Raw genomic sequence first — 498,859 nt, 5'->3', positions numbered from 1 at the left:
AGACCTCCAGCATAACCTGCCTTTTGTTGTTGCTTTAATATTTTATTTTGATTTATGTAATTTGCAGACTTACATAAATGTTGCAAGAGAAATACAAAAAGTTCTCATATACCCTTCACCCAGATTTCTTCTTAAAGTTTTACCGTAATTGCTTTAATTTTGTCTCCTTTCTCTCTCTCTCTCTCTATAGATAAATAGATAGATAGATATACACACACACATTTTTTATCTAGACTATTTGAGGATACGTTTTAAACATGATGTCTCTTTACCTCTGAATACTTTAGTGTATATTTCCTAAAAACTGGAACATTCTCTTACATAGCCACAATACAGTTGTCAAAATAAGGACATTAACACTGGAGTTAACTTTGATCAGTTGATTACAGTGGTGTCTGCCAGATTTCTCCACTTGTTTTTTTCCTAAAGTAAAATTAATTAGTAATGTTTCCTTAAGCACCAGAATTATTACTCTTTTTATTAATAAAGACTTACTATCTTTCCCATTTTCAGGGTTTGTAAAGCATCTGCATATATTTAATTCCATTTCCAATCACTGTTTTTCTAATTTTTCACTTCATACCATTTTTCTTCTATATTTTTTTCTCTCCAAAATAATTTGTGAGAGTATTTTTATAACTATGTCATGTTCCAAGACAATATTCATCCCAAGACAGTACTATAGAAAACTTAGGAGATTAATACAAAAAGCTTATATTTATGGCTTCTCAGCTGCAGTTCACAATTTTCTTATTCCAATAATGGATTTTCGTATGTTAATCACCTTTATGATTTTTTCTAGCTTTATTGAGATATAATTGACAAAACTGTATACATTTAAGCTGTACAATGTGATGATTTGATATACATACACATTGTGAAATAATTACCATAATCATGTAATAAACACATTTATCACAATTATCATAATTAACACACCTGCCATTTCACATAGTTAGCATTTTGTGTGTGTGTGGTGAGAACACTTAAAATCAACTGCTTTAGCAAATTTCAGGTCTACAACACAGTATCGACTATAGATAGTCACCATACTGTACGTTACATCCCCAGAACTTACTCATCTTTTAACTGAAAATGTGTACCCTTTGACCAACGTCTCCCCATTTCCTCCACTATCCGGCCCCTGGCAACCACCATTCTACTCTCTGTTTCTATGAGAGAATAGCAAATATTTTTAATATTGTATGTTTCATTGAAAACAGTAGTGACTTGTGATAGATGACACTCATGGCCTAAGATTGTTAAATATCAATCTGAGTCAAGTGCAAGTAAAGGTATTAGTTCTTCTTAATTTTCTTTTGTTAATAAATCTTCATAAGGTCCCATTTCCATGTGGTAAACTTTATTGTAATGAAAATAAACATGAAGTTTGCATAATGAACTAAATTCAGCATAAATTGTGACGATTGTAGCTGACTGTACTCAGTCACAGCAAGAAGGTCGTTAGACCACGATGACTCATTACTTTGTGTTAGCTAATTAGATGAAAAATAATTACAAAAGTATGTTTGTGAAAAATGTCCTTGTTGGCATTGGATTAAGCAGTCATTGCCATTCAGCCTCTGGTTCTACGTTTGATGCTGAGACAAGCTAACCACTGAACAAAGTGAGTGGGGAACAGATTTTTCTAAAAAAAAAAAAAAAAAAAGTAACATGTTTCCATATGACATCAAGTATGCTTACGGAAATAAAGTAAAAACAATATGTTGAACTAGAAGTTCTTTGAACAATCTAGTTCTCTAGTATGGGCTACATGTCATTTCCTTAGTGCTTAGATGCTGTGCTTAGAATCGGTACCTCCTGGGCATTGTAATTTCTTCTCTGGATAATTTATCTTTCTACAAAATGGGCAACTGCCTTCATGGAATTATTTTAGAGGGTACAAAAAACTCCTCCAATTCCCATTTACCCACTGGTTTTAATTTTGTTTGTTGAACTTGAGGTTTTCCTTCCAATTAAAATCGGAGCCCACTCAGGCTGGTGCAACGTCACGCCGGCCTCTGCCGCCGCAGGCTCACCCGGCACTCCGTACCCCTCCCTCCCCCTGGCCTGAGTGAGCCAGAGCCCCCGAAGCAGCTGCTCCTTTAACCCCGTCCTGTCTGAGCAAAGAACACATGCCCTCAGGCGACCTACATGCAGAGGCGGGGCCAAATCCAAAGCTGAACCCCGGGAGCTGTGCGAACAAAGAAGAGAAAGGGAAGCAGCCTCAGGAGCAGCGGATTAAATCTCCACAGTCAACTTGATGTGCCCTGCATCTGTGGAACACCTGAGTAGACAACGAATCATCCCAAACTGAGGAGGTGGACTTTGGGAGCAACGATATATATATTTTTTTCCCCTTTTTCTCTTTTTGTGAGTGTGTATGTGTATGCTTCTGTGTGTGATTTTGTCTGTATAGCTTTGCTTCTACCATTTGTCCGAGGGTTCTGTCTGTCTGTTTTTTTGTTTGTTTGTTTTAGTATACTTTTCAGCACTTGTTATCATTGGTGGATTTGTTTTTTGGTTTGGTGGTTCTCTTCTTTCTTTCTTTTTTTTAAATTACTTAAAAAAATTTAAAATAATTATTTCTTGTATTTTATTTTAATAACTTTTTATTTTATCTTTTTCTTCCTTCCTTCCTTCCTTCCTTCCTTCTTTCTTTCTTTCCTTCTTTCTTTCTTTCTTTCTTCCTTTCTTCCTTTCTTTCTTTCTTCCTTCCTTCCTTCCTTCCTTCCTTCCTTCCTTCCTTCCTTCCTTCCTTCCTTTCTTTCTTTCTTTCTTTCTTTCTTTCTTTCTTTCTTTCTTTCTTTCTTTCTTTCTTTCTTTCTTTCTTTCTTTCTTTCTTTCTTTCTTTCTTTCTTTCTTTCTTTCTTTCTTTCTCCCTTTTATTCTGAGCTGTGTGGATGACAGGCTCTTGGTGTTCCAGACAGGCATCAGGGCTGTGTCTCTGAGGTGGGAGAGCCAAGTTCAGGACATTGGTCCACCAGAGACCTCCCAGCTCCACGTAATATCAAACGGTGAAAACCTCCCAGAGATCTCCATCTCAATGCCAAGATCCAGCTCCACTCAATGACCATCAAGCTACAGTGCTGGATACCCTATGCCAAACAACTAGCAAACACGAACACAACCCCACCCGTTAGCACAGAGGCTGCCTAAAATCATAATAAGGTCACAGACACCCAAAAACACACCACCAGATGTGGACCTGCCCACCAGAAAGACAACATCCAGCCTCATCCACCAGAACACAAGCACTAGTCCCCTCCACCAGGAAGCCTACACAACCCACTGAACCAACCCTAGCCACTGGGGGCGGACACCAAAACCAACAGGAACTACGAACCTGCAGCCTGTGAAAAGGAGACCCCAAACACAGTAAGTTAAGCGAAATGAGAAGACAAAGAAACACACAGCAGATGAAGGAGCAAGATAAAAACCCACCAGACCTAACAAATGAGGAAATAGGCAGCCTACCTGAAAAAGAATTCAGAATAATTATACTAAAGATGATCCAAAATCTTGGAAATAGAATGGAGAAAATACAAGAAACATTTAACAAGGACTTAGAAGAACTAAAGAGCAAACAAACAATCATGAACAACACAATAAATGAAATTAAAAATTCTCTAGAAGGGATCAATAGCAGAATAACTGAGGCAGAAGAACGGATAAGTGACCTGGGAGATAAAATAGTGGAAATAACTACTGCAGAGCAGAATAAAGAAAAAAGAATGGAAAGAATTGAGGACAGTCTCAGAGACCTCTGGGACAATATTAAACACACCAACATTAGAATTATAGGATTCCCAGAAGAATAAGAAAAAGAAAGGGACTGACAGAATATTTGAAGAGATTATAGTTGAAAACTTCCTTAATATGGGTAAGGAAATAATTAATCGGAGAAACATGCCAAGACACATATTAATCAAACTATCAAAAATTAAAGACAAAGAAAACATATTAAAAGCAGCAAGGGAAAAACAACAAATAACACACAAGGGAATTCCCATAAGGTTAACAGCTGATCTTTCAGCAGAAACTCTGCAAGCCAGAAGAGAACGGCAGAACATATTTAAAGAAATGAAAGTGAAAAGGCTACAACCAAGATTACTCTATCCAGCAAGGATCTCATTCAGATTTGATGGAGAAATTAAAACTTTTACAGACAAGCAAAAGCTAAGGGAACTCAGCACCACCAAACCAGCTTTACAACAAATGCTAAAGGAACTTCTCTAGGCAGAAAACACAAGAGAAGGAAAAGACCTACAATAACAAACCCAAAACAATTAAGAAAATGGTAATAGGAACATACATATCGATAATTACCCTAAATGTAAATGGATTAAATGCTCCAACCAAAAGACATAGACTGGCTGAATGGGTACAAAAACAAGACCTGTATATATGCTGTCTACAAGATACGAACTTCAGACCTAGGGACACATACAGACTGAAAGTGAGGGGATGGAAAAAGATATTCCATGCAAATGGAAATCAAAAGAAAGCTGGAGTAGCAATTCTCATATCAGACAAAACAGACTTTAAAACAAAGACTATTACAAGAGACGAAAAAGGACACTACATAATGATGAAGGGATCAATCCAAGAAGAAGATATAACAATTGTAAATATTTATGCACCCAACATAGGAGCACCTCAATACATAAGGCAAATGCTAACAGCCATAAAAGGGGAAATTGACAGTAACACAATCATAGTAGGGGGACTTTAACACCTCACTTTCACCAATGGACAGATCATCCAAAATGAAAATAAGTAAGGAAACACAAGCTTTAAATGATACATTAAACAAGGTGGACTTAATTAATATTTAGAGGACATTCCATCCAAAAACAATAAAATGCACTTTCTTCTCCAGTGCTCATGGAACACTCTCCAGGATAGATCATATCTTGGGTCACAAGTCAAGCCTTGGTAAATTTAAGAAATTGAAATTGTATCAAGTATCTTCTCTGACCACAGTGCTATGAGACTAGATATCAATTACAGGAAAAAATCCGTAAAAAATACAAGCACATGGAGGCTAAACAATACAATACTTAATAACCAAGAGATCACTGAAGAAATCAAAGAGGAAATCAAAAAATACGTAGAAACAAATGACAATGAAAACAGGATGACCAAAAACCTATGGGATGCAGCAAAAGCAGTTCTAAGAGGGAAGATTATAGCAATACAATCCTACTTTAAGAAACAAGAAACATCTCAAATAAACAACCTAACCTTACACCTAAAGCAATTAGAGAAGGAAGAACAAAAAAACCCCAAAGTTAGCAGAAGGATAGAAATCATAAAGATCAGATCAGAAATAAATGAAAAAGAAATGAAGAAAACGATAGCAAAGATCAATAACACTAAAAGCTGGTTCTTTGAGAAGATAAACAAAATTGATAAACCATTAGCCAGACTCATCAAGAAAAAAAAGGGAGAAGACTCAAATCAATAGAATTAGAAATGAAAAAGGAGAAGTAACAACTGACACTGCAGAAATACAAAGGATCATGAGAGATTACTACAAGCAACTCTATGCCAATAGAACGGACAACCTGGAAGAAATGGACAAATTCTTAGAAATGCACAACCTTCTGAGACTGAACCAGGGAGAAAGAGAAAATATGAACAGACCAATCACAAGCACTGAAATTGAAACTAAAAATCTTCCAACAAACAAATACCCAGGACTAGATGGCTTCACAGGCAAATTCTATCAAACATTTAGAGAAGAGCTAACACTTTTCCTTCTCAAACTCTTCCAAAATATAGCACAGGGAGGAACACTCCCAAACTCATTCTACAAGGCCACCATCACCCTGATACCAAAACCAGACAAAGATGTCACAAAAAAAGAAAACTACAGACCAATGTCACTGATGAAAATAGATGCAAAAATCCTCAACAAGATACTAGCAAACAGAATCCAACAGCACTTTAAAAGGATCATACACCATGATCAAGTGGGGCTTATTCCAGGAATGCAAGGATTCTTCAATATACACAAATCAATCAATGTGATACACCATATTAACAAATTGAAGGACAAAAACCATATGATCATCTCAATAGATGCAGAGAAAGCTTTTGACAAAATTCAACACCCATTTATGATAAAACCCTCCAGAAAGTACGCAGAGAGGGAACTTACCTCAACATAATAAAGGCCATATATGACAAACCCACAGCCAACATCATCCTCAATGGTGAAAAACTGAAACCATTTCCACTAAGATCAGGAACAAGACAAGGTTGTCCACTCTCACCACTATTAATCAACATAGTTTTGGAATTTTTAGCCACAGCAATCAGAGAAGAAAAAGAAATAAACGGAATCCAAATTGGAAAAGAAGAAGTAAAGCCGTCACTGTTTGAAGGTGACATGATACTATACATACAGAATCCCACAGATGCTACCAGAAAACTCCTAGAGCTAGTCAGTGAATTTGGTAAAGTAGCAGGATACAAAATCAATGCACAGAAATCTCTTGCATTCCTATACACTAATGATGAAAAATCTGAAAGTGAAATTAAGAAAACACTCCCATTTACCATTGCAACAAAAAAATAAAATATCTAGGAATAAACCTACCTCAGGAGACAAAAGACCTGTATGCAGAAAATTATCAGACACTGATGAAAGAAATTAAAGATGATACAAATAGATGGAGAGATATACCATGTTCTTGCATCGGAAGAATCAACACTGTGAAAATGACTATACTGCCCAAAGCAACCTACAGATTCAATGCAATCCCTATCAAGCTACCACTGGCATTTTCACAGAACTAGAACAAAAAATTTCACAATTTGTATGGAAACACAAAAGACCCCGAATAGCCAAAGCAATCTTGAGAAAGAAAAGTGGAGCTGGAGGAATCAGACTCCTGGACTTCAGACTATACTACAAAGCTACAGTAATCAAGACAATATGGTACTGGCACAAAAACAGAAATATAGATCAATGGAACGGGATAGAAAGCCCAGAGATAAACCTACACACATATGATCACCTCATCTTTGATAAAGGAGGTAAGAATATACAAATGGAGAAAATACAGCCTCTTCAACAAGTGGTGCTGGGAAAACTGGACAGCTACATGTAAAAGAATGAAATTAGGACACTCCCTAACACCATACACAAAAATAAACTCAAAATGGATTAAAGACCTAAATGTAAGGCCAGACACTATAAAACTCTTAGAGGAAAACATAGGCAGAACGCTCTATGACATAAATCACAGCAAGATCGTTTTTGATCCTTTCTGACACCTCCTAGAGGAATGGAGATAAAAACAAAAAGAAATAAATGGGACCTAAGGAAACTTCAAAGCTTTTGCACAGCAAAGGAAACCATAAACAAGACCAAAAGACAACCCTCAGAATGGGAGAAAATATTTGCAAATGAAGTAACTGACAAAGAACTAATCTCCAAAATAAACAAGCAGCTCATGCAGCTCAATATCAAAAAAACAAAAACCCAATCCAAAAATGGGCAGAAGACCTAAATAGACATTTCTCCAAAGAAGATATACAGATTGCCAACAAACACATGAAAGAATGCTCAACATCATGAATCATTAGAGAAAGGCAAATCAAAACTACAATGAGATATCATCTCACACCAGTCAGAATGGCCATCATCAACAAATCTACAAACAATAAATGCTGGAGAGGGTGTGCAGAAAAGGGAACCCTCTGCACTGTTGGTGGGAATGTAAATTGATACAGCCACTGTGGAGAACAGTATGGAAGTTCCTTAAAAAACTAAAAATAGAACTACCACATGGTCCAGCAATCCCACTACTGGGCACACACCCTGAGAAAACCATAATTCAAAAAGAGTCAGGTACCACAGTGTTTATTGCAGCACTATTTACAATAGCCAGGACATGGAAGCAACCTAAGTGTCCATTGATAGATGAATGGATAAAGAAGATGTGGCACATATATACAATGGAATATTACTCAGCCATAAAAAGAAACAAAATTGAGATATTTGTAGTGAGGTGGATGGACCTAGAGTCTGTCATACAGAGTGAAGTATGTCAGAAAAGAGAAACAAATACTGTATGCTAACACATATATATGGAATCTAAAAAAAAAAAAGGTCATGAAGAACCTAGGGGCAAGACGGGAATAAAGACGCAGACCTACTGGAGAATGGACTTGAGGACACGGGGAGGGGGAAGGGTAAGCTGGGACAAAGTGAGAGAGTGGTAGTGTATATATGGACATATATACACTACCAAATGTAAATTTGATAGCTAGTGGGAAGCAGTCACATAGCACAGGGAGATAGCTCGGTGCTTTGTGACCAGCTAGAAGGGTGGGATAGGGAGGGTGGGAGGGAGGGAGACGCAAGAGGGAAGAGATATGGAGATATATGTATATGTATAACTGATTCACTTTGTTATAAAGCAGAAACTAACACACCATTGTAAAGCAATTATACTCCAATAAAAACGTTAAAAAAAAAATCAGAGGCCACCTACATTTGTGAGTTTTGAAAAGCATGTTTTGACATAACAGAGAATTTCAAGGGGCTAAAAGAGGTATGAGAGGGCACCATTGAGGACTGAAAAATAATAGTCTGGAAGAACCAGAGTGCTTAAGGCACAGTTGGCCTGTTTCACAGGCCCACTGGGGTCAGCCAGGTGTATCCATTCAAGTACTGAGGACAGGGCATACTTTTTTTTTTTTTTTTTTTGGTGGTACGTGGGCCTCTCACTGTTGTGGCCTCTCCCGTTGCGGAGCACAGGCTCCGGACGCGCAGGCTCAGCAGCCGTGGCTCACAGGCCTAGCCACTCCGCAGCGTGTGGGATCTTCCCATACCGGGGCACGAACCCGTGTCCCCTGCATCGGCAGGCGGACTCTCAACCACTGCGCCACCAGGGAAGCCCAGGGCATACTTTTTGATGGGTTCATTGATGCCAAATAATTTTATCTAGCATTTATAGTTACACTTTTAATAAGCTATACTGATCACTTATTCATCAACTAACATTTACTGAGCACCTACTATGTACCTGGCACTGTTGTAACAGTGCTGTGAATAAAAATAAATTAGGAAAAAAATTAGGGTAAGTATTTACATGGGTGGGTGTCAGAGGTAGTTTTATTTAGGGTGATCAGGGAAGTCCTCTTCAAGGAAATACCTTTGAAGCCGAGGCCTGAGGAAGTGAGGGAGTGAGCCACATGTGTGCAGGGTGAAGGAGCATTCCAGGCGAATGTCTGGACAGGGTTGTGCTGCGGTGCAGGGGACCGCAAATTGAAAGTTCCTCAGCAAGAATGGGCCCCCTCTCATCAAAGAATAGCGAGCGGCTAAAGGTAGGTAGAGCTGGCCCTCCGCACCCACCGACACATCACGCTGTGGCCCCGCTTTACTGAGTCCGACGGGGCACTACGCAGCCCCACTCCTGCGGGATGCAGTCACCTCCTTTAGGTGACTTGGCCAAGAGTCACATGGCAGCCTGAGTGTCTTCCCACCCATCCTCCTGTTTCCTCCCTCTCCTTTCACAGGTGTGAGACCTGCACTGAGTCTGCGGTAGTTCCCCAGGCCGAAGAAAATGGGTGAGGTCTGGGGACTGGCTCACTCACCACCTGGTGGGCAAAAAGGATGGTTACATTTGTGCCATTTACAAAGTATGTATCATATATGTGATGTCATCGTATCATCACAGCAGCCTTGTGTCTGTTCCACTTTACTCGTGAGGAAACTGGGACTCAGAGTATTTAAATGGTTTCCCAAGGTCTCAACGGCTAATAAATGTTATAGCTGAGGCTAATGTGCCTCCTTTTAACTCCAAACACAATACTCTTTCCGCCCATGTAATGATATTCAAGTGTTTGTGTAAACATTTTTAAGGCAACATAAGACTTACTCAAATACAAGTATTTTTTCTGGATTCGAATCTGTTCAAATATGCCAGTATTCTATACAGGGCTACCACTAGAGTATACATACATCACTTTATCCCGCAGTATATGGGGTCTTAGTTCCCCGACCACAAATGAGGCCACACCCCCTGCAGTGGAAGCATGGAGCCTTAACTACTGGACTGCCAGGGAAGTCCCATACACTTAGATTCACTTTTTTCCAGTTCACATGGTAATGTCATGATTTTCCATGTTTAGCTTTCCATTTTCCATGTTTCCATGTGTAGCTTTCCTAATTATTACTTTACAAACATTACATTTATTTGAGCTTAATTCATCTGACCATCTCCCATCTGTTAGCATTTAGGCTGTTTCCTTTTTTTTTTTTTTTTTTGGCCGCTGTTAAAAAACATCTGCAGTGACTATTGCTCTTTCTCTCTGGGGATTATTTCTTCAAATCTTCTACCCCAAATAGGATTACTGGGTCAAAGGATGAGAACATTTTTATGGCCCTTGATAATGTATTGCCGCCATTGGGAGTGAGGGGTAAGGCGAGTTGAGAGGTAGAATGTGGACAAAATCACCACCAACACTGGAGAAACAAGACGTGTGTCTTTTAACCTTTCTACAGAATCAGCTCAAATCTACCTCCTGCAAAAATCCTTCCCAGACCCCTCCCCAAGAGAATCCATCTCTCCCTTTCCTGCACCCTATTAGATCAATGATTGTAGCAACATCTCCTCTTGGCTGAGAACCCTTTAATTTACAAAGTATATCTACAATCTCATGTAATCTGCAGGGGTATTTTAACTCTCATTTTACAGATGAGGAAACTGAGAGTCAGAGTAAGTACCTTGCTCAAGGACACTCAATTAGCAAAAGGCAATGCTAGGTTTTCAAAGGCAGGGCTCTTCCCTTTACAGAGCTGTAAAAGAACAACTCAGATCAATAGTGAACTTTTTGTCTTTGTCCGAAGAGGTGGCCAGGTTGCCGTGGGACAGCAAGGTGTGGGGGGAAGGGGCTGGAGAGATGGAGAATAATTGATCAAAGCTGAGGATCTGCTGACTGTCGCGATTGCGCCATCTCTCCAGGCTCCATTCGGGAAAATTCCCATCACTCCATTTAATTCTCATTACAAACAATCCACTCCTTATGCACAAAGTTATAAGAAAAAAGAAAATTTAAACCCAGACGATGGAAACAGATCAAGAAGGGACATTTCAACCCTCTCTTCCTTCTTTTTTTAAAAATTTATTTTATTGAAATATAGTTGATTTACTATATATATATATATATATATATATATATATACACACATACTTTTTCATATTCTTTTCCATTATGGTTTATCACAGGATATTGAATATAGTTCCCTGTGCTATACAGTAGGACTTGGTTGTTTAACCCTCTCTTCATTCTAATGCTAGGAAGAAACATACAGCAGTTTGACCCATGTCCTACTAATGGCTGAGTGGCCCAGTGGGAAAAGACCTGGCCTAGAAACTGTGCATGCCAATGAACTTGAAAACCAACGGTTTCTGTGATATGAATGGTTTTGTTAAAAGTATCTTCTGGGGAGTTCTTCTTCCTTCCTTCATCTGCTGCCTGGGATGCAGATGTGTGGACTGGAGCTCAGCAGTCAACGTGAATCACGAGGCCACCCAGGGAGGGGGCTGCAGTGAGCTGCAAGGGTCCCCGAGGATACATGGAGCTGCCCCACTGCCTGAACTGCTGGCCTCTGGACTTCTATCATGTGAGAAAGGAATCACAGGGAAGGGCCAAGTGCAACACCGTTAGGGGACCAATCACAGAAAGAGAGGCCCTGTCTACAGGGTAGAAGAACCCCAACCTCTCACAGCAGATGGTGCAAGCTTCCCCTGCAGGGTCCATTCTGATTTTCCACTTTTCCACTGCTTGCACGTTGAATCCGGACTTGGCTGTGACAGGAACTCTTTACAGGATCTGGTCCAGAGTGAGGGCTGGGACCCCTGGGGAGAGAGGAATCCATACCTATACTGTGACTGATGATCTAGTGCAGGAGCCTGCCCGGAGGAGTGCTTCTGGGTCTGCAATTAAAATGAAAATTCTAAAAAGACATAAATCTTACATTTGTAATGATTAGATTGGATGGACATAAAATTACTCTGTCAGGGCTTCCCTGGTGGCGCAGTGGTTGAGAGTCTGCCTGCCGATGCAGGGGACACGGCTTCATGCCCTGGTCCAGGAAGATTCCACATGCCACAGAGCGGCTGGGCCAGTGAGCCATGGCCGCTGAGCCTGCGCGTCCGGAGCCTGTGCTCCTCAACGGGAGAGGCCACAACAGTGAGAGGCCCGCGTACGGCAAAAAAAAAAAAAAAAAAAAAATTACTCTGTCAAATTGCTATAAAATTTCCAATCACAGTTGCTCTCAGGTTCTGTACTTGTCTCATTGGGGACTGGTAACAATCCACAGCCCAGCGCTGGGTAGGATGGACCTTTTAACCTATACCCGAAAGGGATATTGTGTGCATAATATGTATATTAATAGGAATGTTTAGTCTAGATAGAGTGAATGATTCTACATTAGGTAATTTTTATGCTGAACCGTCCTACAATATAGGTAAGTAATTTGGAAATGTTACCACTGGTTAGTTTTCACTAATTTTTTGGAGACAATGAAGTGAGTGGAAGACACTTCACTGGAGGTCTTAGACCCCCATAGCTAACCACATTTTTGGGCCACTGAATCAACCAGCCCTGCCCCTGGATTTCTGGTCTTGTGAGATAATGTAAATTACCTTTGGGCTCAAGCCATATTGAGGGGTTTCAGTGACTTGCAGGCAAAAAGTCCTAAAAATTCCAGATGCAGGGGCTTCCCTGGTGGTCCAGTGGTTAAGACTCTGAGCTTCCACTGCAGGGGGTTCGACCCTTGGTCAGGGAACTAAGATCCCGCATGCTGCACAGCATGGCCAAAAAAAAAAAGGAATAAAAATTCCAGATGCTGACCCTCAATCCATAGGGTGATCCTTAAAGAATGTGGCTCAGCCCTTGATCTGTAGCACTCAATGCCTGCTTATGGTCTCTCCTGAAGACTAGTTTGCTGTTTAACCGTCAGCAAAGCCTGGTTGAAAGTCAAAGTTTTAAGGCTGGTTGTTTGAATCATGTAGTCTACTCATCCTTCTGATGACCCTGGAACATTCTGGAACATCAGAAAGATGCACACCTTGATCAGGTTATTTGGCCCCATATAGAGTTGCTCACACTGTCTTGCGCCTGGGCTCATGTAAAGTTGCTCCTGGCTCACAAAGGGGGATCCTAGAAGAGACAGCTGCAGGAAATACTCTCATTTATCACTTGTAGATTGTTGAGGACCTTGCTTGTAATGTTATCCAGAGTCTTAGATTGTCTTCAAATCCAAGTGCCAGGAGAAACTTCACCCTCCCTAAGGGACTGCTATGAGTTTTCCCCTGAGGAGTTAACTGACTGATGTTCTCTTTTGGTTTGTCTGCTCATGGAACGCTCAGAGTAAAATGTAAGGTTCACCTTTGATAGCTGTGCAGACCCTATGGTCTGTATTAACTCCTTTATCATTTCCACAACTTTCTTTTTTTCTTTTTTTTTGGCCACACTGTGTGGCATGTGAGATCTTATTTCCCTGACCAGGGATTGAACCCGTGGCCCCTGCAGTGGAAGCACAGATTTTTAACCACTGGACCACCAGGGAAGTCCCTCATTTCTCCCATCTTGATCTTCTGCTTCCATCTATATTAATCTGTTCTCAATTTTTAAAATTTGTTGTCATTTTAATTGTACATCCCCTCAAATCCTTTATGGAAAGATACAAGAGGGTGTGAGATCAACACATACCAGCTGATCCACTTTTCAACGTCTGACTACAGATTAAATCAGATGAATATGAAACTCAAGGGTAGGCGTGAAAGAAAAAGTAACTCATAAGCACAGGTCAGCCTGAAGGGTGTGTGCAAGGGCCAAGGAATGATTTTTGGTCATGGGAGTGGAGTGGAAAATAGATGTCAGGTGACAACTTGAGCAGGTCCTCTATCAAAGGATCAGAGTCCATCTGATGTGCAAATAGATTTATTGCCTTTAATCAAAGTTGCAGGTTTTCTCCACACCACTCTGGTGTTTTGAATCATTCCTCCCTGGTGAAGAGATACAAGCCCAGTTGTTCTCAAAATGCGGAGCCAGCAGTAGCATTTGGAAACTTGTTGAAGTGCACATTCTCAGGGTCCCACCAAGACCTACTGAGTCAGAAACCCGGGGGGTGGGCCCCATATCTGTGTTTTAACAAGCCCTCCAGGGGATTCTGGTGCTGATAGTTTGAGACCCACTGCACAAGACCGTCAGATCCTGGTCAGCTGGCATTTACATGATTGTTTCTGAGTTCTCATTAGAGAGCTTGGCGTAAGGCCTTGCATCCATTAGTTGGTCCATGAATGTCTTTGGACCAAATGGAACAGACACTTTTCTTCGCTCTGGTTGTGCCTCCAGACTGTGGGGAGAAGCGAGGTACGTACCACCCTTCTGTGAGGCCCTGGTCTCACACTCTCTTCATTTTCTTCCCTTCTTCTCCCTCTCCTTCCACTTCTTTCCCTTTCTACTATTCCCTTTTTGTTCTTCCCTTTACTTTGTCCTGTATATACCTTCTGTTTCCTCTGACATCCTCTAACAAACAAGAGAGACACCCACGTTCTCCCCTTCGATCCACGTAATTCCGAAAATCAAATTCCTCCTAAATACAGCCACGTAGTTCCTATTTGAGTTCTTTATTTTTTTACTTTTTAAAAAAATTTTATTTATTTTTATTTATTTTTGGCTGCGTTGGGTCCTTGTTGCTGTGCGCAGGCTTTCTCTAGTTGCAGTGAGCGGGGGGCTACTCTTCGTTGCGGTGCACGGGCTTCTCATTGTGGTGGCTTCTCTTGTTGCAGAGCATGGGCTCTAGGCACGCAGGTTTAGTTGCTCCGTGGCATGTGGGATCTTCCCGGACCAGGGCTTGAACCCGTGTCCCCTGCATTGGCAGGCAGATTCTTAACCACTACGCCACCAGGGAAGCCCTGCTTTTTAACTTTTTAATTGAAGTATAGTTGATTTACATTGTTGTGTTCATTTCTGCTACACAGCAAAGGGATTCCGTTATACATATACATATTCTTTTTTATATTCTTTTCCGTTATAGTTTATGACAGGATATTGAATATAGTTCCCCGTGCTATACAGTAGGACCTTGTTGTTTATCCATTCTATATGGAATAGTTTGCATCTGCTAACCCCAAACTCCCACTCCATCCCTCCCCCTCCCCAACTTGTGGCAACCACAAGTCTGTTCTCTATTCAGTTCTTTAATTAAAAGTAAAACGGTGGTCATTTATTCATTCATTCATTCATTCCTTCTTTCAGCATCTACTCTGTGCTGGGCATTGTTTCAGGCTGGGGTAGGTGAACATTTTCTGTAAAGGGCCATATAGTAAATATTGATACTTTAGGCTTTGTGGGTCAAGAGATAATGTCCTCAAATCTTGAAGCAACTGTCTCTCTGAAAAGCTAATAGTGGGTTTTTGTTGTGCTGTTTTGGGTTTTTTTTTAAACATTTTAAAATATAAAACATTTCTGAACTTGCTGGTTATACTAAAACGAGGGTAGGTGGGATTTGACCTAGTGGCTATTGTTTGTTGACCCCTAGATTTAGGCATTGGCGATATAGCATTGAATGAAAACGACGAACGTTCCTTCTGTCATGGAACTTACATCCTAGTTGAGGGAGAAAAAATAAATATGATTAGTAAATTATCTCATATGTAAAAAGGGCCAAGTGCTATGGAGAAAATAAAGATGAGTTGGGGAATGTGGTGGTGGAAGGGAAGTGTGAATTTTAAATAAGGTGGTCAGGGAAAGCCTCACTGAAAAGGTGGCAATTGAGTAAAGACTACAAGGAAGCCAAGGAAGGAGCTATGAGTGTTCCAGGCAGAGGGAACAGTCAGTGCAAAGGTCCTGCAGCAGGAACCAGCCTGGGATGTGAGGCAGTCGACCTGGCTGGAGCCAGGGTGAGAGAGGGGAGTGGTAGGTGAGGTCAGTGTGTAGACACATGTGCTGTGTGTGTGCATGCACTTGGGGGGCGCTTGTGTGATGTTTGCGGAATGAGGAGAGGAGAAGCTGCCGAAAGGGCCACTACCTGGTCTCTGAACTCTGTCTCGTTTCCTGAGCCTGATTCCAGTCTATCTTCCCAATTAAACCAGAAAGCATCTGCTATGAGCCCCTCCCCAGGGTCATTTGCCTGACCCTCTGCAGTCTGGCTTGACCCAGGCCGGCCACTTCTCCCGGCCAGTGGGGAAGAGCCAGAGGTAGGGATATACGCTGATCAGCAGGGCATCCAGTTTAAGGGGGAGTTGAAAACTCACTAGAACATTCAGGTAACCTCTCAGATTGGAAACGAAGGGAAAAAATAAAGGATTTCCTGTTAGAGATGAAAGGACCGAATGGGAGGGGGTGGGATGTTCTGGGTGGTTGTTTTTCAGGATCTGTAATGGAGGAGGGAAAATGAACCACTTCCTGGGAAAGGAAAGACTCCCACACACCCCACCCCCAGCCTAAGTACCAAGAGGAAGGGAACGCAGGTGGCTGTCTCTGTTTTAGGGCATCCCCTGGCGAATCCAGGTCAGCTGGGACTTGGATTGACTGAATTCAGGCTGAAGAGGGTGCTTTCTACGATGAAATACAAACAGAAATGGACTTTGGGAGCTGAGACCTCATTACCTTTTTTTTTTTTAAATTTTATTTTATGTTGGAGCATAGTTGATCAACAATGTTGTGTTAATTTCAGATGTACAGAAAAGTGATTCAGTTATACATATACATGTATCCATTCTTATTCTTTTTCTTTTTTTTTTTTTGGAAGCTCAGCTCGGTACTCTGTGATGACCTAGATGGGTGGGATAGGGTGGGGAGGGAGGTCCAAGGTCCAAGAGGGAGGGGAATATATGTATAAATACAGCTGATTCACTTCATTGTACAGCAGAAACTAACGCAACGTTGTAACGCAATTATACTCCAATAAAAAAAGAAAAGATAGGTTAATGTTTTGGGAAAGGGATAAAATAATTGGAATACAACCTTGTGAGGGAAGGTACCATAACACTTGTGAGATGTTATTCTTTTTCAAATTCTTTTCCCATTTAGGTTATTACAGAATATTGAGCAGAGTCCCCTGTGCTATATAGTAGGTCCTTGTTGGTTATCTACTTAATTTAATTAATTAATTTATTTATTTTTGGCTGCACTGTGTCTTGTTGCTGCTTGCGGGCTTTCTCTAGTTGCAGTGAGTGGGGCTACTCTTCGTTGCGGTGCGCGGGCTTCTCATCGCAGTGGCTTCCCTTGTTGAGGAGCACCGGCTCTGGGCACACGGGCTTCAGTAGTTGTGGCATGCAGGCTCAGTAGTTGTGGAGCACGGGCTTCATTGCTCCGCGGCATGTGGGATCTTTCTGGGCCAGGGATCGAACCTGTGTCCCCTGCATTGGCAGGCGGATTCTTAACCACTGTGCCACCAGAGAAGTCCCCAAAAAGAGTCTTTTTAATTGAATATGGTTGACTATGAAACATCCACTTTATATAAAGAATATAGGAATGTATATGTCATTACATATGTGTGATTATATAGTTTGTAATTATAATACATGTAATTTTTAACAGTTTTACCATGGACTAATGAAAGCTTTGTCACAGAACAAAGCTGACCCCAGGCCCCTGCTTGGGAGCCACGGCCGATGCAGGAGGTGCAGGATCAGTGATGGGGCCCCTGAGGCCCTCCCTGGCCCCCTCACGCCCCACCTCATTCTTCATGCTCTGGCCACTCCACACCCCTTGCAGTTTCCTGAGCTTCACCCCTTCTCCCCTCTTGTAGAAGATAGACTCTATCACTCATGCCTTAGAATAGTATCACTTTCAGGCTTCTGTCACTGTTAGTCTTTTTTCCTTACCAGACCCTGAATTCCTTGTTCACCTCTGGGTCCTCTCACAGGAGGAAACACACAGTAGGTGCTCATGAAATACTCACCAAACTGAACTGATTATGAGCAGAAACTGTGTTGTTCAAAGCAAAGTTTCCTTAATGAGAACAATTCAGACAGGAGCCAGCTGGATAACAAAACCACCTCCATGGGGGTGTAAACATCAAACACTGCATGGGAGACTGAGTCATTGGTCCCTGTGTCCAGGAAGGTCCTGGGGAAAATGATAGGTGTAGATGGGTTTAAAACAAATATAATTTAAAATGTCCATCCTCTGATTCACTTCTGCTGAAAACTGAAACTAACACAATATTGTAAATCAACTATGCTCCAATAAAAATTTTAAAAAACAAAAAAAATAAAATGATAGCTCTCAGCATGGAGTCTTCGTTGGTCCAGATAACCTTATTCCACAGATACTATTGAGGAGAAAATACAGCTGATTATTATATTGTTTTTTAAAAAAAAGCGCAAATGGGGCTTCCCTGGTGGCGCAGTGGTTGAGAGTCCACCTGCCAATGACGGGGACATGGGTTCGTGCTCCGGTCCGGGAGGATCCCACGTGCCGCGGAGCGGCTCGGCCTGTGGGCCATGGCCGCTGAGCCTGCGCGTCCGGAGCCTGTGCTCCGCAATGGGAGAGGCCACAACAGTGAGAGGCCCGCGTACCGCAAAAAAAAAAAAAAAAGCGCAAATGAATAAAACAGCCATTTTGAAGCTGTAACTAATACATCATCTTTGGTACACATTGTACTGTGGGTGGATTTTTTTTTCAACCTAAAACTTGTTCAAATGTTATTTTCTATAAGTAGTCTAACTGAGGTGCAAAATACCCTTTTAACTAAAACCTGTCAGCTTGGGTCTCCCACAGGGTTCTGTGTAATGCACAAGAATTTCCTCTCTGCCAGGAAGCCCTGCAGATAAATAAATGGACAGAAACCCTTGAGTCCATTTATTCTGCGTGAGTGTACAGACCTACTAGCCATATAGTTTACACGGTTTATTTATGTCTGGTAACTGTGTGGACCTAATAGCTTTCGTTCAGGTTAGAAGATCTGAAACTAAAACCATCAGCAATCTACTCATTTCAGCCCAAATATGGTGTGACATTTTGGTTCAGAACACGCCCCACGGGATTGTCCTGCAGCCCAGGGAGGTTTAGGAAAGTCAAGTACTTTTCTTCTTCCAGGAACTCGAGTGCTAAATATTTACAAACGTAAAGAGAGACAGTGCTCCTGAGACCCTCTCAGGGCAGGAGTGTTTGACTCAGAGGGTTTTTTTCCTTCCTAAGTTTACACTGAAGATAGATTATGGCAAAACAAATGATGAAAAATGGGAAGCGTGTTGAATTGGTTGTTTGGACAACGTCGCACCAGCTGACTTGTTTGGCTCATCTACGGGACAATTCAGTCCCATTCTGCTCGTCTTAGCATCCAATCCACCCTTTACTACTGTCCTGTTACAACATCAGGGCTTTCCACCTGCATCCCTGCTCTCTCTGAGGCTGAGGGGACCATTAGCCCCAGAAATGAATTGTCTTCTTTTTCGAGTTTTATTTTAAGCAAATGTTACCTCTCTCCATTGTGTTTACTTTCCCCTTAAATGTCTAGACCTAAAAAAATTTCCTTTTCTAAATTATGAAAGCAGTGCATGACGTTAGAAAAACTTCAAACATTCAGCCATGTACAGTGTCGAAAGGAAAGTTTCTCCTTTCCCCTCCCTGCATCCCATACTCCAGAGGTCATTGGGGATTTCTATTAGGACATGGTCTCTGGAGTCAGACTACCTGGGTGCAACTCTGTCACTCTCCTTGGAAGACCTCGGGAAGTTCCTCGACCTCCTCGTGCTTCAGTTTTCTCATCTGTAGAATGGGGAGAATTATGGTACGCACCTCATAGGGCTACTGTGAGGATTAATCAAGTTATCACATGCAAAGTGGCTGGAGCAGAGCTTAGCACTTAATAAGCACTAGGTGTGTGTTAATTATCATTATTAGTAGTGGTGATACTATAAACACATACCGTATTACTTAGAATATAGGATTAGCTGCTGTAACAGAGGCCCCAAACTACAGTAGCTCAAACAAGACAGATGTTTCTTTCTCTTTCTAGAAGTGTTTGGAGGAGTGGGACAGGGCGGGTAGTTGCCTCTGTTCCATGAAGTTTCATCCTCTAGCAGGGGTCCTTGACTGCATCAAAGCCTTATCTCTGGGGTCCAGCTCCAGGAAGGGGACAGAGGAAGTGAACCATTAACTTCCTCTAGAAGAATGTGACCATTTGGTTGCACACATCACTTCTGCTCACATCCCACTGGCCAGAATTTAGGCTTTCTGCTAAACCTGGCTAAAAGGGAGGCTTCGGCCGCCCACTTAAGTGTAGGATTGGCTACACTGCCCCCTGGCATCTTCATACCCACCCAAGATAATGCAGTCTTTAGCTGCCCACTTAAAATAGACAGGAGTCGGGGGGAGACCAGAATTCTATTACTAAATGAAATAAAGAAGGGATACTGACAAACAGCTAGCAATCTCTGTCCCACACATTTTTTCTCTGATGGTATCATTCCAGACATACTGCTTTACACACAGATTTTCCACTAGGCAATATATTGGGTAGGTCCCCCTATGTCAGTATAAACATATCTAGTTTATGCTGTCTGTCAGCTCACATATATTCCAGGGAATGGAAGTCCTGTAATTCACTGAGTCAAGCCTTAGCGATGGGCACTGAGGTCATTTTCAATCTTTGCTCTTACAAACAAAGGTCTAGTGTGCATCCTTCCACATAGATATTTTTTGCAATTTTTTAAAAAATAAATTTATTTATTTATTTCTTGCTACGTGGGGTCTTCGTTACTGCACGCAGGCTTTCTCTAGTTGTGGCGAGCGGGGGCTACTCTTCCTTGAGGTGTGCAGGTTTCTCATTGTGGTGGCTTTTCTTGTTGTAGAGCACGGGCTCTAGGCGCACAGGCCTCAGTAGTTGTGGCACACGGGCTCAGTAGTTGTGGCTCACGACTCCAGAGCGCAGGCTCCGTAGTTGTGGCGCACAAGCTTAGTTGCTCCGTGGCATTTGGGATCTTCCCGGACCAGGGCTCGAACCCGTGTGCCCTGCATTGGCAGACGGATTCTTAACCACTGCGCCACCAGAGAAGTCCTGCAATTTTTTTTGCTAGCACTTCTGTATCATAGGTTTATAGAAGTGGGTTGCTAAGGAAAAGAGCATGTGCATTTAAAAGTCTTTCCATACTATGAAATTCCACTCTAGAAATACTGTATCTCTTTGTGTTCCCCCAACAATATAGGAGAGTCTTTGTGTCATTCTATCTACAGAGGGGAAATCTCCCCTTTGGAGAGACAACTATCTCCATCTAAAGACCTTGGAGATAGGGTATGTAGCCACAATGGTCCTCCCCACCCATCAAATGATTATCTTGATTTACAGTTGGTCCCGCCTGGTGGTATGGAAAAAGGAAAAAAGGAAGGACAGGAGGCAGAAACTTGACATTCATTGAAGACTGGGTATTATTATCCTTACTTTCTAAGTATGAAAATAGAGGCAGAGAGCAGTTATATACTTTGCCCAGTTCCCTTACCTGGCAAGACCTTGTTCCCTTCTCTTTTCTGTCTTTTTGGAAGCTTTCCTCATTCATTCTTCCCTTAGGTACTACTTACATATAATACAATTCACCAACTTTAAATACACAGTTGGCAAGTTTGTTGTTGGTTTTTCTTTTTGGCCGCGAGGCATGCAGTTTCTTAGCTCCCCACCAGCGATTTAACCTGTGTCCCCACCGGCATTGGAAGCACAGCGGAGTCTTAAACCCTGGGCCGCCAGGGAACTCCCCGCAATTGGCAAGTTTTAACAAATGGATCCTATTGTAACCACCATCACAATCATGGTATGAAACATCCTCATCCCTCCCCAGAGCCCCGTTGTGTTCCATTACAGTCAATCCCTTTCCTCCACCCAACCCTGGAAACCACCAATCTGCTTTCTGTTGCTATAATTTTGTTTCTAGAATTTATAAAAATGGAACTATATAGTATGTGGTCTTTTGTGTCTGGCATCTTTCACTTAGCCTACTGCTTTTTATTTTTTAAATTTATTTATTTTTGGCTGCGTTGGGTCTTTGTTGCTGCACTCGGGTTTTCTCTAGTTGCGGCGAGCGGCGGTGGCGGGGGGCACTCTTCGTTGCGGTGTGCAGCCTTCTCATTGCGGTGGCTTCTCTTGTTGTGGAGCACAGGCTCTCAGCGCGCGGGCTCTAGAGTGCAGGCTCAGTAGTTGTGGCACGCGGGCTCAGTAGCTGTGGCTCGCGGGCTCTAGTTGCTCCGCGGTATGTGGGATCATCCCGGACCAGGGCTCGAACCCGTGTCCCCTGCACTGGCAGGTGGATTCTCAACCACTGTGTCACCAGGGATGCCCCCTACTACTTTTTAGATTCATCCATGCTGTTACAAATATCCGTAGTTTCTTCTTTTTTAACTGCTGAGTATCATTCTATTGTATGGATATACAAAAATTTGTTCATTCACCAGTTGATGGATAACTGGGTTGTTTCCAGTTTTTAGCTATTACAAATAAAGCTACTATGCATGTTTCTTCCCAGTTTTACGTGAACATATGCTTTACTTTCCCTTGAGACAATACCCAGGAGTAGGATTCCTGGGCTGCTTGTAGGTGTATATTGAACTTAAGAAGAAACTTCCAAACTGTTTTTCAAAGCGGGTGTATCATGGTGCATTCCCACCAGCAATGGATGAGAGTTCCGGTTGCTCCACATCCTCGCCAGTCCTTGATATTATTGGTCTTTTTCATTTTAGTCATTCCCAGTCGATTTCAATGGCTTCCTAACCTGTCCTTGATGCCCCCCCCACGACTCCCTGCAGACCCAGGAAGTATGGCCTCTCTGCCTTTCCTCTGGAGGATGGTATTGAACACAACCCCCTCACACTGACAGAGCTGGAAGGCACAGTCCAGGTGAAGTGAGTGAGAAGTTACTTGCCAGAAGGGGGAACTTTAGAAAGAAGGAACCCGGAAGGTAGGGAACCAAAGGCCAAGAGGCTGACCAGAAGGGAAAATACGTGTGAATTAGCAAGGGGAGGGGCTAGAGAGAGCTAATTATCAGAAAGAAGTGAAAATGGGAATAGGGACAGGATAAAAGAGAGTTCTGGAGACTTCCCTTGCAGTCCAGTGGTTAAGACTCAGTGCTTCCAATGCAGGGCGTGCAGGTTCGATCCCTGGTCGGGGAACTAGGATCCCACGTGCCATGGGGTGTGGCCAAAAATTTTTTTAAAAAGAGAGCTCCATTTTGAAAAAAAGTGTTGTGACGCTGAGTTATGTGAGATGATGCAGAGATATAGCAATGACAGTGTCTGAGAGCACGGACTCTGAGGCAGGCTGCCTAGGTTCAAATTCTGGCTCCACAACTTGCTTGCTGTGCCACCTTGGGCAAGTTACTTAACTTCTCTGTTTCCTCATTTGTTAAATTGGCTAAAAATAGCACCTACCTCATGGTTGTTGAAAGTGAAACCACACAACTCAGGATGGGACTTGAACCCGCTGTCTTTTAATTGAGATCACACACCTGTTCTCGGGACTTAATGAAGCTCAGGTTCTTTATGTCTCGTGGCAGAAAGAATACAGTGAGAGACGAAGTGATAGGTAAGAAGTGGATTGCTCTGCCCTTCCCTCCTGTTGCACAAGGATGGAGCTATTATCAATACATGTAAAGTACTTAAAATAATGTCTGGGTCCATTTTAAGAATGAGGGATGCGTTTGCTATTCTTTCCCCATCATCCTCATCCCTTGTCACTATGGACCTAGAAGTCAACTAAACTGGATTTGATTCGCACCCCAAGATTTCCTTGCACGGTACCCAAAATAACTGTTCAGTTGATACTCAGAGTCTGTGCACCCTCAGCAGAGTGGGGGACACGAGCCACCCTAGGGCAAGCACCCCAGCCTTTGATTCTGGGACACAGTTCTCTAACCCATGGAGGGAGCTCTGAGGAACATCTTCTGCAGATTTGCACTGGGATGCCGTTTCGTCACGGTGAGGGGAGAATTTGACAGTCAATGGGTCAGGAGAGGTAGAGCTTCACACTAACCTGCTGACAGTGGGAGCAACTATTAAGAGTTCCCACTCAGTCAAACTCCAAACATGTGGTTATGCTGATTAAGTATACATAAATAGAGCTTCTTGCCTGCCCTAGACATGTATGGCGTGGTCACAAAACGAGACAAGCTTTAACGTTAATTTGAAATGCGTGTGTCTCTCGCAATGCCAAAGATGGTAAAGCAGCTGCATTACATTCTCACGGACCTCCAATACTTCCTTCCTTCCTGACTAGAGTATTTAACTCGCTTCTCAAAGTACTGACTGGCTGGAAGGCAGCACGGGACAACTGGCCTGCCTGCCCCGCCCATGTAATGCATTCAGCAGACCTGTCCTCTCCATGGGGCCTTGCCCAACCTCCATCCTATAAGCAAAGACAGAGATGGGCAGAGAAATGGCAAGTGAAGATTTTTTATTCATAAGGAAGGGAGAAGAAAGAAAAGAACCAACGGAAACAGAATTGCAGCCCCTTGAAGTGAGGTTTGGGGGGCTCCTGCAGCCTTTTTGTAAGTTTCTTCTTGTAAGTGCCTGCCTTACCTGTCTTTGTGAGCTGCCCAGCAGAAAGCAAGAGCCCGGTGGGTGGGTCCTGGGTGATCTCTTCTCCCCTGGCAGCGCTGCTTCTGGGAGGCCTCTCTCTTCCATCTGCAGCTATCCCGGCATCCTTGTTGGGGGCCTTTCTTCTGCCCCCTCTGCACGCTGGTGTCCTCTGAGTTCTCTCCTCTTCCTACTTGAAGGCCTTTTCCTAAACGATTTCATGTCCTGTACTGGCTTAAACTTCCTCTTCTATGCTGTGCATCCCCCAGATTTCCAACTCCAGCTCAAATCTCTCTACTGAATGCCCGATGGACATTTCCATTGCTGTCCCATGGACATCTGCAATTCAACATTTCCAAAACTGGAACTCAAAATTCTCTCCCCCGAGTGTGCTCTTCTACCTGGATTCCTCACCTGGGTCCAGGACACCACTTTTGCCCTACTTGCTCTGTCTAGAAGCCTGTCTCCTTCAACTTCTCAATTTTCATCTCCCTCCACCCCATGTCAAATCAGTAGTAATCATTATAGCTAATATTTAATGGACACATTCTGTGTGCCAGACATTATACTAACATTTTCATCTGATACACCAATTATACGAGGTAGGTACTCTTATTAGCAGTGCTTTATAGATGAGGAGATTGAAGGACAGATTGATTGCTCAAGGTCACAGGGCTAATAGACAGCTGGGCTGACACTGGAATCTGTTTCATTCCAAAGCTTGAGCTCTTCATCACCACCCTGCACCTTGATCACTCGTCCTAAACACTTCTCACCTCTGCATCCTTCTCTCCATCTCCTGGGCTGCCCATTTTTGTGCTTGCATCATTGCTCACATGGACCAAAGTCGCCCCCTATTAATGCTCCACCTTTGAGCCTGCACCTCCGTGTTGTTCGCACAGTCAGATCTAAAACCTTTCAAGGGTTTGCCACCCCCTATAAGAGAAAGCCTGACCTCTAAAGCATGGCCAAAAGAAAACACATTCCTTTGCCGAGATTCTCAGCATCGTCTCTCTGCTTGCCCACACGTATCCTGTACTTCCATCTGCTCCATGGTGGGTCATGATCTTTCACTTTCTAGGGACTTTGCCTAAGTTATTTTCTCTCCGGGACCTCTTTCTATTTTCTGTGAATTCTACTTGTCCCTTAAAACTCAGCCCAGCTGGCAACTTCGCTGTGACGACATCTGTGATTCTGTGATGTATAATAAGAAATATCTGTTTGGTCTTCCTCCCGATCCAGTTCCTGGCACAAAGCCCCTAAAACCTTGGAATTTCTTAAGTGATAAGAGAATTCAAAGAAGTGTCTTTTGTATTCATCAAAAGCCCCTTTCAACCACAGCTGCGTTTATGTTAATGAGGTCACTTTTGGAAAGTCCCTCAGGATAAGGGCTGGTTGCCAGGGTACCACTCAGGGATCAGAGAGTTGGAACTTTCAGCCCCCAAACCTCCAGGGAGAGGAGAGGGGCTGGAGGTTGACTCAATCACTGACTGACCAATGATGTATCAATCATGCCTACGTAATGAAGTCTCCATAAAAAATCCTAAAGGATGGTGTTCAGAGAGTTTCTGGGTAGGTGCACTCACAGAGGTGCTGGGAAGGGTCCCAGAGAGGGCACAGAAGCTCTGCGTCCCTCCCCCCATACCTAGCCCTGTGCATCTCTTCCTTCTGGCTGTTCCTGAGTTGTATTTTTTAATTATAAACCAGTAATCTAAAAACAAAACAAAACAGAAAACACAGAAAACAAAAAACAAAACAAAACAACCCCCAGTAATCCAGTAGGCAAACTGCTTTCCTGGGTTCTGTGAGCCATTCTAGCCAATTACTGAACCCAAAGAGGGGGTCGTGGGAACCCTCAATTTATAGTGGGTCAGAAGCACAGGTAACAGCCTGGACTTGAGGTTGGTGTCTGGAGTGAAGGCAGGGGCATGGTCTTATGGGACTGAGCCCTTAAACTGTGGGATCTGATGCCATCTCCCGGAGATAGTGTCAGAATTGAGCTGAATTGTAGGACACCCTGCAGGTGTTGGAGAATTGTTTGGTGTAAGAAAATCCCCCTCATATTTGGTAGCCAGAAGTATTGAGAGGAGAGTGGTAAGTAGAAGAGAAACACAGTGAGTTTTCCCCTTTCAATATCCCAGTTCTCCTAGGCAGGACTAAATGTTCTTTCCCCTGTGCCCATGTTATTTTATTTTATTTCTTAATAAGCAGTAGTAATCATTCCTTTATCTGTGTGTTACTTACCCTAGAGTTGCCACTTGTCTTCTCAAGCAGATTCATTGCCACTGTTGCAAGTAGATTCTTAATCACTGGCCAATGAGTCATTCAATAATCCCTACCTGAGCTCCTTCACTTAAATCTCAGACACCGTGCTAAGCGCAAGTGATGGAAAATGAGTGAGAGAGAGACCTGGGCATTGAGGAGCTCTGGGTTCATGTTAAATACACTTTTAGGATATAGCTTATCCCACAGGGCTGGGACCAGGTTCTAATCACACATGCATTTCCAATGCCTAAGATAAGGCGTGCTCAGGGCAAGTATTAAATAAATGTCAAATGAATGAACGAACCTGAGTTCTATTTCTGATCCAATTTATGGTTTGAAAACAGAAGTGAGGAGAGAATAAAATCTCTGTTGAGAGACCGACCTCCTGTTCTCCAACTAACATCCACAGAGGATTCCAAGAGAACCCCAAAGCATACAGCACTGCACTGGCAGCAATGGGTCCCCACATGCTCTGTTTAAGGGCCCTTGTCTCGAGGCCCAGATAAAATCATTGTTATCGTGCTGCCAATGGGTAGAAATTTTACAGGCCGAAGAGGGTAGGATTTTGCTTTCCTCCTAATGATAGAACCTATTATTGACCTCAGTGAAGCCTTTAACATCAAAATGGAACCTGCAGTTCACTTTTGAACACCTGAAATCATTTCCTTGCTTCTCATGTTCTAAACACTCAAAAGGAATTACTCACAGTTGTTTGTGGGAAACTCCCGCCAAGGTTGTTAACAGTCATCTCAGAGGGAGGAGGGGGGATAAGGGGCGTGAGGGTGACAGCAGAGGTCACTGGCAGGGTGTCCCCTAGTTGGAGAGTTCCTGCAGCCCAGATGTACTAACTCCACCATGGACCAAATTCAGTGACCACCATCCCATCTCCAGGAAGGACTGGAGACCCCAGGAAACATAGAAATAGCTGCCAGGCCTGTAATTCACCACCAGGCCCCTTGGTTCCAGACTCAAGGCAAAGCTGCCCCATTGGCCCAAGCCAATGACACTGTACAGCCCCCCGGCTTCGCACAGCCTGGTCCCAGCAAAGCCAAAACCAAGCCCATGGTGTGGAAAAGTGGAGAGAGCCGGTCCTTTGCCATCGTCAGTTTTGGAGAAAATCTTCATGAATTTCAGCCTCATCAGTACCTGTGTGACTTGTTCCTGGAGATTTCCTGTGGATCCCCTGGGAAACCTGAGGGGCGGACAGGGATTGGAGGGCCGCCTTTGTTAACGTGGGCATGACTGCTTCTGATCTCACACCACCCCTCACATCTACACTCCCATTTCCAGGCCCCGTTTGGCCACCTGAGCGCTCCCCGGCGCCCTCCCACCCCGTCCACCGCCCCCCCCCACGCTGGCCCCGCAAAAGGGAACCTCTTCTCTGAGGTTTCCTGGCACGTGCTGTCTTACGATAATGACCGCTGCCTGCTTTCTATCGGGGTCATTTGTACCCCTGGACAAACGGACAGCACGGGACCCAGCCCTGCTTCGGGTTCCGGCAGCAGCAGCAGCAGCTGGTAGGTGCTCACGTGACTGTGAATCGATCCCAAGCAGCAGGTGTTCTCAGTGGGTCCTCGGATGGTTTCCTCCCTCCTTCCCTCCCTCCCTCCCTCCCTCCCCCAGTTCAGCTCCACGGAGGGCTGGCTCAGGCTGCCCGCGGTTGAGGGGGCAGTACGAGCAGGTCACACAGGCTTTGTGCAGGCGGCCCCGTCTCCACTCCACACCGTGTGAGCCCCCGGGTCCCCCCCAAGGCGTTGGCCGGTCGGGCTCCGCAGAGATAACTTGCCCAGAGCAGCCGCGAAGGAAGGACCCGGCAGGTCCAACTCCGGCCCGGGACAGCAGCGCGCGAAGCTCTCCAGCCAAGTCGCTGCCGGGGGCGGCTCGTTGCTGCGTGCAGCTGGCGCCTCTTTCCTTGATTCCGTTCTGCTGCGGTTACCTGGTTTTAGAAGTTGCTGGAAGTACGTTTCTTTCCCCTGAGAGAGCGAGCTGTGCTGGCTTTGCACCTAGAATCGGGTCTCAGTTTCTCCAGGTCAGTGGCTTTGCACAGCCTTTGCTTTTCCCATTCTCCCTTCTCTAATCGTTGCTATTCTACTGAGTATTCGTATTTTAGGGCAGGGTGGGAGGGAGGAGTCAGTAGAGTTAAAATTCGATCTGATTGCAGATTTGATCAATGTTTTAGTAGGGGAGAAGTTAGTATTTAACTAACGTTTTATTAGATTTATGTTTTCCATGTTTCTTCTTACAAGAGATTTTCAAAATCGACCGCGTATCAGAGAACAAAGTACACAATTTCTATTTTGTCAATTTTATTCAATTCACGCATAGCATGTAAGAACAGCAGCTCCCAGAAGATGGCGCCAAAGTCTGCCTTTTCTCCACTTTCCTCCTGCGCTTCACTGCTTCACTGCTTCACAGTCGGCAGGGTTCACCCTCAAAAAAGTGAAGTTTCCTTATCAGCACAGACCATTTCTGGCGAAGGTCCACAGCAGAAAATCCTCCGTAAGATGTTTAGGGGGGAAAATAGTCCCAAGGGTTGTAGCCTTGGCTGGTGTATCTAGCAACTTCCAGTATTCCAAACTGTAGAACATTTCACAGGTGGGAAGCAATGGAAAATGTCTTGGGTTTGGAGTCAAGGTCAAGCTCTTTTACTTATTGACTACCTGGCCCCGACTACTTGAGCCGCATTCTCCATCTTTCTTTAATGGGACTAAAATCCTACTTAGTTACAGAGCAGTTATAAAGCTCAGATGAGTTGGGTTTGTGCAGAATGCTATATAAATCATAATGGAGTTTACCAACTTAACAGAAGCAACCTGTAAAATCTGTAAAATGATGATGATGGTGCCTATCTCATCCCAGTTTTATGAGGAATACATAAAATAATGCGTATTTATTTTTTCAGTTATTTGATCATATTTATTGATGGTTCCTATATAATAGACACTGTACTAGCTGGGCAGTCATAAAGAAGATATAAAAACCCTTTGTAGGGCTTCCCTGGTGGCGCAGTGGTTGGGGGTCCGCCTGCCGATGGAGGGGACAGGGGTTCGTGCCCCGGTCCGGAAGGATCCCGCATCCCGCAACCCACATGCCGCGGAGCGGCTGGGCCCGTGAGCTACAGCCGCTGAGCCTGTGCATCCGGAGCCTGTGCTCTGCAACGGGAGAGGTCACAGCAGTGAAAGGCCCGCGTACAGCAAAAAAAAAAAAAAAAAAAAAACCCAAAAATTCCTTTGTAGATTATAAAGCTTTTATGTAAAAAGTCCTTTGTAAATTAGAAGGCAACATACATTTTTTCCCCTCAACTTTCTTCATCTTTTCCAATCTGGACACACCCACATTTGCACTAAAACACACCTGCAACTAACATTATACTCTGATGCCTTTGTTTAAACTATAATACATGGCAGCCATCAAAGACAATGGCATGGAAATAAAACTATGACAAGAAAATGTCCTCAAAATATTTTGGTGACTGAAAAAAGAGTAATAACAAAATTCATACAAAATTATCTATACATATATGAATCTGGGAGAGTATACATTAAAATAGTCACAGTAGCTTTCTCTGGGTGGTAAGATTGATGATTTTGACTTTCCTTTCTTGCTCAAACGTAAGTTTTACTTTTTCTACAAAAAATTACCTATGTAATTTTTAAGTTAAAAATAAAACATTTTAATTTAGCTATTTATCTTTTTTTTTTTTTTTTGGTGGTACGCGGGCCTCTCACTGTTGTGGCCTCTCCCGTTGCGGAGCACAGGCTCCGGACGCGCAGGCTCAGTGGCCATGGCTCACGGGCCCAGCCGCTTCGCGGTATGTGGGATCCTCCCGGACTGGGGCACAAACCCATGTCCCCTGCATCGGCAGGCGGACTTTCAACCACTGCGCCACCAGCGAAGCCCTCTTTATCTTTTTAAATTTTATTTATTTTGGCTGCATTGGGTCTTCATTGCTGCACGGGCTTTCTCTAGTTGTGGTGAGCGGGAGCTACCCTTCGTTCCAGTGCGCCGGCTTCTCATTGCGGTGGCTTCTCTTGTTGTGGAGCATGGGCTCTAGGTGCACAGGCTTCAGTAGTTGTGGCTTGCAGGCTCAGTAGTTGTGGCACACAGGCTTAGTTGCTCCGTGACATGTGGGATCTTCCCGGACCAGGAATCGAACTCGTGTCCCCTGCACTGGCAGGTGGATTCTTAACCACTGGGCCACCAGGGAAGTCCCTAGCTATTCATCTTATAGAATCCTAAATGTGGGTTTGAAAGGGGCCTTGGAGAGCATTATAGATGAGGAAACTGAGGTTCAGGGAGATGGACTGGTGGGACTTCCTTCTCTAAATTGGACACTTTTTTCCTTCCTCTCTTTCCAAATGTGTTTGCAAAGCTTTTGATTTTTAGTCTAAACCCATATGCTCTGTAATTAGATTCTCATCTTTAATTATCTTTCTGACTTTTTGATGTATCTACTTACTCTAGCATGGTAGTTTTTCTTTGACTTGTTCTTTTTTTTTCATGTTCCACTGACTGCTTGGTTTCTTTGACTTTTCTCTTTGAAAGATGCCTGAGGTAAGTAAGCATTTTAGCCCCATCCGTGGTCTCTTTAATTATATTCTTCTCACATTTGCCTTTTGGTCTCTACCAACTAATTTCCTCAGAAATTTCCAAGGGTGAATCATAATTCCTCAAAGACATCATTCCTGGAGTCAGAACATTTTTTTTTAATTTGATGTAGATTGAAGTAAGAGTCTTTCAGACAGAGTGTACAGTATTCTTTAACACAAAGGCTTTTGCCTTCGGGCCTCAGTGTTTCCATCTGCCAAATGGATGTTTTCCCACCTCACTTGATGACTATTACTTATGGGAAACATCTTGGAAAATCTGAAGCCCCTCCAGCCTCAGCAGACAGACACTTGACTCCTTAGATTGCATGTGAGTGAATGGATCTGGGGCCAGAGATTGTGATAGAAGCCAGAGCAAAAGAGCCGTCCCCCCAAGACGTGGAGCTTTGGACTGTACAAGGGGAAAGCCCAGCAGGGCAGAGCCTAATGTTAGATCAAGTGAATTTGACTCTTTTTTTTTTTAATTGAAGTATAGTTGATGTACAATATTGTATAAGTTACAGGTGTACCATATAGTGATTCAGAATTTGAAAAGGTTATACTCCATTTATAGTTATTATAAAATATTGGCTCTATTCCCCGTGTTGTATAATATATCCTTGCAGCCTATTTTGTACCTAACAGTTTGTACCTCCTACTCCCCTGCCTCTATATTACCCCTCCCTGCTCCCCACTGATCACCACTAGTTTGCTCTCTGTATCTGTGAGTCTGCTGCTTTTTTGTTACATTCACTAGTATGTTGTGTTTTTTAGATTCCACATGTAAGTGATGTCATACAGTATTTGTCTTTCTCTGATTTATTTCAGTTACCATAATACCCTTCAAGTTCATCCATGTCGATGCAAATGGCAAAATTTCATTATCTTTTTATGGCTGGGTAGTATTAATTTAACTCTTTTTCTAAATGAAGTCCTTTCTGTGACTGATGTCCCACACTCAATTATCCTGCTCAGGACCCCTATGGGTACAGTTTGATTGGCCCCTTATCTGTGGCCCCTTAGAGCAGTACCAATCATGAGGCTTATAACACACACACACACACACACACACACACACACACACACACACACACACACACACACACACACACAGAGTGAATTCACATAAGTTTCCACGTTCTCTGAGAGCCCAGAGTAGGCAGTCCAGTAGAGATATAATTCAAGCCTCAAAGTTTCACCCCATATGTGATTTAAAGTTTTTTTGAGCAGCTTCATTTTTAAAAAGTAAGAAAGAAATGTGGCAATAATTTTAATAATATAGTTTAGTTAACCCAATATATCCTAAATATTATCATGTCCATATGTAATCCATAGTCCAACTTACTACTGAGATATTTTACATAAACAAAATTTGCACAGAATGCTATAGTTTTCTGTAAACTGTTTTTTGAACCTTTTAAAAAATTGTAGTAAAATATACATAACATAAGCTTTACCATTTTAACCATTTTTGGTTTCGTGGCGTTCAGTACGTTCACATTGTTACGCCATCATCCATCACCAGAAAGTTTTCATCATCTCCTCTGAGAGCTGGTGAATCCACAGTCTCATAACACATGTTATTACGGGTCAGGTAAGGAAACCAAGGCCTGCTTCCTCTCCCCTCATCTCCCTTCCCTTTTCCTCCGTCACACTTGCAGCCTAGCTTCTGCCCACAACTGTCCTAGAACTGGTCCCGTTAGGCTGTCAGCCCTTCCTGGTGGCCGAATCTCACGGGCTGCCTCCTGATCCTGTCTGGCTTCTGGTCTGCATCGCTGGGCAATCCTGTTTTCCAGTCCGTCCTGCACATTTCCTCCTCCGGATATTTCTATAACACCCTGTCCCTGGGGTTTCCTCTCACCTTTTGGGTCTTCTGACATCTCCTCCTCCTGGCTCAGGAACTCATCCTTACTCCCTAGGCCATTGCAAGAACAGCCTGGCTGGTTTTGCTGCCTCTGGGCTTGCTGGAGTGGCTCCTCTCCTGCCACCTGCTGAGTGTCCCAGAGGAGAGGCAGGCGGGGGAGGGGGCAGGGGCATGTCGCTCTGTCCTCCCCAGGCCGAGGGGCTCTGTCCACCTCCTGATGGATCTCAGCCCACAAGAGCTTGCTAATTCATAGTGAGCTCACACGAGAAAGGCAGAGCAGTGGAGCTGAAAGAGATCTTGTCTACGTCAGGATACTTAGTTCTGTGTTTTTTCTAGATCCGCCACTAACTGGCCTTGTGACTCTGTAAGGCCCAGGAGCCTTATTCATGTGTAAAACGAAGGGTATTTAGATCTCTTTCAACTCAAAAACCCAGAAAGAGGAAACATTGTGTTTAAAGGCTGTTCCAGGCTTTTAAGGATCAGTGGATCCACATTTTCCAAGGTATCAAAGCGATGGCTGAATCCTCTCGCTGGGCTAGTAATCACAGCCTCCCCTGCACTCACCCGTGACCGTGACCTGCTGCCAGATGACTGCTGCTTATATAAATGCCCCAGTCATTTGAGGAGCTTCCCTGGAAGAAAGAACTGTAGTTGCACTCTTGGTTTTCACTATTTTCATGCGTTATGAGTTGAAGTCAATGACGTATTTGATTAATCTGTGTGAGAGAGACCTTGCTCGGAGTTCTCTGAAAGATGGCTGTACTGAAGGAGAAGTAGCCCTGAGCTACTACCCAGGAGGAAAGGAGGATGGGGGAGGAGGGGGGAGGAAGAAGACGAAGAGTAGAAGGAAGAGGAAGGAGGCGGAGGGGGAAGAAGGGGAGGAGAAGGGAGGGGGATGGAGGGGGAGAAAGAGAGAGAGACTGATTTCCCTTTGCAAACCCAGATCACGGTTTCCACAAACCCCACCTATCATTTACTCGTTAATCAGGGGACACAGATCTGGACCGATGCCTATAGCTCCCAAGCTGATTCTTCACCAGGAGGCTGAGCTGGTGGCTGCAGCAGACAATGGAAATTCACCAAGTGCTGCCCGTGGAGAGGGTCCACCTCCAGGTCCTAGATGACTCAGTCAAGGGCGTTTCACTCTCCAAAGTCCTGCATATATCTTGCTTCATTTACAGTACAACCACATAAGGGGTAAAAACCATAAGATTTAGTTTCCAGGTTAGGAAACTGAGGGTCAGAGAGAAAAACTAACTTTCCGATGTCACCCAGCTGGCGCATGGAGGATCCGGGATTCAAAGTCGCTCCTGACCCCAGGACCTCGCCCTGACTCTCTGCATAACCAGATCCAGGCACCTCAATTCCCCACCCCTCAGGCCTTCCCCACATCTCCAACCACTGAACAAATCACACCCCGTGTGATTGGCTAATTCCCTCATTCTTCCTTCCCCAGTCCCCCCCACTCTCTAAACCTCTCTGATTGTTTCACAGATTACTTTCACCTCTGCAGCCAGATGGTACGGTTCTTGAGGTCTAGGAACATGTTTCCTACTTCGTTTTTCCTCCCAAATTACCCAGTGCCAAGCTGAGCACAGTACTACACGTGGGGTAGGTGATGGGCCAGCAGAGCCCCACCAAAGACATTCTGTTCCCTGGCCACCCAGACTCAAGTGTCAGCCCTGGTTATTCTCTCTCTCTCTCTCTCTCTCCATTTCTCTATAAATTTATTGTTTTTTGTCGAAGGTGTTATATAAACCAGAGTTCTAAGCCACCTCTTTTTGAGTTATTCTTTCCCATATACATATATGAGACAAACATGTTAATAAACATGATTTTTTAACTCTATGCACATTTACTATTTTTAATTAATTTTTATTGGAGTATAGTTGATTTACAATGTTGTGTTAGTTGCTGCTACACAGAAAAGTGAATCAGTGATACAGATATCCACTCTTTTTTAGATTCTTTTCCCACATAGGTTATTACAGAGTATTGAGTAGAGTTCCCTGTGCTCTACAGCAGGTCCTTGTTATTCATCTATTTTATATACAGTAGTGTGTATATGTCAATCCCAATCTCGCAATTTATCCCTCCCCTGCAACCCCTTTCCCCCCGGTAACCATAGGTCTAATACACTTGTTTTGCTTTGTCTTGTTAATCTGTCTTTGTATTACACAGCATCATCTGCGGACCTATGAAGGGTAGAAGAAAGGTTTTTTCCTGCCCTATGTTATGTCCTGATTGTTTTTCCCCTTTGGCTGTTTACCTGACAAGCTCCTGGTTGTCCCAAGTGGCTCACGGGGTCCCCCTATCGACCTCAGAGGGGCTGGGATCTGTGTCCAGGGGTCAATGGTGGGGGGGACATCCCGGTCAGTGACAGTCTGGTTTTAAGGAAGGGGCTTTTAGTGTGTCAATAGACAGTGACACTTAATACGCCCAAACAGGTTTACTGGGAGAATTTTTTTTCCAGGTAGAAAAAGTCAGTTTTATTTTATACTTATGAGTAATTTATGAATATTTAACACAATGGCATTGGACATAGGTATACTCTGTTGTTTTCTTATGGCATTTCTTTACTTTCTTTTATAAAACTTACTATAATGTGTAATTATATGCTCATTTGAGAATCTACTTGTTTTCTACTAGAATGTAAGTCCCCAAAAGTCAGGGACCATGTGCATTTAATTCACCAGAGACTCAAAACGTATTTGTTGAATGATTGATAATAGTAACGTCCACTGTCCTCATTTTCTAAGGACCAACCATGTGTGTAGTGAAGAGGGTCCCAAATTAGGAATCAGAGAACTAGGCCCTGGTTTAGGCTTAGTGACCCTCTGGCTGAGTGGTCATGTCCACACCCTCTCCTGGCCTCATTGTTTTACTTGCAAAACAAGGCTAACAAGGTCTAGTCCTACCTATTCTCAGAGGCTGTTCAGTGAAGACAGTGGGATAATTTTAGACTTACTGTGTTGTTAAAGTTAAAGCCTGTGTTGTCAAAGTTAAAGCCTGATTTTTTTTTTTTGGTCACACTGTGCCTGGCTTGTGGGAATCTTAGTTCCCTGACCAGGAATTGAACCCAGGCCCCCAGCAGTGAAAGCACTGGACGACCAGGGAATTCCCCGGGCTCTTGTTTCACTCTGTCTTTTTTTTTAAACTTAATTTTTGTGAATAGACCATACAGATACATGGTTCAAAAAATATCAAAATATACAAAAAGGTATAAAGTGACAATCCACCTTCACTCCTCTGTCCCCACCCGCCTAGTTCCCCCACTGCTAACGCTACCATGCGTCTCTTTTGTCGCGTTCCAGAGCTTCTTTATCCACATATGAGCAAACACGGAAAGATTTTCCCCACAGTAACAAGTCTTACACCTACAAATTTCCCAACTACCTTGCTCTGGGCCCAATATGGAGTGAATTCTGCAATCAATATCTGTTGATGAATTTGACTAATGGGTATTGTAACAAAAAATTGGACAAGAAGGAACGTGACTTCACGATATGCATTAAAGATGGATGGACAGGGCTTCCCTGGTGCCGCAGTGGTTGAGAATCTGCCTGCCAATGCAGGGGACATGTGTTCGAGCCCTGGTCTGGGAAGATCCCACATGCCGCGGAGTAACTAGGCCCGTGAGCCACAACTACTGAGCCTGCGTGTCTGGAGCCTGTGCTCCGCAACAAGAGAGGTCGCGACAGTGAGAGGCCTGCGCACCGCGATGAAGAGTGGCCCCCACTCGCCGCAACTAGAGAAAGCCCTTGCGCAGAAACGAAGACCCAACACAGCCAAAGATAATAAATAAACAAATTAAAAAAAAAAAAAAGATGGATGGACACACATGCTGACCCGGACTGTTCCAGGTCACTGCCTGCATCTTTTCTGCTCCTATTCAATAGCAACCCTGACATCTGGGCCTTGGTTTTGTTCAGCTTTTTTTTTTTTTAATGGAGGTAAGCAGTTTATTGGGACATCTCAACTCGTGGGTTGTTACAAGGACAAAATGTGTGACGTCACGGAAAAGGTCGTAGAGTCTGGCACAAAGACAAAACCCAGGGACCACTAGAAATTACTATCACTCTCACCTGCTATCCACAACTCACCCCAGATGACCGGTTAGTTCTGCGTCATCGGCTGCATTCGTCCCCCTGAAATTCAGATGTTGAGGCCCTAACCACCCCCCCTACCTCAGAAAGTGACTAATTTGGAGATATGGTCTTTAGACAGGTAATTATGATAAAGGAAGGTCATTAAATTATCCAGTCTGGCTGGTGTCCCTATAAGAAGAGGAGGTTAGGACACCGACACCCAGAGGGAGGACCATGTGAAGACACAGGGAGAAGACGGCCGTCAGAGAGCCAGGGAGAGAGGCCTCAGAAGAAACCAACCCTGCCAATACCTTGATCTGGGACTTTCAGCCTCCAGAACTGTGGGACAATGGATTTCTATTGTTTAAGCCGCCAACTCTGTGGGACTTTGTGAGGTAGCCCGTACAAATGAAGACACCTTGTTTAGCCCTTCATTTCCCAAAGATATGAAAGTAGAGAAGACTTGTGTTTGGTTTTTAGAGCCAGGCCTCTGCCATCACGAGGACACAAAGGTGCACCAGACACCTGTGAAGGCGTTTCCACCCGCAAGTGGGACAGAAGAAGTGAGCACACCGGGGCAGGCCGCTCAGCATCTGCTCCAGGAGCTCTGAGACATGCCTGGGGGTGGAAGCGCCCTCCTGGCCAGCTCCTTGAAGGGCTGTGTACAGAGCTGCATGACAGCCATGGCCTTGCCTGAGAAGCAGAGACCCTGCAGGAGCAGAGACAGAGCAGATGCCTGTCTGGAGTCCTGCCTTCAACCCAGCCCCTCTGAGACCAGCCCCACCGCTGCCTGCCCTGAGCTTTGACTCCCTGAGCTCACCTCCTTGTGCTTAAGTTAACGGAGATGTGTGCAAAGTTTACAGCTCAGAGGGTGCTGGCAAACACAGTCTCTAAAGAATAAGATCCCCGGGACTTTCCCTGGCAGTCCAGGGGTTGACTCCACACTTCCACTACAGAGGCATGGGTTCGATCCCTAGTCGGGGAACTAAGATCCCACATGTTGCCTGGCCAGTGGCTGCTGGCCGGGCTCCAGCCTCCCTCTCCCTGCAGCCCTGGTGGTGCAGAGATGCTCCAGGGGCCCCAGACAGGCTTCCCACCAGAACAGCCGCCCTCACTGCGCAGTGCCTGCTGACAGCCAACAAGCCTCCCGCTCCAGTGACACAGCTCAGATTCTCCACCAGAAGCTAAGCCTCCCTCTGCTGGGCTCCCAGTGCCACATGGGTGTGTAAGTGTGTCTGTCTTGGGTTCCTCGAGACCTATGCCTGTGTCGTGTGGCATCAGCATCCGTGGGGATGTCTGCGTGCTCTCTTCTGTCCCTGGTGGTTTGTCTCTCACTCCCTGGAGTCCGGTCAAGCTTACAGACAGCAACCCCGGGCCAGCATCGGGTCTCTGTGCAATGGCAGAATCAGGTGGAATCCAGACCTGGACAAAGCCCGTAAAGAAGCTCATGGTTACGATGCCTTTGCAGAGCAGTCACTGGGCAGCTCGTACTGAAGCGGAACCAAGCTGGCTGCCCGCTGACCTGGGCTCGCTGCCCTTGCTGGGCTGACCAGAGTCCAGCTCCTGGCTGTACATTAAAGAACAGGGGATGTTACAGTTCATAAAGTCACCAGCTCCAGAGGTCACTGCCGTGGCCACACAGCCCATGGAATCGGCCGTGATCTCACCCTGGGTTGGCGGGGGTGGGTCATCCGTGTGCTCTCTGGGCAGCCTTATGCGGTGGCTCAGAGCTAGACCTGGGGCTTCCCGGGCTGGCTTTGTCCTCTGTGTGCTGTGTGCCTTTAAGGAAGCCCCCTAACCTCTCTGAGCCTTTCATCACTCATTAGCCAGAGAGAACCATGTTACAAATTAATAGGGGCGTGCTTAGGAATGCATGAAATACTAGGCGTGAAAGCGTTTCATTCGAACACCTTAGAAGTGTTTGTGTGCATGGACACCAAGGGGGGAGGGGCGGTGGTGGTGGTGTGATGAATTGGGAGATTGGGATTGACATATATACACTAATATGTATAAAATAGAGAACTAATAAGAACCTGCTGGATAAAATAAATAAATAAAATTTAGGGAGTTAAAAAAAAAAAGTGTTTGTGGTTGTTTGGTTGGTTTGGTTTTCCTCGAGCCTATGAAATTCCATCTTTAGCCCTCCCCACCCCACCTCCTCATGTTCTGACCTCCTCAGGATAATCCCAGAGCTGCCTGCTGTCCCCTGTCACAGCCATCACGACCTGTGATATCTGACCCCTCTACTCTGCTGTCTACCAAACCTGTCTTTTTCTGTTCACACTCCTAGTTCCCGCTTGTTTCCTGAGCTAACTCTAGACACTTCCTTCTTCTTCCATCCTGACCTCATGACTCTCAGTCCTGGAGCAGGGGGATGACACATCTCTTAAGTGACTGCTCATCTCAGGGCCACCCGCTGCTGAGCCACTTTTGTTACAACAGGAAACCAGACAAGAGAAGGCAGACAGGCCAGCAAACCCCCCTCACTGCCAAGGTGAAGACGGCTCCTGGTCTACCACCACCATCACTAAACGGTCACCAGCAGCACCTCTCACCACTCCCAATGGGTGGGCTCTTCCAGATCCAGGTCTAAGTGCTCCTATGCGTTATTTTATTTCGTGTTCACAACAGCCTTAGTCTGGATGGAAAGAGCCATGGTTATCAGCAAGGCTGTGTTTAAATAATGAGGCACAGCACATGGCCATCCCAGGCAGAGCCCAGAGTGACCCATTTCTTGCCACAGCAGCTTGGCACCAGGTGTGCCAGTGGCCTGCCTCCTGCTCAAGGGCCCCGCGTCTCCAGCTTGGGCACCTACTCAGCTCACTGTGCGCCCTGGGCTGGTGGGGCCCTCCTGATGGGATTAGTGCCCTTATCAGAAGAGACAGTGGAGAGCTCACTGTCTCTCCACCGTGTGAGGACACAGAGAAGACGACCACGTAGAAACCAGAAGGAGAGCCTCTCCAGAACCTCACCACGCTGGCACACCCTGACCTTGGACTTTCCAGCCTCCAGAACTGAGCAATAAATTTCTGTCATTTAAGCCTCCTGTCTGTGGTACCTTGTTATGACAGCCCTCACAAACTAATATCGTTAGTTTCCTTATTCTCAGTCCGAGATAAGATATCAAACGTGACTACTGTTGCAGTTATGATCCCAGGTGCTGTTTTCACGTTTCAAGAGCACAATTAGCAAACACTTTGTAATGCATCTGCTTCTGGATGCTCCGGGACCAAGTTGAAATTCTCTGTCTACTCTAGAAAGGTTGGCTGAAACGGAGCAGGACGTTATGGTCCTTCCCCCCCCGCCCCCCGATGTCCCCCACCTGCCTTTTGTGTGTGGAAAAACTTCTGCCAAAGAATAAGGTTAATCAGAGAAGTGAGAAAATGCAAAAGCAAAGAAAAGCAATCAGACGGGACAAAATAATAATAGTTTAGTCAGTAAGCGAAGTCAAGGACTTTTAGTCCCTCCTCAAGGGCTATAGATAATATTCTGAGCCGTATCCTGTGAGCTGTCTTATAGATACTGAAACCGCCACCAGGTGGAAGAAGTGAACTACATGATGACCAGACTGTAGCCATGACATAAGTTGCCACAATTCCAAGAATTGGCCTCAAGGAAATGGGAGCAAACCGACCCTGGAACTGAAGATTAACTGTACCTAAAACAGCCAAGATGATGCTGAGCAGACCTCCGCAGGACCAGTTTCAAGATGAGCATCAGAGCTGACTGTGCCGTTCTGCATGGAGCCCCCTCCCTCTGTCTATACAAGCTCTTGCCCCCCAATTGGCCGGGGTGGGAAGTCGGCCTTCCGGACAAGCGTCCCCTCCCCCGCCCCTCCCCCCGCCAGTTGCCGGCCTCCAAAATAAAGCAAACTTTCCTTTCCACCAACCTTGCCTCTTTATTGGCTTTTGACTGGCGAGCAGCCAGACCCAGGACCCCACTTTCGCCTACACGTCCATTCCCAGGGATCTCTGAGATCCTACCAGTCCAGATCAGCAGGACCCCCAGAGCCTGGCCCTCCCACCTGGTCTGCTTTCCCTGCCTCCCCTTTCCCTGGCCTCCAGACAGAGGATGCAGGAGGCTGCTCCCTGGCACCGTGGGCAGGGAACTCATTCTTCCCTTTCTAAACACAAAGCAATCTCTATGCACTGCCTCACAGAGGAAAGCTGCAAATGAGGCTCTGGGTGTGGCGAGTCCAGGCTGCAGGAGCTGGTAGGCATTTTTTCTTAGCGAGGCCTTTGTTTTCCCTTTCAGCAGACTGGCCTGAAATACGGAGGCGCCTCAAAACTCTTAATGTACCACGACCCGGAATTCACAATAAACTGGGTAAGGAGTGTCACCAACTCGCAGACTCCTTAAGATGAATCACCCCACAAGAAAACTTGAGATGCCCTGAAAGCTATGGACCATAAGTGAAAAAAAGCTCCCTGAGGTTTTCCCAAGCTGACAACAGTCCTAAAAACCCCCATGACCAACAATAACGAGTTCTGAGCCTGAAACTCTCCTGAGCTTCAATAATAAGTGTTTGATCAGTCGTGCTGGAGAAAAGATTTCTCTGTCTATTCTCTCTACAGAAAATTAATTGCAGAATCACTCTTACACGAAGAGAAGTATGAAGACCAAAGAAGTGTAGGGAAAAGGGAATTTAGAGATGCCTCAGACAACGAGTAAGTAAAAATATTGCACGACTCTTCTGGATTTTGTGGTGTTTGTAGGACTGGCCAGCTTCTTTAAACGTGTGATGTGTTATTCTAAAGAAATGATTCATTTTGGTGCCTAGTTTTGTATTTGTAGTTCTGTTTTTCTTTTCCTAAAGAGGGTCTCTAACAATGAAGAAGAAGCTTCGGGACTCACAGAATTGGATGTGGTGTAGCCCCTTGAACTGCTTTCTCAGAAGGATTTTCAACACACCTCTCACCTTCATCCTTTTGGTCCTGCTCTGGGGGGTAATCAGTCAGCCTACCTTCATAGTTCACTGGACCTAGACGTTCCGACCACTCTCAGTGGCTGACCACGTGTGTGCCAGGGAGACCAACAGTGCCATCATAATGGCTCATTCCCCTGCGGTGCACACACTCCTGAAAATAAGATGTGGTCGTTCTCAGACCTTCAGACACAGTGAAGTTCCACGGCTAGAATCAGTGTTCTCTTGGGCTCTAGCTACTTGAAGTACTATTTCTGGAGATGAAAATGGGAACCTATAAGAAGAACATGGAGCAATAGCCAGCAGCTTAAATGCCTTTTCAAGAATTCCTGGAAAGGACTTCCCTGGCGGTCCAGTGGTTAAGACTCCACTCTTGCAATGCAGGGGACAGGGGTTCGATCCCTGGTTGGGGAACCAAACTCCCACGTGCTTCGTGGCCAAAATGAAACAAACAAACAAACAAAACTCCTGGAAAGAACTGGATCTAGTTTCCTGCCCAGAAACTTGAGCAAACCACTGACAATACTTTCCCTGGAGCAGAGTATGAGGTGAATGTGCTTTGGGGGATTGGTTGGTAGGAAACATTCCATTCTGTTTTTGGGTAAATAGGTAATATTCCATGCTCTTGACCACTGCGGGCTTCAATTTACACTAAGTTCTCTTTTTACCCCAGATCCCCTTAATACCAAAATTTTAATGAGGTTATTGAATCATGAAAAGAGCACATCTGAGCAACCCTAGGAGGGCTGCACCATCTGCCTGTTTGCTTAGACAGCATTCAGGATTGTCGTAGATTTAGAGTTTGCTGTAAAGAATCCCATACCTGACCGAATTGAAATCTGATGTGTTTATTATGGGTGGGGCGGGGGGGGGATGAAATCTGTGTTGAAATCCAACACAGATTTATGGTGATAGTTGCCCCATAAGGTGAAGTTACTAAAAATCACTGAATTGTACACTTGAAATGGGTGAATTATATAATCCAGCAAAGTTGTGTTAAAACTCTGATATGCTTCATGGTCTACATTTAGGAATTACAAAAATGAGATCAATGAAAATAGATATGTAAATCATATTTCACAAAACATAAGATGTATTTGTTGAAACAGGAACTTTCCCACAAGAATCATCTTAGCTTGCAAAACCCTTATCACTTATACTATCTCACCCCTTGAATCTCTTAGCATTCCTGAAACCTTTGACACCCTTAGCTTTCAAAGTTGAAGATTGCAATTTAGACCAAAAAAACACAAAAACACCCACAAGCGATGTTGACTTTGTCCTGAATCGCTGAGAACAAAAACTATAGGCAGCGAATCAGTTGCTCATTCGATAATGAATCAAACACCCCTAAATATGTGTTGATCACGGAAGTGAAGAGATTGTCATGTTTTTCTGTCACTTTACATTTGGCAAAGCAGGACACATCACTTAGAGCTAAAACCAAACCAAACCAATAAAACCAGTCTTGTTAGGAGTGGAATCTGGAGGCTGAAAGCCACATGACACAAAGTTTTCAGGGGTCGAATGAAAAAAATGTAAAAAAGCAATAATTCTGGGGCTACTGTAACAGCTGAACAGTTTCATCTCACAATGTACGTCCATTCACGGAAATAATCATAGTTTCTGTTGTCCCGGGAGCTTGCCCTCCTTAGCTGACTGAGACTCCTGGTTTGTGTGTCCCTTTTAGGGGCCTTTCTTATCCTAGATTGAGCAGGCTGTGGTTAGTTCTGTTGTTTCTAACTATCCTACATTTCTCTAGCTGGAATCAGCAGTACCCAGGAGTGCTCTTTTCCAGGAAAATACCAGCAAGGATTTGTTTATCGAAATGAGCTACTTACCACCTTGGAAATTCTAGTTCTCTGAAGTGGAACACAGACAGACACGCTTAACTTGGCGTGGAGCCTGGGTGGAGGTGTGGTAAAGGTCTGGAGGCTGGGCATGCTGGGGTCAGTAGACTTGGGGCAGCCACACAGCTGGGGGTTCCTGGCTACCTGAGCGCTCAGTCAGGACAGGAATTTCAGAGCTGGGAGAGATGCCTAGTGATAGCTGGATCTCAGTGACCAGCCAAGGGGCAAAACAGAAATTCCTTCTTTGGCCTGCCTTCTTCTCATCCCTTAAATATTTGAAAGAATTTCTGAGGGTAGCTGGCAGATAACTCAAAAAAAGATAATTTCTTGCAAATGTTTTATCCCTTTTCCAAAAATTTACCTCTAAACTTTTAACTATGTATATGTAATCATCTGGGGAAATCTATAACAGTATGGGAAGCTATTTGTCACCATTTTGTCTCCCCAGCATCTGAACTCCCTTCCTACATTGGGGAACTTCCTACTCTAGGAAGTAGAAGCACCCACCATGGAAGCTGAAGATGCTAGATTCTCACGTTCTCAGCCGCTATTGCTGCTGGGATGTGGGCACATGGTCTAGTCTCAGCCAATTAGATGGCTCTGCCCCAGACTTTGAATTGGAAGCTCTTGATTCAAAGCAGCATGAACTACAGACTCTATTGCAGAGAGGGATTCACTCACCCAACACCCTTTACCACCCTTTACCTTTTCCTAGCCTGCCCCTACCATCCAGGCTGGTCATGCATTCCTAACTTCTTTTGTATCTCTAGATGGTTATGTGGCGCACTTCTGGCTGGAAAGATACAGATGGAGGTTTGTCTTGAGATTTCTGGAGAACTTTTGCCTTCCTGATACAGGAATCACCCTTTCTGTCTTCTCTCAATTTCTGCCTTGAATGTATATGCAATATCTAGGGCTGCAGCAGCCATCTTGCAACCACAAGGGAACAACTCTGAAGATGAAAGCCAGTACACTAAGGGTGGTGAAGCACACCGAAAGAGCCAGGATCCCTGGCAGATTTGTTAGATAGTTGAATCTATGTTTGCAACTACTAATTCCTAGATAAATGAGAAAAATAAGCACTTATGTTTAACCTATTATTAGCCAGGATTTCTATTGTTTGCAACTGTCTTCACTCCTAACTAACTGATATAGGCAATTTCCAGTATCCAGCATCGGGGAGGTCTGCGGTACAAAACTACTGCATCCGAGCCAGGGGTGGCAGCAGGAGTGTTGTTACAGAACCAGTTCTGCAGCACTATTTTGGGTGTCGTTCTTTCTTAGCCTCCAAACTCCTCCAGAACGCCTAAGGATTTCGTGAGCTACATAAAGTAACTTTTTTTTTTTTTTTTTTTGCGGTACGCGGGCCTCTCACTGCTGTGGCCTCTCCCGTTGCGGAGCACAGGCTCCGCTCGCGCAGGCCCAGCGGCCATGGCCCATGGGCCCAGCCGTTCCGCGGCACGTGGGATCCTCCTGGACCGGGGCACGAACCCGTGTCCCCTGCATCGGCAGGCGGGCTCCCAACCACTGCACCACCAGTGGAAGCCCATAAAGTACCTTTTAATACATTCTTTTTCTGCTTAAATTTAATAATAATAATAAAAGGTGAGGCCATTGGGGGGTCCTAATCCAATATGACAGAGTCTGTATAAAAAGAGGAAATTTGGGCACAGAGAGAACACCATGTGAAGTCGAAGGCAGAGACTGGGGTAAAAGAAATTAAACAAAATTTATTTCCTTTGCTTGCAATCAAGAATCCCGAGAAATACAGAAACTGACAATCAGGAGAGGTGGCAGCCAGAGACCCTCAGGGAATAGGGGAGTATTTGAGATTGATTGTCTGGTCTGGTTGGATCTAAGGACAGTGAAAATTCAAGTAGTAGTAAGACAGTTCACGGCACACTGTCACTTGTAGTGGCTTGCATGAAGGCCACCCAGCACAGTGACGGTCCCACTGAAGTTCAGGCATTGAGAAACCAAGTGGTTACTGCCAGAGAACAGCATGAAAGGCACAACGGATTCAAAAGCTGTGGGGTGGAGCGGTTGACGCTAAGGCAGGGAAGCTTAAGAAGTGATTGGCAGAGTCTTAAATTCTAGTTCAAGGCAGTCTGAAAACCAGGGACTTTCACTGACTATGCTAAAAGCATATCTTATCTTTTGCAACCACAACTAAACCAAAAGGGAGATTCTCTGGGTTCCTGATTTACAATATCTGTTAAAGTCACCACCTCCTCTTTTCTCTCACGGAGAGTTAGGGGACCGACTGGAAAGAGTGCGAACTGGGAGATTCTGAATGGGGACGGGTGGCCTGAGGACTCAGAACACACAGCTTCCGAAGTAACCCTTCCTCTGTATAAAGAGGCTCTTCCTCACTTCCTTGATGACCTAGTATAATCTTGCCTGAGGAAGTCATTTTGTAAACGGAATTCTAGGCCCTTTGGACCTCCCCTTTTCTCAGTGTCTTCAGACCAAAACCAGAGCTAGGTACCAACATATCCCTCATGTTGTAAAGCCAGACCTGGCTGGAGGAGGTTGGTACACAAAAGTAATTGCACAGTTTTGCTCTTTTTATCGGTAAAACACATGGGAATTAATTCTGAGGGTGCTAAACCAGGGAGGGAAGAACAGAATGTTTCCTTTCCAAGAGATTCCAGCTCAATGTGCTTCCTGGAGCGGGAAGAGTGGTTCTGTTTGCTTCTTCTTCTTTTTTTTTTAATTTGTATATTTATTTTTGGCTGCATTGGGTCTTTGCTGCTGCGTGTGGGCTTTCTCTAGTTGCGGCGAGCGGGGGCTACTCTTCGTTGCGGTGCACGGGCTTCTCATTGTGGTGGCTTCTCTTGTTGCGGAGCACGGGCTCTAGGCACACGGGCCTCAGTAGTTGTGGCACACAGGCTTCAGTAGTTGTGGCTCGTGGGCTCTAGAGCACAGGATCAGTAGTTGTGACATACAGGCTTAGTTGCTCCGCAGCCTGTGGGATCTTCCCGGACCAGGGATCGAATTTGTGTCCCCTGCATTGGCAGGCGGATTCTTAACCACTGCGCCACCAGGGAAGCCCCCTAACTGTTTGATTCTTGCTATGAAACCTGGTAATCCATACCAAGAGTAGTTGAGATGCCTGCATTTCTTTGGCATCATGTAAGAGCAGGGATCCAAGGAAGTGGGAAGGTTGGTGTGAATATATTGTGTATGACCCACCCACCAATCCCCTAGCTGTGTCCCCTGAAAGGGACTGGAAGATACTCCCTTCATCAAGGCATTGAGAAATACGTTTGGTGAAGGAAAGGCCACCACCTCTCAAAAGCACTGTCATGGCTATTTTATGTACATCAGGGATGCTGTTGAGAAATGCTGGAGTTAAACAGACTCTGTCATGTTTGCCAGGATCCCAGGCGCCAGAGGCCAGAAGTGGTACAACCAACAGAAGAGGCAAGGTCATCTTGGTAGAAGAAATGGTGACCATGACCATTCACAGGGTCAGCCTGGGACTCAGAACTGTCTGCGCGTCAGATGTCTTTGGCAGAAACAAATTGATCATGGGCCCCTAGAACCAAAATAGATGAGCAGCGCTCTATGGCCCTATATGATTCATATGACAGAAGCAAACCAAAACTCTCTGGGTCTGACTTAAGTCATCAACAGACAACATTATACCCACATCCAATGCTTAGACCTGAACTTGAATGCTACAGAAGTGGCAAATTCCTGCAACATCCCAATTGTACTGTCCGACTGATCTAGAAGATGGACAGGTTCGGGATAGTGACAATGGGTTATCATAAACTTCATAAGGTGGTGACGTCAATACAGCAAACCACACAGCCCCTGGAGGAAAGTGCTTTTTTCTCATTCCCAGTGAGCAAAAAAACTCCAAATGCTGCTTTATCTCATCTGGCAAGGATGACTACCCATCTTGCTTTTGACGGCAACTTGATTATGCCAATGTGATTTTTAGAAATCTTAATCACCTCCATCATCTTTAGGACACAGTGACTACTACACTGATGATGTGTTTTGACGATCTGAAGAGCAGGAATAGTAGCTGTTCTAGATAACGTTAGTAAGAAACACGCAAATTGTTGTGTGGGGAATATCTCTCACTAACCTACAGAGGCCTGGGACCTTAGGGAAGCTTTTCGGAAGGTCCAGGGGTCTCGGTTGAGATGTCTCCTCCAAAGTGAAGGATGAACTGTTGCACCTTATGCCACTTCCTACAAGAAAGAGAGATACAATGCTTGATGGCCCTCTTTATGGAAGCAACATTTGTCCCATTCGCCTGTGCTTCTCAGACTGGGTGGCTCAATGGGTGCTAATTTTGAGGAGAGGCCCAGAGGCGGAAGAGACTTTCCATGTGGCTCAGGCTGTGGTGCAATCTGTCCTACCACCTACGACTCCGTGGATCCAGTTGGTGCTCCAACGGCAGATTGGAGAGATGCGTGGTGCCTGTGACAAGCCGTGTTTGGAGAATCACGGTGTCAGCTATTAGCGTTTGGAGCAAACACACACCTTCTTTGTCAAACAGCTATTTTTCTGGGCTCGCTACTGCACCATTGAAGAGATTGAATGCGTGATCCATGCAGTCTGAGCTGTCCGTCTTGAGCTGGATGTTATTTTGATCCGTTAAGCCACCAAGTCAGGTTCAGCAAAAGACCCAACTACACAGGAGAGTCTCAGTATTCAGGAGGACAGGTTAACATGCCCCATGGATGTAAGTCAACTTCTCTCCCCAGCTGGCCCAGTGCTTATTCAATGGATTTATGGACACAGTGACTGTGCAGGCAGAGACTGAGACCACCCATGTTTTTAACAATCCAGACTTCCCCTATCAAGGCTAACCTGGCTCCTTACCAGCATTTACTAACCAATTATGAGTTCTCCCTAAAGGTACCAGATTAAGCCACCTGGAAGCAGATTATATAGGTTGGATTTCTTTATTCATGGAGGGGATCAGCAATTTGTCCTCACTGGAATAGACAATGCTTCGGAACTTGGACTTACTTTTTTTGCCCAGCTATCATCCTTGGGCTTTCCAAATGCCTTGTTCATCATCATGGTATCCTATACAGTATCACTGCTGACCAAGGTCTCACTTTACACCAGAAAAAGAAATGCAGTGGGTTAATTTCTGTCCCTCAGTAGCAGCTGGGCTTATAGAATAGTGGAATGATTAATTGTTGACTTAGTTATAGCGCCTGCTGAAAGACACATCTGTAAAGACAGTATGACTGTCCTATAGCACATAGAGTATCTTCTGAACTCAAGGCCAATGTATGGCGTTGCTTCTCCTGAAGCCAGGATACATGGCTATAGATACAAGAGGATGGCGTCTCTCATGAATACACCCAATGACCCACTTGCAAATTTTTTTGTTTCTGTTCCCTTTACCTCTGGGCTCTGCTAGTTTGAAGGTCTTAGCAATCAGCAAGGAATTTTTCCACCAGGGGTAATCAATCATAGTTCCCTTAAGATTGAAACTGAGACCCGGGCTATTTCAGACTCCCTGCGCCAGTGGGTAAGAGTACAAAAAGAGCGTAATGGTAGTGACAATCATGGGATGCAAGGTTGCTGTTATATGATGGGCAAAAGAGGCCAATATGGGACTTCCCTGGTGGCGCGGTGGTTAAGAATCCTCCTGCTGGGGCTTCCCTGGTGGCGCAGTGGTTGAGAATCTGCCTGCTAATGCAGGGGACACAGGTTCGAGCCCTGGTCCGGGAAGACCCCACATGCCGCAGAGCAACTGGGCCCGTGAGCCACAATTACTGAGCCTGTGCGTCTGGAGCCTGTGCTCCGCAACAAGAGAGGCCGCGACAGTGAGAGGCCCGCGCACCGCGATGAAGAGTGGCCCCCGCTTGCCGCAACTAGAGAAAGCCCTCGCACAGAAATGAAGACCCAACACAGCAAAAATAAACAAGTAAATAAACTCCTATCCCCAACATCTTCTTAAAAAAAAAAAAAGAATCCTCCTGCCAATGCAGGGGACATGGGTTCGAGCCCTGGTCCAGGAAGATCCCACATGCCGCAGAGAAACAAAGTCCGTGCACCACAACTACTGAGCCCAAGTGACACAACTACTGAAGCCCTTGCACCTAGGGCCCACGCTCCGCAACAAGAGAAGCCACCGAAATGAGAAGCCTGTGCACCACATCAAAGAGTAGCCCCCACTCACTGCAACTAGAGAAAGCCCGTGCGCAGCAACGAAGACCCAACACAGCCAAAAATAAATAAATAAATTTATTAAAAAAAATAAAAGAGGCCAATAGAATCCAGCCATGGTGGTGCCCCATGTTACTGGCATGTCCAGTGAAAAACAATTTTTTGTTAAAAAAATTAACATACTCAGATCCCTCAGACCTAAGGGTTATCCCCTGATTAGCTAAGATTCTTGATAAAGGGAAAAGGGGATTTGTAATGTGCATTAAAGAGCGGAGTCATAAACTGATATAATGATATATCAATTAAAGCCTTGCGACCAACTGCAAAAATAAGAACTCTAACTTCTACTTATATTTTCTTCCTTGCTGTGTTATATGTATATTTATATCTATTTTAACTAATTATCCTTTACTTTTAACTTTCTTCTATTTTACGTAGGATAAATTAGTGAAAGATATCAAAACAATTCTGTGGCAGAATTAAAGGAGGAATTACTATCACCCAGAGATACTGGACTTCAAGCTGGACACAGAAAATGATCCTTCAGTGTGACCCCTTTGGAGGAAGGAGTGAAGGTATTTTTCAATTGTATAAGGAATATTGCATTATATTAAGTGGGAGCATTTTTATTTTATATAGTTTTTATTTTCAGAATTGTAAGAATAGTGAGAAGCACATTTGATGCTGGGTGGTCAAGGGACAGACTATTGTCGACATTGTCATTTTGGGGGGCTGCTTTGGAAGTATGGTGAAGACTGCTAGTTCCTCCCCAAATCCATCTCCCCTTCATCCATAATAACAGAACCTTGACTTTTAGCTGTGCATATTGCCATACGGAATAAAAATTACATTTCCCAGTCTCTCTTGTAGCTATCTTATTAAGGTAACTAAGTTCTACCAATGAGTAGCAGATGCATTGTGTGCTATTTCTGGGAAGGCTCCTTGAACTAGAGAGAACACGTGCCCTTTAGTCCTTCCCTCTTCCTCCTAATGCCATCCTGGCATTAGGTGGATGCAATGGTTGCAGAGCCAGCAGCCATCCTGGATCATAAGGTTGTCTTGTGACTAGAGGTCTTGCATGGTGGAGAAATATCAGAGCATGGGCCTTTGATGACATTGTATTCTTTCAGTAAAATAAAATATGAACAGATTTTTTTTGATTGTCCAGGCAAGCACAGGGAAGACCAATATAAGCAAGGCATGTTTCTATACTAAGGAAACTTATAAACAAGTGGGGTGAATGACAATTATGCAAGGATGCTCTGTAAGCACACAGGTGGTGCACCTAAACTAATACTGAGTGGATGATGGTGTGGTCTGGGAAGTCTTTCTGGAGGAAGTAACCCCCTTACAAATGAATGGGATTTGGCCAATTGTTGGAAGAAGGGGTTGAAAGAGCTTCCTTGGCAACAGGAGTTAAGGGGTGTTAACAGTCATTAACACCTCAAGAGACAAGTCTGGGAGGTCAGCTAGGGTAGGAGTTTGAACTTTATCCTCAGAACAATGAGGGGCAAGTGAGAGAGGGAAAGGATAGAGGAACTAGAAAGGAGCGTGACACCAAAGGCACACCTGGCCCTGATGAAGCACCTGAAATGTATTAGGAGGGTGTAAGCACTAAATAATTTGTTGGAAAAGCAGCGCTGGTCCAGGCTCCACCGTGGGGGAGGACGGGTTTGTTTAAGGAAAGAGAACACACAATTAGGCACGAAGTTGATGAAAAAATAAATCACAAGATACTACTGGAGTCTTGGAGATTTCGGGTCCCTTTCTTTTGTTTACCCGAACTGCTTGTCTAGAAGTGCTCCCAGACGGCAGCTTGGCCAGCCCTCTCTGCCCACAGCACTCTACAATTCCCCCCCACACCCCCCGCCCGCCAAGGTGATGATAGAGAGGCTCCCTGGGGCGTAAACTCAGTCAAAGCCTCTGAAGAGCGACCCCTCAGCCACAGCAAACGAGAGAGCTTGTCTGTCTGATGGGCAGGCAGTCCTGCTGGATGGGCCGGATTGGAATGGGAGGCAGCACGCCGAGAGCGGCCACCAGCTCTCTGAGGTCCCGCGGGCTCCCTCCGCTGCCCCGCCCCCGCGCTGCCCGCCGCACCAGCTGCTTGCCTGGGAGGTGAGGGGCGAGCATCCCCCAGCCCACCGAGGGAGCACCGTGTGGGGCGCACTATGAGGATTTCCGGGAGAAAACAGCCCCGCTTACCACCGAGACCAGGCGGCAGCCATAGGGACCATTCTTTTCCTCACTCTGCGTACGCAAACTTAACCTCAAAAACACAAACCCTGTCTTTGGCATTTCTGGATTTAGAAATAAGCATCACTCCAGCATGACATTTTCAAGGAAAAACGCCAATTAGTTCATAGCCCCAGAGTCGTAAAGTTTATTTTTAATGTTTAAAAAGATTGCAACGTTTGTCGCTGTTGAAATAAAATAACTAACTTCTGCAAAGCAACAAGTAATCATCAGCAGAGAGCGAGAGGTGTGGGGCTGCGTCCCAGGAGAAGGGGGCGACGCGGCACCCGTCAGGCGGCTCGGGGGGCGTCGGGGGGGGCCGAGCGGCGCGGGGGCGCGCGGCAGGGGTCGGGGCTCCGGGGGGCTTGCGGCGCGGGGCAGGGGTCGGGATGGGGGCTTGCGGCGCGGGGGCCGCGCAGTGCAGGGGGCGGGGCGGAGGCGCGCGGCACGGGGCGGGGCTCTGGGGGGCTTGCGGCGCGGGGCAGGGGTCGGGGTGGGGGCTTGCGGCGCGGAGGCCGCGCAGTGCAGGGGGCGGGGCGGGCGGGGTGGGCGGGGGCGCGCGGCAGGGGGCGGGGCTCCGGGGGCGCGCGGCGCGGGGCAGCGGGCGACGTGGGGGCGCGCGGCGCGGCGCGGGGGGCGGGACTCCTAGGGGCGCGCGGTGCACAGCCCGGGCGCGCGGGGCTGGCGGGCGCGGCGCTGCCAATCGCAGACAAAGGCCGCCCCAGTGAATCATGTGGTGCCGGGGGAGGAAGTGCGGCTTATTTTCTTTCCTCCAGTCGCCGGGCTCTGGGTGGAGCGCGATGCTCGGAGACCCCCGCGGGGGCGGCGGCGGCCGCGAGCCCAGATGAAGCCCGAGCGCCCCGGCCGTGCCGTACCGCCCCCGGCCCGATGGAGGCCCAGCCGTGGGACCCCCTACGCAACGACTCGCTACCGCCTACGCTGACCCCGGCCGTACCCCCCTACGTGAAGCTCGGCCTCACTATCGTCTACACCGTGTTCTATTCGCTGCTCTTCTTGTTCATCTACGTGCAGCTCTGGCTGGTGCTGCGCTACCGCCACAAGCGGCTCAGCTACCAGAGCGTCTTCCTCTTCCTCTGCCTCTTCTGGGCCTCCCTGCGGACTGTTCTCTTCTCCTTCTACTTCAAAGACTTCGTGGCGGCCAATGCGCTCAGCCCCTTCGTCTTCTGGCTGCTCTACTGCTTCCCCGTGTGCCTCCAGTTCTTCACCCTCACGCTGATGAACTTGTATTTCACGCAGGTGAGTCTCGGGAGGCCGCCCCCGCGGGCGGGAGGCACCTGGAGGGCGCTCACCTGGAGGGGGCGATGGCAGCCGCCGGGGCGGGTCACAGAGCCACCGGCCTGAGAGGGTCCGGGGAAGAAGCATTGGTTCTGGGGTGGTCCGAGCCCTGTCCTACCTGCAGGCCGTTGTCCCAGGTAACGCCCTCCCATTCCCAAGGGAGGCGAGGGAGAAGGGACAGGAAAGTGAAGGCTGGAGGCCACCGCAGCCTCTGCCCTCAGCTCAGCATCACCCAGTGGGTATGGTCCTCCGTGCGCGGGGAGCAGCATCTCCGTGCACACAGGAGAATCGGTATTGATGGGAGGTGTGCCCCCCAGGGACACTCGAACCCTAGAGTTTTCCCTCTATCCCCTCATCCCAAAGGATCTAACCCCCCAGCCCGGAAAGATCACCTGCACGTTGGCCTCCAGGTTGGGGCCAGACACTGGCTTTGTGAGGCAGGGTGGGACTGCCCTGTTTTGGATGGGATGTTTTGAGCCTCCAGAGTGGGAGCCCTGCTGAAGTGCAGCTTGCTAACTCATTCCACAGGATTGCTAAACAGCAGTCGGGGCAACACCCAGCTCCTGAGCTGATGCGGCGGGAAGTCAGGGTTGCTGTCTGAGCTCATCTGAGAGGCCCCGAGAAAAAGCCGTAAAAGTTTGCTGGGGCCCTTTTACAGGCACACGGGAGTCGTTTTAGGAGGCAGATTGTTAATAAGCTAACGGGAGAACGTGCGAATTGACTTGGCTGCTGTGACGGTTGACTTAATGAAGTACAGTAATTGGAAAGTACTTTGCAAATACTGTGTAAAAGCATTGCATAAAGGTGTAATAGCACAATACCGTCGTCATCATCATTGTCATCTCTGCTTCTCATTAACTTTCCAAGCACTAAAATGTCCATTTTCACTAGGACCCTGCCCAGGGGTGAGGCACCAACCACATCACCTGGTAAGGGGAATTTGTACCAGCAAGCATTCCATTCCTTTTAATAGTGTCCTTATTTATTAAAAGAAAATGCTGTTGCTTCAAAAAAAAAAAAAGGAAAAAAAGAAAAGTTAGAAAACGGATTGCCCTGGTGTAGTGGGAGCCCCTGACTGAAAATTTGGAGGAAATACTTTTGGCTAAAAACTAACATATGTACCCTTTAGTAGCTATTATAATCTTATCAAAAGGAATCTATACTCAAAGCCTTCTCCTCGGTCCAGTGTATCAGCATATTTTCCAGTCCACAAGTAATGTGTATCATCTGTCCAAATACAACTTTTAAACCCGAAAACCAGTTCAGGCAGTCAGCTACGTTGCAGACACTCTGGCTTGTTCATTGGATGGAAAGGGCTGATTCCAGCAAGATACATAAGTCAGGTAGGTTGATGTTCCTTCAAGAACTGTGACGATGATCTGATTGCATATTGAGATCTTTATTCTGGTCCCTTTCTGAGAAAAAAAGGACAGCGTAAAGCACTGCCATGGCTCTCTGGCACTCACATGCAAATTCTGCACTCAGAGCTGGATTAGGGGCAGGGCTTCACATTTTCTGCACCATCTGCTGGCTGGTGAGTAAATGCTGAGCGAGGGAAAGAGTGACCAGGCCCACAGCCTTGCAAGCCAAGAGGCTGCAAGCCACCACTCTAGCTTCTTTGTAACTGTCAGGACTTGTTTTCTTTATATCTCCAGGGTGGCTGGCAGGGGCAAGTGGTACTAACTGGTGGCATCTCAGACCCTGGCAGAGAAGCCATTCTCTGGCTTCCTGGCAGATACTCTGATACTTCTGGGGTGTTATAAAGGGGTCGCCCTTTGACTCCCTGCTCAGACGCCCCTCTCCCCCGTCCCCTCCCACATGCCTTCTCTTAGGCAGGGTTCTCAACCACTGGAATGGCTGGGGGACCTTTAAGGATTACTGCGGCCTGGGGCCCTTCTTAGAGCACATAAATCCGATTTCGGAGGGTGGCGGGTAGTGGCTAACAATGAAGAAGCCTGTGCTGTGTGCTAGGCTTGGTTCTAAGCGGTTTGTCTTATTTATTCTTCCCAACAACCCTCTGAGGGAAGTACGGATGGTGTCCCCATTTTTCAGAGGTGGGTCAGGGAGGTTGTATGACTCACTCAAGGTCACACGACCAGTGAGCCCTGGAGCCAGGAGTCGTCCCTCCTCCCCCACCTCCCCACCCCGCCTCCACACCAGGCTGTACAGCAGAGGCTCCGAGGCCAAGGCTGCCAGCTTCTGGGCCAGGGCAGCCCTGCACGAGGCAGGTCTGTCTGCAGAGCTGGGGTGGAGGGTCTGGGGCGGGGGGGGGTGGGCGGGAAGGGCCGGGTTGGGGGGTGAGTTCAGCGGCGTCTGGGCAGCCGTCTCCCCCAGCTGTTCTCTCTCCTAATTTGGGGTCTGGCCCTCAGACTCCTGGGGTTCCTGGGTGTGACTGAATGCGGCGGGCTCAGCTGCCCCCTGGTTCAGCCTTGTCTTGAGCCCTGGGGCAGATTCCTGCCATTACAGGCTGGTTTGAGGAAGGAAAAGGAGAAGTGAGGCCTCTCGGTGGGGAAGAGGTGGTGTGATTACTGGACACTGAGGCAGGAGCCAGCACCTACTGCGCCTTAGAGTGCGGTGGGGAAGCTGCAGGGGGGTTACTGTGGGCGCCTGGGGCTCAGGGTGGGCCAGCAAAGGCCTGTGAATCCGGGCAGCACCTGGCGTGTCTCCCAGGGCCAGTTACCGACCTGCTGCAGGACAAGGGCAGCCCTAGCGCTCTCCCCAGGGTTGGAGCGGGTTAAAGGAGGTGCCCTCTGTGCTGCATCCTTCCGCCCCTCCTCTCCCTCAGTTAAGGTGCTCTTTCTGCATCTCCTAATAGCCGGAGCCCAGGCTCTGGCCAAACCACAGTCCTGAACGTCAGGCCCCAGCACTGGCTCGGCCCTTTATCAGCCCACTGTGTCATTGAAATAATTTTTCCCACCAACCTGCAGCTTTTATGTTTGTCAGATGGCAGTGGCCCTGGGCCTCCCATTGCGGGGAGGATGGAAGTCACCAGTTCCTCACAGCTGTAGCTCGCAACGCTGAGAGTCAAAGGGACTGGGGGGTCCAGCCCTTCATTCTGCAGATGAGGCAGCCGAGGCCTCGGGGATTCTGGTGACTTGTGCTGGGTCCCCCAGCCAGGCACACAGAGCCAGGAAGAGTGCTTGCTGCACACAACACCCTGCAACTCAATGCATCCTGGTCCGGGAACGAGGAGGCAGCTGGAAGGCTAATCCAGGGACCCTGTTTTCTCCACCCCACCGGGAAAAGGGAGGTGGTGACCTCAGGCATAAGTGGATCTCGCTATGGCTCTTGGCAGTCAATTTAATCAAGAAATGTTTACCGAATCTGTTGTGTGCCAGGCCCTAATCTAGGAGTTGTGAAGAGGGAAGCTTCTAGGCCTCTTGGTGATTATGAAGAAGTAAGAAGCTTAGGAATACACACTTAGGAAGCCTTTGCTGGTCCCCAAGTACCTTATTTCAAAGCTAGGAGCACACAGTTGCACAGGGGCCGGGAATCCTCACCTCTGCACCAACCGTGGCTGCCCGGCCCCTGGCAGCGGCTCCTCGTGGTCACTCAGTGGACTCACAGCTGCCAGAGCTGTGTGTGTGTGTGTGTGTGTGTGTGTGTGTCTGTACACACACACACACACATGCAGGACCAGGAGAAGTTTCTTTATTAACGTTCAGTCTACCATCTACCACCAGCACTCCCCAGGAAGTCACTTCCTGATTTTACTTCTAAAAACTGCCCCCCAAGAAGAAGCTTTCCAATTTTAACAGCCCGATTTCGCAAGATCTGTCCTCCAAGCACTAGCTCTTTGTTCTCTCTGTCCCCCACTCTTGTGGCTTCAATGCCGAAGGGCTCGCCTGCCAACGTCAGGGGAACCAAATTTCCTTCACGGCCTCCGCACTCGTGGGAACAGTTAGCCTCTTCTCAGCGTATCTGAGCTCCAGCCCATTGACCAGGAAGCCGTGAATTCTCAACAGCAGAGGCTGAGCTGAGAATGGTCAGTGTTGTCCCTGTGCTGTGAGCCCAGACCTGTGGCTCCCATTCCCATTGGAGCCTGGGTCTGGTCCCACACAGCCTCACGCCTGTAGGTTTTTGCTGCATCCTTTTGCTCCCCTGCCTTTCCCTGGGTCAATCGAGCAGGGACTAGCAGGGAGGCAGAAAGAGAGCATCATCGTAAGGCCCTTTTCATTGCTCAGGTGGGTGGTGTGCGGCAGTGCCCTTCCCGCCAGAGGGCTGTGATGCGCCCCCATCTTCCAGCCCCCAGAGACGTCAGCTCGGAGGTTCCGGGTGGAGCAGTGAGGACTGGTCTGATTGGATAAGAGCATTGATGAAATTGATGCCACTCATCCGAATGACATTCCTAAGAGTGTCAGGTTTTTGGAAGCATCATAGTGTGTGATCCCAGGATCTGTTTTCATCCACTGATTCCTGATCGCCTTGCAGTTCCAGGGAGAGGAGAGAAGCCTCTTCCCTGTTCTAGGTCTGGCACGTCTGTTATCTCAGGACGGAAATGGCCTCAGCACACAGGTGACCATACCTGGCACGTAGGCACCCCCAGAGGTCCGCAGAGCTTGTAAATATTTTACTTTTGATTCATCCTGTGGCTAAAGTTTAGAGCCTGTTAACCTCTGAGGACAGAGGAGGCCCGAGTGGTTTTACTCTTGAGTGGGTTATTTCCTCAAACTTGGACGTGGAGGACGCAGGAAAGGAAGTCCAGACAGTGCCCGAGTCAGTATTTTAAACCTTGTGTGTCACATATGGTCTCTGTTGCATGTTGTTCTTTCTTTTTTAGACATCTCTTTAAAAACATAAAAACGATTCTTAGCTCACAGGCCATACGGTAACAGGCTGCAGGCTGAACTTGGTCCTCGGCACAAGGTTAGGACAAAGCTGGCGTGTGTCACCGAGCTCCCATCCCACCTTGCTGTTATTTTTACTGTGACAGGTCCTCGGGCACGTTGGAAACAGGCCGTGGCTTCTCAGCTTGTGGTTAGAGTGTCGTTCACTCAGCGAACAGATCTCATCAATCACCTGCACACGGGTATCTGGGCTCAGAGACAGTAAGCTGGAATTTGTGCCCTGAGGGGCCACAGACTATAGGGAAAGACAGACAAACTGAGGCGGCAGTGCCGGGAGCCACATGCCACCCACAGCACCCGGGGGAGGGGGGACCTGTCCCGGCCTACGAGGCGTGGGGGAGCTGGGGAGACACAGACGAGGGGCCTTGGGCTGGACATCTTGTGATGTCACCTTTAATGACAGACACACCGGTCAGGCTACATAGTGTGTAAAGCACAGGGTAAACGTCTGCACACACTGCTCTCCTCGCTCCCCAGACCTAAGAGCCGTCAGAGGTCACGTTGCCCATCAGGCCATGTGACGGTCTGTTGGTTGTGTGTGACCGGGGACAGACAGGGAGGGACGTGGGCCGAATGTGAGCCCGGCTGGCTCCTGTGGGCCCAGCCCCGGCAGGACCACAGCCCTGTCCTGATGAGACTGCATCACTGTCCGCACAGAGGCCCTGGTCCTCCCAGCTTTCAGTCGCACAGTCTACTGACATGACTTTGGAGACACATTTCACTCACTCGACAAGTGTGTTCTTAAAATTGGGGTGAAATTCACGTCCCGTAAAATTAACCATTTTCATATGTATGACTTAGTGGCATTTAGTACATTCACATTATTATGCAACGATCACCTCTGTTCAGTTCCAGAGCATTTTCATCCCTCCAAAAAGACCCTCCACGCCCATTGAGCAGTCACTCCCTTTCCCCCGCTCACCCCAGTCCCTGGCGGACACCGATCTACTTTCTGTGGACTGGCCTGTCCTGGATACTTCACATCAAAAGAGTCATACACTAAGTGGCCTTTCATGTCTGGCTTCTTTCACTCAGCACGACGTTTTCGAGGTTCATCCGTGTCGTAGGGTGTGTCACTAGCCCATTCCTTTTTAAGGCTGGCTGACGTTCCATCACAAGTGTGTTCCACAGTTCGCTTACCCACTGATCTGCAGAGGGACACTAAGGTTGCTTCAGCACGTGTTTCTGAGTGTCTGTTATTCCCTGGAGGCTGTGCAGATTGGGTGAAGGTCACACGTAGTTCCTGCTTTCAGGGAACTTGGCGTTGAACAGGGAGAAGAAGAGACCACGTAAATTCTGTCTCCATGGTGCCAGTGGCCCATGTGACTTAGTGACAGTCCTTACAGTGGTGACACCAGGTGCGAGATGTTTCTGATAGAAGATTGGGGGCTTAATTCACTCCGTCATCTCTGTAATTCTCCCTCTAGGACACACGCTTTAAACAGAACCAATGGCTTTGCTACTATTTAAGTGTAAGTCAAATCCTTTCGCCCTGCTTTGTTCACGGCAGCCTCTTGGGGTCCAGGCCACCACCAGGATGGAAGAGTGAAGCTGGGGGAGGGCTGGCCCCGACCCTTGGGGCCATGCGGAGCTGTGTCACCCCTCCCACAACAGACTTGGTGGCATGTGTTGCTTCCTCTTGGGTTCTCCCTGCTCGGGGTGGGACATTCTCAGTTCCCTTCATTGCTTCTGATGGGATGTGGGTTTGTCCCTCACCGTCCTGGTCATTATCCCAGCTGTCTCCATCCAGTGTCCTTCAGTGAGTTTGGGGTAGCGCAGCAGCAGACCCGCGTCTCGCTCCCCAAGAGCAGTTTCTGTCACCACGTTCCTTCCCCTGGAGGAGGTACCGCCGGCAGTCCTCTTGGGCAGGATACAGGAGCATCCTCTGACCTCCTCTGAGTCTGTTTGGCTGCTACAATGAAACACGACAGACTGGGCAGCTTCAACACCAGGAATTTCTTTTTCCTCTTCTTTCTTTCTTTTTTTTTTTAACAATCCATTGCTTTCTTTTCTTTCTTTAAAAATTTTTTATTTTATATTGGCGTATAGTTGATTTACAGTGTTGTTAGTTTCAGGTGTGCAGCAGAGTGATTCAGTTATACATATACATATATCGGTTCTTTTTCAAATTCTTTTCCCATTTAGGATTATTACAAGATATTGAGTCCCCGGTGCTATACAGTAGGTCCTTGTTGGTTGTCTGTTTTATCTATAGTGGTATGTATTTGTCAGTCCCAAACTCCTAATTTATCCCCCTGCTCCACCTCTCCCCTTTGGTAACCATAAGTTTGTTTTCTATGCCTGTGAGTCTGTTTCTCTTTTGTAAATAAGTTCTTCTGTATCATTTTTTTTAGATTTCACATATGAGTGATATATTTGTCTTTCTCTGTCTGACTTACTTTCCTTAGTATGATAATCTCTGGGTCCATCCATGTTGCTGCAAATGGCATTATTTCATTCTTTTTTATGGCTGAGTACTATTCCATTGTATATATGTACTACATCTTCTTTATCCATTCATCTGTTGATGGACATTTAGGTTATTTCCATGTCTTGGCTATTGTAAATAGTGCTGCTATGAACATTGGGGTGCGTGTACCTTTTCAAATTATAGTTTTCTCTGGATATATGCCCAGGAGTGGGATTGCTGGATTGTGTGGTAGCTCTATTTGTAGTTTTTTAAGGAACCTCTATACTGTTCTCCATAGTGGCTGCACCAGTTTACATTCCTACCAACAGTGTAGGAGGGTTCCCTTTTCTCCACACCCTCTCCAGCATTTATTGTTTGTAGGCTTTTTTTTTTTTTTAACATCTTTATTGGGGTATAATTGCTTTACAATGGTGTGTTAGTTTCTGCTTTATAACAAAGTGAATCAGTCATACATAAACCTATGTTCCCATATGTCTTCCCTGTTGCGTCTCCCTCCCTCCCACCCTCCCCATCCCACCCCTCCAGGCTGTCACAAAGCACCGAGCCAATATCCCTGTGCCATGCGGCTGCTTCCCACTAGCTATCTACCTTACTGCGTTTGTTACTGTGTATATGCCCATGCTTTTTGATGATGGCTGTTCTGACTAACACTAGACACTTCGCTCTCTCAGGAGGCTGGTCGCCTGAGGGCAGGGTGTCGGTAGGGTCGGGCTCTGGCAAGGGCCTCTTCCTGCTTGCAGACAGCCGGCTTCCCGTCGCGTCCTCACGTGGTAGGGAACAGAGGGAGGCTCCTTGGGGTCCCTTTGATAAGAGCACCAATCCCACCCACGAGGACTCCACCCTCTTGACCTAAGTGTTCAGAGGCCTCCCCTCCTAATACCATCACAGTGGAGGTTAGGATTTCAACCTGTGAATTTGGGGCGGACACAAACATGTAGTTTATAAAAAATACCACACTGCTCCCAGCAAGGGCAAGAGTTCCAGGAAACCTCAGAATTGTCCTTCCTTCCGAGGCAGAAAGTTATTTTCTGGAGGGAAAAAAAAACCCTGAGGCCTCTTCACTACCTATTCTGTAGTTCGTACGTGATTGCCGAGAGGATGGGGGTCCAGTGGCGAGCCGTGGCCCGATGCTGCTGCAGCCACACGAAAGCCTGAAGCCTTGGGGCCCGGCTGGCTGGTAACCCAGCTGAGCTTCCCAGGTGGAGAAGTGTATCTTCCATGCTATGGTGTGTTAACCTTATTTAAGCCTTTACCTTATTTAAGCGTTTAGAACAATTATGGGCAGGGCCCTGGCAGGTAAACTGTGAACTGCCATCGTGGCAGGAGCAGTTCAGAAACATCGTACCGAACATGGTACCTTGTGTGGCCACAGCCCTCCCTCCCGCAGAGGGAGACGCCTGCCAGGGAGGCTGATGGACGTTGTTCACCTCCACCTGCGCCAGTGAGGTGACCTGGGCTGCCCTGGGGGCGGCTGGGCCCGCGTCCCTCCCCTACAAGTCAGGCCCACCCCCACTTAGAAGCAAGGCTGCAGCGATCCCTGTGGGGCTGGGATCCCTCTGGGAACTTCGTGTCATCGTTTTCAAAGGAGAAGTTACCGTGATGAACATTCGTACTGACCCTCTTATCTTACAGGGGGACCCTGAGGCCCAGGAGCGTAAAAGAGAGTTTATCAGGGGTGAGCAAAGAAGCAGGTTCAGGGAATTCCCTGGTGGTCCAGTGGTCAGGGCTTGGTGCTTTCACTGCCGCGGGCCTGGATTCAATCCCTGGTCCGGGAACTAAGATCCCACCAGCTGAGCGCGGCCAAAAAAAAAAGGCAGGTTCATGGCAGTCTGGCCAGCTGCGCACCCCTGAACCCAGACGCTCGGGTAACAAGAGATGACACAGGAAAAATCAGGGCGCCTGAAGGCCAGCGTTCAGTGTGTCGTCAGGTGGCCTTGAGGGCCTTTGGACAGGCGTGCCCTCCAGGGTGCTGCTGCCGGTCGTGGGTGGTACCTGTGGGCCTGACTTGACCAGTGTGGAGCCCAGAGTCTGCGGGGTGGCCTGGCGGGTGCTGGTGATGTTGGATGGAGGTGCAGTTCAGTTGATAGGGACAGAGAGGCCCTGGTGAGCCGCCGGGGCGGGTGGAGGAGAGAGGAGCTTGGCTGGACCCCTGGGAACTGGAGCAGGAGAGGAGCCTTCAGGAAGGGAGGGGGCAGGTGGAGACGCCTGTATCCCACGAGACCTCATCCCTTCATCATTTGCAAAGGGGTCCTGAGACTACAGGGCAGAGAAGTGTGAGGCTGAGCTCCTGCCTTCGTGGGGCTCCCAGGCTGACTGGGGATAGGCTACACACACACACACACACACACACACACACACACACACACACACACTCACGAGCCTGAAGAGGGCTCTCCAATGCTGACTGGGGATAGGCTACACACACACACACACACACACACACACACACACACACACACGCACACACACACACACACACACTCACGAGCCTGAGGAGGGCTCTCCAGTGCTGACTGGGGATAGGACACACACACCCACACACACACACACACACGCGCGCGCGCGCGCCTGAGGAGGGCACACACACACACACACACACACACACACACACGCGCGTGCGCGCGTGCCTGAGGAGGGCTCTCCAGTGCTGGCTCAGCTGGGCAGGAAGGGCAGCAGAGCTCTCAGGAGACCGGGAGAAGGCTGAGGATGCTTCCAGGGAGTTCTGGGCTTTACAGAAGTTCAGAGGAGAGGGAGCATCAATGTTGGTCCCGAGATCACAAATGAAAGCAGCTCGCCTAAGTGCTGGGGGGCCTCTGTCCCGACGGTCAGCATGAGGCCAGGCAGTGAGTAGGACTGGCTCCCTGAACCACGCACTTGCCAAGTTCAAAGACAGGAGATGACAGGGTGAAGACCTGACCTTGGGAGCCAGTCACCTCCCTGGGGGCCTGTCACACCTGCCCAGGTGGGGGCACAGAGCACGTCTTGGCTCCAGGCTGCTGCACCCAGAATGACTTGGCATGGACAGCATACTCCTTTTTCTATCATGGGGTTCCGTGGCTTTTTTTGAGGAAATTTTATTTTTCATTCAAGCATAGTTGATTCACGGTGTTGTGTTAGTGTCAGATATCCAGCCAAGTGATTCAGTTATACATATACATTAATCTGTTCTTTTTCAGCTTCCTTTCCCTTATGGGGAGTAGAGTTCCCTGAGCTGTACAGTTGGTCCTTGTTGGTTATCTATTTTACGTATTCTGTGGCTTTAAAAACAGGGCCAGTGTCTGCAGACGTAGAGACATCGCCACCCTCGCTCTTAGAGAGTTGACCTTGCGGGGATTGCTATGCAAAGGGAGACGTCCTGCATTTGAATTCAGCGGGCTCCAAAAATTTAAAAACTGCAGGTTGAGTCACCCTGCTCTGGTGAATGAGGATGCTTAGCATGTGGAAACACAGACTAATGACTGTCACCCAGGGCGACCAGGGCCTCAGGGTTTGCATAATTTCCCCAATATATCAGGAAGTGGCCAACAGAGAGGGATCACAAGCGCAAATCGTGAATGTGTCAGTGGTTCCTAAACTTCTTGAGTACGAAAGTTCCTTTTATGGTCAAGAGAGCATTTATGATCACAGTTTAGTAGCTGTGCATTTAGAATCGTGGTTTGAGAGCGTTTGCAGGGACTGGGAGTAATAATATAGCAGCAGGAGGGGCAGCAAACACATAAATGCTGAGATAGTGTCTGGTAGGTGGCAGGCATTTGGCTGAGTACTCTTATCTGTGGTAATTCACCCAATCTTCACAAAAACCTATGAGATGGGCACTATTATTAGTCTCATTTTACAGATGAGGTACTTGAAGCACAGAGAGGTTAGGTAACTTTTCTAAAGTCACACAGCTGATTATTGGTGGAGCCAAGATTCAAGCCCAGGGGAGCCAGCTCCGGAGTCCACACTCTTTTTTTTTTTCTGAGTTTTTATAATATGTACATATACATACATACATGCATTTATTTATTTATTTATGCATAACCCGCCCAGCATGGGTTGCAGGATCTTAGTTTCCTGACCAGGGATCAAACCAGGGCCATGGCAGCTCCTCCATGAACTGAGTCCTAACCACTGGACCGCCAGGGAATTCCCCAGAGTCCACACTCTTAACCATCTTTAGGCGTCTCTCTGCTGGAGATGGACACACAGCTGTGACCTGCAGACGGTGGAATACCCAGCCTTAGTGAGAATGCATGAATGAGAGCCAAGTGTCTCAGCATCGATACACTGCAAATACCTTGTGACAGGTGAACAGACAAGTTGCAGAAGCGTATGGAAGGCGTTGATTCGAACAAAGTGAGAAACCATGCAAGATGGGACTATATATTGTTTATCCTCGTAAAAGTAGAAGCCTGCTGGCTATCAGAACACCAAAGTCAGGTGGCCATTCCCTCTGCAGAGGAGGGAGGGATCAGAACCAAGGAGAGAGACGCTGGGGGCTTCAATGGTGTCTTTTTATTTATTAGAAATAAAATGAACTGGAGCGAACAAGGCAGTGTCAAAGGTGACTGATCTGCATGGTGGGTAGTGAATTTTGGTTACTTTATTTCTTTGTGTATATGTGACATAGTTTATAGTAAAGTTTAAACCTACTATAAATGTGTAACATTTTCAAACGAATTTGCATACATACATTTAAAAATAGTATGTGAGAGAGAGAGGAGGAGGAGGCAGAGATTGGTTTAGACATGCGTCTGTGCTTGGTACACACAGAGTTACAGACCTTCTTGGGTCTAACTGTGAGGGTCTCCAGGGGCCTCAGCCCCGGGGCGGGACCACAGACACAGAAGCAGGTGTGCAGCCTGGGCCTGGGGTCTGGAGCCTGTTCAGGATGGGAGGGTTGTGAAGTGTCCACCTGCCTGTTTTCTTCTAAAGGGACAGCGCTTCAGGAAGAGGTGGCACCGAAGCGGAGACTTGGTGACACGGGTTGTGTTCTGGGGGGGTGGGGGTGGGTGTGGAATTTATAAAGCAAAATGGCCACATAGAGAAATTGTGAATAAAGTGCAGGTCTGGAGGCATAGCGCTTCATTGAGCTGTCACGGACGCTGCCTCTGGGGACAGAAGAGGTTACTTTTGTTTAGTTTCTCTGAATGCACACGGGTCACTGTCATCCCCACAAGGAGGAGCCTGGGACGTTTCTGCCAGAAGCAGCCAGCATGCTTCATTAGGAAAAATGATTGTAAAGCAGCAAAGGCCAGCTGGGGTTGGTAGGAGGAAAACACAGGCAAGCAGGACTTCAAAGGGTGGGAACAGAGGGGTGAGCCGTTCAGGGGCTGTAATTTATGAGGGGAGGGAGGCCGAGGGCAGCAGCTGCTTCTAGAACCTTTGTACTTCTGTCACCCGTGTACGTCATAGGCGGCTCTCTGGGCCCTCCTGCGTCATCCGGGAGGTGACGGGAAGGGCCTGGGGTTGCCCAGAGGGCACAGAGCCCCACGGGTGGGCGGGAGGGGTGCTGGGAACAGAGGCGGGCTCTCCCCACCCCAGCCTCCCTCCCTGGGGCCAGCTTGGGGGTGGGGACGTCCTCCCGCTTCCCCAAACTGGAATTAAACCTTCAGAAAGTCACCTGGCTTTCCCGTCCTGGGCGTCAGTTCTAGGTAGGACTCCGCAAGGCCGTGGAAATGATGCTGAGACCGACAGGAATGGGTGCGGGGAAGATGCTTTAGTCCCACAACAGGATGGGAGTTTCCATGGAAACTGCTGCTCTGCCCCTCTCTCTCGGCCGCACCCCTGCCTCCTGCCTCTCCTTCCCTCTGCTCTGCCATCCCGGGGGTCCCGGGGCCCAGGCTCCTGATCTTAAACCAGGTCCTAGTGCCCTTGAATAATCTCTCTCGCGTTTCACAAACACATTTTTAAAGAGTAGCTGATGCTCTAGAATAGCCTCCCCGCTGCCACTTCCTCCTGCCTCCCCCCACTTCCCCTCCAGGCCCCTCCCCATCTGCCCAGCCCCCCACGGTTATACAGTACTACTTCCGAGCAGCGGCTGGCACCCTGATGGTCCCTCACCCAGGCCTCTCTCTCCCCCTTTGCCCGCCTACGCGCCACTGGCACCCCCGGGCCAGCTCCTTGCCTGCTGTTCTGCTCCTTTATGTTGACTGAGACCAGTTCACACTCTGTACTGTTCTCCATTTAAAGCTCTACATCCACAGACTTGCCCAACCATCACCACCTTCAATTTCAGAACATTTTTTTAATTCAAGTATAATTGATTTACAAGGTTGTGTTCATTTCTGCTGTACAGCACAGTGATTCAGTTATGCATATATACACATTCTTTTTCATATTCTTTTCCATTATGGTTTATCACAGGATATTGAATATAGTTCCCTGTGCTCTACAGTAGGACCTGTTGTTTATCCATCCTACAGATAATAGTTTGCATCTGCTAACCCCAGACTCCCAATCCGTCCCTCCCTCACCCCCGCTTGGCAACCACAGGTCAGGTCTGTTCTTTATGTCTGTGAGTCTGTTTCTGGTTCATAAAAGTTCAGAACATTTTTCTGTCACCCCCAGAAGAAACCCTGGAGCCCTTAGCAGTCACCCACACTTCTCCCCAACCCCTCAGACCCAGGCAACCGCTAAGCTACATTCTGTCTTTGTTTTCCCTGTAAACATACACCTCTGTTTTCACCTTCTCTCTGAACCCCTAGTCCAGGCCCTTTGTCTCTGGTCCCCCACCCCTGCCCCCCCTCTAAAAGTACAGCTCTGATTTCAGATTGTGTGGCTTCTACTGAAAGCCTTCTGATTCTCTTACAGGGAAGTGCATATGCCTTACCTGACTAAAGGCTGCTGCCTGGACTTGTATCCTAGCCTAGCCTGCTGTCCACCTGGCCCACCCCAGGGGGTCCAGGTTCCCCACAGGCTGTCTCACTTCCTCATAACTCACACCCCCCTCACACCCTGTCTGTATCTGGTTGTAGTTTCTGGAGGTCAGGACCAACGTTTCCTTATTTTCACAATTCTCGTTTCCAGATCTGGCGCTCAGTGTCAGCTGAGCCGTCACCAATACCATCAGTCTGAATGTGGGGAGAATTTGAATTTTTGTCTGACCTCACTTGTTCCCCAGCCACTCACAGGTCCCTGTCGTCCTGCCCTCCCATCTGGCAGGTCTGGTTTTGCAGGGAGCCAGCGGAGCCCGCACTGTCCGTAGCAGGGGCTGTAAGATATGAAGGAGTAATTCGTCCTTGTCTGCCTCCCCCTCAGGAGCCCTGTCCTCCTCCCAGCTGGATTCCTGCTGAGGTCAGTGGGAGCCAACGCAGACTCTAGGAGATGGGCAGCCCGATAAGAGAGCAGGAGTCAGCCCCGGAGGGTTAGCTCCACTTCTGGGCACTAATCAATCTTCAGTGAATTTCCCTGGAACACAGACAGGAGTGGGGGAGGGGTGAGTAGGAGAGTTTAGAATTTTTTTTTTTGAAAACTTGGTCCAGACATTTATGTACTGTACTTAATGAGGGCAAAAATGACGCTGCAATTAAATGTATACTGTGTCAGTTTAAAATGCCAGGAATTTAAATGCAACTTTGAGCAACTTAGGTTTAAGGATTAACTTGAGGACAGGGCAGAGTTTCTAAGCACAACTTGCAAAGGCCCAGGTGAATTCAAGACATAGACAGTTGACCCTTGAACAACATGGGTCCGCCTAGATGTGGATTTTTTTTCCACAGTGGATACTACAGAACTACATGATCTGCGGTTGGTTGAATCTGTGGTTACAAGGAAGCCGCCTTTATGCTGTAGGCCCATGATAAATTCTACTTGGATTTTCACCTGCATGGAGGGTCGGGGAGCCCCTGACCCCCTCGTCGTTCAGGGGTCAACCGTAATTGCCACAAATTATAAAGAGTGGACAGAGCGTTTACAAATCATGGTTGAGGCTTTGATTTTGATGTCGTTATCTGTCACCGTGGCTTTCAGCTTAGAGAGGATCAAATGGTTTTATTTCGTGTCAGACTGTCCCCTTACCTGGTGATGACTTTTCTCCTCCAGGCTGCGATGTGGACTTAATGAGGATCTAAGTTTTGCGGGGTTTCCCCATCTTTTACAGGATGGGGCTTTGGGTTCCTTTTGGGGTAGAATGCTTTGACCTGGGGGACCCCTTGATTGGTGTTCACGGGGGTGAAGGCTGAGTATGATTTTAAAGTTGTCATTTTCTCTTGTTTGTTGTTGTGATTATTATTATTGCTGTTCTTAAGGCTGCAGTGAACATTCTACCTGTGCTTAGCACCTTTAAGGGCAGTGTTTCCCAAACTCTGTTCCCTGGAACACTCATTAGGTACACCTTCAGCGGCCAAATAAGTTTGGAAAATTGCTGCATACCTTGCGTTTCCCTTGAAGATTTACACCATAGAGTAATTAGCTTTTTAAAGGCTCTGGGAATTCGTGCAGGGGAACTCTAGGTAGCCTAGCAGTTCCTAAATTTGTTCGCTGACCTAACGCCTATTTCCAGTCACCTTTATGAATTCCCAGTTCTGTGGGCGCACCTTGAGAAAGTCGGCCTCAGGGTCAGTTCTTACAAGGAGCATTATGGGGGCAAAGCATGTGATCGTTGATAAAGCTCGAGTCCTGGACCAGATATTTGATCGTCATGGCTGGGAACCCTGACCTTCGCTGTGTTCCAGGAAGGGGCTTCTGGGGTCCAGGCTGGCCTCCCATCCCTGACTCCTTTCAGTTCATCATCCATCCAGCATGTACATTCGGGGCTGCAGGGACCATGGGGAGTAAAGAAACGTCTCTTATTGTATTTATGGAGGAGGATGGTGCGCAGGTGGGCTGTGCTTCCACTCGGGAGGGGTCACTGCTTTTGCAACTCTTGGCTGGCGGTGTGGATCTGCAGGTCCCGGGCCCTGAAGACCCAGCGCTGGCCGAGCGGTAGCAGTGAGCTGGGTGCCCCATGGGCCACGGGTTGACCCTGATCCATGCATGTGCTCTCGTGCCGTCCTGGTGGGACCAGGAGCCGCCTGGGTGATACGAGGCAGGATGTGGCCGAGGAACAGGAAGAGTTGATGTGCCCATCACGCGGCCGAGCCCCCGACCTGCAGATCAACCCCCTGTGCCCAGACCACCTGAGCCCATGGCCTTTCTGGGTTGTATCTCCTCTTGTCATTTGCCCAGTCCAGGTTTTCCCTCACCAGTAGGGACCATAACCCTGTTGAAGGCAGAACGGGTCAAATTTTTCTTGCATCCATGACAGCACTTTGCACCGAGCTGAGTCCATAGGACGGTACGACCTGTGGGTGGTTTCTGGGAGCCCAGCGATGGCCCTGGCGTATGAGAGTCAACTGAGTTACCTGCCACCGAGTAAGCCCCCCAAGGGTGGCGAAATAATAAAACGATATTTGTATATTTTGTCGACAAGTTCAAACACTTTTTAAAAAATACTGTAGTTTCAATATCATATGATATCACTTATGTGTGGAATCTAAAAAAATGGGACAATTTAACTTATTTACAAAACAGAAATACACTCACAGACAGAACACAAAAATGGTTACTGAAGAGGAAAGTGGGGGGTTAAATTAGGAGTTTGGAATTAACACATACAAGCTACTATATGTAAAATAGATAAACAACAAGGACATACAGTATAGCACAGGGAACTATATTCACATCTTATAATAACCTATAATGGAAAAGAATCTGAAAAAGAATATGTATATATGCATATATATATATACACATGTATGTGTGTGTAACTTCATCACTTTGCTGTACACCTGAAACTAACACAACATTGTAAATTAACTATACTTCAATTTAAACATGGTTTAAAAAATACTATAGTTTCTTCTCCTCCCTTTTATAACTTCCTGATGAAATTTGAATTTTTATTTATTTTTTACATCTTTATTGGAGTATAATTGCTTTACAATGGGTGTTAGTTTCTGCTTTATAACAAGGTGAATCAGTTATACATATACATATGTTCCCATATCTCTTCCCTCTTGCATCTCCCTCCCTCCTACCCTCCCTATTCCACCCCTCTAGGTGGTAACAAAGCACTGAGCTGATCTCCCTGTGCTACACGGCTGCTTCCCACTAGCTATTTTACGTTTGGTAGTGTATATATGTCCATGCCACTCTCTCACTTTGTCCCAGCTTACCCTTCCCCCTCCCCATATCCTCAAGTCCCTTCTCTAGTAGGTCTGTGTCTTTATTCCCATCTTACCCCTAGGTTCTTCATGACATTTTTTTTTTCTTAGATTCCATATATATATGTTAGCATACGGTATTTGTCTTTCTCTTTCTGACTTACTTCACTCTGTATGACAGAGTCTAGGTCCATCCACCTCACTACAAATAACTCAGTTTCGTTTCTTTTTATGGCTGAGTAATATTCCATTGTATATATGTGCCACATCTTCTTTATCAGTTCATCTGATCATGGGCACCTAGGTTGCTTCCATGTCCTGGCTATTGTAAATAGAGCTGCAATGAACATTTTGGTACATGACTCTTTTTGAATTATGGTTTTCTCAGGGTATATGCCCAGTAGTGGGATTGCTGGGTCATATGGTACTTCTATTTGTAGTTTTTTAAGGAACCTCCATACTGTTCTCCATAGTGGCTGTACCAATTCACATTCCCACCAGCAGTGCAAGAGAGTTCCCTTTTCTCCACACTCTCTCCAGCATTTATTGTTTCTAGATTTTTTAATGATGGCCATTCTGACCGATGTGAGATGATATCTCATTGTAGTTTTGATTTGCATTTCTCTAATGAGTAATGATGTTGAGCATTCTTTCATGTGTTTGTTGCAATCTGTATATCTTCTATGGAGAAATGTCTGTTTAGACCTTCTGCCCATTTTTGGATTGGGTTGTTTGTTTTTTTGTTACTGAGCTGCATGAGCTGCTTGTAAATTTTGGAGATTAATCCTTTGTCAGTTGCTTCATTTGCAAATATTTTCTCCCATTCTGAGGGTTGTCTTTTGGTCTTGTTTATGGTTTCCTTTGTTGTGCAAAAGTTTTGAAGTTTCATTAGGTCCCATTTGTTTATTTTTGTTTTTATTTCCATTTCTCTAGGAGGTGGGTCAAAAAGGATCTTGCTGTGATTTATGTCATAGAATGTTCTGCCTATGTTTTCCTCTAAGAGTTTGATAGTTTCTGGCCTTACATTTAGGTCTTTAATCCATTTTGAGCTTATTTTTGTGTATGGTGTTAGGGAGTGTTCTAATCTCATACTTTTACATGTACCTGTCCAGTTTTCCCAGCACTACTTATTGAAGAGGCTGTCCTTTCTCCACTGTACATTCCTGCCTCCTTTATCAAAGATAAGGTGACCATATGTGACCATGTGTGTGTGGGTTTATCTCTGGGCTTTCTATCCTGTTCCATTGATCTATCTTTCTGTTTTTGTGCCAGTACCGTACTGTCTTGATTACTGTAGCTTTGTAGTATAGTCTGAAGTCAGGGAGCCTGATTCCTCCAGCTCCATTTTTCGTTCTCAAGATTGCTTTGGCTATTTGGGATCTTTTGTGTTTCCATACAAATTGTGAAATTTTTTGTTCTAATTCTGTGAAAAATGCCAGTGGTAGTTTGATAGGGATTGCGTTGAATCTGTAGATTGCTTTGGGTAGTAGAGTCATTTTCACAATGTTGATTCTTCCATTCCAAGAACATGGTATATCTCTTCATCTATTTGTATCATCATTAATTCCTTTCATCAGTGTCTTATAATTTTCTGCATACAGGTCTTTTGTCTCCTTAGGTAGGTTTATTCCTAGATATTTTATTATTTTTGTTGCAGTGGTAAATGGGAGTGTTTTCTTAATTTCACTTTCAGATTTTTCATCATTAGTGTATAGGAATGCCAGAGATTTCTGTGCATTAATTTTGTATCCTGCTACTTTACCAAATTCATTGATTAGCTCTAGGAGTTTTCTGGTAGCATCTTTAGGATTCTCTATGTATAGTATCATGTCATCTGCAAACAGTGACGGCTTTACTTCTTTTCCGATTTGGATTTCGTTTATTTCTTTTTCTTCTCTGATTGCTGTGGCTAAAAATTCCAAAACTATGTTGAATAATAGTGGTGAGAGTGGACAACCTTGTCTTGTTCCTGATCTTAGTGGAAATGGTTTCAGTTTTCCACCACTGAGGATGATGTTGGCTGTGGGTTTGTCATATATGGCCTTTATTATGTTGAGGACAGTTCCCTCTATGCCTAATTTCTGCAGGGTTTTTATCATAAATGGGTGTTGAATTTTGTTGAAAGCTTTCTCTGCATCTATTGAGATGACCATATGGTTTTTCTCCTTCAATATGTTAATATGGTGTATCACATTGATTGATTTGCGTATATTGAAGAATCCTTGCATTCCTGGAATAAACCCCACTTGATCATGGTATATGATCCTCTTAATGTGCTGCTGGATTCTGTCTGCAAGTATTTTGTTGAGGATTTTTGTATCTATGTTCATCAGTGATACTGGCCTGTAGTTTTCTTTCTTTGTGACATCCTTGTCTGGTTTTGGTATCAAGGTGATGGTGGCCTTGTAGAATGAGTTTGGTAGTGTTCCTCCCTCTGCTACATTTTGGAAGAGTTTGAGAAGGATAGGTGTTAGCTCTTCTCTAAATGTTTGATAGAATTCACCTGTGAAGCCATCTGGTCCTGGGCTTTTGTTTGTTGGAAGATTTTTAATCACAGTTTCAATTTCAGTGCTTGTGATTTGGTCTGTTCATATTTTCTATTTCTTCCTGATTCAGTCTTGGCAGGTTGTGCATTTCTAAGAATTTGTCCATTTCTTCCAGGTTGTCCATTTTATTGGCATAGAGTTGCTTGTAGTAATCTCTCATGATCTTTTGTATTTCTGCAGTGTCATTTGTTACTTCTCCTTTTTCATTTCTAATTCTATTGATTTGAGTCTTCTCCGTTTTTTTTCTTGATAAGTCTGGCTAATGGTTTATCAATTTTGTTTATCTTCTCAAAGAACCAGCTTTTAGTTTTATTGATCTTTGCTATCGTTTCCTTCATTTCTTTTTCATTTATTTCTGATCTGATTTTTATGATTTCTTTCCTTCTGCTAACTTTGGGGTTTTTTTGTTCTTTCTCTGTTTGCTTTAGGTGCAAGGTTAGGTTGTTTATTTGAGATGTTTCCTGTTTCTTAAGGTAGGATTATATTGCTATAAACTTCCCTCTTAGAACTGCTTTTGCTGCATCCCATAGGTTTTGGGTCGTCGTGTCTCCATTGTCATTTGTTTCTAGGTATTTTTTGATTTCCTCTTTGATTTCCTCAGTGATCACTTCATTATTAAGTAGTGTATTGTTTAGCCTCCATGTGTTTGTATTTTTTATGGATCTTTTCCTGTAATTGATATCTAGTCTAATAGTGTTGTAGTCGGAAAAGATACTTGATACAATTTCAATTTTCTTAAATTTACCAAGGCTTGATTTGTGACCCAAGATATGATCTATCCTGGAGAGTGTTCCATGAGCACTGGAGAAGAAAGTGTATTTTGTTGTTTTTGGATGGAATGTCCTATAAATATCAGTTAAGTCCATCTTGTTTAATGTATCATTTAAAGCTTGTGTTTCCTTATTTATTTTCATTTTGGATGATCTGTCCATTGGTGAAAGTGGGGTGTTAAAGTCCCCTAATATGAATGTGTTACTGTCAATTTCCCCTTTTATGGCTGTTAGTATTTGCCTTATGTATTGAGGTGCTCCTATGTTGGGTGCATAAATATTTACAATTGTTATATCTTCTTCTTGGATCAATCCCTTGATCATTATGTAGTGTCCTTCTTTGTCTCTTCTAATAGTCTTTATTTTAAAGTGTATTTTGTCTGATTTGAGAATTGCTACTGCAGCTTTCATTTGATTTCCATTTGCGTGGAATATTTTTTTCCATCCCCTTACTTTTAGTCTGTATGTGTCTCTAGGTCTGAAGTGGGTCTCTTGTAGGCAGCGTATATATGGGCCTTTTTTTGGTATCCATTTAGCCAGTCTGTGGCTTTTGGTGGGAGCATTTAATCCATTTACATTTAAGATAATTATTGATATGTATGTTCCTATTCCCATTTTCTTAATTGTTTTGGGTTCGTTATTGTAGATCTTTTCCTTCTCTTGTGTTTCTTGCCTAGAGAAGTTCCTTTAGCAGTTGTTGTAGAGCTGGTTTGGTGGTGCTGAACTCTCTCAGCTTTTGCTTGTCTGTAAAGGTTTTAATTTCTCCATCGAATCTGAATGAGATCCTTGCTGGGTAGAGTAATCTTGGTTGTAGGTTTTTCTCCTTCATCACTTTAAATATGTCCTGCCAGTCCCTTCTGGCTTGCAGAGTCTCTGCTGAAAGATCAGCTGTTAACCTTATGGGGATTCCCTTGTGTGTTATTTGTTGTTTTTCCCTTGCTGCTTTTAATATATTTTCTGTGTATTTAATTTTTTTTTTTTTTTTTTTTTTTTGCGGTACATGGGCCTCTCACTGTTGTGGCCTCTCCCATTGTGGAGCACAGGCTCCGGACACGCAGGCTCAGCGGCCATGGCTCACGGGCCCAGCCGCTCCGCGGCATGTGGGATCTTCCCGGACCGGGGCACAAACCCGTGTCCCCTGCATCGGCAGGCGGACTCTCAACCACTGCGCCACCAGGGAAGCACTGTGTATTTAATATTTGACAGTTTGATTAATATGTGTCTTGGTGTGTTTCTCCTTGGATTTATCCTGTATGGGACTCTCTGTGCTTCCTGGACTTGAGTAACTATTTCCTTTTCCATATTAGGGAAGTTTTCAACTATAATCTCTTCAAATATTTTCTCATTCCCTTCTTTTTCTCTTCTTCTTCTGGAACCCCTATAATTTGAGTGTTGGTGCGTTTACTGTTGTCCCAGAGGTCTCTGAGACTGTCCTCAGTTCTTTTCATTCTTTTTTCTTTGTTCTGCCTGCAGTAGTTATTTCCACTATTTTATCTTCCAGGTCACTTATCCGTTCTTCTGCCTCAGTTATTCTGCTATTGATCCCTTCTAGAGAATTTTTAATTTCATTTATTATGTTGTTCATTGTTGCTTGTTTCCTCTTTAGTTCTTCTAGGTCCTTGTTAAATGTTTCTTGAATTTTCTCTATTCTATTTGCAAGATTTTGGATCATCTTTACTATCATTATTCTGAATTCTTTTTCAGGTAGACTGCCTATTTCCTCTTCATTTGTTAGATCTGGTGGGTTTTTAATCTTGCTCCTTCTTTTGCTGTGTGTTTTTCTGTCTTCTCATTTCGCTTATCTTACTATGTTTGGGGTCTCCTTTTCGCAGGCTGCAGGTTCGTAGTTCCCGTTGTTTTTGGTGTCTGTCCCCAGTGGCTAAGGTTGGTTCGGTGGGTTGTGTAGGCTTCCTGGTGGAGGGGACTGATGCTTGTGTTCTGGTGGATGAGGCTGGATGTTATCTTTCTGGTGGGCAGGTCCACGTCTGGTGGTGTGTTTTGGGGTGTCTGTGACCTTATTATGATTTTAGGCAGCCTCTCTGCTAATGGGTGGGGTTGTGTTCCTGTCTTGCTAGTTGTTTGGCATAGGGTGTCCAGCACTGTAGCTTGCTTGTTGTTGGGTGAATCTGGGTCCTGGTGTTGAGATGGAGATCTGGGAGATTTTCGCCATTTGATATTATGTGCAGCTGGGAGGTCTCCTGTGGACCAGTGTCCTGAAGTTGGCTCTCCCACCTCAGAGGCACAGCACTGACTCGTGGCAGCAGCACCAAGAGCCTTTCATCCACACGGCTCAGAATAAAAGGGAGAAAAAGTAGAAAGAAAGAGGATAAAATAAAATAAAGTAAGATAAAATAAAAGTTATTAAAATAAAAAATAATTATTAAGAAAAAAAATTTTTTTAATTAAAAGCAAAACTAAACAAAAACGAACAGACAGGACCCTAGGACAAATGGTGGAAGCAAAGCTATACAGACAAAATCTCACACAGAAGCATACACATACACACTCACAAAAAGAGGAAAAGGGAAAAAATAATAAATCTTGCTCTCAAAGTCCACCTCCTCAATTTAGGATGACCCGTTGTCTATTTAGGTATTCTACAGATGCAGGGTACATCAAGTTGATTGTGGTGATTTAATCCGCTGCTCCTGAGGCTGCTGGGAGAGATTTCCCTTTCTCTTCTTTGTTCGCACAGCTCCCGGGGTTCAGCTTTGGATTTGGCCCCGCCTCTGCGTGTAGGTCGCGGGAGGGCGTCTGTTCTTCGCTCAGACAGGACGGGGTTAAAGGAGCAGCTGCTTCGGGGGCTCTGGCTCACTCAGACTGGGGAAAGGGAGGGGCACGGAGTGCGGGGTGGGCCTGCGGCGGCAGAGGCCACCGTGACGTTGCACGAGCCTGAGGCGCGCCGTGCGTCCTCCCGGGGAAGTTGTCCCTGGATCCTGGGACCCTGGCAGTGGCGGGCTGCACAGGCTCCCAGGAGGGGGGTGTGGACAGTGACCTGTGCTCGCACACAGGCTTCTTGGTGGCGGCAGCAGCAGCCTTAGCGTCTTATGCCCGTCTCTGGGGTGCGCGCTGTTAGCCGTGGCTCGCGCCCGTCTCTGGAGCTCCTTTAAGCAGCGCTCTGAATCCCCTCTCCTCCCGCACCAGGAAACAAAGAGGGAAGAAAAAGTCTCTTGCCTCTTAGGCAGCTCCACATTTTTCCCGGACTCCTTCCCGGCTAGCCGTGGTGCACTAACCCCTGCAGGCTGTGTTCACGCCGCCAACCCCAGTCCTCTCCCTGGGATCTGACCGAAGCCCGAGCCTCAGCTCGCAGCCCCCGTCCGCCCCGGCGGGTGAGCAGACAAGCCTCTCGGGCTGGTGAGTGCCGGTCGGCACAGATCCTCTGTGCGGGAATCTCTCTGCTTTGCCCTCCGCACCGCTGTGGCTGTGCTCTCCTCCGCGGCTCCAAAGCTTCCCCCCTCCGCCACCCGCAGTCTCCGCCCGCGAAGGGGCTTCCTAGTATGTGGAAATCTTTCCTCCTTCACAGCTCCCTCCCACTGGCGCAGGTCCCGTCCCTATTCTTTTGTCTCTGTTTATTCTTTTTTCTTTTGCCCTACCCAGGTACGTGGGGAGTTTCTTGCCTTTTGGGAGGTCTGAGGTCTTCTGCCAGCGTTAAGTGGGTGTTCTATAGGAGCAGTTCCACGTGTAGATGTATTTCTGATGTATCTGTGGGGAGGATGGTGATCTCCGCGTCTTACTCTAACGCCATCTTCCCCCTCTCCCGCCCATCTCCTCACTTTGATATCTGTGAAGAATTCTCTCTTTTTTTTTTTTAATTTATTTATTTTTGGCTGCGTTGGGTCTTCGTTGCTGTGCACGGGCTTCTCATTGTGGTGACTTCTCTTGTTGCGGAGCACGGGCTTCAGTAGTTGTCGCATGCGGGCTCAGTAGTCGTGGCTCGCAGGCTCTAGAGCACAGGCTCAGTAGTTGTGGTGCACGGGCTTGGTTGCTCCGCGGCATGTGGGATCTTCCTGGACCGGGGCTTGAACCTGTGTCCCCTCCACTGGCAGGCGGATTCTTAACCACTGTGCCACCAGGAAAGCCCCCAAAATTCTCTTGATTATTTAAAAGCAAGATCCTCAAGTACTATGTATGGTAAGAGCGTTTTTCTGAGAGCATTGTTGTGGGTTGCATGAATCAGTATTATTCAGTATTATGAGTAACAGAACTTTGGAGTGATGTATTAATGTATGTCTTATTCCTAAGGGAGGTTGTTTTATAACTTTTCTCCTTCTCATGGACTGCAGAGAAATACCAAAGGTGACGTGACTTGCCTAAAATCCCACGGGAACTTGTCAGAGAAAGCTGAGCTCAGGGCCCCTTTGACGTAAGGGCAGTGTACTCACGCCATCTCGTTGTGTTTTTACCAGGTACTTTGTGATGTGAACCCCTGCTTCTTACCTCCTTCCCAGAGGGATTTAGGACAGAGACAAAACTCATGTCACAAACAAAATAATTCCTCCATAAGTTTGGAATGCTCCCCTGTGAAGCTCTGAAAATGTGTTTTTAAAAAGCGGGGCGTGGGTTTGCTTATTGTAAAGTCTGTAGGAATGTCTGCGGTTCCCCTCTCACCCAGATGTTGATTCTGAGGATTAGAGTCCTCAGTTGGTGGCATGTTGTTGTAAGTTTGAGGCAGGCGTGAGCGTGAACGTCGTGGGGTGCTGTCCGTGGACTTGGAGCGTCCCCCGATCTCTGTTCTTGGCACTGTACCTGGACTCCTGTGGTGTCATCTCATTGCTGTGATCAAGTATTTCAGTGCGTTTGAAATGAATGATTGCAAAGCGACTCAAGAATAATAATAGGTCAGGCAGTTTTCATCTCTTTCGTATTTCCTACGAGGCGGTCTTTGTGCTAGCCAAACCCGGATCCGAATCCCTCGCTCGGGGTGGGCAGTCTGTTAAAATGCAGATTCCTGGGCCCCAGCCCAGACCCATCAGCTTGGCACCTCGGAGGGTGGGGCTCTGGGATTTGCATCTTTAGCAGGTTCCCTGGGTGATTCCTAGGCACGGATAAGTCTGAGAATTACTACTGAGGATCCTCAGAACAGTGTCTTTGAAAAGGTTCCCGGGGGAATGGCTGCTTCTATTGCACGTGTTTTGTGGGAATCGGCCCCTAGGGTCACTTGGAGGCTCGGTGCCCCTCGTGACATCTGTCTACATCTGCAGACACGGCAGGGCACTTGGATCCACTGAAGGCTTTCCCAGCATTATGTTCGCATAACCCTCCAGCAGACTGATTTCTCACTGCTTGCTCCTCAGACTGGAGGGCGACAGTATGGAACCCCCGTGAGCCCCCATGGGTTCCAGGGCTGCCTGTTCCCTCCTCCTGTGTCGCCAGGACCGTGCTCTCACTCCCCAGCCTGTTTTCCCCTTGTCCTTCCCTCCTTACCACTCAGGCAAGGTTTCTCCCCCTTAGACAGGTGTCTGGGGGCTGAGTAAATCCCAAGGCAAGTACCAAGGGCCCAGAGGGCTGAGGAGAGGGGAACAGCGCGTGGCGGAGGATGGTGGGCTCCCAGGGGGACATCGCAGCCCTCAGGGCCAGCAGGAGGAAAGGCGGGGTGCCCAGGGCGTGTTTGGGAGCTCCGTACAGAGGGAGAGCCTGGATGCAGGGAGCGCAGGTCGTCTGACCCTCGCGGTCCACGGCAGGAGCATCTCTGAAAAAATGTCCTCACTCCTCTCCTCTTCCACACCCTTCCTTTCCTCCTGCCCGTGCTGCCGCCACCCGCTCGCAGACACCGGGGGTCAGGAGAGCAAGCGTATGGGCACCTGCACGGCTGCTCCAATGCACCCCGAGCCAAACCCTGACCGGTGACCGCCCTCAGGGCTCCCGCGAACACACACCCACCCCGTGGGAAGAGCCGCGTGTCTCGTGGGGCTGGAGCCTGTGCTGACACCTGCTTTCCGTCTCCCCTTCAAAGGCCTTCTCACAGGCTCTGCCAGGCCAGCCTCTGCCCCCCACATGGGCCTGTTAACAGACTGTGCAGGCTGCGAAAATCGGGGGAAATTCCAACAGGCAGCATGTCATCGAGTTTGACACTCCTGTAGTCCAGTGGGCTGCAGAGTTTGAGGCCTGAGTCGATAGACACACGTACATTCAAACCACATTCTTTTGGTGCCAGTGAAAGTCCTAATAAAGTGAGAGTGAACTGTTTATCTCTGGGGGAAGTATGGACTGAAATACAAATTTTTTTTTTTTTTTTTTTTTTTTTTTTTTGGCCACACTGTGCAGCATGTGGGATCTTAGTTCCCTGACCAGGGATTGAGCCCACGCCCCCTGCATTGGAAGAGTGGAGTCTTAACCACTGGACCACGAGGGAAGTCCCTCAAATATAAATCTTAAAATAAGGGATGTACTGGCTAGTGGTAGATCAGTAATACCTTAAAAAAACAAAACATTTTAACCATTTGTAAATGCTTTTCCTTTTAAGTTTCAAATTAAATTTAAATTGTATGCACAGCCTAAACAATGTTTAGCTTCACAAACTTTCTCACAAAGCAGACATCTCAATTTCAGAGGCCGTGCCCCAGCGCCCAGGCACCAAGGGAAAGGGGAGTTCTAAGCAATGATATCAGTTTGTCAGTGTCAGCAGATTGTGTACCCAACTTGCTGTGTTTTTTTGTCATTGCAGGTGATTTTTAAAGCCAAGTCAAAATATTCTCCCGAATTACTCAAATACCGGTAAGTTCACCCCCCGCCCCCCACCCCCCGGGACATTTCTCTGTGTTACAGCAGGTGACCTCGAGGTTTGCACACATCACTCCTCTGTGAGCTGCCCGAAACCGGCCTGCTTGCCGGGTGTTGCGTTCACTGCTCACTGAATCACCGCTTAGCAGGCCTTGCAGCATGTTGGCCATGATTAGAAGAAACAAGAGTGTGGTAGGGACTTCCCTGGCGGCCCAGTGGTTAAGACTCCCAGCTTCCACTGCAGGGGGCGTGGGTTTGATCCGTGGTCGGGGAACTAAGATCCCACATGCCGTGTGGCATGGCCAAAAAAGAAACAAGAGTCTGGTGCCTTTCCTAACCAGGGAGAACGGAGAGGGGAAATAAGTCCAAGTCATGCATGCTGCATCTAAACCTTTCCGAGGCGCTTGCGAGGTCAAGGGCCTCAGCAGAAGGAAGGCGAGCTCCCTAAAGATGCCCACGGGGCCAGACATCCCCCTTCCTCCCCTCTGGGTGCAGGTGCAGCTCTGGTAGAGCCTTGTCCCCAGGCCCTGCCCCCTCCCCCTGGTGGCCTGACCCCCCAGTCCCTGGCTGCCGACTGCTGGCGGGCTCTGTTTCTGGAACTCACCAGTGAGGCCCATGCAGGGCTGAGCAGGAGAGGCGTATAATCTGGAAGGGGAGGCTTTAAATCACATGCCGAATTGATGGCAGGAGGTAGATATGCATGTTTTTCCTGGGGGTGCGGGGCGGGTCCATCGCTTTCCCCAAGTTTTCAAAGAGGCCTATTGACTTCCCAGCAGCAAAGAACCCCAGTGGCTTCAAGAATGGTCAGCCTTGGGGGACTTCCCTGGGGCCGGGGTGGTGGTGGTGGGATGAATTGGGAGATTGGGATTGACATGTATACACTAATATGTATAAAATAGAGAACTAATAAGAACCTGCTGTATAGAAAAAAACATAAAACAAAATTCAAGAATGGTCAGCCTTGGGCAGAGGGGGAAGGGAGACAAGGTGTTCAGAAGGTGTGAGATGGGCACCATGTGAGCCAAGGTGTCCTGATTTCCCTGCCTGGGAGAGCTCGGCTGCCTAGGTAAACATTTCTGGAAAGGTGGCTTTGGCCACCTACCTTCTAGAGTCGAAATGAAATTTTAGTTATTTTGTTACTTTACAAACATGTAAAAATGTATACATATTTTATTTAAACATGTATCATCTTAAATTTACAAAGACTTTTATTTAAAATTCTGAAAGTATATGTTTTTCTTCTTTTTTTTTTTTTTTTTTTCGGTATGCGGGCCTCTCACCGCTGTGGCCTCTCCCACTGCGGAGCACAGGCTCCGGACGCGCAGGCTCAGCGGCCACGGCTCACGGGCCCAGCCGCTCCGCGGCATATGGGATCCTCCCAGACTGGGGCACGAACCTGTGTCCCCTGCATCGGCAGGTGGACCCTCAACTACTGTGCCACCAGGGAAGCCCTGGAAGTGTATGTTTTGATCCTCCTTTTGTATCCCAGGAAGCTGAAGTTCAGAAAGTTAGGTGATAGTACATGGGCCAAGATACAAGTGATGAGACTTGCGTGCTGTGTGTTTGTTTTTGTTTTTCATCTGATCTTGATGTTTCCCTTCAATGCTTTTTTAAAAAAATTTACTTATTTATTTTTGGCTGCGTTGGGTTCTCGTTGCTGTGTGCGGGCTTTCTCTAGTTGCGGCAAACGGGGGCTACTCTTCATTGCGGTGCGCGGGCTTCTCATTGCGGTGGCTTCTCTTGTTGTGGAGCACGGGCTCTAGGTGTGTGGGCTTAAGCAGTTGTGGCACGTGGGCTCAGTAGTTGTCACTTGCGGGCTCTAGAGCGCAGGTTCAGTAGTTGTGGCGCACGGGCTTAGTTGCTCCGCGGCATGTGGGATCTTCCCAGACCAGGGCTTGAACCCGCATCCCCTGCATTGGCAGGCGGATTTTTAACCACTGCGCCACCAGGGAAGCCCTTCACTGCTTTTTAAAAAAATTTTATTGAGGTATATTTGATTTACGATGTGTTAATTTCTGCTGTACCGCAAAGTGACTCCGTTATACATATACACATTCTTTTTCATATTCGTCTCCATTATGGTTTATCACAGGATATTGAAAATAGTTCCTTGTACTATACAGTAGGACCTTGTTTATCCGTTCTGTATGTAATAGCTTGCATCTGCTAGTCCCAAACTCCCAATCCATCCCTCCCCCAACCCACCTTGACAATCACAAGTCTGTTCTCTGTGTCTGTCCCTTCACTACTTTTGAGGAGTTCAGTTCATGTTTCTGCCAGACTATTTGTCTGGGACTTCAGAGTCTACCATGGAATGATGTTGCTTCTAAGAAGGACAGTTTAAAGTAGCAATATTTTACAGCCAGCCCTCCGTATCCACAGATTCCACACCTGCAGATCTGGAGGGTGGGAGGGGGCTGACAGTCCCTTATGTGACATGTACGACACTATTCTCTGTAGTGGACTTGAGCATCCTTGGATTTTGGTATTGGCTGGTGATCCTGGAAGCTGTCCCTTGCAGATACCGGGGGACAGCTGTATTAGGAAAACTTGGGGACGTGCAGGAGGAGGAACATTAGAAATTAAGCTTGCACATGGGCCTCAGTGGAGGCTGTTTGGAACGTGAGTCGACTTGGACAGAGGCAGTGGCTCGAGACAAGCGCTTTTTTTTTTTTTTTTTTTTTGTGGTACGCGGGCCTCTCACTGTTGTGGCCTCTCCTGCTGCGGAGCACAGGCTCCGGATGTGCAGAGGCTCATCCTCTGCGCCACCAGGGAAGCCCGACAAGCGCTTTTAAAAAATATAGATTTCAAGGATTATTTTCACAGATGATTATCATACAGTATTATAATGTATTATGTGCAAAATTCCATTAAAAAACATTTACAAAAGGAAGTACGACACGGTATGTGTTGAGGGTTCTAGATATACAGCAAAAGCTTAGAAAGGGACAAGGTACAAAGCCAACCAAATTAGATGACTATGCATCTTTACACAGTACAATAACATGTTTTTATAACTACCTGTGTTACGTTGATACGAGACCCTCATCCTCTGTGCAAACTGCCCCCCGCCCAAGGAGGTTTCGTAAAACAGAAATTTAACTTCACCACACATTCTACAACGCAGGTGGGCTTTTTGGTGCATTTGCAAACTCCTTTCCAAACTCACGTAATGTGAGTTTCATTGAGTTTATTTAACTCAATGAAACTCACATTACGTGGTTTCTGCCGAAAATAATTGAATGCTGTTTGTTTTGATTTATGTGGAAAAGGAAAAAAAAAAGCATTGTTCTTACGTTTTTTTCCTCGTGGGGTTTTCAAAATTGCTTCCGAAAGCAAATAACATGGGACAGATTCTGCAAATCTCACTGCATATTCACAGTATTTTCAGCATAGGTGGTTCCTTCTATCTCCTTTTCCCACTTCCTTCAAGGAGCCTGAACCAGCAGACTCCACCCCTTAGTCCTCTGTTAGCGTCTGTATTTCCCTCTCCACCTCTCTCTACATTCATTTCTTTCCTCATCCTCAGCATCACTTGGTGAAAACACAAAACAATGCGATACCACTGAGCGTGAATAAGGTGATAACAGTACATCGGATTTCCAAAGGCATTCTGTGGCCAGTGTCAGTAATACATGGCTGTAAGAAACCCAGCAGTCTCTCCCCACAAAGTTGCCCAAACATCCGGTTACAGAAGAGAGACTTTTAAAATGCAGTACTCTCAAATCCAGCAAGAGATTTCTTTTTGCATATTAAATGTTAAAATCACATGCATAATTATAGAATATCTTAAAGTTACAAAAATATTTTAAAAACCAATCCTGACAGTTTACCTGCAACTGCTATAAAAATTTCTATGAAAGATATAAAAACACAAAGGCTCTTCATTAAAAAAAGAAGGAAGGAAGGGAGGGAGGGAGGAATGGATGGAGACACTGAACTGAGAGGTCTTTCATGCACCGCATCGGACAGTCTTCCCAAAAGCCAGCTGTTGAACTCAAGAGCTTGTACCTTAAATGTTTATTTAGTACGTATACATGCACGTGAGCCAACCCAGCACCTGGCTGGGCGTAGGCAGCAAACGATCTTGGGGCACCTGAACCATCAGATGCAATTCTCCAGCTCCGAAGGATGGATCCTACTGTTACATGAACCTCAGCTACCCTGCTTGGGCGTCGTGGCTAAAGGTGCCCTTGGCCACGTCGGCCTGTGGATGGCTCCGTCACTGAACCGAGCGGTCCCCAAGGAGGTGACTGCTTTGCAAGGACGAGCACGTGGAAGCCAGAGAGGCCAAGTTCCTGACTCCGCTCTTTGGATGCGCCGCTGGGAAGCCTCACGTGTCTCCTAGGAGGCGGTGGGCTCTTCTTCCCCGTACTCCTCGGGGTCGGCCCCCTGGAACTTCTGGGCACAGAGCCGACACACGTCCTCTGTGGTGACATCAGGCCGCAGGAGGAGGTTCTTTCCCGCGCAGCCACTGTTGACATCTTGGAATGCAGGCCGGAGGTAATTCTGAGCGTCGTCCACTGAGGGGATGGTCCGGTTGGTGAGACAAGCGCTTTTGAACATGGTCGTACAGGAGCTGTAACTGAGACCGGAGGAGGGAACGTATTTCCCGAGGAAGAGGGTGCAGAGCAGGAGCCATAGGTGCTGTCACCCTGGGGGAAGAAGAGGGGGAAGAGGGACCAGGGGCCTCCAGGGACAGGCTCAGACGGGGGAAGGATGGGGCGAGGGTCACGCCTTTGAGGTCAGTGAGCAGGTGGTGGGAGGACTTGAGGCAGCAGGGGTACCTGCGGAGGAGGTGATGGGGCAGGAGGTGACGCCTTTTTCTAGAAGTTGCTCTTGACGAGGGTGAGGCCTCACTGCTCCCTGGGTGATGTCAGAGGAGAAGCTCAGGGTCCCTTGAATTCTCACAGCGGCTCTTTGAGGCAGGAAGGAAGGATCAGCTCCGTTTCACAGAGGAGGACACGGCAGCCCCGAGCGGCCGAGGACCCGCCTAGCGTCGTGGCTCTGTGACCCCAGCTCTCTGGGTCACGCCCAGCAGATGAGAGCAGAGCTGGGGAGGGTATGGGGGGAGCGGAGGCTCGATGGCTGTCGTGTGACCATTCAAGACAGAGAGGGTGGCCGGGGGCACACACCAGCAGTGTGTCTGGGTGGTGAGCTGGGCCTGGTTGGCTTTTGCTTTCCCTGTCCCCAGTGTCCTCTAGGGGTCCTGTAGTATTTACTGTAGTAAAGAGTAGTAAGAATTTATATCCACCATGGTATTTAAAACATACCCAGGAGGAGTCCTCCGGAAAAGCTGAATGTCCAGATTGTGCTTCTTGCGGAGGCTCATCGCCGTCACGTGTATACAGGGTGTGTGCACATACCACCAAGGGGCCGGGAACGGTAGGGCTGATTCCAGAGGGTTCTGGATGTTTCTAAATTGTGTTCTTCACAAAAGCACAGCAGATAATAATAAAACAATAAAAAAAATAGGGCTTTCGAGGAACCAGAATGCAGATTTTTGGTGACTCCCCATTGGTCCTGCCTTTGTCTCTCTCTCCATGCCCCTGATTTCCCCCATCACCGTGAGAACGTGGTACAGAGCAGATGAGGTGGATTGCAAGGGCCTGGACCAGTGATCACGTCCTATAAAAGAACCTGTCCTTGGCAACTAATTCATGTGCATCCCCCCTGCCCCAAACCTGTTTCTGTGTGAAAAGCTTTGAGTGCGTGACTACACGTGAAGATGGATCTCTGAGCTTTCAAAGAGCTGCCCACCGCCAGCCTCACGCGGCACAACTCCAGGGGCGAGGGTCACGCTGGACCTTGCCCTGGGCCGGTGGGCGGCAGCTCTCACCACCCCTGTGCACATCTCTCATCTCCTTTAATGGCATCACCCTGTGTCCATCCCCACGGCCCCCCGCCCCCCTGCCTCTGGCACGCCTCCCTGCTCATCTCCCCGGAGCCGTTGTCTGCCGACTGCGGGCTCTTCACCCCTTCCCTGCTCTGCCAGCCCGTCTTTCTCAAAGACAGACATGGCCACGTCGATCACTCCTTTGCTTATCAACCTCGAGTGTTCCCCGGCTGTCCTGCCCGCCCCTCCGGTCTCTCTCCCACCCCCGTCTGTCTCCCCTGCAGGGCTGGTGCTCAGTCCTACAAACACCCTTCAGCCCGAACGAAGCAGACTCTTTCCTGCATCTCTGACTTTGTACCAATCATACTCTGTCTTCCGTGTGCTTTGTCCGTCCCTCCAGTGTCTTCCCGGCCACCCTGAGCAGGGGACCCGGGCCACCTCTTGTCCATCTTGTTACCTCGGCCCCCCAGCACAGGGCTCGGGTGGGAAGAACTGCAGTTCTTTCTCTCTAACTTTGAAAGAGACAGCCCCTCAAGTTTAGATTGGCTCCACAAGAAGGGGGAGGATCTAGTATCTGCTGCAGTAGCGTGTGTAGGAGAGAAAGGGCAGCCCTTGTTTAGTCAGCTGCCGCTTCCTGGATTCAGAGGGCACATTTCATCTGGCTGACTCCTTCCCTCTCTTCCTCCCTGACATTTATTGAGCTCCTGCGGTATACAGTGTGGATAGAGGGGGGAAGGAAAGAGCCGAAATCTCGACCCTCGTGGAGCGAACTGCCTGGGTAGAAGCAGCATGTGGTCAGATCACTGTCCGTATGCTTCATTATAAACTGGTGATAAGTCTGCGAAGTTCAAGTGCGGGGACCGGGAAGCGGACCTCAGGGAGACCTGATCGTGTGCGTCTGGTGAGGGCTGGGTGTGCAGGAGGTGTCAGGAAAGGCTTCTTGGAAGCAGTGATGTTTGAGCTAAGATCTGAAGGCTGAGGAGGGGTGGGGTAGGCCAAGTTCCTTTGGTAGAAAAAGTATGTGAGAGCCTCTGCCAGTGGATAGTAAATCATTCATTGCAAGACATAAAATCCCATTCAGATTAGCTTGGGTAAGTGGGGGGTTTATTCCATCACCCTGACATCTGATGGCAGGAAAGCAAACTGCAGCTGCCCCATCGCTGTGCTTCACCTCCCAGCAGTCACTGCACCGGCTACTGTCAGTGGCGTGATGGCTGGAGCTGGGACCAGGACCCAGTCTGTGATGGCTTTGGAAGACCCCAACACTACCTTCTAGCTTCAAGCCCACTTTTAGTTGCTGGTTTTCTGCTTTGGGACTTGCGGACATATTCAACTTAAATGGTCTATTTTTGAGCCAAACCAGTCTGTTCCTTATTTGCCTCTTGAGTGATATTTACCTGAAGTAAACACGATATGGACAGTCCTAGAGGGAAACTTGAACTGATTTCGGTTTTGGTAAATCTGAGAAACCTCTCTCTAGACCTTGCACAGGTCACGTAGGCGGCGTGTAGCTCTGAGAAACCACAAGTCAAAAACGGCTAGTGGGGGCTTCCCTGGTGGCGCAGTGGTTGAGAGTCTGCCTGCCGATGCAGGGCACGCGGGTTCGTGCCCCGGTCTGGGAAGATCCCACATGCCGCGGAATGGCTGGGCCCGTGAGCCATGGCCGCTGAGCCTGGGTGTCCGGAGCCTGTGCTCCGCAATGGGAGAGGCCACAACAGTGAGAGGCCCGTGAGCCATGGCCGCTGAGCCTGTGCGTCTGGAGCCTGTGCTCTGCAACGGGAGAGGCCACAACAGTGAGAGGCCCGTGTACCGAAAAAAAAAAACAGAAAACGGCCAGTGGCATAGCCTGTCCCCTTCCGGCCCGGGGAAAGTGCTGAGGCTGAGGCTTACTCACTGCAGACCGTCCACTAGTGAGTGTTCCCACGCAAAAGGGGGTGCTGCCCAGACTCGATGACTTTGGGGGGGGTGGTAAAACCCTTTCTTTTCCAGCTGCGCCACTTGCAGGATCTTACTTCCCCTACCAGGGGTGGAACCCTGGCCCTCGGCAGTGAAAGCGCAGAGCCCTAACCACTGGACCACCAGGGAATTCCCTAAAATCCTTTTTAAGCATTATCTCGCTTGATCTGCAAAAACAGCCAGCAAGGTGGGTATTATTTAGTCTGCTTTCGGATGGTGACACTGAGGATCACCCAGGGCGATCTTGCCCAGGTTCTCAGAGTGCAGGATGCTTCCCGCTCTCCCCGAAACCCAGCCCTGCCTCGGAGCCCAGCTCTGCTCTCTGCATTCTTGTGAGTAGGGGGTGCATCAGCCCATGTACATACACCCCTCTGATCCTCACAGCCTCCCAGGGACAGGGGAAGCGGGGCTCGGGTAAAGGACCTTCCTGAGAGCACAGTTTGTAGTTGATTCCTCTTTTAGATTGGGAACCCTCCAAAGACCAAGCTCTTTTTTTTTTCTTTTTTTTGATTTTTTTAATTGAAATATAGTTGATGTACAATGTTGTGCCGATCTCAGCTGTACAGCAAAGGGGCTCAGTTATACACATATACACATTTTGTTTTATGTTCTTTCCCATTATGGTTTATCACAGGATATTGAATATAGTTCCCTGTGCTCTACAGTAGGACTTTGTTGTTTATCCATTCTAAATGTAATCGTTTGCATCTACCAGCCCCAAACTCTGAGCTCTTAAGTGTTAACGTTGGCATGTTCTGCTTCTAGCATTTAACCAAAAAAAAAAAAAATCACAGTTTCCTTGTGGATTGATCTAGAATGTACGGGCAGCATGTGTGGAAGGATGCCTTCAGTCTCTTCTCTGGTCCTTCCCAGGTTACCCCTCTACCTGGCCTCGCTCTTCATCAGCCTCGTTTTCCTGCTGGTGAATTTAACCTGTGCAGTGCTGGTGAAGACGGGCACCTGGGAGAGGAAAGGGATCGTCTCCGTGCGTGTGGCCATCAACGACTCGCTCTTCGTGCTGTGTGCTGTCTCCCTGTCCATCTGTCTCTACAAAATCTCCAAGATGTCCTTAGCCAACATTTACTTGGAGTCTAAGGTAAGGTGGACATGTGGTCGAGATCCTGCTGGTTCCCCCTGGTTCTCAGAAGAGTTCCCTGGTTTGCAAACAGAACTCAACCAATGCCTCTCACACCTGACCTCCTGCAAATGATGAGCCGGGTTGTGGTTGCCAAAACAGGGAGCCTTGTAGTTCCTTGAATTTTGTATGTGAGAAGAGTTGGCTCTGGGTGGCTTGTGGCATATGGGGGTGTGCAGGGTTACTGGCAGAGCGCTAAGACTCTGGTTTATGGATACAGCGGTTTAAGTGACATTTTAAAGGACCAGTGGCATTGACTGTGCCACTAATATTAATAGAAACACACACCTAGTGTTCCCTGCGTTCCGGCACTTTTATAAGCGCTCTGCATGTGGAAACGACTGTAACCCTCACAACTCTATGGGAGTAGGTATCACTCACTTGATAGATAGGGAAACTGAGGCAAAAAGAGGTCAGAGGCTCGCCCCGGGTTACACAGCCAGGAGATGCAGAGCCAAGATTTGGTCTCCGCAGCCTGACTCCGGGGTCTGGGGTCTCTCCTCTCCACCACCCTGTCGTAGTGCAGGGAGACTCAGATCCACGCTCACCCCTGCCTTGGCTGTGCCCATAAGGGGGTCCCCCTTAAGAGTGGGAACTGCTCCCGGGGTTCAGGACATCAGGCCTTTCATGGTGACAGTTCAGAGATGGAGCCAGACACGCTGTGTGTTGGGCTGCAGCCCACAGACCTGCAATCCCTGTGCATAACCAGCTTCAAGACCAAAGAAAGAGCCCGGAGTCAGCAACAGAGATATCAGTGGTTTAATAGATGGGGGAGCTTACACGTGTGAAGCAAGGTCCTGCAGAAACACCCCACGGAGTGCAGTGGACGGCAGGCAGGACTTGGTGGCGGTCTTCGCTCCCGGGGCAGGGGAAGGAGAGATTACCAGTTAAGGTGGGGGGATTGACATCCGGTGGGCTCCTTAGTTACCAGGGAAACCAGCAGAGGGGCCCGCCCCTCACCGCCCCCTTGATAAGAACAATCACCAGCTGGGCCCTGGGAGCAAGTATGTAGGCAGGTCAGCCCTGTGAGTAGGTGTAGGTGAAGCGGGCCCTGGTCAGGCAGGGGATGGACAGAGGGCAAGAGAACAGCCACCCTGAGTGGGCTGACCGTACACTGGGAGAGGGCAGCTCCTGCCCATCCTCTTGTTTAGCTGCTGTGCCCCCCACTCTAGGGTTCCTGTCTTCTCCTTTTCTTCCCCCAGAGTTACAAAGAGGGGGGCTTCCCTAGTGGCACAGTGGTTGAGAGTCCGCCTGCCGATGCAGGGGACACGGGTTCGTGCCCCGGTCCGGGAAGATCCCACGTGCCGCGGAGCGGCTGGACCCGTGAGCCATGGCCGCTGAGCCTGCGCGTCCGGAGCCTGTGCTCCGTAACGGGAGAGGCCACAGCAGTGAGAGTCCCGCGTACCGCAAAAAAACAAACAAAAAACAAAGAGGGGCAGGTCTGCTGCCTGGAGCAGGGGTTCTGCGGTGCCCCTCACCAGCCTGGTCCCCGACTCTCCCTCATTGAGAAGCCTGGTGGCGAGTGGAGGTCAGGAGAGACGCCCTGGGCTCTGGCTGGCCGCGGGACCCCAGGCCCACCAGCCTGTCGCCCCACGGAGCCTGGGTTTTCTCATGTGTAAAGCAGTTGAGTGATTTCACAGCTCCTCTGCTTCGGAAATTCAGTGATGCTGTGCCCCGGGGCACCCCCCTGCCTTCCTTGCCTCGCAGCCCGTGTGGCTGTAACATCTTTGGTCTGAAGACTTGAACAACCGTGCCTTCCACGATCCTGTGTCTTCAGGAGTGATCAGTAGATTAAAGTCTGCGCCTCCAACTTCAAAAATACAAAGCCTTCATCAGGACGTCCTGTGATGTGACTGAACTCTTGCCGAATCCCAGAAGTTACTGTGGCACCGTCGTTTTCTGATTGAGAAAAGTCGGCAAATTTTAGACGTCACTTTGCCTGACTTTATTTATAGTGTCTCGTGCATAAGGGCTAGCGAAGGCTTTTTAAGAACAGGATTGTGATTTTTATAGGAGGAGTCACATTTTAGATTGTCGAAGTACCGTTTGGATGACCCCTATGGCAAACAAGCTAATAATAAACTACCACTGGCAAAATAAAACACTAGCTTAGATTTAGTTAATGACTTTCAAACACAAAACTCAAAAATCGGTTTCAGGTTTTTAGTTAACCGTTTCTAGCCAGGGGTCATCTGACTTTGGAAATTGAAACTTCGTAAATGGGGGCACAGATGACGCATTTTCACAGAATTGCAAGCCCTGAGTCACGTGGGGACTCCAGCACTCCCACCTAGAGGATGCTGGGTCTTGAGGAAGTGCTCACCGCCCAGAGCCACTGTCCACGGCAGCGCTGTCTGCCAGCCGCCATCCCTCTGAGGTGGTTTTGTTGTCCTCAAGCCAGGGGCCGGGCGCTGGGCTCATAAGCTGAGAGGGTCCTTGGAGCTGAGCCAGCGGCATTTAGAGATTTAACCAAATAAGACATCTTTCTTGTTCTTCCAAACCTAGGCCTTAGGCAAATGGTCCTGTTTTCAGGCATCTCCAGATCAAGTCCCAGGTTTTGAAGCATCTCTATGAAGATAATTTGAAGTTTGGGATGGGTGTGGTGTGAGGTGAGGTTTGCAGTTGGGTTTAAGGTCTGAGGGTAGAGGAGAAGCTTGGAGGAGACGGCAGTGCCTCTGAGATCGAAGCTTTAGCAGGTCCGAACACAGCCCGTGTTCTGGGAGGGGGCTGGGGTCCTGGGCCCGGAACGGGCGCCCCCCTCATGGCTCCTTCTCTTCCAGGGCTCCTCCGTGTGTCAGGTGACTGCCGTCGGTGTGACCGTCATCCTGCTCTACGCCTCCCGAGCCTGCTACAACCTGTTCATCCTGTCGTTTTCGCAGAGCAGGAATGTCCATTCCTTTGATTACGACTGGTACAATGTGTCAGACCAGGTCAGTGGGCGCCGACGAGGGCCACCTGATCGGTGGCTCTTTGCTTTGCAGCATCCCACGTGGCAGAGAGGTGTAAGCTCCTTGATTCTGCGGCTAAATAGCTGGGTGACCTTGAGAATCACTTACCTGGGTGGTGTCTGCACCCTCACCTTTAAAGTGGGATCATAGTTCCTGCCTTGTTCCAGCTCACATGTCTTCTGAGAAAACTAGGAAACACACACACACACACACACACACACACACACACACACACACTTCTCCTTTCGACTTTCTGGGGCTTTTGTCAAGCAGTACTTAAATTTTTTAAGTGCTTTCATATAAATGTAATATGATGTTATTAAAGGGTGAAATTTGCAAAGGTAAAAACAAGTTGTATCCAGGTTTCAGAAAATACATAAAATTATGAAGTTGTTTTTAATGGAGCATGTAAACTAATAGCATTTGAGGAAATCTAGACAAACGTGATCAAGAATATTAAGGTATTAGTAAGAGCCCATTTTATATCCCAATATGAAACTCTTTCTTTTTTATAATGTATTCTAGAAATTCATAAATTATAAAACAAATGAACAAAGGTAGTGAAATATAATATGGCATCCATCTTCACAAAAGCTCAAAATAAAAAAGAATGAGAATTAGTGTTCTCTCATTTGAGAAATATCGATTCTTTGTCTCCAGCCCTGGGCAAAGTGCTGGGGACACAAAAAAGAACAGATCTAACCCTCCCAGTAGGAGTTTGTGTCTGCTGAGGAAAAGAGCCACGCAGATAAGCCATTACAACAAAGAAACAGAAACGTCTGTAGTAGGAGTCTATTGGATTGAATGGCCAACGCTCCTGAGATGTTCCTGGAAAAACACTGAATACCCAACTCTAGACAAATCCACTTCTAAAATCCCAACAGTGCTCAAACCTTGCACTGAATTGTGACTCTGGAGGAAAGAATAAAATGACCATGATAAGTTAAAACTGTGAGGACAAGATGAAATCCAGAAGAGGCACATGCAAGATGTTATAATTAGAAAGGATAAAAACCGCCACAATGAACACCGCCGCCCCTCACCCAAACGAACAGCACAAATATAGGATGGGGGAAGGTGGGCAAAGCACTGCTGAAGCTCTGTCCTGTTGTGAGAAATCAAACACATAAAGATCTAAACGTTCAGCAATGATAAACTAGAAACTTACTCATAATACATCGAGGATTTTTATTGTGGTAAAATATACAACACAATCGACCGTTTTAATCATCTGTAAATGTCCAGTTCAGAGGCATTCAGTGCACTGACACTCTTGTGCAGCCATCACCACCATCCATCTCCAGAACTTCTTCATCTTCCCAAACTGAGACTCTGTCCCCATTAAACAACAGCGATTTGGTTTTAAAACAAAATAATTATTTCAACGTTTCTTTCAATTAAGAGCTTATAATTATAACGAACTTGAAATATCACAATTTAAAAAATTCTGTTGTTTTGGGGATATCTATTTATTTATACATATCTAGATCTATGTGTTGCAACCAAAATGATCTAGGAGCAAGCAAAACAGACGGCCCCGAGTTGCGGGTTATTTATGTAGAATGGAAGAAGCACACACAACACACTTTTGAGACACGTAGGTAGAATTTGAGATGCAGAGTGTGAGAGTGATCTTGCCGAAGGAGAGCATGATTGGTTCGGTTACTGTACTTTACACGCGATGTAGTAGAGAAGGCAAAAGGATTCCGTTCAGGGGATTGGCCCCTATGGTTTGATGTTGGTGCAGTCTTCCTTTGAAATGATGGCCTTTCTGATCGACGTGCCCAGAGACAACCTCACACACCTTCCCTCTGCCCTACAGAGAGGACAGCACTGCTATCCACATCCACTCAGCCATCTCACGGGTCCGGCAGGTAAACATCCTGGACTCAGAGAATTTTTTTCTAGACAATCTAGCCTGCAGTAAAGCTTTAAAGGATAAATCATAGGATGTGGTTAATGTGAAGAGAAGTTTAAAAACTGACACGTTCATCCCAAGGATGAGACCAAGGGTAACACATGATACGCTGCTCTTAAGAATCGCGAGAAGGCAACAGAGCATTCTCATTACTCAGTTGTTGAAGAAAAGAAAATCAGCTTAGAGACTTAATTTGGATGTAAGGAAGATTCTTGGAGGGTGAAGGAATAAAACCTCAGAGATTGGAAGTATCTGTCTTTGAATATTTTGAAGAAGATAATTATCTATCCTGTCTGGTTTAAATAACTCCCCACCTGAGGTCTGGACCATTAGTAGTATCTGATTTCAACATGCACATTTTTGGGGGAAAGAATTACACTGTATTAGATTATTAGTCTCTGTCATGTTAGAAAGAATCGAATCAAACTTATTTCCTCTGCCCTCAACCTAGCGACTCTTATTTTCTTCTCTTTTCAACAGGCAGACTTGAAGAATCAGCTGGGAGATGCCGGATACATAGTATTCGGAGTGGTCCTCTTTGTGTGGGAACTCTTACCTACCACCTTAGTGGTCTACTTCTTTCGAGTTAGAAATTCTGCGAAGGACCTCGTAAGTAAACCACTTTGTATTTGCAGAAAACATCTCCTAATTCTAATCACGAAGCATACAGTTGGAATTTTTTCTTAGATTTTTCAATAGAGAGCCTCTTCCATCCTATTTTGATATGAAAAGTTCCTTGTCTATTTAATTGAGACTTTCTTTTCCCTTAATTATCTTTTGAGGGAAATTTGTTTTTCAGTTTAGCTTTATTTTACAAAAAAAAAAAATTTAAGTTGCATTTTGAGGCCTGGAGATAGTGATTATCTTTTTATTCTAATGAAACAGCCACCTCACTAGTATTTGAGCCTTGACTTGCTGTGAACCAAAGGTAGAAGCTTTATTTTAGCAAAGGAAAATAGAGAATGGTAGTTCAGCTCTTCACCCCTGTGTTGTGCTGGTTGGTGATTAGGGGGTGGAGTGATGGGGAGATACAACCTTATTGTGAAGAATGCTAAAGTCACTCCCCCAATTTGGTCACGTTTCTGCTCAACCAGCTTCATATAAATGTCTTTATGGGGGCGGGGCAGAAAAATGCCAAACCCGGTGGAGTGGGGAGGCTCCCGGAAGCTTTGCTCCCTGAATTATCCCATCCATAGGAACTAGTGGTAGGATTTTGAATCACTCATCTGTGAAGCCCACAGAAAAGTATAGTGAACAGTTTTTGGCCAATGGAAGCAAAGTGAGGGTGGCAGGGAAAGCATAGATACAGTAACTAACCTGTTTTGTGTTTTATCTTGTCTTTTGTTTTGTTTTCTTATTCATCTCTGGATAGTCACTAGTGAGCCAGGAATAGGAAAAAAAAAAAAAAAGTCATACTGGAGCAGGGTGGGTAGTGGAGAAGCACAGCCTGACCAATGGGCCCTTGAAGACAGAGTGTGTGGGCACTGTTTTCTAGATCTGAGAGTCAGTTTCCTCGCCTTTTATTATTTTTAGCTTCAGGACAGCAGTTCTCTGCTCTGTCTGACCTTTACTGGCATTGGGAACACCTGGAGGTTTCTGTAAAGTCAGACCCAAATGCTTCCCCATCATGTGGCAGAGAAACATGGGGAAGGTGGGCAGGGGACTCCAGGCCAGAGTCTAGTGCCTTGTTTTCTTTCCTTCTCTGAAGACAGACAGTTGAAGCTTTCTGGAAAGAGCCTCTTAACAAACATCCCCGTGCTCACTGTGCTTCTCCTCGGCTCCATGGGCCTTCTCACCAGTGTGACAGAGGCTTAGGAACTACACTCCCTAAACCCAAGGCAGCCTGAAGGAGAGAGTACACATCTGAGTCCTAAGGGGTGAAAGACCGTTGTTCAAAGTACTATTTTTTTTCTCTTGATATTTAATGTTCTTTCCATCACATCTCTGTTGATTAAAATGAAAGAAAAAGGGGCTTCCCTGGTGGCACAGTGGTTGAGAGTCTGCCTGCTGATGCAGGGGACGCGGGTTCGTGCCCCGGTCCGGGAAGATCCCACATGCCGCGGAGCGGCTGGGCCCGTGAGCCATGGCCGCTGAGCCTGCGCGTCCGGAGCGTGTGCTCCTCAGCCACAACAGTGAGAGGCCCGTGTACCGCAAAAAAAAAGAAAGAAAGAAAGAAAGAAATAGTATAAAGAATCATCCTGGTTGAGTTTCAAAGTACTATTTTATTAAGTGAATACAGAACATTAGGGATAGTCTCATTTGTACTCTTAGGTCTCATTGTCCAGGGAAACGTGTCAGCCTTAACACACTCTGTGTGTATGTGTATAGAGTTACTTGGCTATTGTGTTTGAATATATTTACTGTTTAGGGTATTATCTAGAGCAGTGGTTCCCAAACTTTTTGGCGTCAAGACATTTTACACTGTTACATTATTATTTGTTGTTTTGTTTGTTTTTATTGAGGTATAACTGATATAACATTATATTCGTTTTAGTTTACAGTGTAACGATTTGATATTTATATATATTTCAAAATGATCAGCACAGTACGTCCAACTAATGTGTCACCACACATAGCTTATCAATTTTTTTTCTTGCAGTAGGAACTTTCAAGATCCATTCTTATAACTAATTTCAAATATGCAATACAGTATTAACTATAGTCACCATGTTGTACGTGGATCCCCATGACTTATTCATTTTATAACTGGGAGTTTGTATCTTTTGACTTTCTTCACCCATTTCACCCACCTCCAACCTCAGGCAACCACTAGTCTGTTCTCTGTATTTGTGAGCTTGGGGTTTCTTTGTTTTTAGATTCCACATATAAGTGAGATCATATGGTATTGACCTTTTTCTTTTTCTAGTTGACTTATTTCACAACATAATGCCCTCAAGGTCCAACCATATTTTTGCAAATGGCGAGATTTCATTCTTTTTTTTTTTTTTAATTTTATTGAAGTGTAGTTGATTTACAATGTTGTGTTAATTTCTGCTGTACAGCAGTGACTCAGTTATACATATATGTATTCTTTTTCATATTCTTTTCCATTATGGTTTACCAGATTTCATTCTTTTTATGGCTGAATATTTCTAGTGTGTGTGTTATCACATTTTCTTTATCCATCCATGCATTGGTGGACACTTGGGTTGTTTCCACATCTTGGCTATTGTAAATAATGCTGCAGCGAACATGGGGGTATATATATCTTTTTGAATTAGTGTTTTCGTTTTCTCCAGATAAATATGCAGAAGAGAAATTGCTGGATCGTGGTAGTTCTGTTTTTAATTTTTTGAGGAACCTCCACAGTGGCTGCACCAATTTACATTCCCACCAGCAGTGCACGTGGATTCAAGGATTCCCTTTCCTCCACATCCTTGCCAACACTTTTTTTTTTTTTTTGATTATAGCCATTCTGACAGGTATGCAGAGATACTGATTGTGGTTTTGATTTTTATTTCCCTGATCATTAATGACATTGAGCATCTTTTCATGTAACCAGTTGGCCATCTTCTTTGGAAGAATGTTCATATCCTCTGCCCATTTTAAAATCAGATTGTGGTGGTTTTTTTTGTTTTTTGTTTTGCTATTGAGTTGTATGAGTTCTTTATATATTTTGTATATCAACCCCTTATCAGATCTAGGATTTGCCAATATTTTCTACCATTCAGTAGGTTGCCTTTTCATTTTGTTGATGGTTTCCTCTGGTGTGCAGAAGCTTTCTGGTTTCATGTAGTCCCACTTGTATATTTTTGCTTTTATTTCCTTTGCTTTTGGAGTCAGGTCCAAAAATCGTCAAGACTGATGTGAAGGACGTTATTGCCTATGTTTTTTCTAGGAGTTTTATGGTTTCAAGTCTTTCATCCCTTTTTTTTAAAAAAATTTATTTTTGGCTGTGTTGGGTCTTCGTTGCTGCGCGTGGGCTTTCTCTAGTTGCGGTGAGCGGGGGCTACTCTTCGTTGCGGTGCACGGGCTTCTCATTGCAGTGGCTTCTCTTGTTGCGGAGCACGGGCTCTAGGCGCATGGGCTTCAGAAGTTGTGGCGCACAGGCTCTAGTTGTGGCACACGGGCTTAGTTGCTCCGCGGCATGTGGGATCTTCCCAGACCAGGGCTCGAACCCATGTCCCCTGCATTGGCAGGCGGATTCTTTTTTTTTTTTTTTTTTTTTGCAGTACGCAGGCCTCTCACTGTTGTGGCCTCTCCCGTTGCGGAGCACAGGCTCCAGACGCGCAGGCTCAGCGGCCATGGCTCACGGGCCCAGCTGCTCCGCAGCATGTGGGACCCTTCCGGACCAGGGCACGAACCCGTGTCCCCTGCATCAGCAAGCGGACTCTCAACCACTGCGCCACCAGGGAAGCCCCTGTTATCTATCTTTCTGATTCAGGATGCCCTGATAGAGATCTCACTGTGGCTTTTGATTTGTATTTCCCTGATGACTAATGATGTCAAGCATTTTTTATGTACTTATGGGCCATTTGTATATCTTCCTTGGAAAAATGTCTATTCCGATATTTTGCCCACTTTTTAAAAAATTTATTTTTCTTTGGCTGCAGTGCATGGCTTGTGGGATCTTCGTTCCCCAACCAGGGATTGAACCTGGGTGCTTAGCAGTGAGTGCAGAGTCCTAACCACTGGACCACCAGGGAATTCCCTGCCCACTTTTAAATTGAGTTGTCTTTTTACCATTGAGTTATGAGTCCTTTATATATTTTAGATATGTCCCTTGTAAAGATATATGATTTGCAAATATTTTCTCATTCTGTGGCTGTCTTTTCACTTGATGGTCTTTTGACAGAAAAACGTTTTTAATTTTGAAGTCCAGTTTATCTGTTTTTTTGGTTTGTTGCTCATGTTTTTGGTGTCATATCTAAGAATCCTTTGCTAAATTGTAGGTCATGAAGATTTGCCCCTATATTTTAAGAGTTTTATAATTTTTACTCTTTCGTTTAGGTCTTTGATCTATTTTGAGTTACTTTTTGTTTATGTGTGAGGTAAGGGTCCAACTTCATTCTTTGTATAGACATTCTTGAACTGCTGTAAACAGTAAATTTGAAGGTGTCCCACCTTGTATAAGTTCCGCTTTGCTTCCTATGTTTGGCTAGGTGAGTCTTAGAAAAGCAGAAATTCACATATAGATATCCATCCTATAATAACCTTTTTTCATACTCTACTGGTTAACTTTTAAATAGACCACTAGGGACTTCCCTGGTGGTCCAGTGGTTAAGACTCCGTGCTTCCACTGAAGGGAGTGCGGGTTCAGTTCCTGATCGGGGAACTAAGATCCCACATGCTGCACCGTGTGGCCAAAAAAAAAAAAAGACCACTAATGATATGTACAAAGATGTCAGACAAACGTGGGATTTCATGCCAGGTTGAATCCACAAGCGCGAAATCCGCATATACAGAGGACTGACTGCACTATATCATTTTATATTAGGGACTTGAGCGTCCTCGGATTTTGGTATCTGTGGGGGGGGGGGTCCTAGAACCAGTCCCCTGTGGACAACTGTAATTTTTTTTGAGAGGTGAACTCAGCTTGGGGACAGAAACAGGAGAGGCAGATTATAGAAACTGGGTAAGAAACTCTCTCAAAATTTCATCATTTCATTATTTTAGTTTGTTGTGAATGCCCACATCATTATACAGGTTTATATCTAATTTGGGACTGTCTAGTTTGGCTGATTTGGGTATTGTCTGATTTTTCTGTAAGAGATTAAAACGGTGATCATTCACTGCTGCAAGCAGAACTCTGAAAGAAGATTTTGTCCATACTGATGAGAAAAAGTTAATACCTCTTAAATTAAACAGTAACTGAAATGAACACTCCAGCTACAAGTACCTCCATCCAGGTGGATAGAGCATCTTTAGTCTCTTGCAAGAAAGAGATGTTATTTATCTTTGCCTCGTGCAAGGCACAGTGTCTGAAAATACACTGAACCATTACACTGTCTTTGCAGACCAACCCTGGAATGGTCCCCAGCCATGGATTTGGTCCCAGATCTTATTTCTTTGACAACCCTCGAAGATATGACAGTGATGATGACCTTGCCTGGAACATTACCCCTCAGGGACTTCAGGGAAGGTAAGACCCTAGTTCATGCTGGAGGGGCGTGGTTAGGAGGCTGAGGGCCGAGCCAATGAAATGGATTCAAACTAAACGGAAATGCCTGCATCAAACCCCATAGCTGGAGGTAGGGTGAGGCCAACAGAAAAAGGAGGGGAAGCATCTGAGTAGTAAGACTAACTGCAACCAGAGTCGAGACCCACCTCCTGAGATCATGCGCTTCGCGACCTCTGCCAAGGCCACGGTCGTGGTCTGCAAACAGGAGGTGGGGTAGCTACTGGATTCCCTTCCCACTCTTCAGCCCAGGGACGCTTCAGCCACACTCCACTGCTCAGCGATCATCCTGTCCCTTCTTTCAACCTGTGAATCTGGGACTTCAAGGCCAGCAGGGGCGAGAGGGGCAGAAAGGGCTGACCTAGTGCTTGCCAGGCTCCTCTCTTCACTCTGCCCGTCCTCCCAGGACCCCTGGACTGTTCCTGGGAAAGGGTAGCTTCAGGCTGAGTGTTTTTTAGAAGTGAAAGCTTATCTTATGAAACCCTTTGTGAATTTAAAGACCTACCGTTACATATCAAGGTAAATTCTTTTTCCCCCTGGGGCAAAATGATAAAGATATGCTTGCTTTTCTGCTCTTTACTACTACAGTAAAATCCTTAGAAAACCTTAAAAGAGGTCTGAAAGGAGTCCTTGTTATACGGTCAGAAAAAGCTGGGAGAATACCTTGCTTTCTCAGTGGATCAGGGAGCAGAGAAATCCTGGTCAGACGATAGAATAAAATATAGTGCTGGGGAAAAAAGGACAGTCCACCCAGCCAGCAGGTGTAAAGAACACAGATAATTGGGAAAGGAGTCAGTGAACTCCAGGCCTTTGAGGTCAAAAGGTGTCCCATCTCTCTTCCCTAAAACTGTTCTCTTCTCCAGTCCCCACGGCATTGCCTGTTTGCTATGTATGTCCCTCTATAACCTGCTGGAGCAGCCCTAACCTCTCACGTGCCGGAAGAGACACAGCTGAGGGTGCCCTCACTGCCTCTGTGGAAGAAGAAAATATCCCCTTTCCATTACACAGAGGAAAATAATGATAAAACAACAATAATGTACATTATTGAGAGCTAACTGTATAGTAACATTCTGTTATAAACATTTTACAGGTATTAACTCACAAAAGCCCAACAAGGTAGTTACCAATATTACTCCCATTCTAACAGATAATAAAATTGAGGCACAGGAAAAAAAATTTTTTTATATCAAGGCACAGAAGTTATTTGTCCAAAGACACACAGGTAGGATGGCCCTAGAGTCTGACATACAGAGTGAAGTAAGTCAGAAAGAGAAAAACAAATACCGTATGCTAACACATATATATGGAATCTAAGGGGGAAAAAAAGGTCATGAAGAACCTAGGGGCAAGACGGGAATAAAGACACAGACCTACTAGAGAATGGACTTGAGGACACGGGGAGGGGGAAGGGTAAGCTGGGACAAAGTGAGAGACTGGCATGGACATATATACACTACCAAACGTAAAATAGCTAGTGGGAAGCAGCCGCATAGCACAGGGAGACCAGCTCCGTGCTTTGTGACCACCTAGAGGGGGGGGATAGGGAGGGAGGCGCAAGAGGGAAGAGATACGGGAACATATGTATAACTGATTCACTTTGTTAAAAAGCAGAAACACACCACTGTAAAGCAATTATACTCCAATAAAGATGTTAAAAAAAAAAAGACACAGGTAGTGAGCTATACTCTCCATTAGGATTGAGATACAATTTGTTGCTAAAGCGTCTTGTTATACACAGTGATTGGCTGCAGTATCACTACACTTCTGGGCTGTACAGAGTTCAGGTGACTTGTGGGTGGTCTTTTAGCCACTGTGCACAGCACTGTTTAGTGGGAAAACGGGCTTCAAGAGGCTACTTTCAACAGCTTCGGGATTGTCTGGTTTTTATAAAACCCTAGTTCTGTCCGCCTAAAATTGGCATGCCATCAACAGTCAGCATGATGTTTCACGTCACTGAAATCTCTCTTTTTCTTTTCAAGTTTTGCTCCGGACTGCTATGACTGGGGACAACAAACTAACAGCTTCCTGGCTCAAGTAGGGACTTTACAACCAGACTCAACTTTGGATCCTGACAAACCAAGCCATGGGTAGCATCAGTTAACAGTTATATGGACGACGCCTCAGTTGAAAATCTTCAGAAAGACTAATTTAATGACAGCTGAATTTTTAGGGCACGTTTCCTTAAGAAATAGGACTTGATTTTTCTTTGTTACAGGTTTCTGATGGCTCCATAGGACTAAGCAATAATTTAGATTGATAAAAACCTTATTTTAGTACTAAAAAGTGAGCCTGGCTGCCTGTTTCAGTGAGTATAATTTAAACTTCAAAAAAAAATCTGTACTTTTATAAAGATGTATTTTATATAACTTAATGCTAAAATATACTAGGATTTTTTGAGAATGTTACTGCAATATATGTTGTAGTTTGCACAGACTTTTATGCATAATTCACTTTAAAAGTATACAGTATATGGTCTGATGGTTTTTTGTTTTGTTTTGTTTTAAAGGCTTTTGGACTAAAGTATTCCTCAAATCCTTACCTCTTCAGATCGCTGAGATTCTGGTAGACTCTAAGTACAGTTGACATCTAGAAAGCCGATTGCAGCTCCAGTGTTGAAAGTTACAGTGTAGCAGAACGTCAACAGACTGCATAGTACGTAAATTGGCTCCTTAAGAGTTGTTGGAGGCATAGATGGTTGGTTCCTCAGAGAATCTCCTAAATTTTGCCAAAATTTAGTACTCCTTTCAACAGGGCACTAATGTATACCATCAGTGATAAGTTGATAAAGTTAATAAAAACACTGATAGAATTGACTTACACTATTAAACTTCCTCTGCTGTATTCAGAGATTTTTTGCACAGTTTGTTAGCCCAGTGAATCTAATACCCATTACCTCAGGACTTCAAGACTGCACCTTTCCCAGCTCACTGAACATTCATTACTGAACAACGAAGAGGTTCTCAAAAGGGGTTTAATAACAGGTAACCCTGAGTCCTTGAGCCAAAAGATTATGTGGAATCCTAACAGTTTTCTTACAGTTTCCAACCATATTTAAAATAAGACTTTTTAAGTAGCTCTGAAAGCAGCCCACTGGAAGCTGCATGTTTAAAATGGTAGTAGCACTGCCGTATCCTACAGCATGAGTCCTGCCTCTCAGCCATGTAAAAGGGCATTCCAGACAGTTGCTTGTAAGTAGTATTTCATTTAAGTGAAACACGTTATGAAATACTAGTTCCCCAACCATAAATGCCATTCTAAAATCTCCAAGTCTATAATATATACATATATATGTGGCCTGCACTTATAAAACTGCCTATAATAGGAGACTGTACATGGCTCTGTCAGGGAGGCTGGAGTACTAGAGGAAGCATTGTTACCAGAGAGAAAGTATCTTTCTGCTCTGCCTAGGAAATCTCACATCTAGGGACAGAGGGGAGGGGCAGATGAAAAGGAACTTATATTAACAAGTTCTGCCCACGTTATGAAACCCATTTCTGATGTCTTCCTTCCCAGTTTGGCCTTCAGGAATAATTTGTCTCCGGGCACTGATTTCACAGTGATCAAGTCTGCTTCTCTTCTCTTGATGGTATTTAAAAATCAGGATCTCAAGTTTTCAGTGGGTCAGGATCTCAAGTTTTCAGTGGGTCATGACTGGGTTTTTCATGTGTACCAACACCTTCACCCTGCATAATCACACACAACATTCTTGCTTTTCAGTATATGGAAGAATTTGGGTCACATATTTAAAACAGTTACTGCCAGGGAAAATTCTACACTGAAGCAAAATTTGCACTGATTATTCAGGTTACCTTAAAATATTATAAGTTGTTATTCTAAATAGCTTTAAGAACACCCTACTTGTCATACTATCTTTGTTAGTGATACTTAGAAGAATTTAAAGGCAGACTCAGCAAATGCTTAAAAATCCTTTAAATCATGCTTTCAGGAAGTACTGCAGTTCTTCAATATTAGGTCAAAACATCATGCAATTATTATACTCATCCTTTGACATACAAATATCTTATTATTATTATTGGCAAGAAAATTGAAATACTCAGCATTAACTGATAAAAGCCGTAATCTATTTTTATGATTAAGCTGCTAGTATTATTTGAACTATTATTTTTTTATCAGAAACGATAAAAATGTTTTAAGTGCCTATTTTTCTCTTCTTCCCTTTTTGAAAAGTAATGCCTTAAAGTACAAGTAATGTAAACACATCTAGAATATGAAAAACTGATTGTAACAAACTCTCTCTCATAGTAAATGGTCACGTATACTCTGAAATGTTGTGTGTATGGTGTGGAAAGGAAAATTAAAATTTCCTTTAACTTCCTAATTTACTTGTGTTGCCAAGTACACTAACAAAGCTACTCCTAGGTGAAATACCAAAGGCCAAGAGAAAGCAAGGCATGGTGATCACTGGTTCTAAAGTACCCAACTGTCCTCTTGTTTTAAGGCAACATGATGAAATTAAAACTCCCCTAATTTGAACATTAAAAAAGTATGGGGAAGTATGGCAATATCACTGAAAATTTTGTACCATCATTTAGCTAAGTCTGATTCAACACCAACAGGCTGCATGTGAATGTTCCTGTGCATCCACTGGAAATATGCGTAACAGAGTTAATTATGGAGTTAATTTTCTAAAGAATTCCAACTGATTTGTGTACGGGCAGACCCTGGAGATAACTGCAGTTTGGTTCCAGATCACTGCAATAAAGCAAAACATTGCAATAAACTGAATCACATGATTTTTTTTGGTTTCCCAGTGCATATAAAAGTTATGTTTACACTACACTGTAGTCTATGAAGTGTGCAATAGCATTATATCTTAAAAAGCAATGTATGTACCTTAATTTAAAAATATTGCTAAAAAATGTTAACCATTATCTGAGCCTTCAAGTCATAGTAGTAACATCGAAGATCATGGATCACCTTAACAAATATAGTAATAATGAAAAAAGTTTGAAATATTGGGAGAATTACCAAAATGTGCCAGAGTCACAAAGTGAGCACATGCTGTTGAAAAAATGGTGCCGATAGACTTGTGCAGTGCAGGGTTGACTCAGACCTTCAATTTGTAGAAAATGCAGCATCTGAGGTGCAGTAAAGTAAAGCACAGTAAAATGAGGTCTGCCTGTAAGATGTCCTTCGGTGGCTCTTTTTCCTTTCTACAATTAACCCATTTAATTGGGCTGATGATTAAAACACCCGGAGTGTAACACACAGAGCTGTGGACTCTTAAGAGGTTTTGATTCTTAGAGTATACACACACCAGTCACATTTAGCTATGCCAGTTCTTTCTTGAATGTGTCGGGCACACTGCTAATGACTATGCTGGTTATTGTGTTTAGCTGCTTACTTCAGGCACACTTGCTAATGCATCCCCCAATTTTCTCTCTTACCAAAATCCAGAAGAACTGCTCTTTGTTGGCCTTGAACAATTAACCCCTATTAAGAGGAAAGGAATAAGTGTTAGTAAATCCTAGAGCGTGAGAAGTGCTTTGAGATAAAGGTCCTCATTTACGTTTACATAGTATTACAAGAATATTGCTTTTACTTTTTAACCATAAAGATGAACTTATATTAGAACTAAATGGGTCTAAATATTTGAAACTATCAACATTTCCAAATAAAGAAACTTTGTTTTTTTTTTAAAAAAAACTTGCTCTCGTGTCTTTAGATTACTGCATGATAAAGTATAGGGCTGATCAAAGACACATCTAATATGCATTTCTAATTTTTATTCCATATAGGTGAGAATTTTGTTTAATTGGAAGCATTTCTAACTATGCATACTACTACTTAAGACTTCATAGTCCAGATGGAGGAGCTTTTGGAAAGGATCAAGCTAAATAGTGGAATTCTTCTCAAAGACTATAAACAAACAGATTAAAGTGAGGAAACATTTTTTTAAAGGGACCATGAGGATAAGGAAGTGGAATTCAGTGTTTATTGAGCACCTACTACGTGCTAGACCCTGGGCTCAGTACTTGTGTCTGTGGGCCCAGCCTGTGGACACACCACCACCCTTACATTAACCCTACTCTTGGCGCTTAGCAGGTATGTATTTATGAAGAGCCCTTGCACCAAAGGGTCAAAATACCTTAAAAGTCAGCTGATGTTCGTGTGCCTCCAACCTAGATCTCTGGGTTCATTCCCCGTACCTGTCACTCAGCTCCTCTGGGCCTGGGCACTGATGTGGGTTCATTCAGTGTGGGGTTCTGAGACTGGCTGCCAGGTCATCAAGTAGGGGTTTCAGAGTCCTCAGATCCAAACCTGTTGACTCAGCAGCTCCTAATGGTATCTACTTGGTTCCTCTAAAGCTGGATTCGTACCTCTCTCTCTATCCCTTGACCTGTCGCTGGGACCTACCCCGTTTACCTAGAGACTAATCATACCTTGCCAGCATTCATTCTTTAGCCTCCAAACCTGATCTGTCCTTTTGGAGCTTGGTGCCCTACCACTCAGAATATTAGAGTCTTTTATCTCCAGAATATGTTTTCTGTCTCTAAACTTTAAGAACCTAGTCAGAACTAGAGATGAGCTGCCTGCTCTCTTCAGCTGGATCCATGACCTGTTTCTTTTCAGCCTGTATGAGCTTCAAAATCTCTTGCTGATCCCTGTCACTCTGACCTTTCTTGACTCTGACCCTCAATTTCCCACGACCCTTGCTAACCTACAACAGTCCCTCCCGTTTCTTTACAGTCCCAAGTCATACGTGCTCCTTGAAGGCACTGATTGAGGTATAGAAAGGGTGAGTTTAGGATAACCAAATAATGCTTTACCAGCGCCATTCAATTTGTGCTACTGTATATCCTTGGTGTGCTATCCCCTTGGTGCGTTCACTAGCCTAGAGTCTGGGCTTCAGGTCTGCAGACTGAAAACCTGTTAAAGGACAGCAGAACACTTACCCATTTGGAGATACAGTCTGTGAAGGAAATCCACACGGAAAAGTTAAATGATATCAGAACGATGCATGGTGAACGCAGACTCTGCCCTGACCAAGGGGTGGTAGGTAGACGGTTTTAATCAGCCTGTGACAACTTGATGGCACTGTCAAGCAAATAAGATTCTTTCACATCGAGGGGACCTTCTCCACTAGACAGGTTTCTGTGTTACCTATTCCTCTTCGACTGATACACAGTTGATTACTGAACATCGTGAAGGTTAGGGGGGCTGACCCCCAGGCAGTCAGAAATCCACGTAACTTTGTAATCAGCTCTCCGTATCTCCGGTTCTAAATCTGCAGATTCAACCAACCACGCATCACGTAGTACTGTAATATGTATATACTGAAGAAAATCTGCATGTTAAGTAGACCCGTGCAGTTCAAACCCATGTTGTTCAAGGGTCAACTGTAGTCTTCCTCTGGGTGCATTCTCGCTATCAACTAGATATAACCTAGTGAGGTTATAGAATTCGTAAGTTACACGATGGCAGGGATATGTCTGTTTTGTTCACTGCTATATGCCCAGCTCCTAGAACAGTGAGTGAATATTCAATTCCCGTTTCTTCTGGTATATATCACCAGGGCTTTTTTAAGGTGACTTCTTGCACTTGCACTTTTATACACTGCATATTAGTTTTAGAAGATTAATACTCATTTAAGGGCCCCTCCCTGTTTTGTTATGAATCTTTGACAGACATCCAACTTTTGGACAAAGAATCCATAATGGAGTAAAAAAGGAAATAAGGATTGTATAGCAAGACAGCTTCGAAGAATGATTTGAGAACTAGGTCTTAAAACGGAAGCACTGAGATGAAATTCTGTCTACACAGGCATCTCACGTTCTGTCTCTTTGCTCTCACCTGTTTGGGCGCTGGCAACTAGAATACTGAAATGATTAACACAACAGATAATAAAAAGTAGATTTTTATCAGGTGAAGTATCAAAAGAACAGTGACACATTATGTGGTTAAAAGGGCAACGCTCCAGAGAAAACACTGAGGTGGGCAGAGTTTTTAGCATGATTCTTATGTTAAAGGACTTTATTTTTTTAAGCTACTATGGAACAAACAAGAACAGCTAAAAAAATCATTTTAAAATTTTGAAAGGGGGCAGGGGAGATAAGAGGGGGCCAATGTACCAGGTATTAAAACATAGGCCCTGAGTAGTTAAAACAATGTGGTACAGGTACAGGAGTGAATAGATCCATGAAATAGAGAACCCAGGATTTTAGATGAGATACACATAGCATCTCAAACTAGTGAGGAAAAAAGATGAGCTGTTCGATAAATGGTACTGGATTAACTGGGTAATCATCTGGGAAAAATTAGGTTGGATCCTTAACTTGCACTTCATGCCAGGATACACTCCAAGGAGTCAAAATTTAGATCTAAAAAAATAAAATCACAAAAGTTCTAGAAGAAAATATAGGTGAATTATTGCTGTGGAGTGAAAAGGGCCTTCTTAATTATCAAGAAGTGTGGAAGCCACTAAAACAATAAATTCGACTGCATAAAGACAAATAAATCTCCATGGCTAAACCACCATGAGCAAAGTCAAAAGGTAGACTGGAGGGAAAAAAAGTACAGCTTTACAGTCAAAGTATGAACATCTCAAATAAATAAAGCACTCCTAGAAACTGGTAAGATCAACAGTGCAGTAGAAAGATGGGTAAAAGTTATGAACACGAAAGGAAATATGGCTCTTGAACATATTAAAGGTAGTCAGCCTTACACATGATAGGAAAAATACAAGCTAAAATACACTGATACATAATTTTGCACCTTGTCAGGAGAGCAAGATAATAACACCGGTATTGGCTGGGGGAGCAGATACTGCCTTCAACTGAAGGTGGGCATGTGAATTGGCAGCCATCCCCTGTGGAGAGCGATATTCTAATATCTTTCAAAATTATGAATGCACATGGTCTTTGACCCAAAAATTCCATTTGGGGGAATTTAGACTTACAAGTACGTATTTACATATGTGTAAAGTGGCATCAATACAGTATCTGGAAACAATCCAAATGCCCATTAATAGGAGATTGGCTAATTAAACGATTGCATAGTCATATAATGGGATACCAAGCAGTTACTAAAAAAAAAAAGTGATTAAGCTATCTACTGACATGGGAAGACTGCCAAGAAAACCTAAGTGGGGGGAATAAAAAGCAAACAGTACGTATATGATGCCACTCTTTGGGTAAAAATGAGAGAAAAAATAAGACTTTTTGTATTTGTTGGTATATGCCTTAAAGATGTATGGATGGAAACATAAGAAGCCAAGCGCAGAGGTTACTGATGGTGAGGGCAAGGGAAGGATGCCCAGTACGGAAAGTTGGGCCCAAGAAAGACAACGTTCCACTGTAGAGCTTTGTATATTTTTTGGTTTTTGAACCATGTGAATGTTATTACCTTTTCAAAAAATAAAATAAGTATATTTAAAAAGCTTTATGACTCAATACCAATCAAAAGATGCCAGAAGTCCCCAGTTTTTAGTTGAATGGTAATAAGCCAATTTATAAACTAACACAAATACACCACCTTCTGAGCCAAGACTCTACAGAGTCAGGCTTTCTAGTTTCAAATTCTAGTCCCATAACCTAGAATTTCTGACTATGGATAAGTTACTTAGGCTCTCTTATCCTCAGTTTTCATATTTAAAAACAGAGAAGTAATTGTACTTACCTGCTAGCGTTGCTGAGAAGATAAATCCATGCAAAGCCCTTCAACAGTGGCTGCCAGTGAGTGCAATTATGATTTTAAAAAGAAACAACCACAGACTAGTTTCTCCCTTCGCCCAAATTATAACCAAGTTTTCATCTCATAAAAGGAAACATTTAAAAGGGGGTTAAAAAAAAAAGAACAAGATAGGAAGATGGCAGAAACATTTAATTCACATTTTCTATAATCTGGTGGGTACAACAGCAAATTATTTGGAATTCTGTTCAAAATCAAAGCTGCGCCTGTAGATGTTACTTAGAGTACACGTAAATTTGGTGTGTGTCTATGTTGTTTTGTTTTACCAAATAATTTCCATGGTACCATGCACCCAGTCTGTATTTTGGTGAATAGCTATGGTTTCGGCAGGTACTTCAGTTTGCAAACTGCTGAGAGGTTTACTGTGAACTGTTCCCAAATTTCCAGATGAAGGCAATGCTGACGGAGATCAAAATAGCTGTCCTTTTTTATATACAGTGGCACCTAGATAAAGCTGTAAAACATGGCACAGTGTTTCATATACGTACAGAGATTATAAGTACTGAGTAACTCACAATGTTAAAATGTCAAAATAAAACGCTGGGTTTATCAGATTTCAAAACTGTAAAAACTATTACTAATATTGTCTGATCCTCCTCATAATCTAAGAATCAACACAAGAGAAACATTTAAATTTACCAGTTTTAATATACAGTATTTCTAACTTACATAGATGCCACTTAAGAAAAAAAAAAAACTCATGCCATTGAAGGAAGGAATATTTTCCTTTTCTTCCTTTTCATTACTTTATCAGCTGGTACAATCATTTCTGTCAAGTTACATTATCAAGTGTTGGACTTTTAAATTAGGTGATGAGATAAAGACAAAATGCCAAGCATTTTCACAATGCAGTCGGTACTCTAGTATCACTTGACAACAAAAAGGTATGTGAGTTGGAAAGTTTATATCACAAGGACCATAAAACATCACCAGGCTCGCAAAACAAAGATTCCTATCACATACACATTCATTTGAAAAGCACACACATACACAAAAATGTAGGCTGCCCGCCACAATCTAATTTATGGTAAAATGAAGTAAATCAAATAGATTTCAGCTTAAGAATACTTCATTTGTTTATTTTCTTGGTAGTGAAAGATCTGTTAAAACCTTTAAAAGAACTTTTTACCCTAACTAGATCTTTTAATCCTAGAACTCACTCTAATACACAATTGTAACTAATCTTGAAACAAATCACAGTAAAGGAAAGAAGCAAGAAATGGAAATGACCAAAGATCTTCTCCAGGAAACAGAGCTTAAATAATAGCCTTTATCTTTAACTGAGGGAACGATGAAGTGACACTACCAAAAAGATTTTTAAACTTACAGTAATAATAGGCAAAGTGCAAAACATTCACATTTTCTTAGACTCTGAAAAACACTAAGAATAATTCTTATTAATTTACCAGCAAGATTACTTAGATATTCACTTTTTAGACAAATTTACCTGAAGGTCCCCCTCTCCCACCAGACAATAACTTGCATCCCTAAAAATGAAAAGAAAAAGTAGAGGAGCCTCCAACCAAGTCAGCCTGTTTTATTCAACTTAAAAGAAATACCACCACTGTCAACAACAAAATGAAAACTCCAGGTCTATAAAGGTTAGAAATGGGGTAAGAAAATAATTAAATAGTGAGATCTTACTCCCTCAAACCATAGACCTCCAAGGGATGGCTAAGTATTTTTAAAAGGGATAAGCCAACTAAATACAAGTTAAAATATGTCACTAAAAACCATCAGTGAACACATTCAGACTTTGGCAGGATAAGATATGGGTTTAAGAGCACTTATTTACTTCATGAAAGACTGATGCCCGCGTGACTTCACAGATGCAACCTTCCGAATTAATCACATTATATATACTAACACCTTTTAAAATAATCAATATTTTAAATATTAAGGATATTTAAATCCTAGGTTTAAAAAATGACAGTTTAGGACTTATGAAGTCATCTGTTGGTACAAGTCACATGAAGTACCATTTATATACGAAGAACTAAAAAAGAAAAGGTGGGGGAAAGGGGAAGCTTAGAGAAGGTATGAATTAATTTATCTACTTAAATACCCTACCAAAGAAAATCAGATTGAAAGAGCATTGCATAGACTGTATTCTGAAATAAAGTCCTTTAAAAATGCTTACTTTAAAATAGTAAGTTTTGTGTATATAGTATTTTCATTTGGTGTTATAAATCCATACAATTCCATTCAAATTTTATCAAGATGGAAACTGCTAAATAAGTATTTATGCGATTTTTTTGGTTTATTAAACAAAAATTTCTAAAATTGGAGTAGGGGCAAAGAAACACACAATCAATAGAAACTGATTTACAGCTTCTAAGTAAAGAATCCTCTTGAGCCAGCCCACCGCAGGCACATGAAATCTGGCTAGGTAGCATGGGGATATTACTTATTCACCTTTGCCGAAGCAGGTCCTTTAGACCAAAGCAAAACACAACAACAACCACCTAAAATCTTCAATAAAAACCAATGAAACCGAAGCCTTGGGGATTCTAAGTTATAACTATACATTGAAAGGGTCATTGATCATGCTGACACTTCCATATTACAGAAGGTGATACACAGAGCTAGGCAAGGCTAAAAATACATTTAAAAATAACTGATGAATTTTTGTCACTGATACCTGCCCTAAGCAACATTTGCTCCCTAGCTCTCCTTTTCCATAATAGACTAGTTAACAGTATTATTCAGATGGAGACATAGTCATTTAAGTTTGACAGCTGGAAATAAAGAATAGAATAAGCACAAAGCCAATTCTAAACAAATGGAATAGCAGAATATTCAACAGATGGAAACACATGGAATTAAATACAGAATTAGTGTAGTTTACATGTTTTAAAAGTATATACTTCCTTTACAAATATCTCTAATTGATAATCTATTAAGAAGCATAAATATTCAAGTGAACATTTGAATTTTCTCTTTAAGAGTTCAGAATTCTTGAAGTCTGAAGATTAGTCTCCTTCTGCTGAAATGTCCAAGACTAAAAAGGCTTCACACAGTCACTTTATGTCTCTAATTAGACATATAAAAGCCTCTATTACCTACTGTGTTGTAGTAAGACTTTGAAATTCTGTAACTCTTTTATACTTGTAGAAAGCCTACAAGAGAAAAAAGCAAGCATATTAGCACAGCTAATATGATGTGTACACATTTCAAATTATTGATGCTGTTATATGGGCTACAATTTGAAAGCAAAATCGAAAGTAAAATGATGTAAACAACACTAAGCAGTGAAGCTTCCATTTTCAAATGCGTATGCTATAATTATTAAAGACTGACAGAACAGAGCTGCAGTTCGCTACTCTTGGTTTAGAAGGGGCAAAGGAAGCCAGTTACTTCATATTATCAACAGATTCTAGATTAATGATGGGAACAGTGGTATGGTAATTCATTACAATAAAGAATCTCAAATCATTTACATTGGCCTTATAAATTCATTTTGCACATTACTCTCCAAATCCGCTTCTTTCTTGTTGTTCCCCAAACACGGATTTGTTTTAACCCAAACACTAATTTGTTTTAACACAAAGGCACAGGTTCTATTTATTCTGTCTATTGATGAATCCCTATGCCCTCCATCCACCCATATTTATAGTGTTCAATAAATTATTGAGTGAATAAATGAATGAAATGCTTCTGAGCCCAGACCCAGAAGTAAAACTCTAGAACGGAAATCATAAAAATAAAATTCTATAAGCTCAATTATCCTTAGGTACAATTCAGGGTTGATACAATAAAAATCTAATGTTTTTCTTTCTATAGCTTAAGATAATGTAGAATGCAGTACTGAGCTCATTTCTTTAAGAACTTAAATAATAGCTTTTCTTATATTGAGAGCTTAACGTATGGTAAGCAACGTTCTAAGCTCATCACAGATATAATCTCATTAATTGTTTAAAAAAAATTCCACAAGGTAGATAAAATTAACCCTGATTTTACATTTTAGGAAAACTGAGGCTCAAATAAATCAAGTAATTTTCCCAGGGCTGCTCAGCTAGTAGAGTACGTGGGTTCTAACCAGTTCATCAGATCCCAAGACCATATGTCCTCTCAAAAAAAATCTATGTCCGTTATGGTCTCAAAAACATTTTCTTTGTATTCTTACAAGCTGTAGGATTAACAGAAAATGAATTCTTACTCTAATCCTCAGAATATTAGAGGACTGAAACAGTGTTTACTTATTACGAAAAAACATTATGATTATTAAACAAAATAAATGTGTAAAATCATATGCTGTACCTCAAAGTACCTGTTTTTCAAAATACCTATCAAAATACATATGAAGATACTGTAGAAACCAAGGTCCATAACTAAAGAAAAGAGAGCTTAGTAAAGAGCAGCGAAAAAAGTATGCTCAAAGTCTGATATAGATACAGAATGGAGAGTGTCAGAAAACTCAAAGGTTATCATACAAATTAACCGTAGGTTACCTTTTACGCGGGGAGTACAAACTCGCCAGCACTATATGGGACCAGAATCTCTGTGAAGGTGCATTCCAGACCTCACAATTTATTACACAAGAGAGATTTTCCACATTCCCTATTATAAGACAGACACAGGAAGGCACAGAGTGTACCTGCATTTACCTACTGCTTTACCGGTACTTTTACAGGGATACTAAAATATATTTTAACAGCCAACAGGTATATTAATTTGTTCCCTGGAAAATAAGCCCTTTGATATAAATGTTGAAACCATCAAAAAATGGCTGTTAGTGTAGGAAAGACATTTGCAGAGTATTCAAGATAAAGAAACCACATTTCCCAGCCTTCCTTGGCCAGAACCAAAGACAATGCTCACTGTATGTCTCTGCCCACTAGCATCACATGACAAAGCAATGCTGTCCTAGCTGCCCTAATTGAGGCAGAATTGTATTATATAGGTTGTCAGACCAAGAAAACTACCAATTCACTTAACAAGAACAAATGCACAAACCCTCCCAAAGTGTAACACAATAATTTTTTGTGTTAGTGCAGCCAAAATCATTTATTATTTAAATGGACTGATAATCAGGTGGAAGATACAATGAACGTATCTCATTAACAATTATTAAGAACTGTAATATTTTTTAAGGAAAAAGTAAGAAATGTATAGAATACATATGAAGGAAACAGTTAAATTCGACTAAGAAATAACAGAATGACTAAATTGTGGTATGTCCATGTAATAGAATATTGGCCTATATTAAAAATAGTGCTTATGTATTTAAAAGTTGCTAAAAGAGTAAATCTCAAAAGTTCTCATCACAAGAAGAAAAACTCTGTATGTGTGGTGATGGATGCTACCTAGACTTACTGTGGTGATCATTTTGCAACATATACAAATAGTGAGTCATTATGTTGGACACCTGAAACTAATACAATGCTGTATGTCAATTATACCTCAATAAAGAAAAAAATAACAAAAAAATTTTAATAATATTGGGAAATGATTAAATGTAATGCCAAGTAAAACAGGATAAGAAAGCATACAAAATGTATGGTTTCAACTCTGTAAATATGTACACACACACACACACACACACACACACACACACGTACGTAAATTTTTTACGTATAAGTAGTGGGAAAATACACATTAAAAATAGGCCAAGGGCTTCCCTGGTGGCGCAGTGGTTGAGAATCTGCCTGCTAATGCAGGGGACACAGGTTCGAGCCCTGGTCTGGGAGGATCCCACATGCCGCGGATCCATGTGGCTAGGTCCATGAGCCACAGCTACTGAGCCTGCATGTCTGGAGCCTGTGCTCCGCAACAACAGAGGCTGCGATAGTGAGAAGCCCACGCACCATGATGAAGAGTGGCCCCCGCTTGCCACAACTAGAGAAAGCCCTTGCACAGAAACAAAGACCCAACACAGCCATAAATAAATTAATTAATTAATTTAAAAAAATACGCCAAATGTTGAAATCGTCCTAGGTGGTAGGGTTATGAGTGATTTTTAAATTTATTTTCTAAATTACACTTTCACATGTTTTTCCAGATTTTCTATAATGAGCATGAATTACTTTAATATTAGGGGGAAAGAAAGATGAATATTTTAAAAGAGATTTAAAAAGCAGGTGGCTGCCATTTGTTTTCTGTGGGGAGGAAAAGGGAGATTAAATTAGGCTGTACCTTGTTTGTGTAACCATCCCACCCTGAGTGTCATTACCCTTAAGAAAAGAAAGGTTTCTCACATCTAGTCTAGCCATAAAAACAATAAGACAATTTTTTAAGTACTGAAAATATTGTGGCACTAAACATCCAATGGTGTTTGTAAATCACCATCCCCACGCCCACCACGGCCATGGACTTCAGGTAGCGTCTTGTGATTTAAAAGTGTCACACAGGACCTCGTTTTATCTTCATGTTAACTCTGTGAGAAAGGTTTTTACTCCTCTTCATTATACAGAGAAAGGAAACAAACTGGGAGAAAGGAGTGATGTACCCAAGCTCATGCGGCCAGTAAATGGCAGGGCCAGGATTCTAGAACGCTAGGACCTGATTCTGAGTCCAGTACTCTCTAGGGAGCAATAAAAGGTACTAGCAGGCTCTAGTTAGAGAACTTAGCTGGAAGGGTTGCATTTGTGAATAATTCCTTGTGAGACGCAGAGAAATTTTGAGGAAGTTAACATCTGCTTCTTTCTCAATTTAATTTTATTTAGATTTAAATACGTTTTAAGAAGGAGATTCTCAGATATAGAGAACTAGTGGTTACCACTGGGGAGAGGCAAAATAGGGGTAGGGGGTTAAGAGGTACAAACTACTATGTATAAAATAAGCTACAAGGATACATTGTACAACACAGGGGATATAGCCAACATTTTATAATAACTATAAAAGGAGTATAACCTTTAAAAACTGTGAATCACTATACTGTACACCTGTAACATAATACTGTACATCAACTATTCTTCAATGAAAAGTGTTTAAATTGATTAAAATATTTTTTCATTTAAATTTCAAATAATTTAAATTTAATTCAGCTTCTCCTATTTTATCTTACTACAAAGCCTCATAAGTGGGTGGACTGAATTCTTCATGAAACACCAATTACTAGTGGACATGCTATGTCTATCTTGTGTTTGAAATTTCAACCTACATGTTCATCTTTAAATACAGGGGAACAAGAGGTGAAATCTTTGCTATTAAGATGGGGAAGGGGCAATTAATTTATTTTTAATTTAACTGCCTCTTTTTAACTTAAAAATGCATGTTAAGAAAACATTATAATCTCTGTATTACTTTGTTCTTTCTTTCTTTTTTTAATTCTTCCTTGATTTGACTTTGCCTTTTTTCCCAGGGCAGTATAGTATTGTTTCCTCTGATTTTCTATGATTCTTTTCCTTCTCTTCTGTATTCTTCACTTAGTTGGTACTGCATGTATCTCTGTAGGCAAATTCAAATTATTTTTGAAACCATCTGTGGTATAAACAAAAAGCAAACTGTATGTATGTACACAGGAAACAATGGGGGAAGCATGAGTGAAAGAAAAATGCCTCCTCAGATTAAGACACAGAGCAGCTGAAAGGTTTAATGTCTTTTTCTTTCCTCACCTTCTGAGCCAAACTCTCCTTACTCCTGCTATTGTACTTGAATGAGTTAAAGCCAGCTAAAGAGAATTTTATTAGGAGAATATTTCCCACAAAATTGAGAAGGCAAACTGGGAAATGCCGGCAATTTGAAACTATTACTTTTTCCTGTAACCTGTAGAGAAACTGGCTTGTGAGTGCAGGTACGATGCTATATGAAAATAATGCTCCCTCTTCGTCAACAAAACAAAGCAAAACAGACTACTTTAGCAAAGAAGATGATCTTTGCAGTTTGTTGAAACCAGCAGGGGAATCAAAAGTCTTCACTATGAAAACAGTTCTTACCTTCCAAAAGCATTTAAAAGAGCAACTATTTCTTGTCGAGTGAGTTGGAAGCCTTTAGATGGGCTGTTCTCTGGAAGCTTTTGGATTTCTTTTTCTGAGAATAATATCTTCAGGGCAGTTCCTAAACCCTGAGTCTAAGGAAAATAGTGATAAACTTTTAATTAAATTCATATAATAATAACTGCTATAAAGGTTTAAAGGAATACTCACTCACTGTGATGAGAGTCAGGAAATTCATATTAACTGAACTTTTCACCAAAATGTTCAACTATGTAAAACACAGTTTCTACTTCCTCACAGATTATGCATATGATAAATTTATCTAAGCTGTTAAGGAAATCTGAATAGTTTAACACTTTTTGGATACATATCCTACTATTCCAAATTACTAAAATGCCTTTTTTTAACGTAGAAAATATCACATTAGGATTACAGTGTTCAATATGTAACTCTGAAAGCATTCTTTATAGCCCCTAACAATTCAAAACTTAGAAATAAGTATCAGTTTATAGGTATAGTGATACCTACACTTAATAATTTCTCAATTATTAGCAACAGAGAAAAAGAAAAATCTGATTTCAGTGTAGCCTCCATTAAAAAAATTCTGTCTCTTGACTTTCTATGACTTAATATCATCTTCGTAAAAGAGAAAACAGTCACACAATCCTTTTTACACTGAAATATTTAGGTAAACGGGCCTGCTGGGCAGAACTTTCCCATTTTGTGACTAGGGGGCCTCCTTCTTTTGATCATTGATACAAACTAAGTGACCAAAATTTGATAATTAAATTTCTTATATAATTATATTTTACCTTTTATATAGGTATATAAAATACCAATACACTCTATTTATAACCACCAACTCCAAAAATGAATCTGAGATTGTACCAACAGAAACAATAAAACTAAAATCATTAACCTACAATAATAGGAAAAACGTCCTAATACATACACATATAACACAGAGAGTCTAATATTAATTGTTTTTATAAATAAAACAGAAAAACCACACTTTGGATTTCTAATTCAATGAACAATGAGGACATCTTAGTAAAAACTTTCAACTTCTCAGTGGAGAAATTTAAGGTTAGTAATAGTTTCAAAACAGAAGACAACACACAAACCTGTAATTTCCCCCATAACCTGCATTTGTCACATCCAACACAGTCCATTATACGGGAGATATTCTTGAAATGCAACCGGAATTCCTCCTAACAAGGCAGAACACATGTTCATTCTAATCAGACATTTAAAATTAAACTGCATTTGTCTGAATTATAATAGAAGTTTCAAAGCTTATTAATGAATGAGTTGTGTTTTTCAACAATGAAGTATTTGAATTTGTATAGCACAACATGGCACATAAAACAGCTAACTTTAATAGCAGTTTATAAAATTCATTCTATATATTAATTCAACAAACTTTTGATTGAGGGGCCACTCCACGCAAAGCACCAACATGTACCCTACAGGGGACACCAAAGTAAATAATACACGATTTTTACTTTGAAGGAGCTTAATTGCTGCTTCCATTTGATATCTGTGTACAACCAGTGGTAAATACATCTATATTATGTTTCATTTATTTTTGATGCATTGTTTTGTGTGAGTCTAAATCAGAAAGCTAGTCCTAGAACAATAATCAGTGTCCGTATCTCTCTCCTTAGGACCACACCATGTTTATAACATGTATTCCCCATCAGCACCGATGATCACAGGGCTATACAAGGGGTCTGTGATCTCACAGTCCCCCACATTTGCTAATGCAGCTTCTCCAGGGACGCTTGCTTACTGGATCCTTGACTTTTGCTGTATTAGTTTCCCACACAGTTAAGATGCCTGTGATCATCTGTGCATGGGTTTCTGTGACTCTAAGGTCAGTCTCACCTTCTCTGAGGACAAAACTAGCTAAGAGGAAGTTTCCTCATCTTTTTCACAGGGCAAACATAGAAAATAAAAATCATTTTATTGCACCGAGGTAAACATTTTATTGCAAAGAGCTGGAGTGAGTCACCCAAAAACTTAAAGCGTTTGGAGGAATCAATACCTTGGCCAAAAGAAACACAACATAAATAGAACACAAAAACTCCTTTGCTCTCCATTCCCATGTAATTCATGTTCTTTGGAGCAGATGGAAAAATGGACTTATATTCTCCTTTCTACACCTTTGAAAAACGGGAAACCAAATTTCCAGCATTTTATAAATTGAAAGCTAGCTGTGAAACCTTACTCTGCTCTCAGTCTTACCTTCCTCATCTATAAAAAGATACGTAATTATAGTTGTCTTGATCAGAAGTATAATATTTGTATAAACACTAAGAAAATAGGAAGCATTACAAAAATGAATTAGCATTATGTTAAATACTGTAATACTAATATACCTCTAAAACAACCATAAACAAAACGACCTTCCAAAACTAAAACATAGTTGTGGCTAAATTACTTCATTTCAGAAATACCAAGGAACTCTTACTAATGTATTCATTCTTGTAGCATACCCACATCTAAAACATCTCGGGGCCAAATGTGTTTCAGAATTCAGAATTTTTGAGATTTTAGAAATGTAGTACACACACTATATATTATGTAACGCCCCACCAGAGTGTATGGCAACACCCTGTAATCAAATACATGACCGTTTTTGCAACAAAATGTAAGAACATTCATACAAAGCAGAATTTTTTAAAAAACATTACAAATATCCTTACACCAGTTCAGGTTAGGTTTTGCTAACAAATTAATTTGTACCAAACATAAGAAAAATGTTCAAGTTTTTGGATTTCAGAATCGCATATAAAAAATTGTGGAGCTGTGGTAGAAGACTATTTGCCAGTCAATTTCGAATACTTTTATGAACACTGTAAGGGTACAATGTATTCCTTAATTACTGTAAGCAAATGAAAACCAAGTGCTTGTAACATCAAGTTGCATAATGTTCCTAAAATATAGTCTCCTTCTGACATCACAGGTCAACAGGTAATTTTTGCCTTATATGTTAGTCCGTTAGGACAAAAACATAATAGTTTCAAAACTGTAACATTTTGTAAAGTAAACATTAGAAAATATACTATTTACTGCCTTCAAAGTGGCTAATAGTGCATGATTTTTTTTAAGACACATCAAAACAGCAATAAGTAAATGAAAGAAAATAAAGTAAGAAAACTTTCAAAATAATGCCTTTTGAAAAGACATTTACAAAGGTGTCATTAGTCAGAGGTATGACTGAGGATTCACTAAGCAGTTGGGCAAACTAGAAAGGAGAAAGGAATTGAGAAAGAGCTTTTTGTATCATTTATAGTAAAATCTAATCAGACCAACAAGATGGTGAACTGGGAAAGAAAGTTTAGATGAACAGGATTAAAACACAACCAGTAAACTGTTCCCCACCCGGTCCCCCAGCCAAGAACTTTTTACCTTTAACGATTTGGCCCCCTTTTTGTCACCTGCAAACATGGATTTCTCGTCAAAGTGCATGGGAAAGGACCTAATGAAATGAAAATATTATAAGCTACAGATGAAAAATTCAAGCTCTGGTAGAATTTTCTATCTCTACAAATATTTAAAATTCAGAATTTACGCATGTGTAAGGTTTGGTAACGTGGGAAGGTAGCAAAGAGTTTAAACTATTCAATCAAAGAGTAAAGCAAGATAAAGAGGGCTTTGTAATTTATGAGAGTGTAATGTTTTGAAGAAATTACGTGACAAAAATAACCTAAAAAACTAACTAAAAACAATCTGTGAAAAAATGTACAAAACTCTTAACATTTTAAAATATTTTTAAAAATTTAATGCATAATTTACCTTAGACATTTCTTAACCCAACTCTCCTCTGTGCTCATTTTTAACAATCAGTAAAGTGCAGTTTTATACACCCAGGATTTTTTTTTAAAGGTTATATTGTAGAAAGTAAGGCTAATGTCCTCTTAGGTAATCTAACCTTATGCTAGCACCTATTACCATCTGAATTTAAGTAGCAACTGGAAGAATACAATATTGGTAGAAAGAACATTAAAGTAGCATTAAATTTTGGTACTACATAAAATTTAAAGTTATATTTAAAAATACAGCCTCGAGGCTTCCCTGGCGGCACAGTGGTTGAGAGTCTGCCTGCCGATGCAGGGGACGCGGGTTCGTGCCCCGGTCCGGGAAGATCCCACATGCCGCGGAGCGGCTGGGCCCGTGAGCCATGGCCGCCGAGCCTGCGCGTCCAGAGCCTGTGCTCCGCAACAGGAGAGGCCACAACAGTGAGAGGCCCACGTACCGCAAAAAAAAAAAAAAAAAAATACAGCCTATTCTCAAGTGTGAAAGTTTATGCAACAAAGCTTTATAGATGCTTTTCAGTCAACATTTTCAGAAATATTTTTAAAATGCTGCCATTCTATGGAACACTTTCCTTCTCAGTTCTAATTCTCCCTTTTCCTAACTTTCAGGAGTCAGTTTTTGTTTTATCAATATTTCAAGAACTACCTCACTCAACTACAGAGTGGAGAATTTCAGATCACTGACAATTCAATTCTTACTTTGTATCTTGAAAGATATTCAGTAGAAGGGTTTTTGTGTCAGCATCCTCTTTTACATTTCCAGTGTAAAGATCGACAATTGAGCGCTCAAAGTAAGGGGCCACCTTTGATAAAGCTCGAAGCTCAATTAAATATAAAAAGTACAGATTCTTTAGCCTTCTTGGGCCTTCTCCCTTGGTTTCCACAGGGTCGAAGCGGCGTTTAAATTCTTTCATGTTAGGTCCCCAGGTAGGTTTACCCCAGGTTTCTAAAGAGAAAGGGAAATATATTATACACTCTTAATAAACGGGATTTTTGCTCTATAGAGAATATGTATTTTCCCCAACAATTTTTATACTAATAGAAAAAATCTGATTACCTTCCAAAAGATAATTTGCGCATAGATGTAAATTGATACTAGCATGAAGTCCCGATATAAGCTTATAGAAGACTCTTTTCTCCAAACACAAACCTATTCAGAAAAATATTGAAAAAGAAATCACATCCATTTAGATAACAAAAATACTGAATCAACAGGATTAGGTACATGGGCTTATTTTTAAAGTTAACATTCGAGGACATTAAAAACAAATCAAGGACTAATATAAAATAATTAGATTGAGACACTATCACTAGAAGATAAAATAAGATTCTGACTTCAGAATGGAGTTAACTGAGTATGATAACTTAGTGCAGAATAAGATACAAATGTCTGGGCTACTGGAGGTCCAAACACTATAGATGCACTTGGAAAAGTCCTCATGTTACCCAGAAGGCAACAGCACAGATTTTTTGTGGTTTAGGCTAAACTAAAGCACATATAAAGTCACTGCTTTGGCGTAACAATAGCTGTTTCTCCTTTTCCCTTCCCTATAGATGTTCTTTATTTGAACCTACTTGTTAGTGGAGGAAGAAGAGACTGAATTCTGTTTCTCTCCTTCCTCCAGATTCTTTAGTGGTTCTTATTAATCCTTTGCCCTGGAATTCTCTAATTCTACTTAACTGTATGTTCCACAGGTAAGGAGCAAAAACTTGGAAAACAGACATCCAGGAGTTTCAGCCAATTAAAAAAAAAAAACGTGTGCTGATTATTTACTATGTGAGTAAAACCATATCAAGATGGAGTGCAGTAATGTGATGGAAACTTATTTTATGTAGCCTTCTTAAGCCACAGAGGCTTTTGCTCAAAACAGAGGTCAAGATAATTTCGCCATCCTATCCAACCCCCGCCTCCATTTAAAAATATTTTCTATTATAAGAGTAATACACATTGTGAATGAACTTAATGCTATTAAATAAATTCTGAAGTGCTTAAGGTAAATTTTATACTGTATACATTTTACCACAATGAAAAAAGAGAAACATTTTTAGGAAATTTTCTTTATAGAAAAATTTAAAAATAGATAAAAATGCAAAAAGTTTTAAGAATCCACACTAGACGCAGAACAATTAGTTTTTCCCCTTTCCTACCACCCAACAGAGTTTGGTTTTGTCTTTTTTGCTTTTTGGTTTTTTTACTCTCCCTATGGGGAAAAATGGGCTTCAACAGTGGAAACTAAGAAACAATCTCATTTATATGCTGAAGGATTTTTTAAGAGTATGTATGTGGCTTACTTTGCATCCTTTCAGGATCTTTTAGATCTTCAACTTACTTTCCGTTTATGTTCTACCATAGATGGCTCTGAAGCAAGTAGCTTCTAATAGGAAAAAATAATTATTTTGAGATCTCATTCCCTAATCCAAAATTCTTCCTAGAACATTCTCATCACCACGGATAGAGACCAAAAGGTAGAAATTCAGTTCTATTTTGTGGCTTCTTCATAAAAGTATATGGCCAAATTTGAATGCTTATGTTAACAAGGGATATAAACAATATGAATAACTTTGATAAAACATTAGGTATTAACTTCTCTAGTAAAACTTTTAATCAAATCTGTTATCAAGTACGAAAATGATCAGATTGGAAGTTCACTTCCTCTTCCTTCCAACCTACTTCTCTAAGCAGTAAAATATCTAAAGACAAGAGAAGGGAAAACAGGCAAAGCAAAGCTCATGAAAATTCATATGCCTAAAAATGAGAACATGAAAACCAGGAGGGAATTCTAATTTGCAAAGCCCACAAAGCCCCTTACCTAAAAGGGGATGGGTGGTAAGAGGGAAGGAAGGAGTAGACCTGTACGTCTGTAAACTGTGAAAATTAGGTAACTTCAAGCAAAATCTTAATAATAAAAGATGAGCCAAGTGAATGCACCAAGAAGACACACAACACTCTTAGCAGAAAGTGCTGGAGAGGTGCTCCCCGCCTGCGGTCTGCTGCCAGCCCTAATGCCTGGCAAATCCAACTATTCAATTTAGAAAGTGGTTCTCCTCTTCCTCTTCTGGATTTAATTTCATTCAAATTCATTTTCATCAACTGAATTACAGGACACCAATATATAACTTTTTCTCTCACAAAAGGGCTAGATATATTGTTAACACTATTATTTGGCATTTGTACACTGTTTAGTGATTTTCGAAGCAGTTTTCACAGGCATCATCTACACTCACAGTGTAGGTAAGCTGGATGGCTGGTGCCACTCTCGTGCCCCAGATCAGGAAACTGAATCTCAGAAAAGTTGCCTACAAATAGGAGTTCTCACTGGACTGTGTATCAATATTCAGAGACTCCCATCAATAGGATACTAGGAGAGTGGTTGATATAGTATACCCTAGAATCCGATACTGCCCATAAATTTCATTCTCATCCTCCATTATCAATATGCAGAGTCTCTGACCACCTCTTTTAACCTAAATACTGCTTTCCACAATTTGTGCTCTTAAAATAAAGTTAATTAAACAAAGATAACCATCTCTTCCCACATTGGCCATTTATCAATATAATTCCTAGCAGTATCTGCACATCAAAAATAGTTCATTGGGCTTCCCTGGTGGCGCAGTAGATAGGAATCTGCCTGCCAGTGCGGGGGACACAGGTTCGATCCCTGGTCCAGGAAGAGCCCACATGTCACAGAACAACTAAGCCCGGGTGCCACAACTACTGAGCCTGAGCTCTAGAGCCCGCGAGCCACAACTACTGAGCCCACGTGCCACAACTACCTGAAGCCCGCGTGCCTAGAGCCCGTGCTCCACAAGAGAAGCCACCACCATGAGAAGCCCGTGCTCCGCAACTAGAGAAAGCCCGTGTACAGCAACGAAGGCCCAACACAGCCAAAAAAAAAAAAAAAAAAAAAAAGCTCATTAAAACACAAAGAGAAATCATGTTCATAAGTTAACACGACTGATTAACAAAGATAAAATGGAATTAAGTGCTTAGTTTAACTCAGTAGAGTTCCTATAAGGTTATGGCTATGAAATATCCATTTTCCAGTGTCATTCAACTTGCTTATCTTTCATTAATATATTTGAACTTTTGGTTTCATAAATTAATGGCAATTTGGTAAATTTTTTAAAAGCAGCATATATCCAGTTATTAACCAAAGTTGTTAAAATCCTAGAATGTTTCAGCTTTCCATTAATAACGTTTATAATTTCAACACTAGAAAATATAAGAATGCGAAGGTATATGATATATTGGGATCTATATTACTTTATCCTTTAGTTAGACAAGTTTAGACTATATGTGTGAACATGTTTAAAACCTTCTGAATTCAAATTCATCTTCCCTTAATTTCATATATAAAAAAAGTACTTCCTTCCAAAAAGAATGCCTCTACTTAAAAAAACAGACTTGCATAGTGGTTACTAGAAAAGTAGTTTGGATGAGTATTACATACAGAATGGAAATAAGACTGGGACCCAGTTCTGGAACCCTGATGACCGCATCTGCCCTGTATATTTCCGTAACACTGGTTTTTAGCTGACCAATATCCTCAAAATTTTCAAATAATTTTATCCTAAACTATAATAACCTAAAACATGTTATTTTCTTTCAAACATTGTCAAGATTTAATGAATCCTAAAACTTACAAATATATATTAAATAAATCAATTCATTTTTTTGCAAGATGCCAATAAATTTAAAATGCAGACATTAAATTTACCTTCTAGCCACGTGTAGAACGATTCTCCTAAAAAACAAAACAAAAACAATCAAAATTATACACACACACAGAATTGGGTTAAAATGTTTAAATGGTCATTCATAAATAAGAATAAATTAAGTCTATAAAACATTTCTCATGACAGATTAAGGAATATGTCCACTGCTCATGTGTAATGGAAAAACAGGCATATGGTTCTAGAAGATAAAGTCCAAAAGTTACTGAAGTAGTTTTGGGAAAAAGTTCTTATAAATGACATTTTGACTTGTAAAATTCTTGAGAAAACTTCCAGTCAAAATATTATGTAAACCTTATTCACTTGAAGGCTTAAATATCCATAAGTATGAGGAGAAACAATCTTAAATTTGCTTTTGATAACCATAGCATTATTCAAAACTTCCAGAAAAAAGTGAATATGAAAATCAAATTATTAATCCCATTTTTCCTGAGCAATAAACCTAAGTATATTTCCTCAATTATCTAAAACTACTAAGTTTTAAGAGATAATAAAAAAGTTCCCTAAATTTTCAAAATAATTCTTGAGAAAAGTTAACGACCAGAATATGAAGAGGCCTTCCTTGTGTACTATGCTAAAAGAACTATTTCTAGCCCAATATTGTTCTGAGTGAAAAGAAAAATGGCAGTCAATAAAGATAAAAAAACAGTTAATATACTTCCTATACTCATCCTTATTTTTTTTTTTTAACATCTTTATTGGGGTACAATTGCTCCACAATGGTGTGTTAGTTTCCGCCTTATAACAAAGTGAATCAGCTATACATATACACACGTTCCCATATCTCTTCCCTCTTGCGTCTCCCTCCCTCCCACCCTCCCTATCCCACCCCTCCAGGCTGTCACAAAGCACCGAGCCAATATCCCTGTGCCATGTGGCTGCTTCCCACTAGCTATCTACCTTACTACGTTTGTTAGTGTGTATATGTCCATGACTCTCTCTTGCCCCGTCACAGCTCACCCTTCCCCCTCCCCATAACCTCAAGTTCGTTCTCTAGGAGGTCTGCGTCTTTATTCCTGCCTTACCCCTAGGTTCTTCATGACATTTTTTTTTTTCTTAAATTCCATATATATGTGTTAGCATACGGTATTTGTCTTTTTCTTTCTGACTTACTTCACTCTGTATGACAGACTCTAGGTCTATCCACCTCATTACAAATAGCTCAATTTCGTTTCTTTTTATGGCTGAGTAATACTCCATTGTATATATGTGCCACATCTTCTTTATCCATTCATCCGCAGATGGGCACTTAGGTTGTTTCCATCTCCGGGCCTCATCCTTATTTTAATTGCGAAAAGCAAAGCATGATGATAAAAACTCAACACATAGGTGAGTTGAGCAAGGAGTCCAGGGGATAAATTAGATGGTGGGGAATTACTTTGCCTCCTGAGAGTCTTCATCCTTAGCAAGACAACACAAACATCTTCCTAGAGAATCATTCATTCAACATACTCTTACTTAGATGATACTCTTACACAAAACATCATTCATTATCTCACTTGTTTACTCAAAAAGCCCCAGCTGCTAACAGGAAAAGTCTAGCTCCTAAGGTCCTCAATAATCTGGCCTCTACTCATCTTTCTAATTTTAAAGTACCCCATATATGAAGTCTTTCCTACTCTCCCCAAACATGCCTTGTTTTTCCTTTCTCAACCCCTTGGTCCATGCTGTCATCCAAGTAGCACACACTATCCAATTCTTCAGGCTTTAAACCAGTCCATCATTCAAGTCCATCTCAAATGCCACCTCCTCCAGTAAATTGTCCCAGTGAGGCAGGATCTGTTCTACCTCCGAAGAGCTATACCACCTACTGTTGCACTATGTATGTAATACTTCTTTATTATCACGTATGTACAGTGCTGATCATTCCCACTATACATATTTTTAGCTCCTAGAGGGAAGGCATGTTTTATACATCTTTCTATCCTTTACAATGCCCATCACAGTGCTCTTGACACATAGGGTAACTTTATTTTTTTAAATAAATAAATTTATTTATTTATTTATTTATGACTGTGTTGGGTCTTTGTTGCTGCGCGCGGGCTTTCCCTAGTTGCGGCAAGCGGGGGCTACTCTTTGTTGCAGTGCATGGGCTTCTCATTGCGGTGCCTGCTCTTGTTGCGGAGCACGGGCTCCAGGCACGCAGGCTTCAGTAGTTGTGCCTCGTGGGCTCTAGAGCACAGGCTCAATAGTTGTGGCGCACAGGCTTAGTTGCTCCGCGGCACGTGGGATCTTCATGGATCAGAGATCGAACCCATGTCCCCTGCACTGGCAGGCAGGTTCTTAACCACTGTACCACCAGGAAAGTCCCTAACATAGGGTAACTTTAAATTATAAAAAACATTCTTATTTTTTTGGTCACCATTGATTGGTAGCTATTTTCTGAAAAAAAGTAGGATACTTTCTTTTGAATTAAAAACAGGAAAAAATCAAATTTTGATCATTAAAGGCATTTCTTCTACATTTGAAGCAAACATAAAATGAGACTTTTAACTTACCATCATCTTCTCCTGAAAGAGAAAATAATAGACAAGATTTTAGAAAATGTCTTACACAGTTCAGATTCCAATCCTATTTATTTATGGGATTAAAACTTACTATGTGTTAAACTATTAATTATACCATGAACCTTGCTCAGTGTGTAGTTACCCTGTAAATAAGACTTCTTAATAAGAATATAGGCCAAAGAGTACAAGATTTTCACGTATGTTTTATGCAATAAATAGTAACAGAGAGTAACTAAACAATCATAAAGACCACCAGTTTCAATAATTAACAAATATACAGTCACTCCTTTAATCATTATGCACACAACTCTCTGAACATGTGTTTCCAGACTGGAGTACTTTTCTTTTTTAAGTTACTGCTCCTCGGCACATATTCACCTTAACAAAAGCACTTCCCAAACTCTAGTCAGTGAAAGCATCCCTGCAGGGGTTATGGGGCTGCCTAGATGTGGGGGAGAGGCCAGAAGGCTGGGCTTTCAGGCTCCACAGCAGCCCTGTCTTGATTAGCTTTACATGTGGAATTCTGACAGAAAATTTCATTTTTGGAAAAAAGCTGTTGGAAAGCTAGCTGTGGAAGCCAGGAATAGTGTGGAAGAAACACAGTTAAGAATATTAACCACCAAACCAGATCTACAACAAATGCTAAAGGCACTTCTGTAAGTGGGAAACACAGAGAAGAAAAGGACCTACAAAAACAAACCCAAAACAATTAAGAAAATGGTATTAGGAATATACATATCGATAATTACATTAAACGTGAATGGATTAAATGCTCCAACCAAATGACACAGGCTTGCTGAATGGATACAAAAACAAGACCCATATACATGCTGTCTACAAGGGACCCACTTCAGACCTAGGGACACATTCAGACTAAAAGTGAGGGGATACAAAAAGATATTCTATGCAAATAAGAACTAAAAGAAAGCTGGAGTAGCAATACTCAGATAAAACAGACTTTAAAATAAAGAATGTTACAAGAGACAAGGAAGGACACTACATAATGTAGTGTCAATCCAAGAAGAAGATATAACAATTGTAAATATTTATGCACCCAACATCGGAGCACCTCAATACATAAGGCAACTGCTAACAGCTATAAAAGAGGAAATCGACAGTAACACAATAATAGTGGGGGACTTTAACACCTCACTTACACCAACGGACAGATCTTCCAAACAGAAAATTAATAAGGAAACACAAGCTTTAAATGACACAATAGACCAGATAGATTTAATTGATATTTATAGGACATTCCATCCAAAAAGAGCAGATTACACTTTCTTCCAAGTGCGCACAGAACATTCTCCAAGATAGATCACATCTTGGGTCACAAATCAAGTCTCAGTAAATTTAAGAAAACTGAAATCATATCAAGCGTCTTTTCTGACCACAAAGCTATGAGATTAGAAATGAATTACAGGGAAAAAAAACACAATCAAATGGAGGCTAAACAATATGTTACTAAATAACCAAGAGATCACTGAAGAAATCAAAGAGGAGATCAAAATATACCTAGAGACAAACGACAATGAAAACACGATGATCTAAAACCTATGGGATGCAGCAAAAGCAGTTCTAAGAGGGAAGTTTATAGCTATACAAACCTACCTCAAGAAACAAGAAAAATCTCCAATAAACAATCTAACCTTACACCTAAAGGAACTAGAGAAAAACGAACAAACAAAACCCTAAGTTAACAGAAGGAAAAAAAATCATAAAGATCAGAGCAGAAATCAATGAAATCGAAACAAAGAAAACAATAGCAAAGATCAATAAAACTAAAAGCTGGTTCTTTGAGAAGATAAACAAAATTAATAAACCATTAGCCAGACTCATCAAGAAAAAGAGGGAGAGGACTCAAATCAATAAAATTAGAAATGAAAAAGGAGAAGTTACAACAGACACTGCCGAAATACAAAGCATCCTAAGAGACTACTACAAGCAACTCTATGCCAATAATATGGACAACCTGGAAGAAATGGACAAATTGTTAGAAAGGTATAACCTTCCAAGATGGAATCAGAAAGAAATAGAAAGTATGAACAGACCAATCACAAGTAATAAAATTGAAACTGTGATTAAAAATCTTCCAAGAAACAAAAATCCAGGAGCAGATGGCTTCACAGGTGAATTCTATCAAAAATTTAGAGAAAAGCTAACACCCATCCTTCTCGATCTCTTCCAAAAAATTGCAGAGGAAGGAACACTCCCAAACTCATTCTATGAGGCCACCATCACCCTGACACCAAAATCAAACAAAGATACTACAAAAAAAGAAAACTACAGATCAATATCACTGATGAATACAGATGCAAAAATCCTCAACAAAAATAACAGAATCCAACAATACATTAAAAGGATAAAACACCATGATCAAGTGGGATTTATCCCAGGGATGCAAGGATTCTTCAATATATGCAAATCAATCAGTGTGATACACCATAACAACACCCTGAAGAGTAAAAATCAAATGATCATCTCAACAATGCAGAAAAAGCTTCTGACAAAATTCAACACCCTTTTATGATAAAAACTCTCCAGAAAGTGAGCACAGAGGGAACCGACCTCAACATAATAAAGGCCATATATGACAAACCCACAGCAAACATCATTTCCAACAGTGAAAACCTGAAAGCATTTCCTCTAAGATCAGGAACAAGACAAGGCTGCCCACTCTCACCACTATTATTCAACATAGTTTTGGAAGTCCTAGCCACAGCATCAGAGAAGCAAAAGAAATAAAAGGAATACAAATTGGAAAAGAAGAAGTAAAACTGTCACTGTTTGCAGACGACATGATACTACATACAGAGAATCCTAAAGATGCCACCAGAAAACTACTAGAGCTAATCAATGAATTTGGTAAAGTTGCAGGATAGAAAATTAATGCACAGAAATCTCTTGCATTCCTATATGCTAACGATGAAAAATCTGAAAGAGAAATTAAGGAAACACTCCCATTTACCACTGCAACAAAAAGAATAAAATACCTAGGAATAAATCTACCTAGGGAGACAAAAGGCTTGTATGCAGAAAACTATAAGACACTGATGAAAGAAATTAAAGATAATACCAACAGATGGAGAGATCTACCATATTCTTGGACTGGAAGAATCAATATTGTGAAAATGACTATACCACCCAAAGCAATCTACAGCTTCAATGCAATCCCTATCAAATTACCAATGGCATTTTTATAGAACTAGAACAAAAAATCTTAAAATTTGTATGGAGACACAAAAGACCCCGAATAGCCAAACCAGTCTTGAGGGAAAAAAGTGGAGCTGGAGGAATCAGACTCCCTGACTTCAGACTATACTACAAAGCTACAGTAATCGAGACAATATGGTACTGGCACAAAAACAGAAATACAGATCAATGGAACAGGATAGAAAGCCCAGAGATAAACCCATGCACCTACGGTCAACTAATCTATGACAAAGGAAGCAAGGATATACAATGGAGAAAAGACAGTCTCTTCAATAAGTGGTGCTGGGAAAACTGGACAGCTACATGTAAAAGAATGAAATTAGAACACTCTCTAACACCATACACAAAAATAAACTCAAAATGGATGAGAGACCTAAATGTAAGACCGGACACTATAAAACTCTTAAGAGGATAACATAGGAAGAACACTCTTTGATGTAAATCACAGCAAGATCTTTTTTGATTGCCTCCCAGAGTAATGGAAATAAAAATAAACAAATGGGACCTAATGAAACTTAAAACCTTCTGCACTGCAAAGGAAACCATAAACAAGACGAAAAGACAACCCTCAGAATGGGAGAAAATATTTGCAAACAAATCAACGGACAAAGGATTAATCTCCAAAATATATAAACAGCTCATGCAGCTCAATATTAAAAAAAAACCCAATCCAAAAATGGGCAGAAGACCTAAATAGACATTTCTCCAAAGAAGATATACAGATGGCCAAGAAGCACATGAAAAGCTGCTCAACATCACTAATTATTAGAAAATGCAAATCAGAACTACAATGTGGTATCACCTCACACCAGTTAGAATGGACATCATCAGAAAATCTACAAACAACAAATGCTGGAGAGTGTGGAGAAAAGGGAACCCTCTTGCACTGTTGGTGGGAATGTAAATTGATACAGCCACTATGGAGAACAGTATGGAGGTTCCTTAAAAACCTAAAAATAGGGCTTCCCTGGTGGTGCAGTGGTTGAGAGTCCGCCTGCCGATGCAGGGGATATGGGTTCGTGCCCCGGTCCGGGAAGATCCCACATGCCACGGAGCAGCTGGGCCTGTGAGCCATGGCCGCTGAGCCTGAGCATCCGGAGCCTGTGCTCCGCAACGGGAGAGGCCACAATAGTGAGAGGCCCGCATACCACAAAAAACAAAAACAAAAACAAAAACCTAAAAATAGAATTACCATATTACCCAGCAATCTCACTACTAGGCCTAAACCCAGAGAAAACCATAATTCAAAAAGAGACATGCACCCCAATGTTCATTGCAGCACTATTTACAATAGCCAGGTCATGGAAGCAACCTAAATGCCCGTCGACAGACAAATGGATAAAGAAGATGTGGTACATATATACAATGGAATATTACTCAGCCATAAAAAGGAATGAAATTGGGTCATTTATAGAGACGTGGATGGATCCAGAGACTGTCATACAGAGTGAAGTAAGTCAGAAAGAAAAAAACAAGTATCGTATATTAACGCATATATGTGGAACCTAGAAAAATGGTACAGATGAACCAGTTTGCAGGGCAGAAAGTGAGACACAGATGTAGAGAACAAACGTATGGACACCAAGGGGGGAAAGCAGCAGCAGGTGGTGGTGGTGGTGTGATGAATTGGGAGATTGGGATTGACATGTATACACTGATGTGTATAAAATGGATGACTAATAAGAACCTGCTGTGTAAAAAAATAAAATTCAAAAATTCAAAAAAAAAATTAAACAGCTGTTAATCGACAATTAGCAGTTTCAGTGGAGAAAGCATATAAACAGCATTAGTGAGAACTATTGCATTACTTCCTGGGGTACCCACTTTTCACCCAGGACCCACTCTCTCCCTTACCTAGTCTTTTGTCTCCCTCTTCTACACTTGTTTTTTCTCTGCTCCTCTTTCCTCTCTCTATCCTTTTCTCTATGCACTTTCCTTCCTCTCTTCATCTTTCCTACAGCCTCATGTCTCTAGTTTATCATAATATGGAAGTGAAGTATTTCTTAGGACTTGATGCTTTTATTAAATGAACAATTATATTTTCTGCTTTAAGAGTAAGTGATCCATATATATGGAATATAAAAAAAAAACAAAAACTGATCCTGTCCTAGGGGCAGGACAAGAATAAAGATGCAGACGTAGAGAATGGACTTGAGGCCACGGGGAGGGAGAAGGGTAAGCTGGGGCGAAATGAGAGAGTAGCCTGGACATATATACACTGCCAAATGTAAAATAGCTAGCTAGTGGGAAGAGCAGCATAGCACAGGGAGATCAGCTCGGTGCTTTGTGACCACCTAAAGGGGTGGGATAGGGAGGGTGGGAGGGAGACGCAAGAGGGAGGGGATATGGGGAGATATGTATACAGATAGCTGATTCACTGTTATACAGCAGAAACTAACACAACACTCTAAAGCAATTATACTCCAATAAAGATGTTTAAAAAAAGGGCTTCCCTGGTGATACAGTGGTTAGGAATCTGCCTGCCAGTGCAGGGGACACGGGTTCAAGCCCTGGTCGGGAAGATCCCACATGTCGCGGAGCAACAAAGCCCGTACACCACAACTGGGCCTGCGCTCTAGAACCCGCGAGCCACAACTACTGAAGCCTGCACGCCTAGAGCCCGTGCTCCGCAACGAGAGGCCACCACAATGACAAGCCTGTGCATTGCAACGAACAGTAGCCCCCATTCGCCACAACTAGAGAAAGCCCGCGCACAGTAATGATGACCCAGCACAGCCAAAAAAAAAGATGTAAAAAAAAAAAAAAAAAAAGAGAGGGCTTCCCTGGTGGCACAGTGGTTGAAGTCTGCCTGCCGATGCAGGGGACACGGGTTCGTGCCCCGGTCCGGGAAGATCCCACATGCCGCAGAGCGGCTGGGCCCATGAGCCATGGCCGCTGGGCCTGCGCATCCGGAGCCTGTGCTCCGCAATGGGAGATGCCACAACAGTGAGAGGCCCGCGTACCGCAAAAAAAAATAAATAAATAAATAAAAGAGTAAGTGATCATAGAAAAGGTCTGAAAGGACACCTTCCAAACTCTGTACTACGGAAAAGAAAAAGTGTGTGGAGGTAGGGGTGGGGGAAGCGTTCCCTTTTTACTTTATGTAACTTTTGCATTGTTTCAATTTTTATAAAATCTTGTATAATAAAAACATTTAAGTTGAAAACGGAAAAGTTATGAGGTAAAAGTAGTAAAAAAGACAAAGGATAAGAAGCCATGCACACCTTCTTCACACTTCGATTATCTTGCCCAAGCAGTTTCAGGATGAATTTGGGAAAACTGCTGGCCATACTGTGAGTGCACATCTGAGAGTAGTCCATTCATCAAACTTCCTAAGTCACTCTGGTTCTGAGAAATGCCTAAAGAGATGAATCTAGACCAGGAAATTCAAGTTCCTAAATCAATCCTGGTCTAAAGAAAGCATTAGAATGGCACTTCAATCACAGGGCTGCTCCCAGGGTTTGAGTCCTCTTTGAGAATAGATTGAGGATACACCTAATAATTTTATACTGAATAAACTCCAACTATGTAAGATAATGCTGTCCCATAGAACTATAACGACAACCATATATGTAATTAAAATTTTTTTCTAATAAAAATTTGTAATGTTTTCTAATATCCACATTTTAAAAAGTAAAAGGTATACATGCACTGCAGTACATCAACAGTTTGTTTTGTGATGCAAGAGTTAAAGTAGTTCTACCAAAACAATCAGGTTCTGTTCAATGGCAAAAATATTTTATACTGCTTCAGTTTTTAAGCTGAAATGAACTAAAATGACGTAAAATGTAAAATTTAGTTTCACACTAGCCACATTTCATGTGCTCAACAGCCTGATGTGGCAAAGTGGCAACCTAACTTTCTGATACTTCTCTGCATCCTTCTGAATCAGAGTGCCGTGCATCGACCAGCACTTGGGCATCACCTGGGAGTCTCACCCGCGACTTACAGAATCAGAACCTGTATTTAACAAGGCTCCTAGGTGATTTGTATGCGTACTGAAGTCAGAGAAGCATGCTATGAGTCACTGGTTCTGAAAGTGGCTGCATACTGGAATCATCTGGAGAGCTTAAAAAAGACCAACGCCTGGGTCCGAATTCCAAAGACTGTGACAACTGTTATGGGACAGGGCCCGGGCATTCAGATTTTTACCAGTTCCCCAGGAACCTCTAATATATATGGATTACCCATATATTCTAATTTATTTTATATATAGCTCCTAGTTTAGGGCCTGGCACATATCAGGCAGTCAATAAATGACAGTAATTATATAAAACGTGGAAATCTTGAGACCTAACTATGAACTAATCTTGTACTTTTGATCATTCAAATTAAGCAAAAATATAAAATAGTTGAAAATTTTCTCAACATAAAATTACAAAGGTATCTCGTAAACAATTTCTAAAAGCATGAAAATGTATCAAAAACCCACCTCGGCTGGGTGCCAGAGGATTTAAAGGACGATAAACAGATCGAGGTCTGAAAAAGAAAATACAAAACTCAAACGTAAAATGGTTTGACATTTTGATTAATTTTTTCCAAGAGAAACAAGTATTCCCCTTCTTCCACCCTCCCTCTAGTCAATCCTCCTCTTTCCCCTACCCCCTCCAGTTACTTGAAACAGTTTTCTTCGTAGATGCTGTTCCACACTCTCCACGCAGAGGGCCCTTTATAGCCAGTGTAACGCTCAGGATTCAGCAAAAGGTCTACATACTGAGCAGCTGGAGATCTCTCATCTAAACAAGAAACAATTCATGAAACCATCCACATTTCACTATTTATCTAAAATTTACCATTACAAAGCAAACAGGACTATCCAAAGGTTAGAGAAATGCTACGCTTTCAAGTCATCTCCAACTTAAATGGTAGAGTGGTTAGCACACTTGTGACTGTCCTTGACCCAGGACTTAAAATAACTTGAACTTGAGAGAGGAAATATAACTGCTCCCTTTCTTTTGGACACTCAATGCCCTCTTACGGAATGTAGCAGGCTTTACCTTATTAGAGGCATTAATCATTTAAGTTTTAAGCAGCAGGACTGAAAAGACCTAACAGAATCATAACCTGTTCTTAATATTTTATGTGATTGCCCCCCTATGTATATATCTACCTAAACACATACTTGAAACATTTATTTTGTTTGCACATATTGTATCTTAAAAAAAAAGAAAAGATTTCCCTGATACTTTCTACTTGGACCTAGGAAGTAAATGGTGTAGTAACTTTGTGATTCAAATTCAATCATTCATAGAGTTACACAATGTTGTAGTAAAAAAAAAAGTTACAAATTTATTTTTACCAATGTTAATATATTGGTTAACATATTAATTGGTTAACATATTGGTGAGTAGGCACAACTTCAAGAATTTATTAACACATTTAAAATTAAATAACCATTTTCTGTGTTGAAACTCAAATTAGTATTTACTAGATCTCCACTATTTGGACAACATTTTGATAGAGATCTCTGGGGGATACAAAAGATAAAGAAAAATGGTCTTAATGGTCACATTCTGGGTAGAAAAGGGAAGCACACGCTTTGCGATCTACAGAAAAATTATAATGACTATGCTTCACACATCTATGCTCATACCACCTATAAGCTGAAATGCTATGTATGTTGGCATGGATGTATTATTTTATGTATATGCTTCCTAATTTTTGGTGTCACGGTATTAAATCAATGGTATATAGACACCTGACTTGAAACAGGGACAAACATGGTCATTAAAATATGGGCCCTCTTGCTTTCATTACCTATCAGTCAAAAATATTCATTGGTCATTCAATGACCGTAGATTGAGATGATCCATAATCTTAAGGGAAAAAAAAGCAGCATCCTGATCCATACCTTTCAAAAACCACCTGATACTTTTGTGATGTATAAAGAGTACAAAGATAATCATAACGTATCATTACTAAATGAGTGGTGTCTAACTTACAGACAATGAAAACATGATTTTGAAGAATATTGGCTCTATTTCCAGCACTAACATTATATAGATATTCCACTAAATAAGTTAAAGCACAGAAAACGCTAACTTACAGATGGATGAACAGAAACTGTTGAAGGACATTTATTGATCAGGACTTAAAACAATAATTTAAAAAATCTTAATTGAAAAATAAAAATTCAAATCATTTAGTTAACGAAATATGGATTTTACAGTAAAATTTTAAGTTTTACAATTCACTAATTTCTGTTATATATTTCAAATTTCTTTGAGCTGTTCTCAAGTTCACTTGCAAAATTGACTCAGTTATGTATATAAGCTTTAGAAATATTAATATCATAAATATATACCCATTGACATATACATGTATACACACATGTATAAAGAACGTATGTGCACACACATAAGCCTTCACTTACGTACAGTCATCTATGAATGTGAAGATTGAATTAGTATCACCTCTTCGCCCAATTAAACAACAAAGAAAAAAAAAAAACCCTGGATTCAAATATTAAAGTATATGGATTTAAAATATACTCTAAGGAAGTAGAAAGTCACATGAGTAAAATCAATTATATCAGTTTTTAAAGTACTTAAGTAAACTTACATTCTTAATGTTCTTAGTGTGCATTCCCTTAGTTCCCAAATCAAAAGTTGTTTTAAAAAATTTAATACTTTTTCAAATCATGAAAAAGATGTTTTGTTAACCTACAGAAGGTATCAGCAAACTATGGCCCACAGGCCAAGTCTGGTCTGCTGTGTATTTTTGTAAAGAAAGTTTTATGGGAACACAAGTCATGTTCATTTGCTTATGTGCCACTTTCACATTATTATGGCAGAGTTGAGCAGTTGTAAGAGAGACCATATGGTTCACAAAGCCTAAAATATTTACTGTCTGCCCATTTACAGAAGAAAAAGTTTGTCAACCCCTGACCTATACTGACAAGAATTTCATGACATCCACAGTGAGGAACATATGTGGGAGAAAGCATACACAGGCTGAGATTCCCTATAAACACACCCATCCTTAGTCCCAGGGCCACCTGTGACATGATCATAATTAAATTGTTCCCAAACTATAACTTCTTTCCACTTGTACAGCTGTATCATATGTTCAGGTAATGCTCTTGGATCCCTATTAAGTCCTCCCCTCAAAAAGTTTTCTCTTTTTCCTCCCTCTACACACCTGCTCCAAAGCTATTCTTTCTTTTTGACCATGCTAACCAATACCTAAGGATTCAAAGAATTACTACTGAATCAAAATACCTAATTCTGGGAATTCATCAACTTGAACCAATATTTTTTCCTCCTCCTCCAGTACACCTTTTTTCCCCAGTTGAATTTTCTTTTCACTGTCCTAATTTAGTGTTAGAGTTACGAGGCCACACTGCATGCTCTATGGTGCCAGGCATCCTTCCCACCTTCTAACCCGTATATCTCTTAATACGTAATGGTTGCATAGGACAACTTAGCGTGTAAGCTTTTTGCTTATGGACAGACAAAAAATATAAGGTTACAGACTCAGGATTGGGTCTACAAGCCTCCATCTCCAACGCTACCCCAAACTGCCACTAACTCACTATTAAAACATAATTTCCTCAGTCAAGGAGAATCTATAGTTTATAAAGCATCCAAGTAATTCTGATACACAGCCAGATTTAGAAACCAGTGTTTTAAGCAATATTTTTAATGTATCAATGAACCTGTTTTAAGGGGAAAAATAAAAAGTAAAAATCTATCACACTGTTCAGGTTATTTATGAACTAACTACTTCATTGAGCAAATATTTACTGGGCATGAACCATGGCCAGGCAGTGTTCTAGGCACTAGGGATACAGTCGTGAAGAAAAAGACACGGTCCTTGCTCTCAAGTCGCTCACAATCTAGATGAAGACAGACAACATACAGATAAACTAAATAGTGTTTCTCACATAGTTCTTAGTACTCTGGGAGCAGGCAGCAGTGCAGAGATAGAAAGTGAAAGTGGTTACTCTTTTATGACAGCAGGCTTCTCTGAGGAGGTGACATTTGAGCAGAAACCTGAAGCAAAGAAGCAGCAAGCCATGCATAAAAACAATATCAAAAAAAAAAATAGAGGTAGGGAGAGCGGCTTACCTTAAACCGCTGAATTATTTAAAAACCTATTATTTGATCTATGAGGATCATCTTTCCTTTCAAATAATGATAAAACCAAAAACAAAACAGCAGAGAGCAAGGGTGTTTGACTATATTCCAATAACTGGAGTGAACATTCTTTAGACTTTTTGTTTTAATCCAATGATTTTTTTTTTTTAATCCAATGATTTTATTTTATTTTTAAATATTTATTTATTTATTTAGCTGCGTCGGGTCTTAGTTGCGGCACGCGGCATCTAGTTCCCTGACCAGTGATCGAACCCAGGCCCCCTGCACTGGGAGCACAGAGTCCTAGCCACTGGACCACCAGGGAAGTCCCTAGTCTAATGATTTTAGATTACTGAAATAACTAAACAATGACTCCAAAGCTACTCTGATAGTATTTTTTTTCAACTGCAGGTAAAAAACTTTGGGACACACATGAACATTACTACCCAGGAGAATCGTGGTAATACAACTAGTAGCATGGTTTCACGTGTTTAAGAATTACATAAAATATAAGAACAGGTGGCAGAGCGGTTAGGAATCCGCCTGCCAGTGCAGGGGACACGGGTTTGAGCCCTGGTCCGGGAAGATCCTACATGCCGCGGAGCAACTAAGCCCGTGCGCCACAACTACTGAGCCTGCGCTCTAGAGCCCACGAGCCACAACTACTGAGCCCACGTGCCACAACTACTGAAGCCCATGCACCTAGAGCCCGTGCTCCGCAACAAGAGAAGCCACCACAGTGAGAAGCCTGCACACCATAACGAAGAGTAGCCCCAGCTCGCCACAACTAGAGAAAGCCCACGCGCAGCAACGAAGACCCAATGCAGCCAAAAATTAATTAATTTAAAAAATATAAAAACAACTAGTTATTTTAATATGTAATCCTAAAATTTTTAAAGGACGATTTTATGGAAATTTTTATAGGACACCTCTTCCACTTTTACGATTTAAGAAGCTACTACTGAAAAATTAATTAACACTATTTATACTGATGACAGATAATAGAACACATCAATTTAATCATAGCAAGCAATCTCTACAATTGAGTATTTTTTTACTAAATACCTAAAGAGAAATATATACTCACAGAAATGATTTTTTAATCTGAAAACCTTATTTAGTGTTTAATCTGCTTATTTAGTGTTAAATAAGCACTATGCAGAATATTTTAATAAAAGAATACATGAGAAGTTGGAAAGAAGTGACTATGAGTGTTAAACACTCAAATATAATTAGATTGACAGCCAAAAAGCAAATGAGAGCAGTCAGTCACGTGAGTGCTTACCCAGGAACAACGGCTTGCTCTGATAAAACCGTTGCCAATTCCAAATATCATAATAGGGGTATTTATGAATTGCCCATTATCATATCAAAAAAAACTTTGTTCAGACTTCTTAACAATTTCCTTGCTGAAACCATACAAAACATGGTAATAACACTCCCTCTCCCAGCATCTTCTCAATTTACCATACTATTGTAGAAGCGCCCTGTAATTTATGCCATTACAGACAGCATTAAAAACACAATTCTACATAAGAATCTTTAAAACAAGTCTTTAGAAAGCAAACCATGCCAGATGCTTTAAAAATTCAGAAGAACTTCTGCTGCCTGTTTTCAGTTATGCATGGTTGAACCCCAAATTCTTTTCTACCACCAGAAAATAACAATACCAAGGTAGAAGGTAAAGAGAGGCCAAATGAATGATTTAAGCCTACTCAACACAATTATTGGGAGTATTCTCCTCTATTATAGATAAAAAATTTTGAGTCACGTCAATTATTTTCTGTTAAAAGAAGTGGTAGTTACTACTGAACTACCATTTGTTCCATTCCAGGGGACTCTTGGAAAGAGGGCTGTGGGGAAGTCAAATTAGAGTCCTCCACGATGTTGGAAGGTGTCTTTATGTTAGTTTGTTGAGACCTCCAACTAATTCGAGTGTGAACATTTCTATAACATGGTCACAGACCTATATATAACTAAGTGGCTTGAATTAGAGGTCCATAGGAGGTGGGGTGTCACAATGGAAAGAAGACAGGTTTGGGATTCAGTCAGATCTGGGATTAAATCCTGTCTCAGCCTCTTGCTACTGTGTGATCTTGGGCAAGTTACTTTGTCTTTTTGAGACAGTTTCCCCAGATATAAAATAATACACACCTATTAGGGTAGTTGTAAAGCTAAGAAATAATGTACTTAAGGCACTTAGCACAGGGCCTGGAACATCGGTTCTCAATAAACACCATTATGAATAATAAGATCCACATACAACATCCTGTGTCTTTAAGCTATAACTCTGACTGTAACTTCACTGATTTAAGGGTCTTAAAAGGGTTAAAGTTAAAATAATGTAATTACAATAGTTTCTTTTATTACCATCAAGTTCACAAAAGTGATCCTGTGAATCATCATATCTTGCCCAGTCAATGAAAGCTTCTCTGCTTTGATTACTATGGGAAGGAGGAATAAAAAAGAAAAAGGATTAAATCTGGAGTTGAAAACTTTAACACTGTATTCTAGTGTACTAAAAATAGATAATCTGAGATCACGTCTTTATTAATTAGATGGTGTTACAAATTCAGTTAGCAGTCACATGAAGGAATGATTAAAACAAGTTATACGAAAGACATATTTATTTCTGTGAGTAATTTATATTTCTTAACTATATTAAAACTATTTTAGCCCTAGTTCAATGATAACTACTTTGACCAGAAAACTAATTTACAAATATATATAAGACGTAGTTAAACACGAAATTCAGGCTGGTCTTTTTAATTGACTTAGAAATTGTAGTTAACTATGTATTATTTTTTCCTAAAGTAGGAATTAAATTTACTTTCATAATTCTTTTAATTTAAATTGCTTCTCTACTTATACAACCCAAAATACTAAAAAATGCATTTCTAGGATCTTCCATCCAATGTGCTATTCCCTAGTAACACCAATGTCACTTTCATCACAGTATATCATTCATTTTACACATTATGTCACATTTAACAAAATCTATGTTCAAGATTTCTTTTTTTTAATAAATACATTTATTTATTTATTTTTGGCTGCATTGGGTCTTCATTGCTGTGCATGGGCTTTCTCTAGTTGCGGCAAGCGGGGACTACTCTTCGTTGTGGTGCATGGACTTCTCAATGCAGTGGCTTCTCTTGTTGCAGAGCACAGGCTCTAGGTGCGTGGGCTTCAGTAGTTGCGCCTTGCGGGCTCAGTAGTTGTGGCTCGCGAGCTCTAGAGCGCAGGCTCAGTAGTTGTGCGCACGGGCTTAGTTGCTCCGCGGCATGTGGGATCTTCCCGGACCAGAGCTCGAACCCGTGTCCCCTGCATTGGCAGGCAGATGCTTAACCACTGCACCACCAGGGAAGTCCTATGATCAAGATTTCTGACCGGGAGGACTGATAAAGGAACAACTACACTCATTCAAATAAACTTTGACCTATATTCACTTTAACCTATATTCAGACCTTCCCTGTCTTAAATACATGATGGTAGCATATATACCATCTTTATTCCCTAAAGGAAAAAAAATGAGGCAAAAAAAAAATGATGTACCAAGTATATATCAGGTATTCATAAATGTGGTACTGTCACAGCCAATAACTTATTTTGTATTTGAGAAGCTGCTGCATAGCATAACGACTACAGGAAGTATATAAGGCTGGCCGCACTACAACTTTACCAATAAAAATTTCCAATTCAATTTACCATGGGACTTTTTTTCTCCTATGGGAATATATAACTAACTTCATAAAAGTTAATGGAAAATTTTATATCATAGGTGACTCAGTTGAAATATATGATGCCATAAAACAAGAATGCCTAAGCTCTAGTTAGAGCTAAAATGATAACTACAGTTATGTTTAATCAGATAAGTCTTCTGCTGAAAATAGTAAAGAACAAAGCAATTTTGATATAAATGCCTATTTTCTTATGAGCAATATGACTAACTTAGAGGAACTTTCAGCACACTTATTTGATGAAGTTTTCTGGATCGTTTCATCTAACCCTTGCCTAAAGCCATGGTAGCAGAAAAGATATGGAATGTTAATCTAATGCTAATAGAGCTGGCCCAGGTTGGTTTATAAACAAGTTATAAGGAAACTTAGAGGTCATCTAGTCCAGCTTTTCTAAAAGTCAGTATGAAGATGGATGCCACGGTACTTGAAGAAGAATCTCTTGGGCTTAACCTAGGGTTTTCTATCAAGACAGTGCCGTGAGTTAAAGTAGTCATCTTTGAAGTGGGAAACAGGGACAGGAAGGGATGGGATGGAGGGATCACACTGGGGCATGAGAAAACTTTGGGGAGTGCAGACATAACCATCTTGATTGTGCTGATTTTTGTGAACGTACACATGTCAAAACATCACATTGTACATTTTGAATAGGTGCAGTTTACTGTGTGTCAATTACACTTCCATAAAGCTGTTTAAAAATTACACTTCCGATTGTCGGAGAAGTTGTGGAATGAGGAACTCCTGTACACTACTACTAGCGGCAATGTATTTTGGTACAGTCATTTTGGAAAACCATTTGGCAGTTCTTAATTCCACTCCTAGGTATATTCTCCACAGAAATGCATACCACATGTACCAGCAAATATCCACCTAAATATTTTGTGAAATGGCCAAGACATCCAGCATAATATTATTCAACATAATGTTACATAAAATAAGCCAGATACAAAAGAATACACACTATATTATTCCATGTATATAAATGGGCAAAACTAATCTTTACTAACGTAACTCAAAATCATGATTAACTCTGGAAGGTGGTAATGGCTAGGAAAGTACATAATGTGATCTTCTGGGTAGCAAGTATATTGTTCTGGATGGTGGCTAATAGAGTTGGTTCACTTTGTAAAATTAAATTGGCCTTTATACTTAAGATTTGTATACTTTATTATGTGTGTGTTAAACTTAGAAGTTTAAAAAATTAATAACTTCAGTTTAACAACAAAAATCCATAAGCAAAGTTAAAAGACAAGCCCTAACAACCCATACAGGCAACAAAGAATTATTATCAGATTATATGAAGAATGCCTACAGAATAATTTTAAAATGCACCCCTTCTCCAATGGAGGAAAAGATAGCAAAGAATATTAACAGGCAATCTACCTCAAAATCTTATGATAACTTAAGGCCCAGTCCCTGCATCACTTCTCTATTTACATTCTCTCCTTGGTAATCTCACTCAGGTTTATGGTTTTTAAATACCACACATTCACTGAATGACTCCCACATTTTATCTATAGCCCAGACCCCTCCCCTGAAATTGAGACTTGTATATCCAACTGCCTGCTGGACATTTCACAGGCAGCTCAAACTTAACAAGTCCAAGGTTGAACTAAAATTTCCCAACAAACTTGCTCCTCCGGTAGGTGCCCCCAGTTCAATAAATGGCAGCTCCTTTTTTTTTTTAACAACCAAATCTTGTAATCATTCTTAGCTCCTCTCTGTTTTCATACCCTACATCCAATCCTTCAGCAAATACTCTCAGCTCTACCTCCAAAATCTATCCAGAATCTGACCACCTCTCATCATTTCCACTGCCATCACCCCAGCCTAAACTAAACCACCATCATGTCTTACAAGGATTACTACAATAACCACATAAAGCAGGCTTCCACGACATAACACCTGGCTCCCCAACACACTCTCAAAATCCTCCAGTGACTTTTCATTCCACTCAGTTTTAAAAGCAATATTCATAATAAGCATCTTCAAGATGTTACAAGATCTCCACCTCACCTTACTCCTGCCCCCTCCCATCCCTAGCATCTTTTGATTTTGTCTTCCATTCCTTTGTCCTTGTTCACTATACTCCAGCCACACTGGCCTTGTGCTTCCTCAAGCAGTCTAGGCAAGCTTTGGCCTCAGGGCCTTTTACTAACCATTATGCATGCCTGGAATACTGTTCCCCACCCGCTACATGCCCAGGCAGCCATATTATGACCCAGGGCTTCATGAGCGCTTTGCCTGTTATCACTCTGGCCTTCTTGGACCAACAATTTAAAACAGTGCAACCACCTTCACCCCTAGCCCTCTCTCTCACTCTTCCCTGCATCATTTTTCTGCCTGGCACTCATCATCATTTTATTACTTAGCACTAACTTTACTTGTTTCTTGCACATCTCTGCCTAGGATTAAGCTGCAGGAGCGCTGGAATTTCTTTCCCACTTACACTGCTATAATCCTAGAATAGCACCTGGCATATTGTAGGCATTCGTTTGTTGAATGAATAAGAAACCGGAATGCCCAATAAACAAGAGGAAACAATGCCCAAACTCACTAATAATCAACAAAATATAATTAAGGAAAAATGAGATACTATTTCACACTTATCAAACATTACCAATTTTTGGCAAGGATGTGGAGAAAAAAGCAAGTTCGCAGTGCTGGAGGCCATACATAGCCACACAAGTGTTTTAGAAAAGCCACCAGGCTATGTGAAGAACAGCTGCAAGAGGGCACGCTTAGGGTCCAGCAATTTTATTTCCAGTATATACAAAAAACGTTAGCAAGGATGCTCAAGGTGGCATAATTTGTAGAAGTAAAAAATTTGAAACAACCTAAATGGCCATCAGTAGGGGAACAGATAAGCAAAATATGGCATATTTATATGATGAAAACAATTTATCAGCTAAAAAAAAAGAGATTTGTCTCATTCTAACATGGATATATCTAGAAAGCAAAATGTGCAGTGTAAAAAGAGTTGCAGAATGTTAATTATCACGTTATATCATTTACATAAAGGAAAAATAAAATCATATACACAAACTATATATATATATATATAAATTAAAAACAAGAACATGGACTTGGATACATACCAAATTCAGTTATCTCTAAGGAAAGAGGGAAGAAAACAGGATTGGGGAATAAACATAGGGGATTTCAAATTCATCTTTGGCATTTCTCTTTTCTCATAAACATGGTAGAAAATGTTAACATTTATTCATTTGGAGTAGAGGATATATGGGTGTTTATTATATTATCCTTTCTACTTTTATATATTAGAATTTTTCATCAATAAATAAGATACATAAAACTACTAACTTTATTGTCTTTAACAATTATAGTACATAATTACAAATCTTAACAGGGAAATTAAAAAGAATTTCTGTAATATTCCCTTCTCCACTCACAACTACAGATCTGCTCAGTCATTTTATACTGCATAATCTGAGACCACTTACAAATTACTCATGTTGGCCTTCAAAAGCAGGTTTGTACTTAGAGCAAATAAAGTCAACAGAAAAAAAAAATCTATGAAACGTTAACAGTTACGTTAATAGAAACCTTTACCATTCAAAATGTAACATATAGATTGAATTACTATTTTAAAAAGACTAAGAGATTCAAGTTCCTTTTCCCATAATAATCAGGAAGAATGGACCCATAAACCCTGCTAAATGAGAAATCACCTAAATTTTTCCTTTTTAATAGTCATTATTGATGACTTAGAAATTAAGAACGAATAAGCTAAGAGGAAGCAAAGCTATCATGAAATTTAGGATAAAGAGTAACTTCTTCCTTTCAAAGATTAGTTGAAACTTTAATGTTTAATCAAAATCACAAGAAAAACCAAAGATTTCTATCATAAATAAATTAAACAAGGGAATATTTTCTTAATACTACTAAAATGAAATTTACCTTAATGTGCTGTTAATTGCTCCCAGTTTACTAGCTTGTTCACAATCTTCTAATTCTTTGGTATTGTTTGCCACTTTCAAGTACTGAAAAGAAATTCATAATATGTAAGTTTAGTATCAATTATTACCTTTGTCTTTATTTCAGGTTCCATTGGCAGAAGAGTCAGTTTGTCAATGATGATGTATACTAAATATAGATATACCCTATTATCAGAATCCCTAACACATGGAAGAAATGCAAATGAAAATGTGTCACAAATTTCCACCTAATAAATAAGCAAAGACATTAAAAATGTAGCAATTTGCATTGGTATGTTGGTGATGATGTGAACTGAGAAGACCCTCTTGGGAAAGTAATTTAACACTATTTATGTAGAGCTATAAATATGAATAAACCCTTGAGCCAGCAGTCCCACTGCTGAATCCATATCCAGAGCAACATTTAAACACAAAAACCAAAACCACTTTAGAAAGTTATTTGGTACTCTCCTGTAATGTTGAGACAGGCATCCCCTTTGGCCTAGCAATCTTACTTCTAAATATAGACCTAGAGAAACTCTTACATATGTGCACAATTCGACGAAAGACAAAGATGCCAGTGCGTCATTGTTTGTGATAGCAAAAACCTGAAAACAATTGAAATGTCCATCAACAGAGGAATGGCTATTCACACAATTATACAAATATCTATACAACTGAATATTTTGCAGCTATTAAAATTAACAAAATCTACATATATTGTAGATCTGAAACAAAAATAAATAAAAGAGGGAGTGCAAACCAAAGACTGCAAAGGTAGAGAGCACAAGAAAATGGAGAGAGGATGCATAGGGAAGCAGAGAGAGAGGGTAGGATGATCTTTATTACATATGTATGATAGTGAAAAGCTAGAAACACACTGTTATTTAAAAACATATGAATGGCCAAGTAGATTATGACAGACCCCATAAGAGGAAAAGGATAACCTTTTAATGCCATTGAAAAGTACTACGCTCAAAATATCTTGATAATTGTTTACTCTTATACAATATAATCCTGAATATGACTGAAATAGTTGAAAACAGCTGAAACAGAAGAGTAAAAATACACGCCTGACAAAATGCCTGTTGATTAGGTAAACTGACACTGACTACAGTACTTTATAGTTATTCTAGAAGTTCTAAAAACACAACTAAAGTATTTCAAAAGAAGCTATATAGTTTAATTGTAAAGAATACACTACACCTCACTGCTTGCTACAAAATTAAGGATTTGGGATTCTCATACAAATATGTGTCCATTCCTAACTAACCATATCATGGTTCTCTTCAGCAACTACAACAAGCAGTAAGGGGCAAGTTTCACTATGTAAAGCAGAAATATTTAATGAAGAAAAGTGACTCACCTTATTAGAACTCCCAGCTTTAATTCCAACTGGAATTTTACTCTTAAAAGAAGAACAAAAACAAAAATTTAGAAAATGATATTTTTATTTTTTGAGATTTCTTCATGAATTATTAATGCCACTGTTCTAATTCAAAGGCTATTTTATTTTAGTCCATGAGGAGAAAATATACATTCATTCAAATTCTGTTTTCATACTACCTCCTGAGGTGAAAGGTAAACAACTATCCCAATTTACAGACTTGTAAATCACAGTATAGAAAACTGAAACAGTGTCAAAATCAGCTCTAATAACTCTCAATGCAGTAATTAATAGGTTACATAATTTTTAGGTTTAAAAAAAAACCTAGCGAAATCACTTTTTCCATAAATTTTCTTTCCACAGAAACTTTTTAAAAATTAAAAATTATTTGAAATATATTATGCTTAATTTAAATTTCTACTCTAAGTTGACATCTGAAATTTACATACTTTTGAATTAATACTAGAAAGCAAGAGTAAGTTCTTTGCAGACCTGTGGTTGCCAAGGGGAAGGGGGGTGGGGGAGGGATGGACTGGGAATTTGGGATTAGCAGATGCAAACGATTATATGTAGGATGGATAAACAACAAGATCCTACTGTACAGCACAGGGAACTATATTCAATATCCTGTGAAAAAACAAAATGGGGGCTTCCCTGGTGGCGCAGTGGTTGAGAGTCCGCCTGCCGATGCAGGGGACACGGGTTTGTGCCCCGGTCCGGGAAGATCCCACATGCCGCGGAGCGGCTGGGCCCGTGAGCCATGGCCGCTGAGCCTGTGCATCCGGAGCCTGTGCTCCGCAACGGAAGAGGCCACAGCAGGGAGAGGCCCGCGTACCGCAAAAAAAAAATAGAAAATAAAATAAAATAAACAAAATGGAAAAGAATATGAAAAAGTATATATACGTATAACTGAGTCACTTTGCTGTGCAACAGAAATTAACAACATTGTAGATCAACCACACTTCAATAAGATTAAAAAAAAAAGTTTCCTTGGCTCATATGATTAACCTAGGGCTTACCAATCTAGGTAATCTAGGGTTTACCAATGTAAGAACTTCACGTAGGTCTTTCTTTTCTGTAAAACCAATAATTAGTTTCAGGCTTAAGTAAATCTATGAATTATTACAGCTGGTTTATCAAACACAATCTTGAGCAAAAATCATATCTGAAAGAGGCAATCCCAGGGTGATCCTCTGATCAACCCAGGGAACTGATTTCCAACATTTGAATCTATGGGCTATCAAATTAATTGCAAATTACCCATTAAAACTTTCATGTTTCATAGATAAAGTTTAGTCAAATATTCAGAATAAATATTTTTCTGTCAGGCTGAAGAATGTAAACAATAATGATAAGAAATTTCCCCCCAATATCATATAGTTAAAACGTTACTTGCTGCCAATATTTTATCATCTCAGTGTTTTCTAGCACCACTAACAGAAGGCAGAAGAGAGGAAAGTATAAAACTCAAGTCAAATGTAGCAGTTATAGTTATCAGACCCTGAACTTAAAATATGGAATACTTATTAAAATGCCCTCTCATTACTGTTGTCCTCTAACAAGTATAATATGCTAAAACCAAAGTACTAGCAGCTTTTTAAAAGGTTTGATGCTGAATGCAGTAACCTGACTTAAGCAAATCTTAATACAGGCTTTTGAGAAATATGGGGATAGGCACCACAGATGATCATAATGAATAACATAAAAATCACAAAAAAGAATTATTAAAAGTAACGATAGGGGACTTTCCTGGTGGTCCAATAGTTAAGAATCTGCCTTGCAATGCAGGGGATGCCGGTTCGATCCCTGGTTGGGGAACTAAGATCCCACATGCCAAAGGGCCACTAAGCCTGCGCGCCACAGCTACGGAGCCTGCGCTCTAGAGCCTGCAAGCCACAGTTACTGAGCCTGCATGCCCCAACTAAGACCCGACGCAGCCAAGTAAATAAATATTTTTAAAAAAGTAATGATAAATGTAAAGTTAATAACTAAAATCAAACATGAAATAAACCTAGTTGTTGCCACTAACAATATGAAGCAATCTGCAAATTACAAAATTAAGTGAGCCTCACGATTGAATTAGACTTCAAATTATAGAATGCAAATTGTAACTCTGTATCATGACAAGTTTGGGTTCAATATGAAACGCCTACTGAATTTTCCCCAGAGAGAGAAATACAAATATCCTCACATTAGTTGAAAGAACCAACATAAAGGGATAGTTTTCATCTCTGGAAAGAAAGGAAAGAGAATGACACTGGGAAGGGAACAGACAGAAATTTTTAAATACTTATGTTAGATTTCTTATGTTGGGGATTTACATGCAAATAAACACCTTCATTTATTCTTATTAGAAATTTAAGACTACAGAGGATAATCCACTGTAGACAATAAATAACTGATTATTTTAACATAAAAACAACTTAGAGGGGCTTCCCTGGTGGTGCAGTAGTTGAGAGTCCACCTGCCGATGCAGGGGACACGGGTTCGTGCCCCGGTCTGGGAAGATCCCACAGGCCGCGGGGCGGCTGGGCCCGTGAGCCATGGCCGCTGAGCCTGCGCGTCCAGAGCCTGCGCTCCGCAACGGAAGAGGCCACAACAGTGAGAGGCCCGCGTACCGCAAAAAACAAAAAAAACAAAAAAAAACTTAGAAACACATATTGTGCAAAACCGAGTAATTCTCACAACTGAGCGATAAAAAGGCATCTCAATTTAAAAATGGGCAAAGGATTTGAATAGACATTTTTCTGACAAATATATACAAATGGCCAATAAGCACCTGAAAAGATGCTTGATATCAGGGAAATGCAAATCAAAACCAAAATGAGATGCCATTTGTAAGCATGGCTAAAATAAAAGACAAGACAGTGTAAGTGTTGACAAGTATGTAGAGAAACTGGAACCATCATACATACATTGCTAGAGGCAATGTAAAATTGTACAGCACAATGGTAAGAGTTTGGCAGTTCCTCAAGAGTTAAAGTTACTATATGATCTAGCAATTTCACTCCAAAGTATACTTGAGAATTGAAAACATATGTCCACACAAATATTTGTGCCTGGATATTTATTCATTATTCATAGTAGCCAAAAAGTAGAAACAACCCAAATGTCCATCAACTGATGAATAAACAAGATGAGGTATATCCATACAATGGAATATTATTCAGCAATAGAATGAAGTACTGATACATGCTACAACATGGATGGACCTTCAAGACATTATGCGAAGCAAAAGAAGTCAGTCACAAATGACCATATATTGTATGATTTTATTCACATGAAGTGTCCATAATAGGCAAATTCGTAGAGACAGAGAGTGGATTAGTGGTTTCCAGCAGGAGGAGGGAGTAGGAAACAGGGTGACTGCTAATGGGCAGGGGTTTCTTTTTTGGGGTGATGAAAATGCATTACAACTAGATAGTGGTGATGGTTGCACAATTCTGTAATATACTAAAACTCACTGAATTGTGCACTTTAGAATGAGTGAATTTTATGGTATGTGAATTATGTCTCAATAAAGCTGTTATTAAAAAACATGATGGTAACGATATATATTGACATAAACATACAATAAATAAAGAAAAAGGTCTCACTTGCAGTAGAATGCCAACTAATAAATGTAGAAGAAATGGAATCAGAAAATCACTATTTGACAACTATCATATAATTAATTCAGGCAAGAATCATCAATGGATGCTAAAACTTATGATGGCAAAAATATGATAAAAAATGAGATATTTTCATAGTTCATAGTCTCAAAAAATTTTCCCACTTTACCATGAAGAAATATGGCAAACACCACCATAACCACATGATCAAGACGACATCACGTGCCTCCTGATATGGCAATGAGAAGGACACATCACTTCTATGGTGTACCTGCCCAAAGTGCATGACCTTAATCTAATAATTAGGAAAGACCAGGAAAACCCCAAATAAGGGGGATTCTACAAAATAACTGGTGTATTTTAAGGAAGGGAGGGAGGAAAAAAGGAAGGAAGGGCTGGAGGGAGTTCATTAAAGTCAAGACAACGAAAGACAAAGAAATACTGAGGGACTCTTCCAGATTAAAAGAAGACTAAAGAGATGTGACATCCAAATGCAAGGCACGATTCTGGATCAGAAGGTTTGTTGCTGCTGCTGCTGCTCTGAAAACACCTTATTAAGTCAACTGGCAATGGGTGCTTAAGGTCTACAGAGTATAGACTTTGGTATTGCAGAAATGTTAACTTCCTGATTTTGCTAATTATGCTGTGGTTAATAATCTTGTTTCTAAAGAAATACACACTGGAGTATTTAGGGGTAAAAGATCATCATGTTGGTTACATACCTAAATGGTTCAAATAATAATAATATTAATATATACATAGAGAGGGAATAATAAAACAAACTTGATAAACATTAACATTTGGGGAATCTGGATAAAAAGTATATGGGAATCGTTTGTACTATTCTTGCAACTTTTCTGTATGTCTCAAATTATTTCAAACTAAAAAGTTAAAACATTTTATTCTTAAAGGAAAACATAAATAATTTTTTTTTAAATTTTCCGTTTAGAAACAATATTGGTTCAGACGTTTTTTTCCTGTTTTTAAAGGCAAAAAACTAGACTTTACTGGTTAGGTGAGAAAAGCAAAAAGTAAAATGGAAATAACTAATTACTGTTGAAGAGGGATATAATTAATTATGCTAGATGTCAATAAACAAAGTCTAATGTAGTCTTCTAATGTAGTCTAATGTAGCTTTCCCTTACTAACAAGTACAGCCCTTTTCCCCCCACCCAACGTAACAAGACCAAGGGAAGATCTAACTCCAAGCCTTGAATTTCCCAAGTTTTTGCACTCTATTTCCCACTCTAAATTTGAAACTTAAGGTGCAGTAGCATTTTCTTTGCCCATGAAACAAGATGCAGATTCAGTGAAGCATGAAATAAGAGCCAACTGCAGATCCAGTCCTAGAACAGGACTCCATTTTAGAATCAGACTATGTTTCCACATCCAGTCACCAACACCACTGGATACAAGACTGTCTACAAACCCATTCTGGTGGCAAGTACAGAATAAATCTTCTGTAATCTGGTTAAAAAGAAGAGAGCTGAGACCATATGAACTTGATGACAAGTCCAAATGCTTTGACATTAGCCTAAAATGCACAGTTTGTGCTTATCTAAAAGTCTAAGAGAAAGCATTTCTTCTCTCCATTTTTAAAAAATTGATTTTACCTCTGGACAAGGCTCTACATGACAGTCTTTTATTGAACAATGGCCATCTTCTGCCCAGAAAGGACACGGTCGCTTCAGGTTGACCTTGAGAGAAAGAATGAATGAGCATTAGTCAGTGTGTGTCACAGTCCTGAACTGCTAAGTATCACTGTGCTGGGCTCCAGGGACCCAGTGGTGAAGGAAAAGCATCCTATCCTGAGGCATCTATATAGCTCGGAAGTTAAAATGACTGAAGTTTTTCAGACATCCCAGGTATAATACTTATTTTTTAAAATAAATGACTGCTATTAGTCCTCTGACACTTCAAAAAGGAATAAAGTCCAGGCACACTGCTCATCTGCAGAGCCTGGAAAGCATTTCGGGACACTCTAATGTCTCCTAGCCCCTTACCATCACCTCACTGACTGAGTTCTCCCAGGCACCCACTCACTTAACAAATGTGCCCTGAGCACCCACTATGCATCAGGCACTGTGTAGGCTCTAGGGGAAAAAGAGGCAGAAAAAGCACTTTTCCCCTGCAACTTACAGTTTCCTGGAGGGAACAGGAATTATATATTTGCATGTTCATTTAATTACAAATTGTTCCAAGTGCTACAAAGGAAAATCCAGAGTTCTGTGATGGAAAATAACGGGGCTGGTGGATGCAGGTCTCTGAGGAGGTAGTGTTTTAGCTGGTGGAAGCGTGTATGCGGAAAGGTGACAAGGCGCTGACTTAGTTTAGCTGACTTTTAGTGGGGAAGGCGGAGGGTGACAGGGAATGAGGGTAGAGATAGACAAGATCATGCAGGACACTTTACCACGCTACAGACTCTGGATTTTCATATTCTAAACCTAACAGCAAGACAGTAATTCAATAGGACATCCGCATGCGTTGCCCAAGCCAAAAATCAAAGTTTTATTCTTCTTTCCTCCCTTTTTTATCCCCTGCAAACAATTCATTACTCGCTTCTCACCACCTCTTCTGTCACCACCTGCCCCTGCCCCGACTACTGCGAGTCTCCCTACTCCTACCACCATCTATTCTCTACACAGTAGCCATAATCATCTCTCTGAACCAACTCAGAGCATACCAATCCCTGCTCAAAACCATCCCGTGGCTTCCTCTCACCTTTAGAGTAAATCCACAGGCACTCCATCGCCTGGTCTCCTGCCCACCTGTCTGACCGATCTCCTCCCAAAGTCCTCCAGGCACAATGGCCTTGCTGGAGACACATCAGCTCCTTCCTGTCTCAGGGCTTTACGGTGGCTGTTCTCTGTGCCTGTGCTGGTGGCTCCTCCAGGTCTTTTATGGCTCAATCCCCTCACCTCCTCCAAGGCTCTCTCAAATATCACCTCAGCAGAGAGACCTTTCTGACCAGACTCTCTCAAGTAGTGCTCGATACGCACCCCACACGCTGTTTCACATGCTTTTATAGCACTTATCACTACTTGAATATTATTTATTGTCTGCACCCCTGACTGTAAGGATGGGCATTTTGCCTGATTCATTATTTTATCGCAGTGCCTAGCACACATAATACACACCTCAGTAAATACATGCTAGGTGAAGTAAAGAATAAGCACATTACAAGGAAGAGGCAAAAAGAGGTAGAGACTGGCAACATGAGGAGAGAGTGGTCAACTGTGCCTGCGGGGTCTCAGGAAGGCCTCCTTGGTAACACGTAAAATGGGTATGACTAGAAGTTTCCTAGAGGAAGAGATTTCTAGGCACAGGGATCCGGATGTCTAAAGGCAAAGAAGCTTAAGATCGCCTGGCACGCTTGGGAATTGCAGGTTCCCCTGAGCTCCTGGCTTGTAAATCCACCTCCTCCCTGGCATCTCCACAGGACACACACAGGCACCTCAAACTTATTATCACCTCCCAAACCGTGCTCTACCCTCTAGGAATTCTTGCCATCTCAGTAAACAGCAACTCCATTATTCTACTTCTTCAGGCCAAAATCATGGCATCATCCTTGACTCTTCTCTTTGTCACCCCACATACGATACCTCTGAAAATCAGCTCAGTTCAAAATCCAATTCAATGGCTGAGAATGCCTTCCGTGGGCTGGTTCCCTAGTTTCCCGCCCCTTCTGTTGTTCCTCAAATACATGAGGCACACCATGGTCTCGGGGCCTTTGCTCTTGCTGTTCCCTCTGCCTAGAATGTTCTTTCTCCAGATATCCACATGGCTTGCTTTCTCATTCCCTTTAGGTCTTCCTCAAATGCCACCTTCTCAGTTTGCTTAGGTTGCTAAATTTTAGGCTAATTTGTTATGTAGCAATAGATAACTAATACACAGTGTTAAGGAATGGGTTGTGATAGACGCTGCAACACACTACTCAGGTCACCCTTCAGGAAGGAAAGGCTCAACCCCAGCCCTGGAAACACTGCAGCCAAAGAGAGCCACTTTGCCCAAGGTGGCACCACCCCTTCCTACAATGCCCTTCATTCAATGACTGGTGTAAGGATATAAAGGCCTAGACATCCCCCTGAAGTAGGGACAGCTTTTTATAATCATATAAAAAGTTTCATAAAGTGAGAGGCTTTGTTTTACTCACTATTGTATCCACAGCACCTAGAATACACTCTGCTACAGAGTAATTATTCGATAAATACTTGGCAAATAAAGGAATGTAACGGATAGTAGAAGAGAGAAAATATAAATACAAGCTACAGCAGCCAAGTGACTGGTTGATAGAGGTAGACTGTTACTTCTACCTGTATTTCCTTGCTTGCTGAATCATAAGCATGTATGTGTGTTTAAAATTAACCTCTTAGCTTTCCTCTTCCACCACTAATGTACTCTACGTCAAATTTCTTTTTTTTTTTTTTTTTTTGAATTCACAGGTTGACAGAACTACAAGAAGAGTAGATAGCACCCATATATCCTAGACTTGAAGATAACTGGATTAACTAGATCATTGCATTACCCTCCTTTGGGAAAGGGTACGAATATATTCCAGTTACACACACAGTAATTTCATTATGTTGGTTGGAACATTTTTTAAATTGCATGTATGATGATGAATTGTATGTTGGCTAGCCAATGACCACATTGTTATTTTTGCCTACTCAACTTTCATTTTTCCTCCTTCTGTAACATCCCCTAATTTCTCTTGGAGAAACAATATGCAAATGCAAACAGGACTATTAACCAAATTGTCCTTTGGTCAAGTGGTGGGGTTATATGACCCTGCCTAGACCAATTTAGACCCTCTCTCCCAGAAATCTGACTCTTGTGTAATATTAAAATATGGGAAAATGGTTAATTTGATCCAAAATTTTGGCAGTATCATAAAGAGAATGGCCATTAGTTCCTGCTATAATTTCTGTCTTTTCTGAAATATGCTTCTTCAGCTTATCTTTCAATTTTGTGAGCTGCTCCACACCTTTTCTTAATAAAACTTCTCTTTCGTTTGTAAGCCAACAAAAGTACCCTACCTTAGGATACCTAAACCATTGTTTATTCTCCGGAAAATGTGGATAATGTTGATCTAACAGGATTTCAGTATAAAGATTCAATGAGATATTCATTCATTTATTCAAATATTTGAGTGCCTACTATTGACCAGATCTATGGGGATACAGAAACAGAAGATATAATCCCAAAAGGTAAGTGTGAAAGAGTGAGGGCCATGACATGTTGAGTGGACATGTGATCTGGACGTTCTGTGAAGAGATGGTCTTTGATAGAAGGAACACTTCCTTCTCTGTATTAGACTGAACCATATGAAACTGGCAACATTCAACCATTCTGATCTCTAAAAGCAACAATTTCATATGGTTAAGCCTAGCAGTAGAAAGGAAGCAAGAGAAAGCAGTTACAAATGCAGACAGACTTATAGACATAGGAGTGGGAATCTGAAGAAGCTATTGGAACCTGTGTTGTTTGTATGTAAAATGTCTAGAATGTTAGACAATAGTTTGCTTAGGTATAGATTTCTTTTTGAAGTAAGTTTATGGCAACTGTATTCCTAAAGGATTTTGTATAGAGGAGAAACATTCACTTTTTTGTATATTCTTGGGGCTGATGGGAAAAGGGGATGGGTTCCCATATCTTTAGGTTTTGACTTTGTTATCTTTCTGCACAACTTACATTATTTGGGAAGTTTTATTTTTTAACCTTCAAAAATATTTAAAGGACTGGGGACTTCCCTGGTGGCGCAGTGGTTAAGAATCCACCTGCCAATGCAGGGGACATGGATTTGATCCCTGACCTGGGAAGATCCCACATGCCGAGGAGCAACTAAGCCCATGCACCACAACTACTGAGCCTGCGCTCTAGAGCCCGTGAGCCACAACTACTGAGCCCAAGTGTCACAACTAGTGAAGTCTGTGCGCCTAGAGCCCATGCTCCGCAGAGAGAAGCCACCGCAATAAGAAGCCTGTGCACCGCAACGAAAAGTAGCCCCTGCTCACAGCAACTAGAGAAAGCCCGCACACAGCAATGAAGACCCAACGCGGCCAAAAATAAATACATAAATAAATGTATAAAATATATTTAAAGGACTAAGATAACCTATACAGTAACAGGATAAAAAAGGAAATCATGCTTACTTTTTAAAATAAACTAAAAATGAAAATCAAAGAAATTATAAACCCAACCAAATACTGAGAGCAAGAACACAACAGCAGCTTTTAAACCATTGTTCTTTTGAATTTGTGTTATTGCTACTGCCTTTAACCTACCATTGGTTATTCTGAAACGGTCCAGCGTGGATTATTGTTAGACTTAAGAACCAATGCTGCAGTCTTACTATGGATGGTGTTCTGCTTCTATCCTCAGGCTGCTTTGCCACCCGTCACAGTGAGCTACCCAACAAATGCTGCTGTGGAACCGTGTACCACTAACAACGACAGCACACGACAATGCCATCAGCACAACTCAGAGCCTGGGTAGGTGTGTCTGGATAACAGAACCTAAGTTACAAGGGAGACTGATAAAATAAGTCCTGGGCATTTTCAGCTTCTTTAGAAGAAGGAGTCTCTGCCTCAAAACCCAAATTGAACAATGAGAAATCCCCCAAACATAAGAAGGGAGTTCAGATTCTTAGGGTTCAAAAAGACTAATAGGTTTTCACTGCAATACTTAATACATTCCAATGATAAAGGATACACACAGGGTGCTGAGTAGAAATGGGTTTCCAAAAGAGTCGCAAGAGTTGCACCTGTAGAGAGCTATATAAAAATCTTTAGTACCAACGGAATCTGAAATTATAACCATACCTTGTAATAACGGAAATAGTCTCGTTCTTGCAGCTTTTTTATTTTGGGGAAGATTTTGAAGGTGTTGAAGTTATCGATGCTATCAACATCACACAAGCAGTCATCCAGGACACCGGTGACCTAGGGGGAAACATGTATATAATTGAAAAGATGTAAACTACTGATGTTTCAATCTTAACAAATCTGTACTGTTACATAAAAAGCTAAATTATGCATTCAACTTAGTTAGTATTTGCTGATTAAGATATATAACATTTAAAGCAGTCACTTTTTTACAATGGTCAATTAAATAAAAAGCAATAGAAGGATTAGATATACCCATTCTGAAGAACTAAACATTCTTGTTCAGCGGTCAAAAAGAAAGCTATTGAATGCTTTCTCCCTTGACTAAACATATACAAAATCCAAATAGTCATTGGAATGCTAAGGCAACTTCTTCCAAGATTAACCTAGAAATCACAGGCTGTAATAATATTGCTGTGGTAACTCTTTCTTTTAGACTGCCATTTATGGAACACTTACGTGACAGGCATGATGCTAAGACTACTACATATGTTAACTCATTTATTCTTTAAATACCCTAAGAAATGGTATTATTATCCTCATTTTACATGTCAGGATATTAAGGCTTAGCAAGGTTAAAATAATTTTTCCAAAGTAGACATGAGACTTAAGTCACAAGTCTACTGCACTTTAAAATCTATGCTTTTATCCACTACTCAAAGTATACATTAATCGAAGAGAAACTGATATTTACAAAGTGAGTTCAGAGTCTAAAAATTCCATAAAACATTCTTCAGCTAAATTTAAAAATGGGACTCATTAATATGCACAACTTGGATGAATCTTTATGGAATTAAGCTGAGTGAAAAAGCGCCAATTCCAAAAGGTTACATACCATATGGTTTCATTCATGTAACATTTTTTTAATAACTTTATTTTATTTTATTTATTTTATTTTCGGCCGTGTTGTGTCTTCGTTGCCATGCACGGGCTTCCTCTAGTTGCGTTGAGAGGGGGCTACTCTTTGTTGCGGTGCGCAGGCTTCTCATTGCAGTGGCTTCTCTCGTTGTGGAGCATGGGCTCTAGGCACGCGGGCTCAGGAGTTGTGGCTCGTGGGCTCTAGAGCACAGGCTCAGTAGTTGTGGTGCACGGGCTTAATTGCTCCGTGGCATGTGGGATCTTCCCAGACCAGGGCTTGAATCGATGTCCCCTGCATTGGCAGGAAGATTCTTAACCACTGAGCCATCAGGGAAGCCCGATAGAACATTTTTGAAATGACAAAAGTTTAGAAATGGAGAACAGCTTACTGGTTGCCAGAGCTTAGGGACTGGAGAAGGGGATGGGAGCTTGATGGAGGAGTAAGGTAGGAAGGAGGTAGGTGTGGTTACAAAAGGGCAACAGAAAGGATCCTTGCAGTGATGAAATTTTTCAGTAGCTTGACTGGTGCTGGACACACAAACCTATACATGTGATAAAAGAGTACAGAACTAATCCATAGGTACACAAATGAAACAAGTAAAACAGATACACATGATTGTATCAACGTCTATGTCCTATTTATAATATTATACTATATGTTTACAAAATGTTACCATTGGAAAAAACTAGATAAAGGGTAAATGACATTTTTACGTATTATTTCTCACAACTGCATGGAACCTACAATTATCGCAATTAAAATTAAAATTAAAAAAAATGGGACTCAGTCTGTTAAAGGTTATTCATGTGATCCATAAGAGGAATATATGCGAAGAACGATCAAAAAATGGAAACTTCCCAGTTGTTTGTCTCACGCTACAACATAAAGAGTTAGAGCTACATTATCTTGAGATAAAGAAAAGGAATCATTATCAATAATTGTGGCTCTGAAGTTCTTCTATGCTTTGCTATCCCACTTACTAAGATCCTGTCACTAACTCCACCAAATTTCATTCCATTGCTCTGAGCTTACTGCTTACAAAACTTCAAATTCTAGGCCCCTAAATAATAAACGGGGGGAAAAGAGGAAACAAAATACACACCAAAAATCTTTCTAGGCTTTAAAAATATTTTACCCACGACTGCTCATTCTTACAAATTCTTCTTAAATTGTTAACTTTTAGTTAGTAAACCACAGTATTTTTAAAAATTTTAACTGCGTAGGGGCTGGAGTAAGGCATACAAAATTACTGTGAACTTATTTCCAACTGTTAAAGGCTACTACTAAGACAAACACTGTATATAACCAAATTTTAAAAAATAGAAATTAGACAGGAAGAAGAAATAAAAGGCACCCAAGTTGGAGAGGAAGAAGTAAAATTTTCACTATTTGCAGATGATATCATATTATGCACAGAAAATCCTAAAGAATTTCAGACTAAACACTGTTAGAACTAATAAACAAGTTCCAGGATACAAAATCAATACACAAAAATCATGTGTAGTGCTTCCATACACTAATAACAAACTATCAGAAAGAGAAATTAAGAAACAATTCATTTACCATTGCAACAAAAAGAAATAACACCTAGGAAAAAATTTAACCAAGAGGTTTAAGACCTAGAAACTATAATTTATTATGGAAAATATTAAAGACACAATAAACGGAAGGCTATTCCATACTCATGGATTAGAAGAATATTGTTAAAATGTCCATAGTACTCAAAGCAGTATAAAGGTTCAATACAATCCCTATCAAAATTCCAACAGCATTTTTCACAGAAATAGAAGAGTCCTAAAAATTTGTGTGGAATCATAAAAGACCCAGAACAGCCAAAGCAATCTTGAGAAAAAACAAAGCTGGAGGCATCATATGCCCCAATTTCAAACTATATTGCAAACCTAGAAAAACAAAAACACACAGACCAACAAAACAGAATAAAAAGCCCAGAAAGAAACCCATAAATATACAGTCAAGTAATTTATGACAACAGAGCCAAGAATACACAATGGGGAAAGGATAGTCTCTTCAATAAACAGTGTTGGGAAAACCAGGCATACAGCCACATGCACAAGAATGAAAAGTGGACCATTATCTTACAGCATACACAAAAATTAACTCAAGTGGATCAAAGATTTGAACATAAGACCTGATACCCTAAAACTCCTAGAAGAAAACACAAGTGTTAAGCTCCTTGACATCAGTCTTAGTGATGATTTTTTGGATTTGACACCAAAAGCAAAGGCAACAAAAGTAAAAACAAACTAGTGGGACTACATCAAACCAAAAAGCTCTGCACAGGGCTTCCCTGGTGGCGCAGTGGTTAAAAATCTGCCTGCCAATGCAGGGAACACGGGTTCAAGCCCTGGTCCAGGAAGATCCCACATGCCGCGGAGCAAGTAGACCCGTGAGCCACAACTACTGAGCCTGCGCGTCTGGAGCCTGTGCTCCACAACAAAAGAGGCCACGATAGTGAGAGGCCCGCGCACCGCGATGAAGAGTGGCCCCCGCTTGCCACAACTAGAGAAAGCCCTCGCACAGAAACAAAGACCCAACACAGCCAAAAATAAATTAATTAATTTAAAAAAAGAAAAAACTTCAAAAAAAAAAAGCTGCACAGCAAAGCAAAACCACCAACAAAATGAAAAGACAACCTATGGAATGGAAGAAAATATTTGCAAATCATATGCAGTAAGGGGTTAATATCCAAAATATATAAAGAACTCACACAATTTAACAGCAAAGAATAATCTGATTAAAATATGAGCAGAGAATCTGAACAGACCTTTTTCCAAAGAAGACATATGGATGGCCAGCAGGTACACGAAAAGGTGCTCAGTATCACCAATCATCAGGGAAACGAAAATCAAAACCGCAATGAGATATCACATCACACCTGTCAGCATGGCTATTATCAAAAAGACAAGAAGTAACAAGTGTTGGTGAGGATGTGGAGGAAAGAAAACCCTTGGGTACTGTTGGTGGGAATGTAAATTGGTGCAGTCACCATGGAGAACCGTATGGAGGGCCCAGAAAAAAATTAAAAATAGAACTACCACAAGATCCAACAATTTCACTTCTTGGTATTTAACTGAAGAAAACAAATATACTAACTTGAAAAGATATATGTAGCTCCACGTTCACTGCAGCATTATTTACAATAACCAAGTACGGAAGCGATCCAAGTATCCATTGATGGATGAATAAAGAAAATGTGGTATATATACACAATATATCCAGTCATGAAAATGAATAAAACCTGGCCATTTGCAACATGGATGGAACTTGAGGACATAATGCTTACTGAACTAAGGGAGAGAAAGATAAATACCATACAGTCTCACTTACACGTGGAGTCTAAACAAAACACAACAACAACAAAAATCAAAAAGAAATCTAAGCGTATGCATACAGAGAACAGATTAGTGCTGTCAGAGGCGCTGGGGTAGGAGGTTCAGGGAAATGTGGGAAGGGGGTTAAAAAGTATAAGCTTCCAGTTATAAAGTCAGGGGGATGTAATGTACAGCACAGTGACTACAGTTAATAAGACTGTATTATATATTTGAAACTTCCTAACAAAGTAAATCTTAAAAGTTTTTATCACAAGAAAAAAAAATTCTAATAATGTATGGTGATGGGTTTTAACTAGACTTATTCTGGTGATCATTTCACAATATATAGAGATAACAAATCATTATGTTGTACATCTAACATTGATACAGTATTATGTCAATCATATCTAAATAAAATTTATAAATAGAAATGGAATACCACCAGTATCTTTGAAGTCCCTTTTTAATTATATCCATCTCCCACCTCTTAGAGGTAAAAATTTTACTTTCGTTTATTTCTTTTCTTTATAATTTCATCACATATGTATCCCTAAACAATGTACTTAGGTTATTCTTTCCTGTTTTTGAACTTTAACATGAACGTAATCTAATGTGTGACTTCTTCTGTGATGTGCTTCTTTTGCTAACATTTTACTTTGGCATTTACCCAAGATGATGAATTTTATAGTAGCTCATTTATTTTCACTGCTGTAAATGTTACATTATCTGAAAATGTCATGATTTATTTGTTCTATATTTGTTGATCTATTATATACGGTAAGCAGAGAGATGGCCCCCCGAAGATGTCCATGCTCTAATTTCTGAAACCTGTGACTATGTTAAAAGGGACTTAGCAGATGTGATTAAGTTAAGGAATTTAAGATGGTGAGATTACACTGGATTATTCAGGTGGAACCAATACAAAGCTCTTTATAAGAGGGAGACAGGTGTGTCAGAGTCAGAGGAAGATTGGAAGATTCTACACTGCTGGCTTTGAAGATGGAGGAAGAGGCCACAAGCCAAGGAACACAGCAGCTTTTAGAAGCTTGGAAAAGGCAAGGAACAGTTCTCCCCTAGAGAAAGGGAGAAAGAAGCCTTGTTCACACATCTATCACACCTTTAAGACCAATTTTCAGACTTCTGGGCATAGAACTATAAGATAATAACTTTGTGTTATATTAAGCCACCAAGTTTGTAAATTTGTTACAGCAGCAATAGGAAACTAATACAATTCATATTTAGGTTATTTCCAGAATCAGCTAAAGAATAATGTCATACAAACATTTTTGTACATATCTCCTGATATATATGTGTGTGTAAGACATCCTCCAGGTTATATGCTTAGGAGAATTACTAGAAGTACATGTTCAGTTTTACTAGGGAATGACAGGCTTATTTCCAAAACAGTTGTACCAGTTTACAACCCTACCAACAGTGGATGGGAGTTACTGTTGAATCATATCCTCACCAATATTTTACATTAATCTGTTTTCATTTTTGCCAATCTAGTAAGCATGAAAGGGTCTCTGATTTTTTTTTGCACTAATGAGGTACAAAATTCTAATGTTTTATAAAACATTTCTATTCTTGTGTAAAATGTCTGTTTATATCTTTTGTTCATTTTTCTATTGGGTTGTCTTTTTCATATTGACATGCAGTAAAAATACTGCTTTTTCCCTATTCTGTTTTAAACTTCTGGAACTCCAGTCATCACATCAGACCTTCTTACTCTATTCTTCACATCTCTTAAGCTCTCTTAAACATTTACCATCCTGTTATCTTTCTGGGGTTCATTCTGAATAACTTACTTGCACTTCTCTTCCATTCATTTATTCATTTATCCAACATATTTATTGAGAGCCTAACATAAGCCCTGCACTGTTCTAATTACTGGGAATGTAATATTAGAAGAAAGAGAATTCTCATAGAAGAGAAAAACAAATGAATGACCAAAGTATAGAGTCTGTCAGATAGTAATAAAGTGATATGGAGGAAAACTAGAGAATTGAGACAGGTGTTACAGAATCGGTGCTGCTAAATTTTTAAACAGGGATAATTATAGAAGGTCCAACTGAAATTTCAGCAAAACTTAGAGGGGAAGGAGCGAACCAATGCTTTTTTGGTGGGGGGTGGGTGGTGAGGGGGGCCGGGAGAGGAAGAAGCATTCCAGGCATTGGGAATACTAAATGCGAAGGCCCTGAGGCAGTAAGCTTGCCCAAGGGCTCAGAGAAACAATAAGGAGGACTACATAGTAGGTAAAAGGAGAATTAGAGGACCTTTATTAAGATTGTGGCTTTTCTGAGTCTGGTGCTTTCTCACACCAACCAATTCTCCACCTCTCCAACATTAACTGGGTGCCCAATTCAATTCTGATTTCACATGGAATTAGAGCAGACCCCAAAGATTAAGGGTGTAGACACACAGGACTGCCCCGACTTAAGATGCCAGCCCCAAGCCACCTGTAACTGACAGACCGGCTATAGAGACGGGTTCCCACAACTTCCTTCTCAGGTTTGATAATTAGCTAGAATGGCCTATAGAACTCAGGAAAACACTTTACTTACGTTTACTGGTTTACTGCAAAGGGTACAACTCAGAAACAGCCAAACGGAAGAGATGCACAGGGCAAGGTACTGATTGGCGTATGGGGGGAGGGGGCAGCGTGCAGAAGTTCTGTGCCTCTGCACTGCTCTCCCAGCAAGTCTATGCGTTCATCAACCTGGGAGCTCATCGAATCTCACTGTTCTATGAGTTTTTACAGAGCTCAATCTACAGCACCCCTTGCCCGAACCTGGAGATCAGTGGGTAGGGCCGAAAGTTCCAGTCCTCTAAGCACTTGGCCTTTCTGCACCAGGCTCATCCTGAAGCTCTCTAGGGATTCCCACCTAAGTCACCTCATTAGCATAAACTCAGCTACGACTGAAAGGGGCACCCCTATTTCTCAGGAAATTGCAAGGCTTTTAGGAGCTTCGTGCCAGGAATAGGGGATAACGAGCAAGTATGTTTTTGTACCGTGCACAACACTGAGTGAGGCAGGAAGCCACTGGAAGAGTTTTAAGCAAAGCCTAAAAGGAACATGGAGTACAAGGCAAGGATGAAGGGTTTCTCTTTTATATTGTATGGTCAGGGAAGGCGACAATTTAGGTAAGTGGACATGGCAGATAAGGTGACGCTTTAGCAGAAACCTAAGAAAGTGAGCGAGTGGACCACATGAATACATGAGAAGAGTGTTAGCTCGGCAGAGGAAACTGCTAGTCCAAGAGTCTCAATGCAAGAACACATCTGCCGTGTTTGAGGAACAGCTGAGAAGTCAGCTTGGCTGCAGCATAGGTTTAAGGGGAAGTAGACTGTGGGAAGGACAGATTTGAGGGGGGAAAAAAATCAGGAATTCGGTTCCTTAATCATCAAGTTCGTGATACCTATTAATTATCCAAGTGGAGAGGTTGAAAAGGTAGTTGGATGTATGGATCTAGAGCTGAGAATCCTAGTCTGGAGATTCTGAAAGTCAGTTATATAGATGGTATTTAAAATCAAGAGACTAAATGAGATGACAAAGGTGGAGAGAAGAAAGACTACAAGATTTGAACCCTGAGGTTCAACATTAGCGGTTAGGAACAGAGGAGGAACAAGCAAAGGATTCTAAGAAAGACTGGCCTGCAGAAAGACAGGGAAAAAAATCAGAAAAGTATACTATCCTGGAAACCAAAAAAAGAAAAAAAAAAAACAAGAAACATATTTCAAAGACAGTGAAAAAGTCTGCCGATTGTTTTTTTTTTTTTTTTTTTTTTTGGGCGGTGGCCTCTCCCGTTGCGGAGCACAGGCTCCAGACACGCAGGCTCAGCGGCCATGGCTCACGGGCCCAGCCACTCCACAGCATGTGGGATCCTCCCAGACCGGGGCACAAACCCACGTCCCCTGCATCAGCGGGCGGACTCCCAACCACTGTGCCACCAGGGAAGCCCTGCCGACAGTTTTTAAACCTTAGCTTTTTAAACTACTGGCTTTAGCATCAAGGAAGACATTAGTGACCTTGACAAGAGCAGTTTTAAAGAAGTGGTAGAGCCAAAAGTCAGGCTGCAATGGGCTGAATGATCAGAAGAGGAAAGATAAAGGTAACTCTTTTGAGGAGTTTTTCTATAGAGGGGAAAAGAAAAACTGAGCAGAGTCAGAAGAGATGGGTGGCTCAAGAGAGAAATTTAAAATTGTAGAATTAACAGCATGTTTTATGATGACAGTAACAGTCCATTAGAGCAGGAAAAATCAATGATCCAGGAGAGAAAGGGCAGATTTGCTCAAGCCATGTCCTTGAACTGGAAAGAATGGGACTAAAATACAAGTAGAGGGATTGACCTTTGATAAGAGCACAAACAGTTCATCCATGGTAATCTACAGGAAGTCCAATTATGTGTGTCAGGGACTAGTAGGTGGACAGATGTGGATTATTCTGATTACTCCAATTTTGTTAGTGAAGTATGAAGCTAAAAGTGATGGAAAAGGAGGTGTTGGAGGGTCAAGTAGAAAGAAAAGTACAGTAAATGGATGTCTGATTCGATAATCATTTTTTTCTGCTAGGTATAATCAGCTATTTAATCCATCCATTGATTTCTTAATTTCATTTCTAGAACTTCTATTTCATTATGTTTTAATCTTTTGGGTAATTCTTTAAAATTTCTTGTTCTTTTTCATACTTTCAAGGCTTTTTATTTAAACACATTAAACAGTGATTTTAAATTATGTCTGATATTTTCAAAATCTAAGGTCATTATAGGTCTATTTCTATAATCTATATTTCTAATATCTCATTCATGGTGCCTGTGTGTTTTGACTATTAGCTTATTCTTCCTGACACTTTATCTTCAAGAATTCTTTAGAGCCTGGGTTGAAAATAAATCCCAGTATATTTGGATATTTGCTTTTACCAGTAAACTGGGAGCGTACCAACCTGAGGCTGCTACAAATTAAATTTCCCACTTAAAGCTTTTCCCAGTACAGGTGGCATGAATTTGCCCTGTATAAGGGCTGGTTCATGGTTACAAATTCTCAAGGCGGTTTTTTTTTTCCCTTCCCCTAGCAAGTTTCTTCACTTTCCCCTTACTTGTGGTGGGTTTCATTTCTCATTTACCCTTGTATTGAAGATGTAGCTCTGTGGAGCCCAAGCTTTATGGTGGGGCCTCCTTTTATTTCCCTCTCTTTGGGCAGACACACGCTTTATTTGTTCACTCCACTCCATGCAGTTGTTAAAGCAGAAGGCTCAAGGTGTTCAGAGTTCGGGGGAAGTCCTCAAGGTAATGGGACTGAAGCAGCACTGTTTGAGTCTCAAGGTTCTGGCTTTCCATCCTGGGGGGGTGCGGGGCGGCTTTATGTATTCCTTGATTTCCTGCCACCTCAGAAATGCATTTTAAAAAATTTAAAAATATATCTGACTGAAGTTATTTCTTTACAGGAAGATTAACTTGTTATATCACTTGTATGCACTATGTTTTTAGTTCCTATGTTTTGCCATAATACAAAGCACATTTGCATTTCATTTATAAAACATGGGGTATGTGGTGTACAAATGCCTATCATTTCGTGTGCTTAAAAATAATTTTATGCTTTTAATGTAAGGAGATAATATTCAAAATATTCATCTCCTTAACTAAGTTCTTCTGAATAGAAGTACTTTTTAAAAAATCTAATTCTTCCCTTTATTCTTTACCGTTTTTCTTCCAATTTAGTGTATGAAAGAGAAGAGAAAGAACTGGCTTGGTTCCATCTTTTTATTTTCCTGGGTCTCCCTCTGCTCTATTTCTATACCGCAAAGAAGCAAGCATGCTGAGATGCACTGTATAAACCAGAAAGAAGCCTACTGGGGCTCCAGTCTAATCTTGTTCACTTACTTAACAAGTGTGATATTTATCATGTAAGCTCTCTTAATGTCAGTTACCTCAATCGGCCCACAGATATGTCAAATAAAATGAGATAATGTATATTTAAACATGTTACAGATTAAAGTACTATCTAAAATATGATCCAACACTATATTAGAAAGTACCACTGGAAACAAAAAACATATATATTCATTTTTGAGGACTGTTTGGTACAATGCTACCTTGAATATGTGCAAATCTTTAACTATTGAACTATATATATTCATTTGGACATAATGAAACTTAAATTACATATATTCACTTGGATATAATAAAACTTAAAGTACACATGGAATTATAAAGCATTAATACACATAATTAGTGATAGGAACCTAAAACAAAGCTTCTACATTGGTAATAAAGTATACAATTAATATATGCTATATAAAGAGAAAATGAGAAAAATCAAAATTTTAAAAAATAGCTAAATGTAAATTCTACTCAAAAAGAAACGACCCACTAATAACTAGAAAATAATTTTGCCAAAGACAATTTGGAAAATATACTTTTCGTAAGTCTGGTAGATATGCCCAGATTGCCACTATCTATTTCAGTGTTTCCAAGTGGGGTTAAAAGATAGTTACAAGGGTAACTGCATTAGTTACTTGCAAGGTTGGTTTAAAATGCTGATTCTTGGTTCACATCCAGATCCCTTAAATCAGAACATCTGGTAATGGACCCAGAGAATCTGCATTTTTACCATCCCCCCTCCCCACCCAAACCAAAAGTCTGCCCCTTTTATTTTTGTCAAATCATTCATTTAAAAAATATTCAGGGACTTCCCTGGCGGTCCAGTGGTTAAGACCTCACCTTCCAGTGCAGGGGGTGTGGGTTTGATCCCTGGTCGGGGAGCTAAGATCCCACACGCCTCGCAGCCGAAAAACCAAAACATAAAACAGAAGCAACATTGTAAGAAATTCAATAAAGACTTAAAAAATGGTCCACATCCAAAAAAAAAAAATCTTAAAAAAAACTTCAAACAGGGACAGAAACTGAATATTCGGGCATTCGGGATTCAGAACACCATAACACTATGACACCTAATAAAAAGTGAGAAAAACATGTTTACACGGTTACCCTCAGTTATCTTCAATTTTACTTAACAATCAGCATTAATTGCTTCAACCGACGTCTCCCTCATTATCGGGCCACCTGAGACACCTTTTGTGTTTTTTGCTTTTAGCGGTTTTACCACTTTGGAGCAGGTGCAGGCAAGAGAGCACCTGGCAGAGGTCTACTCAAATTCTCCTGTATGAAAAAGAAGCAAACACCTTTCTTAAGGCAAAAGGCTGCGGGAAGCTAACGCTCTGATTTCCAGCATATTGAGAACCCTTCCTTAAGATACGCCTCACAAAGACAACCCCCAAACCCTAATTTACCAGCCAGCACCTCACTGCTGATGGAGCCACAAGATCAGACACAGACCTCCGGTCTCGTACTTGGGCTCACCTGGCGACGCCACTTAGCAGACCGAGTACAAGCTGGGTAAAAATACGGCGGTCCTGAGCGAGGGAAGATGCGAGGGGTTCTCTAGTCCGAAAGTCGAGGAAGTTAAGTCTCGTCCCCCTCGCGATCCACACGGCTGTTGCAGGCCCGCGGGGTCTGTCACCTCCTCTCCACCTGCCCGCCGACCCCCTGAGCTCGCCGCAGGGAGGACTTCCCCATTTCTCTGCGTGCTCTCTTCCCAAAACAGCCGCGGAGGTTTTCATTCCCGTCCCATCTCCCGCCACACTCTCAGCCGCTTAAACATCAGAAAGACAGAAACGAAAACACCTCCGGGGACCGTCACCATCTTCCTCATTCTCCTGCCATCACCCCAGGAGTGTCGCCAGCCCCGTACGCCGCGAGCGGCTCGCAGGCGTTTCCTGGGCTCAACGATCACGGTTTCAGCCCCCCTCCCCGCCCCCCCATCTTTTCCGCTCTCCAGAAACCACGCCGGGCTGCGGCTCCGGCCCTCCCGCGCCTCAGCCGCGGCCCGGTCGCCGCCGCTGCAGCCGCCGGCTTTCGGCCGGGGGTCCCCGCGCCGCCATCACTCGGGCTCACCTGGGCCTCGACGACGCTCGGGAGGAAGCTCAGGGTGACCAGCAGCTGCAACGCGGCCGCCGCCCCCTGCCCTGCGCCGGCCCGCCCGACCCCCCGGCTCATGCTGACCTCTCCCCTCGCCGCGGCCGGCCGGGCCCCTCGGGGCCGGAGAACGGCGGGCGGCCCGGGCGACGACCCAAGGGGACGACTCCCGGCGGCCGAGAGACTCCAGGGTCAGAGGTTTGCACGCCCGTCGGGAGGTAGGGGACGCTCTGCCTGCCTGGCGCCCGGCAGCTGCGAGCGAGGCTGGTGAGTCGAGTGCCCCCGACTTCATCCCCCAGGCGGCCCCGCCCCCGGCCTCCCCTGCGCCGGCCCCGCCCCCTCCGACCGCGAGGCCTTTTGGGAGTTGTGGTCCCGCACGGCCGGGAGGGCGCCTCAGGCCGGAAGGCGGGGCCGGCGGCAGGGGAACCCGGGAACTACAACTGCGGAGACCGCTCCGCCTCCCCGGGGCTTCGGACTGCAAGGCGGCCAATGACTGGGGACCACGCGGGCCTCCAAAACAAGAGGCTGTGCGGGCTGTGCGGGCGGTGCGGGCCGGTGGAAGGGAGCGTCCTCCTTCGCAGCCGGCCGCCCGCTGCGCCCCTTCCCTTGGCAGTTGCTCCTGGAAACGGAGCGAAGGGGCCCCACCCTGTGTCTTCGCCCCCTGACACCGCACGGCCGCGAGGCTCCAGGATCTACGCAAATGAGAAACGAGGGCTCTTCGACTTTAAGTGTCGGGCGCTTTCTTTGTCTCACCCACTTTTCTGTAGCCTCACATCTACCGCGGGTGCCTGGATGAGCCAGCCACCTGCGACTTGTGGAGATGGCTTCGGCTCCTCCTTCATCTTATACGCCCCAGACGTGGATGTCGTCCTCTGCCTCGTCCAGCTCCCACTCCTATGCTGACACGTACAAACATAATTATATACATAATTACATACATAACTACATAATTACAAACACAAAGGATGGGACGTAACCCAAGTTCATAATAAAATCTGGGAATGGGGATGAACACACAGAAAATTTTGGAGTGATAACTGGGTTCAGCTCTCACCTCTAAAACATCCTAGTTTGTTATGTGGCTTTAGACAAGTTACTTAACCTCTCTGAGCCTCAGTTTGTCCGTCTATAAAGTAAACACACTAATACCCACCTGAAACATTGTTCTATCATTGCATAAGATTATAAACATAAAGGGCTTAGTATGGTGCCTAGTATAAAAGAAATGTTCAGGGCCTCCCTGGTGGCGCAGTGGTTGAGAGTCCGCCTGCCGATACTAGGGGACACGGGTTCGTGCCCTGGTCCGGGAAGATCCCACATGCCGCGGCGTGGCTGGGCCCGTGAGCCATGGCCGCTGAGCCTGCGCGTCCGGAGCCTGTGTTCCGCAACGGGAGAGGCCACAACAGTGAGAGGCCCGTGTACCGGAGAAAAAAAAAAAGAAATGTTCAATAAATGACAGCTGCTATTACCTTTATTAATATTCTTGATTTCTAGTAAACTAGTAATACATCACCTTACATTTATGCAGTGTGTATTAGTTTCCCACCGTTTGTATAACAAATTACCACAGATTTAGTGGCTTAAAACAAATTTACCATCTTACAGTTCTGGAGGTCAGGAGTCCAAACTGGATCAGCAGAGCTACATTCTTTCTAGAGGCTTTCTCTAGGGGACAATATGTTTTCTTGCCTTTTCCAGCTTCTAGAGGCCAGGCATTCCTTAGCTCATGACCGTGCATCATATTGTCACGTTTCACTCCCTCTGCTTCTGTTGTCACTCACTCCCTCTGCTTCTGTTGTCACATGCCTTCTCTTTCTAAACCTAACTCTACCGCCTCCCTCTTGTAAAGATCCCTGTGATTCCATTGGGCCCACCAGATAATCAAAAATAATCTTCCCAACTCAAAATCCTTAACATAATCACATCTGCTAAGTCCTTTTCGCCACATAGGGTAACATACTTTCAGGATCTGGGGATTAGGGCGTGGGCACCTTTGGGGGGCATTAATCAGCCTACATATATCTTATGAAGCACTTTCATAGTGCAAAATGAAAATGCAGGGTCCTGGCTCAAAAAATAGTAAGAATTTCAAGAGAGCGACAGCAGAGCATTAAGGCCAAGGGCAGTGCCCTTCTGAGCACAGGTCACATGCCCAGAAGCCAGCCCTGCTGTCCTATTCCTTTTCAGCACCTCTTTCTCCTGCCTGCAAACATGTCTAGCTCATCCCTAGCTTAAAAACAAAAAGAATTTTTACTTGATTCTTCCAAATACTTTTCCATCCCTCCTCTTTTTTTCTTTGCCAAACTTATATTTTCTATCCTCCCGTTTCCTTCTTTCCCTCATATAAACGTACTCTGTCCCCATCAGTCTGCTAAAGCTTTGCTCTTATCAAGTCCAGTGGACTTTCCTCAAGAGTCCTTGTCTCTGTTCAGCGTTTTATGTTACTGGTAACACATACATCCTGGGATGATGTTATAAAAAAATGCCGGGAAATTTTTGTTGTTGTTAAAAAGAGTGGATTATAAATTTACTTGTTATAAAATCTCAGGTCCTTGAATAGATCTTTACTCTTGGGTCCTCTCTTGGATGCGCAGTTTGAACCTTTCCATCCCTAATGCTATGGTTGGAAGTTGTAACAGAAGTAAAGTGTATGTGCTAATTCCCTTTGGTTGCAACCCACAAAAATCAGCTCTAGCTAAAAAAAATTTTTTTTTTTTAATAATAGCAGATTTTAAAAGTGTGGAATAGCTTATAGTACTGAGGAAGATTTCACCACTCACACCTCCGGAAATGCAAGTCCATCAGGACAGCATTCAGGGACTCCAAGGAGAGTCTTACCTAGGACACTGCCATTGGACTGATCAGTTCCAATCATTTTAGTCATTGTCCCTCCTATCAAAATTCAGATTTCTTCTAGAGTTTAGCTTCAGGGGAGGGAGCAAGCTCTTTGATTGACAACCACACAATACCACACAAAATGAGCAAGACGTAATTACACAGATGAATAGTGAGTGCTACTGCCTTCAATCATTAAAAGAAGGGAAAAAGACGCTGGTCAGACAAAAGTGACAGATGTCCCCTTCAGGAAGTCATGCTTTTATTCGTGTACTCCCTTTGCACATACTTTTTTTTTTAACCTCAGCATATATTCACACATTCATTAAATTGTCCCAGATGTCCTGAGTGCAGAAAACCAAGAAGCACACCTCTGGACACTGGCGGCCCAGAAATAGTAACAATATGCATCCTGTAGTTTATGTAATTTTTGATTTACTTAACATCACCTGGATTAGATGAACCTAATTACCTGGAACTAAGGTGTAGAAAAGTTGACCACATTGCTCAAATGGAAGAATTTATAGACCTTCCAGATCTATTAATCTGAGAAGGGCCAGCTAGGAAGTCAATCAGTACAACTCCTTCATTGCAAACAATGACAATTTATAATTGATTTGGTTGGGACAGATTATTGGAGAGGGTTAACCTGGAGGAATAATCTTAGTATAGATAGTAATTCCACTAGGGCCAGCTATGACTGTATTTCCCGTGATTCTTAATGGAACCAAAATCAGAATCAGCCATGGATGACCTCAGTGTGCTTCAGCTTTTCGAATGAATAGTGTCAAAATGTGCTTAAGTCAAGATGAATAATAGTCATATTTGAAATGTAGTCACACTGACACCATGCACAAAAACAGATTTATATTTATTGCAGATTCCGTTTTGCTCTCAAGTACAAATGATTCCCCCATCTCTCGTCCCTTTGTTTCACCTCCCCTACTTTCCACTCCACATCTCTCTTCTTCTCTGAGTCGATGGCCGAATTATCTCATCCCTGTAGTCTGGAGTGAGTCATCCAGAGTCTATGGCGGTTCCTATCACCACATTCATTTAGCACCAACAATCTGCTGCTCTGTATTAGAAGCTAGCTTTTCCTGTGAATACGTGTATTATAGACATCTAGTGTGTAACGTTGTAGAGGACTAGCTCTTCTTAGTCTATGTTCTCTTTAATAACTATCTCAGTTCCTATGAACAGTAATTGATAAATATTTGTTGATTGACTGGTTAATATTATCTAGGATCTTAATTTATCTTGGAAGACATCTATCTCAGAACCAATCCTGGGTATGGTGCCCCCTGAACATTTCCTATGGACAGCTGGGACCTGGCTTCCTTGGGCCGGAACATTTCTGGTGAAGGCAATAAGATGAAACTGGCAGCCTTTCTTTAAGGCAATGGATGACAGTTCTTTAGAAGTGTATTGGGGGATTAGCAAAAAAAACTGAGGGAGTAACACACTTGTCAGAGGACTGGTTGAAACCAGTTACTGGAAATTTACTACTTCAAGAGTTCTGTTTTTTTCTCAAGCACTTCTTGATATGTCCACAGCTAATGGTTGAAACAAAGGCTTGAGAATTTTCTTAGTAGATTACTGTAATGCTTAAGAGATTTTGTGAATTAACCAAATTGCACTAAGTATTTACATTTCTGAGATATCATCAAATTGTGTTTCTTTGATTTTTTTTTTTTTTATAGCTTGGTTAACTTGTGACTTCTAATGGAGGAAATTGTTGATGAATGGCTCAAAATAAAAGTCAAGGGAAGGGCTTCCCTGGTGGCGCTGTGGTTGAGAGTCTGCCTGCCGATGCAGGGGATGTGGGTTTGTGCCCCAGTCCGGGAGGATCCCACATGCCGTGGAGCGGCTGGGCCAGTGAGCCGTGGCCGCTGAGCCTGCGTGTCCGGAGCCTGTAAAAGTCAAGGGAATGGAGTGGAAATTTACACACCAGTAATTTTCACTCCTGATAGCAAGCTGAATTGTGATTAATGCACCTGCTGAATAATGACAGCAATCTGGTGTGTTTAAACAACTGTATTTGTAGACAGCACTGGTGTGTTAACAACCGGCCATGGCATTTTTTTAAGTGGATTTCTACTTGTAACTTAGGTATAAAGGGAATTTTTGCTTGATGATAGGATTTCTGAATTTTACTGAGGGCATTTCTTCCCCTTTTCTTTTCACAATAGGGATGAAAAGTAATCAAAACAAAAGAACTTGGCTGGCCTGTGGCTTGTTAGTTACCTACCTAAAGCATTCATTGCTTTTTCTTGAATATTTACTCAGCTGTGACACTCAAGTATTTTCACTTAACAGCATTAAAGCTGATAGACTTAAGTTAGAATTATTTCCATTTCTAAAGGAGTTTACATAGTGATACATGCAGTTTGGATAAAACTTTATTTTATAAAACAAACATATTATGGTATTGTGCTAGAAGTTCATATAGCATGTGATCAGGGGAAACACCTATTAAATGTAAATAATCGGAAAAACTAGAATCATAATTCTGCCAATTTCATCCTCCTACCTAATTTCTAGAATGCAAAAGACTTCACATAATCATAATTATGATTCTGCCAATTTCATCCTCCTACCTAATTTCTAGAATGCAAAAGACTTCACATAATCATGAAGTTCTTCACTGCTTCCTACACATTGGGACTGTCTGACTTCTATCCACGTTCCTACTCCAGTCCGTTCCACAAAGTGTCCAGGGCACACGACAGTGAGGGCTAACACCGAGAAAGAATGTTTGCATGACGTAAAAACAAACATCCCAGGAAGGAGAGAGGGACAAGGTCATGGAGATGGTGACTGCAGACAGGGAAAGGCAGAGAAGGTCATAGATGGTCATTCAATTCCTGTTGGAGGTGTTTCTGTGTCGGCAATGACTGAGTTCTTCCCTCCTGTCAATATGTACCCCCAGCCATTGGGAACCTCAAGAAGTTTAGTTTCTCCAAATTCAGTTGCTCCATATATGGAGTTCAGTCAGCTGCTTCATCTTTTGTGTTCCTGCTGCTTCTCCAATGGTCACATTCCCAATTCCTCCCTCACTACTGCCCTACTGTCCCCCTTCTCCAACCCCTTCCCCCAGTAGAATCTGGTTGTGATTGTCCAGTATCAGTTGGAAGAAGCTTGACCACCTGTGCATCACTCTCTCTCACTTGCCAACATCTTGACTCAGATACAGATTTCATTTGGCCTTAACAGAATCACATACTTGCTTGTTTCCACTTCATATGATTTCCTTTTTTCTATTTAGGAAATTTTTTTTTCATGAGGTATAGTTGATTTACAATATTGTATCAGTTTCAGGTGTACAACATAGTTATTCTTTTTTTTATTATTTTATAGATTATACTCCATTTAGAGTTGTTGTAGGGACTTCCCTGGCGGTCTAGTGGTTAAGACTCTGTGCATCCACTGCAGGTGCAGCAGGTTTGATCCCTGGTTGGGGAACTAAGATCCCGTATGCCCAACAGTGCAGCCAAAAATAAAAATTAACTAATTTATTTATTTAAAAAAGTAAAGTTATTGTAAAATGTTGGCTACATTCCCTGTGCTGTACAATGTAGCTTGTATAGTGCTGTCCTTGTAGCTTATTTATTTTTGATAATCTCTCATAGATACACATTCTTCAAGGATCTTCTCCTTCTACTGGAGCAGGATGATGTTACATTTGAGATGTTACATAAAAATCCTGTGCTGTTTTCTGGAGAAAAGATGAGCATAACACATACTCTGCAGGACACTGTAAGTGCCCCTTACCTAATATCTCGTAGGATTGGAATCCGAGTGGAATTCTTATTGTCTGTGACAATTGTCCACGGTCACCCACTGAAGCAGGATGAATCACCATACTAAACTGCATTCTCGGGATTCCAGTACCCCAAGAATGAAACAGGTCATTTATGCCTCTCTTTTCTTCCATAATCCCAGGAATTCACTTTCCATTCTGCTAAACAATAAAATCAACTAACTATTTCTTAGAAAATACTACCTATTTTTATCAGTCTGAAGTTGCCACCAGGTTATAAAACCATCAGAAAACCCGGAGAAAATATCCAGTTATCTCAGAGATTACTTTACAATTACTTGAGAGAATCTTTCCCCCCAGTTTTCAGGTTCTGCTTTAAAAAATGTCTGAAAATCTGATGTTCCTAGTCTGTGGTGCTTTTTTCAGACATCCCTGGATTTATCATACAACTCAATTAGAGTGATGCTTCACTGTACAAAATGATTTACCAAAGAAGTAAATGTCTTCACTGTCGGCTTTTGTTTGTTTCTTTGGCCGCGCCATACTGCATGCGGGATCTTAGCTCCCCAACCAGGGATCTAACCTGTGTCCGCCGGCCGTGGAAGCATGGAGTCTTAACCACTGGACCACCGGGGAAGTCCCCACTGTAGTTTTTTCATTGCAATGGGTAACAATTGATCAAAAATGGTTCCAAGTTTTCTAATAACAAAAGAACATTTTGGAAATGAGTAGTTGTGCTTATTCAAAAACTTGTGTTTATACCTGAAGGCTTTGTGAAATCATTTTTTAATAGACTTAATTTTTTTAGAATAGTTTTAGGTTTACAGCAAAACTGAGCAGCAAGTAGAGTTCCCTTATACCCCCGCCCCTTAAAAGCACAGCCCACCCTGCTGTCAACATCACCCACCACAGTGGTACATTTGTTACAATCAATGAACCAACACCGACACATCGGACTTACCCAAAGTCCATAATTTATATTAGGCTTCATTCGGTGTTGCACATTCTATGAGTTTTGATAAACGTATAATGACATGTATCCATCATTTGGTGGCCCTTAAAATCCCCTGTCCTCCACCTATTCATTCCTTTCTCCCCAGTGAAATCAGTTTTTTAGTAAACTTACTATCCTGAGGTTTATGTCAAAAATGGACAAGTCTACTTCAGCTGGAATTAATTCTAATAGGTAGATTAGAACAAAAGTGAAACATCAGAATCATTACCCTGTAATGATTTCACTCTGTCTGTATTGTGTGCTTTTAAGAGAAAACAAAATGCTTAGTTGTGTCCAGTTATCTTACTAAACATTAATGATTATGAACTTGATCTTCTGACCAAAACGATGACCAGAAGGGTGGGATTTTAAATCTTGCAGTAAAACCAGGTACCCGGAGCTAAGTCAGAGACAAAAGCATCTGCCACGCTGTCAAGGTTAGGGAAGAAAATTAAGATACAGGATAGCTTTGGGATAGCAGCCTCCAGCTCAGACTTCCGATATTATCCTCTGCCCTCACCTGTGAAGCAACTAGTGCTTCAGACAAGAATTAGCTTGGGATCCTTTGCAGCTCAGCCTGTTGCATAAGGTTCTTATGCCACCTGCATTTCCCCATTCTGTATCTATGTCAAAGCATAATTCTGACTTACAATTCTTTGAGTAACAACTGAAAAATCTCTTGCCTGTCCTGAAAAGTTTCATACAATTCAGCATCATTTTAAGTAGAAACTTAAGAATGTGTCCTTGCTTGTTCATTTCTAAGACGACACAGAGCAGTGAAGTAGTCAGTTCCCTGGCACTAGAGCTCAGGAAAGTGTGGACACACATTCAGCAGAGGTGTTATAGGGGAGTTTAAGCATCAAATGAATGATTGGGCCAGATGATTTGTAAGAGTTTTTCAATCTTCACTTTCAGTGATCCCACCTAGAAAACAGAGAGCTCTGCCAAGCCTTTTGTCACCAACCAACCAACTAACCAACCAACAAAAAGCCTTCTTCTAACATATTTTAAACATTTTAGAGTGATCCCTCTGGTTTTCAGTATGAGCAACTCAATAAATGACCCATTATCCCATGTACCCACATTTAATAGTTTGAACGGGAAAGTAGCTATAAGTTGCAAATTCAGTGTATGGAGCAGCCAGCAGCCATATTTTCCTGATTTTTAAAAATAGATCTTGATTGGAGTATAATTGATTCACAATACTGTGTTAGTTTCTGTTGTACAACAAAGTGAATCAGCTATATGTATACACATATCCACTCCTTCTAGAGCCTCCCTCCCACCCTCCCTATCCCACCCCTCTAGGTGGTCACAAAGCACGGAGCTGATCTCCCTGTGCTATGCTGCTGCTTCCCACTAGCTAACTATTTTACATTCGGTAGTGTGTGTACGTCGATACTAGACTACCTATAATAATGCGCAGGAAACAAGAATGTAGGATACTTTGAGGAAAAAAAAAATAACAAGAAAAGACTTATGATTCAAAGATCCAAACTAAAAAAATAGCTGGTGTTTAAAGGAAGGGGGCTAATTATTGTGGGGTTATTTTAATAGAGCTGATTATTTAGGAAACACTTTAGAACATCCACATAGCCGTGTCAGAAAGAACTATTTGGGAGAAAGGACACCAGACTGTCTTGGAATATTAGCATACCATTTCCCTCAATGTTCACAGCAACAGCATTAGCAACATTTGAACTTTTCAGATTTTAAAGATAACCTTGTCATCCCAAAGTGAGTATGTCACCCATCACTATCATTATATGTAAGTATGATAACCAAAAATTTTGTTTCGGGGGCTTCCCTGGTGGCGCAGTGGTTGAGAGTCCGCCTGCCGATGCAGGGGACACGGGTTCATGCCCCGGTCCAGGAAGATCCCACATGCCGCGGAGCGGCTGGGCCCGTGAGCCATGGCCGCTGAGCCTGCGCGTCCAGAGCCTGTGCTCCGCAACGGGAGAGGCCACAGCAGTGAGAGGCCCGTGCACCACAAAAAAAAAAAAAAGAAAAAAATTGTTTCATTTGCAAAAAGCATACAGAAACCAAAGGATAGGCATATATCTCCTACGACCACATGTACCTGGCCTGCATCTACCTTTCCTCATTGCCCACCCTCCCCTAATACACTAGCCCTATTCCTTTGGCCAATTTAAGAGCATTGCCCTAACAGTTCTCTCCTCTGTTTCCGGCGTACCAACTTGCCACTCTGCAGCCTTCCTCCATCAGTATATAAAAACGTGTTGTAATTATGCCCAGCCTTTAAGAACACTTTCTTGACCCTATTTCTGCCACACCTTTCTTTCTACAGAACACTCCGTGAAATAGTTCTCTATATTCACTCGTGTCCAATTCTGCTCATTGTATTTTCTCACTGACCCATTAAGTTTTTGTCCTCACTACTCCACCAAAACTGCCCTTATCAGAGCTCGCCACAGACCTCTAGACTGCTGTATCCAGAGGTCACATCTCAGTTCTCACATATGTGACATAAAGCAGTACAGTTGATCGCTCTCCCCTTGAAACACATTCTTCCCTTGACTTCTGGAATACCACAGCCCTGGTTTTCCTCCCTCTGTCTCCTTTGCTGGTTCTTCCTCATCTCCACAACCTCTAAATATGCTCTTCTTTTTTATTATTTATTTTCACTCCCTTGGAGATTTCCTCGTCACTTTACATGCCATCAAATGACAGTGACTCCCAAATTTCTGTCTCCAGCCTGGATCTCTGCATTCAGCTCCAGACTCATGTCCACCTGCCTACTTGACACATTCACTTTGATGTCTGACAAGCATTCCTGCCCTGGGATGCTCCTCTTGCCATGGTCCCCATCTCAGTAAATGGCAACTCCCTTCTTCCCGTTATTCAGGCCAAAATCCTTGGCGTTTTATTGTCTTTTTCTCTCCCACTCCAATCTGATCCAATAGCAAATCCTGCTGGCTCTCTCTTCAAAATACATCCAGAATCTGATCACTTGTCACCGTTTCCACTACACCACCGAAGTTCAAGTCACCATCATCTCCCACGTGGATTACTGTAACAGCCTAATTATTCTTCTTACTTCTCTCCTTGCCCTGCTTTAATTTTTTCCTCAACAAAACAACTGTAGTACTCGTGTTAAAGCATACATCAATCATGTCATTCCTCAACCTTCAACGGCTCCCTTTTCACTTCTCATAAAAGCCCAAGTTTTCACAGTGACCTGTGAGGCCCTATGTAATCTGCCTGCATTATTTCTTTCTTTTTTCTTGTAGCACATAATGGTTTATTAGTAAATTGCAGAGTACGACAAGACCCTAGAGCATCTAACCCGCATTCTTTGTCATTTTATTTTTTTATTTTTTTACATCTTTATTGGAGTATAATTGCTTTACAATGGTGTGTTTGCATTATTTCTTTAACCTCATCTCCACTTACTTTCTTCTTGGCTCATTCATCTTCAGCCATATTTGCCTCCTCGCTTTCTTCAGACATAGTGAGCAAGCTTCCGCCAAGGGCCTTTGCAACTGTTGGTCTCTGCCTGGCATACTCTCCTCCAAATATCTATGTAACTCACTCCTTCACCTTCTCCAGATCTGCACTCAAAATTCAACTTCTTGGTGAGCTTTCCATATCTAGAATTGTAATCCCCCTTTCCCTGGTATTTCCTCTCTTTCCTGTTTTATTTTCTCCTTAGCACTATTTGAAAATACAATTTTACTTATCTTGCTTATTTCTTTCCTTTTCAGCTGGAGTGTAAGCTCCATGGGGGTGGGAATATTTATTTGATTCCTCCTCTGCACCCCTAGTAGTCACTCAATAAATATTTGTTGAATGAATGAATAACACTGTAGACTTTATGTCAAGTACTTTCTAATCCATGCTGAATAAATGTCCTACAATCCTCAGTTACAAAAGTAACTGTAAGGCCAACTGGCCCGAGGCAGGGGAACGCAATCAGACTCACAGGTTGAAACTGACCTGGAGACTTTCCGGAGCACCCAGTTCCAGGAACTGACCTGGGGACTTTCCACCCGGCCCAGCCTTCCCGCCTTTCGAGGGGCGGGACTAACGGTCCCCCACGACACCCGAAAAGACCACCAAATAAGGAATACCCTGCGCCCTCCCGGATTCACCACACCCCTTTCCCTTCTTCCCCTATAAATTCTGCCCAAACCCTCACCCGGGCGCGACTTCTCTGGCCCCTTTCTCTCGGACCAGTGAACGTCCCCCTGGAGCGTACCCAAATAAAGCTTGTTTAAGCTCTCCTCCATTCTTGATGCCGTTCCTTACAGTAACCTTGTGATCAGTAAGGATAATACAATTGCCCTGGCTGAGGATAAGACCATAGTTCCTGTTCAGCATAATTAAAACAATGTATCAGAGACAAATAGTGAAAGTAACCCATGAATGATTTTTCTGGTGCTCCAGGCACCAGGAAAGTACTAGGGAAAAGTATTCTATACTATTGCTCGTTCAGATGCAAGAAGTAAAAGGTAAAATCACAGCATAAGTATAATTAACCCAAAGTGTATCGTTTGTTAACCAATAAATGATTAGTGCCTCCCTGCTGTACTTCTTCAGGTTCTCTCAGAACAGGGACTCATCTGGTGGGCATACAAATGGATTGAGGTAGAAAAGGAACAGTTGCAAAGGTCAGATTGACCCATGAAGCACAGTAAGTTTTGCCAAAATTACTTACCCTGCTGATGGTTCTTAGAAAGCCCAGAGTTGATCAAAAAGCAAATGTTTCTAGTTTTCATCTTTCTTTTCAGCCTTTAGCAAACAGAAAAACATTCCCTATAGTTGTACTGATCTATTACAAATTTCAAACTTAGTGAAAAATTAATAGAAATCCACCCGGACTAATTTAAGCAGAAAGGAGCAATGTGCTATAAGGATGCAGGAGTGACTCGGGGGCCACAGGAGCTAGGAAGCAGCCAGTCTGTGTTACCGAACACAAGTTCATGCGTCTGACGCATAGTTGAGGCCAAATGATACCGAAATGACAGAGTTTGGAGCAGAGAAAGGTTTACTGCAGGGCCATGCGAGGAGAACAGATGGCTCATGCCCCCAAAACTCCAAACTCCCCAAAGGGTTTCAGCAAAGCATTTTTAAAGGCAAAGATGAGGGAGGGGCATGGTTGGTTGCTGCAAACTTCTTGGTGTTGGAATCCTTTGTTCTTGCAACTGTCCAGTAGGTTAGGTCACCATGTTCCTATAAACCTCCAACAGGATGTTACTCTCTGTTCTGCAACTTTTTATCTCTATATGAATGGAAATGTGTTACACCCTTAAAGGTCAGAGCCTTGAGAATGGGCTATTCTGTATATTTCAGGCTATAGGCAACATTCTCAACTCAAAGCAAAAGCAATAGAATGCACAGGTTAAAGTAAAAGAAACAGGTCTAATATGGAGTCATATTTGTTCTTCCCTATTACAGCTGGAGGAATAAACTGGAATTAGGGGCTCAGATTCCTCAGGAATCTCAGCGTATCTCATCTCTGCCTTTTCTGGGTGTCAACTTTTCCTTTTCACAGCATAGCAGCTTTCTCTGCTTATGTGTCCACATAAGCAGAACGTGGCAGCCATTTTCTCTAAGATTTACTTTTCTTCCTTTCTAGAATGAGAATATAATCTCTTGGTCCTAATTCCAAATTCTCAGAAACTGCTTGAGCCGGGTACCCCCCCACAGAAGCACCAGATTTGTATAAACATGTATGCTATTGGAACTGTACAGATGAAAGTGGGCCATTGCAAGAATACTTAGGCGTGGGTGCAGATTGATTGAGGCAACCCAGCAGATCTCTACTATACTTAGGTTTCTTGGAAGTTCATGATAAAGTGTTATATTTACCATACTAACTTTTCTCTTACCCTTCCGCTAAGGTTCAGTCTGATTTCTCAAAAGTAGTAAGTATTTTATGGCAAGATTGGGGCAACCATTTTTACCTTGAGCACTTTGAGCCAAGGATCATGCTTGGCTTGTTCACTACTGAATCCCCATTTCCTATTAAGCCTGGGATAAGGACTGTTGATGTCAGTTGTTACTGTTACAATAAGGACTCAACAAAACTCATTGAATACTGCTGACATGGAGGGGGAAAAACGAGTAACAAGTGAGAGGATGGCATAGTTCCTCAATAAAAGCCTTAAAGGGCACAGATATTTTAGTTTCTCTGACCTTGTTATAGAACTAAAACATGTTGTAGTGGTAGCAACTGACAATACCCAGGAGGATCTGACATTAGTAGGGACCCCTGCAACAGAATGAATAAATAGCTAAAGAGGATCTGTATTACATAAGCCCTGGTCTATTTCAACGATCCTAAATAGACTTGTCAAGTACCAGTCTCTTGTGTCCATCACGTCAGTCTCTCCAGAGATGGCTCGGGTGTCAATCTCTCTCAATTCTTTCAAGCTATGTTTGCAGTTCTGGGATAGGATTTTCCTTTTCATTCTTGTATGCATGCTTATCACAATAAACAGACATCTGAAACAAAAGATCAAATATCATTAGTGATTACCCTTGGCTTAATTTCCCTCTCACATTTGGCTCATCCACAGAAACAGTAACATGGGAATTCCCTAGTGGTCCAGTGGTTAGGACTCAGCACTTTCACTGCTGGGGCCCGGGAGTGGCCTGGGTTTGATACCAGATCAGGGAACTAAGATCCTGCAAGCCCTGTGGTGTGGCAAAAAAATAGCTAAATAAAATACAGTAACAAAAACAACCTACGCTTGTTTTACTTGATGGAAGACAGCAGCTCCTACCAGAAATGAGCACTGTAAATGTTGCTGTATCCGCACCACTCCATCTTTCTCTCAAACCTGCTTCTTTTTGGCTTATAAGGACCTGGGACACTTTGCTGCAGTGCTTGCACCCGGACAAACATCTCCTCAAGCAACAAAATACAAAGAAACTATAAGGGGCTATAAATAACTGCTTGCCTGTAAAGTGGAGCAAATTATCGACAAGACGATACAAAAGGACCAGAAACCCAACTGCCACTTCTGAGGAGCTGTGAGCAAAAGCAGGGAACAGTGCATGCCCCCTGCACACAGCACCACCAAAGGGGTGGGCAAACTACCTAAGCCACCCCTCAGGCCCAACCCCTGGACACACCTCTACCCTCACCCCATATAAGGAACATATTAGGCTCACTCGCCTTGGGGAGTGAGCAAGGGAACCTGTTACTTGTTTTTACTGCCCCCTTGCTGCAGCAGGGGCCCCAGTAAAGCCTTGCCTGAATTTCTTGTCTGGCCTCATATTAATTTCTATTGATTAAGGAGGCCAAGAAGCCTGGTTGGTCTCAATTTCACTTTGAGATTTTTCTATCAGGGTACACTATTCCGAACATCTCCTTTCAGGGCCTTGATTAACCTTTCCTCAGTGCTTCATTGCCCTGTGAGTCCACTTCTCTTCTCCAGAGGAAAGGGAAAGTAGCCTCTCTTAATCCAAGGTTGGAGAGCTCTGATATAATCAAAACAAAACAAGGTCTTATCCTGTGAGGAAGAGGAAACAGTTCTATGCTTTATACTGGGAAGCAGTTATTGCAACTAATAGACTAGGAACCAAGGAAAATAAAGATGTTAAAAGGCCTAGTGAGTTGAAAGCTGATTGATGAGCAGAAAACAAAGGAAAACATGTGCTTTCCTTAGGGCAACTGTAAATAACATTACTATGATTATGAGGCTAAACTTGTGGCCCTTGCAATAAGGAAGCAGTCTAATCCAAGGCTCCCATGTAGCCAACACCCTCAAATCAGACTAAAAGGATCTCATGCTGGTAGTCTTGTCTGCTCCTCGTAGACAAGGAGGGAAAAAACCCCTCCAAATTAGGCACTCTGGATTCCACAGGTTAACTTCAGTCAAATGTGAACTCACAATTTTGAAAAAGATCACCAAGCATACAGGAATCACCTGTTCAGTAAAAGTCAGCAGAAACAGTAAATAACAGATTTAGGCCTCTGAGGATTCCAACTCCAGGCATACCCCAGATATTGTGAGTTCAGTTCTGGACCACCACAATAAAGTGAATATCGCAATAAAGCAAGTCACACACATTTTTTGGTTTCCCAGTGCATATAAAAGTTATGTTTACACTATACTGTAGCCCATTAAGTGTGCAGTAGCATTATATCTAAAAAAACAACAATGTATATACCTTAATTAAATAGTACTTTATTGCTAAAAAAAATGCTAGCCATCATCTGAGGTTTCAGCAAGTCATAGTAGTAGCATCAAAGATCACTGATCAGGGACTTCCCTGCTGGCGTGGTGTAAGAATCCGCCTGCCAATGCAGGGGACACGGGTTCGAGCCCTGGTCCTGGAGGATCCCACATGCCACAGAGCAACTAAGCCCCTGCGCCACAACTACTGAGCCTGCGCTCTAGAGCCCACGAGCCACAGCTACTGAGCCCTCAAGCCACAACTACTGAAACCCACACGCCCAGAGCCTATGCTCTGCAACAAGAGAAGCCACCGCAATAAGAAGCCCGTGCATTGCGACGAAGAGTAGCCCCCACTCACTGCAAGTAGAGAAAGCCCGCGTGCAGCAACAAAGACCTGATGCAGCCAAAAAAAAATAAATTAAAAAAAAAGGATCACTGATCACAGATCACCATAACAAACAGAATAATAGTGAAAAAGTTTGAAGTATTGCAAAATTTACCAAAATGTGACACAGAAACACAAAGTGAGCAAATGCTGTTGGAAAAAATGACACTGATAGACTTGCTGGATGCAGGGTTGCCACAAACCTTCAATTTGTAAAAAAAGCAATATCTGCAAAGCACAATAAAATGAGGTATGCCTGTATGGGAATTATCAGATTCTGAGTTTAAAATAACTGTGTAAGACATGGTTAAAGTATGATCACGTTGAAAGAAGGCCAAATTTTAAAAGTGAAGAAATAGCAAGGGAGTATTAAAGTAGATGTAAAAAAAGAATAAGAAACAACATTGAAAAATATAATCATGGATATTTCAATCTACATTTCAAGATAGATTAAAAAGTTAACTAGATGCAGGTGAGAGAATTAGTTAACTGGAAAATATTTCTGAAAAAATTACCCAGATTTCAGCATAGAAACTAGAAGATGGAGAAACCCAAAGATGACAAAGAAATAAGAGACATGAAATCTAGAATAAGGAGGTAGAACAGACACTGAATCAAAATCCCTAGAGGAGAGAAAAGAGAAAATGAAAGAAAGGCAGTATTCAAGTAGGTAATGGGAAACAATTTTCTAGAAATGATAAAAGTCTTTTATTTACAAATTTAAGAACCACAGTGAATCTCAAACAGGATGAATAAAATGAAATCCACATGTAGGGAAATTGCAGAATAGAAAGTCAAAGAAAAACTCTCTAAAGCAACCATGAAGAAAAGGCAGATCACTTCTGAAGGAAAGATAATTAAATATACTGCAGACTTCTCAAAGCAACAATGTTAAGAGGGATGACAATAAACAACTTCAAAGTCTGAGAGAAAAATAAGTGCCAACTAAGAATTACGTACCATCAAACTTACCTTTCAAAAATGAGGGCAAGGGGGCTTCCCTGGTGGCGCAGTTGTTGAGAATCTGCCTGCCAATGCAGGGGACATGGGTTCAAGCCCTGGTCTGGGAAGATCCCACATGCCGTGGAGCAACTGGGCCCGTGAGCCACAGTTACTGAGCCTGCGTGTCTGGAGCCTGTGCTCCGCAACAAGAGAGGCCGTGATAGTGAGAGGCCCGTGCACCGCTATGAAGAGTGGCCCCCGCTTGCCACAACAAGAGAAAGCCCTCACACAGAAACGAAGACCCAACACAGCCATAAATAAATTTAAAAAAAAATGAGGGCAAAATAAAAACATTTTCATATTAACTAATGCCAGAGAGATTATCTGTAACAGATACTAAAACAACAACAACAAAAAAAAATCCATAGACTATATACTTTCAAAAAAAAGAAAAAAACTTCCATAAATGAAAGTCTGAAATATAAAACTGGTTTATGAAGAACCCTCCTACACTGTTGGTGGGAATGTAAATTTGTGCCACCACTATGGCGAACAGTATGGAGGTTCCTTAAAAACCTAAAAATAGAACTACCATATGACCCAGCAATCCCACTCCCGGGCATATACCTGGAGAAAACCATAAGTAAAAAAGATACATGCACCCCAATGTTCATTGCAGCACTATTTACAAGAGCCAAGACGTGGAAGCAACCTAAATGTCCATCAACAGAGGAATGAATAAGGAAGATGTGGTACAAATAGACAATGGAATATTACTCAGCCATAAAGAAGAACAAAATAATCCCATTTGCAGTAACATGGATGGGCCTGGAGATTGTCATACTGAGTGAAGTAAGTCAGACACAGAAAGACAAATATCATATGATATCACTTATATATGGATAAGCGATAAAAAAATGGGTACAAGTGAACTTATTTATAAAACAGAAGTAGAGTCATGGATGTAGAAAACAAAGTTATGGTTACCAGGGGAAAAGGGGGGGAGGGATAAATTGGGAGAGTGGAATTGACATATATGCACTACTATATATAAAGTAGGTAATTAATAAGGACCTGCTGTAGAGCACAGGGAACTCTACTCAATACTCTGTCATGACCTATATGGGAAAAGAATCTTTAAAAAAAAAAAGTGGGTATATGTATATGTATAACTGATTCACTTAGCTGTACACCTGAACCTAACACAATATTGTAAATCAACTATACTCCATAAAAGTTAAAAAAAATGGTTGATGAGTAAAGAAATCAATACAAATTAATATAAATACATTCTGTACATTAAAAAAACCAATACCATTAATATCTAATCAAGAGTTTTAAAAGATAGTAATAGCAAGTAAATTGGAAATGGGTGATCAGTACTCTCTTTTTTTTTTAAAGCTTTTTAAAAAAATTAATTAATGAATATTTTTGGCTGCGTTGGATCTTCGTTGCCATGTGCAGGCTTTCTCTAGTTGTGGTGAGCAGGGGCTACTCTTCGTTGCAGTGCGCGGGCTTCTCATTGCAGTGGCTTCTCTTGTTGCGAAGCATGGACTTCAGTAGGCGTGGTGCACGGGCTGTAGAGCACAGGCTCAGTAGTTGTGGCACACCGGCTTAGTTGCTCCATGACATTTGGGATCTTCCCGGACCAGGGATTGAACCCCTGTCCCCTGCATTGGCAGGTGGATTCTTAACCACTGTGCCACCAGGGAAGTCCAGTACTCTATTTCTTGATCAGTGTAGTGATTACATAGTAAAATTACTTTGTGACAGTCAAGGTATACATTTATGTCATTTGCACTTTGGGGGATGTATGTTATAGTTCAGTAAACATACACACATATATATGTATATATACATATACATTTTCATATATATATGAAATATATATTTATATGTGAAATATATAAATAAATAAATATATATATATATATATATTTAAGAAAGAAAAATGTTGGAATTCCCCGGTGGTCCAGTGGTTAGGACTCGGTGCTTTCACTGCCCAGGGCCCAGGTTCAGTCTCTGGTGGGGGAACTAACATCCCACAAGCCACGTGGGGCTGCCAAAAAGAAAAGAAAAGAGAAGAAAAGAAAAATGTCTACATCGGGCCAATTTAAAAGCAAATTCTACCGAATTTGAAAGGAATATATCATTTCAAACTTATAAAACCTCCTCTGGAAATAGTCTCCAATTCATTCTGTTAGACTAGTATAACCTTAAAAGTGTAACCAGATAAAGACAGTTTAGGAAAGGAAAATGACAGGCCGTGTTACTCATGAATAAGATGTCAAAAACATCAAACCAAATATTAGCAAACTGAATCCAGCAGCATACGAAGAAGACAACAAAGTTGAGTATATACCAGGAATATGAGTGGAATAACAGTAAACAATCAATTAATACAATTCAACAGATCAGAAGAGGAAAATCTATATAATCAAAGGATGCAGAAAAATATTAAACTCAGTAACTATAATTAAGGGGAAAAAACTCTTAGCAAATTAGTAAGAGGAAAGGAACATCCTTTATTCAGTAAAGTTTCAGATATTAAGACATACCTCAAAGTCATTTAAATAAACTTTAAAATGGTGATAGTGGCCAAAGAACAGATAAATAGCCCCATGGAGCAGAAGAGAGAGCTTTGAGATAGATTTGGGTGTAGATGGGAACCAAGTATACCATAAAAGTAGTACCACAAATCAATGGAGAAAGGACAGATTACTTACTACAGGTTGTTAGAAAAAAAACAATTTACTATATGAAGAAAATTAAATTATTTCTACATGACACCATACAAAAGGGCTCTGGATGGATTAAATATCTAAATTTGAAAGGCAAAACTTTAAAGTGAATAGCAAATGATACAGGAGAACATCTTTGGAACATCCTTGGAAAAGGAATGATTAAACACAACTTCAAAACAAACTTAACTGATACATTTTATTACAACAAAATTAATGATTGCTGTTCCATGAAGGATACCATCAACAAAGTTGCAGTACGTCACAAAACACCTTATCCTCAGAGTCCCGATAGAGTGTGAAAAGTAAGAGCAATCTGACAAGATTTGTTACATCTAAATGTAAGCATCACAAATTGTCAGTTTGTTTTTATCCTTCCTGACCACGTGTACTAAGGGTGTAGCCATTCAGTACCACCGTGGTTACATGGTTAGGCTGTCATGGGTCCAGTTCATTAGCAACAGCCCAGGAGCCCTGGGATCCTGTTCACTGGAAATTCTATAAACATATTTCATGATGCCAAGGAACAGCATGTACTGTTCTAGCTCAGCCACTCAGTGGAAAAAAGATCAAAACCAAAACCTAACAGCCGATCTAGGAATGATGTGTATGATGTAATTCACTTGTTAGTGCCACCATAAGGCTCACAGTATGTACTCGGGCAGTTATTAATGGCATTTTCTGATCTCCTAAAAAGTATCTTCAGAGGCTGTGGTTCTTGGGTCAGCATTCAAGAGAAACAGGAATAGTATTCCCAGGCCAACGTAATGAGGGAAAATGGGATGGATCTCAGTTTGTGAACCTTCTCCATTTAGGTTACTGTTACATGAAATAGCTTTATACAAACTTAATCTAAGGTGGAGGGATACTAAAATTAAAACTGTTGGGAAAGGGGTCTCCTGTGTGCAGTTTCTCAACCCCCGCTTGGCCCCAGTAAGCCTGGAACACTTCCTTCCAAAGAGGTAGAATCCTTACAGCCTGTGCTGCCCTTGTCACCCTGTGTGGGAACATCTTTCTCTGTTTCAGACTCAATATGTACTCCTTTGTTCTGCTTCAGCATGTGTGTCATGCGGCACTTGGCCAACCCCACTGCTCTACTGTCCCATATGGGAAGGGCATGGGGTCCTTCTGGTACACAGCTCAGGAGCGGGGCATGAGAGCCAGCTGCCCTGCATAGGCTGCCAAGGGGCAAGCACTGGCCATGGGAGACCGACGCCCTCTACTGAAGCCCATCTTGCTCTGTCTCCTTCACGTGAGTAAAGCGTTGTTCCATCCAGTGCTTTGACTGTATTTTGTTTTCCTTGGCAGTTCCCACACCAAGACACAGTGGGCAGAAGTGTTCAGACTTCTGAAAATAAACCATCCATGTCACTTGCTCAACAAAAACTTAAAACAAACCACCAGGAAATATACAAATTAGGAATGGTGAATAGTCATCTCCAAACTGTTGCACCAATACACTGTTACCTAGAAATTCTGAATTATTATTATATTAGCAGTTATTATTTTGTTCTTTGTTGTGAAGTCAGGTAAACATGCGCCCCCTAAATTTGCTATAAATACAAACCAATATGAGATTGTACCAGGTCTCAAGAAATCTCTCACTCCTTTGTCTCCATTCAATAGGAAAACTCAAGGAAGAATCCTTCCATAAGGACTAGGAACTACCTACATAGTTCCAGCCAGAGTGTGGAAGCAGGTTCCAGATGTGCGAATCCTAAGACATTGGGATGTGTTTTAGCCACATGTTTCTCAAACTCTCATGAGCATATCAGTCACCAGGAATCTTGTTAAAATGCAGATTCAGATTCAGGAGGTCAGCAGTGAGCCTAAGATTTTGCATTTCTAGCAGGCTCTCAGGTGCTACTGATGCTGCCGGTCCCTGAACTCCACTTTGAGCAGCAAGGTCCCAGTCAATCTTCCAATTCCTGATTTTACCAGGTGTGGTTTGGAGCGGCCTGAAGGGCTGTGAAGAGCCTCAGAGGTTAATCATATTCAGTCTTTTGGAGGAACAAATCTAAAATCTAGTGCACTTGAGACTACAGTGTGGGAGTGAGTTACATATAATGAGTGAGCATAGCATCCACAGCTTAGGGAGCCTTTCCCTTTTTACTCACCGTTATGTTAGGCATTTTATGGGGAAGGTTTTAGACCCTGAAGATTCAAGACATATCTTTGGCAGCACTGAGCTAACCGTATTTACTTCTTGAATTTACATCTTATCTAAGTTTCTTAATGGAGAGAATGGTCAACTAAAAGGAGAGAGAAACCTCAGGGGATAAAAATAGATTGTGAAAAAGTCATCAGCACCCTGTGTTCTGGTATCCTTTCATGTCAAACATGACTTTTTTTCCTGTTAAATGGCTATTCTCATCATGGAGCGACATAGGTAATTTATTACAAGACAACAAAAGTTCAAAAGTGTATATTCTGATGAAAATAATATTATGCTCTACTATATTTGTCATTTTTATAAGATTATCTGTGTTGTAAGAGAGCATTTAAATTGATCTTTCCTTTTTTTTTTTTTTTTTTTTTGCGGTACGTGAGCCTCTCACTGCTGTGGCCTCTCCCGTTGTGGAGCACAGGCTCCAGACGTGCAGGCTCAGCGGCCACGGCTCACGGGCCCAGCCACTCCGCGGCATGTGGGATCTTCCTGGACCGGGGCACGAACCTGTGTCCCCTGCATCGGCAGGCGGACTCTCAACCACTGCGCCACCAGGAAGCCCAATCTTTCCTTTTTTTAAAAAAATTTTTAGAATAATTTTTAATGAGTCATTTATTCCCTTTCTTCCCCAAGGATTTTTTTTTTCTTGTTCTACTTCCATGTGTAATCTCACCTTAAAGTACTTCCCATGGCTAAATGCAAAAACTGATGCACCTCTTCTATTCCCTCTAATCCATGAAGGAAAGAATATCTTAAAAAGACTATTCTTCAGTTGAGGGTTCAAGTATAGAGCGATGGTCTTTGATTTCCCTTCCTTTAGAACAATCCGAAAACTTTTAAGTGAATAAAATGAGTGTTTTAAGTCAGCTAGGGTATATCCATTAAAAAAAATAAAAGATGGGCCATGATTAAAAACTATACGGCATTTGTACACACATAGATAAGATCTGGACAGAAAATACAGACAAATGAAAGCAGTTTGATATGCTTGCAAGAATGTAGGTATTTAACATTTTTAGTTAAATGTATGTTAATATAGCTACCTTACATGTGAAATAAATTTGTAAAGATATTAAGGTTAGTGATGACACTAAAGATCTACTGGCTAGAGAGAAAGATTGGATGGGGGCAGGTAGGTAGGTCTGACCAAATCTTTTTATGAAGATTATGATCTTTCAAACCTAGGTAAACTTCTAGGTATCTATAGGCCCTTTTCTGTTCTTGAAGTTTTACTACCAGCTCTAGGAAACAGCCCTAAGTCCAGAGTTTCAGAACTTGTGCAAGTCTCTGGAAAAGATGTCTTAAAGTGGGAATTTGATGAGACAACTGACTAAAGGGGCCTTAAGGAACACTAATTCTGATAATGCTTAATTTTCATTGGGATGTGATGCACTCGAAAAAAAAATTTTTTTTTTTTCAGGCAAAGCTGGACGCTTTGAAGGAAGTACAAAGGAGGTTTTACTCAAAAGGAGCAAAGAATAGCAATGTCACTCACTGGTAGCCTGCTTGGCAGGGAACTAAAGTTGCAGTCCCGTTTTCTAGCCCCTGGTAGGTTTTATGACTCTGATCAAGTCATCTATAACCTCCCTTTGTATACGCTCACCTGGAAAGTGAGGTCAATAGTACTTGCCTACTTTAAGCCTCATAAGGCTGCTGCAAGAGTAAAATGAAATAAAAAATAAGATTTGTTGGTGCTGCCTCCTTGCTATCTCCAGGCACTTTTCCTTTAATTTCAATGAAGCTTCATCGGAGGTTCCAACTTCATACTACAAGGCAAGGGCTTAGAACTAAACCCATATTTTGGATTATCAGAATTGCAAAAGTAAGAATGGCAAAACTTTCCTAATGACACCAAACTTTAACCTTAATGAAGGCAGGAACAGGGGTCTGTGTTGATCCTAACTAAATGCTCAGCCCCAGGCCAAGAGGCTAATTCAAAAGCAGTCAGTCAGGGGACTTCCCTGGTGGCTCAGTGGTTAAGAATCTGCCTGCCGGTGCAAGGGACACAGGTTCGATCCCAGGTCTGGGAAGATCCCACATGCTGCGGAGCGACTAAGCCTGCATGCCACAACTACTGAAGCCTGCGTGCCTAGAGCCCGTGCTCCGCAACAAGAGAAACCACTGCAACGAGAAGCCTGCACACCGCAACGAAGAGTAGCCCCTGCTCGCCACAACTAGAGAAAGTCTGCGCACTGCAACGAAGACCCAACACAGCCAAAAATAAAAAAATAAAAAATAAAAAAAGGAGTCAGTCAAACGGCCATGAAGACTGGCCCTCGTGATTATCCGTTTGGAGAAGCCAATTGAGAAAGTTGCCCATATGTAGGGTCTGAGTACAGTAATGTTCTACCTGATACGGAAGGCAGCCAAAGAGAGAGGAATTTGGGAAATGTATACTAATGCTCTCTACTTGCTTGCTTAAGCAGTATCCTATGTTTGACTTTGAACCCTACACATTGTATAGCTGTAGATGTGAGCAGTGCGGTTAGAGATTATACAAAATAGCAACGTATTACTTGGTGTATTATATGGAGTTAAGGAAATCACTGGCTCTTCAAGCCTTATTAGGAAGGTAGTAAACTACAGTCTACAGTCTACAAGTTAGTCTACAAGTTGGTACAAGTTAGAGTGTTTGCTGGATGGATTGTTGTTCATGGTTCATTCAGTTTTGGTTCTAGTAACCATTCTTTTTACCAGGTTATATAGTTGTATAATAAAGGACGGGTTGAATGTGCCTCCTGAGAATGATTTAAATTTTGTCATTTCTGGGTCATTTTGTTAAAAGTCCTGTGTCTCTCTATCTTAGGAACCAGACAAATACTTAGGATCCTTGGAGCAAACATTTCCTTCACCTGAAAAGAAAGAGGGAAAATAGGGAAGAGGAAAGAGAAAGATTACATTTTCTAATTTGAGCGAAATCTGATCCTGGCATTGGTTGTACTGAGCTGAGCCTGGCCAGAGAGCCTGGGAACTGAGGAATCCCTGCTTTCTTGAGGGCAGGTTTAGAAACAGCCAGGACTTTTTATTTTATTTATTTAATTAATTTATTATTTATTTATTTTGGGGGACTGTGTTGGGTCTTTGTTGCTGCACGCGGGCTTTCTCTAGTTGCGGCGAGCGGGGGCTACTCTTCGTTGCGGTGCACGGGCTTCTCATTGCAGTGGCTTCTCTTGTTGCGGAGCACCGGCTCTAGGCACATGGGCTTCAGTAGTTGTGGCACGTGGGCTCAGTAGTTGTGGCTCACGGGCTCTAGAGCACAGGCTCAGTAGCTGTGGCGCACGGGCTTAGTTGCTCCACGGCATGTGGGATCTTCCCCGACAAGGGCTCGAACCCGTGTCCCCTGCACTGGCAGGCGGATTCTTAACCACTGCGCCACCAGGGAAGCCACCCCAGCCAGGACTTTATAATGTCTTACAACAATATATTCATCCCCAAATTATGGTAACTTAAAATAGGAATACAGTACTAAAAACCTGTTAGTTTGTAGCCTTCTCCTCCATCATCAGTTACTTTTATTTTTCATTAGACTGTATATGAGGTTTAGAAATTTCGTATTTGTCTTTTCTGCCTGCCTTTTCTTGCTTAGGAGTAAATCTTTATCCACATAAGAGTTCTCTATTAAAGGTATTGGTTCCATTTTAAAATTATAGAGATTGTACCAGATAAGAACAAATTTGATAATTATATTGGACCAATGTTCTCTCTCTCTCTCTCTCTCTCTCTCTCTCTCTCTCTCTATATATATATATATATATATATATATTTATTTATTTATGTTACGTATCTGGTGTTAACTTCTTTACACAGTTTAAGAGAATTATTTTTACCTAAGAAGAATGGATCATTGTCTTATTGTTAGTTTAAGTTACAATATGACCCGTCAGTCCCTAGCACTATGGAAATATTTATTTATTTTTGCTGTGTTGGGTCTTCGTTTCTGTGCGAGGGCTTTCTCTAGTTGTGGCAAGCGGGGGCCACTATTTATCGCGGTGTGCGGGCCTCTCACTATCGCGGCCTCTCTTGTTGTGGAGCACAGGCTCCAGACGCGCAGGCTCAGTAGTTGTGGCTCACGGGCCTAGTTGCTCTGCGGCATGTGGGATCCTCCCAGACCAGGGCTCGAACCCGTGTCCCCTGCATTAGCAGGCAGATTCTCAACCACTGCGCCACCAGGGAAGCCCCTATGGAAATATTTTAATGCCTCCTTTTCAAGTAATGTCACATTTTAAACATAATTTAAAAATCACGCTTCCTTTTTACATGGCATTACTTAAAATCACACACACAGTCACACATGCGTAGGTGCAATGTAGTTTCTTTAAAAGAGTTAATTATTCATCCTTGATATAGCCAGAAAAGATTCTCTCTAATGGAAATATTGAAGAAAAGAGGATAAAAATTTAATGTTAATCTACTAGAACAATTCTTTCTATTTTCACACCCATTTTACAGAGGTGGAAATGGAGGTGGAAGAAAGCATCACAGGAGGAGGACCAGGGACAACAGCCAAGCTGATTAGCTGGGAGACTGAAGCAAAGGTAGCCCCATCCCCTAGGCTCTCCCCTGTCCCTCTTCTGGCCTGGGGCATTAAGAGGGGAGGGGATGTGCCTCTAGGTTGGAGGTGTGAGTGTGGGTAATACACCCTGCTTCTCCCTTATTCCCACTAGAATTTGGCCAGGATATAAGTCTGTGATGCTCCTCTGGATTCCCAGTCCCCCTCTCCCGAGAGATGTACAAATAAAGGCAACAGATATTCTACGGAGAGTCTCATCTAGGAAGATGAGCCTGTGATCTAAAATGACCAGATACCTGGGGCAAGCTGACACTACGGAAGAGAGAAAATAAAGGGACTTACTGACTTGAGAGAACACGAAGGTAGCAGAGCCTACAGGGCAGGGATATTTTGAAAGTATAATTAATGTCTTCAAGCATTTAAAAGAAGAGATCATATACATGAAAGATTATTACATATTTTTAAAATTTTGGAGATGTTAGAAATGAAATAGCTAGTTGTTTAAAAATTCCCTGGGGCCATCAACAGATGAATGGATTAACTGAATGTGGTATAGACATACAATGGAATATTTTTCAGCCTTAGAAAGGAATGAAATTCTGACACACGCTACAACGTGGCTGAACTTTGAGAACATTATGCTAAGTAAAATAAGCCGGACACAAAAAGACAAATACTTTATGACCCCTGTTATATGAGGTACCTAGAATAGGCAATTACATAGAGACAGAAAGTATAATAGAGATTTCCAGGGGTTGGGGCGGGGGGGGGGGGGGCGGGAAATGGGGAGTTATCATTTAATGGGTGTGGGGCTTCTGTTTGGGATGATGAAAAGTTCTGGAAATGAATAGTGACAATGGTTAGACAACATTATGGATGTACTTAAAGCCACTGAATTGTGTACTTAAAAATGGTTAAAAAGGTAACTTTTATGTTGTATATATTTTACCACAATAAAAAAAATCACTTTGGGTAACATAGGTGAATGAGGATAGCAGCTGATGAAGAATTTCAGCCAAAGAAGCATGGTGGATACATTTAAGAGTTCTAATATTGACCCACATATATTTTATATAATATCATCATTCCTCATCAACTTCTCTAGCAGAGAGATCACTGTAAGTGGCCCAGCCCATTCCCACCCACCCCATAGCCCCCAGCCCGGCTTCATTGGCTGTTCTGGGCACCTGGCCTTGTACCCTGGCCAACACCTGTGCTCACCTGCACCTCCCAGTGGGTGCCTCGGAGGAGCTCCCCAGGGAGCTTGCTGCCACCAGCAGCCTCTTGGCAACCATGGCCCAGGCTGTCTCCTTCTAGAGCGTCGGTCTCAGAAGATGAGAGACTGCAGAATCAGTGATTCGATCATTCAGAAAGGCCAGAAAAACCTTCCTCCAGCTTCCAGTAGCCCTAGCTGAAAGCCGTAAAGTCCAGCACCCTCCCTTCTTCCTCCACGGGGCCCTGGCCTCCCCCTTCTTTTTTTTTTTTTTTTTTTTGCGGCATGCGGGCCTCTCACTGTTGTGGCCTCTCCCGCTGCGGAGCACAGGCTCCGGACACGCAGGCTCAGCGGCCATGGCTCACGGGCCCAGCTGCTCCGCGGCATGTGGGATCTTCCCGGACCGGGGCACGAAGCCGTGTCCCCTGCATCGGCAGGTGGACTCTCAACCACTGTGCCACCAGGGAAGCCCTGGCCTCCCCCTTCTTTCTCAGCCAGGCCTTTCCAGGGTAGTTGCACGGGGGCAGTTGGCATCTTTTCTCAGGGTCTCGGGGTCCCACAGCAGAGTAGGAGATTTGCTGTGAGAGTAGTAAGCACAGGGAGCCCATGACATGGGGCAAAAAAAGGGAGGGAGTCAAGGGGCCTATAAAGCAAGGGGAAGATGCAGGTTGAATGGTGGTCCTCTTGGCTGGTTTTTCTCCCCTCAGCCTCCAAAAGGAGTTGCAGCGTGTTAGCCCAAAGGCACCCAGATTAACGCGTCCACACAGACTGACTACCCAACAGAAACCCTACTTGCCACCGATTTTTGCTGGATTCAGGGTCCCTGAGTGAGCCTGTTTTCTGAGAAGCCTCATCTTAGGCCTGGCAAGATCTAGCAGGTGTGAGTTGCCTGGGGCTTCTGCTGCTGCGAGCTGATGCGGGGCAGCGCTGAAAAGGTCTGAAAGTACCTTTCTGTCTCAGCTCGATAAAGCCGTCTGTGTAGGACTGGGCTGTGTGCCAGTCCAGGGTCCTGGCCTCACCACCGACATACATGTTCCTGGAGTCTAGTTCTCATTCTGCCGCCACTCCCCATGTGACCTCGTGTAAGTCATTCGTTAAAGTCAGGCCTTGCTTTCCTTACCTGTCAGTGGTCATCAAGCTGCTTGTGAGATAGATGTTGAATTAATAAAAATGTTTCTGAATGAACTTTTGGATATAGGTGAATTTTGCAAGGCCACTTAATTCAGGAGGCCTCTTTTGATCACTAGGCTTTACTGCCTACTTTACTACTCCACCCTGAATTGACCTACTATGTCCCAAAACAAGCATCAAAAGATAAATCTTTAGTTTTCTCTGCTTTTGGACAAATCTTTTAATCTGGAGTCCACTATTTCTAGAGACACTTCTTTTCTCCACTGCCCTCTGGTTGTGGGACCAGCTTTGCCTTGTGAATCTTCTCTTATTGCCTGAATCTGTTTTCCTCTTTGAAGAGCTCAAACTTAATCATTTAGAAGGCGATTTGCCTAGAAATACCACCATTGATTTCTATAATATTGCATTCCAATGCAACCAGGATTTGCAGCAAAAGCTAATTTTGTACAAATCACTTCTATTGAGCAATCAGACAAAACCCACACTATTCTGAGAAAATCTGGGGTGGGCTAAATAGACCAGAATACTGTATTTGGAATTAGAGAGACTGTAGTTCAAATCCCAGCACCTACTTTTTTTAAAAGTAGTGTGACTTTGGACTAATCAATTAGCTTCTCGGAGCCTCAGTTTCCTTCAAATTTCCAAAATAATATTTTTCCTATAATTGCAAACAACTGTATAGAGCACTAAGTATCAATGTACTTCATCCTCACAAGAGCCTCAGGGACAGGTATTTTATTATCCCCATTTTACAGATAGGTTAAGCTCAGTTATTAAGTCAGTAGTAGAGTCAGAATTTGACCAGGCGATTGGCTCCAAACTCACGCTCTTAACCATAGCAGAAGCTTGATGGGCTTAGTCATGTATAGAACACCAACTCCCAACATCCTGGCCGGACTTTCATACTCTAAGCTCCCAGTGATTTGTCATCGAAGAGGACAAGTACTAACCAGTATATGGGAGGAATGAGGAGTAAGGTAAATATCTAAGAACTTTTATGCTCTTAAATCCCTGGTAGAAGTAACAGCAGTATCCCCTATGATTTTATTCAACTCAGAAGACTGGCTTGTGACTTTTGGGAAAGGATGGGGCCTCTGCTTGTTCTGAAAATGTTGAGAGAGTTGAGAATTGCCTTTGAACTCCATCTTCAGGGAGGGAGCTGGCCTAGTCCATAGAGACCCCTACTGTGCAAAGAGCAGAGGTGAGAATTCCTGGTGCTGCTAGCTCTAGGTTCAACTGAGAAGTGGCCAACTTTTGTCCTCAATATTCCTCAGCTTCCTTTGGCAAATGTTCTATTGTGAAAATTTCAGATTGGTGGTCTGTGGCCTCATACAGCCTGCAGAACTAAACTTTTTGGCTTACAAATGGCTGACCTACAGATTTTTTTTTTAATGTAATTAGCTGTCAACATTTAGCAATAAGAAGAGTTCACAGTTGTATCCAAGTTGCTGGCCTATTGAAAAATCTGAAGGTCTGACAACAGTCCCACAATCAGCCATTACCTGGAGCTCAGGGGATGCTGCTGCCATTGGAACACACCTGAACACCACTTTCCACCCCCAGCAGCCCACTTCACTAATGTTCATACCTCCCGGACTCCTAATAGCAACCAAAGTGGCCACCCCTATTCTAGCCTCTTAGGGCTTTTCCCTGACGTCAGTCCCTTTCACCAGATGCCTAGCACTTTTCTGGTTGAAGTCAGTTCAGGTCATTTACTCAATTAGGGGCTATTTCCAGGTTTAAAAAAACAAACAAACAAAAACTTAGCCTTGCTAAAATGCAAACATCTCCTTAGAAGCCATTAACGGAATGGAGTTAATAATGAGGATTTCAGACATGCAGAAAATCCATTTTATCAAATGGCCTTTTATCAGGACTTGCTTGATGATAAATCATTTTCAGAGCATAAAATATATACATTTTAAGACTTAGGGTTTTTTTAAGTTTTCATTTCACAAACGAAGTGCCAGAATTATATAGATAATTAGCTCCAAATGTCATACCTGCAGAAAGCTGTGATGATGATCAACGTATAGCTAACTTAGGAAGGGACTATTACTTGAAAACTCTTGAAATAGAATATGCATAAGTGAATAAGACAATCCTTCATAGAGAGAATTTTCTTCATGATAATTCTTTTTTTATGTGATTTTTTTTTTCGGTTTGTGTCTTTTTATTTATTTATTTGTTTGTTTGTGCCCCGTGGCATGTGGGATCTTCTCTCCCCTGCCAGGGACCGAACCCATGCCCCCCGCAGTGGAAGCATGGAGTCAGGAAGTCCCTTCATGATAATTCTTTATGAAAAGTTTTTCAATCCTCCACATTGGGATATGTGGTCTGAGATTTTTTTTTTTTATGTTTTGATATCTTTTCAGAGTATATCCTACTCTGGATTAATTTTAGATATACTTCACAACTCATTATTCTTGACAATAGTTAAACCATACTAAATCAAGATCTCTGGAAAATCTAGAACTATAGCCCCATCTATAAGGAAAGTCCATCTAGATATAAGTGGATGTGAACGAAGACAGCAGTATCATCAAAGCCAGAATTGAGAGTAATCAGTAATTACAGATTTATGTTATATTTAGCATCTCTTAGGGCATGTACTGTACCATGTAAGTATTCATCATTTCTCTACTGGGAATGAGAAAGCATTGCTGACAAGCAGGTGTGCTATCCAAAAGAACAATAAGTATACATGGTAGTTTGAAGTCTTATATGTGCAATCCTAGTCCTTGCTGTACCACATTGACACAATTAAAATTACTTTCTGTTGGGCTTCCCTGGTGGCGCAGTGGTTGAGAGTCCACCTGCCGATGCAGGGGACACGGCTTCGTGCCCCAGTCCGGGAAGATCTCACATGCCGCGGAGCGGCTGAGCTCGTGAGCCATGGCCGCTGAGCCTGCGCGTCTGGAGCCTGTGCTCCGCAATGGGAGAGGCCGCAACAGTGAGAGGCCCGCGTACCGCAAAAAAAAAAAAAAAAAAAAAAAAAAAAAAAATTACTTTCTGTCTTTTAAAATATTTATATAGCAACTCATGGTCTTTGTTTACCTTGAATTTTCACATAATACTTTAATCGCAGTACATCAGAAAGATAGAAGGCAGCCATGCACTTATATGTTATAGGAGCCCCAAAGCTCTCTGCAACATCACTAGGCTCCGACAGTCTCTGAAATCACAGCCGTTGGAGACACATGGTGCTGTCTACACCCTCTCTATGTTGGTATCATCTCAATTCATAATACAACATGTCTGCAAGTCTACCTGGGTTGCGATCTGTCACCTCTAATTTTACGCCATCTCCAATAGGCGATCAAAAATTGTGGCTTCTGGGCTTCCCTGGTGGCGCAGTGGTTGAGAGTCCGCCTGCCAATGCAGGGGACACGGGTTCGTGCCCCGGTCCGGGAAGATCCCACGTGCCGCGGAGCGGCTGGGCCCGTGAGCCATGGCCGCTGAGCCTGCGCGTCCGGAGCCTGTGCCCCACAATGGGAGAGGCCACAACAGTGAGAGGCCCGTGTACCACAAAAAAAAAAAAAAAAAAAAAAAAAAATTGTGGCTTCTTTACTTCATGTTACTCCACCATCCACTCTGTTAACTACTGCTAATATTTTCTACTCTGTTTAGACCAGTGGTCTCCAAAGTTTTTTTTTTTGCAATAGCTTTATTGAGATATAACTTACATATCATCTACTTCACCCATTTAAAGGGTACAATTCAATGGCTTTAGCATATTTGCAAAACTGTGAAACCATCACCACAATAAATTTTAGAATATTTCCATTTCCCCCCAAAGAAACTGTATACTTATTGGTATTCATCCTGCATTTCCGTCCAGCCCACTCAGCCCCTGGCAATCACGAATCTGCTTTCTGTCTCTGTAGCTTTGCCTCTCCTGGACATTTTATATAAATGGAATCTTTCCCTTAGCACATTTTCAAGGTTCATCCATGTTGCGGTATGTATCAGTACTTCACTATTTCTTACTGCCAAGTAATATTTTATGGCTATACCACCCTTAAGAATCTAGAGGGCAGAGCCCTCTTGCCTTCCCGCTTGTAACCTTCACGAGCGAGCATCCTATATTAATAAATCTACTTCTTGCTTTAAAAAAAAAAGAATCTAAAGATACCAAGTATTTCGGTGATGTGAAGCAATGAGACATCTTCGGTATTCCTGACAGGGGAGTAAATTGTTACCACCACTATGAAGAGCAATTGGCAATACGATCATAGTTAAAGAAGTGGTTACCTCAGGACACAGCAATTATACTCTTAGGTACGTATTCTGTAGAAATGCTTTCAGAGGTGCACAAAAGACGCGTACGCATACATTCACCTATGTAACTGCAAAATACTGTAATCTTTCAATGGAATAACCATATCCATTTAATGGAATGTTCCATACTGAACTGTAGCCATGGATAAAGTTTTAGACATAATTTTAAACAAAAAAGCAACTTTCCAGAACATATTCAATATAAAATTGTGTATGTACTTTTAAAAATTTTAAACAATACTAATACCTACTTTTATTTCTCTAAAAGCATTTACTTATTTTAAATTTATTTATTTATTTATTTTTGGCTGTGTTGGGTCCTTGTTGCTGCGTGCGGGCTTTCTCTAGCTGTGGCGAGCGGGGGCTACTCTTCATTGCCGTGCACGGCCTTCTCATGGTGGTGGCTTCTTTTGTTGCGGAGCACGGGCTCTAGGTGCGCAGGCTTCAGTAGTTGTGGCACATGGGCTCAGTAGTTGTGGCTTGTGGGCTCTAGAGCACAGGCTCAGTAGTTGTGACGCACGGGCTTAGTTGCTCCATGGCATGTGGGATCCTCCAGGACCAGGGCTTGAACCCGTGTCCCCTTCATTGGCAGGTGGATTCTTAACCACTGCGCCACCAGGGAAGTCCCCACATTTACTTATTTTAAAAACTAAGCCCCCACCCCGCAAAATAAACTAACCCCTTTCTCCCACCTCAGCTAGGGTTCTTTGATGTCTACAAGCAATAGAAAACGACTCTAAATTCAAAACAAAAGGATGTATTGCAATTATACTGAACAATCCATGCAGTCAAAGAAAATGCTGAACCATAAAACCTTGAAATGCAATCAAGGCAGCACTGAAGTCGTCAGCAGAAGAAACTTCCCTGGGGGCCCTGCCATTGTGTGACTCTGCTTCTGACACCTTAAGTCCTTTGTCGGTTTTCTCCCTCATATTAAAGTTCCTGAAAAGGTATGTCATTGACCCAACCTAGTCTCACTGCCCTTGCAGCGGGCGTGCGTAGCCCAGCATGTTCCCTTCTACTACTGGTTGTGCAGCCAAGGGTAAGGCACCTCTCAGATCTCCAACTGCAGGTCCCTGATACTGTGCTCTGAAGGCCATCAGTAGGTTAGCACAGACCCCATACGCCTCCATCTCCTTCCCATCTTCCCTCTTCTTTAATCAGACCTGCATCCAAGTCTGACCACGCTCCCAGTCTCTCCAGCCCCCCCTCCTCATTTTCTCTGATAAGCACTTCGATATAAATTTCTTGCACATTTAACTCCATCTTGCCATCTAATCTTGAAGAAACTGGATTAAAATGTCAAGTACCATGTAGAGTAGGTGAAGACAGATCTCCAAATGATGGGCGCTGGGCAGAAAAAATACACTTCTCTCCCAGCACCACCATATTCCACGGTCCTTCTGCCAGTGTAGGGGGAGAGTGGTCTTCATGCACCTTTGCCATTAGAAATAGTAATTAAGGAAGAGCCCAGAGTGAACCTCAGATTCTCATCACTCTCCTCATGGCCTCCACTGTATCAGAGTATATCTATTTGGATGCTTTGGGGGGAAAATAAATAACAGAAACTCCATTTAAAATTGAATCAGGGCTTCCCTGGTGGCGCAGTGGTTGAGAGTCCCCCTGCTGATGCAGGGGACGTGGGTTCGTGCCCCGGTCCGGGAGGATCCCACATGCCGCGGAGCGGCTGGGCCCATGAGCCATGGCTGCTGAGCCTGCATGTCCGGAGGCTGTGCTCTGCAACGGGAGAGGCCACAACAGTGAGAGGCCCGCGTACCACACACACACACACACACAAAAATCTACAAATAAAAAATGCTGGACAGAGTGTGGAGAAAAGGGAACCCTCCTATACTGTTGGTGGAAATGTAAGTTGGTGCAGCCACTGTGGAAAACAGCATGGATGTTCCTCAGAAAACTAAAAATAGAGTTACCATATGATCCAGCAACCCCACTTCTGGGCATATATCCAGACAAAACTATAATTCAAAAAGACACATGCACCCCTATATTCATAGCAGCACTATTCACAATAGCCGAGACATGGAAACAACCTAAATGTCCATCGACAGATGAATGGATAAAGAAAATGTGGTACATATGTACAATGGAATATTAGTCAGCCATATAAAAGAATGAAATAATGCCATTTGCAGCAACATGGATGGACCTAGAGATTATCCTACTAAGTGAAGTAAGTCAGAAAGAGAAAGACAAATACCATATGGTATCACTTATATATGGAATCTAAAATATGACACAAATGAACCTATCTAGGAAACAGAACCAGAATCAGGGACATAGAGAACAGACTGGTGGCCAAGGGGGAGGGGCTGGGGGAGGGATGGAGTGGGAGGCTGGGATCAGCAGATGTAAGGTTTTATATACAGAATGGATGAACAACAAGGTCCTACTGTATAGCACAGGGAACTATATTCAATATCATATGATAAACCATAATGGAAAGGAATATTTTAAAAAAGAATGTATATATATATGTATATAAATGAATCACTTTGCTGTACAGCAGAAATTAACACAACATTGTAAATCAACTATACTTCAATAAAATAATAAAATTAAGAAAACTGAATCAAAACCAATGACCTTTATTTTCTCAGGAACATGAAGTCAGAAGATAGATTAGGTTTCAGGCACATTTTGATCAAAGGTCCTGCTTAATTTCTCACATCTTCTCTGGGCTCTGCCCTCCTCCGTGGGTCAGCTTTATCTGTGCTAACAAAAGCAACGCAATGGGGATTGGCTGCTGCCTTTCAGATGCAATATATGCTTTGAATTAGTGGCATATATTGTATTTCCCACAGCAGAATGCACAGATACAGGAACCCAAGAGTAGAGCTGAGTGATGGATAAGAGGATTCTTCACAACATTACAGCTCATGAACCACTTGCTTTCTTTCCCCGGACTCTTGGTTCTGTAGATCTGAAGGTTTTACTGACATGTTCTCCCTTCCTCCCACCCCATCTCCAAGACATAGTAAGTTTGTTGCTGAAACAGAAGTTGACACTGTCATTTGGCTGTGTTTGGCTTTTTGCACACCCTGGAAAACAGACGAGAAGGGAGGTGTAAGTGTTGGAGGGGGTATGACCTTGACTCTCTCTACAAGGGAAAGAGAGTTTCACACCTTGTGGACACTCTTTCCCTAGCATCTATTTCTCCTTTCCTCCTTTGCATCAGAACCCCAATTTCCATCCATCCTCCATTTATTCCCCTTATGACTCATGTGATTTCAGAGGTAATAATCCCATTCCCAGCCACAGAGAGGCGTCCTGTTTAGTCCATACAAATATGGTGATTCCACTGGCCTCACAATAATAGAATCAGAAACCTAAGTTAGAAGCAATCAACACGTGACAACATCAGGCAATTATTATTAGTTCAGGGATAGGGAAGTGACCAAAGCTGGTCCAGTCAGACTTATGGGAAGAGCTTTTATTCTACAACTGGGATGGGGTAAGTGCAGAAGTGTCCTGTCTTAAGAGCTACTAGCAGCTATCTTGTGATTGTGAGGGAAGGTAGTGTGCAATCTTCTCTGCAATGTTGCTTAAATATTTAATAAAGTTTATTAGATTCGTATTCCTATGTTCATGCAACTCATTTCTAATTTATTTTTTTTTCTTTCTTTTTTTTTTCTAATTTATTTTAAAAGCACACTGCTCAAAGCAGAATTCTGTTTTTCCAAATTACTGAAAAGAAAGTTAGAAACTTTTTTGTTACTTAACATTTCAATACTAATCGAACACCTGCTTTAATATTATTTCTTTTCCCATGAGTAATCAAATTTCAGTCATCATGAAACAATTTTTTTATCAGATTTAGGATCTTTTAAAAATATTTTGGTTATTCTTTCTCATGTGTTCTACTGCATTTTACAGTCCAAAATGATTTTTTTGTCCCGTTACTTCATTCTTGATCACTTCCTGTTGCAAAAGAGAATCCACAGATAATGATGCTGGGAGAGGCAGGACAGATAGAAAAGCAAGTCCAAATTCAGAATGCATCTGTCTCAGTGAAGGAAAAGTTACTGTCCTTTCTGAGAAGAAAGAGTCCAAAGTTGCTGGCCTACCACTAGGTAGCTAGCTGGCCATCTCAGATCAGGCTGCCAGCTTGGGCGTTTATTGTGAATTACGGTGGCCCGCAAATTAAACAGATGAGGCACTGCACAGTGGCAGCTTTGGTGACTGAAAGCCCATATTACTGAACTTTCACGTAACTTGAAGTCCTGCCACTGAGATGATGTATTCATGATTATACTGGGCTGGCAAGGAAAACAGGTTGCCTTGTCTCCTTAATTAAACACTTCCTCTGCAATGGGATATAAGTAATTTTCTTGGCCTTTCGGTGACATAGTGAGGGCATGAATGAGAGTAACATTCCTACGGCTCAAAGCCAGTATTCCCATCATTCCACGTCTTGGTATTGCTTCACCTACATCAGGGTTTCTCACCCTTGGCACGGTAGTCATTTTGGGCCAGATGATTCTTTGTTGTGAGGGGCTGTCCTGCTCACTGTAGGATGGTTGGCAGCATCTCTGGCCTCTATCCACTAGAAGCCTGGAGGACCCTCCTCGTTGTGACAATCAAACATGTCTGTAGACAACTGTCAGATTGTCTAGGAACCACTGCTTCATCATGCCAAAGGATTTCTTGTCTATTTATAGAATTTAACACGGGCACCATTAGGTCCAAGCTTGCAGTAGCAAACCCAGAAAACTGTCGAAATGTAACCAGCTAATAGGGTGAACATACTGAACGCAGATGGTAGTGACTATACTGATAGCAATACATTTATCTGGATTTGAAGTTATGATCCTCTTCATCAAATACCTTCAAAATTCAAACTCCACAAACATTCCACCAATTTTTAAGAAATAAAGAAGTGAATTCTTATGGTTTCTTTCTTCCTTCGTCCTATTCTGCACCATTTCTATCCTCATCATACCAAGGCTATATTGAGGCTGAAACTGGATTATACGGCAAGCAGCTATTACTACTCCAGTTGCTGGGGGCTGCCACTCACTAGTGTTCTTTTCACTTTACAGGTTACTGTCTAATTCTCCCAACAGCCCCACGGGGTTAGGACTGAGATACCAAGAAGTTTAGCAAGCTGCCCCCAATCCATCAGAAATTAGTGGCAATGCAGTCAGTGAGGGATCATTTGCTTTTTCTAGTAAGGAAGGCAACTCTTTGGCTAACACGGTGGGGTGGGGTGAGAGGGTAGATGTTGTCTTTCTCTTGAGCCCTCCACATGGATGAGCAGGGAGGAGTGTTTGTGTACAGGCAGACATTCGTGTAATTTTTTCCTGAATTCTTTAATTTGATTATTTTATTTCTGGAGACCTGTATATGCTTTTTTGTTTGTTTGTTTTATTTTTTAATGACTTTAAAAAATTTTTTTATTTTATATTGGACTATAGTTGATTAACAATGTTGTGTTAGTTTCAGGTGTACAGCAAAGTGATTCAGTTATACATATACATGTATCTATTCTTTTTCAAATTCTTCTCCCATTTAGGTTATTACAGAATATTGAGCAGAGTTCCCTGTGCTATACAATAGGTCCTTGTTGGTTATCTATTTTAAAGACAAATATCATATGATATCGCTTCTATGCGGAATCTAAAATAAAATGATACAAATGAACCTATTTACGAAACAGAAACAGACTCACAGATTTAGAGAACGGACTTATGGTTATGGGGCGGGGGGTGGAGGGGACAGGGGAGGGATAGATTGAAGTTTGGGATTGGCATGTAGACACTGCTGTATTTAAAACAGATAACCAGAGCCCTATATTCTCTTTATTCTGATCCTGACTAATAAAAATCATGGGTTAAGTCTGAAACTGCAAATCTTTAATTAGCAGCTGTTAATGAAATTTTTTGAAGTTAAAATGATCATTGATCCAGGGACTGTTAGAAGACAAAATTCTGAGCAGTGCTGCCATCTAAAAGATTGTTACATAGACGAAGGCTGGGAATTATCTTTAGGACTTGATGATGGTAAGATTATAAATCCTAGTCCACAGTGAAGCAAAGTACTGGATATGGAAGAGGGTCTAAGACACGAAAGAGATTAAGGGTGAGGGAAAGGCCTGCAGTAGGGTGATTTCATTGGCCATGGCAGTACCCTGTGGCATTGCATGGGGCCAAGAGAGTCAACCATATATGCTTCACCTTTCCAAAGGGATAGTTTGAAAATATGCACAGATCAGTATATTTGAAATATATTCAAATCTAATTTCTAACCTACCAAAGCATACTTCAATTCATGGCAGATCATTTCGGTTTATTCTGGAGATATCTCCCCTTCTCCTCCTTCAACATTCGCTGTTCCCTTCTCTCCATCCTACACTGATTCTTTACATCCTCTAGGTAGCCAACCTTACTACCACAGGCCAAAGAAATCTCTCTCTTTGACCCAATGTCAACTGTGGTCCATAGCATTTATTTCACACTCATCATTAGCTCCTCTGTATGACTGGTCTTTTGTGTGTGTGTTTGTAACATAGCCTACCCAGGGACTTCCACGGTGGTCCAGTGGCTAAGACTCTGAGCTCCCAATGCAGGGGGCCCGGGTTTGATCCCTGGTCAGGGAATTAGATCCCGCATGCCGCAACTAAAAAGATCCCATGTGCCTCAACTAAAGATCCCGCAACTAAAACCCAGCACAGCCAAATAAATAAATAAATATTTTTTAAAAATAGCCTATCCAGACTGTAACATCCTTGAAAAGAGAATTCCTTACTCATGTAATAGTTCTCTGATTATTTACCACAGTACCTATACACAGTTGCCAATAAGCATTTGTTGATTGAATCATTGATGTTGTTTGAATTTCCTTTTGATCTCAAAGGATATCCCAAATGACCAACCTAGAATTGGTGCCTCTTGTAGAAAGAGAAAATTATAAACCCTAAATATTTTGATTTAGCTCTTACTAAATTGGATGCCATAGGCAAAAAAAAAAAAATCAGTATAAAATTTCCTTGAGAGGATAAGATCAATGATGCAAGCACTGTTGAGAAAGCAACACTGAACTTGTCACTATCCTTGGACAGAGAAAAATGAGAAGCCTGAAAAATATTTACTTATCAGTCACCATAAAGACACAAAGAGAAAAGAGAATTAGCCAAGTGGGGTAAAGTGCTGAACGTAATCTGAATTTTTAAATTTTAGCATTATGAAGTTGTTTCTGGCTAATTTTTTTCTGTGAAAGGCAAAACATTGTCCTGTAATAATCTATTTTTCAGTGTAAAATTTTTGCCCTCTCTTATGGAATTTAAGCCTTGAGTGAAGGGTTACAAGTTTTTGTAAGATACTATATTTATCATGTGTTTATTATTGGGAAATATAATTTTTAAGTTCATTTGTTATAGAAATTCAATTTACTCACCCAAACTTTAATGTATACATCATCACTGTGATGATTAGTTTTCCAACTATGACCTTATACCTTTGTTCTATAACTTCACCAGTATATATTTAGCATAAATTTACTTTTTAGGTAGAAAGCACTAAAACGGTTTGTCTTAACATTCTTTTTCAGGCCCGTTTCAGAGAAACACATTTTATGAACTTTAACAGTAAAATGTGAATCTTGTTTTTCCAGTATCTTGAATATTTCTTTTAGGTGGCTTAATATGGCATTTCCTGAAAAGGCAGTAAGATGGAAAGTGATCTTCCACTAACAAAAGATTTATAGCTTCTTATAAAAAGGACATCAGAGAAACAAAATGTAGAAATGAATATCCTACATGTCAGTATCAACTGGCTAAGGATGTATTTTGTTTTTTGCGGTACGCGGGCCTCTCACTGCTGTGGCCTCTCCCATTGCGGAGCACAGGCTCCGGACGCGCAGGCTCAGCGGCGATGGCTCATGGGCCCAGCTGCTCCGCGGCCGGGGCACGAACCCGTGTCTCCTGCATCGGCAGGCGGACTCTCAACCACTGCGCCACCAGGGAAACCCAGGATGTTTTTTTAACAACAGAGGCTTCAGAGCTCCTTGTTAGGTTACTGTAGTGTTAAGTGATTGTGTGAATTACGTTGCACTTTAGTATTTGCAGTTCCATGGCACTAGCAAATGTATTGCCATTCTACCATGACTGCCTTTCGGATGACTTGTCATTTTAATGAATGAGGAAAGAGTTGATGAATAGTTCTATTCAAATAGTAACCAGACAAGAACAGAGGTGGCTATACCAATATAAAAGATAGAATTTAGATCAAAAACTGTCACAAGAGACAAAGAAGGGCATTATATAATGATAAGAGGGTCAATTCACCAAAAGGATATAACAATGATAAAATCTATGTACCAAACAGCAGAGCTCCTCAATATATGAAGCAAACACTGACAGAGTTGAAAGGAGAAATAGACAGTTCTACAGTAATAGTCAGAGACTTCAATACTTTCGATAATGAATAGAACAACTAGACAGAAGGTCCATAAGAAAATAGAACACTTAAACGGACATATATAGAACACGCTATCCAACAAGGGCAGAATACATATTCTTCTCAAGTGGCGTGGAATATTTCCAGGATAAACCATATATTAGGCTACAAGTCTTAAAAAAATGATTGAAATCATACAAAGTACATTTTCTGACTAAATGGAATGAAACTAGAAATCGACAGCAGAAGAAAACAGGAAAATTCACAAATATGTGCAAATTAAACAACACATTCTTAACCAATGGATCAAAGAAGAAATCCCAAAGAAAACTGGAAAACATCTTGAGACAAATAAAAATTAAACACATTAACGACAGAACTTATGTGATGCACTGAAAGCAGTGCTAAGAGGAAAACTTAGAGCTGTAGATGCTTATATTGAAAAAGAAGAGAGATCTCAAATCAACAACCTAATTTTACACCTTAAGCGGCTAGAAAAGGAACAAACTAACCCAAAGCTAGCAGAAGGAAGGAAACAATAAAGATTACAGCCGAGGTAAACAGAGAACAGAAAAACAATAAAGAAAATTAACAAAACCAAGAGTTGGTTTTTTGAAAGGATCAACAAAATTAACAAATCCCTGGGGATACCCAACTGCTAAGCCACCCTGTCCTCAGGGCCACACCTGTTAGGGACTGAACGTTTGTGTTCTGCCTGAACTCATATGTTAAAATCCTAACCCCCAGTGTGATGGCATTAGGAGGCATGGCCTTTGGGGTGATTAGGTCATGATGAATGGGATTAGTGTCCTTATAAGAAAAGACATGCAAGCTTGTTCTCTCTGGATAGAACCAGAAGACGGTTGTCTGCAAACCAGGATTCGGGTCCTCACCAGACATCAGATCTGCCAGCACCTTGATCCTGAACTTCCCAGCCTCTGGAACCGTGAGTAATAAATGTTTGCTCTTGAGACACCCAGTCTGAGGTTATTTGTTATGGTAGCCTGAACTAAGACAGCACCCAAATCCTGATTAATCCCTGCTTCTACTAATTTCACCTCAGAAACAGCAACCAGTCCAGAACTGCTTCTCTTAGACCTGCCTCAGACTCCTTCAGAGGGAGCTTCCGAAAGATGCTTTCCTCCACCCTCTTGGTCAGCAGCCTTTGGTTCCTGCGAAATATCTTCTCTCACGGTATTGAGTCAATAAATCTGATTTTAACAGACAACAGGCTTGTTCCTGGTGGTCTTTGGAATTTGAGGCCTTAACACTCTGAGAAAGTTCCTGACTGACTGGCTCCTGAAAGGGTGAACTGCGTCTCTGAAGCCTGTTCTGCCACCTTCTAATCATGCGTGCACAGCCAAGACCAAACCTCCCAGGTGCTGCGTCCTCACAGCGTTCACTGTTTGGCTTAGAAGTCTCTCACGTGACAATTCTGCTTTAATCAGTTCTTGGCAAAACAGCCAGTTGGTAGTGGGTAAAAAGTGCACTGATAAGTAGTCTTGATATTAGAAAATGGGTTTTTTGAGGGCCAAGCATTTTCTGTGTGTGTGCGCTAAACACTGTGGTAAACGTCTGACAAGGATTGAAACATTCAGAACTAGAATAACCCTTTAGGGACTTCCCTGGTGAACTCCATGCTTGTGCATTCAACTGCCTACTTGACTTTTTATCAAGGACTGTAAGGGTCTGAAATTTTACCCTACCTGAAAACTAAGAAGCTAGCCTGCCAGTTTCATGGTTGTTGTCAGAAAACACGGCATATTTAGGTCAAAACAACAAAGGACTTTATTACTCATGGCACAGCAAGTGGCATGAGATTCATGTTCACGTCTGTCGGTTCCCCTCATTCCTCAGGTGCCACGGGGGTTACATGGGGCAGCCCAGGTGGATGCTGGGCACACAATAGGTTTGCATCACATTTGAGGAGCCCTGAGCATAGGGACCCCAACTCTTTTATAATGGACGATAAGCCTGGCTGACCTTTCCCTAAATGGAGACATTATCTTTATTATACTGGACAGTAAGCAAACCTCCCCTCTGCTTTGGAAAGAGGCACTCCTATATTTCAAGGATGTTCACTACATAAATATCTTTGAACAGCCAGTCTGGAACAAGGGCTTTCAGTGCCTCTGCTCACATGATGTGCAGAAATGAAGAGATCCACAGAAAATTGTCTCCCAATAATATCCACTCCTTACTTCTATACTCTCTTGGCTTCTGGGGGATCTTTTTGTAAGTGAGACACTTTGATGACTCTGACCAGTAGCGGCTGGGACCAAATCCATTCATTTTGTCTCATACAGCAGTTACAGCTACGATCGACAGAACCCAAGCAGCGGGATGAGACCAACCCATAATACTGACCTCGACCGCGCCCCCCAGCGTCCTGGACTCAACCAGCTGAACAAATCTCAGAAACCATCGTTGTCATTAAGGGTCTCTACTGACCTTTCCACGTGGTGCAAGGCATTCCCTTGGGTGCAGCAGTATGTAATGATGATTGCACAGTCTCTGCCTTGGCCCACAATTCTGACACCCATTAGAACTGGCCCACGAGTTGAGGCTGACCTGACTACCTCCTCGGATCAAACTGCTGATCAGTTTCTTTAAGGTCAGGACAAATTTTGTAGCACCTTTTCTAACTGGATGACTCCCATTGTAGGGAAGACTGTCTGCAACGTGAGTATAAATAATGAGGCAGTTATCCCTCTGGAAGGTTCCCCTGAGTAGCCAAGAATAGCCTCATTTGGAGGAGATCTCTGCAGTCATCTTAGGGCTACAGGACCTCCTGGTGGTGTTTCCTTAAACTCTTGAGGGTCTCTTAGGCCCACCCCTCTAAGGTACAAGTCCATGTGGTTTTGGAAAGGAGGTAAATTAATGCTTGGCTTCTACACAAGAAGTGTGGCCCCAGAAGGTCACATGGATCCAACAGAAAGAAAATGTTGTTGACAATTGCTGGAAACCCCCTAGGGTGACACAAATCCGTGGAAGGGCACAGGTTGCGTGCCTCCCCAGAGGCTGGTAAGCCCTAGAGTTCTTAGTTCAGCTTGGATTATGAGTCTAGTCCTTGCTTTGCTGCAAGCCCAGTTTGCTCATTTTGTCCATGCCACCAACTAGCAGCATTTGCGCCCCTCGTGGAATGACTGAGCAATGTCTACAGGAATGGGGGTGGGGAAGGTGTTCATAGGTGTTGACAGCTGGTTTGTGTGGGAGATGCAGGAGTTGGGGGCATTCCCTGCTGTTTCCGGTGGCCTCCTCTGTCAGGCTAAGAGGACGGCAATCAGATCATGGTCAGAGCTATCTGGCCATGGGGATGGCAGACTCAGCAGTCAGTTCAATTTAAGGGACTTGCCAGAATTCACTGGGGCATTTTCATTTGTGAGGAAGGTCTCAGGGGCTGTTCTGAGAGACAAAGATTATTAATGTCTCTCCCTTCCCCACCCCTCACCCCCACCCCTGCCCCCCAGCCCTGTACCTGGGTATTTCCATTTCTCCATCAACCACAAAATCAGTGAGTAGCTGTAACTTCACCTTTTCTAATCATCCTCTACTCTACCCAGACCTTTTGTCTTGAACGGCCACATGCAAAAGGGAAAAACGCATCTTTTAAAAACTTCCAGAGATCTCTTATGCTCCCCAACCTTGGCCCACGTGGGCCATTGCAGAGGGACTCTGCGAACAGTGTTCTCCCCCAAGTGGACCTTATCTTCAGAAAGGCGGAACTATGGTAGACCCCAAAACCAGGAAAGCAAGAATGAATGGGCCATCACAATAACGCAGCATCAATCCGTTTTCATCCTTGGTTTGAATCCTCAAGGTTCGGTTTCCCAACAGAATTTTCATCTTGGCTTAGTGCGGCTCACTTGCCCACCCCTGAGGAAGAAAAACTCAGCTGGCAGTTCTGCTAAGACCGTCTGGAATTGAGGAGGGCAGTATCTCAGGGGAAGAGGGAAGGATATTGATCAGGCAAACCCAACACATGTCCATTATAGGAGGTTACATTTTTTGTCATGGTTCCCTATTAGCACCTTCTTGACTGTTAAGGGAAAATCACTCATGACACTTGGTAAAGATGGTAAAGAAGACTTCATCCTTGGGGGCAGAGGCGCTGCTACAATGGGGTTTTGTAGTACAGGAGAGAGATCTGACTCAACTCCGAATACAACAAGGACAAGTGGAGATTTAGAGCCAAAGAGCGGGCTGAAACATCAGGGCAAGGGTGGGGGCATTCTGGCTAAATCGAATGGACAGGATTATTGCTGAAGGCGGGCCAGGGGAATAAAACATCAAGGGTGGGAGATAAGGAATTTGATCAGATATCAAGGGTAGGGGATTTTCTGACAAATCGACTCAACAGGATTCTTGCTAAAACTGGACTGAATGGGCAGAGCCACTGGACTAAAGAACAGAGCCCGAGATCAGGGTCTCGTCAGAAAGAGGACTCGAAGGAGCGTGACTCCACTTTGGTCAAGCAGACAGGCTTCTTCATGGCCCATCCTATTTGTTGTAGTCACACATTTCCCTAATTCTTTGATCAAACACACAGTGAGTGAGAAGCATTAAAACAACAACAACAACAACAAGAACAGCAAATGTAAGCACAGGGGCCGTGCAAGGATTTACCTCATCAGATTTGATTCCATGATTGAGTCGCTACCATCACTTGACTTAATTATTGAAATAAGATGTAGTGTAGTAACTCATGACATTTTCTTGAGTAGAAGAATATGTGGTCTTTCTAGACCTGCACCGTACAAATACTACAGCCAGCAGCCACACGGGGCTACCGACCCCTTGCAGTGTGGCTAGTTTACACTGAGACATGCTGTAAATGTAAAACACACACTGGTTTTCAAAGACGTTGTATGACCAAAAGTCAGACGGTACGGCAACTCCGAGACTGCAGACACTGGGAGTAATGTACAACTGACGGGAGCAGGACTGAATAGAGGAGGGTCAACTTGTTAGTCTTGACGTCAGAAAGACCATGGGGAGAAGTATACTTATACTCCTGGAGTGTGTGGGCAGAGGCCAGTCAGGATAACTTTTTTTTTTTTTTTTGCGGGCCTCTCACTGTTGTGGCCTCTCCCGCTGCGGAGCATAGGCTCCGGACGCACAGGCTCAGCGGCCACGGCTCACGGGCCCAGCCGCTCGGCGGCACGTGGGATGCTCCCGGACCGGGGCACAAACCCGCGTCCCCTGCATCGGCAGGCAGACTCTCAACCACTGCGCCACCAGGGAAGCCCAGGATAACTTGTTTTGTGATTCTGTATATGGACAAAACAATTCATTGCGTGCTTCACATTTTCAAAGGAAAATGATCAACATGTGTACAGACCACAGTCATACATGAATCATGTTTGAAATGCATTTTGACCTACCCCAATCCAGCAAAGTGTATCCTTGCACTGCTTAGCATCTCTATTTTGTTATTTGGCTGCTCTCATTCTTGAAATCCCAACACAGATCCCACCCCTTGCCTGAGGACTGTAAACTAACTACCTCACTATCAAAGGCCAAAGTGATTTATTCAAAACAACCTAAGTTTGAGTGGATACAGTGCCAGGTGCTGCCCTGGGTGCCGGTGACACGGCAGTAAACAAAACAGGCAAACATCTTGCTCTCATGGAGCCCATATGTCAGTGGTCTCACTCTTCTGAATTTTTATGTTTATTCTTTCTTCCATTTATCAGACTGCTCTTTCTTTTTAGTTATCTTTCCATATATGTACGTATATATGTATTACGGTATCAAGGGGAAAATCCTTTCCTTATCAGTATTAATATAAAGTTATTATGGGTGTTGTTTAGAATTTCACTTTTATCTTGGAGGTATTTCAGGTGATCCCCTTGGAGGACTGGTTAAACCTTCTGTGGCAGGAACTTTCCTAACGAGGGCAGTAGTGTGAAAGGTGAAAAAACTGGCATTCTTATATTAAGAAAAAGCATCACAATGCCTTAAACACAGATACGCTGTTCAGCTATAAAAAGTCTACAAGGGTGTCAAATGTGTGTGGCCAACTAATGGCCTTCAGCTCAGAGGCTGAAGAACAAGGGGAAATTCCTCTAGTTAATGACTCTCCTTGATGGAGGCTTGACAATGGCCTTGACCCATTTACTGTAATGTGTGAGTAATTGTACAAGTTAAGAAAATTGCACTGGGCACTTACATTTCCATGATACCATCAAGGAAACTGTTGTTCTATTAAAATTTTGTAGTTCCTGATTTAGGAATAAGGCTAATGAGCAATTCTGTATCAGGGTCAAAGTAATGGGATAAAAATGTAATGAACAGTTTATTTGTACTTCTGGAGTAAGCTGAATTGTGATTAATGACAGTTGGACACTGGTAACTGTTTTTTATTTTTACGTCATAATAGAGATATTAGAAGGTGGGTAAAAGGCTTTGGAGGAGGCAGAAGATTTATTTACTGATGACTGAGGTATAAACCGCAATTTGTGCTTGGTGATAAGATTGCCGATATTTACTGATTCCTTTCTTGGCATGTCAACAGGATTAAAAAGTAACTAGAATGAGTCCATTGTTTTTCTTAAATGTTTATGGAGCTATAAAACTCTCAAGTTTTCTTTACAAGACAGGATTAGGCATTTGGGGATAAAGTTAGAAGGATGCGTATCGCTCAAAGAGGTTACAAAGTGAGAAATGTCCGTTAGAGGAAAGCTAATTTTTATAACCAACAGATTGACTGGACTAATGAGCGTTGTGTCCAGGATGGAAAAATGCAATACATTCCATGACTGGTAAAACTTGCTCTATAAGGCTGCCCCTCTGTTGCACAAACTATCTTCTGTACAAGGCATAACAGCATTCAGAAAATCAGTTCACAGAACTGGGCTGTTGACATTGCCTTTCATCTCCCATCCACTCCACAGCTGCACGCCTGCCGTCCTCAGGTCACTGATCATGTTCTTGGAATCTGCTTGTCCCCCCGAGTGGGAGGGACCCCTCAGGGACAGCTCTTCTTCCACAATATCAGTCTATCTTCCTCCACTCTTATCTCATACTTAACTACGTGGTCACGCCAGATAATGTCACCAACTTTCAGGAACCAGAAACCACCACCAGATGATAAAATCACTGGCAAACAGAAGGAAGAAATGCCCTGTGTCTTCTTTCACCGTTCAAGGCAGAGCCAGCGTGGTGAGCGCGCTCAGGACACTGCGGTCCTTTTGCAGAATCAGGCACTTCAACCCTGTAGGTCCTTGGTAGGGCTGCATGGTGCCCAGAGAAGACAGGAAGGGAACGCACAGTAAAAGGGAACAGATGCGCTTCAGCTTCATGGGAACAGAGCCCACATCTATTTTTATTTCTACTTTTATCTCACCCCTGTAAACCTACATGATAGCACAGTGCCTGGAGCAGAGGAGAGTAAGCTCTCCAAATCTGATAACTACTGCTATTCGTACTACCAGGTACTTTCCACAAAGGCCCCAATGGCACAGCTGCCCCCAGCTCCCTCGCTGCTCTGTGGAAGGCCTGTTGTACTTAACACAATGAAGAATCATACTCTTAGGTTAAACACATTTAACAGGGTCCAGATGACATCAGCCATGCTGTATTGTAGGACCTCTGAAGGTGACTAGTGTTTACTTCTCTTATTAAGAGGATGGCTCCCCACATACACACTACTGTACATAAAACAGGTAAATAACAAGGACCTACTGTATAGCAAAGGAAACTCTACTCAATATTTTGTAAAACCTATAAGGGAAAAGAATCTGAAAAAGAACACATATGTATGTGTGTGTGTATATATATATACATAAACACACATATGTGTAACTGAATCACTTTGCTGTACACCTGAAACTAACACAACACTGTAAATCAACTATACTTCAATTAAAAAAATATTAAATTAAAAAAAAAAAAAAAAAGAGGATGGCTCCCCAGATCTCCCTCTTCGACTCTCTGAACCTGCGCCTGGAGTCCGGCACCAGTACTCCATTTACAATCATGAATTTCTTATTATCACAGAAAAGATATCACGAGAAACAAAAGTAAACATCACTTATCTCCCTCGTTTAAAATGTAAGGCATTCTCTCTCTCTCTCTCTCTCTCTCTCTCTCACACACACACACACACACACACACACACACACACACACACATTCACAAAATCAAAACCCATAACAAGACCTTTCCCTTCTAATTACTCAGCCAGGTCATTCTTTGCGCCTGCCGCTGCTCCATTACCACACTCCTCCTTGCTCTGCCCCCAACCCCATTCTGTGACTGCAGTGCAACCAGTGATAGCACCTTCTATCCCCCTCCAGAAGTCTGATGTCAGCACACTCTCCCCCTCTTCCCCGTGTCCCCAGGCGCTAGCAGGATTTCCCCTTGTGATCCGCCCTCTCAGCGCTTTCCCACTCTTCTCAAGGGGAAGTAACCATCACTTCTCATCCAGGGTTGTCATGTACCTTCTACACTGTAATGGTCAGCCCAGTTAAGAGATTGGGAACTGAAGGACCTGTGTCTGGTTACATAGAAAACAAACTCTGGGGCTTGGTACACATGACGCCACCACATGGGGGTAGAATTAGAGGTTGAGGAATTGCCCGAGGTCTCACATCTGGTTAGAAGCAGAACAAAGACGTCCAGACATGAGGAATGTTGGAATTGGATAGGATGTCAGTAACCATCCATCTCAATGTCCTCAGCTATGAAGAGTTAACACACAGACGCACACTACAAGGGGGATTCTCTGGCTAAATTACTTTGGTTGTTTCTTGATACCCAAACCCAAATGATGACTCTCCTGTGGAATCACCACCACCTCCCTGCGGCTGACCCACTTCAACGCAGCCTCGGTATAAGATGTCACGGGAAACCTGAAAAAACTTTGGGGCCAGCCCAATACCTCAACTCCTGCCGAGACAACAGCAAAAGTTCATGATTCCAGGCCTACCTCTCATGCTTTATTTGTTACCTCCTAAATCTGGTAATCCCACCCTCATCTTCTTTCCCCCCCAAATCCACCACTTCCTGGGAACCTTCCAGATGTTTCTCACCTCTACAATCTAGTGGAAAACAACTGACTGAAACCACTGAGTGAATACTGATGTCAATTTTTCACACCGTGTATGCTATATAGCACCTGTTCTATGTTTTTAACAGGGTGCCTGGTTGCATAGGCCTCTGAAGGTCCAGTACCTGTAATAATTTGTAAGCAGCTGGAGGTGGATTTTAACTAGAGTTTATCATGCAAATATCTGAAGCAGTAAGTCACCAGACCAGTGAATGAGACAGGCACACCCCCAGAGGTTTGGACAGCCCTCCCTTCAAAGATACACATTCATGCTAGACAGTCACTCCCTCCCTGAGGCAAAGGATGGCCATCCAAAATCAGACTGTGACCTCAAAAAGTTGCTGCTACACTGTGCAGGCAGTGTTAAGGGACCCATTTCCTTGCCTTCACTCAATGCTAAAAACCCTCCTATTCTATACACTAGCTTCCTCTCAAAATTCCAACCAACCAATAGAGGCAAATGGGTAATTTTCTACATGATAACAAAAGTTCAAGGGTATATATTTGGAAACAAATAATTTTGTACTCTGTTGGCTTTGTTATTTTAATAGAATTATTTATAAGAGAGGCATTTAGAAAGGGCTTTTGATTTTCCAATTTAAGTTTGAACTTATCCTAAGTTGGTCATTTATTCTCTCCCCTCTCTCCAGTGAATTTATTTCATGTCCTACTTTCTTTCACATGAGAATAATCTAACCTCAAAGAAATTCCATCTGCATGGGAAATTTGAAGGCATTTTCTCTTCTCCCATTGTTCATTAATTTTCTATTAATGAACAAATTCCTTGTAATTAGTTTAAATCGTAATATAATTTCAAGAGAACATTCACATGCAAAGCAATGTACTTTGATTCTGTACTCTTAGATTGACAACAAAGCTTTTGAAAAAATAAAGAGAGCATAAGTTAGTGGGCAGTTTTCAAATTCAACCATAATTAAAACTACATAAATCATATAATATGCATGTGGAATATAGAAAGGAAACACCAATTACCCCAAACAAGAGTTTGATTTGTTTGCACAAATGTTAGGGGAATCTTACCTTTTTTGAGACCTACGTTAATGTGGATATATTATCTGGAAAATAAAAATGCAACAAAATTTAAAATCAGGGTTTCTGCTTGAAATCTGTGAGCTAGAGAGACGAGGAAGCTTGGGGGTGGGGGAGTGCGTGGTGGGTTATATTACCAGCCTCTGTACAGCAGAATGTGATCTGTCCGTGGACGAGGCATTCTTGTCACCAATTGTGCTTTCTTTCTTCCCCAATCTAGGAAGTGTGCTAATAAATTGCTAGGATGAAATCCTAAACTCAGGCTTTCCTAAAACAGTATTCGGAAAAGTCTACCATCGTAGGTTACAAGATGAGAGGGGCCCTAAGGAACACAGGGTTTAAAATTACTTGATATTTATGAAGGTGCTTGAAGTTCTTGTACCCAAGCAAGGGTGGGGTTGGGTATGAAGAAACCACCAACATAATTCCGCCGTTAATCTCATTTGTAGTGTGTGTGTGTGTGTGTGTGTGTGTGTGTGTGTGAATTTGTCATAGCTGAGCTGTTTGTGCTCTCACTCTACTACCAGGCTGTGAAAAAAAAAGTTTCATGGTCAATGTCTCCACCAACATTTGAAATTATGTACAACTAGCTATTAGTATTAGCTAATTATAATTATTATTAATTAATAACTAATAATAGCTAATTAATTGGTTTCAGTATTTTTATTGTCTGTCTCATGAACTGGTCAAAAATAAAAGTTTTGCTGAGCAAGGTTTTTTTTACCTGTTGAAAGAGAACGGGAAATGGAAAGCACAAAAGGATTAAATTTTGAAATGCATAAAGTCTGATTCTACACTCTATTGGGCGGTCTAGTGGAGCTTGGTAACTTAGGTACCTCCCTACTGTTGTAACAGCAGATGCAGAGGCGTCCAGAGTGAGGATGATGAAGATGTTATTTATGGAAGCGAAAACATTTGTTCAACCTGAATTTGCCATAATTCAAAATGGGGATGCGGGCTTCGCTGGTGGTGCAGTGGTTGAGAGTCCGCCTGCCGATGTAGGGGACATGGGTTCGTGCCCGGGTCCGGGAGGATCCCACATGCCGTGGAGCGGCTGGGCCCCGTGAGCCATGGCCGCTGGGCCTGCGCATCCGGAGCCTGTGCTCCGCAACGGGAGAGGCCACAACAGTGAGAGGCCCGTGTATCGCGCAAAAAAAAAAAAAAAAAATGGGGATGTACTATGCCATCCCAGGTACTCTAAAGGTTTTACATGCCACAGTCATTTAATTTTTTTTAACCAAGATTAAACAATATCTGTATTTTTTTGTGTGTCTTCTGCTACCTGCTTAAAGAATGCTGAAAATCACACCTCTATCAATGAAGTGCTTATGTGCTGAAAACAACAGACACTCAAATTTCTTAATTTAAAGGGTAAATAATCAAATTTTAAATTATGCCCACTAACAACTGAGCTTCAGGGCACAGATAGGAGTTAACATTTGATCAGTGTTCTAGTTTTACCTTTTTTTTTTTTTTCAAATGGATGGTGTTATCTTAACAGAACTCCAAGAGTTCTTATATAGAATAGGGATGATCAGCATGACTCTGATGCTTAGCAGAGCATCTTGTCTAATAAGATATAAGCATACAGACATCAATTTTCAAATGATTACCTCCAGGAAATTCTTATGCTTAACATAACATTAATTTAAAAAATATTTATATGCAATACAAAGAATTGATGTCATCATTTCTTTAGCAGAATTATTACTGGCATTGTTTTTCATTCATCTTTGAGAGTCCTACTGAGGATGCTTGGTTCCCTTCTAAGTACTGAAAAAAAGAGACTAAGAAAATTTGGGGAGGGCTCCTTGGGTCACTCTTTCCTACCATCCCTATTGGTACATAAGGAAAGGGGGTTGAAAACCTGGAGAGAGGGAGCAAGGGAAATGGAAAGGTAACTGGCTGAGATGCCAGAATGAGAAGTTTCACCAAAATATAAGCTTTCAGGGAGCAGAAGATGGGATCTCTGCTTCCAGCTGGGAGCAGAGAGTATGGGAGCTTCAGCAAGAGAAACACGCAAAATCCCGATAATTACCAGGTTCTGGAAGGTTGGGGTCCCCCAGATAGCCACTAGGCTGCAAATCTTGCCTCTTCCCACTTCCATTAAAAAAAATAAAAATTAAAAATTAAACCCTACAGTGCCCTCTCCTTATCTCTCTTCCCTCTGCAAAGAGGGTAAAAATCAGGGAATCTCAGGTACAAAAAAAATGAGTGACCAACAATCACAAACATTTCAGGAAAATCAAAACATAAAAGAACAGCTTTAACATATGCTTTCTCCTTTTTTTTTTTTAAGAGAGAATTTGCACCTGAGGAAACTTCTTTTAAAGTTATCAGGACATTAAAACCAGCATAATTAAAATAATCATAGGGATAAACAAGAATATCACATCATGAAATGAGAGCAGGCAGTTACGAAAAGAGTTAACCAGATATCTTGGAAATACAAACAGCTACTGAAATAAAACCTTTCAAGAGATGGGCTGAATAGCAGAATAGTCACTGCTGAAAACCAAACCAGAGAGCTGGAATACCAAGGCAAAGAATCGTTTCAGAACGCAACACAAGGGATAAAAAGATAAAAGCTATGAATGACAGGTAGAAAAATCTGGAAGACAGATCTAAAATTTTCAGCACAGGTCCACAGATATCCCATTGATTTGGCTGTCATCTTTCCTGCTCTTCTTCATAGCCAAAATTCAAGCATCTTAGAGGTTGGGCTTTTCCCCAGAGTTATTGCTGGCTTCCGGCCCGTAGTGCTGGTTTGGGCCCCAGTTTTTCCCCCGGGATTCCCCTACCAGCACGTGTAACTTCCTGGGCTTCAGACAGGCTCCCCCAGGAAGTCCAGGACCACCAGCAGCTTCAGGGCAACCCGGTCCCACCCTGCGCCTCCCCAACCTACACTTAGGCACACGCTGCCAGTCAAGTGCCAGTCCGAAGCGACGCTCCCGGACGGTGAGTGACTCCAGGCGTCAGAGGATCAGATCTCAATCGATGGATGAGAAAGCTCCCGAGCCCTAGGAAGCCCGGCGGGGAAGCAGAGAAGCTGAGCACCAAGACCCCCTTTGAATCACAGCTCGCCCAGCCGTTTCAGGCCACGCCCATTCACCGTGGCCGCGCCCCCGATCGCGGGGTCTTGTGGGAGTTGTGGTTCCGCGCAGCCGCGAGACCGCCTGGAGCCAGAAGGCGGGAGCGATGGCGGAGCAAACCTGGAAGCTATGTACAGCTGCGGGGGCCGCTCCGCCTCCCCGGCCTCCTGGGCCACCTCAGCGAATGAGGCGGCACCGCGCGGGCCTCCAAAACAAGGAGGTGCGGGCGCGCGGAGCGGTGCGCCTTTCCATTCCTCTCGCCTTGGTCGCGCTCCCACATCCTTCGTTAGTGCATTTAAAGACTGCACTTCTTCTGCCCTGAATTTGCACGGCCCTGAGGGCCCAGAATTTGGCCTGAACTTTCCGAAGATAGGGCTGTCCTCCTCTGCTTCGTCTCACTGTAAAAAGAGGCTGCTTTCAGAAACCCGGCACCTGCACGGCCCACATTTGCAAACACACGGACCAAGACCTTAGAAGTTCCGTTGCTCACAGAACTGCAAGGTGAAGCTGCAACACGTGAACCTCCTGTACAGAAGGTGCCTGCCTTTTCTCCGGTCCTTCTCTTGATAAAAATCCCTGAATGAACCCAGTTCAAGTTTAGGTTGTGGTAAAGTATTCCAATCCCAAGTGCTGGATGCTGACAACTTTCTACAGATTTTGTTACTGAACCAAACTTGGGGGTCCCTAGCTGGCGCTAACGCAGTAAAGCCAGTCTACTGACACCTGGTGGTGGTGAAGGGAAGTGCAGCGTTTATTGCAGGCGCCAAGCAAGGAGTCGAGGTAGGCTCGTGTTTAAAAGGCCTGAACTCCCCGAGGCTTTCAGGGGAAGGTTTTTAAAGACAGGGGGAAGGAGAGGGCTTGTGAGGTGTGTGATCAGCTCGTGGACATTCTTCGGATTGGTTGGTGGTGAGGTTATTGGAAGTCAGCATCATCAGCCTTCTGATTCTAACAGGTCTGGGGTCTAGGTGCTTGTCAGCAGCACACAGTTAACTTCTTCCACCTGGTGAGGGTTTCAGTATCTGCCAAAGACCTAAAAGGACGTGGCTCAGAATATTATCTGTATCCCTTGAGAAGGAACGAAAGGTCCTTGATTTTGTTTAATGGCTGAACTATTATTATTTTGCCTTGTTTGACTGTTTTCCTTTCTTTCTGCATTTTCTCACTTCTCTGATTAAATTTACTCTTTGGAACTTGGGGAAGGCCTCAGAGGCTAAAGTTTCTCTACAGACAAGAGGCAGGCAGAGGACACGGGGGGCAGGGGTCTTCTTCCAGGAAAACCCCATAGGGTCCTGCTTGGTTACAGGTTTGGCTGGTGTATTTAAAAAGAGACCAGAACTTTCTCCTGTGTCGGCCCAATAAAGAATTTATTTTAATCAGAGTGTATGGGAGGAAAAAACCTTTTCCTTCTACCCAACTAGGTTCTCCAGCTGAGGGCCTTGGAAATTAAACTGATAAAAGACGTGTGGGACTTTTACAAGGAAAATATACTCAAGATGGTGGCCAAGTGATTGAGGCTTAAATATCATCTTAGGCTAAACAAAGGAAAAGAAGTTTGGGACTTCTGGGAGAGTTGAGGCAGGTTAGAAGAAGTTGAGAGGAGGAAATAGGGAAAGGTTGTCTTGTGCAGCTAATAGTCTCAGATTGTAAGAGTTGTCTCTGGGTGTAGCCATCTTCCTGACACTGAGGCAACTTTACAAATGGAAATTTCCTTTTTTTTGTTTTTGTTTTTGTTTTTTTTATTTTTTGGCCACGCCGCATGGCATGTGGAATCTTAGTTCCCTGACCAGGGATGGAACCCGCACCCCCTGCATTGGAAGTGTGGAGTCTTAACCACTGGACTGCCAGGGAAGTCCCAGAAATTTCCTTTATAAATGTACATTTCCTTTGCAAAAGAGGAAATTTATACTCTATTATAGTCAGTTAAGGGGAAGTAAAGAACTTTTCCTGCATCTGTTGGCTCTCAATTCCCTGTAGCTCAAAATAATCCGTGTGCCAAATAGTCATACTTTGGCGTGGCCGGTCACCTTCAAGACATTATTGAAAGAGCTGGCAGGCTGTGTGGTAGAAGGTGCTCAGAGAAGCTGGTCAGTAATAATGGCCCTAAGGGTAGTGAACTTACAGAGCGCTCATGTACCACAAGGCCGGTCTTTCCTTTAGAGTATCACAGGACCCTTCACTATAACTCTGTGAGTTGGGCATGATCAATTTCTCTGGCCCGGGTACCTCTATCACTGAATGTTAGAGTTGAGCCCTCAATTGAGGCAGCAGAGCCCAGGGTGGTTACCTTCCACCTACCACAGACCTGGACTCTGAGCTCTGCTGAAAAGAACCGTGTGACCTTGGGCCAGCTGTTCATCTCTTGGCCTTCCTTCCCCATGTGTATCTGCACACAGCTATGGTAGGTGGTGGGAAAAATTATTTTCACTCTGAGACTGTGGGACTGCTGAGCACCCACCACGCACAAGACACTTGCTGACACAACGAGATGTTAGACTAAGGTTAGTGTTTAAAATGGAGACTATTTTTGGTAAAGTTGCAGAAACGTGTAATAATGCTGTAAGTGTCTGTCAAACGAGATGGTATCTTTTCATCCCTTGATTTTTCTGCCTTTTGCCCAGAGGGCAGGCACCAGATATTCAGCTTTTGGTGTTGCTTAGCAAAAAGACAGGCTCTTTTCCTTTGGAGCTCATTAGTTCTCTTGTAGCTAGAAATGTATTTTTTTTCTCTTCTGCTCTGTGTTCTGAGGCTTAAAGATTCTAAGATACTAAGCACTGCGTTGGTAATCCCGTTGTACAGGCTGTTATTTTTCTCCTTTGAAGATGAACTCTTAATCATTTAGATACTTAAAAGCCTAGATACAGCACAGTTTATTCCTCTAATGTACTGACCTCAAATGCCAAGTAGGTTTTGCAGCGCCTACCCAGGAAACAAATCCTGGCTTGTGCACAGATGACTTACACACATTAAAGTGCCATGAGAAACCCAGGGATTTTTGGGTGAAAATGTCAGAGTAAGAGAAAAGGCTAGAATGTTGGAGGCCATACTTAGGGTCGGAACCCAGCATCTTCACTTGTTGGTCTGTGTGACCTTGGACAAATTAATTAACCCCTCTAAGGCTTAGTTCCTTCATCCATAAAATTATAATAATAAATCATAGAATTTTTTTAAGGACCAAGTGAAAAACAATATGATATACATTTAGTATAAAATATTGCCAATTAGAGAATGTCTCTCACAATTCAGCTTTACAGGGATTAGGTCGTTAGCCAGTGCAGTCACTGACCTTTAACACACCTTGAAAGAACTTCAGGGAGATAAGGAATGAGGCACTCTGTGCTCTGGGAAAACTGGCAGTAAAGAGCTTCAGTTAGTTAGATATTTTCAAGAGAAAATGTTACAAACCCAATTTCTTGCATCTTCCTATACTTAGAAAGTACTAAAATGATTAACTAGGATATTTGTGCTTAATGACTAGAAGTAACCTTCTACCAAGATGGGTGTTTAATTGCACATACCCCTTTTCCAGAATCACACATATACTGACCTACCCCCTTACCTCTTTGGAGCAGTTCCTCAGAGCTATCTGAGAGGCTGTCTCCTGGCCTATAGTCCTCAGTAAGTCCCCAAATAAAACTGAAACTCACAGCTCTCACGTTGTGCATTTTTATTTCAGTTGACAGTTTTGGCAACCATGAAGGGACCCGGAGCAGACTTCTCTCCTTTGCCTGAACTCTACAAGGATCTGGAGCCTTGGTACCAGCAGGGCCCCTTGTGTCCATCTGCGTCTTTGGCGAGTCCACATGAATTTGGGTGAGTCTCTCCTGGTTCTCTGGTCTCCCAATTATTGGTTCATGATCTTGACTTTTATTTGGTGGTGTATTACAAGTACCTGGCCCCCCAGTTGAAAGATACTGGGGGTACCCAGTTGAAAAACACTGGGGAAAAGTGGCCCCCAGTTAAAAAATACTGGGGGAGCCTGGTTGAAAGATTTGGATTTGCTCAATTGAAAGACACTGAGAGGTGTGGAGTGGGTGATTAGGTGGGTGTCTGGCCTAATGTCTTTCATAAACAAGGGACATCAGAAAACCAACCTCCAACTAACACCCCAGCCAGGTTTATGTACAAATGAAACTTATACTTACAAGTACTTACTTAATTAAGAATTAAAGAAAATCTCACCCTGAAAATGGCCAACATGGGGCTCTTTTGACATTCCAACACCAGTTTATTGCATATGCAGTTAGAATTAGAGAAAGCCAGCTTTATGAAACTTTTTTTTTCAGAACACTGACCCTAAGAGAACAAATCCTTCTAGAGGAGCTTGCATTTCTCTCCCTGTGCCTTGAGACATAAATGTTCTACCAGTGCTCTCACCAGTGCTCTCAGGAATTCTTATCTTATCATCTCCAATTCCTGAGACTGAGGGAAAAAAAGGAAAAAGAGTCCTTTTGGAACTCAAGTGAATAAACTTAACTTATTCTAAAAGTTATTTATAAACTAGTGAGTTTTATATTGTAATACCTGATTCATGACTAAGTTTTAAAAATTAAGCTATGAGATCTCTGTGTCTGTGTATACATTATAGATATGATATATCTTTACCTATAGATGGTATTACAAAAATTAATTCATAAACGAACACTATTAATTGACTTAAAGGAATATATAAATTCTCAGAAATATAAAAGAAACTAATCCAAATAAATTTTAGGTTCAATATTGACTGGGAAATATTCGACATTAAATTAATAATTGATATTTAAGTTAGTTTGTTTGTTGCTTTAATTAATGCAGGCATGTCTTTAGAGTCATCAACATTAAGTATAATACTTTTATTGTACCTAGGTTTACTAGAAGTCAAATAAGATCTTATATCTGTTGCAAAATTTGTCAGTAAGAAAAATAACTTGGTATCATGAAATTTTTATAAATAAATTAATGTAAATGAGATAAAAGCTTTTAGGTAAACTCTTTACAAATAATTATGTTTTAGGAGTATCTACTTAAAGATAGTCTTTCCAGGGAATTCCCTGGTGGTCCAGTGGTTAAGACTCAGCGCTCTCATTGCCGGGGTCCTGGGTTCGATCCCTGGTCTGGGAACTAAGATCCCGCAAGCCATGCAGTGTGGCCAAAGAAAAAAAAATCATCTCTCCAGATTTTCACAACTTGAAGAGTTTTACTAAATTAAGCTAAATGGTAGAAGTTTATTAAATATCTAGGTCATTCCCAATTAAAATAAGGTACTAGTACTGGAACATTTATTCCTGAATGTAGGCTTCTTTTTGCAAGTTCTGATCTGGTATCAAAGAAGAATATTCAAAACTGTTTAAAAATGCTGTTAAAATAACCCTTCATTGGGGGGACTTCCCTGGTGGTCCAGTAGTTAAGACTTGACCTTCCAATGCAGAGGGTGTGGGTTTGATTCCTGGTCAGGGAGGTGGGACTCCACATGCCTCAGGGCCAAAAGGCTAAAACATAAAACAGAAGCAATATTGTGACAAATTCAATAAAGACTTTAAAAGAAATAAAATAAAATAACCCTTCATTTTCCTACCATATATCTATGTGAGGCTGGATTTTCCTGATATATTTCGATCAAAACGACATATCACGAGAGATTGAATTCAGAGGCAAATATGAGAATCCCACTGTCTTCTCTTAAAGCCAGGCACAAGGAGATTTGCAAACATATAAAACTTTGCTACACTTCTTACTACTTCTTTTGTTTTGGAAAAAGTAGTTGTTTTCATAAAAAATATATTATTTGTGTTAACACACAAGGAATATATTTTTCATTTTTTAATGAATTAATAAATGGCTCTGAGCACGGTTGTGAAGAAGGTACACTTGATCGTCAAATTCTCCACCACTCCTTTGGAACCTTTCTATCCTACTACCATCTTTTTTCTGACATCATCACACCTTCACCCCTCTGGCTACTTAGTCCTCTACCGGCTGACTGGCTTCAGACTATGTTTTTTTTTTGTTTCTTTTTTGCCACACAGCGAGACATGTGTGATCTTAGATCCCCAGTCGGGGATCAAACCCATGCCCCCTGCAGTGGAAGTGCAGAGTCTTAACCACTGGACCGTCGGGGAAGTCCCACACTCTCCTTTTTAACCACTAAAAAACCACCAGGATAAATGCACATCTCTCTAGAAGGCCAACAAGGAGTGACACTAATAGTGGGGATTTCAGACACCCAGGAGCCTGGAAAGAGAGAAAATGAGGTCTTTTGACCTTCTTGTAAGGTCACACAGACCTACATCTACTAGCTTAGGTATATATGCACCAGCATAGGTACATATTTATCTTTATATATATATTAAATATACTTATTGCTTGATGATCAAATATATCAGACAGTACTGCCAGGCAAACAGAAGCAACTTCATGTTAAGGACAGAGGAAATTTCATTCAGGGATTTTTTTTACGCTGACGATGGAGGAGCTGAGAAGACAAACTGGACAGTGAGGTGAAGAAAGAAGGAAGGAAGTGGATGCTAGTGAGACAAGGAGAGAGGCAGCATTACCAGTTACCAGAGCCTGGAAGCAGGTCCTGTAGTGACACACAGTACATTCTCAAATTTTAAGTTTTTTTAAAGAACAGCTTTATTGAGATATAATTGACACAATAAACTGCACATTTTTAAAGTGTAAAATTTGATAAGTTTTGACATGTATACACCCACGAAAACATCACCACAATCAAGATAACGAACATATCTATCACCTCCAAAAGTTTCCTCATAACCCTCTGTAATGCCTCCCTCCCCCGCTTCCCCATTCTCACCATCACCACCTATCCCCAAGCAACATTGATCTCCTTTATGTCACTATAGATTACTTTGTGTTTTCTGCAGTTTTATACAAATGCATTAATTCATACCATATGTACTGTTTCTTGTCTGGCTTCTTTCACTCAGGATAATTACTTTCAGATTCATCCATGTTGTTTTGTATATCAGTGGTTACTTTTTATTTTTCAGTAATGTTCTTTTGTATGGTTGTACCCCAATTTGTTTATCCTTTCACCTATTGATGGACATTTGGGTTGTTTTCAGTTTGAGGCTATTATAAATAAAGCTTCCGTGAACATTTATGTACAGGTTTTTGTATGGATAATGCTTTCTTTTCTCTTAGGAAAATACCTAGGGGTGGAATGGCTGGATCATATGATAGTTATAGGTTTAACTTTTTAAAGAAATTGCCAATGAATTTCCAAAGTGGTTGTGTCATTTTATATTCTCACAAGCAGTATATGAAAGTCCCTGTTGCTCCAGTACTTACCAATAATTGGTATTGTCATCTTTTCAAACCTTAGCCATCTAAAAGTTACGTAGTGGTATATAATTGTGGTTTTAATTTGCATCTCCTTAATAACTCATGATGTTGATCATCTGTTTATGTGCTTATTTGCCACCTGTATATCTTTTTGGTGATATGTCTGCTTAAATCTTTTGCTCAGTTTTAATTGGGTTGTTTTTTATTGTCAGGTTTTGAGAAATTTTTATATATCCTGGATACAAGTCCCTTTTCAGATAGTTGCTTGGCAAATTTTCCCTCTGTCTGTGGTTTGTCCTTTCATTCTTCTAACAGTGTCTTTTGAAGAGCGGAAGTGTTTTTTTTTTTTTTTAAGAGCAGAAGTTTTTAATTTTAATTAAGTCCAAGTTATCATCTTATTATTATTTTATGGATTGCACTTTTGATGTTGTACCTAAAAATTGCCTAACCCAAGTTCACAAAGGCTTTCTCCTTTGTTTCCTCTAGAAGTTTTATGGTTTTAGGCTTTATTAGATCTATGACCAATTTTTTGTTAATTTTTGTACGTGGTGTAAAGTATGGATCCAAATTCTTTTTTTTCTCTAAGCGATGAATATCCAGTTGTTACAGCAACATTCGTTGAAATGTCCATCCTACCTCCATTCCTTGTCTTAGTAACTTTATCAAACATCAGTTATCCATATATGTGTGAGTCTCTTTCTGGACTCTGTTCCATTGATCTATGTGTCTATCTTAATGCCAATATCATGCTTTTTAAAAAATTTTATTTTATTGAAGTATAGTTGATTTAGAGTGTTGTGTTAATTTCTGCTGTACAGCAAAGTGATTCAGTTATACATATATATACAATCTTTTTCATATTCTTTTCCATTATGGTTTATCACAAGATATTGAATATAGTTCCCTGTGCTATACAGTAGGACCTTGTTTATCCATTCTCTCTATATATAATAGTTTGCATCTGCTAGTCCCAAACTCCCAATCCATCCCTCCCCCAACTCCCCTCCCCCTTGGCAACCACAGGTCTGTTCTCTCTGTCTGTGAGTCTGTTTCTGTTTTGTAGATAAGTTCATTTGTGTCATAGTTTACATTCCACATATAAGTGAATATCATGCTGTTTCGATTACTGTAGCGGTATACAGATTCTTGATATCAGATAGTATTAGCCCTCCAACTCTGTCCTTCTTTGGCAATTTGACTACTTTATAAAGTTTGCATTGCCATATGACTTTTAGAATTAGCTTCTCAATTTCCACAGAAAAACTAGTTGGGATTTTGATTGGAGTTGCTTTGAATATAAAGATCAACTTGGGGAAAACTGACATTTTAATAAAATTGAGTCTTCTAACCCATGAAAAAGGTAACCATTTCTTCATAACTTCTTTAACATCTTTCAGCAATGTTTTTTAGTTTTCAGCATACAGGCCTTTTATATCCTTAGATTTATCCCTAGGCATTTCAAATTTTTAAATTCTATTATAAATGATAGTTTTTAGTTTTATTTATGATTGTTGCTGGTAATCAGAAATATAATTCATTTTAGCATACTGATTTTGTATTGCAAATTTGCTAAACTCGCTTAATAGTTCTAGTAGCTCTTTTGAGGAATCTATCACACTTTCTACATAGATGATCATGTCATTTAAGAATAACAATAGTTTTACTTCCTTTCCAATCTGAATACCTTCATTTCTTTTTCTTGATTGATTGCACTAGTGGAAGCCTTCAGTAGAATGTTGAATAGAAGTGGTGAAAGCAGGCATCCTTGTATTGTTCCTGATTGTAGGAAGAAAGCGTTCATGTTTTCATCACTGAATATGGTGTTAGATATAGCTTTCTTGAAGATTTTCTTTATCAGTTTGAGGAAATTGCCTTCTAGTCCAAGTTTACTGAGAGTTTTCATCAGGAACGGATGTTGAATTTTGTCAAATGTTCTTCTGCATCTATTGACGTGACCATATGGCTTTTCTTTTTTACTTTGTTAATATAGTGTATTACATTCCTTGATTTTTGAACGCTGAACCAACTTCATATCCTGGGCTAAACTCCACTTGGTCATGATGTATTATCCTTTTAATGTATTATTGGATTCAGTTTGCTAATGTTTTGTTTAGAACATTTACATCTATGTTTAAGTAATATATTGTATAATTTTACTTTTTGTAATCTCTTTTCTGGTTTTAGCATTAAGCTAATGCCGGACTCATGGAATGAGTCAGAAAGCATTCCCTCCATTTTCATGTTTTTGGAAGAGTATGTGTAGATTTGGATTATTTCTTACTTTATGGTAGAATTCACCAGTGAAGCCATCTGGACATGGAGTTTTCTGTGTGGAAAGGTATTTAAGTACAAATTCAATGTCCTTAACAGATATAGGGCTTTTCCCCATTATCTGTTTCTTCTGGAGTGAGCTTTGGTAATTTGTATCTTTTAAGGAATTTGTCCATTTTGTTTAAATTGTTAAATTTATTGACATAAAATTGTTCACATTTTCCTTTTAATATATGTAGAATCTGTGGTGGTGTCACCTCTATCATTCCTGATATTGGCAATTTATATCTTCAGAGAGAAAATAATTTTTCCTAGTTATTCTGGCTACAGGTTTATCAATTTTATTGATCTTTCAAAGAACCAGCTTTTAGTTTCATTGATTTTCTCTTTTGTTTTTATTTTATATTTTATTAATTTCCATTCCAATCTTTATTATTTCCTTTTTTATGCTTACTTTGCATTTTATTTGCTCCTTTGTTTTCTGGTTCTTAAGGAAAATAAGGTCTTCGATTTGAGACATTCTTCTTTCTGATATAGGTGTTAGTACTATAAATTTCTCCCTAAAACCGGTTTAATGGCATCCCGCAAATTTTATTTTATTTATTTATTTTTTTTTTGCGGTACGCAGGCCTCTCACTGTTGTGGCCTCTCCCGTTGAGGAGCACAGGCTCCAGACGTGCAGGCTCAGCGGCCATGGCTTACGGGCCCAGCCGCTCCACGGCATGTGGGATCATCCCAGACCGGGGCACGAACCCGCGTCCCCTGCATCGGCAGGCAGACTCACAACCACTGTGCCACCAGGGAAGCCCCAATCCCGCAAATTTTAATATGTTGTGTTTTCAATTTAACTTAGTTCAAAATGCTTTATAATTTTCCTCCTTTGATATCTCCTTTGTACCTTAGGTTATTTAGGAGTATGTTATTTAGTGTCTAAATATTTGGTGATTTTCCAGTGATGTTTTTTTTTAAAAAAACAAGATGCTGGAGGTAGGAGTTTATTAATTTATTTTTGCTGTTGGGTCTTCGTTTCTGTGCGAGGGCTTTCTCTAGTTGTGGCAAGCGGGGCCACTCTTCATCGCAGTGCGCGGGCCTCTCACTATCGCGGCCTCTCTTGTTGCGGAGCACAGGCTCCAGAGGCTCAGGCTGAGTAGTTGTGGCTCACGGGCCTAGTTGCTCTGCGGCATGTGGGATCCTCCCAGACCAGGGCTTGAACCCGTGTCCCCTGCATTAGCAGGCAGATTCTCAACCACTGCGCCACCAGGGAAGCCTCTCCAGTGATGTTTTTGTTATTGATTTGTAATTTAATCTCATTGTTGTCAAAGAACCTGCTTCGTATGACTTGAATCCTTTTAACTTTATTGAGACTTGTTTTATGGTACTTAATAAGATCCATTGGATTCTGTTGTACTGTGTGGATTTGAGAAGAGTATGTATTCTGCAATTAAGGAACGGAGTGTTCTATAAAAGTCAATTAGGTCAAAATAATTAATAGTGTTGTTCCAGTCTGCTATATTGTTGCTGATATTCTGCCTACTTGTTTTATCAATTATTCTTTAACTTATCACAGTCTACCTTCAAATGATATTATACCATTTCATGTACAGTATATTTTAAAATAATATATTTCCATTTCTTTCCTCCTGGCCTGCATGCCAGGAGACATTGTTGTCATGTATTTTACTTATACATATGTATATATTGTATTATCATAATACATTGTAGTAAATTTTATTTAACAGCCAATTATATTGTTAAAGGATTTAAATCATTAGGAAAAGATATATTTCCTCATGTAGTTGCCATTGCCACTGATCTTCATTCTTTGTGTAGATCCAGATTTCTATCAATAATTGCTTTCCTTCTATCTAAAGGATTTCCTTTAACATTTCTCAGAGTATATAGGCCTGCTGCTGCTGATTTCTTTCAGCTTTTTGTATGACTGAAAATGTCTTTATTTCATCTTCATTTTTGAAAGATATTTTTCTAAGTATAGGATTTTAGGTTGATAGATTTTGATTTCTTGTTGTTTCAATACTTTAAAGATGTTATTCCACTGTTTCCTGCTTGCATTGTTTCCTATGAAAAATCCAATGTCATCCTTATCTTTGTTTCTCTATATGTTACATCTATCTTCTCTGGCTACTTAAAAAAAAAAATAACAGACTTGATTTTTTAGAGCAGTTTTAAGTTTACAGAAAAATTGAGCAGAAAGTACAGAGAGTTTTCACAAATCCCCTCCTCCCACCAGCCACCCCTACACAGTTTCTCCATTGTGAGCATCTTGCATAGGTGTGATACATTAGTTACAATTGATGGACCAATATTGATACATTATTATTAATTGAAGCCCATAGTTTGCATTAGAACTCAGTCTTTGTATTGTGCCTTTCTATAAGTTTTGACAAATGTATAAGATTTTCTCTTTATTGCTTGATTTCTCCTTATTTCTTGAAATGATGTGACTTGGTTTCTTTTTCTTGATAGGTCTTGTATTTGGAATTCCTTGAGCTTCTCAGATTTGTAGGTGTATACAGATGTATACAATCTGTATACAGATTGTAGGTGTATAGTTTTAATGAAGTTTAGAAAAATTCTGACCATTATTTATTTATTTATTTATTTATTTGCGGTACGCGGGCCTCTCACTGTTGTGGCCTCTCCCGTTGCGGAGCACAGGCTCCGGACACGCAGGCTCAGCGGCCATGGCTCATGGGCCCAGCCGCTCCGTGGCATGTGGGATCTTTGCGGACCGGGGCACGAACCCGTGTCCCCTGCATCGGCAGGTGGACTCTCAACCACTGCGCCACCAGGGAAGCCCCATTCTTTCTTTTTAAAAAAATTTTTTTATTGGAGTGTAGTTGATTTACAATGTTACGTTAATTTCTGCTCTACAGCAAAGTGAATCAGTTATTCATATACATATATCAACTCATTTTTTTAGCTTCTGTCCCCATAGAGGTCATTACAGAGTGTTGAGTAGAGTTCCTTGTGCTATACAGTAGGTACTTATTAGTCTATTTTATATATAGTAGTGTGTATATTCTTCGAATATTTTTCTATCTGCCCCTTCCTTGGGGGGACTCAATTTATCCATGTATTAGTCTGCTTGCTGTTATGTCACAACTCACTGATGCTGTCTTCATTCTCTGTTACTATTATTTTTCTCACAGTGTGTTGCTTTGTTTAGTGTTTATTGCTTTCAAAGTCACTAATGTTTTCTTCTGCAATGTATACTCTGCCTTTCATCCCATCTAAGTGTACTTTTCTACTTAGACATTGTTATTTTCGTCTCTCTAGAATTTTGATTTAGGTATTTTTAAAATATGTCCCCTGTTTCTATTCTAACTCTAAGCTTATTCTAACTTTTTGAACATGTGGAATAAATTTAATGGCATAAAAATGTAATTCTAAATGTAATGGATATAATTCTAACATTTGTGTTAGTTCTATAGTAGTTATGATTTATTTCTCTCTCATTATGGGTCATACATTCCTCCCTCTTTGCTTGCTTGGCAATTTTTGATTGGTTACCAGATATTGTGACTTTACGTTCTTGGGTGCTGGATATTTTTGTATTCCTATAAATCTTCTTGTGTGTTGTTCTTGGAAACAGTTGGATCTTTCAGTTCTTGTTTTTAAAATTTGTTAGGCACGCCGGGAGTAGTGCTCTGACAGGGGCTAATTCTTCCTCACTACTGAGATAAGACCTTCCTGAACCTAATGCCCTGTGAATTATGAGCTTTTCCAGTCTGGCTGTGGGAACAGGCACTGTGCTTGGCCCTCTGTGGACACCAGTCAGTGTTCACTCTAGTCCTTTCTGATGGTTCTTTCTATGGCCTTGTGTGGATTCCTCACACACATGTGCTGGTTAGTACTCAAGTGAGTACTGAAGGGGACCCTCTGAGGATCCCCAGGTTTGTCTCTCTGTGTAGCCCTCTCCTCTCTGGTACTCTGATCTATGGACAGTAGCTGCCTTGGTTTCCCTAAACTCTTAACTCCATTTCTTCAATACAGGAACTTTGACAGATTCTACCTCAGTTTCTCCACCCAGCACCACGGCCTAAAATTTTTCTCAAGGTAGTAAGTGGGGCTAATCATAGGGCTCACCTTCTTTGTTTTTTGTTCCTTTGTTTTTTTTCTGTTTTTTTGCGGTACGCGGGCCTCCCACTGTTGTGGCCTCTCCCGCTGCGGAGCACAGGATCCGGACGCGCAGGCTCAGCGGCCATGGCTCACGGGCCCAGCCGCTCTGCGGCACGTGGGATCTTCCCGGACGGGGGCACGAACCCGTGTTCCCTGCATCGGCAGGCGGACTCTCAACCACTGCGCCACCAGGGAAGCCCTGTCCCTTTGTGTTTTGATCATTGTTCTTCTTTCCTTGATGTGGAGGGTCTTTAAAACCATTGATTCATGTATCTTGTCTATTTTGGGGGGGTTGTTTCAGGATGGGCAATAAATTGAGTCCATATTACTCCATCTTTGCTGGAAATAGAAACTAAGGGTTTTTTTTTTTTAAGATACTATCTTAAACATTTTATGAAATCAACAAATCAAGATTCCAGAAAAACAGAGTGCACCAAAATTTATGCCTAGTGCCTGCGGATGAAATTATCCATTTAACTGTTCACTATATTCTTGTGATTGGGGTTGATAATATCTAAGTTTGTGTATAATACTAAATTCTACATTAACAAAGTGGCAATATTTTTCAAAACCCAAATTGGGGCTTTTGGATTAAGATTTTTTTGGCTTATTAATTTATAAGAAGAGGACTGTTCAGACACTACTGTAGATATACATTTGATAGAAATTAAATAGAAAAAAACATAGTGTTAAGACCCCTACTGTAAATATTGATGGTCCATTTAGTTTTAAAATTAAATACTATACCAAGATGTTCTTTTTAGAATCCTGTCCTTCCCATCAATAATCTTTCACTACAGGTTTAGGTTACTTTTGTATTAAAGCATATATTCTGCAAAAAAGAAAGAAGTTTATTGTGTAAAACCAGATTATATTATGATTGAAGAAATAATGCTGAAAAGTAGATGTGCTCTCTAGAAGGAACAAGATGAAATGTTGATTTTTGTAGTCTTTAACTCCCAATCCCAGTACCTGTTATAAAACATTTATAATCCAAATAAAATTAATTTCTATAACTGTAAAATTTTATCATATAACCCATAATATTTACCACCTTCAAAAGGACAAACAAGTCTCTGGCTGACATTTAATGTCTTTCTCACTTGGGCTCTTCCACCTCTTTCCAACCTTATCTCCCATAAGAATCTTTACTTTAATCACATGTTCCCTCACTATTGTTTGATTTCTCACTATGCAACAGTCCACACCGTGTCGTCTGCATAATATTTGTCCCCCCCCCACCCCAGCTCCCCATTCAATCATTCAAAGGCTTAACAATACTTTTTGCCCTTGCTATTTTTGTGAACTTTACAACTCAAAAGGATCTCTTTCGTATTTCTATTTCCTCTAAACTTTCTATAGCACTTACTGTCTGTATCAAGCATTTGACAATCCATTATCCAGCTATATGTATTTTCATTTCACTATCTGTACATGTCTTCCCAAGAATATGTAAGTTTTTTGAGGTAAGGGATATGCCTTTTTAATGAAATGATAACTAAATTATAAAATTACCTATCATTTACTTTATAGACAAAAAGATTTGCTGATTAATTATTTTAGGCATAAAGGCTCTAATTTAAAATACTATATTCTCAGAGAAGGGCCACATATTATAACCATTGACACCATAACATATGGCCTTTCATCATTAGTTAAGGTTCTGATAGCAAGAAGCTGCACTGGTAGATTTTGTCGATGGGAAATAAGCTGAGTTACATTTGGGAAACCACAGTGGAGTGCTCCAGGCGGTCAGACAGGACTGAGGGCCCGTGGGGAAAAGCAACATCCCAGAGAGCAGCTAGAAGCCAGGGAGTCAATGGAGAAGCCCTTGAATGTGTGTGCAGAAAGCTGGCGCTTGCTGGGTGTGAGCTGATGACTCTTCCAGCTGCTCAAGTCATACCAAAATCTATGTCATGGCTCCTCATTCTTCAGGAAGATTCACTGCCTGTGATGGGCGAAAACAATAACAAGGTCATGCTGGGGCGAAATGCCTGGCGATGGTTCCTTACTGTTCTATTAAGTTTCAAACAAAATATCTCGTTACTGTACAAGGCCAAGTTTCACCACTGTCCAGCTGCTTTACTTCTATCTCTTATACAAGTTTTGGATCTTCCTCTTACCTCTCTTCTCCCTCCAACACAATTTTTCAAAAGTCAGAGGTCACACTCTATTTCAGCGCTTAAAATTGTATGGATCGGGCTTCCCTGGTGGCGCAGTGGTTGAGAGTCCGCCTGCCGATGCAGGGGACGCGGGTTCGTGCCCCGGTCCGGGAGGATCCCACGTGCCGCGGAGCGGCTGGGCCCGTGGGCCATGGCCGCTGAGCCTGCGCGTCCGGAGCCTGTGCTCCGCAACGGGAGAGGCCGCAACAGTGAGAGGCCCGCGTACCGCAAAAAAAAAAAAAAAGACTGTATTACTCATAATTGATCAGATCGTTTGTGGCAGGGGGCGAGGAGGAGAGAAATGGGGACTGGCCTCTTTCCACAGCTGCCCTGATTTGAAATGGAAAATCTCTTAGCACCACAGAAAGTTGCCTGTTGAAACAACTAACAGCACAATCCCCTTTCTCTACAAAAGAATTGAGGAGTTCTGAAACTGAGAGAGCTTTTATTGAATTACTGTTGATGGGCATTTCTGAAATGCAAGTTCTTAATGACCACAAAAGAAAGGTCCATTAACTTCTATTAACCTATGAGAAATTCTGTTCTATAATGCACAACCTAATCTTCCCATTCTGTTTCAACTGACTTAAACTTCTCTCCATGCTGATGGTGCCCAGTGTAAATTACTGATGAAGAAGTACTAGTTCCGTCCACTGAAACAGCTACATTAATAGGTGCTGGTTTGAGGTAATTCATGCATAGGTCTTCTGCACTCTTGTTTGCCTTTGGTGCCCCCTACCGTCCCTTTCAGTGCATTTCCATCTCCTGGCTCCTCTTCATTATTTCCTCCTTTCACAATGTTCCCATGTTCCCCAGAGAAAACCTGATTGGATAAAGCTAATTGATAATAGCATAAAACTGTTTGCCTTTTAAAAGGGATCAAAATATCAGCTTGGTGCTTTGTGTCCACCTAGAGGGGTAGGATAGGGAGGGTAGGATGGAGACGCAAGAGGGAGGAGGTATGGGGACATATGTATATGTGTAGCTGATTCACTTTGTTATACAGCAGGAACTAACACAACATTGTAAAGCAATTATATGCCAATAAAGGTGTTAAAAAAATAAATAAATAAAAGGGATCAAAATAATGTAACACAAAGGAATGAAACGCTAATTGTGCAATTGCATATAGGAATAGTCTCAAGTCAAATATGCTAATCACCACTTATTCAATAAAAAGGGCCAAACAATCAACTATTAACTTTCATATTTATTTGAACATTCTATAGTCTGGAAAATGAGAAAAGTGAAGATAATTTTTTCAGGTGACTGAAGCTTTGCAAACGTCAATCTGTGAAACAATGTTTGTGGAGGGGCAAGACTGATTTTGTTACGCGGGCACATTTATGAAAATCATTTCTAATCATTTTTTAATTAAATAAGGTATACATAAATTAATATTTATATTATAAAATTAGAACATTACAGACAAGGCTGAAGTCTCCTGTAAGTATTACTTTCTCCCAATCCTGGTTGTTTTCCCATTGCCCAGAGATAGCCATTATCAGCCATTGTTAAGAGTTTGGCATGTATCCATTCTTTAAATAAAAACCAGCTTTATTGAGGAATAATTGTCATACAATCAACTGCACATATTTAAAGTGTACAAGTTTTGACATAGGCATACACCTATGAAAGCGTCACCACACACTCCATATTCATCACACCGAGAGGTGACTCATTTCCCTTTGTAACGTCTTCTTCCTTCCCATCCTCAGGCCCAGGAACCCATTGATCAGCTTTCTGTCACTATAGATAGTTTGAACTTCAATAGGTTTATATCAGTGGACTCATACAGTGTGTACTCTTTTTTTTCTGGCCTTTCTCACTCAGCATAACTATTTTGAGATTCATCCATATTGTTATGTGTATCAAGAGTCCATTCCTTTTATTGCTGAATAGTATTTCATTATAAAGGTATACCCCAATATTTTTACCTATTCACCTGTTGAATATTTGAGTTGTTTCCAGTTTACAGCTATTACAAATAAAGCTGTAGTAAACATTAGTGTTCAAGTCTTTGTCTGGACACATGCTTATTAAAAACTTGGGTAAATACATGGAATAGCAACATCATGTGGTAGGTGTATATGTAAAATTTTAAGACACTGCCAAATGGTTTTCCAAAGAGATTGTACCTCTTAGCATGTCAACCACCAGGGTATGAGAATTCCAGTTCTTCCACATCCTTGCCAACACGTGATATGGTCAGTCTTAAATTTTAGCCTTTCTAACAGGTGTTAAGTAGTAGCTCATTACAGTTTTAATTAGAATTTCTCAGAAGACTAGTGACGTGATTCATGTGCTTGTTTGCATCGTCTTTGGTGAAGTGTTTCTTTGTATGTTTTGTCCATTTTGGGGGGGGGTTGTTTGTTTCCTTATGTGTTGAGGGTTCTTCTTACATTTTGGATAAAAGTCCTGTGTCAGATATATGCTTGCAAATATTTTCTCCCAGAAGTGGCTGGTCTTTCCATTATTCTAAGTTTCTCTAGAAAAGCAAAAGTATTGAAATTTGATGAACTCCAATATTTCAATTTTTAAATTGATATTGTATTTTTGGTGTTATACTTAAGAAATCTTTGCTTAACCCAAAGTCACAAAAATTTCTTCTCTTTTCTTCCAGAAGTTTTATAGTTTTAGGTTTTACATTTATGTACATGTCTTTTAAATATGCTTTAATTGCCCTTAGGTGAGTAACTAAATGTGGAATAACTGGATCATATAGTAGGTGTACATTTAATTTTTTAGGAAACTGCCAAGCTGTATTATTTCTGACTTCATTTTATTTCCTTTATTGGCTTTATGAACCATAACGCTTATTTGTGTTATTTTGGTGGTTGCTTTAGAATTTATTGTATAAATCTTTAACATATCACAGTATATCTTTAAATGACATTATAACAATCCTGCATTACAACCTTAGAAGAGTACACTTCCATTTTTCCCCTCTAGGCTTTAGAGCCCTTGTTGACACTAATTTTACCCCTACATATAGTATAAACCCCACATACATTGTTACTATTTTGCTTTAAAAAATCTATGAGCTTTTAAGTACTCTTAATAAGAGGAAAAATATCCTTTTCTATTTAACCATATATTCATCACTTCTGGTGCTCTTCATTCCTTTGCATAGATCCAAATTTCCATCTAGTGTCATATTCTTTCTGCCTGAAGGATTTCCTTTAACAATTCCTGTAATGTAGGTCTGCCAGAGATGAACTCTCTCAACTTTTGTATGTCTGAAAAAGCCTATTTTGTCTGTTTTTGAGAGACATTTCTACCAGGTACACAATTCTAGTTGACAGTTTTTTCTTTCAGTTCTTTAAAGATGCTCCACCGTCTCCTGGGTTGCATGGATGAGAAATCTGTTGTCATCCTTATTTTTGTCCCTCTGTAATGTGTCTTTTTTCCTGTGACTGCTTTAAGATTTTGTCTTTGTCCATGGCTTTGAGCAAGTTGATTATGCTGTGCCTTGGTGAAATTGTGTTCATATTTCTGGTGCTTGGTATTCCCTGGGATTTTTGGATCTGTTAGTTTAAGGTTTTCATCAAATTTGGAAAACTTTCAGTTTCTTTAGACATTTTTTGGTCCCCCTCCTTCTTTCCATTTCAGGGATTTCAGTTACATATTTACTAGGTGACTTGAAGTTATCCCACAGTTAATTTTCACTTTTTAAAAAAATTATTTTTTCTCTCTGAGTTTCATTTTCAACACTTTCAGTTGCTATGTCTTCAAGTCATTAATCTTTTCTTCTGCAATGTCTTATTGGCTGTTAATCCCAGCCAGTGTATACTTCATTTTAGGTATTACAGTTTTAATCTCCGAAAGTTCTATTTTGGGTTTTTAATATCTCCTATGTCTCTGATTAGCTTGTTGAACCTGTGGAATACAGTTATGATAAAAGTTTCAATGTCCTTCTCTGTGAATTCTAACATCTGTGTCAGTTCTGGGTCAGTTTCAATTGACTAATTTTTCTCTTGATTATGAGCCTACATTTTCCTCCTTCTTGGAAGCCTGGCCATCTTTGTATTCCAGACATTGGGCATGTACCTTGATGGGTACTGGATATTTTTATATTTCTATAGCTTATATTTGTATTTCTTGAGCTTCTTGGGATGCAGCTAAGTTACTTGAAAAGAGTTTTATTCTTTTGGGTCTTGCTTTTAAGATCTGTTAGATGGACCTGAGACAGTGCTTGCTTAGTCTAGGGATAATTATTTCACACTACTGAGGCAAAACTCTTCTGTACGCTCTACTGAATGCCCATGAAATGTAAGGTTTTTTCCCAGTCTCCCTGATAGGAACAAGCACTGTTACTGGCCCTGAGTGAGCACCAGGTACTGCTCCCTCTAATCCTCTCACGTATTTCCTCTAGTTGTCCTTTCCCCAGTCTTGAGTTATGTCCAACATGAATGTACCTATCAGTAAGTGTTATGCTGAGTAGTCAAGGGGGACATTCCATGATCTCCAGGGACCCTTTCTGTGATGTCTCTATAGGACTCTGTCCTGTGACTTCCAGCTGTCTTGATCTTCTAGCTACATCTCTTCAAATCAGGGAGTCCACTGGGCTCTGCCTGGGTTGCCTTTCTCTGCACTGCAACCTGGAAATTCTCTCAAGGCAGTAAGCTGGGCAGTCATAGGAATCACCCTGTTTATATGCCAGCTCTTGGGGATCACTCTCCTTCTTTGCCTGGTGTGCAGTGCCTTAAAAACTGTTGTTTCATATATTGAATATTTTGTCTGTTTTGTTGCTGTTGTTATTGCTTCAGACATGAGGGTAAAGCTGCTTTCTGTTACTCTGTCTTGGCTGCAAGGTAAAGTTGGCATGTATCCATTTAAAAATATTTACATGTTATAGAAAAGGCATAGATTGGTTTGTGTCTATCCCTCATCATTCTGCAACTTGCTTTTTCATTTAAAAAAATTTTAAGCTTATTTCTGGTTACCTTTGTAAAATATTCCATTGCATGATTGTATCATATTTATCCATTCTCCTATTGATGGACATTTAGGTTGTTTCTGATCTTTGCTATTACAGACAATGCTGCAGCCAGCAATCTCATGCATCATGTGTAAGAGTTCCTTTAGGGAAAGTACAGAGGTCAAATTGCTCTCCAATGTGACCATAGGAGTTTACATTCCTACAATGTACGAAGACTTGTTCCTCCACAGTCTCACCAATACATTATATTGGCAACCTTTTAAGTTTCTGCCAACCTGCCAGTTCATTATTGTTTTAATCTGTATTTCTCTTATTTTTAGAAGGTTGAGTCCCTGTTCACATTTTTATTTGCCATTTTTGTTTCTTCTAGGAATTCTGTTTTGTCTTTGCCTAACCTTATATTGAATTATGTTTATTGTACTTTAATTTGTTTGAATAAATACTTAAAATTTTAGAGACTAATCTTTTATTTTATATATATAAATTATATATAATATTCTATTTTATTGAATATAATTATAAATACAAGTATTTTATCATTATATTTTATTTTATATTTCATAATTATAAAATAGAACATTACATATATAATTAATTTCTCTAAGTTTATACCCTCTTTTATAATTTTCTATTTTCCTTTGGCACAGAATTTGAATTTTATCTGGTCAGGTTTATCAGAATTTTACGTCTTTTGATTTTTCGACTTAAGAAAGCCTTTCCTGTTACCAAAGTTATTAAGAGATTCTCTTACATTATTTTAAAGTTAAAATGTTTGACAGATAATTTAAAATAATTTTAAAGTTAATAATTTTAAAGTTAAAATGTTTGACAGTTAGATATTTAATCTATTTAAAGCTTACTTTTGTGTATACAGTGAGGCAGGGATACAAATTGTATTGTTCCTATAAATATCAAAATATCCCAATACAACTTTTTGAACTGTCCATCTTTTCACCATTTAACTGTCTCTATCATATAGCAAATTCCAAAAGGATACACGAGTCTGTGTCTTAAATTTCTTTTCTGTTCAATTAATCCACTGTTACTATTGGTTTGTAAGATCTTGCTGTTTTGGAAGGCAAATCCCCTCTCTTTGTTACTCTTTTTCAATATTATCTTGAATTTACCCTTCCATGTGAGTTTGCAATTAGGTTCCTGTTCCCCCAAAAATCTTGTTAATGTGATTGAGTTTGTAGGGAATCTTTAGATTCATTAGGGAATCATAACACTCTTTAGTATTGAGACCTCTAATCTATTAACGTGGTCTAGCTCTTTATGTTGTGAGATTTATTTTCATGTTTTTTCAGTAAATCTTTGTAGTTTTCGCTATGTTTTTTACTCAGTTTTATTGAATTTATTCCTAGTTACTTTATAGCTTTCTTTGCTGCTGTAAATGGGATCATTTCTGCCCAGTTGGTTATCGTTGGTATACAAGAAAGCTGCTGGTGTTCAATCTGTTGAACTTTCTCTCTCCTTCAAGCGAAAGTCACCTATTAGTTCTAAAAGTTCTCAGTTGACTCACTTGGATCCACCTTTGTGTCTTAGCTTAGAATAAATTCTAAATGACAAGTTGTTAAACTAACTTTTTAAATGATTGGTGATTTTGTAGGTTCCTAAGTCACCAATTTGAACCTGTGTTCTACATTCTGGGGGTACAAAGCACAGGAAACTATGCTCTCGGGTGCTGACTGTGCAACTTTTAGTTGATCACTGATAATATTCATTTGCCCTTTTCTCCTCACAACCAAAACAAAACAAAATCTCCTCTGGCTGACTCTTATTAGTTGGGTTTCAGCTTTTAACATATAAAGTTCATCTCTTTGAACAGATTTTCTCTCAAAATCTGGAGCAAGACGTCAATTGTTATATATAAAGATATATAAGAAAGCAGCTGGAAATCATACTGAGTATGATAGGGCCTAAGTCAAGGCACCAGGACACACGTGTGAGGGGTGAGTGAGGATCCTGAGGCTGGCGGAGGATTTCTAGAACAAAAGTGCTTGCTGCCCAGCCTCACCTCTTCCTCTCTCTTTTCCTCTTCCCATCCCCCATGCTCCACCCACAACATTCTAGGCGTTTTAGCCAAATACCATACTGAGAATCACCCACACTGTGTCATTCCCTTTTGGGGAAACCAAACACAGCACAAAAACTGTGGTTTTCTAGCTCATGTATCTTGATGGATAGATAATTCAAAGTAAGCTGATAGGCGAAGACAAGAGAGATTTAACCTCCTGTAGATAGCAGGGCAGGCATTGCATAAGTGAGAGGTAGAAGACCTTGAAAAACGATTTATGCTTAAATCAGAACTACAATGAGGTGCCACCTCACACTGGTCAGAATGGCCATCATTAAAAAGTCTACAAATAGCAAATGCTGGAGAGGGTGTGGAGAAAAGGGAACCCTCCTGCACTGTTGGTGGAAATGTAAGTTGGTGCAGCCACTATGGAGAACAGCATGGAGGTTGCTTAAAAACCTCAAAATGGAGTTACCATATGACCCAGCAATCCCACTCCTGGGCATATATTCAGGCAAAGCTATAATTCAAAAAGATACATGCACCCCTACATTCATAGCAGCACTATTCATAATAGCCAAGACATGGAAACAACCTAAATGTCCATCGACAGATGAATGGATAAAGAAGATGTGGTACATATATACCATGGAATACTATTCAGCCATAAAAAAGAATGAAATAATGCCATTTGCAGCAATACGAATGCAACTAGAGATTATTACACTAAGTGAAGTAAGTCAGGAAGAGAAAGATAAATACCATATGATATCACTTATAAGTGGAATCTAAAATATGATACAAATGAACTTATCTATGAAACAGAAACACACAGACAGAGAACAGACTTGTGGTTGTCAAGGGGGAAGGGGGTTGGGGAGGATGGACTGGGAGTTTGGGGTTGGTAGATGCAAACGATTACATATAGAATGGATAAACAGCAAGGTCCTACTGTATAGCACAGTTAACAATATTCAATATCCTGAGATAAACCATAATGGAAAAGAATATTAAAAAAAATGTATAAGCCTGTGCACCACAACTACTGAAGCCTGCACGCCTAGAGTCCAAGATCTGCAACAAGAGAAGCCACTGCAATGAGAAGCATGTGCACCGCAACGAAGAGTAGCCCCCACTTGCTGCAACTAGAGAAAGCCCACACGCAGCAACGAAGACCCAATGCAGCCAAAAATAAATTAAATTAAAAAAAAAAAAAAGAATATATAGGGACTTCCTTGGCAGTCCAGTGGTTAAGACTCCATACTACCAATGCAGGGGGTGCAGGTACGATCCCTGGCTGGGGAACGAAGATAGATCCCGCATCCCACATGCCACATGGCGTGGCCAAAAAAAAAAAAAAAGTATATGTGTGTATAACTGAGTCACTTTGCTGTACAGCAGAAGTTAACACATTGTAAATCAACTATACTTCAATTAAAAAAAGAACTATTTCTGCTTAAACAAATGCACCAGAATGTTGTGCTCCTGTCAAACAGTATTCAAAGCAGCAAAAATGATAATATTTTCCTTAAGTTTTTCAGTCTCTCTGTTAACGTTTTTGAATACATCATTTTTTGTGCATATATGCAAATCTACAAGGCAATCAATTTGTGTGAGACGGTGAATGCTTAAAAAGGCCACAAAAAGACATTTTAAAATTTCCGATTTGAGTTTCCCTCACATTTGGACGAGGATGTAAATTCAACCCTGTAGTAAATTACAGCGTATTGTAAAGATGAAATGGTCTCTTGGCCTGCATTCTCTCCTCGCCGCATCCTATCCTACACACAGCTGCCACACCAATCCTCCAAAAACACCGATTTTCATATGCCACTTTCCAAAAACTAGCTTCCTGGCTTCCTGTTGCTGAAAAATAGCTTCACGTGCTTTTGTATGGCATTCAAGGCTCTCCAGGATATGGACCCTCCCAAACATTTCAGTCCTGCTCATTTCTTTCACCATGCACAGGCCCATCTCCCATACATCCCAGCAAAGGTACCAGGCATCTCCTAGGCTTGTTGGCTCATTCAGCGGTGTCTGGAAAGGCTACTCCTGCGTCACTTGCCAACCCCCAGAGTCAGGAGGCAGGGGTGATGGTGCCACAGCCTGATCACATGGATTGAGAGCGGAATGATGGTTCTCCGGGAGTACACTGGGGCATTACTATGAGAAGTTATGTGGCAAAACAGCAGAGACCCACTACCACTGCCTTAACATACTCTAGACAAACGTTCGCAAATATCTGTTCCAAAAAGGAGACAAATGAACTTACTAACTCTCATTTGCGCCTCTTCCACAACACACAATTCCCCAAGGGTATATCAAGCCAATTCAACCGAGAGACTGTCCCATTCTGGAACATAAGGAGTCTCCTATAATCCTAAATCCATATGCTATCATTGCAGGTCTAACCAGTTTGCTGGGTTCATTTACACACAATGTACAACAACCCTTTGAAATAAGGAAGTATGTGGTTCAACAATATAACTTTTTATCTCAGGTTGCATAAATTTAAGTAACACCCAAAATGATGTAAAATGAACAAAAACAACATATTTCAATGATGAATCAAATAAACTTATGTTTTGAGTTGCTGTTTTCCCCATTTGAAGATAACATTCCTGATCACCGTCATTGTCTGTGAAAAGACACAAGACCAACAGTTTTCCCCCCACTTAAGGCTTTAACCATAGTATCATAAACAAACGTCTCAAAATTTGCATGAAAACTTCCATGGCAAACTGTCAGTCTGAGGGTGGTCACCACCAAGCCACTTGGCTTCCATAGGTCTTTAATCCCTTTCTTCCACACATACCCCTTCCTGTTCTAAACTTTCATTATCTTGGTTCTACAGTGAAAGAGTATCTGCAGATCTCTCTTGACCACACACTCCTAAAAGTCAGGGACTTCTCACTTTGGTTTCCCAGGGCTTGGCATTTTGTTTGGGGCATGAGGGGGCTATCAATCAATCCATTGATCTGTGCTGTACACGAACCCTATAATAAATACTGGTTCATTTCTTATAACAAAGGCAATAGGAGCTTCTCATAATAGACTAAATTCCAAGGAAAGAATGAAGGCAGGAAAGTAGTTGGTTTATTTGTACCTGCTATAAGCCAGGCACTTTTAGGTAATTTTATATATGCAATATTTCATTTAACTTTCACAATCCTACAAATTCTTACAGACTCAAGAGTTTTGAGTAACAAAACTTTGCGTGCTTAAGTGTGCACACAAAGCACACTAGTAACTTTTTGTGCTAAAGTAACACAAACTCATGGTGACGGCCTGTCAGTCAAATCCAGCACATCTGACTCTTTGGTTACCAATTCCCATTTATTGTGATTCCGAGATTCATGAGTTAATTTAGGTGCTATTAAGAAAAGTCAAAAATGTCCATTTTAAAGAGTGTTTTAAAACCCTCTCTGGGTAGCAAAGAAGGAAAAGCAGAAGGACACGGTATGACAGCAAATGGATTGTATGGTAGCCCTTTGGCAACTCCAGTGGATGATAATTGTTTTTAAGTGTCCATCAACAGATGAATGGATAAAGAAGACGTAGCAATATGTACAATGGAATATTACTCAGCCATAAAAAGAAACGACATTGAGTTATTTGTAGTGAGGTGGATGGACCTAGAGTCTGTCATACAGAGTGAAGTAAGTCAGAAAGAGAAAAATACTGTATGCTAACACATATATATGGAATCTAAAAAACAAACAAACAAAAATGGTCATGAAGAACCTAGCGGCAAGATGGGAATAAAGGCGCTGACCTACTAGAGAATGGACTTGAGGACATGGAGAGGGGGAAGGGTAAGCTGGGACAAAGTGAGACAGTGGCATGGACATATATACACTGCCAAATGTAAAATAGCTAGTGGGAAGCAGCCGCATAGCACAGGAAGATCAGCTCCGTGCTTTGTGACCATCTAGAGGGGTGGGATAGGGAGGGTGGGAGGGAGTGAGATGCAAGAGGGAAGAGATATGGCGATAATGTATATGTATAACTGATTCACTTTGTTATAAAGCAGAAACTAACACACCACTGTAAAGCAATTATACTCCAATAAAGATAATTGTTTTTAAATTAGCTTTTTGTAAATTAAAAAGAAGTTCCACTTGCATTACACTTTAGAGTTCACAAAGCACATGGGAAAAATAAGGTAATGACGGCTTATGGTTGCAATTCACAAAAAGTAGGTACAAGGAAATGGAATGAAAGGGAATAATATATATAGTCAATTTTCTTTTAAAAAATTAATGGTGAAGTGTGTTTCTGCCACCCCTCTTCTATCTGATATAATAAAAGTGGGAGTGATAAGACAATTAAGTCAGGGTTTTGAAAAGCAAACCAGCTTCAGAGCAATGCTTGCGCTTGTGTTGCCGACTTGCTATGTGGTTCCTGACAACCAACCTCAGAAATAATTCCATCATCATGAGAAGTACAGAAAGAACCACAAACCAAACCTCAAAAAGGATGCTAAGAGAAAACACCGTTTAAAAAAATTTCCCTTCCTATCAGAAGGCAGACCAAAAGGAAGTTCATCCTTCCACCCACAGATTCCCCAGAGAGCTTTCCACCGGAAGGTCGACAGCCAGCCGGACCCTCTTCTCTGAGCCTCCCGTTTCTTTCATGGCATATTAAGTGCCGATGTGGAGAGTGCCATGGGCCTCAGGACTACTCAACAGAGGGGGAGAGGCACAAAGCACGCCCCTGGTCGCCAAGAGAGTATGTACACACTTGCTGCTTTCCTGCATTTTTCGGAGCTGAGTTTTTAGCCAGAGGCTGCTCCTTCACGATAAACTGACTAAAAGCTATGTTATCTCTTTCAAATCAGTTCCTCTCTTTCAATTCTTATGTGTGAAGACAAAGGTTATTTTAAACCCTTAAGAGATTACTATTAAATTTAAATTGCCTGTAACCCTCGTATAGTAATAGATTTATGGTGGATGATAGGTTTAGTTAAAATATAACATTCTTAAAAATATTCTTAGTGGAAGATTCCAATCTGTGCGCACGTAATTGGTATAAAATTAAAATTTAAAAAATTAGACCTTGGCATTTCCGAGGGAGCCCTAAGCTATTTTTCTAGCGAGGCTGTGCGAGTGTGTGTCAGGCTTCCTCTTTTCACTCCCTTTGTGTTGTAAGTACCCTGGAGGTCATGTAATAACCAATGCCAAAGAAAAATCAAAATAGAAATTATTAGCGTGTGCCATCATGCAGCGGCGTACTCTGCCTAAAGAGCAGGAAACGGTCTAAACATCAGACCGCCGCCAGGCGTCTCAGCACAGGCCTGTGCGCGGAGGAGAGTTGCGGCCGGGCTCAGGGCGAAAGGAGGGAGCCAGGAGAGCGACCCGCGACTGCAGCCGGCTTTTAAGGCTAATAATCGCTTCGCAGCAGGTCCCGGGCAGCACTCCCGCGAGCTCCGCGGCGGGACCTGCCCTGGGAGACCTGGGCGCAGGACTGGAAGGGCGCTCGCGGCGGGTGCTGGCGACTCCGGGGCACCCGGGGACTCTCCCTGCGCCCTGGTCCGCTGCACCCGGGCTCCAGCTTACGCGTCTGAGGGCGGGGGGTGGAACCGGACGCGCACGGCAGGGGCTTTGCTGATTGCCAAGCAGGAAGTGAGCGCCGGGAAGAGCGGCGGAGAGAGGGGAGGAGCGGGCGGAGGAGGGGCGCGCGGAGCTGCCGAGGTTCGCTCCCCACGCGTCCGAAAGGCAGGGCAACCGAGCCCTGCAACCCGGCTTTCCTCCCCTGTCCCGCCAGCCGCCCGGCCCTGCTCTGGCGCCCGTCGGCCCCACTCCGTCCCCATGGCTTCTCCGGACGACCCTGTGCGCGCGGGTAAGTTGACACCGCGCCGCACCCTCACCCGGAGCGCGGACCGCAGGTCGCTAGATCGCGAGGCATCCGCGTCTGCGGCGGGGCTGTCGGGGCCGAGCTCCCCGCGAGCCCCGAGGGGCGACCTGGGACCACCCTGGACCCTGGCGCCCGACCCGGGTCCGCGCGGGGCCGGACGGGGGACAGCGGCGGCGCCCGGTCCCGGAGGGCGAGGTGCGAGGCTCCCCCCGCGAGCGGCTGCTGGTGGCGCGCGCCCCCCGCGGCCCCCTGGCCCCAGTCACCCCCAAGCGTGCCTGAGACGCCCCTTCTCTCCTCTTGCTCTCTCGCCCCAGCGTCTTTGTTCTGCACCGGGGATGCCAGGTTGAAACAAGCCCCTCAAACCTTTTCGGCAGAAAAGAGCGCAAGGGGTGGATTTCTTTCTTTCCTCCCGAGCTCTCCCTTTCTCCCTACTCACGTGCCTTCTCATTTCTCCTCTTCTCTCCTCGTTTCACTTTTATTAAATGGTTTTGTTCTAAATATTGGCCCTCGGAGCTATTTCATAAACTAGTATCCACAAAACCAGGCGGCTGATCCCACCTGTAGAGGCCTTTGGTTAGAATGGCCTCTAGTTTTGTCCTTATCGTTAAATATTTTGTTTGCACCTGAAGCCAGAATCTAGATTTTTCTTTAATCTCACTTGAATTGAAAAACCGTAGAATACTGTGCCTGTTCCTGAGACCAGGCTCTCGATTTTTCTTTAATTTCACTTGAATTGAAAATCTTCCTCCGACTTCACCTTTCAGGAATTCGCTGTCCTTGCTCTCCCATACCCTAGGCTGATCCAAAGTGAATGTTTGTGGAACATGTGAATGAATGAATGATGTATCCCCCAGAGCACACTGGGGCTTTTTCTAGTTTTGTTGAGGCTGGAAAGGCTAGGGAGAGAGCCAGATATACAGAACCACAGATACCTGCTTAGAGACACGTGTTCCCTATTTTATTTCTTGGGCTTGGGCAGGGCCGGAGCTTGAATATTTTATTGTTCATTTGGGGCTTGAGCAGTTAGGAGAATGAGATAGAAAGTATCTGGAGGTGGGTCAGAAGATTGCTAACTTGGCCTTGTGATGTGCTGGGTCTGGGAGAGTTTCCTGGAGATTTTAAGAAAGATCTAAATTCTCCTTCAAGTGGTTCTTCTTTAAGTGAGGAATGGTAAACATTTTATCCATGGGAGATGGAAGATAAGTAAATGGTTTGGATATCCTTCTCCTCCCCCATATGCATTGTTTGGAAAAACAGAAGGGGAAATTAAGGGAGAAATCCTACCCCTGCCCCCCAGCTCTCACCTCTGCATCCACTTCCTCTTCTGAAAATGTAATTGGCAAGATGCCAAGAGGTGTTAAGCTAGATTTTACTAACAGTGGTTTCGCATCTCATTAAATGATCATGGGGAAGGAGATTCAAAAAGATCTTGATCGGGACCCACTGAATGGGGATACATATAAGGTCTGCTTGGGACCCCCAAAATCAATGGCACCAGAGGAGGTGGGTGCTGGGAAACACAGCTTCACGTATAAAAAGCCTCAGTGAGTCAAGAGTGTGATACGGCCACCAGGGCAGCTAATAGGATCTTAGATGACAGTAATAGTACTGCAGGATCTACAAGTCCGGTGATGCTACTTAGCCTGCTTGGCCCAGCCAAAATGGAAGCTCACAACCTGGAACAGAGGGACTAGGAAATCCCAGCACATGTGGCGGGATGAGAGACCTGAGGATATGATGATAGGAGGGCGTCATTTGGAAAGAACCTGTCTCCTTGACTTTGAGAGGTAGAACCCAAACTTGTAGGTGGACTTTTGTTGGCTTCCTACAAAGAGGGGAGAGACCTCCTGAGTAGAGATCTCCCTCTCACTTGCAGCGATGTTGAAGAACATCTCCAGGCGTCTGAAAGATAACTCTCATGTCCATTCCCACTCTGGAATTCTATCCATTAGATGAGGGTTCTTCCAGTTTAAAAAAAGATATATAATATCTCCACACTTGCATATAGAAACAAAGGGTTGGACAGAAATATGACCAAAAAAATGACTTCCTCTTTCTAACATCTCATATCATTTCTATAACCTCCAGGACACATCCCTTCCATTTCTGTAATGAAGCCACAAGTGGTGATAATGTGTAAAACTCGTTACGTGGCATTTTCATGTCTCTACCCCAGACCCAGTTACCATGCTGTCTCACCAGATTTCCTGCACTCACCTCCCAGCTGGTATTTCCATACACACTGTCACCTTCCACCAACCTGTACACCTAAAAGTGGCCAGAGTGACCTTTTAAAAACAAGATTAGATCTCACCATTCCTCTACTCAGAAACCTGCGCTGACTTTCCAGTAAATCCTCAGTCTTTCAGTGGTGTCCATACTCTGTACGTGGGCCTGTAGCTCTCCCTTCAGTCGGCAAGCCTGCTCTTTCTCTTCGTCTGCACTGCAGCCACCCTGCCTCCTCTGTTTCCTTGAGAGCCCTGGACCACCTGCCTCCTGGCCTTTGCACAAGTTGTTTCTGCTGCCTGGAAGGCTCCCTTCACCTCCCCCCAACCCCCGCCAGTCCATTTACCTCCTGCCCACCCTTCAGATTTCAGATCAAAACTGATGTAGATTCAGCTCCATGTTACACAATCTTGGTGCACCCTTCCAGCACCTGTCACCCTTTCTAGCTGTGAAGATTTCACCATCGTCTCTCTCCCCCGTTAGGCTATAAGTTCTTGGACAGAGGGCATGTCTGTTTTGCTTGACCGTTTTTTCTCCAACGCCTGGCCCAGTACCCAGCACTTAGTAAGCCCTGGTTAAATACTTATCATCTCAGTAAATGAATGAAAGATATAAAATGTAACCACCTATTCGTCAAACTGTGGGCTGAAAAAGCTCTTCCCATGTTGGCATCTTAGGAACTGATTCAGTTAGATATGTTAACTGGGTTTACCTTGTAAAGTTAAAAAAAAAAAAGATGTTTGTATATCCACATGCATATAACAAAGGTGGGTATCTATTATTATACCGTATGAACTTAATTAAAAAAACTTGCCCTGAGAAAATTTACACTGGCAGGAAAATAGTCATGCTGGTTACAGTGTGACCATCTCATTCCATCTCTACCACTAATAAACCATCCGTCGTGGAATGAGTCAGAATTGCCTGTTGAAAGTGAATAAAATCTGATTCATGTTCATACATATATTAAGGACAGAAACAAAGAAAGAGGCTTTGAAAGTCGGGAGAGTTGGGGAGATGGTACCGTTCATTGCTTTGTCGCAGTGAGCTAAGTAAGTGCCCTTGGCCAGGGAGCACATCAGCGTATGTTCTGCCTTTGTTCATCCTCGGGGTATTGTTTGCACTGCACACAGGGCTGCTCCCTGGGAGCCCTGGCCCTAGAGACCGGCCCAGGACAGCCCCTTAGGTGGCATCTCACCCCTCATGCAACCCTCCTCCGCGCTTGGACGGGTCTGATGTGGCACCCTGTCCTTCTTGCAAACTCCAGTAGTACCGGGAGCAGAAACCAGGACTGAAGGGGGAACTACTTCGAGCAGCACCCTTATTTGAAAGGCTGGACCAGCCAGTTCATTCACCACATCCACCAGAGAGTGCTGACAGGCTGCGGTTTTCCTTTCTCCCTTTCTCCTTCCCCGTCCCGTGGGTTTTTCCAATGCCCACTTCATTTCTTTCCGTTTCTTACAATGCCTCTAAGTTTTCTTCTCTCCACCCAAGTATTTCCCCCTTGTCTGCATTCCTCTTTCATCCCTTGGTTCATCTCTTCCCTCCCCTCCCCTCTCCCTCAGCTTGGCCATCATCCAGAGAAGTCGCTCTAGAGGTGCACCTTCTTGATCCCTGGACCTTTCTCAGCTTGTTCAGCCCCTGCTCTGAGGTGCAGGGATGACAGAGCAGGGCTGCTGCCAGACAGAGAAGAAGGTAAACTTAGCAGCCTGTTAGCGCTGCTGCCCTGAGAGCTTCTGTAATCCTGAATACGGTTAGGACTCTAGGGCTTCCTTAGAATCAGTAGTGAAAACAGCTGTAGGTCAAAAGAAAAGCTCGGGTACAAAAAATAATAACAGAGGAAAAATAAATGAACTCTGAAATCACCGAGTTCAAAGAATTGCCTTTACTTTTTCACTAAGAAGCACAAAAAGCCCCACTCTTTTGTTTCCTGATGATCGGGAAAGCCAGGAAGCTCTGACACGCTTCCCTCTTTGTCTCTCTGAAAGGACATCTTTAGAGGAGATCTTTGAACTTCCTTTGAGGAACTGTCTTGAGGAACTATTGGCCCTTATCTAATGTGATTCTTAAAGGGAGAGGTCTGGACGTGACCGTGCTGCTCTTGGGCAGCGTACCCACATCTGTGTTGGACAATCCGAGATCGTTCCTGGTGGAGAGGCTGCCAGGTGCAGCCCACAGTCTCCAGGGCTCCTGGGGATTCTGATTCAGGAGCTGACGAGAGCTGGGTCTTTGAGTGGGTGATGGGTAGGTGAGATTTTGCATTTAGAATTGATGCCGGAATGATGAAAGCTTTAGGGGATGTCGGGTGAATGTCTTTTGCACATGGGAAGGACATGAATTTGGGGGCCAGAGAGTGGACTGTTATGGGTTGAACTGTGCTCCCCACCCCCAAAAAATTTTGTGGGCATCCTAACCCCCAGTACCTCAGAACGTGACCTGATTTGGGAATAAAGTCTTGTACAGAAGCAGTCAAGTTAAAATGAGGTCATCAGAGGGAGCTCTCATCCAATGTGACTGGTACCCTCATAGGAAGGGAAAATTTGGACACAGAGATCCCCCCAGGACAGTCTGTTATCAGGTGGTCAATGCATGAACCACTTCAGGCAACCCGAAGGCAGTGGAAAACGGATAGATTTTGAAGTCAGAAAGTCCCAGATCCAAATTCTGCTGCTTCCTTTGCCCTGTGACCTTGGGCACTCAGTATGGATAAAGGAGACACTTGGCCCTCTCTCAGGGTTACTGTGAGGATGAAACGGGGCTGTGTGTAAACCAGGCAGCATGGGGCGATGGGGTGGGTGGGCGGGGAGGGGTACTGGGTAAGTGGGAGCTCTAATTGTAACTGGGCTTCCTGTGTTGGAGTGACCTTCACCTGAAGATGCTCTTTTCACCTTTGGGGCCCCTACTTCTCACCACTCATGGACTTTTAAAGCTGGAAGGGCACGTGGAGGCTCTCTGTTCCCCCTCCCCCTGAATATTACAGATGAGGCACCTGAGGCCCAGAGAAACAAGTAACTGCAGCTGGCCTTGCTTGCTGTCCCCTGGGGCCTCCGGGAGCCAGGCCGGGTGCCCTTCCAGCAGCTGAGCGGCATCAGCTCACCATGGGTTTCACTCAGGCCTTTTGAGGACCTCCCCAGAAGATGCTCATGTGAATTAAACATCATTCTCATTGCCATCGTGAGACCCCCCTTTGATCAATTACCAGCTAATTTGGGGTGACCTCTGCCTTCTTTAGAGTCACCAATCCAGGAGAATGGAGGCAGCTTTGGGACAGTAGAGCAACAGCCAGCATCAGGAGGAAGGTCCCCACCCACCCCTGGCTGAGCTGCCGGCCTTGCCACCTCGGAGCTCGCACGATCCCCCTTTCTGTTTCGGCTTCTTCGTGCCCCATCTGATATCAGAGCCTTGCCTAGAGGCCCAGCCTGCTGTTACCTGGGGCCTGTAAAAATAAACATTTTAAAGCTTCTGAGTAAACTATTTGATTTCATACTAATAATGTTGTAAACACGTGGCTCGAAGAGCTCTCAGAAATACTTGAGGACAACTGCTTCTAGGCTAGTCTCCAATAACCAGGATCAGCCCTCCTCCAAATAACCTACACAACACGGGCCTGGGAGAACAAAGGTGTTTCTGCGTGAACTACAGCGAGGGCCGGGGGAAGGCCCGGGATCAGGTAGAACAAGTGGAGAGACAGCGTGGGCCTGGGTCTGTGAGCGGATTTGGCAATAACACGTAAGGAAGAACTTCATCCCCAGCCTGGGCTACGTCAGAAGCTGATACAGTCACAACCGTGCGAATGAAAATAATAAAAGACCTGAACGTGCCTCTGAGACTGGTCCTAAACCTCTCCTGATCGCCTAAGCCTTTCCTCATTGCCCTCTCACTTTGCTGTTGTGCTTCAGAAAACAACAAAAAAATCCCCTAAATTCTCTGTGCCCTTCCCATCTTAAATTCCATCTATTCTCAGAGGTTTCAGACCAAAGCAAGAGACTTTGGGCCTCCAAACACTTGTGGTCCTGTTCACCCCATCACCCTCTGAGGCACAGATTCTCAGGGGGAGTCGTTCCCAAACCTGACCTGACCAGAATAATGATGATCAGCTGGGTGTGGGAACCAGCCACGTGGACCCGCTCCTGTTACAGAGGAAGAGCCAGAGGCCGGGAACACTTAACATGAGTCATCCAAGGTCATACAGCTAGACTCATTCAAGGTCAGGCCACTAGGTCTCAGCGGTGTGGCGGTGAGGACCCAAGCCTTCTGCTCCCAGGCCCTGTGTGCCTTCCCTTTAACTGTCCTGTTTGCATTCTCACTGCTGCTTTTGGGGGTAATTCTGCCTTTCCCAGCTGTCTTCTCCATTTTCTTCCTCTTCATCTTTTTCCTTCCTCACGTACTAATGTCTCTGTAGGAAACAGGCCTAACTTGTCATAGACTTGGTGGGCAATAGCTACACAGGATTCCTATTAAAATTCCACTCCCCTAGTGGAGGTAAGCTTTTAAAGTATTATCATCCAGGGAATGCCCTGGCGGTCCAGTGGTTAGGACAACACGCTCTCACTGCTGAAGGCCCAGGTCCAATCCCTGGTTAGGGAACTAAGATCCCACAAGGCCGCGTGGCCAAAAACAAAAGTTTTATCATCCAGATACACTTTGGTGAAAATTAAGCGGTTGAGACTAGGCTGTGATAGGAGGGAAAGAAAGGACTGGAGGCTACTCATGGTGGCTTCTACTACCCGCTCCCCAGCCAGGAGCGAGACATGAGAAGGATAGAAAGGAAAAACTGGAAAACCGAATGCAGGTGTCCAGCTGGATCTATTTGAAGTATGCTCATGTGTCCCGTTCTTTTTCATCTCTAGGCCTTCGCCTATGCTGTTCCCTCTGCCTAGAATGCTTTTCCCTCCCTGACTTCTCCTGGCTAGCTTCAACTCATCCTTCTGGACTCGTGTCGTCTCCTCTATAGGCTCCTCTCTACCCTCTCTTCACTCCCCACCAGACACCCCAGGCTAGGCTTGTGTTCCTCCTGTGTTTCCATATCATTCTGCATTTCTACTGTCTTAACACCAAATGCTCTGTATGATAATTGCCTTCTCCTTTCCTTGGGCAGCAGGAGTTCTGTAAACTCAGGGTGGAGTTAGCAACACAACTTGTTTTTATTTTCTTTACATTGACTTAAATCCAGGTCTGAGTCTGTCATCTACTGGGCTGGCAGGAAATTCCATTTCAGTCCAAACTGGGGCCTGGCCCCTTCCTTAGGGTCATATAGGAACCTAAGAGGATGATGTGGTGCTTGGAAAAAGAGGGGCCTTGAACTTTTAGTGCATCCGGGTGGGCTCGATGTCCTTGTTGTCCAAGTCTGAGAAGACTCTTGAGGTCCAGGAGCCCTCTGTTTCTCTTGCAGACCCAAATCGCGGGTTTGTTTCTCTGTGGGGCTGGGAACCCTGGGACCCAGGGGTTAGCCCCCTCCGTGCATTCCCTGCTGTGGTCTTGCCACCTCTGGGCTCTGCTAAGGACCACGGCACAGTCCCCACTCGTGGAGCTGCAGTGTCTGTCCCCTGCTCCATGGGGGGACACTGGCAAAAACTCTCTCCTTTTGCCCCCGCTCCTCTGGGCCACCTCCTTTAATCTCTCCAGTGACTGTAGCCTGTCATAAAACAAAGAGATGTTCCCTTCACACTGCTTCTCCTTTGGGCATTGTCAACACCTGCGGGGAGAGAAATGTGAGAAGTCTGGACACATTCTCGGATGGGAAACATCTGGGGAGAACAAACAAATGATCTCCATAAGTGGACCTGTTTTGTTGGTTTGGATCCCCCAAGGCATTCCCAGGACCTAGTGCCTGGGCCACAGTATGTACTTAATGAAGATTTGGGAGCAAAATGAAAGCTGAATCTCGATTGGCCCAAGGCTGGCCACTTAGGGCTTTGCAGGTCGTGTGGTGACTGCACAAAATACCGAGGATCCCATTCAGACAGATGTGGTTGTCGAGCAAGATAGTTTTCTGGCAGATGTTTCGTAAAGTGTCTTGGAAAGGGGGAGCTTTTTTTTCTAATTTTCTTGCTCAAAGTTATAATCAGATCGTTGCCGACCTGGGTCCTTGGACTCTTTAATCAATAGAAATTGATAAGAGACCAGACGAGAAACTCAGGCAGTGCTTTATTGGGACTCGTGCTGCAGCATGAGAGGTAAAAACAAGAAACAGGAGCCCTTGCTTGCTGTCCTGGGGGGGCGCGGTGAGCTGGGGTGAGGGTGGGAGCGGATTGGTGGGTCGGGCCTGAGGTGTGGCTTAGGTGGCCTGCCCACCCCCTTGGTGGTGCTGTGTGCAGGGGTCACGTGCAGTACCCTGCTTTTGCTCCCGGCACCTCAGAAATGGCAGTTGGTTTGTGCCCTTTTTGTATTCTTTTCTGTATGTTGTTCATAATTTGCCCAACGGCACTTGCATGCAGTTATTTTTAGTCTTTTATAGTTTCTTTGTACTCTGTTGCTTGAGGAGATGTTTGTCCAGGTGCAAGCGCTCCAGTAAAGGGTCCCAGGTCCCAGCCTGTCTCAAAATCCAGTCTGCAAAAGAGTCATTAATATCACGTTCACCTAATTTGTAGTTGTTTGTACCTCTGAGTATTTGTAGATATTTATAAGTAAACTGTTCCAAAATATTTTTTTAATGTAGTTTATTAGTCATCATCACTTTCTTGATGCAGCCTGAACTCATTCTTTCTTATTTTGTCTCCACTAATGACTGAAAGTAAGCTTTTCTCCAAACTGATTGGGGTAGCTTGTGTCTATATGAAGACAGTTATCAAAGGACACACTGTGCTTCTAAGTTAAAGAAAATGCTCTCTATTTGTTCTCTTTACAGATCATTTGACAAAGGAGCCAGTGGAAGACACAGACCCTAGCACTATATCCCTTAATATGGTAGGTTACAACTTTTACATTAATGGTGATGACTCCTGGTTTTCCTTTTTCCCCTTTGTTATTTCTTTATATTTTTTATTACTTAGTACTTACATGAAATTTGAAACCCTAAAATAAGGTTTTCCAAGATAAATTTCTTTTTCATGATATTTCTCTGTGACATAATAAACTTGGGGTTTCTCCAGGTTAAAAATGGTGTTAGACTCTGTTTTCATTTTGCACATATCAGAAGTGGTCTTCTTAGGTTACGTGAGGTCTTTATCTGCTTGTCTACTTTTAACACTATCTTTAATTACCAATTCTTCAGAAATCAAAATATCTAACTTGAGATCGAAAGAAAAAATAGGACAACCTTAAAGTTAAAGGCGGCCTGCTCATGTGTCAGATGGGCATACACTGTTGATTTACCTCTGTTACCACTTTTTTTTTCTTTTAATTTTTGAAATTTATTTTTGGCTGTGTTGGGTCTTTGTTGTTTCACGTGGGCTTACTCTAGTTGCGGCAAGCAGGGTCTACTCTTTGTTGCGGTGCACAGACTTCTCACTGTGGTGGCTTCTCTTGTTGCAGAGCACGGGCTCTAGGCATGCGGGCTTCAGTAGTTGTGGCTTGCGGTCCCTAGAGCGCAGGCTCAGTAGTTGTGGCGCACGGGCTTAGTTGCTCTGTGGCATGTGGGATCTTCCCGGACCAGGGCTAGAACCCGTGTCTCTTGCATTGGCAGGCGGATTCTTAACCACTGCGCCGCCAGGGAAGTCCCTCTTCTGGCTTCTGATGGTCGTTGGCAGTTCTTGGTGTCCCCTGGCTTGTAGCTGCTTCGCTCCATTCTCTTCCTTTGGTGGCACATGGCCGTCTTCTCCCCGTGTGTCTATGTCTTGTTATCTCTTCTCCTCTTACAAGGACGTCTGTCCTATTGGATTAAGGGCCTACCCTACACCAGTATAACCTCATCTTAAGTAATTCTATCTACAATGACCCTATTTCCAATGAGGTCACAGTCTGAGGTACTAGGGGTTAGGACTTTGAGGTATTTTTGGAGGGGACACATTTTAACGATAACATTCCTTCCAGGATTAAATACATGGTCCTTGACATGGCAGATGAGGTCCTGCATGACCATGTCTCAACATCCCCCTGATGAGCCAGTTGTGTGTAGCTATTTGCTGCTCCACAAATGCCCCACGCCCTCCCCACCCCCCGTCCTGGGATACCCATAGTGCTGGCCCCTCCCTGCTTCCTCACATAATGAACTCCTATGCAACCCGCCACTCAGCCCAGGTGTTCCTTATCTGGGAAGGCTTCTCAGCCTTGGGGCCTTCGGGTGCTGCCTTATCCATAGTCCCTACTTTTTTCTTTCTTTTTTTTTTTTTTGCGGTACGCGGGGCCTCTCACTGTTGTGGCCTCTCCCATTGCGGACAGGCTCCGGACGCGCAGGCTCAGCGGCCATGGCTCACGGGCCCAGCCGCTCCGCGGCATGTGGGATCTTCGCGGACCGGGGCACGAACCCGTGTCCCCTGCATCGGCATGCGGACTCTCAACCACTGCACCACCAGGGAAGCCCCATGGTCCCTACTTTTTATCACATTGTGTGGGAATTATTTGCTTGCCTGACTTCCTGCGAGGCTGTGCTGACCGTCTTCCCATATGCAGAATGGGGCACGAAGCAGGCAGCAGTGTTAAATGAGCCAAGCTTCCCGAGATCCTAGAATGGCAGCCTTCCTAAATCCCTTTGCCTCCTTTGCAGGGTCTTCCATGGAAACTGGCTCCATTATTTCGTGTCCAACCCTGTCTTCCTTTTCCACCTCCAGCATGCATCCATCCTACAGGCTGGCCCATCTTCCAACCACCTGGCCTTGCTCCTCCGTGCCCACCATCTGCAATCACCATGCTCCTTTCTCGCGGTCCTCTGAGTCCTGGGCATTCTCTAGGCCCATCTCAACTGTAGTCTCTCCAGGAAACCTGCACTTGTTCGTTCATGTAGTCTGAACAGAGTCAAAATCTGGGGATGCACAGATCATGGTCCCTTCTCTTGAAACACTCACAGTCTATCTGAGGAAATAGACAAATACTTTGAAAAGAGCCCGAGAAGCACTATGGTACAGATGTGTTTTCCATGCTCTGGGGAGCAGAGTATGGAGAAGGATTTAGTCTGGGGGAAAAGTATTTGATTTTTAAGTTCCCTGTGATTGATGATTGATTGATTGATTGATTTCTTTTTTCACTCAGGATTGTGGTTTATTACAGCAAAAGTATTCAGATTAAAGTCAGCCAAAGGAAGAGGGGCATAGGACAGGGCCCAGGAAAGTTGCAAGCATGGAGCTTTCAGCTACCCTCTGTCAGTGACGTTGTGTTTACTTGTCTCAGGAATGATGTTTGATGATACACACAGAGTATTGACAACCAGGGAAGCTCACCCCATGCTTGGGGTCCAGAGTGTTATTGGGGCTCAGTCATGTAGACACGCTTGACCACCAGTGTGTCTGACCTTAGACTCCAGCCCCTTCACAGGTTGAACTGATACCGTAAAGACGATTGATTGATTTCTTTTGTGGAAAGGGGTTGGAGGCTTCTAGAAGGTTCTGAAACTTTACTGCCTAGCTCCAAAGAAACTCCAAGGAAAGGCGTTTAAAACAGAATCCCTGGTTCCACATTTGTTTCTTTTCCTCCTCTGTCCAAGGAAGATAGTGATGAGACTTACAGGAGAGTTGGGAGGTACAGCTAATTTTTTTTTAGGCTGGAGGACTATAGACCCAAAGGCCCAGATGCAGATGATGGTGGGAACTGAGCCGGGGTCAGAGGACAGGCTAGGGAGATTGGGTGCATCCCCACTCCTCTCATGGAAGTCTTTAGAAAATGACTACATTGTATAATCTGCAGTAGAAGCTTCCAGAAGCTTAGATACCTGCATATTTGTCGGTACCAACAAAGAAATATGTGATTATAAGAGCATTTGCTATTTTGAATTCCCTGTAACAGTACTGCCCTCAACTAAACCATTGGGGAATTGTGCATAATTGTGCATAATGGGTAACTAATTTGTAGATCTTCGTGCAATTAATGGGATAGTTACCTTTTGACTCCTGTCCTAGTCAACCCGTGACAGAGCTCTCCAATTGTGAGTACTGCCCAGAACACATGCTTATTGGCCCGAATGAGTGTCACAGAAATGGTGAGAAGAAATGGATCTGTCCCCATAATTCACTAACAGAAATGTCCTTCAATTTTGAGCTGCAGGAAATAGAAGAGCATTGCAGAAAAGAGAGGAAGTGTGGTTTAGTGGTCAGAGCTGAAGGCTTCTTCTGTTTCATGTTCCAGCATTAACTTCTCATCCACCTTGGTTTCATTTCTATAAAATTGAGAATGAAAGCAAGCAATGGGTCAGGCATATGGATAAATCCAAGGCTAAAAACTTGCAAGGATTTAAATTAAAATCATGACTTTCCCAAGACAAAGCTTTGTCTTCACTTTGATCTTATAATTGACTACGGTGTTTAAAAATAACACTCCTCTTTTGTTGGTCTCTACAGTCAGACAAATATCCCATTCAAGACACGGGACTCCCTAAAGGTATGTACAGTTAAAGTAGCAATTTAAACTTGTGATTACGTTCGTACCTTGAACAAAGCACTAGTCAAAGTAATTTTTCATTTTTTAAAATTGTAAAACAGAAGCATACTGATAATTTAGTGCATGATTTGACCTTCTCTGGTATGAATTTTCTTATTAAAATGTAGAAATTATTTTATAGCAAATTATACATCAAATTCCTATGGTGTTTTTTAACATGCATAAAATGAAGAAAGCCAGGACTGTGGGTTGCAAGTGTCAGAAATGTAGCTCAAATTAGTTTAAAAAGGGGGGCGGGACCTGGTGGCTTAGAGTCTTCGGGTGCTGCTAAATCCAAGCATTTAAACGATGTCTCAGGCTCAGCCCCCCACTCCCCCCACAATGGCTCTGTCTTCTGTGTTGGCTCCATACTCGAGCAGGCTTTCCCCACTTGGTGGGAAAGATAGTCTCTGACACCTCCAGCTTTACTTGGTGCAGCTAAAGATGCCGGGGCAAGAGGGAGCCTTTCCCGCAGCACACGTGACACAATTTTAGGGGCAAATCGTGAAAGGAGCAGTTTGGTCATGTGGCCATCCCTGTATCAGCTGCTGTCGTTGGAGGATGGAGGGGTGACCAGGTCTGAGCCTTGAGGTTGGAGGGTGGGGGGCGGAGGGCATGAAGTCAGTTGTACTCAAACCACAGGAAAGAGGGTTCTGTTAGCAGACAAGGGGCAAGGGATGCTGTCAGACCCCACAGCAAAAAGAGCTTGCTTTTATGATCCACAGGCGAATGTCTCAGGCGTGGTGCAGACCATAAAGGCCTGAGCCTTTCCTAATTTCCCCTGGGCAGCCTCCAAGGCTGTATCCAGTATGGAGGCTGAGCTGCCGCTTATCGCACTGAAGCGTTTACCTTGCGCTCTGCTGACCCGCCAGAGAGGAGGGGTGGGGAGCAATCAGATCTGAGCCGCTTCAGAGATGGCAGGGACACCCCGGCTTCCTGGAGAGGAAGGACTTCCCGGCACAGCCTGCTGTGGGGTTCCCCAGCAGCCCTTGTGGTGATGGGTATCACAGGGTCACTGGGTTGCAGGGTTGGGAGCTCCCTCGCAGGGCCCACCTGTGGTTAAGTCTGTAGTTCTGCCAAGTCCCCCTCCCTCATTCTCTACTCACCAGACTCTTCTTCCTGCTCTCTGAAATGGCATCATTAGAGTTTCATTCCTTTTGCCCCCTGTGCACGTCCAAGGAATGGCAGTGGTGTAGGGAAAAGAGGCTGAAGGCCAGGTTTGAGCCCAAATCCTGGCTGTACTAGGGGAGGCTTCTCCCAAGCACACTTTGCCCTTTCCCCTCTCCACGAATGACTTCTCAGTGTCCTGAATTCCCCAAGCTGTGATTGCCTAGTTCAGCAAGAAAGTGGAAGGTGCAAGCCAGGCCACCAGGACGAATCGGAGGCAGTCTTGGGCCGTGTTCCTTGGATTTTTAGGGTGCAGTGAAGAATTACCTGGGGAGCTAGTTTAAAATGCAGATTCTGGGCTTTGCTACTCCAAAATCATGATGTGGTGGGTCTGGGGTCAGGCCCAGAAACCTGTGTTTTTAATGCAAACCTGAGGGGGTGGGACACAGACCTCCCTTTGAGAGCCTTCCTAAGAAGCTTCAAGAATGTGGCGTGGGGGCTTCCCTGGTGGCGCAGTGGTTGAGAATCTGCCTGCCAACGCAGGGGACACGGGTTCGAGCCCTGGTCTGGGAAGATCCCTCATGCTGCGGAGCAGCTGGGCCCGTGAGCCACAGCTACTGAGCCTGCGCGTCTGGAGCCTGTGCTCCACAACAAGAGAGGCCGCGACAGTGAGAGGCCCGCGCACCGCGATGAAGAGTGGCTCCCGCTCGCCGCAACTAGAGAAGAAAAGCAGACCCAACAAAACCAAATAAATAAATAAATAAATTTATATTAAAAAAAAGGATGTGGCGTGCCACGTGTAGGAGACATGTAAGAGACACCGAGCTGCAGCCAGACCGCCAGCTCTGAGAGGACTCAGCAGTTGACCTCATGGCTCAGGGTCCCAGTGTCCAGTCTGCAGTGCAGAGAGGAAAGTATTACACCGACCTCCCAGGGTGCTTGTGAGAATTCAACGAAACGAGACTGGAACAGCACCTGACTCCCAACAAGCATCTGACAGGTGTGGAGGGAAATCTGGCAAAAGAATCGTGAGCCATCAGGGTAGAGGACTGTTGAAAGCTTTTGTAGTGGAGAGGCAAGAGTGGAACCACCGTTTTAGGTAGACTGGGCCGCAGCAACTATTCGAAGACCTTTTCTATCACTCTTGAACATGATTTTCTGTTTTAAGAGAAGATTGTTGCTTAGCAGCCTGATAATACAGTATCTGTACCGTTGGGTTTCTCCTAGAATTTGAGTTTTACAAAACCTTAATTAAAATTAATTAAAATGGTGGTGAGTTGACAAGTAACTCCAGATCATTCCTCTGTCCTTATTCATGAGGGGGAGAGGGGAAGTGTTATTAAGCACATAATTTCTTATCTCCAAGAAATACATCGTCTTCTATGTAATATCCAACATTTGCATTTAATAACAATTTAATGTCTGCAGTATTTTTTTAAAACATACCATAATGGAGCCAGTATCATCGTTAAATGCTTATGGTAATTTTCTCACTGAAGTTGTTTTTAGGGAAACAAAGCCCATATATAATTAGTGAAGAGACTAATTTACAGCTTAAAAGTAAATGTAGGCTTCCCTGGTGGTACAGTGGTTAAGAATCCACCTGCCAGTGCAGGGGACACGGGTTGGAGCCCTAGTCCGGGAAGATCCCATATGCTGCGGAGCAACTAAGCCCGTGCAGCACAACTACTGAGCCTGCGCTCTAGAGCCCGCGAACCACAACTACTGAGCCTGCGCTCTAGAGCCCATGCTCCGCAACAAGAGAAACCACCGCAATGAGAAGCCCGTGCACTGCAACGGAGAGGAGCCCCCGCTCGCCGCAACTAGAGAAAGCCCGCACGCAGCAACGAAGACCCATCACAGCCAAAAATAAAAATGGATAAATAAATTTATTTTTTAAAAAAGTAAATGTAATCTAATTATATGAAGAACAATTCAGACTCTGACACTTAAGTGAATTCTAGGGGGGCTATACTATATTTAATAGAGGAGTCATTTGTAATTAGCTTGAACCATTTCCATATGATTTTAAAAGTCCTCAAAATGTATTTTCTTAAGAAAATGAGCATGTTTCACAAAGTCTTCATTATAATTCTAGTATACTCCTGCTTTTCCCCTGGACAGTACACCATAGTCCCTTAACACGGTCCACACTAGAGTGGCTCTCGATAATGTGCTTTTACCCATAAATCAACTGTGGGACTCCAGTGTGATTTCAACGATCAGCACGTTTTTGAGGTGAAACGTGTTATTATACCTGTTTTCTTGTCGGGAACAAATGTGTAGCTTCTGCCTCCCCTGATTTTAGAGATTCGGGAGGTTCATTCTATCAGGCTTCTGTTATGATAGGTGCTCTGTGAGGATCTGTAGGCACCAAACTCAGGGCTAATTTAAGATTGGGGTTTATCTTATATCACAGAATTCCTGTATCTCGTAGAAACTGCCGGCTTGAGGGTTCTGAAGGGAATGTGACTCTTCATATTTTGAGAGAAAAATGTCTTTGGAAAAAGAATTCTGATTTTTGAGGCACTATTCCTAGTGAGGGGAAATTGCACATAACTACATCATAAAGCAATCAAGATTTTACCATCTTCACCTTGTCTGGCATTACTGCCCTTCCATTCAAAAAATTTAAATAACGGATGTAAAGTTAAAGAGAATTAGACTGATTTTATTGTTAATTATTTTGAGAAATTTGAACTTAAGTATGGATGATATTTGGAATAATTCGTTAACTAAATGTAGAAGTAGTAGTTCCGTTTGAAAAAGGAGAAAATAAACAAGTACTCAGGAGATCACCAAAATAATTCCTAAGTAAAAATGTCTGCCTGAAAACTAGCAGGCCAATGTGTTGTATTTTAGACGGTTTCTCATCTTGCCAGTTGACTGACAGTATCTTGCTGATAGGTTTCCTTGTTGTAACATGAAACTAAAAGCCCCTCCTTCCCGCACGATTTACCGTGACCTGGTCCTGCTCATTCCACAAGTTCACTGCCTTCCACCCAGCCATGACGGAGAGTCCTGACAGTCTCCTGTTTTAGCAAACCAACCCCTCCCCCAGTTATGACACACATACAAAGATGGCCATTCTTTTTTTTTTGCGGTATGCGGGCCTCTCACTGTTGTGGCCTCTCCTGTTGCGGAGCACAGGCTCTGGACGCGCAGGCTCAGCGGCCATGGCTCACAGGCCCAGCCGCTCCACAGCATGTGGGATCTTCCCGGACCGGGGCACGAACCCGTGTCCCCTGCATCAGCAGGCGGATTCTCAACCACTGTGCCACCAGGGAAGCCCCGAAGGTGTTTTCTTTTATGGAGGGTAGCGGGGAGGGAGAGGGGTGCAACCACAGGAGTGCTTGGGGGACCATGTAAGAAAAGTTGCTTTTTAATTTCAGGCTAACATTGCGTTGGGAAATAAAAAGCCCCACTTGTCCAATAATGCTGGGTTAACAATTATGACACTGGCCATTGTGAGAATTAGTATGACTGAAGTCACATGTCTGTGACGTTTTGCTGTGAAAAATCAGTGTGCAACCGAATTCTGTGGGGGGCTTGTTAGGTGTCAGATTTCTGGGGTCCCTGAGATTCCAATTCAGAAGGTCTGGAGTGGAGCCCAGCAATCTGCATTGTTAACAGGCAGCCCAGGTGATTCTGGTGCAAGAGAGCTGGGACTGTCTTGAGAAACAGAAGGCTAGGTAAGCTCTCTACTATTCCAGCTTAAAAAGATACCATATGGAATCTTAATAAGAGACCGTGCTTTTAGTTTAAATTTTGCAGATAATAATGTTAAGGAAAAAATGGCCTTTAGTCAGAATTGTGTAGGCAGTAATAAATATAGCCCCTTATATGAATAAATCTATCAGCCCAGCCTATAATAGGTCAATGAATGTTAAGGAATGTAAAAATAAATAGATGAATTAATCTGTCACTCAGTCCTAACTTTTGAACCTTGAATTAAATGATTCTCTATTAAGGGCTTTATTAACTCTAAAATTTTACATGCCACTAAACATTTCTTTCATAACATAATATATTACTGGCGATTTTCAAGGTTAGAGTGGGATGTTGAATTCTGTGGTTAAAGATTAAAATCTGATGGAACAAAATCAATTTTTAATGCATTTGTACAATCTTCACCACAAGTTGGGGAACTGTGAAGTTAACACATATGTAAGACAACCTAAGGATGGAATTTCCTTCCTACCAGTTAATTCCGAAAGGTGTTAGACATTTCGCATGCCTATCATGTTCCTTTGACTTTCACTGGCAATCCCCACTTTAACCATAGAACTGAAGTGGTTTCGGTTTGACTTTTAGGAGGGTGAGCTATCAAGACAAGTATAATCCCACTCTGCTCTCTGAGAGATTTAGTAAACTGTCAAACAGTGAACACCATGGAATCTGATGTAAGGTTATCAGAGGGGAACGTGTTTGGACTACCTCCTGTTCACCCTGTTGGTGAGGGAGGGATCCTGCCCTGGGGTTATGGGGATGGCCACACACAGGACACCTGACACTGGGCAGATGAGATTGACAGTAGCTTGTGAGTCACGGATATTCACCGCCTGGGGAGGGAGAACGCTGCACCCCATGCAGGGTCTCATGGGGGATGCACTTGGGAACAGAGTGAACAACCAGGGGCTGTGGGTGACAAGCACTGTCCTGTCAAGAGGGTGTGTGACCCCTGGTTCCCAGGGAAGGATATGATGACTTGTCTGAATAATTCAGTGGTCTGGCAGGGAACTGAAACCCACTGCTCAGGGATAAGCAGGGACTGTGCCTGGTCCCCTTGAAAAGGAGCGTTGTTTAGCTGGCAGTCTTATCCACAGGAGCAGAGCGGGGAGGGGAACTTGAAGCTGGGCCATTCAGGGTCCTCCTGGTTTTACCAGATGTAAACAGCACATAATATTGAGTCTTAATTTTAGGCCTTACAACCACGGAGTATGTGCTTTCTTTATCAAGCTTGCATCTTTTTTTTTTTTAATCCCTAGCAGAGGAGTGTGATCCAATTAGCTTGAACTGCCCAACAAATTCTGATGTGCAACACCAGGTAAGAATAATTTCAGTTATATTTTTACCCTTAGGTACATGCTAATCTAACTAGAATTTATTTAGGAATTGTCTTCCAGAGCTTTAAACATAAAGAAAGAACAGGATTTTTAGATAAGTTTGGAAATGATCTTTAAGCATCCCAGTAATGTAGCACATCTATACAACTTCTGTTACTTTGAGTAACTGAGGTAGCTTTAATCCACTTTTTGGAAATAAATACTTATCCAGATGCCAAAAACCATCAGTGTTACTGAGTTAGAGAGTTGCTTTCTTTCGTGTGTAGTTGGTATGCTGTGGATAGGAACTTTTTAAAGAAGCCTCAACAAAACTGGGTAGTTTAAAAACATTTTTGTAATGTTTTATAAAACTTTTACTTTGTTCAGATATCAGATGTCAGATTTTAACATATTATTTTAATTGTCCTTTTCCAAAATACATCTATTGTTTTCTGATTATAAAAGACTGTTATTTTAAACTTCAGATACAACAGAAATGTACCAAAAGCTTGAGAATCGCTTGTCACATTCCATTGTTCACCTTTTGAGGTACATCCTTCCAGAAGCTGCCTGGGGTCACCGTGTGCTTCAGTTACTACTTGTACTTTCCAGCCTATCTCTGTTTACTCACTCAAAGCTCATTAGCAAAACTGCACAATACCTCACATCTGTTAAACTATAGTTAGAACACTACATGTCTCAAAAAGGATGTCTTGCCTGAAGATAGACTGGTTGGGTCCTGCTCTCTTTATAATATTGATACCAAGTTAATTTTTGCAAGACAAATTTGAAGCTTTGTTTAGTCTTCCTTTTAAAACATCAGTCAGTAATCATTAATAGTGATATTCTTGGATAATCAAATCACTTTTTTAGTAAAGCAGAGTTATACAATAGTTGATAAAACAAGCAATTTTAATCATAAACACGATTCTCTTGAAAATCGTCAGTGGTGCTTTTTTTTTTTTTTTTTTTTTTGGTACGCGGGCCTCTCACTGTTGTGGCTTCTCCCGTTGCGGAGCACAGGCTCCGGATGTGCAGGCTCAGCGGCCATGGCTTACGGGCCCAGCCGCTCCGTGGCGTGTGGGATCTTCCTGGACCCGGGCACGAACCCGTGTCCCCTGAATCGGCAGGCGGACTCTCAACCACTGCGCCACCAGGGAAGCCCAGTGGTGCTACTTTTAACTTTGATTTGGGGGTCTTCAGTCACCCACTGAGAATATTATTTTCTTATTTATTAATCCTGATACTCAGCATTTTTCTTGGAATTACAATCTAATGATTGACTTTGATATTGACTGAATTTGAGCTATTTTAGTGAACCTAAAGTATAAATTTTTCCTTTCTTGAAATCCTTAATTTGTTTAATAAAGTTTTGCTCCCCACATTTTTTGCAACACAATACAGACTCCTTTGAAGATACAAAAATGTTACGTTGTTTGTTTAGTTTTAGTGATTTTCCAAAATCATTTAAGATTAGGTACAGAATATGCATTAGGACACTGTTCAGTATTTTTTCTGATTTCAGTGTTATAGTTCTGGCTTTATCAAGTAGACTATCTTTAAAGATGGGAAAAGATTTATCAGCTAAAGAAAGCGGGAAAAACCTATTTGAGATTTTTATTTAAGTTCTGTTTTAAAACAGGGTGTCTTACATTCTTATAAAAAGTAGCACTGTACCTACCTACTGCAGTTGGTTATTTCTTTGCATAATCTATAGGATTTGTTCTAACTGCTAGATACCCAGAAAGAGTCTTTGAAACCAACTTGGCAGTTAGAACAAAGAAAACTCACTAGGGGAGAAATGTTTAAAAAAAACAAAAACAAAAACATCCCCACGCTTCATTTTCTATAGCTCAGACGTTAAAAGCAAGTTGAAAATACATTTTTTAGAATATTACCATTTGCCGTTTCATTGATTTTTATAATTTAAAAACTAAAATCCACTTCACTGAAGAGTTAATTTTAGCCACCTTTTTTGAATGATGCCACGGAAAAACACTGTGGTGTCCTGGCATCAAAATGGAAATCTGACATGTCATAAAATTTCATAAAGGACCCTTTACTTTTAGTAATTTAAAATCAATACCCCATCTATTAGAGCTATCCTACTTCTACAGTTTGTTACAGCTGGTACTTGTCGAGCATATGTTCTGAGACCGGGTATTCTTGGACATGAAATATACCAGGGGGAGTGGGGGGGAGGCAGACCCCAGGCAGAGCTTCCAGACCCGGAGAAGCAGTGTACACAGCATTAGATTCTAAATGTGGATATGGTTCAGCTGTTTAAAAGTTTTTCATGGTTCTTTTTTTAAAAAATATTTATTTATATATTTATTTGGTTGTGCTGGTTTGGTTTATCTTAGTTGTGGCAGATGGGCTCCTTAGTTGTGGCAGATGGGCTTCTTAGTTGTGGCAGATGGGCTCCTTAGTTGTGGCATGCGAATTCCTAGTTGCAGCATGCATGTGGGATCCAGCTCCCTAACCAGGGATTGAACCGGGCCCCCTGCATTGGGAGCGAAGAGTCTCTTTCACCCTCACGGTTCTTTATGTTATAGAAAATGTTTCCCAGAACCTTTGTCAAACAATAAAATTTTAACTACTTTAACTACAGGCACACATGTATGACAAATTATAGTAAAGCAAAATTTGTTCCAGTTTGTAGCCAAGGATCCATGCCAAGAGGAAACTGAGGTAGTAAGAAAAACAGTAAATATTAGGATGCTAAGTTGGAGTTAGAAGTTATGAAAAAAATGACATTTTCTTCTATTTATACTGTTTTTTTGGTTTTACCAAACTGTAATTTTTTTTTAAGGTTTAAAAACCACATTAAGTTATTGGTATGATATGGTATTATTAGTGTGATACTAATTTATGGTGTTGGTAATAAGGGAAACTGGTGTAGGGTGTACAGGAATGCTCTATACTATCTTCTCAAATTTTCTGTAAATCTAAAACTATTTTGAAGTATATATATATTTTAAAAACCACACTAAATGGAATTTAGAATCTAGAAAAACAAAAAAATTCATCCAAAATCGCACCACTCTAATACTCTATTTTTGTCATTTTGATGTATTCACTTATACATTTTTTTCATAAGGATAATTATAGAAACTGTTTGCAGACAATTTTATATCTTGCTTTTGTTATATAATATTATCTCACAAACATTTCATCCAGTTTGCTACATGGCCTTACCATCCGTCTGAATGGCTGCATGATACTGTCACCTCTGATATTTATTGATAACAGAAATAGATTCAAGGATGTGTGTCTGAGGGCAGGGTGAGAGCACTCCTGGTAGAAGGAATGCTGTAAGCAAAGGCTCTGAGAAGAGTCAGGGACAAATACTTTGCCTGGAGCTGAAGTATTGGGAGATTGTAGGCAGTGAGGCTGGAAGATCTGTTGGATCTGGGGTCCCAGAGCCTTGAATTCCAGAGAGAGGCAGATGGAAGGTATTGGTGGTTTTAAGGGATGGTCCCATGACTGTATCTGGGACCCTGGGAGACTGGAGAGAAGATGAGACCAGGTCTTAGGCCTGTGATTGGGAGAGGGATGCTACTAACAATATCAATAGAGAATTCAGGAGGACGATAAGATTTGTGTGTTTTTAGAATTGAGAGTTGTTTGTTTGTGGGCTGTGGAAAAAGGAGATAATGGTCTATAGAGTTTGGGGTATGTGAGATGTGTGATAGGAAGGGCTGCATTAGGATTCCTGCATCAGGTTACACTTGAAGCCCAAGGGGAGGATGGGACTGTCGATGAGAGAGTCCTTGTGCAAAAGCAGAGAGGAGAGCCCAGGATGGAGCCTTGAAGAACAATTTGGAGGCCAGAGGAAGAAAAGGAGCTCAGAGGCAGACAGAGGAGTGGCCAGAGAAGAACACTGTCAGTGGTCGAGGCATCTGTACTTTCCTTTGCAGCACTTTCCCAGTTTACAGTCACATGTTTGCTGATGGCTTCATTGTCTCTCCCCACGAGGGCAGGGACTGCTGTGTTTTTTGGCTTGTAAGTGTATCCTCCATCCCTAGCACATAGTAAAGTCTCAATAAATACATGTTGAGTAAAGAGAGAAAAAGGCCAGGATTGGGCATTGCTTCACGTGCCAAGGAAAAGGCCGTCAGCATCATCCTGTGGTCAAGGGCGAGGATTTGTCCTTTCAGACGTTACTGGGACCTTTCAGGAAGGAACTCGATCATAGGGACAAAAACATAATTGCAAAAGGCTGAAGGAGTGAGTGGGTGATAAGAAAGTTTATGTAGTTCTGTCAAATTCACTAAGGTAGCAAGGAAAAAATAGTAAACTTTTATTTGAAGGTGTTGGAAGATACAGGAAAAGCTTCTTTTTTTAAGGTTGGGAAACAACAGATTTTAAAGGATAAGTTATCACCAGGAGTGGAGAGATTAAAAATTAAGAGGGAGAAGAAAGAGAAGTGGAATAATTAATGGGATTTGTTTTCCCTGTGGAAGGTAGAGAGGATTAATTTTCTTAGCAACTGTTTATTGATAACATCCTTAGCAATATCTTGTGGAGAAGACACAGCACATTGATTTCCCTCAAGGAATTTGTAATCTGGAAGGTGAGATATATGTGCCCCTATGTTAGATAAATAAAGTTATCAAAGGTACAGAGAGATGAGTTAGCATTTTAAAAGTAAGAACCTCAGCTCTTTTTCAGAGGCAAGGCTAGAAGAAGGGGAAAGATGGAAACTTCTTTTTTAGATGTAAAGGCAAGAAGTTGAATTAGTTGATGTCAAATTTGAATTGTGCCTTGAATGATGACATTTGGATGGGGCAGGAAGGGAAGAAATCCATCGAAGTGGGATTGACTATACACACTACTATATTTAAAATAGCTAATCAACAAGGACCTGCTGTATAGTGCAGGGAACTCTGCTCAGTATTCTGTAATAACCTAAATGGGAAAAGAATTTGAAAAAGAATAGGTACATACATATGTATAACTGACTCACTTTGCTGTACACCTGAAACTAACACAACACTGTTAATCAACTATACTCCAATATAAAATAAAATTTTAAATAAATAAATAAAAAGAAATCCAGCCAAGATATTAGGGGACTAAAGAGTTTGTTCTGTTCATACAGCAGGGAGGCCATAGGCCTTCGTGAACTAGGTGGTGGTATGACAGTGCTTGATAAATTGGAAATAGATTGCAGGTGGATAGATGATGACCCATCCATCCATCCATCCACCCATCCATCCAGCATTTGAGTCCAAGAATGTCTCACCACTACTCTCCTAGGTGCTGGGGGGACAGTGATACACACTTGGAGCTTTCAGTGAAATTGGGCATTTTTAAATCTCCGGCAAGGAAAGCTGAGTCGGAATGTTTAAGCTAAGAGACTCTCCCTTAGGTTCTCAGAGAGTCTCAGCACAGAAACAGAGGGAAAAGACAGAGAGAAGACATTTACTGAGGTCATTCAACAGGTAAGCAAGCTTCTTTGATCAGCGAAAGGCTTGTTTCTCCCACCCCAGCATACCTGTCCCCCAACAGTCAGCGTTTTCTCTAACTGCCACCGAGGGAGGTGCTGCTCTAGAGGAGTCTTGAGGGCCACGTTGGAAGTACGGGCTTCATCTTCCAGGCCCTGGGAAATGATGGGATAAAAAGAGAGTCTTAGAAAGGTTATCCTTGTAGTGGCTCGTCAAGGGGATGGGTAGGAAGAAAGACTGAGGCCGGGAGACCCCAAGTGCCTGTTATAGGAAGCTCATCCCAGGGGCCCCAGTGCAGCTGTGGAAGGAAGAATGGGGATATCGGCTCGGTGCTCTGTGACCGCCTGGAGGGGTGGGATAGGGAGGGTGGGAGGGAGGGAGATGCAAGAGGGAAGAGATGTGGGAACATATGTATATGTATAACTGATTCACTTTGTTATAAAGCAGAAACTAACACACCATTGTAAAGCAATTATACCCCAATAAAGATGTTAAAAAAAAAAAAAGAATGAAGAGCGGGGATTGTAATTCCAAGGGGTTAGTGTTCACTCGCTGTGACTGCTGGGTGCCGTAAGCAACAGAAATGCATTGTTTCACAGCGTGGAGCCTGTGAGTCTGAAACCAAGGTGTGGGCAGGGTTGGTTCCTCTCGAGGGCTGTGAGGGAAAGATCTGTGCCATGTTACTCTCCTGGGTGTGTAGACGGCCGTCTGCTCCCTGTGTCTCTTCACATCATCCCTCTGCGTGTGCCTGTCTCTGTGCAAATTTCCCCTTTTTCTAAGGACTCCAGTCATATTGGTTTAGCGCCCACCCTCGTGGCCTCATTTAACTTGATCACCTTTGTGAAGAGCCTCTCTCCAAATACAGTCTCACTCTGAGGTACTGGGGGTTTGGACTCCAGTGTGCGTCTTTGGAGGGACACCATTCAACCCCTAAAAATGCTTGGATAAAAAAGAAAAAGAAGAACCAAGTAGTAACACATTTTGAGGGAGAGATGTCAGGGATTCAGTGTCTGACAGGACTTGGAACGAAGAGAAGGGAGGGTTGGAGATCTGCTTCAGAGAGTTCCAGCTGGTGGCCAGGTGCATAGTGGGGCCACTGTCGAAAAATAAGAAAGTAGCTTATCTGGGCAGTGGGGAAAAAGTGAGTTCATCTTTTTTTTAAGCTCTTAAATGAAATGAACTCCATACAGTAGTTAAATCTCTCATCCAAGTTCAAAGCCTTTCTCTTCACCTCCAACTCAGGCCTGATCTGAAATGTTGAGGCCCAAAAGAGGGGCAGGTGACCTTGGTTCTCCTCCCCTTCCCCAGCAGGTGGGAATTCAACACTGCAATTACCTGATACAGGCAAAGCATTCCCAGCTGAATGTTCACAGCTGCCCCCAACAGCTAGCCCCAGCTCCTTCTCTCCCAGGCCTGCATCCTGCACCTCTTACCTTGGACAGGGTCCTTTCAAGATGGCGATGGCTCTGGTCCACTCGGCAGTGGCAAGCTCACCCCACTGTCTGACCGTCAGGAAAGCTCCAGCTGGCTGCTCTCTCCTCGTACACACAGGGTAGTGTCTCCCAGTGGCAGAGGGTTTGGCATTCTGGGTATCTACACATCAACAAGCATCAGGCTAAGGAGTGACAGGCCGTCTCCCCTTCCGGCATGCACCCCCAACAAGTGGTGACCTTGAGGCCCCGTTCACTTGACTTGGGGGGTGGGGCTGAGAGCTGCCCCTTCCTCCTTATGGGCAGAGGAAGGAAAGCAGCCCCCACTCTCACTTCTTCCACTGAGTCCTTCAGAGAAATCTCTTCCTCTTCTGTAAGCTGAGGGTGGGGCTCATGCCACTATTCTTGGCCCTTCTCAGCTGGTCCTTTGGGGTTTACCTGGGACCTCTCTGTGGGGTGTATGCATACCATTGTCCTGAGCCTGGGGCCCCAATTAAAACTCTTAAGACAGTGGGAAAACATCCCATCCCCTATCCTGTTATATTCTGTGTCATAGAGTTACTTGAGTTTCCCAGTTATGGGACTTTGAGATTGTTTCAACTGTTTTACTGTCCTCAGTACTGCTATGGTGGATGTCCAAGTATCCGTCCCCACCATATAAGGCTATATATTTCCTTAGACTACATTTACATCTCCATTTCCAGGCTAGACCTAATAGGCCACGCTGACAGTTTGTTCTTCCACTAAGCAAGCTGTAAGGACTCAAAGTCAATTCCTAGTCATAAATACGACCAAAATTTTAAAAAACATGTTGTCTTATCTATCGAAAGCCTATCAACAGCTAATTGATGTCTTCGAAATTAAACAAGCCTTTTAAAGTTCCACATTATATTACCCAGAGTAAATGGCAGGCAGGGGACATACATCCAGTTTTAAACCACAGAAACTCCAAGCATGCTGGTCCGTTGATAGTATTATACAAAGTATAATATGATAGCCAAGACAGAAAAGTGGCTTTAACAACTGATGCTAAAGTAGCGGCCCAAGAGATTAATTTTGTATCTTACTTATTCACCAAAGAAACAAGGACACATATTTTATTTCCAAGGACACATATTTTGTATCTCAGGCGGGTCTCTCCCCTGGAGCCTTGGCCCTTCACATACCCTCTGGGCTCTCACCTTCCTCCCAGCTCTCCCGCATACCCTCTGTTCTGACAGAGGCCGGAGCCCTGTCTATATTATACCTTATCTCCTGAGCTTGGTGCCTCCTGGTACTAAATCAGCGGGGAGGCTTGGCATTGCTAATCCTGACCATTTAGAAAGTGGGTTTGGGCCCAGATGCTCAAATTGACAACTTGGCATCTTTAGAGCTGAAGGGGACCATAGAAATCATGTTGTTTCACAGAGGGGACCTGAGCCAGTGGTTGAGAGGCTGAGTTGGGACCTGGGGCCTTGTCCGTCATCCATCCACCCCCATCCACCCCCTCATGCCTAGCATTTCTGAATCGGTAGCACTTGGTGTTACCAGTGGCTGCTGGGCCTCTTGCCTGGCCTAAATCTAGGGAGACAGGCTTTTCCACAGTTCTCAGTGCTGTCAGTCTGGCAGACTAGCGCTAGGGTAAACACTCCTGGAACAAAATTGGTAAGTGGAGTGGTTGCTCCTGTCTTTAAAGTGGACTGAGAGGTGGGTGGCAAAATCCCATCCAGCAGCCTCATTGCCTTGCCAGAGACCATCTGCAAACCCGAAGCAGGTCCGTGTGTTTTAATGACAGGGAATGGACCCCACCAGCACTTGCCATAGATGGTATCTTCTGAGTCAGCCCAGCAGGCCCCTACCTGCCCTTCTGGATGTGCAGCAATCCTTTCAAGCTCCAACAAGATCTGTTTGATAGATTGGCGAGTCCTTTCGTTTGTTCTCTAAGGGAAAGTCAGATTGTTCTGCTTTTAGGAAATATTTGGTCATTCCTTACTTCGCCCCTGATGTGAAGTTTAGAGATGAGGAACCAGATAAAACTAGAGAACTTTGCCCAGAACCTGCACTTGGTATTTTTAAGGGTTTCTTTTTTTTTATTGACGTATTTTCTCCTAGTTATTAATCAGATTTTCCTCCTTTGTATGTTTATTAATTTTTTATTGCATGGCAAACATTGTGAATTTTACATTATTGATCTGGATTTTATTAAGTTCCTTTATTTTATTTTATTTATTTTTTGGCTGTGCCATGCAGCTTGCAGGGTCTTAGCTCCCCGACCAGGGATCGAACCCGGGCCCCCTGCAATGGAAGTGCATTAGGACAGCCAGGGAATATCCTTACACTTGGTATTTTTAACTCTGGTGAGAGGGACTCCCTTTAGCCTTGCAATCACCATCTCCCAGTCCAAACAGGCTGCACTTTCTTTAAACAGGCTGTCAGAAGGTTGGTTCTTGAGACAGAGCTGTCTGGGCATTTAGAGGAGGGAGAAGGAATTTCAAGGGGTTGGTTTTGCTAGAATGGGAATCACCTGTTCGATTCTATGAATTTCAGTCTCTAATCTCTCTTGCCTTGTGCTCCTTAGTCTCCCTGCTCCCTTTGTGCTTCATTTATCTACCTTCCCATCAGTCTACAGAGTTGACTATCTCTCCTCTAACACGGTGATGGAAGGTGCTACGTTAGAATCAATGAATAGATGCACTAACCATTAGAAAGTGAAAACTACGTGAATAATACCAGGTGAGCTTGACTAGGGTCTTTAAGGGCTGTGGATCTTTTCTTCCTGCCTTTTAATACCTTAGACAAGTTTGCCTAAAACAGATAATGATCTGATTCTATCTCCCATTTGGTATTGAACTGCCTCAAGTTGTGTCACCTTACTTTTCTAGCCTCCATTTATTTATTCTGGGCTGTATCTTCCAGTGACCTGCCTGCCTTCTCACTGTGCTCTGCCGTACATGGAACCATCACATCTTATCCCTGGGGACAGTCCCTCCCACATCGGAGACCGAACCGGGTCTGTTTTCTTTCTTCCTCCCCCTCACTCCCTCTGCCCATAAGTTTCGCTGCTAACAGCCTCCACTCATCAGGCATTTTGGTGATGCTCTTGCTGATTCTGGGTGGACCCTGCCTTGCCCAGCCCTAGGTTAGGTGGACTAGGACCTCCTCCTTTCTCTGTTTTTGATTCCTGGAGAAAATGATGAAACGCAAACTGCTCTTCCCACTACAGATTCATGCCACCCAACCACAGTCATCATTTCAGGACCTTGAGTCCCTTTTTTCTATAATGAACTTCCCAGAAATGAAATTTTATTTATTTTTTCTTTTTAACATCTTTATTGGAGTATAATTGCTTTACAATGTTATGTTAGCTGCTGCTGTATAATAAAGTGAATCAGCTATATGTATACGTATATCTCCATATCCCCTCCCTCTTGCATCTCCCTCCCACCCTCCCTATCCCACCCGTCTAGGTGGTCGCAAAGCACTAAGCTGATTTCCCTGTGCTATGCGGCTACTTCCCACTAGCTATCTGTTTTACGTTTGGTAGTGTATATATGTCAGTGCTACTGTCTCACTTCGTTCCAGCTTACCCATCCCCCTCCCCGTGTCCTCAAGTCCATTCTCTACGTCTGTGTCTTTATTCCTGTCCTGACCCTAGGTTCTTCAGAACCTTTTTTTATTCTTTTTTTAGATTCCACATATGTGTGTTAGCATATGGTATTTGTTTTTCTCTTTGACTTACTTCACTCTGTATGACAGACTCTAGGTCCATCCACCTCACTACAAATAACTCAGTTTGTTTCTTTTTATGGCTGAGTAATATTCCATTGTATATGTGCCACATCTTCTTTATCCATTCATCTGTCGATGGACACTTAGGTTGCTTCCGTGTTCTGGCAATTGTAAATAGTGCTGCAGTGAACATTGTGGTACATGAGTTTTTGTTTTGTTTTGCTTTGTTTTGTTTTTTTGCGGTACACGGGCCTTTCACTGTTGTGGCCTCTCCCACTGCGGAGCACAGGCTCTGGACGCGCAGGCTCAGCGGCCATGGCTCACAGGCCCAGCCGCTCCGCAGCATGTGGGATCTTCCCAGACCGGGACACGAACCCGTGTCCCGTGCATCGGCAGGCGGACTCTCAACCACTGTGCCACTAGGGAAGCCCCATGAGTCTTTTAGAATTATGGTTTTCTCAGGGTATATGCCCAGTAGTGGGATTGCTGGGTCCTATGGTAGTTCTATTTTTAGTTTTTTAAGCAACCTCCATACTGTTCTCCATAGTGGCTGTATCAATTTACATTCCCACCAACAGTGCAAGAGGGTTCCCTTTTCTCCACACTCTCACCGGCATTTACTGTTTCTAGATTTTTTGATGATGGCCATTCTAACCAGTGTGAGGTGATACCTCACTGTAGCTCTAATTTGCATTTCTCTAATGATTAGTGATGTTGAGCATTCTTTCATGTGTTTGTTGGCAATCTGTATAGCTTCTTTGGAGAACTGTCTATTTAAGTCTTCTGTCCATTTTCAGATTGGGTTGTTTGTTTGGTTTTTTTTTCAGTTAATTAATTAATTTATTTTTGTCTGTGTTGGGTCTTCGTTGCTGCACAGGGCTTTCTCTAGTTGCGGCGAGCAGGGGTTACTCTTCGTTGTGGTGCATGGGCTTCTCAATGTTGTGGCTTCTCGTTGTGGAGCAGGGCTCTGGGGTGTGCAGGCTTCAGTAGTTGTGGCGCATGGCTTAGTTGCTCTGTGGCATGTGGGATCTTCCCGGACCAGGGCCTGAACCCGTGTGTCCTGCATTGGCAGGTGGATTCTTTTTTTTTTTTTTTTTTTGCGGTACGCGGGCCTCCCACCGCTGCGGCCACTCCCGCTGCGGAGCACAGGCTCCGGACGCGCAGGCTCAGCGGCCATGGCTCACGGGCCCAGCTGCTCCGCGGCATGTGGGATCCTCCCAGACCGGGGCACGAACCCCCACTACCCTGCATCGGCAGGCGGACTCTCAACCACCGCGCCACCAGGGAAGCCCGGCAGGTGGATTCTTAACCACTGCACCACCAGGGAAGTCCTGTTTGATTTTTTGACATTGAGCTGCATGAGCCGCTTGTATATTTTGGAGATTAATCCTTTGTCAGTTGCTTCGTTTGCAAATATTTTCTCCCATTCTGAGGGTTGTCTTTTCATCTTGTTTATGGTTTCCTTTGCTGTGCAAAAGTTTTGAAGTTTCATTAGGTCCCATTTGTTTATTTTTGTTTTTATTTCCATTTCTCTAGGAGGTGGGTCAAAAAGGATCTTGCTGTGATTTATGTCATAGAGTGTTCTGCCTATGTTTTCCTCTAAGAGTTTTATAGTGTCTGGCCTTACATTTAGGTCTTTAATCCATTTTGAGTTTATTTTTGTGTATGGTGTTAGGGAGTGTTCTAATTTCATTCTTTTAGATGTATCTGTCCAGTTTTCCCAGCATCACTTATTGAAGAGGCTGTCTTTTCTCCATTGTATATTCTTGCCTCCTTTGTCAAAGATAAGGTGACCATATGTGCGTGGGTTTATCTCTGGGCTCTCTATCCTGTTCCACTGATCTATATTTCTGTTTTTGTGCCAGTACCATACTGTCTTGATGACTGTAGCTTTGTCGTATAGTCTGAAGTCAGGGAGCCTGATTCCTCCAGCCCCGTTTTTCTTTCTCAAGATTGCTTTGGCTATTTGGGGTCTTTGGTGTTTCCATACAAATTGTGAAATTTTTTGTCCTGGTTCTGTGAAAAATGCCATTGGTAGTTTGATAGGGATTGTGTTGAATCTGTAGATTGCTTTCCTGAAATGAAATTTAAAAAGAAAAATCATAGTACTCTAATTTGATAGAGTCTCTTCATGCCTGTGTCTTTGACTTATTTCTACTTTGGGACCGAGTCAAAAGAAAATGTGGTAAGACAGGGACAAGCTAAAGGGCAAAAATGCCTGCTTCCTAGCACTTAGTAGTTATTTCCCTGAGAGCAGCATAAAAAGAAGTTTGTTTATTAATCATTAAATTGCACGGGTCCTTTACTTTATCTGCTCTAATTGACCTAACGGCTTCTGTTCTCATTATTGTTCAGTGCCCTGTGGGCTGTAATGCCTTTGAATTTCACAGGTGGGCTAGAATTTCTCTTAAAGTTCCTGTTGGTGTGGGTTTCAGGGTGTAGCTGCCCTTATACACGTTTGAGAGTATAAATTGATAACAACTTTCAGGAAATTATTTGGCAGCCATCTGTTACCCATTGATCCTGTGGTCCCGCTTTAAGGACTTGATCTCACAGACATCACAGCAGAGGGTGTTTGAAACAGAGGAGAGTTGTGGGTATCTTACATGCACATAAGTAGGAAGTGGTTGAATGAATTTTGGTACTTTGACACGTGTAATACTATTAAGCCATTGAAAAGAGGAGAGACCACTGACCTTAAAAGATACTCAGAATATATTGTTAAACAAATAAACCAAGTTGTAGACTAGTATGGTTTGGGGCTAAACAACATCTCTATATAGGTTGCGAGTGTGGCTGTCAGTAAGGACGGAGGAAGCATGTGCCCCAGGTTGTAACCTCTGGGGAGGGAGCTGGGATAAGAGATTAGGAGAAAAAGATTTTTGTATCTCTTGCTGCTTTTTTGAAAAACAGTATGATTTTGAGTACTTGTTATTTTGTGTGTGTGTTTGGTGTTTTCTTCAAAGAAAAGTGGTGGGGCTTCCCTGGTGGCGCAGTGGTTGAGAGTCCACCTGCCGATGCAGGGGACAGGGGTTCGTGCCCCGGTCCGGGAAGATCCCACATGCCGCGGAGCGGCTGGGCCCGTGAGCCATGGCCGCTGAGCCTGCGCGTCCGGAGCCTGTGCTCCGCAACGGGAGAAGCCACAACAGTGAGAGGCCCGCGTACCGCAAAAGAAAAAAAAAAAAGAAAGAAAAGTGATGGACTAAATCATCCAGACGTTTAGGTGGTATTTTGGCTCGGTAAACTTTTCATATTTTGGCCCTTGAAGCCAGGTGGGCTTTCTTCAGCTAGCAAACAATTATGCAGCACAGGAAAATCAGAGACTGAAGCGTTCACGAATGCACTTCCTCATCTCGAACCTTCGATTGGTCTGTGCTCCAGCGTCGCTTGTATCCTCCGGCCCAGGATTTGTGAATGACAGAAACATAGGCAGAAACATAGGCCATAATCTCCTGTAAAATACTTTGTGATATTTCTGAACAATAACCAGCTATACTTCACCCCCAAAGGGAAAACCCCTCCTTCTTTCATCTTTTTTTTTTTTTTTTTTGTGGTACGTGGGCCTCTCACTGTTGTGGCCTCTCCCATTGCGGAGCACAGGCTCCGGACGCGCAGGCTCAGTGGCCATGGCTCATGGGCCCAGCCGCTCCGCGGCATGTAGGATCTTCCCAGACCGGGGCACAAACCCGTGTGCCCTGCATCGGCAGGCGGACTCTCAACCACTGCGCCACCAGGGAAGCCCCTCCTTCTTTCATCTTTGAAACCATAGCCAAGGTATGAAATTACACCTCAGTGTCCCCGCCTTGAAGTCACAGGAACAGCCACTGCAGTCTTTGACCTTCACTTCAACTCCAGAAGTAGCAGGTCTCCCTTTTAATTGGATAGAAATCTTGCTGAAGAGAAGAAAGAACTAAATGTACACAAACCCACAGGTTTGCTCTCATCCTAGCAAAGCACCATAACATTCATTTCAAATTCCTATTCTTCCAGATTTAGTTCTTTCATCCTCAGTGAAACTTGCCCTGTTTCTGAGGTCTCACTCGAGTTCCTGCCCACCTTTGTGCTCCCTTGGCACTCGGTCTGTGCCTTTTTCACACGTTATTCCTTGTGGTAACAGTGTTTATGTGCATGTTTTTGTTCCATTACTGGATTGTAACCTTGCAGTGTCAGGGGTCTGCGTTGTTGCCGACACTGAATAGGTGCTTGATGAATGTATCCTGACTGAAACACATCTCTAAAAGCCAGTTGCTGGAATACAGGCAGACCTTGTTTTATTGCTCTTGGCTTTACTGCGCTTCGCAGATATTGTGTCTTTTACAAATTGGGGCAACCCTGACTCCAGTAAGTCTATTAGCGTCATTATTCCAACCACATTTGCTCACTTCGTGTCTCTGAGTCATATTTTGTAATGCTTGCAATATTTCAGACTTTTTCATTGTTATCATGTGTGATGGTGATCTGGGAGCAGTGATCTTTGACGTTACTACTGCAAAAAGATTATGACTCGCTGAAGTCTCAGATGATGGTTAGCATTTTTTAGCAGTAAAGTATTTTTAAATTAAGGTATGTAGATTGTTTTTTAGACAGAATGCAGTTGTACACTTAATACTACAGAATGGTGTAAGCATAACTTTTATATGCACTGGGAAACCAAAAAATTCGTGTGACTTGCCTGATTGAGATATTCGCTTTATTGTGGTGGTCTGGAAATAAACCTGCAGTATCTCCAGGCTATGCCTGTATACTTTGAAATAAATAGATATGTCCAGTTTTCTATATGTATATTATACTTCAGTAAAAAATAAAAATGAAAGTAAACAGTTACTGCAATAGTAATTAATTTGCAGGAAAAGAATTGAGTATAGGGCTTCCCTGGTGGCACGGTGGTTAAGAATCCATCTGCCAATGCAGGGGACATGGGTTTGAGCCCTCGTCTGGGAAGATCCCACATGCCGCAGAGCGGCTGAGCCCATGCGCCACAACTACTGAGCCTGCACTCTAGAGCCCGCGAGCCACAACTACTGAAGCCCACGTACCTAGAGCCTGTGCTCCGCAACAAGAACAGCCACCACAATGAGAAGCCTGCGCACTGCAACGAAGAGTAGCCCATGCTCGCTGCAACTAAAAGAAAGCCCACGTGCAGCAATGAAGCAGCCAAAAAACAAACAAACAAAAATATTGAGTATAAATTGCTTAGAAAAACCCAACAGGAGACATAGTCTAGTCCTGATGTTTAGAAGTGGATAATCAGTAAACACATTCAGAAGAGTTACACGGATGTTGGGTCTGTCTTGGGAATTCATAGCATTGAAAGGTGCTTGAGTTGCACTGGCTGAGTGATGGGAGAAGACTTAGAACAGTCTAAATCCATGCTACATAAGCCCTGTTACTCTGGCACACTCAGGCATTTAAAATCTTATTTTGAAAACCATTTACTAAAATATTTTCATAAAGCAGAGATGTTAAGCTTTAGCATTGGTTGTTCTCCCAAAGCAGCTAGTTAAGTAATTCGGTATTAAGTCATTTGCAAGGGAGGCCTTTCTTCTCAGGCTCTTTGTCTGTCGTGTAGGTTGCTGCCACCAGGTGGGCAGTGATAACTTTGGTCTTCATGGTGGTTTCCAACCAGATTTAGGCTACAGTCAGATTAACCAACCTGTTGAGTGCTTTCCCACTCAGTTATCCTCCCCTTAGTTTGCAAAATTATAAAGATGGGGCTCTTTATTAGTTAGCTAAGCATAGACATTTTTAAAATAAATTTATTTATTTAATTTTTGGCTGCGTTGGGTCTTCGTTGCTGTGCGCGGTCTTTCTCTAGTATGTGGCGAGCAGGGGCTACTCTTTGTTGCGGTGCACGGGCTTCTCATTGTGGTGGCTTCCCTTGTTGCGGAGCACAGGCTCTAGGCGCATGGGCTTCAGTAGTTGTGGTGCACTGGCTCAGTAGTTGTGGCTCACGGGCTCTAGAGCACAGGCTCAGTAGTTGTGGTGCACGGGCTTAGTTGCTCCGCGGCATGTGGGATCTTTCCGGACCAGGGATCAAAACTGTGTCCGCTGCATTGGCAGGCGGATTCTTAGCTGCTGCACCGCCAGGGAAGTCCCTAAGCATAGACATTTAAAGAAGAACTGAACAGTCCAGAAGAGCACGTTTCCCAGAAACCCAGTACCTAGCCCCATCAATCTGGTGCTGGTTAGTACCCTCCCCATCAGTCTGTCAGCATGTTCAGCCCATCAGTCCATCCCCCCGTGTGGACGGCACACGGAGTACGTTCATCTCTGAGTTGAGAGCTTTTCCCCAAATGTCTTCTTGGCCCTGGGATTGCTACTGCTCGGAGCCTGGTGTGAAATCACCACGTGTAAGTCTCCACGGGGGACTCTTGTTCAGCACCTGGTTCTTGCAGCTCCCTAAGCAGAAATGGGACCCGACGACCAGGTTATAAACTCACCAGAGTGCAAAATTAGTGTCACCTAGCCACCTTTCTACTCAAAGAATTCTCAGCAGAGGTTAACAAATTTGCCCAAATATAAGGTAATTCCCTCATATTCACCATGGAAAGGTTTTACAAAATGGGGGTTTTCTTTTTTTTTTTTTTTTTTTTTTTAATGGGGGTTTTCTTTAGCCTACTTGGATATATAAACCATTGGCGTTCAACTTTGTGGTTACCTTCATATCTTCTAAGGAGATTTTTAAAAATTTGTATGTGGTACAACAGTGGTCCCCAACCTTTTTGGCACCAGGGACCGGTTCCTAACAGTCCGCAGACCAGTACCGGTCCGCGGCCTGGGGGCTGGGGACCCCTGTGGTGAGATGCACATGCAGTGTTTACCATCTTGACCATTTTTAGGTATAGAGTTCAGAGCCGTTAGCTGCATTCACATTGTTGTGCAGTCTTCACCACCATCCCTCTCCAGAACTTTTTCATCTTCCCAAACTGAAATTCTATCCCCATTAAACTCTAACTCCCCATTCTCCCTTGCCCCACTCCCTGGTAATCATTATTTTACGTTCTGTCTCTGAATTTGACTCCTCTAGGTCACTCATATAAATGGAATCATATAGTATTTGTATGTCTGTGACTGGTTTATTTCACTTAGCATAATGTCCTAAAGGTTCATTCTTATTGTAGCATGTGTCAGAATTTCCTTCCTTTTTAAGGGTGAATTGTATTCCACATTTTGTTAATCCATTCATCTATTGATGGGCATTTAGGTTGTTTCCAAAAACCCAACAGATTGCCCTTGAACTTCACTCAGAATTAAAACGAGTCCTCTGAACAGAAATCTCTGAACAGAAAAGCTTTGGAATAGGACCTTGACGAGGACGATTTGAAAGGAAACTAAGAATGACCAAAAAGCAGCTGGGACCCAGCTGAGATCAGATTTGTGAGCTCATGAATGTGTGAGGCTTTTCATTTCTTTTTCCCCAGCAATACTCAGCATTTAGAGCAAGACTGGTGGAGTAGACTCATGCAGAGCTAAGGACTGGCAAGGCCCACAGCTGACGGACACATCTAGGGTGTTTTTAAACATATCACTGAGATGGTTGACAGTGACTAAGTGACAGGAACCAGGTGAGAAGGATGGATTGGGGGTGGAGGTGCGCAACTGGTGACCAAGGAGATGAGGCCAGAGAGCAGGGTGGAAGGGAATGGGGGAGGGGTAAGGATGGCAGCTTGAAGAGCAGCATCCTCTGGGCTGGAGAACTCAGAGCCTGGGCTGTATTTAAGCCTTCTTTCCTCCCTCCCTCCCACTCACTTCCCTTCCCGCAGATCTTCTGTGTTATCTGTCTCAGACGCGTGTTAATCACTACGGGACAGCATGGACAAGACCCTTGGCCTCATAATGTAGGGTCTAGTGCAGAAGAGATACTGCAAACCTCCCCACCCAGTGTAACGAGCGCCCTGGGGAGTGGCAGGTCCAGGATGCTGTGGGAGCACCCAGGGCCCGTCACCCAGACAGAGACTTTGGAGAAGCTTCCTAGAGCTGGTGATGTCTAAGCCGAGGCTTCAAAGACAGGAGAAAATGAGGCAGCTAGAAGCTGTGCATTGGCTTCCACCACTCTGCTAGAGCTGCTTTCACAAACCACTCTTCTCCTCACCAAACCGTATCTTCACATGGCCCTTGGAGCCCTGACCTTTTCTCTCCTCCTCTCTGACCTCCCTCCTCTGCTTTCCTTTCTCATTCCCTCCCTCACCACCGGAATGTAGGCCGTTGGGTGCTCCTCAAGATTGTGACCTCACTGCATGCCCTCCACGGCCTCTCTCTCCTCCCGTGACCATGTCAGCATCCATGTCTCTGTCCCCTGCCCCGGCCTCTCCCAAGGACCAGAGACATCCTCAGCTCCCGCCGTGATCTTGTCTCATCCATCTCATCTTCCAAACTCGCTCTTCGTCTCACCTCCGCTCACTTGCCCACGTCCTGGCTGTATCCCCTCCGTGGCTCTAGCTTTATCCCTTCCTCTCCCAAAGGAGTGGTTTGGGGGCCTCATAATTCTTGCCTTTGAGTCAGTCATGCTTCCCCCCCTCCATCAAATCGCCTGGCCGCCCCACTCTCCCTGGGCGCGTGTTCCCGCTCTGATCCTCTACAGCTGCGAGGATGCCCTGCTTCTGGTGAGAGCCCTTCAGTGACTTCCATCGCCTGAGACTGGCTTTCAGGCCTCAGCCCATTTTTCTCACCTCATCTCCCTCTGTCACCCCCTCACTGCCTTTGCTTCAGACAAAACACCCTACAGGGGCCCCGTCTGTTTCCATTTCTTTTTGGGCTCACATGGACCTCTGGCTAAATGCCCTTTCCTCCCCGTCCCCACTCTCCAGACCCTCATCAAGACTCGTCTCAGATGCCTCTGATTCGAAGAAAGGTCCTCTGGGTGTTTTTGTTGGAAGCAACCTCTGCCCTCTGACTTGATCTATTCCTCCCTATTGAAATGCACCATCTTTTGCCTTGTATTTTAGTTACTCGTGTGTGACTCTGTTTCCCCAGCATATCTGAGGGCAGGCCTTGAGGTCAAGGGTTCAGGTCCTTTTATCTTTGTAGGTGGATTCCCCCAAAGGAGCTTGTACCTATTGGCTACTCAGAAAAGAGGTGATGAATGAGGTTTCAGTAGGACCCTAAAAAACACAAAAATCAGTCTTTTCTGATTTCACTCTTACAAAACTAACCTAAAAAGTAGCATAACATAATAATCAGAGCAAGAATAGAGATCACAGATCTAAATTCTGTCCCCATCAACCTTCACAAGTAATTCTGAGTCATGTCCCTCGTCTACATCAGGGTGATGAGTCTGGCCAGACACTGATTTTGGTGACATTTTCTCCAGATGATGAGAAATCAAGTCAGATATGCCGTGTAATATGGTCTTTACTTAAAGGGCAGTTCATGTTTTAGCAGGACCTCGTTAGTACCACAAAAATCTGTCAAGTGTTAACATTTGTGTGTCTCGACACTGAAGGTCCTGTTTTTGCTTCTTCCGCGCAAGTTTCCAATTCAGTGAGCAGAACCGTGACTGTGTTGATGGGAGGGCAAGCCTGCCTGGTCCTGCTGGAGCTGCACAGATGCTAAAAGGCAGGTCTCCACACGACCGGGTGAATAATGAATAGTGGCCTTAACATCTCGGAGCTTCTGGGTTTCGCCTTGCAGAAGTAAAAAATTGCAGAGAGGAATTTTTGTTCTTTTAGAAACTGCTCAAACTCTTACAAACTGTATATACATATGGTGAGCAGTTTGCTTTTTGTACTAGTGAGGACAGTGGGAAGGAACAGGACTCAAACGAAAACAGTATTGAGATGAGTTAGGGGACAAAATCTAGCTGGTAAGACATAGGAATACTTCTTGTGTGAAAAAAAATAGGATTGTAATTAGACCAGTGTCTATGCACTGCCGAGACGTGGGCATTTATGAGCTCGGAGCAAGGAGAAGGGCTTCTTAGGAGGTTAAGAGGAAGAGACTGTTTAAAATGTTTGATACACCAGGGAGTTAACACATCATTAAGGGTGAAACTTTCAGAGACCTGGGAATGTGGAGCATCTTAGTGATAAGGGAATCCATCAGCCACCTCAATATACAAATAGGGGATCAGAAGCCAGTGCTGGTGAGTGATGTGCCTGAGGTTATGAGTGCAGGTGGACTTACATCCAGGGCTTTGACCCAACTCATAGTGCTACTTCTGCAATACTAGGGATGGAGGGGGTACTGTTAGCTGCTGAGAGATTTTAGTTTTATAAAGATGGAGTTAACATAGACATATACTAGGGTCAGTCTCCTCTGCTGACTTCATTGAAAACCCTTACACACACACACACACACACACACGCGCGCACGCACACACACACACACACACACACACACACACACACACACAGACACACACACCCCCTACAAGAAGATCAGGTAAGTCCCTCCAGGTAGTATATCCTGTAACATGGCCTTGGTTGTAAACATGGAACCTCAGGCAGGCAGAAACGCAATTACCTCTCAAGGGAATTGTCGCTGCTTTTTAACAGTTTCTCTTTGCTGCTTTGTAATATGCACTTAAAAAGTGTAATAGATACAGGAAAGAATTATAACCTGGACTGACAAACAACAAGCCCAACAAAAAGTAAATAGGAAATAAAATAAGGGGAACAGTCCATAATGTGAAATTTAAAAAAGAAACAAAACAGTAGCATGTTGTTACGTGCACTTATACTTTTTTTTAAAATAAGGACAGTCATTCATTTAACAAACGTGTGTTGAGTGTCTCCTGTGTGCTGGGCATTGTTCTGGCCACTGAGGATCCAGCATGGAGAGCAAATAGGCAAGGGCCCCTGCCCTCCAGGAGCTTATATTCTAGGGAGAGACACATCGTTCACTACTCATTTTAAAAATGTTTTTATTGGAGTATGGTTGATTTACAATGTTGTATTAGTTTCAAGTGTACAGCAAAGTGAATCTGTTACACATATATCCACTCTTTTTAAGATTCTTTCCCCATACAGGTAATTACAGAGTATTGAGTAGAGTTCCCTGTGCTATAAAATAGGTCCTATTAGTTACCTATTTTATATATAGTAATGTGTATATGTCAATCCTAATCTCCTAATTTGTCCCTCCCACTGCTTTCCCCCCAGTAAACATAAGTTTGTTTTCTACATCTGTGACTCTATTTCTGTTTTGTAAATAACTTCATTTGTACCATTTTTTTAGATTCCACGTATAAGTGATACCATATGATATTTGTCTTTCTCTGTCTGCCTTACTACCCATTAAAATACCATTTTTAAGATCCATTCTCCTTCCCCCACCCACAGTTTTTGGTGGAAATTTAACTAAATTGGGAAATTGATAGCATCTCCAATCATGTATGGGTATGGTTTTAACGAAGATTGCTTTTTGTTTTTTAAGGGAGAAGAAAATGGCTTTCCAGACAGTACTGGAGATCCCCTTTCAGGTAAATGATTAACTCTAAAGGTATCTGGGCTTCAGTGATAGCTAGTGTGGCTAAATTCAAGATCATTTGAGATGTTTATCATTAACTTTCAAAATCTGTATTACACACTAGAGAAACTTTCCAACCACACACCACAGTGAAGTGCAAAGAAATCTTACAGAATTTCACAAAAGCCTTCAGAGAGTATTTTCTCAGTGTTAACCCTCCTTCGCTTGGGCGGGGTACAGCAGGCTTCTCAAGTGGACGGGTTTAGGATCAGGTGAGGGTCGAACTGACCCTCCCTCCCTCTGAGTTCTGGAAGCCACAGTGTTGGCGGAGAACTTTGCCAGGTGCAAGCGAACAATGGGATGTAGGCACACCGAGTCAGCGTGGGAAGGGCTGCTCAGCCGCCTGCTGTCCGCTTCCCTCCTCTGGCACTTAGGGAGCCAAAGGGACCCCTCCTGACGTTAGACCATATGCTGGTGCCCACCGTTTTCTGCTTCTAGTGTGTTTAACCAAGAAACATTTAAAGTTTGTCTTCCCTGCCTCATCCCCCGCTGCCTTTTTTATTCTTTATTGTAAGACAGAAACTTTGGCAATGTTTAGATTCCTCATTAATTAATCATGGGGAAAATATGGAGTGAGTATTAAAATAAGCTACCAAAATAATAATTAGGAAAAAAAAACCCTCACCAACATTTTAAAATATCTTTCAAAACACATATTGAACGGCCTGATTCATCAGGGGTTGGTTTGTTTCTTTTTTATGGAAAGGTTGGTGGCTCATAAAAGCCTTAGGATAATCTGTCATCAATCCCAGGCTGTGCCCAGGTAACAATGCTGAAAATCAGAACTTGTGGTGCATAATCAACTTCTTTTCCTTAGAAACATGATGTTAGCAGCAGTTTTATCTCTGGTTGGTGAGATTCCAGGTGGTTTTTTGTCATGCAACAGATTTTTATTTCTTAGAGACGCCCCTGTGTGCCAGGCTCTCTAAGGAGGCCAGATGACAAAGATATAGTTCTGGAAGACAGTATTTGGGATTCTGGTTCCAGTTCAGCTACTGTCCTTCTGTGATTAGAGAAATCCAGGAGAAATTGGGCCAGGAGAACTTCCGGTGGCGCTTACCCACCAGGTTTCATGGGACAGGCCCAGTGTCGGGGGTCCCATCCAGGCACCCAGTGGAACTCACCTTCTTTGGACCAGAATCTGCCCCTACTAGAGGCTAAGGCCACGGGCTAATTTTCCCTCTTTCACAAATACTGCAGCAGGCACAGGCTCAAATTAGAAGCACCTAGCTGAGTGAGGTAGAGGAGGGGAAAGCATCTTTGCATCCAGGCAGAGGCAATTTTAATAATCTTTTCACTATCTTATATTTTAAAAATTTCTAACATGAGTGGGTGTCAGAAAAATCTACCCCCAGAACTTTAATCTGTATATACAAATGTATATACAACAAATGATCCAGTGTAGGCAGATACGTACAGTGCGTGGTAAAATAACCAAGGGATTCTCTAAACGCCTAACTGTGATGGGCCTGGGTGATGAGAACATGAAATTTTTTTTCCATATGTTCACCTGAGTGTTTAGATTTTCCGTGACAAGCACATATTTCTTTTCTAATTAAAAAAAATCTACACTTAAACTTTTTAAAGACTAACACCCTGCACTCTAATGTGAAACGTCAGCTAAAATGAGAATGAATCAAGTTGCTTAGGAATATCTATAAACCGTTCAAAGACTCTTATGTGTTAAGGTCATTGATAGAGTACTCAAATTTCGGGTTGTCTCGAAAAGTTTTTACCTGTGTCAAAATGACATGGAAGGGGCTTCCCTGGTGGCGCGGTGGTTGGGAGTCCGCCTGCCGATGCAGGGAACACGGGTTCGTGCCCTGGTCCAGGAGGATCCCACGTGCCGCGGAGCAGCTGGGCCCGTGCGCCATGGCCGCTGGGCCTGCGTGTCCAGGGCCTGTGATCCGCGGTGGGAGAGGCCACAGCAGCGAGAGGCCTGCAAAAAAAAAAAAAATGACATGGAAGATTTTCAAAGAGAATAAACTTTTCACAGTGATAGCAAGTATTACTGAGAGCAGAAATTGTACTGCTGAAATCAACAGCTGTACCACCCAGCACGGTGCTTTGCCCAGAGGAGTGTACAGGTGTTTGGTTGGGTTTGGGGTTTTTTTTCCCATAAACAAGCAAATGAGAGACATTGACTTATTGGCTTTGCTCTTGGAAGAAAGGGCAAAAGCAGATCCCTATATTTCCTCTTTGAATGAGAGTAGCCACCTAAGTAAGATTTATCTTATTGTTTTACTTACACTAATATAGCATTTGCCATGTACCAGGCCCCCTTCAAGCACTTTTAGAGATATACTCAGAAAAAAAAGCGTTCATGACAACTCTGTGGGTCCAGTTATTTTCTTCACCAGGTGGATGCAACAGAAGTAGCCCTGGGTTCCGTGGCTGGTGCCCATCACATAGGTCCTAAGTGGGAGTCAAGCCCCAGGCCAGACCCAACACTCGCGTCCCCACCAGACCAGGCTGCCTCTCTATTGGTCAGACGCATCGCCTGTGTAGCACACGTGTTGAATACCTGAGTGTCACACATGGGGGTGAAGGTCAGGCTTCCAGCTCAGAGTCTCCATCTGGAACAAAGGTCCACCCCCAGCTCCCACAGAGTCAGCCTCTGAGCCGCTGAAACACCTTTCCCAGAAGCTTGCTGCTGCATCAGGCCCTTGGTCAAGCCTTAACTCAGAGCCTGGCTTTTATTTAATGCTTGCAATTTGAAAACCTTAGTTACCTGCAATCCAGTTTATATCTGGTTAAAATAAGGAATATGGGCAGAACGGAGGGCTCTAGGATAGAAGGAGGGAATTGACCAGAGTGAGAAATGACAGTTTGTAATCAAGGAAAGAATAAGAGTACAATTCAGAATCAGCTACTACTAGAAAAGCAAAGCCCCCTGGGTGGAACCGTTGACTACAGAAGCAAGCCCCCAGGAGACATTAAAGTTTTACAATGTTTTCAGGCAATTTTTCAAAATGAAAACATTTGGGCATGAAAGGAATAAGCCTCAGTTATAAAAACAAACAAAAAACCCCCACAAAACTCCCAAATAGTAAAGTTAAAAACCTCTTCTTGTTCTCCCTTTTGGTGGCGGTATTTATCACCCGGACCATGACCCGCCTCCCCATCTATTCTCCACAGTTACCTGTTTTTCAAGACTGACTTTTCTGACGCCCTTGTATAATTCAGCACTTGCCTAATCTAAACCTAATTTCCCCATAGAAGTGAATGTACAATAGGATTTTCATTTTTTTCAAATTAGGTCCATAAAGTGACACTTAGTAAATATGCTCGTGTCACATAATTTCGGAATTTATGTAAAATTCTATGTTGAATTTTAACCTGGGTCCTTTCTTATGTGTGTTTCTTTTTTTTGAAACGTGCCTTCTACACTCCAGTTTTGTTTGATGACAGAATGTCCTGCGTGGTTTACTAGCCGGGCTCCATCCAGTTTGTCAGTTAGCCTCCCCAGGGATGTTAGCAACTTGATGTCTTCTTAAAAGGGTATTTCAGAGAGGGAGAATGAAACCATATTGGTTTTCCCTTTGGTTAAGAGATCAAACACCCACCAAAAGCCCTTGGGTCAGTTTCTTAGTAGATAAAAATAATTCTCCATCATTTTCCAGCTCATATCAAATAACTACCTCTGATGAGTCGTGTGGTATGTGGGCACCCCCGTGATTTCTCAAAGCCGTAAACTGGCATTTTAAATATATTTATTTCCAACCACATCGGACACCACACACAGAAAAAAGCGTGACACCCTTAACAAACATAACTGGAGAATTATTTGACTGTAGTTTGACACTTGTTGGTATTTTCCAAATCTCATAATGAATAGACACCTAAGAGAGAGTTATTTTATTTTAGAACCACGATGTCTTGCTGTTTGCAAAGCTGCCAATATAAAATGTTTACTGTTTAATTGTTTGAGCTAACTCAAGACCTAGTTATCATGAGGAGCATTATTATAAACGATCTGAGAGCCAGCAGTGGCACTGAGCGCTTTGGAGGAAAACACCCGTGTGGTAATAGCTCTTGAAAAGCCAGGACATACAAGATAAAACGGCACCTCCCCTGCAGGGAGGTACATTAAGTCAATCTGTGATCCACTGCTGACATCCTGACTGAAGCCATTTTCTAGGTTCAGCCAGTCATGACCCTTGTGAATTCTGCATCTTGTTCCAATTAACAGTTAATTGACCAGCATTTTATAACCTGCCAGCCTCAAACTTGAGAGTTAGACACTGCATCATTGGACACGAACTGTTTCTTACTCTGCTTTAAATGACATAGACATACCTTGTCGATGAACATGCTTGATTTCTGAACTCTTCTTTAAGGTTTGATGTAAAGTGTGTGTGAGAGAGAGGATGAAGAATAAGGGGAGAGGGGCAAAAAAAGCCCCATAGGAAAATCCATTCTTCTGCTTGTGAGCGTAGGGAAGTATTATCTATCCACAGACTCCTAATCGCCAAGCAGACATGGTATCTTTCAAAGAGAAGTAGCTGTCATTCCAAAATCTACTCTCGGCAGGCCCTTCTGACGAAGAACTTACTCTGTAGATGTCTTTAAGGCAACGGTTTTCAACCCTGACTACACATCAGAATTGTCAGGAGAGCTTAAAAAAAATTCCCATGTCCTGCCTGCACCCTAGACCAAATAAATAAGGACCTCGTGGGTGGCACCAGACATCAGGATTTTGTAAATCTCTGCAGGAGGGGCAGGGTAAGGGGGATCAGAGAGTTCCATTTTTTGGCCAAGGTTGAGAACCACTGCTTTAAAAAAGGCTGTTGGTTATGGTTCCTTACCCGCAGCTACTAATTCTTTGTTGCGTACTTATCACGCACTAGGATGAGGCTTTAAGGGATGATATCATTTAATCCTCTCAACAACCTTATGAAATAGGTATCGCTCTCCCTGTTCGGAGAGGGAGGCCATGGCGTTAGCAAGCTCAGTAACCTGTCCAAGCTGCACACCTGCACAGTGTCGATTGTATTGACAGTCGGTCGGCACGTCTCTAAAGCTCATGGGGATAACCTCTGTGGTACTCAGTGTACTCTGTCTCCATAGCAACCAGTCATCTTTCTTCTGCCTTGTATATACTCAGCACTAAAAAACTTTCAGTTCGTCTGAAAATCTCTAGATAGCTCTTCATAGGCTGCCCAGAGGTTTCTAATTTGACTGTTTCTCCGTGTCCCATTCTTCATTCATTTGATTTACTCAGCAGACATTATTGAGTGCCTACTCTGTGCCTGTAATGAAGTGGTGACATCAGACATCTACATCCCTTTCCTCTTGGAGCTTATATACTAGTTGGGAGTGACAGACAATAAACCCAAATAAGTAATTTCATATGGTGGTAGATGCCTTGAGGAAAATAAATGAATACAATGGGTTTTGCCTGCAGGGAAAGGATACTGCTTTAGCTAAGAAGGTGCACCAAGGTCTAAATAATGCAAAGAAGCTAGCCATGTGGAGATCTCAGGAAGGAGGACTCCAGGGGACAGAACTAGCTGGTGCAAAGGTCCTGAGGCGGCATTGAGCTTAGTATTCTAGGGACAAGCGTGGGCAGTGAGGAGCAGTAGAAAAGGTGGTGAGCTAGGAGGTGTCAACAGAGGCCAGATGACATGGGGATTCTTTTTTTTCCAGTCTACTTAAAAAAAAAATAAATGTAAAACTTAACATCATTAAATAACATTTACATAAGACTTGACAAAAATGCTTTCACATCGTTTATCTCATTTTATTTATTTATTTTTATTTATTTATTTTTTTGCAATACGCGAGCCTCTCACTGCTGTGGCCTCTCCTGTTGCGGAGCACAGGCTCCGGACGCGCAGGCTCAGCGGCCATGGCTCACGGGCCCAGCCGCTCCGCGGCATGTGGGATCTTCCCGGACCGGGGCACGAACCCGTGTCCCCTGCATCGGCAGGCGGACTCTCAACCACTGCACCACCTGGGAAGCCCCGTTTATCTCATTTAATTCATGAGCTATAGGAATTATTATCATCTCCATTTGATAGATGAGGAATCTAAAGTCCATGGATGTTAAGTGCCATGAGCAGTCAAGCTCTGGGAAGCTGGAGCACCGGCGTTTGATGGGCCCCATCTGATACACATGCAGAATTGCATGCTTCAGGATTATGTGTGTAAAGGACTCAGTGCAGGGCTGGTTATACGTTAGGCATTTGATAAATGACAGTTACTGTGGTGATGAAAATCGCTGAGAAATTTGGCCCTTTCTCTGCTGATAAATTCTTCCTTAGTTTAAGCCAGTACTCAAACTGAACTTACAGAGGGCAAGTCCTTCCAGGGTTTTGGCCGCTACAATGAGAAGTCATCATAAATTAATGGTGTAATACATTCTTGTTTTGCATCGGTGGAAAATACCCGTGTCAAAATATGACAAGTGAGGACCCTACTTGTTAGAGAATCTAAGTGAATTTTTATACATAATTAACTTCTCTTTTCTCAGTAACACTCTCCTTTCCTTCCCCCAAATCTAGAATCAATCCGTCTTTTTGTATTTGAAGACCAATTCTGTTCTGTTTTCCACCATATCTGTTAACTGCCGGCAGACATCAGCAACGTTCTGTTCCCTTTACTAGTAAGTCTCTTTTCAGGTCCTAAAATTCATCAGACAGTCGTAAGAAACCTACCTTGTCTCCTGAGGAGAAAGCGCAGTTCTCATTCATTCGTTTAGTAAACAGTTTTTGAGTTTCTGCCATACAACCACCCTGTGCTTGCTATTGAGAAGCATCAAATAATAATCCCATTTTCCCCCATTTCTGATGAAAACTTCTTTGGTCCTGAGTCTCTCTCCACAATTGTTTCTTCCTCAAGGCATTACCCAATCTTTCCTTTCATGTGCACTGTTACATGATAGGTGTTTATAGCAGGGCAGGACAAAATGTATTTCATGGGAAAAGAAACACGTTTCTCTGTTGAAGTCCTCAGAGAGCTAATTATAGTTTATGATTCTAAAAGGCAACTTTAAATTCACAACTGTTGGCAGTTTCGGTAGATTTCCAGTTCACTAAATGGCTTAGCATTTGTGTCATTGAAAATACAAAAGGAAAACATCAATAGACTTTTTGACACATCATGTATTTTAAAACAAACTGATGATTTTGTAGTCCGTGTAGCTGTTCAAAGAAATAGAAGCTTCTTACACACTAGAAGGCTTAGAGGAGCTTCACAGAACCCTTAATGGTGTTTTCATTCTTCTTCTTGACACTAAAGGAGAAAACATTGCCAACCCTGAGTCTTATGGAGATAATACAGAGCAGACTTTCAGACACTAATACATTTAATTCTGGACTTAGAGGTGTAAATCCTACTTTATTTTTCTGTGACATTTAAAAAATATTTTTAAGTAGCCAAATAAACATAGTAACTGTAGAAAATTAGGAAATATCCATCGTTAACATTGTTGTTATATGTACTTCCAGATTTTTTCTATGCCCGTGAATGTGTGCATAACATATACTTTATGTGGATATAAATGACTGTATTATTTTATTTTTACAAAAACTGAATTATACATACCTTTTGGTAAGCTGCTTTCTTTTCCACTTGACAGAATATTATTTTGACCCTACCTTTAAATAAGGGCAAAGAAAATTGCACAGTTTCCCCCTTTTACTGCAAAACCACCTTCACCATTAGATAGTTCTTTTTTTTTTAAAGAAGTAAACTTCTGTCCCACCATGCAGCTAAAGTCTTATTTCTTTGTATACCGTTATTAATGAAGCTGAAGAATTACTCTCACTATATTACATGTAAATGTAATTCAACATTTTAGAACTGTAAGATGTGGGACATACTGCAGAAGGATATGGATCTGTTCTCAGGGCATTTAAGGTAAATGAGGAATAAAAACAACAACAAAAACCATACAGAATATCTCACTGCAAGGCAGAGTCAGGAGAGGCAAACAAAATGATGGGATTCTGGGTGAGACAGCATTCTAGGCAGGAGCTGGGAGATTTCATGAAGGGTGTATCTGAGGTGGGTTTTTTTTAATATATATAAATTTGTTTTATTTATTTATTTTTGGCTGCATTGGGTCTTCGTTGCTGCGTGTGGGCTTTCTCTAGTTGCGGTGAGCGGGGGCTACTCTTTGTTGTGGAACGCGGGCTTCTCATCACAGTGGCTTCTCTTGTTGCGGAGCACAGGCTCTAGGTGCGTGGGCTTCAGTAGTTGTGGCTCGCGGGCTCAGTAGTTGTGGCTTGTGGACTCTAGACAGCAGGCTCAGTAGTTGTGGCTCACAGGCTTAGTTGCTCCGCGGCATGTGGGATTTTCCAGGACCAGGGCTCAAACCCGTGTCCCCTGCATTGGCAGGCGGATTTTTAACAACTGCGCCACCAGGGAAGCCCTGAGGTGGGTTTTATAGAATGGATGACGTTCAGTAGCTGAAGGGAAGTCCAGTTAGAGGAAGTCCAGTGAAAGGGAGAGAGAAAGAAGAGAGATCGATAACTGATCAGAGAGAAAATACCAGAAAAGGCATGGAGGAAATCTTTGTTAATTTCCACCTATGCAACTGACAAAGATTTTTTAAAGTAATATTTGGTGCTGATAAAAGTGAAGTGAGATAAGCACCATCACTATACTCTGTTTGGAGTATAAATTGGTGCAGCATTTATTTCTGGAAAGCAATTTAGCGTATATGCATTGATAGCCTAAAAATGCTCGTAACTTTTGGCCCAATAATCCCATTACTGGTGAGATGGTTAAAGATGTGCCCCCAAATTTTTATATGTAAGGATCTGCATCAAATTGTTCCTCATAGTCATGAAAATATGGGAAAACCCTAAATGTTCAAGTGTATACAAAATTCACAATTGTATATAATTTTTAAATGTTCTACTTTGAGCTTATATGAGTTGTTTTCTTTTCATTTAATTAAACTTTGAAAAAAAGAAGAATACAGGTTGTCTGTTCAGGGAACTGAGTAGTCCCCCTTCTCTGGAGCCCAGATTATATATTCAAGGAATTCACGGGGAATAGTAAGAGAGGTGTGGAGAGCTTCCAGGAAAGGCTGGGACCCTGGTAACTGGTTGGATAGAGAGAAGAAGTCTGTAAGGATGCTGGGGAACTGCGAGTGTAAATAGGGGACTTGAGGTGCTTTGGGTGCATAGCGGGAGAAATTTAAGTACTGGTTCGGGTCCTTTGAGTTGGAGATGTCTTCTGAACATCAAGAGGAGCTTTCCAGTAGTCAGTTCTGGAGCCCAAGTGAGTGGGCAGGGCTGACCATTCATTTATTCATTCACTCATTCAGTCCACGTTGGTTAAGCATTTACTATATGCCGAGGGCTATACTGGGTCCTGCAGATGCAAAAAGAAAGGGTCATCTATTCTAGTGGGAGAGTTTTGTAGAGGTTGTTGGGAGTGGAGAAGGTGACCAAAGGGAGAGAATGTGGAAGGGGAAAACTTCGCGCTGAGAACAGGGCTAGAGCGCTTCCTTGGAACTCCCAAGGACTCAGCAATGAGACAGGCTGGGATCTTAGCATATCAGGCTGACAAGAGAAGGGATGTGTCCAGGACATGATAGGGTATATGCCTGGGGATGTGGGGCTTGGCTTTCAGAAGGAACCTTCAGGGAAAACACAGCCTGCAGGGCAATAGACAGTGTCCAAAGGGGCAAAAGAGTCTTGGGCCCAGTTCCAGAGGCAGCCAAATCCAAGGGGAGCTGGTGTGATGAGGGCGTCAGCAGCAGCAGGAGGTCTGGGTGATCCTCAAAGGCAGGTGGGGATCTGCTTCTCTGGACTTTCCTACCCCATCAGAACTGGACTCTGGCCCACAGTTGCGGTGCAGGGAACTGGGTCCAGTCTCTACAGGGTTTGGCAAGAACTAGGCTGGGTCAGATGCTGCTCAAAGCCAAAGAAGGTGAAGATTAAGAACATGATGAGGCATTGGAAGCAACAGGTTTTGAATTCTCCTTCTAGAAGTTTAATAGTAAATTGGGGCTTCCCTGGCGGGTGGTTAAGACTCCACGCTTCCACTGCAGGGGTCACGGGTTCGATCCCTGCTCAGGGAACTAAGATCCCACGTGCCCTGGTGGTGTGGCCAAAAGAATAATAATAAATAGATACATTTTATAAAAACAGTAAATTAGAGTTAAGAGAAAGTCACTTCAGTGAGTTATGAAGCCAGAGGAGGGCAGTTTGAGGTTCTTATTTTTTATGATAGAGGAGCCCTGTGCATATTTGTAGATGAAGGAAAGAGAATCAGTAGAGTTGGGTGGCTGGAGATGACGGGAAGGAAAGGAGATGTTTGATGAAACAAATCATGGGGAAAGTAAGGGTGGGCTCAAAGGCGTAAGTGAAGCTTGGCAAAGAGGAGGGTCACTCCACTGCTAAGCCTTCTCTGTGCTAAACTATATTTATTAATGTAATACATTGTTTTAGTTATCGTAGAAATAACACCACCACTAGAGAAGGTTTGGAAAATAGAAACAGAATCCTACCACATTAACCACAACAGCTATTATTATTTTTGTACATTTCCTTCCATAGTAATATTAACAGAGACTTTTTCCATAGTTGTAATGAGTACATAAATTCCTCACGTCTTGCGTTTTCCACTTAATGTGAGAGCTCAGACATTTTCTAGGTTGCTACGTAGTCTTCATAATTACTTAAATAATATCCCATCACGTAGCACAATAATTTATTCCACTCGTCCCCTAACTTTTTAAACTGTTTTTGAAAAAAATGGATAATATGAATAAACTAATTAAAATGTTCGTGTATATACACATTCTAGATGATCTCCTTAGGCTGGATTCTCAGCAGTTACATTCGTAGGCCAAAGAGAACGAACATAATTTTCACGGCCCTTGTCATCTTTTACTGTGTGCTTGCCTCAGAATGGCTGGTTCTCAATTTTACAGTCACCAAAGTGAGCCCTTTTTCTGAATTCTTTACTTTCCTAAATTGGGAAGTCCACACGGCTCAGTGTAGAAAAGGTCATCATAACCTCCCAGAATTTTCCAAGCCAGTGATCTCTAGTGTCACCTTTGGCTGTTCATGTCCCCGGTCAGAGGGGTCAGGAGACCCAGTGCTGTTGCATGTCTTAAGTCGCTTGGGTTGCCATGCTGTACAGACCCTGCTTACAATTTTACTATAACTAGTTTGCCTCTTACCTACTAACCTCTGACCTCTGACCTACTCACGACTTACCTACTAACTTCACCCTCCTGCTAACACGCTGCCGGGTACTGCATGAGGCCAAAGATGACCGATGGGGGAGGTTGTCCTTCCTCCGTGCTGGGGCTGCTCTTGCTGAGGCTGAGCTCAAAGCCACCCACTCGTCCCACCTGCTGCGCACCTCAGGGTGTTGGCTCCACTTTAAAGGCAGCCCCATGGGTGAAGAAAACCAGAGATAAAGGCAAAGACATGATAAGGTGGCCATAAATCTAAAAAGTACATTTTCTGGCATTATCAATTATCACTCAATTTTCAAATACGCATATGGAGTGGATATTCCAGTTTGGGGTGTGTGTGTATTTTTTTTTTCTTTAAAAAAAGACCTTTTAAAGAATTGTGCAATCCTTTACACCCTCACATGCTGTGCTTGGCATTAAGAAGCTGTCGGGGCTGACTTGTAACTTGGAAGGGGGGAGGGTGGAGAGTCTGACAGCCCTGGACTGGCAGTTTGCCCACGGAGAAAGCCCTGCTCCTCGGGGCCCTTGTCTGGCCAGCAGTCTCACAGATGCACAGCCTGGGCGACAGAGAGTCTCAGAAAGAAAGGAAAACTGGCTTTATAAAATCTTGCCACCGCTTCCGCAAAGCAGCCATCCTTGGCCATAAAGAAGAACACGTTATTGGTGAGTATGTAGAAATGAGTGTCCTGAAATATCTCTGTAAGATGCGCTGTTGTACTTACACTGACGCTATGAACCTTTCAGCGGGAAAGTAGAGCACGGAAGAGATGAGCGCGCCTCTTGGCCTCTTGCTGACACGTGGACCGTATCGTTTGTCCCCGCAGATATAAGCAAGGACACGTCCTGCGCGGAAAACTGTACCTGTTCGTCCTGCTTGCTCCTGGCCCCCACCATCAGCGACTTGCTCAATGACCAGGACTTACTAGACGTGATCAGGATAAAGCTGGATCCCTGTCACCCAACAGTCAAAAACTGGAGGAATTTCGCAAGCAAGTGGGGCATGCCCTACGATGAACTGTGTTTCCTGGAGCAGCGGCCCCAGAGCCCCACCCTGGAGTTCTTACTCCGGAACAGTCAGAGGACGGTGGGCCAGCTGATGGAGCTCTGCCGGCTCTACCACAGGGCCGATGTGGAGAAGGTCCTGCGCAGGTGGGTGGACGAAGAATGGCCCAGGAGGGGGCGTGGAGAGCACCCCAGGAACTTCTAGCCCTCAGCTCCTTCTCATTGGCCTCTTCGGACCCTGAGCCGAGCACAGGTTAAGGGGCAATGTGAATCTGTTCTTTTTTAAGTTTAGGCGAAGGACGTGGGACAGCGGACCTTAGTTTTCCCCAAAGCTGGTGGTTTTGTGGAGGGTAGGGTATGTTTTTGGTGGCGGATTTTCCTTTAGTTTTGCACATCTGTTTTTATTTAATATTTGAATCTGGAATTGGGAAAAATATGTTGTAGGCTCCTATAGGGACCAGGGCCAAAGCTACAGTCAGAGTGGATTCATGCCATGATGAAAATAAAAGTATCCTCTCCCTTAAAAACTGAAGACTGAACTCAGAACTAAAAGTCATCATCCACAAGATCCTTTATGATTAATGACACTCCCACAGCTTAGAAGGAAACCACAGAGAGAAGTTTCCCTTTAGTCTGTTACTCTTTTTGTTGTAAAGTACTTAGGTGAATTCACAGGCTGCTGGCATTGCGTGGTGATACTCTTCAGGACACATGCCAGCTTTCTTATTCAAATACTTGTATAATCTGGGCACTATCAAAGAGGACTTTGCTTGAGTGTTTTTGAAAGAAATGCAAAAACCGATGGTGATTGGGAGGACAGAGTCAGGAGTTAGCAGGGTAATAAGGACCATGGGAAAGGTGTTGACAAAGAGTAGGCCCGGGGCTTCCCTGGTGGCGCAGTGGTTGAGAGCCCGCCTGCCGATGCAGGGGACATGGGTTCGTGCCCCGGTCCGGGAGGATCCTACATGCTGCGGAGCGGCTAGGCCCGTGAGCCATGGCCGCTGAGCCTGTGCATCTGGAGCCTGTGCTCTGCAATGGGAGAGGCCACAACAGTGAGAGGCCTGCATACCGCAAAAAAAAAAAAAAAAAAAAAGGCCCTTTCGGTACCCTTGGCTTTTTAAAAATTAATTTAATATTTACTTTTATGTCTTGTATATCAGGCTGAGTGTTTCACCCCTGAGAGAAAGCTCAGTTAAGAAATAAAAACTACCTGGCCTGTGGGTGAAATGCAACCCCGTCTAGCACCTACTATCCCACCTTAAAACAGGGCCCAATAATACTACACAGTACTTTAGTGAAGAAAGAGATATCTTTACTGGTGATACTGGGAAGGAAGCTATGCATTAAAACCTAAATTTCAAAGGATTTTAAACCAAGTGAAAAATTGGGTCCAAAGACTATCCCCTGTTCTCGTTTGATGGTTTACTGTGGAAGGTGGTGTGGATGGGAGCGTTTGCTATTAGAGAGAATTTTCTAGGTTTGGGGGGTGGGCGGGGGGAGGGAGAGAGAAGCCTTGGTTTACTTGGCGATTTCATAGAAGTGCTATTTGGTTTTGGCTATAGGTTTAGAAAATTAAGGCACTTTGTCCAATTTGGGAGGATTCTGTTTAAATCCCTGACTAAAATAAGCAAAAATGATGAATGACATTGATTGGAGTACAAGGGAGATTAGGATTAACTCAAAAGAAAGTTGTTTCCTAAACCACTGACATTTTTTCCCCCGCTAGCAGTTACAGCAGTTTTTATGAGGTTGCTGGTATATAGTCAGCCTGACCGTCAAATGTAAACGCTAAACTTGCAAAATTACTATAGAGACTTACTCATCACTTCTGATTCAGTCAGTGCTAGTCACACCTAGCTCGTCTCGTCAGATTTAGCAGATAAATGTCAGGTTTATCAAAAGATGTACTCAAGGGCTCCCCTGGTGGCGCAGTGGTTGAGAGTCCGCCTGCCGATGCAGGGGACACAGGTTCATGCCGCGGTCCGGGAGGCTCCCACATGCCGCGGAGCGGCTGGTCCCGTGAGCCATGGCCGCTGAGCCTGCGCGTCCGGAGCCTGTGCTCCGCAACGGGAGAGGCCACTTGAAATCCAGAAAATGACGAAAATTTTCTCATGGAAACACTGTTGGTGATCAGACTCTGTAGAATGGACAGTTCTGTGCTTCACAAATTCCTGGATTAACAGCTTTTTGTGGGCTGACTTGGGGACACTAGTCCCTACTGGCACTGCTTCTGTGGGACATGTTTCCAAAATTCCAAACTTCAGATTTCAGTTTCAAAACTGACTTTAGGCAGAATTTATCCTCATAGATTTCTTGAACATGGCTCTTGTTCATAAGTGTCAGCTGAACTTATCTTTGAGTTGGATCAAAAACGTTAAGACACAGAATTCAGGTGGATTAGCTATGGGGAGAGCTAAGCATGCTCCTTATCTTTTTTTTTTTTTTGGCTACATTGGGTGTTCGTTGCGGTGCGCGGGCTTCTCATTGCGGTGGCTTCTCTTGCTGCAGAGCACGGGCCCTAGGGCATGTGGGCTTCAGCAGTTGCAGCGTGTGGGCTCAGTAGTTGTGGCTCGTGGGCTCTAGAGTGCAGGCTTAGTAGTTGTGGCGCATGGGCTTAGTTGCTCCGCAGCATGTGGGATCTTCCCGGACCAAGGATTGAACCCATGTCGCCTGCAATGGCAGGTGGATTCTTAACCACTGCGCCACCAGGGAAGTCCTGTCCTTTATATCAGGAATTACAGGAAAACTGAGACCACAGAACACCACCCACTCATCTCTCCATTTGGCGGCATTAGTTTGAAAGCCCTGATGGCTAATAATTTCCATCACTGGCTATGAAAGCTTAAATTTCTATTGTAATTGCATAGGGGACGTGCCAGGGTAGAAGGGATTTTTTTTTAATATGGGATTTGATAAAAATATGTTGTTTTAATTTCACTCTACCATTATTTGCTCATATTGACATCTGTATCTGTTGGCATTTACCTTATGAAAAGTTTTAATTATTAAGAGTATGATATTAGCAGAGAGAGATTTAACCAAACATTGTTTTTAATTAAAGTTCATTCGGATTCTAGACCTTGACCAAATGGAGGATGACTTTTATTTGTGTTACATACAGAAATACCAAAAGTAAATCTCAACTAAAGTAGAACTATAATTCAATTGTGAAATAACCCAAAATAACTTTGTTTAAAGTTAATTTTTAACAAATAAATATTATAAAAGCATAAATATGCTGATATTGGGTTGGCCAAAAAGTGCCTTTAGTTTTTAAGTAAAAATAAAGGACACATTTTTCATTTTCACCAAAAACTTTATTGAACAACGTATTCACCCTTTTGTTTTACTACCTTCTGCCACTTTTTAGGCAACTTCATAATTCCATCTTCCCCAAACTTTTTATCTTATTGAGCAAAGAACTGTTCCAGGTGCCTTTTACAGTCTTCCAGGGGATTGAAGTTTTTTCCATTAAGAGAATTTTGTAAAGACCTAAATAAATGGGGCTTCCCTGGTGGCGCAGTGGTTAAGAATCCGCCTGCCATTGCAGGGGACACCGGTTTGATCCTTGGTCCGGGAAGATCCCACATGCCGCGGAGCAACTAAGCCTGTGCGCCACAACTACTGAGCCTGCACTCTAGAGCCCGCGAGCCACAACTACTGAGCCCACATGCTGCAACTACTGAAGCCCACATGTTCTAGGGCCCATGCTCCACAGCAAGAGAAGCCACCGCAATGAGAAGCCCATGCACCACAACAAAGAGTAGCCCCTGCTCACCGCAACTAAAGAAAGCCCACATGCAGCAATGAAGACCCAACGCAGCCAAAAATAAATAAATAACTATATGAATTAAAAAAAAAAAAGACCTAAATAAATGGAAATCTGAAGGTGCAATGTCCGGTGAATACAGTGGATGAATCAGAACTTCCCAGCCAAGCTGTAACAGTTTTTTCCTGGTCATCAAAGAAACGTGGTCTTGCGTTATCCTGATGGAAGAGTATGCATTTTCTGTTGACTAATTCTGGACGCTTTTCGTCGAGTGCTGCTTTCATTTGGTCTAATTGGGAGCAGTACTTGTTGGAATTAATCATTTGGCTTTCCGGAAGGAGCTCATAATAGAGGACTCCCTTCCAATCCCACCATATACACAACATCACCTTCTTTGGATGAAGACCGGCCTTTGGTGTGGTTGGTGGTGGTCATTTTGCTTGCCCCACGATCTCTTCCATTCCACATTGTTGTACAGTATCCACTTTTCATTGCCCGTCACAATTTGTTTTAAAAACGGAATGTTCTCATTACTTTAAGTAGAGAATCTCATGCGGAAATACAGTCAAGAAGGTTTTTTTCACTTATGTGGAACCCAAACATCAAAGCGATTGACATAACCGAGCTGGTGCAAATGATTTTCAGCGCTTGATTTGGTTTATTTTGAGTATGTCGGCTATCTCCCGCGTGGTATAATGTTGATTGTTCTCAATTAATGTCTCGATTTGATCGCTATCAACTTCAACTGGTCTACCTGACTGTGGAGCATCGTCCAGCGAGAAATCTCCAGCACGAAACTTCTCAAACCACTTTTGACATGTTCGATCAGTCACAGCACCTTTTCCCTACACTGCACAAATCTTTTTGTGCATTTTCATGCATTTTTACTTTTCTTGAAATAGTAAAGCATATGCTGAAAATGTTGCTTTTTTCCTTCCATCTTCAATATTAAAATGGCTACACAAAAATTCACCAATTTTGATAATTCTTTTTTAAATGCACGCTGCTATGACAGCTGTCACATACAATCTTAACAAAATTGTTTCGAATGAAGTTAAAGACAGCTAAGTGCTACTAGAGCCATCTTAGGAAAAAACCGAACGAACCTTTTAGCCAACCCAATACTTTACAAAGGCAAAAGTGGAAAGAAAGGAAATTATTTAAGTTCATTAATACTTAAGAGCTTTGGGCTTCCCTGGTGGCGCAGTGGTTAAGAATCCGCCTGCCAATGCAGGGGACACAGGTTTGAGCCCTGGTCCGGGAAGATCCCACATGCTGCAGAGCAACTAAGTCCGTGCGCTATAACTACTGAGCCTGCGCTCTAGAGCCTGCAAGCCACAACTACTGAGCCAGTGCGCCACAACTACTGAAGCCCGCACGTCTAGAGCCCATGCTCCACAAGAGAAGCCACTGCAATGAGAAGCCTGCACACTGCAACAAAGAGTAGCCCCCACTTGCCACAACTAGAAAGCCCGCGCACAGCAACGAAGACCCAGTGCGGCGAAAAACAAATAAATTAAATAAATAAATTTATATTTAAAAAAATACTTAAGAGCTTTGCTTATTATACTCTCTGTAGGGATCCATGTTGAATTGACCACATTATAAACTAAACTGCTTCTGATGAGGTCCTTTTGCTATTAGAAGGATGAAATCTCTTTAGCTAAGTTCCGAGATACACTCTTTTAAACAAAACTCCCATCTGCAATGTTATGATGTTATGTGATGAGGCTCTATGTAATAAGCATTTTATTTGGTTGCAATAGAAAATTTCTACTTGCAAGGGAATGGAAAGCAAAGCTGTTTTAGACACCACACACCCCCAGGACATATACGCACAGAGGAAGACTCAAGTAGATGTAGACAAAAATAAAGCACAGGGCTTCCCTGGTGGCGCAGTGGTTGAGAATCCACCTGACGATGCAGGGGACACGGGTTCGTGCCTCAGTCCGGGAAGATCCCACATGCCGCGGAGCGGCTGGGCCCGTGAGCCATGGCCGCTGAGCCTGCGCCTCTGGAGCCTGTGCTCCACAACGGGAGAGGCCACAACAGTGAGAGGCCCACATACTGCAAAAATAAATACATAAATAAAGCACAGGGTTATTTAAAATTATAAGATTTAAAATTGTTAGGGCTTCAATTGTATGCCAGGATTGCCCATCAATATTTCAGATAACTTGTATGAACAAGTCTTCCATTTTTGTGACAGTAAATAATTAGTCAATAATATAGAGGAATTCCCTGGTGGTCCAGTTGTCAGGACTCCGTGCTTCCACTTCAGGGGCCCTGGGTTCAATCCCTGGTTGGGGAACTAAGATCCTGCAAGCCACCTGGTGAGGCAAAAATGAAAAAAAAAAAAATAGTATAGGAAATGCATGGTAATAGACAAAAGATGTTGCACCTCTGTTTTTTTCTGAATAGTAGTTTTAATGTGGTGCTGCCCTCTGCTGGAGGATGAAATCTGTTCACATCCTTTCAGGCTTGTTTAAGACCAACCTAGAACCAACCTTCCATTGATTATTGGTTTTACGTTAGAACCCTTAGAAGTAGCCCCACTAAAAGATAGGAACAGTGCAGTTATTTTACAAATTGACAAATATTAGAAGTGGAATGGGGCCTGCATGATTGAGATGAGGGTTCTATTCCCCTGAAGGTCCCCATCATAACAGTTCCTCACTCTGGGGATTCTTCCTAAACACTCAGAAGGACTTTTCTTCTGTGGAGATTTAAGATTAGCTGTCTGGGGATAGTTAGTCTCTTTGGCTTTCAATTTAATGATGCTCCGTCTTTAACATCATGAGAACAGTGGCTTCTATGCAAAAAGACAAAGGGATCGATCTCCCTCAGTTACAGCGAACTTCAACCAGAAGTACTAGACTTTCCTCTTCCTCTGTGATACATGATAGAAAAACACATTATTTTAAATACAGTCCTAATAACTGGTCTAGCAAATTTTCTTTCCCTTTTTCAGATGAATGAATATGTTTCATTTAGTTTTGAGCCATGACTATCCTCCTTATAACATTTTTCCACATCTGCCCTCTCTGTTCTAGAATTTTCCTCTCCTTCAGGTCCATGTTTCTGCTCTGTTGCTTGTTTTAGGGCCATTTCCTCACTCCTTGAATCAGATTTCTTCTGTATGCCTGTGGCCTTCTCTCTCCCAGCTACGGGCTGACATCGGCTTCCTTTTTTCACTTAGACATGCAGAAACAATTTGTTGGATTGTCTTTCATATTTAGTGACACTTTGGCCCTAAGAACGTTGAAACCGTTTTCTGCCCTTGTAACTGAAACATACGGAGCTGCGTGCACCCAAGGAACTGACTGAGAACCAGTTTCCCTCTTTGTTCTATGATTTCCTTCCTGGGAATTCCGACTCCACCTACTGAACCATGTGCACTTGGGTATAAATGGATGAGAGGGTATGTCTTGCTTCCCTCATGTTTAGAGGGTCACGGCCGTGACGCTGATCCAAGTGCCGGGCGAGTGGGGGGCCACACCTGGGGGTCCAGATCACCCAGAGGAAGCCCCACAGCAGAGGAGGAGAGGCTGTTCTCTCTCTCCCCGTGGCCATGTTCGGCCGAGGATGCCTCCTGGAAATCACTCCACAGCTGAATCGAAGAGATCAAAGTAGTCAACGGTGCAACTCGAAATGAAACGATTGAGTTTATCCACCCTTTTGGAAACGTAGAGGGTAGCTTCTCAGGGCTTCCTGAGCTGAGCCATGCTCTCCTGTTTGATGTGACCGCCAGTGACCATTTTCCTTTGAGGCAGACCCTTGGAAGCTCCATGGGGGACACTTCTTCAGCTATGCTTTTGAACGACTGAATTTTTGTGATCCTTTCTATATCTTCGTGCTGTACTTTTTAAGCTGCCTTCATTTTGATGTCCTGCATGATTTTATGTTTTCTTTATAAATAGAAATTATTTGAAACTGTAGTAATGGGTGCTACAAAATTAAATTGATGTCAACCATGTCTCTAATTGGTGCTTTTATGCAGATTCTAACACAGTTGTTGATTCATATGTTCTCTTGGTCAGTCATCAGTCGGAAACCTAGTGACTTTCTAAAATGCGTCCCGGGGATGCAAAGATAAACAACACCTTCCTACCCTCCAGGAACCTTAGACGAGGGAGAGTCATCGTACACGATGAGAGATGTTCCTGGAGAAAATGCCACACCCGTCCAGGAATGGGCAGAACAAAGTGAGAATCACTGACGTAGAAAGAAAGACAAGTAAATAAGCAGTCTGACGAAGTGCTTCAGATGCCGTGATATCTGTATGTGAAGGGCGGTTTCATGGTTACTTTCCGCCCCTCCTAACTTTATCTCTCTGGTCCAGGCTTGTCCTCTGAGCTGCCAGACACCCACAACTACTAGCTTCACATCTCCACGCATGCGGATGTTTCCCAGGTACCTCAAACCCAACCCGTCCTAAAGGGAACCCATGACTCTTCCGTCCAAACTTGTTCCTCACCGGAGTTCCCTGTCGTACCATCCACCTTGTTTCTAAGTCATCATCAAATCCCCCTCTCCATCCCTCTCTCTTCCACCTCCCAAATATCTCTTAAATCTCTTCCCTCCCTTCCATCGTCATGACCGTCCTCACCCAAGCAGCCACCCTTTCTCACCCGATGACGGTCTCCCAAGTGGCCTCCATATGGTGGACGGATCCTGTCATCCCCACATTAACGCCTTTGATGGGTTCCCATTGAACATTAAGTCCCAAATTGGCAGCGTGGCCTCCAAGGCCCTGTGACTTGCCTGTGTGGCATGTCGTCGTGCTCCACTCGCCCACAGCTCCTGATGCTTCAGCCACACTGAACCGTGAGGTCCCCTTCCCACCCAAGACTTCACTGCGAGCTGCCTCATCTGCCCCGTCCACACCCTGGCCACACTCAGACCTGGACACACCAGCCTTCCCTAGCTCAGCCACCTCAGCCCCCAGGTCTCACGTCAACACCACTTTCTCAGGGAAAGGGCACCTGACTTCCAGACTTGGTTGCCTTCCTATTATTCACCCCGTAGCACTCATCCCAACAGTAATAACTTGATTACTGATCTCACCCCTGCCCGACTGCACACCCCAGAGGACAGGGGTATTGTTTGCTGTTCACTCTGTATCAGCACCCTCTGATCCAGAAGCAATTGGAAATATGCTGAAATAATGAAATGGAACTAATGAATTAATACTCTAAAAAAGCAAGAACTTTTTTTTTTTTTACAATATCGTGGTCCTTGAGGAGGAAAAATGCTTATAAATATAAATACAAAATGAGGGGGTTTACATACCAAACCATGAATGCTTCTCGGACATGGGGAGCTTTTATTTTAATGAGGTTCAACCCGTTTCGTTCATTTTCTGGGCTTCAAAGATCAAAGCAAAAATGTTCCAGAATTAGATGGTAGTGAATCTTGCACAACGTTGTGAATATACTAAAAAGCACCTGAATTGTACGCCTTAAAATGCTTAACGGGGTGAATTTTATGTTATGTGAATTGTATCCCAATTGGGGAAAAAAAAACCCACAAAAAAACACACATAAAAAATAACCAAAGCAAGGGAGGGAGACGCAAGAGGGAAGAGATATGGAGGTATATATATATATATATGTATAGCTGATTCACTTTGTTATAAAGCAGAAACTAACACACCATTGTAAAGCAATTATACTCCAATAAAAACGTTAAAAAAAAAAAAAACCCAAAGCTGCTCCCACAGGGGAGAGTAAGGCAGAAACAGCAGCTCCCAGCTCAGAGCCAGGCGTCTGTGGCTGAGGGGAGTGGGGTGAAGGTGGAGGGCTAAGTGAGGAAGAGGCTGGTCTTGAAGCCCGTGAGGACTTCTCAGTGAGTCCAACCAAACAATGCGCCTTCCGTCTCCTTGGTGACCGCTAAAACAATGCGCCTTCCGTCTCCTTGGTGACAGCTAGGACGATGAGAGCGCTCTGGACCCCTGCTGTCCTCTGGGGAGCTGAAGATCCCGCTCCTCAGACAGTCTGTGGAGCTAGGGACCCTGCTCCAAATACCACCATCCATCTAACCTCTTTGCCCTGCCGCCCTCTCCCGGGACAGCACAGGCCAAACCACCGAAGAGGCCAAAGTGATCAGGGCAGTAGCTGTTGGATTGGGCCCAGTTACAGAAAATCATCATATGTTTGCTGTGGACTCAGTAAATAAAACATGGGAGAACCAACCGGACCAGGTAAATGAAGAGAAATAAATGACAAAAATTGGTTCTTCCTCTACATGTATGTCTCTGAAACAAGCCAGATCAAAAAAAGGGTTATTTTTCTGGAGTGACTGATTCGGACAGATTTTACCTCTTTTAGATGATTTGTTTCTAGTTTTAATGTTAAAAAGACATTAATAGAGGAATTCCCTGGCGGTCCAGTGGTTAAGACTCCAAGCTTCCACTGCAGGGGATGCGGGTTCGATCCCTGGTGGGGGAACTGAGACCCCGTGTGTGGTGTGGCCAAAAAAATAAAAAAGACACTAATAGAAGAAATCACATTAGTTCGGTCAACAAACATTTACTGAGCGTTTACTGTGGTCAGGCCCTCAGCTCACTTCTGAGAATGTAATGACAGCTCTTGGCAGTCCCCAGCCTCAAGGGGCCAACAAGTCCAGGAATGAAGACAGACAAGAAGACAGGCAGCTGTCCTGTTAGGAAGCTGAAGGTTGTCTTTGATACCTAGAATTTAGAATTTCTAGTTGTTTCAGTCAGTTTCTTTTTGGAGAAACAAATGGTAAGTTCCATCAGGGGAATTTAATAAAGGAACTAATTACAAGAGTTAAAGGAAACCAGTGAGGAGCTAACAGATGTAGGCATCTTTAGGTCTAAAGGAGGAGGGTGAGCGAGAGGTCAGTGGGAACATGGCTTGGTAGCTCATTTCTGTTTTTTGGGGGGGTTTTTGGCCATGCCACGTGGCTTGCAGGATCTTAGACCCCAACGAGGGATCGAACCCGCGCCTTCCACAGTGAAAGCGCAGAGTCCTAACCACTGGATTGCCAGGGAATTCCCTGGTAGCTCATTTCTTTCTAGCACTGATTATCTGGTTGTAACACAGTTTATTTAACCACTCACCTACTGAGGGACATCTTGTTTGCTTCCAAGCTTTGGCAGTTATAAGTACAGTTATACTGCTGTATAAACATTTATGTGCAGCTTTTTGTGTAGACATAAGTTTTCAGCCTCTTTGAGCAAATACCAGGAAGTGCAATTGCTGGATCATATGGTAAGACTTTAGTCTTGAAAGAAACTTCCCAGCTGTCTTCCAAAGACGCTCTACCATTTTGCATTCCCACCAGCAATATATGAGCGTTCCTGTTGCTCCACACCCTCACCAGCATTTGGTGGTGTTAGTGTTCCAGATTTTGGCCGTTCTAATAGGTATGTAGTGTTATTTCATTGTTGTTTTAATTTGCATTGTCCTGATGACACATGATGTATTGCATCTTTTCGTACGCTTATTTGCCATCTGCATGTCCTCTTCTGTGAGGTATTTGCTCAAGTCTTTTGCCTGTTTCAAAATCAGGTTGTTCATTTTCCTATTGTTGAGTTTTAATAGTTCCTTGTATATTTTGGTGTCTATTGAGGTCTTTGATCCATTTTTAAATTGGGTAGTTTTTTGTTGTTGTTAAGCTTTAAAAGTTCTTTATATATTTTGGATAATAGTCTTTTATCAGAGGTATCCTTTGCCAACAATTTTTTCTCCCAGTCTAGGGCTTATCCTCTCATTCTCTTGACACTGTCTTTTGCAAGAAGAAGTCCTTAATTTTATTGAAGTCCAGATTATCAATTATTTATTTCATGAATCGTGTCTTTGGTGTATCTAAAAAGGCATCACCATACCCAAGGTCATCTAGGTTTTCTCCAATATTATCTTCTAGGAGTTTTATAAAAGTTTTGCATTTAACATTTAGGTCTAAGATCCATTTTGAGCTATTTTTTGTGAAGGGCATAAGGTTTGTATTTAGATTCATTTTTTTACATGTGGATGTCCAACTGTTCCAGCACCATTTGCTGAAAACACTATCTTTACTCCACTTTATTCCCTTTGCTCTTTTGTCAAAGACCAGCTGACTATATTTATATGGCTCTGTTTCTGGGCTCTCTATTCTGTTCCATTGATCTATTTGTCTATTCTTTCACCAATACCATGGTATTCTTGATAACTGTAGCTTGAAGTGTTGAATTTGGGTAGTGTCAGTCCTTCAATTTTGTTCTCTCCTTCAATATTGTGTTGGCTATTCTGGGTCTTTTATCTCTTCATATAAACTTTAGAATCAGTTTGTCAATATACATAAAATAGCTTGCTGGAATTTTGATTGGGATTGCGTTGAATCTGTAGATCAAGTAGAGAAAAACTGACATCTTGATAATATTGTCTTCCTTTCCGTAAACATGGAATATCTCTCCATTTATTTAGTTCTTTGATTTCGTTCACCAGAGTTTTGTAGTTTTCCTCATATATATTTTGTTAGATTTATACCTAAGTATTTCATTTTCGGGAGTGCTAATATAAATGATATTGTGGTTTTAATTTCAAATTCCACGTGTTCATTGTTAGTATATTAGAAAGCAATAACTTCTGTACATTAATCTTGTATCTGCAGCCTTGAAATAATCACTTATTAGTTCCAGGAAATTTTTTTGCCAGTTCTTTCAAATTTTCCACATAGATGATCATGTCATCTGTGAACAAAGACAGTTTTATGTCTTCCTTCCAAACCTGTATACCTTTTTTTTGTGTGTGTGTGGTACGCGGGCCTCTCACTGTTGTGGCCTCTCCCGTTGCGGAGCACAGGCTTCGGACGCGCAGGCTCAGCAGCCATGGCTCACGGGCCCGGCCGCTCTGCGGCATGTGGGATCTTCCCGGACCGGGGCGCGAACCCGTGTCCCCTGCATCGGCAGGCGGACTCCCAACCACTGCGCCACCAGGGAAGCCCCGCCGTATACCTTTTATTTCCCTTTCTTTCCTCATTGTGTAAGCAAGGACTTCCAGAACAATGTTAAAGGGAAGGTTACATAGTTTTTCAAAATTCCATTAGAGGTTATGTGAGCAGAAGTGTTTAAAGAGCACTTACCTGAACTAGTGTATCGTCGAGCTAGGATTAAGTTCCTTGTCTCTCTCAACGCCAAAGCTCAAGATCTTACACATAAAGATCTATATCATCTCCAGGTATCTCATGGTTTGCTGTTTTTCCTGCTTCTCCCATCTCCAAATAAACAAAAGTACTAACATGCCTCACCTCACACAACCCTAAGGTTTAACCAGTTGGCTGTTTAACCTGGAAACCATTGTTATTAAAACAAACCATTTTATTAAAATAAACAACTCTACTTATGGCTCAAGTGCAAAAGACTATAAAATTTACCCTCACTTTCCTAAAGTTCCTTGCACTTTAAAAGTGCAATATTATAGCTAAATTATAGAAGAAAAATGAATATAACTACTAAGGTGGGAGGAGATTTTGAGTGATTGTTGCCCTTTCTGCATGGCCCGTAAGCCCAGCTAACTTGAGCAAGGCCGTGGCTGGACCATGTGACACCTTTGTACAAGTTAGAAAAAGGTGGTCTACGCCCTACCACTATTCCTTTGCACCTGAAGATGGAGCACTTTATCGGTTTGGTGAGTAAAGTAGAAACTGGGTTTCAGCTACCAAGTCTTCCTTCAGCTAATTGCCCTTGTGCATTTTATGAACATATGCAATGACTCTGTGACTTTGCATTATGCTTCAGCCAGCCAAGAAAAGAATGGAGAAAAGCAGTTGCTCTTCTGGGTAATTACCTTGACTACTTCCCAATTTGCTCCCAACCTTTGGGCATTCATTATTCCCACACTTCTGTTCCTGCATTGAAGCTTCCATATCTCCTCGTGGTCCCTATTTGAATTCCCCTAGATTTCCTTCCTGGCTTCTTGACTTTGACTTTCCATGTGTTTCCTGGTCCTGTTTACTCCTTTGGTTTTTCTGTTCCTCTCTCATCTCCAGTGAGAGGTTTCTCAGTACAGCTTCTCAGGCCTCACCTCCAATACCCCTTTCCCATCAGAGTAGCCTGGATCTTCTTCTATAGTAGAGTAGGGACAGAGAATTTGAATGAATTCTCAAAAAGTGCTTGGAGTCATATCTAGCAAAATTACATAGCATTTAACCTTTGACATAAAAATGCCACTTCTAGGAATCCCACAGAGGCAGTGTGGCAAATATACAAGGACATGTACACAAAGTTATGTGCTGAAGCATTACTTATGATAGATAAACAATCCAAATGTCCACAGGTTAGGTAAACTATGGTATGTTGACACCATGGAGTAATATGAAGCTATGAAAAGAAATGAGGAATATCTCTGTAGTATACTAGTGCAGAGAGATCTTCAAGCTATATGTGAAGTAAAAGCCAAATGCAAAACTATTCATGGAGTGCCACCTCTTGTCTAAGGGGCGAATATGAATAGAGATAGAGGTAACCATCGAGCTATGTTACCTGTAGAAAGAGGGAGGGAACAGCATGGAGAGGACAGGGGTGGAAGTTAGATTTCCTTGACTGTATCTTGTCTGTAAATTTGGCTTTGAAACCATGTACTATATTTCACAAAATTATAAACCAAAATTAAACCAAAATGAAATAAATGAAAAGCAAGGCCCAGGAGCTGAAAGCAAGATGAAACCAATGAGTCTAATGGTGTATTGAGAAGGTGGCTTCCTCACAGAGATACATTATTTCAAATTACTTTTTTAAAAAAATTGTGTTTAACACATAACATAAAATTTACCATCTTAACCATCTTTAAGTGGAAGGTTCAGTAGTGTTAAGTACATTCATACTATTGTGCACCAGATCTCCAGAACTTTCAAAACTGAAACTCTCTACCCATTAAACACCTTCCCATTTCCTCTTTCCCCCAGCCAGTGGCAACTACCATTCTACTGTCTGTTTCTGTGAATTTGATTACTTTAGATGCTTCATATAAGTAGAATCACACAGTATTTGTCTTTCCGTGACTGGGTTATTTCACTTAGCATAATATCCTCAAGATTCATCCATGTTGTAGCATGTGACAGAATTTCCTCCCTTTTTTAAGGTTGAATATATGACATTTGGTTTACCATTCATCTGTCAATGGGCATTTGGGTTGCTTCCACCTCTTGGCTATTGTGGATAATGCTGCTGTGAACATGGGTATGAAAATATCTCTTTGAGATCCTGCTTTTAGTTCTTCTGGACATATACCCAGAGAAGTGAGATTGCTGGATCATAGGGTAATTCTATTTTTAAGTTTTTTTTTTTTTTGCGGTACGCGGGCCTCTCACTGTTGTGGCCTCTCCCACTGCGGAGCACAGACTCCGGACGCGCAGGCTCAGCGGCCATGGCTCACGGGCCCAGCCGCTCCACGGCATGTGGGATCTTCCCGGACTGGGGCACGAACCCGTGTCCCCTGCATCGGCAGGCGGACTTTCAACCACTGCGCCACCAGGGAAGCCCTATTTTTAAGTTTTTGAGGAACATTCATACTGGTTTTCATAGCGGGTGCACAACTTTGTATTCCCAACAGTGCAAAAGAATTAACGATTTTCCACATCCTTGCCAACACTTATTGTTTTTTGATAACAGCCATCCTAATGAGTGTGAGGTGTATCTCGTGGTTTTGGTTTGCATTTCTCTAATTACTAGTGATGTTGAGCACCTTTTCTTATGCTTGTTGGTCATTTGTATATCATCTTTGGAGAAATGTCTATTAAAGTCCTATGCACATTTTTGAATTGGGTTATTTGTCTTTTTGCCGTTGAGTTGTAGGGGTTCTTTATATATTCTGGATATTAACCCCTTATCAGGTATATAATTTACAAATATTTTCTCACATTCCACAAGTTGCCTTTTCACTCTGTTGGTTGTGTCCTTTATGCACAGAATTTTTAGGTTTGATGTAGTCCTATTTGTCTATTTTTAAATTTATTATCGATGCTTTTGGTGTCATATTTAAGAAATCATGGCCAAAATCCAATGTCATGAGGTTTTCTGCCTATTTTCTTCCAGGAATTTTATAGTTTTAGGTTTTTGTTTATTTCTTCAATCCATTTTGAGTTAATTTTTGTATATGGTATGGTAAGGATCCAAATTCATTCTTTTGCATGTGGACATCCAATTTTCCCAGTGTCATTCGTTGAAGAGACTGTGTTTCCCCCGTTGAGTGGTCTTGGCACCCTTGTTGAAGATCATTTGACCATATACACGAAGGTTCATTTCAAGGTTCTCTATTCTGTTCTGTTGGTCTGTGTGTCTGTCTTTATGCCCGTACTACCGTGTTTTGCTTACTAACTTTGTAATATGTTTTGAAATTGGGAAGCGTGAGGCCTCCAACTTTTAGGTTCTTTTATGTTCAAGGCTGTTTTGGTTTTTCAGGTTCCCTTAAGATTTCATATAACTTTTTGGATTCTTTTTTTCCGTTTCTGAAAAAATGCTGTTGGGATTTTGATAATGATTGCAGTGAATCTATAGATCACTTTGGGTAGTATTGTCAAATTACTTTAAAACACAAAAATTTGATTATATATATCTTATGAGATACAGCCTCAGGAGAGAAAAAGATGGCAAATAAACCTTAGTTTGGTTATGTAATCATATTGTTATGATAATATTTATCTTTTTATCCTGAAACTACTATATATGACAGGATAAAGCAAGTAAGTAATTTTGTTAGAAACTAAGATTTTCATAAGAAAAATGAGGTATAAATATAAAATAAAAAAGCTAAATGAAAACATTGTAATCCTAAATTGAGTGAAATCAGTATAAACTCAGATATTAAAAACAAAAATCAAAAAACTTTTTTCCTAGCTCTATCCATTGAGGAAGTCTAGAAACCAACCCAGTTGCCATGAACACTCCTTTCCAAAATTGTAGTCTCTCTATACCATTTCCCACTAAAACTTTCCTTGGAGAAACTGCTAAGTCCAAGTTTGGCAGGAAATGAAAATGATATCTTGGGATATTTTGTCATACCAGGAAGCAAGGAAACTAACTAAGGTTACTATGTTGTGTCAAAAGAAGACAGATGCCAGCTCAAAGGGGTCCCGTTTGGTTATAGATGGGATAATTTAAGTATCAGGAAAAAAAGAAACACATCAAATATATTAATATTCATGAATTCATAATGACATTTTAAAAAACCAACTCATTGGTTACCTTTTGTGGAGGCTAGGAAAGCAGCTTATTATTAAGAAAACTCTTAAGTAAAGGGAAGGAATCAAGCTTTTGGCCGGCCTTTCTGGCATAAACTTCACCTTGGGGTCACCAAATAGGAAACAATATTTCCTTATAGAAGAACTCTAACTCATAAATGCAGGAAGAATGTTGGAATTGATGTATCACCACTTTTCAATTTTTAGTGAAATAATGGCTCTAGGCAGTGAACATGAATAGCAGCTGCTAAAACCATTTGATCAAAAACTGATGGGAACTTTGTAACAGATGAATGGATCAGCTGAGAACAGCGGAAACCACTGACCAGTCTTGATATCATACAAAGAAAAACAACCAGTGTTGCGTAGTTGCAATGTCATCGCCAGTGAGGTTTATCCAAGGAGTGATTATTGCTAATAGAAAAACAACCAGACCTTCAGTTTCTCCTGCTGACTTGCGATTGGAAATACATACCACCTATGAAGTCTTCTGGCCAAAAAAACTGAACCTGGGTCTTATTAACCTTACAGTCTAACAACCAGTTTTGAAGTTTTATAGATTAAATGAAGTCTGAGATTTGCTTCAAAGTGGGCCGGGGTGGGGAGACAGTAGGTGAGGAGTAGATGAACCAAGATAGGGCATGTTGATAAGACATGTCCATTTTGGAGCTGGACCGTGAGTGGATGGGAATTCATCACACTATCTCTTATGTGTATGTTTTGAAATTTCCAAAATAAAAAATTAAGTATTTGGACTTAATAACATTTTTCTATTTGGAAAAACCACCTGGATTTCTTACTTGCTTCAACCTGTCACAGAAATTCTTCCCTTGAGGTTTCGCTTGTCAGTTTATTTTATAATGAGCTGTGTAAATACAAGCTGGAAGGAGATTAGCTATGTGCATGGCGGGTTGGTTAAATATTGAGAGAGCGCGAGGCTGAGGGAGGCCTTTTAATGGTTTTATGAGTTGCAGCAACTTCGCAGGAACAAAGATCACAATGAACATTAACAGTTACTAACAGCACTCTTTTGCACTTCTAAAAATCCATATATGTGATTACTGAATGTCTAACTCCTACTGGATTTAAGCTCCAGGAAAGCTATATTTTTTACCTGCCGTGTCTCTAGAGCCTAACACGTTGCCCAATTTATATATATATATAAACTTCTAAAGGATTCTATTTTGTTTTGACTTTTAGATAATTTCAGATATATTTTCATGTCAAATAACAATACAACATTTTCTAGTTAACATACCATAATGTGCCAAGCCATTCAAGAAAAGTATTTTAAAAACGGGACAGCATCTCATTCTTTGAGCCACTGGGATAAATAAATTAATCCACACTACTCTGAAGATTTCTCCCATCTCCAAGATTCTTTTATTTTATGACAGAGCCATAGTTCTAGAAGCTTGTTTCTCACACCTGAAAAGACTAGATTTGGGACATGATCCTGTAGAACGTAAGAGGTAAGCCTGATCAGTCTGAACACAGGGTGTCTGGAGGGTGAGAAAAGAGTTTGAGTCCTTATAGGTGATACTAGTATTGGTGTGTGGGAGACATTAGTTCAAAGCATGACGATTCAAAGAGGAAATGAGTCCACTGAGAATGGGGAAGATAGAGGAGGAAGATGACGCCAACCATGAAAACTTCCCTGGGAAGTAGACGTACGCATGAGTGCTGTGATTTTGTAAAGAATGCACTCCTAAAGACTGCATAATTTAAAACCTGCATAGTTCAAGACTAATTTTTCCATGAGAATAAATGGAACAGAGTATGTGTTCTCAGAGTTCATAAGTCTATAACTTTTGTGGCAAATTTTTACTTTAATATCGCTTTTATTTATCATTATTATTGCTAAAGGTTCTAGAGTTCTGGCTCCTAAGTTCATAGTGAAAAAGAAGTAATTATTTAAAGTTCTTTACAATGTTTTATCACATCTAACTTGTATTTCAGACTTACTGATTTGGGAGCATATTTTCCCATCAATGGCACCACCATTTAATGAATGGAAGGCCAACATTTAAAAAAATTACTATTATTATAATAACAAAAATAACACAGCAACACAACAATAAGCAAAATCACTACCAGAGGTGTTTCCTAGCTTGAAACAACATAGTTCACATTGTTGACAAAATATGGCAGGAATTTGTTTAGTCAACTAATCCTGCCAAGTAGCAAGTGTATATACAGTTTCAATTCGTAAGTCTAAAACATGTGATTTGTTTTTTACTAGTTTTTTGAAAATTGGGGCAATATATATTACTTCACATTTTAATTTTTTTAATTGAAGTATAGTTGATTTACAATGTGTTAGTTTCAGATTTACATCAAAGTGATTTGTTGTTATATATATATATTCTTTTTCATATTCTTTTCCATTGTAGGTTACTACAGAATATTGAATATAGTTCCCTGTACTATACAGTAGCTCCTTGTTGTATATCTATTTTATATATAGTAGTGTGTGTATATTTAATATTTTTATATCACACTATTTCTAAATTTGTACTTTGTGAATGTGGCTTCTTGGGTAAGGAAAGAGGACAATAAAGATAGATGGAGGGGCTTCCCTGGTGGCGCAGTGGTTGGGAGTCCACCTGCCGATGCAGGGGACATGGGTTCGTGCCCCGGTCCGGGAGGATCCCACATGCCGCGGAGCGGCTGGGCCCGTGAGCCATGGCCGCTGAGCCTGCGCGTCCGGAGCCTGTGCTCCGCAACGGGAGAGGCCACGACAGTGAGAGGCCCAGGTACCAAAAAAAAAAAAGATAGATGGAAAAGAAATTGATCCAACCAGAAATGATCCCTTCATCTCTGGAAGTCTAAGGCAATTATCTACAAATAATTAGTAACATCTCGTCTTGCAAACATTTTAGTGAGTTATAAACAATATTTTTTTAAAATGAAAAATTAGAGGGCTTCCCTGGTGGCGCAGTGGCTGGGAGTCCGCCTGCCGATGCAGGGGACACGGGTTCGTGCCCCGGTCCGGGAGGATCCTGCGTGCCGCGGAGCGGCTGGGCCCGTGAGCCGTGGCCGGCTGGGCCTGCGCGTCCGGAGCCTGTGCTCCGCGGCAGGAGAGGCCACAGCAGTGAGACGTCCGAGTACCGCAAAAAAAAAAAAAAAAAAAAAATGCTTCATGCATAACAAGAGTATCGTTTTGTGAAATTTTTGTTTCCATGATTTTAAGTACATATGTAACAAGTCACAATGTAAATGTATTTATTTTTAGTTTTAGTTTTTTGGCCGCACCGCATGGCTTGTGGGATATTAGTTCCCTGACCAGGGATCAAACCTGGGCCCTTGCGGTGAAAGCACGGAGTCCTAACCACTGGACTAAATTTAGGACTAAACCACTGGACTAAATACATTTAGGTTCCCTAAATGTATTTATTTCTTATTGTGGTTTACTTGATAAAAGTCTAAAAGGCACCACTGTAGTATCTTCTCTTTTAAAAAACAAACAAAAACAAAACAAGACAATCAAAATATTCCCTTTACCCCACTGCTTCCCTAGCCTCTGCACTTCTTTGCTCCTCTCCACAGCGACATTTCTTGAGATATTTATAGTCATTAGTCCCACTACTTCTTTACCTCACGTCTCAACGCACTTCAGAGTCAGTCCCCAATGACCTCCATGTTGCTAAATCTATTGGTTATTTCTGTGTTCCTTGACCTCTTAACACCACAACTGGTTGTTCTACTCTCTTGAAACACTTCCTTTCTTTGGTTGCTAAGACACATTTTCAGCAGGTCTCCATGGTCGCCTCTTCCCAGCCTCTTTTATTGTTTTGTTTTGTTTTTTAATCTCCCTAGGGCTCTGTCCTAGGTCAACTCCTCCATCTATCTACTCGCCCAGGTGACCTCATCCAATTCCATGACTTCATGTCATATAATTTCCCCCTCTTTTATTATGCTTAGCCATGCTGGTGGCCTCTCTGTGCCTGAACACACTAAATGTATTCTCAAGAGCCTTAGAGACTTTGCATTAGCTGTTCCCTCAGCTGAGAATGCTCTCCCCCAAGATCTTCATGTAGCTGCCTCCTTTCTTTTCTTTTCTTTTTTTAAATTGAAGTATGGTTGATTTACAATGTTGTGTTAGTTTCAGGTGTACAGCAAAGTGATTCATATACGTATCCTTTTTCAGATTCTTTTCCATTATAGGTTATTATAAGATGTTCAATATAGTTCCCTGTGCTATACAGTAGGACCTTGTTGTTTATCTATTTTATATATAGTACTGTGTATCTGTTAATCCCAAACTCCTAATTTATCCCTCCCCCCTTTTCCCCTTTGGTAACCATAAATTTTTTTTCTATGTCTGTGAGTCTGTTTCTGTTTTGTAAATAAGTTCATTTGTATTATTTTTGTTAGATTCCAGATAGAAGTGATATATTTGTCTTTCTCTGACTTACTTCACTTAGTATGATAATCTCTAGGTCCATCCATGTTGCTGCAAATGGCATTATTTCATTCTTTTTTATGGCTGAGTAATATTCCATTGTATATATGAACCAGATCTTCTTTATCCATTCATCTGTCAGTGGACAGTTAGGTTGTCTCCATGTCTTGGCTATTGTAAATAGTGCTGCTATGAACTTTGGGGTGCATGTATCTTTTCAAATCAGAGTTTTTGTCTTTTCCAGATACATGCCCAGGAGTGAGATTGCTTGATCATATGGTAACTCTATTTTTAGTTTTTAAGAAACCTCCATACTGTTTTCCATAGTGGCTGCACCAATTCACATTGCCATCAACAGCGTAGGAGGGTTCCCTTTTCTCCATACCCTCTCCAGCATTTGTTACTTGTGGACTTTTTGATGATGGCCATTCTGACTGGTGTGAGGTGATACCTCATTGTAGTTTTGATTTGCATTTCTCTTAGAGATGTTGAACATCTTTTCATGTGCCTGTTGGCCATCTGTATGTCTTCTTTAGAGAAATGTCTATTTCGGTCTTCTGCCCATTTTTTGATTGGGTTGTTGGGTTTTTTGTTTTTTTGATATTGAGCTGTTTATATATTTTGGAAATTAAGCCCTTGTCGGTGGCATTGTTTGCAAATATTTCTCCCACGCCATAAGCTGTCTTTTCCTTTTGGTTAGCTGTCTCCTTTCTTTCATTCACTAGCAACTTAAACTTTACCTCTTTGGAGAAGTTTTCCTAGGCATGCAACTAATGTAGACACCCAAGTGCTCCCAATTATACATCATCCTATCTTTTTTTTTTCAGTACGCGGGCCCCTCTCACTGTTGTGGCCTCTCCCGTTGCGGAGCACAGGCTCCAGACGCGCAGGCTCAGCGGCCATGGCTCACAGGCCCAGCTGCTCCGCGGCATGTGGGATCCTCCCAGACCGGGGCACGAACCCGTGTCCCCTGCATCGGCAGGCGGACTCTCAACTACTGCGCCACCAGGGAAGCGCCATCATCCTATCTTAATCTTCTCCGGAATGTATCACCATCTGTGTCCCCCACTGGATTAAGCACGATTGAAACAAGAACAGTCAAAACTCTCTGTCCGGGCTTCCCTGGTGGCGTAGTGGTTGAGAGTCCGCCTGCTGATGCAGGGGACGCAGGTTCGTGCCCCGGTCCGGGAAGATCCCACGTGCCGCGGAGCGGCTGGGCGTGTGAGCCATGGCCGCTGAGCCTGCGCGAATGGAGCCTGTGCTCTGCAACGGGAGAGGCCACAACAGTGAGAGGCCCGCGTACCGCAAAGAAACAAACAAACAAAAAAACTCCCTGTCCTCATGGAGTTTGTAGTCTGGTGGATGAAGTAATATAAAGTAAAAAGGTAAATAATGTAGCATATTAGAATGTGGTAAATGCTAGAGAGAAATAAAGCAAGAAAGAGTGATAGGGATTGTGTGTGTGTGTGTGTGTGTTTTGGGAGGGTGTTTGTAATTTTAAATACGGTGGTCAGGAAGGGCCTCACTAAGAATCGACATTACTCACTGTCATTACTCAATTTTAAGGAGGTAAGGGAAACATCACATGCAAAAGTTCTGAGCTGGGAGTGTGACAGGCAGGCGGTAAGAACACCACAAAGGCCAGTACGGTTGTTACAGAACAAGGGAGGAGGAATGTAGTAGGAAATGAAGTGAGAGCGTGTGGAGGTGGAGGCGGGTCATGAAGTGTAAGGACTTGGATCTTTACTCAAAGAACGAGCAAAAGCTAGTGGAAGGTTTGAGCAAAGTAACATTGTTTAGGCTGTGTTTCCCCATGATCTCTCTGACTGTTGTGTTGAGAACAGACTGCAGGGGGAAGGGTAAAAGCAGGGAGATCTGGGCTTCCCTGGTGGCGCAGTGGTTGGGAGTCCGCCTGCCGATGCAGGGGACACGGGTTCGTGCCCTGGTCCGGGAAGATCCCACATGCCGCGGAGCGGCTGGGCCCGTGAGCCATGGCCGCTGAACCTGCGCGTCTGGAGCCTGTGCTCCGCGATGGGAGGGGCCACAGCAATAAGAGGCCCGCGTACCGCAAAAAAAAAAAGCAGGGAAATCAATGAAGAGGCTATTGTAATAATCCAAGGAAGAGGAGTGGGACTTCCGTATATTTATATCGCTTCTCTGCGTCTAGAGGGCCCGGCTCGGTACGGCAAATGTTACAAAGCCCTTTGTATACTTATCACTGTGCCTTGTCATGGCGGACATCGAGTACATACTTGTTGATTCTAAAAGATATAAAAAACATACGGAGCTCATTGAACAAAACCGGACCAACGAAGGGGTTTTTCTAAGATAAATTCTCTGGATGTGTGGATCTTTTAATCCAGAATTACTGCACCAATACAGGATTTCTGGCCCTTTTGCACAGTCCTATTTATACCTAAATTCTACTTACCAAAGAAGTGGAGCATTGATGTGTATTTATTTCAGCTTACTTTGTATGGGGGAGGTAACCAACCCAGGCAAAGTTGTGAAGACATTCAATTGCTCCTCACTTTATCAATAACCTATCATTTCAACCTAATATTTACAGAATGTCTACTTCATGCAAAGCATTACACTAGGCATTGGGGAATATTCACGACATCCTCTTCTCAATTTAAATTCGAGTTGGATAGATAAAACAACACACAGAAAGATAAGTACAAATCCCAGGCAGTGTATGTTAAGGGTTAAATACAGCTATTGAAGTTGGATCCCAAAGAGTGAAGCAAACTTGGAAAATGAATAGGAGAGCAAAGTAATAGGGAATCAGAATGTGAGTTCGATGGTATTGGGTGTGTAATGAATTTCTCAATTTAAATAAAAAATAATAAAACCCAAAGCTACAGAGGAGAAAGCCCAGAGTAGGGACACCAAAACATGTCTCTCAAAGGAAACGTGGATAAAAATCAAGTAGAGACAAGTAGGAAGATAAGAACTTTGTGATCCCTAACAGAAAACAAACTGTACCAGCTGTTCAAGGTAGCTTACATAACTTTATTTGTATTTCTCGCTGACGTTTTTTACAGCCAACAGGTCAAACTGGCAGTCATTATGGGCACTTGCCTGAAAAGTTGGTTATTTCCGAACATCTACCGTGCTCAGAATTGTGCTCTATACTGCTGACATTTCCCTCGGGGTAGTATATAACTTAGAAAACAACAACACACAAAATTGGCAGATAAGCCGCAGTGGCTGAAGTCCAAGTTAGACTCACTAGATAGGGGCTCCGGGCTGGACTCAGTCCAGCTATACTGAACCCATTTCCCCCCGCATTTTATTTACACCCAAAGGTGTGGCAAACAAAACACCGGGATGCCTCCAAGTCAGCTTCTCTTTTATTGCACTGTATGTACTATTTGGACTCTAACCCATGGCAGACAAGGAAGCAGACTTTGAGAAATACCTGGCACTGACCCCGCTGAGCCGGGCGACCAGGGAAGGTCACAGACGGCCCCTCTGGCCGCGTGGGCCCCTTTCAGCCATCACCGGGTCGAGGCGGGGCCTGTGCGAAGTCCACACCGGCCCTGGAGGCCGGGGACACGCGGGCCGAGGGAGCAGAAGGTCTCTCCTTCTCTCTTCCCCATTTCCCGGCCCCCCAACCCCGGCGGCGGGTCAGAGGCGGCCAGATCCACCCGGGAATTTTGGAAGCACACACTCTGCCCCCTCCCTCTCTGCTCGTCTCGCAGCAAGCCACTGGCGGTCCGAGTCCCCGAGGCCGTGCAGGGCGCCCCGCCGGGGGAGCGGCCAGCAGCGGACCAGCCACTAGCCCAGCGGAGCCGCCAGCGCGCCCCGCACGCAGACGCAAGGCCGACGGCGACGCCAGGGGCGCGCGAACCAGAAAATGGCGGCGGACTGACTCCTCTCGCTTCCCGTTCTCGCCCACGCACGCCCGGCCGGGAACCCGGACAACGCGCCGCGGCCGCAGAACAGCCTCCTACGCCGAGCGCGACGCCAGTCCCGGGGTGAGTCGGCGGGCGGTCGCGGCGGTGGGCTCGTCGGCCGAGGAGGGGATGCGGTGTTTCTGGCCCCGTGTCAGAGTCAGACGGGCGGGACCGGCTCCGGTAACCCTGTCGCGCGGGTCTTCACCGCGGAGGGTCGGGCTGGGCGGCTGGCAGTGCCCCGCGCGCTGCGACCCGGGAACGAGGGATGGTCGGGAGTCGCAGCCCTCGGGCAAACCGGCGCTGTCCCCGGAGGAAGCCCCGCTGTCGACCACCGCCTCGTCCGGTGCTGTCTTGGCTCGTGCGACCTCCTCGCCCGGGAGCGAGCGCCGCCTTCGCGCAGTGGAATCCGGGGACGTTTCTTTCTTGGTGTTTTAAATGACGGGTTCTTTAAATTTAATGACAGACCTCCGTGGCCCTCCCGGGCTCTGAACATCCTCTTTTGAGATGCAGAGTCATTTACTGCAGTGTGAAAGGGTAGGAAACGTTTGTCCTCAGAATTGCAACAGCATCGTGATGGTTTCTTGGGAGGCGAACGAAGAGTTAATAACACCAGGACCCATGCCTGTGGATGTTTCTGGGAATGATTGGTTTCACGCGGGCCTGTGGCTTAAATTGGGTCACTCTCTACTAACGATGTAAATTATGAATGTGGCTGTGGCATCTCTGTATCCTTTGTTTTTGCTCTTGTTGATGCTTCCCGAGTTTGATGGAGCAAAAGTTTTGAGGTTTTGACTAATGTGTAAGTTAATAGATGGGGTTACATTTATAAACCAAGAGGGTTGCAGGGTTTTTGTTTTCCCAGCTTTATTGGGGTATATGTGACAAATAGAAATTGTATACATTTAGCGCATAAAACTTGATGTTTTGATTACACCCACTTATTTTCTTAATAGATCTTAGATCAGACATTAGGGGGACCAAAAATAAAATTAGGCAGACCAGGCTGAGTACTCTGATTAGGGTGTCACAAGCTGAAGTTCAGGTGTTATCCAGTTTGGGCTCTATTCTCTGGGGAAGAATCAACTTCTGGGATACTTTAGTTTGTTTTCCAGGTTTGTTTCCTTCTTGCAGTTTCCGTGTATGCCCACCCGCACTCCATCGAAATGCCACCAAGAATGTGTTGAATCCTTCTCAGGCTTCAAATCTCTGATTTCTTCTGCTACTGCATCTCTCAGGCTTCTTTGTTTATTAAGCGCTCATGTAATTACATTGGGCCCACCAGTTAATCCAGGACAATCGCCCTATCTTGACATCAGCTGATGTTAATTACACCTGCAAAATCCCTCTTGTGAGCCCATCTGACATTGTTCAAAATAGAGTAATGCCTGTCAAAGGCCACTATCATGTCTCTTTGAGACACCCAAGGACTGAAAAATTACTGAAGACAAAAAGTTACAGATTCTCAGAAGAACCACATCCTATAGAAACACAGCAAGCCAGAATACAACTGTGGGCCAAAATAGATGTGAACCCACCCGCTCTTTCCTGCACTTTGCCCTTTGAAACCCGTTAAAAGACTCAGACCGCCACCCTTCAGGGCCGATGCCACTCTATGTGTCTGGCCCCTTTCCTCCCTTGGAAAGTGAATAAAAACTTTCTTTTCTTCCCTTGTTAATACTTCTGTGAATTCTTTCACAACCTGCATCTGCTCAGCTAACACCTCTTGCTGTAACTTAACCACTCAGTTTATGTTACATCCAGGGTTGGAGATGCAGTTTTTTCTTAATAGAGAAAAAGTAATACATGTGATCAGTGCGTATTGCCCTTTGGTATAATGACAGAATCGGAGGAAGTAAAATGTAGGAAGCTTGAGTTTCATTTCTCTTTTGGTTCTGCTTAGTCTTCAAGTCTTCCCTGGAGCTGTTATATGTAGTACTGATGGGTACTTTTACCTTTAAAGCTTTTATCTTTTTTTTAGCCACATGGAAGTGAATATTTGAGGCATTGGATTTTTTTTTCCTTTTGACTTGTTTAATTTGGAGGAGGAAGAGCAATCCCTTCTACTAATAACAATAGATAAAACTTATAAAGCACGTACTATTCCATTGCTTTATTAATTCATTTAATCTGCAGAACAAACCTGTGAGGTGAATACTGTTATTCTCATTATACAGATGAGAAAAGTTAAATGAATATCTCAGATAGCTGTACAGGAGTATTTGCTATTATTTGATATAGTATTTTTTTTTTTTTTTTTTTTTTTTTTTGCTGGTACGCGGGCCTATCACTGTTGTGGCCTCTCCCGTTGCGGAGCGAAAGCTCTGGACGCACAGGCTCAGTGGCCATGACTTACGGGCCCAGCCGCTCTGCGGCATGTGGGATTTTCCCGGACCGGGGCACGAACCTGTGTCCCCTGCATCGGCAGGCGGACTCTCAACCACTGCGCCACCAGGGAAGCCCTGATATAGTATTTTAATAACAAATTTTTGTTTCTGTGTTTTTTGGCTGTGCCGCCTGGCTTGCGGGATCCCTGTACCCCGACCAGGGATTGAACACAGACCACAGCAGTGAAACCACTAGGCCACCAGGGAACTCCCAGTAATAAGTATTTTTAATAAATTTTCCAAATTAGAAGTTTTCTAATGATGTAGTTTTAAAATCAATATTTCCTGTGCTCATAATCCAAAATTATTTAGTAAAGTACATTAGATAAGAACTGGAGTCAGATCTTTGTTATAGCATCCTGTTATTTGGTAAATATCAGTAAAATAATTTATGTACTTAAAAATAGTTATAAGAAGGGGCTTCCCTGGTGGCGCAGTGGTTGAGAGTCCGCCTGCCGATGCAGGGGACACGGGTTTGTGCTCCGGTCCGGGAAGATCCCGCATGCCGCGGAGCGGCTGGGCCTGTGAGCCATGGCCGCTGAGCCTGCGCGTCCGGAGCCTGTGCTCCGCAACGGGAGAGGCCACAACAGTAAGAGGCCCGCGTACCGCAAAAAATAAAAAAAAATAAAAAATAAATAGTTATAAGAAAAATGGTGCTTATTTTCCTTTCCCTCTATTTTGATTTTACACAGGTCAGGTGCCTCAGTTTCAATCTGGGAATTCTTTAAATGAAACTTGTTTAAAATCTTAGACCATACCCAAAAGAGAGACCCCAGTCAACAGTAAGGTGGAAAAGAATGATGTTGTCCTTAAACAGTCTACAGAATGTCGTCTGTAACCCGGTAAGTAATTTCTATAAAACCACTTTTTGCCTATGCCAGGGTTGAGAGCAAGTCCAACTGGATAGTAATTATCCACTGCTGGGGGATAGGGGCAGAAGTAAAATTCAGTAAACATAAAGCACCTGCTATGTGGTGGGACTGCAGTGGGCCCTGACTGAAAACCAGATCCAGCCCTTGGAGCTCCACAGATGTTTAAGTTCCCTAGTCAGCCCTCCTCGGTACCCAAGGTTCTGCATCTGAGGATTCAGCCAACCGCCCATCAGGTGGTGTGTGTTTATGGAAAAAAATCTGAGTATAAGTGGATTCAAACCTGCACAGTTCAAACCTGTGTTGTTCAAGGGTCAACTGTATAAGACGATAAGACGTGTTATGAACGGAGAACTTGGGAGGACAGTGGAGGGAAGGCTCAGACCATCCTAAGACATAATTTTCAGGGGAAAGTGGATTTCTTTGTCTACACATTTTAATTTTCTTTTTAAATTAGACCTGTTCACGAGAAGTTAATTTCTCAGCTTTTCCCTCTGCCTTTCAAATCCTGCTTGGTAGTTGAGCAGGGGAATGTCAAAAGCCAGTGGTGAGATGGAGAATGAGGAAAACTAATGGTCACGTCCCAGCCTCAGGCTGGTCCAGGAACCCCTGAATGTAATTGCTGGAAATTTCAGTATACGTCCTGGGAAGTAATGAACTTGTTCAGTTTCATGTGGTGTGAGAATCTTTAGAAATGTCTAGTTTCCATGTGTCTGAAGCTGAATCCTGAATTTAGGTCTGAGACAAAGTTGCTGCCGTTTTTTGTTTTTTCTTGTAAACCCTTTATAGGAGATTCTTGGTAAGGCTTCAAGTAAGGCTTTAAACCAGTCTTATTAGTGTAAGTGGATTCAATTTTTTGTTATTTACTTGTAGCTGTAGCTCTTTCTTTTCCCCCTAAGGTTTACTGTCATTGTGCAGGAATGAGGCTTAGAAGAAATAGCCTTCAATCGTAGTATGTTTAAAAAGGAAGACTTGATGAATTTGAAGTCAGCTAGACATTTAAAATAATTTTGCGCATCTTAAGAGTTAAAAACATCTCAAAGTTGTAGACTGACTTTCTGCGAAGATTTAAAAAAAAAAAAAAACAACGCTGCCTGCCAAGGGGGACTGAAGTAATGTTGGTGCAAGCCAGGAGGCTTGGATGGTCGGGTTAATGCCCTTCAGCTCTGCCCTTCATCACAGAGATGTCTTATTTGAATGTTATTTAGAAAATAATTTTATAGCTTAAAATTCCTGCATGTCTTGGTATTAGAGTGTAATGATGATTCCTGTAATTTCTGGGGTTAGCACCCTCGACTACAGAGTTGAAACAAAAATCAGCTGACGTTTCATTTCCTGAGGACAGGGGCCTGCAGAAGTAGTGCTGCTTTCGAGCAGCAGCTGCATTCAGGGCTCCCGGTGGCCTTGTGCTGTTCTGAGGATAGGTCGTGATAACTTTCCAAAGTAAATATTTCGTTGCATTCTGGTTACTTTGTTAGTGATCAGTTCAACAACAGGGAAGTGTTTATTGAGTTTCTGCTATACTCTTTATTAAGCCTTGTGAAGACAGGGAACTGCCATCTTTCTGTTTTTATTTCTTAATGTTTCCAAAGTTTCGGTCCACATTTATTGCCTCTTATACTGTAAAATGTTAAATTTTAGTTCGTATAACCCTGCATACTATTCATTAATATCAGTAAAAAACTTAGCTTTAGGGCACTTTTTTATTTTGAGAGCATGAAGTACAGAATGTGTCAATGATAAAGCTGAAGCCTCTTGCAAAATGATTTTTTAAATGAAATGCATAAAATCTTTTTGAATAACTTAGTATGCTCTATTTACTTGTGTGATGTCGAAAGTGTAACTATTTTTTTAAAAAAGTGTAACTATTGTAACAATATATTCCAAAAACAAGCTGGATTACTTTGAGGATGTTGAATAGCATTCACAATGACTTTGTTTTAGTTTGGTTTGGGGCAGCTGCCAACCAGGTAAAACAGTGTTATTAAAATTAATTCAATAAAAATGACTTAAAATATATTTTAAAAATTGTGGTAGGCAAATTCTGTCCATATAGATATATATATATATTTTTTGTGGTACGCGGGCCTCTCACTGTTGTGGCCTCTCCTGTTGCGGAGCACAGGCTCCGGACACGCAGGCTCAGCGGCCATGGCTCATGGGCCCAGCCGCTCCGCGGCATGTGGGATCCTCCCAGACCGGGGCATGAACCCATGTCCCCTGCATCGGCAGGCGGACTCTCAACCACTGCGCCACCAGGGAAGCCCTCTGTCCATATTAACTCTTGGAAAAGATAAATTGTATAACTGGCCTGTGTAATTTTTTCCTACTTAGTATATTTCATTGACTAGTTCAGTTGATAGAATTCCAAGACTTAAAAAAGTTCGGCTCACTTTTCTTTTCCTTTTTTTAAAAAAATTAATTTATTTTATTTTATTTTTGGCTGCGTTGGGTCTTTGTTGCTGCACGTGGGCTTTCTCCAGTTGTGGCAAGTGAGGGCTACTCTTCGTTGCAGAGCACGGGCTTCTCATTGTGGTGGCTTCTCTTGTTGAGGAGCACGGGCTCTAGGTGCATGGGCTTCAGTAGTTGTGACACGCGGGCTCAGTAGTTGTGGCTCATGGGCTCTAGAGCACAGGCTCAGTAGTTGTGGTGCACAGGGTTAGTTGCCCCGCGGCATGTGGGATCTTCCTGGACCAGGGCTCGAACCTGTGTCCCCTGCATTGGCAGGTGGATTCTTAACCACTGCACCACCAGAGGAGCCCGGCTCAGTTTTCTTTCCACTCAAATTGAGTGAATAATTTGGAAGACGGTATCTTCATACCAGAAATGCTCTCAGTGAAATCTCTTGTTTGGCAACTCAATATCTGCTTAAATATTTTATTATTGCTGTTTATAGAGTTAAAACGTGATTAAGTGTTAGTTGAGAAGTTATTTAGAAATTAAACCGATTGGTTGTCACTCCTAATTAACAAACCACTTATTAACATTAATCCCACCTGGCCCTGAAAAGCTCATCTGTTCCAATTTCCTTCAGAACCTTACTTCCACACTGATCCTTTTTTCCTTAGTATTCTAAGTACTTCCGTTTCTACCTTGCAATTTAACCTTACAAAACAAAACAATAAAATCTTTTCTTTTTAACCTCTGAAGGTCCTTCCCCGTCTTTGTTCCCTTGTTCTTCTTTTGCTGACTTACCTTTTTTGTTTTTTTAATATTTTTTATTTTTAATTTTGGCTGTGTTGGGTCTTAGTTGCAGCACGCGGGATCTTTCGTTGTGGTGCGCGGGCTTCTCTCTAGTTGTGACTAGAGTTGTGTGGGTTTTCTTTCTCTAGTTGTGGGGCGCAGGCTCCAGAGCGTGTGGGCCTTGTAGTTTGTGGCACTCGGGCTTAGTTGCCCCACGGCACGTGGGACCTTAGCTCCCCCACCAGGGATCGAACCCGCGTGCCCTGCCTCACGAACCGGATTCTTTACCACTGGACCACCAGGGAAGTCCCTGACCTCCATCTTGAGAGAGTCGATTTCTGCTGCCTTAATTTCCTCACCATGGCTCTGCCCTCTGATTTTTTTTTTCTGAATCCTAATTCTTTTTTTTTATTCTAATTTTATATTGGAGTACGGTTGATTTACAATGTTCTTTTAGTTTTAGGTATACAGCACAGTGAATCAGTTTTACATATACACATATCTATTCTTTTTCAGATTCTTTTCCCACATAGGTTATTACAGAATATTGAGTAGAGTTCCCTGTGCTCTACAGTAGGTCCTTGTTGATTATCTATTTTATATATAATAGTGTGTATCTATTAATCCCAAGCGCCTAATTTATCCCTCCCTGCCCTCTGATTTTTTACTCTTAATTTCTTTATCAATCTTGTCTTCAGTGTCTGTCTTTATTTCTCTGATGTCTTTACTGACCAGAATATGAATACAGTTTGCATACAGTCTGCGTACAGTTCTGCCCTCTCACCCAGGGTGAATCTCCAGCCCTCTTAGATGCCCTGCCAGCCCTTGAAGACTGTGAGTTCAAAATGAAACTCCCATCGTCCTTCCCAAACCAGCTTCCGTTTTGTGGTTTTCCATTTCGCTCAGTGTCCTTCCACGCTGTCAAGCCCCTAACAGTTTGAAGATAATCTGTCTTTAAAATTTTAAATTCATTGATGTCATCAAATTCAGTGGCTTTTCCTTTTTTATTATTATTTTAAAAGTATAAAGAAAATATGTGTAAATCATTTTTAAAAATTCAAGCAGTATTTAAGGGTTTCATTAAAACATGAATTTTGGGCTTCCCTGGTGGCGCAGTGGTTAAGAATCCGCCTGCCAATGCAGGGGACACGGGTTCAAGCCCTGGTCTGGGAAGATCCCACATGCTGCGGAGCAGCTAAGCCCATACGCCACAACTACTGAGCCTGTGCTCTAGAGCCCGTGTGCCACAGCTACTGAAGCCCATGTGCCTAGAGCCCGTGCTCTGCAACAAGAGAAGCCATCGCAATGAGAAGACCGTGCACTGCAACTAAGAGTAGCCCCTGCTCACTGCAACTAGAGAAAGCCCGTGCACAGCAACAAAAGATGCAACACAGCCTAAATAAATAATAAAATAAATAAATTTATTTAAAAAAAAAAACATGAATTTTCCTTCTACCTGGTGCTCAGTTGCCCTCCCTAAAGGCAATCATTTCCTCCCAGATTTTTGTATATCCTTCCTGAGAATATGTGTGTTGTGTGTGCATGTGTTGTGTGTGTCACCTTTTGTATACCCTGTTTCTTTACATGCATGTATCATACCATATAAACTGCTATACCTGCTTTTTTTCATTTAACACATTTTGCAGATACCAGCATGTTTAGAGTTTACTCACTTATTTTTAATGGCTGCATAATTTGTCCACTGTATGGAGGTACTGTAACTTATTTAACCAGTCCCCTGTTAAAGAGCTATTTCCTTTCATGGTTGTATCCAGTGCTGTGCTGTACATCCTTGTAGATGCATCTTTCTGCACATGTGCTAGTATTTTACAGGATAAATCGGTAGAAGTGGAATCACTGGATCAGAGGGTATGATATCCATTTTAGTATCATTTGGGGGGCAGCCGGGGGGATCTTCCTTATTTTTCCATGTTAAAGACATTGACAGTCCTCCCGTTTTTGAAATCAACTTCCTTGATACACCTGCCCTCTCTGATAGATCCTTCTCTCTTCTTTCTCTTCTCACCCCCTGCATCGAGGTCTCCCACACACCCTCAGTTTTGATGCTTCACCAGCATAGAGTCATACCCATGGCTATGATATATCCCAGTGAAAGGGTGTAAAGCAAAATCACAAAGGGAAAAGGCACGTGGGGCGAAGTCCAGGGGGAAACAGCGCAGGATTTCAAGGGTATTCGGCCAGTGGAGTCACACACGATGGACTTAATCTCCCAGCAACTAGTTGTGACAGCACGTGTGAAATGTTCTTTACCAGGGAAGCTCATTAGGGACTCACTGCCCAGGGTTTTTATTGAGGGCTTGATGCGTAGATAGCGTCTGCCTAGCACATACCCAAACTCCAGACTCTAAACAGGAAAGCAGGTTTTTAGCATAAACCATAGTGTTTGCACAAACAGTTTAGGTGGGTAACCCACCCTTCTCACCTAGGGTGGTGGGTGCTCTCTCCAAATCCAAGTTCCTAGACAGCAGCCCAGCCTTGGACGGAGGCCTTTCAAAGATAGCAGCCAGGTGTGCTGTGTTAACTCTTTCTGCACACCCCCTAATCTGACAGCCTTTGAGGCTTTGCTCCTGACTTTTCCTCTCTCTCAGTTTATCTAGTAGCTCTCATTGTACTTAGTAATCATCTCTACTCTGACTTCTGAGTCTTGGCCATTCACTTAATGTTGGTCCTGAGTGTTCCGCTCCTTTCAGTATGTTCCCTCTTAGATGTCCTGCCAACCCTTTACACTAAAAGTATTCCAAGCCAAACTCAGCATCTTCCCTCTGAAATCTTTCTTCCCCAGTGTTACCATTGTAGGTGGTGGCCCGGGATAGACAGCTTCCTTTGAAATAGCTCGTGTTTATCTCCTGCCTCCCCTTCCCCCTCAGTGTCTGCCGCCATCAGCCTGGATTATGTCCTTATCTCCTTGTGCTAGGCTTCCCGGAAGGAGTCAGTCTCACAAATAATCCCCTGCCCTCCAGTGAATTTTACCCCCACTGGATTGTTGTTCCCAACCCCCGCTTTCCTTATGTCCTTCCAAAATCTGACCCTAACTCTGTCTGTCTTTAATTGCTCACTTACTATTTACTGGCTCCCAGATACGTTTTGTCTTTTCCTGCCTCTCTGCTTTTGTAAACGGACATTTCTACCTGAACTGGCTTCCTTCTCCTCTCTGCCTAACCATATTCTTCCCAGCTCAAATCATACCTCGTTATAAACTTTGGCCACCTCAGTTATTATTTTTTATACATTTTTCTGAAGCATTTATTCGACACTTACTGCCCCATTTCTGTGGATGTTGAATTGGTCAGGGTTTGTGGTTGTAAACATGGAAGCCAACCCCTAATTTAAGCAGAAAAGAAATTTATTAAGTGATATCTATCAGCAGGCAGGACTGAAGAACCAGGCTTGTCAACTACAGCATCACAGACAACAGCCAAAATCAGGCTGCAGGGCTGTTCTAAGAGACGTCTGTCGCCACCACTGAACAAACGTGGTACTTCTTGCACTGGCGACACCACCGGTGCCACTGCTGCCTCTGACCCTAGATGTAGCTGCTGCCCCCTGGCCAGAGTGAATACTGCATGATTCTGGCTGCTGCTTGTCACGAGTCCTAACTCAGAGTCTGAGCTGGGGGTACTGATGGACAGATTTTCATCGTATGCTCTCGCCACAGTTCAGATGAGGTCTCATGTTTATAAGGTAGAGGATTTTCCACCTGTGGAAGGAGATTCCAATTTGAACCGCTAAACAGTGTCACATTTTCTCTCTAATCTTTCCATAGGTATCTGACTTCTTCCCAACTGTATCAGCTCCTCCCGGATGGACGGGACTCATACTTTTTTCCAGCTGCAGGCTACCTTAACATGACCCTGGTGTAGAGCAGACATTTAATGAATGACATAAAAAAGGCAAAGCAATATGAATCAGCTAGGATGTTTGGGCAGGTAACACCAAACCTAACTAGGGCTTAAGCTTATGGTATTGTCTCTAGTGTGTTCAGATCTGTACTTTATTGTTTTACATCAATTATTTTTGAAACAACAAAGCCTCAAAGCTTGGAGTTGCCTAGAAAACCACCCTTCTCCCTTTCCTCAGGAGCAATGTTTGTGAGTAAGTGAGCGGGCTGTCGGGCATTTGTTTCCTTCACATGGTCCAAAAAAGTTGAGTATTGTTGATATAAGTTAGGGTACTTTCCTAAGTAGACAGCGTTAATATGGACAACTGAAACAGCAAATGGCCCAAGTTTGCAGCGCAGTTGTTTCTCAGACTGGAACAACTCATTAACAGTTGTAACAATCTATTAGCAGTGATGGGAATAGATGGTTGGTCTCAAAAAGCTCTTTGCACTTTGCTGTACAGCAGACATGGGGACAGCATTGTAAATCAACTATACTTAAATTAAAAAGAAAAACTCTCACCCTAAAGTTAAATATATAATAAAAAAAATCTGTGGTTATAAACATTATAAGTACTTATTATATAAATCTGGAAAATATACAACTATATGAAGAAGAAAATTAAAATGTCATCCCTCAAGAAAAGTGCTGTAATATTTTTGGCTTATCTCTTTTTTTTTAACATCTTTATTGGAGTATAATTGCCTTACAATGGTGTTAGTTTCTGCTTTTTAACAAAGTGAATCAGCTATACATATGTTCCCATATCTCTTCCTTCTTGCGTCTCCCTCCCTCCCACCCTCCCTATCCCACCCCTCTAGGTGGTCACAAAGCCCCGAGCTGATCTCCGTATGCTATGCGGCTGCCTCCCACTAGCTATTTATTTTACGTTTTGTAGTGTATATATGTCCATGACACTCTCTCACTTTGTCACAGCTTACCCTTCCCCCTCCCCATATCCTCAAGTCCATGCTCTAGTAGGTCTGTGTCTTTATTCCCGTCTTGCCCCTAGGTTCTTCATGACCTTTTTTTTTTTTCTTAGATTCCATATATATGTGTTACCATATGGTATTTGTTTTTCTCTTTCTGACTTACTTCACTCTGTATGACAGACTCTAGGTCCATCCACCTCACTACAAATAACTCAATTTTGTTTCCTTTTATGGCTGAGTAATATTCCATTGTATATATGTGCCACATCTTCTTTATCCATTCATCTCTTGATGGACACTTAGGTTGCTTCCATGTCCTGGCGATTGTAAATAGAGCTGCAGTGAACATTTTGGTACATGACTTTTTGAATTATGGTTTTCTCGGGCCCAGTAGTGGGATTGCTGGGTCGTATGGTAGTTCTATTTTTAGTTTTTTAAGGACCCTCCATACTGTTCTCCATAGTGGCTGTATCAATTTACATTCCCACCAACAGTGCAAGAGTGTTCCCTTTTCTGCACACCCTCTCCAGCATTTATTTTTTCTAGATTTTTTGATGATGGCCATTCTGACCAGTGTGAGATGATATCTCATTCTAGTTTTGATTTGCATTTCTCTAATGATTAATGATGTTGAGCATTCTTTCATGTGTTTGTTGGCAATCTGTATATCTTCTTTGGAGAAATGTCTATTTAGGTCTTCTGCCCATTTTTGGATTGGGTTGTTTGTTTTTTTGATATTGAGCTGCATGAGCTGCTTGTAAATTTTGAAGATTAATCCTTTGTCAGTTGCTTCATTTGCAAATATTTTCTCCCATTCTGATGGCTCTTTTGGTCTTGTTTATGGTTTCCTTTGCTGTGCAAAAGCTTTTAAGTTTCATTAGGTCCCATTTGTTTATTTTTGTTTTTATTTCCATTTCTCTAGGAGGTGGGTCAAAAAGGATCTTGCTGTGATTTATATCATAGAGTGTTCTGCCTATGTTTTCCTCTAAGAGTTTGATAGTGTCTGGCCTTACATTTAGGTCTTTAATCCATTTTGAGTTTATTTTTGTGTATGGTGTTACAGAGTGTTCTAATCTCATACTTTTACATGTACCTGTCCGGTTTTCCCAGCATCACTTATTGAAGAGGCTGTCTTTTCTCCACTGTATATTCTTGCCTCCTTTATCAAAGATAAGGTGACCATATGTGCGTGGGTTTATCTCTGGGCTTTCTGTTCCATTGATCTATATTTCTGTTTTTGTGCCAGTACCATACTGTCTTGATTACTGTAGCTTTGTAGTATAGTCTGAAGTCAGGGAGCCTGATTCCTCCAGCTCCATTTTTTGTTCTCCAGATTGCTTTGGCTATTCAGGGTCTTTTGTGTTTCCATACAAATGGTGAAATTTTTTGTTCCAGTTCTGTGAAAAATGCTAGTGGTAGTTTGATAGGGATTGCATTAAATCTGTAGATTGCTTTGGGTAGTATAGTTATTTTCACAATGTTGATTCTTCCAATCCAAGAACATGGTATCTCTCTCCATCTATTTGTATCACCTTTAATTTCTTTCATCAGTGTCTTATAATTTTCTGCATACAGGTCTTTTGTCTCCCTAGGTAGGTTTATTCCTAGATATTTTATTCTTTTTGTTGCAGTAGTAAATGGGAGTGTTTTCTTAATTTCACTTTCAGAGTTTTCATCATTCGTGTATAGGAATGCCAGAGATTTATGTGCATTAATTTTGAATCCTGCTACTTTACTGAATTCATTGATTAGCTCTAGTAGTTTTCTGGTAGCATCTTTAGGATTCTTTATGTATAGTATCATGTCATCTGCAAACAGTGACAGCTTTACTTTTTCTTTTCCAATTTGCATTCCTTTTATTTCTTTTTCTTCTCTGATTGCTGTGGCTAAAACTTCCAAAACTATGTTGAATAATAGTGGTGCGAGTGGGCGACCTTGTCTTGTTCCTGATCTTAGTGGAAATGGTTTCAGTTTTTCACCATTGAGGATGATGTTGGCTGTGGGTTTGTCATATATGGCCTTTATTATGTTGAGGAAAGTTCCCTCTATGCCTACTTTCTGCAGGGTTTTTATCATAAATGGGTGTTGAATTTTGTTGAAAGCTTTCTCTGCATCGATGGAGATGATCATATGGTTTTTCTCCTCCAGTTTGTTAATATGGTGTATCACAGTGATTGATTTGCGTATATTGAAGAATCCTTGCATTCCTGGAATAAACCCCACTTGATCATGGTGTGTGATACTTTTAATGTACTGTTGGATTCTGTTTGCTAGTATTTTGTTGAGGATTTTTGCATCTATGTTCATCAGTGATATTGGCCTGCAGTTTTCTTTCTTTGTGACATCTTTGTCTGGTTTTGGTATCAGGGTGATGGTGGCCTTGTAGAATGAGTTTGGGAGTGTTCCTCCCTCTGCTATATTTTGGAAGAGTTTGAGAAGGATAGGTGTTAGCTCTTCTCTAAATGGTTGATAGAATTCGCCTGTGAAGCCATCTGGTCCTGGGCTTTTGTTTGTTGGAAGATTTTTTTTTTTTTTTTTTTGCGGTATGCAGGCCTCTCACTGTTGTGGCCTCTCCTGTTGCGGAGCACAGGCTCCAGACGCGCAGGCTCAGTGGCCATGGCTCACGGGCCCAGCCGCTCTGCGGCACGTGGGATCTTCCTGGACCGGGGCACGAACCCGTGTTCCCTGCATCGGCAGGCTGACTCTCAACCACTGCACCACCAGGGAAGCCCATGTTTGTTGGAAGATTTTTAATCACAGTTTCAATTTCAGTGCTTGTGATTGGTCTGTTCATATTTTCTGTTTCTTCCTGGTTCAGGCTCGGCAGGTTGTGCATTTCTAAGAATTTGTCCATTTCTTCCTGGTTGTATCCTACTGTCCATTTTATTGGCATACAGTTGCTTGTAGTAATCTCTCACGATCCTTTTCATTTCTGCAGTGTCAGTTGTTACTTCTTTTTCATTTCTAATTCTGTTGATTTGAGTCTTCTCCCTTTTTTTCTTGATGAGTCTGGCTAATGGTTTATCAATTTTGTTTATCTTCTCAAAGAACCAGCTTTTAGTTTTATTGATCTTTGCTATCGTTTCCTTCATTTCTTTTTCATTTATTTCTGATCTGATCTTTATGATTTCTTTCCTTCTGCTAACTTTGGGAGTTTTTTTTTCTTCTTTCTCTAATTGCTTTAGATGCAAGGTTAGGTTGTTTATTTGAGATGTTTCCTGTTTCTTAAGGTAGGATTGTATCACTGTAAACTTCCCTCTTAGAAATGCTTTTGCTGCATCCCATAGGTTTTGGGTCGTCGTGTCTCCATTGTCATTTGTTTCTAGGTATTTTTTGATTTCCTCTTTGATTTCTTCAGTGATCACTTCGTTATTAAGTAGTGTATTGTTTAGCCTCCATGTGTTTGTATTTTTTACAGATCTTTTCCTGTAATTGATATCTAGTCTCATAGCATTGTGGTCAGAAAAGATACTTGATATGATTTCAATTTTCTTAATTTTACCAGGGCTTGATTTGTGACCCAAGATAATGATCTATTGTGGAGAATGTTGCATCAGCACTTGAGAAGAATGTGTATTCTGTTGTTTTTGGATGGAATGTCCTATAAATATCAATTAAGTCCATCTTGTCTAATGTATCATTTAAAACTTGTGTTTCTTTATTTATTTTCATTTTGGATGATCTGTCCATTGGTGAAAGTGGGGTGTTAAAGTCCCCTACTATGATTGTGTTACTGTCGATTTCCCCTACTATGATTGTGTTACTGTCAATTTTATGGCTGTTAGTATTTGCTTTATGCATTGAGGTGCTCCTTTGTTGGGTGCATAAATATTTACAATTGTTATATCTTCTTCTTGGATCGATCCCTTGATCATTATGTAGTGTCCTTCTTTGTCTCTTCTAATAGTCTTTATTTTAAAGTCTATTTTGTCTGATACAAGAATTGCTACTCCGGCTTTCTTTTGATTTCCATTTGCATAGAATATCTTTTTCCATCCCCTCACTTTCAGTCTGTATGTGTCCCTAGGTCTGAAGTGGGTCTCTTGTAGACAGCATATATATGGGTCTTGTTTTTGTATCCATTCAGCCAGTCTGTGTCTTTTGGTGGGAGCATTTAATCCATTTACATTTAAGGTAATTATCGATATGTATGTTCCTATTCCCATTTTCTAAATTGTTTTGGGTTTGTTATTGTAGGTCTTTTCCTTCTCTTGTGTTTCTTGCCTAGAGAAGTTCCTTTAGCATTTGTTGTAAAGCTTGTTTGGTGGTGCTGAACTCTCTCAGCTTTTGCTTGTCTGTAAAGGTTTTAATTTCTCCATCAAATCTGAATGAGATCCTTGCTGGGTAGAGTAATCTTGGTTGCAGGTTTTTCTCCTTCATCACTTTAAATATGTCCTGCCAGTCCCTTCTGGCTTACAGAGTTTCTGCTGAAAGATCAGCTGTTAACCTTATGGGGATTCCCTTATGAGTTATTTGTTGTTTTTCCCTTGCAGCTTTTAATATGTTTTCTTTGTATTTAATTTTTAACAGTTTGATTAATATGTGTCTTGGCATGTTTCTCCTTGGATTTATCCTGTATGGGACTCTCTGTGCTTCCTGGACTTGATTAACTATTTCCTTTTCCATATTAGGGAAGTTTTCAACTATAATCTCTTCAAATATTTTCTCAGTCCCTTTCTTTTTCTCTTCTTCTTCTGGGACCCCTATAATTCGAATGTTGGTGTGTTTAAGGTTGTCCCAGAGGTCTCTTGAGACTGTCCTCAGTTCTAATTCTTTTTTCTTTATTCTGCTCTGTGGTAGTTATTTCCACTATTTTATCTTCCAGGTCACTTATCCTTTCTTCTGCCTCAGTTATTCTGCTATTGATCCCTTCTAGAGAATTTTTAATTTCATTTATTGTGTTGTTCATCATTGTTTGTTTGCTCTTTAGTTCTTCTAGGTCCTTGTTAAATGTTTCTTGTATTTTCTCTATTCTATTTCCAAGATTTTGGATCATCTTTACTGTCATTATTCTGAATTCTTTTTCAGGTAGACTGCCTATTTCCTCTTCATTTGTTTGGTCTGGTGTGTTTTTATCTTGCTCCTTCATCTGCTGTGTGTTTTTTTGTCTTCTCATTTTGCTTATCTTACTGTGTTTGGGGTCTCCTTTTCACAGGCTGCAGGTTCGTAGTTCCTGTTGTTTTTAGTGTCTGTCCCAAGTGGCTAAGGTTGGTTCAGTGGGTTGTGTAGGCTTCCTGGTGGAGGGGACTAGTGCCTGTGTTCTGGTGGATGAGGCTGGATCTTGTCTTTCTGGTGGGCAGGACCACGTCTGGTTTTGTGTTTTTGGGTGTCTGTGGCCTTTTTATGATTTTAGGCAGCCTCTCTGCTAATGGGTGGGGTTGTGTTCCTGTCTTGCTAGTTGTTTGGCATAGGGTGTCGAGCACTGTAGTTTGCTGGTCGTTGAGTGGAGCTGGGTTTTGGCGTTGAGATGGAGATCTCTGGGAGATTTTCGCCGTTTGATATGACGTGGAGCTGGGAGGTCTCTTGTGGACCAGTGTCCTGAAGTTGGCTCTCCCACCTCAGAGGCACAGCACTGACTCCTGGCAGCAGCACCAAGAGCCTTTCATCCACACGGCTCAGAATAAAAGGGAGAAAAAATAGAAAGAAAGAGGATAAAATAAAATAATTAAACTAAAAAATATTAAGAAAAAAAATTTTAAGTAAAAAACAACAACAACAACAAAAAAATGGATGGATAGAACCCTAGCACAAATGGTGGAAGCAAAAGCTATACAGAGAAAATCTCACGCAGACGCATAACCATACACACTCACAAAAAGAGGAAAAGGGGAAAAAATAATGTATCTTGCTCCCAAAGTCCACCTCCTCAATTTGGGATGATTCGTTGTCTGTTCAGGTGTTCCACAGATGCAGGGCACATCAGGTTGATTGTGGAGCTTTAATCGTATGCTCCTGAGGCTGCTGGGAGAGATTTCCCTTTCTCTTCTTTGTTCGCACAGCTCCAGGGGTTCAGCTTTGGATTTGGCCCCGCCTCTGCGTGTAGGTTGCCTGAGGGCGTTTGTTCTTCGCTCACACAGGACAGGGTTAAAGGAGCAGCTGCTTTGGGGGCTCTGGCTCACTCAGGCCAGGAGGAGGGAGGGGTGTGGACGCGGGGTGAGCCTGCGGTGGCAGAGGCCAGCGTGATGTTGCACCAGCCTGAGGCGCACCGTGCGTTCTCCCGGGGAAGTTGTCCCTGGATCCCGGGACCCTGGCAGTGGCGGGCTGCACAGGCTCCCCGGAGCGGAGGTGTGGAGAGTGACCTGTGCTCGCACACGGGCTTCTTGGTGGCGGCAGCAGCAGCCTTAGCGTCTCATGCCCGTCTCTGGGGTCCATGCTTTTAGCTGCAGCTCGCGCCCGTCTCTGGAGCTCCTTTAAGCAGCGCTCTGAATCCCCTCTCCTGGCGCACCAGGAAACAAAGAGGGAAGAAAAAGTCTCTTGCCTCTTCGGCATCTCCAGACCTTTTCCCGGACTCCCTCCCGGCTAGCTGTGGCGCACTAGCCCCCTTCGGGCTGTGTTCACGCAGCCAACCCCAGTCCTCTCCCTGGGATCTGACCTCCGAAGCCCGAGCCTCAGCTCCCAGCCCCGCCCGCCCCGGCGGGTGAGCAGACAAGCCTCTTGCACTGGTGAGTGCTGGTCAGCACTGATCCTCTGTGCGGGAATCTCTCTGCTTTGCCCTCCGCACCCATGTTGCTGCGCTCTCCTCCATGGCACGGACGCTTCCCCCCCTCCACCGCCCGCAGTCTCCGCCCCCGGAGGGGCTCCTAGTGTGTGGAAACCTTTCTTCCTTCACAGCTCCCTCCCACTGGTGCAGGTCCTATCCCTATTCTTTTGTCTCTTTTTTCATTTTTCTTTTGCCCTACCTGGGGAGTTTCTTACCTTTTGGGAGGTCTGAGGTCTTCTGCCAGCGTTAAGTAGGTGTTCTGTAGGAGTTGTTCCACATGTAGATGTATTTCTGATGTATCTGTGGGGAGGAAGGTAATCTCTGTGTCTTACTCTTCCGCCATCTTGAAGCTCCCTTTTGGCTTATTTTTTTACAGTGTTTTCTTTTTCCCTTTTAATGTTTATTATTAACTTGGTTAAGACCGTACTGTATGGGGTTTTGTAGGCCACTTTCTCACTGATAATTATATCACTGACATTTTTGTGTTATTAAATAATTTGCATAAATACAAGTTGAACATATAAAAAAATCTCAAGTCACAAAAACTGTTCTCATTTTATTAAGAGATTTAGAAAATGGAACATGCTATTTATTCTTGGGCTGTGGCCAAGAGGAGTAATTGCTTCCACATTCTCTATGCATGAAAACCATCCACTCTGAGGTGCAGCTGTAGCCATGCTCTATACATCTGTTACGCTTTTCGTTTTCTGGTCTGATAAGCTTGTTCATCTCCCCCATGCTGCTTTCAGCAGTTGCCGTGACACCAGGTGACAGCTGGATTTGGTGATTTCTTGTCTTATTGCTTAAGGCAGCAACGCTCCATTCAGCAGCGGCTTAGTTGCTGCTCCTTTGCACATGTGAGGCCTGCCAGAGCCCAGCTTCCGGGCTGGTGAGAGCGCCTTCATTCACCAAGTGATTATTGATCATCCCTTGACCTCTGTCCTGGGGGTGTAAAGGTGACGACCCAGTCCTGCCCCATGCAGCTCGCAGTGTAGGCATTTGTTTGCAAGTGAACAGAGTACAGAGTGCCGTGATTGACCCTCAGAGGGCGGCTAACTCAGTTGGCCCAGGGAGTCTGAGCAAGGCTCCACAGAGGAGATTGTGCTTGAGCTGAGATCTTCAGCCGATGAGCCACTGACTTACAACTACTTTTATACGGCCTCTCTTGTTTTCTTTCTTTCTTCTTGACAGTCAGAGCTACCCTGGATCAATTTTAGCATAGATGTAACCCGGGTGAGCTTGGTGTAAGGTATGCTGGTGTCTGGCCTGCTTGGTGTGGTCAGAGGCTCCCAGGGGGAAGAGGGAGGTGGTTGTGGCGCAGGAGATGCATCCACATAGCTAGTGGCCCGGGAGGATGGCGGATCCCCTGGGGGAGGGTGGAGCATCGGGGGGAGGGGAGTGACAAGATCTGATCATGTCAGGCCCCAGACAAAGAGGCTGGCTTCCAGCTGATTGGGGGGAGGGGGAGACCCGAATCCTGTGTGGGACCACCAGTCGGGGCATGGAGGTGCTGTGTCGTGAGAGATCCACAGGCACCCACAGCATGTCCTTCAGATCAAGCAGTTCTGTGGTTCCTGGCAGTACCCTGTGGGGTGCAGCTTGGAAGCCCAGCAGGGAAGGCGAGGCACGCAATCCCAGTTGCAGCAGAGTGGCTGCATTTGGAGCACCCTCTGCAGGCAGTAAGTGCTTGTCATTATCTCTGTCAGCACTGGCCTAGGGCCTGGCCTCTTCTGGATCCTGCTGTTGGGATCAGTGGAACTTTAGGAAGGACGGAGGGGTGGGGTGTGGCATGTCACAGAACCCCCAGCCACATAAAAAGTACTGGGAATAATATGTGTCTTTTCCTAAAGAACTCGGAGTGGTGTGCAGGTGTTGCGAGCCTCCTAGCCGTGTTGTTCCGGTGTAGCTGTTTGAATGGTGGGGAGGAAGGACCTGGAAAACGCTAGTGTCTGAGCAGAATTGTGTGCAGCCTTTTTTTTTTTTTAAATTAATTTTTATTGGAGTATAGTTGCTTTACAATGTTGTGTTAGTTTCTGCTCTACAGCAAAGTGAATCAGATATATATATATACATATATCCCCTCCTTTTTGGATTTCCTTCCCATTTAGGTCACCACAGAGCACTGACTAGAATTCCCTGTGCTATACAGTAGGTTCTCATTGGTTATCTATTTTATACATAGTAGTGTATATGTGTCAATCCCCTCGTTCCAATTCATCCCACCCCCCCTTTCCCGCTGTTACCCATATGTCCTCTACGTCTGTGCCTCTATTTCTGCTTTGCAAATGAGTTCATCTGTATCGTTTTTCTAGATTCCACATATAAGCGATACTTACAACATTTGTTTTTCTCTTTCTGACTTACTTCACTCTGTATGACAGTCTCTAGGTCTAGCCACATCTCTGCAAATGGCACAGTTTTGTTCCTTTTTATGGCTGAGTAATATTTATGTGCAGCCTTTAAGAATGTAGTCTTTTGATTCTGTAAATGAACATTTGTTAAAATTATTTTTTTCCTAGATAATCCCCTATGTTGGGACCATTTCTGAGCAGCTGGAGCCTGGAACTTTGATTGTACTACGTGGGCATGTTCCTAGTGACTCAGACAGGTAAAGTCATTCTGTTAGATGAGAAGAGAACAAGAATAAACTCGTTGTGATTGTGGGACAACAAAAAATCATGAGGGAGAGACCATTTGGATACTCGGAGGCCTGATTTTGCTTTCATAGCAGCCCCGGCCAAGGTGCTGAGGAAATTGGAATGAAAAACTGAAATACAGGTTATTTGGACTTTTTGTTGCTGTAAGTCTGATTGTAGTATAAAGAATTAGAGATACGGTTAATGAAGGGAACTGTGGTCAGATGACAGGGACACAGTCTAGTTACAGTGTAACATTCCCACACCATCTCTTAAGGCCTGTTCTGGGTGGTTTTATCTAATGCTTGCTTTGGGTAGAGTCTGGACGAGGCTGTATCAGCTAGAGTTGGGCTCGGCTCTGTGTGGTGGATGCCTGAACAACAGTGGTTTAAATAAGATGTGAACGTGACATCTAAAGGGGACAGTCTGGAGGGCTGAGGGTGCCTCTTCACGCACTCACCCTGCCATGCCAGGGTGAGGTCCTCTTTCTCGTGGTTCCTGGAAGCTAGGACTCTGGTCCTCACGTTGTGTTTGGGTAGCTGCCTGGGACTGTGTGCTATTTGGGGGGAAGGGGTGGGGGGTGGACAGAAGGCAGATGCCAACTGACTTTAGAGACCGTTTCCAGGAATCTTCCTTGCACACTTCACTTCTACCCCATCGGCAGAGCTTGGAGCACCTGGGCGAACGCACCTGCGGGGAGACTGGGCAATGTGGGTGCTTGTGGTGGACCGCCACCAAAAGCATGTGAGTGAACAGAAGATCCGTCAGCTGTCACTCGGCCTGGGTTTCTGCGCTGCCGGGCCTGCGAGGCCACCTTCCTCCCTGAGTCCTCACGCAGCCTGTGTTTCCTCCCCTCCTCAGGTTCCAGGTGGACTTACAGTGTGGCAGCAGCGTGAAACCTCGAGCGGACGTGGCCTTTCATTTCAATCCACGGTTCAGAAGGGCCAACTGCATTGTTTGCAACACTCTGAAAAATGAGAAGTGGGGCTGGGAAGAGATCACCTATGACATGCCTTTCAATAAAGAAAAATCTTTTGAGATCGTGATCATGGTGCTGAAAGACAAATTCCAGGCAGGTTTTGGAGAACAGGGGTTAGATCCTCATTCACGAGAATAAGCACGAGGGAAGCTTTTCACATGAGTGAACTCACCCTTGCGTGTCCTAAATCCAGAGGAAGAGTTTGCCTTTATCATGTTCCTCTAGAGGAGGGCCCGGCGGGGCCCTTGCTGTGAGGCGGGCACAGCCAGCATCCCTGCCGGGGTCGCCGTGCTGGCAGAGGGCGAGGCCAGCGCAGCGGGAGTTTGTTAGATCGTTGCTCCTCGCAGGGCTGAGCTTCCTTCTGACCTGGCACAGCCTTACACTCAGGATGGGAAAGTAAACCCCAGGCAGCAGGACCCGCAGGGTGGGAGAGTCTGAACTGACAGATGGGATCCTGGCGTGGGAGTCGGGGTTTGTAAAGTTGCATCCTGCCGCAGCCTAGTCCCGTAGGATCTTGAGATTCTAGACCCAGAGGAGCTCATAGCAACCCCGCTGCATGTCGTCGGTGCTCCCGCTGCTTCCTCGGGTGTGTGTGGTCCTGGAGGCGCCTCCACCTCCTGGCCCACGAGCCTGTGGAGGACTTGACGCCTCAGGTGGAGACTCCCCACCCGAGGTGCAGACCCCTCTGACCCTCAGAGCCTGCTCCCACCAGCACTTCTCCCCTAAACCTCCTCTCTCCCCTCATCCCTCCTCTGGCCATTGGAGTACTTGGGTCTGGATCGTTCTTTTTAATGCTTGTCCGTGCTCTTGAGCTTTGTTTTTTTTCCTGTGTTTCTTTTGCCCGCCAATGGGATTTTCAGCTCCTTGAGATCAGAGACTGTACTGTGTTCGGCGTGTCTTCCCGACACTCCTACAAGTACTGACATCTGGCGGGAGAGGGAGGCGCCCTGTGCACTGGTACCCGCTAAAATGCATTTATTAACTGTTTTATTCGTGGGGGGGGACCTGTCTTCTGTGTTTGTCCAGGTGGCTGTCAATGGAAAACATACCCTGATCTACGCCCACAGGATCAGCCTAGAGAAGATCGACACCCTGGGCATTTACGGCAAAGTTATCATTCACTCCGTGGGTTTCAGCTTCAGCTCGGTCAGTCCCCTTCCATGGGGGGCGGCAGGGGGTCTTTGGTGATGTTTTCTTGAAAACTGTGTAAATATGTCCCTCATTAGTGTGTTAATTTCTTGGAAGTAAATCTTTCAGACTAGTAGGATGCTAATCATTGACCAGGGCTTGCTTGTCTGTAGGATCTCAAATCTAGCATGGTTCCAACAAAAACCCAAACAGTAACAACAAAACAAACAGCCTTTACAGCTGGAGAGCGGCCGTTTCCCTGATGCAGGAGCGTAGTGGAGCAGTTCGCTAGGATTGTTTCCTAGAAGCGGGACGTCAAAGGGTACCTGCATTTTAAGTTAGGATTGAAATTGCTAACGTGCCCTCCAAAGAGAGTAAAACAAAGTAGTCTCAAGATCTGTATTCATTTGCTCACATTCTTCTTCTTCTTTTTTTTTTTTTTGTGGTACGCGGCCCTCTCACTGCTGTGGCCTCTCCTGTTGCGGAGCACAGGCTCCGGACGTGCAGGCTCAGCAGCCATGGCTCACGGGCCCAGCCGCTCTGCGGCACGTGGGATCTTCCCGGACCGGGGCACGAACCCGTGTCCCCTGCATCGGCAGGCGGACTCTCAACCACTGCGCCACCAGGGAGGCCCCTGCTCACATTCTTCTTGACATTAGTTCTGATTTTAACATTTGCCAGCTTGACAGAGGGGAGAAGGTTGCTAATGTTCATGCATTTTTGGATAATTTTCTGTCATATTTTCATGTTTAATACCATTTATAATTTTTGTTGATATGTCAAGCAGGTTATATTTAGAATTCTGATGGATGTTAAATATTAATCTGAACTTTTCTTCAGGATTTAAGAAGTAGCCAAGCATCTACTCTGGAATGGACAAAGATAAGTGAAGAAAATGTAAATATTAAATCTCTTAATCAACCACCAGTTTAAAAATGTTTTTTTAGTTGCCATGTAAATTAGGTGGCAGGCAGGCTGAGTTTTAAAAAAACTGTTTTTAATATGAAAACTTATATTTTTAGTAATTAACAGGCTGGAAGTAATCGTTCGAAAATTGAGGCATATACTTCAGGGTGCCAGGTGCTATAAGTTTTGCTGTTTAGACTCTCAGTGGATCTGACCACTACCCACCAATCTTCTGTACAAAGAACTCTCTGAACTGCTGAATAGGGCTGTCCGGAGGTGTTTATAAATAGTGAGCACAGCCAGTGCATGGGCAAACGAACTTCCACGTGTATCTTCTCCCCCTGTGGAAACAACTGCAGTTCAGACATTTTTTGCTGTTATTAGTGTGGAGAAAGTGAGGCCTTACTGATCTCAGCACGTTCCTAGACAGACTAGAATCTCAGCATTTGGGGAGCACCCTGGGAAGAACAAGGAAAATGTGTTTGAAGCCCACATGTGGCCTTCAGCAAAGGCTCAGCTTGTGGCGGAGGCTATAGGATTCAGATGAACAGGACAGTCAGTCTGTTCCCAGCCTGAGTGGCACTCTGCAGCTCCAAAGCACTTGGTCAGGAAGCACTGGCCACCTGCATGTCCCCCCGCCCCGGAGTGGAGCAGGCACTACCGGCCCAGGCTCTGGGTGGTACAGCCAGTAAGATCCAACTGCTCATGTTATAAAACGTATTTCTTCCGTCAATCATCTGTATTTTGTCTTTCTCTTCCAATAGGTACAGAAGTCTGGCATGTCACAGTTTGTAAGTATTTTTGCTATAACCTGTGGAACCTTTTATAAGATTGCCCAGGAAATGAATAGTTGAAGCTTTGGAAGACTGGTTCATTCATTCCATACCTTATTGCAGAACTGTTTCCCTACAGCCTAGTAATAGAGGAGACATTTCTAAAATCATCCCCAGAACTGTCTACACCAAGAGCAAAGGTTCGCCAGCCAATCACACTTTGACTTGCTCCAAAATACTACCTACCGACTGTTTGTCAAAGGTTTGAAGAGCCAAAATTTTCTTAATTCTGTCTAACAAGTATTTAATGTTAGTTAGCTGATATGCGTAACTGCTACCCTCAGTACAAGCCCAAAGCAGCCACTCTGTGTTTGCACTGGTGTCCTGGACGGCTATCAGTCAACCGGACATCAGGTCCCTGAGCCGTTAGTGTGTTTCTGTAGCTCCCCCTACCTCAGCCGCTTCCCCTCCGGGCTGAAGGCAGTGCACGCTTCAGGCCAGCCGAGGTGACCTTCTCAGAGGGCATTTCACTCAGGCAGAGGATGTCAGGTCCCTCCCCACATCCATTCATTTCATTGTCTGAAAAATGGAGTGTTTGCTGTGAGCCAGGGACCCACCTGGGACCAAGGCAGACTTGGTCTGTCCCTTCATGGGGTTCACGGCCTTTAAACATTTCCCAGTGTCTTCTGGCAGTTTTCCCTCAAGATCCCTTTTGCAGGCTTCCTGATGCTAACTGGGATTTCTTTGCAGACTCTGCCATTCGTAGCGAGGTTGAACTCCTCAATGGGCCCTGGACGGACTGTTGTCATAAAAGGAGAAGTAAATACAAACGCCAAAGGGTCAGTATCAGTAAGTGGCCGTAATAACGCGGCTGCTGCTGCGTGTCTCTTACAGCTGTAACCCTGTCAACAATCTCGTGAGGTGTAAGTCGGGCTAATGTCATAAGCTTCATTTGAAAAGTGAGACTGTTAAAGCCAGATGAAGTTAGACTGCTGACAACTAGCAGTTGGCGGCGCCTAGGCTTTTTGTGGCCAGACAGGAGGGTGGCATTTTTGTCCACGAGGCCCACCCTTGCAGAACTGCAGGGCAGCTCTGTGAGAGCAGATCACTTTTATTAGGGCTCGTTCCCCTTGCCATGGGTCTTATAAGATTCCTGCTTTTAGAACCTTTTCCAGAGGTGTTCAGAGTTCTGAAAGCTTGAAATGAGAGCTATTTCCTAGCAAGTAGTACACTTTGAAGAACAGGGCATTGTAAATGCTGAGACTTCCTGCTTGGAAGGACCCTGTTCTTGCAGCAGACGTGATCCTTTGGGTAGCTTGCTCTAACCGTTTAATTTCTTCCTGTAGCCTTAAACGTGGATCTTAAAGCTTTTCATATTTTTATTTTGCAAATAACATACTTATACCAACGGTGTGGAGACTCGGAATTTTAAATTTCACCTTCATCGGCATTCCTGGGTCCTTGTGTGTACATGTTTTGTGTAATCAGAGTTTAATTCTGATTGTTAAAATTGCAGAAACTCGACTCCTCTCTTCTACTTGGCTAATTAGTTTTTAAAAATTCTCTCAAAAGCTTTGCTGTTGATCTACTATCAGGAAAATCCAGGGATATTGCTCTCCACCTGAACCCACGCCTGAATGTTAAAGCATTTGTAAGAAATTCTTTTCTTCAGGAGTCCTGGGGAGAAGAAGAGAGAAATATTACCTGTTTCCCTTTTAGTCCTGGGATGTACTTTGAGGTGAGATGATTATCTTTTTTGAAAATGGGACAGGAAAAAGAATCCTGCGGGCAGGGGTAAGATGCAAGATAAATGGTCCATTTAAATTGAGTCCAACTTAATATGTGGAGATTGTGTGTGGTTTTTGTTTATTTGGAGATTGTATTTTGAATGCCGTCTTTTATAACGCAAATAATCAGCATAAATGGCCAAGCCAGTCGAGTGCCACGTTATTTGCATTGGAATTATCTGACATGTTTTCATAATGACAATTTCTGTGTAACCCCATATTAGTTAATAGGAATTTGAACAGGAACCTTGTCTCAGGGCGGGAGTAGCGCGTTTAATCCTAAGTGAACGTGAGGACGTAGGAGCCATGAGACTGCCGGCACTATCCGTCGTCTCAGTGACACACAGCTTAGGTGGCAGTACTCTGTTCCAGGCGGTCCTGTTTGTATATATTCAAAGAAAGACACATTTAGACTACCGGGACTTGAAGGCATGTAGTCCTGAGCCCCCAAAGGTGCGAATGTTCTAACACAGCCTCTCCCCAGATGTGCTTCCGGGGAGTCTCGCCACGTGGATGCTGCAGGGTTGGCTGGGTGCCCTCACCAGCTTACGTGACTCACTGCTCACGTGGTCATTTAGGGTCACTGATTTCGGTCGTGGCTTCTCCAGCATTTTAAACTGTCACATGCTCTGGACGGTTGGAGCTCGCAAGACTCCTCAGAGTTGTTAGAAGTGTGAACATCAGGCTGAACAGAAGGTGGTGATTTGGCATTAATATTTATCCGTAAGTTCCTGTCTAATGCAGTGCCCTGGTTTGGGGAGTGATAGACAGGAGCGAGCTCATCATAGGTTCCCTGGAAGTGGTGGGTACTCGTTTGGAATTCAGAAGGAGGTGGGGGTGTGAAGGTAATCTGCGTTTTACAGATTTCGGGGATGATACGGACAAGTCGCTGGAGGTCGGAAGGGCGGCACAGGGGTTGCTGACTAGGCGGCAGTCAGGGTGCGAAGGGTGACGTGGGTTCACTGGAGGGAGAGGTGGCTGCTCCGGCAGGAAGCTGATCCTTGTGGTTGGTGACTGGAAACTCGTGACCTGTTTTCTGGCCTATTTGAGCCCCAAGTTTGCGACTACTGTATCAAAAGAGGAAAATAACACATTCTCTTAAATAATCTTTTCCTTTGTTAGTTTTCTACTTCAGGAAGAGTAGTTGTCCTCATGTGGGATCACTGTTGTCAGTTTTTTTGTAGTGATAGCTTTAAACTCCTGCCTTTTTAATAGGCTTTCGTTGAGATTCTCAGATCTTTCCATTAAAGCCATTGCTTTGCTTTTAAACAGTATCTTCTGTTCCGTGGCATTTCAGATTCACTTGTTAGTTCCAGCTGGAATCATTTAAAAACTATCTTTCGGTTTTGTAATGTCATCAGTGAGCTCTTTATCAAATTCATGTTCTTAGGAGCTGTTCAGGTGGTTGAGGGATCTTGGTGTTCCATGTTTGCATGTATGTACTTTGTTTTGCAACAGTGTGTCCACTAGGCTGCCTGCCATTTCTCTTCCATTTGTAACATAAGGTGCTGGCTCTGCACTTGCTCTTAGTCTAGAGAACTCTTTTCCCACTGCATCCGTCTAATGCCAGTTTGTTTTCCCTTCTGAGCATAAGGCTGTGTGTTTTGTATTCTCTTGAGATTTTGTTAAATGTCCATCACCAAAGGTCCCTTCCATCTGGTTGAAACTGGGATTTCCACCATTGTTGTGGGCATATAATCCCCAGTTATGGCTATTTTCCCCAGTTCTCTGTATAGCCCTGCGCCTTCATCTGTGTCAGTTATTGCTGTTATCCATGGAATTTCCCCCTCTTCCTAATCTCCCCCAGCAGCCATTTCCACTAGTCCTAGCAAAAGAAAAAAGACACTCCGTTGGCTGCTTTGCAGATCCAGATTTTGTGCCTCAGTCTGGCCTCCGGGGATGGAGGCGGGGAGTGCCGGGGAGAGCACAGTGTGGGTTTACCCAACTGGCCTCTGCAGTGTGGGTGGGAAACAAATGGTAGTCAGTGGCCAGACTGGCACGGGGAACATGGTAGCAGAAGTAAGAGGTTTAGGTGTACGAGCAATTTAAAAGGATCGCAGTTAACTCTGAAGGGCTAACACCAGTGAGGACTCTGAACTGAATCTCTTCCAAAACTCAGAGGTTCATAGAACACTGAGCTTTGAAGAGCTTTGGAGAAACAGACAAGAGGTGCTGAGCTAGGATGGGAATCAGGGTCACCAAGCAGCTCTGCAATCCCTAGCAAGTGACCTAAACTTCTGAGGTTTCATATTGTCTGAGTTGCCCAAGACCCTAGAGTTTGAGGCAGCAAAGTGAGGATCCAAGCCCCTTGGTACCAGCCTGTGACTGGGAACCAGCTCTTCTGTGAACGAGTGTCATGGTCAGCCACTTTCTCCTTCCCAAGTGTCGGCGAGGAGGGCGGCTTGCCACTTCCCCAGGAGCACAGGGCAGGAGAGGGTGCGTGCTGAGGACAGGAAGCCAGCAGGCCCTGGGGACAGTGTGAAGGTCCAGGCACATGAGAGCCACTTCCTGGAGTGGGACAAGGCAGAAAGTGCCACTACAGATACACGTTAGTCAGATCCTGGAAACTGCAGCAGGGAGTCGGCGCTGGCAGGCTGGGAGAGGAAACCAAATGGTTTACTTGACACGCCTGTTCGTGTGCGGGAAACAAACTCTTAAGCCCACGGGCACCACTAATGTTGTGTATACTTTCCTTCCAGATGATAATTTATTGTGATGTTAGAGAATTCAAGGTTGCAGTAAACGGTGTACACTGCCTGGAGTACAGACACAGATATAAAGACCTGAGTCATATCGACACGCTGGAAATCGATGGCGATATCCACTTACTGGAAGTAAGGAGCTGGTAGCTGACAGGTGTGCTACAAAAACTGAAATACAGGTGACTTCTGTAACACTGGCCTTGTTAAAATGCATCTTACTCTCATGATACGGTTTATATATATTGTTAAAATGAGCTGTAAGTCCTACTGGGTGTCCTCAGTCCATGTCACGCAGTGAGACTTTGTCAAGCAAAAAGTGAGGACATTTGAGGCAACAGCAGCTTATAGCCATTATTATAACAGGCCTTTCTGCTCTCTCTCCTGTACCCTGGCCGCCTCTTTTTTAAACCTACTTCACATTCAGCAAGTGTTTATTAAGAGCCTGCTGTAACACAGTAGCCACCCTGCATGGAGCGCTTGTCTTTTGCCAGCACTGTGCTGGGAGCTGGGAGGACACAGTGAGGCACGTACATTCCCTGTTCTGTTCAGCTCAGAACCTTCCGTGCTTTGCCACTGTGCCATTGTTTCTCCTCCATGCACTACATAAACTCACCAGGCACTTAAAAGAATTATTCTGTTAGATCACCTGAGGACACTATAGGCGACACCACTCTTCCTGCAGTGCTGCCCTTCATACCCAGTGTTTGATCGTATCCTGTAATTGAGAGGATTGATGTTGACCTACATCTGGCAGTTTTCTTTAGCATAATATTTATATCTTCTAGCTGTAAGCATTACCAAATAATTATCATTATGAGATCGGAACACAGCACAAGATAGAGGCAAAAAACAAAGCAAAACGAACAAAACCAAATGGTACTGAAATTAACTTGATGTCAATCTCCAGGCCACTGATCTTCTGTACCAGTAAATGGTTATTTTAGAATATTGGAATTTAGGGTGAGTCAGAGGTCTCCTCTGAAAGTTTAAGGTAGACGAGAGATGGATTCAATTTGTAAAATGTTTGTGGGTAACAAAGCAATGTCAAGATTAGACTTAATGACTGATTATAGAACAGGCCCTATCAGAAAGTAAAATACACCAGCAGAGACCAGTGAAGTAGAGAGAGGCCGTGTGTGCCTGTTGCTTGTCTGCACGCAGACCAGCACTGCCTCTCCTCTTCTAAGACGACCCCGTCATCGTTAGTGACTGAGATCAAAACGCTGTTCTCCCTTCAGTGATTAAAATCAAACCTGTATCAGCAAGTTGAACTGTTGTTGCATTTCTGTAATTTTTTCTGTTATTCTTTGAAGAGAGTTGGCAGAAGTTCTTTGTAGAATTCTTACAGGTCAGATCTTGTCACAGGGAATTTCAAAGCCTTGGGAGTGGGGAGGTAAAAAGCTAGATCAGTCAGATCATTTTATATTAAATCGCTGGGCTGAATTCTGCCAGGATTTGGGAATATTTTCATAACAGCTTTTGGTTAGGTATTATTTGTATCCCTATAGTGGAAAAAATACTGTTACCAGTCTTACTTTTAAAAAGTACTCAGTGTAGCACTTAATTCTTTTCCACCTTGTCATATTAATTTATTATGCCCAGTCTTGCCAAGCTAAAACAAACAAAAAACACTGGTGGAGGCGAGGATGTTGGGAAAGCTGTAGAAGGCAAGAAGGGTCTAGTATCCCCCAAGGTTTTTTTTTCCTCCAGAAAAGAACATCAGAGGGCCTGGCAGATGGTGGAAACGGTGGACCACTTAGGAAAAAAGAAAAGCCCACTTACCTTGTTTCCTGTAAGTCTTAAACATAGTTCATTTTCATTTTATGTGGATGATACTAAGACGTCTGACCATTTCTTTGATAGAATAAATACAAAATCTTAAGATTTTTTTGGAAAAGAAGCCATTAGCATTTATTAATGAATCCTGTTGAGATGTTTCATAAAGAGAAATATGTGTTCCTAGCAAACTCCGTCTCCAGACTGCAAATCAGCCTTTGCTTGTCACGATTCCACACTAAGTTTCTGTATTAAATTAGATCAAGGGCTTTCAGACTTGATTTGAACACCTATGGAACAGTGCTTAGAGGCCTTAAATTTTAAAAAGGCATAAATAAATAAAATGCCTTAAACAAAATAAAGGCAGATTTGTTTACTTTTATTTGCACCCTCACTTCGCAGCTTCACCATGACTGACATAGTATAGAGATTAGAGAACTTCAAAGCTTTGAAAAAAAATCTGTTGTTTACTTTTTTCCTCATAAAAGTAATCCTTGGTTAACCACCGATAGAAATAGCATTTCTAACCCTGAAGGGGCTCCCTCTTACCACCTGGTGTTTCTGAGCCCTCATTATTTGTGGGAGCAGTGAGGTGTGGCTGTTTTATAAACAGCCTACTGCTTCCACCCCCTGCCCCCCAAAAGACTGAAGGATAAAGGAGAGACGATCATATTCTAGAGCAGAAAATGCATCCCACAACTACTCCCCTCCATGAGCACACGCAAAAATTAAGACTGCAGTGTCATCTACCCAAAATGAAAAGTAAAAGTCCAAATGGCTTTACAGTTGAAAGCATTCTTGTTGGGTGCTGAATAACTCATTTTCTTGAAGTAAAGAGCTGCTTTGAGTGAAATCTCTGACACCGATACTACGTACAAAAGATAGTCCTTTACCAGGAAAGTTAAGGCTTTACAGTCTAAACGGGGGTTAGCTTTGGGTGCTAAAATTAATCATGTATGTAATGGTAATAACATCACTCAGAAAAGACCATCATCGATGGTCTTAATTAAACAAACAGCAGTCTGTATAAAAATACCATGTATCATTTACTCTTTTTGTATATTCTGTACAACTGGCAGGAGAGGCTTATGTGGTAGCACAAACCAGGTGGGAATTTTGTAAAGAAGTCCAAGTAGGTGTTAGCGGCACCAAAAGTAATATGGTCCTAAACACCCAAAATAAAAATATGAAAAGTCAGTCTGACCTCTGAACAGTATGAAATACCAGAGATCAGGGCTTTAGAAGTAGCCCTGGAGCGGCTCTCCCAGGATCGTTTCCAGCCGCTGAACAGTCTTCTGGCACTGATGCTCCACCTCTTCACATTCATCTAAAAACAAAATCAAAATGAGTCAGTCTTCCTGCCTCAGTTCTCAGAGCCTGGTTCCTCACATCTCACATTCGCTGGCCGTCAGTCAGAAGAGAGAAATGAAGCACAGTCCTGAGGTGGAAGCCATCCTGGAAACCCCTCCTCTGCCTTCCTCCCTCCTGCCTTCATTCCCTTCTTTCGGTCTAGGACTAGGGAAGCAGAATAAGACAGACCCCCAAAAAGTGGTGCACAAACGAAAATTCCAGATGCCTAGCGATGCCACTCTTAGTAGTTCACACAGCCCCTGTCCAGGAGGGAGGAAACAAAGGTGCAGCCAGCTGGTTTTGGATCAGCAGTGAATCGCTAACGTGAAGGCATCTGTCTACTCGCCTCCATCACCCCGCTAATAAGCTGCACTGTTATTTCTTGGGCTGCGTGGTGGCACAGTGCTCGTTCTGCCGTCGGTCCAGAACTGTGCAAACCTGGACTTAAACCCCAGTTCCACCTGTCACACATTTTTATCAGCTAGATTACTTAATCTCTTAAAGCCTCTAGTTTTTTCCTTTATAAAAGGGAGATAACGGCATATGCCTTGTGAGGATTAACGACATCATCCACGTAGAGCACAGAGTAAGTGCTGGTCATTAACAGGCAGCCACCCCATTGCAGCCTTAGTGGCACTGGATGTTTTGGTATAATAACCCTATATCTGTGGACCAAAATATTCAATCACAGACATGCGTGAGGTTAAAGAAAAACAGTATCATAGTCTGCACCGTCAGCAAAAAAACACAAAAGTAAAGATAGTGAGATTATGCTATAAACAAATCTCAAATGACAATGAGGCAGCCCGAGCACCCCACTCAAACCAGGAGCTCAGCCTCTGCACAGAGGGCTGGAGACACGAGCTCATCACAGGCTATCCAAATGTGCATTCTCATTGGGCACATTCCCACAGAAGTTCACTCTATTTCTTAATAGTTTGGGAATTACCTTCCATCAATTCAGCTAAGAAAGGAATGGATTCTGGTAACAAGACGATATAATTCTCTCTTAGTTTTTCAGCCAGTGCCAGCACCGTAATCAGAGCAGCAAATCGAACCTGAAAGGGATAAAAAAGGTGAAGAATAATTAAAAAAAAAAAAAACTAGTATTCTTGTATTACTTTATGATCTAACTTGAGATGAGCTCCGAATTTTAAACTGTTAGCCTCACGTGAGTTTATTTCACTTTCTGGCCAACTTTCATCTTGGAATACCAGTTTGTTTAACAATTCGGGATCCATCTATAATATGGGCAACCTTATATTTCAATCTGTGTTCTAGAATTACAAGCCTTTCATGTGAATGTCTTTTTATAACATTTTTCTTAAAACAAACCAGTAAAAATGCCACCTGCAAATTCAAGTGTGTCATCAAATGTGACTGCACTGGAGCCGCCAGCTGGCCTGGCCGCTGGTGATGCTGACCTGGAAGGACCGCGTCCCCAGCCACTGCAGGCAGGACTCCCGTCCTCAGGACCCTGACTGGGGTCACAGTGTGGTTGTGTGAGGGGCCAGGCGCCGGCTCTGCCCACACCCTCACCTCAGCCTGACTAAAAAACACACTCATTGTGTCATAAATGTCCTAGTTTTGGAACTTAAAAGATTGGAGTGTTGCTCACGACTTGTCTCTGACAAGGAATGCAACCAGTTGTTTGTTTTGTTAGTGATTCACTTTGAAACAAAAGCTATGTTAGTCTTCTTTCTGGTTTTGGGTAATTCTGGTTTGGATAGAGCAAAGTGAGTTGTTGAAAAAACGTTTGTTACTGCCTATGTTCAATCAGGATTTTCTTGATATTGTACAATCAAAACAACATATTACAAAACAACAAATTTAATGCTGCAACTTTGTTAAGATCCTACAATTTAAAATTTGGGGGTTCCCATCCATACATCTGTGAAGAAGAATTAGCATAATAAGAAGAAAAATACATTTTGTTAATTACATTTTACTTCCAAGACCTTTCAAGCCAATGTAGAAAAAGAAAACTTTGGGCACTGTGATCCTTTCATGTGTAAAAAGGAAACTGAACTAGAAAAAATTAAAGTAATAAAAACATTAATCTGAAAAATCATAAATAAAATTTGGGGGTTCATCGGAACAGCCTCATTGTTTTCATTGCTTCCTAATAAATGCTGTGAATTTCAACTAATAAATTTATTAACAAAATTCTGCTTCAGTCTGTTTTATCCCCTGAGGTTCTAGTGTGATAATTAGCTTGAGGAATGGCAATTCATTGCTAGAACAGTTTGAAAACTTCCAAACTTCCGCTCATTCCCCCCGCCCCCCACGTTAATGGGCATCAACCGCTAGCCCTTACCGTGCGTTACTCCACCAAGTCCTATGCCTGAGATCGATACACAACAGGGACTCTGCTCTAACTCAAAGGAATGTTCTGTAGACAAAGCATGCTGTCTCTGGGAGCACACTGACATTTAAATGGTGCATAAGAAACATGAGGAATTCAAGTCTTTTCAATATTTAAAAGTGTAAAGTATTTTAGTGCTCGTGCCTAGCACACCATGGGGGTGGGGGAGGACTGCCATTATTTATAAATGGCCTGTAAGAGAAAACCAAGTTTCCCAGGCTCAACCTTCTGCCTGACACAGCCAAACCCTGGTGCTAGAAGACACCCAGCAGTGCAGACCGGTGAGGCCCCAGGGAGAGCGCACAGCATCCCTGCTGGCCCTGCGGCTCCTAACCTTGGGTGAGGAGTCCCTCATCTTCAGCAGGATCTGGTAGTTCAGTGGTTTCCAAAGCGAGTCGTCTGCCATGGCCACTGCGAACTGTGCAAGGCACGGGATCAGGTGCTTCGTCACCCGTTCCTGGAACGTCTCTTCTCCTCCAAGCCTGTTTTCCAGCTGTTAACAGTGAGACAAGGACTGAGCAACGGGTCTCATTCCTGTTTGAGAAAATACTCAATGTATATAGTACTTTACTACCCTTCCTGGTATCAGCAGGCTCAAAAACCAAGGTGCTGTTTAGTCTCAAAAACCAGGTACTATTTGCTCTCAAGAGAAAGAGAGCAAATTTACTATCTTATAAGAACTCAAATGGAATCACAGCGCTTAGCATCATCCCTTTCCCCCTGCAGAACCTCTCAGAGGAGGGCAGCCAGACCCTGACACATTCTCAATGAACCCAGTTTTTAAGAATTAAAAACTTAATACACCTTACATCATATCTCTTATTTGAAAATATTTAAAGTAAAACTCGGTAAATGCCGCTACAAAGATAAGTTATTAATATATCCATGAAAAATGAGAAATCAATTTTGAAATAAAAATTTCATGAAAAGGAAAAACACACCAGCAAACTGTGGTTCTGGTTGATATAAACCCCGCAGGCATGTAACACTGATGGCTTCCTTATCTTTTAACAAAAGATCATTCCACTGGTTACCTGATCCACCAGGGGCATCATCAAGGCTTCTGCTCTCTCTCTACTTAGAAAATGCTGGGTGTCAAAGAGGAAGATTTTATATAAACAGTTCAGAATAAACTGCAGTAGCAAGCAGCACTTTTCAGGGTCACTTTCAGAGTCAAAAAACGCTTCATCTGTAGATAGGGGAGAGAAACAAATGGAAACAAAAATAACAAAAAACTGAATTTCACAATTTGATCTCCAGTGTTTAACTTTAAATCGCTATTAACAGAACTATAACCAGAAGGTTATTTCTAAAATGATCTAGAAATCACAATCAGGATGAAGGCAGAGCACAAATTAAATGGACGGTCTCGCGGGGGAGTGATCTGTTCTTTCAGAGTTGTTAAGATTTTTGGTTATTAAGGGCTTCCCTGGAGGCGCAGCGGTTGAGAGTCCACCTGCCGATGCGGGGGACGCAGGTTCGTGCCCCGGTCCGGGAAGATCCCACATGCCGCGGAGCGGCTGGGCCCGTGAGCCATGGCCGCTGAGCCTGTGCGTCTGGAGCCTGTGCTCCGCAACAGGAGAGGCCACAACAGTGAGAGGCCCGCGTACCGCGGAAAAAAAAAAAAAAAAAAAAAGATTCTTGGTTATTAAGATTGCTTAGTTTGGCAAGTAGACTGCTTATTAGCATTAAAAAATAAACCAATCTTAATGTTTTAGAGTTACTTCCAATAACACAGGACTGCCCATTTATTCTTCCTCCCAAGTGAGTCAGTTAATAACATTAATTAACTGCTAAAGGAAAAGTGCTAAAACACTTCAGTGTCTGACAACTGACTATAAAGAATTCACCTTCCTTACACTTACTGCATCTCGCTAAGGTGCACAGAGCAAGGGCACCAGCTGACCTGGAGTCAGCTACCTACCTGTTTTGGAGATGTTCACCTGGTTCAAGGTGTCAGCAAAAGGCTTCACTAAGTGGCCAGCAAACAGGGTAAAAAGCCCTTTCAGTTTTTCAGCAATGCAATCTGCCAAGTTGTAAAATGTCAACAGTCTGTCCTTTGGGGCGTCCTCTGTTTTAGCCCAATCAAACAGCTAAAAAACAAAGTAGCATTAGTTTCTTCTTCAGATCTTATAACTGATACGTGAGTAAAAGGAGAAGTAGAGGAAAAGAGCTCACCTTGAAGAACAGGGGTCTGAATGTGACCTCAGAAAGTTTTACAACCATGGCCATGAGACAGTCAATGATGTAATTTTCCGTTTTTCCAATTTCCTCCAGATCATTCTGAAAACAGAAAAGCTGATTGGTTAGCCAGAGTAGTGACATCTAGCCCTAACTTTGACAAGTACAACAGGTCTGAGTCAGGTGAGAAGTTTAGGACGGGGCGTCGGGGGCAGGGAACACGCCTACCTCAGAGTGCTGGGCGCGGAAGTCCAGGGCCTCCAGGAAGAACGTGGTGAGCTGGGGCTGGTGGGAGGCGAGCTCCTCCTTCCTCATCACCCCGATGTGCTCGCACAAGATGCTCATAAATGGGCCCATGAGATTCTGAAAACACAGTCAAGAGACATGCCAATTGTTAATATTTCTCTAGTTCATTAATGCATTTATAATGGAATTAAACCACCATATTCTTCTTTAAGTGAAAATCTAAACATTTCAGTACCACATCTCCCTCCTCCAAAGTCTAATACCCAGTACGGTCTAACCTTCCAGTTCTTCTCAATCTGCTTGTATGTCTTGTTGATGGCTGGCAGTAAGACTCGGGGTGACAGCGTGGTAGCCAGGGTCTTTTTAAGGGACATGAGATGGACATTAGCCTGGGAGGCAGGAGCCATTTCACTAGTGACTTTCTCCAAGTGAATCACCTGTAGGAATATAACAACAACGATCAAGGCCACCACGGGTCCTCGCCGGGAGCATCTGTCTACACACTTACAGAAAGTCCTGGTAAGGATGGAAAAGCCAGTCCAAACGCTGGTGACTGGGAAAGCTCAGTGCACTCAGCATCAACACAGGATTCCTTTTAATGCCAACCCCGAATGTTAAAATAAAATAAATAAAAATAAAAATTTATTTGTAGTATTTAATATAAATTAAATAGATAAAAATGGACAGATGCCTCTTTCCAAGAGGGAGTCAGGGATGCAGGCAGATGGTGGAAGGCAGGACACAGAGCTCTCAGAACGACCATCTTAGAGAACAGGAATCCGGGGCCCGTGAGGAAAGACAGTCACGTTCTCCTTTGCTGAAGAATCTAGAAAGCTCCTCAGATGCAGAGGCCCCTTTCTATAAGAAGTCTACCTTCAAGGCCTGGCTGGAGAGTATGTGAATCGGTTAAGTCATCTGCATCATGGCACTTAAGGCTCCTAACTTCATAAACGGCCAGTGATCAATGCAACAGCACGGGGCGGGGCAGGAGGCCACTCTCGGGCATTTGCATTCAGTTGGAAATGCCATTAGCCCGCCGTCTGGACTGCAACACAGGCATTCTGCCCTGACAGACGCCTTAAGGTCGTGAAGAACTAAGTGGGCATGCCTGTTTCTACAAGAAGCTCTACCAGACCAAGGCCAAGGAGCTCACGGGGGGGAAAGCAATGAAATACATCCTGCAAAGTCAAAAAAGAGAAGAGCCTCATGACAGAGTGACACCCATACCAACGTCACGACTAAACAGGAGGGATGATGGCAGTGAAAAAGGGACACATTCACTAAAAACAAGCACCTCTTTTCAGAAATAAGAATCCTCCTGCCAAACGAAAGACGTCAAGCACAAATAAAACAATCAAATCTGTAAGCTTTCCCCTTCCCCCCCTGTGGTCACCAGCTCACCTGCAACAAGACATCTTCCAGGTAGGGGCTGATGAAGTGCGGCAGGGTCCCAGCCACCTTCTGCAGGGCCACCAGGGCGCTGAGCAGGTAGACCTCGCCCGAGGCCAGGTCGCGGGCGCGCCTCATGGTTGTCAGTAATGGCGGCATCAGGCTGGAAAGAAAGGGCACAAGTTTCTTTGAGGAGAACGGAGCAGAAGTCACTCAGCAAAAATCCAAATAACCGTGTCCGTTACATCTCTGACGTCCCACAAAACGTCTACACGGTTTACGTGACCGAAAGCGAGAGCTCTCCCAGTGCCCACAGTGCCCACTGACACAACATCACCTTAAATAACACCACCACCTTGCAGTTTAACACTTGCTGTGTGTCGGGCAAAAAAGCCCTGCACGCACTGCCCCACGGGCATCCTGCGAGGTTGGTGCTGCCTCGATTTGTAGACGGCAAATCTCTAACAGGCTGCGTAACCCTGGCCAGCTGGCGAGGCTGCACGCTGGCAAACACCAGAGCCGACGAGAGAGCCAGCACCTGGCAGCTGTGGCCCAACCGGCTGGGCCCCTCTACGAAGCAGTGTTGTCACCTACTGCTTCCGAGGAACGCTAGTCAAAGGGGAGCAAAAACTGGGGGACAATACACATCAGGTAAACGAGAATGTTATTATTTTCCGGTTTGAAGAAAAGGTCACTTCTCTAACAAATCTAATTTTATGAAACTTCTACTGACACTCGGGAAAAAGTCACTAAGGTTTTATTTTCCAGCTGATACCAGAAACCTCGTGCGGTGGTCTTGTGTCCGGTCCCCTCGACATACCTGGGGAGCTGAGGGATGGCCAGGGCTTCCAGCGTGGAGATCACCTCGGCCACACACAGCAGGGCACCCCCCAGGACGTTCTTCTCCTCCTTTGTTCCTAGAGCAATCAGCCTCACGGCAGTGTTCAGCACAGGGACAAAAGGCTCTGGATTTTCTGCACCAAAATTCTTGCATAGAAGCTTTAAGGTGTATAAAGCTGTCTGTCTGTTGATTGGTTGTTCTTCTAATGTCTTTCTTTTATGCTTCACCATGGCCACAAGGACTGGGACCAGTTCCAGGAAGTGGTAAACCTGAAAAAGACAGCCCACCGTCCCACATAATTAAAGCTACAAACAAAATGCTAGTCCTTTTCTCCAGTTTTACTGCTTGAGACTCTGCCTAAATGGAGATCAGACCAAGACGTCCTGCGCCACACGATTAAACACAAGCGACCTTTTCTCCATCTGCTTTATTTACTGATAAATGGACGCATGCGCTTGTGACCAATTCTGTATGTATATAAAGCACCCTACCCGTGTGGAGTGAAAGAGGATTAGAATCGTGCTAAGGTTAAGGCAACATATGGTCCATATTCAGCAAGAATACTGCGAGGGTGCAATTCCACTCTAAGAGCTCTTATGACACGTATATACGTGGCTCCTATCAAAATTAGCATCACATTTTAAACACACACGCATCACAGCATTGTATTTGGATAATAATACACTTATTTAAATTGTACCGCTGGAGAAACTTCAAGCAGTTAAATGCAGCTCTGATAAAGCAAAGAATGGGAAATGGGTCTGTAGCACAGTCTTCACTTACAATTTTCTTCTTCCAGGAGGTTTTCTGCTGTAATTTGTTGTTCAAAAGATCCAAAGCTTTCCGGCGAACAGAGGGCAGTGGGTTCTCCAGCAGCCCTCTGATCACAGGGATGAAGGTTTCTGTGGGCAGCAAGGCATTGACCTACACAGCAGTTTTACATTTAATAAAAAAGGAAAATAAAAAATACAAAAGGGAAGATGACTCATTTAAGACAGACTTCCATTCGCTGCACACCTTCTAGGTGTGAGGCATTTTCACTCACTATCTAGTTGTTAGACTAACCTTTTAGGGAGGCATTACTAACCACATTTATCAAACAACAACAAAAGGATGCTCACGCTAAGCGAACTGCTCAATGCCATGGAGCTAAGCAATTCAGCTAGATCTTAAACAGTGGTCTTGGCCAGTGATTTTACTGATGAACTAGAAACTCCACTGAATAGGTATCTTTTATTCCACTTGAATAAAGCGAACATTATACAGCGGGACATGAATCAATATTTAAAGCATCATATTTATTGAGGCACATGTTCTCATAATTGGTAGGGAAACAACTGTTTTCCAGATAAAATGATCTCCAGTCATCAAGAGATTCTTTTCCAAGAAGAATCTGGACTGCCTTCTGTTAAGCTATTGCTAAGTTTACTCTTAAAGTAAAACTTTCTGTTAAATAACTTTACGGTGACATAGAACAGCAACAAAACACAGAAGACAGGGAGAAATAAACACCCACCTTGTCCAGCAGGTCGTAAGCTTTACTGAGGAGTGCTCGCCAAAACTTCCCGGTGAGCTTGTCTGCGTTTCTTTCCATGGACTGTGCTACAGCATTAATGTAGCCCAGAACCATTTCCAGCAACCTGAAACACAGGAGACTCATAAGAGAGTCTTGTGTACTATTCTTCCAGCTTTTTGATTAAAAGTTTGAAATTATTTCCAAATACGAATTTTAAAAAGTAACATACCTCTGTTCAAGGCCTGTCAACACCTGAGGACCGCCACTTTCAACTACCTAATTTTTAAAGAAGGCATCATTAGAACAATATGACAGCGATGATGAAAAATCATTTGAAGTGCAATGAAACATCAGAGACCGACCAACTCACTCCCCAGTGTTTTCTGACATTACAATTTAATCAGGTCCAGATCACCCCGTCATACTGTAATAACTCCATTTCCCTTAATTAGTCTTTTCACTTATTTTGATTACATTCTATAGATATTCAAACTATCTGTAAAGTACTACAAAGATTCAGAAAAATACAGCAAACGATTAACACCTATTAGTTTTCTAAAGTGCTAATCTTTCGTTAGCCCATAACTAATTTTAAGATATTAAACTTAAGGACACGGCTGTAGTCCCCTCTGTATCGTTCCCTAATCCCAATCTCCTTCCACCCCAAGCCCCACAAACTTGCATCTGTGGCTGAATGTTATCAAAGAGTACGTATCAGCCGGCAACATGCTTTCTTGATGATATTAGATTTTTGAGATCTATCTATGGTAACTTATGTTGTTCTAGTTCACGTTTTAACTGCACACAGTATTCCTCTCCATGCACCACGACTTATTTATTCATTCACCTCTCTTGGTAGATATTTAGTTTTATGGCCCTTTTTTCCCCCCTTTAGTAACAGTGCTAAAAAAGAACCTTTCTCCTTGAGCATCTAGGCAAGTTTTCATAGAGAAAGGAAACTGCTAGATAGCAGGGGTGAGCATCTTCAATTTGAATGGACACTGCCCCGCACTTTCTGAAGTGGCTGTACCAACTCCTGCTACCCATCACTGTACAAAAATGACCGTGTCCCCCCAGCCTTGCCACTTCCTGTATTAACAACTTTAAACTTCCTGCCAGTTTGATAACATCGTGGTATCCTCTATAATCTGAATTTTCCTTCTTACTAGGGAGGTTGTTTTGTCACATTGGCCATTTGTGATTCCTCTTCAATGAATTCATATTCTTTGCCAGTTGTCCTAACAGAAACGGATACTTCTTGATTTATAAACAGCAATACCCTTCTTTTAGTCTGTGGCTTTCTTTTCATTGTTTATGGTGGCTTTTGGTTCAAGTTCTTAAGAAATTCTTTTCCACCCTCCAGGTACAACGATGTTTTTCCCTTGGTTTTCTTCTCAAAGTGCTAAGTAATTCTTTTCACACTGAAGTTTTTAATCCACCTAAAACTGTCTTTTGTTTATATGTAAGATCAGTCTTTCTTCCCCCCACTTGGAAAACAGACCATGCCAGCTCTAGTTCTTGGACCTTTTCTCGCCCCACTGCCATGTGGTGCTACCAGCCATGGAGCACGTTTCTTACATCGCATGGGTGTGTCCGCCTGATGTCCAGTCACACTGACCTGCCTGCGTGCTTGGGAAGCACCGCTGTTCTCGGCAAGCCTGCTGGACACAGAGCAATGTCTACGCTGATCACTCTCAAGTCCAATCACACTGACCCGCCCGCGTGCTTGGGAAGCACCGCCGTCCTCGGCAAGCCTGCTGGACACAGAGCAATGTCTACGCTGATCACTCTCAAGTCCAATCACGCTGACCCGCCCACGTGCTTGGGAAGCACCGCCGTCCTCGGCAAGCCTGCTGGACACAGAGCAATGTCTACGCTGATCACTCTCAAGTGAGCTTGCTGAGCTAATTACCAGTTCTACAAGTTCATCAAGTCTCTTTTTTTCTGATTCTTACACTTCATTTCTTTTGCTGAGTAGGAATAGTGACAGAGGGCACTTTTGTTCCAGACTTTAACAGGCACATGTTAATGTCTCATCATGAAGTGTGCTGTAAACCACAGGCTTCTGACGGATGTCTTTATCAGGCTGACAAGTTCTGTCCATCTCACAGTGGTGAGGATTATTTTGCTGAAATCAAGAATAAGCGCTGGATTCACTAAATTCTTTCTCTAAATATTTCAATGATCATAGGTTTCCCCCCGGATCTGTTCATGCATTACAACAGAAACAGAATACAGATATTTGAATGCTCAGCCATTCTTACGTTCCTGATCATGACCCTGGATTCTCCTGTTTCTTTATTTCTTCATTTTGTTTCTGTATTTCCTTCTTTCTCTCTAATTTAAAGTTTAGCACACAAACAGAAAGGTGCACGAATCATGTGTGTAGAGCTCACTATATTTGGGTAAAGAAACAGCATGTTATCAGCACCTCAGAATCCTTCCGCTACTTGACCCTGCCCCTTCCTCCTTCCCAAAGATAGAACTGTTGTTACATCTAAAACCACAGGTGTGCTTTGCCTGTTTCTGAACTTCATACAACCGGAATCACAGGATGCATTCCTGTGTGTCTGCCTTCTCTCCTTCGATGTTATGCTGATGAGTCACCAGATAGCTGTGTGTCACTGAGGTTCACCCACGTCCAGCTATGACGAGACGCTCTGTCCACTCCACTGATGATGGACACTTGGGTTGTGGCCAGTTCTGGGCACCATGAACAATGCTACCACGAACATTCTTGTCGATGTCTTTTGGTGCACATGTTCACACACTTCTGCGGGTATATACCACTTGAGAACAGAACTGCTGAGCCACAGGGTTTACGTATATACAGTCTTGGTAGATCGTGCCCAACGGGTGTTCATGTTGAGGTGAAGAGCACTACCTGTTTCTATTACAGGCATGCCTCACGTTTTCATGAGAGACTTGCCGAGCTGTTTTTACTAGCCTAAAACACAGTTCCTTCAGAAAAAGCAAACACATTGAAAGAACATCTCACCTTTCTGATAAAATTATTGGAAGCCAGGAGCTGAGACATGAAGGACACTGACAAAAATTTAAAATGCCGCAGTTGCTTGCTAGTGTGAGCATCTATGTTAAAAACCTGGAGCATTTCTTCTTGTGATTCGCTCTTGTAAGATACTGATATGGGAAGGGTTTCTGAAAAAGAGCAACAAAACAAGTGACCTCACTCATCTTCGACCTGATTCTTTGGTACAGAGATACAGACATAATGAGCAGGGTAATTTGAATCTGAATTCAAATTTGAATCCCACATTCAAATGCATACAATTTCTAGAGAGAAATCTGTTACTCTGTTATACACATAATATACAACATGTATATTATTATACATATGCATGTGTATATATAATTTGTTATACCCAGTTTTTCCTCTTCTAAATCAGTGAAAGATAGGAGTATATTTACCAAGAAAGTACCCAAACAGCCCTGAGAATAGAGTATGTAAGACAAAACCAACCAAACAAAAAATAAGGTAACTGAGACAAATAAATAGAAGACAAAGATACTGCAAAAGGAGTCTGAACTGGCTTCATGCCCCATTTCCAAAGCTGCAGAGACATTTACTTTGATGGCCCACAACAGACTAAAGGAGGGTCATCCCTTGCCTTCAACATTTAACCCTAAAAGCTGCAGATGTCTGTCCTAAAACTCTGTAGAATCCCACATTCAAATGTATCAAATATGAAAGGGGTTGGGGTGCCATGGCTGGGGGTCCGTGGTGGGCCACTTAAAAACCACTGTCCTAGAGAGTGACTCAGAATGAAGGCTTCGTCCTCAGCACGTCACCACACACAGCTCACCGGCGCCTCCCAGCTCTGTCCCTCCCAAACCGGGCCAAGCAGGGCAGACAAGGTAAACGGCCGGTCACCCAGACAACAGCCCCTGCGGAGTCTTCAGACCCTTCTTTCTAATGTACCTCACTGTTCTGCTCCAAAGGGCAGAGAACTAAGAACAGTCAACACGTCAGCCCTTTCTTAAGCCAACCTCATTGGTGCTGTAATTAGCGGAATTTTCTTCAAGACCCCTACGTGATAAAATTTTCATATTTAGTTACCACTGCTGTGGTACCTGCTTTATTTTTCTTCTTATAAAGGTCTTCACGGGAACTCCCTGGCGGGCCAGTGGTTAGGACTCCGCACTTTCACTGCCGTGGCCCAGGTTCAATCCCTGGTTGGGGAACTAAGATCCCTCATGCCGCACGGCGAGGACAAAAAACAAAAAAAAAAAGCTTCACATTTTAAGGGGAAACTAAGATACAGCTAATAAGATGCTGCTAACTTGCTGTCACTTTACCATCAATTCATCCCAGACACTTGGAACACTCCACAGCCCACACAGAGGCACAGAGGCACAGAGGTCTGAAAGTCAACGTGTGAGGAACAGCAAGCAGAAATCCCACTTACTGTTTTCCATAAACATTTGAGAAGATAACAACCGTATACTCGAATAAAAATTACTAACTTTAAAAAATCCTTCTAAGGACGCACCATGGGTTCTGAAGACAAGCTGCATTACCTTCTGCCTCTCTCAAGCTTCCAGATTAAACAGTAATTAACATCGGACTTAATGCCCACCTTCTTTTTCCTCTGGCAGCTTCATTAAGTACTCAAGGATATTCATCAAGCTTTGGATCTGATGCTGCACAGTAAATTCACAACAGACTGAAATCCAAAATTCAGTGTCTGCCTCTAAAACAGCATCCTGTGTAGAGGAGAGAAACAGGTCGTAAACTGCGCCTCTCCGATTTATGCTACTTAGTAGGTACAAATAAGGGAAACGTTTTAGAAGTACTTCTTCGCACAGAAAGCCACTCCACGCTGTTCCTTATGGTCACGTGTATGACCAGAGGAATCAGGTACTGAGCTTCTTACATAAAAAAGCCAATTATGAGGCATAATTCCAGGATAAACTGCATTATGATATCTGGCGGAAATGAACATATTACTCTACTTGGAGTAGGCTCTAGATCTATTCCTGGATCCCACGTCTAAGAAGCCATTTAAAAACAGCCCTGGACGTGTAACTTCTGCCCTCATCTCTCTTCAAAACAGGGCTCTTCAAAACTGTCACCTGCATCTCACTGACTTCAGTGACACCGACCCTCCTCCCCTGCCCCCTAAAAGGCTTCAACACCATGTTCAGGACACAGCTTAATTCCTGTACAGCTGTCCTCTTTGGGGCTTAATTAAAATACACCCACCCAGCACGGCACCAGCCTAGTTTCTTAGAAAAGTCAAGTCGCCCTCAGGAGAAGCCCTGTTGCTCCTGAGGGTATTCAGTGGCTCAGGCTCTGGAAGCAATTTCAGAGAATGCTAGAAACACCTTTAAGAGCCCTTCTGAGCACACACCGTTAAGTAGTGCACACTAAGCACCACCAGCCCCACGTTTAAAGTGCAAAGTAACACAAAATCTGTGTGAAACACCCCCCGTTTTTCCTTGTCACCGCGCCCTACGCTCTGACCTTTTCTCCGAAGGCAGCCACCAGCACTGTTTTGGTGACATACTGTTCAAACAGCAGGAGGAGGAGAACCCAGAGGAATCTCTCTGCGCCCAGGGTGCCAACAAGCTGGACGAGGACAGGCAGGCGCCTGTGCTCGGGCACGTGGGGCAGCGCGTCTACAAACACGTTCATGATCTTGACCACGATGCCCTCCACGTTCCTCGTGACTTCTGCAGAGTCGCCACCATCAGACTGCAGGACAGCAAGCAGGGACACTGAGTAGAAGCAAATAACCCTCCGAGAGACAAGTTATGAGCAGACACGAAAAGGCCTTCAGATGTGCCCCCAAAAAGTTATCAAAGGAATTCTAATAATCAAAGACCAATCGGTAAGTATTCAAGGAGCACATATAGATTATGTCCTCGGCACTCTGTGGCCCTGAGGGGACTAGGAAGTGCACGGCGTGAGCACTTCCCCAAAGGAGATGTATCATCTCCACGAGACACAACACACTTGTGAAAAGGTTAACAGGAGGCACTAGATGGCAGATGCCAAAGACGGGCCCTGAGAGCAAGGCTGCTCTCGGGCCGTCCTGCAAAAACCAAGCAGGATTTGAGTTGTGCCTCGAGAACGGTTTCACCTGAAGAGCAGAGTGTGGCAAGGCCATCAGCTCCCTGCTGCTTTCAGAATGAAGTTCAAACCACCTGGTGTGGGTACTCAGAAGATAACAGCCTAATGGATGAAAGGATGAAGGAACAGACACCTGCACAAACGGCTAGCCCGGTGCCCCTACTTCCACCCCCTTCGGCTCTCCATGTCCCTCACACACACTGCGCACACCACCCCCAGGCCGGGACTGCCTGCCCTTTCAGGGGGCAAATCCTATCTCCTCTTCAGACCCATTCAAAGTCCACTTCTTAATAAAGTCTGTGTGGTCATCCTGGCCCACATGGACCTTCCCCTATCCTGAACTCTTCAGTGTTTATCAAATACCACTGGCATATACCATATTAACGCATATCGTTATTTTCCTTTTTATATACGTCTCCTGTAGTGGCTAACTTGCTGGACAGAGAATACCAACCTTGTACCAAGATTAAAAGGAGGAGGTGCTGGATATGGTCATCGCTGAAATGGTCAATAGCATGAGGAAAGACAGTGACAACAGTGGGGGTAAACAGAAAACGCAAGCGGACAGCCATGCCCATTCATGTGCAAGGCTACTTTTTAGTTTCAAAGTCTTCACTCCTTGCTGAGACTAGTCCGGCAGAGACCAGGTCTCACTCATCTCTTTGTGTACTGAGCTCTCAAGGGAATGCTTGGTAAATGTTTGTTGAATTGTATGTTAACACATTTGCTCTAAAACTTCCTATTTCATCGACCTACACAGGGGTCTTGTCAAACTGACGCAACGTCCTGAGATACACGGTAAATGTAAATGCACTTTGTCAGAGGAATGTTAAGGCACTTGTATAGTTATACTGGCAGTACAGCAGAACCAGCTCGGCATGTTTACAGGTATTTCCGGAAAAGACATTATTTCCAAGAGTACTCCTTAGCTTCACCACTTTAAAATTTAAGGGGCATAAATAACTGAGCATTTCAGAAAGGCTTTTCATGTCATGTATTTACCACTACTTGAATTTCATGCTATGTAAAATCTTAAAAATCAGAAAAATAACACCCATGATGGTGGAAAGACAGCTTACCTGCATAAGTGCTGGAATTACCATTTTCACTGTCTTGTTAATAACTTGAAAACTGTAAGTATCATCTAGACGCATCACATTGGCTCCCATAAATGTAAAAATAGACATGATGTTGTGTAGAACTTTATCCTGAAACACATTTTTCCATATTTTCCATTTTAAGCACATCAAGTATCAAGATTCATTAAAATCAGCAATAAAAAGAAATAACTCAAATTAAAAATAGGCAAAGGATTCGCAAAGACATTTCTCCACAAATAAACAAACGGTCAATAAGCACATGAAAAGATGATCAGTATCAATTATTAAGAAAATGCAAAATCCAAATCAGAAGACACCACTTCATACCCACTAGGATGACTATAGTAAGACAATAACAGCTGTGAGGGAGTGGGGACATAGAACCTCAGACACTACTTGGTGGGTACAAAATGGTACAGACGCTCTGGCAAATAGTCTGACAGTTTCTCAGAAAGTTAAGTTGGCATATGACCCAGCAATTCCACTCCTATTGAAAATACTGAAAACATATTCACATAAAATCTCGTATACGAGTGTTCACAGCAGCGTAACTGTTAACAGCCAAAAAGTGGAAACAACTTAAATGTCCGTAAACTAATGATAAACAAAATATGGTATACACGTACAATGGTATATTATCCAGCCATAAAAAGAATACTGATTCAAGCTTCAAAACGGATGAACCTTGGAAACGTTACATGAAGTGCAAAACAGACACAAAAATGGCCAAATTAATTTTAAGTCACTGGTTGAAAGCTGTGTGAGGATTACCTGAGGATTCACGGGATTTTTTCCAAATAACACTAATACCACCACTTACTGGACAGCTACATTGCACCTAGCACCGTGCTAAGTGCTAACAATAAATTATCCAATCCCGTTCTCACAACAATCCTACGAAGAAGGTTACTATTATTCTCCACTTCACAAAAAGGGGAACCAAAGCTTAGTAAGATCAACCAGCTTACTGTCTCAGCTATTAAAGAAGCAGGGCCAAGAGTCCCATCAGCGCTGTAAGACCCAGAATGTCCACTGAGTTCAGAACAGTGCAGGCCTACGCATTTCCACGGGAAAAAATATCTGCTTAAGTCTTAAATCATTAACACTTACAGGAAATATTCCAGCAACAGTACCCAAAAGTAAAAGGGCATGGTGATGGGTCTGAGGCATCTCGGAAACGCGGATGCACTGAACTATCAATTCCACGTTGAACTTCTCCTCATCGAGAACATCTACAGGGCGAGAAATAAAAAGTCTCTAAGTGGTAGGTACATTCATACTCAGAGTAGATAATCCTTCCCCCCTTTCCTTCCAACAAATTACACACCTTTTGGTATTTTGCCGCCATCTGGAGAGAGTTTTTGGCAGATGTTAAGCAAACAACTTAGAATTAACTGTTTGGTGTATTCCATACTTCCCTGCTCCGGTGGCAAAGGCTCTAAACACCTTCAGGATGCCCGGAAGAGAAATGATGGGAAATGAAAGAGTTGTACAATTTCAGTGCTGCATTAATGACCACTGTCCAGAACATATATTAAATAAACATTTAATTTAAAATAAAACATTAACATTAAACATTTAATGTTAATAAAATATTAACATTATTTAAACATCAAGTCTAGGGCTTCCCTGGTGGCGCAGTGGTTGAGAGTCCGCCTGCCGATGCAGGGGACACGGGTTCGTGCCCCGGTCCGGGAAGATCCCACATGCCGTGGAGCGGCTGGGCCCGTGAGCCATGGCCGCTGAGCCTGCGCGTCCGGAGCCTGTGCTCCGCAGTGGGGGAGGCCACAACAGTGAGAGGCCCCGCGTACCGCAAAAAAAAAAAAAAAAAAAAATCAAGTCTAGAGCCTGCGCTCTAAAGCCCACAAGCCACAACTACTGAAGCTCACGTGCCTAGAGCCCCTGCTAGACACATCTACAGAAAGCCTGCGAGCAGCAACAAAGACCAAACGCAGCCAAAAATAAATAAATAAACTTATTAAAAAACCCAAAAAACAGCAAGTCTATAAACATGATGTAAGATTTCTAACTCTGATTCTCCTAGTGCAGGCAGGCGCTTATGTCACATTACCTCTCCTCTCTATCACACCTTCCATCAACCTATTTTAAATCTCCTTAGAGGACAACCTTGGGAATTACTTTCTTTTTGGACGAGAGCACACATCCACGATGCAACGCATACACTATAGCTATCTAATAACGCACACCTAAAAAATACAGCGGGTGTCACACTATATCCTTAAATACAAGTAATGATGCCCCCGGGGACATGGTGTTGAAAGTGAGGAAGGAAAGTAGGCCGGAGAAAGCGCTCATTTATTACGTGATACAGGATGAAGGTTAGTTTCGGGCCCTGGCAACGGGTTCCTATAATCATTCTTTAAATCTTTCAACTATAGTATTCAACTTGCTCTATTTTACAGACTAGCTAAGCAAGAAGTGAATGTGAAAAGAGAATGTTAAATAAAATAAGATGGGCAAGAATTAGAATCTCATTCTCTCACAGATCAAAGGCAAGTGTCATTACCTTGACAGCAGGTTAAAAAGAGTCGGTATCAATATCTGAGGACTTTTGAGTTTCTTTTTGTGCTGCAGTAATTCTAGGATGAGGGTTGCTCTTTGCCAGTAAGAACCGCCAACTTCCTGAACAGATTCTAGATCTTGTGATTTTCTGGGAAACAGACAAGACGAAAAGTTAGAAGAGTAAACATTATCAACGCTAATAAGTAAAAATGACTGTATCCGATTATGCCCAATTGATGGGTATCAAAAAATCACAATGGTTCCAAAACATCCAAGGCCTAGGGGACAACAGTGTTCTCACTGCATTCATGGCTCTTACTTCTGCTGCATTTTCTGCCTCCTTGTTTGCTGAATTGTGCCTAAGGACTTAGTTTTATCTGGTGGCTCCAGTTCTATTCTGACTTGTTCAGCATTAACGGAAATCTGGAATATGAAGGAAGAATGGGTGATGACAGGATTCCATGGGTTAAAATTAGAGCAGTTTACGTTTATTCAAACAGATACAATGAACATGTTTCTGTCCACTTTGTCCCCCTACAACCCTACAGCCCAGTCCAATGCCCAAAGGCAAATATCACTGACAATTTCTTATGTATTGTTTGGGAAATTTTCCATATACCAACAGCTCTATAACGATTAAACACAGACAGACAAACAGACAGACAGACACACACACACACACACACACACACACTCACAGAGGAGCATATTATGTACACTGCTCTGTGCCTTAATTTGTTCCACTTAACTCATCTTAGAAATCTAAGTAATTATGTTAAAATTCTGAAAACTGCAGAATCTGAATACTAAGACTTTACCACACTATTATCTATTTTTGTGAAAGTATTTTCCTAAAAAAGCACAACAAAACAAAACACTAAGTAACTAGGTGGTTATTCTGATCTACAGCTAGGTTTCAATATACATATAAACCAATGAGCAGATTCTCAATTCCATTCTATATGTCATTAAACAGCTATTTAAATCAAGCAGAATAATCCACGACCCAGCTGAACATGAAGCCACCATTCATTCCTGTTCTTGCATAAGAGGGAGATCCTCCCTAATATGAGTAAGATCCAAACTAACATACACCCTACGTGTTCAAAACTTTAATTATTTCATACAATAAAAATAATGATGGGGCTTCCCTGGTGGCGCAGTTGAGAGTCCGCCTGCCGATGCTGGGGACACGGGTTCGTGCCCCGGTCCGGGAAGATCCCACATGCCGCGGAGCAGCTGGGCCCGTGAGCCATGGCCGCTGAGCCTGCGCGTCCGGAGCCCATGCTCCGCAACGGGAAAGGCCACAACAGTGACAGGCCCGCGTACCGCAAAAAATAATAATAATAAAATAATGATGAAGACTTATAACATTGATTTTGCACTTTCTCTATGACTTCCTTTTCCATGATTCTGGTTAATGGGAACATCTGACTTCCTAAAAGCATTATAAAATGGAGGAAACTTAAACATGGTATTACTTGGAAGAGAGTAAACATCAATAAACAAATGGCAGGAAGTTTGCAACTTACCCCTTTAAAAACACTGCTAACAGTCTGAGCACAATGTGAGTTTTTACAGTTCACCAATAAATCAAACAATGTGCACAAAAGCTTCTGCTGAACCCTTTCATCCGAAATAGCTGCAAAAAATGGCTTCGTAATCTAGAGGCAGAAAAAAGGGCAATTGAGATAAATGAACAAACTTCAATTCCAAACATGATCTTTCTATCATTCTCTTTTACAATGTGAAACTGGTCTCCATTTTGTCAGTTTAAATGACTCATGTACATCATTCAGTTTTGCAAAATGGGTCAAATATATCATATTCCTTTAAGATATGCCCAGTCTATTTTCTTGAAGTAAGACATTACAGATCTTTGAAACCCTGAACATGTTTTAGTTTCTGACAGAAATCACTGACCTTTTCGAGGGCTGTAATCTGAATGGTTGGCATTCCTGTGTAAAGTTCCTTTGTTGTGTGCACAGCTTTTATAAATATATCTAGACTCTTCGGGTCCTTATGTAAAAGGGAAGCTGAATATTCATTATATTTTCCCAGAATGAGATGCAGAGCAATGACCTCATCTTTCAGGACAACTGTGGGCTCCTTCTGGATCTTTTCTAACAGTTGCTCAATCACAGGCAACAGCTGAGAAAGTACCATCTAAAGTTTGGAAAATTTATTAGTAAATAGTTATCTATATGGATACAAGTCTTTGCTAGCTGTACAAAGACATCCGAAGATATGCTGCAAGACTGGAAGCTTAGCCTGGAGAAAAAAAACCAATAAAATAATGACCTCTTAAGACACAGGGATAGCTATTAATCCAACTAAGGCACCCAGGTCCCCTCTGACAGTTCAGTCTGTAACAGTCAAAAGCTCCAAACCCTTTAGAGATGACAGGAAAAATAATCTGTGAGCATCCTAACACTTTCTGAAAATAGGAAATACAAACTCAAGTTTTGGACTATAAAAATAAATTGTAGTTTTTCTACACTACATTTCCAATGCTGTGTAATTAATATTAATTCAAATTATGTATCTGAAGTCTTTAATAACTCAACCAGGAGTCAGCAAATTACGGCTTGCAGGCCAAGTCCAGAGGACCATCTGTTTTTGTCAATTTTGTTTACTGAAACACAGGCATGCTCATTTGTTTACATACTGTCTGAGGCTGCTTTCGCAATACAATGGCAGAGCTAAGTGGCTGCAACACATTCTGTATGGCCCACAGAGCCTAAAATATTTACTACTTGGTTTTTTACAGACCAAGACTGTCAATTCCTTGTTTATACCAGGCTGATAAAGGCCATCTGTTTGCTTACAACAAGACAATATAATCAAATGGCTTTTACTCCATTTGATCCCTCTTTTAGTTCAGGTTGCAGTGAGTCCAAGAACGGTAAGGTCCATGGGCGTTTTTGGAACACAAGGATGAGAAGCAGTTTTTCTGTACCAGCACAAACCACCACACAAACATGTGATTCACAACCTCTTTCTTTTGAATCACAGGCTTCCTTGACAACATAATGAAAGCTTTGGATTCTCCCCACAGAAAAATGTACAGCCACATACATTTTAAAAATGAGTAAATGATTTTGAAATGTGCACAGACTTTTATGTTCAAATATATTATTTTGTGGAGGATTTTCACCTGAAGAACAAACAAAAACTGACAGTTTTTCAGCAGTGCATCGCCAGTGTTTTTCCCTGTGTAACTGTAAAATTCATTTAAAATCACATCAGTGATGAGACAGGGATAACACACAATTTTAAAATGGAAAGAAACTCACTAATACTTGCTTTTTGTATCCTGTATCTCTTTTCTCCACCTCAACTCTTCCCCCTCCCAAATTAATAAAATGTTCACATCTGAGTGTATACATGCAACTCTCACAAAGTCTTACGCACATGTGAGCAGTTACAATAATCTTTAGTAACATCACATGGATTGGACAGCCCACTTAAACTGCACATACCTCACTGCTGACGTCCTGAAGTACTTTCATCAAATCTTTTGCAATATAAGATGGGCAACTATATACACAATAAAGTAGGTTTTTCAAAGTTTCAGACAACTTCTGATGAGATTTCAGCTTCTTTTCTCTCTGTAGTTCCTCAAATAAAGTAGCCAAATCCTAGTATACAAAAAAAGAAAACCGGATTGCAAAAAAAAAAGTTACATGTACTACTTATGGAAGATTCTTTCCCAAATGATGCGACACTGCTCATGATTTTCAATACCCTTAATAGGAAAGGGTATCACTACCCATCAGGTAGCTTACTATCAAAAGCTAAACACTGGCCTCTTAGCCAGTAAAAAGATAGCAGAAATGAAACATGGCATTGCTATCTTTTTAAAATGGGGGAAGAAAGACGTGCAGACATTGACATATCAATTTCTAAATTCAATGACTTAGTCAATAAAAATCCCTGCAGGGCTTCCCTGGTGGCACAGTGGTTGAGAGTCCACCTGCCGATGCAGGGGACACGGGTTCGTGCCCCGGTCCGGGAAGATCCCACATGCCGCGGAGCGGCTGGGCCCGTGAGCCACGGCCGCTGAGCCTGCACGTCCGGAGCCTGTGCTCCGCAACGGGAGAGACCACAACAGTAAGAGGCCCGCGTACCGCAAAAAAAAAAAAAAAAAAAAAAAAAAAAATCCCTGCAAAGCAGAATGTCAAGAAAGGAGAAAAAGGTTCATGTGTCCACACGGGCATACACACTCTCAATCTTCTTTGCTACTGAGTTTACCTGAGCAACATAGGTGGCATCTGAGGTGATCTCCTCTGCTTTAGGAACCACATGATCTATGATCAGATGAAACTGGGATGCCACTCCGCTGAGGGCCTGGAGACAATGAATGGCAGCCCTACGTACTTCTTTTATGGGGCTTCCCAGATTAACGAGTAGAGATGTCACCACTAAAACCAAAGGGAAAAAAATTTAAGTAACGATTCAAAACACTGAACCAGTGTAAAACTTCAATAGTACCAAAGGGTGCATGATGCAAGTTTTCCTCTCAACTCCAGCTCCCTCTCTGAAGACCAGTCACTGTTTAATTATTTGTTTTCTATGCTAGAGAAGTGTTAGACATTTTCTGTTATATTCTTTTGAAAACACACAAATGAGACCACAGCATACATATCCTGTTGGGCACCAACTGCTATCACATCTCAATGTATACTGGAAAGGTTTTCCATGTAAGTACATACATATCTACGTTAAGTATCCTTTTAAAACCGTATACAAATGCTCCATTGTATTTTACTTTACTGGTTACTGGATTTTACCTTACTGGTAAAAGTTTAGATTGTTTCTAGTCTTTTGGCATTAAAACTGCTGCAACAAACACCCTGTACATACATCCTTGCACAAGAGTGCAGAGGAAATAACCCATCTGTGCATGACACTTTGCAGATATTTTGTCCTGAATAGATGTTTGTTTTCACTTTCTTTTTGACGCGAAATTTTATAGCTTTATAGAAGAATTTTTCTTCTAGTTTTACATGCTGCTTTGAAAGGTGCTCCCCACTCTAAAAGAGTTTTAAAAGTATCTACCTCTAGTATTCCATATTTTCTTCTAACACTAAAACTAAGTGTTTTTTAATGTGAAATCTTCAGTTCAGGTGAAATTTTTGTCCAAAGAATAAGGTTGGAGTCAAGCTTCTTTAATGTTTGCAAATGGCTAGCAGATGTCCTATGTAACAGTCAACCTAAGAACCCCACAGATCTGGGATATCAGCTTTGTCCTTCATACATCTCATCAGTATCTGAAACGTATCTATTTTTGCCAACTATACTTCTAGAACCATGTTCAGTAAAAATGATGCACTTAACAGGAATGCTTCTGTTTCGCCAATTACGTGGCAAAAATACTAGCTTTTGATTTGAGAAGTATTTTCATCATGTTACTCCTACTCTGCTGTCACTTAATTAGGAGTAATTACTGATTTTTATCTCATGCCTTTTCAGATCTTTGGACATGATTATATGGGTTTTCTCTAGCCAGTTATATAATAGAATACCTTGTTTTGAACCAACTTTGTATTTTGGAATGAACTCTGGGGGAATGTTTATTTTCTAAAATAATGTTGCTGGACCCAGCAAGTATTTTATTTAGAATTTTTGCATCATTATTAAATACAGCCATCGCCTTTTATCTGTAAGGATGTTGTGCTGGTTTTAGACAAAGAATCTGGAAGTTTTCCTTGGTTCTATGCCCTGCCCACTTCAATAACACTGAAATAACCGGCTTCAAGGACCTGGTAGAAATCAAGTGAATCAGGGTTTTTTGAAGAAAAGTCTCCAGGGTAAAGAGACATCTAAATTCCTTTTATGGTAATTAGTTATTTAAGCTTTATTCCATACTATTTACTGGGGCAAATTTTGGTGATTTTTATCTTGCTGGAAATGATCCATTCTACATACACTACTTCTGGAATGCTAAGGAAGAGTGTGATAAGCTTTCATACTCTTCCAAGAAGGTCATATGAAAGCTGGAAATCCTTCCTGGTCTCCATGACATTAATTTATGAAGTAAAGCCAAAAATGAACAGCTGAGAAGTTGAATTCATACAAAGGGCAGCATCAGGCCAAGGTATCTGTTTGCTACAATTCCCAGTAGAGTGGGGCAGAGCTTTCAGAAAAAGCCAAATTCAAAAACAAAGTACTAACTACTATGGTTACTATGTTCAAGTAAGTAACTGGAACCCAAGGTGGGTTAAACTACATTATTTAAGCAATCAGCTGTTAAGTATGTCCTTCCACTTAAAAGTCTATGTGACTTCATTCTCTCAACTAATTTTTTTCAGATTTGAAATAGCATATTTTACATAAAAGCTGAAAAGAATACTTGAGTTTTGCTTTTAAACATGTAGATAAACTTACTATATTGATAAGGCATAACAAACCAACAGCAGCCTCCAGCTTACAAACGTTAAATTCTTATTCATTTAGCAAAGACTTGCTCTATGCAAGCCTGAGCTGGAATACATATTTGCAAAGAAAGTAAAACAACTGGTTAGATTCCCAAGCCACTGACAAAAAGTTAACTCATACAATTATATTAATATTGCAAACCCTTTTTCTTTTGCACAGCATAATATTTTCTTGTAAATATATGAAAACAAATACCAGCCAACACTTCCTAGACTCCTAAGGGAAAAGGTATGGCTAGAAGCTCACTGTGGATTCACAGTGGAGTGCTCTGAGGACAGGTGCAATGAGGAAGCAGCCCTCTACTTGAGGCCCTGGGGGACTCTAGTGGTCCTTGAGCTTCCATGAAGAAGAGTGCATCTCTCCTGTTTTCAGTGGAGTAACTGTGACATATCTAGGCAGCATAAATGCAAAAGTACTTCAGGAAGTGGGGAGGTGACAGAAGGCAAGACAGCAGGGGTAAAAAGGGAGCCCGTCTTGCAGCAATACCAGAGGAAAAGTTAGGTCCTTTGGTCATGCTATGTACAAAGAGGCATATATTCCTCAAAAGCCACTGCCTTTGATGCCAAAGGATAGCACATTTCACACCTAATTAGAAAATCTAACTACTTATGACTCGTTTTTTTGAAAACTCGTAAGTTTAACAGTAGATAACTATTTTAATAAACTATGGTATCTTCACACAAAATATTCTGCAGACATTTAAAAAATATATATAATTCTATATTTATTAATAGTTTAAAAAATGCCCAGGACATATACCCTGAGAAAACCATAATTCAAAAAGAGTCATGTACCACAATGTTCACTGCAGCACTATTTACAATATCCAGGACATGGAAGCAACCTAAGTGTCCATCAACAGATGAACGGATAAAGAAGATATGGCACATATATATAATGGAATACTCAGCCATAAAAAGAAACAAAATTGAGTTATTTGTAGTGAGGTGGATGGACCTAGAGTCTGTCATACAGAGTGAAGTAAGTCAGAAAGAGAAAAACAAATACCGTATGCTAACACATATATATGGAATCTAAAAAACAAAAAGGTTCTGATGAACCTAAGGGCAGGACAGGAATAAAGACACAGACGTAGAGAATGGACTTGAGGACACAGGGAGGGGGAAGGGCAAGCTGGGACGAAGCGAGAGAGTAGCCTGGACATATATACACTACCAAATGTAAAATAGATAGCTAGTGGGAAGCGGCTGCATAGCACAGGGAGATCAGCTCGGTGCTTTGCAACCACCTAGAGAGGTGGGATAAGGAGGGTGGGAGAGAGACGCAAGAGGGAGCGGATATGGGGATATATGTATACATATAGCTGATTCACTTTGCTTTACAGCAGAAACTAACACAACACTGTAAAGCAATTATAGTCCAATAAAGATGTTAAAAAAAAAAAAGTCCAGGAAATTCACATCCGAAAAACCTGAATAAACCTTCTTAAAAGTAAATCCACCTTAAAAAGGGACTGCAATATTTCAGTAAGTACTGGAGAAAAAATTACATTCGTGGGATTTTATTGTGTAAGTAAAACTTAAAATTGTATATCTATCTCACATATAACAAAATTTTGGTTACAACTGTAATTATGTGCTCTTTCAAGGAGCTAATAAAAGATAAATATTGAGAAATTGTTCTGGCGAAAATGTATGATCATTCACTTTGCTTTCATAGAAAATTTATAACAAGTGATTTGGGAATAAAAACCTTAATCAAGAGCATGTTCAAATTCTCCACAGGCCACTCTCATTCCTCTGATACTTAAATGATTCCATCATCCTCATCAACTTTCTCATCGTCAATCACTATAGGGTCTAATTCTGACAGATCCTCTCATTTGTCAATAGCTTTGCAAGTCAATCCACTTCTCAACAGCATATTTATCAACTTTATGAAATTCTGCATCTTTTGCAAAATTTACAATTTACTTTATAAAAACAGAAGTTTTATTTTTGGGTGTTTCATTAGTGAGCGTCCAACCTGATAAAAGAGATACCTGATAAAAGAGATAAATCCAGGAGGGTTGCTTGAATGGAGACCAATTTAATAATTAATCAGTTGAATGCTGAATTGTATTATGATGGTTTGGCTTCCCTAGACAGCCCAGTTACTATTCAAAAAATGAACAGATGGATATTAAAAACCCATGATTAACCACCTGCCATTTTTATTATCTGTTTTGGTGAGATTTTGCCACTGACGTTTAGAACTTAAAAGCAATACTCAGAAGTAACCAAAAACAGTCTACAAATACACAAAAATAGATACGCACACAAATACATACATACACAGACAGAAAGAGTATCCACCCACACTAATAAAAAAAATAAAAAGAAATTCTCCAAACTACGACCTTCACACACCACACGTGGAGAAAGAATTACCATCTGGTCACGACAGAACGGAACGATGCTACTTGTAGTACCTGGAGAAGATGCGGATGCCAGCTGATGTTTACACTGAGCTTTCTGAGAAGAGAGCATTGCAAAGCCCACATAAAGAGCTTGAGTCTGCAGCACTGTTGTCACCCTGCAGTTAAGTGGATTTGAAAGGCTAGAACCATAGGTCCATAAAACAGAAAAGAACTTGAATAACTGGAAAACATCTTCTAGATGTACCTAAATTAAAAACAAAACACAGTGAAGTGTAATTTAATTTTTACTCACATAAGCTGGTTCCAAATCCTCTTTCCACTAGTGTACAATTACAGAAAACAATTTATCGCAACGTTTTGCTTTGTCTAGTCACTTAAAATTATTCTCTGCTTGGTACTTTAACCGACTGGGAAGGGTGTGAAAGAATTCAGACGACTCACTATAATTTTGCACTTGAACACATTTAACAACAATGGAAAGCATGAGGTTGCCAGGCAGAAAACCAAGACAAAAGTGATGTCGGGAAGCCTCACTAAGAAAGTACCGTGAGGGTGGAGTGAGCAGTGTCAACTGTGTCAAATGCTGTCGAGAGGGCAGGTAAGACAAGAGCAAAGAACTGACCACTGGGCGTGGCAGCACGGAGGTCACGGTGCCGTGATGAAATCTCTTCACCGAGCGACTGCATATCCTAAATCACCTCTCTGAACTGCAGTTTCTCATTGGTAATGACAGTAGCCAACCGAACATATCTGGCCATTGCGATTACTAAACACCTGAGCAGGCCTAACGCATGAGGAGGCCGGCAGCAATGTCAGTCTCCGTCCAACCTACCGACAGGTGTCACGAATCAGCACTGCTTTACAGGGTCTGCATCCATCACCACACGCTCGTCACTGTCTAAAAGTCTACTTTCATGTTCATTAAAAACTGTCGTAACTCAAAGAATCTACAACATCTTCTTCAAGGGGAGAGTCTGCCTGAAAAAGGTGAGCTAGTACCTTCATGAAAAGTTTCATCAGAACCCGAAAATGGACGGTGTCAGCACCACTGAGAACCAGCTCGAAGAGCCCAATGAGCAAGCACAAGTAGTCTCTGCTGTCTTCTTTCAGCTGCTCAGGATTCCACCAGGTATCGTCTACGGGGACGTTAAGAGAAGGAGAAACGGTGCATAAACTTATGCAAATACACCGCTGAGAACTTCTCATTCAAGACAAAGAACAAGTTGTGGAATCAATAACTCAGTTTTCCATAGTATCACATTGAAAGGATTCACAGCTTGTTCTACCTTTAGGAAAAGATTTAGGAGCCTTTAGTGCATGAATAAAATTTTTCAGTGAAAACACGAATAAAACTGTGTCCTCCACAGCAATCCTCCGGGCAGTCTTGAGCTGTTCTACATAATGTGCCCACAGCTCCAATGGTATCCCTCTGTCCATCATCAGCTCAAAATTCCATTCTGAGGGGATCTCCTGAAATGTTAAAGGAAGCAAAAATAGCACAAGTTTAAAGGGGTTCTGAACATGGGTTATACAGATGGACTGCAATGGCTATATGACTGGGTAATATGCAAAATTTTGTCTATATGTGTATTTGGGTGGGGAGAGGAATAATAGTTTTAATCAGATTTTTAAAGAGATCTAACCATCACTATTCACAAGACACAAATAAGTTCATCATGGCTTCATTTTATCTATGTTTTCTTAAAACATCATCTCTAAAAACAAATGTTATTCATGTAATTTATCCTTGTCAAATAAAGGGTAGGCACGTTTCTAAACAGAAAAATAAGGTACTGGATTTCCAAGAGATCCTTAAAGGGACTTTTCTCATTTCATACTTTTCCTGCTTATCTGAAGAAGGTACATGGTCAAATCCCCAAACTTGCAGATGATTCTAAACAAGAAGCAAAACGTTAAGGTGTTTAGATGTTACACTACAAGCGCCAAAAGGAAGCATGAGAAATGGTGCAGGAAAACAACAAACGAGACTCCATGTAGGTGAGCGCAGAATAATAACTTGGTAGTAAAATAACCCAAAGCCAGACTTTTAAGATAATATCTCTAGTGAGGGATTTCATTGGCTCAAAGTGCTGCTACTGCCGAAAAGATGCTCGGGTCTCTCAGAAAGGGCATCAAATATAAAACCACCTGTTATCTACGTGTGTATAAAACACTCGATTTGTCCACACTTTACCACTGAGAACAAACACAGTCCGGGTCACCACACTTTCAAAAAATAAAGAAAGAAGTTAAGAAGGGCTCATCTGGGTATGTGGGTGTGTACGTATGTATTTATTTGCCACGCTATGTGGCTTGCAGGATCTTAGTTCTGCGACCAGAGATCAAACCTGGGCCCTGGCAGTAAAAGAGTGCCGAGTCCTAACCCCTGGACTGCCAGGGAATTCCCTGGGCTATTTTTTAAAATATGAAGATTCAGTCTCTTAAAGTTTACATAAATTTAGCTATAATGGCTATGACCAGAACTTATAAAATCCTGAGAGTATAAGTGAACGTCAAAAAGATGGGATTTGTTGAGCATCTCCTACAACAAGGAACCCTCTGAAGTCTGGAAAACAAATAAAATCAAGACACTATTAAATACAAGACACTATTCCATGGCAGGTATTAAAAGAAATAATCTATAACCCCAAGGTGTGGTGTTTCGTAAAAATATCAACAACTGAAACATGTTCCTTAGTAAGACTGTCAAAGATAATAGTATGCTGGCAAAATCCAAATTAAAATAATACAAAAGATCTATTCTAGTAAACAACAGAATGAAACAATACTTTATTCAAGCACTAATATATCTAGTGAATTCCTCACCACTAGACGTAGTTAAGTATAGCTTGGATACTTACCCAATAAAGATGATACAGGGGAGAGTCAACTATCAGACACAAACACCACAAACGTGAAATTCCATGATTCAATTAAATTTCTTGCAAAAGGAAGACAGCACCTAATCCACTATCTACTGCTACCCAAGGCTGACTCACATTTCACCCCTAGAATCCAAAGACTCAGCATCTCAGCCCCCGATTTTCAGTTCTGCTGCGATTAACAGGCCAGGCAGTCACTTTTCTAACATTCAACTTTCCAGAGAGTTTGCACTCCTTACCACTGTAGTAATGACACTTTCGAGCTTCTTTATTTTTTTCTGCAACAAACTGAAGACTCTTGTCGCAAATGGAAAATGAGTTTCTTTTAAAGACGAACAGCAGGAGACAAGTACAGCCATGATCACGTGAAAAGTCACTTTCTGCTTCAGGCTAAAGGACTCCTTTTCTCCAACACTTATTAAATCCTCCACCTTGAAAAATAGACAGACTCCGTGAATGGTAGCTCTTGGTTTGCATAAAAACAATTTTTTCTACCTCTGCATATCTAGGTATCATGTATTTCATATTTAGAGTGAGATGATAAATATAAAACCTTAAAAAAGTAGTAAGCATTGATTTCTGGGTAACCATAAAAATAAATAATTTCAGAAATTACAACAAACACAACTGCACTTGCCAACTGGATGTTTTTATGCCTTTAAAAGATTTACTAAGGCAAAAGAAAATTTCTCCTCTTTTAGATATTTTGCTATTTTAACAAAAAATATGACTTCAATATTTTAAATGAGAGGAAAAAAGGTTAAAAAGTAGACATTATATTCCTACTGGTCCAATATACAACCAGGATGAAATAAATTACATAAAATGTTAAGGATTTCAAACAATCTGCAAAATATACTAAACACTATGTTTTTAAAACAAAACAAAGTACTCAAGAATGGAAAAGTTATTTTAAAATAACTAGAAGAATCTAGTAAAGCAAACACTGAGGATCCAATAAGATTATGAGAAGGAAACCCAGGGGGTTGACTTCGACAACATACCTACCATCTTTAACATTGAAGAGGGATCCCCTGAATTTATATTGTCAGCCAGCAACTCAATCATCTTCTGACTTGCTACACCAATTAGTTCTCCTGAGTTTGTGCTTTTAATCACATTTTCAAGAGCTGTTTAAAAAAAAAAAAAGGAATTGAACACCAGAGGGCCCTTATGTTACTAACACTCACCTAAATATCATGTCAAGTAATGAATTTAGGCAAAAGTTTTACAATTTTCCTATGAAGGTTTGCTTTTTATTTTTCTTTTCATAAAATTACGAATTCTTCAGTGGGTCAGTGTCCTTTTCACTGTATACTTTCCATATTAGCAAAAGTTTTAAAATATCTTGCTGGCATGTAACACAATGAACAATTTCAAATAACAATCACTGCCAATTTTTAATTATGGTTATCTTTTTTTAAAGTGTCACCTGTTCACTTTTTCTAAAAAGCAACTGAATTTCTTACCTTCTTTCCAGCCTCTTAATAAAGGATGCAGAGAGCAAATTCCTGATTTTGATAAATATATAGCCATTTTCGTCTCAGCAGATTCCATATCATCATTGTTGATGACCATAAATGGCAGCAGGTGCACCACCACCTGATTCGACAACTGATCATTTTCACTCAGTATCTCTGCTTTAATTAGTATGTCTGCTGCTATCTCAAGCACATTGTACCTAAAAGATACATAAACACATTTGGTTGAGACACATTAGAGACTTCAGTTCAGCAAAAAATCGTTACATCTTTCCAGCTCAACTGACACCATCCTAGTCTCTTTACCAAACACATTATTGAGAAACATCAAGATAACACTTAAAATCCATGCTAACAAAGGAGTTATTTGGGACATTAATTTTAAACCAACTCTGTCAAATCTTTCTTTTTGAGAAATCATTAGGTTAACTATAACATAAAACGTATCACACTATACATCTCAACTCCACTAGAGAGCAGAGATTCACTCATCAGTTCAAAAAATATTATCTGAACACATACTATATGTTAAGAACTAAATAGGACACAAAAACCTGTAAGACATGCTCTCATCCTCTAAGGAGCTTAGTCACTTTTTCATGCAAAAAGCTTAGGTGCCAAAAATGAAATAACAAAAGCTCATCAAAACATTACAGAAGGTATCAGGTGATTCTGAGCTTATTTTTTACTTAATATATTTGTAACTGTTTTAATTATAAAGTATAATATATTATCCTTGTAAAATAGAAATACATTATATGAAGTAAAAAATTAAAGCTCCTTCCCATCCTACTTCCCAGATCTCAGTATTATATCATACATTATACACTTCTTTTTCCATTTTATTAAGAAAAATTTCAAACATAGAGAATATTACAACAAATCCATACAAACCCAAATAAAAGTGAACTTAATATAAGAATTTCAGGCACTTCCCTGGTGGCGCAGTGGTTAAGAATCCACCTGCCAATGCAGGGGACACGGGTTCAATCCCTGGTCCGGGAAGATCCCACGTGCCGTGAAGCAACTAAGCCCGTGCGCCACAGCTACTGAGTCTGCGCTCTAGAGCCCGCGAGCCACAACGAGTGAGTCCGTGCGCCCAGAGCCCGTGCTCCGCAACAAAACAAGCCACCGCAATGAGAAGCCCACTCGCTAAAACTAGAGAAAGCCTGCGCCCATCAACGAAGACCCAACGCAGGCAAATATAAATAAATAAATAAATATATTAAAAAGAAAAGAATTTCATTAATTTATTTGTATGAGGAGATACAAATACATACCATCCCTTATTTTTTGAAAGTTCTGCTCTTTGAAAGAGATTCAGGAGAGTTGAAACTGTCACTTCTGAACTAAACCGTTGTTTGAAAATCTAGAGAGAAAAAAATACCCATAAGTAAATTTTTGCTTGCTTCAAATATGGTGCTTGTTAAACGAACTTAAAAAAATTATGAATTATAAAGAATTTATCTCCCAAGAATTCCAGTATAATTTAAAAGTTCTATGAGAGCAATTTTGCAAAAGTGCCATTTAGGATCCAATTTCCCAGGATCCCTACGTGTTTACTACTGGTAAAAACTCACAAAGCACTTTTCCTTTTTAAAAGAACTTCCAAATATAGAAAGTTGTATGACCTAATTACTCCCATGTGCTTTCCCCAACCAGGCTTAAGTCTGTGCGCTCAACAGAACAAATTTCCAGTGAAAGAATAATTTCCAAATACGCTGCTGCCTAGAGCAGAGATTCATGTGAGAAGGGTAAGTAAAAATTTACAAACAAAACATGCACATCAATGAACAACAAATTCACTCACCTCAAATGCACTTATAGCTGACAAGACAACATCTATGTTATCATCACCTAATCGGGTTAAAATAGCTTCTTTAATGAAAGACTCATCGATACTCTCCTGAGCAATAGAAAAAAATATTAATTTAGTTGTTGCTAAAACCTCTGAAGACTTTACATTAGAAAGAAAGTATGGTTTTGTGAAAAGCACTCCAAAATTCCAGTTAAGGAACACAGGTTCTGCTGCCCCAGATGCGAATTCAAAACTAAGCACACTTGCGTTGAACTAGGCAAACTCTAGAAGTCCTTTTTAGATGAATAATTGGTTGGTACAAACTCTTTCCAGTTTCCATTGAAAATATAATAAGATGTGCAATTAAAATACAATTCTGCATTAAAGAGTTCATCTTGTTAAAATGAGAACCTAGATTTTGGGAGAGCACAAACTAAAGAACCAGAATGTCTAAGTTTAAATCCCAGTTCCACCACTTACTAGCTGTGCGACCTTGAGCAAGTTACATAACCTTCCTAGGTCTCATTATTCTCATCTATAAAATAGGGCTAATAATAATACCTACCTCAAAGGGTTGTTACAGGATCAAATAATACATATCAATACTTAAAACAGTACTTTAGACATAATAAGCAGTGTTAAAAGTTAGCTTTTAATTTTCAAGGTTTTTACAAGGATGATGACAAGTGCTGATGACAGTGCAGTCTGCCCCCAAAAGTTCATATTTTTCTTTTAAGTAACAAAGAAAATAAAGCATAAAATCATTCACAACAACAGAAAAATAAGACTGCTAACCAAACTGAATATATCCCTACCTGTAGATGGTGAAAAGAAAAAAAACAAGTAAATAATCCCACAAAAGATAATTTATGTCGGAACATTGGGAGACAAAAAGTAAAATCCCTAAAATTCATAAAACTGAAGTCAAAGTTTAATGCCAAATGCCAAAATTTTCTCAAAAGCTAACAAGTAGCCAAATAGCTCAATCTGGAATTTGAGAACAGAACAGAACCTATGTCCAGACATTAACAGTGAAGGGAAAAGGAAATCAAAGCATGCAAAGACAGACATTAACTGCAATTACAATACTAAAGCCTGTAAGTTGAATGTACACACTGCCCTTCACTGAAAAAACTAACAAATCCAGAGGAGGACAGGGTAGGACGGGATTAAGAGTAAAAGCAGGAAGGCTAAGAATGGCTTCAAGAATATTAAGAGATTCCAGGAATCTCGCTTTTTATTCTAGGCGCTGAAATCTTCCTATTACAACAAAGAACAGTATTCACTGAGTTTAATTATCCAACAAATCAATGAGACAAACCTACCAGCAATCTATGAAAGAAACATAATTTGTGCCAGATCAGAAATGAATCAAGCCAAGCAATATTTTTCAAATTTGAATATGTCTACCATTTTAAAAATTATGTATAACTCTTTAAAAATATGAGAACAAAAATATTTTAAAATTACCAATTGAAAATAAAAAAACTAAAGAAAAAACAGTAAAATTTAAAATTAAATAAACTTAACATGGTAATTATGATTAGCTGAAATTAAATTCTACTTGTAATATGAATCTGGTTTTAATGGCCATGACACAAGTTTAGAGTTCAGTGTGTTTATACTACTATGTGCTATGGAGAAACTAAACTCTGGTAGCATTTTTATCTAGTCTAGAAATTTTCCAAATATGCAAACGGTAGTACATGAGATGATTTTAGATATTAACAGATGAACATTCTTATTTCAAACTGTATTACCTACAGTAAAATGTACATACAATTAGCACTTCAAACGCATGATTTAAAAGCTATGAAAAAGATGAAGAGGATAAAGAAGTATAAACTACTAGGTATAAATTAAGTTACAAGGATATAATGCATAGCACAGGGAATATAGTCAAAATTTTGTATTTACTTTGTATGAAGTATATAATCTATAAAAATATTGAATTACTATGTTGTACACTTGAAATATAATATTGTAAATCAACCATAACTCAATTTAAAAAAAAGAAAGCTATGTGAAAAAATGAGTCCATTTAAAAGAAACTAAAGAAAAATTAAAAAAAAAATAACATCAGTGGTCAGCTAATACAGCAAAATATTTGCTTGAATGACTAAAGTTTGGAAAATACTGCTCTATTTGAATCACTGCAAAGTCTTTGTAAAATATCATTTTGTTCTAAAGGCTTTATTTACAAATTAAGTCAGCTTCTGTACTTACTATTAGGAGCCACCAAAATTTTAAAGCCAAATGCAACTGGCAGGTACCGAAATCATGAACAGGGCTCCAAAAGCTATCACGCTCCAAAAGCTATCACGCTATCACGCTCATGTTAAACTTAAGACTATCAAATTCAAATTTCAAAACTAAAAAATTCTCAGATAATTTATGACCCTCTGTAAATTAATCTATAAATCCCAGGTTGAAAAACTCTCAACTAAAGCTAACCTAATCATCTGCAACGTGGAAACATATACAGGTTAAAATGGTGGCTTCTGGCATGTATGGTCCTAAATCTTTGTCCAGTGAATGCCCATATTCTTTATTAGGCTTATCTCTATAATTAAACAGTATTGATTCTAGGTGGTAACTTCAATTTCTTATTCTAGAATTACACTGCTCATCATAAGGGTAAAAACATCACAAATGAAGGCTATCTGACACAAACCTTTGATGTTGTCATGACATTTTTCAGATGATTAACGGCCAGAAGTCTCACAGGAGCAAGTGGATGATTCAGACTGAGCATCAAGGAGGTATCAGAATCTGCTAAAAACTACAGGTTCAGCACAATTACCACATGATCTTGCCATTCAATCTGAGCAGCACATGATCAAGAAGAACCAGAGAAAACCACCCCGAGCTGCCCAACTTATTCAGTAACAACCATCTAATTTCAGAAACCAAAAAGTACACCAAACTGAAAGTAAAAAGTAAAGCAAAAATCTTTGTCTCCAGAACATAGTATGAGTAACAGCAGATAAAAATTTGTTTTGTGAATGTTGTGATTTCATGTATACTTGTGTCTACATGTAGGTTTAAATTAGTGAAGTAATTCTATGAAGTAATTTTGTATTCTTTACGTATATCTGATTCCAAGGTGAAAAGCACCTAAGATAAATCACTGTATTAGCGCCTAAATGAAAATATAAATCAAAAAACTTGATCACTGAAGAGAATGCAATTCATCTAAATGATGTAACAGTGACACTCAAATTAGTGACAACTTTATGTATTGATAATTAGACTACGAAGGAAGTCTATCAACATATGGTTTTGGAAATGAAATACCATGAAAGACGAAAGTCTAATTATGGAAGAGAAAAACCCAAACAATCATATTTCTCTTCCTAACATTTATTTTCAAGGCTAATTATAAGAACTACTGAAATGTCTAACTTCGAGTATAAAGACTTAGGGCGAATCACCAGAAAATTTCTGAAGTTCTAACATAATCATGAAACAAAATCCACTTCCCTTTTCCTCATCAATGACTTAAAAAGCCACACGTGGCTGGTGGGCTCTGCACTGGGAAGACAAGGGTACAGGAGAAGGATAAGGAACACTAGAAACCTACGTTAGGCCATCTTTTGGTGACTGCTGATGGGCATCATATACAAAATTTCCAAACGCTTTTCCAGAAGTAAGTATCAGGTTCACAGTCATCTAAAACTCACTGTACCCTTCTCCAATTATTTAATTCCTGCCTCAGAGTCTTACTTCAGCTAACTAGGCAAACTGTATAAAATCTTCTCTCTCTATGAAACTTCCCAAACAGAAGTGAAGTAGCAAATTTCCTTCCAGAGCTTTTCAACCAACCACACAAATACCCATAAGTGTCATAATTCCCCTGAAAAAAGTTACCTGATACTTTCCACCACTTGCAGAAAGAGAGATAAATTGGTGGAAAAGCTCCTGTTTTTTTAGGTCTGTAATTTCCTTTAGGCGTTCCTCTAATACGGCATCTAATGTTTTGGGATATCTGGGATGAAATTAAAGAGTTAGTTCATTATTCGTAACAAAGTTATTAACCACACACACCATATATGTATAAAAAATATATATAATTTTTTAAATTACTGAGATTGAGACTTAAATTTTTGACAAATGGAACATATAAAACTAAATGATATTGATCAAGTTTGTTACTATGACTCTTTCAACAACAGAAAGTCTGTATAAAAAAAATTATACTCTCCATAGTCCCCACACAACTCCTATTTTCCCTTATATTTCAAATATATTTAAATCCTATAATTGTCCCTTCCTGAAAAGGAGAACAGTATCTTTACAATTCATTCACCATATTAAGTTGTGACTTCTGAATCATCTCTTTATAAAACAAGAGGTACACGTTAAGAAGGGCACAAACACACACACAACTCACCTGCTTTCTACAAGTCTGATAAGTGGAAGAAACTGCTCATTAAGCAAAGATACTTTATTAGAATCGATTTCTTCCTGTGAGCTATATGCAATATACTCCTCAAAAAGAAGGCTGCAGAACAAAACAAATAACGCAGACATGACAGTTACTATTTATTGAATACCTACTACGTTCTAGGTACTTTAGAAATATTCTCTGTCAGACATCTACAAGATAGAAATTAGACTCACTTTACAGATACAAAAACTCAGACTAAGAAGTCTTATAATTTGCCTGAGGTCAAACAAGAACAGCAACAAGAGGCAATACTCAGTGAGCCCTACTGAGCCATAAAAGGTAGAGCAGGTTTTCCACCCCTGTCTGAGTCCAGAGCCAAGCTCTCAACAGTACTTTGCATATTTAACCTCATTGAATTCACAAGCCAACTACGGGACCAGAGACACAAATGACACGCCCACCAGATAGGTACCTGCCCAATGATACACAACGGCAAACCGAGATCCACGCAGCCTGACTGTCAGAACTTACTATTCTACTAGCCGGAGCCGGTAAGATTTAAACCTACATCTGACCACCATGACTACATTCTTTTCAATGCATCGAGTTGCCCTTCAAATAAGAAAAGAAAACAGGAGGCTGAACTATCTTTACTTCATGCCAACCCTCAATATTAAGTTTCTAATTGATATTTACTGATTACCAACTGTGATGTATTGTTTCAGGCATTTTGGTCCACTTAGTACTAGGAAATTTTAAACAACCACAAATTACATGTAGTATAACCCAAATTTAGTTTCACTATTAACTTTCCATGACCACATATAAGCACTAAAGACAAACAAGAGAAATTACATTTTCTGTTGCCACAATTATTGGACTAAGTACTTATAATTAGATGAAATGGCATGGACAAAGCAAGAAATACATTACAAAGGGATACTGGAAAACTGTTAGCCAACCCTCAAAAGTATACTAAGCCACAAAAATACAAATCAAAAGCATGTCAAAAGTAACAGCTTACCTAGCCAACAAATGGTCTAAGTTGTTCTTCAGGTATATATTTGTAAGTATGGCTTCTAAGAGTCTCCTATAGATTTGACCATCCATCTCTTCAGTTTCTTCCCCTAAGCATATACAACAAATTAAAACTGATTGGGGAAAACTTTTCCCACATGTGTATGCTATTAAGTTTTTTTACAGCAGAAAATCTTTCTACAGGAATAACTTTAAAACATATATATAACGACATCCAGCTTTTTACCTATTTTCAAAAGTGTACTTCACCTGTTTAGTCATTTATATCTTTTCAAACCACTTTTGTATACATTACCCTCATTTATCCTTTACCTGAAATTCTCTACATTTTTTAAAAACAAGTACTATCCATCGTAAAACAATTATACTCCAATAAAGATGTAAAAATAAATAAATAAAAATATAAAAAACAAAAAAAACAAGTACTATCTTGCCTCTTTCGTGAATGAAACAGAAGTCCAAAGAATATAGTCTTTCCCCAGGCCACACTACAAGCGGTGAAGTTGGGATCTGAATCTACATCTCAATAAACTATCCTGAATACAGGCTAAACTTCATCTCAAAGCCTCCTTACCGAACCAAGAGCTGTCATCTTCCATTCCACATTTATGAATGAACGTGAGCCCTGGCTTCATTACTCATCACCATCAGAACAGGAAAAGTACACTTTCATTCGTGCTAGTCATGTTTCTGAAACTCACGTTTAAACTGAGATGGAGTTAAGCAAATCTTATTTTCCAATAAATGGATATAACTTTAGAAATGACTTTCTTAGTAGTCTTTCTTAGTCCAGTAGCAACAGGACCAAGTATTTCTTCCTTGTCTTTCTATATTCATTGAAGGGTGAAAAACGTATAATGCAAATAATCACCTTCTAATTAACTTTTGGGCTTTTTTTAAATTTGAATTTTCATGCATGAGATTTTCTTGATCTTATATTTTCAATGACTCAAGGGAGAAAAACTGTTTTGGCAACTGGATATTTATTGTAAATGAATCATTAAAGTTCATTAAATAGCTAAATGAGAAGGGAAAGTTGTAGAGTAGTGTTCTGTTTTAAAATAATTCCAGTCTTTTTCATGTAGAGACTGTGTGAGAACACACATTAAAAAAAAAAAAACAACTGAGCATATTACTCATTTAACAAGGATTTCCTTTAAACCTGCTCCCCACCTCAAATGTTTCTCTATTCATAAAAATAGATACATTACACAAAAACAATTAGCAGAAACTCTAAATATCTTAAAGATATTAACAAGGATATGGTTCCTATTTTAAGAGAATCGCATCTGAGAAAGGAAGTTTCTGGACACAACATGTAAAACCACATACCTGTAACATGATTAACAATGGAGACAACCAGATGGGGAAGCATGTAACGCAGAAGAGGACTGATGTCGTATGTTTCAGAAATCCCTTGAAGTAGTGTAACAAGATCAGGAACAGTACATAAGTGAGGAAATGGCCTTTGAAGAAGCAAGACATAAGATGTTGACTGCACAAGTTAGATAATGAATGGCAATTTTTAAAAATAGTGTAAAATTTATCTTATGAAAAAAAACTATTCAAAATAACTCCATTCACTTGTAATTATTATCATTGCCAATTCAATTATACGTACTTTTTCCCCAGGCTCTCTGGCTTCTGTCTCTGCAGGAGCACTATCAAGCACCCCAATCCATCCTTGATCAGAGAGGGAATTCTGGTCAGTGTTTTGATGATCTGTGAAGCCAAGGAATTGACGAAGGTATCTTCCATGGTCACTTTCACCGAAATCTGACATATTATCATGTACGTTGCAGCTCTGTAATCTGGTAAAGATGATTTCAATCCCTAAATATATTTTAAAATATAAGGGAAAAATGACAAACTGTGTTATTTTATCCTACTTAAAATGTTATTTTACTTTGACAAATTGGAAACGTCATAAATTAGAGATTAATACAACCTAACACACACTGAGAGTCAACGCTCCTCGGAAGTGAAAAATCAAGATGTTGGCCCCTTTTCCTGAGGGGACATGGAAATGAGACAAGTCTCTTGAATGACAGAAGGGATCTCAGAAGGTCTCCCAACTCAAACCTCCACAACACATCCTAAGAGGAGCCAAGGAGTCTTCTTTTATATGAAAACATCCACCTGTGTAAGGGAGACTTCAATCAGGAACAAAACAGTGCCTAATTAAAGACAGTCATTTTGGGACACTGGTGGGAAGCAAAGCAGTTCCTCCATCGGGAATCCAGGACGGTGGGAGGCCATGAGGCCCTTGGGGAGAAGAAACACTGAGAAGCAGAAGTCAATGCACACGGAATGGTAAGAGAGCCTCTGCCCTGAAGAGATTTTCTAATCCGTTCTCTTTCCGCTGAGGTAACATGACTGCTAAGAAAACAGATCTGGGAGAAGATGGCAGGGCCAAACAGCCAACATTCATCCCTAAGGAGCCCTAAGATCCCACTCTGGTAAATTTTTAAGAAGTCATATTTTTTACCTATAAATTAAATCTCATTAACCACCTGAAATAAATTGTCAATGTGAAAACACTGATGTCTACGTGAAATTTTCAAAAGCAAGAAAATTCCTTCAGGTACAAAATAATCTACTTTACACATGAGCAGGGCCAACCTTTTGAACATATGGGAACAGCTTGGCGACTATATTGTCGGATAAGTCCTCAGCGGTCACCAGAGCAGACACGATGGTAGAAGCATAGAAAGTTAAGAGCACCCTCAACTGAGCTGAGCTCCCAGGATACTCAGCAAAAACCTGGAAAAAACCACAAACCACACACAGTTTTAAGAGTGAAAGGCCAATCAGATGAAAGTATAAAAATATTTACAGCTCTCCTCAACTACTTCAGGCTGACACTTTAATTTTACCATATGTAACATTACATAAACACATCTAACAGTTCAATGAAATATGACAAGAATGAACAACCTTCCTGACATTTTTAGACTGTGTCTTTGTTTAAACAGTCACTGTAAATAGAATCTGGCCAGGAAGAGAATAATTTATTTTTGTAGAAAAACAGCTTTGCTGATGAGAGACTGATCACTGCTCATGCTCCAAAACAGCAGATCCTTTAAAAAAAGGACACTTCTTCAAAGTCCCACCATTACAGAGAAGGTCTTCATTTGTTTTCTGTATGAAGAGGAAGCAACCTGCTAATGGAATTATATGTTCATGAAACAATTCACTACTCACCTTCACGGATTTTGTCACCAGACTACAAATGAAATCCATGAATCCGAGATCTTTGTAGCAGTGGGTAACCAAAGTTCCCTTAGCTAAGGGCACTCCAGATTGCTATTACAGACAGAAAGGACCAGCTATTACTTGAGACATTCATCAACTCATCATTATTTTTAAAGTACCTACCAAAGTAGCAGCTTCAAACTGCTGCAGTTCATAAATACGAAATATAGTCTTTCCTTATTGCTGTTGGTAAAGATGAAATTAACACATAAAATTGTGCAAACTTTAGAAATTCAAGAGAAGGCCAAGCAATGAGTGTGGATGTACTCAGTGAAAAACGCTTACTTATTACGTGTTGCATTTTGATATGTATTTATCTAAATCTGGATTCTCTAGATTCTTAGTAACTCTACTGGTTAAATTTGGTTTTTGAGCCAATGTGCTATGGTTCTGTCACTGCTTCACAATAACACTAGTAATAGAAACAGAGAGGAACACTGTCAACTTATACTGCTCTTCCCACTGCCTAGCACTGTGCATGGCATGTATTAGTGCTCAATAAATTTTGAATAAATCAATGAAAAAATAATTTGAAGTGAACTTTAATAGGTAAGGGGGGTTTGGATACCTGAAACAAGTGTGCCTAGAGAACAGCAGGGTCTGTGTGTAGACTAGGGGAAAAATAATTTTGATGTTATTAGCAGAGCGAACGTCGAGTAGTTGGATTAAGAAGCTTTATTTTAGGTTGGCCTTCTCTTCTTGAACATTCTTTAAGTTCAAGTGCTTTACATTCAAACACTTAAATTTTTCTTCTAATTAAAAATTCCCATTCCCTTTCTTTTTACTAATTCTGACCATGGCCCTCCTGTCATCACCCATCAAGTTAACTCATTCCACAGGCCCAGCCTGTTAACCTACTTTCATCCCCATTTGCCCTCCTGCTGGCCTGAATCGCCGTGCTCAACATTCAGTAAAACTCTTGCTAACAACATACATCTGCTTTCCTCTACTATAGATGCAAACAAAGTGATAATGGCAATTCAGTTGTTTTACTACAAAATCATGCTATCTGATCTCAGCCAGAGCTATCCTGTAAGACAACCATCCTATTATTCATCTATAAATTAATTTTCTAGCATCTTCTTCACAACTTTAATAATTTCCAAAGTCCTTCAAGTTATCCTTATCCCTTTAATTTTTGTAAGTATTTTATGCATTTCTTCACCTCTAACTTGTTTTAAGCTTCTCAGTTCCAAAATTTAAAATGCCAGACAGCACGGTATAGTGGAAAGACAAGCTTTATAATCAGATCTGGATTCAAATCCCAACTCTGCCACTTTAGAGTTACATGAACTTTGGCAAGTAACTTAATTCTCTGAACCTGTCCTCATCTGTAAAAACAGAATTTTGTGAGAATCCAAGATAATACAAATTGCCTATCCTGATATCAGGTACTAAATGAAAGCCAGCTATTATTCATAACAGTTTCAACTGGAAGTTAGGAAATAAAAGTGATGGAGGTAATACTTGGTCTACTCTCAGGAGCACCAAAGACTTAATTTTTTCCAAATTATACCTTTAATGAAGGTTTGCAATGATTATAGATACACGTCATTCAACAATCATACCTTAATTGGCAATAACCAGAACCACTTGTGCTTTGAATTATTGATTTTTAGAAGCTGTATAACCCGCACAAATATTCTTGTCTCGTGGTATGGGAGAACACAGGCAATGAGGCTATCCTGATTATAAAGATGGATGTGGAACCTGGGGGAAAAAAGCAAACACTTCTAACTGACACAAAACTTACAAGCGTGTATTTCCTTACACGTCCAAACGGTGTATCAATGAGCTAAACCCACTTAAAGCAACCATACAACTATAAGCAAGGTACAGCTCGCTTAAAGCATAGGCATGAAAGTACTCAACAGGGTTTGCCAATTCTCATGCAGTAGCATTTTAAAATATTCACTATCAAAATTGACATCCATTCACTGTCTCTCAACTTTTTTTCAAATCCATTATTACATTAACGTGACTTTGGGATCATTGCAGTCAAACCAACAGAAAACCAAACTGGTCAAGTAGGCAGCAACACTCAGCTTCTCTCCATGCTCCAAAGTTCACCTTCCACAGCTTAGTTTCCTCACCTCACCTAACTATCATAATCCTAAAACCAGAAGACTAATTATAAAGAAAATCATATTATCTTCTCTGAATAAAACAAAAAGATCAAATTACAACCATATTTAATTTGTACATGAACTTTACAAAACTTGGTATTGGTCACGCCACCCTAATAACGTAAAACAGATTTATTAACTGTCAGATCCATTACATCCTGTCTAGTCTTTAAGAGCTAGCTCAAATGCATTCTCTTTCAAGATGCTTTTCTTAATTCTCCCAGCCAGGTGATCCCTCTTACATCTGTCTAAACTCTCCTATCCTTTCACCTGTACCTTTCTTACAGCACCACACCCCTTGCCTTTTATTAGTTCTATAATATGGCTTTAGTACTAGCCAAGACATCACTTTCTCCATGAAGCTTTCCTCAACTACTTCAGGCAGCATCACATGCCCCAAACTTTGTATACACCCTTATAGTGGCATTTCTTTCAAAAGAGTAAGAAAGGGCAGCCTATTCATCCTTGTATTGAACTTACTGTTTGCTAAATAAATAAGTTACCTGAATTCATAAATGCAAAACCAAACGCAAAAAGTACTGCTTACAGTAACGATCTATTTAGGGTAAATTAAATGCTAGAAGACAGAGGAAAATAGTACAGGTTTGATTTTTTTTTTTTGTCTGATGAATCTAATGATACGATAATGAGAAGACCCAGGTTACACTTATGTTTTCTCAATGATTCACTGGCTTCCCTTACCCCCATGCCTCTAATTAATGAAGTGAAAGCCTTTCTACTTTTAAAACATACATAGGAGAAAAAATTAAAATGTGTCAACTATGATGTAATACCAATGTAATACAAATAAATGAGAAAATAAACTGAATAAACTTACTGAGACAATTTCCAAAGTAAAGATCAGACCTTGGAAACAAAATTTGCATCTCTGCTTACCAGTCATGTGACTCAGCCAACTTAACTCTTCTACACCTGTCTTCTCAACTGTAAAATGGGGATAAGAGAAGCATCTCCCCACAGGAATGTCGTGAGCGCTGAGATAATGCACACAAAGTGCTTACCAGAAGGCCTGGTGTATAAATGTTCAATACATATTAGCTATTATTGTTTTTCTTAAGTTATGGTATCTTAGAGAATACTCTGTTCCCAAACCTTTATTTTTTTTGTTATTTTGGCAAGAGGTTTAATAACACTCTTTGCCCCAAATATGCAGTAACAATTTGTAACGGCAAACTGACACAAGCCCCTCAGAACTAATGAGGCTAGACTACTTACTCAAGATCTTCAGTAGTTCTACTTCTTAGTATCAACAGAAATGAGTTCAACAGTAGAAGGGCATGCTTACCTCACCCAATACAAATTGTGTTAATCTCTTAATACACCTGATTTTTCAACTTTAAACTTTAAATTTAAAAAGATAAATGTTATTAGCCCATAATTATTTCCGTAATTCCATTTGCTACCTGTGGATCAACCACTCCAGACACTTCTGTGCCGGCTTCAGCAGGAAGTAAGGAGATAGGTGGATAAGAAATAATGAAATGTTTTCATCCAGCTGTTTGTTCACTGCCTTGGTCTGAACGCTCCGCTCCAAGGTTTTTGCTAGCTGGCTGAACAACGGTGCTTCAAAACGCTCAAAGGAAGGATCGATACCAAGCAGCTCTTCCAGGCCAGTGCATCCTAGGAAAAGGCCACTTTATTTAACAATTCTTTATGAGCAAACTCATCTCACCCCCCTTTGACAGTGTTACTTTCGCCTAAAACTCTCTGAATTCTTTTAGCATATATAATCTGTAATACAGTCCCAAACATAGATTTCTAGTTTCCAACATAGAGAATAAATCTCATCTCACCAACTAGGAGAACAGAAAGTACCTTCTGGCAGAGGGCCTTTTTTCTTTTTTCAATACAATACAATTTCAATACAATAATTAGGCCAGTCCTAGGAAGGCTCCTCCCCAACCCTCCAGCCACAGCCTCCCGCCCCTTTTGACTGTTCCTCCTTTCTGCAGCTTAGACGACCCCCCAACCTTGTTTATCACCTGTGACATTCAGATGCCGCTGCCTATATACATTTCACGCATCTAGCGCATGGCTTTTTGTTATTCTCTTTCCCCTTAACAACGTAAATGAGGTTAGCAAGTTAGAAACCGCTGAGGAAGAGGGCGGGTCAGAAAAGAAAACAAGAAAATACACCAACATCCTGGAAACACACGCTTCCCAGAGCTTTCCTAAGTTAAAGGGTAGCTCACCAATGGCAAAGGCGGTGTCCCTGTCGATGGTGGCCGCTTCCTTGGGGTCAAACAACAAAGAGGCAACTTCATCTCTAGATAAGAGGCTGGGATCACTTTGAGGGAGGGCGAGTCGTTGGAGCTGCTGCGCTAAGGACGTCATCTTTCAGGCCAGCGGATTTCTAAACACACAGGCTAAGAAACATAACCCCGTGAGACGCCTCTACAAAATTAACAAGGTGGCTTAACAGTAAGCAGCAAATGTCTCACGTACAAGCAACTTTCCTCCGTACTCAACGCGGTCGCGGGCACATCACCTGCTGCCCAGGGACTCGCGGACGCCGGAGGTGCAAACACTAAAGCAACAGCGTTAACAGCTAATTACAGCCCCGGGGGCCGCGCCGAACGTTTCTCAGCCCCGACTCCGCGGAGACTCGAAAACCCGCGGGCACCTTACGCTCCCCTGTATACCACTCCGACCCACAGCTCCTGCTCACCCGGAGCTCGACTTGGGGCAGGACTCAGAGGCCAACGTATCTCAGCAGCTCCCACGTGGTACCAATAAGTCCAGCTCTCGCCCGGAAATGTGGACCACTCCTCGGGCGAACTTCCGGTTTCAGGCACTACGGCAAGTGAAGAGGTACAAGCTTTCCGGAATGAAAAAAAGGCGACTCCGCCCCCAGGCAGTGAAGCCCCGCCCCTCCGCCGCGCGGGACTTCAGGCTCAGGATCTGCGGTCCGCCAGCTGGGAGCTAGTGGTCCGTTTTTGGCTTGTGGCTGGAAGTTTCAGTTTCTGGGCGGGTCTTTTGTGTGCTTTAAGGTTCTGTAGCCGGAATCATTCATTCAGCATATACGTATCCAGCTTTTACTAGGTACCGGCAGCATCGCGCAGTGATGTCACAGCCCGGGTTCGTATACCCACGCTAACGCCTTTGGGCGGTGTGAGCTACACCGAATTCTCATCTCTCTGTTTCTTACCTCCTCTATAAAACGAAAAGAAGCTACGAATTTCAGGCGATGAGCTACTGATTGCGGTGCGAGCCGCTCCGCACATTCTGGACATACCCGTCTAGGGGCTTGGGGGCCATCCCTTCCTCCACTTTGCATTCTTGGAGGCCACGCATTGTTTTTTGTTTGTTGGTTGGTTGGTTTAAACTAAGCCTGGTGAGAAGTAATTTACAAATGAAATCACACACGTCAGTTTAGCAATTCGATGAGTTTTAACAAAAGAATAAGCAGGTAACACTATCTCCCCATTCAAGACATAGAAAGTTTCCATCGCCCCTAAAAAGTTCCCTCTAGCCCCTTTGCTGTGATGCCCACCCCACTGCCGGCCTCAGATAACCATTGGTCTTCTTGATGTCACTATAGATTGGTGTTGCTGACGAGTGTCCCATATGGATATACAACAATCTGTTCCCAAAGCAGCAGTATGTGCCCAAATGGAGTGAACTGGCCTCTCCAAGAAGCTGCACAGGACACAGGAGTGAAATTGGATATCCTACCTATATTTTGTGAATGCATTCGTTTCTCTTAGGATGTGGAGCTCTTCGATACCAGGGTGTCAGTATTCCTCCCTGGAGACTGTTGGAAACAGAGTTACAGTTTGGGGGGCTCACTTCTATACTCCGTGCTGATCTCTCCCTTTTGTGAACACAATCTTCTGTTGTGCTTTGCTTTAACAGCATTTAAAACAACCAAAGAAATCTTTTCAGTTATTTCTACAGAGTTAATAATCTCCTTTTGCATGGGGTGTTGATTGCCTTGTAGTGTGGTTTTTCAAGTTCTGGTGGTATCTCTTTCATCCTTAACAACAGATCTCTTAAAGGAATTTTTTTTTTCTTTACAAAAGCAGTCAGTTTGGGAAGAAGTGAAAGTAGTGAGAAATGAAAATCAGGCCTATTTTTATCCACAAAGACATATTTGGTTTTTTGCCTAAAAAAAAAAAAAAAAAACTCATATTTTTAAAAGCTTCGTCAAAGTGAAAATAAATGGAAAGTTACCGCAAGTATTTGGTTCAACCATTTTTATGTCAGTTCCAATGGTGTATGGTACCGTGTGAATTTTACTTTAGAAGCAAACTAGCAGGGCTTCCCTGGTGGCACAGTGGTTAAGAATCCGCCTGCCAATGCAGGGGACACGGGCCCGAGCCCTGGTCAGGGAAGATCCCGTGTGCCACGGAGCAACTGAGCCCGTGCGTCACAACTACTGAGCCTGCGCTCTAGAGCCCGCGAGCCACAACTTCTGAGCCCACGTTCCACAACTACTGAAGCCCGCATGCCTAGAGCCCGTGCTCTGCAACAAGAGAAGCCACCGCAATGAGAAGCCCACGCACCGCAACAAAGAGTAGCCCCGCTCGCCGCAACTAGAGAAAGCCCACGCACAGCAACGAAGACCCAACACAGCCAAAAATAAATAAATATATTTTTTTAAAAAGAAGTAAACTAGCAAAGTAAAAAGAACAAGTCAGCGATCCATAAACGTAATATTCATTTCAAAAAGCTTTGAGTTAAAAAAATATGCCATGATCTTGAGTTGCATCTTTTTCTCCAGAATTTCTCTAGAATTCTCATCTAATTTCTCCAGAATTTAAAAAGAATTCTTTTGATATATTCCTAATTGTTTTCTGATTATTACCACCTCAGTTTTTGTGATTATAAGCCTGTCTCCTGGTTTGATTATTCAGCCGAGGACCAGAGCAAGTGTCCTTTCTCAGTTGTTATTTGAATTTAAAATATTGGTTATAGATCATCTGTAGCTCTGCAATTCCTCCTATCTTATAATCCTTTTAATGCCTTGTGCCATTTTACATTCATTAAATCCAAAATTTTAGCTGTAGTGATACATATTTCTTTTTTTTTCTTTTTTTTCTTTTTTGCGGTACGCGGGCCTCTTGTGGCTTCTCCCGTTGCAGAGCACAAGCTCCGGACGCACAGGGTCAGCGGCCATGGCTCACGGGCCCAGCCGCTCCACAGCATGTGGGATCTTCCCGGACCAGGGCACGAACCCGCGTCCCCTGCATCGGCAGGCGAACTCTCAACCACTGAGCCACCAGGGAAGCCCGTGATACATATTTCTTAATGCAGTGTAAACATTGTTTTCAGAGACGGTATTTTAACCATGCATTCTTACATCTTATGGGGGATGTCATATGGCAGAGTGATGATTCTACTCCTTATTTCAATCACTCTTCATAGCAAGGACTCTACCCCCAAAAAGCAAATTCATAAGTGATTTGAATGAATGAGTTCTTTTTAAAAGGATTTTTAAAAAGGACTTTTAAAAAGCCCTTCCTCACTCCACTCCCCTTTAATCCAGAGCACGGATACTTTGATTCATTCCATGTGTACTTTATACCAGGCTAGGCATATGGTGGTGAACAAGACAGGTAAGTTCTCTACTCTTGTGGAGCTTACATCCCACCAGGAAGAGACAGATAAAAGGCAAACAGATAAATCGGAAAACCATCAGGCAATGTAATAAGGGGTCTGATGACAATAATACAAAGCAATATGATAGAGGTCACAGAGGGAGGGCATCATTAGTCTGAGTGGTTGGAGAAGTACCCTCCGAGGAGGGAACATTTATGCTAAGACCTGAGTGACAATTCTTGATAAAGTGGAGATATCTCAGCTAGGGTTGATCTTGACATTTACTCCAATCACAAGAGGGCTAATTTCTGCCCATCAAATACACCATGCTTGTATTTTCCTCATGTCACTTACGGCTACCCGAAATGATCTGATTTGTTTGCATATCTATTTATTTCTTGTATCCCCTCACTAGAATACTGTCTCCACATAGGCTGGCATGGAGCCTGCCCCTATGATATTGGGGCCAGGGCAAGGATACAGAGGGGCACACACCTGTCAGTCTAAATACTTAAGAATTATAAATCAACCTCACACACTGTTACCTCGGATATGTTATAACCTCCAATTTTGACAAGTAAACAATTGTAATGATAACATGAAAATGTTTTCATACGGCCGAAAGACAGCAAAATACAAAAGATGGCAGCATTTAATTACCATTGTAACTGTCTGGGTACAATATTGATTGGCTGATGATTGTGGATGAGTAATAAAGATATGTAGAGCTAATACATATCCTATATATTTAGCCCATAAAATTTTGCCTTCATTTCAGCAAAATTACCAATTATGTTGTTTAATCCAGACTTGTATTATTTGTGTTCTATTGGCAAAAATGATAAAAGAGATTTAAAAATAAAATTTAATTACATTCAAAGTGTACAAAATTTGAATATATTTTCATAAAATATAAATTATGTAAAAATAAACACATTATTTTTCACTTGTTTTCAAGAGAATTATCTTCAAGAACGCAAAAGTACAGATTATAATGAGAAAGTTTTAAATAAAATTAAATTAAGTTAAAGTTTTTTTTTAATTTTTTGGAAAATTTTATAACCTTATTTCAATAAAATATTTTCATAAAAAATTATTCACAAGTTTATTAATCCATGTCCTTCTAGTTGCCAGTGTAAAGAATCAGTATCACCCTTCATTCATGTTATATCTATATCTACCTATTTTTAAATGTAAGAGTCCTATGAATTGTTTAATGTGGTTAAAGGATCCTCAGCTACCACATCCAATTTTTGAGAACATGTAGTACAGTAATTCCTGAGTACCTCCAGAACCATAAATTGGAAGACAAAAGGAAACAAGATGGGCTTCCCTGGTGGCGCAGTGGTTGAGAGTCCACCTGCCGATGCAGGGGACACAGGTTTGTGCCCCGGTCCGGGAAGATCGCACATGATGCGGAGCGGCTGGGCCCGTGAGCCATGGTCGCTGAGCCTGCGCGTCCGGAGCCTGTGCTCCGCAACAGGAGAGGCCACAGCAGTGAGAGGCCCGCTTACCGCAAAAAAAAAGGAAACAGGAAACTACATGTTTGGAACTACTTAGGAATAATACTTTACTATGCAAAAATCTAATGTGTACATGCAGTCTGAAAGGAAGATTGTGACAAGTTCATCAATTTATCCTTTCTCTTATCTAAGCACTTCCAGATTCAAATCTTCCCCCTACTCTGAAGCAGTGTCCAGAAACAGTACAATCCACAAACCAGAACATTCAAACAGGCTTTTTTCTTTTATTTGAGGACGCAGGTTAAGAGACCTGTTTCCCTGAAATTTAAATACAAAAATCAGAGACTGGAGATTCAGAGTTATAGGATGTGCAGACCTAAGTGGCAGTTTTTGAGGGACAGGCTTCCACATTCAAAAAAAAAATTATTTCTTATGTATTTGTGATATCCGTGTTCAGACCTTATGCTGGTCCAAGGATGGTGTTGAAGACAGGGCTTCCTCAAGTTTATGGCTGAATCCATGCTACACAGTAAAGTGCATGGTGTATGGTTGACAATAAATATTTATGAGCTGAACAAATGAATGAATGAATGTAAATGTGTGTAAGCTCTATCTGTATCTCCTTCCTGTTCAGGAAATATGTATCAGAACGCAAGTAAGAGTAGCATTGTTACAGGAATAACTTAGAATTATTCTAACTATAATAAAAGTAAATCATTCAGAAAATTCAAAATTGTATTTTTAGCAGATTATTTGCATCATATATTACAACTGATGGCATACTGTCTCCTCGAAAATGTATCTATTGATGACAAACCAAGTAAGATGTACCTAATTAGCACTGTAAATGCAGCATGTGAAATCTACCTTTTAGTCAAGGGCCAACAAATGCATGACTAGTTCAATGACTGAGAAGTTAAGAATTTGTTTCTTCATGTTGTGTCCCAAACAAAGTAATCTACATTATTATGAGGTTGAGCACTGTGGTCTTGCCACCCAAAATTGCAATGATTTTTCTGGTTATTTTGAAAGCCATTGGTAGGGAGCTGGGAGTTGAAAGAAGTGGTTTGGAAATCAACCAGAGCAACTGGTATAATTTCAGGAACCAGCAGATGGCACTAGAGCATTTTCCTGACCCCGGAGTGCATTCAGCTATACCTCCAGGTACCTTCTGTGGAGCAGCAGTTTTCAAACTTTTTAAATTTGAAAATTATGTACAATCATATAAAAATTGGTTCATTAACTCTTCCATATATTATAACATGTAATAAAAAATAATGTTTTCAGCATTATTTTAGAGAACCACGGGACTTTAAAATGTTTATAGTTTCTTAGCTAATGAGAAGCATTCAAAGTCATCTGTTTGATAAGTACACTAAACGGTAGGTGTGGGTAGCCTGAATCCACCTCCTGCCCCTGCCCCAGGCCCATCCTAACTTAAATTCCATTGAATATTTGCCACTGGAAAGATTTTTTTTGTTGGTTAGGGTAATGGTGATACAGAGAACCAAGAAAGCCAGCAAAGTGGAATTAATAGGGTTATCAGAAAATCCAGGAAACTTTTCGTGGTGCTGGTGGGGGAAGGACTTGGCTCTCTGTGAGCTGGATTTGAAGAAGAATGTGGGGCAGAGAGAGGAGTTTTGGGGATAAATTGAAGAGCAGTTCCCTGTGTGAGATGATATTAGATAGACAAGAAGTAAATAGAAAAAATAAAAACCTTTTGTTTTGTGTTACATTTGGATTCTTCCTTTGGTATTTTTAAAAGGATTCTATGAAGATTTCAAATTATTTTCAGTTCAATTTGGGATCCAGACTAATATTTCTTGTAGTGTAACTCTATGTTGTAGCCAGTTTCACGACCCATTTTATGGAATTATTTAAGTATTGTAAATAAAGTGACAAAAATACCATTATTTCCTAGTGACATGATTATATACCTAGAAAAGTCAAGGGTTCAGTTCTAAAAACAACTGGATATAGTATGGACTATGGGAAGCCAGATCAGTGCAAGTATATACACACAGACGCACAGGCACACATGTGGCGTCAAGAACATTTTATCTGTAATTGTAGCAAAACAAATTGACAAAATAAAGGTCAATTTCCGGGCTTCCCTGGTGGCGCAGTGGTTGAGAATCTGCCTGCTAATGCAGGGGACATGGGTTCGAGCCCTGGTCTGGGAAGATCCCACATGCCGCAGAGCAACTGGGTCCGTGAGCCACAACTGCTGAGCCTGCGCGTCTGGAGCCTCTGCTCCGCAACGAGAGAGGCCACGATAGTGGGAGGCCCGTGCACCGCAATGAAGAGTGGCCCCCGCTTGCCACAACTAGAAAAAGCCCTCACACAGAAACGAAGACCCAACACAGCAAAAATAAATAAATTAATTAATAAACTCCTACTCTCAACATGTTCTAAAAAAAATAAAGGTCAATTTCCAATAGCAAACACATACACAGAAGTACCTGAGAGAAAACTTATATTCACAAGATCTTTGTGAAGAAACTATAAAAACCTTTAGAAAATTAAAATGAAAGATTTGAATGAGTGGTGAAGATTGATAGCTATATTATGCTCCTGGATAGGAAGACAAATATTATATAAAATTTCTGTAGGCCATCCTCAAGTTAATTTCCATATTTAATTCAGTCTTAAGAAAAATCCCAGAATGGTTTTTTAAATTTGACAAAATGCCTCTTAAACGGATATAAAAGAATAACAGAATAAAATTAAAAATTCTCAGAGGAACACTTAATGGAAAAGTATAATGGGGAAGATTAGCATTATCACATATTAAAAATATATGACAAAGCACCTGTCAGTAAAAGAGCATAGCTCTGGGGCAAAATTAGACAAATAGATCCCCAGTACCCAAGAGGTGATCCAGAAATAAACCCCAATTTAAGTGCATGTTTAAAATAGTGCAATGTAAATATCAACAACAATCAGGGAAGAAAATTTTCACTAATTAATGTTGGGGTAAATAATTTGGATGGAGTAAAAAAAAAATCAAAATAGATATGCACTTCAACCCATATGAAAGAAGGGATTCCAGATACCTAAAGAAATTATAGTTCTGAACTGAATGGAGTAACAGGTACCATTTTTACACTCTCACTGGAAACAACCAAAACGAGGACAAAATATATGAAACAATGGTTTTCAAGACACTGTACATCAGGCAACTAAGCTGCCAGTGATCCTAGAAAGACATGACATAAACGAGGTGAGCCCCATGGTTCTCCCAGTTTACTGCCTTGGGAGAGTCTCCTGGCTGCAGCCCAAGAAGAGGAAACCCAGGCAGAGCACAATGGACCCTCAGAGTTGAAGAAATGGAGCTAAGAGTCCAGGGAGGACAAGGTGGCTGGAGATTGTGGGTCAGAGTATGAAGAAGAAAAAACCTCAGAGAGGGCTCTGAAGATATGCAGAGGGTCCGCCTCAGGTAATGGTCAGCACTTGCTTGTGAGGAAGCTATCTCAAGCTGAGGAAAGAGTCATCTGAAAGGATCAGAGGGAACAATATCTGTATTCGCCAGGAATGAAATTCTATCCAATCATGAGGCTTTCATCTCACTCATGTCACCAGCGAGATGAAAGTCTCATGACTGGGTAGAATTCATGGAAAGATCTTGCCTCAGAAGTGGGGAATAATTGCCCCTGACTGACCACTGCTCCAATCCCACCTAACATCTTAACAGCAAGACATGGAAGATGAAACTGTTTCCAAGTAACCTAACCACATTCCAGAGCAAAACTCAAGCATGTCTAAAGGAAAACAAAAACAGCCAGCACCCAACAAGGTAAATTTCACAATGTCTGAGACATGCAATAAAAAAAAATTATGAGGCATGCAAAAAAAGGAAGAAAACACAACATGCAGTGAGGAGAAACATCAATTGAAACAGACACAGAACTAACACAGGTGTTAGAATTAGCAGACAAGGACAACAAACAATTGTTATAACTATATTCCGTATGTTCAATAAGTTAAGAGACATGGAATATTAGAAAGAAAAGAAAAAGACCTACATTGAACTACTCGAGAAGGAAACTACAATGTGTGAGATGAAAAATACACCACATGGGTATAATGGCAAAGTAGATATCACAGAAGAAAAGATTAGTGAATTTGAAAGCATAGCAATAGAAACTATTCAAATGAAACACCCAGGGCAAAGAAAATTTTTTTTAAAAATGAACAAAGCATCAGTAAACTATGGGACAACTTCAATTGGACAATGTGTTTGTAATTGGACTCCCCAAAGGAAGGGAGCAGGCAGAAAAAACATCTGAAGAGATAATGGCTGGACATTTTCCAAACTGATGAACAATGATGAATCCATAGACCCAGGAAGCTCAATAAACACCCACACAAGAAACAAGAAAAAGATGACACCAAGTCTCATCATAATCAAATGGCAAAAATTTATATAAAAACTTAAATATTAGAACACCCAGAAAATAATGGAATTGCGTATTTATCAATTTGGGGGACGTCATGAGAGAGGACTTCCTAGAAGTTTCAGAAAACAATTACTGAGGAAAAGGTCAGCAGGTATAACTACATATAAATGACAAATTTAAGTAGTTCTGCTTTTTAAAATAACATGTAAACAAACTAAACAACTTTTAAAAGACAATCAACAGAGTGAGAAAACAGCAAATATAGAAGATAAAAGATACTATATATGTATATATGTATGCTTATAACACATAGCTCATAATAACAATGAGAAAAACACTAAGATTTCAATAGACAAACAGCCAAAAATCAGAAACAAATGATTCACACACACAAAATCCAATTATTAAATTTACAGGAAAATGTTGAACTCTGTTAGAAAGCAAACAATGTAGATTAAAATAATGCACCAAATATCTACTAAATTAGCAAACTTTTTTTACAAAGTAATATTGTTTATTCCTGGAAAAAGCAGATTTTTAATTTATATTTTCATGCATTACCAGTGATACTATAAAGTGGTGTCACCGTTTCAGAAGCAATTCGGAAATATGCATCAGGAATTCAAAATATGTTTGGACCCATTAACTTCCTAATTCCATATCTGGAAGTCTGTAACAATCCAACATTCCACAGCTGTAAACAGACTGTTGTCACTTTATTGTGTGGAATGGTAGATTTTAAAAAGCATAATTATATATAATTAAATATACAGTTAATATAAGTATAAAATTTAAATTATAAACTTAAAACTATAATTTGATAGTTTTAAACAAAAATAATCAAAGATCAACTACAAATGAAAAATATAATCAAAGGTCTTTTTCTAATTTATCTATGCATACAAACCATTTTTACATGTCATTTTCCATTTTAAGTCAGCCTCTAATATTTAAACCTTAATATAGTTAACATTTTTCTTCATAAATAACTCTATATAATTGATTAGAGAATATCTATTAACAAGTATTTAAATAAAAATGGACATTTTGTGATATGCTATTTTTTTCCAGTTTGATTGAGAAATAATTAACCTACCACCACATTAGGTACAGCTAAAATCCATCTTCTCGTGTAGATAGATACAGTAAAAGGAAAGAAAAAAGGAAAAAATTTTCTTCTTATGATGAGAACTCAGGATTTATTCTCTTAATTTTCCTATATACCATAAAGCAGTGCTAACTATAGTCACCATGTTGTACATTACAACCTTAGTACTTATTTATTTTATAACCGGAAGTTTACACCTTATGCTATTCTTTTTTAAAGGCTTTTCTTTAGCCTGGGAACAAACAGCATACTTTGAAAAAGACATTCCATTCTGGGAATCAGGTTTCTATTACAGACGGAGTAATGAAATGAATTAACTCCATTTAATACACTTATAAAGACACTGAGAAATTTTTCAGTATGTATCTCAGAGGACTTTTCTGTAAAAGTCATTATACTTATAAAAATGTTAAGCTATCAGCATAATTGCAGACATTAAGGAATTGAAGGCCTTAGATTAAAGGGTGAGGTATGTATGTATAGGCAGTTATTATTTTGGACTGTCAGATAGGTAGAGGGGGAATCCATTCCATTTAAGCTCCAAAATTGGTCACGTCAAAATTCTTTGAACATTTTAAAGGTTGGGGATGGTGGTATACCTTTAAAAAATTAATTGGATGAAAACTAACAAAGCAAATTGTATTTTACTTCACACATGTGGTTAGTCTTGTGTTTTCATTGAATGTGCTTTCAAACAGCTCAAAAGATCACAGAATCTTTAGGGAACCATGGCTATTGTACAAGAAGTACATCAAAGAAGACTGTAAAAAGAACAGAATGAAATCTTTCTCATACCTCCTTCTCCCAGTAATAAGGGGACTAGGATCACTGTGCCACAGACGTGATTCGTTCGGAGTTTGCATGATCTATAAGTGTAGTTTATATGACAATGCTTTCTTGGAACTTATTCCATGATCGCCAATAAAATGAGTCTCCAAATACACTCAGATTTGCCACTATGTCATTCAATTCAAGTCAATTCAATGAACACTAATTATGTCTGTACAGTATGCCCGGCACTTTGATAAATGCTGGAAAGATGACCGATACACAGAGCCTGTATTTACCCAGAAAGAGGCGTTAGCAGAGTCTAGTACAGAAAGCAGCCATTGAAAATAACCTCTGCCATCTGTTTAACAGGCACGAGACCAGACATTGAGGGCACAAAAGGGGTCAGCTTTCCCTGGGGAGGTCATCTGCCCAGAGAAGGTGATATTTGAGCTACATCTTGAAACGTTGAATAGAAACAAACAAGGGGATGACATGCCGGGGGACAAGTCATTCTGGGTAGTGGGTCCACCTGTGAAAAGGCATGGAGATACAGAATAGAGAATTCGGAGAACTGCCAGGCTGACATGCCCAGAACGTGGGGTATGCTAGAAGGAAAAAGGCGAGGAAGGAAGTGGGATCGGGAGACCAAGATCTGATACGGAAGATGCTCTAAGCCAAATCTTCTATAAGGCAGGGACGTTGTAGGTTGGGTCAAAGGAGCGAAGGCTGGTGGCAGAGAGGCCAGTAGGAGGTGATTATAATGGTTCAGTCCTGGGGTTATGTTAACATTTTAATAAATTTCCCTACAGGGACTTCCCTGGTGGTCCAGTGGTTAAGAATCACCTTCCAATGCAGGGGACTGAAGTTCGATCCTTGGTCTGGGAACTCAGATCCCATATGCTGCGGGGCAACTAAACCCGCGCACAGCAACTACTGAGCCCGTGGGCCACAGCTAGAGAGCCCAGGTGCCGCAACTACAGAGCCCACGCGCTCTGGAGCCTGTGCAATGCAACTAAGACCCAACTCAGCCAAAAATAAATAAATAAATAAAATATTAAAAAAAATCCCTACAGGTGCCGTTTAGAAATTATTTCCTCCATTTTTATAGTATGATTGATTGAAAATTTGAAAGGTAAAAGTTTTAAAACTGCACAAGGATTTTATGAAATAAAAAGAGCTACCTGGGGCTTCCCTGGTGGCGCAGTGCTTTAGAGTCCGCCTGCAGATGCAGGGGACACGGGTTCGTGCCCCGGTTCGGGAAGATCCCACATGCTGCGGAGTGGCTGGGCCCGTGAGCCATGGCCGCTGAGCCTGAGCGTCTGGAGCCTGTGCTCCGCAGCGGGAGAGGCCACAGCAGTGAGAGGCCTGTGTACCGCAAAAAAAAAAAAAAAAGAGCTACCTGAAAGGAAAGCATTAAACAAAAACCAATGGTAATTAAGACATAAGCCTTTACCAACTTTCGGAGCTGGAGGGAAACTCAGGAGTACCTTAAATCTAGGAGACAGCTTCCAAACTGCTACTTGCAAGACGTAACTCTTAATAGAGCAATTGAGTGCCAAAGCCAGAAGGGCACATCAATCAAATTAACCTTCCCCTGGGTAGATTTTCCATTGCTCTGTCATAATCCTTTTCCCCCTAGAGCTAACTGAAAGTTTTATTAGCATTAGCCTAATATCTACATATCTAAAGTTTAGCCAGAAAGAAGACATTAACAGAGATAGTTTCATCAGTAGAATTATTACCAATAGTTACAGAGTCCCTGTCAAATGCTAGATCTTAAGTACCGAGCTATTGTCCTTGGTTTATTTATAACATACAGTATTGAAGGAAGGATTATATATTTTTAGCCTTTTTGTTACTTTTTTTTTTTTTGGTACTGTTTCCTCCCTTTTAGTTAAAATTGCTGAAAATAGCAACAATTGTCTTCGTTCACTTCAGATGAGATTGTCAGGTCCCATATCTCTAAATAGATGTCCAACCTCCTCTGGAACCCTCAGCAGAAACTCTCAGGACTGTGCATTATAGTTTTGCAGATGGGTCAGGAAGGGCTCGGAAAAGTCCATTATGATGGCAGACATTTATGTCTTTAGGGAAAGCAATTATGTTTTCCACATAATTCCACATGTAACATTTTAGACCCCAGACATCCTTAGAGATCATGCAATCCAACTCTTCCTTTTATAGATTAAGAAAGTTTCAATAAGGTTCCATTTTCACTGATCAGACTGGCAGAATATAAGAAGATATGTGATATTTATTGTTGGTTAAAGTGTGCAGGGGGAATTAGGGGAAACATCAAATGGTAGGATTTTGGAGCGCAGTTTCTCACCACCTACACAAACTTAAAATATATATACCTTTTGGCTCATTTTTAAAAAGCTATCCTAACAGAACCTAATACATACACATGAGAATATATGTTCCAATGTGCTTGTTTCATGATTTTTTATTTTTTACTTTTTGGCCACGCCGCTAGGCACACAAGATCCTAGTTCCCCAACCAGGGATCAAACCCACACCCCCTGCAGTGGAAGCATGGAGCCTTAACCGTTGGACCTCCAGGGAAGTCCCTGTTTCATGACTTTTAGATGGTGAAAAATTGGGGTCAAAGTAAATGTCCATCAGTAATGGAAACTGTTTCACCAATTAGGGTATCTCTGTACCACGAAATATAAGACTGCAGTTGGAATGTCCACGAACCCTCTTGCACTGTTGGTGGGAACGTAAATTGATACAGCCACTGTGGAGAACACTATGGAAGTTCCTTAAAAAACTACAAATAGAACTACCATATGACCCAGCAATCCCACTACTGGGCATACACCCTGAGAAAACCATAATTCAAAAAGAGTCATGTACCAAAATGTTCATTGCAGCTCTATTTACAATAGCCCAGAGATGGAAACAACCTAAGTGTCCATCATCGGATGAATGGATAAAGAAGATGTGGCACATATATACAACGGAATATTACTCAGCCATAAAAAGAAACGAAATTCAGCTATTTGTAATGAGGTGGATAGACCTAGAGTCTGTCATACAGAGTGAAGTAAGTCAGAAAGAGAGAGACAAATACCGTATGCTAACACATATATACAGAATTTAAGGAAAAAAATGTCATGAAGAACCTAGGGGTAAGACAGGAATAAAGACACAGACCTACTAGAGCATGGACTTGAGGATATGGGGAGGAGGAAGGGTAAGCTGTGACAAAGTGAGAGAGTGGCATGGACATATATACACTACCAAACGTAAGGTAGATAGCTAGTGGGAAGCAGCCGCGTAGCACAGGGAGATCAGCTTGGTGCTTTGTGACCGCCTGGAGGGGTGGGATAGGGAGGGTGGGAGGGAGGGAGACACAAGAGGGAGGAGATATAGGAACATATGTATATATATATAACTGATTCATTTTGTTGTAAAGCAGAAACTAACACACCATTGTAAAGCAATTATACTCCAATAAGGATGTTAAAAAAAAAGAATATATAGAGTTTGATCCTATTTTTATTTTTAAAATATATTTAACTGCTTATAAAGAAATGTATAGAGTGATGTACACCAAATTTTAAACAGTGGTTATACCATGGAGTAGACTCAGAGAGTGAGGCAAAGTACATTTTTACTTTACATACTTAAATATTGCTTAAAATTTTACAATAAGCATGCATTATTTTTGTCTTTTCTTTTTCCTTTTTCTTTTTTTGGAAAAAAAATCTGAACCTCAGATAAGTGAAGTAACTTGTTCATATCACTCAAATGGTTAGTGAAGATGACAGGACGAGAACCCAGGTTTTCTAATTCCAATCAGATGCTTTTTCTCCTACAGCAAGGCCTTGAGAGACTACCTGAACATCTAGCTTCCCACAGATCTAGTCAGATCTCATATTTCTTAAGAAAGTAGGTAAAATGTGTGGTTTCTTGCTTTTATCAAGGCACATAAATTTTTGGGTCTCTTAAACAACAATATATCCTTCTCAAAAATTTTTTCTCTATGAACTATTGTAATCATCATGGAAATATTCATTGATGGTTACCATATTTTACTCAGATGACCAGTTCTGACCATTTCCCTAACCACTAGCCCACAAAGACAGGATCGAAATTAACCTGGATATTATTTCATAGTTGAACAGAAGACCCAGACTTTCCAACAGAGCTCAAAAGTCTATTCTCAAACTACAGAGGTATTTGCTATCATGCTTCCTCATCTGTCCTTAGAATATCTTCTGCAGTCTTACTATTGTTGTTATTTTTAGCTGCATTTTGGTATTCATGATGAATGGCAGCATTAAGTAAAATAAAATATATGAAATCTTTGTTTAAAATCTACAGCAATAGTAGCTTTTTCCGTATGTTTAAGTTTTAAGTTACTTTTAGTGATTAAAAATTTCCCAGTGTGGAGTTAGAATTTTCAAACTTTAGGAATGGCCATAATTATTGGGCTGATCTTTTTCCCAATTAATAGATGAAGAGAAACATCTGAAAGTAATTCAAGGGTAATTGCCTGTTTAATTGAACATTTAATTATGTTGGAAAATGTCTCTATGCTAAATAAAAAAAGATACCAAAAGTGTGTATCTCAAATTATCCCTACTCAGTAAACATTTTTTTTTTTTTTTTTTTTTGCGGTACTTGGGCCTCTCACTGTTGTGGTCTCTCCCGTGGCAGAGCACAGGCTCCGGCCGCGTAGGCTCAGCGGCCATTGCTCACAGGCCCAGCCGCTCCGCGACATGTGGGATCCTCCCGGACCGGGGCACGAACCCGCATCCCCTGCATCGGCAGGCGTACTCTCAACCACTGCGCCACCAGGGAAGCCCAGTAAACATATATTTTTATATGCAATCATACATGCATAAAATAAGATCTTGAAAGAAATGTATGCCAATATTAGCATTAACTCAGGATGACGAAGCTCTGTTTTCTGTTTTCTTCTCTGTGTTCCTTGCAGTTTCTGGTTTTGTTGAAAGAATGTTTACTTTTGACATCAGAAAAAAATGTTTGAAGACCTAGAAGCCAATTTAACTTAAAACAATACTTCCTGAATGTCATTTCTTTTTTAAAAAAATTAATTTATTTTTGGCTGCGTTGGGTCTTCGTTGCTGCACGCGGGCTTTCTCTAGTTGCAGCGAGCATGGGCTACTCTTCACTGTGGTGCGTGGTCTTCTCATTGCTGTGGCTTCTCTCGTTGCAGAGCACGGGCTCTAGGCGCACGGGCTTCAGTAGTTGTGGCACATGGGCTCAGTAGTTGTGGCTCACGGGCTCAAGAATGCAGGGTCAGTAGTTGCAGCGCACGGGCTTAGTTGCTCCGCGGCATGTGGGATCTTCCCGGACCAGGGCTCGAACCCGTGTCCCCTGCATTGGCAGGTGGAGTCTTAACCACTGCGCCACCAGGGAAGTCCCCTGAATGTCATTTCTGAGAACAATAGTCAACTTTAGGCACTCCTGGAAGGGCATGACATAACCTCATATTAATTTGTTAATATGAGGCAAGGTCTAATTGAAGTTTGACCTTTTTAAAGAAAAAGTGGACTTCAATAGAGAGAGAGAAAAGGAGACTAAAAGACAAGGAAAGAGAGAAAAGAGGTAAGTAGACTGTTGATTTGCCTGGGTGGAGCTCAGATTTCAAACATAGGACGTACAAAGCCGGGGGACTTCCAAGCAGGGACTTGTGGAAGATGGTAGAGAAAGAAGGTGTGTTATAGAGTGAAAGGGAAAGGAAAAACATTCTGGCCACAGGAAAGCAGCAGCTATAACTGGGTTTTCCTTTCCTCACCCCATCCTTCAGCCAGGCCTTACACAGTGTCTAGTACATGGCAGGGTCTTTTTTTTTTTTTAGGGATGATAAATGAGGAAAGTGCAGCAGCTGTTTGAACCTAGATGAGATTGAGGTAGTAGCTACAATTATATGGGAAAACCCAAGATGGAACACACCAGCAAACGCTTGCTGGGATCATGATGTTGGTGGACAGCTCTGTTTCTAAGCCAAGGCTGAAGAGTCTGTAACTGAAAGCCCCGCCTTGGGTCCTGAGAAAACGATTAGGCAACGAGTAGACTAAAAAGGGGAAACTGAGCTAATCATCATAAAATATTAGGATTGTAGAAGGAAAAAGAAAAGACCAATGATCTAATTATTGATTTGTTGTTTTATTTTCCTAGGAATCAAGAAAACGTTGAGTAGCATGGATGGACCTAGAGATTATCATACTAAGTGAGGTAAGTCAGAAAGAGGAAGACAAATACCATATGATATCACTTATATGTGTCATCTAAAATAGGACACAAACGAACTTATTTACGAAATGGAAACAGACTCACAGACATAGAGAACAGACTTGTTGCCAACGACGGGGAGAGAGAAGGATTGGGAGTGTGGGATTAGCAGATGCAAACTATTATATATAGGATGGATAAACAACAAGGTCCTACTGCATAGCACAAAGAACTATATTCAATATCCTGGGGTAAACCATAATGGAAAAGAATATATATTTGTATAACAATCACTTTGCTGTACAGCAGAAATTAACACAACATTGTAAATCATCTATACTTCAATAAAATTAAAATTTTTTTTTCATACATTAAAAAAAGAAAGAAAACATTGAGTAGGAGGTAAAAAGGTCTTAGTCATACTAAAGACAGATTGATCAATGATATTAATAGCTATTATTTGATGGACCACTGACTTTCAAAGTAAAAATATCTATTATTTAATAGGCCATTGACTTTTCCATCTTGTAAAAATTTTTTAGCCTCTTTCCATGCTTTGATATTCCCCTCTGTAAAATAGGACCCAAGTTATACTTGCCCATATTCCTTAAAAATAGTGTAAGCATTAAAATTCAGTGCTGAAATAACAACTTATAAACATATCGTGATATGTTACCATCTAGTACTCTTGGGGAAAAATTCTCTAGCCCACTCACTCCTGGTGAAAAACAGTTTGTTTTGGGTGAAGTAAAAAATAACAAGGAATTATTTATAGTAAGTTCCCAATATTACAAGGGTTATTTACTTGGTTCCTTATTTTTCCTCCTCATTCATCCTAAAGTTCAAAATCAATTGTATACTTATTACCAACTCCTAGAGTGGTGGTCCGAAATAGGAAATGTAATGACAATTCCTTCCATTTTTCTTCTTAGTACTCATTTCGGAAGTCATATCGAGGAAGACGGTTGAAACTATAGATTAGAACAAGAAAAACTAGATTATCTGTGAATTTCACTTGTCTAAACTATCCTTAACCAGGAACCATGCCATCTGCCACCTTTGCCTCCTATAACAGTTGATTGCATTGGGGAAGGTGGAGTGGAGTTGGTTCCTTAGAAGAAGTGGAGTGCAAGTTTTGGAGATATTTTTTTTGTTTGTAACACTGCATATAAATTAGTCTTGCTGCATATCTCCACAGAATATCTTGACATTGGTTTTAAATCTTCTGAAACCCATATGTTTGTCAAAAAACATTTATTAAGAGCTTAATATGTCCAAGGGAGTTTTGCTAGAAATACAGAGATACATAACACAGTGCTCAATCTCCAGTAGATCACACCCTCAAATAAAAATGAGCAAAAACTTCTAAAGCTTGGACTTTCAATACAAAAGTAATACATTTCACTGTATTTTTTGATATAGCTAAGTCAAAAGAAGAACTATAAAATCACCTATTATCCTTATCACCTAGAGATAACCACTTTTAACATTTATAGACACATACATGCATATATTTAAAAGGAATCATGTTTGAAATATCTACTGTTGTTTCAAACTGTTCCCCCCTCTCCAGGAACATTTTTCCATGGTAAAATCTCTGTTAATAGCTACATAATTTGAGTGTACTATAATTTATGAGTGTCAAATTTATTTAAATATTTTCCAAACACTTAAGCTGTGGAAAATATTCCATGTTACTAAAAAATATATTTAAGAGAGAATTCTGGGTATGTGCCACCTGAGGAAGACTCACTTGTAACTTCACTTTCTGTGCCTCACCTGGACCAGGTAGCTGTAGCAGCAGCTAGGAGAAGTAGACCGTTTGCCATGTGTGAGGGTGAGCTGCTCTCCAGGTACCAGGGAAGAGCATGGAGGCTAAGATATCAGGAAACTCTTACGTGAAGACCACAAAGGAGAGGCTCCTGGGTAGAACATGTACTGCTAAAATCGATGTTACTTCCTATGGTAGGTTGACTTCGAATGCATGAGTGTGTCTGGTCTTCCTGGCCCCAAGAGGCAGACAGGTCCTAAAGTGGTCCCCATAGCCCCTGTACTTGTCCTCTTGCCTTTATGTAACACTCGCCTTTTGAGTGAAGATGAGACCTATGACTTGCTTCTAACCAACAGAATATGGCAATGGTGACAAGATATGTGTGATTACAATTGCATACAATTGTGACAGTCTTGCCAGGAGACTCTTCTCCTCGTTGGCTTTGAGGAAACAAGGAACTGTTGGGAAGACCCACCTGGCAAGGAACTTAGGGCAGCCTCCAGCTGACAGCCAGAGAGAAATGGAGGCCTTCAGTCCAATAGCCCACAAAGAAATGAATGCTGCCGACAACCACATGAGCTTGGACATGGGTCCTTCCCTTGAGCCTTAGATGAGCCCTAAGCCCCTGCTGATCCTTTTTTTTTTTTTCCCCAGTACGCAGGCCTCTCACTGTTGTGGCCTCTCCCGTTGCGGAGCACAGGCTCTGGACGCACAGGCTCAGTGGCCATGGCTCACGGGCCCAGCCGCTCCGTGGCATGTGGGATCTTCCCGGACCGGGGCACGAACCCGCGTCCCCCGTATCGGCAGGCAGACTCTCAACCACTGCGCCACCAGGGAAGCCCCCCTGCTGACGCTTTAATTGCAGGTTTGTGAGATGCTGAAGCAGATGACCCAGCCTGGCTGTGCCTGGATTTCTGACCCACAGGAAGTGTGAGATAATAAATGTGTTGTTTTAAACCACTGTTTGCAGTAATATTGGTACCTAGCAACGGTTACTGATACACAGTTCAATAATGTCCTGAGTCATCACTGATCCTGAGGCTAGGGAATAAGAAGAAACTGAGAACAGAAAGATTTTGTCTGTGATCCCCAATGGGACTGTCCACCTACCTTGTTCTATATTGTCAGGCCATAGGAGGAGAGACAGCTTCAGCTATCAACGTAGGCAATCTAATATCAGACCAGAGCCCAATAAGCCAACGAAGAAAAATACATCTTATTTCAGAAGAATTGCCAAAAAGAGGAGTTTAAGTCAGAACTAACAAAACACGTGTTGCTGAAGATGACAGCCAACATCTTGAATTTAAAAAAAGTAATAAAAGAAGTCTCACTTCCAGTACTGGTATAGTACCTAAGATGGACTAATTTTTTTGCTGATAAAAATCATTACATCTTCACAAAATATTTTTTAAAAACCTAATAATTTGAGGGACTAGAGACTGACCCATAGCAGGCAGACACTGCAGAGAACTTGATCCTTGAATAATGAGCCATGTACCAGTAAGATCTCTTAATGTGACCTCAGCCCATTTCCTCATTTATTAATTCTCTGCAAGAAGCCAGCCAGGCACTGCTGAACCTCTGTGTCTGGAGTTTGTTAATTCTGCCCTATGTCCTGGCCTTTCCTTGAATCTTCCTGTCTCTGTGGACTCAGGATCTCAGTGTTCCTCACTTACCCCCAGCCAAACCCTTGATCCAGTCGTGCAGCCTCTAGCCCTTCCCTTTCCATGGCTCATTTTTCCTTTTTTTGTCAGGGCTGCAGCATGCTTTTCCTAACGACTCCCAAATTACAACCATCCTTCTTATCTACACACGAGGTGAACTTGGCCTCTGAACATCACCATACCAAATTGGTGTAGTCTTATGCGTATTGTAAGTCAATGACCTATAAGGCCCTACTTACCCCTTACATTTCTTTGGCTTCTTCTCCTGTTTCTCTCTTCTTTTCTCTCTTGATTTCAGCCACATTTGCCTCTTTGGTGCTCACTGCTTTTCCAACGCAAGAGATACACTTGAATCTCAGGGCCTCTGTACTTGCTGTTTCCTCTGCCTTAAATGTTCTTCCCCCAGATATCTCCATGGCTCTTTCCCTTTTTTCAGGTCTTTGCTCAAATATCACTCTTTTGGTGAGCCCTTACCTGGAAATTCCATCTAAAACTATCAACCCAACTCCTCTGTCATGACACACCTACCTCCCCTTAGCACTTATTACCTAACGTGCTAAATGTTTTACTTATTTAGCTTGTTTGCTATCTGTTGCTCCATCTAAAATATGTGTCGTGTATGCATGGACTGGTGTCTGGTTTTTTTTCTTTTGTTACTTCTGTAGAGTTTGGAACAGTGACTGACACATGTCAATCATTACTTGTTGAATTTCTCAACTTGGCTTAAAAGTTTCATTTTCTCATAGTGTAACTTCTCCCATAGATTGGTAGGCTGGTACTAAGTTGCAGAGGTGTCTTGATGATCCACAATTATGGTTTTAAAATTTCAGTTCCTTTTGGCTAGAAGTATTGATACTTGATCCTAAGTGACTAAGGCAGAAGGAAACAGAATATCTAGGGCTACCCCAATGAACAAAGTCGTGGGCTCCAAAGTTCATTTATAAGTCAATTGTTTGGACATCCTGAACTTATTTTCAGAACACAATTGGGCACAGCTAGTTAACTGCAGGGAGTCTGAGAAGACCGGAAAATACCAGAACTTGGAACCAGATCTGCCCACTGAGATGGGGCAGGTCCCGAAAGGACAGGAACAGGTGCACTGCACTCCCAGGGTGTTCAACGTAGCCAGCAGGAGACATTGTCCTGAAAGCAATGGCACAGGCAGCAGTTAGATTAGAGAGAACCCAGAGAAATGGGGGGACCCCACTGGGCAGTCGAGTTTAGCAATTGGCCATCTAGGAGTAGTGATACTTAAAAGACAAGTTTCTCGAAAAACACCACTAAGATAGTGCAAAGGCAGGCCAAAGATTAGAGAGAAAACATTTGCCATATGTATATCTGACAAATGGCTCATATGCAGAATATTTAGGGAACGGCTTCAAATCAAAAAGAAAAGATAGACAACCCAATAGAAAACTGGGCAGAAGTCTTTAACAGTCATTTCAAAAAAGACAGTCTCTAAATGTGTAATAAATATATGGATATGTTCTTAGCATCGATTATAAACAGTCAAACTAAAGCCACGGTGAAATTTTACTACATATGCACCAGAATGGCTAACAGTGGGAAGACTGGAAATAGAATGGTATTGGAAAATAAACAGATACATAGATCGGCGGAACAGAATTGACAACCCAGAAACAGATCTACACATATATTATCAATTAATTTATGACAAAAGAGACAAGAACGTACAATAGGGAAGGGGCAGTCTCTTCAATAAATGGTCTTGGGAAAACTGTACAGCTACACACAGAAGAATAAAACTGGACCACTCTCTTACACCATACACAAAAAGTAACTCAAAATGGTTCAAAGACTTGGACATAAGGCCTGAAACTATAAAATTCCTAGAAGAAAACATAGTCAGTAAGCTCCTTGACATCAGCCTTGGCAATGATTTTTTTGGATTTGACACCAAAAGCAAAGGTGACAAAAGCAAAAATAAATAAGTGGGACTATATCAAACTAAGAAATTTCTGCACAGCAAAGGAATCCATCAACAAAATGAAAAAGCAGCCTACCAAATGGGAGAAAATATTTGCAAAGTATATATCTGATAAGGGGTTAATATCCAAAAGAGATAAAGAACTCACACAACTCAGTAGTAAAAAAAAAAAAACAGTCCAAGTTAAAAATGGTCAGAGGATCTAAATAGACATTTTCCCAAAGAAGACATACAAATGGCCAACAGGTATATGAAAATGTGCTCAGAGTCAGAAAGAGAAAGGCAAATAACATATGATATCACTTACATGTGGAATCTAAAATATGACACAAATGAACCTATCTATGAAACAGAAACAGAACCAGGAACATAGAGAATAGACTGGTGGTTGCCAAGGGGGAGAGGGTGGGGGAGGAAATGATTGGGAGTTTGGGGTTAGCAGATGCAAACTGTTATATATAGAGAGAATGGATAAACAACAGGTCCTACTGTATAGCACAGGGACCTATATTCAATATCCTGTGATAAACCATAATGGAAAAGAATATGAAAAAGAATGTATATATGTGCATAACTGAGTCACTGTGCTGTACAGCAGTAATTAACACAACATTGTAATTCAACTCTACTTTTAAAAATAAATTAAAAAAAAGACAAGAAATAACAAGTGTTGGCAAGGACGTGGAGAAAATGGAACACTTGTGTGCTGTCAATGGGAATGTAAATTGGTGCAGCCACTATGGAAAACAGTATAGACATTCCTCAAAAAATAAAAAATAGAACTACCAAATGATCCAGCAAATCCGCTTCTGGGTATTTATCCAAAGAAAACAAAAACCTTAACTTGAAAAGATACATGCACCCCAATGTTCATTGCAGCATGATTTACACCAGCCAAGATAAGGAAACAACCTAAAAGTCCATTAATGGATAAGTGGATAAAGAAAAATGTGCTATATATTATGGTATAAAGTATATTTTATATATTTATATTTTATTACTCATAAAAATATTATGCAATGTTACTCAGCCATAAAAAGAGAAGGAAACCTTGCCATTTGCAACAGCATGGATGGATCCTGAGGGCATTATCCTAAGTGAAGTAAGTCAGACGGAGAAGACAAATACTATATGATCTTGCTTATATGTGGAATCTGAAAACAAACGAACAACTGAACTCATAGATTGACTGGTGGTTGCCAGAGATGGGGGTGAGAGGGTGGGAGGATGGGAGAAATGGGTGAAGAGAGTCAAGAGGTACAAACTTCCAGTTATAAAATAAGTAAGCCCTGGGGATGCAATGTACAGCATGGTGTCTATAGTTAATAAGGGAATTGGCTAGTCTCTGCCCCAGCAATGTTAGGGCTGGGAAGCCTGGAAGGCAGGGGGGACTTGCTGTTGCCTTAACTCACACACGGGTGGTTGATGCTGGTTGGTGGCTGGGACCTCAGTGGGGCTGGACCCCATACCTGGGGAGATCTCTCCACGTGGTCCCTCTGCCAGGGCTGGTCTGGGCTTCCTCACAACATGGCTAAGGATCCCAAGAGAACCAGGCAGAAGCTGTGTCACTTTTTTCCTTGTGGTAAAAAACATAGAACATAAATTCGACTATCCTAACCATTTAAAAAGAAAGAGAGAGAGAGAGAACCACTTCCCTGGTGATCCAGTGGTTAAGACTCTGAGCTTCCACGGCAGGGGGTGTGGGTTCGATTCCTGGTTGGGGAGCTAAGATCCCACATGCCACACAGCATGGCCAAAAAAACCAACCAACCAAACAAACAAAAAACACCTGTCCTCTTTTCAAGCAGAAGTTAGAGGAGGTAGTTCTCGATTTGTCGGGTTGGAAAATAAAACTATTTCTTATTTTCAGCATCTCCAGCCCCTTTGAATATTGGCAGATGTGGTGGAAATGACATTCTGGGACTTCCCGTCTCAGCACTTAAAAAGGCATTGTGGCTTCTGCTTTCACCCTCTTGGGATCCAGTTACCTAAAAAGGAGTTCAAGATAGACCACGAAATGATGAGAAACCACATGGATAGCAAAAGGCCCAGCCAGTCCCCAGCCATCCAGCTTCATTGGTTGCAGTGTGTGGTCCCTAACACACAGTTAACTTCTTTGTGGTTCCAGCCCCAGGGGAGCCCCCAGCTGAGCACAGCTGCATGCGGGACCTCAGCCAATACCTCATGGAACAGAGCCAAGTCATCCCCACGGAGCCCTGCCTAGACTGCAAAATCAGGAGCAAATAAATGGTGGTGTTTGCTTCAAGACACTAAGGGTTCAGATGGTTTTCGTGCAGAAAGAGATGGCTGAAATACCTAGCCCTAGGCAGCACACAGATGGTATGACATTTTCATATTCCTTACCCCAGTGCACAAGGTCCTAAAAGATCTGTTCCTCTGCCTGCTGTTCTTACTTCCTCTGGTATTACTCCCTGTGCTAGTTAGCTGGGGCTGCTATAACAAAATACCACAGACTGGGAGGCTTAAACAACAGAAATTAATTTTCTCACAGTTGCGGAGGCTGGAAGTTCAAGGTCAAGGTTCAGTTTTCGGTGAGGATGCTTCCTGGCTTGCAGACGGCCACCTTCTCACTGTGTCCTCACAAGACAAAGAGATAAAACACATGAGCTCTCTGCTGTCTCTTCTTATGAGGTCACTGATGCCATCACAAGGGCCCCACCCTAATGACCTCATCTAACCCTAATTACCTCCCAAAGACCCCACCTCCAAATACCATCATAAAGAGAGTTAGGGCCTCAACATAGGAAGTTTGGGAGGATGTGACTCAGCCCACAGCACTCCCTCTCTCATTTTTCTCCATCACCACTAAGTTTCCAGTTTCTCAAACATGACACACTCATTCCTACCTTGGGCTGTGTAACTGCTGTTCCCTGTCTGAAATGTTGTGCCACCCAGACCTTCACCGTTTCCTTCTTATCATTCATCTCAGAGAAAATGTCACTAATATTTCCTCAGCATGGCTTACCCTGACCACCCAGTTGTAAAGTATGCCTCCTGGCCACTCCACCACATCACCCTGTAGTGTTTCATTCACAGAACTGAAGTCTCTCTGAAATAATTCTATTTGTTTGTTTACTTGTTTCTTTGCCCATCTCCCCCCATGTGATGACCACGACGATGAGCAACTTACCTGTCACTTTTATGGCTGTTTCTCTGATGTCTGGAATAGTTCCCAGCATGTGGTAGGTATAAATTTTAATCTAATGAATAATCTACAATACATCTACATTGTTGAACTTTTCTTTTTTTTTTTTTAAGATTTTTTATTTATTTATTTAATTTATTTTTGGCTGCATTGGATCTTAGTTGTGGCACACGGGATCTTTGTTGAGGTATGCGGGATCTTTCATTGCGGCGTGCGGGCTTCTCTCTAGTTGTGGCTTGCAGGTTTTCTCTCTCCAGTTGTGGCACGCAGGCTCCAGGGTGCGTGGGCTCTGTAGTTTGCAGCACGCAGGCTCTCTAGTTGAGGTACAGGAGCTGAGCAGTTGTGGTGCACAAGCTCAGTAGGTGTGGCGCATGGGCTTAGTTGCCCCACGGCAGGTGGGATCTTAGTTCCCTGACCAGGGATCGAACCCGCATCCCCTGCATTGTAAGGCACATTCTCTACCACTGGACCACTAGGGAAGTCCCTGTCGAACTTTTTTTTTTTTTTGCGGTATGCGGGCCTCTCACTGTTGTGGCCTCTCCCGTTGCGCAGCACAGGCTCCGGACGCGCAGGCTCAGCGGCCATGGCTCACGGGCCCAGCCACTCCGCGGCATGTGGGATCTTCCCGGACCAGGGCACGAACCCGTGTCCCCTGCATCGGCAGGCGGACTCTCAACCACTGCGCCACCAGGGAAGCCTGCAAACCCCACTTTGACAGAGACCTAATTCTGAATGTCAGGAACTTACGTCTCCTCCGCTGCAGTCCTAAAAATGGATTGAGAACCTCCCAGGTGTACACCACTAGCAAGGATCTCATGGCCCAGGGCAGAAGTTACTGAGCCTCAGAGGCTGGGAAGAAGTGGGGAACAAGGATTGGGGACCCTAAGGAGGAAGGGACTACGGCAGGAGATGTGGGAGCAAAGAAGGGCTGGGGGAAGACTGGACAAGGGTGGTGGGCAGAGGGCCCTGGGGGTGCTGAGTAATGGTGTGGTCCAGGGGGTCAGGGGCCGTGAGGGACAGCACTGCACCCCAACCTCCTTGGGTCAATCTTTTCACATCTTCCTCTCGTTCTTCTCACCATGGACACGTGGCAGGCACGAGGTGGTGGGGAGGAGAAGGAGGTGCAGTGGCAGGACGTCGGTGAGAGACTTTCCTTTCCACATTCAATACCAGGGACTAGTGTTGGGGAGAGAGGAACAGAGGGAGTGGGGGGAGGTGGAGGTGGAGAGGGAAGCTCTCTCCCCCTTTCCTCCACCAAAGGTCCTATTTTCTATTTCTATCTATCTATTTTTGGCTGTGTTGGGTCTTTGTTGCTGCGCGCGGTCTTTTCTCTAGTTGCGGCCAGCGGGGGCTACTCTTCGATGCAGTGCGCGGGCTTCTCATTGTGGTGGCTTCTCTTGTTGTGGAGCACGGGCTCTAGGCACGCTGGCTTCAGTAGTTGTGGCACGTGGGCTCTAGAGCGCAGGCTCAGTACTTGTGGCGCACAGGCTTAGTTGCTCCGCGGCATGTGGGATCTTCCTGAACCAGGGCTCGAACCCGTGTCCCCTGCAGGGGCAGGCGGATTCTTAACCACTGCATCACCAGGGATGTCCAGTCCTATTTTCAACAGATACTCACAGCAGAACCAAGGAGAGGAGTTGGGGGCGGGGTTGTCATGCGGGAGACATGGCTAACCTCAGACATGGTGCGATGCAGCGATGATTCTGCAATGGCAAAGGAACTGGGCAAAGACAGGCAAAGCGTGTGTGTGTGTGCGCGCATGCACGCGAACCTCCAGGGTCATGAAGTGAGGGAGAGGGAATCTCTGGAATCACCCAGTTGGGGAGGTGGGTGGGAGGGAAAGAGGCAGGTACAAGGGGCAGCATAGATTAATGTCATGCTGTCAGGGACCGGCAGCCCAGGGCCGGAGCCACCTAGCAGATGGGAAGGCACATGACCTGGCTCCGTGGTTCTACTGCGGTGGCTTCGGAGGTTCTTGCCAAGAACTTCTTGATGCACTCCCACAGAACTGGTATTGGCTCCCCTACGGCAGGACCAAGAGGGTGTAAATTAGAGAAAAGTATGTTAGTCATTTGCTGGTCAGATGGCTTTTTTTTTTTAATTAAGAAGCTTAGAAGACATATTACAAATTTGCTTTCAAGCCTTTTCACCAAACTCCTAGACTAGTTCCACTTCTATGCACTGTTTTCCTAAAACAGCACAAAAAAGATTTTGGATTGCAAAAGTTGCCTTCTCCACCAAGACCTCATTCCACTACTATTAGAAGTAACTGTTTAAACTTAAATTTTAATGGAGTCAGTTTAATTATTGAAACCTCATAAATGAACAGTATTTAGATAAATATAATACGTATATATATTGTAAAGTCAAAGTATAAGAACTATGTGGTTATACAATACCAGTACTTTTTCATAGAATTGAAACATTAAAGCTGAATATATACATATATATGAATATATATTCATATATATGAATATATATGAATCACTGAATCACTTTGTTGTACACCTGAAACTAACATAACATTGTAAATTAACTATACTTCAATTTAAAAAATGGTTAAAAAAAGACAGATGGAGAAAGAGCAAAAACCTCAAAAATAAAAGATATCATCCATTCAATTATGTAAGGAATACACATAAGCTTATAACTAGGGTTTATTAATTTTTTGAGCATTATAGTTCACGGTTTGTTTTGTTACACTACCAACTAATATCTATTAAAAAGAAGGTTCTGGAATCTTGCCCTGGCTTCCAGAATTCTTGGGGAAAATTTTTCTAGAAGCGTTATTTCTGTGCATCCTCCATTAAAATAACGCTGCTCACATGTGTATGATTTGCTTGTCTGTGTACAACCTACTTGATGGAAGGTGCTGTGGCCACTACTCTGAGACGTCAGATATAGAAGTATATACTTATATGTGTACATGCAGAATAACACTTTATGCCTATGTCCTCTCCTGCTGGCTTGTGATCCTCTTTAGGGCGGGTTCCATGTCTGTTTTATCTTTGTTATTTGTCTGATTTTTTTAGGACACTGCCTTGACCATAGTTAGGACTAATTAGTTGTTTGTTGCCTGCTGGACAAAAATGGTAAAGATGACCACAGAAAAGCTGGGTTTGGACAAGTTTAGCTAAAACATACCCTTTAAATGAGTAAACTCTATCCTCTTCCAGAGTGCATTTCCAACATCAAATGGTGATGAACTAAAGCTTTATTTTCTCCTTAACGGGTAGGTTCGTTAGACAGGACACTTGAAGCAGGGAATAACAGGCGACGTCATTACATTCTCTGTCCACGATGGCGTCATACGCACTTGGCTCCAGTCCATTCAGCTTGTATAGCACTGGCTGTGAACGTCCTCTGAGGTTAAGATACCGTTCAGGCAACCCGCGTCATCACTTTCCATTCCTTCCGGCGCCTGGAGTCCCATTTTAGCTGCGGGGATCATGCAGTGCGTCTATCACGTCACTTGCAGAGATACCAGGACTGTTTTGCGTCTACTGTCCAGTGCCCCCACTCCAACACCCCGTGTCATGTACCGTGTGTGTGATTTAGAAGAAGGGCATCTGAGCAGAAGGCTTTGCCTGCAGCAAACTTTTCAAAAAGGAAGTGTGAGACATAGAGAACAAACTTATGGTTACCAAAGGGGTAGAGGGGGGAGGGATAAATTAGGAGAGTGGGATTAGCAGATATACACTACTAAATATAAAACAGATAAACAACAAGGTCCTACTGTATAGCACAGGGAACTATATTCAATATCTTGTAATAAACTATAATGGAAGTATATAGTTATAAGATATATATATAACTGAATCACTGTGCTGTACACCTGAAACGAACACAACATTGTAAATCAACTATACTTCAATAAAAAAAAAATACAAAAAGGAAGTGTGAGCAAGGCAATTTCTCAGTGTTCAGCAACAAATTCAGTCCAAATACCTAGGTAGCTGTAACCCACATCACCTTTTCCCTACAATAAGAGACAGTAGGATAAAAAGTCCCCCTCTGAGTAGCCAGGGCTCCAACTGTCCTTCAAGTCCTCCTGAAATTCCATCAAGACTACCATCCCATGGGTAGCAGCAGGGATTTTTAGTAACCTATTTTTCCACCCGGGAATATCTCTTTAGGACAATCACTTTCACTTCATTGCTATTCAGTTCCAGACACAGAAACGTAAAGACGGAAATCCAGAAATAAAATCGGAGGGACAAAGAAAGCAAGCAATGGAACAAAATACTTTCTGAGAGTTACATGGACTTTGTGGAATTTCCTTTCTTAATAATCCTCAGGATCATCAAAAATAGGTCCCGGCTGCCCTTTTGGGTCCTGCAAAGTTCTCGGTCTTGTACCCCTCCTAACTTGAACACCAAGCTGGGCAGGTGGGAGCCCTCAGGGCAGGGGTCCCTTACAGAGCAGCTGCACAGAAGCTTCAGGAGCTCAGGGTTGCCAGCACTCCCTTAGCTGGTTGCCAGGTTTCCAGAGTGCTAGAATAGTAAACAGTTGTTTCTCAGAAACAGAGATGGGGTTATCCACAGCCTCACATGCTAAATTTAAATTTAATGAAGCTCTTTCCTAACAACCCATATCAGTGATTTTCAACCGGGCTGGTGATGAGACAAGATCCATCTCCAGGGGGTTGGGGGAAGGAACCAGCACGTGTACTTTGAGAAAGTTCCCCAGGTGACTCTGTATCCCACCTGCAAACCCCAATGCCTCTTCAGAAAACCACTGGCACAGATCTTGGATGCTGGTGGAGGGCCTCTCTAGCTTCTTCTGCAATTTGCCCACAATGCTCCTGACATTTCGGAGTTAACTTCTGAAGCACTTAAGGAAGATGACCTAAGCCTCCCTCCCCCAATGCTGCCCTGTGAACTTTCTCACACTTAGGAGAGTGTAACTAAGGAGGCTGAATAGCATACAGAGAATGAGGTGGGTATAATTCAATATTGACAACAACTGACTGAATGTCTTAGGTTTATTCCTTGGAGCTGCCGAAGATTTCAAATGGAAATTTGGATGTCATCAATCACGTCTTCCATAATCCCTACAGAACACGGATGGTTGCATAACCTGAAGCCAAGGGCTGACGGTGGAGGCAGATGCATCCTTCTACTGTCCCATCTCAGGCACATCTTCCTGCTCCATATCCTTCTCTCGTGCCACGAGCTTGGGAGGGAAGCTTCCTTCTTGCAGAGAAGGGAAGAAGGAAAGCCCAGGCAACATTTATTTGACCCGTGACTGAAAAGACCCTATGACTTTCTGAATCCAAATGCATATTAGGGAAACCAAAATGAGCCTGTAACTACAAAACTGCCGGTCGTGGGGGGCTCCCCTGGTGGCGCAGTGGTTGAGAGTCCGCCTGCCGATGCAGGGGACACGGGTTCGTGCCCCGGTCCGGGAGGATCCCGCGTGCCGCGGGGCAGCTGGGCCCGTGAGCCATGGCCGCTGAGCCTGCGCTTCCGGAGCCTGTGCTCCGCAACGGGAGAGGCCACAACAGTGAGAGGCCCGCGTACCGCAAAAAAAAAAAAAAAAAAAAAAACACAAAACTGCCGGTCGTTTTCTGTTTGGTAAGCCGTTAAGAGCTGCACATAATCGTCAGGAAGACTGTTCCTTGGTTCTGAGGTTAACACTTGAATTGACCATTTAGTTATGCAAATAAAAGGCAAAGCCGCAAATTGGAAAATGAGACCATGGCAGACACCCCTCGATGGCTAACCCAGGGCTTCCCAACTAAAGACCACATTTATGCTGCACTGGTTCTCAAAGTGGTCCTGGGACCCTTTCAGGGGGTCTGTGAAGCTGGAACTATTTCTTCCAACACGAAGACAATACTTGCCTTTGCCACTCCCATCCCTTCACGAGCGTACAGTCACATTTTCCTGACGTTATATGACATGTGATAATGAAACATTGCAGGAGCCAATAGAAGAATCCAGCTGTCTTCTATTAAGATACGTAATAGGGTTTCCCTGGTGGCGCAGTGGTTGAGAGTCCGCCTGCCGATCCAGGGGACACGGGTTCATGCCCCGGTCCAGGAAGATCCCACATGCCGCAGAGCAGCTAGACCCGTGAGCCGTGGCCGCTGAGCCTGCGCGTCCGGAGCCTGTGCTGCGCAACGGGAGAGGCCACAACAGTGAGAGGCCCGCGTACCGCAAAAAAAAAAAAAAAAGATACATAATAAAGAGATGTGCAAAAAAGGCAAAACAATGCTACTGTGCCCACCCATTGTTTTTCAGTTTTTTTGGAAAATAGAGTTATGGGGCTTCCCTGGTGGCTCAGTGGTTAAGAATCTGCCTGCCAATGCAAGGGACACAGGTTCAAGCCCTGGCTTGTGAAAATCCCACATGCCACGGAGCAACTAAGCCCGTGTGCCACAACTACTGACCTGTACTCTAGAGCCTGCGAGCCACAACTACTGAGCTCGCGTGCCACAACTACTGAAGCCTGCGCGCCTAGAGCCCACGCTCCACAACAAGAGAAGCCACTGCAATGAGAAGCCCGCACACCACAACAAAGAGTAGCCCCAGCTCACCGCAACTAGAGAAAGCCCGCACACAGCAACAAAGACCCAAAACAGCCAAAAATAAAAACAAATAAATTAAAAGAAAAAAATCATTTAAAAAAAGTTATGTTTCATAAAAATATATATATTTTTTTAAGATGCTGGGGGTAGGAGTTTATTAATATATTTATTTATTTTTGCTGTGTTGGGTCTTCGTTTCTGCGTGAGGGCTTTCTCTAGTTGTGGCAAGCGGGGGCCACTCTTCATCGCGGTGCATGGGCCTCTCACTATCGCGGCCTCTCTTGTTGTGGAGCACAGGCTCCAGACGCGCAGGCTCAGTCGTTGTGGCTCACAGGCCCAGTTGCTCCACGGCATGTGGGATCCTCCCAGATCAGGTCTCGAACCCGTGTCCCCTGCATTAGCAGGCAGATTCTCAACCACTGCGCCACCAGGGAAGCCCATAAAAATATATTCTTTGTGTGAAACCTATATTATGGGTTTGCTATTGTTATTCTAAAAGGAATTAAGAAATATTCTTAACATTTCTGAGCTTTCTTTTTAAAATTATTATTATGTATAAAATATACATCACAATTTAACATTTTAACTATTTTAAGTGTGCAAGTTCAGTGGCATTAAGTACATTCATATTATTGTACAACCGTCACCACTATCCATATTCAGAACTTTTTCATCATCCCAAAATAAACTCTGTCCCCATGAAACAATAACTTGCCAATATCCCTTTCTCCCAGTCCCTGGTAACCACTATTCAACTTTGTTTCCATCAATTTGACTATACCAGGTACCTCATGTAAGTGGAATCATACAGTGTTTGTCATTTTCTGTCTTGCTTCCATCATTTAACGTCTTCAAGATTCATCTGTGTTGCATCAGAATTTCATTCCTTTTTAAGGCTGAATAATATACCCGTGTAAGTACATACCACAGAATTTCTCAGTTTTTATATCTGCTATGGTAAATATTGAGAGATATAAGCCACAGAAATAAAAGCTCTTTATGGTTCCACTATAGAAAGTGGGGAAAACAAACAGGAAATAGATATTTGCTTTCCTGACTTACCTTGCATCCAGCATCCTTGCATCCAGTGGCCATGTGTCTGAGTTCTCACCAATGAGACCTAAAAGTAGGTGAGAGTTGTTTCTGAGAAAGCTTCTGCTTCCTCCCAAAAGGTCCAGGTAAGAGACAAGGACATGCTGACATGACCCTGTCCTCTCCCTCTTGCCTGGAATGCCTGGGCTGAGGCAGCTGTATTGCAACTGTGAGGGGCCGCACACAGGAAAACTGGCTGCTCGACGTGCAAGATCCCGCATGCTGCATGGCACGGCCTAAAAAAAAAAAAATCTAGGCACTAGGTAGAACTGACGTTTCCATGTAATTTGGTATTGGAAAAAGGAAATATGATAGAAAGAAAACAATCACTGGACAAAGAAAGAAGATTAAGGGGTTTCTTTTAGGTTAATAATAAGAGACAGACTAAAAGCTAATTCTCAAAGCTATGGGAATATTCTTTTGTCCATAAGGATTACCACAAGTAACAGGAAAAATGGAACTTGAACACTTATTTTATTGTAGTTAAAGACAGCACTGAAGGAGAAGGAGGAAGGCAAAGAGGAGGAGGAAGAGAAGAAAAAGAGTAAGAAGAACAGGAAGAAAAGGGTAAGAGGAAGCAACAAGCAGAAGCAGAAATGATGCATCTAATGTGTAGTAAAATTACATTTTAAATATAACTAGTAATATATGGTAATATGCTATATATATATGTACATTCACAATCGGTATGTAATTATAAATATAATTTCCTAGATCATTTGCCATTTATGTCTAATTAGAAAATATTTAATTATAATATGTATAATTACATGTATAAATTAATAGCTTTCCTGAATTTATGGAATTACTAAGAAATGCAATTATACAGAGATGTCGTTTCAGCATATTATTGGAATGCACATGAATGCGTGACTAAGCAAAGTGAATGTTTTCTCTTTCCAATCTGCTTTTCATCATTTGATTAAATGAGGTGACATAAGCAATGCACACTGCATTGTGTTGGCACATAGTACATGCTTCATAAACTTTAGGTGTTTATGTTCTAATCTTGGGATTAACCAATCAATATGCATTTCCTGAATGGCTCAGTTACTATTGTACACGTCAGGCGGATTCTGTGCCACAAGGGAAGCCCTACAAAGTTATTTATAATCTACCTTCTGCTTTTAGAAGTGATTCCTTCATCTTCAATGTTCTTGTAGCATTTTGCTTATACCTCTAGTGTGGTTTTTCATTCTTATTTTTGTATTACATTTTTTGCATGTGTATCTCCTTTAATTGAATCTAAATTCCTTGAAGTCAAGCATACAGCACCATTACCTGTGATTTGCACATAGGAATAACTCAATAAATGTTTTTTGAATATAAAAATTTGATTTACAGAGTCAAACTTTATAGATGACTTTTGATATGCTTTTTTCACGCCACATGTACAATGTCCTAAAAGAATATAGCTACCGGGCTTCCCTGGTGGCGCAGTGGTTGACAGTCTGCCTGCCAATGCAGGGGACACGGGTTCGAGACCTGGTCTGGGAGGATCCCACATGCCGCGGAGCAACTAGGCCCATGAGCCACAATTGCTAAGCCTGTGCGTTTGGAGCCTGTGCTCGGCAACAAGAGAGGCCGCGATAGTGCGAGGCCCATGCACCGCGATGAAGAGCGGCCCCCGCTTGGCGCAACTGGAGAAAGCCCTCGCACAGAAACGAAGACCCAACACAGCCATAAATAAATAAATAAATAAAATTAAAAGAAAAAAGAATATAGTTACCAAATTACAAGTTTTCTTCTGATACTTATTCATAAGGTAAGGATAGACAAGTGCAAGATTTTCATTTATAGTTGAAAGTGTAAATCTTGACGAAAGGGTGAGATCACGATTAAGTTTAAAAAAAATTTTGGTGGGGAGGGATAAATTAGGTGTTTGGGATTAACAAACTATTATATATAAAACAGATAAACAACAAGGACCCACTCTATAGCACAGTGAGCTATATCCAATATCTTGTAAGAACATATAATGGAAAAGAATCTGAAAAAGAATACATATAAAGAATATATATATATATATATAAATGAATCACTTTGCTGTACACCTGAAACTAACACAACATTGTAAATAAACTATACTTCAATTAAAAAAACAACAACAAACTTTGGTACGTTATACCATGGAATAACAATATAGCAATTAGAAAAGAATGCAGAGTATCTACATGGCCTGGTGTAAAAGACCTCTAAGACACGCCATTAAGCAATGCTCCTTCTAAGCCTCCCTCTTCCTGTTCACAGTAGTCCACTCTTCTAGTGACACAGGCTCACCTCCCTTTTTTTTTTCTGGTACGCGGGCTTCTCACTGCTGCGGCCTCTCCCGTTGCGGAGCACAGGCTCCGGACGCGCAGGCTCAGCGGCCATGGCTCACGGGCCCAGCCGCTCCGCGGCACGTAGGATCTTCCCGGACCGGGGCACAAACCTGTGTCCCCTGCATCGGCAGGCGGTCTCTCAACCACTGCACCACCAGGGAAGCCTCTCACCTCCCTTTGTCTCCTCACATCTAGAGTCACGTAGTCCTTTCTTCAAGATCTGCCATCTTAATTCCAATCCATAGCACAGCACTCACATTGAAGTACTACAGTCTGTTGGTTTCTAGTTTCTTCCTGTTCTGGTAGTCCATGGTGGGTCTTCCTAAGATGTGACTTCACATGTATCATCCTTCACCCACCCATATTTTTTTTTTCAGAAGCCTGCATTTAACAGGTTTAGCCAGCAGTCAAGACTTTGAATAATTTCACTGCTACCTAAACTGGGGTTTTAATATTATCTCCCACTATGTACTTGAGTTGTTTTCTAGACAAACTCAATTAGGTTTTGCTCCCAACAGTCCACTCTCGTTCCTGGGATTCTAGGGACCGTGCTGTCCTCCTCCCTGTTGAGTGCTGTAAGAGGGCATTAGACCCCGTTTCAGAGCATCTGGTCTCTGTTCTCCATTCTGTCATTTACTAGCAGTGATGTTGGCCGGCAAATCCAAGTCCTTGGATTCTACTGTCTCACCTGTGAGACAGACAGATGATTTCACCTTGCCAACCTCTCCAGGTTGCTATGAGGAGTAACTGAGCATGTCTGCAGGGGTTTTAGAAAGTGTAAATAACAATACAGTGGTAAGATTTAATAACTAATAAAAAGGCAGACTAATAAGAAAATGAGGAGCAATTGAGCTATGTCTGTAGTGTAAAGAACAATACAAATGTAAGATTTAATAACTAATAAAAATGCAGGGGTTTTAAAAAGTATAAATAACAATTGTAAGATATGAAATCTAATAAACTAATAAAAGTGTCTTCAACCAAAAATTTCTCAGCTTTTAATAATCACTTTCTTATGGTCAATGTACCTGATTCAGCTGCTTCATGGTGTATTTATTTTCTGTAAATATCTTCTCTTTCCCAACTAAATTTTAGCCTTGTATGGAAGAAAATACACTGTGTCCTCTTTGTAAATCCCAACACGTAACACAATCCCTGCATGCAAGGAATGCTCCATCAATAGGGTACTTGTCCCTACCATAACCACTAACAGCCTCCCCTTTCATTTTCAGATGTATCCCAGTTTGGACAACAAATTTTCTGGTCACTCTATGAATAAGTGATTGTGGATGGTGATCACGGTGCAGAAGCATGCTTCACGCCGCATTTTATCTGGCTTCTTTTTCCACTCTCCCTTTCCTTTCTCCATGTCACAGCCAGATTTTTGATGTTTGTTTTTGAAAACAAAACAAAAGCATTCATTAGCGGTTCTTTCACATAGAAAGATAGAATTGTAATTTTCCTTTCAAGTCCAGCAGTATGTTAGGATGAGAGAAGCATCTCCTGAAAAGCTGTATGCAAAATATGGTTGTTCTCTTTTCGGCTTAGCTGATGGAGACAAGGGCAGAAGCAGGTTGGCACAGAGGCAACCCGGAACAAACTCGATATTCTTCAAGTAGCCTGAGCTAACCCTTTGAGCCTGAATGTAAGCACAGTGTAAAATCAGCAGGTGACACAATAAGACAGCAATTAATTCTCTGATATTTTAAAACATCATTATAATGACTGGCACAAGGAAGATGTGCTTTCGGATGTCAATTATCATTGGTATCAAAGGGATTAAGAAATTAAAATTCTATTTAGTCCCTAAGCAGTCATTTAAGATGTGATCCACCCAAGCAATGTGATTTGAGGATTTAGAGTCTGGTTTCAATCCCTCTGAAAATAGCAGACATTGCTTTGATCTGAATTTAGCATGGCCCTTTTGGCAATAGGCACAATTTGTGAGAAATCTCTGGCAGTGGTGGAGGCCATTTTACCCTCCATGTGCAGAGGGCTGCCTTGGAGTTGGGTACCTGTGTGAGTCTAAGAACCCTTCATGTGAGACCTGCACTCAGTTCAGACTTGGAGGAGACAAAACTGTTACAGGACGGGAGGATTCAGAATTGACTCTTGTGGCCAGATTTCCCCTCCTGGAGTATGTATATTTTTGGCACAAGCAATGTTATGGTAGCGTTCAGTATGCTTAGATACATTTTGAAAAGCACAAAGTTTCAGAGGTGAGTGGTATGTTCAATTAACCCTGTGCTCCAGAATAAAAGCCAACTCTTTGCTGGAACCTAAATAATATCTTGTTGCTTTGGAAGATAAATCTTACCCCAGGTACCAGCATGCTGATATAAATGTTAATCCTCTTGTAACTCGGTTTGATTGAATTTTGATTCTGGGTTCTATTTTTGGTCACCTTCTTCTGGAAAATGTCTTATGTGCCCCACAAACATCATGTAAGACCCACATTCTGAAGTGGATCTCAACCTATGCTCCTGCAAAAACTCTGTTGCTCCAATGCTGAACTCAAGTGTCCTGCTGGTAAATTCAAAGAATGGTAACTGGTTCTTAACTTTCAGAAAATGATAATTTAATGGATAGGATTCTCTCAACTTCAAATTATTTTTTTCCCCTACTTTTCTTCTCACTTAAGAACTTGGGTATGGCTTCCCTGGTGGCGCAGTGGTTGAGAGTCCGCCTGCCAATGCAGGGGACACGGGTTCGTGCCCCGGTCCGGGAAGATCCGACATGCTGCAGAGCGTCCGGAGCCTGTGCTCTGCAACGGAAGAGGCCACAACAATGAGAAGCCCACGTACTGCAAAAAAAAAAAAAAAAAAAAAACTTGGGTGGACTAAAGACAAAATGAATAAAAATTTAGCAACTAAAAACTCATGCATTCCTGTTTTCCTTTTTTAAGTTCATAGTGATTGTTGCAATTTTACATGCATCTATTAAATAGAGTTATCCTTTCTTTTAGTCAAATTATCTTAGTTTTGGTGAAGAATTTGAATACATCAGTACGTATCAGAGCCTAGCACAGTGCAGACACTCAGTAAATGTTTGTTGAATGTCTGATTATGGGATGAATACATCATGGTCTTCCAGGAAAGCACCATGGGATTCTGCAAAGAGTATCCTGTCTCCTGAAGAAGCTAGTGAAATCACCCACCAACCAAAGGCAAGACACTGTTCTAGGCCCCTGGAGAGACAAAGAAGAGCTAGATAGTTTCCACCCTTTGGAGAATTGTTAATCTTTGGCAAAGTTTGATTGGTAAAATATGGCAAGAATACAGATTACTGTACTACCATATAAAGAAAGATGGATGTCTTGGATGGACCTAGCGATTATCATACTAAATGAAGTAAGTCGGAAAGAGAAAGACAAATACCATATGATATCACTTATATGTGGAATCTAAAATATGGCACAGATGAATTTATCTATGAAATAGAAACAAACTCAGGGACATAGAGAACAGATTTGTAGTTGTCAAGGGGGGAGGGGCCGGGTAGGGAACCATTGGGAGTTTGGGATTAGCAGATGCAAACTACTGTATACAGGAAGGATAAACAACAAGGTCCTACTGTATAGCATGGAGAACCATGTTCAATATCCTGTGATAAAACATAATGGAAAAGAATATGAAAAAAGAAGATTTGTTTATACACCATAAAATTGAATCTAAAAGAGATATTTAAATGTTCCTATGCACTTGTCTGGACTATGAAAATTCCTTAACTGTGGAAAATTATTATAATATTTCTCCTTCAAAAGGGAAAAAAAAAAGAAAGATGGGTGTCAGAAGAGAGGTATTTTTCAATGGCAGAGTGAATAATTATATCTGATTGGAGATGATCAGAATAGATTTCACGGTGGTTCTAGTACTTAAACTGCACCCTGAAGGACAAACTGGATGTTGCGGAGTGAACTTAAGATGTGTAGAATGAAATGCAGGGGCAAAAGCAAAAAGTGAAGAAGCATGAAGGGCAGATCCAGCAAACCTTGAGTTCTATTTGGTGTGTGTGAATTACAGTGAATTGGGACCCTTCTGTGTGGAAAGTCCTACAGGCCTGGGTTGGGGTTATGGTTAATTAGGAAAGCAATGGAAACCCAGGAAGGTTTTGAATGGGGAAGGTGATGTTACCAGAGCTGTTCTTTAGGAAGGTCAGTATGTATGGAATGGATTTGTTCCCCCCAGGAAGCAGGTATGATCGCACAACCATCCAGCGAAGAAATGATGATTAATAGCAATGCTATGTTCTTTTGAGTTCTTTTTTTTTTTTGCGGTACGCGGGCCTCTCACCGTTGCGGAGCACAGGCTCCGGACGCGCAGGCTCAGCGGCCATGGCTCACGGGCCCAGCCGCTCCGCGGCATGTGGGATCCTCCCGGACCGGGACACGAATCCATGTCCCCTGCATCGGCAGGCGGACTCTCAACCACTGCGCCACCAGGGAAGCCCTCTTTTGAATTCTTATCACACAGCCATACCAAGGTCAATAGGCAGTAAGTATTAATTCTTGACAATGATCTGTACTGTTACCCGCAAGGAGATAATAGCTAACAGACCTGTCTAACATCCCCACGACTTTGGATCCTTAGAAATGGTCTTTGTTTAAAGTCTGGGTAAGTTGTACTGGCCCAACTGCAAGGAGCGGCATGCACTTCAGGACACCACAAATTTATATGGTGATGACGACAAGAAGCTGTAAAATGTCCTTAAGCAGGGGATCCCTTTTCTAAATTGCAGTCTCCTGTATGCAGAAAGTGGGGTGACGGGTACATGATCCTTCAGAGGAAAAGACGCTTACATTTCTTGGTATTTTTAGAGGGGCTGCTCCACGTTTGCTGAAAGCTAACTAGTGCCTTTCATTTCTAGTTTGCTAACATCCTATCATCCCAGAAACTCTTTACTAACCCTGGTAACTCAAACACCGGCTGAATCACTCCATTCTTAGTGAGCGTGTCCTGTCCTCTTCCTACCACCTTGAGACCAAGAATCTTTCTCAGTCAGTCCAAGAAAATCTTAATTTAGGCAATGGCTCTTCCAATCTCCCATGCTTTTTGTCCTCTTGCCAAAACTTATGTAGGTTATCTGCTTCTAGCAGTTAAATGCCAGTTACCCCAGAGAAGCAAAAGAAACAGATTTTGGCTTTACACTTCCCTACACTGTTGACATGCACAGTAATAGGACTGTATAAAACCCAAATGCTATTATTAGCTCTGACCCCCTGCCTCCCCTTCCCCCAAAAAATAAATAAATAAAACTCAAGTCAAGAGGTATTCCAGGGTAGACATGAAAAAGGAAGTGGATGTCTTCATTTTATTACTCCAACCATGATCCAGTCAGTTGGCTTGGCCATGTAGTTGGTCTTACTTGGGTATTTTCAGGTCAGGCCCCTAAAGGATCTCTCCTCTTAGGGATAAGATAATGTTGCAGCCCAGTCTGAGAGACAGGCTGGGCAGACAGCACTTGCCTGTTACGATTCAAAGGGTGAAGTCCTCCACCCTCAAAAAATGTCTATTTATATAATAATATTGCTTTCTCCCTGTAAGTACAGTTACCCTTGAACAACACAAACAGTGAGGGGTGCCCACCCTCTGCTACAGTTGAAAAATCCACGTATAATTTATAGTTGGTCCTCCGTATAGGCAGTTCCTCCATGTCTGTGGTTCCTCCGTATCCCTGGTTCTGAATCCTTGGATTCAACCAAGCATGGGTCTGGACCATGTAGTACTTTAGTATTTACTACTGAAAAAAAATCCATGCATAAGTGACCCACGCAGTTCAAACACATGTTGTTCAAAGATTAACTGTATTCACCTTCTGAAACGTAGGCATTCCTGCTACAACCTGTTAAGGCTTTTCTGCCTGGGGCAGTGAGGAAGGCCCAGCCCATCTGGTGAACAGAGGAGAGGAAGGAGCAAAAGAAGGGGGAGGATAAGACTGGACCTCACCTTGCCCTAATTTTGCCAAGGGCTTGCCCACTTAATGCACGTGGATTAGCAGACTGGCAAAATGCCTGTAACTAGAAGAACAATTTTTCAATAAGCCTGTTTCTTGGGGTGGAGAAGCAGCTGAAAAGTTCTTAGTGGTTTTTTAAGATGCCTTTTCCAAATGACATCTGTTCATTACCCAAAGTTTATTTGTAAAACCAAAACTATGAACAGGACCGGCTACGTAATGTATGGGGCCCAATGCAAAATGAAAATGCAAGGCCTCTTGTTTGAAAATTTAAAATTTCCAGTGGTTGGTGAGAGCAGAGCATTAAACCAAGCATGAGAGCTTCTGAGGGGAGGCGGGGAGCCTGGGGTGCTGCCCAGGTTGTGTGCCCATGAAGAGGCTTTATTCACCAACTCTCCTTGGACCAGTTTTCTCCACTGCCGAAATCTAGTGTTCTCAGGGGTGAGGTCCCTAGAAAGTGGCATCAGTGACATCCAGGAACTTGTTGGACATGCCCATCTTGGGCTCCTGTCTGTGATTTAATCAACCTTCCAGGTGATTCTGTCTCATGTTCAAGTTTGAGAACCACTGCCACGTGATGGAATTCAATGTCTAAAATGATGGATCTCGGTAAGTCAGACGGAGAAGGACAAATACTGTATGATATCACTACTATGTGGAATCCAAAATATAAAACAAATTAATGAATATAACAGAAAAGAAACAGACTCACAGATACACAGAACAAACTATTGGTTACCAGTGAGGAGAGGGAAGGGGGAAGGGTCAAGGTAGGGGGAAGGGATTGAAAGGTACGAACTATTATGTATAAAATAAATAAGCTATGAGGGTATATTGTACAACACAGGGAATATAGCCAATATTTTATAATAACTATAAGTGGAGCATAACCTTTAAAAATCATAAATCACTATGTTGTACACCTGTATAGTATTGTACATCAACTATATTTCTATAAAAAAATTAAAATAATAAAATGAAATAAAATACAATACCATGGGGCTTCCCTGGTGGCACAGTGGTTAAGAATCCGCCTGCCAATGCAGGGGACACAGGTTTGAGCCCTGGTCCGGGAAGATCCCACATGCCGCGGAGCAACTAAGCCCGTGCACCACAGCTACTTAGCCTGTGTTCTAAAGCCCGCGAGCCACAACTACTGAGCCCATGTGCCACAACTACTGAGTCCACGTGCCACAACTACTGAGCCCGTGCGCCTAGAGCCCGTGCTCCGCAATGAGAAGCCACCGCAATGAGAAGCCCGTGCACCGCAACGAAGAGGAGCCCCCACTCGCCGCAACTAGAGAAAGCCCGCACACAGCAACGAAGACCCAACACAGCCAAAAATAAAATAAATAAATAAATAATAAAATACAATACCATGTAAAAAGAAAACAAAATGATGGATTTCGGAATGGAAGCAATCTTAGGGATCATGTGGCCTATCTTGTATTGAGGAAATGAAGCAGAGCGAGGCCTAGAGTTTGTGGTTAACTCTTTTTTTGCGTATGCGGGCCTCTCACTGTGTGGCCTCTCCCGTTGCGGAGCACAGGCTCTGGACACGCAGGCTCTGCGGCCATGGCTCACGGGCCCAGCCACTCTGCGGCATGTGGGATCTTCCCGGACCGGGGCACGAACCTGTGTCCCCTGCATCGGCAGGCGGACTCTCAACCACTGCACCACCAGGGAAGCCCCCCGTGGTTAACTCTTTACTCATCCGCTGAATAATTTTTAGAGCACCAAATGGTCTACGGTTCATCACTCATGGTCACCTTCCCGGTCAAGCCAGCTCATATCCCAATTTTAAAGATGAGGAAATCAAAATGCCAAAAGTGTTCAATGAGCCGACGAGTGGAGCTGGGATTAAAACCCTGAGTTCTTAAATCTCCTGCCCACTGTCCTCTGCTCGGCCTACAGGTAACATGATACAGGTGAGCTAAGCGGCTAGCCACTCTCCACCAGCATCAAAACCCAACACCAACCAACCCATGGGCCCAGCAAATGAGCAGCTCAGAGTGGCTCAGTTCAGTGTCATGACAAGGACTGATGGGGGCCTCGGCTGTTTTGAAGAAGCTGGTATTTGTGCTTCACGCTGTGTGTACTCGTGGATCTCAGCACTGGCACAGAAGCGAGTCTTGGAGTTTTCTACCCTAGTCTAAGCAGCCAGCAGGAGAGGGATGCAGCCTAAGTCCTCTGCACTCAAAGGTTCTTCAGGAGGCCTGTAATACCCTCCTCTGTATCCTCAGGTCTGCCCCTTGCATTCCTGGCATTCAGTCACTTTGAAAGCTTTGGCCCCAGCTTATCATTTTTTCCATTCTTAGGCCAAGGCTATTTGTAGTTTCTCCACCTGTCACCATGTGTGTTCGGCTGCAAAGGGCGAGTGCAGCTTCATGCAGCACACGATCCCAGCTCGAGCTCATTTAGAACACCATGCTTTCTTTGAATGTTCCATTTGAGGGACACTTTATGAACCTTCACAGCTTTTCAGCTGTGCCGTTTCACTTGGGTTGTGTGATACATATTGAGTTAGGTATATATGAAGTTAGTTTCATTTAGGGTCTGAATTATTTCCCATTTTTAAATGAGAAATCTTTGACTTACTAATTGCAAAATATGCTCATGATTAAAGAAGCTATTGTACAAGTCCAAACCATATAGACGTTATAAAAGGATTATTGCAGAAGAAATACCAATGGAAAGAAAGCAGAAAAGCATAGTGGAATACAAAGTAAGAACACAATTTTCAAAGCGCAATTTACAGCGTGAATGGAAAATAGCCACCAATGCAATAATTAACATGGAAAATTATGGAGAGTATTAATTAAAAAAGAAAATAGAATGTATCACAGATCTAAATGAAAAACTCCTGGAAGATAACACAGAAAAAATCAAGGTGACCTTGGTTTGCTGATGAGTTTTAAGTACAACACCAAAAGTGCTATCTATGAAAGGAAGAAATTAGTTAACATAGAAAACAAACATGGTTACCAAAGGGGAAGGGGGAAAGGGATAAATTAGGAGTTTGGGATTAACATATACACATAACTATATATAAAACAGATAACCAGCAGGACCTACTGTAGAGCACAGGGAACTATACTCAATACTTTGTAATAACCTATAAGGGAAAAGAATCTGAAAAAGAATATATATATATATATATATATCTATATATATATATATCTGAATCACTGTGCTGTACACCTGAAACTAACACAATATTGTAAATTAACTCTAGTTCAATAAAAAAAATTTTTTAAAGAAATAAGTTGGACTTCATTAACATTAAAAAAAACCTTCTGGGGCTTCCCTGGTGGCATAGTGGTTGAGAATCTGCCTGCCAATGCAGGGGACACGGGTTTGAGCCCTGGTCCAGGAAGATCCCACATGCCACGCAGCAACTAACCTGTGCGCCACAACTACTGAAGCCCGCGTGCCTAGAGCCCGTGCTCCGCAACAGGAGAAGCCACTGCAACGAGAAGCCCGCACACTGCAATGAAGAATAGCCCCCGCTCGCCGTCAACTAGACGTCAAAGCCCGTGCATAGCAACGAAGACTCAATGCAGCCAAAAATTAAATAAATAAATAAAATAATTTTTAAAAAACCTTCTGTTTAAGTTACTATTAAAAGAATGAAAAGGCAAGCCACACACTGGGAGAAAATATTTGCAAAAGAGATCTCTCATAAAAGACCATTATCCAAAATATACAAAGAACTCTTAAAACTTAACAATAAGATCTGAACAGATACCTTAAGAAACAAGATATACCGATGGCAAATAAGTGTATGAAAATATGTTTTATATCATATTGTCATTAGGGAATTGCAAATTAAAACAATAATGAGATACCACTACATACCTGTTAAAATGGCTAACATCTAAAACACTGACAACACAAATGCTGGTGAGAATGTGGAGCAACAGGAACTCTCGTCATTGCTGGTGGGAACGCAACATGGTGCAGCCACTTTGGAAGACAGAGTTTCTTACAAAACTAAACATACTCTTACCATATGATCCAGCAGTAGTGTTTACTCTTTACCCAATAATTTAAAAACTTACGTCCATATGAAAACCTGCATATGAGTGTTTGTAGCAGTTTTATTCATAATTGCCAAAAGTTGGAAGCAACCAAGACATCCTTCAGAAGGTGAATGAATAAACAAATTATGGTACATTTAGATAGTGGAATATTATTCAGTGATAAAAAAGCAATGAGCTATCAAGGCATAAAAAGACATGGAGAAAGTATAAAAGCATGTTACTAAGTGAAAGAAGCCAGTCTGAAAAGGCTACATCCTACATGACTATTTATGACATTCTGGAAAAGGCAGAAGTATTGAGACAGTAAAAAGATCAGTGGTTGACAGGGATTTGGGGGGAGAAGGCAATAAATAGGTGGAGCACAGGGTATTTTTAGGTCAGTGAAACTATTCAGTATTATTCTGTAATGATGGACACAAGTCATTATACACATCTGTCAAGAGCCAAAGACCGCAGTACCAAGTAAGAACCCTAATGTAAATGATGGACTTTAGTTACTAATAGCATATTAATGTTGGTGCATCAATTGTAACAAATGGACCACACCAATTGCAAGATGTTTGTATTAGGGGAAACTAGTATTAATAGGGGAAATAGGTGAGGGAGTAGATGGGAACACTCTGTACTTTCAGCTCAATTTTTCTGTAAACTTAAAACTGCTCAAAAAGTGTCTATTAATTAAAAGATTATATAAACTTACAATAGAATAAAGGATTAACCAAGCCTGAATTGCCTACCTCTGGATTTCTTGTTACGTGGGGCTATACATTTTCCTTGTTTAAGTGACTTCTAGTCAAATTTCTATTACTGGTAGCCAAAAGTGCCCCAACATAAAGTTTTTGTTTGTTTTTGGTGGTGTTTTAGAATTATGCCTTTTACACCACTCTGTATTGCTTTAACACATTCATTCTCAATGAAGGGGTGAAAAAATCTTACTCTTTTTATGTGTAAAGCACAGATATACATACAGTGTCTAAACAGATTTACAGATTTTCTCTCGTATTTTAATTTCACGGAGAAGGGACAGGTTTAGGGGGAAAAAGACCAAAGAAGACTTCTGGGGATATAATAAAGAAAAAAGTGGTTGAGAAGCTCTGCTTTCACAGAAAAGATTGGAAATTTAGATAGCAGCATGATGTACTAAAAAGAACATTTAATTTGGTGTCAGAACACCAGCTATACGACCTCCACAAAGACACTAAATCCTCTGGCCACATTTTCTCTGTCTAAAATATGGGATTGCACTGATGATCTCTAAAGGTGTATTCAAGTTCCAACAGTCTAAATTTTTTTTTAATTTTTACAAATGTGACATTTTCTACCATTAGAATACAGTGTTGTCGAAAGCAATCTCAGTGCTAACAGCACCATGTAACCTTAGAGTGAAGGAAACAATAGAAAAATAAAATCATGTTGTCTACACTGGAATTGATAACTCTTTTTAGCTTTCTGTCTACAGGAGCCTCTTCAAGATGAGCACTGACTAGAAAACTTAACTTTATCTTGCTGATGGAGATAGGGCTCTGAGAGCCAACTGCAACTGGTCCAAGGGTGATTGATGTGCGACAGGGCTGTTGCCAAGGTATGTGACAGCTCGCCTCTCTTCCCACTTCCACCCTCCCCCCACCCCCAAACACACAGACATAGACACAGTCACGCGCACATCCTTTTGCCTCAACCGATATGCAGCTGGAGACTGTGCTTTCTGATGAAGGTAGAAAAAAAGAGGGAGCACAAATCAAAAAGAGAAGGGAAAGGATGGACCAGCTTCTGTTTATAAACTCAGGTGTGTGCAGGGGACTGGAAGTACTCTAGGTGGGAGAATGAAGCCTGGAAATTGAAAGAACTCTTCAAGAACAGAGCCTCTGCGTGCAAGCAGAGCTATGTGGTATTCCAGATGAGAAGGTTGGAAAGGAAGCCCATCCCCTGGCCTCTGCGCAGAACCCGACAGTGCTCTGACATCCCAAGTCTTGGAAGCACTGGGGCTCGGAGGTTGGTGGTCCAAGGATGGCCAATCAGGGAAAGTGTCTTTCAGGGCCATTCCACCAGCCAAGAGGCCAAGGAAAGGCAGGCCTGGCACTGGGAGGAAGTGAAGGTAACAAATTGCTTTATGAGCACTTGACAATCACTCTTTAAATTCTCCAAAAACAGCTGGGAGATGTTTTGAGGGGGGCTGAGACCCTGTTGTTATGCATATGAATGCTTTTGAGTCAGTCAGTACGTGGGTTAAGAATGATACCCTGAAAAGGTACAGATGAACCTATTTGCAAAGCAGAAATAGAGACACAGATGTAGAGAACAAACGTATGGACACCAAGGGGATAAATGGGGGGGGGGTGGTGGAATGAATCGGGAGATTGGAATTGACATATATATACTACTATGTATAAAACAGTTAACTAATAAGTACCTGCTGTATAGCACAGGGAACTCTACTCAGTGTTCTGTGGTGACTAAATGGGAAGAAAATCCAAAAGAGAGGGGATATATGTACACATATAGCTGATTCACTTCGCTGTACTGCAGAAACTAACACAACATTGTAAAGCAACTATACCCCAATTAAAAATAAATAAAGGCAATGTAAGGAGAAAAAAAAAAAAAGAATGAAAGAATGATAACCTGTTTAATGGGTCCAGAGCTTTAATTTGGGAAGATGAAAACCTTCTAGAGGTGGATAGTAGCGATGGGTACACAACAAAGTGAATGTAATTTGTGCCATTGAAATGTATACTTAAAAATAGTTAAAATAGTAAATTTTAAGTTTTAAAACAATAAAAAAAGACCTGCAGAAATGCTGTCAATCATCTTGTATTGCCAGAGTCTTCTTTTTAAATAAAATTAATAAAACAGATGTATGCCAATCACTTTGCTGTAGACCTGAAACACTGTAAATCACCTATACGTCAATTAAATAATTAAAAAAACAGAGATCTGGGAAAGGAAAATTTGATTAATATTTCTGGGACTTTCTCCTCTGTAAAAATGATCTCCAATTTCCTCCAAGCTCGAAGATACCAAGCTTCATAGTTCTGTGACTTAATTTGACAGGGATGTTTGCAAAAGAGGAAGGTTGGATGGATAATGAAGCAAAAATGAAATGGAAGCAAAAATGAAATGGATAAAGCATTTTCTGCTTTATCATTTCAAGGTGGGCTCAGCTCAGCTGTAGTTCTAAATGTCTCCACAGTCTATTGATAGAAGCAGACTTCCAGGAAACGAGACACAATTGTGAAGGGGCGAGTTTTTCTCTCTTGCCATTTGTGGTACTTTCTGCCCTTTTTGGGCAGCACTGCTGAACTCTCTCATACCCCTCGACCCCCTCCCTCTCCCTCTCAGCAGATGTCCTTGCTTCCTCCACTTCATTGGTGACTCTAAAAAGCCATCAGACAGAAGCGTCTCATCTTCCGGGGACCAGGCCCACAGTCACCCAGTATCTGTGCACGTCTTCACCATCCCCCCACCCTGGGAGCCCCTGCCTCATCCTCATGTGCTCCAATCCCATTCCCTTCCTTTTCACACACACCTTCCTCCCTATTTCTCATTTCTTCCTCGAATGCTTCCTCTCCTGCTCTCTTCTGGATTGTTTCTGTCCACATCCAAATTTGCTCTCATATGTTCTACTTTTCCGTTTTCCTTTCTTTTTTCTTGCCTTATAATGGATAAAATGTTTTCTTTTTTCCTCAATCCAATTTTTCCCCTTTACTACTTTGAAAGTTATAAACCATATTTCTATTCTGTTAGCAGTTAGATGGGAATTACAACATGATAAATGCTAACTTCTAAAGTTATACAACATCTTTAACTTCCTCCTGGACCATGCAAGGACTGTAGACCACTGTAATGCGGAGCACCTGTTCCTGATTTATATGCTATTGTCCTCATGCCTTTAAATATATATGACAGGGATTTCCCTGGTTGCCCAGTGGTTAAGAATCCTCCTGCCAGTGCAGGGGACATGGGTTCGAGTCCTGGTCCGGGAAGATCCCACATGCCGTGGAGCAACTAAGCCTGTGCACCACAACTACTGAGCCTGCTCTCTAGAGCCTGCGAGCCACAACTACTGAGCCCACATGCCTAGAGCCTGTGCTCCGCAACAAGAGAAGCCACTGCAATGAGAATCCACCACAATGAGAAGCCTGCGCACAGCAACGAAGAGTAGCCCCTGCTCACAGCAACTAGAGAAAGCCCACGCACAGAAACAAAGACCTAATGCAGCCCAAAATAAATACATACATACATACATACATACATAAATAAAACAAAACAAAACAGAAACAGACTCACACATAGAAAACAAAGTTTTGGTTACCAAAGGGGAAAGGGGGAGGGAGGGAGGGATAAATTAGTAGTATGGGATTAACAGACACACACTACCATATATAAAACAGATAAGCAACAAAGATTTTCTGTATAACACAGCGAACACTATTCAATATCTTGTAATAACCTAGGGTGGAAAAAAATCTAAAAAAATATATGTATATAACTGCATCACTTTGCTATAAACCTGACACTGACAGTGTATTGTAAATCAATTACATTTCAATTAAAAAATTAATTAAGTTGAATTAAAGGCTTGTTACTGAACCGGGTTCATTTACCTGACGCACAGCAAGCTGAACGCCGAGATGCCAAGGTCTGCAGCAGAGAAAAGGTTTATTCACGAGACAACCAAGCGAGGAGAAGAGAGAACAAATATCAAATTGTCCTCCGCCAAGGCACAGAGCTCAGGATATTGATGGGCTGAGGCGCAGGATGGGCTGAGGCGGCGGGGGCCCGTGGCAAGGTGAATGTAAATAAGAAAAAGGTGAGGTAATCATGGTTTTGCGCAGGTGCAATTAAGCTACAGGCATCTTCACAGAACACGTATTCAGAAATTTGGGCATTAGCATAATCTGAGTGTGGAGCTTCCAGCCCTCTGTTGTCAAAAGTTCAAAAGGTCAAAAGGTCATGGAGCGGGGCTTCCCTGTTGGCGCAGTGGTTGAGAGTCCGCCTCCCGATGCAGGCGACGCGGGTTTGTGCCCTGGTCCGGGAAGATCCCACGTGCAGCGGAGCGGCTGGGCCCGTGAGCCATGGCCGCTGGGCCTGCGCGTTCGGAGCCTGTGCTCCGCAACGGGAGAGGCTGCGACAGTGAGAGGCCCGCGTACCAAAAAAAAAAGGGTCATGGAGCGGACACTCGCGCATGCCGGGTTGGGGGGGGGGTCGGTGGTCCTAACCAGTTTTAACCGGCTCAAGCTCCAACTGGAGACAGCTGACTCCAGGTTCCTAAAACTCAGCTCAGGCAAACATTGTTTCTGCCACGTGACGCTTGGAGGACAGGAAAGTCTTTTGTAGCAACAATTAAAGCGAGCTTGATCTGTGAAGGCAGGTCACAGGTGGAAGAGATCTCACTGATGATTGATTGCCGTCAGTTTCAAGCTCCCAAGATCCATAACCTTAATTACATCTGCAAAATCCCTTTTGCCGTGTAACATAATATTGTCACAGGTTCTAAGGACTGAGGTATAGACATTTGAGGGGAAGGATATTATTTGATTTACCAAAGTATATTTTCATCTGTGTTTAATCTGTTGTTAAATTCCTTTGGGTTTTGTTTTTTTGTGGGGGGGAGGGAGGTGTTTGGCATGTGGGATCTTATTTCCCCGACCAGGGATCAAACCTGCACCCCCTGCAGTGGAGGCAGGGAGTTTTTACCACTGGACCGCCAGGGAAGTTCCTCCTTTGGGTTTTAATTTTCCATTATTGTAGGCTTATTTTTTTTAACTTTTAATTTATTTCATTATTTTGCAGTATTTAAAATTATTTTACAGTCCTTTATATCTTCATGTTTTTAATTATCTTTTATTTCTTTAAACATAGGAAGCATATTTTATTTTATATTCTGATTTTGTTCATTCCAATATCTGAAATGTTAGTCTGATTTTGATACCTAATTTTTTTCCTGCAGATTTTTTTTTTTCTGCCTTCCTTCCTTTGGTGTTTGGGGAGTTTCGAACATGAACTCAGAATCCTTTGAAGCTGATTGATGGGAATTTTTCAACCCCAGTGTTTAAGGTGTCTGGTCTTCCAGACAGCATCTGGATTTACTTCTACCAGGAGACTGTGGGCACTAGCGATTGATAGCCCTTTATATTTTGTTTTGTTTTGTTTTGCTTTGTTTAAAATATATTAAGGCATCATTAACATATAATAATGTATACACATTTAAAATGTATAATTCAATGAAGCTGACATATGTATACACCTGTAAAACCATTACCACAGTCACGATAATGAACCCCTCCAAAAGTTTTCTCGTGCCCTTTGTAATGTCTCATTTCGGCCCTTCCTCACCCCCAGGCAAACACTGATCTGCTTTCTGTCTCCATAGTTTGCATTTTGTAGAATTTCACAGAATTTCATAGAAGTGGAATCATGCAACATGTACTCTTTTTTTTGGTCTGGCTTCTTTCACTTGGCATAATTACTTTGAAATTTAGCCATATTATTATGTGGACGAACTGTTCATTTCTTTTTATTACTGAATAGTATTCTCTTGTATGTATATTAGTTTCCTGGGGCTTCTGCAACAAATTACCACAAACCGGATGGCTTAAAACAACGGAAATGTATTCTTCCCATAGTTCTGGAGGCTAAAAGTCTGAAATCCAGGAAGACCACTCTATTTCCACGGGCTTTAGGAGAGAAACTATTCCTTGCCTTTTCCAGCTCCTGGGGAAAGTCTCCATTCCTTTACTTGTGACTGCATCACAATCTCTGCCTCTGTGGTCACAGTGCCTTCGCCTCTTCTGTTTGTCTTCTCTTCCTCGTGTCACTCTTATCATGTCACTTACGGTGGTATTTAAGGCTTATCTGGATAATCCAGCATTATCTTTTCTTCACAAAATTCTTAACTGAATCATAAAAACAAAGACCTTTTTCCCAAATAAGGTAGCATTCAGAGGTTTCAGGCATTAGACTTCGGTGTCTTTGGGGGGCAATTTTTCAGCCTACTGCAGAATGGATAGACCACAATTCTTTTATCTGCTCACCTGTTGATGGATATTTAGTTTATTTTCAACTTTTTGGCTACTACAAATACTGTAAGGACATTCATGTATAAGTCTTTGTATGTACATATTCATATTTCTTGGGTAGATATCGAGGAGTGGATTGATTGGAAGATATGGTAGGCATATATTTAACTTTTAAAGAAACGTCCAAACCATTTTTCATCAGCAATGTCTGAGAGTTCTGTTTCTTCCACATCCTGGCCAACACTTGGTATAGTAAGTCTTTTTAATTTCAGCCATTCTAACACGCATGTGATGTTATCTCATTATGCTTCTGATGTGCGTTTCCATAGTAACAACTGATGTCGTGCATATTTTATGGTGCTTAGTTGCCACCCCTATATTTTTATTGGTGAAGTGTCTGTTTAAATATTTTGCCCTTTTTTTATGGGATTGTTGGTATACCTAAATATAGGTATTTTACCGATAGGATCTGTAAATATATTCTCTCCTGTGTAATTTGTCTTTTCATTCTCTTACCAGTATCTTCTGAAAAACAGACTTTCCTAATTTTGAGGAAGCCCAATTTGTCAATTTTTTCCTTTCATGGATAATGCTTTTGGTGTCATATCTAATATAATAATGCCAGCTCATTAATGCATTTACAAAGATGTTTTAAAATAGTACGTCCAGTCTCTTAATTGATTTATTGTATTGAACTTCTTTCAATCCCAGGCTCCCATTAGAAAAATTCTGACATTTCCTGGATGAGAGAATGAAGAGGATGGAAGAAGCCTTCCCATCATTTCATAAACCTCACTGTACAGGTAATTACCTCTCTCTATAAACAAAACCCATCCTATCAACTTCTCGAAGGTACTTTGTTCTACTATCAATAGAGTCAGGATTATCCCCTTTCTTTTCTTTTTTTTTTTTTTTCCTGTACGCAGGCTTCTCACTGTTGTGGGCTCTCCCATTGCAGAGCACAGGCTCCGGACACGCAGGCTCAGCGGCCATGGCTCACGGGCCCAGCCGCTCCGCGGCATGTGGGATCTTCCCGGACCGGGGCACGAACCCGTGTCCCCTGCATCGGCAGGCGGACTCTCAACCACTGCACCACCAGGGAAGCCCTATCCCCTTTCTTAAAAGTTGCTTCTCTGTAATAAACGTTTACAAAGTTATTTTGCATATATTATTTCATTTGCTCTTCATAATACCCCTGATGAAGTATGCAAGGCAGGAATTATTCACATTTTACAGCTGGGGAAGCTGGAGCTTGGGGGATAATTTGTCCAGCATCACACAAATAATAAGTAATAATTCTGGGCCTTGAATCTAAATTCTTAAGTCCTGATAATGTGAAATGTGAATTTGATCCGAACAGTAAGTAATTTGTTTATATATGCTTCTAATTTATGTTTTTTAAGTGTAAACACATTAAATGTAATGTTAATGTAAATATAATACATAAATAATATAACTATAAATAAATAAAAATAAATAATATACATATAATGTTAATATAATTAGAGTGTTTGTGATCAACACTACAGCACAGAGTGTTTAAACACAGTGCTTCTCAAACTCTAAGCCAGTAGTGGATCTTGTTAAAATGCAGTCTGATTCACAAGGTCTAGTCTAGGGTTTGACCCACAAGCTCTGCTGTATAATAAGCCCCCAGGTGTAGCTGAAGGTCTGCAGACAGACCACTCTTTGAGTAGCAAGTGTTTCACAATTTTTGCAAACAAGAACTTATGGCGTGAGGGGCAGCAAAGTGTGGTTAAAATGTCCTGGACGAGCGACCAGGTAATTTTGGCTCTGCTCTTAGAAAAGCCACTTGGGGACTTCCTTGGTGGTTCAGTTGTTAAGACTCTGCACTACCAATGCAGTGGGCACGGGTTCAATCCCTGGTAGGGACGACAAAAAAAAAAAAAAGGCACTTGACTGCTCCCCATACCCTTCCCCAGTGTGCGCCTCCCCAGCCCCGAGACCTTGGTGGCCATTTGACTGAGGCAGTGGCTCGTCCCCCCCAAGTTCACATGGTGGCGCAGCACTGTGCATGCAGGCACAATTAAAATAAATAAAAAACAATGAAAAGCCCAGCCAACCAACAACAACGAAAAGCCATTTTCAGGATGCTATCACTGGAAGTGATAGTAGAGATTTTATAACCCAGGTTTTTCTTTTTTACATGGATGGAAATCTAGCTCAGAGAGGTAACTAAAGCTGCCTGAGGTCTCAGAGCAGGACCAGAAAAGCTGGGTCAAACTGGCTCTAGTACCAGTTCTTTTTCTGCCACCACACATGGCCTCTCCAGACACCAGTGATGATTAGCCCTAGGGCAGGCCCCTAAATCCATCAGCCTCAGTAAGTATATCCTCACCTGTAAAATGAGAGGGTTAGACATGATCACTATGACCCCACTACCTCTAATACTCTCTGAAAGTTGTATCTCCTTTACTTCTCATGTTGGAAAAGAATAGAAGGACAAGAGATGGGTCCCCCCTCCTACTGTAGCAATTTAGACCTAAGGCAATTAACTCAAGCACAGAGTGTTGTTTAAAATAAAATTTCAAGTGGGAATGTACTCTTTCCACTGTTAGGAGAAGGTCCCCTGATTCTCAGTCTCTGTCAAGTGAGAAAATTGTTTTGCCTTTTGCCTTGAAGCACTTGTGTTATTTTCAGCTGAGTTGCCTTAAGGACTAAATTATAGGGTGGGCTTGGAACTTGGCTTCTTTTTTGTGTCAAAGAGATAACAAAAACTCATCACCCTATTCCTCTGTCATTGCCAGACCTCCCAGGAGGGAGCTTTACTAGCCCTTCAGTTGTGGTCTTCCTACATTTCCTCCACTGCTTGACTTTTTATTTTGTTTAAACTGTCAGGGTCCATTACTAGGGATTGGGAAAGAGACAGTGGAATTGGTCTTTAGAAGATGTATTTGAAGATTTCTTTTAGATGAAGGAAATAAAAATTCCTAATGATTTTATAACTTTCTAGAAAAAAAACATATTTGTACGAACATTCAGAAAAAAGAAACTGTATTACTCAATCCCACATACAAAATAAAGAAAAAGGAGACTAAAATAGAATAGAAAGTTTTCTGGCTTTTTGCCAAAGAAAACCAGCTAGCCTTTTGGTATATTCGGTAGATCCATGCATCCTGATTAAATTCAAACCAACAGTAGCTATTTTGAATCTCTACTAATGAAAGTAGGATGCCATTAAAAAAATGATTGTCAAATCAATGAGCAAATCTGCCCACAACTAGTTAATGCTGCAGTCAGGATTCAAACATAGATCTCTCTGATTTCAAACTCCTTAGCTATTGTGGCATACTGCTTTTCTCAAGGCAGTAATCTCAGTCTATCTCATTTTAACTGGTAGATTCTGATCCAAGCTAGGCAAATATCCTGATGCAATTTTTTTTAATTTTACCTTTTTTTAAAAAAGTATAGTTGATTTACAAAGTTGTGGCAATCTTTGCTGTGCAGCAAAGTGACTCAGTTACATGCATAGAGACATTCTTTTTTTTTGTACTCTTTTCCATTATGGTTTATCACAGGGTATTGAATATAGTTCCCTGTGCTATTCAGTAGGACCTTGTTGTTTATCCACCCTATATATAATAGTTTACATCTGCTCATCCCAATCTCCCAGCCCTTCCCTCCTGCTTCCCCATGGCAACCACAAGTCTGTTCTCTGTGTCTGTGAGTGTGTTTCTGTTTTGCAGATAGGTTCATTTGTGCCATATTTTAGATTCCACATATAAATGATATATTACGGTATTTGTCTTTCTTTCTGACTTACTTCACTTAGTATGATAATCTCTAGTTGCAGTCTGATGCAATTTTGAATTTAGTGATTCTCCCCAAGAGAGCGTAAGGAAACCCAAGGCAAAAGAATTTGCCAGACCTGTGCTTGGGGAAAAGTAGGTTCAACTCTTGTTCTTGAATGACCCACTTCCCTGGACCACTCCAATTTAGGAATACTCCCATACAAGTGAGAAACTTCCAGAAGTTCCTCTGTTCTCTGAATCAGCTCTGTTGCAGCCGAACAATCCGGACAAGGCAGGTCAAGAAGGTCACTCCTTTCCTCAGCAAATATTTTTTGAGCAGGTTCTAAGTACCAAGGACCTGGGTAGGTGCTGGGGATACGAAGAAGAAAGCAAATTGCTCTTACCTTCAAGGAGCTCACAGACTAAAGGGGAGAGCATCACAAATGAAGGGCTACACAGTAGAATCATTTAGTAGCTGTGATGGGAGTTTGTACAAATGCATGGGTGTAGAGGAAGATGGGACTCAGGTCTGATCAGATGAGACAAGGCAGACCTTACAGAGGAGGTGGGGTTTGAGCTGAGATGTGAAAGTTGAGCAGGAGTTTTCCAGGTACCTACGCTGGAGTCGGTATTTAGGAAGAAGGAAAAACACATGCAAAGGCATGGATGCCTGTTAGAGCCTTGAGGGTGAGAATCTAACGTGAGGTGGTGGGGTGGGGCAGAGCAGGAAGTAAGAGCAGACACATCACAGGAGGGCTGGGGCAGCCCTGAGGAGGGGCCTCGTGTACTGCACTGGACAGTGTAGACCTGGTCTATAAGACAGGGGGGAGCTACTGGAGAATTTACTAAGGGCTCATAATTGGATTATCATGTTAGAAAGATCCAAAATTCAGGCCCTGGCACCCTGTAGAACCATAAATCTGCCAATGGCATTAGAGAGCTTTTAAGGAATTATTCCAGCCATTACCCAAGTTCTATCAAAATTACGAAGTACGTAAAAGTCTTCGCCCACCTTTCTCACTTCCTTCTTCTCTTCCAGCACTGTGTTCTGTCCTTTACCATCTAACATCCTACATCCCACCCACCCAGGCATTCCCATTTTCCAAAAGTCCAAATTAAACCTTGCTACCTAGTACCTAAACTCAAATTCACAAGACCATCTCAGACATTGCCTCAATAAAACAGTTGGCACAAATGGATGTTTATGAACAGGTAGACTTAACACTGTGTCCTCCGGCCTTCTACCATCCCCCCACCAGGTGTGGGAGAATGCTGTCCTGGGGTGAACTTGGCTTGACTGAATCCAGAAGGGCAATTCTGGCAGGGAGAGGGTCTCTTCTCTGGAGATTACCTATCAAAAATTGTAAATGTGCTCTTTGACACAGAAATTCCATTTTTGTGAACCTACCCTACAGATACAGACAAATGTCCATGTGTAGGGGGTTGATTAAGGAAATTATGGAGAACATCTCTAAATGTTGATGTCTGTGATTTAGAAATGAAAAGCAAGTTGCAAAAGTGATTTCTTTTCTGGAAGAAAATTACATATGTCTATAAAATGTTTGTATTTAGAAGAAAACACTCCAAGCTCTTCATATCAGCAAACCATGGCAAATGGGTAGGGGATGGAAAGATGCGGGGACTTCGACTATTTATTTCATAACATTTTGTACTATTTGTATTTTTACAGGGAGTACGTCACATTTGTAATAAATGATAGCCTTTATTACTCCAGCTGTGTTCTCGCCAGCTCAGAGAACAATGCATCATCTAGAACTGAATATCACATCTATTAATCCAGTTTAACTTTGCATTTGATTTTTTTGGTCCGCCTACAGTTGGCTTCTATTGAACTTGCTGTCAGTTAAGACACCTAGGTCTTTTTCACAGAAGCAGAAAGCAGTGTGGGTAAAAAAACAAGAGATAAAATTCAGTCCAATTATTGTTACTTATTGTTAAGAACAGACTTAAAACAACGTGAAATCCTTGGCATTTCCAACATTTATTCATGCATCAACCCACATTCTCTTTCCTATTGATGATGTTTACGGTTTCCTTGAGTTACCATGAGGTTCAGAGTCTCTTAAGAGAGTGAAAAAGGGCAGGTGGGTGGTGTGTGCAGGTAGAGCTATTTGACTGTGCTGGGGGTATTTCAATTTGTTGGTTTTTTTTATAAATGTACATTTAAAAATGTGATGCTTTTCCATAAATTTTTTTAATTTAAATAAGATTAAACTATATGAATGATTGTACAACTTCCTTTTTTTAATGTAATACTATCTTGGATATGTTTCTATATCACTGCATGTAGGTCATTCTTCCTAAAGGCAGCATTGTCTCAATAATGTTGATTTAACTTCTTGACAATCAATCTTTTTTTAACTGAAGTGTCGTTGGTTGTTTTGTTAGTTTCTGGTGTACAGCAAAGTGATTCAGTTATATATATGTGTGTGTGTGTGTGTGTGTGTGTATTCTTTTTCAAATTCTTTGAAATACTGAACTATTGAATATACTTCCCTGTGCTATACAGTAGGTCCTTGTTATTTATTTTATATATATATGGTGCGTGTTTGTGAATCCCAAGCTCCTAATTTGTCCTTCCCCACCTTTCCCCTTTGGTAACCATAAGTTTGTTTTCTATAACTATGAGTCTGTTGTATAAATAAGTTCATTTGTATCATATTTTAGATTCCACATATAAGTGATATTATATGATATTTGTCTTTCTCTTTCTGACTCACTTCACTTAGTATGATAATCTCTAGGTCCATCCATGTTGCTGCAAATGACATTATTTCATTCTTTTTTATGGCTGAGTAATATTCCATTATATATATATATATACCACATCTTCTTTATCCATTCATCTGTCCTTGACCAATCTTTACATGTAGGTGGGAGGAGTTGGGGAGAAGGGGCCAAAGGAAGGGTAGAGATTTTATAAATTTTATTGTTTAAAAATGCTAACCATCATCTGAGCCTTCAGCAAGTTGTAATCTTTTTGCTGGTGGAGGGTCTTGCCTTGATGTTGATGGGTGGTGGTGGCCGAGCCTGGGGTGGCCGTGGCAATCTCTTACAATAAGACAACAAGGAAGTTTGCCATCAATTGACTCTTCATTCCATGAACAATTTCTCTGCAATGCTGTTTGATAGCATTTTACCCACAGTAGAACTTCTTCCAAAATTGGAGACAGTTCTTTCAAACCCTGCCGCTGCTCTACCAACTAAATTTGTGTAATATTTAAATCCTTTGTTGTCATTTCAACCATTTTCATAGCATCTTCACCAGGAGTAGATTCCATCTCAAGAAACCACTTTCTTTGCTCATCCGTGAGAAGCAACTCCTCATCTGTTAAAGTTTTATTGTGAGATTGCAGCAATTCAGTCACATCTTCAGGCTTCACTTCAAATTCTAGTTCTCTTCAATTACTTCCTCCACTGAAATCTTGAACCCCTCAGAGTCATCTATGAAGGTTGGAATCAACTTCTTCCAAAGTCCTGTTGTTGATATTTTGACCTCTTCCCATGAATCATGAATGATCTTAATGGCATCTAGAATGGTGAATCCTTCTCAGGTTTTCAATTGACTTTGTCCAGATCCATCAGAGGAATCACTATCTATGGCAGCTATAGCCTTAAAAAATATATTTCTTAAATAATAAGACTTGAAAGTTGAAATTACTCTTTGATCAATGGGATGCAGAATGGATGTTGTGTTAGCAGGCACTAAAACAACATTAATCTCATTGTACCTCTCCAGCAGAGCTCTTGCATGACCAGGTGCATTATCATTGAGCAGTAACGTTTTGAAAGGAATGTTTTTTTTCCTGTGCAGTGCCTCAACAATGGGCTTAAAATATTCAGTAAGCCATGTTGTCAACAGATGTGCTGTCATGGCTTTACTGTTCCATTTATAGAGTCAGAGAAGATTTAGCATAATTCTTAAGGCCCCAGGATTTTTGGAATGGTAAATGAGCACTGGCTTCAGCTTAAAGTCATCAGCTGCATTAGCCTCTAACAAGAGAGTCAGCCTCTCCTTTGAAAATTTGAAGTGAGGCATCGACTTCTCCTCTCTTGCTATGAAAGTCCTAGGTGCTGTCTTCTTCCAATAGAAGGCTGTTTCATCTACATGGAAAACCTATTGTTTAGTGTAGCCACCTTCATTAATTCTCTTAGCTAGATATTCTGGATAACTTGCAGCAGCTTCTAGATCAGCCCTTGCTGCTTCACCCTTTACTTTCATGTTATGGAGATGGCATCTGAGAAGAAGCTTCCTCACTTCTCTCAGCCATAGAATTGAAGAGTTAGGGCTTTGCTCTGGATTAGGCTTTGGCTTAAGGGAATGTTGTGGCTGGTTTGTTCTTTTATCCAGACCACTACAACTTTCTCTGTCTTAGCAATAAGGCTGTTTCACTTTCTCATCATTCGTGTGTTCACTGGGGCAGCACTTTTAATTTCCTCCGAGAACTTTTCCTTTGCGTTCACAACCTTTGCTCACTGCTTGGCACAAGATGCCTCGCTTTTAGCCTCTCTTGGCTTTTGACATGCCTCCCTCCCTAAGCTTAATCATTTCTAGCTTTTGATTTAAAAAAAGAGATGTGCAACTCTTCCTTCCACTTGAACACACTTAGAGGCCACTGCTGGGTTTAAGTGGCCTGATTTCAATATTGTTGTGTCTCAGAGAGTAGGAAGGCGCGAGGAGAGGGAGAGAGATGGGGAAATGGCCAGTCGGCAGAGCAGTCAGGAAACACACACAGCATTTACTGTTTAAATTTGCCATCCTGGGCACAGTTCATGGCACCTCAACACAATGACAACAGGAACATCAAAGATCACTGATCACAGATCAGCATAACAAATATAATAATAATGAAAAAGTCTGAAATATTGAATTACCAAAATGTGACACAAAGACACGAAGTGAGCAAATGCTGTCAGAAAAAAATGGCACCAATAGACTTACTCAGTGCAGGGTTGCCACAAACCTTCAATTTGTTAAAAAAAAAAAAAAATGCAGTCTCTGCAAAGAGCAACAAAGTGAAGCACAAGAAAACAAGGTAAGCTGGTAGTATATCCTCTCAGGTGAATTATCTGTTCAAGCCATTTGACCATCTTTTTACTGGGTTGATTGTTTTCTTAGTGTTGCATGAAGAGAGTTTTAAAAATATATTTTGGACATAAGCTCTTTGTTGGATATGTGATTTGCAAATGTCTTTATTCTTTTTATACATAACCAGTTCAGTTTGCTAATAATTCATTGAGGACTTTTGTACCTAAGTTCATGAGGGAAACTGGTCTAGTTGGAAGAGACCAATTGGAATAGACTAATTAGAATAGTTTTCTCTCTCTCCCTTTTTTTTTGCACTGTCTTTGTCTGGTTTGGGTACCAAGATAATGCTGGCTTCATAAAACGAGTTGGGAAGTGTTCCTGCCTCTTCTATTATCTGGAAGAGAATGTGTAGGATTAGAGGTATTTCTGTTTTAAATTCTGTTAAAATTTGCCAGTGAAGCCATTTGGATCAGGATATGTCTTAATACAGTTGATTTTTTGTATATTGATCTTGTATCCTGCAACTTTGATAAATTAACTTATTAGTTCTAGTAACTTTTTTGATGATCCCATTGGATTTTTTACATAGATGATCATTGTCTGTGAATAAATACAGTTTTACAGGACTTCCCTGGTGGTGCAATGGTTAAGAATCTGCCTGCCAATGCAGGGGACATGGGTTTGATCCCTGGTCCAGGAAGATCCCACATGCTGCAGAGCAACTAAGCCCGTGCACCACAACTACTGAGCCTGTGCTCTAGAGCCCGCGAGACACAATTACTGAGCCCTCGTGCCACAACTACTGAAGCCTGCGTGCCTAGAGCCCGCGCTCCGCAACAAGAGAAGCCTCCGCAATGAGAAGCCCGTGCACCGCAACTAGAGAGAGCCCGGGCACAGCAATGAAGACCCAACGCAGCCAAAAATAAATAAATAAAAAAAATAAATTTTACTTCTTTTCCAATCTTGATGACTATTTCTTTTTTTTGCCTGATTGCCCTGGGTTAGAATCACCAGTACAATGTTGAATAGAAGTTGTGAGAGCAGACATTAACAGTTTTGTTCCTGATTAGTTCCTGATTTCAGGGAGAAAGCATTCAGTTTTTCAAAATTAAGTATGGTGTTAGCTATAGTGTTTTTTTTTTTTAAATAGATGCCCCTTTTCAGGTTCAGAAAGTTCCCTTCCATTCCAATTTGCTGAGGGTTTTATCAGTAATGAATGTTGGATTTTGTCAAATTTTTTTGTATCTATTGAGATGATCATATGGTTTTTCTTTTTAGTCTGCTTATATGATAAATTAAATTAATTGATTTTTGAATATTTAAATCAACCCTGAATTCCTGGAATAAATCCCACTTGATCATCAGGGATTGAATTGGTAAAATTTTGTTGAGGATTTTTTTTTTTTTTTTTGCGGTACGCGGGCCTCTCACTGTTGTGGCCTCTCCCGTTGTGGAGCACAGGCTCCGGACCTGCAGGCTCAGTGGCCATGGCTCACGGGCCCAGCCGCTCCGCGGCATGTGGGATCTTCCAGGACCGGGGCACGAACCCATGTCCCCTGCATCGGCAGGCGGACTCTCAAGCACTGCGCCACCAGGGAAGCCCCTGTTGAGGATTTCTGCATCAATTTTCATGAGAGATATTGATCTGTAGTTTTCCTTTTTTTGTAACATCTTTACCTACCTTTGGTATCAGATCAATACTGGTCTTATAGAATGAGTTGGGAAGTAGTCCCTTCTCTTCAGTTTCCTGGTTATGTATAACCAGGTCTTCCCTGGTGGTGCAATGGTTAAGAATACATCTGCCAGCGCAAGGGACACGGGTCCGAGTCATGGTCTGGGAAGATCCCACATGCCGTGGAGCAACTAAGCCCGTGCACCACAACTACTGAGCCTGTGCTCTAGAGCCCATGAGCCACAAATACGGAAGCTCGTGTGACACAACTACTGAATCCCACGCGCCTAGAGCCTGTGCCCCACGACAAGAGAAGCCACTGCAATGAGAAGCCCGCGCACCACAATGAAGAGTAGCCTCAGCTCGCCGTAACTAGAGAAAGCGCGTGTGTAGCAACGAAGACCCAACGCAGCCAAAATAAACAAATAAATAAATAAAATTTAAAAAATTGTTTGATTGAATTCACTACAGAAGCCATCTGGGCCTTAAGAGTTTTTGTGTGCCTGTGATGGAGGAGAGGGGTGTTTTAAACTACAAATTGAGTTTCTTTAACAGATACAGGGCTATTCCAATTTTTTACTTCTTCTTGAGTGAGTTTAGTAGCTTGTGTCATTAAAGGAATTTGTCTATTTCATCTAAACCGTTGACTTTATTGGAATATAGTTGTTAATAGTATTAATAATAGTTGTTATTATATTTTAATGTATATAGAATTGGTAATGATGCGACCTCTTTCATTCCTGATACAGATAATTTGTGGTTTTTCCCTGATCAATAGTGTGGCCTGACATGGATCAATTTTATTGATCTTCTCAGAGGACCAGCTTTAAGTTTACTGGGTTTCTGTTTTATTTATTTTATTGATTTCTATATTGACCTTTATTATTTCCTTTCTTTTGCCTACTCTGCTCTTTTTTCTAGTTTTTAAGGTGGAAGTTGAGGTTACTAATGTAAGATCCTTCTTCTTTTTTAATAGGCATTTAGTGCTATAAATTTCCCCCTAAGCACTGCTTTAATGGCACCCCACAACTTCTGATATAAAGTGTTTTCATTTTCATTCAGTTAAAAAATGCTTTCTAATATCCTTTTGATTTTTCCTTTCATCCTTGGATTACCTAGAAATGTGTTATTGAATTTCCAAATATCTGGGGATCTTCTAGAGGTCTCTGTTTCTGCTTTCTAATTTAATCCTATTGTGGTCTGAGACCATACTTTGTAAGACTTATATCCTTTGAAATTTATTGAGAGTTGTTTTATGGCCCTGAATATGGTCTATCTTGCTGCTCATGCTGGTTTTCCATAATTCCTAGGTCCTATTGGGGTGATTCAAAGGACCCATAATGGAAGCCTGCACACACTGTGGGTTTCATTATAGGAGAGGAAGACTGAGCTTGGGGACTCATGACTTTCATTGCAAGCAGAAGCAAGACTGTTCTTTGTTCAAAGGGGTGAACATTACCTCATCTGTCAAGATTGCTCATTGCAAATACAACCTGGTGAAATTGCCTGGATAAAGTGGCCAGGGTTCTGCAATTCTGGCATACCTGCAAGAATGTGCAGGCATACTCAGGACCCATGGTGGATTACCCCCCAACAAGGTCACTGAAGTTCTTTTGATTCTTCTGGATTATTTTTTTCTTTCTGTATTTCATTTTGGATAGCTTCTATTTTTTTTAAAACTTATTTATTTATTTTTGGCTGTGTTGGGTCTTTGTTGCTGCTGGCGGGCTTTCTCTAGTTGCGGCGAGTGGGGGCTACCCTTCGTTGCAGTGCGCGGGCTTCTCATTGCGGTGCCTCCTTTTGTTGTGGCACACGGGCTCAGCAGTTGTGGCTCACGAGCTCAGCAGTTGTGGCTCACGAGCTCTAGAGTGCAGGCTCAGTAGTTGTGGCACACGGGCTTAGTTGCTCCGCGGCATGTGGGATCTTCCCGGACCAGGGTTCGAACCCATGTCCCCTGCATTGGCAGGCGGATTCTTAACCACTGCACCACCAGGGAAGCCCCTTGGATAGCTTCTATTTCTATGCTTTCAAATTCACTGATCTTTTCTTCTGCAATCTCTAACCTGCCCTTAATCCCATTTGGTGTATTTTTCATCTCAGATATTATAGTTTTATTACTAGAAGTTTCATTTGGATCTTTAAAAAAAAGAATCTTCCATGTTTCTCTTTAACTTTTTGAACATATGGAATACAGCCGTAATAACTGTTTTAGCGTCCTCGTCTGTTATCTCTAACATCTATGTCAGCCCTCGATCAGTTTTGATTGATTTGCTATTTTCATTATGGGTTGTGTTTTCCTGCTTCTTTGTACAGGTGGGAATCTTTGGTTGGGCGCCAGATATTTGTAATTTTTACCTTGTGGAGTGCTGGATATTTTTGTGTTCTTATAAATCTTGAGCTTTGTTCTGTGATGTAGTTCAGTTGCTTGGAAACCGTTAACTTAACTTGCAAACAAGTTACTTGGAAAACAGTTTTATCCTTTTGGGTCTTGCTTTTATGATTTCATGATTGTTTTATGATTTTTTAGGCCAGTTGAGAGCAGTGGTCATTCTAGGACTAGTCTAGGAATAATTAATTCCATACCACTACCAATCTAGGAATAATTCATTCTACACTACTGAAGCAAGACCTTAAGTCCTCTACTCAATGCTCTGGGAATTAAACGTTTCTGCAGTCCTGTGGTTGAAGCAGCCACCCACCTGGCCCTGTGTGAATGCCATGCACTGCTCCCTCTAATCCTCTCAGATGGCTCTTTCCTCGGACTTGGGTGGCTTCTTCACAAGCATGCTCTGATCAGTACACGCTCAGGTGGGACATTCCGAAGATCTCCAGAGCTCTCTCTGTGTGTGGCCCTCTCCTCTCTGATACTTTATCCTATGAATACTAGCTGCCTTCTTCTTCCCATACTCTCAGCTTCATGTCCTCAACTCAGGGAGCCCTCCGGACTCTACCTCAATGGTCTGGTCTACAAGCCAAGGCTGTAAACTGAGGCAGTTATAGGACTCTCCCCATTTGTTTCCCATCTCTCAGCATTCCTGTCCTTCATTACATGATTTCTGGTGTATTGGAAAACCATTGCTTCATATGCTTTGTCTTTTTTTTTGCCCCCACAATTGTTTCAAGAGGAAAGGTGATTCCAGTCCTTATTACTCCATCTTGGCCAGAAGTAGAAGTTGCTTTATTAATTTCTTAACTTTAGCTGTTATGTCTTCAAGTTTGTTTGTTTGTTTTTTTCCTGTCCTCCCACTTCAGGGACTCCAATTACACAAATATTAGGCTGCTTAAAGTTTTCCCATCTCACTCATCCTCTGCTTATTTTTTTAAGTCTTTTTTTTTCCTCTCCATGTTTCATATTGCATTGTTTCTATTGCTAAGTCTTCGAGTTCATTCATCTTTTCTTGTCTACCCTGTAGTTAATCCCATTCAGGGTATTTTTAATCTCAGATGTTGTACTTTTCATCTCTAGATATTCAATTTGGGTCTTTTTAAAATCTTCCATGTCTCTACATAGCATGTTCAATCTTTCTTTTAGCTTCTTAAATACATGTAATACAGTAATAGCTGCTTTTAGTGTTCTTTTCTACTAACTCTATCAATCATGTGCCAATTTTGGATCAGTTTTTTGTTGTTGTTGTTATTTTTTGCATGCCACGGGGCATGTGGGATCTTAGTTCCCTGACCAGGGATTGAACCTGTACCCCCTGCATTGGACGCATGGAGTCTTAACCACTGGACTGCCAGGGAAGTCCCTGGATCAGTTTTGATTGATTGTTCTCCTCATTAGAGATCATACTTTCCTGTTTCTTTGCACACTTGGTAATATTTGATAGATGCCAGAAACCGCAAAATTTACCTTAAGTGTTGAATGTTCGTGTATTACTACGTGTTCAGCTTTGTTCTGGGACACAGTTACGTGACTCGGAAACAGTTTGACCCTTTCAGGTCTTGCTTTTGCGCTTTTTCAGGTAGCACCAGTACATCATTTAGTTTAAGCCTAATGCCCCTTCCCCCACTCCCCCACTTCTGAACACTCTATCTAATTAATGCCCTGTGAATTATGAATGGAAACAGGAACTATTCCCAGCCCTTTGGAAATTCTAAGAATCATTCCTTCTAATCTTTTTGGGTGCTTCCTTCCTTGGCCTCAGGTGTTTTTCTCCCACACATTCACTGATAAGACTCAAGGGAGACCCTCTGCAAATCTCCAGGGTTCTCTCTCTCTTTGCAGCTCTCTCCTCTTCTGCAACTGGCCTTGCAAACTCTACCTGCCTCTGTCTCTCTGAACTCACAGTTGAGGGAGACCATTGAGCTGTGCCTGGGTTCCCCTTATTCTGGTACATCTTGGAAACCTTCTCCAGGCAATAACCTGGGGCAGAGTGCTCATGTCATTTGTTTTCTGCCTCTCAGGGATCATCATCTTTCATTGCCTGATGGTCAATGTCTTAAAAAGCTTTGCTTAATATATTTTCCTCCAGATTTTAGTTGTTTCAGGCAGCATTGTAAATCTGGTGTCTTTTAATACATCTCATCTGGAACCTGAAGTCCCCACAATTTTTGAAGCCTAACATTAACAGTTTTTGTAATTGCTGGTCCAGTTTCTAATAATTAAATTTACTCATAAACTTGTTTAGAGATTATAATTTTAATCCTAATTTAAACTTTAAATCCAAGCAAATTAGCTCAGTCACTGTTTCTAAGGATACTTATTTTGTCAACAAATACTTGAGCACCTAGTGGTTTCTGGGGATTACAGCTGTGAACAGGACAAGAGCCCTGGCCTCATGGAGTTCATATTCTAGTGGGCATGTTTTAAAAAAATGTTAGCATGATGTATTTGCTAATTTGTCAAAGTTTTTTTGCAGAAAGCTGAAAAAAATAAAACTAAGTGATGTAAAAATTCTAAGGAACAATGATGAATCCAGACATACTTTTGGCTTGAAATCTGTCAACAAAGTAGTAGACCTGAACCACAGTTGTGTAGCAGCGGTGGGCAACTTTTATTCAATTTGGACATAAGTTGCACGAGGCAAGTGCCCTGCCTGTCAGCTGGCCTCTGGATTCCCGGTGTCTAACACATATGTGATAAAAGAATTTCAACCTCCTCTTCAAGGGACCTCATCTTGGTTCCTATAGGGGCATAAGGCACAGGAAACAGCCAGCCAGGACGTTAGGGAGGAAGAGCCTTAAGTGCAACACATCAGGGGAGATGGAAATGTAACATGAAGCTGGCTGCTTGTCCTCAGTTGTCAGTTGTTTTAAGACTGGCAGGTGAGAGCAGACACTTCCTGCCTTTGGTTTGGTTCCTGGCTTTTTAACATGGCTGGGCCAACTCCCTTGCCTCGGTTTCCGCAGGTGAGGGCAGGGAGGAGAGGAGGAAGAAAGGGGATGCCGTAGCTTCTAAACTTTACTTTTTAGGGGTGTATGTGTGTGGTATCTACGAATATGTGGGAATATATGGAAAACGTGAAGACGCTGGACAACTTGGATGTGTTGGGGGTGGTCAGGAGCCCAGGCCGTGTGTCCCTCCTCTGATCCGCGAACATCCACTCACCCGGGTAACCCACCTGGGCGCCCGCATCCACTCACCCGGGTAACCCACCTGGGCGCCCGCAAGTCCAGCCGCGCAGCGAGGCAGAGGGTGGGTGGGAGGCGTGGGCTGGTGCCGGCGGCCTCAGCTCGCAGCGCCGGAGGTTTGGGGCAGCACCTGGAACGCTGACGCGAACCCCTGGCCCCGCTGCCCGCCAGCAAGCGCTCGGAGGGGCGGGGGCGGGGGCGGGGGCGGGCGGAGGCCCGGGCGGGGCGGGGCGGGGGGTGGGGGCGCGGCCGGGCGGGCACGTGACGGGCGGCGCGGGTATTAAGCGGGGCGGCAGCTGCTCCGCAGCCCGAGCTGGTGCTTCGCCCGCGACCCAGCGCCCAGGCGTGCCGCCCCGAGAGGACCGCGCGAAGGTCACCCCGCGCCCGCCAGCCCGTCCGCCGCCCGCGCCTCCGCCGAGCCCCGCGCGCCTCGCCGGCCCCGCCGCGTCTCCGCCCGCCCGTCCGACCGCCCGAGCCCCGCGCGCCCCGCCGCAGCCCCGGCCACCCGAGCGCCATGAACCAGATCGAGCCCGGCGTGCAGTACAACTACGTCTACGAAGATGACGAGTACATGATCCAGGAGGAGGAGTGGGACCGCGACCTGCTCCTCGACCCGGCCTGGGAGAAGCAGCAGAGGAAGGTCAGCCAGGGCCGCGTGCCCGCCGTCTGCGGGCTGGACCCGCGTGTCTGTGTGTCGCCTTCCCCGGGGGGCGACCGCCCGGGGGCGCCGCCGACCGTGTGGACTAGCGGGAGGGAGCTTGATGGAGGGTCGTGTTGTCCCATGTCCTCGTAGCCGGGAAAAGTCCAGGGACAGGCACGGACCTGGGCGTCGTGAGTGCGCGCGCGCACGATTGTGCGTGGGTGCGCGCGTGTGTCACATAAGAGTCACAAAACGAACAATGTTAGGGGAAGAACAGTGCAGCCGTTTCTGTTTTAACCTGCATTAGTCCAGAATGTGAAAGTCTCAGGTCTGTTCCTGATCCCTTGAGTCTGTGACCTTGGCCACAGAGTTGTGTCTTCTGGTCCCGTTGTGTCCCATTTCCCCCTAACCCGTCTTTCTCCAAGTAAAAGAGGTCAAAAGAACATCGGCTTCATTCCGATTTTCACAGAGCTGCCCCAGAGAGTAATTGAAAATCATTTATTACATGTTTTGGGGTTCCCTGGAGAGAGATGCTGTAAGAACACTAGACATTCACCGATAAATTAATAGTTATTTCACACTCTATTTACGGTTCATTGAGGTGAGCGCACAGGGACGAGGGAGTCAGCCAGCTCTAAAAGTTCCCTTCCCATCTTGGTTGGCGCTCTCTGGGGGCCCAATGGAACATTCCACTATCTCAAGGTTTCTTCTTGATCCCCTTGGCTAGAATTCTAGGGACTGCTCACCAGGAGGCTAAATCTCGCCTCCTGTTTGGGCACAGAGCCTGGCTGGGTCAGGGATGCCAACCCAGACCTGCTCACCCAACCTTATGATGACAGTGTCCTGGCAAAAGCAAAGTGCCCTCTGCTTTTCCCCCCTATTTTTCTCGGGGTGGGGCAAAGTGGGTTTCCCTTCTAAGGGCCTGCCATTAAGTGGATAACGTCTGTTGACCATCTGTGTGCCTGGGATTGCTCTGTGTAGCTGCCACTGTGGGGGATTATCTGATAGTGCCTGGTGAATGTGTCTGACTATAGGAAACACATACTCCCAACAAACAGTGTTAGCTGAAGGAGAGAGGTCCCACATTTGGATAATTATCAGATAACCATTTTAGGGTTTTTTTTTTTTTTGTTAAATAACCATGATATTTTCAAATCAAGAGTTTTCTTTTGTTGTCTATTCTCTTTTAAAACCACTTACTATTATTGTTTTAAAGCTCTAATTTAGCTACATTTCATTCTCCCCCTTAGTTCCATCATCCCTGCCTTCTTGGAAACAGTAGAATGGGAGTGATAAGTAGAAGTTGAGTCTATAAAGGAGAATAAAATTTCAAACCTTCTACAATTTTTTAAACACCTGGCTTGAAGATTATTAATGTGTTGTTATTATTAGTTCGTCATCTGAGCTAATTGCTGCATCATCAATGAGAAAGAAGTTAAATAGTTGCTTTAATTTTTAACAGTGAGTGTTTCTTTTTAAAAATTTTCCCCACAATTTTGATTACTACATTTTTTCATGGATTTTTTAAAAAGTCTTAAGTCTTTGTTGCAGAGATTGCTTTTTTTTTTTCCTCATGAGGAAGAGCAAAATAGCTAAGGAATTGGACAGGTAGTCTGCCCATCATTTTTGAAAGTAATAGTCTAATCACAGTGGTTTCTGTTGATTTTTTAAAATTACAGTACAGGATAGAGTTAATTTTAGTTTCCAAAGACAACGATATATGTCTTCTGTCATATACATATAATTTTAAAATTATTTTTAATATATGATATATAATTATATATATTTTTAAATTCACAGTATTTTTGGATATAATTTCATTGTGTTTTTTTAAAGTTTGGGGTTCCTGCGTGAATATATTATTATAATTGTATAGCACTTGTATATTATATATTAAAAAACAGACATATGTCATCTTTTTCTCAGGTAGGTTGAGTGCTGTGTTGTGACTTTAGTGACAAACAAAACAGAGCCAAACATTACGTTAGGACACAGACCTGAACAGATCCAGAAGATCCTCTGTTTCTACTTTTGGTAGAGAACCCACTCAAGTCAGTAAAGTAATACTGAACTGTGAGGTCCCGGCAGGCAGAGCAGTAGCCTCTATTTATGTCCTATGAGCCAAACTGCTGGAACAGGACAGGGATAAAATGCCATTGTTTCTATTGTGGGCTACCTTTTCCACACTTGCCATTTCAATGATATGCTGGGTATGAGATCTGTCAACAGATGCTGGTAACACATGATGACGTCTGTAGCGTTATAATGGATGAGGGACCTAATTATATCCACAGTTCACAGAGTCTCATGGGCTGTGGTAAACCTTGCTCTGGTATGGAATGCCTTGCTACAGAAGGACTTAGTAAAACTGTAGTGCTGTGTGTGTATGTGATGGGAGATCTTTTTTTTTTTTTTACATAAAATTTACCATCTTAACCATTTTAAATTTTTTTTTTTTTTTTTTTTTTTTTTTTTTTTTTTTTTTTTTTTTTGCGTTACGCGGGCCTCTCCCGTTGCGGAGCACAGGCTCCCGATGCGCAGGCTCAGCGGCCATGGCTCACGGGCCCAGCCGCTCCGCGGCATGTGGGATCTTCCCGGACCAGGGCACGAACCCCTGTCCCCTGCATCGGCAGGCGGACTCTCAACCACTGCGCCACCAGGGAAGCCCAATCTTAACCATTTTAAAGCGTCCAGTTCAGGCGTGCTACGTACATTCACATTGTTGTGCAATCAATCTCCAAGACTCTTCATCTTGCAGAATTAAACTCTGTATAAAACAATAACTTTCTATCCTCCCCACCCCCTAGCCCCTGGCAACCACCCTTCTACCTTCTGTCTCCATGGATTTGACCCCTGAGGACCTCATATGGGTGGAATCACAGACTATTTGTCCTTTTGCATCTGGCTTACTTCACTTAGCATAATGTCCTCAAGGTTCATCCACGTTGTGTCATGTGTCAGAATTTCCTTCCTTTTTAAGGCTGAGTAATATTTCACTGACTGTATGGACCACACTTTGTTTATCCATTCATTGATTGATGCACACGTGGATTGCTTCTACCTTTTAGTTATTGTAAATAATGCTGCTGTGAACATGGGTGTACCAATATCTCTTCATGTCCTCGCTTTCGGGTTTTTTTGGTTAGATACCTAGAAGTGGAATTTCTGGATCTTGTGGCAATGATTGGTTTTCAATTTTTTGAGCACATGCAGTGCTTTTTCCAAAAGAAGGGCAATTTAGAAGATGTTGAATTTGGCATGAGTATGTACAGGCATTTCGAAGCGCTCTCCTCTTGCAGGGGTGTTTAAGAATATTTGTAGTCACATAAGTGAAGCTCTCTTTAGTGGACTTCTGAAACTTCTAGAGCTTTGGTGGTTAGAAGTAAGCTTCTCCTGGAAGCAAAGAGCACATTCAGCCTTTAATTCAACTGCGGCCTAATCGGGAGGTGACTTGTCAGAACAGCAATGCTGAATATGTGTGCTATCTCCGTGGGCACAGGGCGCTGTCCTTCACCACTCTGGGAGGCTAGAACAGACCTTTTAAGGAAATGACTGTGTGTTTCGATACATAAAGGGCCCTTACATCCTTAATCTGTATAGGGCTAGGTGATCGATACTCTTTTTCACCAGCTGTGGAGAGCATAAGAGAGTCGTTCATTTATTCCACATTCAGAATCCTGATTAGTTTTCATCGTTCCTAAAGAAATCCAAGTTCTTCCGCAGAGTCACAGTTTAGATGGAGCAGCTCACTGTTCTCCTCAGCACACCTGCTGCCTGTCCTGTCATCAGGCTGAAATGTTGCCACGTGGGGTCAGGCAGTGGGGAAGGACGCTTGTGTGGGAGCAGCTGTGCACAGGTTGGATTAAATAGAGGATCCAGAACCTGCCAGTTGCCCCTTTCCGTGTCTCAAGGAGCAACTGCTGGTTAAGGGTGCAGGTCAAGGCTCTTCTCCCCTGCACAGTGGAGTACGCTATTGCGGGAATTTTCCCTGGGGAAAGAAAGGCACGAATTGTTCCAACGAGGTAAACGATTAAGGAGGGGCCTGGGAAGTGTCTCAGATTCATGAGACCCAGATGAATCTCAGCTCTGCCTGGTACCCTCTGTTTGGCCGTAATCAAGTCACTAAGCCTTTCGAGTTCCATCTAGAAAATAAAGATAAGGGATTCCTGTCTTTCTTGCCTCACAGAGTTTTTCAGAATCAAATGGTCAAACTAGTTTACGTCGAAGGGGCTTTGTACGCTGTACAGGGATCTGTAAATGTTCAAATATTATTACTATCCTAGTGCAGCCTAATAATTAATTTCATCAGGTGGTGTTGTAGTAATTAGCGCTGTGATTGAATTTGTGAGGTTGAAGAAGCACGTGATTTGTTCTTTAGTGACTTGGATGTACTTTTCAAAAAAATTGTGGTAAAATCGACATAACATAAAATTTACCATTTTAACCATTTTTAGGTGTACAATTCAGTGACATTAATACATTCACATTGTTGTGCAACCATCACCACCATCCATCTCCAGAACTTTTCCATCTCACCCCCAAGTTAAACTCTGTGTCTATTAAACAGTAACTTCCTAGTACCTCCTCCCCCCATGTACCTTTAAAGGTAGGGTTTACACGCTTCCACACTTAGAACAAGAAGTTGTTTAATAACAAGTGCCAGGTGCTTGTTGTATAAAGAGCAAAAAATTTAGGAGATCAAGTAAGGAAAACCATTGTGGGTGAGGATAATGGGGAAACAGCTTTACAAGGGAGTAGAACTTGGGGTGGGCCTTAATTTGAGGAGTAAGTAAATACTAGCTTGGTGGCGAGGAGAGAGAAACAGAACATTCCTGGCTAGAGAAATAGAGTGAACAGTCTAGGCTTAACTGAAACTAAAGATACAGATTCAGATTTAGAGAGAAAATTGCATAGGTAATCTGGGGCCAGTTTACAGAGGACCTAGGATGCCAGGGTGAGCGTGGACTTCGTTCTTCAAGCAGTGCAGAGCTCTGGGAATATTTGAGCCAGGAAGAGCCATGCTTCAAGTAGAATATTGTTTGCAGAATAAATTGCAGTGGGTGAAGGGCTGAGGTGGGGGACCCAGGTAGAAGCCCATTACGGGAATGATACGTTTAAAGTGGTGAGGATTAGAAGCAGTGGTGAGGAAGCCATCAATTTGAGAGTGATCAGGAGGGATTATAAAAAGTATTAAATAACCCCATGTTGTTGCATGGCAGGCTGTTGTATAAATCCAATTAAGCAGACATGATCTCATCATTAGAGCTCCTGGGCTTAAAACTCAAGATAGTGATATTGACAAGTAACAAACAAACTAATGAGGAGTGTCTGCTTATCTAACCAGGAGAGGTGTCTGGGTGGAAGGCTGACCATTTACAGGATGTATCATTCAGTGCAGGGGCTGAGTGCTGAGGGGCAAGTTGTGTGTCCAGGTGGCCATTGCCTAAATGCAGGGCTGGAGTTTCAGGCAGCCTTTGATGTCCAGAGAGAGTTGCTGATGGGCAGGCTTGCAAAGGCAGAATCTTGTATGAGCCCTAAGAAATCTCTGCCTCCAGAAGGGCTGTTGTTCTCAAGATGCCCTTGGTTTGCTATGGAGAACCACAGGTGCAGGAGTTGTAAGGTGGGGAAATCACTCTTTGTGATTTCTGCATCTTCTCTTAGGCACGGCGGTGTGTCCTGGGGTCTGCCCTACCCCTTCAGCCACATTCACCAAGGAAGAAACTTGAGCCCAAGATACGATTTTCCGGGAGCGTGGGAGGAGGAATAGAACTCTTAGCTGGGAAGCCTAAAGAACAGCAGCTTCAGAAAACTGTCAGAAAGCCCTACAGTCGGTTGCTGCAGCTGGGCTACAGAAAAGGTGCAGCTCTGGGGTGGGTGGAGGCACTCCCGTGATGAGCAGAGGAGTTGGTACGGAATACGTTGGAGGACAGTCAGAACTGTACCGCTGTTTCCGTGGGAACGGTACTAGTTCTTCCAGAAAGAACAGAAAGCAGAGATGAGGGGGAAAACGCTTGCTAACTACTGTGCTAGACTTGGTTCAAAGGAAGGAAAACCTTGAGTGCCAGAAATGTGTTTTTCTAAAGAAGCTGAGGAACATGTTTTACACAAGCACGTATCCGTCTGAGCACTTGCGCGCTGGCCTCTGAGCCCACACCACACCTGTACCCCTCCCCACGATTTTCTTGATCATAAACTGGATGTTTTCTCCTGCAGCCGTACTGAAGGGCAGAATAGAAGTGGAGCACAAGCATGGCTGTTTATCCTTTTCATTCCTTTGGCAGACGTTTATTACGGTCCCGCTAGAGGCCGGGGTTAGGGAATGGAGTTGACACCACCCCAGGCTTTAAGGAGCTTGCAGCTTAGTTCAAGAGACAGAAAGGGCAGTGAGAAGTACAGAGGAGGGACACCCAGTTCACCCTGGCCGGTGGAAGGGAGTGGAGAGCATTTCCAAAGCCCCTCCTGCATGGTCCCCTTTCCCGGTGCCTGGAAGCATCTTCCTCCCTGGCGCCCATGCAGGGAAGCTGGGAGTTACCCTTGAGGCTTCCCTCTCTCTCAGCTCCTGTGAGCCCACCTCCTAAAGTCCTCCGGACCCTGCCCCTTCCTCCCATCATGTGCTTTAAGGCCTTCAGGGCCTCTGCACTTCCTGCCTGGATGGGGGTGGTGGCCCCTGCTTTGTCACCCTTCCACATACCGTACTTGCCTTCAGGCTTTTTTCTGCCTGACGCTGCAGGAGGGATCTGTATAAAAACACAGCCTGGTCATGGTATTTCTGCTTAAAGCCCCTGTGTGGTTCTTTATTGCCTTCAGGAGGGTGTTGGGAGCCAGGCCTGAGCCAGCCTCTGTCTGCTGCGCCTCTCCCCCTAGGGCTCCTGGAGCCCACGTGTTTGATTCTCCTCTTGGCTTATACCCGAGACTACCTCCTCTACCCGCCCTGGGAGTTCTTCTTCCTCGGGCCCCTCCTCTAGAACATGGGTCCCTGGGTGCTGTCCTGGTCTCCCCTATGAGCAGACACTGTCCTGTGGCCCCCTGGCCCTGCAACGGTCCTGCTTAGAGTCTGCACTCACATTTGTGAAATGCAGGAATTATAAGTCATATTTCTGAAAAGAATTTAGTACTATTAAATTTTTTTTTTGCAATCTTTGAACTCCTTGAGCTACAAATGTATTAACTCCAGCTCATACTTGTTTAATGCTCCTTAAAGAGCAAGTTCCCCAAACGATGGACTTCTCCGACTTAGCTCTTATTCTCAGACTGAGCCTACGAAGATAAGATGTTTAATTAAAAAAAAAACCAATAATTTGTAATTTAGAGATTTGGGGAATAAAATAAAATCATACATGTAGATTTATTTAAATGATACTAAAATGTGTCACCATATTAATGAACAAAGCTCTGGGAGCCCAAATTGGATTGGAAATGACTGTTTTGTCCAGATTGAAAACCTTTACCCACATCATAGAGAAAATTCCAAATTCATTTAGATTCAGAGAAGTATACATTTAAATTTGTTCTTCTCAATGTAAAACCTGGTAAGACAAAAACTTTTGGAAGACATGGTAGGCTTCACAGTAGCGGAAATGGAAAAGAGAGAAGAGATGCAGATGATTCTGCAGAGTATGTGGACCCTGGAAAAGAATTGGCCTGGGCGGTATTGATATAAGCCGAACCCAAGACTACAGAGTTAGCATGGCTTTGAGTTGTCTTGCTGTGTTTGTTTGTTTTTGCCAGGGGATAAATGTATTAGTCATCATTCCTAGAAATTTCTATATAATGAAAATAGATTCTCATTAGCCTCTGTTACAACCTTTTCATTAAAAGGCATGCTATCGCGGGAAGAACTCTTATTTTTTAGTGATTGTAAGGATCAAGTGGGCAAGTAAGTGAATAGGAGGTTGAGGGGAAATGAGAACAGTATTTGATATTGAAGGTATGACTGAGTCTTATACAGACAATTATAATTGAGATTGGCAACTCAAGAAATGCTCGGGAATTCCCTGGCTGTCCAGTGGTTAGGGCTCCAGCTGCCACTGCAGGAGACACGGGTTGGATCCCTGGTCGAGGAACTAAGATGCTGCATGCCACGCAGCACGGCCAAAAAAAAAAAAAAAAAAAAAAAATCCTGTCTTTTAGAGTCATGAGGAGTCTTTAAGTTTCTTCATTATAGTCCAACAGGATGGGAAGATAATAATAATTTAGAAGGTAGGTAATCTAATCTCATTGTTTTTTATTAGGATTTTAAGATATTTTGTATGCATTAGGTTGAACCGTAGGAAATTTTTGACACTGACCATTTTGACCTCCAAAAATTGCAGTTTCTTATGGCTCAACCCAATAAAACCACTTTACCACTATTGTCCCACTATATTCAAGTTACTTGACCAAGACCACACCACAGCCAAGCCATAAAACTGAGTTCAGCTTGTTTCTAGTCTTACCTCTAATGCCTTTGGTATTCATTTGGGAAAATAAGGGGTGGTTAGGTTTTGTAGAAGTTAAAAATGTGAGGTTTGGATTGAGGGCTTGACAGCCCATGGAAATATCGAGAAGGAAGGTCAAGCCTAGAGATTTAGGTGTGGGAGTTATCTGCTCAGAGGCCATGGTTGAAACTGTAAGGAGGGGATAGTGGAAGATCTACCTGCCAGGTGCTGAGGTGAGCTTAACATCGAGGGCTCCCAGAGGAAGCAGTGATTACTGGAACGTGGAAGCCTCGCTTCTCTGGATGAAAACATGCATTTACTGGATGACTTAAAACTAGATGAACTGTTGAAATGTCTGATTTTCTTCCGGGAGAAATCTCACCTTGGTATTTCTCTGGAACTTCGCCAGTCCGTCTGAATCTGACATTTGAATCCGTTTAGTCGCTGGAACAGAAACCCAGGGCTTTGGCACCGTGGAATGGGAGATCTTTTAGCTCATGAGATAAGTTATGCTTGCAAAGGAAGTGAGAAGCTGTAAGAAACTATTTATGGCGGTGTGCTCAAGTCTGTGACATAAAATCCTTCTGCAGCTGGAATGGCCAAGGCTGGGCTTTATTGAGGAAGACTTTATTGAAAATTTGTAAGGATTACTGAAGAAAGTAGTTTCATTACTGAAAAGAATTGGTTTCATCTTAACATACCAAGTGTAGCATTCAACCACAAGGTGGGTTTTCCTTTTCTGTTTTATCATTTATAAAATTAAGAAAATAGGATGAGTGGTGGTCCTCATTTAGGGGTTTTGTTTTAAGGTTTAAAAAATATTATTGATATTTTGCGTGTATCAGTCATGAAAATAGTAAAAGACATAACAGAATTGCAATCAGTTTCGAGATTACCCATAGAGGGTAATATTTTCCTATTTTAAAACAAATCCATGTTGGAGGGGCGGCAAGGGTAAAGATCAGGTTGGGCTGGGACGTGAGGAGGGGATATTCGTTGGAAAAATGCAAACCATGTGTTTTACATTTTGTAAACCGTACAATTTCTATTCTTTTACTGCAGTTTATGAAATAGGAAGTATCTGAATATTTCATTGCATACCTTTCCTGTTAAATTTTGGGACAAAATGATGTTTATTTTCATTTTTTCAGTATAACAGCAAAACAAAAATACTCCAGTAAGACAGTAAAAGTGATATTTTAAGATACGGATTTTTTTCCAGTGGATTAAAAAAAGAATGGGAGGGGATTTGGCATATGGTTCCCAGTATCCCCAACTATTCAGTATATAGGGCAGAGCAGCTATTTATTGAGAATTTGCAGGCACTGTTTAGACCATATGTATTATTTTATTCGAACGTCACAACAGTCTTAGGAGATGAGTATTGTGATTCTCATTTTTCAACCAGGGAGGTTAAGTAACTTACCTAAGGGTGGTTGAGGGTGGGGAAGTGGTAGCTGGAACATGCACACAGAATTTTGTCTAAATTACAAAGACATTCTCTCTCACAATCGAAATTTTATAACACATGGAGATGCTAATTATTTTATTGCACATTTTGGTCTGCAAGTGCCAGAGCTGAAGTTTGGAGCCAGGATGCTTAACTCCAGAGGCAGTGCTTTTATTTTTATATTTTTAAAATTTATTTTGTTGAATTTTAGTTGATTTATAATGTTGTGTTAATTTCTGCTATACAGCAAAGTGATTCAGTTAGACATATATATCCTTTTCCATATTCTTTTCCACTATGGTTTATCACAGGATATTGAATATAGTTCCCTATGCTTATACAGTAAGACCTTGTGGTTTATCCATTATATATATATAATAGTTTGCTTCTGCTAACCCCAGACTCTCAATCTGTCTCCTTCCCCCTTGGCAGCCACAGGTCTGTTCTCTATGTCTGTGAGTCTGTTTCTGTTTTACAGATAAGTTCATTTGTGTCTTGTTTTACACTTCACATACAAGTGATACAATATGGTATTTGTCTTTCTCTTTCTGACTTATTTCACTTAGTATGATAATCTCTAGGCCCATCCATGTTGCTGCAAATGGCATTATTTCATTCTTTTTAATGGCTGAGTAGTATTCCATTGTATATATGTACCACATCTTCTTTATCCATTCCTCTGTTGATGGACATCTAGGCTGTTTATTGGCTATTGTGAGTAGTCAAAGGTGATGCTTTTTAACCACTAAATTTTTCTGTTTTCGTTGCTTTTTTGCTCAGAGTTTTAACCAACAACCCAGAGAAAACACCTGGAATTCAGTATTCCTAAGTTTTCACTTATCCAAAACCTACTGCCCATGCATAAGGGTGTGTGTGTCTGAATTTTTAATTTCTAAATGGGTCCAGGGGGAGCATCTGATGAGAATGAGAAGACTAAATTTTGAGTTATGGTAAATACTGTCCTTCCAAGGTAACCCCAAGTGAGGGCCTAGCAATCACTCTGTACCACAAAAGTGCCAGAGGAGGAGGAAACGGACCACAGGAAAAGCCAACTACACCTCTCAAATGGAGGCTTACAGGACATGCCATTAAGGGCACATCTTTGGAATTACCTGCTGGTCTGTCTGACACAGTTCCAAAAAGAAGCCGGAGTTCAGGATGCCTAAGCATTTGAGTCAGTTCCCGTTTGGAACTAGAAAAGGAGACTTCCAGTGGCAAGAGCATAGATTAGAGCCGTCCTCCTGCAGACGTGATGTCTTAGTGGACAGGGATGTTCTCCAAGATTTGGGCTCCACAGAGATTCGGCCAAAGGCAGTGCCAAGGACTCCCTTCACTTTACATTGAAAAAAATCCTGCCTTTCTTTTATTTATTTTTAACTTCTTATTATGGAAAATTTCAAACATATATAAAAACAGGACATATAGCGAATCCCTCTGAATCCCACTGGCCAAGGAAAACCAAAGTTTCATGAATAGGGGATGCCTGGTTCTTTTTTCCCCCAGCTTTATTGAGCTGTCATTGACAAATAAAACATTTTATATATTTAAAGTGTGCCACATGTTTTGATAAATGTATACATTGTGAAATAATTACCAGGGATGTCCAATACTAAAAGGAAAAAAAAAGTTTTTATGTTCAATAGATGCTTTATTCTCTAAACGAAATTTTGAATCAAAACTGCCAATTAAGCCTACAGTTGCCTTCCCTGTTTTGAAACATCAGTCTCCTCCCCCCCAGACCCCACGCTTCCTGCTACCCCTTTTGGCTGTCCAGGCCTCCTCCCTGCTCTGCTGGGATACCTCTCCTAACCCCCAGTTCTCCTAGTAATTTCTCATGCTGTTAATGTTACAACTGGCTATTTCTAAAAACCAAAGATTGCCAAGACCTGCTTTTCCAGAGATCATCAATATTTTAAAGGTGACCTTTCTAAGACAATAACGCTGTTATCTAATTCCAATGGTGAATTTCAGGCTCTGTAGGAGAAGAGGACAGAATTGTGCAAAGAAAGCACTGTTGGCAGAGGTAAAGCCTTTTAACATCCTGTAAACGGGGATGGTTAACTGCTGTTTGTGGCCCCTTGTAAAGTCAGTACTGATAGGGTATTTCTCTTCTCCTGCTGCAGACTGATCTGATAAACTGACCCGATAACCTCCTTCAGGTTTATTGGTCTAGCGCCCGCGACCACTGCTTTTACTTCTTTGAGTGGGGAGCCTGAATTTGAGACAGGAGGTGGGCACCGTGTCAGAAGAGGCTGAATTTGATACCTCTGCATCTTTGTTTCCTCCACCACCCCAGAGTGCAGGGAGGAAGGAGCAGAACACACGTGTTAAGTGTTCTTGGGGAAAGGTTATTTTTAGGGGCAGTTTTGCCAAGACTGCTTCTGCAGCTTTTCTTTAGGTACAGATCACATCCTCACCTGCTTAGGTATGTGAATTTCTAGGGGAGCCCTGGGAGGGATGGGGGCTGCTGCCTGCACTTAGCAGTTCCAGGCCACCCCCTTCCTTACAAAGATTCATTTTAGTTTGTTTCCCAGCTTTATTGAGATGTAATTGACATGTAATATTGTGTAAGTTGAAGGGTTACAACATCTTGCCCATCTTTCAGGTTCTCTATTCTTTTTTTTTAAGAAGATGTTGGGGGTAGGAGTTTATTAATTAATTTATTTATTTTTGCTGTGTTGCGTCTTCATTTCTGTACGAGGGTTTTCTCTAGTTGTGGCAGGCGGGGGCCACTCTTCATCGCGACGTGCGGGCCTCTCACTATCGTGACGTCTCTTGTTGCGGAGTACAGGCTCCAGACGCGCAGGCTCAGTAGTTGTGGCTCACGGGCCTAGTTGCTCCGCCGCATGTGGGATCTTCCCAGACCAGCGCTCGAACCCATGTCCCCTGCATTAGCGGGCAGATTCTCAACCACTGCGCCACCAGGGAAGCCCAGGTTCTCTATTCTTTATGGAAGGAAATGAGGAAGGAGGGTGGACTGATTCCAGAGGTAGGGTGACCCCTCATCCAGGTTTGCCCAGGACAATCCCAGTTGTGGCTCTTGTCCCAGAGTAACTATAAATAGCATCACCTTTGACTCTCAGAAGTGGTCCAGTTCGAATTCTGTGGTCACTGTTCAGAGGAGATACACAAGGCCACCTCAGAGAAGGTTACCATAGTATCGAGACCCAAATAATTTGTATATTGGACAGTAATGCCTTTTCTCAAAGTTCTGGCCTATTTCTGAACTTGAAAGAATGCAAATATTGGTGAAATGAGAGTTCTAAAACTTTGACAGTTTTAAATATCACTGTCTAGTAATTTCTGAATCTTCTAACTCACGAATCCTTTAGAAGACCAAGCCTTGTAGCCAGCGGTGGGAGTGAGCCCTGCGTCTGGAGGGTGTGGGACCACGGACCCCGCTGGATGCCTACTGTGGGCCAGGTTTCCCTCTGAAATGCACATTGTCGTCGTCCTTATGGTAGTTTGTATGCCGTCCGTGTGGTTTTATAAATAGTATATATACTCATATGCAGATAGCTTGCTATTAATACGTGCTAGGCTTTAAGGGTGCTTATTTTGCACATCTAAAAAACTAAGGGTTAAACTTTATTGAGATATCTGGACCAATTTCCAAGGTTGGATCTCTGGGTTTGTCCTTATGACAGCTTAAGTCTTTTTCTAATAAAATTGTATATATCTTTAGACACTTGAAAGTCTGGAAGTGAAGTGGTGATAAATATATATACTGTGGGACAAAATCGTGTTTCATGTAAAATTGTCCCTTCTGTCATGAGACACAGGTGGGGCTGTCACCATTCGAGTCCATTAAGGACTTGGTCGGGAAGCAGGGTGAATGTTGTCAGAAATACTTGGGGAGTGACAGTGGGTTCTATTGCTGTCTGTCACTGGTGTCTGGGTAACTGGATACTGAGGATTTCTCTGCTGCGGTCCTTGGACTTGGACAGTGTGTACCTTCTCCGTGGGCATTTTAAAACTTCACATTGAAATAGGGATTTTAGTGTCAAACTTCAAAAAAGTCCTGAAGTAGCACCTCACCGACTGATTAACTTAAGAAATGTAAGCTTGCTGGAATGTATCCAATGTAAGTAGTTTTTCTTTTACAGGTAAAAAGATGGAGGCTGAGTGAAAGAAAGCTAGCTAACATAATTACAGATAACCAGGGAAGGGAGAAGAATCTAGCCTAACAAATGATATAGACTTTCCCAAACTACCTTTTTAAGATACATTTTCAAATAATCACATCACCCAAGTCATGTCTTCACTACAGAAAATATGGAGAAGAAATTTAAAAAGTCATACTGTAGGGAAAACTAGTGGTAACATTTTGCCATATTGCCTGCTAGATGACTTGACGCCGTACTAGAAAAGCATGTATTTCTGTCTTTTATACTATAATATATGACTGTCTGAAATGGCTCAGGATACGAAGACTTTATTATCTATTTTTATGAACACTTTTTAGTCAGCATGAGCCCTAGGGAAGAACCTCTCGATGGAGGAAATCCCAGCCTGGTTCCCCCAGGGCGGAGTGGGCAGGAACTTTGGAAGTGACCGGCTTTCCTGGTTTTTAGCCCTTCTGTTTTCCAGAGCTTTCCGCGTATGTAGAGCAAAGCTGTAGACGGACCTAATTGGAGGCTGTTCCTCACTTAGAACTGTGCTCTGTCCAAACTGCCAACGCAGAGACTGGCGTATTATAGAGAGCTGTTCCCTTTGAAATGAACACTTGAATTTCTCTGTGCAGACAGCCATTTGTTTGGGTCCCTGAAAATAGTAACAGTATGGTGAACCTGAATTAAAGAATATTTATTTTGGTGTCTGGGTAGTACAAGCTGCTTCCCCGGTTGCTGGGATGGACCGGGGTTGGGGAGGGGGCCATCAGTGTGCTTTTCTTTAAACTTGAATTCATCCTCAAGAAGAGAATCGTGAAAGTACAATTAATGTTGCTTTTGCCTATAACCGAGCAACAGTTGGGTCTGCCCTGTCCCAGAGCCATGTCTTACACATAATTACCCAGGCTCCAAGGGAACAAGTTATTTTGGAAAGCATAACTTAGGATCAATCGTATGTGAGGCTGTTGGGAGCCTTAAATGCTTGCTTACCAGAAAGTCGTCAAAGGAATTCTCCACGGAGGTCGTGCCAGCTTGGGGGAGGCAGGTGTGACCCCACAAAACTCCCAGCCAGCGGCTAAGTCAGGCTCTTGACCTCAGGAAATCTTTAAGCTCAGGTGACCAGGCACCAATAGCTTTCATGTGGTTCTTTGAGCTTACCGCTTTTTGTTTTTAATACTTTAGAGCAAAAACGACCAAAACTTTGATTCTGTAGAGATTTGATTTGGTTAGCGTATGCCTCCAATTGTTTAGGAAGTATCTGCATATTTCTAATCTTAACTTTTTTTTTTTTCCCATTTAACAGTTAAAATGGGGAAGTTTCATCAAGATCATTTAACTGTCCTTTAGAAGACAGAAGGCTGTAACTTTTTTTTTTATAATTAAGATTTTGTTTCAAGCATTGCAAAACATCCCTTGGAATTAAAGGAGAGGTAGTTTGGATTGCAAACTAGTATTGGGCGTCAGTGGCTCACAGAAGTGTTTGATGTCCTTGCTTAGGTTGCTTCCCTCTACCTTGAGAACTACAGAGATGCAGAGATGAGTAATTGCCCCTGAAAAATAAGAATTAGGAGAATGAATAATAAGGACTCCTGTAAGTGGTAATAAAATGTTTGTAGGAAATTTCATGAGCTGGGAGGAAATTAACAGATGGAGGTACTTCAGCTTCCAGAGAAATGTAAGATTTTTTTATGAAACAGAGAAAAGTGCTAAATAATTCAACCCAAATCCAATATTATTTCTGGTGATCTGTATAAGAGGGAACACGGGGACGCACATTGGGTTTTAAATGAAAAAGGAATGCAGTAAGCTGAGACTTCAGACAGTTGTCATTTTCACAGGACAAGCAAGGCGTACTGTTATTAACATCAGCAAGTGATAGACCTCAGTTATTTTAGTGTATCATTCTTTTTGTAAAATTTTTGCTCATGTCCTTTTTTATTTTTTATTGAAGTATAGTTGATTTACAATGTTGTGTTGATTTCTGGTGTACAGCAAAGTGATTCAGTTATATATATATAACTTATAACTATATACTTCCCTTATAGTTTGTTACAAGATACTGAATATAGTTCCCTGTGCTATATAGTAGGACCTTGTCGTTTATCTATTTCATATATATTAGTTTGTATCTACTAATCCCAAACTCCTAGTTTATCGCTCCCTCACCCTCTTTCCCCTTTGGTAACCATAAATTTGTTTTCTGTGTATCATTCTTGTGCATTAATTACTATTTGTCTTCATCAAAATCAGTAAAATTTAGACCAGAATAGTGAAAATTTTAGCACATGTGAATGTTGACCTCTTTTTAGAAGAAAGACTAAAACTATTAAAAGGTAGTTCTTAAATAAAGGTAAAACCACGACTCTCATACAAGAAGAAAAATAAACATGTTAAAGATGTTATTTAACTTACTAATGAGAAAACTGGAGAGGTGTTCCAGCCAGTTCAAAAGAGACTCTGAAGAACAGTAACATTTATAGATCTACATATTGAAATTAATGTCCAAATGGTGGCAGATACTTTTCTCTGGGTGGAAGGAGGGTTGTCCCTGAAC

General features: G+C 42.3%; 6 protein-coding genes and 1 long non-coding RNA gene across 21 annotated transcripts in view; 4 read left to right on the top strand and 3 right to left on the bottom strand.

The window, feature by feature from the left end:
* Nucleotides 1-53,188: 53,188 nt before the first annotated feature.
* GPR137B (G protein-coupled receptor 137B) lies at nucleotides 53,189-103,994 on the top strand. Of its 2 annotated transcripts, XR_004522649.2 has the most exons (8): nucleotides 53,251-53,756; nucleotides 81,181-81,230; nucleotides 89,902-90,124; nucleotides 92,944-93,093; nucleotides 95,510-95,638; nucleotides 100,987-101,111; nucleotides 103,127-103,452; nucleotides 103,654-103,994. XR_004522649.2 is itself a non-coding variant. In XM_019941523.3 (7 exons), the coding sequence occupies exons 1-7, from the start codon at nucleotides 53,388-53,390 to the stop codon at nucleotides 103,236-103,238; spliced, it is 1,158 nt and encodes a 385-aa protein (XP_019797082.2). In that variant the 5' UTR covers nucleotides 53,189-53,387; the 3' UTR covers nucleotides 103,239-103,994. The 2 variants fall into 2 exon arrangements, 1 of the variants encoding a protein (XP_019797082.2); XM_019941523.3 differs by having other exon boundaries at nucleotides 53,189-53,756; nucleotides 103,127-103,994.
* ERO1B (endoplasmic reticulum oxidoreductase 1 beta) lies at nucleotides 93,088-174,181 on the bottom strand. 4 transcript variants are annotated; one of them, XM_019941518.3, is made up of 18 exons: nucleotides 172,786-174,181; nucleotides 160,580-160,699; nucleotides 155,372-155,455; nucleotides 150,127-150,168; nucleotides 148,744-148,826; nucleotides 143,459-143,532; nucleotides 137,626-137,746; nucleotides 137,443-137,489; nucleotides 129,789-129,800; nucleotides 127,275-127,301; nucleotides 123,614-123,706; nucleotides 123,256-123,502; nucleotides 122,150-122,219; nucleotides 119,860-119,946; nucleotides 118,736-118,869; nucleotides 113,921-113,977; nucleotides 101,297-111,312; nucleotides 95,846-96,404 (listed from the first exon to the last, which is right to left on the bottom strand). In XM_019941518.3, the coding sequence occupies exons 1-17, from the start codon at nucleotides 172,885-172,887 to the stop codon at nucleotides 111,303-111,305; spliced, it is 1,410 nt and encodes a 469-aa protein (XP_019797077.1). In that variant the 5' UTR covers nucleotides 172,888-174,181; the 3' UTR covers nucleotides 95,846-96,404; nucleotides 101,297-111,302. The 4 variants fall into 4 exon arrangements, with proteins under 4 accessions (XP_073649740.1, XP_019797077.1, XP_019797081.1 ...); XM_019941522.3 differs by lacking the exons at nucleotides 95,846-96,404; nucleotides 113,921-113,977 and having other exon boundaries at nucleotides 110,975-111,312; XM_033842569.2 differs by lacking the exons at nucleotides 95,846-96,404; nucleotides 129,789-129,800 and having other exon boundaries at nucleotides 110,975-111,312.
* A 19-nt stretch (nucleotides 174,182-174,200) lies between these two features.
* LOC109550918 (uncharacterized) lies at nucleotides 174,201-227,638 on the bottom strand. The gene is made up of 5 exons (XR_002177610.2): nucleotides 227,343-227,638; nucleotides 224,429-224,463; nucleotides 186,723-186,866; nucleotides 185,077-185,150; nucleotides 174,201-177,554 (listed from the first exon to the last, which is right to left on the bottom strand). It is a non-coding gene; the product is annotated as an uncharacterized lncRNA (long non-coding RNA).
* Nucleotides 227,639-227,788: 150 nt separating this feature from the next.
* EDARADD (EDAR associated via death domain) lies at nucleotides 227,789-317,053 on the top strand. 2 transcript variants are annotated; one of them, XM_073793645.1, is made up of 7 exons: nucleotides 227,789-228,065; nucleotides 231,203-231,339; nucleotides 254,908-255,076; nucleotides 256,112-256,186; nucleotides 265,275-265,333; nucleotides 297,047-297,092; nucleotides 309,131-317,053. In XM_073793645.1, the coding sequence occupies exons 3-7, from the start codon at nucleotides 255,013-255,015 to the stop codon at nucleotides 309,511-309,513; spliced, it is 627 nt and encodes a 208-aa protein (XP_073649746.1). In that variant the 5' UTR covers nucleotides 227,789-228,065; nucleotides 231,203-231,339; nucleotides 254,908-255,012; the 3' UTR covers nucleotides 309,514-317,053. The 2 variants fall into 2 exon arrangements, with proteins under 2 accessions (XP_073649746.1, XP_033697896.1); XM_033842005.2 differs by lacking the exon at nucleotides 256,112-256,186.
* LGALS8 (galectin 8) lies at nucleotides 265,275-368,736 on the top strand. Of its 6 annotated transcripts, none has more exons than XM_073793641.1 (14): nucleotides 265,275-265,333; nucleotides 268,855-268,894; nucleotides 275,032-275,087; nucleotides 297,047-297,092; nucleotides 334,372-334,647; nucleotides 355,053-355,141; nucleotides 356,031-356,241; nucleotides 357,175-357,294; nucleotides 358,117-358,173; nucleotides 358,947-358,973; nucleotides 359,095-359,217; nucleotides 359,706-359,794; nucleotides 360,528-360,693; nucleotides 363,442-368,736. In XM_073793641.1, exons 3-14 carry the CDS (start codon nucleotides 275,074-275,076, stop codon nucleotides 363,589-363,591), a joined length of 1,368 nt encoding a protein of 455 aa, XP_073649742.1. In that variant the 5' UTR covers nucleotides 265,275-265,333; nucleotides 268,855-268,894; nucleotides 275,032-275,073; the 3' UTR covers nucleotides 363,592-368,736. The 6 variants fall into 6 exon arrangements, with proteins under 6 accessions (XP_073649742.1, XP_073649741.1, XP_073649743.1 ...); XM_073793640.1 differs by having other exon boundaries at nucleotides 275,029-275,087; XM_073793642.1 differs by lacking the exon at nucleotides 359,095-359,217 and having other exon boundaries at nucleotides 275,029-275,087.
* HEATR1 (HEAT repeat containing 1) lies at nucleotides 366,242-413,414 on the bottom strand. Of its 5 annotated transcripts, none has more exons than XM_019941502.3 (45): nucleotides 413,306-413,414; nucleotides 412,830-413,003; nucleotides 412,041-412,257; nucleotides 410,059-410,200; nucleotides 408,440-408,541; nucleotides 407,858-407,998; nucleotides 406,857-407,068; nucleotides 406,568-406,701; nucleotides 405,222-405,324; nucleotides 404,201-404,311; nucleotides 403,678-403,795; nucleotides 402,482-402,589; nucleotides 399,820-399,915; nucleotides 399,290-399,378; nucleotides 397,998-398,209; nucleotides 397,537-397,658; nucleotides 396,768-396,959; nucleotides 394,933-395,116; nucleotides 394,646-394,782; nucleotides 393,698-393,890; nucleotides 389,080-389,249; nucleotides 388,308-388,466; nucleotides 386,749-386,991; nucleotides 386,358-386,489; nucleotides 385,145-385,248; nucleotides 384,830-384,973; nucleotides 383,630-383,748; nucleotides 383,413-383,534; nucleotides 382,282-382,410; nucleotides 380,594-380,824; nucleotides 379,707-379,833; nucleotides 378,107-378,267; nucleotides 375,338-375,384; nucleotides 375,109-375,232; nucleotides 374,376-374,516; nucleotides 373,572-373,861; nucleotides 372,764-372,914; nucleotides 371,641-371,799; nucleotides 371,345-371,479; nucleotides 371,114-371,218; nucleotides 370,860-371,028; nucleotides 369,970-370,124; nucleotides 369,270-369,428; nucleotides 367,520-367,628; nucleotides 366,242-366,547 (listed from the first exon to the last, which is right to left on the bottom strand). In XM_019941502.3, exons 2-45 carry the CDS (start codon nucleotides 412,969-412,971, stop codon nucleotides 366,459-366,461), a joined length of 6,429 nt encoding a protein of 2,142 aa, XP_019797061.2. In that variant the 5' UTR covers nucleotides 412,972-413,003; nucleotides 413,306-413,414; the 3' UTR covers nucleotides 366,242-366,458. The 5 variants fall into 5 exon arrangements, 4 of the variants coding, with proteins under 4 accessions (XP_019797061.2, XP_033697894.1, XP_019797063.2 ...); XM_033842003.2 differs by lacking the exon at nucleotides 413,306-413,414 and adding an exon at nucleotides 413,083-413,217; XR_012326662.1 differs by lacking the exons at nucleotides 366,242-366,547; nucleotides 367,520-367,628 and having other exon boundaries at nucleotides 369,294-369,428; nucleotides 369,877-370,124.
* A 68,564-nt stretch (nucleotides 413,415-481,978) lies between these two features.
* Nucleotides 481,979-498,859, top strand: part of ACTN2 (actinin alpha 2) — a 78,958-nt gene continuing 62,077 nt past the window's right edge. The window contains exon 1 of the mRNA XM_033841775.2: nucleotides 481,979-482,326. Coding sequence (XP_033697666.1) covers nucleotides 482,201-482,326 — 126 coding nt within the window. The 5' untranslated portion in view covers nucleotides 481,979-482,200. The remainder of the gene's footprint in view (nucleotides 482,327-498,859) is intronic.

The sequence above is a fragment of the Tursiops truncatus genome, chromosome 16 (genome assembly GCF_011762595.2).
Source record: "Tursiops truncatus isolate mTurTru1 chromosome 16, mTurTru1.mat.Y, whole genome shotgun sequence".
Lineage (NCBI taxonomy): Eukaryota > Metazoa > Chordata > Mammalia > Artiodactyla > Delphinidae > Tursiops > Tursiops truncatus.
This window is presented reverse-complemented; position numbering and strand designations above follow the sequence as displayed.

What these genes read in the sequence shown, in the direction of transcription:
- ERO1B (XM_019941518.3), bottom strand. Translation starts at nt 172,887, where the DNA reads ATGAGCCGGGGGGTCGGGCGGGCCGGCGCAGGGCAGGGGGCGGCGGCC. An exon ending in ATGTAGAGCCTTGTCCAGAG is followed by an intron (nt 150,169 to 155,371) that starts GTAAAATCAATT and finishes TCTTCTTTTAAG; the next exon opens with AGTAAAATTCCAGTTGGAAT. An exon ending in AATATCTTTCAAGATACAAA is followed by an intron (nt 122,220 to 123,255) that starts GTAAGAATTGAA and finishes TCATTTCATTAG; the next exon opens with GTCCTTTCCCATGCACTTTG.
- GPR137B (XM_019941523.3), top strand. Translation starts at nt 53,388, where the DNA reads ATGGAGGCCCAGCCGTGGGACCCCCTACGCAACGACTCGCTACCGCCT. An exon ending in TGAACTTGTATTTCACGCAG is followed by an intron (nt 53,757 to 81,180) that starts GTGAGTCTCGGG and finishes TTGTCATTGCAG; the next exon opens with GTGATTTTTAAAGCCAAGTC. An exon ending in CCCGAATTACTCAAATACCG is followed by an intron (nt 81,231 to 89,901) that starts GTAAGTTCACCC and finishes GGTCCTTCCCAG; the next exon opens with GTTACCCCTCTACCTGGCCT.
- EDARADD (XM_073793645.1), top strand. Translation starts at nt 255,013, where the DNA reads ATGGGCCTCAGGACTACTCAACAGAGGGGGAGAGGCACAAAGCACGCC. An exon ending in CGCCCCTGGTCGCCAAGAGA is followed by an intron (nt 255,077 to 256,111) that starts GTATGTACACAC and finishes CTGTCCCGCCAG; the next exon opens with CCGCCCGGCCCTGCTCTGGC. An exon ending in GCACTATATCCCTTAATATG is followed by an intron (nt 265,334 to 297,046) that starts GTAGGTTACAAC and finishes TTGTTTTTTAAG; the next exon opens with GGAGAAGAAAATGGCTTTCC.
- HEATR1 (XM_019941502.3), bottom strand. Translation starts at nt 412,971, where the DNA reads ATGACGTCCTTAGCGCAGCAGCTCCAACGACTCGCCCTCCCTCAAAGT. An exon ending in TTAGACCATTTGTTGGCTAG is followed by an intron (nt 404,312 to 405,221) that starts GTAAGCTGTTAC and finishes TTTGTTCTGCAG; the next exon opens with CCTTCTTTTTGAGGAGTATA. An exon ending in AGATTACAGCCCTCGAAAAG is followed by an intron (nt 386,490 to 386,748) that starts GTCAGTGATTTC and finishes TTCTGCCTCTAG; the next exon opens with ATTACGAAGCCATTTTTTGC.
- LGALS8 (XM_073793641.1), top strand. An exon ending in TACTGGAGATCCCCTTTCAG is followed by an intron (nt 297,093 to 334,371) that starts GTAAATGATTAA and finishes CTCGTCTCGCAG; the next exon opens with CAAGCCACTGGCGGTCCGAG. An exon ending in GTCCTGGGATGTACTTTGAG is followed by an intron (nt 360,694 to 363,441) that starts GTGAGATGATTA and finishes CTTTCCTTCCAG; the next exon opens with ATGATAATTTATTGTGATGT.